Source organism: Indicator indicator, chromosome 14 (assembly GCF_027791375.1).
Source record: "Indicator indicator isolate 239-I01 chromosome 14, UM_Iind_1.1, whole genome shotgun sequence".
Classification (NCBI taxonomy): domain Eukaryota; kingdom Metazoa; phylum Chordata; class Aves; order Piciformes; family Indicatoridae; genus Indicator; species Indicator indicator.
Window position 1 is genome coordinate 4092015 of NC_072023.1, and position 576086 is coordinate 4668100.

Below are 576086 nucleotides of genomic sequence, written 5' to 3' on the forward strand. Positions count from 1 at the left end.
TTTCCTTTGGGAATTAGCATTCAGTTTATATTACGGAGACAGTCTACTGTCCTCAGCTTTGTTTACATGGGATTCTAAGCATAGGGATCTCTTGCCTGGCAATATGTGATTTTTTTTAACCTCTTTTTATCTTTACACTCTATTTATGGATTCAAGATGGGGTAGAAACGTTAATGTTTTCTACTAATTCTACTTGAGATATCTTTTGTGAATAACAAGATAGTTTTTCATAGGTACCTAGTAAACCTTGCTCTGGTAAATTGCCTCTCAAGTGTTCTGAGCAACTGCACAAACATTAATATCACAATTTTCATATTTTTTAAGTGCTTGACTGTAAAAAAATACATCAGCAAATGTCTCAGCTGATACTGAACAATGAAATTTTCACTTTTTGTGTGTGTGCTTTTCAAAAGATTTAATACACATTCTTAGTACTTTTTCTGATTTTGACAATCATCACTTTGTCCTCTTTTTTAACTTTCTAAGGTGCTGTTGAATACGGGTCAGTGTAATCAAAGAAATGGAAAGAAAAGAAATTCCCCAGAAAAAGTGTCATGTTTTGTATTCTAAGTATGTACAGCATTCAATAAAGATAATCCAGGCAATGCTGGCCAAAGCTGTAAAGCTGACTTGGAATTCCTGGGTGTTTGTGGGGGTTTTGTTGTTTATTTTCTTCTGTTGCCTTCCGTTGTGACTTTATTTTCAACCTAAACTCAATGCTGCTTTACAAAATACTTTACCTTTTCCTCCACCCCTCATATCTACACTGTTGCTTTCCTGTCAAAGGGGAAACTGAAGTCCTGAAACATGTCCTGCAGTTTTCAGGACAGACTTACTTCTACTGTCTAGCTTGTACAGACCTCATCAGTACTCTGCCTCAGTAGCTGAAGATTCAAGGAGCAGGAAGTTCCTCTTGGCTTCCTGAGTCCTTTGCTGGCATTTGTGGTGTCCTTACTGCACAAGACTACATTGTTCTGAACTTAAGAGAGCCAAAAAAAGATAGAGGATAAATGTTTTGCTGGAAAAAACAGGGCAGAAAGTTATTTTGTCACAATGCTAATGAAACTCTGATGGTAGAAAACCCGATCCTGGTTTAATAAAGAAAGTGAATGGTGGATGAGCAGAGTTCAGAGACAATTTCCATTTTGGAGCAAGGAGCAGAGAAGCTTGAAGAAGTGAGAGATAGAAGAGTGCATTCTTGAATGATGCTGCAAGAATGAGAACACAGCAATGTGACACCTGTTGCTGGACCTGAGGAAGCTGTGCTGCAGAGAAGGTAGTGTTACGAGAGTCAAGATGGTCTCATGCACATGCAGATGTCTGGAACTGACTGTCTGTGTAGCTGAGGTGGAAGAGAGAGCAAGGAGAAAGACATAAGAGCCAAACAGCTACAATTCACAAGAAGAGGATAACAAAATTTAAATGACAAGTTGTTAAAATAGAGGCCAACCAAGCCTGCAATTTGTTTAATTTAAAATATTCAAGGAGATTAAGGCAGTTTAATGAAAACTAAAGTCCTGCTGTGTCATCAGATTTAGCTGTTCTCTTTGATGTTATGTGTATTTTAAAGGAAACAAATGAGAGTTTGGCCAGAAGCAACTTTCATGTAGATTGAACATTCCTGCTTGTTAAATGGAAACAAGCAGAGGAAGCTACTTTATTTTGTCAACAACTAGGCTTTGAGACAGAACCTGCCCATGGAAGCAGTTAAGCTACTTCAACTTTCTCCTCCTGAATAAACAAGCATGCCGCTTCAGGGGAATCAAAGAAAAAACCTTTAAGATCATCTATCCAGCTGACAACCCAACACCACCATGGCCTTTAAACCATGTCCCAAAGTGCCATGGCCACACATTTTTTGATCACCTCCAGGGACAGTGACTCCACCACCTCCCTGGGCAGCCTGTTCCAATGCCTGAACACTCTTTCAGGAAATAATTTTTTCCTAATATCCAACCTAAACCTTCCCTGGCACAACTTCAGGCCATTTCATCTCATGCCATCACACCAGTGGGGAGAAGAGACCAACCCCCACCTCATTCCAACCTCCTTTCAGGTAGTTGTAGAGAGAATGATGTCTCCCCTCAGTCTCCTCCATACTAAATCCCACTTCCCTCAGCCACTCCTCATAAGCCTTGTTCTCCAGACCCTTCACCAGCTTTGTTGCCCTTCTCTGGACACACTCCAGCAATTCAACATCTCAGCTCAAACTGTGTTTGATTACTTGAGTCCAACTCACTAGTTTGACTAGTCTAACTACCACATAGTTGTGCTCTATCCCACAAATGTAACTGTAGGAGATGACAGGAACTGCTGTAACACATGCAGAATGACAATCTTTTATACTCACTGGATCTTTTAGGATGCACCCTAACAGCCCCAGCTTAGGCCTCCATTAAGTCTAGCTGCAAGGTTTCTCATTAAAAAAAAAAAAGAAAAATCAACCATAGCAGAAAGGTGTGCAGTAATTTGGAAAAAAAAAAAAAACAAACCTCAAAACCCAAGAAACCCCCAAAAGTCCCTCTCCATACTCCTCAAAAAAAATCCCACCCCCCCAACATGCAAAGATGTGGCTAGTAGCACTCCGTAGAGCAGCTTTGGAAATGTTGAAAAATACAGGTCAACCTACTCCAAAGCTTGTGCCCCAAACAAACCTAGACTCAGCTTAGCATCTCACTACACATTGGCAAAGCCAGGGATTGTGTCCCATTTCTAGCTGGGAAGAGTGAAGTGAATTTGAGCACAAAGATCAGACTGAAACTGGTACGAGTATCCAGCACACTCCCTGTTCTCCAAACACCAAGGTTCATTTGGCTTCTGCTTTTCCCGAAATCACAGCAGAAAAAAATCCTCACAGTTCTTAGATACTCTTTACAATGAGGGTGGTGCAATACTGGAACAGGTTGCCCAGGGACGTGGTTGAGGCCCATCCCTGGAGACATTCAAGTCAAACTTGATGGGGGCCTGAGGAACCTGATCTAGTTGGAAATGTCTCTGCTCATTGAAGGGGGAATTGGACAAAATTACTTTTGAGGGTCCCTTCCAACCCCACTGCATTCTGTGATTTCACTGGGCTTTGGATCTTGTCCTGTGCAAACCCAGGCACTGCTGTGAAGACAATTTTGGCTTAAAATATGGATTTTTATTTAGAGATGGTAAGTACTTAAAAGTATGAAGTCCTTATTTGAGTGGTTCTTATGGTGCACTACTGAACTGCTGACTTCCCATATTTAATCACACCCTACAGAGAGTCACACAGGGAGTTATGTAAAAAACACATTCACTTCAGGCACCAAAAGTACAAAGTGGCCAGATTTGCAGGCTACAAAACTGGGGCACTTCTGATGTAGCTGAATGACCCCCTAAAATTAAAGGATGAGATAGGAACTGCAGCACAACGCTAAGCAGATGTAAGGCAAAAGGACTGAAATGAGGAAGAATTTGATCTAGGTTCATCAAAGGGATGTCAAGTAGGTAAGGTGGCACTGTAAGCAGCTGAACTTGTTTGGGAGAGATAATTGGGGCAAAAAGAGACTGAAGATGGCTAGCAAGACTGATGAAAGATGAGACAGATGAAAGGTGAGACTGATGAAAGACTGGTGGGGCAGGGAATGGGAATGAAAAGTTTGGGGATGCAGTCAGGCAGCAAACTGGAGCACCCCCCGTAGCAGGCATACATTGGAACTGGAAGGAGCGAGAAGCATTAACAGGCTTCTGTATTTGCAGAAACCTGAGATTTTAGAAGTGTTTCCCTCACTAACTGATTGTAATGTCAGGCAGCTGCAGAGAAGTCCATGAAGTCACCTCTGGCTTGGGACACTGGTTTAGCATTTCTTTCTTCAGATCCAGAGACTTCTACAAAGCTGCATGAAGGCAAAGCAGTTAACACTTGATCTTCAGTCCTTTTTGGTCAAGCTGACTTTCCAGTCAGGTTCCCAGTAGGCTGGAAGTGTACAGGCTAGTAAGGGGACCAGAGCCAGTCTTAAAAATGAATGTAGAGAAAAAGCCAGACACCTCCAGAAAGTGAGAATTACTATTCTTGACCTCTACTCAAGATAAGAGAGAAGCAGTCAAGGAGAGCATGTGAAGAAACTGGAGCATTTGGATGCTGCAAACCCAGGATTAACTGCCACACCACCTTACATGGGCAAAAGAAGGGAGATTATACGAAAGCAGATTGCATTTGACATTAGAAGATAAGGAAATTAGAATCAATGTGAGGTAAGTGCAGCTGACAAAGGACTTGAAGTACTGTTTGGTTAATGAGGACTCTATTATGCAATATAAAAAAACACTGCTGCTGGGAGAAGGCTTAAAGACTGGAGGAGCTCCTGAAGATACAACAAGGAAATTCCTTGCTGAGGAGGGTTTTCTAAAGCAGATACTACATTTCAGATTGGACATGACTCCTCCAGCATGGCCTGGTATTTATTATAAGCCAGAGGAGCTATTGCTCACAGCTAGCAGGAGGAGACACTCAGCATATCTGGTTCTGGTATTGTGTCAATAAATTCACAACAGGCTGCTTCTCCTGCAGAACCACATGCCTTGAAGTTTGAAGTCAACATCTCAGAATCAAAAACTGGCACAGCCATGAAATGGTGACCATTGGGAAGAGAATTAGCAGCTTATGAAGGAGGTTGTGTCAGTTCTTTGGAAAAGAAAGCAGCATGCTAGACAACTAATAACCTTCCACATCCAGCTGTGGAATAGCTTTATAACCTCTGCTCTGGCTTAAAAGAGGTCATTTGTGCCACCTGCAGAGCTCCCATTTAATACTGCCCTAGATTTCTTTCAGTGTGTGCTGTTCATCTCTCTTGCCTCACACTTCACTGGAGGATGATGTCATCTTCAACATCAAGACAACAGCCTAGAAATAGTAACTTCAACTGTCTCCAAACTACCAGCCTGAGGAAGAATTGACTCTGCAGAGGAACTGTGTGGCAGTGACAAGCATGTAAGTGAAAGACATGACACACGGGTTACAGACAACGCTGTCATGTGGGCACTCAGCTAGGAAGAAGGATATCCCTCAGCTCATGTAAAAATAGCCAGCTGAAGAGAGGGGAGAAAAGAAGACTCTGCTGGAAATACTCACAGGTTTTTCAGCAAACTGGAAAGCACAAGAGGATAATACTCAGGCTTCTACTGAAAAGCTCTGTCACTGTTTAATCTAAGCTCTGTATCCTTAGGTGAAGCAACTTCTTTGCTAAATCATTCTGCTCACAAGTCCACCCCTGAATACACTGTTTCTAGTTAACTTTCAGGTGTGGGAGCTGATAACCCAAACTAGACAGATGATGTTTCACTTATCTGAGCTTGTGATCAAATATACAAGATGCACTTGCAGGTAGAGTTGAATCTGTTCAGCCTGCAGAAGATGATTCTGGAGACATCTTATTGTGGCCTTCCAGTCCTTGAAGAGGGGGCTATAGGAAATCTGCAGTCCTGCACAAACCTGCTCTGGCTGGGGGACTGGACTAGATGATCTCCAGAGGTCCCTTCCAACCTCTATCATTACGTGATTCTGTGATCCTTGCTCAAAGCTAAATTACTTCTAACATAAAAGCCTTTAAAAAGCAAGCAAACAAGCAAACACACACCTCATAAGAAAATGGAAAGTTCACATGTAATATTAAGAGTGGGCTGATGCACGAGAGAACAGGGTCCTGGAACAGCTTTCCTACAAGGACAGGCTGAAGGAGCTGGGGTTGTTCAGCCTGGAGAAGAGAAGGCTCCAGGGAGACCTAATAGTGACTGACCACCCAGTACCTGAAAGGGGCCCAGGAGAAGGTTGGAGAGGAACTGTTTACAAAGACCTGGAGTGATGAGATGAGAGACGATGGCTTCAAACTAGAGAAGAGTAGATTTAGACTGGATGTTAGGAACAAGTTCTGTACCACAGGCTAGTGGAACACTGGAACAGGTTGCCCAGACAGGTAGTTGAGGCCCCATCCCTGGAGATGTTTGAGGTCAGGCTCGACAGGACTCTGAACAACATCTAGCAGAGGATGTCCCTGCTCACAGCGGGGATTAGATGACCTTTGAAGGTCCCTTGCAATCTAAACCATTCTATAATTCCATGTCCAGATTTGAAGGCAATTTGTATATTTGTTTTCATCTTTGCTAAGCACATAACAGAAACCCCAGAAAATCATAGTAAGACAAAGGAAACAAAGATGCTTCAGTACCGAGAATACCCAAAGAGCATAAACTTTGTCCTACAGTGACACCATGAGGAAAAAGGAACAGACCACACTAATTTAAGATACATTAGATGCAGTGCAGTCCTCATTCTTGTGATTAGGGGATAATGATAATTGCTAGGCTGCAGAATAGTTTGGGCATGTCCTAAGCAAAAATATCCTAGTTTATACAACTGAGGTTGGCACTACTGATTTCATGTATTTATGTTGCAAAGATGAAGGCTATTTGTTTTAGTTACCTTTATAAAATCATACACTGTCTGGAAGGAATCAGTGATGGACTAGGTGAACAATTCTGCACTGCAATTGAGTGAATCTCCTGAAACCTCTAAGTACCTGGGAATGCTGCAACAAGTGAAGGTTAATATGAAAATATATTAGGTCATTGTTACTCATTGCATTTTTTTCAGCTGTATTGTTGTAAAACTTCAAGAATTACCCAGGTCAAATACCTCAAACCTGGAAAAATTAAACTGATTGCTGTAAGAAGAAACAAGATTACTTGGTGCCACCATTATCCCCAGCTCCTGATGTGGCAGGAAAGGCCATAGGTAAGAAGTACTTAAGTAATTACAGCTGATGATACACACAGCCTGCCAAGAAAAAAAAAAAAAAAAAAAAAAAGAGAAAAAACTATCCCTGCCAACCTGACTTTGGGGACATGATGCAGACTGCAAGGAAGATGCAGTGGGAAAACAAAAAGATGAATCCCTGTCACACCTGAAGGCACAGCTCACTTGTGTTCACTACTGCACTACTTTTATAACCTTAAATTTGCCATTCCACTCTTTTGCTCAGGGCTAACTTCAGGTCAGTCATGGTCATCTCTTACAAAACACAAGAATCATCACAATTCACAATCCCCTAGAGTTTTCTCACTTTTTTTTTCAAGCCATGATGAATTTTATCAGGTGTAATTTAAAGGATGCTTCATCTTCTCCATATCAGGCACTTGGTTGTTTGTTGCAGTTGCTGATTCAAAATTGTTTAGCTTGAATAAATGCATCCTTGCCACCTGCTCTGTTAAGATCATGAAATCTGTTAAGATTGTATTATAAATCCTCTCTCTGTGATTAACATAGCCCAAATTGTCTTTTCACATCATATTTCACCACTGTGTCACTGTGATCAGTGCAATAAGCTGCTTCCTGTTAATAGCAGAGGTTTAATGATCCCTCATTTACTTTGATTATTGACATTCACTCATCCTTGCACAAACCCCTATCAGTTACTCCTGCATTTCACTTTGTAATTTGCACTTGGGAAATATTATAAACATCTCCTGATCCATTTATCTGTTTCACTGCAGCTTCTACTCCTCTTTATAAAGAATGTTATGTAAGATAGCATCTCATTCAGCAGGTTTTGTGGTGGTTGGGGCTCTTTGGACCCTTCTCATCAATTCCCAGCTTTAACACACCCTACCTTACATCTATGTAGCCAGCCATGCCAAAAACTGTTTCACTGGAATGATTCCAAATCTCTAAGTCCCTGATCAAGGTCCTACCCTGTTCTACAAGAAATAAGCAAGCAGAGTACACTCAGTAACATCTGGTAAAAACTGATTAATTTTTACATCTTGCATTTGATTTTATAATTTGATGTCAAGGATGCCTCCACAGATCCAAAGGCAAGCACGTGGGTGTTTTTCATCTCACTGTAGTTGATTTAACTTGTAAAGAGGAGACTAACTTCCTCTCTGTATTTTCTTTCAATTACATAAACATTCCTGTGAGCATCCTATGACAGATTTAGAGCTGCCTGGTGATAATTTATGAGTACTTTATGTTGGCCTGATTACTGAAATGTTTGCTATATGGCTTCACTTCCCTCCCCCCCCCCCCCCCCAGATTCCTGCTATGTTAAACAACTCTGCAAGGGAAGGATAGATTAAGGTACCCAGTTTTAAAACTCTACTCGGCTCCTAAGGAAAAATGCCAGAATTATTTGAATATTCTATTCAAACAATAAAATGGGCTTAGAGGAAGGAAAAGCAAAGAAGTCCAATAAGAGCAAAACTTGTATTTCAAATGAAAAGGAGAAAGAGCTTAACTGTTAAAAAAGTACTGGTTTTGTCAGTCACTACAAACACCACCATTACCATTACACCTTTAACACGCTTCTGCAACTGGATTATCTGTGCTACTCATCTCTGACTGCAGTCACTTCCAGTTTGTCTTTGCCTTCCTCTGTAGAAGAACTTTAGAAGTCCTCCCATTTGGAAGGGGTTATGATGCCTAATTCAGTTATTCTCACTTTGAAGTTCTGGCTGTGTTTCTGAACTTCCAATTCTTCCCTTCAAGGAATCTCATCAGCCATGAATGGACAGAGAGAAACAGCAAAAAACCCCTGACCCATCTCAGTGTGGTAATTTCAATAGGGAAAAACACTTTGTTAGAGCTCAAAGACTGTATAAAAGCACGTTCAAAACAGAGGACATGCAAGCTCAAAGCTCCTAACTACTGTGATACCAGTTCCAATTTAGACATCCAAAATTTGTTGTTGTGACAAAATAAAAGAAAATATCTCAAAGTTAAGACCTATTGTATTTGCCACTAACTGCTCAAAGTCTTCACTGAGATCAAATTCTCATGTAGCTTCTTATCCTAGAGGTTACTGTAACTCCTTTGTCAACATTTGAAGCTGAGTGCTGCATGCTAGATAATTCTTGTTTTCCACATGGAAAACGTTTAAGTGACTGTTTAGTACCTGTAGCTCTTATACTGACAGATGATTTTTCGAAACTCTTTGTAACTTACCCACAGAAGGAAAACTTGCTCTAGCTCAAGAATTAGCTTCCAGCAGAAATCAACCTGCTAGCAATAACCAGCAGATTCAGAAATTGAAGCAAGCAAAGTCTACACAGGAGCAGGATGCATCTAAGGAGCAGCAGCTGGGCAAGAAGACCAAGACGTTACATGATGTTCAGGATGACAGGGTAAGCATCTCCACCTTTTAAAATCTTCTCACAGACATATTCACCTTTCTTCATTTTTGTTACATTTCTAAACAAAGGGCATTTTGAGGCCACAGCACTGTTGTAGTGTATGGGAAGGGCAGCTTTGCTCAACCTCTGGTGCAATGATTTTTAACAGCTGAACTCAATTTGGTTTGAAACAGGCTGTCAATTTGTTCTAAGTGGCCAGACAGGTGCACTTTGAACTGTGGATAAAGATAGATGACAGTTGTTTACTCTTAATTACATAGCCTCCAAGTAGGTTTTGGGCCCCCAGTGTTTTTTGTTTTTTTTTTTTTTTTTCTCACTGTGAACTCAGAAGAAGTAACTTTTCTAGCGATTCTTATTTCTCTTCAAGGTTTTGAAGGAAAAAGACTTGGCTAATGAAAAATGTAAAACAACAGAGCTCCAGGAAATAAGGAGCAGACTTGAAAAAGAAAGTGCCAAGCTTGGGTGAAAAGCTTAGAGCCTGCAAGCAAGAATTTGAGAAGGTATATGGAGACAAAGTGAATCTTCACATGGCTGGTTATCTGATAACAAATATTGCTCAGTAGATGTTACCTGGAATGGCTTTGCAAAGATGGTTGCTGTAAATATCACTATTACAGGTAAGGAGACCAAGTACAGATTTTGTTGGGGTTGTTGAGCAATGCTGATTTAATTAGTGACAATCCTGGAGCACTGGTGTCCAGTGGTCTTGGCCAGCTGGACCACATAACTGGTCTTAGCTCCAGGATGGTTTGCATGTCCTGGCTTTCCTTCTGTACAGCTGTAGGGTCACTAACCTGTGCATTCATGATGCTGAAATGCAGAAAGGATGTCCAAAAGTGTCACAAATAAAAAGTTTCCCTGATATTCTAGGCACTTCTCAAGGATGGGTGGTAAAGCTGAAACTCCCTTGATGTGCTGTGGTTTCTTAAAATGTCTTTAAAAGTCCCAGTCAGGGGAGAAACACTCTCAGGACACTCATAAAAGACTCTCTCTCTTCCAAAATCATAACAATCAAATCAGTTTTCTAAAGAGTAAAAGCTTGGAGGCTTTAATTAAATAATTTCTAGTCTTAGAAATCATGTAGAAATTAAATAATTTCTCCCACATTTTATGTATTTGATTTACTGTAGTAAACAAATACTCTTAAAAGGCTGTAATTTGTGTTTCCCATCTGATACTACCAGCAGTTATATCTTCCACCTGCTAAGCACACAGCAGTAAAGTTGCTGCACGAGTATCAGTGAAGGCACAGTCCCTGTGGACTAACAAAAAGAAAAGAACCCGGTACTTCACGAGTTTCAGCTGCCCTTTTGCTCTCTGGCGTTTAGATTTTGAGGAAAGGTTATCATAGTTCTCACTTATTCCTCTTCTAAAGAAGAAAATTCAGAACAATGTATATAAAACGCGTACCTGATCGGCCCGGCGCAGGTCTGAGCAGCCCACGAGAGGAAGACGCTGAGAGACGAGTGACAGCCAGCAGGCAGGAAAGGACTCCCAGGACTCGCCAGTTCCCCTCCGCACTGTATTTTCACCGCCGCGACGTCCAAGCGCTGCCAATGAGCAGCGGCTATCGCCACTTCCCCCTCACCTGTGGGGGCCGCTGCGCGCCGGCGCAGCCTCCGCTGCCGCCGCCCTCCCGTGCCGGCAGGGGGTGCTCGCGGGTGCTCGCCTCTGCCCCTGGGTGCTACCTTGCAATGGCAGCATCCCAGAATGGTCCCGGTTGGAAGGGAACCTCTGGGGATCATCGAGTCCAGCCCCCCCCCCCCCCCCCTCCCCCCGCCAAAGCAGAGTCACCTAGGGCAGGTCACAGAGGAACATATGCAGGCGCATGGGACAGTCACGCATCACCCATGTGCTGCACATGTGTGGCCCACACACCTACCAGGAGCTGTGCGCCTATCATCCATGTGCCACCCACACACTGCCCGCAACAACCATGTGCCACCCACACGCTGTGCATGGGACAACCATGTGCAGCCCAAGTGAGGCCCACACATGACCCATGTGTGCTGCACAGACATCACACACATGTGACCCAGGCTTGCTGAGCCGAGCTGGCCTGAGCTGAGCTGAGGCAGGCCAAGCCAGGCTGGGTGTTGGGCTGAGCTGATCCAGGCAGAGCTGAGCTGAATTGAACTGAGCTGGGCAGAGCCAAGCTGAGCCCTGGCTGGGTGTTGGGCTGAGCCAAGCCAGGCAAGGCTGAGCTGAGCTGGGCAAAACCAAGCTGAGCTAGGCCAGGCGGAGCTGAGCCAGACACAGCTGAGCTCATCTGGGCAAAACTCATCTGGGCTGAGTCAAGCTGAGCTGAGCCAAGCACACGGGTGGCGTTAGGGCTGCATAGGCATGGAACGTGGTTGCTGAGTGGGCAGTGCATGTGCAGTGTGTCGGGGGCATGTGTGCAGCCTGTGGTTGTTGTGTGGGTAGTGCGTGGGCAATGTGTGGGCATGTGGGCTGCAGGTGGCTGTTGCACGTGCAGCATGAGGGCAGCATTTGTGCAGTGTGTTGGTGTCGCATGCACAGCATGTGGGCAGCACACGGATGGCACATGGGCAGCTTGTGCACAGCATGTGGTTGTTGACTGGGCAGCACATGCATGGCATGTGGTTGTTGCCTGGGTGTGGCATATGGGCACTGTGCATGCTCCTGTGGGCCATGCATGGGTGTCGTGTGGGCCAAACATAGGCTTCATGTGGGCATCAGATGGCATCCTCCACATTTGAAGAGAGGAAATGTTGCTGCCAGTTTGATAAAGAAAATACATCTGCAGTGTCTGGTTGTCACCCTCAAGTTGCCAGGGTGGGAGTTGGGTTAGTGGACAGGGCTGGTGGCATGAGCAGGGCTGAGATAACTTCAGTTACTCATCCTGGGTTTACCCCTCACTAATGGTAACACAGCCATGGGGTGTCCCTGCAGCTTTGGTGACACAAACTATAGTGCATCCCCACTGCCATCACCTGAGTGAGGACACTATAGAATGATCCGTGCTTTATGGCATACATTAATGATGTACTATTTAATGATGCTGAGAATGCAAAGCACAGATCAGATAAGATGTTGGGGCTTGAGCACAGCTTGTTACTACATCACATGCTCCTGCTCCATGATGTGGTGCTAAGGGATGTGGTTTAGCACCAGACTTGGTAGAGTTAGATAATGGTTGGACTTGATGATCTTGACGGTCTTTTCCAAATGAAATGATGCTAAAGGATTTCCTCCTTATGTTTAGATGGAACTTCTTACGTTCAAGTTTGTGCCCATTACCTCGTACCCTGTTACTGGACACCATTGAAAAGAGACTGGCCCCATCCTCCTGACACCCACCCTTTAATTATTTATAAGCATTGATAAGATCCCCCCTCAATATTCTCCTCTCCAAGCTAAAAAGCCCCAAGACCCTCAGCCTTTCTTCCTAAGACAGATCTTCTAGTCCCCTAATCATCCTTGCAGCCCTTTGCTGTAACCTCTCAAGCAGTTCCCTGTGCTTCTTGAACTGAGGAGCCCAGACCTGAATGCAGTACGTTAGAGGAGGCCTCACCAGGGCAGTGCAGAGGAGGAGGAGAACCTTCCTCGACCTGCCCCCCGCACCCTTCTTGATGCACCCCGGGATGCCATTTGCCTTCTTGGCCAAAGGGATACTCTTGGAAAGGAAAGGGGAGGACCCTTTCCTGATTTCAGTCTCCTTTGGGCCAGGCCCCTCCCCTTTATTTCCTTTAGCAATGGTAAAAACGATGCACAAAGCACTTGGACTGTACAACTTCATTTTATTTTGTGTGCTTTTATAGGATATAAATAAATGACAAAATTACAAAATTTATAACTGGAAGCCCAAGCATATTTACAGAAGTTTTTGTTGCAGTGAGGCTACTATTTACTGTTCTCCTATACAATTTTCCTTTTGGTACCTTTTTTTTTTTCTTTCTTTCTTTTTTTTTTTTGTGTTAATTTTTATTTATGCTTTTGTTTTGTTTTTAACTGTTGGGTGACTAGGTACATATCAACAGTGAATAGGCAAAAGTATGTACAAGGAACTATTTTGTTCAAGTAAATTGAATACTGTATTAAAAGTATGCCATCACTCAGCGCTATGATTAGGTTAAACTAAACCATATACAATTATTTAAACCAAGTTCAATTATCCTTTTTTTTTTAATTATTATTTTGTTCATTTATTTATTTATTTTAAAATTTTGGAATTTACCAACTGATGATTCTTAACTGAAAACCTCAGCTGGATAGGAAATAATAATTAAAAAAAAAAAACATTAAGACAACCACACAATTTAGCAATATCTCTATAATGAACTTCAAAATGATTCACAATTTGACTGGATAGAACAATATACGTTAAAATGTCATTGTTTTTTTGTTTTTTTTCTCCTATAGTGACATTTGCACTGTTATCATTTCAGTTCTACATAAATATACATCATGGTATTGTACAAATACTCCACAGACATTAAAAACAAAAAAAATTAAAACACTTCAAAGAAAAAAAAATGGTAAGTAAATCTTATTTAACCAAACAATTAAGCAAATGCTTAACTAGTTTGTTCCGTGAAAACATTTTTGTTACTTTGGAATTTTTTTTTTGTTGTATTTTTCTTGTTGATTTTTATTTAGAAAACGATTTTGCAGTAGGATTTTATCAACGCTCTTCCAAACAAGCTTTCTGTAACAGAAATCTTGATAGCAAAATCTATGGTTTTGACTTTTAAAATTTTATTTATTTATTTTTAGAACCACTGAGATTAGTTTGTTGTTTTTCTTTTTTTTTTTTTTTAAAAAACATCAGTAGAATTCATGGCTATAGCAATGTTGAACTGCATAAACTCTAGGTAGGTGCAGTAGAATGACCATTCCACTTTCATTCCAGACTGACCACACAGAACATCCAAGTGCACTGATGCTAAGACTCTTAACACGGTTTTCATAGTGCTGCAAATAGCAGTGGTTTGACTTAACTTTAAAATAAACAATATTTCTCATAATTAATCTGGCTTCCTTCCATAAATATTCATATGTTTTCCTTATAGTACTTCTCTTCCATAAAAATATCTCATAAATGTTTTCTGTGCATTATTAATACCTTTTTTTTTTCTACCCATTCAATAAAACTCTGATCCTTTGTCACAACTCAAGAGGTTCCTGTTTCTGTAGAGGATCAAAGGACACCAACGATTACATACAAAAGCAGTGCACACAGAAATCAGGGTGCCTAATTTCTTGTCACTTTAATGAGTTCTTTATTCAACACAGTAATTGTTAATGAATTCAGTGGTTTCACAAATACTCTATTTTATTAATTCTGATTCTATTTTGATTAAAAACTGCCAAGATTTAAATAATTAAAAAAACCAAAACCAAAACCCAATCAAATATTCTACTCATAGGCAGCATCAGTGTTAGTTTAGAGACCTTTTGGTTTTTTTTGTTTTTTTTTTAAAAAGTAGAATTCTAAAATAAGAAATCAAAGAAAGCACTGTGGCAGAGTCACAAGGGAGAACTGTGTGAAAAATAAGGTTTCTCACTCCTCTTGTGGACTATAATTGTAAAAGTCTTCATATAGTGTCATTCTTCTGTCAGTGCTGCAGGAAGAAGATCACCAGAAATGACTGTCAGCCTTTTTTTTTTTGTTTTTAATTTTTTTTTTTTGTTAGTTACAAGGCCACTCATCCAGTGCAGTCTTCTTCTCTGCTGGATTGAAATGTTGCCATAAAGGAAAGGCTGTGCTGTGACTGCTTGGCGTGCAAGGCACAACAAGGAACAAGGGGACAGTTTTTGTATCAGAAAATTGTAGTTTCATACTTGGTATTAATGCCTCTTTTGGCTTCTTGTCCAGGCTCAACAATCCATGGTAGATTCGCAAGAGTCTTTTGTTCAGATGGATCTATCTGCTTCAAGACAAACGCAAACATACAGACGGGTTACCACCTCTGTGCACACCATTTCTAGCAGAAGATTTTTCTTTAAATGAATAGAACACAGAACAAATCCTGTATCGACAAGTCCTACAGCAGCGAGGGCAGTGGTCTACACTCCCAGGTACCCACAGTTGCCCTTTTTTTTTTGCTGTTTAGATCAGAGCTGTGTCTACCCGCAAGCTCTAGGGCATCATAGTTCCTTCAAGCCATGCTCCATCCCGAGAAGTTCTTTTGCTACTGAGACAGCTGATGGCATCAGGAAACGTTCTTTCTTAAAATTTTATGGAGGAGGATTCTGTGGCAATGGATGACAAAGTGTACAGTCATACATTTTATTCCCCTTCCTCTCATCCAATAATTAGATATCACAGACTATGGTTCTCATTTTATAGCAAGTGAATATGACACAGTGTGCAGTCATTTGTCCCCTTTCCCTCCCAAGTCACCCTGTGCCTGTATTCTCACTTGATCTAAAATAGTTTTCATAATTTTTTTAAAAAGCTCTGCCATAAATGAATATTTCTCTGTCAGCTCTGCACTTCAGGAGGGCACTTTAAAGACAATCAATACGTAGGCTCCAATCTGCATGGATTGTTAGGAGTTCAGAATTTCAAAGAAAATATTGGAAAGGTGTATTGATTCCCAGTTTTGGAACAGAAGGGTCTGCTAGGGTTAAAAAAAAAAATACAACAAGTTGCTTGGTCTGACAGGATAATTATTAATTGATTTGGATTTGTAATTTGATTGGGATGCATATGCAGTGACCGTGTACCAAACAGGTTTGGTGTGGATTTTATTTCTCAACAGGAGATCAGAAAGGTCCATGGAACTGCAGAGTTTGAGAGGTATGCATGGGCTGTGATCCTCAGCACTTGGAAAAGCACAATACACTGGAGAAGCACAACACACAATGCACAGCACTAGTCAAGCAACATCCTAGCTGGAGGACTCTGAAATGACCAGTTGTTCAAAAGGGCTGCCCATGCTACAGTGACACAACCAGCTGATAAGAGGAGGTGACTTGATGGAGACATGCAGCATTTCCGACTCAACACATTTATTTATTCATGCAGCTTCTCTTGTGTATCAGCTCTTAGCTGCACAGCTGAATTTTGGGTTGGTTTCTTTTTTTTCTTTTGCATGCACAACTACCTGCTACTTACCACTGACTTCCGAATACTAACACGTGGTTTGGGAATTGGTTTGGAAGGTTTATTTTCAAAGCTTTCTGGGAGGGTTGAAGAATGACCCCCTTTTCGTGCTTGTAGTGCCAGCTGGTAGGCCACCTCAAATGCTTGTCCTAGTGTAAGAATGATTTCATAAGCTAAATTCTGGAACGAGACAAAGAACAGTTAAAATTAGAGTGAGGCTTAATTATTGTCAGATAGATGAACTGGGGCAGTTCTGTCTACCAAAGTGATTTGTCATGTAAACAATTAAAGTCACAATGGTAATAACTTCCTTAGTCTCTGTAATATTTACATCTGTCATTTGATTTCTCATTGATTAAAAGCAATCTAAATGTAATTTACTGTACTGAAAGTAATTACTTCTAACCCCCTTGAAAATGTCTCACTAAACATGAAAACAGGAGTGGGTGAGTGTGTGTCATCTCTCTCTGGAACAAGTGCATTAATCTCCACCCCCTCCCAGCTCACCCTGTGTCTGCAGCTCTCAAGATCCTACCCATCTTCCATTACTGCACCTATTTGACATTCAGCCTTGCTCTGTCTATTTACAACTCCTCTGCTGACCAGAGCTGGCAGATGCTCTGCTCTGCTGGGCGTGCACCTCGAGATGCTCTGTGCATCAAACAGCGTGGGGAGAGGATGCAGTGTTGGTGTGCTTCTTCCAAAGGGACAAGAAGGAAAAATTGGAAGTGAAGGCTCTGCTTCCCAGATGCAGTGCACCTGTATGTGTTGTGTCAGTCTGTTAAACTGCAAGTGAATTTCTCTGGTGACTTTTCTTCGTGATTGTGGTGTTCTTGTTTTTGTTTTGTTTTTTTGGGTATATCTATTTCTAGGCTCCTACCAGAGACTATTTCTAGGCTAGTAACTTTGCCATAATGTTTTGAACCTCTGTAGTGCAAATGCAATCCTGCAGGCTTGCCTCATGTCCTACAGTCTCCTTAGAATAATCCACAATGCAATTCAGAAGTTGCCCTCTCCTTCCTCAGTCTGTCTAACCCATAGGTGGAATTAATCCTGCCCTGAATTGAAATTAGGTGATTCTTTTAGAATCCCATGTTTCTGATATAATTTTCATTGAGATATCTTCCTTAGCTAGTTAAGTCTTAACTGTTGAGTTTGCAGGAAGCCAGAAAGCAATGGAAGACTCTTGGAAGTAGACTCAGAGTATGTGTCCTTCAATGGTTACAACACTGTTAAAAGGATAAGCTTTGCATTTCATGCCCTGCACTGCAATTTCAGTATAGTCATTAAGAAATTCCACCCCTTTGTTATCACACATGTATACTGAGATAATACAGGCTAAATCCAGCATATTTAGCCCATCATAGAGGTGCCAGCTCTGGTCTTTTTTAGGTCAGACAGAAAACAATTATACTCCTCCACTGGGATATTCCCTCAACTGTTACAACTGCAGTCACAATGGCAAGCTTGCCAAAGTTTCATAGCTTCCCACAAACATGTCTGCCTGATTTGATAACAGTAGTCTCTAAATTGTCTCCTCTTTAGCTTAAGGAAGCTGGCCAGGACTGAGAAACACTGAGGGTGCAGTTTGCCAGTGGAGTAATAAATGAAAGACTAATGATGCAATTACAAGTGCCCTGCCTTTGAGCAGAATGCTGGCTATGGAATTAAGACTAACAGAGTATAATTGTTACAAATGCACAAAAGAATATTATTTGAAATGGAGCAGACCTATTAGTAGGACAAGAATATTATTCTAAAGACATCTTAATCAGCTGTTCATGACAGTCAGATAGTCTACTACATCATCACAGGATTGCCTACAGTGGATATTATTATTGCTGAGGAGTAAGTCAACACGATGGGCTGTAGTAATGACTTGGAGGAAAAGGTGATATTAGTGGGACTGAGAAGATGTGCATACAAAAAAAAGGTGCAGCATACAAAAAGGTCACTGAGCGACTCAGAGCTTTCTGAAAAGCTCTGAGATAAGAGTGGAGACAAGTAGAGAGTTTGCCATGCTGACCCATAAATCTAGCCTGGGTCCTGCATCTTGTCAGAAGCCACAATGATTTGTGTTCTTCTGTAGGCTGTAAAATGAAAAACACAGGCCTGCCTAGAGCCTGAAAGCCACGTGAACTGTTTCTGTGGTTAATAAATATTCAAAATACAGCAAATAGAACATTCGCTGTTGTGTTCAAAATTCAAAAGGAAAACTGGACTGTGAATTTGTACATAAATTCTGTACTTTGTGTGCTGTGGTAGAACCGTGACAAAGTCTGCAAATGGAGGCAAGGAGGGCTTTACATTTGTGCCTTATTAAAAAAAAAAAAAAAAAAAAGCTATCTGAAAAACTGTATTTCAAAAAACTTCAGAAATGGATAAACTTTGGTTTGAGGAATTTCTCAGGAAGATCAGAGTTGGTACGGACTCCTGCAGCAGGTAGAGAGGAGAAGTAAAAGCTGGGTTTCCCTGGGGATGGAGGCAGAAAACCAAACCACAAAATCTCTTATAGAAATTCTTCTAATGGAGTGAGAAGACTATTTAATTTTTTTTCCATGTGCACAAAAGGAAGATAAACAGGTTTGCCTTCTTGAAAGATGCTTAACACTAAATTTGTACACCCCTGGTGACCATAGAAGATCCTTACAGAGCCCCATCAAGCTTCTTAAAAATGAACCAAACAATTACTTTGCTGTATGCTTGCATTCTGAATATCTAGCTATTTTTTTAATGAAGCTTTTACTTGCATCAAAAATGCTAGATCTTAAAAAATAAAACAATACAAAAAGAGAATATCTGAGCAGGTACCATCCCACTGAGGAAGGATTATGTTGCAGGAGAAAACTAAGTTAAGACAGTTAGACATTAAAGTTTCTGTATTGCTTAAAATAGTCATTTAAAGTGCTTGAGGTATTAAATGCTCCTCCTAAGGAAAGAGAAGTGAGTGAAATATTGTAATTATTCCTGGATCACTATTCCTTTCTTGCCAAGCAAGGAGAAAATGAATTTCATCTGCCCTACATGAGTCTATGTTTGTGCTTGATTATTAAACCTATAAATGAAACTGCAGTACTTTGAAACCATTAAGAAGTATTTAAATGGATCAGGAGAAATAATAACCTCACTCAATCAGTCTAATTTCAGCTGATTCACTTATCACTAAAATCTAACTAATGCAACATCTTGTTGACCATGTTTTAGCTATTTTTAACACAATCTGGAAGGTAGACACTAAAATGTCAGCAGAGAATTGACACAACCAAAGCAGTGAACCAAAATGCTGAAATTCCTTCTAACCTACCTTCCTGTGCACCCTCTTCTTTAAACCCTTGCTCCTGCTATCACTCTGCAGTGCTGCTTCCCCAGCCTCAAAGAAAACACCTCAGTTCAGACATCTGTTTTTCTGATGTAAGCTTTTTTCATATTCATGTCAGCATGTTTCAAGAATTCATACATGTAGTATATTAAAATGGTTTTGGTTGAATTATTTTCAGGTTTGAATAGCATCTTAAAACTTCTCTTGTGCTTAACTCAAAGGGCGAATACTCCATAAGGTTTTGGGCAATGAGCCCTCTTAGTCCTAAAAATCAGAGCCATTATTTATTTCAACAAATTTAACTGAAAACAGCCTGACTCATTAATTAATATGTGTTTATGATTTTTTTTTTGTAAACACTAGTAGCCTGAGCACCACCGTCTGAGAAGCAGAAATCTAGGAAGAACTTGCTCATTTTCCACCAAAACAAAAGGAACTGCAAGGACTTTTGCTGAAATAACATTTCTGAGATTTTGAGGCAAGAAGATTGGAATAAGGAAGTTAGATTTAAGCACTACTTTGCTATTTCTTTTCAAAGTAAATGCAATGAAAAGGTTAAAGTGCTAAAATAAAAAGTTCTCTAAATTCCCTATGTGTGTTACTTGTTAATCTGAAACTCCTACGGATGTGACAGAAGAGCAGGACAGAGGAACCACCTAATACTAGTCATCTGTTGCTGGGTACAGGGTGATGACTTACAGGAACAAAGCAAGAGAATCCAGAGATCTCTGTTATCACAGATGTTTCACATCTTTCACATTCAGTATGGTAGCCAAATACTCCTAGGACCTCTCAAGAATATAATCAGCTACCTGTGTGGTCTCTGGTTTAAACACAAAACTTTTATCATAGAATGGTTTAGGTTGGAAGAGACCTCCAAAGGTCATCCAGTCCAACTCCCCCGCAGTGACCAGAGATGTCCTCCACTACATCAGGCTGCCCAGAGCCTTGTTGAGCCTGACCTTGAATAACTCCAGGGCTGGGGCCTCAACTGGGCAACCTGTTCCAATGTTCCACCACCCTCATGGTAAAGAACTTTTTCCTAATATCCAACCTAAATCTACTCCTCTCTCATTCCAAACCACTGCCCCTCATCCTATCACTGCAGGCCTCTGTAAACAGTCTCTCTCCAACCTTCTTGTAGGCTGCCTTCTCTATATATCTTTGCAGAGGAAGCTTCAGTTTTCCAGTTTAATTGCACTCAATATAATGTCAAGAAGTCTAAACAGTATTTAGAGAGATGTTTTGAGTTCTTTGGACTGATCCAGCTTAACACCAAAACACTAACAGTTGTGAGCAGCAGTGTAAGCAATCTGAAGAAATGGTCCAAAATGCAGATCATATCTGCTTCATGAAGGTAGGATGTGTCCAGGACCAAAAGGCTCTCACAAAAAAGCCTCTAACCTTCTTGCACCATCTGTGACTAGCATGGGATGCACACAATGAGGGTAAAAGTCGAAAGGCTGGATGTCACCAAACCTGTCCTTCCTGAACTTACCTCTTAACAGAGTTGAGCACTGTATGTAATTCACACTGATAACAGTTCTGATTTCTTTGATTTGATGTGTGCTGAGATTTCACAATGGGTGGCTAAACCTGCTTGTTACAAACTTCTTGGATGCTTCTAGCTTAGAAGAATGACATGTCAAGACTTGTGTGATAACCCACTTGCTAAATTCACAGCCACAAGATGAGATTACAGGGGTGAGTTACTTCAGCTGAGAAATGAGAGAACACCAAGGAAAATCTTTGCTCTTCTCCAGAAATGTCCTTTTACTATCCCACAGCAGGTTAGTCTTTTCTTTGTGGTAAATGAATGCTACCTTCCATTAATCACTATACAGCCTGAAAATGATTTCAGAGAATTAAAGAACTATTACTACTATTAGAAAGAACCGTTGTAACTTCTAGAAACTGACCACATCAAACGCAGTGAATACATGGCAGTAGTGGTGATTAGTCTTCAAGTCTTTAGTGATGTAGGCAAATGTAGAAAGGTCTTCAGGGTCTTGTGCAGCACAGGAAATGTTCCGGATTTCATGTTCGGCAATAATGTTCTGTTTAGAGAAAACAAATGACATTTACAATCAATCCAGGAATTACATTTAAAAGAAGCATAAAATGTGGGTTTAGAGTTGTGCTCATCTACTGTCTGAAGTAGTTCAGAAGTTTCTTATTAAGGAGAGATTTACTACACCCCACGTGTGCTCCATGCACAAGGCCATTGGAGTTCTGACCTTCTCCAAGGTTATCAGAAATTGCCAATAACAATTGCATTCTAGAGTCTTCTTGAAGAGTTTGCTTGAGATTTTGTACAGTTTATTCAGTATCCTATGACAAACAGACATCTTTCCTAACATACAGCTGTAAAAACAGTTTCAAAGGCACTACACCAGCATTTTAGGATGTTGCTGGTTTTCACCGTAGTGATCACTCATGACCCTCTTTCAAGCCTACTGACAGGTTCTGATGACACCCAACAGGCTCAACATCCAGGTTTTTGCACCTGTTGCTTTGACAAACTCCAGCTATACTTTCTCGTGAGAAAAAAAATCAACACCAAACATCACTTAGAATTGAAACCCTGAGTTCTTGAAAGGCTTCTGCTTAGTAAAAAGATAACTACAGGAGGATCTAGCAGCTTTTCTCCACTTACTGACAACAGCATCCTGTAAGAGAGATGTAGAAATATTAAACCATTCATGCACCGAGCAACACTTCTAGCAGCAGCCAATGTAAGCTATAGCATACTATTGAGATAGAGGTGGGGCATGTCTGTCTGATGATATAAAAGAAAAAAAAAAGCTGTCTTAAAGCTCTGGAGAAAATTATGAATATTCACTACAGAAATTGCTGATATGTAATTACTGCGTTCAGGCCAAAGGAACCACGAAGCCAGAGAAGAAGATACTGCAGAGTGGCTTATGATTAGACCTTACTTCAGCAATGCAGACATTTCAAATGATTTAGTTCAACAGAAGAATGATTCACTGAGTATGAATTTACTTAGCAGTTCGTTGGTAGGCTCTTCAGGACTGTGGCTCTGCTGGCTTCTCCACAAAACCCCAAAATGAACAAGCCTGCTGCAGCATCACATCATTATTGCACCACAGAACACGGGACATCTTGTAGTGTCCTGGTCCCATTTGCTGCTGCCTCAGTGGCATCTGTCCAACTTAAAACAATCTCTGAGCAACTCTGGTTTTCAGTCACTACTGTTTTTAATTCCTACCTTCTTTCCTCCCCCCCCCCCTTTTTTTTTAAAGAACAGGAAATCTATGCAAGTAAGTCATTTAAGATGCTTTGCCATAACTTCTTTCATTTGCTAAGTGGCAACTTTCCCCCTTGCATGTAGGTGTCACATTTTTGAAAAGACATACTAATATATCTAGTTGAAGAAATCATGTCTTAAGAAAAAAAAATCTTAATAAAAAGCATTTCAAATTACAGAAAAACCAAGATAAGGAAACTGTTACTAAAAAATGAGATAATCCTCTTCATGTTAAATTGTTGCAACATGTTTGATTATTTCTGTTTAATGCATTATTCATGAAAATGACAAAACCAGTACTTAAGTTTCAATATATGCCAATTTATAATGACATGTATAATCCCTGCTTAACAACCACTGTTCTTTTTATGCTGCTTGAAGCATTTCACTTTCTTTGTTCTCAAACTGATAACTTTTACCCTCAATGAAGATCTTTGATGAGTAATACAATTACGCCAAACCCAGGGCTTTAGATATCCACAGATACAGCTGTAATATACATTGTCACTTAAAAAAAGCACGAAGAATTAAAGCTTGGAAGGTCTTAAAATGATGTGAAGTATTTATGCCAAATCATGAGCCACGAAGTAATCACTTGAAGTTATGCACTGTATGTGAAAAGAGCTCTGCTATGCTGAAGCTTCTCCTAGGTGACCTGGGGTTGACACAGGGTTTTGCACTTGAGTTAAAAACTCAGAGAAACTATTTTAATGTTAAAGGAAATGAAGTTTGGAAACATACCCATAGCAAGTTGTTTGGAATAGAATAAAATAAAATACCCCTAAGCTAAATCTCCTGGATGAAAAGGACACAGTATCACAGTACATTAGTGGTTGGAAGGTACCTCCAGAGATCATCAGGTCCAACCCCCCTGCCAGAGCAGGATCACTTAGGGAAGTCTGCACAGGAATGCATCCAGGTGGGTTTTGAAAGTCTCCAGAGAAGGAACCAAAAGCAAAACCAACCTTTTCCCTGGCTTCCTACACAACATTGTCTGTGATCTCCTTTGAAAATTAAGCATGTTTTCAGCACATGTCTGTACTGTTCCCTAGGGCCACTGTTCTAGCAGGTCCACAGCCTTCTTCCATAGAAATTACAAGGTTATGAACCAGCTCCCTGTGCTGGGTACACTCCTCAGGCTCTGACTGACACTGTACGGTTGTTCTAAAAATTCTCACTCAGTTTGGCATGAGAAACCTCTGGTGCTTCTCAGAAAGCAGGAAAGCTGAGAGTTGGCTCTGGTTCTGCCAAGGAAATACCTTGGAGAGATCAGGTTTCTTTTTTTGCTAAGCAGCCTTCCTTTTGCTTGCCTACCTCATCTCAGCCAATCCCCCTCCAGGCAGAAATCATCCAGAAGTTAGGGCTAGCTGTGAACCTCGAGAAAAAAATCTCTAAGCCTGCTTTTTCCTGAGCAGCAATTTCTTTCTGGCCTCACTTGCAAAGAAATGGTGTCATGTCAAAGTGGTGTCATGCCAAGCTTCAAGGTGCCACTTGAAATAGCTGTCGTGGAACGAGGTCAGGGCCCCTTTGTCACCTGAAGCTTTGCCTGCTACGACTCGGAATACAAATTCTGAGCTTGGTGGCATAAAGGAAAAGGATGAACAGCCATGAGAGCTGAGTTTTCAAGCACACAATGGCTAGGTTTGTGTCATTAAAAAATATGCATTTGTTGCTAAGTGGTGCCCAGCGCTGTCAACTATAAGCTCGTATGGAAGCGGTACAAGTCCGAATAGGATCTCACCTTAGTGCTAATCTGTTTTGGGTCTTGAAGGAATTGGGTACAGCACACTGTGGACAAGGATGGTAACAACGCTCCTGGGAGAGTTGCAGGCTATTACCTGGTTTTTACAGAAGGGAAAGGCAGTGCAGATTTTGAACTGGAGAGAAAGCAATCTACCACTTGAGAAAAAACACAGGACCGTGGCATTATTTACTTCCAGCAAATACATCTATTGCACTACGAGGCACGAGATTTCAGTGGGACTGCTCTAGAGCCACCTAATGAAATCTGCCAAACTTCTTTCAAGTTTCCACCTTACATAAGATTATATGCACTGTGCAAAGAGATACAGGAGGCTCCTTTTGTTCCCGTTTTTCCTGGTAAACCTAAAGACATTGCCATTACATCCTTTGCACTACACAGATTTCAGAGCTGAAAACAGCCTTATCCAAGTGAGAGTTACTAGCATTACAATGTCCTGGTTTATGCCCAGCACATCAGAGAATGCAAAGGAGGGCTGTAGAAGCTCAGTTTTGAATCAGTGGAAGGAAAAGGAACTAACAGTCCCTGGCCTCTGGACTTGGGCAAATATGCCAGACATGACGTAACAGTAATTTCACCTCTGTTTTAATTTCATGCCATCTTCTGATCTTATGCATAGCTTTCAAACTCCAGCAGAAGTTCACAAATCTGCTTCTGTTCCTTCACTCAAAACCCACTTCTACTTAAACATCTTTAAAAACTGACTGAATTGGCAAATTCAATGGCTAACTGGGTTAGATGTATCATGTGGTCTGAATGTTCAGCAACACAAAGCAGTTATACATTATGAACCTGGTCAGGTAGCTGGGTTGTCAGAATTATTTTTTTAGAGTGCTTAGTGAGTTTTAGTTGCATTAATAGTAACTTCTATTCATATGCAAGCTTATGGATTGCATTTTCTTGCCATTTTAGACATCTACAGAAGAGAAATTTGTGCATTTACTGTTGCTTACAGAGCTTGTACATTTTACTTCACCTAAGCAGTGACTCATTGCTCTATCCATCACCGAGTTCTTTGGTATCTCAATTTCTGCCTGTTTTGTTTTTTGTTTTTTTTTTTTTTTTTAAAAAGATGTTGGATGTATTTTAAAATGTAAGAAACAAAGCAGAGAGGCTTTGCCACACAGGAAGATGAACTAAATATGGAGTTACAAGTGTTGTGGAGCTCCTGCAGTTCAGAGAGTCAAATGGCTAGTGCCATGCTGACATTTGAAAAGGACATTCAAGGCTCCTGTTTCTTATTCTTACAATGGCTGGCCCTGGACAAAACCTCACATGTTTAGTCTTCACTGAGACAACTTTTCTATTTTTTTGGCCAAAATTTTATTATTGAACAAATAGATTTGTTCAAATTGAGGAACTGTATAGGGAAGAATATGGTAAGGGATTCTACAAAGGTTCCTTGCCAGATGTCTTTTGCTCTAAGTTTGCCTTATCCCTTACTACAAAGGTTCCTTGCCAAACATCTTTTGTTGTAAGTTTGCCTTTTAATGGCAGAAGTTTGGACACAATGTTCTCCAAATGAGCCATTAAAGCTGATTCACTTGTGCTCCAGACTGAGTTTCTGGAGAATGACAATGAGATTACATCCATTCTGGAGAGAGGAGGAAAAAAAAAAAAGAGTAAAAAAAGCAACAAACCACAAAGTGCAACTCGGTTCCTTCTTTTGCCTGGTGCTCTTACAGAGCCAGCCTCAGAGGTATTCCTATTTGTGAGAAATAAAAGCTAATATTGAACAACTGCACATACCTTATTTGTAGCATCAATAAATTTGACTCCCTTGTAAGAGACAGACAGGACAATGGTTGGTACTTTCTTCATTTGTTCCGTAGACTTCTGAAAGCAAAATGAAGATGCCATTAAATTTGTGTTGCATTGCAAGAACAGTGCTCTTCTTACTCTGACAAAATAAGTAAGTTAAACAAAAGGTGCTTATCCAAATATTTGCCTTTTTTCTTCCACTGACTGTGCTCTGGGCTTTTGAAATAGCTGCTTTGTAGTTACAAAACTAAAAAGAGCTTTACTCTTTATTGCGAGGATGGCAAAAATTCTCCTTTTCCCCAGTACAGTGGACAGGGAATGTCAGGCTTAAATTTGTCAGGCTTAAAAAGACCAGCCACATAACCAGGAGTTTCCCAAAACCTCTGTGTTTCAGGCATCCATGTGCTATGTCCCATTCATCACTGCACCCCTTCCTGAGCCCTGCCCTTCTCAGATGTAGATGCCACCAGCACGGTATTTGGTGCAGTACTGTTTCTTTGCTACAATTAGTTGTTATCTACAAATATTTCACTGTCTTGCCTTCTTGCATTTGTACTTGTGACACGAGGCATCCCTGCAGCCCTCTAGGCCTGCCAGTCAATCTGTCAGTCCAGCCTTGTATCTTGTCACGTCTGACTGTCTGCACTTCCTGGAGTGCAGCTGCTACTGGAAGCTGTTTTACACATGAATTAGCACAGAGGCTTATTCTGCATTCCCTCTGCCAGGTTCTCCTACCTACAGCTCATGTCTTCCTATAAAGCTATTTTTACTTTTATACTAGTCTGCTTCTCTGTGCCTTCAACGTGATGCACATAGTGAAGATATTTCCTGCTGAAAAGACTGGGCAAATATTTGGGATAGATTTAATTTCTCAGCAAAAAAAAAATTAAAAAAAATCTGTGGATTAGTTTACAGATTACAGTTACTAAAACACCCCCCAAAAAATCAACCACCCAAAAAATGCAAACATGGCAAGCAGTTTATAGCTGATTTGAATTCTTTTAAGATGGAAGGCAATGAAGATAAGACCATTCTAAAAAAAACCCTGAAAGTAGGTAACATTCAGAGAGTAATCGTTCTTGAGAGTACCTGTAAACAACCACAGAGATCACTCAAACAATTTCTTGGGAGGAAAGAGTAAGTTCAGTTACAGTTAAACATGAAGAAACATCAGCACACAGAATGAGAGTGTAAACACATTGAAAGCTCTGGAATTGGTACCTACAGAGGTCGTTAGAGCAGCTGAACAGAAGTAGCAGTGGCAGTTTGGTATTCTTCAAATAAACCAGCATAAATACAAGCTTGAGCACACAGCTGAAAAAAGCCATGTCTGAAAAACAGATGATGCTAACACGAGACAGCAAAAAACCCAGAAGCTTAGAAGACAAAAAACCTGTAATCAAATCAAGTCCCCTTATCAGATCTCATTCCTTCCAGAATCAAACGAGATTCCGTTTTTGCCAGCATAAATTTCAATGCTGCAGATCCAGCTACATTCTGTGATTAGTGTCTGTGCCATGAAGGCTAAAAGCTCTAATTAGAGCTTCAAGGAGAGCCCCACCTATGTGTGTAATAGTGCGGGTGGTTGCATCTCTCAGCATCAAACAACGTAAGAATCAAGATGATAATCAAGCATCAGTTTACCCTGGAGAAAGCTTCTTTCACCCAGAAGTTTGGACACTTCTGAAAAAGGGAAAAATTGAATGGTAAAACATCTGAAGAATCAAACCAGATCTGAAGGAAGACACTCATCTGATTTTCATGTCTCAGAACCGAGTGGAGAAAGAGATGGCACTCCTGCCAAAAGCAGAGCAAGCACATACCTGTGTGTCTGTCTACAAGAGATCTCACGTGAGCCTTTGCATCGATTTCAGTTTCAAGGGACAGAAAGCACAACAGTGACTGCACCAAGCTGCAGCAGGTACTCCGATCTATCAGAATAACAAGCACCATACCCCACATGTGCTCATAAGCAGACAAAATATTCACAAATATGACAACATCACTTTAATCATCTGGCAAACCAGCAATCATCCAACTTTTGTCCTTTCTTTCCACCCGACAGCTATGCTCAGGAGCTCTTTGTCTCCCAGTTTGAGTACTGTAATTATCTCCTTCCTCGCCCCCTTGGCAGCAAAATTCCTCTTCTCCTCCAACACACTATACAAAGATGGCTACTAAGCTAATTCATTTTAGCTTTTGAGTGTAATTTGCACTATCTTCCATTTGCCAGAAAGGTGTGAAGCTTCCTGGTGGCAAGGCTATGTTATACTAACCATCTGGGAGTCCTATTTCATCTAGAGCAGTAGTTTGTAATTTAATCATCTTCCTTATCCGCCACTCCACGTTCACCTGGGTTTGTCCAGAGTAGACCTGATCTTTAGAATTTAATCAAGGTTATGAACTGCCAGAAGACTGCACCTGAGTGAAAGAGCTCATCAAGATACTACTAAATGATAGCTGGCAAACTAGCAAATGAATCAGAGACTGATGACATTTTTAATTTATTAAGGCAAACTGTCTCAGTGGCTAAGGAGCAGGGGATGTCCCTTATCAACTTGCAAACCATGCAAACCACAGGATTTCTGTAAAGGTGTCCTGGAAGGCTGTAGTTCAGTGTAGAAAGGTGATTTTGGGATACAATTCTGCACCTGTACACTCATTGCAGCAAACAGTTGGGCAGTGGAAGAACATCCTTTGTTATTATGACAGTGCTGTCAGGAAAAACAGGCAGCACTCACCCTGCTCAACTCCCAGTGATACAGTGACTGAAGCCCACCATATAATTATGATTTTCAAGCAGTTTCCAGACTTCAATAGTTTTGAGTTGCCATGGTGAGCTCATACTATTTGCTTGTTCCTTTCTTTTTTTACTGCAGGAGGTGGCTGCCAGGATGTGATGTGTGTTTTCAGAGATGCAACACAAATACCATTCATTCAGGCACTGTAAGTGCTTTGGCTCTAAACTCTAGGCTGAGATGAAGTCCCACAGCTTTCATGGTCAGACATTTCACACCTCTGTGCAGGCCAAGTGGCCATCTCTGCCTGGGCCTGTGACAAGAACCTGAGAAGAAGGTGGGACCCAGGAGTCAGTTTTCCCTTTCCTCTGGCTTTTCAGGTTCTAGTCACTGTATCAACTTTGTGAGGACATGAGGAGATGACAAAATATACTTGTCCATCTGGTGCCTCTATGGGAAGCACATGGACTCGAGCCAAAGTTGTAGAAGCCACAGCTGAAGGCTGGCTTTGGATGTCATGTGCATGCTGACATATGGACTAATGCTCCCAGGCACGTTCATGCCATTAGGAGCAGGATTAGATTTTACCTCATGTAGAAGCAATCATAGTGACAGGACTCCATCTCTGGGCAAGGGCTCACTAGCCTGGAACTGATCACAGGCTCTAAGAACTCCATCATTTGTGACTGTAACTTCTGCTCTTTATCTCAATACGCTTCTTCAGGAGAATCACCTGGATGAACAGCAAGCACATTCTAGGCTTGCTGCCACTGCCTCTCTCTGATCAGCTGGCCACCTACATGAGGACAGATGTGCATGCCCTGTCTCCTCAGGTACACTTGCTCCTGCAGTGAGAAGTCTTAGTGCTGCACAGTCTGCAGTGCCAAAGAGGGTAAGCTTTAGTCCCATTTCTGAAATACTTCCTACCAGACAGACAGATGACTGCGTGGAAACAGGCCCTGTGCAACTCAAGAACCATAAAGGACTGACTGCAAATACAGGAAGATGGGAGAAAGCATCATCATCCTACATCCAATATGACATATGTTCAGCTTCCTCAGACCCCCCCAAAAGTTATGGAGCATATTTTCCTTCAGAATAAAGAACGTCAGGAATAGCAGCCTTGCCTGTACTTTGCTGTAGCTGCTGCAGTGAGGCTGTTTCATCCCCTCAGCACCCAGAATGGAGATCCATCCAGCAGAAGGAAGCAGAAGGCATCTGCTGCATAATTGTCTGGTTATTATAGTGCTTGCTTTTACAACAAAGGTCTAGATTTAAGACCCTCCTGAGTTTGCATCTAAATCTGCCATTGCCATTATGTGGGACAGTGCCAAAACCCTGAACAACCTTGGACAGGGATGCTCCCAATTCCCCCTTTTGAAACTGGTTATAGAGGGATGCAAGAGCAGTGGTGCCTGAGGGAGTCAGTGCAAACTTGCTTCTGATCTTGTTTATGAATTTTCTTTAGTTTCACTGAAAAAAACCCCCACACTTACAAGCAAACTCTAAACAGATTTCCATAATATAGTACTACAAATTGTCTTAAGTGGGTAAAACATTTCCACCTGTAGTCTGATTTTGAGATAAAAGACTGCACAGAACTGTTAGACATTTATTTAGTTATAAACTAAAATCCAACTAATTTGACATCCATCCAGGCAGTGTGCCTAACAAATCAAGGTAATTAACAATGGCCTAAGAGGCAGAGGAATTTTTTTCCATGAAGAAAGCAATAAAACTAGCTTTTTATTTTTTGAACAGCAAACATATGCAATTACAAAACCTACAACCCTAAAGAGTCTTTAACCCTTTCACAACAGGACCTTGTTCTCTGCAGAACTGAGAGCACTGATCCAACACTTTTGAATACTTCCGTACTGTACAAGACATGGCATCTCCATGCACACACACACAAAGCAGCTGAATAATAATTTCAGGAACACACAGAGAATGATGTCTAAGAAGCTCACACCTTCACCTGATAGACTGTGGCACAGGATGTAATCCAGCCCACTCTCAAAATACCTTTGTCTCATCTATTTATTTCCTGCCAAGAGGAAACAGATACACTGAGGTACTTCTACTTTGCCATGTTGACCACTTTCATGTACTTACACCAACTGGATTGCTCTGCTTTCATATAGTGGCCAAAATGAAGCTATGTTCATGTTTAGGTTTTACTGCACAGGTAATTATGCTGTAATTACACTTGCTTTTGCAAATACACAGTAAAAAGACATTATTTAACTACACCAAGTCACTAACAACTCCATAAATAAATTCTGAGTACACATTTATGAGCCTGTAAAATCTTAAGTTTTCCTCTTGGCTTTTTACCTTTGCAAATGAATCTGCTCATTCTGTTCTACAATAGCTTTTAATAGCTACCTGAAGATTGTAGCTGGCAATTTTACAATTCAATTATGTACTGAAAGCCACTTCACTATGAGAATCTGAATGTTTTCCCATACTGGTAGCAGCTATTCATTCCAAATGGCCTCAGACTGCACATTTCAGAACATGTATTGGTAAAACATACTAACATGTCCAAAAGTCTGCTACTTATTTAAGGCTTATGAAGCCTCATTAAACAGTTCCTTTTGAGTGAATCACATTGACAACACCAAGTATGAGATGAAACTGAAATAAGAAGTCAAAGCTCACATGTGACCAGATAGTTTTGAAGTCACCGGCCTTGTAACAAATATTTATTAACTTCTGTCAGTTCAAAAGGCTTAAAAATGCATCACTGACATAATTTAATGCCGCTTGGAATAAGACAGCATCTGTAATCCCTGTGGTACCAGCCTCTTTGCTTCTCTACAATTAGTGGATGCCTCCAAGCTACATCATTAATATGAACATTGCACTGGCGACACACCTGCAACTCATCTGCTTTGATTCTGCAATAGCTGTACATCTCTGCTGCTGCTGAAATGGCAGCACATCCCTCCCTCCTTCACCTTGGATTCCTTTCAGAGACAGAGTCCAGGGACATACAGACCTCTGAAGAGCATGGGATGGCATGATGTGGGTGTACATAAGGAATGAACACCTTTAAGACCTCCAACCAAATTTTTTCTTCCACTCTGAGTAACAGCCATGTGTTTGTTCCACCACAGGTCCTCCCGAAGCAGTGGCCACATGAGAGACACAGAGCTACAAGTCCCAGGAGAAGAGAGACTGAAGAATCTAAGTTCTCAAATACAGTATTTGATCCTGCTGTTTGCCTGTTCTCAAATACAGTATTTCATCCTGCCATGCTGCTTGCCTGACTGGTGTAACTAGGAAGCCTATGGGGGACACTCCTACTTCTGGGAGAGAAATGAAATGAAGATGAAAAGTAGAAAGGGATTATCAGAAACAAGAAGACTGCCATCTGTATCCATGCCCTCCTTCTTCAGGTAATACAAATTGAGGGAGGAATGCCCCAGACCCTGCCTGTTTTCAGTGGAAGAGTCACCTCTGCTTCACCTTACTCTTCAGAGATAAGCAGATTTTGTAAAAGTTCCAATGTTGGCATTTTGGTCTTAAGTCAAACACCTGCTTTGTGAACAGAATTAAGTTGCTGCTTCCCCTGAACTCTGACTTGAAATTTAAGAACCTCTTTTCCAACAAGAAAACCTTTAAGACAGATGAATGATATTGAGGAAAGTGGCAGGATCCAAACCCAAGATCTAAGTTCCCTATTGCTGCAGTAAATATCTGACTAGTTCAGAGGGTGTATGCAAGGAAAGAGTGTGCCTTGCTGCTGTGCTAATGCCAGTAAGTATAAAACCATCCTCTTCCTACCTGGTCAAGGAATTCAGATGTGTAGATGCCAGACAGAGTCTAATGTAGAGACCAAGTCTGTTACTAGCTTAAATTAAACTCTATTCCTTTTCTTTATTTTGATGTAAACACATTTTAGTCTCACTTCATGTTCCTATGGTGATTTGAAGTGAATGCAATAACCTGATTCAAAACACGGCTTGTAATATTTCCTATTTCACGCTGGGAAAGATGAAAGCTCTTAAGTTCCTGAAGGCATCTCTCAAAAATGATTAATAAACCTATTCTGGCCAAGACAGCAAGATTTAATCTCCAAGTAGCAAAGGTCAGTTTACAGCAGGTGGGGAATGGAGATAAGGAGACAGTGCTGTCGACTGCAGAGGGAGTTTGTGAGAGAAAATAGCTGGAAACAAATAGGAAAACATAAAATATAAATTCATCCTTGGAGTGCAAACATGTGAATGGAAAACCAAAGTATAATCCCTCTAATAGGCACAGTTCTTGCCAAAGATCCGTATTTTTGGATGGCTGCAAGAGTTTGCAATTTGGGTGGGAACAAAAAGCATGCATGACCTTGATCCCCATGCTGAGCCTAATCTACTGAATCTGCATGTTCTTCCCCAAACAAATCCATCATCTGCCCTGCTGAAGCACACTGCTGCACAACACTGAGAAGCATATGGGATAGACAAGAAGAGTTATAAAGACAGAGGTTCCCAGGTTTTGGGGGTTTATTTGTTTGGCTGGGGTTTTTTTAACATTATAGAAGATTAAAGATCTCCTTTCATTAAGCTGTAAGAGAAAGAGGATGCTGTAAGCCCCTTTGTGGAGAGGCACAAGGGACATCTACATAGAGAAGGGTAGATTTAGGTTAGACATAAGGAAGAAATTCTTCCCAATGAGGGTGGTGAAACACTGGAACAGGTTGCCCAGGGATGTGGTGGAGGCCCCATCCTTAAGAGACATTCAAGGTCAAACTTCATGGGGCCCTGAGCAACCTGACCTAGGTGATGTCTCCACTCACTGCAGGGGGGTTGGACAAGATGACCTTCAAGGGTCCCTTCCAACTCGAAGCATTCTATGACACTTCCCTTGAGAAGCAAACCCATCAATTGCAGTAACTGAAAAGCACAGGAAGCAGCTACAAACTAACAGTGAGAGATCTGCAGTCAGCAAACATGTCATTTATGTTGTTTCTCTGTGTCTATGAAAGACTGAATACAGATTAGATTAGTATCCAGATACTTTTTATCTTTTTCACTGATAGGCTTCTTTTGTCCTTGGGCATCTGTAGACTGGAAGGCATCCAGTGAATACCAACACTTTTTTGGAGCAGTATTAGGTTAAAGATGAAGAAGCTAAAGCCACATTGGCAGAAAAATTAGGTATTTAATTTTCATATATTCTCTTTAAAGACCATTATGTGGCTGTCTCCAGAAATACCAAAAAAATTGCAGAGAAGGACCTCAACAAGGCACAAGGTTATATGTGACATACTCCCCACACCATGTTTCAGATTGCATCCTGCTATAGATTTGAAAGATATATAAAAACCAAATAAAACACTAACATTTCCAAATGTTGCTCTCTCATGTTAGTACAACCCCATGTAAAAAAATCACAAGTGGACAGAATTCAGTACCAGAGAAGCAGTCAAATAATGCATCTAGCTTTCCACTTCCTTCTTTTTTTTTTTTAAGTGAAATGTCCTTTTCAGTACACTTAAAGTAAAATGTAACTGTAAAAGCAGCCACATATTTGATGACAACCCAGTGGCACTTAAATACAATAATGAAGATCACAGTAACGCTCAAGGATGTCTTAGCACAACCTCAGCTCTCAATTTGTAGACACCAATGTTCAAAACACAACCAGAGGGAGAAAGTTTAGGAAAAAGATACATTTTTTTCCTAGCTAAAATAACAATCTGTTCTCATTAAGTCAAATGTTTGGGGTTTTTTTTGCTTCTGACTTGACTAGGAATATGATTAAAGGGACTACACAGAAAGAGTAAATGAAAACCTGATTAAAAACTGCTTTATCCAAACCTCTTTGCAATAAACCCCCCCTCAAACCAGAAAACAAAACATTCTCACAGCACAATGTAAAAAATAAAGCTATATAAACCTCATCATTGCATCATATAAGTGCCCTGTGTGGCACTACAGACTATTGGTACAATGACTTTTAGAGAAAAAGCGTATTTTCAATTACTTTTAAATGCTTAATTTTTCAGGTATAGAATTTAATTTTGCTAAATTAATTTTAAAAGATGACTAAAAAAAAAAAATCTTACGATGGTTATAAATTATTTAGAGTGACTTTTTGGGTTGTTTTTTTTTTTTGATGTTAAGCTTCCGAGTTCAGTCAAAGAACTTACTGAAGTTGTCTGCAACTAGAGTGTTAAAGTCTGCCCTAAGATCTGCACAGGTATATGCCTAAAAAAATTGGACTGCTAAGTCTGACAGTGTGAAAACTGGATTGGAAGATGCTATGCTTGCAGCCTCAGTTAAATCCCCAGAACATGTGTATGTGACTAGAGATTCTTCTGTGTCAAGCTGCTGGGCTCTTTTGGACGGGTTCAAGCCCAGGTAAGGAATGATTAGCATGTAATTAGCTGCAAAGCCACAGATCTTGAGGCAATCTAGGAAGTGAGAATTGCTGCCAGCCCTTAGCTAAAAGAGCTTCTACCAAAGTGTGTTCTACAGATACATAAACCAGTAAGAAACAGTTGCCTGATCTAAGGATTTTACTCATCTTCCAGCTGTCTAGTTGTCCTTCTAGTGCTCAGAGGCATCTTGCATAAAAGACTTATGAGCCTTGATCCCCATGCTGAGCCTAAGAAAGGATTTCACTGTATTCATCTATGTAATTTTACACATTTAGTAGCTTACCAAACAATTATGTTCTTCATTAATTAATCATGCCAGGCCACGCTAATGTTCTCCATCTCTATGAACAGGTGCCTTGTTATTACAACTGCAGCTAAGAATAAATTGTGTAGCTGAGCTGTGGCTTGTTTGGAGTTTCCAGCAGCAGAGGTAGCTTGAGCTTCATTGTAATTTTCCATCAACCAGTATCAGGCCAAAGCACCACAGGAAAACATTTTCTTACCAGTTTGAAGGAAACCTAACTGCCTTTCTATCACACCAAACAGAGTTGTACCTGTTTCCCTCCTTTAATTAATAAGCATGTAAGTAACTCATAATTAATGAGACTACTCTCATAAGTAAAAGCATCCATTGAATTGTGTGGCTGTAGGATTAGACCACACACAGAACCCCAAAGGCTTTGGTAACATTAATATATTTACTAGTAGTGAATTCAATCTAGATTCTCATACCTGAGCTGCAAATTCTCCTTATAAAAGCAGTGTGATACGGGCTTAATTAAAGTGTTTGGAAAGTACTTTGAAACACACTCAAAGATTCAAAGGCAACATAATGCCTATGTTTGTTGTCTTCTTAGCCACAACACGCAAAATAAAAATATACCTTTACGTTTTGCTGTTGCTTGAAATTAAGATGAAAGCTAGAACAGACATCCTACTGAATACCAATGCAAAAGCAATGGAAACCAAATGGGTAAGAGAACATTCTAAAAGGAAAAAGGGCACTGTACAAGTAATCATGAATTGATATCAGTTAATATTGTAGAGAAACTTACCCTCATCTTTGCACATGCATCCTGTGTTGACTCTGTGCCTCTTAACTCTTTTACCAGCATAGAACCTAAATACTAAAATAAAAATCCATTAAACTTAATTTAACTAAACAAACATCTGGAGGAATGCACTAAAACTGCCTAAAAAAAAACCAGTGGTAGCAGCCAATGCATTGCTTTAGAGTTTGGGTTTGTTTTTTTGCCCTTCTCTGCTAAATCAGTGTGTTAATCAAGCTAGGAAACAGGAATGCACAGCAACAAGTATATTCAATCAGATTAAATCCTTGCAGCGTACCTTAGTTACTCAAACAAGAAGGAAATACTACAGATTCCATTTGATTAAAAGATGGAGAATCTTTTTTTTTTCTTTTTTTCTTTTTTTTGTTTTGTAGCTGCCACCTGCCACACTCATGTTGCTGTGTGCAATCACGTGGCTGTGGAGGCCAGCAGTGATGTTAACCTCTGTGTACTCATTCTGCAAGTAATTTATGTGCAAATAGCAGAGCCCAATGTCAGCTAATAGAGAAAATAAATCTGAACTGAAAACTTGTTCAAACCATTATTTCTTCCTAAGAAATGCCTGACCCTGAACTATTATTTTGAAGCCTTTACTGGTCTGAAGTCAGGCTGGGTGACAGAAGGCAGCAGGGTGCTGGTGCTGGGTCCTGGCCCAGCTTGTTGGAAGCCACTATGGTCTGAGGAGCCTGCTCATCTTCTAGGGTACACAAGGCAGTGAGTGCCTCACTAACACATCTCCTCTCCAACCTGCCTCTTCCTCATTACATCACTCAGTGGCATGTGAAGTTTGAGCCCTCCCACACCCTGACAGAAGGTTTTGCTCCTCTGGCTCTTAGTCCTTCTCTACACCACACCATGCTATGGGCTTGTGCATTTGTAGATGTGCACATCAGATACAGCTCTGTGCAAACAGGATGTTTCTCTGCACGGTGCCACGTGCAAGGCTGGCTTAACTGGGGCAACAGGAGAGCAAGCCATCCCTTGTCTTCTCCTCCCCAGGCACAGAGATGTCTCTGCATTCTCACTTCATCACAATGCCATGGCTTCTGTTAAGTTTTCAGTCTAAGTGACCAACACAGGAGCTGAAGAGAAGTCATGCCACCGGTGAGAACAGGGCAGCTGAGTTGCAGAAGAGAGAAAGCACCATGACCAAGAGCCTCTTCCCAGAAGACTCCTGCTGCCTGGCCCCTTTCATTGTACACTGACTCCCCTTGGAAGCAGCCTATGCTGACCCAACCAGACAGTAAACCAGCTTCACCTTAAAGAAAAACCTATCAAAAATAACTTCAGTTACAGCTGAACACAAGCTGGAACTGAACAGAGTGTACTGATTCAACTCTCTGGTCTCCTGACCTAAACAAGTATTTTCTTTAAAGCCTTCTGTTCACACTGAGTACTGCAGGAGTCTCTGACCTGCAAGAAATGCATAAATATTTCAATGTTGACAGTAGCCAACATGGTAATTAGTGAGAAACACTTTACAGGGCATTATAAATGGAAGGGTGAGCAACACCAACACCACCAGCTAAGCATAAGCAGAAAGGAACGAATGAAGGGCATTCCTGGAGGACTGCAGATGTGAAAGATTCAGAAACCAAGCAGCTGCAAGTCCAGCTGGGGGCTTGATGCTGGCATGAATAGGGCTGTGGGCATTAATTTGATGGGATGGCTTAGTATTGCCCTTGCAGCAGAACAACAAATTTAAAGCAAGCTCTGAAATTAGAAAATGAAACAAAAGTGAGGTTTACATGCTGAGCAAGTGAGGTCTACTTTTCTATGAGTCTATGGGTTGAACTGCATCTTTTCCTGGATCCTGCTGTTCAGTATTTTTACCATTCTTAGCCTTCCCTGGGAAAGATGCAACCAATTTCTACCTTTGTTTTGAAAAAATTCTTTGATTTTAATAGACTACAGCACAACAAATTGGTATTTCCCTGAAAGCTACCAATTGGTCAGGCATCAAGGGAAACAAGCAGAGCTTTTGGACTCGTGGCAGAAGAGGAAGAAACAAAAGAGACAGGCAGCTCCCATCCCATCTGCACAGCAGCAAAAAGCCTCAGCTGCAGGAATTCAGAAACGCTTCCCAGGGTGGGCTCTGCAATAGACAAACAAATCACAGAGGCACTGTCCAACTCAATTATCAGAAAAATCCAAAATTCTAGGAGGGAGTTTTGTTTTCCTTTGACTTTTTGTACTTTTGGAAATGTTCCTTCACAAAGACCCAAAGCATGTGGGAGCAACACAGAGGACATCCAACAGCTCAGCCTGAGTGAATTCATTAACTTCCAAGCCAGGGTTTTACTCCGTAAGGCTGAGGTCATTACAGCTCTTGGGGGAGGGTGTGGGGTGGCTCATTAACACAGATATTTTGATTTTTTTAAACCATTATTTCTTCCTGAGAAGAATCACCAGTAACTGGTGACTCCTGGTCATCCCAGCTTCATTCCTTTAATGATCCAAACACCTTCCTATCTGCTACAAAGGTTACATCTGATTAGGAATTTACTGATGGAACAAGTAATGAGAAAGGAAGCACTCTTGAGATAAACCTTTCCACTTCACTTAAAACTATGGAAAATATCTAAAGAACTAGAGGTCACTAAGCTTCCTTTTCTGTGCCTTCTCAGTGGGAGTGAGGGTCTGTCTCACCTGCACTTAATCTCCAATTCCTACCCTTTTGGATATCCCTTAAATCAGTCCAGCTGGCCCCAACCCTATCCCAGATTACTGCAGTGTTTGGTGAACAGAGCAGTGTCCTAAAACCCACTGAGGATCCAGGTTCCTTGAAGTGAAGAGGACCTGAAACTCACATCCAGACAGGAGGTTAACCCCCAGCTATTATGCTAAATGCACTACATCTACTGAGCTCCTTTCCTTTGTAAAGTGTCAGCCTTGCTTCATTAGGTGGCCACCTCTGAAGAGGATGCAGTGGTCTGGGAAGCACCTTCAGCAACTTTATCACTGCTTTCCAGCAAAGCCAGAAGGGGAAAATGTAAAAGTTTAAATAGGTGGGCTGAAGCACATCTTCAGCTCTCCAGAAGCACCAGCACCCCTGCCCTGTTGACAGGGAAGTCAAGGCTTCAGAGAAGTGTTTTTTATTCAAACCCAAAGTCATTCAGAATGACTTTCTGTGCTTCAGGAGATATTCATCTCCTTCAGAAGTAGTTGTAATAGCCAGGTAACACCAATGATTTTTAGATGTAGAGAGAAATTTCATTTCTCCAGGGATGGGAAGTGGAAATCAGCTACAGCTATCAGGAGGTCAAAATAAATACACCCTGCCCTGAAAGGACTGACTGCTCCTGGTATTTCAAGTAGTCATCAGCTGGGGAGAGGTTTGAATGAGCCCTTGTCCCACGGATGGAAAACTGCTTCAGGACCCTGATCTCCATTTTCCTTAGCTCCCTTCCCCCAAAACAGAGGTATAAAGCTCAGCCAAGACAGTACTTTAACTACTATGCACACAGCATTAAGATGAGTGTGAGGGTCCCATATTATGTTTTATTATTTCTCTGTAAGTACTGAACAGCAGTTTGTGACAGATTGGTGGAGCTTGCTCCCACTGTCACTTCTGCAACACATTGGCCCCTAGCAGTGTCATTTCTCTAACATTAGGGCTGCAATATATCACAGAATTCATAGCAAAAAGCACTGTGCATCCTTGTTTCCCCTTTACTACAATTACAGTATTTCAGAAGAAGTGGCCTGTCTCATTAAAAGTGACTGAAAAAAGACATTAGAAAGGAAAAAGAAAAACAAACCAAAACCCCCCCCCAACCCAATCCCAACAGTTAATCCAAATCTAAGATGGATATATCCACCCCAAATCAAACCACCTCATTTCTCAACACTTACAAATGCCTTATAATCACATGACTGGAAGATGAGTTTCTCTGGATGATGTTGCCAGTACTGTACAGGCGTTGATGCTGTGGCTTCGTTTGGAGGTCGTAAGGTAATTGAAGGCTCTCCCCAGTCTCCTGTCTGAAAATCACAGTTGGAGATATGAGAAGCTGCAAGGGAATCTGCTATCGAGTAGCCCTCCACTGTTGTGATCAATTAACAACAATTAATCTTCTACACTTAAGAGCTGTGATACTGAAATCAGGGAAGACAACTCCTACAACAATTTTTCATCATTTAATTTACAGTCCAAAGTCATCTGCTGTAGCGTTTAATGAGGCTTTAATTAAATCTATTTGCTTTGAGAATAAAATGATTAGGCACCGGAAATGTTCCTCAAAAAGTAACTGTTTACAATACATCTAAGAGGCTGAGAGCACTTGGAAAGAAAACCCTCATGAGATGCACAAAAATGCCATTTACAAATTCCACTCTGTGTTTTACAAGCTTCTCTACAGAGTTAATAAGTCTTCCACTATCCAGCACACATAACTGGTAACTAACTTTCCTAAATGGCTAAATAACTGAGACTTTGCTTTGATCTGAAGACTTATTATACATTCTTCAAACATAGGAGGCATTCTTTAATCTCCTTCTGAATATCTACTTTGATCACCTTCTCTTGATGTCTCATTGTGGAGTTACTAACAATGCCCTTCCACATTCATCATTCTCATTGATATAGGTGATTGCCTTCCTGAGCTGTCATATCCCCTTCTTTCCTCAAAGCTCTCAGAGAACATGGATAGGACTGAAGTCTGCTGCCAAATCCCTTCACAGAACACTCTTTCCATTCTAAAGAGAGCCAACACAGGCATTGCTGCAGATCTGGTTCTCACCTGTCATTGTGTGGTTTTGGACATGGCTTTATTGGATCTGGATTGACCTCTGGGCACTTCGGGGCTCCTTCTGCCTTACAGACTCATGCAAAAAAATTAAGGTGTCTGTTTTTTAACTGTGATCTCTCCTACTTTTGGCTCACAGGTGCCCACACTGCCCATGTCCTCAACATCAAGGATGCTACCAAACCAGTGTGAGCTCACTTTAACTGAAAATGACCTGTGGAGTCCTTCTCCTCTTTCCTTTGTCACAAGCCCCACTTCTTCCCTACCCTGTCTTGTCTGATCTCTGAATTTCCCTCTCCTGCCTAGGGATTAGATTTCTCCAATCCTCCTTCCTCCCCTGCTTGTTCTCTCAAACTCTTTTATTGTCTCCTATATGATTATTTCAGTTTGGATTAAGCTGCTGCTTCTTTTACCTGCTTCTTCTTTTACCTTTGTATTTTCAATGCATGTCATTAACATGAATGTTAAATACTGTTAAAACATTGTAAGGAATCATCATCAGCATTTCACGACAGAATATGACTAAAAGCTCAGACTTTTAAAACAAAAAAAGAAGTTAAGCATCAAAAACACACGAAAAAAATTCTTATCAAAGACATTCCAAAGTCTGGCAAAGTATCACATCCTCCTAATTAAATCAGGACAGAGTAAACAAAACAAGTACATCATTTTTATGTGTCACACAAGAATGAAATGACACACATTTGCACAGCTCTGCAATGAAAAGCAAGAAACATCAACATTAGCCTGCTGATATGGTAACTTCAAGCAAGCAAACATCATAAACCAAGTTGAACCTAGTTAATCCTGGCACTAGTAGCACATCTGCAAATTACACAGTGTTGTAATTCCTGTTTTGCCCAGTTAAGCTGCCTGTGTGCTATGGATAGGACTTCAACCTCAAACGTTGAAAGGCAAGCAGCAGGCGAAATTGCTCCAATTTTTGGCATTCTATAGCCACAGAAATTAAACCTTTTGACCAGTAATGTGTAAAAACCTTTGATCATATTTAACCTCAAGTGGGAATTTGATTTCTTTAAAAAGAAATATGGCTTCAAGCACATTACAAGGGGTAAGGACCTGCATCCTTATTAGTGGAGCTTGTATTTGACTGCAAGAGAAGATGGAGTGCACCCACCACAAATTCTCAGTGTGCTCAGCTGTCTCTTACAAACTGTTCAAAGCCACAGCAAACAGACCTCTTGAAATAGTCCTTCTTTTTTCCTAATAAAGATATATTCCTACATGTCCTGTGTGAGGAAGCAGATCTCAGGAGGTACATTCTATCCATTTAGCAAAACGTTACTACAATGGAACGAGTAAATCCAGGACAGAGAAGCTATAAAATCACATCTTTTGACCACTGATCTTTCCACTAAGGTAGCACTAAGGGATGAACATGAGGTAGGACCAGAATTTTTACAGAGTAATTGACCCTGGGGAATGTTCCAAACCCTTTTGTGGCACTGATCTTCAGCTGGCTGTCCTCACAAGCAGAAAAAGCACAGTACTGACACAGTAAGCAGTGTACATAAGGAGTGAAAAGAGTACATAATTTTACACTTTTGACTCCTTTACATGAAAGATATTAAAACCATGGAGAATCACATTGTTTCTGTCTGTAAATGAAGGGCAGGAAAAAGAGGAACAGTGATTACCTCTCATATTGCTTCAATTCAAGGAGCTAGGAAGCAACAACCATGAGGAAATGAGAACCCATCTTCAAGCAGGCTAATACTACTAGCATATCAGACACTTAGAGAGGGACTGTGTGGAGACCATCTTTTGGATCCAGTAATTGCTCTATAAATATATACAATCATCCTAGTACCTGCTCCTTTTAAGTCAGAAAAAAGAGAATTGCTAAGATTGCTGTACTTGTCTCTAGGATCATCTGAACAGGCAACACAGCTGTGGTGAAGGGAACACAGAGATACAGGATTTCTGCTGCTCCTGACAGACCATGGCACCTGAAGACCTATTATGTGTTTCTGTGTGTCTTACATGGGCAGCAGCTACTAAAAAAAAGCTGCACAAAATTAAATCTCATAGGTAAAGATCATTCTGACAGATGAAGAAGACATGTTATGCAATAGTCACAAAACTTTCTTTTGTAACTGTATCACAGAATCACAGAATGGTTTGAATTGGAATGGACCTTAAAGACCATCTAGTTCCAAGCCTCCTGCCATAGGCAGAGACACCTCTCACAGATCAGGTTGCTCAAAGCCCCATCCAACCTGGTCTTAAATGCTTCCAGGGATGAGGTGTCCACAATTTCTCTGGGCAACCTGTTTCAGTGTTTCACCACCCTCATAGTGAAGAGCTTCTTCCTAATGTCTAATCTAAATCTACCTAGTTTAAAACCATTGCTCCTTGCCCTATCACATGTTCTTTTAAATTCCTGTAGGCACCCTTCAGACACTGAAAGGCCACTATAAGGTCTCCCTGGAGCCTTCTTTTCTCCATGCTGAATAGAACCAACTCCCTCAGTCTGTCCTTGTAGGAGAGGTGCTCCAGTCCTCTCCTTTTTCATATTCAGTGCTCTCCTTTTTAATATTCAGCAGAAGTGGCTTCTGGTCTTCTTTCTTTTTGTTTCTTAACAAACTCCTCAGATTTTTAAACCATACTATTGCTTGTGTTCATCACCCATTGAGAGTTATAATAGGGCAGTCTCCAAAGCCCAATCCATGAAGATGCTTAGAAGTCTAATTCCTATTACACATTCCGCAAGCAATTTCCTTCCTTCCCTTCCTTCCTTTCTTCCTTCCTTCCTCCCTTTTCTTTCTTCCTTCCTTCCTTCCTCCCTCCCTTCTTTCCTTCCTTCCTTCCTCCCTTCCTTTCTTTCTTCCTTCCTCCCTTTTCTTCCTTCCTTCCTTCCTCCCTCCCTCCCTTCTTTCCTTCCTTCCTCCCTTCCTTCCTCCCTCCCTTCCTTTCTTTCTTCCTTCCTCCCTTCCTTCCTCCCTCCCTTCCTTCTTCTTCCTTCCTTCCTTCCTCCCTTCCTTCCTCCCTCCCTCCCTTTCTTCTTTCTTCCTTCCTCCCTTTTCTTCCTTCCTTCCTTCCTCCCTCCCTCCCTTCTTTCCTTCCTTCCTTCCTCCCTCCCTTTCTTCCTTCTTCCTTCTTTCCTTCCTTCCTTCCTCCCTTTTCTTCCTTCCTTCCTCCCTCCCTCCCTTTCTTCTTTCCTTCCTTCCTTCCTCCCTCCCTCCCTTCTTTCCTTCCTTCCTTCCTCCCTCCCTCCCTTCTTTCCTTCCTTCCTTACTCCCTCCCTCCTTCTTTCCTTCCGTACTTCCTCCCTCCCTCCCTTTCTTCTTTCCTTCCTTCCTTCCTCCCTCCCTCCCTTTCTTCTTTCCTTCCTTCCTTCCTCCCTCCCTTCCTTCCTACCTTCCTTCCTTCCTCCCTCCCTCCCTCCCTCCCTTCCTCCCTTCCTTCATTAAAGGGAAGAAAGTCTTATAACCACAGTTTAGACAGCTACATACTTTCATAAATCTGGGCCTAAAAACCTCTGCAGGAAGACTGTAGACCTCAGCTGACTGACTGAAGTTCTGAGACTGAGGATGTGATGATGGCAATTAACTTCAGGTAAAATGTCTTTGACCTAAAGACTTGAAATGCCAAGTCTCGAGTCTGGGGTAGAAAAATATAAATTCCTAGGAGTTCTAAATGTGAGGAACTGGTATGGAACAATTCATGGGTGATGTATTGAGCTTCAGTACCTTCCAGAAGCACTTAAACCTCTTCCAAGCAGCATAGAGACGCTCTTAAATTGCCATGCAGGGCTGGCTATGATGTTTGATTTAATTTTTTAAAATAGAGATGATAGGAAAAGGATTTTCTGGTTTGAATATTTAATTTGCAATTATAAGAAACAATCAAACATTTAAGCTTATGTATTTTTTATGACACAATATACGTATGGAGATTTTTATCTCTGTGATGAAGCAGAAAGGCAGGAGAGAATGTATTCCTCATCTAACTCTGCAGCTCATCAGACAGCTGGGCCATTTATCATGTGGTTTTTGCTGTACTGCCTATTTTTTTTAGTATCCTAACCTCCCCACACCTTTAAGCAGTGCCTTTCCTTCCTCTGGCCTCAGTCACCTTCAGAAAGACTTTTTGCTCCACATCTTGCAGATAAAGAATTTATAATCACAAAATGGTCTCAAGTCAGGTGCCAGAGTAGTAAAAGATTCATTGAATGTTTTTGTGGTGACAACTTTCAACCATAAAAGGCTACAGCCTTAAAGACCAGTATATCTTGAAGTGCTTCACAGCCCTGAAAATGGGCAGATGTGGACTTCTTAGTGTGCTAGAGACTCAGATGCCTGATGTCAGATGAGCTACTAAAGCAGATAACTCCCACTAGGTAATTTTTACCAACTGTTGCAGATTTTTCTGTTCTATGTCACCCAGTTCTCTGAGAGCTGTATCTGACTCCAGTTGAAGGCACCTGGATGCAGAGTTAGTCACAGGTAAGAAGTAATCTCAATACAACTTCTATAAAGCCTGCTTCACCTTTTCATAAATACTTCAAGTTAACCAACTCCCCATGCTAGAGGGAAAAAAAACAACCACCAACCACACCAAAACCAAAAAAAGGCCTGGGTTTGAGTGGCTTGTGGTCATTTTTAACAAGGACTACATCTTATAACTTTTCACCTGTTAAAGCCTCATGCCTGGTTATGGTAACGTGTTGGTCACCATGACAACAACAAATTGGAGCACACATAGATACAACGCATCTGGCTGAAAAATTAATGATTTTCTCTCTGTAAGGCTTTTAAATGTTTCTGTGAACCAGCCAAATCCTCATTATTTGCTTACATTTTAATTCCTAAAATGGGAGGAATTTTTTTCCCCAGCTTTTTGTAGCTTTAGCTCTTGAAATAATGAAAATGGTTGATGGTGTATCTACGTTTTAAGAGCTTCTAAAGCTTTGTAGCCGTAACTCCTCCTCCCTAGCAGAAATGCTCCATGAAGGGGGTTATATGACAGAAATTAGGAGAAATCTACAGCTCCTCTGAAACGCTGTGCTTCGTGCAATCTGAGCAACTGGCTGTCGTCGTTTGCACGCTGCAATACGCATCGCCAGGTTTGCTCTCACGTGCACGGCAGGTGTGCCTCTGTCACAGAGGTGATATGGATTCAGAGCACCATCACTCCTGCCCTCTAATTCCCCAAAAGTGCCTCAGCAAACACAGTGTGCTTCTCAGCTAGGCAAAGCCTATAGATTAACACAGAAAGGGCAGCATGACACGCTGTGGGGGTGAAACTGTGCAAACCAGGCTGTTTACACGGTTTCTGGCTTTGGGAAAGTGAGCAAACAACAACAACAACAAAAAAAACTACATCAGGACCAGAAGTCAAAGCTCCCCCTGTGAGTGAGACTGCTGCTGGCCATCCCCCTCGATGTCCTGTATGGACAACCATCCAGCCAAACAGATGCTAACCACACGGCACGGGTACACGAATGGGCGCACACACGACCCCAAAGGGAAGGCGGACAAGTGGCGGACTCTCGTTTGTCACTTCAGCGACACGACACCCGGAGATAACACCATGGCAACAAGACTGTACATCCAGAGAGTGACAACATAGCCATTCATCACTGTGTCTTACATTATGAACCTGATGGATCGAGGAGAAAGGATATCCTGCATTCTGGTTGCTCCAGATCTCACAGACAGAGGACTGCTGATATAAACAGAAAACTACATCTCATCTTGTAAATATTAACGCACCCCGACTGCCAAAAGGCAAGAATCATTAAGAACAGGCTTGCAATGACGTTAGAGGAGGAAGTAAAACAGTTGTTAAAAGTTATTTTTTAATGTATTTGCTGACAAAATATTTTTGGACTGACTGGAAGGAAACATAGCTTATTCAGAGACTTTAGAAAAGGGCTCAGACCGTGAGTATAAGCAAACAATTTAGTCAGAAGTGCTGGCGATGTGAGGAGATAAAGTTATGCAGGTGTAAACAGAAAATGCAGAGAGCAGAAGAAATATTGGATACTTTCAGTCTTTTGGCAGGGAAAAAGTTTGAAGTCAACATCCCAATTAAGTGTTTCAGATTTGAATCTCTCTCTGTTGGAGACTTTCACAGGGAGAGAGGAAGGGGGAAAAAAACCTGGCAATGCAGTGAAGAAGAAAAAACATGTTTTCTTTGTAACAATTACCAGGAAAGAATGTATTGCAATTAAGTGAAGCAGTTGCCCATCATCTCCTTCCAACAACAGTTCCTTTGCATACAAATATACAGATAATATTACCTTTGGTACTGACCATGACCCCGCTGTGTAAATGAAAGGTTTCAGTCTACATTTCATGTTGTTGTACAGATAGTCTGGAGTAGCCAAGCAAAGTAAGCATTCTGTAGCATTTCTAGCAAAAGCAACAGAACTGGGCAAGCACAGCATTCACCAGCATCTTTTACATATTTCCTTGTTTGGACACTCATCAAGAAAGCATCTGTGACACCTCAGCGAAAGCTAAGCTAACATTTTACAGTAGCCAGGCAACTAAAACAAAGCATCATATGTAAGATCTGCCCACAGTATCTTTGGCAGGCAGTAACAAAAGGCAACAAACACGCAGGAAAAATGCAACTGCAGCATCCAGAATAGATATATTGAATAGATTTCATGTATCAGTAATTGATCAACAGCAAGAATGTGCATTGCTGGTTCTCGTCAATAGCAGCAGCAGGAATTTAGCACCGATGCTCAAGCAACTCAGAAAAGTGCAACTCTTCTTAAAAATATGGCTCCTGCTCTCTTACCTTTTTTAGTAGCCTGAAACCTGGCTGCCTGGCTAGTGACAGACTAGCTTATCACTTCTGGTTACTGTCAGGGCAGGCTGGCGTCCTCTGGACTGAGTACTGAGCACTGCCAGACAGGCTGGTGTCTGCCTAATGCTGTTAATTGTCCCTTATTTCCTTCATGATCTGAAATGCAGGCACACACATCCTTTCCTCCAGCTTCAGTAATTCACTAATTCCTTGACTTTCCCATATCTGGTTCATTTCTTCTCCCTCATCTTGTTTTTGAAGTTATTTTGCTTCATGATGTGCAGATAGCATTAGCTAATAAACACTTTGACTTTGGTTCACAGTCCTGTACCTCATCTTCTGCAACCTGCTACAAAGCATCCCTCCCCTCCATGTGACAAACACCTACCCTCAGTGCAAGGCCAGTAGCAAACACTGCTCCAGCTACTTCTGCTGTGTCATTATGAGGACACTGCACTAATGACCTTTTTTTCTGTATGCAGAAATTGATTTCTGGCAATGCTCATCACCATGATGCCTACAGTTATTTTTTTTTCTGGCGTGGAGGGATTTCTGAAAGGGAATCCATGGCAGAAGGATTGCTTCTGCTTTTCCAAAGAAGAGTAAACCAGAAGGCATTTCGATGCCAGGTACAGCATTCCCAGGCATCTGGTGATCAAGAAAATACACTGCAGTGCTATTTGGACACCCTTGCTGAGGTCCTTGAAGGAGTAAGGTAAGGCAGTGTGGTATCACACACTAGCAGACATTTGATTTCTCCCCAGCAGTGGCATGGGGTCGGTGTGATGCCATCACACTGTACAGCTGGTTCTCACCATCTTACTATTCTGGAGACAAAGGTGCATCCTTAACTCCTACCATTCCCAAGAGCTTGCCTCTTGGGAGTGGTGTGGAGCCAGATCAGCCAGGAGCTGGTACCTGTCCCCTGCAGCAGAGGCGTGCAAGGCTACTCCAGCAGAGCTGCTGCTGTAGCAGCCCTGCTGTGCTGCAGCAGGTAAACACAGAAATACACCAGATACATCTCCCAGCTGCTTTGGTGCTGACTCAGGAACAGGCATCACCACACTGCAGGAAGCGTGTCTGTAAATGGAGCAAGCCTTGGGTTGCTCCATTTAAAAGAAAGGGCAGGGCATCAATCCTTTCATACACATGCAGATGGTACCCACTCTGCCCCTCCCTCCCCAGCTATTCTTCTCCCAAACAGAAACTTTGGGATTGGCATCCTCCTCCCAAGAGTCAGGAGCCCTCAATTTGATGCCTTTCTTTCACTGAGGGAATTCACACCTATGTATTGCACCCTCCTCTTTCACAGGTTAAAGCAGAAGGCAGGCTGCCTTTGACACTTCCTAGAAAGGAAGGGAAGCCCTTCTTACTACTCTTAATTCTTTGCAGAAAGAAGAGTGCATAAAAGCAGGTGTTTGGAGCACTCACCTGTGAGAAACAAGATCTGGGTCCAAGTCTCTGCTCCAAGGACTGTTCAAGTGAACTGCCCCCATCACACAGACCTACCTGCAGAATTAAAGGTTTGGAGGATCTAGGCTTAAGCTAAATCATCTTTAAACATAGGTGACTCGATTGATTAAATTAATAATAAATCAAGCAGACTAGCAGAGACTGAGAATTGCCCATGCCCAGTCAGAAGGGCAGCAGTGCAAAAGTCATTACTCAGTTCTGCACTCATTAATGTTTGAATGACTAAGGTACTGAAATGCAGCACAGAAGGAACATTTATATTATGGAAGGCAATGAATTCAAATTCCAGAAACCAACCTTTTCCTTGCACAACTGTAAAAATATTTAGCATTTACTATATACATATTTTATGTCTTCAAACTGCTGAAATTTTTAAATGAATTATGAAATCCTCAGGAGATGTACTCTAAGTTGCATACCCCTGTGCTAAAGAGGAAAGAACCAAGGAAAGGAAGAAGGTTAAGTGATATCTGAGGCCAGAAAATAGGTAGTAGGAGGGAGAACTGGGATTAGGTTTCTAACACTGATAATTTTCATCTCCCAAAACACAAGCCCTCATGAAGAAGGAAAAGAATTCAATTTTTGCATGCACTCCCACCATCATAAATACAAATACACTTGGGCACTCAATACCACTGACACAGAGGTTCTGTGAAAAAAAGAGAGTTTAACAAAGAACATATTCCTAAGTATGGTAAAGGAGAAAAAAAAAAATAACATCAGCTAATGCACCAAACATGCACTTATCTTATCCCTCCCCAAAGACAAATACACACAAGTAACATCACAACAAGACTCTGCTGTCACAACACCAGCAGCCAGTCTTGTTATGAAGTGTTTTCACATTGCCAACTGTTTCAAGTCTTTCTATCTGCTCTTATATTTAATAGAAAAATTGTAGGACAAGCCACACAGAGGTCTTCAGTCTTGAGGGTTATGTTGGAGACACCACAGTGCTGCATAAGGTGAACAAAATGACCTAAGGAGAACTTACTTTAGGCTTCCTCCCTATAGACAGGGAAGATTTGGTTGATAATCTGAAGACAGAAAGTAACTGTACTGAAACTGATCAGAAACCAGTGAGATTTGATCATGGAAATTATGTACTTTCTAAGGAGAAGAAAGGTTTAAGCAACAGAAAAGAATACCTGGACAAGCCTATGCAGAAGGCCTATTCCTAGGCGAATTGCAGTCTGATGCATTCAGCATAACTTAATGAATTTCATTCAGTGGCTCTTTAGGAGATGTTCACCGACCTGAACTAGGAGGAATTGTCCTCAGAAAGTCATAGAAAATAATGAAAGGACCAAAGAAGGGCTAAAAGCACATCTTAAAAGATAGGGAAAAAGCAGGATTCACAAAGTTATAGGCAGCCTAATGGCAGGGACCAGCCAGTTATTAGAAAAGTTGTTTAAAAATCCAGTCACCATCTCCTTGTCCTCATTTCAGCTCTTGGCCACCTGAAATAAACACAGGAGCATGTGTTTATCTCTATCTATGTATACATCATTGAACATAAAAAAGTGCAGTCTTGCCTGCCATGTGTTACCTGATGGAGCTTCTGTGGGCCAAGAAAAACTTTAGATGTTTATAATGAAGCTGCTCAATATGAATCATCTTTGTTGGAAAACTGGCTGGCTAAATTAGCATCAGCAAAGAGAAGCCTAGCAGGACTCAGACATCAATGGTGTGGCTCCTGATGTGGTGACATGTGACATGCTCCACACACAACCTAGCTTCAGTCAGGATGGACAAGGAGTTGAAAAATACATTTAAAGAGTAATTCTTGCTATTCAAGCACAAGCAGACTGCAACATGACAAGCAATCTGCAATGAGATGCTCCATGTTGTGGCTTGGAGGAGAGCTCAAGCTCTCTGAGGAGAAGTAAGGGACTTTCCCTTCAGGGCAAATGGGGTAAGAACTGAAAATGGATTTGATGCATGACAGGAATCAGTCAGATGAAATTTGGTAAGACAAGACTATTCCTTGGGAAAGTAAGATTAAATACATAAAATACAAATTAGGAGAGGGATTTAACAGGGAGGTGGGGAGAGGACAGCCACCAGTGAGGTCTTGTATGGGTGGCATCCACTTTTAGCCCCTGCACTTCAAGGAGGACGGAGGCACACCCAGGAATCCAGGAAAGAGTGTCATACACAGTCTAGGAAACACCAGGGCATGGCCCTGGTCAAATAAGCATGGACTTCAATGCTGTTCACCCCTGAGCTGGTCTGAGGAGTTTGATTAGGATTCCTGATCTTCTGCTGACTTCTCCAATTCTCCCTGCAAGGCTTGCTCTCTCTCTCTCTCTCTCTCTCTCTCTCTCTCTCACTTCCATGTGGTAGAGCTGGTGCACAGGAAGAAGAGAAGCTGCTGAATACAACCTCCAGGCTTATTCCCCGCTGCCTCTTTCTCTGTGCCTCAGGAGATGGCTCCCACCTCCTGGTACTGCAGCCCCAGAGAGGCACAGAAGGGAATAAGGGAACAGCAGCAAACCCTGATCCCTCTGATGCACATAATCTAACAGTATCTTACTAACTATAGCTCAGTCTAGCTCTAGAAATGAGAATTTTGGATCAGATCCCAGAAAAATCACTCTTAGCATGGGGAACAATCTTTAAAGGTGCAACAGCTGAAAGGAACAAATGAAAATTGGATGAGCAGGGCTGTCTGGCCCCTTTTATAATCATCACTCCAAATGTTTGAGGGCTGTGGGAGAGCAGTTGTGGCATCTCAAAAGATGTTGCTTCTCAGAATGTTCGCAGAGCTCTCTGGACAGCCTGTCTTACCGGCAAGAATTATCACAGATCCTCCTTCAGAAACAAGATCCTCAGAGAGAGAAATCTGAAATTAGTGTTTCTTTCAGAGAAGCAGAAATTAGAAAGGACACTTCTTATTAGAACATGTTTTGCACTGGTGTATTTCTTTTGCTTCTCCTGAAAATACTTTACATGAAGGTTGCTACATGAAGCCCATCTTGGAAGGGCTTTCTTGCAGGCAGGCAGTGGGTGACAGGCATGAGCAGCAACGCCACACTTCAGGTCAGTGCACCCAGTGAGGCTTCACAAGGAGGTGAATGCCACTGCAAGTACACCCTGGGAAGGTGTGTCAGTGTAAGCTGAAGTGTTTAGAACAATCATTATTTTGCTTTCTTACACCAAATGGTGACTTATTTACACTCTTTCACTTTCTCTGCTTGAACTTTGCAAAGAAAAATTAGAAAGACAGTTTCAAACCATCGCAGTAGGGAGATGACTGGTCCAGGATCACAGCAAGCCTGTCCCCCCAAAGCCCACAGCAGAGCAAAAAGCAAAGCTTCCTCCCAGGCCAGGGTCAGTGCTCTAGGTCCTACACACCTCCTGCTCCTTACAGGAACATACTTTGCACATATTTCTTTGATGAGCAAAGACTAACAACACAGTTGTGCCTCTCTCTACCAGCCAAGACCCTCCTTCATGTGATGGAGATCTCTGATAGGCAGGCAGTTTTCATTTGATGAGTTGGGTTGCTGCTGGGAGGACTGACTCAGGGACATGCCAGTGGTTTGCTAAGGCTACAGCTGCCCTGCCCAGCTCCTGGAGGTGCAGTTTTACAGCCACAGTTCTGGCCTCACAATCTGGGATGAGCAGCCAAGTCCCTTTTGATTGGTGACTCCCCTTCTGCTGATGCTGCCAGCTACAAGTGCTCCCCAGTTTTTTAATCTTGCATAAAGGATACAAACTTCTGGTCAAATAGCACCAGTAAAGATTGCAAGACTTTCATTCCCTAAGCATTAGGTACAGGTATGTACATTTTTAGAAAAAAAGGAAAAAAAAAAAAAAAAGAGAGAAAAGGGGAAAAAAGATAAAAGAAGAAAAAAAAAGAAAAAACAGAAAAAGAAGAGGAAAAAGAAAAAATAGTAGAGAAAAAAAGAAAAAAGAATAAAGAAAAATAAAAGAGAAAAGGAAAAAGATAAAAGATAAAAGACAAAAGAAAAAAAAAAACAGAAAAGAGAGAGAAAAAGGAAAAAGGACAGGAAAAAAAGAGAGAAAATAAAAAAAAGAGAGAGAAAAAAGAGGAAAAAACAAGAGTAAAGGAGAGAGATTATAGAGAGAAAAGAGGATTCTTTATGAAGAGTACCCAAACTCTATGTACAACTTTTTTCCAGCAGTTCAAAAATTTAAAAGTTAGAAATTAAAATTCAGCTATTCAGCTTTTCAATATTTTTTTTTTGACAGCAGAAACTACCTTTCCTTTTCCATTTTTCATACAATGTAGAGCTTTAGCTCACAAGGCTGAGTGTGAAAAACAATAAATTAATAAAGAACATCTGTCCCCATCTCAAAAGAACATCTGTCCTCCTCTTGGTGTAGTATTTATGGCTTTGGTTTGGATCATTAATACCAAAGATAGAAGCAGCATCCTCAATTCCATATGCTGAAGCAGCATGTAGGTATGATCCACATCCCACGACTTTAGTTCTAAAATGCTACAGCTTCCATAACATTCTTCAACAAAAAATAATTGTATGTTTCAGGCAGAAATTACTTAGATTTTTAACAATGCCTTTATCAGTTCACTCAGCCTTTAAATACATAATACTCAAGGGATGAAAGATGAAAGTTAGCTGAAATTTACAGTTCAAGATAGAGCTCTCGATGGCTTTAAGATCTATCTGAATTAAAGACAACTGTCAATGACTTCTATGTCATGCAATAAAAATAGATTTGGTTAAGCATTTTTCTTTTGACGTCAAATTGAAGGTCTTCAGAGTTTTCAGTCAGCTTTCAATATTAAAAATAAGAAGCACCTAAAAATACGAACCTTAGAGCATTTTGTTTGGATTTTACATACTTGTATTTAAAATGGCTGGCTGGTCATCCTCACAGCATACACTATTTTATTAAAAAAAAAAAAAGGAGAAAATAATCTTAGAAATAATAGAATCTTATCAATAACATTAGAAGGAAATAATCTTGACAATCATACTTTTAAATGTATTGCTTCTTAAATCTATTAGCAAGAAATTCTGTTATTTCAGCAGTCATTTCAACCACTGATAAAATCCATTCCTTAAATCCTTTAAATACCTTTAAATCCTTCCAAAGCAGAGAAGACAGGAAAACAAATAGGAAACAAGCAAATTAAAAAGGAATCATACTATGGTTAACATGTCAAATTCTGAAGGTGAGCCTTGTGAGACAAGAGTTTTATTTTTGGTTCCTTCAAACTTTCAGCGTCAACACAGCCAACCTAGAACATCCCTGTACCTCCATTTTCTCACCAAGGAACGCAGCAAGGCTTTCAAAATAAAGTCTGCATTCAGCATCTCTGGGAAAGCACTTCTCCTGACAGCCTCTGTGGATATTTTTTTCCAACTCTCTGAGATCTTAAAGATTCTCTTCCTTTCATCACAGCCCATTGGGGTGCCCTCCATAAGGGTGGCCATGACTGGGTTTGTCCTACCAGAAAGCTTACTCTGACTCATTACCAATTTTTTTTCTTCCAGAGGCAGACACAGCCTGGAGCTTTCCCCAGAACCCCTAAGGAGGCAACCACCCACCACCTCCAGAAATGACAGACCTCTCCCATCTTGGGATGCACCCCAGGTTCAGCTCTGTGGGGAGTGTGTGTGCATCAGCAGCAGGGTGATGCCTGACCCAGCTCTGCTTCTGCCAGGAGCAGCATGGGCAGCAGTGCTCGTAACCCTCCCTTGCCCACCTGCTGCGGGGAGGGTGCTGGGTGCAGGGCTCTGACCACCACGGTGAGAGGTCTTATGGACCATGATGGCTGAAAGCAGCATGGAGGAGGAATAAACGGCTGGAGGAATAAATAGGAACAGCCTCGGGGCTAGCAGTCTGGGATCTGCTTGTGCTGGTACCTAAAAGTTCCTCTGCTGCCTGGAGTATCACAAATCCCCAAAACCTGACATTTGAATTGGTGCATTTTAATGAACTTAGCTATGCTTCCTTTTAACCCCCACAGCTTTTCCTCAGAAATATATACTTTCCCCATCCATGATTTCAGGGGTGAATGAAGAGCTTCAATCCCTTCAATGGGATGACTCCTATTGATTTTGGTTCCCTATATGATTGCATTTCTATTTTAAAAGTTTAGGCAACCTTAAGAGCAACCTCAGCTACTTTAAACCACAATAACTTGATCATATTTATCTACAGAGTTTGCAGGCTCAGAATTCAACAACCACAGTTAAAGATGACTCAGATGAGTCCGTCATTTCTGGATTTTTTTTTTCCTTTTCTTTGGAAAACAAATAATCTCTTAACCTTCTGTATTACCTTGTTGGCATTTGTGATTTATCCTACCAGATATCACAGACTTTTAAAGCTGGACAACCAACTAGAGAGTTGAATGACCAAAACTCTTCCAGTGGGGAACCTAAATTGGTTAAACTCACTGTAAATATCAGGATTTTCCCCTCTTAGGCCACCAACAGTCTGCTAAGGAACTGTGAATGTAGGTACATGCTGGCCTTGAGACAAACCCACCCACATTAAGTAAATTTAAATCAGTGTTTCCTCTAGGAAACAAAGTGTTGTACTACTTACAAGCAGATTTGATTAGGGTTCAGGGATTTGTTTAAACCCATTTAGGAGATCAAAGGAAGAAAAGATTTAAATTGACATGCTCATTGTTTTAACAAACACTGGTTGATATCTGATGCAAAGATCAACATGTTTAGTGAAAACAAGCCACAGTAAAGATGGAAACATCAGATGTCAGCATTTTATCAACAGATCTTCACATTTTAGATTTTAAATTGAGGCTAAAAACAGTCCTATCCTAACATTTCTGAAATAAAATTAAGTTCATGAAAGCAATGAGATTAAGTTCATGAAAGCAATGGTATTCAGCTTGCAATACCATGTTGCCCTCTTTCTTCAAGGCCACAAAAATACTCGGTCATCTCATTGTCAAAAACACACCTAAAACCCTTTCCAAACACCACAGCATCAAGGACATCTTTAGGCATGACTTTCTGCTATAGCATCCAGTAACCATGCAGATTCATACAGCAGCATGCAAACAGCCTAGCAGAGAAAGGGGAAAGACAAAGAATATCCTTCAAGCATTTCCAATAATTCCTCTAGATCATTCTGTTTATGAGCAGTATTCTAGCTGGAAAGCTGGACAGGTATCAGCTCAGAAGTTGTTGTTGATCTGACACAAACCAAAGGAACCTGCGAACTGCAAGGATGAAGTTACTAGATTAAACCAACAATAAAGAAATAAATGGAGCAGAAGCTTTATGTTAAGAATCAGTTGGATCTCCTTCATTTTCCAGAAACAATTATTTTTCCTTTAATTTCAAAGGTGCTTTGGGGGAAAAAATTGAAGGAAATATAATTCATTTTAGCAGAGCATATATTGGGAAAAAAAAAAAAACTATAAAAATCTGTTTTGGGGCTAGAATGGTTGAAGAATTCCCTGATTAACCTCTTAATGGGGTGAGCCCAATTTAGTGAGATTGATCACCAGAGGGAGTCATTGACTTTCCCATTGAAGTCAAAGAATTTTACATACATCAGGAGTACAGAATTTGGGGGTAGAGCTGAGAAGGACTCCAAACAGATTGGAGTTCAGGGACTAACAGTAAAAAACCTATTTGATGGATTTCATCTGAAACCATTTTCCCCTCTGGAGTCCCAACGGATGACTGCTATGTGCCATGGTGAAAGTCAGAGAGAAGGCACTGAAATCATTCATTCAGTGGCTCCCACCCAAAAAAAAAAAAAAAATTAAATCCCAGCACTTAATTGGTTTTAAAGTGGTTTGGAGTGGTATAAGAACTACCTGCTCACTTTTCTCTTTGGGTATGCAATATATCACAGTCCTTGTGGAAAAGCAATTAACAGCCCAAAGAAAATCTCCAGGTGCCATGGATGAGAGTGTGTCATATCTCTTGGGAATATCAAGAGTTCAAACAGGCAAAGAAAAGAGTGAAAAGTAGATAGGAAGAATTGCCAGCATGGTTTTTTAAGGTTGTTTTGGTTTTTATTTTTCTTCAGTGTTAGTGACTAAAAGTGGAAGTGAGAATAGGGATTTGTGAACCAAGTGATAAAAGGAACTAAGTAGAGGAACCAGTTGACTCAGCTGTGAGCAAGTGTGTATTTCATGCTCAAACACCTAAATTTCATGACCTTCAAAGAAATATTTTCATGCTAAGAACTGGGCTTTTCCTTGCTGGATTTCAGCTCAATCTTTTCTTTGCCACAAAAGCCCAGCAGACGTTGGTTTGAAAACAACCTCACTCACTAGGCAACTTTCCCCTTAATTTTGTGCAATAAGATTATACAGGAGAAAATTAGGAGATTTAAAACAAGGCAGGGAAACAGCCCCACCCAAACAAATGTAATTTCACTTCTCTAGAAATGTCCTCTGAACAAATGGAATTCAATTTTGTTTCTGTGTTCCCAGGTAACTGCAGCACCTTGTTTTGCTTGTTTATTTAATTACTTCTTCTTGTTCATGCAATTAGCTGAGAGACTGCAGCCTTTTGTTCTTTACGTTAACCATAACATAGTTATTTGCATAGCTGTTTCCATTTTGAGGCTGAATTTTGGACAGAAGCTCTATTCTGGGCTGTGGCAGCAGAGAACCACTGGGCAGCCTCATGCAGCACCCTGCTCCTTCGGGGAGTGAGTCGCTCCAGGAACCGCACTGGCTGCCCATCTGCCTCTGGTGGCAAATCAAAGCCCTCTTCCCAACATGCACTCTAAAGCATTCCATGGCTTAAGACTTGTCTGTTTTTCAATGCATATAACAGCAAAAAAACCCAGCTGAGTTCATCTTAAAGCATTTTCACCAACAGGCTGTTCAAGCTGAACTTTACTGCCCTTCAATGGTACAAGACAACACTCTGACCAATGTATGCTATGTCAAACTATTATGACTCTTATTGTGGTTGGGTGAAAAAAATCAGAGATGCTTAAGGGTTTCTTTCTTGAACAGTTTGCTTCAACATCCATTTAAATCTGGTGGTGTTGTGATGCTCAAAGGAGTTGTTGCACAGTTGAATCTTTTTTTAAACAGGATACATCCACGGGTCACAATGTTTAGTAGAATGCTGACACCCTCCATTAATAAATGCAGCAACCACCACTCCCTGAGTCCTCTAAGTTTCTGTAAGGGAACTGTTATCAGCTTATTTTTATCTAGGTTTCTCAAAAAGTGAGGAATCTGAACCTTCTTGCAGAAACAAGAGGCAGATTCAATGCCAGTGGGAGCCTGCATGCTCTGCTGCGCAGGAGGCACCTTCGTCTTAGCCTGCAGGCACCTAAACACCCCCAACACTCAGCTACACATCAACTTACACTATTTGAAATATAGAGAACTGGAACAGACAGCTTGGAAAAACTGTCCATCTCTGAGTTCAGAATTCAGCCTTCATATATGACCCACAGCTATGGTTGGGATTAGTTCTATATCTAATTGCAGCAAGGTGCAGCCTTTTAATGTCATGGTATTAACCCTACCTGTGCCATCTGCCTCTCCAGCTTGGACCGGGGAATATCATCAAAATAGTTTTCATTTCTTCTTCTTCTTGCATCACCCTGCATGATAATGTGGGGAACGTCCAGGGAGCCACCAGTAGTGAAAGTGCTTTGGCTAAGTGATGGAGACAACTGAGGAGGAGTGTGGTTACCACTGGGTTCCTGGACAGAGAGAAGAAAAATTCAGCATAAGAATAGTATATTTCCAGCTTCAAACCACACATTTAAAAATGGATTTGAATTATTCATACTAAAAAAAAAAAAAAAAAAGATAATTCCTGAAACAAAGGTTACTGTGGATGAACTTTTGTTGCTACCTAAGGTACAGAGAGTCCGTGTGGAAGGAAAAACAATTCACTATTTACATGAACCAGTGGCAAATTCCCTCTCTTTATATAATATATACTCCCTTCCAGGACTGCTAGAGACAAAACAGTGAATTCCTTCTTGTCAGGGCACAAATGAAGTCGTGATTTAGGACTTGCTATTTGCAGCCACTCTAAGCAGTGAAAGGGATTTGAACTCCAGCAACATCTCTTGCTGGAAAAACAGAAATGCACGAATGTGTACACAATGTAGACTCTTTGTTTGCAACTTTCATAGGTTTGGCAGACCATCCCTTTAAACTTGAAAGTACTTGAAGTAACATTTCCTAGAAGGCATGAAAGCAGCAGAGCACAAATATTTTACCAGGATTTTCTTGTCATCTGTGCTGAACTGTGACCTTGTAACAGTCAGTGTGCAAATACAACACTGAATTGATACATGAACCCTGTCTAAGCAACAGCTGAACATAGGCTCGTTACCAACAGCTGCCACCACACAGTCCATAGCCAGCCACTGTATTTTTGTTTGGAAACACCTTTTCCCATCCATATGAGGGCTGGACTCAATGATCTCAGAGGTCTTTTCCAGCCAAAACAATTCTCTGATTCTATGACATGACTTGTTTAAGCATTGATTACAGACATCAGTGCCCAGCTCCATCATTCAACACTGCCTTGGAGATTGCAATCAGCAGGAGCAGAGCTAGAGTGTGCTGACCAGCCAGTCTGCAACACACACCACTCCAGTGCAGGTTGGAAAACACTGTCATAGCAACTGGATGGGAAACATGCTGCTCTCTCATGATATAGGTTACTGGGCTCAATTTACCTGACACCAGAGATTGCTCTGATAATAACTTACCTTGAAGCAGAATGTACTCAGTAGTGTGCTTGCACAGTGCAGACCTTATCTAAATTGCCTATTGCTGTAATGCTGTATTTCTATAACAAGAAGGGATCTGAAGATGTTGGAAGAAAAAGTCTGGTCCAGTGTATATAGTGTGCAAAACTTTTTCACTTAAAGGAAGAATTAAATTGGGTATTTCATGCATCATTACATTGAAGTAAATCTAATTCTGAAAAGCATCAAGGTGCAAGAGTGCTGTAAGAAATGAGAGCTGTGTAAGAAATCAGAAAGCTGTAATCTCCTCCAAAATAGAGAGAAAAGTTGCAATTCTCTCTATGCATTCAAGTGACAGTAACATCTGATGTTAGTATTTGAAATGTAGGAGTCCACATGACATTGTTCATTGTAATCAGAGTAACAGATCAGCATTTTCCATGTCAGCTGACTAAAATCAGGGCTACATAGTTGTTTACCAACTTTTAATTAACTGGGATTCTTTTTTTATTTTTTTATTTTAAAATTCTCTAGATTTCCTACAATCTGAGACAAGCACTTGACATTTCCTAGAGCAAAGAAAGGAGTATTTTCCTCTAGGAATAGCCTTTTTTTCCCCCTCCTTCACAAAAATCCACCTACATTTGGCCCAGTTACAAGCTTCTGAAAAGCTACAATCTGCACATGCTCAGAAGGATCGGTGAGGCACAATCTCTAAATCTAACCTCCACAGGACCAACTCTAGATGGTGCACATACCTCTGCCCTGAAAATAACTGAGGTGCACCAAGCAGAATCCTTTCTAGTGACTGCTAGCTGTTGTTCCAGCCAGGCAGGTAACTTCTCTCTGCTCCAGATGACAATTCATCCACTGTCAGCAGACTGATATGGCCATCGGTGCTCCAAAGCAACAGATGATGGTGCAACAGACATACAGATCCCAGCTCTCATTGAGCTTTTAGTATTTTATTAAACTGCATATAGGGATCTACTGGAGAGAGTCCAACAGAGAGCAATGATTGGGGAACTTGAATGTCTCTCCTATGAAGTGAGACTGAGAGCCCTGGGGTTGTTTAGTCTTGAGAAGAGAAGTCTGAGAGGGAACCTTATTAATGTCTATAAATATCTGAGGGGTGGGTGCCAGGATGAAGGTGCCAGGCTCTTTTTGGTGTTGCCCAGTGATAAGAGAAGAAACAATGGATACGAGCTGGAATACAGAAAGTTCCACGTCAACATAAAGAGAAATTTCTTTATGGTGGGGGTGATGGAGCACTAGAACAGGTTGCCCAGAGAGGTTGTGAAGTCTCCTTCTCTGGAGGCTTTCCAAATCTGCCTGGACACATTCCTGTGTGGCCTGCCCTAGATGAACCTGCTTTGGCAGGAGGGTTGGACTGGATGATCTCTAGAGGTCCCTTCCAACCCCTAACATTCTGTGATAGAAATTCCCTCAAGAGATCTATATCAGATGATTGCTGGCAAAGCAATACAGAGAAGAACTACAAAGTCAAGAAATAAAAGAGTTAGGGTGCTTCTGGATTATGGAACAGTATGTAATTGTATGATTTGATGCTATTTTCTCAAAGGCATCCTTCACTGCACAGATGGATCCTCAACTGTGCAGCGTGTTGTCACACACTCAGCACCGTTTCATCATTAGTTATCGTGCAGCCAGTATTTTAATCTCACCTCATTTTGTGGCTCCAAACCCCTTCCCTTACCTGTGTCCAAATCCTGCTCTGAAGGTAGGATAACTAATATTGTCATTTTCATGACAGTCCTAAGTGCTTCACAAATGTCAGTCAATTTATTTTCACCACACCCTGTGACTGCTGGCATTTTATAATCACCACGTTCCTGCGGGGGGGACCCGAAACACACAGACAAAGGTGAAAAAACAGCAGTCACTCTGGGTGCCCAGTTACAATATCTATTCCCTGATTCTCCAGGTGCTTGTATCCACTTCTACAGATCTCATTTGCAGCACTGTGTTCAGCACTTGTATAAATCAGGCTCCAGACTCCAGTCAAATATGCAGAATGTCAGTAACACACCATTAGTGACTGTTTATGAGGCAATTACCTAAATATCTTACCAAGCATTACCCACAAGGGCTTTGTGACAAAAGCAGGTGTAAATCTGTGTTTTCATAGCTACACCTATTCCTTTAACCACCAGCCTCTCTTCCATTCTTCTTTCATTCCTATTCCTCACTGCATACCCAACTTTCTCATCTCCTTAAGAGATCTGCAGACCAAGCATGGATGGCCCTGCAGGTGCTATCATGCCCTCAGTACCATGCTATTGATAGTCATCAGACATCATGTTTCCACCCTCTTGTGAACATGTCCTGCAGGGATACCTCATCATATCAGCATTATCAGAATCTGCTTCCTCCTCAACTCTCTGTCCTGCCAGTCATGTGAAGCTGGAACTACACAGGTCCAGGCTGAAAAGGAGCTTAAAAGATCCCTCCCCAGGCTGCCTAGGTGCACCTCATGCCCCACAGCTGTTTGTCTAACCAGTTCCTAAACCAAGAAATTGTCTCTAGTGAATTCATTCTTGTGCTAAGAAGAATTTTACTGCTATTGTGCTGCTTCTCCAAATTTTCTGCCTAAATTTTTGTTCCTGCAGTTTAAATTTCAGCCTTTAGCACTGACCAGGTGAGGATGGGGTTCCCATGAGCAACACGGATACTGGTGGTGTAATTAAAGCTCTCAAGGAAGAAAAGCAAGACTGCACAGGTAAACTGAGAGCCAGCATTTTCTAACTTTCAAGTATATGACTTTGAAATCAAAGTAACTTTGCCTTAGTACACAGTCATTGTGGGAACAACACATTTTGTGGATATTTTTAATGTTTGCTGCTTTTTCCTCAAAATGTAACCAATTTTTTTTCCTCCCTTTGAAATATTTAAAAAACTCATACCAAAAAAGTTAAAGCCCACAACTTGTTAGCCATGCTCAGGTTGACTGTGGGGCCTTTAAAAGACTCTTCAAACCACAAATTATCTTTTCTATTTATCAAGAGCAACCTGATCTAGTGGAAGGTGTTCCTGCCCAGGGCAGGGAGGTTGGAACAAGATGATCTGTAAGGTCTCTTCCAACCCAAACAATTCTATCACTCTAAACGGATCAATCTTCTAGTAGCAGCATACAGTTTACTTAAACCAATTTTCAAGCTAGAAATTACTGCAAACTACAGATGAAATACTCTCTTCTTCTTCTGTGTGAAATGACATACTAGCAGCTGATAGGAAAGAAAAGCTTAATTCTCTGTGAACACTCCAGTATTACAAGGTGATAAATGACATTTAGCACTTGCCTGCATCAGTAGCTTTAGCTGAGGAGCACTGGACATTTCTTTTGTCATTTTGACTATAGATGGAGGTCATCCAGTTTTCTCTTCACTATTAGCTGAGAAGATACAGCCCTAACCAATAACATGGGCTGTGGAAACTTTCCCACTTGCTGAAGAAGAACTAATTCCCCACTCCCCCAGCACTGAAATGCGTTGAGCAAAAATATGCAACTTCCAAAATTATTCCTCTTTCCTGAGTGTTTTAACACCTGCCATGAATCAGGAATTATTCATGAAATACATATAAAATAAAAGTATCCACACATTTCTGCAATGTGCCTTAGAGCAGGATATTGTAGGCTTGTGAGACCTTTTTCTACATGGCATTAGGAATAAGCTGAATTTGGGGGGTGGGGGAAGGGATCTAAAATATCTATATGTGGCATTTGAAAACAAGCAAAGGGAAAACAGGCTAGTCACAGAAATTATATGTAAAAATAAGCCCTCATTCTGTCTTTCTCTATTTCTCTTTACACCAGGAAATTTAACTTGGGAGCACTGAACACTCTCTGACATTTGGAAATTGAGTCCCCAGAGACATTCCAGTTAGAAATGCAGACCCATGAAAATAATCAGATCCGATCAAATGCAAAAGGTGTGACCTAAAATATCAAAATAAAAAGTGTTGCTATGAAAACCCTTGGAGAGAGCACAACTCAAAAAGGACACCAAGGAAGCAAAGGCACTGGGTCCAGGAAACCAAGCCAATGAGAGAAGAATAAATCTGTTTAAGTGTGGAAAAGCCCCAGGTACATTGCAAAAAGGCTTCTGAAAGAGGGGATAAAAATGGAAGTTAAAAACACAATGAAACTTCTGGTAGACAGAAACATCTTAGTGGCATCTGTATCTCAATTTCGTGAGACTCCCTTTAAAGTAAACATAAATCATATGTCTGAAAAGTAAGTGCAAGCATGTGAAAATGTAAAAGGAAAACAGTGAGTCTCCCTCCCCAGTACTGACTGGCTCAGGTGGCATTTCTGAGGGCAAATGTAGGTGTGAAGCTTGCACACACCTAGTCCTGAGCTTGTTTCTTGAGTAAAGAAGATAAGCTGGCACTTCAGAGAGATCACTTATCTCATCCTAAGGTAGACAACTGAAACGGGTCAGATGAATCACCCTGTAAAAAAATGTCAATTTCTCTCTGCTGGCTATATGGGGAGGTGTGACTGAGCAGGTCAGCCCAAGAGGTCCACACTAAAACTTCTGAAGTGAGGTAAGTTGAACACTGCTCAAAGCAGCCTCTGTTCTCACGTGAATATTATGAAACCCTTTGCAGACTGAGAAATGCAAACAAATTTTCATGAGGACTCACTCACCCTGAGGGTTATTGACCGAGGTGGTTTCTGAGGAGGATCTTCGTGAAGCCTGTCTCCCAAAGACGCCAGAACACGCTTCCGGTGGCCAATCAAGCTAATTTTTAAGACCTGAAATCATAATATTTAAAAAGCTTTATTAAAAAGAACATACTGCAATCCTTAAGTGAAGATCCATTCGGAGTGAAGCCATTTTCTCTTCAAACCTTTTAACAATTTAGTCTGCTACAAAGCCAAAATAGAGAGGTGTGAGCTAATCAGCAGAGAGAATGACAGCTGAGATCAAACAAGAGAAAAACCCCTCTAAACTCAAGAGAGAAAGAAGCTACAGATGTGCAAATCTGACAAAAAATAGGCTCAAGAATGGGTAAAGAGGAAAGGAAAATGAAAAGGAGGAGAAGGCAACAGACCAGTAGTGAAAACAAGGGAGTGGGAGGAGGATATTGGAGAAGGACATGTAGAGGTGCAGGCAAACAGTGAGTGGTGGGGATTAAAGGGATTCAGGGAATGGATGAAGAATAGAGTGAGGAACAGCCAGTGAATGCCAAGAGAGGGCAAGAAGGGAGAAAAGGCACTGCACAGTGAATAAATGTTCTCACATTTAAATGTATTCACCATGCCTTTCACGGGCCAGCTCCGACCGACGCTTGCTGTTTGCATTACCCTGTAGAACCACCCTTGCATCAGAAGCACAGGACAGACTTTGTCCTGCAGCTCTATTGCTTTCATCAGTTGCAATGACAAAAATCACTGCTGCATGCCAATGTGACCATCAGTGGATAGGTACAAATACCTTGTGCTTGTCTAAACTCTCAAGAAGGCTGCCAAAAAGGTGTTCCAAATTTACTGCAACTGCTCCCTGCTTGTATCTCTCCATGTCCCTGCCACATAGAAACCCACCATTGCTTTTAAGGAAAACTCAGAGGGCAGGATCATTGAAACTTATGAATTAGTGGGGGAAAACTAAAAATCAAAATTCCATTTTGATGCTACTCTTTAATGGCTACAATAGCATCAAAGTGTGAAGCAGTTCCTACTGTAGAAGCAAGCCTCTGCTCCACAAACAGCAGTGTCCTCATGTAACTCCTCCAGACTGTATGTATGGTTTCATACACCGGAGCTGCCTCCATTCCCTTTCCAAAGACAGTTACTTACCACTATATTTAGGACCACCGTGTGTCAACACCCTTCATCAAGAGGAATTTCTCACTCAACCTAGAAAAAGTAATAGTCCCCAAAAAACCCTGAAAATGCCTCCTTCTAAAGTGAACAACTACCTCAGTTTATGCAGTACCAAGAGCTATCATTCCTAAGAACAAACAGACAAAACCCAAACCCCATCAAGTCCCCTATGACATCTCTTAGATCCAGCATCTCAGGACATGGTACAGTAGCAACATGTCATCATTATTCTACTGGATGAACTCCTGTGGATGTTTCTGTGCTGATACTGTTGAACATCAAGAACATCTTGGTCTCCGGCATCTACAAAGTGCTGGGCTACAGCACGGAACAGGTCGAGGTCTTCCTTTGAGGGGCATCTTTGTTGCAGACCCTGCAGCTCAACAGCAGACCCAGGCTGCAGAGTCCCACGAACCTGCTATGTGCTCTCCTGTTTGTCTAAATTTGGAGAAGCATAAGTGAAGCTGAGATAGTGCAGCACACACAAGAATGCCAGAGGCATGCGGGAGACTTAGTTATGCATTCAGTTGCCATTGAATGTTAAACAGAAGGGTGCACAGTTTATCTCCCTATTTAACCAGATGAAACACCTGAGTGAAATACAGCTGCTTTAAGCAGTGCTCGGGTAATGCACTTCAGTGAACTTGATTCTTTCATAATCCTTCCCCATCATTGTGATGGTTTGAAACTGTCTTTTTAATTTTTCCTTGCAAAGTTCAGAACAGAGAAAGTGAAAGAGTGTAAATAAGTCACTATTGGGTGTAAGAAAGCAAAATACTGATTGTTCTAAACACTTCCATTGGATAGATAGAAATGTTTAAGAACTATTACCCAAAACAAAGTAGGCATTCTGCACATTCTGTGTTCTGCAGTGGGGGCAGTTGCTGGGCTGTCTGGCTGCTGTTTCTTCTTCTCTTCTGGCTGAAGATAACACGTACTGACCTTGGCAGCTAAGTTAACAACTTTCTGCTCTAACTAAACTCTGCTTCTCTGTCCAGGGGGGTCTGGGGGGGAAGCTCCTGGGAGAGGGAGGCCCCTTTGGGAGGGTCCCCTTGGGGGGAAGCAAAGGGAGCTTGGTTGTGCTTTTCTGTTGATTGTATATATATATGTAAGTGTTGTGAATTTTGTATATTTGTACATACTCATTGCATTTCATCTGCTTGTAAATACAGCTTTTCATTTGCTTCCAGACTGAGCTAGCCTGGTTATTGTCGGTGGGGGGAGAATTTCAGCTCACACCGACACAATCATCAAGAGCATTTATCCAGAGATTTTTAAGTCAAGCTACGAGGTCCTTGTTTCAAGGACCTTTCAGCACTATGATTGCCTTATTAGCAGTGTCAAACCACACAAAGAAATTCTCTTTGACTTCATAGAGCTGTTGAACAACAAGAAAGAAAAAGGACACGAGTCTTGAGGGACTGTACACATAAGAGACCAACAGATGGGTCTAAATGGTTATACTGTTTCATGAACTGTGCTCAATACGAAAGCAATACAGAGCTTTAAGCACTGTAAGTGCTGCTAAGTTTATTCCACACTTTGTTTTTCCACTGAAATGCTGGTAAGACCAAATTTGAAGTGGTAGGGATTTAAAGATGTGACCTACAGAAACATAGAGTCATCAGCCAACAGGCAGCTGTAGCTCAGTCTCATCCAGACCACATCCTCTGTTAACTGAAGACAGCTGGAAATGGACTCCCTAGTAATTCTTATTTTTTAAAATTTTAACACAGGTAATTAATAAATATAGAATCATAGGACTGCTTTGGTTGAAACAGACCTCCAAGACCATCAGGCTAACACCACCATGGCCATTAAACCATGTCCCAAAGTCCTATGTCCACAAGTTTCTTGAACTCCTCCAGGGACAGTGACTCCACACCCCGCCCCGAGCAACCTATATAAAATGCTGATTTCTGAAACACCTCTATATTTGAGTTATGAGAGTTTAACAAACATCCTGAAACCCTGAAAACTTGTTCTGTGATGGTTATCCTTGACAGTATTTATCAACAATGTCAGGTATCACAACTATAGGTCAGCAGTGTGCAACAGTTAAGTTGCCTAAAGCAGTATCTTAGAAATACCTTACCAGTGTGTATCAGATAACCATTCATTATTTAGCCTACGAGGTAGCTCCCCTGAGTACCTTCTATAGAGCAGATAGCAGTGAGCACAGTAACACTGAACTATATGGACAGACAACACAATGAACCTAAATGTTCTGCAGTGAAGCCTTTTGTCAGATGGATTGCAGCCTACTTAATAGACGACAATGAAATGAGCTTTGCAGTCTGGCTGCAGGAATCAGATACAACATGTCATGAAACTGCTCAGAGCAGCTGAAAGCCCTCCACAGTCAGTTACTGAAAAAAACCTAACATGTACATGACATTCCTCTTTCCACACTGAGAGCAGGATACCTGAGCTAAAAATAATATGACCCTATCTCATATATCTGCTTATATTTGATGCTTATATTATATTAAAAGAGAGCAGGGCAAGCAATTTGTCTAAAGAAATGATACATGCACAAAAATTAAAGCCTATTTTTTTTACCTTCCTATTCTCCAAAGATTAGCATACAAAATAAAATTCCACTAGGAAATGTAAGGAAACCACAAATGCAACCAATGTAACACTTTGCATTTAGATTTCTGGCTCACTTGACAGACTTTTCAAAACAAACACACACATGTAGCCCAGTAAATCCCTGATGACTGCGTATGTGCAGATGCTGGAATTAACAACTTATTCCATTTAAAACTGAGCATTATTTCTGCAACACTCTTCTGTCTGATTTTTCTTCTAACTGAAGAGTATATGATCCAATATGAGATTTCTTCCCCCTCCCCCAAAAAAGAAGCATTATAAAGAATACAAAGATTACTGAAATTCAAAATATAAATTCCCTTTCTTTTGGAATAATCTGAAAAGGTATTGTATGGGCTAAATAATACCATAATAGTGCAAGCATGCCTAGAGTAAACATTTAGTCTGGAGTAAACATTAGACACTAGAAACTAACAACAAAGTGATCAGAATAGTCCTAGTGATTCTCTGGTAGGAGCATCAGGAGATGTTTCAGAACTTAAGAAGAAAAAATGGTCAACAGAAGCCAACAAGGTGTGGTCTTCCTATTTCTGCAAGTAAACAGTCCAAAATGTTAGCTAAATTCAGTGTGATTAACCACTGTACTGCTGGTGATAAAGGAAAAAACTCCAGTGAGGGTGGTGAGACACTGGAACAGGTTGTGGATGCCTCCTTCCTGAAGTTGTTTAAGGCCACTTTGGATGAGTACTTGAGGTCTAGTGGAAGGCATCCCTGTCCATGGCAGTAGGGGTGGAACCAGATAATCTTTAAGGTCCTTTGCCACTCAAACCATTCTATGGTTCAGTGAATTGACCAGGATGATATGGTGCAATAATCAACATATTTTGAAAGATAAATATGCCTGAGTCAGCTGTGATGTTAAATGCCTGGTAGCTTACCAATACCAGACAATCATCTCTAGTCCAAATCATATTAAACTTCTGTTGCACTTTTCATGTTGGTTTACATCATACTCTTTCTCATCCTGACTGCAACTAATTGCTTCCATCCCTAAATGATTACAAACCTTTGCCAGCAAAGCACAGGCACATGAAAACAGAGAGGCACCTCTGCTAGATGCAAGATTCCTCTGGTTTCCACAACTGCAGTGGAAGCTACTGTTTATTATGTCTATGAAGAGGCTTGTAAGAAACTTATGATTTCATGTTATGATATGAAATATGCACCACTATCCCCCTGAGTTAATTACCCATCTGGAAACAGATGTCAGTTGTCTTGGAGATAGCATTTCACAAAGACAGAGGGCCGCCTAAGTCCCATTTCTATGTTATCATGACAAACTGATGTTCATTTTGTTTACCTCATAAAATGCATCAGGTTGGAAAGGATCCTTGAAGGTCATCCTGTCCAACACTCCTGCAGTGACTAGGCAGATCTTTAATTAGATCAGGTTGCTCAAGGCCTCATCAAGTTTGACCTTAAATGTCTCCAGGGATGGGGCTTCTACCACCTCTCTGGGCAACTTGTTCCAATGTTCCACCACCCTCATTGTATAGAACTTCCTTCTAATGTCCAAATCATCATCAAATACATAATTTAGTTGCAAGTCTCCAGTTTAATGGTACTGAGGCAAGAAAAGCCAAGAATCTTCTGCAAGTAAAGGCAATTTTGACTCCCAGGTTGTCATGCTCCTCTGAGCTGTGTTGCTGCAAATCACACGCTGCCAGAGCAGTGCTGTTACAATGCTGCTCAGCAGCTGCCCTCCCAGGTCAGATTTAGGTGGGTGAGGGATTATTATTTTTTGCAGAATTTCTCAGGACAGCCTTTGGTACTAATGAGGCTGACGGAAGTTTTGTCTTGACTTTGCCAGGCAATAAACTTTTGACATTAAAACTGCTTTCTGAATTCTCATTAATTTAAGAATTAAGTCTGAAATATCAGGAGCTAGTACTTTTGTCTCCACCACAGAGAGAAAAAGATTAGTTTTGCAATTTTGTGCTGGTAACTGATAATCCTTACTATTTCAGTGAAAAAAAAAATAATTTTTCATTAATAGAAAGCAGAATTATACCATGAAACAAGACCTGGCCAATATTGATACTTCTTGAGGATGTATCTCAGGCTATGGATCACAGGATGTCAGGGGTTGGAAGGGACCCAAAGAGATCATAGAGTCCAACCTCTCTGCCAGAGCAGGACCACACAATCTAGCTCAGGTCACAGAGGAACACATCCAGACAGGCCTTGAAAGTCTTCAGAGAAGGAGACTCCACAACCTCCCAGAGAGGTTGAATAGTTGTTTTTTTTTTTTTTTTTTAAAAACAAATTTTTTTAAACAAAAGTTAAAGCCATATCCTTTAAACAAAATAAAAATCATAATAAATTTTAAGCCTCAGGTGCAATGACAAATATTATATATGTGGGGTTTTATTACATGAGGCTCAAAAGCCCAGAAATCAGAAATCTTGGAAGTTTATAATACCTACAAACACAAACCCCAGCAAGCATGAAGCAGGTCAGTGCATAAAGTGAAAACATTTCTTCTGTTTTCACAGGCAGTAAGTGAAGAGGTTGAAGTTTGTACACTCCCCAACTGAGCCCTTGAGGACAGACTTCCTAGACAGTTCCCTCCACTGGTGACTTTCATTTCCACCTGTGTGCCCAGCTAATGACAGTCCAGTCACTGAGTCACATCACATTTGGGAAATGTGTGGTCACACAGATTAGAAGCATTGTTCCCAGCCAACCTTCCTGAGATCTTCAATGCAAATCATACAGCACCATGACAGAGCAAGTGCATTACCAATATGTTATCCCGTCAGATTTTGCAGGATTATTTACACAGCAAATAAATTATAATTGAAGTTACCAGTACTACAACACACTTCATAGTGAGTTAATAATTCATTTATCTATGCAATTATCAGCAAAGAACATTAATCTGGACACAAGCATGAAATGCAGCTAGTGTAAGAAGAACTGGGAGATAAAATACAAATCTCCACAGAAAATTTTAGCACCTCTAAAACAGATCCCTTTTTTTCTGATCTTGATTCAATTTAACTTCTGACTTAATTCCAAGCAAAAGGAATGAAAAAAAAACTGAGCCATTTTAAAGAATGGGACATTCATCTACTAAATAAATAGCTTTTTTTTTTTAAAGCCTTCTAATAACATACAGTAATAAATGTTTTCATAACATGAGAAGAAGCAAACAGCCATTTGTTCTTGGAGTAAAATGCAGCTTACTCTAGCTCACAGTCATAACAAGGTAAACTCCATAATGTGAGAATATAGTTACAAACTTGATCATGCATCACTGCTCTACTGCTAGCATTCATGCTCATCCACTCTGAAAAAGGGAAGAGCTGCAAAAGTTTCACAAAGATAAAACGTGAAAAGTGTTTTTAGCCTTTGATGCAAGAGCCATCACTGGCAGTGCCAACACTCTGCTGGTATCAACTGAAACACGATGCTAAGGACACACCCCATCCCAATTCTCTACCAGAGTACAGGTGAATTGTCCTGCAAGTCCTCTGAAAACTGCATAGGAAGTACTTCCTTAGAAGAAAGAAGATTTACAGAAGAAAATACCAAGGTTTGGTTGAAAAGGAGGGCTGCTGGGCTGCAGAGCAAGTGCAGCTGTGGCAGAGCAACCTCCCATGGCATCCTGTCCACTTTAAAAATGAAACTGGGAGGTGAAGAGGAAGCAGTTCTCTGTAGGGCCTGCTCCTCATCTGCTACCTTACAAGTATTAAAAATGGCACAAGTAAATGGGCAGGAAAGTATGACCAAGGACTGGGGAAAGAGAAAGACGTGGAAATCTGATTTTTAGCAGTTGCTCATGCTTAGAGCAGCATAAGCCAAACATGAGATACATCCATGAGATACATCCATGAGATACACCACAATGAAACTGCAGCTTCTTTCACACTGGACCACCCAAAAGAAGAGGGCAGCTAGCATGAAAAAACAAATCTGTAAAGAACCCTCAAGCCAATGTTTTAACTGAAACCATGGTCTGTGAGCCTATGCTGTTTAGCATTCAGCAGTTACTACATTTAGTTTTCTGGTTTGTCTGTCAGGTCTCTCCCATTTTCCCCCCGAGGACTGGAACAAACCTGTCAGAGACAGGGTAGCCATCTCACGAAAAATGTTTTTCTTCTTATAACTGTTTCTGTCTTCTCAGTAATCAGTGGGGATTCATCCTACTGCTGAGTGGCTGCTTAGCCTTGGCCACACTGCTTTCTTTGACAGCATTTGACACGCTGGATGCAGTACAACACGTTTTGTGATGTGCTGGTACAGGCGCCGTTGACTCTATTTTGGGTACCATGTGTTATGCTGTCCAGGGATGTCACCTCTAGCCAGATCTTAATTCCCTTACTTCACAAGAAATATGCACCTACATATACAACATGATGTAAAGAAGGCCCTCAATTACTGTTCTACTTGCTCTGCAACAACAGCCAGCTGACCCATTTAATCACTTTTCTTCCAGCAAGGACACTCCCCCCAAAAAATTAACTTTGAGTGGCTGGTAACTTCAGTATAGGTTATGGCATGGCAACTTTAGCATAGAAATAACCACTAAAAACCTCCTCCATCAATTCTAGTGTGAGATGTCCCTGCCCCTGGAAGGGGGGTTGGAACTAGATGATCCTTGTGGTCCCTTCCAACCCTAACTGATTCTATGATTCAATTTATTTTCACAGTTGTCTTACACCTGTCCTGGCTTGCAAGCCTGGGGCTTTTTGGTCTGGAGAAGAGAAGACTGAGAGGGGATTTTAATAAATGTTTATAAATATCTGAGGGCTGGGTGTCAAGAGGGAGGGGACAGGCTCTGCTCAGTTGCACCCTGTGATGGGAGAAGGGGCAATGGATGTAAACTACAGCACCAGGAGGTTCCACCTCAACATGACGAGGAACTTCACTGTAAGGGTCACAGAGCACTGGAACAGGCTGCCCTGAGAGGTTGTGGAGTCTCCTCTGGAGACTTTCAAGACCCATCTGGATGTGTTCCTGTGTGACCTGTGCTGGAATCTACGATCCTGCTCTGGCAGCAGGGTTGGACTCAATAATCTTTGGAGGTGCCTAACAACCCCTAACACCCTGTGATCCTTGCTCATTAAAGAATTATTTAATTAAAACAATTACTACAGGTTCTGGGAAAAAAAAAAAAAAAACACAGCTTGAAATAAATGCTACCAGCCTATCTCTCCAGCTTCAAGCAATCAGTCAATATCCTTCATCAATCTCATCCTTCATCACCAAATGGAAGCAGCTACCACAGATGTAAAAGAAACCAATTCAGCTCAACTGCAAGTGTTTTCTTTCAGGTAGCCTACAGGATAAGCATGATTGAAATAAATTACAAGTGACTTTGTCTCACCTATGTTTGACTTGGATTGTGATGCTGCTTGTCAGATTCTGACCCCCAAATCTTCTCCCATTTTCCAACTACATGACATGGCTTTTAAAAAAAAAAAAAGCTGTTAGTTCTCCCTTATGTCCTTGCTTCATTTATATTCTTTACCATAACTGTAGCAATGCCACTACTTTCTTAAAAAAGGTAATGGCCACCATTGCAGAGGAGAATCACACATCACAGGGAGAGCAGGCATCATGCTGTACTTTGACTCTTAATCTGTGAGGAGGAAGCACCATGGGTGGGAAAGAACAGGCTCTATGAGCACAGCAGGATGGCTGGATTAACTCTGCCAGGGGCAGCAAGGGGACAGCAAAAGCATTTCTCAAAATACCTTTTTCTTTCATGCCTTGAGGTAAAAGCAGGAAGGAACACCATCAAAAAGTGGGGTTACAAATGGATACAAATGAAGTGGCAAAAATATTCATCTGTCAATAGCTCAAGCAGGTTCTTCCCTGGTGGCTCTGAGCAACATGACAAATTCCAGCATGCAAGATTATTGTCTGCATGATTTGAGATAAACTGAAACCACAAAGCCGTTCAGATCATACACATCTTATGCAGATTTCCTTCATTAAACATTCAACATTAGTCTGGCTTAAGGAAGAAACATTTTTGTACATAACCAGATTAGAACAAAGCAAGTGGGCAAGCTGGACTGAAGAGCTCTCCAAACTGGAGGCTGATTCTGTACTACAGTTAAAAGGAAGATCAAGTGAACTTCATATTAACAGTGAAAACCAGCAAAGCTTTGTTTATCTCAAACTTGTTGCCCTTAAAGTTATTTTATAAATTAAAAAGAATATAGATCTGTTTGTCTTTCTGAGCTCCACACTTTGGGCAGATATATTATTAATTAGGTGTTCTGGCAAAGCCCACCAGTGAATGGGTTATCACGGGAAAGACTTTCTTGTTATCAATTCCATTTGAATTTTCTTAGAAGTGCTGCACAGTAGAGGGGAGTGTAACATGTTTTATTCACCTTTGTTTCTTCTTCCTGCTCATCAAAAGTTCCTGAAAAAAAGAAAGTTGTCTTCCAAACTAGTGTCAAAATGGAGGATAAACCTAATCCTTATGGCTCAGGGTTTGCTTTCTTTACCTGGGGCCCATCCAACCCATACAATAAAGTCAAAAGAAGAAAAGAGTGCCAAAGAGTTCATTCCCCACTTCTCCCACCAGTAGCAGTAGCATGAGCAATCCCAGTTTTGCAGAGAGTGTTAATGAGGGCATTTTTAGACCTGCATGAATCCAAAATGACTTAGCAGACCTGTGGATGCAATTAACTGCAAGACAGCAGCCCCATGCTGCAAGAAGTCAGAGGGCCCAAATCACATCTAGAATGATTCCCAAATCACTCTTAATGTTGGCAAGAATCTCCCCAATGTCTGCTCATGCCTTTTACATTTCTAAATACTGTAATTCAGCAAATATGCTTAAACCAATGATTAACCATTCTGATTCTTGACTTATGCTTTCATTAATATTTAACCTAAATTGTCTCTGCTTTAGCTCTTGTGCTGTCCTCATTGATTTATGAAAACAATTCATCATTATCTCCTTTATACCATCCACTTAACATGTTGGCAGAAACAGTTGCCCTCAATCTTGCTCCCCCTTGAAGGAATCCGGTTACAAGTGAAGACATAGCCATGCTTTCATGAGCAGAAGAAAAAAGCAATAACCCCTCTTCCCCTCATCTAAAAAGCAACTCGAACTCATAAAATCTTTGCTTTAAAAATAAGTAACATAAAGCAGAAAAACCAGAAAGGTTTCCCTTTCTTTTGGAAGTCATTCCTCATAACATACATGCAATTTTGCAAAACTCTCCTGTTCTACCAAGAAAAACCCTTGCTCCTAAATTTGTTTTATCTGGACATAAAGAATCCAGCCTACAAGCACATTATCCCTGCTGAAACATAAAGGGAACCACAGCAGAGGACAGAAATCCACAAGTTTTTATGCACTTCTCTTGTTAGTATGCACAACATTCATATATCACTGTCCTTCTTTTGTGTTATGCTGCTGACTGATGTTCAATCAAATATCCAGGAGGTCTACTCCTCCCGCTCAGATGATTCCCTCAGTACTGCTCAACAGTAATATACTCAGAGCTGGTTCTACTCTCTCGTGCGATCTGTACTTTCAAAAGAAATCACTTTAAATTTCTTCAATTAAATCTTACATAACTGATTCAGCCCAATGATGTGCTACTAAGATCATAGTCTATTTTAATTCTGGTTTACAAACGTTACTACGACATTAAGCGATCGTCCTGCAGATCAGAAACAACAGCGCGAAAATTCACAACTGCTTGGGACAACAAATTTGCAGAGCTTTCATTTTGCTAGAGCTTGACACATTAGAGCAGAAAAGGGAGTAGTTTACATGTACAGAAATATATCCCTACTGATTTATAGTATTAGGAATAACAGCTAGTGGTATTCCATGTGAAGCCAAATGAGTTTCTACATCATCTTGACACAAACACGCACTGCAGTACAGATCACATTAATTCACTATAACAGCAGAAAACTTGTCATGAACATTTTATACCACATCACCAAATGAGCTATGATTAATAATGAATCAGAAGAGTAGATTTATATCAATAGCAAGCAAAGTGGAAAAAAAAAAAAACCAGCACCCTCTTATTATGGACAATTAGATGATAGTGTAACTTAAATATTTGTTATCTTCTAATATGAAACCATTTGGGATATCTTCACATGACTTAGACTTAAACAATCTATTTCTGAGTTGTACTAAGGAACTAACACTGGGGGTTTTTCAAATGACTAAGTCACTATCTCTTAAGTATAGTTCCAGAAGTTCGATTCAAGTACACATCTTGCTTATGGAGGGTTTCTTAATTCTTCCTATGTTTGTGATCCACATCTGGATCTAGGAAAGTGTAAGGCTTCTCACATGTCAAAAATTCTGACATTTGAACTTACTTGTTTTTGCCTTGAATCACCAAGTATTTTCCATTCATGATTTGTGTTCATATTTTCTTACTAAACAGATATCTCACAGATATTCAACGGTGTAAGTAAATCAAACTTCTGCACTGACTTGAGTCAATGACTGTGTTACTTCAGTAGCAGGAATGAAAAATACCTAAGTAAAAGGTCAAAATGTGCTTTTGAAATGTGTTGTTTCTGTATCACAAGATTATTCAGCTGCAGGCAACTTCTTAATTTTCAGGAACTCATTCTGTGTTTCACCCTAATTTGGTCCAAAATGGGTATGACTGATCTTTTCTGAACTGATACCCATTACAAGGAATTTACTAAGTGCTGTACCACTGAGTGTACTTTACCAAGTGCTGCTGTTCTCACTAAGCCCTCAGGGCTTGGATGCCCTCTCTGGTTGTGAGCCCAGAGTCCAGCACAAGCCTAGCAGTGGTGCAGCCAGGCTTTTCCATGGACTGGGAGAATTTGACAGAATTGCAGAATGCATCTTGTCAAATCCCCCTGCAGTGAGCAGAGACATCTTCAACCGGATCAGGTTGCTCAAGGCCCCACTGAGTTTGACCTTCAGTGTCTCCAGGGATGGGGCCTCAACCACATCTCTGGGCAACAAGATTCTCCAGATCCTTCACACTGGAAGATTTAGAATGATATGTAAAGTTAACAAAGCATTTTAAAACAAAACACTGAAGGTACTGGTGCTTCAGAGCTGCCCAGGAGATGAAAACCTATGTTTCAGTGTGGAAATGCATGCACTAACACCCTCGAATTCTGAAACAGAACCCTCTGGGGCTTGACACAGAACCACCAGCTCAAAACTGGCATGCTGAGAGGCCATGGGTTGGAGGGGTCTGAAGCACAGCAGGATGCTTTAACTTGTGCATTTCCCTGCCACCAACACCACTTATCAGTAACAAGGATGAGAACTTGGGTTTTCTTGGCGTCAATGGCAAAATACCACTGACTGCAATGAAGTCAGTGTCCCATCTGGATATGCTGTATTCCAATAAAATAGGGCTTACACTGCATTGCAGAACTGCAAATGGTAGGGACAGTTAAAATGAAATCCTACAATGAAAGCTGACTGTGTAAAAATACTTCAGCACACCTACCCTACAAATATATTCAGTCTCAGAGCTGTTTATACTCACAGCCAGAAAAAAAACCCAAAACCCTAGGATTACTTTTTATTTCCAGTTCAGAGATGGTGCATTTGTGGTGAGAGTAAGCAGACTTTGTTTATATTCTCTCAATCTTGTGATTTCATCATGAGTCTCACCATAGTCTACCTTGCTCCCAAAGCCACAAACTTTTGAACCTCTGCTTTTGTTAGGAAGACAAATGCACAAGTCTCATGACTGCACAGAAAGCTTTCAGTTGTCATAATGGTGGTGGTGATGGGGAAATGTAAACACCCTCAAATTCTGAAACAGAACCCTCTGGGGCTTGACACAGAAGAACCAGCTCAAAACTGGCATGCTGAGAGGCCATGGGTTGGAGGAGTCTGAAGCACAGCAGGATGCTTTAACTTGTGCATTTCCCTGCTACCACCCTGGTGTGCCCTTTCCACTCCGAGCTGCTTGCCAGCATCCTGCAGCCCAGTGCCGCTTGGGGTCACGCTGAACACACCACTGTGCACTTAATGTCCAGGACACAGAGCAGCAGCCTTCAGACAGGCTTCACACAGGTAGCATCACCATCTACATTTATGTTACACACCAACCTGAACAAAGACCTTGCACCAGCCAGGGATTCCTCTGCATCTGCAGTCAGGTAGCAAAAGGGACCAAAACTGCCGTGTGCAAATCATAATCCAAAAAGCAGAGAGAGACACCATGAGCTACAATGAAACCCTAACTTCACCAAAAAAATTTATCTCTTGAGAAGTTAAAATGCAAATGTTAAATTTTATTAATCCCCATCTTAAATGCAGATACAACCAATGCAAGCTCCTGAAATAATAAGGTAAAATGGGAATTTGGAACCTGTGAGAGATAAAATGAGTGCTAGAAATTTTAAGAGGATGAATAACACGGGAGAAGAATAGGAAAAGCAGAAAATGGGTCATTATAGCAATCAGATAAGAAATAGCTAATGGAGGGATTTACATTTTACAATAAAATTTAAATGTTAACTATTTGAAGGACACCAGTAGGAGCCAACCATAATGAATCTGTGATAAACCAGAGCACATGGTTTTACTTGTTTGTTCTGGCTGTTGAGATAACTTTGCAGTTTTCTCCTTTGCAAATTCAACTTCCTTCTCTCATCTCTCAACCTTCCCCCTCCCTCTCTTCACATCTTAATTTCAGCTCAGTAGACCCCAAATTCATTTTCCCTTTCCAGCTTTGCTTCAGATTCCCTTTACCACTTCCTACCCAACTCAGCAATTTAATCTGCACTTGCAACTATGCAGTCATATCATCCAGCAACCACTACAGGGGTGACAGAGAGAAATGACAACAGAATGAAGGAAAACTACTGACCAATGAATAAGGTAAAAGGCCCAGGGAAAAATGGAAAGGAAGCTGCTGGATTAGTAATAAAACCAGATTTGATTCAATGGCATCTGCTCTCCTCCATAAGCAGTGAAATAACCATGTAATAAACATTTTTAATGCATATTTAATGTCTATTATACATGTCATTTATGTGATAACAACCAAAGCTTGAAGAAACGAGACTGCCTCTTTCTTCAGCAATCTGTGTCCTTATTTTGCACCTCTAGGGTACCGCTGAAACAAAGAGAACAAACACCCACATGCCCTTCTATTCTTTCGTAGTCTGTACACTGAGTTTTTTGTACAAGTGGTGCTGCTAGAGCACTGCAACCAGCTCCTCTCCTCAGCCATGACCTAGGACTTAGTATACACCACCAGGCATAGTAGGATTATTTAATTCTTTATTGAGATAAAACATATGAAGAGATGTTTACCACTGTCTCACCAATAGAAAGCATTTTGCAGAATGGCTGTTCAATAATGTTCTGAAGGGGAAAAAAAAAAAAAAGTGATTTAGTGAACATGGTTAATTGTGCATCTGATTTTTAGCTATTTAAAATCTCATGAAGTCTCTTCACTAGGATACGGCTTCTTAATGTCTAAACTGAAAGTGATTACAGTGTCATGGTGCATGAAACAGAAAATGTAAAAAATTATTTCTCTATGTGGCTGTTGTATTACTTTGCAAATAAAATTTCTACGACTCTAGGACATGTATGTTAAAATCACCTAGGGTCAGCTGTAGCAATTTATAAGCTTCAGTGGCTCAGAATTCCATATTTTAAAGAAAATATGGCATGTGTTTGTATCAGCAAGTTTCATCCGTCATTATCCATCTCCCTCCTACACCTTTCTAGTATAAAAACTCTTTCTGCTTGCTGACAGAATACTAATTTGGCTTTATTTAAATGCTAAAGCAGCATAGTCCAGCTATCTCATTTAAAATACATGTAAAGCTGTGAAACAATTGACAGGCACAATGAAGAGTCTCTAACCTAAGATCTGCACGGACTTATTTTTTGTATTTTTCAATAGAAAACTAAAAAGCCAAAACCCACATGGATCTCATAAAATCAGGGAAGGAAAAAGAGTAATATTTACCCAGAAGCTCACCAGATTAAAGGCCTGGTGATGTATATCCAGAATAGATACATATATATATATGTGTGTGTATGTGTATATATATATATATGTATATATATATACACACACACATGCATACATATATAAATAGATAGATACACACACACACACAGAGGCTTCTGTTTGTGCAAGAGCAGTCACTCATTCTTGTAACTGCAGCCACATTTTTGTTCTGTGTGTGCAGTAAGAAAATGTGCATTAACAAAGCTTGCATTAAATATAAATGAGGGCAAGAGGAATTTCCTTATATGAGTACTACAAACCCCCCAAAATATAGAGTGCTCTATGGACAAGACCTGGGTTGGTTTCCCTTCCAGTGTTGACAGAGCTCCCAGACTGCTCTCCTCATAAAGGTGTAGTTTTAAGGCATAAAACAGAGAGTACAGCAAAACTTGGTTAGTTGTACTTGGTGTGCAAGTATGTGGAAGTTGTATGCAGAGCTTCAATACACAGACCTTTATGTAAAGATGTGTTACCATTTTTGTACAGAAATAAGTGAAGAGAAAGGAGGGCAGAAAAATGTGCAAGAGACCCCTCATACCTCTGCAGAAGAGCTCACCACAACACACCTGAGACACAGTGACCACTGGCTTTGATTAGCATCGAAATTAGCCCCATGGCAGAGCAAACTGGGAGCTAAGCCGCCTAATTCTGAGAGCTGAGGCTTTTTCACATAGTCTATTTCAAGTTTGAAATCACAGCATCCTAGCTTCCCCCACCAAGTGAAAAGGCAGGCACAAGCTAGTGTGCTAAAATGTTCCTCACGACGGCAGAGAAGGTACATGGGCAAATGAGACAGCAAAACCTGTTAAACTTGACAAGTGAGATTAAGATGAGAAGAAAGCAACCTTTTTTATTTTCTCTTTAAACTCTCTAATTCTTGAAAGGTTAAAAAACCCCACAAACCTGCAGAGATTTATTAGCAGAAAAGTCACTAGTAAAAAAATAATTAGTTTCAGAAGGCAAAAATAACTTTCATCACGAAGATTGCAAGAAGACAAAAATCCTTGCTGGGCACATCCATGTTTCTAGGTACAAATATCTCATTTACAGTTCAGTATTTGAAAGAGATGGAAACTCAGAAAACCTGATCATAATTCTAAACCTGCTCTGTGCAACAAGCCTAATGCAGGACTGAGTTAAGGAGCTGACCCATATACTGAAAAATAGGATCTAAAATTAAATGAGGGAAATGTACATCATTATTTTAACTTGGCTAAAAGTTGCACAGCTAAACCTCTGTGCAGCAAACTGAAAAGTCATCTGTACAGTGCAGATTATTATGCACTCAGTGAACGTGCAACATTTAAATCATTTTTGCTGTGTTAGTGGTATAGAATTTTTCATGCATTTTAAAGCTGGATAAATGGTTAGGAAAATAATTCAATAAATCAGACATTTCATTAACTGAAATATTAGCAACAAAATCCTCCAAGCAGAATACAAATGCTTTGTTGTTGTTTGCCATTGCCGGTGGACCTGTGTACTTGTCCAGGCCAGCAAACCCCACAGAATCCTTCTCATCTTGCCAGAAGTACAGGGTACTAAAAACCTGGGACTGCAAAACCTACATTCCCTGTTGAAATTGTTTATGTCTAGTTCCCAGCTAACATTTTACCTTTTGTCTATATTTACAGTTAAATTCATGGTCCAAGGTGCCTTGTTCCCAAAGGAACTTTTTCTTTGCTTTAATTTCTGAACGTACACTGAATATATTTTTAACACTGTTTAATAATTCACACAAGCTTACCGAGATTGGGACTTGAATAGTACCTAAAAATATTTCCCACAAGTTTATGAATTACTACCTGCAACGATCTAATGCCAATGAAAGAATCTCTTTCCAACACCACTTATCAGTAACAAGGATGAGAACTTGGGTTTTCTTGGCGTCAATGGCAAAATACCACTGACTGCAATGAAGTCAGTGTCCCATCTGGATATGCTGTATTCCAATAAAATAGGGCTTACACTGCATTGCAGAACTGCAAATGGTAGGGACAGTTAAAATGAAATCCTACAATGAAAGCTGACTGTGTAAAAATACTTCAGCACACCTACCCTACAAATATATTCAGACTCAGAGCTGTTTATACTCACAGCCAGAAAAAAACCCCAAAACCCTAGGATTACTTTTTATTTCCAGTTCAGAGATGGTGCATTTGTGGTGAGAGTAAGCAGACTTTGTTTATATTCTCTCAATCTTGTGATTTCATCATGAGTCTCACCATAGTCTACCTTGCTCCCAAAGCCACAAACTTTTGAACCTCTGCTTTTGTTAGGAAGACAAATGCACAAGTCTCATGACTGCACAGAAAGCTTTCAGTTGTCATAATGGTGGTGGTGATGGGGAAATGTAAACCCCTCTACCTCTTAATTTTCCTACGACCTCAAGACCTGAGATTGACTGGTGTTTCATCATCTAGGTAATTGTTAATTAAAGTACAGTTCGACTTCCAAATTCTACACACAGGAACAGCCTGCACAAGCAGGAGCAGCCATAGTGTAAATACTGTCATCAGAAGCCTTATACCATGTAAAATCAAGAAAGACAGCCTTCCAGACGCCAAGTTAGACTTGCAGGCAACATGTACACTGTCATTAGAAGAAACCTGACATTTCCAAACTCCGCATTTTTTACCGTGTGGTCCCTAAGCCGAAACAATCACAGTACTTTGTTACCCTTCAATAAATCTTCAGCTTTTCACAGCAGTGGATTATGAAGGGTTCTTTCACTTAGGTAAAAGGAATGTCCAGTCTGTCACAGATGCAAAGAAAGGCCTGGACACAACTCAAGTGTAACCAAACTACTAAACCCCAAAAACCACATGCAGAGATGAACAGGAGAAGTTGTATGGACCCATTCCTTGGTGGTTGTGCTCTGTAAAGGACTCTGCTGAGACTCAGGTGTAAAAAGCACTCGTTAGTGCTAATCCTCTCTTCCCAACCCACTGATAAGGCATGTAAAACTGAGGCAGATCTGAGACAAGCTGAGGACATCTTGTATCTTTGATGTCTCTGATTCCTACAAGGAACTTCTCCCAGGCAGTTGGTGTTGGTACACAAGAGCCACGCAGATCAGGTCATCCCAGTCACAGTTAGTGATAGGATGCAGATGATACCAGCTTTTACTAACAGCTGCACTTGATCCAGTATTGTCCACTCTCCAGCCCGCTCTCTCCCTTCCAGCCTGCTTTGTTAACATCTGTGCTTTACTACAGCAGAAGCCTGCAAGGAGCTAAAGCAGCCCACATTGCAAGGTGAATGATGGTGGAATGAGCCAGCAATGTGCTCTTGTGGCCAAGGCGGCCAATGCCCTTCTGAGGTGTATTAGAAGGGCTGTGGTCAGTAGGTCGAGAAAGGTGCTCCTCCCCCTCTACTCTGCCCTGGTGATGCCACATCTGGAGTATTGTGTCTGTGCCACAAAAACAATTAGGGGAGTGGAACACCTTCCTTATGAGGAGAAACTGAAGGAGATGGGGCTCTTTAGCTTGGAGAGGATGAGCCTGAGAGGTGACCTCATTCACGTTTATAGGGATGTAAAGAGCCAGTGCCAAGAGGATGGAGTCAGGCTCTTCTCAGTGATGCTCAAAGACAGAACAAGGGGAAATCGGTGGAAGTTTGAGGCATAGGAAGTTCCATGGAAACACAAGGAAAATTTTTTCACTGTGAGGGTGACAGAACACTAGAATAGACTGCCCAGGGGGGTTGTGGAGACTCCCTTTCTGGAGATATTCAAAACCTGCCTGGATGTGTTCCTGTGTGATGTGGTATAGGTGATCCTGATCTGGCAGCGGGGTTGGACTGAATGATCTTTTGAGGTCACTTCCAGCCCCTAACATTCTGTAATTCTGTGATTCTGTAATGTTGGGAACCAGATGCATCCAATTTAGTAAGATTTGCCCCTGCAACTCAGGCCTCCAGGATTTCTATCACTCCACAACAAAACACAAGAGAGAAGACACAACCCAGAGAGATGAAATGAAAAACTACCGTAAACTGAACATCAAACGGGTTTGGAACTGGAGAGAGCAGGGAGCAAAGTACATGTGCTCAGACATGGCCTCCTGCTTCCCTAGATAAATAAGAATAGGGCTGAGCAATATGATTGAAGAAGAAAATTATATGACACTGTGTTTTATTTCACAGCATGCTAAAAAATGATTAAAGAAATGTGAAGAAGAGTAAAAGACTTCTCTTTTAGCTGTACTTTCAAACAAAGCCATAGAACCCAGAACCATTCTGACATGCTGCTGTATGCATTGCTTCCATGCCTATTATTCAGCTTCTCAGAAAAATGAAATTCAAACCTACACATTTTATCTCAGAGCAGCAGCACGGGTTTTGTAGAGTGAGGGCTTATGAATGGTGAAACAGGAATTTAGTGTAGTGAAAACACAGTCCAAGCTCAGAGGTCTCTTCTCACTGCTTTTCTATACTTCCAGTATTCAGGAAAATTACATAGAAGCACCAAGAGTAGAGCAGACTCCTGTGAAATGAGCTCACAAATGAAATTAGACAGGGACAGAGCAGTGAATAACTGAATCCCCTGAGCCAGAAGAATGCCACACTGAAGTGTCAGAGGAGGATATACAACATGTGGTATTCTGCACCCACTTTTCTGTGGACCTCTGTAATTTATGAACCTGACAGCAATGCCATCAGTACCCACAGGCTCTTCCTAACCTCCCTCCAGCTTATCAGCATGCTTCCACAGAGAACTGCCAAGGAGACTGACATGATGAAAATGCAGTGGTTTGGCTGCCTTTCAACCTTCTATACACCCTGGAGACAGAAGGATTACTTATTATTAGCAATTATGAAATTTAATCCAGTATACTACATTACATATGATCAAGTTTTATTGTACTCTAGTGAGTCTTAACACAGTATAAACATCAGATTACAAACCTATTTTTTAATGCCTTGACTTTAATTTTTTTAGAGAAGTCAACTTCCCTCTTGCTATGTAGTTTCTTCATGCTGCACTGCTGATAGAGTGCGGCTCTTGAGTCACTGAACAATGTAAGTATACGCTTTTATCAGTGAAGAGGAAAAAACCCCAACTTTCCCATTTTCTTTTTAACAAATGAAACCCTGAAGCATATGTGGATTAATTGATAAAGTTAGGGCTGCAGGTAAAACTTGGCATACTAATGGGAATGAAAACTACATCCCCTAAAATCTTTATGAACAAATTTATCCTGGCCTTATTTGCTGCATCCATGCAAGCAGAATGGGTGAAACAAGAGCCATAAAAGCCATCCACCCTGTGTGCAGCATGGCCAGGCACTGCAAGAAGTGGTTCATAGCCTTCCCTCTCTGTAAACCTAAAATCAGATGTTCCACATCATTTTCCTATCCTGCTCTTTGTTCTCATGAGCTAGTGATGGCATTTACAAACCCCACAACACTCTGCGAGTTTAAGTGAAAAATGCTTGTGGTTACATAAGTGACATTACATTGGCTGATCACAAATGTAATGAGAAAAAAAACACCACCTTATAAAAATATGCACTCTTTGCCCAATCAGTGATTAGCAAACATTAATCTCTGCAACACAGTAAAATGCCTGATTATTAGAAGGAGGTGAGAAAGCAAAAGCGAGTTCTGAACGTGGCATCTCGGCCAGCTTCTGTTGCGGGTGGAAGGCGAATTGATCTGCCTTGGCTTTCTCTACCCACTGCATAGCAACGCGGGTGCTGAGGATCCCTCTCCTACAAACCACAACATTCTGCCACCTCCAGCTACCCTCTCCTACATGCTATAGGCACCCCTGGACCTTCACAGTCACATTGCTCTACCAGAGGGCACTTAAAACAGTGAGGAGAATGCTATGAGAAGCTGCTCACAGCTGAGCCAGTGCTTCTACTGAAGCTACACACCACACAGTGACTTACTTTAAAGGGACATGTGGTGAGTGACATGTGCCACCAGAAGCATAAGTAACTCTACATTTTCCTATGCATTTTCTCTTATGTCTCTACAATCCTTCCTTTGACCTAGACTCAAACTCCTCCTTCCTCTATACCCTTTTCTCCTCCATATTATTTCCGTCTTCCCCAATTCTCAGAGTAATTTCAGCTTCCCACAACTCCTTAGCTGCAATTTTTCCCACCTCCAGCACTGCAAGCCACAATGAGGATGTTTAAAGGGTTCCCTCTAGTCACTTTTGTGACAGCTGTGGGAACTTAATACCTTTGAAATAAACCGTTCTTCCAGCTCAAATGGTTGGAGGGTTCAAAAGACTGACGACATAACTGCAAATTCATACTTCCTTAGGTTAAAAAGTCTTCCCCCAAAAGGAAACTTTAATGGAGTAAATCAGTGACCAAAAATTCTAAAATACAGGTCTTCTAGTAATAATTATAGCTCGAAGCAAGAACCTCAAATCTTGTTTCTTACGTAACTTCAACATAACTGCCATTATTTAATCATTGTTCACCTCATAAAATAAAAGGAGCATGACACTCTTAATACTCTTTTGCTACAAACAGCAAAGTTAAAGCACGCCAGATTTAGTCTCTGTTCTGTCCTTCAGCAGTGCTAAACACAGCTCAGGGAAACAAAGCTAGGCTGTGCATTCCTTTCTACAAAAACAACATGGTGTTCATGGAGAGTGAATGTCATTCCTCACTCACGTCACAACAGTAATTAAGCAACTGTCTTCAGTGATTTCTCTCACCTAAGCATGCATGTCCAGAATTTCTATGCAGGATTCTTTTGACTGAGATTGGAAAGAGAGGTCTGCTGCTTAGGACAAGCAAGCATCAGATTGATTTCAAAGCTTATAAGACACTTGGATAATCATATTAAAGCATGCTGAAATTAGAAACAATCCAGTTCTTTGATGGTTTATCCACTAAGGAAGGCATTCTTATCAAAATAGCCATGCAGATAATCTTCTGTCCAGGGAAGGACCAAGCTATGAACCTGACTGTTCAAATAATGAAAACGTCAAGCAGGCAAATGTTATCCTCCATCAGTCTGATTATTATGACCATGGAATGTTAAACAGCAGAGAAATGAAGTACACAAGGCTCAGTAAGTCTAGGGAGTTAAGGGAGTTCTATAGTCTAGGTTAGTATGCCTCTGTGTGATGGTAATGATTCAGGAACTCTATAGATGCTGAGATAAAGTACCCAGGACAGCTACACACTGAGCAGCAGCGAGCTGCAGCTAGGCACTGTCAGTGAGGTGAAGCTTCTGAAAGTGAAGGTGAGGAGAAGCAGACAGGTAATGACTGACCCTTAATGCAGAGCTGTCACTTGACAGAACATAAAAAAGTAATTTCCTCTAACTTCAAGACAATAGAACTCCATATTCTGAAGGCCTTATCCTGCAGCGGATCCCAAATGCCTTCCTTCTGATGATTCACAGAAGAATATCATCCTCCTGTGTCTTTTTTGCCTCATGCTGAAGTATAATTACTGCTCTTTTTCTTATTGCTTCATCCATTTTCTCTCCTATGTCCTTTCTGTTTTCCTCTCTTTTAATTTCCTGAATTCATAAATACAGAGTCACCTTTCTAGTTCTAATTCTTTTTAACTCTGTTGTGCCTTTCTTTCTCTTCTCTTTCAGGAAGCCTGACACTGTGAGAGTGCCACTTTGCCTCTATTTGTTTGTTTGTTTAAATTACTCATTTCTTTTTCTGCAATGAAAGCCAAAGGATCAGGAAGACTTTAGTTCTTAACAACTGTCCAAGCCTGCAGCTATTTACTTATGAACTGATTATGTGAATGACTGTGTTAGAAGTTATTAGAGGTCTAAGGGATAATGTTATGTATGACGGAATATAGAAGCTACAAATAGGTTCTTGAGCAGCAACATAATATGCTACCCACTGTTCAAATGCTTGTTTAGCACAGGTGAGGCACATCAAAGTCCACTTTGCCACCTATACCATGATTTTGCCTGCCCATCAACTGTTCCTTGTAGACTAATCTTGCTCTCCACCACAGACTGATAAACACCACTTTAATTCTGCTTAAATAAATCAGGATCTAGCTTTGTAAAAAAAGCCCAACCCAGACTGAACCCAACCCAGATCAGGACTATAGATAATAGCCTTTTGAAAGGTAAATCTACCAGGAGGAGAAAATCAGTATGAGGAATAACTCCTGAGTGGAGGTGAACTGTGGCATTCTGTGAGTGTCTGAGAACCAAGTTCAGAGTCCAATATGTGAGCTTGTGGATCTGCAACTGCTATAACCTGATTTATGTGGGGAAAAGGTCAATGCTTGCTCTAAAATTAGCAGAATTACCTATGTCATGTATTATTGAACTTCAGTCCTTGCAAGGGGGAAATGTGTCAAAACCTTAAGCAAGGGTGACTTGAATCATACTAAAGAAAAAAAAAAAAAAGATGCTCAGCCATACCACAGTCACTAATTTGGCTAATGCTGAAGACAATTTTCTTCTAAGTCAATATAAATTCCATCATTCTAAAAGGGTAACTGTTGTTCTTCAGTGCCACCACGGAAATCCTACTTCATGCACTCAAAGGTAGCCTTCTTGGATACATGTGTGGCAGAGCTACCTGCTTAATACAGCTCAAGTAACAGAGAGGGGTGAAGGTGCCTGGGAGTAACCTGACCATCAAGACAATGGGGAATCCACCAGGACTGTATATGCTTCCCTTCCCCCAAAACCTGCAAACTATGAATGGCGGGGACAATTTTTGGTCATAGATACAGCATCCAGCACCACCTAGTCAGTCACAGTGCCAGCAATGGAAGCAGGTGGCATTAGCATTTGCCCTGAAGGCAGCTCTGACCATTCTGAATTTCCAGACTTGTGAGAGAAAGGAGGCAGTGGAGTAGCCTGCAGACCACCTATTGGTCTTCTTGGAGGCAGAACAGAGATGGCAGCTTGCCACTGGGAAGGAGCCAGCTTCTGCCCTGGTGACTGACAGGTTTGGTCCTGATCCCTGGAGGAAAACGTATTGCTGCTGGAAAAAGCAAGCTCATGTGTCACAGGCCAAAAAAAAAGGTATGAATGGACAATTCAGGGGAATAATTACTCCTTATAAATACCCCTTTTTTGGTTAACTCTTTACTCCTTGTTTTTGAAATACCTCATTTTAAGAAACTAAATGAATGACACAGGTTCTTCTGTGGATATTCTGAGTAATTAAGCAGTTTTTCTACACACAGCAGCAGGAAAGATTCTGATAAACTGATTTTTTTGATTGTTGTTTTTTTTTTTTTTTCCATGACACAGAGCACATAAAAATAAGCAATTTCAATAATCTTTATTACTGCTACAGTATATGTTAATACATTTTGGATAAATCATTGCCCCTACTATCAGCTCAGCTACTGCTCCTGCAAATAAAGCAATACCTTGTTACCTAGCAACTGAGCAAGTCCCTGCTACACTGCAAGAGGGGAAAAAAAAGGGGGGGAAAAAAAAAGGTTATATATGTATTTATATTTCCCTTTGGTTTCATGTTGAGAGAACATCCATAAAGAACAAAGAATAATCCACTCAAATGCAATGAAATTCAATATTTAAATAAAATGTTTGATCCTCCACGTTTCATGAGTATCTTCAGCAGCTAGGTTTAGATTAAAGAGGCATTACAACTTACTGACAGTATCATGTTCTTGCTAGGCATTTCTTGGAATGTTTGATTAATGCATATGTAAGTACACAGACATTACACATGTAAGTCATGACAGGCTCTTAATGCTACATCTGGTCTGTATTAGAACAGAAATAGCTACCACAGGGCTTTTTTAAAGTCCGTTTGCTTAACCTAAATCAGTTTCTTTCCTGTTTAACGTCGCCAGTGCAAACTATCCCCTCTTACTGATGTGATGCCTCTTCATGGGGTTCTCTCATTTGTACAAATTATTCCTTGTGCTGCACTAAACCAAAGCAACCCTTTATGTATTACAACCCCCACCACTCTACTGCTGTAGACTTTATGTCTCTTTCTGACAGACTGCCAACACTGCGTGGGTCAAAAATGAACAAGGGTAGCTCAGGAGTCCTACTCAAGTGGATGAGCTACTGGCCTGGGCAACACAAATTCTGCAGCAGCCTCTGAACCCTCTGGTTACCAGTGTGTGTCTGGTCCACACTTTCAAGTTGAAAAAGGCAGCAGAAGGATTCATAGCCCCATGACCTCACAGTATGAAGACATACCCTTGGCTACCACCAAGGACTGCTCCTGTAATAGGGAGAACACAAAGTCATGAAATTTGCTGTCCTGAAGGCCCACAGTTTCATTAGTGGGTAACTGTTCTCACAATCAGTGTTGTCTAGGTCATCAGACACTCTCAGATCCAATGTGAAATACATCTGAGGACAATGCAAACCTCACCTCAAATGCAGTGGCTAATCACAAACCACTACCACTCACCAGGAGTTACAAATGACCACTGAGCAACCTGTGAGAATTTTGAAGGCTGCTCCCAGTAGCAACATCTGTAGTGAAAGTACTTCTGAAACATGCTGCTAATGTTAGTTTGAAACTTTTTGAAGTCACCTATCTCCTAGCAGGCAAGGATATTGGCTCTGTTAATCATACCACAAAAGTATACACAACCTCTATCATGCTGCCTCAAACATCTGCTGCTGCTGTAATCCTCGATAATTCACTCCAAAAATATTCAGAAAATGATATACTTGCACCCAAAGGCACCTACCTTACTTTGTGTGGCTCTTACCATAACCTTTGGGTGCCATATACTGGTTTGGAATCTTTTGCAGCTTGGTTTCGCCCATTTTTTTTTAACACTCTTGCAGCCTTTAACAGCTAGGCACCACAGTTCACCTCCCAGAGGAACGTGTGGAGTTCAGTAAAATGCATAGTGCATACAGATGGCCAAGGATGAACTATCAGCTACTGCAGCATTCAGAAGCCTCTTGCAATAAAAATTTTAGAAGTTAGTGAAAAACTACAACTTCTACATCTTACAAGGATAAAACAAACATCAGAGAGCATACCCTGCGGGCTTTGCATGACGAAGTCGGTGCATATTGTCTCTCCCTCTGGAACGCACCCTTAGTGACAGATGGCACAACCACTACCTACAGATGGCTCAAATGGGGGCTCCATAGCTTTGATAAATACTGCAATCAACTCCTAGGATAGGTATGGTTCATGCAGCAGAGCAAACACAGGGAATAAATCCCTCAAAAACTTCTTAGCTGTAGAATAATCACACGCATAGTATTATCCGAAACAGACAGATGAAAGTCTTGGCCTCTTGCTGAGCTGATGGAAATTCAGGACTATTTAAGAGGAGGTCAGTAGTTTAGGATAAAAGTGTTTGAAACAAGCATCAGTTAATTTCTTACCTACTTCATCCAGAAAACCATTTCCACTTTCATCATGGACCAAGCACTCCTGGTGAAAATATTCTTGCTTTCCAGTGGGATTTGTTATACTTGGGAGGAGCAATCAACCCTATCACTGAGAGAACCTTGGTTTGGTTGGTAGAAAACATCCTTGCCTCAGATGGATGATTCACTATAATGAGAAGTATTTGAATCACTGCTCTAAGAAAATCAAAACTTGTGGACCAATACTAGAGCTATTTGTAGCACACTACCACAATCTTTTCTAATCTTCTATAGAAAGGTGGGAATAAGAGCACCTGGAGTGAGTTCAGGAAGGAGCATTTGCTTTAGTTGAGCACACATCTCAGAGACCCAGCTCTTACTCCTTACTCCTTGCAGCACAGATACCACTTTCCAAAGTCTTTTGAGGTAACACAGGGCCAGTGATGAGCCAAACTTGTTACCTGCCCTCAACCACTCACACTTTGTGCCATTTGGGCAAGAGTATTCTACCAAGTAGCATCTATCAGAATGTTGTCATTGAGCAAGCACTGCAATGGTAAGAGCATGTGCCCGAAACAAAGTACACCAGTTCCAGAAATTTGTTCAGCTAAATAGTAAGAACATTGGATTTTCAAGTTGATGTCAGGATGCAGAAGGGATGCAGCCTGAGAAAAACCTAACATGCCCTTTCCTCTAATATTCACACTCTGTTATGCAGAAGTATCTTACATACCCCAAATAAACATCCATAGGTATAAAGATAGCCAGATACATTAGGGAGGGTAGACTAAAGCTCTGTTCAGAGACCTTGGATTGCATGACAAGGTCTCTAGCCCACACCTGGGCTATAACAGAAAATAATATAGAACCATAGAATTGTTTCAGTTGGAAGAGATCTTCAACATCATTGAGTTCAACCTTAAACCTCAGACCACTGTGGCCATCAAACCATGTCCCAAATTGCCATGTCCACACATTTCTTAAATACCTGCAGAGACAGTGACTCCACCATCTCCCACCTCTTCCAAAGCTTGACTACTCTTTCAGAAAATAAAGTTTTCCTAATTTCCAACCTAAACCTCCCCTGGCACAATTTCAGGCCATTTCCTCTCAACCTAGTATCACCTGATACTGGAGAGACCCCCACCTCGCTCCAACCTCCTGTCAGGTAGTTGTAGAGAGCAATGAGGTCTCCCCTCAGCCTCATTTTCTCCACACTGTAAACAACCCCAGGTCTCTCAGCTGTTCCTTACCAGCTTTGTGGCCCTTCTCTGGACATGGCCCAGCACCTCAATGTCTTTCCTCTAGTGAAGAGCCCACAACTGGATCCAGCATATTCAAGGTGCAGCCTCACCAGGTTTGCAGAATCCTCACAAACATAGCTCAGTTAGTCTCAGTAACAGGCAATATGATGTTTCAAAGCAGCCTTACTGAAATCTAAGTTAGAATATGCTTACTGGATTGTTGGCTGTGGAAGAAGACACCAGAATACAAATAAAACTTGTAATCATTTAATCCTTGATTAGACTTAATTACTACAGTATCTGGAATCTCTCCTGTAGACCTGAAGTTTCTATTCCCTTCTGCCATCACTGCCTTTTCCAGGATACAAAGAAAGAGGTGCCTGTTTTCAACTACTCCTAACTACAACCTAAAAAGTTTACTGTCCCAAACATCCAAGTTCCACAGCCTGGAAATGTGCTGTAGAGTTAGGAGGAAGTCCACTTCATCTGAGCTTCAAGAAATAGAGAAAACTGTATGGTGAAATACCACAACCTTTAGCCCCTTTCAGTTAAAGAAAAACATAACTGACCTTCTTTTTGAGGAAAGTCAGTGTAAAAAAGGGAGACAGATTGTTAGAGTGTCAATGTAATTTCTGAATGCATCACACAATCTTTTGTAACATGTCAAAAGTATAAACAAGAACACTCCATGTGTCATAGTCTACAAAAGGTATCAAGTTTTATAGCCTAATAATGCATGACAGCTCTCTTAGTACCTCTGATAATTCAGTAATTATGCAAATATCTTCAAAGTTGATTACACAGCCTCACACACAGAGCACCAAAGTTTGAGCCAAGCTCAGAATGCTTTATGTGTGAGCACAGCAGCACAAAAACCTTTAGATGGAATTAAGTTACATCAGTTTCCATGCTGCTGAACTTGACCACACATTGCTCACCACAGCAATGTATGACAAAGAGGGACTTGAAGTTATACTATGATCCCCTAATCCTCACTTTTAATCTGTAGGATGTGGGGATGCCTCAAGGTTGAGCTAAGCTTCAACCACCCTCTCCCTCCCACGTGCAGGGAGATCCAGACCATCACTGCATCCTCTCCAGCAGAGCCCTATGCTGAAATGGGAGAGCAGAAACAGGAGGAGTGATTGATGGGAGGTGCTGAGATCCACCTTGAAGACCATCAGGCAATGGGATTGTCTACACACAACCCAGTAGGGGAGCTCCACCTCTCCTTTGCCCACAGAGAAGCACAAAGGCATCAGAGAAAAGGTTAGGAGATGGGGTTTGGAAATGGTAGATGTGAATAATGAAGTATAAGATGCATAATGTAAAAGTATCAACTTCAGACTACAGAACCAGGGAGGAGGTCAGCGGCAGAAAAATGTAAGATAAGCCAAAAGTGCTAAACTCCATCTAATTTATATGTTTGAATCAGCTGTTTTCTTGTTATTCTCACCTCTTTAGGAGCACTTGACTTGTAAGGAGTTCCTACATTCTTAATAAATGAAAATAATACTTCAGGGATGTTATTAGTTTTTAACTAGCCCCCTCGTGCTCTTAGTTAAGTCATGACTGCATTAGGATCAACACAAGAGGGTTTTAACCAGAACAGGTTGTGATGGCTGAAATAAGATATTCCAAAAATAAGGTTTATAAAAATATGACACATCAGCCCCTAGCAATAGCAACAATACCAGATATAGCTTCTGTATAATGCATGAACACAGGATTACTTCCATGAATCAACAGTTTTGCATTGAAGTATAAAATCAGTGCATACAGGGAAGGAAAAGTGAAGATTGGTTAGAGAAGAAGAAATTTTGTTTTACATAAGTATTTGTGCCTCGAGTGATATAATGAGACTATGAAGGTCAAGTAACAATCCTGTTACTGAAGTTACATAATTCAGGGTAAGAACAACATGGATAGATGACTGCTGGTTTGTGTTTATTCACTGCTTCTAATTCAGATTGTTTCAGTTTCTTAGTACTTCTAAACTGCTCTTGCAAAACCAAATTCACAGAATCACAGAATCAACAAGGTTGGAAAAGACCTCAAGGATCACCAAAGTCCAACCTGTCACCCAAGACCTCATGACTACTGAACCATGTCACCAAGTGCCATGTCCAATACCCAAAGTCTAGGTTCTTGTACCATAAGGCAATAAAGACATTTTAATTAACAAATTCTATGCTATGCTCTGCAGATAAAAAGGGATTCTGCTCTTGCAAAGGTTCCAGCATAGATTACTAACCTCAGACACGAAAGAGCAGCAACCTGAGGAATCACTTCCCAGTCTGAACAAGATACTGTCCTCAGCTGGAGTGGTCTGGGCATTACCATGCCCTCAGGTACCACACCAAGAGTCAGCAGAAGTAAGTGGTAGTTTTCCTTTACTAGTGAAAATAATTAGGAAGCTGCTGAAAAGTAAAGAAGCTTCCCAACTTTCTGTTGATTGGAGCGGTCTCCAGTATACATAACAAACAAAGAAAATATAATCTCAGTCAACTCTTTAAACAGGAAAAAATGCTACTTGTGGGGATATGACCTGCTCTGTAGCTTATGTTTTAAACTGTGGTTTGCTTATTTTCTTAATTAATATTACCAATACTCTTATCACAGAGGTACAGCCCTGCAGTATTATCCTTGAATATCAAGACCAAAGGATTTCAACAAAATTGTCAACTTAGAATCATAGAATGGTAGGTGTTGAAAGGGACCTCTGAAGATCATCTAGTCTAACTCCCCTACTAACACAGGCATGCACAGATCAGGTTGCAATGGAATGCATCCAAGCAGGTTTTGAAAGTGTCCAGAGGAGACTCCACAACCTCTCTGGGCAGCTTGTTCCAGTGTTCCAGCACCCTCACAGGAAAGAATTTTCTCCTTAAATTCAAGTAAAACTTCCTGTGTTCTAGCTCATACCCACTGCCTTGTCCTATCACTGGCCACCACTGAAAAGAGCCCAGCCCCATCCTCATGACTTACACCCTTTAAATATTGGTAAGCATTGACAAGATCCCTTCTCAGTCTTCTCTTTTCCAGGCTAGAAAGTCCCAAGACTCTCAACCTCTCCCTGTAGGAGAGATGCTCCAGTCCCCTAATCATCCCTACTGCCCTCCATTGGACTGTCTCCAGTAGTTCCCTGTCCCTCTTGAACTGGAGAGCCCATAACTGGACAAAACACTGCCAAGTGTGGCCTCACCAGGGCTGAGTATGGGGGGAGACCCTCAATCAACCTGCTGGCCACACTCTCCTTAATGCACCCCAGGATACCATTGGCCTTCTTGGCTACCAGGACACATTGTGGGCTCACGGTGAAGTTGTTTTCCATGAGCACTCCCAGGTCCTTTGCTGCAGAGCTTCTGGTACATATAGCAGAACATGGCATATTTAATGCAATACAGTTCAGAGGGAAAGTTAACATTCTACAGCCAAGCTTTCCATAAGTGGACTTTTACAGAGAATATCAATTCTGCTAATGCCTCCTCTAAAGGCACCTTTCCCTTTGAAAACCACATACTGAATTATAAAGTTTAGAGCCTCATTTTTAGGCTAAAAAGGTAGAAAACATTGGTCTCAAGGTCTCCTCTTCAATGTTTAATTTTCTCTGATGTTTTAGCCAATTAATTGGTCAATGCAAATTAACCACGAGGCAAAAAAAAAAATCATATGCAAGATGGCATCTTTACCAACAGTCACAGAACCACAAAATTATTTGAGTTGGAAGAGACCTTAAAAAGATCATCTAGTCCAACCCCCATACAACCAAGCAGGACCATCTTTAACCTGAGAAGGCTGCCCCCAGAGTCCATGAGGCTTCTTCAAATGCTGGGGCTTTCAAGAGAGTGAGAGCAATATGGGGATGCTTACTAGCTTCAGAAAGGTATTCCAGGAGCTGTCCAAACACTGCTTCACCACAGTTATAACTGAATGCACTCTATTGCTTGTCTTTCTTCCTAGTACCCAGGAAGATTACTCCTGACAAAGTACAGGAGACATGATCTTCAGTCTGTGCAGTCAAAGAAATCAATGGTGCTGTGACAATTTATGCCAGCTGAGAACTTTGTTCAAAATCTCTGAGTACAACCCCTCAGGGTATGTGGTGCTTTATCTTCCTGCCCTATGCTTCCTCATCCACATTATCACTGCAGAGCTCATGCATAGTCCCAGACAACTCTGAAAGGAACAAAAATGGTGACAGGAAGCCTTATGTAAGGAGCAGGAAGGGGCACAGCCAAGCTCTAGAGGTGAAAGGGGCATATTTCATCCAGGTCAACCCTAAAGATTATCCTGCCCTGGCTGGTGGATGCTTATGAAATGACCTTGCTGCAGATAGCATTAAATAAATATTTGGTACTACTGTGTTGTGATCATGATACCAAAGAAACACGGAACTGCTGATGTTGGAAGGACCCTCTGAGATCATCAAGTCCAACTGTTCACCTAGAGCTTGCAATCTCACCACTACTGCTAAACTACTACCACTAAACCACATCCCTGAGCACCACATCCATGCATCTCTTAAATACCTTCAGGGATGGTGACTCCACCACCTCCTTGGGAAGCCTGTTCCAGTGCTTGATAACCTTTTCTGTGAAGATATTTCTCCCTAATATCCAACCTGAACCTCCACTGGCACAATCTGTATTAAATACCCAAAGCATTTAAAGGACAACTATGGAGCTGCTTGGCAACGTGCTGAGCTGATTGGGAGCAGACAGCAGTGAAGTGCCCAAGCCACAGCACCACATGATGACCCCCAAATCAGTATCTCATGCTAAGGCAAAGGGACTGTCAATGTCTCACACAGCTCATAAAGATACTCTTTCAAGCAACAAAAATTGGGATCAATAAAATCCAAACAGAAAAAGACAGGCACAATCTTTACTGCTCTTCCCATACTTTCACACCTAAAGAAGTGCAGCTTTGCAGTATGGAGATAATATTAAAGATTTATTTCCATGCTGTAGCGTGGGGATTGAAGAACATTGTACAAGTATGTAAAAATCTCATGGGCAGTCAATTAATTAAATTAGTAACCAGTGGGGAACCCCCAAGGAAAAGGTTAATGCAACAGAATTTTAAACCTGTGAGCACTTGTGAACACTTTAACTGTGAGCTTTTAAATGAAGGTGAGGATTGGAAGTCTTTTGATGATGTGCCTCCTGCATAGCCAACCTTTGCTTCCAAGATACCTGAGCTGTGCATAGCATGGATTAGGATTGAACAGTACTCAGAAAGGTCTATGAAAATCGTTGATTTCTTGTTTCTGGATAGCACTATCAAGAACATCACCACACTCACATTTTAAAGACAAATAATAACTTGCATTCATTTTTGTAATGGCTTTGGTAAAAATACAAATGAGTCATACAATACTTCCCTTGGGTTTTGCTGAAGTATTTTTCTGCCTGACAATTCACTCCAGTAACTACTTACCTCTGTGCTGCTTTATAAATATTAGTACAGAATTTTGAAGTTCCATGTATTTTTATCATACAATAGCAACAGAGGTGATTCACAAAGCAATTGGGTACTCATTAATTATGAGCTTTCCAGGTGAGTGTACTATTAACAAAGTAACACTTTCCCTAGATTTTAGAATTACCCCTGAAAACACACCTGGAAAATAAAAGCATGAACAAGGCATGACAATGATGTAACAGCTCTTTGATTACAGGATCCTGAAGAAGACAATTAGTCACTTTTCAGTTATCTGAAATTTTAAGTGTTTTAACTATTTGCTGACATTTACCCAGCATATTTATTTATACAGTAAGGGAGGTTATCTCAGACTTTACAAAACAGTAAGAAGTTCATAGATTCATAGAATGGTTTAGGTTGGAAGGGACCTTAAAGATCATCTAGTTCCATGGGCATGGACATGAGCAGTGACACCTTCCACTAGCCCAGGCTGCTCAAGACCTCATCCAACCTGGCCTTGAACACCTCCAGGGAGGGGGCATCCACAACCTCCCTGGACAACCTGTTCCAGTGTCTCACCACCCTCACTGTAAAGAATTTTTGCTTAATATCCCGCCTATAACTACCCTCCTCAAGCTTAAATCAACTCCTTCTCTTCCTATCACTACAAACCCTTGTAAAAAGTCCCTCCCCAGCTCTCCTGTAGCCCCCTTCAGGTACTGGAAGGTTGCTATTAAGGTCTCCCTGGAGCCTTCTCTTCTCCAGGCTGAACAGCCCCAACTCTCACAGCCTGTCCCCAAAGGGAAGGTTCTCCAGCCCTCTCATCACTTTCATGGCCTCCTCTGGACCCATCCCAGCAGTTCCATGTTGCTCTTATGCTGGGAGCTCCAGAACTGGATTCAGGTGGGATCTCACAAGAGTAGAGGGGAAGAATCACCTCCCTTGTCTTTCTGCTCACACTTCTTTTGATGCATCCCAGCACATGGTAGCCTTCTGGGCTGCAAACACACATTGCTGGCTCAGGTTGAGTTTTTTCATCAACTGACTCACCCAGGTCCTTCCTGAGACTTCTTTTGAGCTACTCCTTACCCAGCCTATATTTGTGCTTGAGTGCTTGAGGTTGCCCTGACCCCAGCACAGGACCTTGCACTTGGCCTTGTTGAACTTCATGAGGCTAGCCTGGTCCCACCTCTCAAGCCCCTCCAAGTCCCTCTGGATGGCATCCCTTCCCTCCAGTGTGTGAGCTGGACCACACAGCTTGGTGTCATCAGCAGACTTGCTGCTGGTGCACTCAATCTGCTGTCCATATCACTGACAAAGATGTTAAACAGTACTGATCCCTGTACTCCCAGTACTGACCCCTGAGGGATGCCAGTTGTTACCGGTCTCCATTTGGAGTTGCTAGATTATTTCTACAAGGACTTTTTAATCAATCTACTTAAAGTGATAACAGCCTTACTATCAGTTTCAATGAGATAAGATGAAGCTTAAAACAAGTCAGACATATACAGAAACATAGACATTTTAGTATTATATAATAAATCTTGATGAGCACTAAAACTGACTTTACATTCTCCTATATTAGGAACAACTACATCCAGCCATTTTCATGGGTTACCAATTTACCAGTGGCTTCTACAATCATTCCCAATACTTAGAAATAAAAAGATATTCCATGTAGTAGTGTTCTTCACTGAAGAGATACACAAAGAAGAAAGAAATTATCTTCAGTATACCCTTGGTAACAGAGACATACATGCTTACTGACAGCTTTACTTCAAAGTATATGGAATCAGTCAAAGCAGCATACCTGCAACACCCAGAAGCACCCAAGGTCTGACTCCACTCTGCAGCCTGGAGGACCAGACAACTTAATAAAGGAAGTTTAGATGATTGTTCACAGTTAGACAAGCCAAACAAGTGGTTATCACCTTCATGTTTCACCATGTCCTGGGAAACTGAATCTTTATTCTTCTCTGTAGAGAAGCATTTGCTGGAAAAAAAAGTACTTCAGAAGTTAATCAGTGGGCTAAAATCAGCTGTCAAACAGGCAAAACTCCCTATTGACTTCATCTGCTATTACTGCAGCTACTATTAAATTTACCCTTTTAAAATATTCTAAACAGCAGAAAAACCTCTTTGGATGTTTGCTCACTGCAGGAACAAGGGACAGAATGAAGAAAAACAAACCAATTACACATAACAAATCACTTTGAATTTCCTGCATCAAAAAGCTGGGAAAACAACCAGGAGAGAATCATCTTTCCTTAATATGTTCCAGTTTCATGTTTCTAGAAAGAATAAACTCTAAAGGCAAAGGCCTGGGAGAAAGAACTTCCATCTCAAGCTTTCTAAGACCTTTTTTCCCCTTCAGACTCTTATTTCAGGCACTGCTGATAAGCACATAGCATGTGTGGTATACTTAGAGGATCCTCTATCAGGATGGTTACAATTAGTTCTGGACCAGCTACAATTTCCAATTGGTTTTCCCAAAAGAAAATTGCCCTTAGTTTTAGTTGTTTAGTGAGGGATCATGCCAGTCTTGGAAACAAGTCAAGATAGGAGTATCTGCAAGGGGTCAAAAAAAACCAAATCTAAACCATCCACAGAGGGAACATGTCTCACAGTTGAAGACAACTTTACAATGTTGAGCAAGTACCCTCAGGTGACAGAACAGCTGACTTTATAAGATCCTCAGATACCATATCCTTGATCAAGCTGCATTTCAGCCATTTGACTTTAACTCAATCTCAGTTCTCAGTGCACTAATATATACTGGAGCTTGAGTCCTAATGAAAATGAGGCAAATGCTGGGTATCACCATTACACTGGTAACACAGCAGCCTGCCTGTTCTTGGGATTTCTCTAGATGTATCACAAAGATACTACCCGACCCATAGCAGGGGTTGGCAAATATCATGTGTCTTCAAGAAAGGTATTGCAAAACTCTCCAAGATGTTCCTCAGTCAGCTTAGTTATCTCACTAGAAGAAGGTAGAAGGCAGTAGTAAGGAAAGGAGGAAGACCGGAGATGGTTGTGGATTTTCTTTTTTTGCTTGAGCATTTCCATGACATTAAGAACTTATTCTACTCAGTAATCCATGGACAGAGAAAGTCTCCAGGAGGTCTGCCAGCAGTTCTCAACCCAGCATCACTATTCTTTTACCAGAGAAGAAAGGCTATCTCTCTGATGATTTTTGTTCAGTTAAGGTTTGCTCCACACTAGTTATCATCACTCTCTTATGCTGGACATAATGATTGCTATCTTCAGCTTAGCATGAAGTTGGCCACAAATGCCATCTGCAATGATGCAAGGTACTTCATTTCACAGAAGCTCATTGCAGGGAGTTGACAATGTCAACAGGATCCTTTCTTTAACATTATGCTTTAGCTTGTGAGAGTGAATGCAGCCCCAAACTTGAGATTTTTTTTTTTCACATGAAGTATCATTGGCGAGAAGAAAAAAAAACATTTGCTAGCTGACAGAAGGACCTGTAGAAAAACTCTTGCTCCAAAGTATATAAATAGAAAGGCAGGAAAAACCCTCCACTATCAAGTACCTCCTCTTCTCCCAGACCACTGAGCAGTATATAACTCCATGTCCAAAGCAGTATCTTTGCCTGACTCTCTTTAGATGTAAAGATGACGTAAATGAAGATGATCTCTGAGAGCGATTCTAACATGGGAGCAGAAAGAGAACACATAGAGCTGAAGCACTGAGAATCAAGCATGTGAAGACCTGCACCTCAATCTCAATGCTCAAAATACTCCATTTAACACGCTGACATTTTCACACTTCAAAGCTTTTCTCCTCAAAGGCAAAAAATATGGAAAGACAATGGGACAGAGGCAGCAATCAAACTATGACAATGACATGTTTTCCTTAGCTTGACTACCTTGTCAAAGCCAGGTTTATCTAAAGCATAACCCTTAGATACTTGGAACCAAGATTACTGTCTTTTAGACAAGCTGGCATAGTTGGCACATGGAGTAAGGATCAAGTACAAGCAGCCCTCTGTTATTGCCCACACAAAGAGAAAAATTACATTGGGTTGTGAAGAGTGCCAGGCTGGTACAATTTTCTGAAGGTGTTATTCTCCAGAATTTGACTGTGATTTCTTAAAAATAAAAGCTTGTAGCTCACATAACTGTGAAGACAACATTGAAAATAAGGACTAGTAAAAGACAACATGCTCCCAAATGTGAGAACAATCCCAGATCATACCTCTGAGAGTAAAAACTGGGCACTTCATCACAGTGATTGTTGATTTGGAGACTAATACAAATTTTCAACATTCAGCAAGCAAAACATTGTGATAAATAGGATCATAAGGCAAAAAAGTCCAGTCTTCCAAATGAAATATTGTCATGCTTGCTATCTGGCAAATGAATAAGACTGGACCCAGAATACCACCATTCACTCTCACTTTGGCTTTAACTTCCAGTCAGTGTGCAGAACCAAGAGCCAAGAGAGCCTAAGTCCAGTGCTTGGCAGTTTCTCAGCCTGCTCAAAGCAAGGTGGGACTTCACTACCTGTAAAGAATGCTACCATTATGCCTATCACTAACATCTAACAAAAATACAGAGATCCTTATCAAAATGCCAGTTGTTCAGTGTTAAAACAAAGCAAAATCTGCATCCTCCCAACTGATGAAAATAAATCAAGCATCTCCAACATGGAATTCTGATTCCTCCAACATTAAAATGTCTTGCTCCTGGAATGTAAGCCAAATCACAACAGACCTGGGTCACAGCTCCTTCCTCAAGATCCTCAGTAGCAAAACTCTTACCTAGAGCTGATCTGCTTTATTTTTAGTTTAGTGCAGCGTTCTTTGATGGCAACTCCATCGGCATCTCTGTTCCTAAATTTCATGTCCTCTACCCTTCTTTTTTAACTCCATGTGCCCGCTACAAGTCAGGTGCCCTTCCCTTCCCACACTCCCCACCCCCCAAAATGCCATGAGAAAAATCGTCAGACCCTCAGCTTTCTGAATTGATTTGGGGGTACTGCATTTAAGTGCCTTCTAAGCAGACTGAGTATTTATAGTACATTTTAATTTGCCTTCCTACCGGATAAAATTATCTCTTCCTGCTCTTCCTATCACATCCCTTTTCTCTGGAAAATAAATAAATAAAGGAGCTCACCAAAATGACTGTCAATCATTTGCACAAATTCTTGAAATGGATCTTCTTGGGTTAAGAGGGTCTGTGAGCCCTCACAGACCACACGCTGCTATGAGTTATACACACATATCAAAAAGAGTAATCTCTTAATGAATGATTGCTGGTCAGACCAAGAATTCATCAGCTAAAAATCACGTACTCTTCATCCTTTTCAGAGTACCACTGAATTTTTTAGGATGCCATCAGAATGGAGTTTTAAGTAGTTATGGCAATTATTTACCGTAGCATCAAGGTTTTGTACTTGGCAAACAAGTATCGACTTTAGACGGATGCTGAGAATTTGTGCTCATATTTATTCAGGAAGAAACATCTCCACTATCACACAACCAACCTTCCACTGAAGGATTTTTTAGCAGATGGATTTTGGCATACATGGTAGATGACAGAAATTGATTCTTAATGTGCATTCAAGTGAGAAGATACTACCCATTATGTCAGGGTCTACTTCAACACTAGCTTACGTCTCATTAACAGAACAAGTTAAAACGTTCGTTAAGGAAGCGCTACGATACACTGGATGAGTAATCCTGCCACAGATGGACACTCTAGTTCTCCTCATTACTGCCTTTTCTGTTGAGAAGAGTATGGAGCACACCTTGATTTCGTGCATGTGAACATATACTGCCACTGCTTACCGAACAGAAGGAATTTTGCAAGGCACATGGCAACATGCACCAGTCCACATGCTAAAAATCTCAGGAAAACCGTGACTGCACGTGTGCGGCAAGCAGTTCCAAATCAAATTCTCAGGTATCGTGGTTTTTATCTCCCCCAATACCAACACTGTCTTCCTAAGAGAAGGTAAAATAACTGTTTGACAAGATGCATTATTCAAACGTGAGCCTTTCCTGAGATACCGAAGCATAAACCATCACTCCGATCTCTACACACTTCAGCCTTCCATCCCTTTTATTTTATAAACAACCGTAGCACTTCTCTCAACGACCCTTGCTTAAATACCCGATAGGACAAAACAGCGATGTCTCGGAGCCGAGACCTCGCTCGACGAGTTTCAGACCACGGCACAGCAGGGCCAAGTTACAGGACCGAAGACAGCAGAGGTTTACAGTGCCAACCCCGGCACAGTCCCCCCGCCTCGAAAGCAGCGGCTGCAGCCTGCGTGCGGCCGCGCTCCCAGGTGCGGCACATGCGGTGGGTGCCCACACGCAGGGCTGCCCGGGGCAGTCTATTTCCCCCGCAACCACGCCGGCCCGGTAAAAACTCACCAGCCCAGAGCAGCTGCTCCATCAGGCACCTGAAACTCCGGCGCTCCGCTGCCTCCTCACAGCCCCCCGCCCGCCCCGAGAGCGCAGCGTTCCCGCAGCGCCACCGGCCGAGAGCCGCCGTCGCCTCCCGCCCCAGCGCCGGCAGAAGGGGCACCGGCGAGGCAAGAGCTGACATAATCCTGCGAAAGCGGCAACCGCAGGCGCCGCGGGCTCCCGCCCGCCCCCCCGGGATCCGCTGCCGGTGCTTCCTCTCTCCGGGGGTACTGACGCCGTGTCCCCTTCCCCAGTACCCAGTTCCGGGCTCCACGGCGAGGCGGGGGCGGCGCCCGGTGGCCCCGTGCCCGGCCCCCCTTGCTCGCCCAGCCCTCCCCTGCCCCCCGGTCTCACCTAGGAGCAGCGGCGGCGGGATGAGCTGCTGAGCCCGGCGGGGGCGGGGAACGAGGGAAGCGGGGAGGGGGCGACGTCTGCTCAGCAGCCGCTACCCCTCCGCGCTGAGCATCTTCCCCGCGCCCCGCGGTGAGTCAGGCAGGGCGAGCGCCGCGGAGCCGCGCACACCGGAGCCCCCGCCGCCCTCCCCGTCCAGCCGTCGCCGCGCGCGGCCCGTCCCCCCCTCCCTTCGCCTTCCGCGGGGACGCGCGCGCGCACCGGGCCGTGCTTGCCCGCGGGGTGGGGAGCGGAGAGAAAGGGGGGGGCGGGGCGGGAGCGCGCGCGCGCTCACCGCGGCTCGGTGCGGGTCCCGGCGCCGCGCGGGCTGCGGCGGGCGGGGAACTGCCGCGGCGCCTCCCCCCGGCCCCCGCCGTTACTATGGATATGGGCCCGGCCTCTCCTCCGCGCCCACCCGCGCAGGCGGGCGGCGGGGAGCTTTCCCCGAAGGGAGCAGCTGCCCCGGGCCTGGCGGCTACCGCGGTGCGGGGCTGGGGCAGCTCTGGGGTCGTGAGAGCCGCCAGCGAAACTCTGTCCCCGCTGGCAGCTGGCGAGCACCTTCCTTTGCTCCCTCGGCAGAAGCACTTTTTTGGTGTTTTTTTCCCCAGCACTAGTGTCTAAATAAATCCTCGCAGAGCTCGGATCCCTGCGCTAATGCGAGCAAATCAGCATCCCACGGGATTGTTTACTTCGGTAACTGCATTCCATTAAGCAACACCCGCGCTGGCTAATAAGGGAAATAAAATAGGAAAGATAACGCCCCTGTAATTCAACTTTACAAAATGTCAGAGGACGAGTCACACTTTTCGGTCCCCCATGGCGGCTCTTATCTCTGCTTCCCCGAGGAAGTTCCACACTTGATGGCTGAGCACGTTATCTGACAAGCTCAGCCAGCGGAGCCTGCTAGAAACATTTCACCGAGTCAAAATATGATCCTCAGTTAGGACAGGTAGCATGTCCTAACGCAAGCTGCCTTACTCTGGCCTGCTCCCAGCAGACCTATCCAAGATGCCAGCCAGTGAGGTGTCCCCGGGCCCTGATCCTGCCTTTGGAGCTACCAAGCCTCAAGGAGAACTGACGTTTCTGTCTTCCACGGAATAAAAAGCTTAATAAAAATGTGAAAAAAATATAAGTGTCACTCTAGGCACAGTTTTACACCGTGCTGAAATTCACAGTCATTTTCAGCCTCTGCAGGAGGAAGAACACGGGTGAATGATAAAGAAGCTGCAGACCTAGTACGCTAGCAAGACAAACTTTCCAAGAACAGATAGCAAGTCTGTATCCTAAATTACTCAGAGACCTCACATAGATTAAATGTAGAAGCCTAATTCATCAGCCCTTTCATTTGGCTTGTATAGAGCTTCAAGCATAGATGGCTTTGAGCACCAAAATAAATCCTATTTGAGGCTCTGAGTGTATGTCCCTAGGAGAATTAATTAGGTCTTAAACTAGCGCTAAGCTGCATTTTTTTCAAAAGCAAGTCTTTCATGATGTAAATGGTCATATTCATAGATGGTTATCCTGGTGATAAGCAGTGTTGATAAGACCCTTTCTCTACAAAAAAAATACTGCTGTGGCAAGCACAGAAGCCACTGAGCTCTGTGACCTGTCACCAGGTCAGCTGTGTTGAACCAACCCCAACACGGTGCTGACTTTGAATGCACAGGCTCGTGTCTGAGTAAAGGCAGCAGGTTCTTCTGTGAACCACTAAAGGCAACTGTTGGTTATTGAAGAGTTTAAAGAGATGCTTAAAGTAGTAATGCAAGCTCCTAGGGTTTCTATATATATGATATAGCTTTTCTATATCATAACTGATTTTAGTTAATTAGTCCTGCCAAATTAATGTTGGGAACCCCTAAGCGTTAATTCAAAAGCACATCTTAGGATGGGGTTTGGAAAGTTATTTTAACTGAACACTTTCTGATTCTTTCCATGGGTTCTTCTCCAGTTTTTCAATAGAATCTTAGAGATGCAGTCTGGTGTTTATATAGAGCTGATGTAGCCCATATGGAGAAGGACTCATCAGAATACCAAAGTTTAGTTTTGTTCGGAGACAGGAGAGAACATAAACATTTTGAAACGTTTCTTCAATAGAATTCCAAAGACTCAGACTGTAAATATGAAAATGACCATTCCAAAGTATTTCTTTTACATCTCTGCAAAACATATTAATGCAATATAAAATATTCACATCTAAATCGTCGGGGTCATTTTTGTTCATACATAACCAACTCTTTTCAAAGCAGAGGTTTTGGCAGTGTTTCTTTAAAATGTCTAAATCATGGTTATGGATTTGCCTTAACTTTCCCAATACCTTAGATCTCCACATCTCTTTCCTTTTAGCTAACCAGACTTTCTGCACAGTTCCAACTCGCTTTGTCCTGGATTTCGTGGTCTGCACTTGCAAATTGAAATCAGATCTTTTGTATAGGTGGGATGTGATCCATTAACAGCTTTCTGAGTTAGGAGCAATACTTTAATGGAATTGCAAAGCCAGAGGAGGAACAAGTTAGGGATGTCAGCATGAGCCTGATGTGATGATGGCTGTGTGTGGTCGAAGTGCTAGACATTTCCTATACCTGCCATAAACTTCATTACTTCCATTGATTGCAACATATTGCACACTATAGCAGCTCTGCGTGAGGGAAGCAAGTGTGGCACAACTAGCAAGTCCTAGGACAGGATGGAGGTTTCTAGCAAGATGGTGAAAAAACAGCATTTTTTAGAAAGTTAGAAGCTCAGTGAGAAGGCAAACGTGAACCCAGATTGTTGTACTGTTTTGACAGAGAAGATCTGCATGATTTCAGCACAAGGTGTATCTCCCATTCAGTCTCTCTCACTTTCATCTTGCCTGGATGCCTTTCAGCCAGCAGCTCTTTCTCTCAGCTCTGAGTGCTGGTAGCTGAGTAGTTGTCATGGCTGTGTCAGCGGTGCATGAGCCATACCTGCACCTGCATGCTGTCATCAGCTGAGGCAGTTGTAGCCAGTGCTCTGCCTCTGTTCCTGTTTTGGAACTGAAGAAGGTTGGGTACCCAGCATCCTGACAGGACCAGACAAGTAAATATAAAAATAAATGAAGTGTTGGACCATTCACCTCTGTCATAGAAGGAACCTACGTTAGGATACTTCACAGTCAGTTCTGTCAAGGAGATCTGCTACTATAAAGAGGAAAATGTTGCCTCCCTTATGGCTGTGAGCAGGCCATTTCTTCAGTTAACTTTCTTCTGGATGTTGAAAGTTGGGCAGAAATGGGGTGTGAGAAGTGGGGACTTTTGACAGGCTGCATTCCTGGTTTGAGGGCTGTGTGGCCCACTGTGTGTTTCAACAAGTATGGCAAATATCTTTTCCTGAAAGCAGCTAAACCAATTTATTTCAGTAATGGGGATCTTGCTAGAAGGGACAGAAATCCATTTACTGAGTTGTAGCAAAAATGCTTCAAAGCTCCAAAGTCTGTATATTGAGGCCAAACTCTGCCAGTGATGGTACTGGTGGATCTGATCAGATCAGAAATAGAGTATTTTCTTAAAACCCTGCGTTTTCTCTTGAACTGATCATCAAAGTATGCTGATGTGCCGATCACAGTGATCAGAGCTTGGTCCAACACTTCATTCATGTAGTCTGTGTAGGTGAAGAGCTGCTCTGATGACCATGATTTGTCTTACAAGGAATTAGGCAGCTTCCTCTCTAACAAAATGCTGCCAAACTGTTCAGAATATTTTGGGTGTCATTGTACTTTTTGGCAAGGTTATCTCTTATGGATAATTTGTGGACCTGTTTTTCTTAGTTTATGGGATACCAGAGTCAACCCCTTAGGTCCTAAAAGTTGGAGAACAGTAGACACTGTGTGATTCTTTACAGCTGGCAATGGCTTTGGCTGAGCAGCCCTGATTTAGCTAGGGTGTGCCCAGTAACTTCTGATGAGCAGGGCTTGTTAACTAGCCTCATGAGAAAAGACTCTCCTTACTATATTTGTCTGAATAATAAAAATAAAATTGAAATCTAACCAGTAGGGTAGATTCATGAGGAACTCTGTTCCTAGCTCAAACAAACTAGATCTGGTTACCTATAATTGTTTTTCCATTTATGTGTACCTTAAAATCAGGTACTTAGTGGTATTTCTCATTATTGTGAAAACCACTTGCAGACAGAGAGATTCATGACCACAGAGTCTGGACCAGAATCACCTCCATGTGACTTCTGAAATGAGACTTCAGAAATTGCATAGTTAGGTTATTTGTGGGAAAAGATCATCTTTGTTCTATGGTAAAAAAGGACTATTTTAAATGAAGTAGCCAGTTATCACACCACAGAGTTAATGACATACTAGATTTTCCAGGTTCAAGCCATGGGTAAGTATCAGCACACTGCTCTTCAATGAGCAAGTCAAAAAGAGACTTTGGCTTTTAATAAAGGTTACTTTTCCTGCTGACAAATAACATTACACACATTTTTCAGGGAAAATGAAATCTGTTAGAACAAAGGGAAGAAATTTGTTTCTTGCTTGAAATTTACTGTTAATAAACATTAAGTTCTCTTCCTGTTGGGAATTTTTGGTCATGGAAAATTATTGTCTAGCCATAAAGTGTATATCTGAAAATAAGATGAAGCTTCTTTTAAGAAATATTAAAAACTATTACATCCTGATTGTTCAAAGAATTTCTCCAGAAGTTTGTGCTAGTTTTTTTTTTTTTCTTTTCTTAATGTTCTGCATTATAATAACTTGGCTCTTCTGTAAGAGATAAGTATGTGCTAATTTGAACTGCTTTGCTGATACCCATACCCTTGCTGGTTGATATGCTATCAAAGCATCTAGAAAGTCAGTGCCTGATAAAATTAATTCTTGTTTGCAAGTAAGGGAGTGATCTTACATGAAAAGCAAGATAAAATGATTGAAAATATTTAGCAGGACTGCTTTTACTATCTTTTCTCAGGGCCAAATACATTGATTTCAGATTTCCTTCCATAGGAGTTGAGCAGATTGATTCCATCAGATATGGAGGTAAAGTAAAACGTTTAGGTGTGTTTACTGGGCAAGCAAAATCATGCTGTGAATCCAACAGATAATAATAAAAAATAAATTAGAAATTTTTACTAGTAAATTATACTATTTGGTGCCAAAGCACCCTACAGCTGGCTAAGGGTGAGTATACAAGTGAGAAAGGACACAAGGGAGAGCTGCAAAGAAGTTATTCTGTGTTATGCATGGTCCTTAACACAATGAAGATGATGCATTTGGTAAAATATATGTACATGATGCTTATGATTTATAACTCAACAGACTGTAATGCTTCCAACAGTGCTGTAACAAATACACTAACTGAAAATAGATGAAGGAGCTGCGTTGGCTTGGGTAAGAAGCAGGGACTTAAGTTTAAAGTAGGGAGGAGAAAGGAAGTTTTCATCTTTTGGACACAGAAAATTAACAGAGTGCTGCTTTAAGCAGGGAAGTCTCATGGGGAATTTACTGCCAGTCCTGCAAGCTGGCTTTATTTCCAGCTCTGGGTCAGCACTCAGAGGATGGGATCTTGCTGTATAGAACAAACACTTCTCATGGCTTAAATATCCTAGAGGAGAAAAGTTAAGAACTAGAAAGAAATCTGGCTGTTATACTAAACCCAGAGTCATCTTTATACATTTCTTTTGATTCCAATCTCATCATTAGAAGTTTAAGTAATTCAGAATTAATTTTGATTGTTACTCTTAAAATTGTCTGTTGTTGTAGAGAAGACCAAAGAAGCTGATAAATTTGGGGTATATAATGTCTTTGGAAATAGCAAGTCCAAATAAGGTTCTGTGGACATGCAGTTACTGTGGGACCCATACCCAAAAAAGATAACTGTGGCTATCACCTGAAACTGCTGAAGTCTCTGCAGGAGCTGGTGCAACACAGTGCTGGTGTTTGAGAAAGAATTTGCACTGCCAAACACAAACGATGCTCTTGGTTTTCCAGGACAATCTCATGGGTCTATAAAAAAATTAAAGGTCCATCAAAGAAGAAATTTAATATCTGAAGATCACCTAAATGGGCAAATAGAGATGTCTGGTTTCATACAGGCTCACACAACCTCTGCTTCTTGCTGACTGAGAACTAGCTAGCACCTGAGTGCCAAAGGAGTGGACTAATTACAAAACTACCTTAACATGCCTCTGAATAGGGTGTCAAGAAATGAGCTGGGCAATTACTGATGGTGGTGATTAAAACATGGAATATTTGTAAAGACTGTTTCTCTGGGAGCAGAAGACAGCACAAGGGAGGTCCTGAGACAGTACAGGTTTTAAGCTTTCATTTTCTGTATATTTCACTAAAAGGACTGCAGAAGTGAGGAGGCATTGCTGCCCCAATTGATGCAAAACAAAACCCCAAAAAACCCAAACAAAAATAGTTTCTAAAAGACTGCATAGAATCTAATTTGAAATGTTTTTACTTTTCCATGTGGAGTATTCATATGAGTATAAAGTATAATTTGGTTTCAAGTTGGTTAATGATTCTTGAAATCTTTAGGAGAAACAAAGAATTTTAGGAAAAGCATATAGATCCATTTTATCCTTGTGATCACTATGGTTATTCTGCCTTTGATTAACTAGAAAAGAAAATGAAGAGATAAGTGAACAGATATACTCTAGTGTGTGATCAGAAAGCAAAGCAATTAAAAAAAAACAAAAGAGCAACAATCTGCCACTAATCCTAAGTAATGCATGAAGTGAAATATTACCTCAGAGTATGGAACAGAACATTTGCTAGTAATCAGGTAACAAAACAGTGACCCATGAGGTGAATACATGTGAATGTTAGTGTGCATGATTTACTGGGAGAAGGGAAGCAATAATGGAGTATTGAACTGATGAAGTAAGGAGACACCTGGCTCAGCTGGTTGATGGTGTTTGTGTCTAAAAAGAGAGCAAAAAAAAAAACCAACCCAGGACCCACAGAAGTTGTTTTGCTCTATATACTATTTTTAGGACCTGTAAGTCACAGAGGGAGTTAAAAATAGTTCATGGAGTGTTAGAGGGAGAAGGCTAGCTGAGAAAATTAATTGGGAGCTGGACAGTGTAGTTAGTCTGAAAATACCATGAGGTGATCTCATGGAATTTTCAGACTAACTGTGATGATCATGGCGTTGGACATGATGATCTCTTGAGGTCCCTTCCAACCTCTAATATACCGTGATACTGTGATCCAACTTTGCAGAGAAAAGAAGCTTTCTTTGACTTTCAGACATACATGGATATATGCATGCAAAATGTATATCAACGCTAAATACATGGTTTCAAGTGTACCTTTAATGGCATTTAACAGATCGATAGATGGATTATAAAGCATAGTGGTCAGAAAAAAGGCCAAAGTATCATTACTAGGTAGCCTATTTGGACATCCTAACATCAACAGATACAGCTTCTTCAAAATTAATAGGTTCCTTTAAAAATCTAGTTGAAGCAGTTCTTCCTGGAATGGTCTGTTTAGAAGTGAAACAAAATGAAATATGAAGTATCCCATTTGAATAACTTTTTTTTTTTTTTTGATAATCTTTCCAAATCAGTTACTTTCTCACAGGATCTCTGATTAAGATTTCTATGTTTTCCCACAAGGGTAGAGGTCCCTCAAGATCTGTCTTTCACTGTAGTATGAGATGCCTTCTGAATCATAGAATCATAACATATTAGAGGTTGGAAGGGACCCCCAGAGATCAAGTCCAATCCCCCCTGCCAAAGCAGGATGACCTAGGGCGGGCCACATAGGAAGGCATCCAGACAGGTTTCGAAAGTCCCCAGAGAAGAAGACTCCACAACCTCGCTGGGCAGCCTGCTGCAGTGCTCTGTCACCCTCACTGTCAAGAAGTTTCTCCTCATGTTTGAGGTGAAATCTCCTATGGTCAAGTTTGTATCTGTTGTTCCTTGTCTTATCACTGCACACCACAAGTATCATAATGAATCAGAGGAGTCACTGGACTACAAACTATTATGAAAGATGTCTGAAGACTGTTCCCACCTGAAAAGGAACGCAGCTGGCTTTTAAACTATAATGCTATTTTTATTTTGACTGAAAATTCAAATCAAACATCTGGCTGTGTCCAAATTAAACTTTTTTTATTTAGAATATTGTCTCCAAAAAATATTTTGCAATTTCAGTTTCTTGTCATGAATCAGAGTTAAAAGAAATGTAAAAGTTACAGCACTGGATGAAAAGAAAATAATTTTAGCTTTTTAAGAAAAAAAAAAAGTCCATTCAAAATTTAGGAAGCAATCAAAACATACATTGTAGAAATACAAAACCACATTAATGACTCAGAAATTCCCTATCTTTTACAGACTCACAGATTGCACTGGGTTGGAAGGGACCCTCAAAGGTCATCTTGTCCAAATCCCCTGCAGTGAACAGGGACACCTCCAACTAGATCAGGGCCACACTGAAGACCAGAAGGGAATGCTACTTAACAAATACAAAGCAAAGATACAATGATCTTTAATTCTCTTCCCAGGATCAAGTACAAACGTGTTCTATGCTCATATTTCACACTGCTGCAAAAGAGAGAAACGTGCTGTTTTTCTGTATTAAGCTGATGGAATGTCATACCACAAGGTAATTTAGGGCAAAAGGGATGATCCAAGGAACCTGCCTCTGATTTTGGGCACACTTGTATGCAAGAAGGGTGATAATATACAGACTCTTCCTGGGCTCATCAGGACACCATCAGCTCTTGCTGTTCTGTATTACACCTGACTAACATGATTAAACCAGGGGAGAAAATTTCAGGACTCTCCTGGCTGCTGCTCCTCTTAACACCATTCTTAATTTTCCTCCTCCTTGTTTGTAGGGTTCCCTTTAGGCTCAGATGTTGCCTTTTTTTTTTTCCTCCATTCACTCTGGAAAAGTACAACCCAAATACTGAGCAAGATGGCTATGCAGCACTTGACAGTGATTAAAGATCAGAGAATTGTCTAGGGACACAGTATTTAAAAGGATGTGCACTGGCCAAGGAAGCTGGGTAGAGTGTAGCTGAGTGGAGATGTTTAGGAAACAAGATCTTTGTGGGATTACAGAGTTAAACAAGTGCTGTCTGGAAGAAAATGACATAACAGGAGCTGTCTACAAATAATTAAAGGCATGTCATAAAGTAGGCCATTTTTTGGATTAATCAAAGAAGAGCGAGGACCTCATTTAACGTGGAAAGGGAAAATTTAGGTTACACATTAGGAAAGATTGTATAATAACTGAGCAAGTAAGAGTTCTTATACAAAATGGAGCCTCTCATCGCTAGCTTAAAGTGAAAAACTGGTCAAGAAGTCCTTAATTTCTTAGGGTGACTCAGAAATAATTAAATAAACCCTGTGCTTTGTAAGAGCAAGTAGCAGCTGACCTCTAGAGGTTATCTCAACTCCAAGCAACTCTAAGGCTGCAATAACCTATTGCTTTTTGTTAAAAGGCAACAAAAATATGACTGATTCACACCTTTGTATTGTATACAATCACACTGCATTTTTAACCACCATCTAGGTACTTCAGACGTTTGCCACCACATATACAAACCACTCATTTTCATAAATAAATATTTTGCTTCAAATGCCTCTCCATGAGGGACATTAGTGTAACCTTCCAGCATAAACAGAAAATGGTGACTTGTGGGCATGAGTGAATGCAGAGCAGGCTTGGAAAGCCAGGCTGTGAAATAATACATCTGGGGTTGTAAATTGCAACTTTTGCAAGGCTGCACAAATTGGATAAAAATGGCTATAACACTGAAGTGTGTGTGACAGTGACTGCTTAGTCCCCAGTCTTTGTAATATGCATTGTGGGGAGACAATCACTCCCAGCACGCTGCAAAGCCCTGTCCCTGGCAACTGCCTCTGGATGTTGCATATTTTCATCCATTGAAAAAGATTTCTGAGAAATTACTCCCCCCCACCCCTTTCCATTTCATGCTCTTTTCTTTGGAGTTCTTATGGATTTCTTTCTTATTTCTCACAAGCTTTTGTGGACAACAGGAACAGACTTTTATTTTATTTTTAAATGCTGCCTGTTCCTCCCAAATACCTATTAGTCAGTGAGAGTTTGAGCAATCACAGCTTTGTCAAGGTAGAATCTTGTAGATGCTTCAACTCATTATTTTAAAATAGCATTCCTAATTACCTATCCAAATCATTTCTTGAATTTGGCATAGTATTAACTACAAAGGCCAGAAGGGCTGTTAATTAGCCGTTAATTAAATCTAAAGGTCTGATAGTTCCTATGAATATGGTTCCAGCATTAAACCAGCATTAAACCAGCACTCCATGCTATGCACAGCAGTAGGGATGAAGAAAGGGTCTCAAAGACAAAAATCTATCAGGAGATGAAGATGTGACATAATTCTCCACCCATTCATTTGTGATTTGGGTTTTTTTTTTTTTTGTTATCAAGATTCTGGTAGATGAAAAAACATTCTCCCCACAATTAGAACAAAAATAGAGTCTAACTAACTCCATGACTTAGCCTGATTCACCTGTTCTATGTCAGTTTTTAATGGTACCTATATTAATTACATCTATATCTATATGGTATCTATATTAATTACAGGAGTGCCTAACAAACTGCAAACTCCAAGTACAAGCACAGTAAAATCTAACTCTGGTAATCTAACTTTCTGGGCAGTTTAGTTGGAAAGTTTTTTGTTCCAACAGCCTGAACTCTACCCACACCTTTGTGGTCCAACACAGCTTCATCTACAGCAGTCAAAAGGAGTTGAGTTACTTTTTACAGAAGTTTTTCTCAGCTGTTCTGTTGCTATGGTGCTGTTTAAAGTAGGATGGGGCACCTCATTGCCACAACGACCTGAAAGGAGGTTGTAGTGAGGTGGGGTCAGTATCTTCTCCTTAGTATCAGGTGACAGAATGAGAGGACATGGCCTCAAATTGTGCCAGGGGTGGTTTAGGTTGGAGATTAGGAAAAATTTCCTTTCTGAAAGAGTGGTCAGGCATTGGAACAGGCTGCCCAGGGAGGTGGTGGAGTCACCATCTCTGGAGCTGTTCAAGGAAAGCTATGGCCATGGCACTTTGGGCCATGGTTTAATGGCCTTAGGTTGGTGGTTGGACTTGATGATCTTAGAGGTCTTTTCCAACCAAAACAATTCTATGATTCTATGGAAATACCAGCAAGCTTGAGCCTGTTCCTGAATGGATACTGACTCAGTTGCACTCAGCTGACATGCCAGAAAGAAATCCTGCTTAATTATTTTTTTTACCCTAGTGCATAATTTTGTTCTTTTTTTTTTCATTAGAATATAGGAAGGTTCATGGGTTACAATATTCATCTTCACCTACGAATCTATAACAGTGATGGCAGGTGGTGATAATGAAACAAGAGCTTTCAGGGCGTCAAAAAAGGTAGTTCTGGGATAATCAGCATTTTGAAGTTGTTTTCCAATCTGGAGCATGAAATCAAGCTGCTTCTGTTTACCATTGATACAGGCAGTTTTGTTGTTGATAAATACATATAATGTGTAGAAGCTTTTTGTATCAGTGTGAGATTCTAAACCATCACACTTTTGCAGCATTTAAATAAGGGATAAATCAATTGGTATTTACTCAGGTAAAGCACCAGGTCTTATCAAATAAATGACATCTTTTAGAGGCCAAATGATTGAAGCCAATTATAACACGAAATGAATTTTAGCAACAGATTTCATTCTGCTAAAACAACCTAACAAAAGATACAAAATGAATATATTGGGCTCAGATAGAAACTCTTTATGATCTTTGAATCATAAAAGACAATCTTAAACAAACATATTGGGCTCAGGTAGAAACTCTTTATGATACTTGTATTAACTTTCAGATTTTGAACTAATTTATTCTCTCTTTTTTTTTTTTTCCATAATGCCTTTCATTTTTGCCACATGCATGCCACTACAGATCAGGGCAAATAAAGAATAGTGGCACTCCAGAAGAGAATAAAAGCACTCTTTACCAATCTGAAGTGTAGTAGAGTGGTTAAAGTCAGTGGACCGTGCTGCTGGAACAACCTACCACAACTAGAAAATTATTCAAAAGGAAAACACTTTTCTTAAAGAGAGGAACAGAGCCTTCCTGGATAAAAATAGAGGGGAAAATATGCTAATAGCTCTGCTAAAATGCTAAATCTGGTTTTGGTAGACAATCAAGGTGAAGAAAACTTGTCCCTGCAAAACTGCTTATTTTCTTTGTAGCTTTTCCTTTAGAAATTACTCCTCTCTTGGGATTTATGTGGAAATTAATGCAGCTTTACTGTTTTTGTATACCATTTTATGAAAGTACAAACTGTTGCATTATCTGGAATTGGATTTTTGCTATCTGCTCTTGCATAATCAACAGTGGATAAATCAGCATCTCTACATTTTCCCTCCCTTATTTTAGCAGCAGCTGAAATTGTGACAAGGGAAACGAAATTCCATCTATATTACTGAGTGAAAACATAGGTTAAATTCTGCCTCTACTGTGCTTAGACCTAACTATAAGAGCTAGTTTTCAGGATTACAGCTCTCATGTGAAGAACTGAATTTTGCTGATAGGTTAGAAATATTTTAAATGAGGTACATTTCCTTACCTCTTTTAGTGGAATGGAAGCCCAGTAATCTTTTAAATTGAGAAACTGATTTGCATCTCCAGATATCTCACAATCTAGGAGGAAAAAATAAGTTTTTTTCCCTCCTTTCCCTGTATTCTTTGGAACCTGAGTTATAATACTGACTAGTGGAAGACTTCACATGTTCCTCTTGCCAAACTTACTGCCAAAGATGCAAAAAACCACCCAAACCCTGCAGCCAAGTAAGTAGCCTTGTGGCTTTCAGTGACACAACACATGTATTTATAATTACACAGTTATCCAATCTATTCAATATGAAGAAATAAGGAAAAGGATGACAATATCAAAAGCAGTGCCTTAAAATTACATAGCCAGAAAGGAAACTTTCAATTAGGTCTTAAGAAATGACAGCAGCAGCAAAGGCTAAAAATGTTGACTGACTCTAAGACCTGGGCAAAGAGTGGCCAAAAGCAAGAAGCCCAGGCTGGGGCTGGGGTGGTCTTTATAAAACAGGAGGTTGCCTTTCCAGGAAGAAAATAATTCAGTTAGAGAAACTGGATGATTCTTTTTCATGAAGACACTTTGGGTTACTGGGTTTGGATAAATGAAGGCAATCACAAGAAATACTCAGTGCTCTTCTTTTCCAGGCAAGATTGCAGAGTAAAAAATACTTTAGAATTGTTAACGAATTGTTGTTACAGTTCTCCAATAAAGGCCAATTCTGAGATAATAAAGGAAGAGTATCTTCCACTACAAAGGAACTTGCAGTAAGAACTTTTCCTGAAAAAGAAGTTCCTGAGCCTTCCTGATGGCAAGACTGGATCCATAAAACAGTTGAAATATTACTGTAAGACATCCTGGGTGTGTTAAATGACAAGGAACTTCCTAGCACATCTAAATGAGTGCTGAGTGAGCATCATTTTCTCCAAGTCAAGTCAGCTGCTCAGCATGTTTATCTGTCAATCCTGAAAATGTCACCTAGCTTGTAAGAATCTCAACTTGGTTGGTCCTAGAAAAGATGCCTCAGTCTGAGGTAACAGTCACATACTTCTTAAGGCTATGGAGCATCGATTTAATGACACAAAACTCCCACCAGAAGTATCAAAGTAATTAGAAAACAGCTAATGCCACCTTGATACACACCAGACTATTTCAATATCATTGTCTCAGTTCTTGTGGGATCTTTTCTTCTGAATACCAAGGAAAAAGATGTCCAAGCTGACAGCAAACACCCTGCCAGAACAGGCTGCCCAGAGAGGTTGTGGAGTTTCCTCTGGAGACATTAAAAACCCTCTTGGATGTATTCCTGTGTGACCTAGTCTAGGTGATCCTGAGTAGGTCCAGGGTGGTTGGACTAGATGATCTTTAGAGGTCCCTTCCAACCCCTAACATTCTGTGATTCTGTGAGTCTGCTGCAGCATGAGTAAGAAGATTTCACAATTTGGAAAAAGAAAAAAAAATTAAATATTATATTTCTGCCTCTCAGGTCCCTTCCCTTATGGAGCAGCCATCCCTAGCTCCACTCTGACAAAACCAAGAAGCTGAGAAGTACATCCCCCAGGTTTTCTGGGAAAGTTACCTTCCTGATAGGCCTCTAAAAATTTCTGAAAAACACTCATGCATCCAGAACTGACTTTCCAGGAGGAAAGTGTTGAAGTGCTTTATGTTTTTGGAGAATGTTGCAGGTTACAGTCTGCTGAAATCACAGTTAAGCAGCCTTTAAATTTATCACTTGGACTGTGCAGTTGTCAGATCTTAATAATTGCAGTGCTCTCTATTGTGATGGATCTTCTATAAGGAAAACCTATAGCACTGCACAAAATGCTTCTGGTGGTTTAATGAATTGTGCTCCTCTTTGTGAGTAAGTAACAAATTAGTAGCTAAACCACAGACCACATTATATAAACATTACACCTAATTAGTTGCAGTTGTAAGGGGGAAAATACTTCACATTTTTTTCACAGAAAACAGATAAATTTTGCTAATTGACTCTTATGTGGGATAATTTGCTTCACTTTATTCAATAAATTACTTAAATTGTGTAATTTTCATACTTTTTTCATTTGATACATCACTAAGTCTTTGACATTACCAATTTTTTCTGTTACTTCCTCTTCTTTTTCTGTCTATCTCTACATTTATTTTCTGCATCTAGCATTCTCTGATCTGCATTTAAAGCCTTTAAAAACCAAGCTACTTGAATAGAAAAAAAAAAAATCAGTTTGCAGTAATGTTAAAATACACACCAAGTGAGTATATTCCAGATAATTGAATGAAAGACTTGATATTAGTTATAAGCCAGAATTTATGCAAGTTCCAAGTGAAGAGTTTGGTGAGACTGTACTAATATTTTAACAGTTCTACTAATTTGCTAAAATTTTCATTACTGCCTTTATCTATGGACTGGATATTAGGAAGAAATTCTTTACAGTGAGGGTGGTGAGACACTGGCACAGGTTGCCCAGGGATGTTGTGGATGCCCCCTCCCTGGAGGTGTTCAAGGCCAGGATGGATATTTAAGATCCCTTCCAACCCAAACCATTCTTTCTATGATCTAGAATCATTTTAGTAAAGGAATAGGGATGCTCACAGGCAGTTATTGCATCATGGTAATCAAAGGGTTTGAGATTCAATTTCAGTACCAATAAAATACTAAAATACCTCTGAAAGACCAGAGCATCTAAATGAAAAGGTCAGAGAAAAATCAGCAGCAATGAGATCCTACTTTACAGGTTTTCTGGGAACAAGCATTGAAATAAACAGGGCTGAATCAGGCTCTGGCCAGCCTGATGTAGTGTGAGGTGTCCCTGCCCATGGATGATCCTTGTGGTCCCTTCCAACCCTGACTGATTCTATGATTCTATGATTCTGTGCATGTTTGCAGGACAGAAGCATTAGGTAATGAAAAAGTACCAAAGGGCAAACTGAATGCATGTGAAATATTGCTGAAAATTCTCTGTTAGTCTGAAATGGGTTTTTATTACATTTTCCAAACTATTAGAAGGTTTAACCTCTTGGGAAATTTTCATTAGTTGTAAAAAAAAAAAAAAAAAAAAAAAGAAAAAGAAATGGCATCAGCCAGCTTCTCTTTTCCAGTCAGGGATTCCTCTCAAGAAACTGTGTAGCAGCTGGCTTTGATCTTTGTCCCATTATTTCAGTCTCATGCTTCCTCTCAAAGAGTCTGATAATATCCACTTCATGATAAAAATAATTTAACTGCCAAATGAGAACTCCCCTGATAAAAGCAGAGTTTCTGGATGTTATTAAAAAACATGATAGAGCACAATACAATTTACAACAAAACACATCCTTTCAGTGCCTGAAAGAAGCAAGACAAACTGTATTACAAAATAAAGGATTAAAAAGGGGATGTGGGACACAAGCAATCGTGGTCAATATGGGCAAGAGTTCCAATGACATCACCTTTCAAACAGTATCTTAAGATCTGGTATCAACTGGAAATGCAAAAATGAGTTGGTTCACAGTGAGGAAGTCTGGCATCCAAGATGCTTTCTACCCTAAAAATGTGATGGTTGTGGAAGCTCAAACAGCAGACTTTTGAGGGCCACAAATGGGTGTCACAAACGGAGACTAGACTCTTAAATTAAGGCATTTAACAGACAAATTTTGCAAACTGGAATTGAACTTACATTTTTAGCAAAAAAATCTTAAAAACGGGGATTTTTTTTTCCTAAGAAACATCAGCATAACACATGTCCTTGTAGGTAAGGACTTGCTCATCTCTACAAGCCTAATTTTTCTCTATAGTACAGTGCCACTGGCCAAGCAAAATACTTTAGGATTGTCTCACTGGATCTCTGAGAAGGGAAGTATCCCTTATAAATATTCTAAACACACTAGGATCATATCAGTTCCTGGTATTCACTTTTCCAGTAGGAAAAGCAGATACTTAAATAAAATCACATTGTACACTCCCTATTTGTTGAAGGTTTCCTGAACACACTAAGGCTGAACCTTGTGTATGGCTGTTCTCCTCAAACACATTCATTAATGTGTTCCCTTTCCCATCCTGTTCTTTTTTCCTCTTTCCTTCTTTTTCCCCACAAACATTTTGCTTGTGAGCAAAGAGAGATTCTCTTTGCCCAGAGTAAACTCTGGCTGCACAAAGGGCAAAGCAGAAAACTTATGTCATCATGATGGGGTGGTTTTAGTGTTCTCAAAAAGAAGGCAAGGCAGAGAACTGGCACAAATTAGCTAGCTCAGATCATGATGATGATAGTAATAATAATAATGAAATTTAATAGACTAGTCCTAAAGTGACAGTTATTTCTGACAGGTAGTGGACAGCTGAGGAAAAGCAAATGAGGAAAGAAGTGCAGAGCCAGCAATGTGCTACTTTATGCTGCTTATTTACTTAATTCCTGCAGAATGGGGAGGAATCATGGCAGAGGCTGCCTGACACCACCAAGGGGAGCAGCCTCCTTTGACAAGTCTTGTAACTTTCTGAGAAGTTTTTACACTTCTGCCAGAGGTTTTGCACAATCTGATTCACTTCACTTGCTCTCTACAGAAGGGAAGGAATGGCATTCACCTGCCCATCACATTAAAGGTAACACTTGGGATTTTCCTCCAATTGAAGATGACACAGAAAGACAAAGTGCTGGAAGCAGTTACCAAAAAGGCTACAATCTTGAGTTATGAGGGAATTGCAAGAATAAGCATCCTAGGACAAATCTTGACTGAAAACTCAATTCCTTTCTTGAGAGACTTACTGAGATTCTAGGAGAAATAAAAGCACGAGGACAACATTTTCCTTAGGCTCTTGTTCAACTCATTGGAAAGATTGAAGTGAAACCCCCCCCCAGCTGTTTTCTTTAAGGCAGAACTACTTCCAATAATACATCTGCAGTATTGTACATGTTGCTGGGTCAGATGGACAGACTGCTACACAAACCACCTGTGAGCACTGACTTCTGTTGTAGCCCAAAACTAACTGAGAAAGTTGAGCAGGAACAATATCTTTCAGCAGATGCTTGCAAATTTCTGAGTAGGGAGCAGAGCTGCTCAGCTGCAGGAGACATGGCTGAGGACAGTCTTACTACTGGAGCACACAAACTACTTGACTTAAGCTTTTAAATTAGATTACATCTCTTTATGCTGGTGCCTGGATAGCAATAGTAATGCAGTGCTTTTTAAATCCTTAGAAAAAAATCTCCTATGTTTGTGAAACTCTAAACCAGAACAAAAAAAAAAAAAAAAACCAACCCACATTTTTTTCTTTTTTTTTTTTTTTAATAAAAGAAATTATTTTTTTAACGTGAAAAGGTTGGTTTATGGTAAAAGAATTATACCCTTGAATATAAATGGTGCAGTGACACCTAACTCCCCAGGTTCTAATGGATATTCCCAGATGCATCCAAGGACTTTAGTTTTTGAAAATGTTTTTCTAGTCCTCTTTCCTTCCAGGCCTCTCAACAGACATAACTGAGAAGAAGGGAGCTGGTCAGAGTCCACTTTTATGAGGTGTTAGTGAAGCTGTCTGCAAGCTCCAAGCAGTTACACTTGCACCTCACCATTTGCCCTGAGCAGAGGTTGAGGGAGCTGTGCTTGCTCAGGCCTGGGAAGAGAAAGGTAATGAGGATGCTACTGCTACCTTCAGCAACCTAATGGGAGTGCATAGAGCAGATGTCAGCTGGCTCTTTGAAGTGCACAGTGGTAGGATGAGGGGACAACAGACACAAGTCACAACACTGGAAATACTAGATAACAGGGAGGGGGGAAAAGATTCACAATGAGAGCAAAGAAATACTGGAATGGTTATCCAGAGAAGTGATTGAATCTTCATCCTTGGAGATATTTATACCTGATTGGACAAGGCTCTAAGCAAGCTGATCTAACTTGGCTCTGCTTTGAGCAGGCATTTGGCCCAGCTGGCTTCAAGAGGTCCCTTCCAAGTTACATTAGTTGTGATCCCATGAAAGAGAGAAGGCAGCATGGGGGTCAAAGCAAATCAGACCTGCAGATATTTTGGTGCTAATTATACTTTAAAACATAACCCCCAACTTCAGTGTTGACAGCTGGCATTTAGAAAAATGTCTCCATTGGAATGATGAATTTATGTGAGCTAAGTTGTGACCTCAGTCACTCAGGTACCTTCCCACTGACTCCTTTGGATACTGGTACTACTTTAAGTAGGCTATAAATTAGTTCAGTAAACATGGAGTGCCACCAGATCAATTTATTCTGGGGTATTTATATAGTGTCTTTTAATAAGTAAATGATATGGAGCTAGACACTGGTACATTTACTTAGAGGATTTCAGTGACTTTACCATTTAAAGGGAAACTCAGCTCACCAATAATCAAGGAAGACAGAAGGTAAACTTGAAAGATTTCCAAAATAGAAAAAAATACAATTCAAGAAAGTAGTTTTTTTAGCTTCATGGAAAAACCTTATTGACAACTAGCAATCAAATGGCTGCTCCTTGTAGTATTTGTAATTAGATGCAATACCTTTATTGTTATATTGTTATCATTTCTATATGAATATATGAAGGTTTGCCTGCTTGTAAGTAGTACAAAATCCCCAGCAAACAGTAGTGTGCAATAACAACTGTCCCAGTTAAAATGCCACAGTATTTGCCACACTGAGTTGTTACTGCATGATAATTACTAGAAATTAAAATTCAAAATTGTTAATCTTTCAAGACAACTCACTCTGAGAATGGCTACAGCACATTTCTAATCAACACACTTCATCCTGGGGAAATTCTGCTGAATGTATTACTTGGCCTGAGGCATTAAGGCCTCAAGGACTCATGCCCAAGTGGCAGGTGGGGTATTTGGATCTAAGCAGTGACCATGTCCAGGTCTGTTACAGAATGAAAACTCCCTGCATTGACCACAGCAAACCCCACAAATCTAAGGGATTTGCCATTGCCAGTGACCTTTAGCCAAGTCCTGGATACGTCAGAATAAATTATTAAAGGCCAAATGCTCCTATCTGAATAGATAACTCACTCTCTCTTTTTTTTTCCTCATTTCACCTATGTATAGATTTCATATCAAATTTACTGGGATAATTCCACTGCTGTGTGCAATTCAAACTACTTTCAAGGCAGTAAAGATGTTTGGGGAAAATAACTTTGACTCTTCCAGTCTCTCTATCCATTGGGAAACAAAGCAGTATGATCATTTCAGCAGAAGGTACTCTTACTTAAATTTGACTCTTTGTCCTGTGCCAATTAGCACTGGTCTACCTTTTCCCCAGAGTGGCTCAGATGGTTTGCTGGATTTTACTTCATTCCTTTTGAGTGACAGTAAAAAGCAGAACCAATCCCTAAGTCCAAATACCTGCACAGACGATGAGCTGCTGTTCAGGGTAAGATTTGTGATCTTTAGGCTCTGCTCCTTCACCTCCCTTTTTTCTTCATGTGGCTGAGTTAAATACTGAGGCAAACTGCTATTTATAACTCTCAAACCTTAAAACTAAGAACTTCTTTTAAGTACTCTGTGCAAACATAGGTAGACCTTCTGCATTGTTTCACTTCTAGTTCACATACTAACTTGCTTTCCATAGAGCTTTCAGGTTTTGTGAAATAAAATTCAAGTTCTGGAAAAGAAGAGCTTTCTGAAAGAATACTAATTCAGTTAAATACCATAAATACCTTAAAACTCAAGCTGAAAAAAGTAAATCAATGCATTCAGTGGCACAAATTAACAAGTTCTGTGAAATGCAAATTTAAAGGATGTTAGAAGTTATTTTTGATGCATCCACCAGCATGCCACAACGATTCTGATCTGTAATCTCCTATATGTAAAGTATTATTGTTTGAGCTTTCAGTGAATACATTCGTCAGTGGTAACCTACATATAATTGGAAACATCTGGTATTTATGTTTCCAAAGGCATAGGGAGTAACCAATGCCCTTTACAACCCAAATACATCCCATAAAAGGGAGGCAGTCAAAACACCAGGACACAAACTAAATATAAAACATACCAAGCAAACCAGATAATTTCCTACAGTAAAAAAGCATTATCAGTTCCTCTCCATGCTCTGTTTAGCAGTCACTTTTCCTTGTTCTCTGTCTTTTCTAGTCCCAATTTCAGAAGGCCAACAGCATCTCCCTCGGGATTTATGCCTCTGAACGTGGTGACCCAAAGCATGCCAGTGGGAACCACAGGTACTTGGGAAATTGCTTAGCACTTTGCAGAACTGAAGTCACTGAAGAGTTCCCAGGCAAGCCCTCTGACAGTGTGAAGAATGGAAGATCATCCCTAGAGAGTACATCTGTGCTGATAACATATGTGGCATAGTTAATTGAAATCAGGCTAATTTGGATAATTCAAGGTTGGCTTTTTTTTTGTTGTTGTTGCAGCTAGGTTTTGAATTTCTGTCACATTCTCTCTCTTTGCTATTGGAAATGTTTATTCCTACATGACTTTCAAAGGAAACCAGGAATAAGTTGTGTGAGAAAAGGTGATTGAGATGCCTAAGGGATTTCTCACATCCCATCAGACTAGAACACAAGGTCCAGGAAGGTTGAGGCCCCCTCCATCAATGTCCATGGGGAAGGCAGTGACCCTGAATTCCTCCCTTTTGGACCAAATTTTAATATGCTTAAGTGTTTTAATGACACTTGTTCATATCTGGATTGGACATCCCAAGAGAACATTGATAAGCAGCCTTCCTTCTAAAATACAAGATAAATGGCTTTAGTTTGGTTCCATTTTTAAACAAATGAAAACCTCCAAGCTGCTATTTGCTTTTAGCTGAAACCATGCACATGCCATTAAAGCAAAAGAAAGCTGACAGTGTTTCCCATGGCCTACTGATAATTACTTTCATTGCCTTATCATGAAGAAGATTTAGCATCATCCCATGCCCTGGTTTCTCAATTTAAAGATTAATGGGTCTGCAGACACCAAGTGCTTAATCCTTACAGGTGAGGAGGTGTCTGTATTGCCCAGCAGTAATTCTTCTGGGTGACTAGGTGTTGTTAATGGGATCTCAGGAGAATCTTGTTTTCCTAGATCAGGAGTCAGTGATCAGTAGTAAAATATTGTTTAGAGCCTTGTCCACAACCACAGGAAGAATAAAGCAAGAATTTTTGGTTGTGAACCTGAGAGGCTCTTCTGAGGCACATTTTATTAGCCATATATTCTCTGCTCAGGTTTTCCTTGAACTTCAGGGGATTACAGATAAATCATGAGGAGAACACAAATGTTGCTTCAGCTTTTTCAAAGCATAAATGAAAAGTCCTATCACTGGGGGAGAGTGGGAATGGGAAGAGATGACTAAGCCCTGCAGCTCTGGCACATTAAGGGGAGGACTATCCTGAAACAGGAAAACAATAACCTAAAAAATAAAACCCAAAAGTTATTAAATCAGGAAGAAAAATTCTTCTTTGACTATTAGTTCAGATCATAATCAGGATTTCTATTTAACACTGATTTTTAAGATCTGTGGGTTTGATGAATTTAGAACGACAGTAATGTATCAGTGGCTCTCATTCTAATTCCAAAAAAAAAAGAGTTCCAGGGGACTGGAACTGGGCAGAATGTCACCAGGAAGGACTTCAATAGTTTCAGCTGTTAGCTCAAGGTCCAGGCATAGAAGCCTTTCCTAATGAAATATACACTGCCATGCCTTCCTGCAGAAACCTTAGCAATAAGGTATGCCTTCAAAGAGAAACATTCAGCTGCTGGTGTGAGAAGAGTTAGTTAAGAAGCAAGGCAGAGCATGCTAACGGGGACTAATTATAAGCAAAATAATTGATGATGTACAAAGAATAAGCAGACCTTTTTTCCTTCAGAAAAGCTTTTCTAATTAAAAGTAAATAAACTTGCATGTGATAAAGAAGACCAATTGCTTCAACAGCTATATTTGTTATCACCTTCACTTTCATGCTTGCAATAGAAAAACTCAAGGAGAAAGGGGTTCAGATGTCATCTCCAGGGAGACTAATTCCATAATGAGCTGATGGGTTTCAGGAAGATATCCTGGCTTTTCCTTCCTGTTACCATGGGCTTTGGATGATGCCCACATTGAATTATATAAAAAAACTACCAACAGTGATACTTATTGCTGAAAATGTCCATATTATTTGATTAACTACTGGAATAAAGAATTGTATGGTTAACAGTTTTCTACTAATCAGGCAATCCAGTGTGAGGAAGGAGGAACTATATTCAAGTGCTCTAAAGTGAAACAATATTTTCCATGTGGATGATGATTTGAATTGACAGTGCTATGCTAGTGCTTTGGCTGACACTCTTTGGTAGCCAGCTCCTCCAGATTTAAGAGGCTTTTGATGTTGTTGTGGAAGCTCATGTTGTGCTTTTGCTGGCTTCTCCTGGATGATCATACTGAAGTTTTAACAAAACTGGAAAGTCTGTTATGCACAAAAATTAATTGTATATATTTGATTATATGAAGCTCATAGAGGTTTGTTATTTTTTTTCCCTGAAAAGTTAATATAAGGTTTGTTATTGTGGTTTGGTTTTTTTTTTTTCTATTAAAATGCAGGGTTTTGGCAGAAGGGAAATCTGCTGAATCTGTATCTGCTGTAAAAAGGCAACCCTAAAGATGCCATTTTTCTGATTTTGTTTTCCCTCCCTCCTTTCCAGAGATTGAGGAACTAAACCCCAAAATATAATACTGCATCTGATTTACCAAAAACTGTGTGTCTTGGTGTTTAGAAACACTGAGGATTTTCACAACAATGATCATTTCCACCTTATGTAAAGTAGTGCCCTACATTAGTCTATTTCTTCCTGAGTTAGGTTCTTCTGACTATTTCCATTATCTCTTCAAGTTCTCCTCGTCACTACTCTCACAAACTTCATTGCTCCACATCTGGTCTGCTCTGCTTGGAGAACTACATGTTCTCTTCCATTCTATGATCCACTTCATCCTATGTCCCACCTCATTTATTTAAATGCAGCCATTCAAAACCTGGCAGTTGGTAATTCCAGCTCGTGACAAAGTCTTCAAGAGTGAATCAGCTGCATGCTTCTGGATAGCCACGACGCAAGATCCTGGTCTTTCATGCCTGTGAGAAAAGGCACATATTCCACTCTCTTTCATATATATGTCCCAGCACATTACAGCTAATGGAACAAACACAGAAATCCTGTTTCCAAGAGGCAAGTTCATTGTCCAAGTGCTCAGTGCTGATTCCTAAACACCCAAGACAAAATAACCCTTCTTGGTGCACCAGGACGTTTCCACATGCACTGCGTGAGAAGCTGGTCCAGATCTTTACCTGGCAGTCAGCAAAGGACTATGAATATTGAGTATTTTGAATATTGAACATATTGAATATTTTGGGTCTGACCTGTGATATACCAAATACTTCTCTGAGACTATGTAACCCATCAGAGCCCAGCCAAGAGAACTATCTGCTTTCAGCTGTCTTAAGCCTGCTATCTGTCCAGTGAGGGTCCAAGCATCAGAGAGCTTATGAGAAAGCCAAGTAACACCACCACAGAAAGTCTCTAATCCAGTGGGTGCAAAGTGCTTTAAGATGATTATTCTCCCATACATAGTACTTGCTGAACTGGATTTGAAAACTTCTGTGCTACCTCCATGTTTTGTAAGCAATGACAGGACCAAACCCAGATATATCCAAGACTCCAATGACCCTAAGTCCTCCAGCTTCTTGAGGTTTTTTCCTAAAGCTGTAGCACATCCAGAATATTATTCAAGCAAGAAAACAGAGCAGTAAAAACATCAACATCTTTTTTTACCTACTACATATTTTAATCCCATATCCATAAATCCAAATGCTCTACATCTTCCACCTTTTCTGATGTGCCTGACTATTTCCTGTCTGATAACTGCTTCTGGTCCTCATTTTTCCACTTGGCAATACAACACATTCAGAAATAAATATTAATGCCCTTGGACTTACCATGGCCACACATTAAAATAAAAGTAAAATAAAGTCCAAGAAATGTAGCAGTAGAAAATTAACATAAGGTCACAAGTTTAGTGCTGTCCTGAACTTTTGGAGATAATAAGATTTTCTTCTATAAAAAATGAGATTAAATCGCATAATTGAGGTTAAATTATTTTAAGCTTAAAAAAACCCAAACAAACAAACTACAAACCCACAAAATCCAAACATATACATTCTGTAAGATACTTTAAAACCAAGGGCTTTTTTTTTTTTTTCAACCAACATTCACTTGTAAACAACACTTCAAGTCGTGCCAGGATATATACCTCATAACTAAATAATTGGCACAGGTGTTACCATTTCAGTTTGCTTTGGAGTTAAGGCTCTAAATGTTGAAGCAAAGATCTAGAGGCTTGGCTGCATGCTCTGTGGGTTGTCTTTCCCCTACTTCATCACCATCCTGTGAAAATGGAGGTTGCTTCCTCAGTGTTAAATCAGAGTTAAGAAAGAGGCCAAAGTTCCTATACTCCAAGACTTCCTCTTACTTAATAGCCTTGTATACCCTTAGCTCTCCTTTCTGATTTCATGCCTATCTTGAAAGCCAGGCCACTAAAGGAACACTGTGGTATCTCCAGGCTCTCAGCACTTTCTTCTTTTGGATGTCTTTTGCCCTTATTAACAGTTTGGCCAGAAACCCCTTTCTCTCACACCCACAAAAGGTAAGGTGAGTGGAACCTGAAAGTACATGAATATGTAACATCCATTCCTTCTTCAGGTGTCCTCTCCACACACTGTCAGCCACAGTACATTTCAGTCATCACTGCATGGGTATTGAAATACTGCACTGCCAAACTCAGCAGCTGACCTAGAAGTCAGATCTAATTAATCCTGTTTTGTCTGGTGTTTCAAGAACAGGAATATGTCAGAGACATGCTAATGATATGTCCACTGCTGCTGTCATCAATTTAATCCAAATTCATGGAGAAGGAAGAAGTGATACTGCCCTATATTTCTATTCTATATCCTGACTCATCCATCTATATAATGACTGAGAATTATCTTTCTACAGTTGTCATGATAATAGGAGATAAAACTTAATCATAACAAATAAAAATCCAGGTTGTTTTTGAAACTTCTATTATTCATATTGTAAATTAACTGTTGATTAACCTGAAATGTGTATTTATATTCTCCTTTACGAACAGGCAGCCTTAGAAAGATAAAGTGCAAATAAATTGCTAAGACTAATATGATAATCAGAGCTTGCCTGATCAAAAGGATTCTAGAGGAGGTTAAATTTGCAAAACATCAGCTGCCACCATAGCTAGCAAATTCCTCTGACCTTGCAGATGTCATGAGTCTTACAAAAGCTGTTAAAAAATAGATAAATGAAATAAAAAACCCAATCCACCATATTTTCAAATGGATCCAGGCTATATACTTGCCAAATTAAGTCCCAACGAACTTCATCTTTTACTGGAGAGCAAAAATTAACAAGACCTTTCATACATTTTTAAACTACATCGTTGTGCAAAAGCAAATTTACTGTCTGCAAGGATTTCATGTGCTGCAGCTGCTCAGTGATAGAAAGAAGATAGAAGATAGAAATCTCTCTCGACCTTTTAAATAGAGTAAATACACAGAAATGCATTGCACTGGCACTCACATGGGATCAGGATGCTGGTCAGGGGCTAGGTTAAACATTTAGGTCTCCTGATAGCTTCCTGGAATGAATCATTCAGAGAAAGTTTCTTCAAAGACCATGTAAGTCCTTTATCCCCTGTACAGTAAGAGAGCCTGGGTGATATATTTTCTTGTCCTGTTTATGAACTGCATCTGGTATCACTGGTATCACAAAAGTAAAGATACTCCACTTATCTCTTGTTCACAGAAAATCAATTAGCAATACTGTAAGCTGTATCTTCATCATGTGTTGTTTAAAAGGAAAGAGCATTTCTTCAGTGCAATATATTTTTTTCCCCCCAGTTCAGAAGAATCTGATAATGACAGCTTATCTCTGGCAGATTTGGGATGAAGAAAAGGTTAAATATATCTCATTGATCTAGATCTCTTTGAGCCTATTCATGCATATGTATTGTTCCCTGCTGATCCTCTATGTCACTGTCATTGCCTACCAAAAGCAGGACAACGTTTAACAATCACTGGCCACTCTTGGGTTTTATTATGCCATTTGATAAATCCCCCTACTCAGGACACTGAGGAACTTCAAAGGAAGAGATGGAAAGGATTCAGAGGAAATAATAATTTTCTGATAGTGCATCTCATGATCTTTATCATGCAGAGCACACTCCAACAGTATCAATGCAGTGCATCTTTCCAATTCTCACTTTTTTGATTAAGAGCTTACATTAATTCTGGAGGTACACTGGCAGGTACCTATCCTGGATGGATTAATATGAAGTTACTGCAATGTCTTGCTACTTTTGAATCCTTTGCCTGTGCTTAGGAAGACCTCTGGTAGTCATTGAAAGGCTATTGTTAGACTGAATATTGTAGAGAAAACATACAACAATGGAAGGAAAAAAAATCTTGCTGTTCTTCCTGGGAAATACACTACAGAAAAGTAATAAAAAATGTTTCTTTTTTCCCTTTTCCCCTCTCTTTTTTATTTTTTCTTATTTTTTCTTGTCTTTTTTTAACTCAAATCATAGCACAATATGAGGGGAACAAAACCATATCGGTAGTTAATACCTTGCTACATTTCCAAGGGATGAGAAAGGGAATGAAGGGGAGAAATGGTGATGCTTTAACAAAACCCAGCTATGCCTCCAAGTCAGCAGCTGAACAGTAGCAGAAAAGACTATTTATGTTAGAAAAGAAGAACAAGAGAGGAGAATAGGGGGGAAAATGCCAGAAATAGTCAAGAAAAGAAAGACTCTACTGAAAAAGGTGTACTGAGGAATCGATGCTGGGTATGACGCAGAAGAGATGAGCTCACTGAAGAACAGGGACTGGCCATGCAGTCTATTGGCCTCTCTAACCCTGTTCTGAAGTCGACTCAGAACACAGACCACTAGAAAACCTTTTCTTTGTGGTAGTTGCATGGGACAAACAGACCCTTTCCATGTTAAGAATCACAAGAACAGCTATGGTATCCTCTACAAATTGTTGTGGTCCACAGATGTGCAACTATGCATTCATCCTGCACGCTGACTATTTCTCTGTTCCTTTAGTTTTCCAGTGCAGTATATTTTTATACATCCAAGCTAGAGTTTTATTACTCTAGAAAAGTGCCATTAAGTTGCTTATCTCCCTAATACTCTCTTTTGCTAAGAAAATCAAAATAGATGCCTCCGTGTGTAATAATTAACCATTCACAAGAGAAAAATCTATGTTCCATATAAAATAAGAGTTCATCATGACTCCAAAGTCCAAGAAGACATCTGAAGAAATAGCTTTGCAACCTATTGAGAGTATTCTGAGACTCATTATATCCATCACCTGTGTGTAAACATCTTTCTGATGTGCAAATGCTACAAGCATCTCCCATATGAAATGAGTATCACACTGTAATTTGATACAGGTGAGGTCTTGCAGCACACACAGGGCAATAATTTGTGTGAAAGAAAGTGTGAGACCAGGTGGATCTTTCAGAATTAAGACCTGAAATTATCCCATCGTTAACATCTATATCAGGCAAGAGTTTCATTTTTCATTGTGTGGAGCAGGGTGAAATTGCAGAATGTCATGGTACAATGGATCTCCTCAGATATGTATTAATTTTAATGGATCAATCACCCCTAATCAAGTTGAACTTGCAGTGTCTTTTGCCCAGTGGAGAGAAGGCAAATATTAGCTACGTATGACTATATCATTCAGGAACAAAAAGTTGACATTTTCACCTATGAGAGTACTTCTCCTTTAGCTACATAAGGCTATTTAATTTAGGAACTAAAAAGTGTTATTTTTACCTATCAGACTACCTGTCCTTATTCAAACACTTCAGTGGTTGACTTAACAACATTAAAATGACTGACTCTAGGCTGATGAATATGGAAAAGAAGCAGGTTTCTAGACAGCAGTGGCTAAACACTTTTCACACCTAACAAGACACAAAATACACTCCTGTTGGAGCTCAAGCTACAGCTTCATCTAGGCTGTCAGGCTTATATTGTGTGTTCAGCCTTGTGTGTCCTGAAGAGTTCATAAAGTAGCCTTGTTCCACCTTCAGAAACCACTTCAGAAAAATATGCTGCAGAGGTAATGCCTGGTCTCACCTCCATTCTTTTCTTGATGCATGAAGGTTCTCTTGAACTTCCATGCTTCCCAAAGTCATCAGTCATCGTGATTGCTAATCTATTCAGAGTAAGCTATTCATGTGAATTACCCTGTTAATCACCAAGGTTCCCACCTGCTGGTTAACATAATTTTGAAATAATGTTTTGAAATCTGTTTTGAAATAGTTTGAAAATATTGCTGGCTGGGATGGGGAGAGTGTCTGTGTCTCTGTGTGTGTGTGTATGTGTACAATGAATGAATCAGTGCAGTTTGGTTGCAATTTCAGGAATTTTATTCAGTAGATATCTCAATGTTCACCATAGAAAAAATCCCTTAATGTATCAATATCTCTCCAGAATATTATGTAATTTCTCTTAAAGGCACTCTTCAAGAGATAGCAGCTGCTTAATATCATAATTTCCAGTGAGAGGAGGAGAAATGCCTGCAAAGTCTGAAACTTCTTAAAATGAATTCATAAAAATAAATAAATAAATAAATAAAAATCTTGCTGGCTATCCCCTAAATAAACCATTGCTCATGTTAAGTGTGAGCCTCTGTACAGGAAAAGTAGCTGAAAATGGTTTTTAGACTGTATAATTTGATCTGTCTTTAACAGTAGAAAAAGTAATGTGCCATAGTAGGGTTGTATCACCAGCTATCACTTATTCACTCTCACCTCATTAATAGCTTAAGAAGTATGTAAACAGGCTTTTCTGGCCAGAAAAAAACCCCAAACCTTTTTAAAAAATAATTTTTGGTTGTTAATAATAAGAAGATAGTGGGGGAAAAAAATTACCCTTAATAGTTAAAATATAATTGAAATGTATTTTTTTGCCAGATACCATAAAAATGGAGAAAACTGTGATCCAGCTACCTAGATACACAGCATCTGCCAGTAACTAGCTTAGAGAAAAGAAACTTCAAAATTATTTTCTCTGAGGTGTGTAAATAGGAATTAATTATATAGTAATGTTGAGATTTTTCCCCTTTTGATCCTATTCATTATTCATTGTCCTATGAATTGTTCTTTCTAATTTTCCCTACAGTAATTATTATGCAGTTTATTATTATATTTCCTTTTTTTTTTTTTCTTTTTTGTTCATGTTCACACAGTTCAGCTTTTCTCTTTTAACTGCTTCCAACTGTCTATGTATTTCTTCAAACCTGTTTTTGTTTTTGGTCATTTTGCTCATTCATTCAAGATCACATTCCCCCCACTGGATAAGTAAAGCAATTCCCATTGCAAACTTCCTCACAGCCCTGCCAGCACTCTTCAAACCATTTTTGGAAGCATTAGCTCCACAGACACGTGAATAATGTTGCCTTTGAGTACACATAGTCTTTAACCAACAGCACTGACAATGTGTGACAAATATAGAAGCTAGAATGGCAGCCATGAAATACATTTCACATAGTCCACTCCAGAGTCATCAAATGGCAGCATTAACAGCTCAGTATTAACAGCTTGTGTCAGCTTTGAAGGATTTCAGATGCAAAAAGAAAGAACAGGATATGCATGATGCTTCTAATTCCTCAGTTTATCTAGCTGCAAGAAATGGTGAATTTGTATGTGTGACTTGAAGGGAGTTCACCCTTCCTTGCTGCTCAAAACCCCAATATCCTCGTCAGTGTAGATGTAATATCACCATATATTACCATGCTACACAACTAACAACACTGAGATTTTTTTTGCAAGGATGCAATGCAAAGTCTATCAGAAATGGAGGGCATTGATATTCATGTAGCATCATGATCACCACAACATGAATTTCATTCTTGTTTCCATACAAGAATTCCATACAAGTGCTTTTGCTCCCTTGACCTCTTCATGCCATAATTTCTGAAAGCTGGGGTTATGCTACCTCCATAGTTACCCTACAGAGGGAACGGAAAATGCCTGAAACACTGTTCCCTGTAGCCTGCAGTGTTCTTCCCTCTCCCTCTCAAATGTTGAGGCAGGTAACAGCTGTGAGCTGGTCTTGTAAAGCCTCAGAAGAGAGCGAGTGAACAACAGTTAGGAGTTCATAACCCAGGAAAGGAGTCTAGGAGGAGAGTAAGATGACAGCGTACAAACATCACTAACTTCCCCCTTGATCCTAGTCCATTGAGATCAGACTGAAGGGACAATAGGAGAGGGAGAGAGAACAAAATCCCATCTGTGACCCCTGAAGCCTTGATGACTGTCTATCCAAGGATTGAGTACAACTGTGATAATCAGGCTACCATGATTCATTTCTGTTATCATCTTTATCAAGACAGCATCAAGCTATACAATCTGATGATGCTCTTCTAAGTTACTTATCAGCTGTGCTGTGCTCCACAATTACGTATTGTATCAGAATATCTTGCTATAATTCCTAAGCATTAACAAGGGAATGGAAACAGGGATAAGGCTCTAACATTAAGCAAAGCTCTTATAAGTAGATGAGGCCTAAGCAATGGAATTGATGGAGGTTTTACAAAGGGTGTTTTGTTGGATTTCAAAGTTGATTCTTGCTGCCACTTGCCCTCTCCTTCAAAATCTTTTTTTTTTTTTTGTTGGCTCGTAGTTGTATTTATTTTTACTTTTCACTCTTATTTCTCAGATTTTCAGCATATCACTGTTCTCCCTACAGCTTCTGGAGTGACAGTGGAAGTAAAGCTCTTTGAGTTGTGCTTCTGCACAACATCACTCTCCCTTTGGCAAAAAAGCAATCGAGAAAGGCTCTCATCGACGTCACAGCACTGCTGCCATTTGATCAAGTGCACCTTTAACAGTCTGAGGTGGCTTTTCTCACCCAAGAATAAAAACTGTATACCTGCCAATGTTTATGCTTATTTCACTCTTTCTTGTTGGTTTTGTTTGTTTGTTTGTTTCCCCCCCCCCCCCCCCCGAGGTGAAATTCTACACCCCTGTAAGAAAGGGAATGATTTGATTTCTCTAATGAAAACAAACAAACAGCAAATTTGTCTCTAATGAATGTTTTTTAGTAAGGTTGGAGTTTCAGTGATTTTTTTCCTTTTTTTCTTTTCCTGCATGTTCCTACAATTATACAACAGTGACTTATGATTTCTTTTCTTGCCAGTCCAATCTCTAAGGAATAACGCCTTTCAAAGTTCTCATTTTCAAAACTTTCCTGTTTTCTGTCAGTACAAGGAAGTCTGAAATGTAACCTTGCAATGTGAATCCATCAAAACTACTGCCATCTCAAAATAAAAGGAAATGACAGAACATTCATAGTACTTTTAAAAAAAATAATTTGAGATATATTTTCGGAGTCATCTGGGGAAAATGGCACTACGGTATCTAAAAATACTGATTTTTACCCTGAGGCGGACTACCTATTGCAAATGAGACACTTCTCCTTTGAGAATGATTTTGAATTTTTATAGTAACCACATTGAGTAATTCTGAATCTTATTTGAGGAGAAACTGAGGGGAAAACAGGAAGGAATAACACAAACAGTCCAACTCAGTAAAAAGAAATCCTAAGATGAGAAAAGGAAATGTACACCATCTGGAAGAGAAGTTTCTAAACATAGACTATTAGGTTATATGGTTCATGATTAAGATCTGGCAAAAGCCTTCTTTTCTCTGGCAGAACAGACAGTATCTTGAATAATATTCATGATACTGCTGCAGAACAGAGAAGAATATTAGCTTCTAGAGATATAAAGTCCTGGATCCCCTGGGAAGAAGCCAATCTCTTGTTTGAATTGAATACATTTCACAGATGAAGAGGAGGAAGAGAGAAAAAGATCTTGCCTATTTACCCTGGATGTTATTAGTTCAGGAAAGCAGTCTGGCATAGCTCCCTACAGTAAGCTGACATCTCTGAGCTAGCAAATATCAGTAATAGTTTTATTTATTTGGTTGAAAGGACATGACTGACTGATTCTGTCTCCTGAATTATTTCAATTTGTAATTAACATCCAAGTAATCTGAACTGAAGCAATTAAAAGATTGCTTTAAATGTATTTAAAAAAAGCTGAAATTACTGAAATTAGACCTAATTTTTATAGTTGTCTTCTGTAAGCAGCTGCCCCTTATTAGTGAAATTATGCAAGATAATCTTGAAGAATCTTCTGGGTATCAAGGGGGATTTGTGAGTAATGATATCAGATGAATCATTTGCCCAGGCACTACAACAGCATTCCCTCTATGTGAGGAGAAAAAGGAGTCTGGAATGTGGAACAGTTAATATCACTCAGAATCATGTATGAAAGAAGAAAACCTTTTACAACTGCTTATCTCTCCATTTTGATCAGAAAAGAAACCTTTTCAACTATGCACACAGTGGATGTGTGACCAGCAGCATCACAGTCACACCAGAGAGGGGATGTGCCTTGTCAAACATACAGCACTTCTTGGCAGAGCAAATTAAAGCAAGAAGAGTGCAATAATGCAGCTGTATTGCTTCTTACCAGCTGCTGCTGGCTCTTACAAACACCCTTCACAAAGCCATTGACAACAAAGGCTGCATCTCCCTCTAAGATTATGTTCCATGTTTAACTATTACCTTGATTAATCAAGAAATGGAAGCATTGAACTTAGGAAAATGTACATATTTCTATTGCCTAATTCTTCTATTTTAATAGATTTCTTTTTTTTTTTTTCAATACCAACGTCAGTTGTTTTCTTCTAATTTGGAGATAATTCTCGATTCACAAAGAATCAAAGATAATATTCTCATCCTCAGATTCTAAATAAGTGACTTATGATGGTAATACTTTCAGTTAAATGACTATCATGTCTTTTTTAATCAGTTTCCATCTGCACAATAGAATGTGAGCATAAAGTGGATTAAAAAGGTGCATGTGGGATAATTTACTGAGCTTGGAGACATTTGGACATGCTCTCTTCTAATACTTAATTATTTTCTTAGATTTCTCAGAGGATATTCAGTCACCTTGCCTTTACAAGGAGAACAAGCAGGCTTGAATCCCCTCTGGCCACAAACTATCAGGAATGAAGAATCTTTTTCTAAAACTGAAGTGAAAAAAAAAAAGATAAACCACAATGAATGCACAGTGTGATAATCCAGACCTTCCAGTATGCAGGCTACATGAAGGAATTTTCAGATCATGCATCTGATTAAGAATCAGAGGAATTAGTTCCATGAGCTACAAGAGATGTTTGGATAGATTTGGTAGCATAACTCTTAGGTAAAATTAAAATAATTCAGGAAGATTTCATCAGCAGATCGGTGTCTGTTGGTCTGCTAATGTCAGCAGTGTTTTCTTCAGCCAGAGTATGGAAGCTTTTTCCCTTTCAGGAAGAAAGGTTGAAGGTTTCTGATTTACTGCAGAAGAGCTGGGTGTGAGGGACACCTTCCTCAAGAAGACTGCAGAAAGCCATTTTCCACTGTAGGCCTTGGGCAGCTGATTTAGCAGTGAAGAGAATGAAGGTAACAACGAGCTAAAATAGCTACGAAAGTGGCTTCTAGTATTTGAATGCAGAAATACACATACTGCAGCTGTGGCATTACAGAGGCAATTAAATGGGTGTTCCATAATCTTTGCTTGACTCACAGGCAGAATGGGATGTACTGTTTTCAAATCCTGCCTTCATGCACTACATACGTGAATAAGTGCTGTATAATAACGTTCCAGCTCCAGATTAGTGGAGACAACATGACTAAGCTTGCTATTTTAATCACCTTTGCAATGATGATTACTCTACTGCAAGACACATCTGAGGATCTTTAATCTAAGACTAGTCATTCATCTCCATTTCTTCCTTGTCACAATCCACCCAGATGCTGTCTAATGTGACCTTTCTGCTCCTGTTCCACCGTGCTGTTTGCCAGAAGATGATGTTTAATCTGTGTGTTCCTTTGTAACAGATATGCCTTCTCTCTCTATCTTGATATCTATGATAATCTCTTTAAAGAAGGAGAGTGAAAAGGACTGCACAGGAAATACTTTGTTGTCATTTCAATCTGCCTCTTCTATCTGTTCCACCTCCGTTTTTAAGGAGGGAGAAAAGCAGCAGACACAGGGTATTTTTGTGGAATAGTGGATAAAGCTGCTCTATTCATGAGAGGATTGTCAGTGGGATACTATCTCTGCAAAGCTATTTGCTGAGGAAATAACCTTTATATCCCTTTTGTGCTGCCAAATTTGTACACTGATAAATAACAATGATCTTTAGCTGTTGGCTAAGGGTATGAAGGTCACACACAAAAACAATTTGCAAAAGCTGCGTTCTTTGGGTGCCAGTTAAGTTGCTACACCTTCCCTACTTCATTTTGACTTCATAAAACAAGGATGATCACAGACTGGTGATCTCAGAGGGCCTCAGAGGTAAGCCAGCAACATCCTTGTATAAGAATTATGTTAAAGAGGCTTACCCAAAATTCAAATGGAGGGCTGTGTGTTATCTTCTGTTCTTTACAGAAAGTGCAGAAGAGATGATGGACCAAAACCTCCTATATATCTGAGAACTCCCATTCTGCTATGCTCCAACAGATGGCAGGGCTTCCAGGAATTTCTAGGGTTTTTCCTGCTGGGATCCTATGTAAGGTATGGTTGTCCCTCTGCGTGAAGAAAAGGCAGAAGAACAAGCCATCATAAAACATAAGGGATATCCTTGTGTTCACTTTGTTAAATGAATTGACAGCATTAGAGAAGAAGAAAGCTATAATTACCTTTTTTTTTTTTTTTTGGTTGCTAGAGAGTGTTGCAGATTGTTTTTTAAGCACATTTCTACAAAGTTCACCTTGCTCTAGAGATGGTGTCTGTTGTCAGAGCATTACCTGTTCTAAGTGGTGAGATAGCTCTGGAAAAATAACATGCATTTAATTCTGCCTGTTGGATATTCAAGACAATAATGCATTTATTGGGAACAGCTTCATAGTTTTGTGTAAGGCTGCCAGGAGGAGCATCTGCTAGCTACTTTAAAACCCAGGCAATTAAGATATACAGATGAGAGAAGGGTAGTACTTTCTGGAAACTCTAGCCATACTCTGCCCTTGGTTGCCTTTCTGCAGTTCCAGAATAATTCTTCAAAAACAGTTACTTTGAAAAGAGACTACATAACTGAAAGCAGTATGCTTTGCAAACACAGAGTTAATCTCTACCTGAGACTACAGAAGTGAATGAGAATGGAGGTTAAAATACACCAACTGCAGTAAACCTGACTGATAATATTTAAGACAACACTAGCCCTGAAAATGCTGCTTGAAAAGAGTCTTTCAGGTCATTGCAATTAAGATGTATGAATTGGTGTTCCTGATGTAGCAAACTTACAGAATATTGGACTGGGTTGAATTCGCTCTGTGGAACACTTGAAGCTTGCTATAAAATAGATGTAATTTCCTCTGGTTAGACAAACATGCTTGGTTTTAGTTACCACAGTGCAGCCATAGTGGCATTTCACATTTCTTACACATTTCAAGTTCACAAAGAATTTAAGCATATTCTGCACTTGTAATTAGCTCTAACAAAGACTTTTTGGTTGCTTATGGTTAAAGCACATGATATGAAATGCCATTCTGGATGTGACCCTAATGACATCAGGGGTATGAGTCTATACTAATGAATATATTCCCATGCATAACTTTCTTTTTTTAATTATACTAACCACTACACAACCATGGAGTGTGTAAAATCAATAGATTTTGTTTGTTTCTATCTCTTCTACAAATTATTAGAGGTAAATGACAGGTCAACCAAAACGTACTACAGTATTTCATTCCATTAGGGAGTATGTGAATTAGGTGAGCAGGCCAAAAGTGACCAGCCTAATTCAGCATGATGTATCAGCAAAACAGAACAGCTGCCTTGGGGTGATGGTGGCTCAGAGCTTTCATTTTTAACCACTACATATAATTACTCATATGTCAGTAAGGCACTTCTGATTTAGTTATAGAACTTGGAGTCAGATTAACACATCTACCTCTCAACCCTGTTCTACAATCAAGTACCAGTTCAAGGGCTGGTTCCTTCAGCAGCATCAGAGGAGGCAAGCTGTGAATGCAAAATTGACTGTATAGCTGCAAGCAGACATTTTGGGCTAGTATTCAGCATTGATTATATGAACTCAGATACTAAACTACAGCACAAAATACCTAAAAATTGCAAATTACCTTTTCTACCCTCCCTCCTTCCCAAGACCTAAATAACTCCAGTCATAAAGTCACTTCACACAAAATATGCCAAAGCACATTTGAAACAGCCAGTTAAAGAGAGATGTATCTACCTGAATAGAATTTCCAGAAATACTTACTTGGAAAAATGCTGACTCTGCCGTGGCTGTGTTTGGACTCAAAATAGATACAATTTTGTGTGAACATCCAGGCAAAGGAGTCAAATGGCAGAACAGCCCACAGAAAGGGACATTTAATTAGTATTAGAGCATAAGAACACAGCAAATTTTGGACATGTAAATATGACTAGGGAAAAGAAAGAGAAAGAAAGAAAGGAAAGAAAGAAAGGAAAGAAGGGAAGGAAGAGAGGGAAGGAAGGAAGAGAGGGAAGGAAGGAAGAGAGGGAAGGAAGGAAGAGAGGGAAGGAAGGAAGGAAGAGAGGGAAAGAAGGAAGGAAGAGAGGGAAAGAAGGAAGGAAGAGAGGGAAGAGAAGGAAGGAAGAGAGGGAAGGAAGAGAGGGAAGGAAGGAAGGAAGGAAGGAAGGAAGGAAGGAAGGAAGGAAGGAAGGAAGGAAGGAAGGAAGGAAGGAAGGAAGGAAGGAAGGAAGGAAGGAAGGAAGGAAGGAAGGAAGGAAGGAAGGAAGGAAGGAAGGAAGGGAAGGAAGGAAGGAAGGAAGGAAGGAAGGAAGGAAGGAAGGAAGGAAGGAAGGAAGGAAGGAAGGAAGGAAGGAAGGAAGGAAGGAAGGAAGGAAGGAAGAAAGGAAGGAAAGAAGGGAAGGAAGGAAGGAAGGAAGGAAGGAAGGAAGGAAGGAAGGAAGAAAGGAAGGAAGGAAGGAAGGAAGGAAGAAAGGAAGAAAGGAAGAAAGGAAGGAAAGGAAGAAAGGAAGAAAGGAAGAAAGGAAGAAGGAAGAAAGGAAGAAAGGAAGAAAGGAAGAAAGGAAGAAAGGAAGAAAGGAAGAAAGGAAGAAAGGAAGGAAAGGAGGAAAGGAAGAAAGGAAAGGAAGGAAAGGAAGAAAGAAGGAAAGGAAGAAAGGAAAGAAAGGAAGAAAGGAAAGAAAGAAAGAAAGAAGGAAAGGAAGAAAGGAAAGAAAGAGAAGAAAGGAAGAAAGGAAGAAAGAAAGAAAGGAAAGAAAGGAAGAAAGAGAAGAAAGAAAGAAAGGAAAGAAAGAAAGAAAGAAAGAAAGAAAGAAAGAAAGAAAGAAAGAAAGAAAGAAAGAAAGAAAGAAAGAAAGAAAGAAAGAAAGAAAGAAAGAAAGAAAGAAAGAAAGAAAGAAAGGAAGAAGGAAGAAAGGTAAGTTTCTTTCAACCAGTCCTGGAATGGAAAATTACTCTATGACTCATCCATCCAATCAAAGCTCTTTAAAACATCTTAGGTGTTGAATTTCCAAAATTTGGAGTTGTGAACAATATATACCCTAAAACTTACTCAGAGGAATTATCTCATGAATACATTTGAGAAAAGAAGATGTTCACTACACAATCACATGCAGCAACAGAGCTAACACTAATTAAATCTATTATTCAGCATGAATTATTTGAAGCTTCTTGTCATTGTCAATACTATGAGATCCCAAGCTTGTGAAGCAAGCTTCAGAAAGCTTTAAAGCAAGAATATATCCATTCACAGCAGCCAGCATTTACATCCTCTCTCACAGCTATATTATTTACATATATTTTTAGGTATGACAGAATAAAATCAATAATTTTTACACTGTCTTCCATATTTATGTATTTGTTTTAAAGAGCTCAACATTGTTACAGCAGGGAACTGCTGGGCAAACTCAAGTGGAAGAAGAGAATCATGGAAAGAGGGGCTGGCCACTTAGGAGGAATAGAAGACTGTTGTCAGGGGATGTAGGGAGGCAACTAGGAAAGATGAGGGCTCCTTGGAATTAAACTTTGCAAGAGAGATCAAGGACAACATAAACCTGAAGCAGATATACTCCATCAACCCAACAATATGCCTTTAGACCTACAATCACAGAAGTGGTCTGGGCATGGATCACTTAACCTCCACTAAAACAGTTTCCTTGTGCTGGATAGTCACTAGAGACAGAAAGAAACCCAAGTGAGAAAAGCAACCTTTAAATTGGAAATGTGCTAATATTTCTTCACCTAATCAATACCAAATGGCTAATGTGATAGTGCTTTGAGAAGGATCTGTGAATTCTCCCAAAAGAAATCTACTTAAGACGTGCTCCAGAGGAAGGAGGAAAGTTATTCTGAGAGCCAGGACCTCAGTTTGAACTTGGAGGCTGATGGTTCACAGTAGGGCTTTAAAATGTTTTCTCTTTACGCCCAAGAAGCTGTGAGGAGGCTGCTCTCCCTCAAGTCTATAAACCACAATTACATCCAGTTGAAGGGTGGAACAGCTGGATTAGTAGTCATTAAAAACAATTTATTTGAATAATCTTTACTTCAGTGCTTGCAATCTTAAAATTCACATTCATAATTCAAGTAGATGACTCTGAGAATGTCCTGAGAGACACAGTAATGCAGGAAGAAGAGGATACATGAAGTCAGGTATCTCATACAGGTGGAGCCCTTTTGGATTAAAAGGTAAAGAGAGAGGGCAGTGCAATGCACTGCCAAGATGGTACTTACTAATGGACAAATAAATTGCATGTTAATTGCTCAAAAATGTGAAAAATAGTTATTTCTAAATTCAGAGCTGTCCTGTAAATCCTTCTCACAGTTCACCAATGGCCATAGACAATGGCATGAATATTTGCCTGTAGGTTACTTTTCCTCATTCACTCTTATTTCCCTAAGAGGAGACAGTAGGGTAATACGAAAGGCAAGCAGCCTATGGAACTGAAGAAATGGTTGCAGAGAAAAGCCAATCTTTGCTCACTAGCAGCAAAACTGTGATTCCCTCTTCATGTTTTGTTACTGTCCTCAGGTAACTCAGACAAAGAGCTTACCTTTCCTGTAGCAAAGGTGAATGAGGTTAGTAAGAACTAAAAGTTCAGGCCATCTTGAAAGAGGTACTTATATTCCATACTATGCTGGATCTGTGGCAAAAAGGAAGGCAAATGCCACTCCAGACTGGCACCTTGGCAGAAAAGCACAATGTGCAAACAAGCATGGATACCACTCTCTAAAAGAAAAAGAGCTACATTTTCTAGCAACTTGGTTGTCTAAAAACACATACATTATGTTATATCAAAGCAAACAAGAAAGAAGTTTGTTGCTTATATTGTTTCTAAGGAGAGAAGCAAATAAGGAAGAGTTACAGGAGCCTGCAGGACTTTGCCTTCTGGAGAATATGATTTCCTCCAGACAGTTTCCCAGAGCTTTTTAGTCTCACAAGGCAGAGCCAGGATACTCAAGGAACATCACATGTTGCAGAAGAAAGAGTTGTTATGCATGTTAGCTTTGCAGCTTTTGTTGGAAAACAGGGACAAAGATGCTCTGCTTCTCTGCTGGTTCAGACTTGATACCCAACACACTTGACCAGGGACACTGACAATACAAGAAAATAGACAACCTGGCTAAGTATTTTGATAAGTATCTTTGTTCTTGGAAAACAAAACAAAACCCACCAAAAACAATCCTAGAAGAGTATTTTCTCTGTCTTACTTTCTTCTGCAGTATTTATTTTTGTTGCTTTTGACTCTTTTTTTTTTTTTTCAGTGCTGTTTTGAAGATGCATAAACATGGTGCTAAGGGACACAGTTTAGCACTGGACTTGGTGGAGGTAGAGAATGGTTGGACTTGATGATTTTAATTGCCTTTTCCAACTGAAATTATTCTACAATTCTATGATATGCTGGGCATGCAATCTTTTGGAAAGTCAGAGGTGTTCATATCCTATTCTTGCTTACTCTCTTCCCCTTCCTTATTCTCCTGGGCTTTCATAGTTCAGGCTATCTTCATGGTTCCTTGCATAGGAGGAGTAAGACACAGCCCCTCAGTCTTCTGTTCTTCCAAAAGTTCAGTTGCTTTGCAGCTGACCTCTGCTCTGGCCTCTTTCTGTTGTTGTGTGACCACATATATTCTCTCCCTCTCAGCTGTAACAGCTTGGGAAAAAAAAAAAAGAAAGAAAAAGAAAGAAAAAGAAAGGTGTGAGTGGGTTAGAAGTGATATTGTGTACTCCACTTCTCATCAAGTGTAGATATGTAATATGTGAAAGATAAGTTGGCAGTGAAGCAACACTAATTCAGATCCTCTGAGGACCTCAGCATTAGTATTGAAAAATCATCTCTATGGAAATGCTCCTTTTTATAGGACCAAATCAGACTACAGCAGCAGAGAATGCAAACCTGCACACTCTGTTCTAATCTAGAATCTGGTCCTGTTTGCACTGCTTAGCATGTTGCAGAAGATGTGGGAGACCTCTTGGCCTTGCAAGCTTTAGCTTTCAGTATTAGTAAATTCAACAAGCAAGCAATGACAGACTGAAAATTGGACAGGCAATTATGCCATAGTGCCATCATCCCAACATCTTGGTCAATTCATTAATAGTAAATAGGGCACAAATAACTAAGTAAACTTGTTACTGTCTAGTAAATGGATTGAATGTTTCCTATTTCTTCTCTGGAATACTCATATTCTGCAAAGCATGTACCTTTTACAGTAGCAATGAGATTTGATTTTTTACTTTGGATGCCAGCCTACTTCTTACATCAGAGATGCATCTTAAAACCTTCTTGAAGTGAAATGTAAACCAAAGAAATGGTCTAGAAAGGATATTGTGATTGACTTATGCAAGTGGTTGGTATATTTAATCATTAATGTCTCTATCATGTCCTGGATGCCATCTGCTGAAACTATAAAATATGGCCTCTATCCTCACAAAAGCCTCACACCTATAAGAGCTCTGACATTAAAAAGCAAAATACCTTGTCTGGTGGTTCCATTTTTTTTTTTGATGCCTCTCTGTTGCACTTCTTATAGTAAGCTCTCCTGCAGATCCAGAGATGTTCTTCCCCTTCCAGAACAGGTATGTGGTTTTTCTTGATCACCTTTTTGCATGCTTTCTGTAATACCTGCCCTCCCCTCATTATACAGGAGGTTGTTCTTTGGTGCTGTTCAATAACATGGAAGGCTCTGAAAATGCAAAAAGCTTCACAATCTATTTCAAATCATCTGAGAAGAAGCAGATGTATCAGCCTATCACAGAAATGCATTTGCTTTTCAAACTTAGAAGGACAGGCCTTAGTATTCTGTCCCATCATTTCTTGCTGCTGTGGCCAACTTCTGAATGATATCTGATGAATGCTTGGAATAGTCAAAATGAGAAGTTGCAAATGTTTCTTAATGTTCCTCCAGGATGGGAGAGCCAGTGCATCTTCTGATTGGTTGAGGATTTTAGTATAACCACTTTATACAGCATTGCTGACAGGTAAATTGGTCTCTTGGTCAAAAGGAAACCATCTCACCTATAAATAGTGGTCATGCAGGCTGCAGAACCCAGATAAGTAATTAGAATGAATTCATTAAGCTTCAAGAGGTAAGCATTTCCCTGCTCCTAGATCAGGAAAGACCTGTTGCTGTACATCATCCAGATATAGAAAGAGTCATATTGCCCTGAAACTACTGCTAGAGCACAGGAGAGTAAACTGGGACAGAGTCTGAACAAAAGCTAAAGTCTAGGGCTGCAGCTTCATATTTTCCTGGTGTTTTTCCCTAAGCTCTGCTGGGAACATGGTCCTTTCTGTGCAGCAGGGAAAGAAAGAATTATGGTTCTCATAAAAACAAATACAGACTGCTGCAAATCTGATTCACCCATTGCACCCAAGAGAAAAAGATCAGAGTTCTGGATTTGATAGGCTGCTGTATATATATTCAAATATTTAATTTTATTTGTTGTTCTTTCTCCAGAATGGGACTTGTGACTATGTGCCAGGGCATATTTATTTTTTTTTCTGTACACCCAGAACCAGATTACTGAGGTTGCTCAGAAGCTGTCTTTATCTTGTAACAGAAGTACAGAAAGACTGCATGAAAGAGAATGAGATATAAGCTGGTCTTTTACCTGCCATCTCAGGCACCAGATTCTGTCAGTTCTCCAACAGAGGAGCTCCCATCAATTTGTGTTATAAAGGAAGACAAGAGAAGCAGACAAACCCCCCACGGAATGCAACTAAATCACAACTTGCCTTTAGATCAATCAGCAAAGACCATTAGTAAGCCTGAAGCCTGCAGAGAAAAGCAGCTCACTCCAGAAACGATACCTCTGTTTATGGCTAAACTGCTCCTTGGAATGGAGCCAGAGAGAGCCCATGGACCACACTGCTCATCATCCACATTAATTAACTGATAGCCTTCACCCTGCGATGGCAAATTAGCACTCCCTGAGGCACAGCTCACAGCCTGCTCCAGGGACCATCCCCTTTAGCTAATTAAGACATGATCACCTGTATTTCAGGGGTAAAAATGAAAGTTTTGCTAAACAGGTATCAGTCAGCTCATGCCACTTCAGTTTAGAGCCCACAATCAATCCCAGATGATGTTCAGCCAGCAATCTAACTCAGCCTGGGCATAACTAGCCCTGTTGAAAATCTTTTAAATAATCTCTAACCTACCTCACCTCATCAAAGTCCATCAGTTGAGAATGGCCTTCACAACTTTCTAATAACTATACACTGTTTCATCATACACAGAACTTTGTTCCTTAAATCCTTAAAAAGCTCTATGCTCTGCTAGTTTGTCAGTCTTCTTAAGGCAGCTGAAAATAGGAAGAAAATTCAGGCTTCAAAGTTGTAAATGCTACTTGATAGCAGAAAGTGTCAACCAGAGAGGGGATTTCCACAAACCTGTTATATGCTGTCAGCATGAAAGTTGCAGGAAGATCAAGCAGCCTGACATTTTTTAGAGCATGTATCAATTTTCAAATTCAGGAGCATCTCCATACCTATGGTATCTGTAACCTTTTCCCCAGTACAACTACCTTGCTTCTGAAATTAGGTGTTTTCAAATCTTTCAAAAAGAAGCTTCCTGCCCCAAATGAAAATCCCTGAAAAAACTTAACCTCAAAAAGCATACAGATTCTGACTCTTCTGGCTGTTGCCTGCTTCTGTTAGTAAGAACACTACTTTGCTCAGCTTAGATGATGTATGTGATGTAGTAGAAACTTGAATTGCCAGAAGCTCCTAGATAGTTTCAAGATAGAAGCATTCTGAAGTGCTTCCTCTCCTCCCCTCCCCAGCCCAGAGGATTTCCACACCACTCAGGTCTGGTGAGTCACAAAGCTCCGAAGTTTTCTGGCATATTACTCAACACTCAGTCATTGCTATGATGCAAACATTGCACTAATCCCCAAGCACTGCAGAAGAGATCACTTTCCAGAGGTAATGAGATCATTTTTCATTGGAGCAGAGCTGAGCAGCACAGAATCTGGGTATTTTCTTTGCACAATTTTTATTCCTCATGATATAGTAGCCTTTGAACAGTAGAGGTCAAAAGCACTATCTCAAAATAAAAGGTCAAAAGCACTACTTCAAAATAACACAACATTTTAGCATAGAATAATTAGTCATGGAAGGTACCTGTTTCCCTCCACTAACCTTGGGGAGTGCCTACAAAGTAGCAAAGATAACATACCCTTATACCAAGAAGTAAAATCACCAAATCATCTATGTTTTAATAAGCAAAAATATTATAATAACTAACAAATACATTGCTTTCTTAATAACAAAACCAAAAATTCATCTAACATAGCTAATTTTCTCATCCTTGAAACTGAGAAGTAACTAAAAGGCAAGGATGTGATATTTTCTGGAAAGTGTCAGCTACCTACCAGCCAGCATAGCCTGATGATCAACTTAATATCTAGAGACCTATGACTAAGTGTGAAGTTAATTGAGAGAAATGTGGACAAACCAAACAAGAACAAACCCACCATGCTTCATATACAACTCAATGAAAAGAGCCAGGTTGTCACAAACAGAAGTCAGCTATCCCAGAAATTATTCTGAAGTAGAAACAATTACAATGTTCCTGTTATTGTTCCCTATATCCTAAGGACTTTCTCAATAGAAAAAGGTGACCTGGTTCATCTGTGCACCAGTGATCCTCTTTCTATTATATCAGATTTTGTCAGAAAGGATATAAGCACTGCATCCAAATCTGTGACCTAGTCAAAAGATCTAAACCATCTAGAATCATCAATTAAAAACATTCTGACTACATGGTAAACTATGTAAGCAGCAAGGTTATTACATTCTGGAGGATTTTAACAACTGGAGAAAGAAAAGGAGTCACTATGCACCATGCCATTGTCATGTAACGTTCAGCTATCTCTACACTTATGGTAAAGGTCCAGAGCACAGACCCTCTGGTACCCATGGGCTCATGGAGGGCCCTAGACAGTGTGGTGGAGAGGCCCCAGACAACCATCCTGGGGCCATGCCTGACCCTAGTCCCCCCCATCATGCCTGACACCCACTCACGGGCCAGCATCTCACTCCAGCCTTGACCTGTCCCCATCCCCAGGGAGGTGCTCAATGCCTGGGGCTGTGGCTGTCTGGATCTCCCCTGGCTGCACTGCCCACTACTGGGGCAGCAAGATGGGTCTGGGCTTCCAGGCCCTGCTCTGCTGCCCTGGTGGGACCCCAGCACCTTTGCACCAGTGAGTCCCCAGCTTTTTGGGACCATGACACTTCTAGACTCCTGCTAAATCTTGTTGTTCCCCCATTTATTCTCAAAATCCATTCCTTCCTTTTCATCATTGCTTTAAATCTTCTGCAAAGTGACTTCACAAAACAGATCAGGGATCTCTGTGGCGTGCATCAGACACCAGCTTAGCTCAGTTTTGAAATCCTACAGCTTTAAATAACCCTACTCAAGACTTCCGTGGGGATCTTATGGAAGAGTTGAGTCATTTCTGGCTCAGGCACTGCCAGCAGCAGGGGGCAGACACTGGGTGTGCTGCCTGCACCCAGCCCGTCCCTGAGCCACGTCTGGCTGGTGAACTGCTGCACAACAGTCAGTGCAGCGTCAGGCTCCCCCTGGGCCATCCCTGCTGTTCCAGGAGAAGGGTGAAAGATTCCTGATGGAAGTGAGTCACAGGCTGAGACTTACATAGAGCACCAACTCCACAGCCACCCAGATGTGTGACCTCAGCCTGGCTGCCATACCCTGGTAGTGCAGCTACTGACAGCATCCCACCTGTGGTAGCCATGGATTAAGACAGAAGAAAATTTGGGATTGAACAATTCACTTGTAAAGGATAATCCAGCTTCTGACAGCTAAACCAGGAGACCTCTGAAACCATACCTTCACACTGCAGTTGCAGACAATCAGAGCCACTTTATTACCACAGTATCACAGGATATCAGAGGTTGGAAGGGACCTCAAGAGATCATCAGGTCCAACCCCCCTGCCAGAGCAGGATCACTTAGGGTAGTCCACAGAGGAACACATCCATGGGGGTTTTGAAAGTCTCCGGAGAAGGAGACTCCACAACCCCCCTGAGGAACCTGTTCCAGTGCTCCACCACCCTCACTGTAAAGAAGTTTCTCCTCATGTTGAGGTGAAATATTGATGCAGGACAGAAGACAGAGTCCTTTTCTCCTTTTATTTTTCTTCCCCCACATGGTCAAATGGAAATAAAATTAAAACCACCCACAATAAAACATGGGTATAGCTAATTTTTCTTCTACTAGAACGGATAGAAACACAAAAATCATGAGTCAGGAAGGCACTGTGCTAAGTACTGCACAGACAATAAGGTGATTCTATCACTGAAGAGATTACAGTATCAATGTAGTACTGTCTGCAGAGTGAGCAAAGGAAAAGGTAGCAGGCTTTAATTTAAGGTTGATATCAAAGTTAGAAAGCAAAGAAACCTGAGTACCTTAGAATGGGAACGTGCAGAAAAACAGAGCAAAAAACGTTGCAAAGAAACAAGATGTACCACAGCAAATGCCTAGATTATTCTCACCCACACTTTGAATTAACTTCCAAAGTATTTTTTTTTAAAGTTATGTATAGCAATAAAGTAAAACACAGTAATAAGAGAGGACTGCCAAATAGTATTTAAAACACAAATCAAAGGACTATGCTGGAGCACACATTAAAATTTAAACCTTTCATCTGCTACTTGTATGACAGTATTGTGAGAGCGACAGAAACGAAATACTTCTGGCACTAATTAAAACTCCCTGTTGAGAATCCAAGTCGTTAGAATTTCATATAAAGTGTTGGTATATCAAGACAGTAATCAAGATGAGTTTTGCTAAAACTGAGACAAAAAGGACTGGGAGTTAAATAAACATGTTTGTCACTGCAGAGAGCACAGCAGATTTTTCAGGTGGTGTAATGCATGTATATACCTTATCATCCAGGGTAAAAATCATGCTGAGGGCACAAATGCTCCTGCCTCTAGGATACAGTGCAACGAGCAGAAAAATAGAGGAGGAGGCAAAAATCAATCTTCATCTTTTTCAAGCAGTTCTTCTTAAAACGTCTTTGAAGAAGCATTGGACATGAAAAGACTTTAAAGAGGAAAAGTGTTGCTGTTAGGCATCATTGTTGATCTTTCCTAATAAATGACTGTTATTAGTTGTTTTTAAATGTCTACTTTTGATTAGCAATTTTAGGGCTTCTCTATGGTAACCTAAAGACATTTAGCAGATAGGATGAAAGTCAAAAATTATAGTCAAATAAACTCAGCCTGAAGACCTTATAACAACCTTCCCATACCTGAAGAGGGACTACAAGAAAGCTGGTAAGGGACTTTTCACAAAGGCTTGTGGTGACAGGGTGAGAGGGAATGAATTGAAGCTCGGGGAGGGCAGATTTAGACTGGATATTAGGAAGAAATTCTTTACATGAGGGTGGGGAGACACTGGAACAGGTTGCCAGGATAGTCATGAACACCCCTGGAGGTTTTTGAGGGCAGGCTGAATGAGGCCTTGAGCAACTTGATCTAGTGGAAGGTATCCCATGGCAGGGCAGTTGGGACTAGATGATCTGTAAGGTCCCTTCCAAAATAAACCATTCCTTGAATCCATGAATCTATGACATGGTCTCCATCTGTGTTAGCAAACTTTGATTCTGCAACACTGAGGGACAGCACAGATGTTGAGATTGGACTTCACAACATCCTGGCTTTGGATCTGTGGCTGGGAATTGTTGGGAAGAATGCTAGTTGGTGTATGCCAAAAGAGTACCTGAGTCCTTCTGAATGTGTGCTGTAGTGCCTGAAGGCACTTTCTGAGCACTGTTTAATTTACTAGCATAGACAGAGCTGGGGAATTCATTGTCCTAAAGCCACAGCTAATTTGGTAACGTACCATAATCCAGAGAGGCTATGTCAGTTGCTTTGCTTATTATTGCAGCTATCAAAAGTCCATTAGGAATATCGGAAGTTTACATAGAATTTAAGAGGTAATATCCTGGGAAGTCCTGATGGAAATGCATACAATTAGTGCTTGGCAAAACACAAGGGAAATCAGAATTCTAATCAAAACCATTCTTGGAAGTTTTCTGGCTCTAATAGTGTGCTAAGGTGCCTTGGTGTGTTAAGAACCACCCAAACAATTTAAAATCTGCCAGGCTTATCTGTGCCATTTTCTGTGTTCTCCTGAGAAACACCACACCCCAAGAGGTTACTCTAGAAATCAAGTGCACACTGACAAATATTGTTTAAGATGAAACAGAAATATTCTTTTGCAATAGCAAAAGAAAAGAAACATGTTTTCAGGCTTCTGAGTTTGAAGTCAATTCTGATAATACCTGCTATGAACCACATGAAAAAGTTGTTTATGCCCTCTGTGTTCTTTATCTCGAGGGGTAAGACAAGCTGGAACTGTCCAAATGTTGGCAGAAAATTATTTTATTTTCACATAACACAATTCTTTTTTTCATGAATTAAACAAAATGAAATTAAACATTCTAAAAGCATGTCCTTTCCCTTTGTTTATGGTGGGGCTTGTGGGAAGAACTGAAGGACAGCAGTATAGCTTCACCTTTTGTACTGCTGAAAAAAGGAAGAACAAAGGAAGAACAAAGGAAGAAAATGGAAAGAAAAAGGGAAGAAAAAAGGAAGAAAAAAGGAAGAAAAAAGGAAGAAAAAAGGAAGAAAAAAGGAAGAAAAAAGGAAGAAAAAAGGAAGAAAAAAGGAAGAAAAAAGGAAGAAAAAAGGAAGAAAAAAGAAAGAAAAAAGAAAAAGGAAAGAAAAAGGAAAGAAAAAAGAAAGAAAAAAAAGGAGACAACATTCTTTGCTAGTTCTTCACACCCACAAATGCCTTAGCATTGGTTACAGTGATAGTCCCTGGATATAGTAAGGAACCTTGCCAAAATATTTGAAAAGTAAACTTCCACTAGTTGTTAACTCCTGAGATTCTGGGGTTTAATCAGAAAGACTAAGTAGCATTTTGCATTTCAAAGTCGTGTCTGTTCCAACTTCACTAACAAACTCTGGCAGAAATAAATGTTGCCTCAGAAGGCTTATACTTCCTGCATCTGAAGCTACTTGTCCACTTCAAGTAATTCAAAAAAACCACATTAATGATCAGAGCTGGTTGCTGGTGTGCAGACTTGGAATTTATCCTATCTGTTCTGTGGTATTTTCTGTAATATTCTCTGTAATACTCTGTATATTTCTCCCATGGACAGACCCATGTCACTCATTCATTTGTGTGTTAGGAAAGTGCAAACACAGATGAAGCAAACAGTTCTGTAGTATGTTTGAGGAAATGTTTGGAGTAGTGAATTCCTACTTAATAACATGTACCACGGTAGCAAAAATAATAAATACCTGTGTAACAGCAGAAATGGCCAAAAAAGACAGAAAAAAACCCCTTTTTTTCATATACTTTTTTTTTCTTTAGGGAAAAAACTCAAACCAAACCACAATACCCTTTGAAGAGCCAGCAACACACTCTAAACCTATTTAAAAGGGCAAGAGTTGTACTAATAAATAACACCTCTTACTAGACCAGATTGACACCTTTGGGAGATAGAGGTGTTTGTGCACAGACGCATTGCTTCAGATCTAAAATAGCAACTGCAGCTTTTAAGGATGAATACAAGCTGAGAATATGCAAGCTGTGTATCTCAGGTTGCATATCTCAGGCCATCTGAGAGAAAAAGCAGTTGGTATTTGTGAAGCAGAGGAGTTGCAAAGTGAAAAGGTGGTAAGTGTAAGCTGAATATCAATAAAAATGCAAGAGCGGCTGCACAGGGCCAGAGCAGAGCTCTGGATCAGAGATGTGTTTAAATCAATATCCTACCTTAAAGAATGGACCATTCAAAGAGGATGTTCCCAGGAGAGCACAGTGATTCATATGTTCTGTTGCCACATACCACCTCAGATGATGGCAATATTTTTACATGGCAATAAATATACTCAGTTAAAACTCTGTGAGATAGATGATGCCTCACGTGAAAACCTAATTACAGGGCCACTGTGTTTAAAGTTCAAATTTCTAAGTTCAGGAATGCAATTTCAAAGGCTAAAGTAAAATCTTGCTTCAGGAGTTGAACCAAAACACAAAAACTAGCAAGAGAATTTCCCAATTTTAAAGTCTCATACCTTGGTCTTACTTGACCAAGGGTATTTTATCCTTCATCGAGAAGTATATTATTAATACCATTATTCAGGGTTTAACTAAAGCTTTGAATCCTGACATACTCAGAATAGTTAGAAAAACAATACAGCGAAAACCCCAGCACACAGAATCGCTTTGTCCTAACATTCTCGAGCCTCGTTAGAAGAGCACCAGAACCACCTAGTGGAATTTTCACTTATTACAAGGACTCTACCTTGCATCTTCTAAGCAGTACAACAAACACCTGCTGCTGTGTGAGGAATTACGTGTATTACCACCAGTGAATCGCAGAAGCTAGGGCTGGGGACAGTCCTGCTAGGTTTCTCGCCCTTCTTCCTGTCATGCAAGGCTATGACTCTTTGGTACAATGTTTTTTACTCGTTTCAAAGTCATCAAAAGATGATAATCTTTACACTGCTCATCTTGAGAGAGTTCTCTCACGTTTCATATGGCATGAACATTTTTTTTCCCCTTCAATTTTAAAATGTCTTTTTAAAATGTCATCTTATTTTCAATAGCCTTGAATACATTACTCTTACATCTTTATGGTTTTACCTTCCAAGCCTACAAAGTTGTGTCATCTCCCTTCTGTACTCCATAGCAGTAGTGGTATGAGATTCTTCTACTGTTATCTTCTAAATTGACTTTGTCAACTATCTAATGAGCTTTTTGTTTCTTTACTCAGTTCCCAGAAGCACATCTTAGTAGTTTTCTGGTGATGTGTGCAAAACTGTAGAAAAATGATGCATAGAAATATCAAGGGCAATTTAAAGCATGTTTTGACAGCGTGTCTTTTTATAACTGGAAGAAAAGATTCAAATATCTCTTTTGTATTCTAAATTAATTTCAGGAATATGGGCAGGAGTTGAGGAGTTTGTATGTGTGGCCCCTCTCTTTTCAGTGAGTAGGAAAGCACAAGGAAATTTCATTCCTTCTTTACCATTTATGCAGACATTTTCTAAGAGGAAACCAGGAAAATGTAAAAGTTTTCTAGGTCTCAAACATAAAGCAGACATATATTAATTAAACCTGAGAGAAATAATATAGAGCTTCACTTTCAGCAAGTGCTTGGAGAAATACAGGGTTAGTTTTTATCATCTTGTACTTAAATAGATTCAAATCTGTAGGCCTAGCTGTAAAGATAATAGCACTTAGAAAATCAGGGTCCCTTTCGAATGGGACTTATCTTGCCTGAATCAGAAACACAGCTCCTGGCCAGAACACAGGAATTTAAAAAGATAATCTGAAAATCTGTTTTGTATGGGATTTTGGTAGACTTTTTCCCCCCAAAAAATGGCATGTGAGAAAAATGAGACTATTTACTTTGGCTACTTTTTCAATATATAACTAAGACTGTGGGTTTAAAAAGGTAGGATAAATACTCTGACATGTATATAAAATATCTGTAAGTATATGTATTATCTGTTAAAATAAAAAATAAAATTTGTAATATAGATATATATAATACATATTTATATAAAATATAATAAACACATGTGAATATACTCTAAAATGATATATTTGTATAACATATATATTCATATCTTTTAAGGATGTATTTCCATACATATATTTTCTAGGTATCTATACATCAGAAATCTATATTTGATGTAAATACATGTTCTGGTTTATGATACTGATGCCACAGAAGTAAAGGAGGCACAAAGCCCACTGGCTGTATGGTACAAGATGTAGCACAGAAGCAGGCAGTATTTAGCAGGCTGCTACCTCCAGTGGTTGCTAATGATAAAATGTGTTGGGATACAATTCTGCGGTACAATAAATTCCTGAGATTTTCCACTTCCAGTTCTAGCAAGAAGCAGGTTTCCAGTGGAAACAGGCTTCATCTCAGATGTTTCCATACTGGGATTATTTTTTTTTTAATTTTATTTTTCCTGTAGATTGTTATTTTTCCTGGATATCTTCAGTCAGTAATTTCGGTTGTATTTATTTCTTATATGAAGCCACAGAACCATAGAATGGTCTGGGATGGAAGGGACATCCAAAGGTCATTTAGTCCAATCCCCTCTGCAGTCAGCACAGACATCCTCAACTAGATCAGGTTGCCCAGAGCCCTGTTGAGCCTCACTTCGAATATCTCCAGGGATGGGACCCCAACCACCTCCCCAGGCAGCCTGTTCCAGTGCTCCACTACCCTCCTGGTACAGAACTTGTTCCTAACATCCAATCCAAATCTCCTCTTCTCTAGTTTGAAGCCATTGCCTCTTGTCCTATCACTACAGGCCTTTGAAAAGAGCCATGTTCAGATTTAGAGTGATACCTTATGGAATGTTAAATACCCACAGTAGAGACCTCAGACCCCTCACATAAGTGTGTCTTCAATTTAGCAGGAAGAAATAGGCACCTTTAAGGCATGACTCATTTGATGTAATTTAAGCCTTTGCAGCATTAGGATGAGATGAATCATATCAAAGAAATTACTGCGTATCTTCTAGCAAGAGCCTAGACATGTATCTCCTATGACTATGTCTGAGTTGTAGATATGAATTTCACTGATACAGCCAGCAACTGAAATTTTATCCCTTCATAAGCTCTTCTTTTGCTAAAGTAGAATATGACCTAACAAGTTCAATACAGGTCAAAGGAAACACTAATGATTTCTTCCCAATTGCCTGCCCTGGAATGGGTTGTCCAGGGAGGCTGTGGATGCCCCCTCCTGGGGGTGTTCAAGGCCAGGTTGGATGAGGTCTTGAGCAGCCAAGTCTAGTTGTGAGGTGTCCCTGCCCACGACTGGGAGGTTGGAGTAGATGATCCCTAAGGTCCACTCCAACCTAAACCATTCTATGATTCCACCCATTTAATGACTTATTAATATAATGCACAGATGAAAGACACAATTATGAATTTCCCCACACACAGCCCTTTTTGGGGGCATAATTTAGTAAAAATGTGCTTTGAAACTTTTTTTTTTTTTTTGGGAAATGAAGCATTTTGGGAGTGGCTGGTTAGATGATGCACTCTAAAATACTGAACAATGTCCATAAAAGTTCTTGTGTTTATCTGTGAGAAGGGAGAGATTGGTTGGGTCAAAATATCATCAGCCTTGTTTTTTATTGCTTGTGCTCTAATATCATATGAGGGCTGGGAAAGTAAAAACCTTAAAAAAAAAAAAAATCAAAGCTGGGAAAGGGAGATCATGGACCAAGTTAATCATAACACAAGAAGCAGATTGGATAAGTATATATTATAGCACCCAATTAAATGATTGTGTAATACTTCCTTTTTTTAATATCACTATCTGTACATCTTTACATATCATCCAAACACCTCACAGTACTGCAACAGTTGCTTCAGTCCATATGTTTTAAATGTTCTCAAGAGCCTCATGTCAGACAATGCCCTGAATAAGCATGTTGGGTTATTAAAGTAGCAGTAAGGTTCAGCAGGAGGTGCAGAAGAACTCCAGAACTACAGACACACATGCACAATGACAAACGTACTGCCAAGGCAAGTTTTCAGCTGCTTCCAAGACTGCTTTGATGAAAGCACTGAAAGTCAAAACCCCCAGATACAGCCCAGAGTGTACATTGCACTGACCAGTGTTTGTTCTTTATGCACCATGACAGCTTTCAGCATGTCACCTAAACAGGATTAAGAAATCAGGTGGTAAAGACACAGTGAGAGCAAACAGCTCTGCAACATTTTTGTGGAAACTGCCCTTGAGATAAGAAGGATGAAGCAGAAAAGATGAACAATAAAAAGAATCAATCCCATGTGGCATTTTCCAAAGCCAAGTGTCAGTTAGCTTCTGAAATAAATAAAGCAGGTTACATTCTTATTGTTTTACTGGTTGCATGTAAAAACCAACCATGAGTACTACCGTAATACTCATCTCTTATAATTCTGTAACATAATTTATTATACACAGAGATCTCCTTTAGCATATCATCCTACACTTTGACAGATAACTGGGAAAGGTTGATTTATATACACATATTTTTTTTAATAGTTTTGCCACTTGCAAGACATCAGCAGGACGTGAGAGAGATTGAATCTGAATACAGAATTTAAGATATTCACAATTATGTCTGTTCTGATTCTGATGACAGCTTTCTGCAGTATCAGTAAACATATTTCTGACTCTCTCCTTCATTTAAACTTACCTTGACATTTTCCCATCAGAAGACTTATATTTCAGACCCTCTGAGTATATTTACTGTCCTGATAATTGCTATGTGCAGAGTCAAACCAAGTAAGTGAGTTTCAGCATCGTTTTCAGGACACTAACTCTTCACTGCCCTATTAATGCGGCCACACTGAATTATGAGCAATATCTTCTTGGATTCTCAGAAGACAAACACAGTAGCTCATTGCATACTTACACAGAAAAAAAATACCAATGAGAAAATAACTCAGATGAAATTCTAAAACGCAGTTGCTTATGGTAATATAACAAATTGTCAGCAGTAAACACAAAATCTCAGCCATTTTGCTTAACAGCACCTCCTGCAAAAGCAGTGAGCGGGGGGTTTATCCTTGACACATTGGAATAATCTGTGGTAAATCCCTCAGGAAAAGCAGAGAAGATAGCAACCTGTTTGCTTCTCTTCCTTATCTGAATTCCAGAAACCATTAGAAATCTTATGGTGAGAACCTGAAGTGCATTATACCAAAATATCTAAGAAAATATTTTGCCCAGAACCTTGGCTTAAATGTAACATCTTCAAAGAATCTTGTTAAAAATCTTTCCCATATCAAGGTATTCTTGACACAAATCCTCTTACCTGAAACATTATCCAATGTTTCATTTCTTCTGTGATGCCTAAGACATTGGTCATCTTTCACATTGTCTGGAAATCAATATTTTGCTGTCCTGTAATTGTTTGTTAATAACAGCAGTAAAAACACTGAGGGAAACTAGAGGTTTAGATCATATTTTAGAGTGTTCTAGGAGCGTCCCCTGAAGATGATTTCCTGCCACAAAGAGCCAGCAAGCTAACCTGAAGTCTAAAGAAAGACAAGAAAACCTAACTGTAAAAACAATTGTGTATATTTGAAGCTGTCTATATAGCTGTCTAGTCATTTGTTTACAGTTTGGGTAGACAAAGTAAGGACTTTAACTTCATCTTTTTCTGGTACAGCTGTATATACTCTGGGCATGTTATTTTTCCATGTATTTCTAGTTTTCTTGCTAAGTCCATTAGCATCTAATGGCAGTTGTTTCCCACTTCTGACATCTCATCCTTGCATACAACTCCCTCATTTACTACCAGCTCTCCTCCGTTCTCAGTTTCCCCTTTCCCACACAGTTCTAGCAAATTTCCAAAGCCATCCGCTCCATATGCTTAGAGGCATATTAAACTTCTGTCATTTTTTCCCCCTCTCTCACATTACGTCACATTTTATGTTTCTGTTTCCCAGGGAGCCACAAATTAACAACAACAGCAACAAAAATGTTCCCAGATCAGAGCACATAACCTGAGATAATGAACTTTCTTGGTGGATGTCATGTACCAGTGCTACTGAATACTTTGCTATTAAAAGGAGGTAAGTAGAATTATTTCTGCTTGCAAATTGTTGCTCAGCTTCCACAAAAGAAGCAGAGTAGATCTATCACTACTGTTTACTAATGTAAATTTATGAACTAGCCTGATGTTTTCCCATCCATCCTTCTCAGCTATGGCTTTGATGCTTCTCTACTGCTTACATAAATCTTATATAAATTTAACTCATAAGACAGGAAGCACAAACTACTTGGTGGTTAGTTACGTTCACTGAGAGCCCAGCAGAGCCAGAATGTGTGTGGGAACACAAACGTTTAAAATACTTTGCTCTGCATAATTCTTTTGCTTTCTTTGTACACGTGAATATGCATTTTTTGAGGCTTACTGGAGGGCTCGATATTTTAAAGGTAGACATTATGACTGTGTTTTCCATCTTCAAGTAGATCATGCATGTGGAAGACAGGATGGTGAGATTTTTGTTTTTTTTTTTTTTAATGATAGAGACTGCCACATAATATTTAGAAGCTCTGCAGCTAGTCAGTATTATTATTTAATTTGTTGCTTTAAATGGTAGCATGGAGTTGGACCCTGAGAAAATCAGGATGGCCAGGAGTTTGGGCAGACTTCTCCAGAATGATAAAATTGGTATTTGGGAAACTGATACATGTCTTTTTCTGATGAGTGAGTTCCTGGAACCTGACTGGCTCAAACAGGTTCTGATAACTATAACTACAGACACACACACATATATACAACTGATAACTTATAACTGCATTTCAGTATCAGAAGGGGACCTACAGGAGGGCTGGGGAGAGGCTTTTTAGAAGGGCTGTAGTGATAGGATGAGAGGCAATGGTTTGAAACTGCATCAGGGTAGATTTAGGTTGGACATTAGGAAGAAGTTGTTTACAGTGAGAGGTGAAATACTGGAAGAGGTTGCCCAGGGATGTGGTTGAGGTCCCATCCCTGGAGATATTCAAGATCAGACTCGATGTGGCTCCGGGCAACCCGATCTAGTTGGAGGCATCCCTGCTGACTGCAGGGGGATTGGACATGATGACTTTTGAGGGTCCCCCTTCCAACCTGATGCAACATGTGAATTTCTCAATTTGTGATGCAGCTTTCCATATGTGAACAAAAGTAAGGTCTAGCTCCCCCCCAGTATGTTCTGTCATTACTGCATCTGAATCAGATGCTTAATTCCTTGACCAAAAACACAGACTGTAAGAGATTTTGAAATTGACTTGCTGTTTTGAACCCCATAAAACTAGACAAATCTCTCATTTTCTATCAGCAGAGTAACAGATTTGCAAAAGCTATGTTGTAATCCCTTGTCTGAAGACCATTTTGGATACTATTGCACATCAAAACACGTTTAGCTGCATTTTCTTAAATTCCTTTTCCCAAATTATGGCAGTGAATTCAAATCTATGCAACATTCATCTTCTGGGTGACTACTGCATTTTTAAGACCTCTGCACGACAGGAAGAACATTCTTTAAAATAAGCAATGAAGAAGAAAAAGGATTTTAATGTACATAACCTTGCAAAGAATAGATTAGGACAAAAGGGATCACAAATACCTGCCAATAACTATTTCAAAGGTGTAAACATTGGGGCTGCCAATGTGTTATTTGCATCTGTAGAAAATTTGAGGTAATGGTATGTAATTTTGAAATAACACAGACTGAAGATTAAAGGTTTCTCACCACCAGCTATTTGGATTTCAAATTGCCCTTTATGGAAAATGACTGAAACCTTTCTACTTTGAAAGTTAAAAACAATGAAGGACAAAATCCTTGAAGATGACTTTAAGAACTGGAACCCTGGTGGCTCTAGGCTGCAAGAGAGCCTTTTACAGCAAAGTGAACACTTCCCCTCATTATTATTGTGCTGAAAATTGTTGACCTTACTTCTATTAATAATCTCAGTATAATACTTTTCACTCTTTTTAAACTCCAGGACTACATCTGTATGATACAAATGCAGTGGATTCCAGGCATATCCAAGCTAGCTGTGAACAATGTGACAAGGGAGAATCAGGTAGAAGTACCAGGGTGATGCTGTCATCTTATTTCTGGCACATGAATCACTCTGATAGGTCTACATGGCACAGATCTGCCTTTACTCCTTACACCTGAGAGCTGCTGTGCAAAGACAATGTTTCTATGGTCCTTACAGCCCAAATGACTGCCCTTCAGTTTTCTTTTCCTTTAACTATTAAAACCAGTTATTAACAGAAGACAAATGATGCTGGTCAAGATCTGATGCACTCTTGGGAATTTTTATCCTTTAAAGCAGTAAAGAAGCAGAGGGGGGAAAAAAGGAAAGATTTCAAAACATTTTAAAGAGGATTGATTTCTCCTTTGCACACTGCTGAATAAGAGATGGAAACCAGTATTCTTTTTAAAGGCATCAAAGTCGCACTGCAGGTATTGAAAATATTATGTAATAAATTCTGCAGCTTTATGTCTTTGCAAACAGGGGATGATTCTTGGTGATTTTTATCACTGCAAATTTCTTCAAAGTAAAGGGAGAAATATTGCTGGAAATCATTAACATCACTGTGTTCCTCTTTGCTTTTCTCTACCATGATCTTCAGGTATTTTACATTTGACTTCAATCAATAGAATCTGTTTTAAAATACCATAAGCTAGAACGAGCAGAGTTGAATTCTGGGGTCAGCAAATGCAAACATTTGAAATAAGCAATTTATTCCAGCAAAACTAGCATAAATATTGTCTGGAAATGTAAATATTCACAATGAAATTATTTTTAGAAGAACTTCCTTTTACTATAATCTACAATTATTATTATAATGAAAGATGCTAACCTAAAACTTCACATTTGGGAGGCCAAATTCAGTACAGAATGTATCTAAAATGCCTACATTAATATTAGATAAAAGGATTTGAAAAAGGACCTGGTTTTAAAAAAACAAATCCAAATTTTCTTGCCAGCTTACCAACACTGAAAGGGTTAAGCTGGTAAAATATAACTCTTTATCCAGAGCTCTTCTAAGCTACTGAAGGTAGAACAAGTTGTTGCCTAGGACAACAAAATATTTAGTGACTATTGATTTTATCTGGTTTTGTACAGAACCAGTGGGTGAGGAGGAAAAGTTATTTTCTTTTTTCTTTTTTTTTTTTTCCCCCCCCAAAGGGAAGAGAAAGTCTTGGTTTGGGCTGCCTTTGATTTACACTCTGGAAAACAAATCATGTTCTGAAACTTGAAATATGAATCTTTTTATAGAACACTTACATTTTAGACAGAAAAATCAGATGATAAGGCAATTTGTTTGCTGCCTGAATTGAGGAGGACTTTGTTAGGATACTTCAGACAGAGACACAGTGCCTGCTCTGGCACTAGACAGAGTACTTGGCTTTAATAAAAAAAAAATATCTTGCATTATAAATCAATCATTTGTGCTACCTAGTGTGTTACAGGACAAGAAAATGATCCTGCAGGTGGAACACAATAGGTGCTAAAATTGCTCAGCTTTCATTATTAGTGCTAAAAATTGCTGCCAATCACTACCTGATTATAATTTGTTTTGAAGAGAGCGTGGGGCAGAGGAAAAAAGAGAGAAGAGTAAAGAAAAAGCTCTGGTTTCTAAGAGCAAAGATTTACCTCATAAAAGAGGTAAAGCTGATTGGTACTAAATTATACCATTTTGATATGACTAAAACCCTTACACTCAAAAAATAAATACAGGATATAGGGAAACCTGCTAGGAGATATCTGCACATTTCAGTGGCTAGATTTACTGATCAGACATGGTTATTTATCACTTTTCAATCTGAAAACAATAACTTTTGTATTACTGCCATAATATCAAGAAATATAAATATAGAATTAGGGAAATGATTTCAAAGTACTTATCCAACATCTTCTATGGAAATAAGCTCTAGTGCAAAATGAAACCAGATGGATTATAAAAGATTCATTATACTACCAAAAAATAAATGTCCTGAAAATGTTCGCAGTGAAAATGCTTTCTCTTTCTTTCTTTTTTTTACCATCTTGTATTGCAAACTGCTAAAGCATTGTATTTGAACTTGAAGAAATGTTTTTCCTCCCACTTCTCCCGAGCCTGAGCGCTGCCATGATCCAAGGTGGGAGTGTGAAGAGGTACACTGTGGATGGTTTGAAGAAATTGCCAGTTTATTTCATCTCCTGATCTCTTTGCATTACCATGAGGAACAGATGGAAGTTTGCACATTAATTCTTTCAAAGGCAATGAGATCACTACCTATGCAAAATGTAACATGCAGCAATTGTACATGAGAGTTAAATACGTTATGGAGTTACAGTACTGGCACATGGATTTGTTGAAGATAAAGTGCATGCAACAAGATTTTCCATTGCAACACTACAACATAGCACCAGTTTCTAACTGATCAGTAACACCCACAGCCATTTAGGAGCTGAGTGACTGATGGAGCTGCTGCCAGTATTCAAAGCAGGATGACTATGACCACAGAAAGAATTTTCAAATGCAAGATCCAATGGAATAAATTTACTGTATGGTGGTAGGTATTTCTTTCTTGCAAAAGAAACAAAGATGTGCATTACAAAATCCCCCTTTAGACCTCTCTGGGTGCCCTGGATGGGTGAAAGCCATCTTATCTTTGCAAAAAAAAGTCTATTTGTATAATATCTCAATTTTTTGTACATGCAATGAACCTACTGGTTCCACATCAAAGGGAAATAAGAATAATTTAGAGAGCCATCCTTTGTATTTACAACTGTAGCAGCTAACACATATTAACTCTCATTTGCAGCATTTTTCTGCTAATTTAGGAGGAACTGAGCAAGTCTCTCCTATATTAATTCATGAAGAAATAATGCTTCATGATGAATGCTATTCAATTCCAGCACCATCTTCAGAGTATTTGATTTGAAACATATGAGCAACTATCTTCTTGTAAAAAAAAAATAAAAAAGCTTAATTTTGGTCCTATCATTTATATTAATTAGGATAGATTTATTTATATTAATTAGAATAGGTTTGCAAACAAGTGAGCCAAAGAATTTGAATAGCTACTGAAAGTTTCCCTCATTTTTCCATAAATTACTCAAGGTTGGGAATTAACCATTTCAAAAATTGCAGTTATTTAGCATAAGAAAACATCAGAGATGGAATAGAAAATATTTTCTTACATGTTCTTACAGCTTGCCTGGAAGAGAATTTTAAAGATTCCTAGAAAACTTTCAAAAGCTAGAAATATCTTTTCCTCAACGTAACAGGCACATTTGGTTTTGCAGGATGTCAGAGGCATTGCCAAGCATTTCATGCTACCCAGAAACTTTTAAATACAAGACTTCTGCTTGTGCCCCAGTACATCAACATGGTTGTCTCTACAGAAGTGGAATTTGCATTTGAAGTGTGATAGTCCATCATTTAACTTGCTGGAGGATTCCCAGAATCACAGAATTTTTCACTTGAAAGACACCTTTAAGATCATCAAGTCCAAACTCTGATGATCTTTACCTTCAATTATATGTATTTATATATAAATACACACATGTTTGTGTGCACAGCTGTTTAAAATGTATTGGTTTACATAAATTACCTTCAAGTACCTCCTTAATCAAGTACCCTAGTAATATGCTCCTGAATGTTTGGAAGGAGTGAAGAAAGAAAACCTCATACAGAGCATTACCTAAACCCCACAGCTACAGAAGTTACTTTAAATAACAAAATACCTAATAACTTGAGATGCCACAGCCTACTGCTAATGCAGACTCATGGTGTTGAAAGCTTTTCTAAATATCACAATTGCTGGAGCTACTTAGATAGCAATTACAGGAAGAACTGTAGGCATTTTTATCAGCCAACAGTGTTTCTGGCTCCAAGCACTCCTAATTCTTTTCAGTGATCTGAAATCTAGCACAGGACTGAGCTAGAGAGGAAAAGGAACAGGAATTATGGATCTGCAGTCACAATATCTGAGAATCTGTTAGTGGGATGCTTCATTCCTCCTGTGCAGAGTGGCACACTTGGGAAATTAACATTGAGAGAAGTAGAGTCACTGAGTAATTTGTCAAATAGGAACTGAAGGACAGCCCTCCTAAGAAAAACACATCTTTCCATGCTATGGAGCATGGGAAGCTAAGCTGTCAAGTGAGCACTGTACAAAATCCATCCATTTGGTGTGCATTAAGATGTGCAGTTGCTATCTCCTTTGCTGGAGTGGATCAGGAGGCTGCTAAGTGAGACTGAGAGAGTAACCTGGTCAAGGAATCTGAATGCAGTATGTGGTCTATTTTTAAGTTCTTTAAACAGACTGGGAGTTGTATTGACACTGTAGGTGCATTCATTGGCTAAAGCTTCATGAGAACTTTGAGAAATAAGCTCAATGCAATGGTTTCCATTGCTTAAAGCAATAGGCTCAAGCTAAATACATACAAGGCAAGTCTGACTTTTAAATTAGACTACAGTGGAGCTGCACAGAGAAGGACTAGAAAGATACAGAGCAAGGATCTATGGAAGCATGAAATGGCCAAATAGACTAAATCTCTTCAGTTTGCAAATGAGAGTAGAAATGGTGCAAGTGTCCAAAATGAACCACAGCATAGAAAAAACAATTAGAGAAGGAATTCAAGGATGAACTTCCTGTACTGCTAGCAATGATGTGCAAGTTTGTCCTTAAAACTTTCTTGTTATCTGAGCACTGCAAAGTGACAGATTGATGTCAATTGCTGGAGAGAGTTTCATGGACGATTCATGGAAATGCTGGCCTCTAAGCCTGCCCCAGGCAAATTAGTAGGAATTTAATGATGCATAACAGTAGTGGACACATGGATAAATAGATAAATAAAACCAGGAAGAGTTAAGTTGATTGCATGTAAAGGCACTTTGTATCTCAAAACCCTATTAGTGTTCTTTGAAACATTCAAAAATATGTTTGATCTGCTTGCTTGCCTGGACTCCTAAAGTCTTTTGACAAAGCCACATTTAAAAGGCCCTTAAAAAAAGAATTAAAAAAACCCAACATATAATTATGTCATTAACCTGTAAGAAAAGTTGTATATGGATAAACAGCGGGTTAAAGCAGAGATCTGTAGGAGAAAATGTAGTTTTCAGGGTGGAAGAAGGTTCCCAGTGAACTCCTGAAGAGATCTGTGAATGGATTTCTGCTGTTCAATATATTTATAAATTTAATAGGAAAGAGGAATAGCAGTAAGATAATAAAACCTGATGATGATAATAATTCATTTGAGGTAAAGAAGACAAGGAAGAACTGGCCCAGCTCCAGAAGTCCCTGAGCTGAAAATCATTAATGATTAGAAGAAGGCTGTGCAGCTAATTCATAATATGCTTGTCTTATCCATGTAGCCTTCCCTGGTCATCTGTTTATGGCACAGCACAGGGGATTAGGTAGAACCTCTGATCTACTTCAGTATGGCCATTTTCACTTTCTCTTCATTCTACATTACACAACCTGGTGGGCTGCAGTGAAATGATTATGTTGCAGCTTTAAATAAAACTAAAGAAATAGCACAGAACTAAATTCAATTGTGGAACTTATTGGCAACATTGCGGAGGATTCAAAGGATTTAGTTTTAAACTAAAGAAGGCAGCTCACTGGTAGGTATTTTCTCTCTTTCTAGTTATCTTTGATGTGATGCTGAAGAGAACCATTTTTTTAATGTATTATAACCTAATACAAACCAGGAATGCAATTTGTGAGAGAGTATTAAGAACAATTCCCCAAAAGCTGAAAATCTGGACAGTAATTGAGCTTAAGAAATTATTTAGCAAAAATTAGCATTTGCTAATTTTACAGAAGACAAAGCCTGAATTATCCATGTGAAAGATGGATGTAAAAAAAAAAAAAAAAAAAAAAAGCTCCTCCTGATAGAGGATGAACTAATTGAGAAGAAATGTAAACCAGGCCACTTACATGTAAACTTCCTCCCAGGAATTCAGCTACCTGTGAATCAAGGCCTACTTTCAGTACAGCACAGCACAGCTGTGCAACTGTTCTCAGCTTTCTTCTGAGAAAATTGCTAGGGTGTGAGAAGGAGCTGCAAGAGAGTGCACAGGCTGGAAGCATGCGAGAAAAGAAAGGTAGAGTTGCAGGCATAAGATTGTGGAGACAGAGGAAACTGGCACCTCAAGGATTCAAGGATAACAGCACTCACATAAAAAGTTATAAAATCCCAAGGAAAAAAAAAAAAAGGAAATTGGAAGACAGCACCCCAACAACATCATAGCCTGTTCCAGGGAGCAATATAAGCCAGCCCTCTCCTACCTGAGTGATGACTATTTGGCCATTAGACTTAGTGACTCATTTGGTGGGGGTTGATCTAATGCCTAGCTCATTAGTCCTACAATGTATTGTGTGTCTTAAGATGATAAATAACTTGCTTTGTTCTTTTAAGCTGTTTGTATCTTGCCTGAAGAATCTTTCTGGTAAAAGTTCCCCGAAGAGAGTGATTCCCCGAGGGGGAGGGTTATGTAAGCCATCCAGAATAACAGACACCAATGATATGATTAGTCATGGGGATGAGCATTTAGACTTTAAAGCACAGGTGCACAATTTAGATGGGTTAGAGGATTTCAGAACATAAGGGACTTTTCCCCCCAGCAGATTATATGCATTCAGACAAGTGCCTTGTAGCTACAGGATCGAATAAATGATGTCTGAATCTGGGTACAGAACCTGACCTCACTAATGAGCAAAGAAACCTGGGAGACAAATCCCAAAGTGCTGAGAAAGCTAAGGCTGGCAGAAGGCATTCTGGATACTTACAATCCCAAGATAAGGAAATTAGAACAACACTTCCCAGGAAGCATATAGCTGAGAAAATAATGAAGCAAATAGATCTGGGAAAATTGATGACTGAAAAGACAAATGAGTTAGTGAAATAAAGCCTACCCTTCACAGTTTGGCTTGTTGAAAGAGGACTGAGAAGGGGAGCTTGCAAGAAGACAAACAAATAACTTTTAAAATGACTCTTGGATTCAAAAGCATTAAGTGATTGGTGCTTGATGACACTTGTAGAGAAACACACACACTATATGTATAAACATGCTAGTTTCTTTCAGACTTCTGTGAAGTTAGAACAGACATTACCTTGTTGCAATATTTGCCAATAAATTGCATGAAGCTGTATATTAGATTTGTTTCTTAATGCTGGTAGTGAGGTAGCTGGAGGACCAGAGAAGATGGACTTTACCACCAGTGGCTTGGACATATGGCCCCCTTCTGACACTTTTAAATGTGTTTGCCTAGATGGTACTTTCCAAGCACTGTTTTACCTTCCAAAGATGCTGAAACAGTGCTGGAAATAATGAAGGAGCTGTTCTTTTTTAGGAAGATAAGATTAAAATGATAATTTCAGTATGCTACAGGAGTCAGATGTAACTCACAAAGGTTAACTTCAAACACAGAATCATTTAGCTTGGAAAATAGCCTTGAGATCATTGAGTCCAACCATAAATCTATCAGTACCATGTCCACTCCAAATCCATGTCCCTAAGTGCCACATCTGCATGTTTTTGAAATACCTCCAGGGGTGGTGACTCTACCACGTCCCTGGGAGGCTTCTTCCAGTGCTTGATAACCCTTTCAGTGAAGAAACATTTCCTAACATCCAACCTAAATCTCCTCAGGCACAACTTGAGGCTGTTTTCTCTTAACACTTGCTACCTGCAAAAACAGACTGACACTCCCCTTGCTACAACCTATGTAATCTACAACCTGTTGCTGTAATAGGTAGTTATAGAGAACAATAGGATTTCTTCTCAGCCTCCCCTACTCCAGGCTAAACAATTCCAGTTCCCTGAGCCACACTTCATAAAACTTGTGCTTGAGACCTCTCATCAGCTTCATTACTCTTTGGATACATTCCAGCACCTCAATGTCTTTCTTGTAGTGAGGGGCCCAAACCTGAATGCAGCATTCAAGGGGTGGTCTCATCAGTGCTGAATACAGGGGCATGATCACTTACAAAGTCCTCCTAGCCACACTACTGCTGATACAGGCCAGGATGCTGTTGGCCTTCTTGGCCACCTGAGCATACTACTGGCTGTCAACCACCATGCCCAGGTCCTTTTCTACTGGGTACCTTTCCAGCCAGTTTTCTCCAAGCCTGAAGCATTGCATAAGATTGCAGGTAGTGGCAACCCAGCACATGGCCTTGGTGAACATCATGCTATTGGCCTTGGCACATTGATCTAACCTGTCCAGATCCCTCTGTAGAGACTCTCTACCCTCAAGCAGATCAACACCTATACTAAAGATCATCTTCTTCTAACCTCTGTGTGGAGTAAGGGTTGATAAACTCCCCTAGGAAACAATTCAGAAAATTAATCACAATTTAACCACTTTAATTCTTTCTTTTGACATCAGTTATAGTTTATAAAGGGAATACAGGGAGGCTAGCTTCATTCATCTGTGGAGAGACTTTCAGAATGTGCTTTCTCCTTTCTGTCTTTCAAAAAATGAACTGCTTTCTTTAATAACTTAATTGAATAAATTACTGCTGTGAAGTGGAAGAAAAGTGTCTTGGTCAGCATCACACACGGAAGTTGTGTGATAAGTAAATGTCACACCAGAATCCAGAAGTGTGTTAAGATAAAGCATGGCCTTTTGACTAGCTCAGATCTGGGAAAACAAAGCTAAAACCTCATGAACTTCATCCACAGGCATGTGAGTTGATGGTCACAAAAAGTGTGGAAAGAAGATAAAGAATATTCATGGTTTAAGATGTAAAGAAGGATTTGTGAAAAATTAAATGCCCCCTTCTTCCCTCTCTTTTTTCAGCTATACCAATTTACCTAACAGAAAGTATTATCTTTAGCTTTTAATCTGTTTCTGCTCCTCTAGAAGCTATGGATGATTTCCCAGTGCCTTATTGGTTAAAAGCACCAACTAAGAACCAAGAGTTTCCTTGCACCAAAGCAGGAATGGCTTTTATGTCAAATTCAGTGGCTGCAACTGTTTAAGCTGATGGCTAAAGGCAAAAAAAAAAAAAAAAAAGTCATATCCATAGCTCATGATATATATATTTTTTCATATTTAGTGTAAGTGCACATGAAACTTCTTGCTCCATCCACAACTTAAACACCAAGAGCCACCAAATCAAGGGTACTTTGACTTCTTTTCAGGATGTTGAGTCTGTTTTTTCTCTTATTTTTCAAGTGCCTGGATTCTGACCTACTCAAGTCAGCAGTCCTGTTCCAGAGTTAGTGGCTTTGACCTTTCTACATTCCTTTATGAAAAACTTTCTGTAATAAGCTCTTGTTTACCATTGTCTGAATGGGAAGTGAGACCTTTGAAATTGATTTCAGACAGCAGGCCTGCTGGTCAGAGATAACCATCTTGTGCTGCCAGACTGCACAATGCTTCAAACCAATTTCTGGTCCACTTCTGAAAGATTCCTCTCAATTGAAACAGAAAAATAACAGTAAATACTTTTCTAAGCTACAGATTTTCTCAGTGAACATTATATCATTACAGCTGGCTCCTACTGATTGGTGGTAATCAAATATATGCTGCCTGGACTAGAATAGAAATTCTGAGATGTAGAACTGCTTTATATACCATGCTCTTGAACAGGAGAATACTATATTATATCTGGTGGGAGAAATAATTATCTGTAGGCATCTATACCTATACAAAAACTTAACTGTTTAACAGCTTCTTGCTCATCATGTCAAATTGGGAGTGTTATCCCAAGAAGTACAGGCCTTCAAAAAGAAAATTATATTAAACTTTGAAATTAGAGGAATAGACACTGGTCTGATTTATAATTTTACAGAGGCATCCTCTTGCTAACTTCAGTACTCATGATTTTAAGCCAGTTTGGAATCAAACCACAAGCCTTTAATGAAGTTTTAATGATCCACTTGGGGGAGCTAAAGGGTAATTTGTTTCCCAATTGATTATGGCAAAGTGTTTGAGATGCAAAACTAAGTTGCGGAAGACAAAGTGAACAGAATCTTCCATTTTTTCCAACTCAGTGCTGGCTGTTAATCTCTATTAGCTTCTAGAGCAAAGGGTCCCCAATTCTGATTAAAATTCCAGCCACTTACAGAAGAAAGAATCACAGTTGTGATCAGCTTAGCAGTAGACACCCACAATAACATGATTTGTATCCTGACTTCCATTATATAATCATATCCTGATTTCAATTATACCTACAACAGACATGGAATGCAACAAACAGAACATGTAAGGCAGAGTTTGGTCTTACTCTACATTTTTGTGCTAGTTAACATTAGCTGTAATGTGACAGCAAGAAAAGAAATCCTAAAAGAAATTCCAGCATGGAATGGTTTTACCTTTCAGTTCTTTTTTCTTTTTTTTTTTTTTTTTCCAAATATATTTGATTTAGATGCTGGTCTTGGGCTATAGCTGCCTGTGCATCATGCACTAGTTACTGTGTTAGCACATGGGGTTTCACACCATCATATTCTTCATTTCTGAAGCCTGGGACACAGTGGCAATCATTTCGTACTATAGATCTGTGTCAGCTGCTTTATCTTATTTATGGTAGCCCTTTGACTGTTCTTAGTCACTAATTAGAGGCAGAAGCCCAGTGTCTCCTATATTAGCAGGAAGAGCCCAGCCTTTTATTGTGAAGAGTCAATAAAATATGATACTGGGCTTTTCTCCATGTAGGGATTGCCCTAAAATTCAAATAAACTGACAATACAGCTGATTTCCAAAGCTATAATCATCTCTCTTTCTCAACAGGAAACTACACAGTTTCAGACACACAACTTACATGAAAATTCCATTGGCAAAGTTGCATTGTCAATGTCTTCACTGTAGCAGTACAAACTTCATCTTACTGTGAATTACTCTGCAGTGCAGTCCACATTAAAGTTTATGGTTGCCCATATGTGGGCATCTAATCTGACTCATGTAAATAAAGGTTGAAGCAAAGCTGAAAATGAAATATTTTGTCCCTTTAGCACAACATATTAACGATATTTGAGGTTTCCTTTATGTTTAATTTAGCCACAGCATGTGCAAAAGTATCTTCACAAGAAGGAGTGTTGCTAGGCATTTTAAATGCCAAGATTTATGCTTTGTAGCTATAAACCACCAAAATGTATTTTCAAATGTCACTCAGCATCCAGAAGGCAGACACAATCAGGCTGATTGAATACCATGCTAAAAAACAATGGTGAAGCAAAGTGTACAGTCAACTCAAGGACAGGCCTGGAAGCTGTAAACATTAGCAGTGCTTGATGACAGTTATTGTAGTGCAATTTTTTTTTGTGCTGTCTCTTTGATATGCTATAAGTGTAGTTAGGAGGAACTTCTGCTATGAATCGATCAACTTACATTAATTAATTCAATCTCCCAGATTTTTTTCACAAGGTCCATCGATGTATAGCCATTAATTAGAAAGGATTTGGTATAGTCACCCAGTTCAATGGAATCCAGCCATTCAGCTACAGAGGTGGGGTTGTAGCCATCATGACCAATCTGCTTCATCTGGAAAAGAAGAATGAGTAAGAATTACTGATGAAATTCATCAAACATCTATCAGAACATGTGGTGTTTTCTTTGGGTCAGAGTGATCTTGTCTGATCATCATTCTTGTAATGATTAGTACAACACACACACAGAAAAATATGGGCAAAAGCACTAATAAAAAGTAATTTTTCAATGGATCTCTTTCTTATGGCCACTTGCCTTTTAAACCAGATTATACTATGACTGCAGCTGGAGCTGAGTTCTTACTAGACATCAGAGAATCAATCCACAAGTAAGAGAAGGCAAATGGGTGAAAGAGACATTATTAACATGGTGAAAGAGACATTATTAATATCCTGACCACACAAAAATGTCAGATTTGCACCTAAGATTTCACAGAAGGGGAAGGAATCAAACGGAGGAATGGATCTTTTGGTATCACTCAGCAAACAAAATGCATTGCCTTGTTTAGGTTGTACTTAATTTCTCTCCTACTAGGTTATCTGATATCTTTTCTAAGGTTTGAAGATGCACTATATTTTTCTGCCCCCAGGGGAGGTTTAGAAAAGTCTCTTTGATCTACCAGGTCACATTTTTCATGGCACTCCTGGGAATTTAGCATAATTCAGACTGTTCTGTAAATTTGCTTGAGATTGGACAATTGAACCAAATATTATTGGAATGGAATTGACAGAATGAAGTACACAGAAGCACACCACGTGCATTTATACAGCAACACAGGCAGAGAAAGCATAATCACATAAACCTTGTTTTCATAACAAACTAAGAAACACAACTGGCAGCTTATTTTTATGAATTTTGTCAAGAGCTGCAATGTCTCTTTTAAAATTGCCTCTCAGCAGCATAAGTGAAGATTTTCAAGCTAGCCATTAAAGATAAAACTGTGTAAAGCCTCTACCTGTGCAGCCTGTTACACCATACTGGTTTTATGAATTCAGAAGTAATTTGCAATAGCAGCAAGAGAAGAATGAAGTGGAAAAAATTATGCAATAGCTTCAGTTTTCAACAGTATTACACACATAGCTTTCTATAGAAGTGCAACTATCCCTAACTTGATAATACACTGAGCTGGTAAACTCTTAAGAAGCTTTAGAAATCTTGTATTTTGCATAGGATCTTCTAACTGTGCAAGGGTGACACTGTGCATGGTGAAAGCCTCTCTCCCATTTCTGCCTGCTTATGTACATTCCTGCTTTCTGAGAAACAAGGCAAGTGTGACAGAAACATAATGCTTTGAGCTTAAGTTTGAAGTGAGTGACAAAGTAATTTAAAAAGGATAGAATGCTGATCTTAATATCTTGCCTGAACCAATTTATTTCTCACAGTTTACTTGAAATACAATTTGAATTCAAAGCAGAGGAACAAAAAAAAATAAAAAAAACTTAGTCTGCATTTGAAAGCCACAGTAGTGTCTATCTGTCTCTCTGTTCACATGCAGAAAGCCAGCATGTCAGAAATTCAATCTTGGTTTCCTGCAGTATCACAGAGGAGCAATACAGGCATGCTGCACTGTGGCTATGACAGTTTACTCTTTGGTCTTTTGCTGCAAATATTGGATATAAAACATGAATGGAATTATTTCAACGATGTAGCAAAACCATTACCTGAAATCATAAAAGAGATAGAAGAGAAATCACATTAACGAAGGATGAGAATCACAGCCTTTCAGATCACTTTTGTACTAAGGAGTCATATTAGAAAATGAGAGTTGAGTTCTGTTGTTGAGCTTGGCATTTTGGAATTTAGTTTCACCCTAATTTATCACGAAATTCTCAGATGCCAAAAGCATGGCAACTTGTCATTCAGGCTTACTTCAAATCTTAGACTGACAATAGTCTGTCCAGCAGACTGCAAAACCGTTGCAGAACCCTAGGAGCTCTGACTCCTGGGGAGCTAAATTTCAAGAGCTGATTTGAAATGAGTTATGCTTAAACAACTGATGCTCGAAAAGAAAGGGCCTGATAAACTGAAGAAGAAAAATCTAATACAGAGAAAGCATGAAGAAGGTATACAGGGCCCAGAGAGAACACATGGCTTTTGAAAGAGATAAGGTACTCTTATTTCCTTTCTCCAACAAAGAAAAGTGAAGCACCTTGGAAACAATTTCCAACATATTCAGATGGGACATGTTATGCAAATTACTTCTTTATTTTATTCATACTTGATCTTTAGCTTTAATAAATCCTGATTTCAATGTGATCTTCTTTTTGACCTGCTGCTTGAGAAAACTTCTGCAGTCTGGCCCATAATTCTGGTACACCATCAGCCTTTGTGAACAGCAAGCAGAACATGGAAAGTGTCTGAATTCTCGATTCCCACTGGAGATTTCCATAAACAGGGTTGTTCAAACAGATATCACTCTGCTATGCTGTGATGCAAAGGGCTGCAGGCAAGCAAGCACAGGTGAACAATTCAACAAGCAAGAGGCCAAGAAGAACTGAAAGGTACATGACAATTTCACTTTTTGGATTTGGTGCCAACAGACAAAATTATCACTGGCTTGCTCAGCAGTCTACATAAAAAGACACTGGACTGTTGTTGGGCAGCAGCAGGCTCTGAAAGAGTTTTCCTGCTCTCTGTCCCAAAGATCTGCTGCCTGTGTTCAAAGCCATGTCAAGGACACTGCAGCTGCATAGCCTGGGGTTGGACTCACATGAGGAAGAGCAGTAAGAAGCCTGGTCAAGGCCACCCCACCTTCTGCAGGAGCTGCATGTGAGCTCAGGTCCATGGTCCTTGGCATTCACCTGAGCTATGCTGTAAGTACATCTTGCTGACCCTCACCCATCACCTTGCATTTCCTAACCAACCTTGCCCCATCCTCATTCCCATGGATTTTCCCTGGGACATGGCTGTTCATGTCACTGTCACCATCCCTGTCCCACTTGTCTTGTGCCAGTACTTTCTGCTTGTCCCACTGCCCCTGCTTAGCTCCCAGCCCATCTGCCCTGAGGAGCAGTCCCCTTCTGATGATTTTTCTGTGATAGGAACAATCTCAGAACTAGAATATGTGCCAGCAGTTTCAGCACAAAACGAGTAGTAGTAGTTTGTTTTGTCATGAACCCAGAACCACTCTCTTATGTAAACCAGATTTTCTAAAATGCATCTAATATGTGAAAATTAAAAAGCTCTAAGAATCCTTCCTCTTGTATAGAAAGTTTTGTTCTGTCTGTTAATAACACCAACTAGCTTATGAACTGTCATTCAGAGCTGGCTGCATCTTTTCCTTTCAAATATTTCTTGACAGAGATTGGTTATCTAGATGTGGCAGTGTCATTAATGGTATCTGCTTTTCATACAAAATGTTACAGAGTTTTACATTAAAAAAAACCCCAACCAACCACCACCACCACCACCGAAACCACTTTGAAATCTCTCTCTAGAAGTGTTGTCCCTTTACTTTATTAAAACTCCATTTAGCTCCATCCTGCTCATCAGGAGTAGGTCATGGCTCTTGGTATGTTTGTATTTTTCTTTTTCTATGCAGTACCATGATTTTAAACTCCTTTCACAATCACTCACTTGTAGGCTTCCTTGATGATGCTGTTTACTGATTTTTTTTTTTAAGAAAAAAACCCTTCTAACTAGTAGTAGTGGCCATGGTAGAGTTAGATAATGGGTGGACTTGATGATCTTAAAGGTCTTGTCCAACCATAGTGATTCTGCTGACTGCATTTCCATGTATAATATTTCAACAATTTCACACCAGCTACAACACCTGTACGAGTGGTGTCAAACTCCTAAGCAACTCTGTGGATAATGTTTGATTTCTAGCAGTGTAAAGTCTCTAAGCTTCAAGACACTATCAACTGCTCATAAAGAGGGGGAGCATTGTGCTTTCATAGAAACTGCCACTAGTTCATTCAGTTGTTGTCTGTAGAGAACAATATAGGGTTGAGAAGGGGAGATTTAGACTGGATATTAGAAAAATATTCTTTACAGAGAAGGTAGTGAGACACTGGAACAGGTTGCCCAAGAAGGTTGTAGATGCCCCCTGCCTGGAGGTGTTCAAGGGCAGGTTGGATGAGGCCTTGAGCAACCTGGGCTAGTGAAAGGTGTCCCTGACAATGGCATGAGGGCTGAAAAACTACATGATTTTTAAGGTGCCCTCCAACCCAAACCATTCTATGAATCCCAGTGTTCACTGTTCCACTGCAGATGTTTCTAGCATGCTGACTATGGAAAAGGCTAGGAATGAAGCCCACAGAGGAAAAGAAATGGATAAAAAAATATGAATCATGAAGGAAGAGACAAATCATAGGAGATTTCTCTCCTAGGTCCTATTGATTTATCACTAGCATCAATTCCTTTGAAATGGATAGAAAGCAGAAACCAGAAAGAGCTGTTTCTCATAATAAAATAGTAATACCACGAAGCATCCTAACATGCTGAGAAATCCTTCACAAGAGACTCTCCATACATCAGTTTTTCCCAGGTGCATCACTGCTACATCTGTACAGTATTTTCCATTAGGATAGAAGGTACTTGAGTTCTTGTCTCCAAAAGGTAGCCAAATAAACATGAACAGTGCTTCAAAGTAACCACATGCATCAGAAGCATCAAGGTGAATTCAGTAACACAGGTTGCTACCAGTTTTCTCTGATCTTCTCAGACAGAAGGGAAACTAATGCTATTCTCTCCACTGCTAATATTTCTGTCTGGTGGAACTCAACACTGTTGTATTAAAACCAAGCTTTCAATCTGCTGTGTAAGGAAAAAGAGAGGACTTGACTCTCACAGCTTTTTAAAGGATAGCTATGACTACAGTGAACCGAAGCTTGTGCTGGTTTGCAAGAAAGATCTTTTTAGCAAGCACTCAATGCTTTCTTTTAAACTGATGACCTATCTGAGAGATTTAAGCAGCACTTTTGGGGACTTGTATGAACCTCTCAACTATTGATTTGAGTAATTCTGGATGACTGTGACGAAGGTGGGGTTGTCAGTTCTTTTTTCCCCTCTCTTTGTGAGTTGTCTATTGTATGTTGTGTACTTGACAAATACGATTGGCTGGACTCAGGTTGATGGAAAAGGAAATTATTCCTGTTTTGGAGTAGTGAAAGGAAAGGCTCAGGAGAGGTACACAACTGAAGAAGTAGGCTTAGCTGGCACAAGGGCAGCATATGGTGCCTGCAGTTCTTGTGAAGAAACGGAGTCTGCAGCCAAGGGCACAGAGACAGCTCTCACAGCGGAGAGACAACTCCCCAAGGACCTGAGAAGACTTTGCATTTGCTGCTGTTGAGAAAGGCACAAAGAGGGACCTGTCTGCAAATACACAGTGGGTGAGGAAGAACCTTTTGGTTCCCTGTTCTGTCTACCTTGTCACATATTTAAAAAGTTAACTATTCAAACATCTGTCCTATTAATGTTTCTGCTAATCAAAAGCCTTCCATCTCCCTGTGGAGCTTATAATAAAAAGACAGTACAGACATGTTCACTTCACAGCTCTGCCTGAGTCAGGATCCTGACCCACCAACAAATCCAGAATGCCACCATCCAGAATGCCTAAGATCAGTAGTATCACAACAGGGACTCTCTATGCTTTCTTTTGCTGTGGGAATCTGTCTTCTGAATTTAGAGGAAAATAGATGCACAAGACTGAAAAGACCTCCTAGTTCTTCAGCAGATATAATGCCTGGGACAAGGGAAGAACAGAACGCATTCAGTGTCTAAGGATGATGCAGGAAACAGTTGAAGACATTTCCATTGCATATAACGACTAAAATCTGGAATTTGTGGACTAAGTGGACTAAGTGGAGGCTATGGTCTTGGATCTCATGGGCTTCTGTCAATATAATTTCTAAAAGAAATCCACTGGATATTTATTGGTACTGCAGTGCACGGAGATAGAGCTTTACAGGCATGCTTTTGAAAACTGGATACTAACACAGACTGACATTTCCAAAGTCAAACTTTCATGCTTTGCCAGATCCTGAGAAGCTCTGCCTGTTTTACTTTAGATAACGTGCTAGCACTGCACCTTTAGTTTTTTATCTCACTTGAGGGTTGAACTAGGGCACAACAGCACTATGTTTTGGTGACACAGATTTAAAAGTCTCTACCTTGCATTAGTGTGCTTTGCAGAATAGTCTGGGTATGCACTACCCAGCTTTCTGTTTGGAGGAAAGTAAACCAGAAGATCACTACCAGTCACACAACAAACGAATTTCAACTCCTGATAGGAACATAAAGATCTAAACCAAGTGATTGACAACCTCACCACCAAGTCCCTCAATGGGAGAAAACACACATATGCACATGGACCAAATTGTGGAGGTCTACCCTTGTATTTGCTGCCAACAGCCCTTAACTCTTCATGACTCATAGCCTTTCCTTCCTTGGTATCTTTTCTCAATTGCCTCACTTTCTGCCACCTTGATCAGAACTCTGCTGAATTTCTCTATGCTTCTGTAACAATTATATTATCATCTGCCTTTAACTAATGCTAGTTTTGATGATATTAAAAAATCCCATCAATCTAGTCAGCTTTACAGAAGGTCCCATCCAGGGCTAATTAGGAAATGATGCTGTTCATCAGCCTGGGCTGTGAGAAAGTTGAAAGCTTCCTGATAGCAGGAGGCTGCTGACCTAATGACAGCTGTGAGGATTCCAGAAGTGTCTACCTATGCTTCTGTGCAGTGACTAGTGGGCCAGCTGCAGAAGCAGGCAGGGACAGATGAAAGAGGAGGCAGAGGCATTCCTGAGGAAGAAACATTGCTTCCATGATTAGGCACTCTCATTCTTGCAGACCTTTTATAGGTGTTTGAGTTTCAAGACAGGAAAGTAATTACCAGTGGCGTTAGGAAGAAAAGCAGCAGGGTAGAAAGCACTTCCTTTGAATCTTGTTTTTCATCTTCATTTCCAGCAGACCAGAACCAAGGAATCACAGCCAGAAAGGATCATAAACTTTATTGTTTTGAAGCATCTCCTAATTTGGACACTGCCTTTAGGAACTGAAGTGGGAATTACCTACCTTTTAGCTGTGCTAAATGGGAGAGAATTAAACACCAGGATTCAAATCAGCTTTCTGTGCTCTGGGACAACAGCAATATAGCAAGAGCAAACATGTGATGTGCTCTTTCTGTGTTACATATACAGCACAGTTAATGTGCACATGCACACTAGATCTGTTTTCCTGAATGCCAGACCTACTGTGCTTACACAAAAGTGTTACATATGAGTAATAGATCCAGCACTTTTTGGAAGCAGAGCTTTAATGCTCATGTAACACTACTCACAGAGAGCATGCTCTCATAGCCTGCTCATATCCTACTTCATATCTGATTCTGCAAAGCTCCCAGGAAAGAGGCTGGCTGCCTGCATATCACTGCTACAAGATTCCCAAACTTGCTTTGTGCTGAAACCTCTCTGTGCAGGAAGGAACATGCTGTATACTTTAAGAACATCTCTGAAGCCAGGAGAAAGCTGCTTTCAGCTAACATCTTTCTTCCATCTGTCAAATGAGAGAATGTGTTCCCATTATATGCTGGGAGAAGGAGCCATATACTCTGAGCATCCCACACAAAAGCAATCCTTTTCCTTATCTAAGTTCCCAGATAAGATAGGATAATAACTCTTTTCAAAAACATTTTAGCTTTTGCAGAACCCATTGTCCTTGGGTTATTGTCCCCTGTACATGGATTTGGGATGCCAGAATAACTTGACAATGCTCTTCAGGTTTAGTTTGTCAATTAAGTGTGGATAAAATCTTATGTCATGGTTGTTTCTATTAGTCAATAAAGCACAACCTCTGCACAATTCTTTTCTCAGTACTACTTTCTTCTCGAGTTCTTCTGCACCTTCAGATCTTTTGAGACGTCTATAAAATCCTTCTCCAAACACACACAAAAGAATCTCAACTGCAATCTCAAAGGCTGCTACAAAATTTGCTCAGAGTCTGATGTCATGTACAAAATATTTCCATTTCAAGAGTTAACTTTACAAATGATGTTTCTACTGGAGTGTCTTAACCTTATCTAATAATCATAAGCCATAAAATGCTTGAGTTAATATTAATGTGAAATTTGAATGACTTGAATTATATTAGTGTGAGATGAGAATTTGGTCCAAGAAAAATATATATTGCATTATATATATTTTGAAAAGCAGAAATCCAACTGAAATATGTCAAATCTCCTTGTTTCTTACAAACATACTGTTTTTACCTCCTTATAAAGTGTTCTCCTCAAATACAGAAGCATGAGGGGAAAATATTTCTGGAAATCTGGGTAAGCATTCCTTTTTTTACTGGTTAAACACTGCTTAAAACCCAATATTGATGAATTAATCTATATTTGGACACATATATGGAGGGTTTTTTTCCCTATTTAAAACTACTTCAAGCTCTAGAAAGAGGTTCCTAAGCAGGCTACTGGTTGAAATATAGAAATCCATCACTCTTTAGGAGGCCAGCAATTATTAGTTTTAAAAAAAAAAAAAAAAAGAGTCTTTCTTTTCAGCCACTAAATGCCTGTTGTATGTTCAGGCTGCAGAGATGATTATTGATGAGAATAACAGAGCAAACTTTTTTTTTTTTGTAAAAGCAGTATTTCAAAACCTTGACAATAGATTTTTCTTAAGATTATTCAGTGCTGCCCAAGTATATGGCTCTGAGGAAGTGTTGTTCCATAGATGTTTTTGAAAACACTTAACTGCAACCTCAAAATATGAGTAAAAAAAAAAATATCACAAGTGAGGAAAGGTTAATAGTCAAACTAAAAATAACATCATCACCACTGCTATTAAGTACTAAAACACAAGGAGTCATCGAGTATTAAATTAAATGAGGAACAGAAAAGAGGTACATGTTCAAAACAAACAAACTAACAGAATTTTTATCTAATGAGATTCAAATTATGGCTTGAGATCTTAAAATATTTAGATGGGATGCACTATTTTGAATGCCTGATGACAGAGCTGAACTCATCAACAAGCAAATAGATGTACAGAAGTGTCCCATGATTCCTTGCAGGATGAGAAAGCATTTTAGATCTTCAGCCAAGTTTTGCAAAAGTGTGGGGTTCATTAGGTAAAATTTATCATGATCCCAGGTTTTGGGCCCTGTAACTATTCTGAGAGCTGTGCCTTTAAAAGAACTTGGCTTTGAATAGGAAATGACATGGTTTTACCATGTAAGCTGTCTTGCATTGCTGAGTCACTTACGTGAAGAAATGTGATGCACAGCCTCAGCTTTTGACACCTCCTCCCCCCCTTTTCTTTTTGGGGTGTAGCAATTTTGCACCAAAGACAGTAAAAATGTGGTCCTTAGAACTGTTGTTTTTTTTTTTCAAGCTCAAAGACTGCCTCACTGCTATTCAGCCCATGCTTCAAGCCATTCTGTGTTATTTAATTAGTTTTGGATCACAAGATGTTGATTCTTCCAATTAACTGTATAACCATTTCACTCTCAACGAGTTTCAAGACTATCTCTAGATCCTGACTCTGTTCTCCTTTCTCCCATTAAGTACATTTTGAAAAGACCTCAGTTGAAGTTCTGTGACAGAATCTGATTTCAGTATTCATATACTCTCCAAAGCAAACATTATTAACAATGCTTTCATAAACAGCAGTTACTGAGTGCAGATAGCACTAACATTATGACATATTAGCAATCCATGCATTAATTTTGACAAAATTAAAGAACAATGCAAGAAAACTGACGTCTCTAAGAAGTGTGGGGGGGAAAAAAAATTCATCAGCTAAAAGCAGGGGTTAAGATTACAAAATTTTCTTTGAATGATAGCACTGTTAAAAAAAATGAATCATAAACTCATAGTTAAACTTTAAGGATGTATTGTAATTGATCAACTGCTGCTTTTATATACTCTAGTCTTGCACCATTTCTCTCAGTTGTCTAATACTGCATGTGGACCTTTATTGTCTTTAATGATCTCTGCTGTTTCAGTGCACAGACACTTGTTGCAGTGTATATATGGATTGACTAACACATCCAGATAGAGAAATTGTTCACATCTTCTCTACAAAACAAACCCTTTTTCTCTTTTACAAGTGAAATCCATTGATTTTTAGTATGCATCAACAAGCTTCTTCTAGCAATGTCAGCCTCATGCTCTAGGCTGAAAAGTTCTTTAATAGCTTTCCTCATTCTCCAATATTATCAAACTGCAAACAGGCTAATCTCTCTTTAGCTCTTCTATACATGCTGCTCCCAGAACACTCCATGAATTTTATACTAGGTTTTATTCCTGCCTTGGTATCTTTCACCACGTATCTGCATCGCAGTTGGCAGCCTTCTGAGCCTTACTGCTGTCTGCTTCTCCTCATTCGTTCTTCTTATGCAGTTTTCCAAAAATCAAATAGTATGTTTTCATTCTAGGCCCACTCTCTCTTGTCTTTGGAATGATAGTAGAAGCCTCCACTGATGTATTCTGGTATGCAAAATATAAGAACAATCCCTTTCTACCACTGATTTAAATCAGCCAGCACTGAAAGTGATTGGAAAAATGCACACAAGTTATTCTGTCCACAGCTGGGAAGTTAAACTCATGTACACAGCAGAAAATCAAATATGAAGTGTGGAGGAAGTCTCTGCATCTTTCATGAAAGACAGGTATAAGGAGAACAATGTTTCATCCAAGGCTTTTACAAACACTTATATAAGGGACAAATTATTTCCAGGCCAACTGCTGTGTAAAGACAAACATCTGTGATTCATTGACAGCCTTGTTTACACATATGTAAAGTCAGTCTATAAACACACTGAAAAGCCCAGAGCAATCAAAATAAAGTCTAAACAGCCATCACTTCAGGTTACAGATTTAACTCTCTTTTGCTTTGTCACTTACATCTGTACAAAGGGAGTCTAATACAATGGAATTATTTTATGCTACATTTGAATAAGCAGAAAACCAAACCAAACAAAACACAAACCCAAACCCCTACAAAATCAGAACAGATTTATGTTTCTCTCTATTCAAAAAAGTGTTTCACATGACATGAAAGTTGTAGGTGTTAGTTCCCTTGCCCAGAGACTATACCTTAGGGAGAAGCTGGATTGCTTGGAGTATCCTCTGCCTGTGTCCAGAGTTAAGGATTCCTATTTCCAAGAGATCCTGGTCCTCCATTACGTTGCTTCCCTAAAAATGGGGGTAAAAAAGAGATGTACTTAAAAATGAAAATATAACAGATGCTTTCAATAGCCTGAAACATGCCCTTCCTCTGCATTTAAAAAGAGAGCACTTTGCTTAACTTACAGTATCTGACAAGAATCATAAATCGCTCATGATTGCATTCCATTTCATGATGGCAAAATATGGTGGAAGGTGCTTGAGCTCATGGACAATTATTATACTGCTGGCAGCACTGCCACTGGAGAAATTGTAACTCACACAAGCCAAATACCAGATGTGAACCTTCTCTCTGACTGGAACCAAGGACATGACTACAGAAATGTTCAGGAACTCTTCATTTTTCAGTTCCTCTCCTACCTCACCCAGCTAGACACGATGCTCATTTTTCTCCAGACTGGAAAATATTTCACACAGACTAAGATGAGTGGAGTGGATAAAGGTAAAATTATTTTGTTTCTTCTAAGTAAAATGGTGAAGTGGTATCAACAAATCCCATACAGTCCCCATTCCCTTAAATTTAACTGTAGCAGTGCAATCCTGTCACTGCTCTTATCTCCCTGCTTGAGGGCAGGTCAAATAATTTCTAACATTCAAGGAGCTGAAAAAGACCATCTGTTCAAACAATACACAAAATAATTGCCCACAGAAGTCCATAAAATAAGCCTCTATAATTCAAGCCTCTATTCTTAGGATCTGATAGCAGTAGAAGAGAAACTATAGCTACACAAACAGGATAATATGACTTCTAAGTTCAAAGCCTCTGACAACACAGTAAGTTCAGTATCTGAAGGTTAAGGTATTTGATTAGCTGGCGGTGACTATTTGGAATCACAGGAGATACAGCAGTAGCTCAAAAAAGCAAATTGCAGTCCAGGCTCAAATCAAGATGGTTCACAGTAGGCTGTCAGTCTTCACAAAATCACAGAGTGGTAGGGTTTGGAAGGGATCTTTCAAGATCATCTAATCAAACCCCACTGCTAGAGCAGGATCACCTAGACTAAAACACACAGGAACACATCCAGGTGGGTTTTGAATGCCTCCAGAGATGAAGACTCCAAAGCTTCTCTGGGCTGTGTGTTGCAGTACTCTACCACCCTCAAAGTGAAGAATTTTTTCCTTATGTTTCTGCGAAACTTCCTGTGCTCCAGCTTGTGTCCATTGCCCCTTGTCCTGAGAAGAATCTAGTTCCATCCTTCTGACACTCATCCTTTATAAGCTCTAATGAGTTTAGATCACCTCATTTCAGACAAACCCTCACCCTTTAAACATTTATTTTATTTCAAAAAAAGCTTCTGACCTATTAGAGTTGCAAATATAACCTGCAAGAAGCAGATGAACTGTCTTGAACCCTTACCCCTTTCGGAGTCTCACGACAACTAATTTGCTGGAAGGAAGAATTCTTACTATTCATACACATTTAACTTCACCATGAAATAGGATTTATGTTGGCAAATCCATGAAAACTTCATCTCCACCTTTCCATTTAGCTTGCTGCTTCTGACTCAGTAGAGCTCTTGAGCAGCAGCAAAATGAAAAGCCAATAGGCACATAAGAGAACATGCTTAAGTAATTTGCTGTATCAGGGCTTAATAACGGATATGATTTCTTTCTCAGTATCAGATCTCCTGTCCCACAGCAACACAAACTTCTTTCAAAAAGCAGACTGGAATATGCAATTCTTTACCCTGTTCAGCTGCTAAATCTTCACTCTCTTCAGATGGCCTGATTAGTTTACAGACATACACTTGAGGACTCTCAAGTGCTGCTCTGCAGAGTATCCTGCAAAATTTGGGGACGTCTTCTTTAAGGTAATCATGGAAACTCTGCAGAGCTATTACATTCAAAATTATATTTCACAGTAAGTGGTATGATTTAAGACTATAAGTCTGCAAATCATGTCTGGAAAGAATTTGTGTGCAGCATTGAGAACAGGGGCAGACAGAAGCCTGCTCTGGAGGGAGAAGCTGTGCACTCATGCTGCTTTAAGTAGATCACACAGTGTAGGACTGCATACAGCACAGGCTGTGCAAACAGTGATAGTGGTGAGGTGAGCTTAATAACCCCTTCATCTCCCTGCTAAACACATACAAAATATAATTTCCCCTGTCTTCCTTTCTCCTTTAAACAACCTAAAGGAGTCTGTAAGCTCACAGAAAAAAATGGGGGAGCAAACCTTCCATTTTGGGCTAGATTCAGCTGCTGGAAATAGCTGGTATAAATGCATTTAAGGAAGCTCAGCTAGCTGAGGATCCAGTCCAAAACAAAGGGTATACATTTTGGTTCAATTTAATAAATACAGCTCTTTTGATTGCAGCTATGGCTTTCACTTCATTGCACTGTTTGTCTGATTTCACCTCTCATTGCTGCATGATGTTTACGAACAATCATGGTGTACTCATCACTGAACTACTACACACTGTTTACTGGTGTCAGTAACCTTGGCATCCAGCTTCAAATATTACAATGTTCAAAGTCCAATTCAATAACAGGCACATCTTATCTGCTTGCACATAGCTGCTGCACAGGAAAGAAAGCATTCTTTTAGTAATTGTTAGCTACTGCTTTTTTTTCTTTATACCTTAGTTCACTACTTTGTTACTTTGTAGTTGGTATTATATAGTTTATGTCAGAGTTACAAAATCAAATATTTAAAACTCAGAAAAGCCTGGAATTTCTCTTGCCTTCTTGTCCTCACTCGAAGAAGGCAATGACCTGGTCTGTCAAGGAGCTCAGGTTTTAGAGCTTTTGCTGTGTGTTTCCATCAATGTCAACAGTAGCAGGCACTCATCTCTCCTGTGAAACAGATTTCATTGCCTCCTGTCACAGAGTTAAATCTGCTCTTCATCTTTCCACAAGAGCAAGCCACAAGAGTTTAGATATACAGTACAAGTCACTATTGCTTAACATAAAGTAGTAAACTGATAGTAGTAGAAAGCTGCCATCTACTTTGCAGATACATCTATGAAGAGAAACAGTCCCCCCAATGTCTGTTCCTATACTCCCCTTAATCCCAGTTCCTCATATTCTTTTTTACCTGATTTATCTTCTTGCACTCCTTCAGTCTTCTTCCATAGGTTCATATTTGGAGAGTGGTTCTGTTGATATGCTAGAGGGACAGGATGCTACCCAGAAAGATCTGGTCAAGCTGGAGAGATGAGCCCAGGTGAACCTCATGAAGTTCAACAAGACCAAGTGTAGGATCCTGCACCTGGGTCAGATCAAGCCTCATTATCAATACAGGCTGGGGGATGAGGTGATTGGAAAGCAGCTCTGCAGAAAAGGACTTGGGAGTTCTAGTGGTTGAGAAGCTAGATATGAGCCAGCAATGTGCATTTGTAACCCAGAAGGCAAATAGCATCCTGGGCTGTATCAAAAGTGTGGCCAGCAGATTGACAGAGGTGATTCTGCCACTCAGCTCTGCTCTGATGAGACCTCAGCTGGAGTACTGCATCCAGCTCTGGAGCCCTCAACACAGGAAGGTCATGGACATAAGGGAGCAGGTTGAGAGAAAGGCCTTGAAAATGACTTGGGGGTTGGAACACCTCTCCTATGAAGACAGGCTGAGGGAGCTGAGGTTCTTCAGCCTGGAGAAGAGAAAGCTTCAGGGAGATCTAATAGCAGCCTTCCAGTACATGAAGAGGGCTCACAAGAAGGCTGCAGAGGGACTGTTTACAAAGGGCAGTGTTGATAGGATGAGGGGCAATGGCTTCAAACTAGAGAACAGATTTAGACTGGATGTTAGGAACAAGTTCTGTACCATGAGGGTGGTGGAACACCGGAACAGATTGCTCAGGAAGGTAGTTGAGGTCCCATCCCTGGAGATATTTAAGGTCAGGATTGACAGGGCCCTGAGCAACCTGATCTAGTGGAGGACTCACTGCAGCAGGGTTGGACTAGATGACCTTTCAAGGTCCCTTCCAACTTACCTCCAAAAAAGGGACACCAATCTCTACTGGGTTTAACATGCTTTTATTAGACAAAAATAACACAAGAGCCTTTTTGATATTGTAATTTTTGAAATCTATAAGGAAAACTTAGTTGGAAGGAAACCTTACTTCTCAGAATTAAAGCAATGAGAATCTATCAAAATTGCCTATACTAGGACAGATTCAGATCTCATTCACTTCAGCTTACACTGTTGAAATGCCTGTCTTGTTAATGCATGTTTTACTTATGAATTAGGAAGATCCTGTTTCTGAAGTATCAATTAGGAAAGAGTGTAGCTGACACCCCACCCCCCACCACCTCAGCCCACCCCCCCAGAACTTGTGGTTCTGTACAAGTCTCAGGAATAGCTTTTTTCCCTGTAAGCACATACAGGAAGCCAATCTCCTGAGTAAGGAGGCAGTAGTTTCACAGAACAGTTGGGCTCAAGAAGGAAGGAAAAATGACTCTACATGTGGGAGACTGAAGGCATATGAAAAACAACACAATTTAAAAAATCCAGAAATTTTGCCAAAATCTGAACAAACTACATAACAGTACCCTATGAGATAAAGATTTTACTGGCATTTATTTGGATTGCTCCACACAAAATCACCTTCGGTACTCTCCATCTGAACTTAATACAATCTTTCCCCCAAATGCCAGATTAGACCTTTATAGCAAATTCCAAATGTCTTTAAGTTCAGATATATGTATACAGACTCTTCAGAAAGCAACTTAATCTGGAATGTATCAGATCTATAGCAAAAAAATTGCTCCATTAAAATAGCCTCATTTTAATACACTAAATACTTCAAAGAACCTCTAAAATCCAATCAAAGCAAAAGCTTCATAAACCTGTAGACAACTTCGTTTACTGTAAAAAGAGAACAACTTTTAAGAGTCTTTTAAAAACCAACAAAAAATCACAAACCTCTCCCAACATGTATTCCACATCCTGCAGAAACAAAAGCATTCTGAAGGTTTGTCCCTGAAGACAAAACATGGTGATTAGAAGAACATATTAAGATGGCAGGTGGGACTGTATGTTTTTCATTGCTCCCTTTTTGTACCTCTGCTTTTAATCTTCCTTCATATATTTTTCTGTGCTGGGGACCTATGGTGAAAAATTCCAATGTTTGGTTCTGTCACCTGAGTAGAATTGTACAGACACTTTAAAACAGCTGGCAGATATATCACTAGACTGATCTAAAAACTCAGCCAATGAAGTTGGAAAAGATAGGCTGTGGGGAACAAACCACCTGTGTGTGCTTTTTGGTCTATGTTATTGTTCTTCACCTTGGCTGATAGACTGAAAAGATGATAAAGGTTGGAGAGAGATTTAACAGGTTTTCATTGCAAGCTTCTGGGGAAAATATCAATGGGAAGGTAAATCAATATCTATCAGTTTATGCAAACAGAATGAAAACTGACAGAAATTAAAAAAAAGAAAAAAGGAGAAAGGATAAATTAATTTGTCAAGTAAGGCTTTTTTTCCTTCCTTACAAAAGAAAGGAGTTTTATATAAGAAACAGGATTTGGGAGAGTACTGGCTATAGGCTGTCAGTGCCAGCTACATCAGTGTTCTCTATGCTCAGCTGTGTCAGCTAAAGGAAAAAAAGTAGTAAATCTGGTGCCTAAAGCTCTGTAAGAGCTCCTACCCACCAGCTTCAGCTGAAATCATTTGCTCTGCTGCCATTATTGAGATGAAGTTCAGCTGGAGGTGCTAAGTGCTACCGAAATTGACAACAATTTCTGGTAACTATTTTTTTATGCTTCTTGTTTATTGAAAATTGGTTTGCCCAAGAACAGGGTTGGTGTGTGTAAGGGAAGGATGACTTCTGAGATAAGTACAGCATGGATAGGGTAGCACTGGTGCTTGCATCACATTGTATAGGAAGCAGTTTATGGTCTCCATTGCCTACTCCCAGCCAGCCATGTATCAATAATCTGCTGCACCATCAACACAATGAGATCAACAGGAACTCTGAAGAGTTGGCAAAAGTAGCACCTAACACAGAGAGATGTGTTAGGTGATATGCATGATGTATGCATATCATAGACAAGGCCTGGTGGGTATTTAAAGTGCCTTGCCAATATCTCTCCAATGTGTATTGCACTGAATCTCACCCTGGCTAACTGAGACTTGACACTGCAGGAGCACAGCTTGGGAGAATTTGAATGGAATTGGGACAGCAGGTCTCATACTTGAGCTTACAGGGCTGATGGAAATGTGACCTGGCACAGAAAGGGAAAAAGAGAATATGGGAGGTGATACATTTAGGCAGAGCACTATCCTGCCACTCAGATAAGAGAGATGGGTGCAGGGCAGGAGCAGATGGGAATGTTTTTCCATTACATATGCTTGGAGACTGAAGTCAGAGATGGAAAACTGAGACCAAGAGCATCAAAGAGCTCTGCTCCCTCTTACCTCTTCCACCCTAAATGCATAATTGGAAAGGAAGGAAGCAGGCATCTGGTACTAATGGGAACAGGGACTGTTAGGAAGCACATCCTCAACAGCTCCATAAAACAGCCCTGTATTCAGTCTGAACTGCTTTGCTTCTCACTCACCTGATCCCAATATCCTTCAAAACTGTATACCCTTGAAATAGTTAACATCTAATCTGTCCTCTGGCTGGGAACAAATTAGACACATCTCACATTGTGGCTAAGGACACATCGAATAACCAGTATTTTTCTTTTCTCACTGTCTAAATCAGATGCCAGAAGGTTTTTGAATTTTCAGCACAACATAGCTTTTCCACAAGGTAAAAGAGTTATTTTTTTTAAGACTTGCAAGAGAAGATCTGAGAACTGGACCTCTCAAGAATGAGCACTGACTCTTATTAGTGCAAAAACTTCAAGCAATGTGTCACATGCTTCATTTCCAAACAAGAACTGGCAAACAACCAGAACTTAGCAAACTTCAGTATGAGTGAAAAGGTTGCCTTTCACCAGCATTGCCACTGTTAACATGAAAAGAAGATCTGTAAGAATGATTACTCAGTGAAATGTCTAACTTGTACTTTCAGGTCAGAAAGATTTATCAGATTCTGCAGAAATTGTTATTACACCTACAAATCTGACAAGACTACATCAGAAAAATCCCCTGCAGAAGCACAACATTTTGCCTTGGGGGAAAGAGATTGATTATAGAATCCACCAGGAAGAAATGACCAAGTATGTTGCAAAATAACCATTTGATAATATTCTTCAAAAACTGTTTTGTTTTCATAACTACTGCTGGTGATAGTGATTCTTAGTCCTTGCCTTGCCCTGTTGTCAGCCTTGGCATTTATGACATTCTTAGCACTGAAAAACAACACAAAACCAAAGAGAAAACTGAAATAGTTTTTCATGTTACTGTCATTTCGTCAGGAAATAATAATAAATGACTACTAAAATGTCATTCATAGATAAGTACGGAGTGATGGCAATTCCAAGCCCTTATTTGCAAACTCTGCACAAAGATAGAAGGTGATGCAAGTAGGGTCAGTTTAAAAAGGAGTCTGAACAGATCTGAGTGCCCCTCTGCTTAAGTTGTAAAGATCTCTCTCTGGTTCATATTCAGCTCTCCCAGAAGTGAACCTGGAGTAACCAGTGCCACCAAAAGCTTTTCAAAATGTTAATATTCAAATGAGTTGATAGTCATAGACCTTTCACACAACACTAACAGCTAAGGTATAACGACAACGAAACAATGCTGATAGCTGGGACAAGGATCCTTGTAGGAAGAATTTCTGCTATTTTTATCCCTTCTTCCCTGTAGCACTGATTCATTACAACCAACACAATTGTCACATGCAAATGAGCTGCACAGATTACCTCTGATGTCGCACTTGGCCCACTTAATTACCAGCGCTGTTGACCCAACCCTGTCTGCCTATGTAGTCATAACAATTCAATAAAATAATTATTAATACTTACCTAAATTACATCTTAATGTCTTGAACGTATATTGTGAAGATAATTTCACTCCATTTCAGTAATGAAAATTCCAGAGAGTCTACATTGTACCATTATTCAGATTACTTGAGATAAATGCCGGTTAGCTTGGATGTTAAATTTCTCAAAGGACCCACTTCAAAATCAATATCACTGTGAGCTAATTAACAGACTTCTAAATTCTCAGAAGAACAGGTCTTTCTCCAACAAATGTGTAACTTTGGGGAGTGCAGGAAGGGGCAAACATGATATTTGCAGACCTAACAAAAATATTGAATACCTGCTCACCAGGTAACATGGAGTTCTGTTTAACCTTTGGAGATAACACTGGTGTTTTTGTACTACGTGAAAAAACTCTGTTCACCTCCCAGAATGTCTCCCACAACTATTTCCTTCCTCACATTTTTATCAGCCCTAGTCATGTTGTTTAAAACTTGAGCCACCCAAATCAGTTCAGAGAGTATAAAAGGCAGAGTCAAGGACTCTGACCATAAAATGTCAGGCAAGGATCTATGTCTTCAAAATTGGTTATTCACAGAAAGGAACTGTGAAATAGCAGCAAGGAAAAGTGTGCTCAAGAAAATCCTTAAGCCTTCATGCACTTCTGCCCTAAAGTGAAAACAGGTCTTAGAAGCCCTTGCTCATCTCCTGCCTGCAGCTGAAGCCCATTCACATCAGCAGCATCACCTCTGGGCTGCCCGGTGTTTGAACTCTTTCTTCTGAGCCAACAGAGCCGCTTGGAAACCACATCAGACCTCCCAGTGAGTCTAGAAAGTAGGCCATCCTCTAGATGCCATCACAGCCTGATCTGGTAGGAGGTCTCAGAGCATGCCCAAGGCAGCCATGCAGGAGCATGGTGTGACTTGGAAGCTGCTCTAGCTGAAAAATGGCTTTAACTTTCTTTCTCATAGGACAGACCCAGCCATCAAGGAATTCAGGCAGAAGGTGGGAGATCAGATTCAGGCCTTTCTCAAAACCAAATTTTGTAAAAAGAGAGCAACTTATGGAAGAACTGATAGGAAAGGGCACACTGGGATTGAGGAAAATAGTTCACTGGTCCTGCTGACACTGAACTGTTTAGTCAGCAAGCCAAAAAGGAATTATCCTTTAGAGCAGTGACAGCTGGCTGTGGTAAATCAAACTTCTGCTGCTGTTGCTAGAAATGTTTCTGGTTTACATCCAGTGACTGCCAAATATAAAAAGTAGAGAAAAAGCCAAAATTTCAGGACTTTCTACTTCTTTAAAGATAGTGTTCTAACTTCTGAGCTACAGACTCATGCTTCTGGTGCATACCCTAATTTGAATGGAAGTAGTGAGCCAGCTGTCCTAATCCAAAGGGACAATTTGGACTTCAAGATCCAGGAAGCAGCACAGGAAATCCAGTCTGCAAATGGTGTCTAATGCAGGGCTGCAAAAGGAGGCAAAACTTTCAGATGTAGGTCCTACTTTGGAGCATCTTACTGGCTTCCTCTGCTTAGCATTACAAATCCCTTTCTTAATTGTCTTTCTCTTCCCAGTAAGCTATGCAGGGTCTTGTGTGCCTAATTCAGTTGTAAAGGATCCTGCTCCAAGAGACAGGAACTGTAGAGTCAAGCATGACAATGTCCACCATTGTTGCAACTAACTACTTTTTTACCTGGTCTTGGAGACTTCACCTGACTGACTGGAGTCCACTCTGTGTGCTGCAAAATGAAGGCACTGCCTAGCTTTCAGGTGCCCAAGTCCTTTTCAGAACCTAGCTGCTTGAAATTGGAGGCTGTTAGGTCAGCTGAACTTACTGTTTTCTTTAATATTGTGAAATGTAATAAAAGAGGAAGCAATTCCCAACAAAACATAAATACTGGAAAATTAATGATGCTTTCTATGCATCATTGCTTTGCTATGTTGAAATGTGTTTCGTGTTCCACCATGCTGCTTTGGGTCTGTAGAGGTGAAGCAAGAGTAAAAGGTAAGAGAACTTCTAGGCTAAAAATGACCTGGAAAATACTTTCTCTCGGTGAAAGTTAAAAGGATGCAGGGAAAATATGCAGTCAGGCTTGCTTGCTAAATACAATCATTATGTTGACACCCATTTTAACATATTCCTGCAGATTTTGTTTGCTAAGGCAAGCACAAGGAATAGCAGTATTGAATAAGGCATTATCTCCTACTGCACACAGATGAGAGTTCTGTTACATTGGCGTTTTCTTAAACCAAGCATTGTGATTTATTTCCATGGTATCGTGATGGTTTAAAACTGTCTTTTTAATTTTTCTTTGCAAAGTCCAAGCAGAGAAAGCTAAAGAATGTAAATAAGTCACTACTGGGTGTAAGAAAGCAAAATAATGATTGTTCTAAACACTTCCATTGGATAGATAGAAATGTTTAAGAACCACTGCTCAAAACAGAGTTGGGGCAGTCGGAGTTCTCAGCTTGCTTGCTGGGCTGTCTGGTTGCTTTTTCTTCTCTTCTGGCTGAAGATAACACACTGACCTTGGTGAGCTAAGTTAACCACCTCTTTGCTTTTTAATTCTCTGCCTTCTGCCAGGGGGGTCTGGGGGGAGGCCCCTTGGGAGGTCCCCTCAGGGGAAGCAAAGGGAGCTTGGTTGTACTTTTCTGTTGATTGTATATATTTGTAAATGTTGTGAATTTTGTATGTTTGTACACATCCATTGCATTTCATCATAGGTTGTAGACTTGCTTGTAAATACAGCTTTCATTTGCTTCCAGACTGAGCTAGCCTGGTTATTGTCGGTGGGGGGGATTTCAGCTCTCTCACTGATACAGGTATGCACAGAGATATTACTGGCTAGATCCCTGAAGCCCAAGAGGTAAGCGGAGATGGCCTCCATTTTCTCCAAACTCTTTCTAAAAATAAGAGAACATTTGATTAAGGGCTGGCAATTTTCTTTTCTTCCTTTGCTTGTTCTGGTAATTCATTTCACATGGGAAGTGGGTTGTGTTTTTCTTCTGCCTTCCAATTCAGCAGCCGGGCGGCTGGCTTTGCGGGCCCACTCCTGTCACCATGGCAACCAGCAGATTGCTGCAATATGATCCCATGCGCTTTCTGTCACTACACGGTGTCACTGTTCCCTGCTAATGATCTGGGACGATGTGTTTCCCTATTCTCATAAAGGAGAAATAATTATCCTTCCTCCGGCCAACCCGTGTGTCCTGTGTGGACTACAGCATCCCATCAGGATGCGTTTTGCTTCACCTGTAGCAACTTCATGAGTGACTTGTTTGCACCACAGAGTCTATGCTCAGCACCAAGCAGACACTGCTCCTCAGACACATGCTGAAGAATCTGAGTTGAGGCTAGAGTTGTCAAGAAGCTTCAGTGTAACCATTCTGGGTGAGATCAGATGTCTGTCCAACTCATTGGTTCAGTTTTGTGCTAGTGGCCAAAACTGCTCAGAAATGCAAAATATATAAATATTTTTTCTTATATATTATCGAATCATAGAATGGTCTGGGTTGGATGGGACCTCCGAACGTCATCTAGTCCAACCCCCTCTGCAGTCAGCAGGGGGCATCCTCAACTAAATCAGATTGCCCAGAGCCCTGTTGAGCCTTACTTTGTGTGTCTCCAGGGATGGGGCCCTAACCACTTCCCTGGGCAACCTGTCCCAGTGTTCCACCACCCCTGTGGTAAAGAATCCATTCCTAATTCCAATCTAAATATGCTATCTATATTTTTTTCTCTCTCATCTTTGGGTTAAAACTGCTCAGAAAAGCAAAATATATAAATAATTTGTCTTATATAATTTTTTTTTACTCTCACCTTTGGGTTAATTTGAAGATAAGCGTATGGGTATCTAGCTACACTAGCAACTGAGTGCTGGATGTAGCAGGCAGACAACTGATTTTGCTAAATGTAAGTCCACTATAGATTTAGAAACATAGAATCAGAGGATCACTTTGGTTGAAAGATACCCTTAAGATCAGCAAGTCCAGTCTTTAACCTATCATTGCCAAGTTCATTCCCAAGTTCGTTGTCTCAACCAAGTGTCTGACAACTCTTTCAGTGAAGACATTTTTTGTCCTCTCCAATCTAAATCTCCCTGGTGCAAATTGAGGCTGTTTCCTCTTGTGCTATTACTGGTCACTTTAGAGAAGAGACTAACACTCACCTCACTATAACATCCTCTCAGGTAGTTGTGGAAGTATAAGGTACCCCCTCAGCAGATTTAGGTTGGATAAAAGGAGGAAGTTCTTCACTGTGAGTGGTAAAATACTGGAATAGATTGCCCAGGGATGTGGCTGATGGAGACATTCAAGATCAGACTTGAAGTGGTCCAGGGCAACCTGATGCAGTTGGCGGTGTCACTGATGACTGCAGGGGGGTTGGACAAGGTGACCTCAGAGGGTCCCTTCCAAGCCAATGCAATCTGTGAATCTTGTTATAGCCCCTTGAACTGTGTCTCCTACCTAGCCCTTAGTATTCAGTTTCAAGGTACACTTGTTCTGGTTTTTGGCTGAGGCATTATTCTTCCCACAGAAGTGTTTTCTTAAAAATTGGAACATGTTCAAAATCAATGAGAGGACAGCAAGATATGTTCTTAGGGTAGTATCACCTGTATTCAGACAAATCCAGACTGATATTCCCAGACTGCTGGGATATCTATTGCCAGAGTAACCTGACCCCTAGCACTTCATTTCCCTCAGTCACAAGGAAACTTCCATGTGAGTCAGGTCACTTTGTCTGACACCCTTCTTCCTGATGTTACTGTGATGAGTGTTTCCACCAATCCATTTCATATACAAGGACTCAGCATTCAACAACTAACATTTAGGGAATCTTTGGGACCTCCCCCTACCCAAATTGAAGCAATTGACAGAGTGTTAGGGGTTGGAAGGGACCTCTGAAGATCATCTAGTCCAGTCTCCCTGCTAGAATAGGATCATCTAGAATAAATCACATAGAAATGTGTTCAGGTTGGTTTGGAATCTCTCCAGAGATGGAGACTCCACAACCTCTCTGGGCAGCCTGTTCCAGTGCTCTCCCATTCTCAAGGAGAATTTTTTCCCTTACTTTTCCATGGAACATTCTGTGTTTCAGTTTGGGCCCATTGTCCCTTGTCCTGTCAGTTCTTTACTAACACTTTGAACATTTCATTCAGAGTAAGCTTTTTCTAATGTGACTTTTCTTTGCTATAATAAAAATGCTTCTAATAGTCTTGGTGAACACTTGTGACACTCACTTATCCCTTCAGCCTCTAATATTGGGTCCAAACCAGACCAGCACTACCAGATAGAACTGCATGCTCCTGATTTAGTGACACGAGTTTGTGGGAGACAGTAATTCTAGCAAGATATAAGCAACTTCATATAATTTCCAGATTTCAGTACATCTCTTTAAAAGGAAAATTTACTGCAATGAATAAAATGGACAAGAAGAGCTGCTGATCCCCACTACACATTAAATGGATGTTGCAAAGTCACAAAGCTACAAAATACCAGAATGAAGACTCTTCAGCACTAGCTCCAGCACACGTATTCTGCATGGCAACATGCACACGATATAATTATATTTCTGAATAATCCCTGAATTCAGTGCAGGGAGTTGGATGGGACTTGCAAAATAAGAAAGCTGATGTATCTGTTTTAGCCTCTATCATTCTCTGTGTGGGTCCATGTCTTATATATATAGTTTTCAATTGAAGACCTCACCAGTAAGAATGACTCACTTTCTGCAGACTTTTTTAGACATTCATTGAAATAACATTAGACAGCTCCAAAACAGGAATTAATGGATTTTATAAGACTCCATCAAGGTGGGGTGGCATTTTTATACCTATTATGTGGATAAAGAATTAAAGTAGGACTAATCAGGACCTGAATTAAAATACATAAATAAAGAAAAATCTATTGGTTCCCAGTGCCTAAGTACAGGAATTGTTTTCTTCTATTTCAGTGAGTGCTTGGTATCTATCTACATACCTATTCCAAGGACAGCTGTAGCCAAATTCAGTTTTAGTGTAAGCCCTCACACTTCAGCAAATCCACGTTCCACTCCTTCATTGCAAATGTGTATGAAAGGGTTTGCAGAGCAAGCATCAAAGGGTTGGCAGTGCAATGGTGTCACCAGAAAAGCTTGTTACAGTTTGTAGTGAAACACCTTTGAAAATGGAACAATCTGAATACTAGGGTACTACAAAGCATGCTGGAGAGCATGGCCAGCTTTCCTGCAAGGACTCAGCTTAAGCCAACCAAGCAAACCAGCTTTCACTCTGCACCTGCTCTGTAGGGCCAGAGCTGTCTCTCAAAGAGTGACAAGAACATGTGTGTGAAAATCATCCACTTAAAAGTCCTTCTGCTTTTGTTCAGGACACCCTAAAAGATGTGAAACAGGTATTATCTATTCCTCTGTTTTCTTTTATTCTCCCCTTTCCTTTCTTCCTTCCTTCCTGAATGTCTTTCTTCCTTTGATTTGGAGACAAGAAAAGATACACAGTAATTTCTGCTGAGGAAGTGGAGACAAGGAGGACATGGGAGGAACACAAGCCTGCAGGGATGAGAGCTCAGAACCAGAAATGGATTTTGGGGAAGACGGTCAGACAAAGAGAATCTTAGAAACAAAAAGAAAGGAAGAGTGGTAGTAGGTAGCTCCAAAAGAGACAAGAGGAATGCTAAGAAACAGGTTTTGCCATGAGTTTGGCTTATAGAAGTGACAAACTTGAGGATTAACACAATGATAAATCACATATAGCTAGGTCCTACACAGAAAATATTTCTGATTAATTTAACTGAAGGTACTCAGTGAAGTTCCTCAGGCAACCTGATTACCTCTAACTCCCTCCTGAAAACCTGTGCTTTTCAAGTAAGGCATTTAGAAATCTGCCCTATCAAAGAACAGACACAAGCAGAAAACTGGCCCCAAGATAGCTCTTAATATACAGATGTTTATTATCCTAGGATCATCTCTCGATTTCATATATGTGAGCCTGCAATATTATAATTTCCTAGCCAGATAATTAAGGGAATAAAGAAGCCTCTTCCCCAAACTCATAATCCAAATTAAAGCCTGACCTTAGAAGAGACCCTTAGGTATATTGTTCCATGCATTCTCCATGGACCAGTCTTCATCTTCATGTGCTAGCAAGTGGTGTTGTCTTCATTCTCCTTTTCTCTGAGTCTCCATTTCTTATTGTTCAAGAAGGGAGGAAATCAGCATGCATTCTAAACACATATATGAAGCAAGATGCTAGTAGCAGGGTTAAGAGACAGAAAGTGAAATCAAACCACGCAAACACAGACAGCAGAATTTGCTGACAAAAAGTCTGATATTAGAGGGAACCAAAGATTTGTCCGTATCTGGGCTCTCTGGCTAATATTCCACATTTTCTCCATAAAGTTATTTTTCTGGGCAAAAAGTGAAGGTCTACTATTCCTACAGGCACTAAACTAAGTACTTAAAACCCCAGAACATCTGGAAATAGAAAGTTCATGGACAGAATAGACACATTTCCAAATTCCAAGAGAGATGGAAAATGAAATAAAATAACTTCCATTGTCAATTTAGAATTCCTTTCTGGCAACATGAGGGATGCCTAGGGAGTTCAGAGAGGTTAACAGAACTATAATATTCATACTATATTTAAAAATGGATCAAGGCTAAAAATCAACTCAGTATTGTGCAATCTTTTATCCTAATGCAGCATAGCAGCTAAGAACTATTATTTCTTTATAAATGCCATCTTAACTTACTTCAAGAAGGGAGCTTTCTATGTGATTAAAAGGGGAGCTGTTTGGAGAGAGCACACCTGAAGCAGTGGGAAAAGCTGTTAAATAGTGTGGCTACTGAAGAATAGAAGTTATCAACCATTTCAGAGCTTTTAAGAGATGTAACCAGCAGAACATACTTTTTTTTAAGCATAAGCTGTAAGGCTTCAGTGAATAAAACACAGGTTCTTTTCCTCTTTCTTCTTAATTGGAAAGGGGGATTATGTACAGAGGACCACTCTTTACCGATTTATGGCTGCTAACTAGGCAGGCAGAGAAAATACTGTTTGGGGTTCATGTTGGAAAGGTCATTTGATAGGTGTTCATCCAGCATACCTATAATTCTGGCATTCCAGTTTTTAATATTTAAACTGACTGTTAGCACTTACATCCACAGTTACCTTATCCCTCCTCATCTGACACCTTGGCAAATACTTTGGCTCTTATATTTCAAAACTTCCATCTAGATCTGGTCTTTGGATGAAGAATAATTATGATAGTCAAAAACTTTCGACATAAATACAGAGCAGGTTTGGCACATCTTGGAAATGCAGCACATTGTTCATGTCAATAATGTTAATAAATCCTTCAGTGCAATAAAACACTGCTTAAGTTAATATGAATAAATGTCTGAAACATGAGATTTCAGACATTTGGGTTGTATGTACAGCTGTATATATTCTCAGTTTCATCAGTACTGCCAGTCTAAAAGAAACAGAGTATATTGTTGCATGGAGATTTTATCCCATATGCACAGTAATTGGAGCTTAATTAAAGACAGCCAAAAAAATGTAGAATTCAATGTGATCCTTAGTGAATAAAATGCTTGAAACATTTCATGAAGCCTTTGTATTGCTTTCCTGAAAATACATTTCACTCAGGAATGGACTAAGAGCAAAACCAGAGACCAAATGTGAACTTCATTGTGCAACCTTGTATTTGGATGATTAAAAACTTGTGGTTAATTCATTCAATTAGGCTTGTGTGGAAAAAAAAAAATCATAGTTAAGACAAAGCAGTTTTGCTTTGTCTGCACTGGGCCATTGCCTTACTTTCAGCAGCAGCAGAATGTCTTTTTTTTTCCCCTATTAAAAGTCAAGAACATGAAACTTTCTTACAACTCAACCTGTGTGTAAAACAGACTGGGGTAAAGTTTTTGAAAGTGACTTCTGATGCACAGTGCTCAGCTTCTGAAAAATTATGACAAAAGTGTTTCTGACAGAATATATTCATTTTTAATTGTCTAAAGCTATCACCTGAAGTGTTATCCTTTTATCTTTTCTAACTGTTTCTAACCCAGTTTCTGAAATATGAGAAGCATGTCTGGATGTACAAGTACTTTAGAGTGACAACACAATTCTAAAGTGCCAGATGAACGATACTAGACAAGTGTAAATCACTGCTGAATGAGAAGAGAAGATGGTCTGGGGATCTCATAATTGTTTTAAACAATCACTGGGCAATTGTTGCAAAGCAACACTAGAAAAATAAAGGCAAGTTTTATTTTTAACTGCTAGTTCTTTCAACTCTCAGTACACTCCCTAGGGAAAAAAATAAGTAATGAAACCTGTGATTGAAGGCCTAAGGTATATAAATAGGAGGGATGAATCAAGGTTGCACAAATACTGTAACTCTCCCATTCTTCATTTAATTACAGAATCATAGAAGGTTAAGGTTGGAAGAGAACTTTGAGATCATCAGGTCCAATCGTTCACCTAGAGCTCACAATCCAATCACTACCACATCCCTAAGCATCACATCCACATGCCTTTTAAATACCTTCAGGGATGGTAACTCCACATTCTTCCTGGGCAGTCTGTTCCAATGCCTGATAACCCTTTCTGTGACTCATAGAATCATTAAGGTTGGAAAAAACCTCTAGGATCATCGAGTCTGACTGTCACCACATCCACTAAACCATGTCCTGAAGTGCCATTTAACACCTCCAGGGATGGTGACTCCACCACCTCCCTGGGCAGCCTGTTCCAATGCCTGCTAACCTTTTGTAAAGAAATTATTCCTAATATCCAACCTGAACCTCCCTTGGCACAACTTGAGGCTGTTTCCTCTTATCCTGTCACTTTTTGCATGTGAGAAGTGACTGATCCTCCACTCACTCCATCCTCCTTTGAGGTAGCTGTAGAGTGTGATGAGGTGTCCCCTCAACTTCCTCTTCTGAAGACTAAATGACCCCAGTTCCTTCAGCTGTTCCTCATAACACTCGTGTTCCAGGCCCTTCACCAGCTGGGTTCACAGAATCATAGAATGATTTGGGCTGGAAGGAACCTCCAAAGATTATCTAGTCCGAATCCCCCTGCAGTGAGCAGGGACATCCTCCATCAGATCAGGTTGCCCAGAGCCCTGTTGAGCCTGACCTTGAATATGTCCAAGGATGGGGCCTCAGCTACCTCCCTGGGCAATCTGTTCCAGTGTTCCACCACTGTCATGGTAAAGAACTTCCTCCTAACGTCCAACCTAAATCTACCCTTTTCTAATTTTAAACCATTGCCAGCACCTCAATGTACTTCTTGTAGCAATGGGTCCAAAAAGGAACACAGTACTCCAGGTGTGGCAATTTCTGACCACATGGAATTTTTCACCTTTTTATGTGCTGATGTGTGTGTCCAGTAGTGTGCATGGTCAGAATGGACAGCACATTGTGATGGGCAGGGAGAACGAGCAGCATGCTCATAAAGGCTTCATGGGTTTCACTGCTTTTGTCATTCTGAAGGTTACAACTGAGCTGGGGTATTTGCACCATAAAAAATATAGGGGTGTGCTGTGTGGGAGGAGAAAACATTTTCACCAATGTGTGGGAAAACAGAAGATACCGAAGTTGAAGGACAGAATGTTTAGGTGCCCAGGAAATTTTGAAGCAGTCGGGCAGACTGTACCAGGAGCGGCTTGCTTGCACAGCACTTCTGGTGCATCATTCTACAACAGCTGCTCAAGGGTACCTGTAGTTTTACCAGCAAAATGAAACTCATCTCCCTTGCTGAAATGTTAACTATTCTTGATGGAAGGAAAATCTTCTCATGTAGGTGAGATCAGGAGACTGGAAATCTATACTGGGCATGAATCCTGTGATCTGAAATATTTTTTGGTACTACATTTGTATTTTATTTGTCCTCTAAAAATTCATTCATTCTCCAGCTCTCAGAAATGATTGATAAAGGATCTAGGATTTCCTCTTCATCAAACATCACCTAGCCTTGATGGTTCAGATATTTTAATTAACTGAGTACTCTTTTATCTTCTTGCAGTATGATAGCTCACTCTCTTTCTCTCTAATGTATCGGTGGTCTTCATTCACTAATCCTTATACTTTGTTCTTTGCTAAAACTGAAATGAGTTTCTGTGGTCATAACTTTCTCAACATTTCTTTTAGCTTTAGCATATTGACAAAACCTTTTCTGAATGTATTCTACTCATGTAGTTAATGAAATGTCATTTTCCCTTCTAATATTTTTTCTTTATGTATTTTGGTTATCTATTTTTCATTATGTATCCTCTCTTTTTCTTCTATGAGATTGTTGCAACTTTTTACTTTTTTTTTTTCATCTGCATTAAGACTTGTTCTATAACTACCTGAGCTTTTCTTACATCATCCAGTCTTCCTTCATAAAGGCTAACATGTCCAAGAATCTTGTGTTTATTTCCAGTTGTGTGTTAGTTCCCATTAATCCTTACCTGATAACTCCTTCAGAATCCCATAATGTAATTATCTGTAATCAAGCTGCGCCCTTCAAACATCTTTAACTTAGGGCAGTTTGTCATTGTTTGAGATTGATTTGCCTACTGCTCCAGATTCCATTTAATTGTTTCCTGTTGGACAATGTTGCTGTAAAACAGTAGCACACACAACTGTATATGCTGTGTTCCCTTCAAAATTAATTTTATTTAGGCTTTTTTGGTGGTTTTGGGGGGGTTGGTTTGTTTGGGTTTTGAAATATTCCCACACGAACTAGCTAAGAATAAACTGTAGCCTTCTGTTGCACAGAGGCCACTGGTTTTAAGGATAACTTTGCCTTTATTGCAAAGCTTTCCATTATTTACCTGCAATATAAGTGCAATTATAAACTGATTGTCCTTTGAATCCTCAGGTTTTCACTCTGAAGAGTAAAAACTCAGGTTTTCTACCTCTTTTAACCTGTAAACTGCCTGTTCCTTTTAAAGACCTTTAAATATTCTCATGTTTTTCCATAGCCTTCATTACTTATGAAGAATAGCATTTACACATCATTCTATAAATGAACATTTCTAATTCTTGAATTTCTAATTGGTAAAAAAATCTAACAGCTCTGATTTTTTGGCATTAAATAAATATATAGCGAGTGACATTAGATCTCTTTTGAGTTATTAAAATATCATGCTTTCTTCTGATTAACAGAATTTTCATCTGCTCTATTAAACAAACTTTAAGATTAAATATTTACTACTGGTTTTTCCTAAACTTGTATTATAGATAATTTCTCACATATGTGGTCTCAGAATACACTTCACCAGTGTTTATACACCAAGCTGAAGGCCAGTCTCTGCACTAGGCAGGCTTTTAGCTCGAGCATAACATTCCACATTAACATTTAACATATTGTTAGAACAGATGGGACTAATTCCAGTCCTCAGTTACCATGCTTACAGATATGTACCATGAAGTAGCTTCAGTTTTAGTGGTGACTGTATGTGCAATGGCTTTCAGCATCTGGATTTGGCTCTCTGTTCTTAGTGAGGTTAAGACTAAGCCCAAAATGTTGATATGCCCACTGGACAAGATCTTTTCTCTCAGACCACCATAGACTGAGCTTCCCAAAGAGGCATGAATACATCAGATGTGACTAGCCTGAAAGCATGGGTGAGAGGAAGAACATTCTGTCACTTATACTGGCACCTGTATTGTCTAGAAAGTGTGTAGCCTGAAGTCCTGTCTGTATGCCTTGTAGGTACAAACCTTTTGTGGGACAACACTTACAGATGGCCAAATATTTCAGAACAACCAGGGAAACCCTCATCTAAAGGTTAACTTAGCAGAACCTAGCAGACTTTGATTATCTCTGATTATCCCCTCAAGATACAACTGTTGAGCTAGGTTTAGATGAAAACATACTCCCTCTGACTCTGAAGGAATCCAGCATACCCAGGATGTCTTAATGAAGTCAACAGTCTGTTTGCAGAAGGATTTGTTATGGATCAATTTTTCAAGTAAAATACACAAAAAATCTCTTGTTTTTCTTTCCTCTGTTGAGCAACCACTACTGCAAACTTTTTATAAAATCCTCTTTCAGCTGCAGGAGCAGTCACCAGCCTGCAGTACCTGTGTTTTTCATATTACATAGGTAGATATATAAATATGAAGCAGATTCCTCTGAAATCCCTTTCCATGGAGGAAAGAGCACTGCCTCTCTGGACTTGCATGCGCTCACACAGGATGATGAAGAATAGTTTGAGACCTCAAGACAGAAAGACAGTTCAAGGTATTATTTACACATGCAGTGTTGAGGAGTACATTAATAAGCCCCATCTGTCTCTTGAGGAATACCATGATAGAAGCATAAACTGGAGCATGAGAAATGGAATTATTTGTTAGGCTTGTAGGTGTTGCAGGATGATAGGTACAATCTTAATCTCTGGCACCTATCTGAGCTCTAATTTGCAGTTTTTACATTAAGAATTCCCACTAGGATGAAAATCTTGAAGCTTTGGGGCTGGATGTTCTGAGGGAAGGACAAAAAGCTTTATTAAAAATACTTTATGTTTCCTTTTTGGCAAACTCTGGACGGATTCTAACCCAAACTGAACCATCACCAGTTTTGTGTCAACATGATAGCTTAAGGAGACCTAGTTAAAAAAAAAAAAAAAAAAAATCAATACAGCCCAGCTAGTGATTCAGCTGACCAGATGAATCTACTTTCATTTATCCTAAAATAAGTAAGTACCTTAGTGGTTATCCAACCAGTGAGATAAAGTGCGTTCTGTGCTCCATTGGCTTCAATGGCCACAGAAATGAATCCAGAGTCACCCAAGGTGCTGTGAAATTGCCTGAAACCCAACTGAAGCTCTAGACAGGTGTGGGTTTTCCATAGATCCTGTATCATATATTCCAGGCCCACACAGATGCCTGTTCCTATACATGGACAACAGAACTGAGTCCTGAACATCTCCTGACCGATCCATCTGCAGATGTCTATATTTGAACTTTACCTCTGACCCACTCTTTGTTTGGCTAATGGGTTGGACTAAGGGAAGAGCTGGCTGGCCTCAGAAGCAATGGTTGCAGGAGGTTGCCAAGGTGAAGGAGGGGAAGATGCAGAAGGGATCAGAGTGATAAAAGAGCCACTTTGCCCAGGAAAGAAGCTAGGGCCACACTGACACTGAGAGGAGTTCCACAGCTTTAGTGTTAAGTTCTGTAGCTCTACCATGAAACTAAAAGCAAGCCCTGGGGCTTGCTAGTGAGGTGCAGATGAGGGGATTGAGACTCGTATCTTAGAAACAGAAAATCTTTACCACAGGTTATTCCAGCATCAGTAGGACTCATATTCCTTGTACTCTGCTAAAAATGAGCTTGACGTATTTCATTGACTGCCATTTTTAAGGTTGCCTTAAACAGTTGTTCTTTTTCTTTTGGTATCAACTGCACACAGAGAATGCTCTGTAAATCTTCTTACCCTTCAGATGACACATGAGTGCCCTGATGAGCATCTGCATATGGGCCTGGAGAGCTCAGAGCATGAATGTTGTGAAGGTTGATCTACTCTCCTAAGCACATTAGGAGCTGACTTCTGAAAGTCATTGAAGTCACTACAGACTAGAACCCTTGTCAGACATTAGCCTCTTTTCCATTATCTGCAGCATGTCTAATTTAAGAAAAGTGTTGGCAGATTGAGTCACTCTTTCAAAATTTCATCTAATGCCCAAATTATCAATCTCTGCACCAGGAATTTTTGGATAAAAGCTGTGTTGGTCTCTACAAGTGCAGGACTTGGAGCCAGTGCACAAAGAGAATTTATTTCAGGAGTATTTTACTCTGAAGAAATAAAATTGTTTGTGTCCTTTATACTTGATAGAGAGCTCAAAATCCTCCAGAGAGATTAAAGGCAAGAAGAATTATTGGGTATTCTAGGACAGAAAATCCCAGGAATGATACCTGAGAGAGAATAGACTCCAGATAAACTTCAGCTGACTAATAAACCGTCAGACCTAGTGAAAAATGAAAGAAACAAAGGAAGAGAGAGAGGAAGGGGAAAAGAAAAGTCAAAACTTAAAACTAAATTTGATCTAGGCAGCAAAGGGGGACTGAGAAAGTAGTTCATACCTAACACTGTGAAACCAGGTAAATACTTGTGCAGATAAGTTTACAGGATGAATACAAATACATGAAATTACTAGAAATGCATATGCAACTAAGATAGTAGGTGGAAATTAAGACATCCATATTCACCCCCTAGACATGTCACAAGCTCTGTGTTACCTCAAACATTTAAGACTCATTTCAGATGCAATAAGCAACAGGACTCCAGAGCTATCTAAGATGCTTGTGTGTTGGTAGTGCACCTGGACTCCAGCTGATAGTTATGAAGGGTCTATCAGTCTCTGATCCTCAGTACTATCCATCAGCCCTCTGGATCTCCTGGATTCCCTGCAGTGTCAGTTGATACTAGATATCTATGTTTAAGTAACTGAATTATCTGTCAAACATTATGTTAGCAGGGATTTTAAGAACTAGCACCCCTTACCTCAAATATATAAGAAGTTTTAAATTCCACCCCTGCAGCCACTCTATGCCTCAGTTTCCCAATAGTGAAAAAGAGAGAATAAAAATAAAATAATAATAATAATAATTAAAAAAAACCAAAAACCAAACAAAGACCCAACATAAAAAACCATAGGCAATACTTAGATCCTCAGGCAATGCAAGCCATTTATTACTTGAAGGAGTAGAGGTACCTAAGTTCCCAGCAGCAAGTCTAGTGTTTAATGCCGGTTCAGGTTATCAGCTGTTACTAGTGAACAACATTTTGGAATGTCAAAAAAATCTAATAAAATGCTTCATATTTTCCTGTTAACTCATTGTAATTGCCTGATCCCTGTTTGTCTCATAGTGTTTCATAAATCTTTTAAAGCGATACTATCTTCATCAAATTGCAATATAAAGTGATAAATTTTCAGAATATCTTAAATGATTAGAACAACCTATAAATAGATAGTCATCCACAGTCCTTAATCAAAACTAGTCCCCACTGGGCAAGTGATTTGACTGAATGCTTTCATCTCTGTGAATCCAGAAGAGTCTTTGATGAAGCTCCAGAGTTGCAGAATGCTGCATGCAAGGATCTATTGACCTCACACATTTGTATATTTTCATCTCTTTCTCTGCAATTTAACTTTTTTTTTTTCCCTTAGGATATTAAGTTATGCAGGTATGAAGTCTGCATAAAGCTTGTCCCAGGGTTATCCATGGCACTTGTTCATCAAAAAGCTGTTCACTGATTCATTAGGTCTCTTTAGTATTTATATCTAGTTTATACATTGTAAATTATCACTGATCTAATTGTTTTCTTGCCCTTCAGAACTAGTTTGACTGCAAAATATCTTTCCCATTATGAAAGTGCAGTATCATCTGCTTCTTCAAATATAGATTAGCTCTGCACAAAGTCACTACACATTTTTTACATCTGAAGGACACTGCAGCCTATTACACAACAAATTATCAAAGTGAATAAGGATATAAAAATATTCAGTCATGATTCTACTCTAACAAGCACACATGAACCAAGTCTTGGGCCTGAACCTGCCTTGGGCCTCCTAAATATCATGCAAGTGTCATTCCTGCATGACATTAAGTGTAGGTAGGAATTGCGGTTGCTCTGTGCACAAATACGCTGGAAGTAGGAATAAAGTCGTTCATGAAAATGCAACTTATTTTTTAATGCTATGTTTTGATACATTTTTAGAGCACATATATCAATAACTATGAAAAAATATTCATACTAGAAAGTTAAGAAGAAACAGGCTGTTTCTTACTATGGAGTCCACACACTTCAGGTAACAGAAACAAATCTGCACAGTCTAGTGAATAACTTTCCTAACGCCCAAGGGGGACTAAACACAAGGATTTAATTTCTGTGATCTAATGAATGACTAACCATAAAATCTTTTTCTCTGAAAAAACACCTTTTTATTAGAATGCTAATTTAATTAATAGAATTCTGCTGCTGAGACTAGCATAAATATATTTGTTCTGAGATTGATGTTATTCCATGGACATTAATTATATCATTGTGATATTCCCTTTCCTGTTCTGAACATCTAGTAAGACCTGTACTACTAAATCATACTTAATAGGAGTGTGATGGTTGTTGCTTAGGCAACAGAATGAGTAAATGCAGGTCAGAATGTGCTTCCAGAAAAACAAAAGCAGGAATATGGTACAGAAGGAAGAACAAATATGTCCAAGTGATTTTTACTTCATTGAAGTATTAGCGTTCTTAAATGTAAAGTAGCTAACCTATTGGAAACATTCCATTTAACAAGACTGTAAAATATAGCTTAATATGTAAAGGACTTTAATAAAGGTAAAGCAGTTCTCTCATATTAAGGAAGATTACAACATGTTTCATTTTAGAGCAATCTGAATTTTTCTCTTTGCAGAGCTGATTTTTCTTTCTCTCATTTTCCTATATACTTCTCATGCTTAATTTTCTCTTCGATATTTTTGATAGAATGGAAAGTATTTTAAAAACCACTAATTTCAATTTTTCAGGAGATGCTTTCCTTACATAATGCTGATAGAGTCAAAAGAATAATATAAAAAGAAATTGGTGTTTTTCTGATAATTTTTCTTTCCAATCTGATCATTTTTGTTTCCATTAAAATATGGGGACTGTTCAGTCTCTAGTACAAACAAAAGCTGAAATATGTAACAGCATGATGAGCAGTGTGAAATCAATAAATTAGGAATTACTAAATTACTCAAATTAGACATTTTTTATCATTATGCCATTTCCCAGCTTTTTTCTTAATCACTGGATTTAAGAGCCTAATGTTCCATTCACACATGCATGATATCTCAACTAAAATTAAGAGGAATTATGTATTTTACCTGTAAAATATATTTAAAATCACTGCAGAAAAGGCTTAAATGAAAATGACAGCACAACATGAGCTAACACACAAGTATGCAGGCATAATTTAAGCTGCCTGATATGGTATTTGTGCACTACATATCATTTTTATGTTTACATAAGTATATTGATAAGAGACATAGGAAATTAGAGTCTTATCAATTGCCCCAGAATGTGGCTCCAGCCCTTCCCACAGCCAGGAGCCAAATGGAAAGCCCTCAGGGCAGTTTCTTTGGCTCCTCTGGTACTCATCATTTACCTGTGGTAGGTATACCCCCTGCATTTGTTATGCCACCTACAGCCTCCTCCTGTGAACAATTTCCTCCTTTAAGGCTTTAAGACTAAATGATCACCTACTTATGTAACTAATGCTACAACATATGTAAGAATATGTAGTTACATTTTGGGGAACTGTATCTCCAAACACATTTTGGCTTTGATTTTTTTTTTTTACATTGCTGAGCTGACAGCACACCTTTGCAGCTTTGTTTTCAAGACTATTTAAAGGTAAAGATTCTAATGATTTTTACTGCTATAAGCAAAAGATCACATGGTAGCCATGTAAAAACAGGAAGAAACCTCTATACTGCTATAACGTGGAAATGGCAGAGATCTGTGCCTTATTTTCCTGATCAGCACCCAGGGGCATATAATGATGTTGGCAAAATAAATTAAATAGCAAAGACACAACTTATGAGAATAGCCATAATAATCATGCTCTTTCCCTTCTGGTTTTTATATGCCAGGTATAAGTTATGAAAAGTTAGAACTGTTCCAAAATATACGTGGTTACTAAAAATATGTTGCCAAGGGGGTGATAACTTATATTTTAAGCTCTGATACTTCATAAGAAATGCAGTCAGGATTTTTGCAAGGGGTTCAAGTAATGAGAATGCTGAAGCAGGTAGAAAAGTGATTACACAACAACCTTATAAGGAAGCTTCTCTCTTTACTGTCAATATTCATTTGAATGGAAAGTTTGTGCATGACAGTTCTCTCTTACTTTTACACCACATGGTAACACTTTAAAGCCTGAAGTACCAAATTTTTTGTTTAATTCATATGTCCCTGATAAATGCCTAGAGTTAAAACATGAAAATGGAACTATCAAAAGGAACGCATTACTTTTCCACACAGGGCACAAGTTTCAACAAGTGAATCCCATAGCCTGATTATCTAAGATGCAATAACATCTAACTGAGACATCCAGCGTCCCCTGCACAGATTTGCTGTTATTAAAATACCTCTCAATGCAAGAATGGCATTGCATATTATTTAATTATTACAATTTATTATTTAAATATTACAATGATCTTAATGTTCCAATCAAAGTAATAACGTGATGTATTGCAGATGGGGGTGTTTACAGCTTTTCCATACTGTGAAAATCCTGCCATGGCTTAAAAGTACTGTGCATCTTTCTTTTTCAGCCTGAAGACTGATGAGGGCAAGGAAGAACCTTAATATTCAGTTTCCCTTTTACCACATTTCTGGCTAGAATATTTTGCCACATGTACAGTTTGGAAGTTATACGAGGACAGTTTATATATTAATTTAGCTAGACACAGAGAAGTGAAACACTAAGCAGGTCTTTGTGCAATGCAGAACAGCTCTAAGGTTTATATGAGCACATAATAGACAGACAGAAAAAGGCAGCTACAGTGTATATACACAGCTATGCACAGAAGATTTCTTACCATAAATTGCACATTGTCAAATCCATTTGCCAGCAAGTGGTTTTCATACTGAGGTAGCCCAATATTTTCCAACCATTGTCCCACTGTCTGGACAGGGCATCGGGGTCCTGTAGGAGGGTGAAGAGGGAGGCGTTTAAGCAACGAATAACCATCCACGGGATAATAGCGGTAGTCCTGGGCTGAGAGGTGGCATTGCCACATTGTGTTCCTGGAAAAGTTGGTATCAAAGGAGCCCGCCAGCTTGACAGATTAATGTTTTCAGCAAGCAGAGAAGTCAGAAGTAAAACATAGTTTACAGGGCAGTATACAGCGTAAGATCTGATCCTAGCTCTACATTTCTTAGTTATTAATCTTTACTACAGACCAGTACGTCATACAGTAGCAGAAAAAAAAAAAAAAGCAAGCATATCAAGCTGTCAGCTAAGCTGTTCTCCGTTATATGTGATTGTTGGAATACTCCACAATGAGCAATGCACTGCCAGCAGCAAGAATTCTTTTTTATCAAGTACTCCTACACTCATCAGTATGCAGCTCCATGCTTCTTGCTCCCCCTCGCTCGCTCCCCTTCATTACCCAGCCTAGGCTACACCTCGCATTTTCAATAATAGCCATCAGATAAGGCAGATTTTTTTTTTTTGTCTGCAAGCTGTAAGCCTGCTGCTGCTGCTTCCTCCTACACACCCATCCAAGCGTCAATCTTGAATGATGAGAGCAGTCAAAACAAATGCAGAAAATAGCAAGATTCAAAAGCAACCCAGAGCACTTAAATCTGAATAGAATCTTCATACCAGTTACGCTTTGTATATCTGTTTGTTGTAGATTTTTATGTTTCACAAGACATTAAGACATAGCCTATGGCAGGGTTTACTATGTCTTCCCCTTTCCCTGTATAATACAAAAGGGGTAGTGGTCTGTATTTCTGCTTATATAATAGTAAAGCCCTTTAATGAATCAATAATGAATACATTTCACAGTTTCTCTCCTGTAGCACAGCAAAGACATGAACGGCACAACAATTTCAGTCAAAGTAATTAGATTATCTGCATGAGTTCTTCAACCGTAAAACGTTGTAAGACACAAGAAAACCTTGGTGCCAACATACAATAATTCGACTTGAAAAGGTCACCATTTCAAATGAATAATTAAAAGAATATTTTCACCCAATAAAATTGTAGGTTTGTATATTTTTTTCTTGCAAAAATGTGAATGATAGCAGGCAGGCATAAGAGCTTTACAGGATTTTGACCATATATTTTATCAACTATAGCTAGAAAAAAAAAATAGGATGTGATTAATCTAAAATGAAAGCAAAGTTCATTTCCTGCACAAGAAGTCAAATATTTCACAATGTAGTTCCATCAAGCTTCCATTTTTGAGACAGTTTCTCTCTCAAGATGGAAATATTTGACAACTTTGTTCTGAGAGGAATGTTCACTAAACTTTTGCTTTTCATAACAGGATCAAAAGACTTAGCTAAAAAGCACAAGCTGGGTATATTCTGTGTACAATTCCAAGAAGAATCCTGTCCAGAGGAACTTTGTTTATTGAACATATTCATCCCTTTTATTTTCGTCTTACTTTTTTTTTTTTTTCTTCAATAATAAATCTCAAGTAATGACCATCTCTACAGAAGAATTTCATTCCAGGAATAAGGAAATTATAGGGTTGGTTAGTTAGTTATCTGTCCAGGGCATTACTTGGAATTGATGGTACTATGGCAGAAAAATGTTTCAGAGAAATCCAAACCTGCCTGACCAACACATTACAACACAAAGTCTTTGGAAGTGACAAGCAGAGGCTCCCTGAGCAGCTGCAGAACAGTCTCTAAACTTAGTTTAAAGTTAACAATATTGTAAGAGTTTCAGCTCCAATATGACTAATCCTTGGACCAAAACTGCATGACCTTTCACTTCAATATTGCTGCCTGGATTTGTGGAACATGTCAGACAAGCTGAAGTCCATAATAATTTTAACAAATAATTGTAGTTGAGCCATAGAAGATCATTTATGCAATTGGAAAGCACACGGAAGAGATGCTGCCAGTGATGAGAAGTGCTTGGCTCAATGCCTAGCAACGGTGTAGGAAAATTCAGTTTTTGTGTGGCTCCCCAGACACATTTCTACATGTAGCTGTTGGTACTGTGTCTAACTATCTCCATGGCCCCAGCACAGGATGATTATAGCTCTGCTGCTCCCACTGCACGCTCTCATCCAACTCTGGACTCTGCCAGCATAACTATGTGTCTGAAACCATCAATACAACAGAGGGTTGCTCAGCAATGGGACAGAAAACATGGAGAAACCTTGTCAGCTTGCTACCTTGTCCACATCCATGACTATTACCTCATTGATAAAGTATCCTGTTATCCTTCCTTCTTCCACCAAAAGTATTAGGAAAATAAAAAGAAAGGAAGCACAGAGCAGAGTCAGGAACGTGTGGATTAGGGAATTTGCAGCTCTTTAGATCTCCTTGTTCTCTGCCAGTCCAGAAGGTTTCACTCAAGGGCTGCTTTGACAGTTTCTCTGAGCCCATGCAAGTGGAGCCTGCAGCAGGTGTTGCTGCTTTGGGATTAGAAAGCTTCTTCTGCCTTTTGCTAGTCTATGAATCAGTGCTAGCCCCACCACTGTGCTGCTGCAGCAAGTGGCTACTTTGCTATGCCTAAAGCTGGTCCTGATACTGTAAAACATCATACAGACCCTATGAAATTGTCTCACCTGCAACACACTACTGTGCTTTCCCATGATTTCAAAGAACACAAATCTCTTGATAATCCTTCTGTGATACTGCAATTACAAAAGATGTACCTATTCCTGCAGGGGAAAACTGACACACAAATCTCTTGCAGGACAGCAGCACTTGGTTCTTTCTTCTTCAAGGCAATCGAAGCAGCACATTGAAGTGATGTCTGCAAGAGAGATGCCATCTGGTATGCTATACAATAATTTCTACAAGACGTCTCGTTCCCAGTGAGACTCAGAATATCTTTACTGTGGGGTTTGGAACTGACTGCATCTGTGAGATCAGCAAGCACGTGATTTGAAACGTGTTGTAAGGCAGATTCGCTCAAATTGCGAAGGAATTTCAGGTCTCCTCTATTTTATTGTCTCTGCTCCTAACAATGTTGATTTTTTTCTTTCTTGATTTTTCTTTATTTTTCAAGTGAGGATAAGAAAGAAATGCAGTGATTATTTGTAGAAGCAGCACTTCCCCTGCCATCATGAATAGATTATAAACCATTTTCTTAGGTAAATCAATACTTGACAATATTGCTAAATGCTTCTGGTGTTAAGGAATCAAAAACCAGAGAATTCTAGTAGCTACTGACCAAGAAATTTCTGAGCAGAGGCTTTATCACAATATGAAAGGATTAACATTTGAAGTTAGTTGGCAAGCACTTTAGCAGAGCTGAAGAACAAGATATGCAAGAGATATTAGAGTGAGTACTGTAAATTTTTTTTTTTTTGGTCAGCTAAAGCTTTCAGTCTTGTCCAGCAGTAAATGGGATTATAATTTTCCTCTTTGGGATATAATTTCCCTCTTTCTGTTTGTGATTTCAGCTGGATGAAAAAATTATCTCTCTACATTACAACAGAACTTGTGCTACAGTTGTTAGCACGACAGGGTGTTCTAGTGAACAAACCAAACCAAAGGCATGTATTCCTGGAGAGGAGACAAGAATAGGACATTGCATGAGAAAAGATATGCCTAACATCCAGCAGACCAATATAGTTCAAGAAAGTTCATTATGGTAGAAGTATGGCAGGTCCCAAGTGTGCAAGGTTCTGCTTTATCTGCATTTCAGTTATATTAGGCTACTCAAACTGTTTAGATTTTAGATGACCTTTTTCATAAAACTCTGAAGAACCTGACTGCCTCACATAAAAACTGTAACTTCTGTCAGCAGCCTTGCTCTTTGGATGATGATGATGTCACTTCTGATGATCATGTTTGGTGATGCTGAATGTTCTCCTGAACATACTTTTGGAGATGTTTTTCCTGGCATATACAGAAACAAAATAGAAACAGCTTGAATTTAAATAACACTATCCAGTATCTATAATCTAAAGGTTACATTCCATTGCTTATGCGTGGCTCAAAAGGCACAGCAGTAATTCTCAGACCACAGCTAATGCAAGCTAATGGAACAACCCTCGCTGACTAGGAAAATTATCCTCACAGATCTTTTCTGACTTATAGACCAATATTTATTGTAATTCTACATTACCACAATGTAAGTATAATAACTGTATCTATAATAACTATACCTACAAAGTCAGTAAAGACAATTCCTTTTACTTGACAGATAATTTGTCAATAGTGAACTGTACTTTGTGAACCCTGCTGGCCTTTCTATGAGTTTGTGTTTCTGACTGTTGATGGATCAGTTACCCAGGAACAGCACAGTTGAAGTATTCCATCATGAAACATATATTTATTACAGATACTTCAAAGTTAGGATATTTTTCATGTTCAGTTGATTGCTTTGGCAAGCTTGATTTAGTCTCCTTCAGAACCCATCCTGTTCAGTGAATGAGGGACAGATTTTGCTGGAAAATTACAAGATCTATTTTCTAGACACAGCCACTGGACTAGGACTCAGGGAACCTTGTTCTATTCAAGACTGTCATTACTATGATGCTGAGCAATATATATATATAGTCTAGGGTAGCATATATCACCATGCAGCAAGATTGCTTGAGATACGGTTTGTCTTTCTGATTTTGTGTTCTAACTGAATGAATTTGAAGGATGATTTCTTTCTAAAGACAACAGAAAAATCTAACTTTATTACATAGCATTACACAGCTTCAAACATATTTATATCCTTGGCCTACAGGACAGAAACACAAAGTCCAATCTACTGAACTGCAAGAATCAGTTTAGATAGATGTTTCACTGTGAGAAGACAGGATCAGCTGTGTTAGATCATACCACAGCTTCATCTAGCTTCAGCCAGTCACCACCTTCATTGATGGTGGCTACTACTAGATGCTACAGAAGAGCATAAGATGGGCAGGCACTGTCATTTGCTATAATTTTCACAGTTTTCAGCTATTCATGGATTTTGGTGGTTGATGAAATATGCTGAGAGAAAAAGGGTTGCAGGCAGAGTTGGATTAATCTTCCACCTTCCCTCTGTAACTCAGTTTGATGAGAAGCATCAGGAAAGGCAATGAATGTCTCACTGCGTTTTGGCTGCCACCACAAGGGTAAATAGGTTACTGTAACTTTGTATTGCACTTAAGAAAGATACAGTTAGGATGCAATTAAAATTCAGCTGCTTTTTACCCCTTCCCCATGAGCACTGAAGGAGCTCCTACTGCTGGAGGAAGTGTTGAGTAAGTGATATGAATCCAAATCTCAGTGGATCCCCACTATACTGTGAAATTACTCTATCTAGTACAAAGTCTTTTGGTAGGACAAAGAGCTTTCAGTTGCCTGTATTTTTATTTCTGGAATCATATTCACATCCATGCGGTATTCTGGCTTCAATGAGAGTTAATAACATTTTTTGAAAAACTAGGAGTTAGTTTCTATGAGCAATCTCTGTACTTGCCTCAGGAACTTTTACAGACTAATAGTAACACTACTCTCACCACCTATGAGTAATCACTTTCACTGTTTTTGTCTTGTAAGAGAAAAAAAACCCAACTTGACAATTTACATGGCACCATCACCAATCAAAATATTTTATTTAGTTCAGTAAGGATTTTAGCCAGCTGTTAAAAACTAGTACACTAAGTGTACATCTATTAAGCTATTAAAACGTATACTACATAGTTTTGCTAAAGACACTATGCAAGCTCAACCTTTTATGCTATAATTCCTGGCACCACAAACCCAAATCTATGCAATTTCAAATTTGAGCAAATCTTTACACAGCTCTGTGCTAAGCAACACTGGTCTGGCAAATAAGCAGAACTGGGTAATGAGAGATATTTGAAGAAACTCTTCAAAAATGGCTTGAGAGAACACTCGCTGCACAGAAATATCTCAAGAAGTTAAACAAGTGGTAACTGTAATTTCATAGATTCACTAACTGCTGCAAGGTTCTGTGGAGAGCTGTGGAGACAACCTGCCTGTACTGGCACTACAGTTAAACTGTCCATATCTTTGTAATTACGAATCTTAAAAGTACACATGATTGAAGCTAAAAGGTTTTTCATGGAGTTATTTTATGAATCGGATTCAAACTGAGGCAGTGTGGCACTTAGTCTTCTGTTTTCTTTTGCCTGATGGACTCAGGGCTCTCTTGCCCCAATGCACCAGATTTTAGAGTGGTCTCTTCCTCTGAACAGCTGAAAAGGTGAAGTTACTTTCCTCCTTCCTATTCTTTCTAGCTTCATAATTCCCTTCCTATGTTCCATATTTATCTTACTTCTACCTATTCTCCTTGTAAGCTATGATCATTTTCTCTTTTGTCATCCTTCATATGCAGCTACAACAATCTGTTGTTTTGTTTCACATCTGCCTTTTTCCTTTTTATTTTCCCCCTCTCACTTCCCCTTTCAAGCCTTTTAAAACAGGTAAAAAGAAATATTCATTTTAAAATGAAATTACTTATCTGCGATTAAATTACCCCCTGAGACTTGTCTAGAGTTGAGAATTGGTTGGGTATAGGTATTTGAGGTAATTCTAACTGCAACATTTTTATAGATTAGATAGAGGACAACATCTGCTGCATGCATTATCTCTTCAATGTTAACCAGCAGCTAACTGTAAATATGATACTTTAAATCTCTCCTGGTAAAAGTATGTTTAAATGGGAGCAAGGCTAACTTGAAGCTCTTTACTGAAAAATAACACTGAATTACCCCTCGTTTATTTCCTTCCTTGAACATTCAAAATCTCAGAAAACGGCGATGTCTAAATCAGACACAATTTACCACATTTTGCTGATATAGTAAAATAAAATTATAATAATTAATTATAAACAGAGGTTTCAGGGCTCTGAGGGCAACAACAGACCTTGCTTTCCGTGCCCAGCATCTCCCCATTTCTCCCTCACATTGCCCACGGTCCATGAACCCATTTAGCTCAGCCTGGAGCCATCCATTCCTGCTGCAACAGTGCCAGTCTGCAGCCCTGCACCAGGTCCTAACTACTAGGATGGATGCTGGACCTACACTGTAGATAGTCTGTCTCCTGGATGGACCCCTCTAGACATACATAGTGGCTGTTTTCCCAGCCCTCTCTGCAGCCTGCCTCCTGCATAGACTACAGGTTACAGCCTTGTCTTCATTCCCATCTTTGACTCTATCTCCTTTTGCTCCTGGATAGGTCCCCTCAATGGACACAGGAGCTGACCCATCTCCCAGGGGCTTGTCTGGGGCAGTTAACAGAGCAGGTTATCAGTCCCTGTCTCTGCCCACTGTTCCCCATGGGTGAGGGCACAGCTCACTGCCACTAGGGAACAACCAGCCATCTCTGCTCCCTGAGGAAAAAGCCAGGTCCTCAACAGGAACCGCCTTTATTACATAAAAACTCCATCACCACCTTCTGCTAACACAGGTTCTGCAACACCAAAAGGAAACTGCGGCATCTTTCAATGAATAATTAAGATGTTAGTCGAGTGGGTGGCATGCTGGCACAGCTCTGGCAACTCACTGGACTGTTTGCATATGGATGAGGTTATATAAACCCCATTCATCCTGTCTGAGCTCCCTCATGCCGATTGTTCGACTCTCACTCTCCCACCTCTAGAGTAGGAACTCTGAACTGGCCTGTCCTACCCACAGGCAGAGCCTAGGATCCTGTTTCAGGAATCTGTGTTGATGCCTAGAGGCAATGCCAGCACTTCTCATGGCACTGTACTTATTCCTGCCTGGCTTTTTGTTTTAAAAATCAGAATGATAGAAATGCAACGTCTTAATTTTAATGAGCTGTACTCCAGGCATCAGTCCTTCCATCAAGGCTAATGGATCTCAGCAAGGGCTCAAGTGGCCTACAGGTACAGGTTAGATGAAAATGTACTCATCAGCAGACTGGTTTCACTAACATTTTGTCATATGTTAACGTGACAAGATCAAAAGCAGAGCTGGTTTAATACACCTACAGTTACTCTCTTAAATTCTGGTCTAGAGCTCTTTAGCTACATCCTCTGCTCTTCACTGTTTGAAAACTTTCATGACTGTGGATTTTTGCTTGCATAAATTTGAGAAGAAAGGCTGGTTTCTATATGAATACCATATTCCTATGTAAATGGGGGAATTTGTGTACCCCCAAGATAATTTATTCTTTGGAATGATGCTCTAGAAAACATTTCAAATGGCCTACTAGAAAAGAGAAGAAGCAATAAGTAACTGAGATGGCCCATCATGGCCCATAAATAGAAAAACACAGTCAAATCACAGAGTTCATAAAACCCAGAAAAATCTAAACTCAAGCACGAGGCCATGAATAATAAATATACTTCAGAAGTAGATACCACAACAATCCACAACTTTACACTAAATGTCATTATTGTTATTTAAGGAAAATTCATATTAGCAATCAATAATTAACCATCAGCCAGCTCGGATTTGTAACAACAAGTAAGGAGCTAAAGGCTGCAGTGGATAAAAGCAGAGCAACAGTTTGAGGAAGTTCCTTGTATCATGAGTTATGAAGTAGGGGTGGTAAGTAGTAAACAACAAATAATTTTTGAAGGATTCAAAGGCATTCAAATACAGAATGTTCCTGAATACAGGGCAATGAAACAAGAAAATACTGATTCTCGTGCTCTGAACATGAACTGAGGTTAACAGTCTGGGTCAGAAAGTAAATGAATACACTTTAGTTAGTTTAATATTCCAAATTACTTCATTTTCTGTAGGTGGAACTAAAACTAGAAACAATTCTGTGTGCTATAAATTCTATAATAAGCCCAAGAGTTTTATCTAGCATGCAATGTTCTTGTGATTACTAGAAATGTGATCTTCCAAGGATTCACACCTATTTAAATCCAAAGACTAGCAGATGAAGAAGGAAACAGGAGTGAATCAACTGAACTTTCACGAAACTGTTATTAATCCAATTTTAGTAGACATAAATCTCTCTTGAATCTATGAAAGATAAACTTCCTCATAGTCTCCCTGGCCACAACATCTCTAACCCTAACAAATTTGTAACAATGATACTCATATCACCTCCTACAGAAGAGCACCAAAGGTAGTGAACAAAGCGTTAGAGATTTGCTCTCAGTAATCACTTGATGGTTTTCACAGAGTCTCTTGTAGAAGCTAGGAATATTCTGTTCTCTTTAAAGTATTTCCTCACCACAGACTGTGAAAGCCTCATTTTTTTAACTCCACTGAGCTGCTAATTCCTATTCCACATACATTTTTAACCTGGTATTGAATTTGATTCTGCTTTAAGGAATAAATGCTGCTCAATTTAGTGTCATCAATTGAATTAAAGATTAATATACATCGTTGTAAATGGCTACACAGTTACAAGGTTCAGATTAAACTGCAAGGAAAAAGCAGAATCTGAGAAAGCTGCTTCTGAAACTCCCTAGTATCTTTTCATGTCATTTATTTGGTTTGAACAAAAGTCTCTCTTAAGCACTGGAACTAGAGTAGGATGATTGTGGGAGCATTATAGAATGAGGGCACCGTTAGCCTGTCACTTTTTAGGTACACCAACAAACACTCTGCCATTAACTTTGTGAAATCCAGCCAAACTGTCCTTGTGGAGATGACACAGGTTATTAGTGCTCATCCTGGAATGTCATGGTTCAGTGGAGAAACAGGCAACACCTCATTCCCATGGGAAATAACTTTGAAATATGTTTTAATCTATTTTGTTCAGGTCCTGAAGTCTGCAGTCTACCTTTGTTGATCCTTTGTCTCCTATCTAGATAGCTCACCAATATTCAACCCCATAGTGCAAAAAGATATAGTATGTGACTTCATGCATAGGTCTGAGAGGAGAGGATTAACCAGGAAGAGTAACCCTCCTTGGAGATGCTCAAGGCCACAGCCTTGAACAACCTGGTCCAGTGGAAGGTGTTCCTGCCCATGGTAGTGGGGATTGGAACTTCCAACCCAAACCATTCTATGATTCTCTGATGGTCATAAGTAGACTACAAACAAAACTGACAAGAGTTAGGCTATACATTTACTCACTGATGAACGTCAGTATTTATGATATGATAGTTCCATTTTCTTAAGTTTCTCTGTCTGCTGTCAGTCTTCTCCATTCCTTCTAGAAGACATATCCTTTATTCAAGTCTGTGAGTGTAAAGATTGAATTGCTTTGCAAACAGGTTTGCAAAAAGAAGCCTAACATGGAACACAAAAAGCATGGACTGAGATAAAAGGTGTATGTTGATAGTCACTTATAGAGACAGTGAAAATGTAAAAAGAAAATATATCAGTTTTAGACTAGATAGGTAAAAATAGCCTGCCTGACTTGCATTTTTACTGTCTTTTCAGTTTAGCCTGTGTCTTCATTTGTAGCAGGCTGTTTCAAACCAACTCTGACTAATTGGAGTATGAAGAGCATGTAGCTGAATATTACATTTATGACACCACAGGGTAAAATTGCCAATATAATAGGAATACATGAATAACAAAAAATAAAAGAAGTTTCTCCATCCAACTCCCATTGTGTTTATTACAAAACATAGCTAAAAGCTCTAAAATTATCCTGCAGCTTGCCCAGTCTTCTGTAAGGTTTGTTTTGGGAATCAGTGTACCATTAAAACAGATGCATTGTTATCTCTTGTTTACCCTTCTCACCCCCCCACCCCCCACCCCCCACCATATAGAAGTCAACAAAACATTAATCCAATAATTTGTGATTTTTTCTGTGGAGTTTATATGATTCTGGGTGGTATGCAATGCATTATGGCTATCCTGTTCTCAGTAAATAAACGCCCAAAATAATTATCCTGCATATTTCACAGCTATATGGCTTCTCTTCTCCACTGCTTCATAATCCAGTTGATTATGCACACTTCAACTACCAGCCAAATAACTCAAAATGCAGAGATTTTTAAAAGAAATATAAAGATTGGAGGGAATGATACATGAATAGAAATGCATGTGTGAAAACACCAGAAGAAACAGTGCTATGAAGGGTTAAAGGTCTATATAGATGGCCAAGAACACAGCTGTTCCACAGTGGTGGAACACTAAGAAATGTATTTCCCTCAAGAAAAGAAGTGTGCTCTGATAGAACAACAGCACAGATGATTTATCAGCAGAAGATCCTACATGACATAAAAGGACAGCAACATTACAGCACATAGCATGTGCTATCCATCTTCCTGATGTACCAAAAGGAAGACAGACTTCAGCCCTAAAGCACTTCAGATACAGAAGCAAAACCAATGAGCACCAATGAAGTAAACAGAAGTCTGGATCAAAAGGACCACACCATAGCAACTCTTGACTTCTCAATTTCTATCCAAAAACCAGTTTAGCTTTGCTAATCTAAAGGAACCCAACAGATGGAATGTCTCATGGAAGTGGCCATGGACAGACAGCTTGGACACACATGCATGCATGCACACCTTGGTGCTTTTGGGTACTGAGTGTCAGAGTGAGTGACATTTGTAAGAGAACGCAAGGGCCTGTAAACAGTTTTGCCTGAGACAAGAAACAGTTTCACCCTCCATAACACTTCATACTGACTTCAGCAGCATGAGTGCAAGTGCATATTAGATATAATGGATCTCATGAAGAACAAGCAGTTTATGTTGGTGACCAGTTTGTTTCCCAGTCAGCTGCAGAGAATGTGGGTTTTGTTGCTTTGGTGGACTTGCCTTTGTGGAGTTGGTAAGTGTGACTTCTCCACTGCCTTCTCCCCTGAACTCATTCATGGATCTTCTAAAGTTCTTTGGGATCACAAAGAATTGTGACAACTGTAAAATACTGTAAATTCTTTGTGATTCTTTTTCCCAAGAAATGTTAGATCAGATGATCCTTGAGGTTCCTTCCAGCCAGGTATTCTGTGATTCTATGAGTTCCCCTCAGCAGTTCTGCCACTGTGACTTAAAATTCCAGGTTTATTTTGCAGTTGTTAATAAGATACAAGGAAGTGCAAAATCAAACCCAAACATTTGGCTCTTTCCCCTACAGTGCAGTCCTATAATTGATGGCAAGGAGTTGATAGATTTACAGCTTAAAAATTCCAAAATGCATATTCATTTCTTGTTAAGGAGGCATCAAAGAGTACTGGGAGCAGAGACCAGCTGCTGGAGCTGTCTCTCCTTATTGTGTCCTTCTTCTATCAGCTACAAAGTTTGGTTCCTTCTGCTTTTTCTTTTTTATCCTCCTTGTGAGGCTCCATCCATTTTGGTAGCATACCAGCTTCAATGGGAAGGTGGGCGTTGGGACAGTCGTCTTGTGGTTAGATATTGCAAAATTATGGGTTATGGGTTTGAATCTGTCAATTTAAGAGGTTTCCCATTTTGTGAGAGGGTGCATGGCTTATTGTTTTTAAATCTCTGAATTAATTCCACTTTATCAAAGTGCTCAGATCAACCACATGGAGACTTAAAAGAGAAAGTAACTGCTGCAAAACAGAAACTAAATTACAGTTAAAGTATATACTTTCAAGTATATAACTTACCACTGTGAAAATTGCCTTATGCCAATATGCCTACACATACCTAATTAAAATTCTGTTTTAATAAGGACTTATATTTTATCTGCTTTCTGCCCTTGGAGGAGGGAGGATACTAACAGCTTTAGAGGAAGACCACTTTGCCAAAACTGCAACCATATGGCAGCAAACAGAAAAGGGCCAGCCTAATGAGGCTTCATTTCCTAAAAGAAAGTTTGTCTTCTGAGTGAAATCTTAGTTTTTTATAGGCAGAAACATACTGGGGAAGATGAAGGCTTCAGGTGTGAGCAGTGGCACTGGAGTAGAAGGAAGAAAGAGAGGAAACTGAACATGTAGCTTCCGGCTGTCAAAGGTCTGCCCAATTCCCATTACATGTTACAGCTGCAAAGGCACAACATGAACTTTCACTTCTCTTTTTCAGCTTCTCTGGCTATGATCCCACCTGATTGCATATTTTCCTAGTCCGCTGAAGTCATCTTTGCTTTATTTTATTTGTGCTCAAAATCACATCCCTCACAATATATGAGGAGTAAACTTTCTTGCAATAATTACCACACTGCAAAGGAGGAGTCATTAAGAACAACAGCCTTGGTCATATCAGTAGAGAAGTCAAAATAAACAAAGAAAATAACTTTTCTATGACAGCTACCTCCCACTTCCACCCCTGTAGGAAGGAGCAGAGAAAGTACACTGCAAAATATACTTTAGTGCTGTGCTCAATGACCTACTGTCAGCCCCTGGCATTAAATATGAACCACATGACAGAAACATACATATGTAGTGGGTGCATCCAGAAGCAACCAACTCTTGCTTGAGGAAAAACTTGATGTAAACTGTAGTGGTAGGGTTTATTGTGAATACAGGAACCCACAGCAGCTCTGCTTCTTCCAAAGGAGAGTGAGGGTGGTGAGACACTGGAACAGGTTGGCCAGGGAGGTTGTGGATGCCCCCTCCCCAACCTCCCAGGTTAGAGGAGCCCTAGGTCTAGTGGGAGGTGCCCCTGTCCATGGTAGGGGAGTTTGAACTAGATGATTTTTAATGTCTCTTCCAACCCAAACCATTCTATGAATCTAAGAACTCAGGCATGGTGTTCAGTTTCAAAGTAGCTCTAAAAGAGCTGACTCATGAGACATTCTGAAGCTGTAGACATGATCACACAATCATGGAATCATAGAATGATAGGGACTGGAAGGGACCTCTGGCGATCATCGAGTCCAATCCCCCTGCCAAAACAATATCACCAGGGCAGGGCACCCTTACAGTAAATAGTTTTTTCCTCATGTTGAGGTAGAGCATCCTGTGTTTCAGTTTGTATCCCTTTCCCCTTGTCCTGTCACAGGACACCACTGAAAAGAGACTAGCATCTGCTTCCTGTCATCCACTTTCTTGACAGCAGTATGATAATACATACTGCTAAAGGAAATGTTTTAGAGGATTTGCTGGCTCCCTGGAAAGTGATTATTGTAATATGGTATATTTCTGCTGCACACACCTCTCTCCCAGTAACAAGCAGCATTAATCTTTGAGAGGCACTCACTCAGATAGCCTGTGAGCAAGGTTTGGAGCCTTGATATTTAAATATAGATGCTGAATGTGATGCTAAGGGAAGGGCACTGTTCTCACAAAAGGGTAACAAACAAACTTTGTAAAAACCAAACTTGCTAAATGCAATAAGAAATTCGCTTACTTGAGCCTTGAGAAAAAGGTTTGTCAGTATATTACATTCCACTCCCAAACCATAGATCAAGACACTGAAGATAATTCAATAAACAGTGTCCTGTAGGGGTACAATACCCTCTGGGTGGAATGAGGGTACTTGAGGATAGTTACCTGCTCAGCTGACTAAAGAACTCCTGACTACAGTGCACTTGTGTGAGCACACCAACTGGATAGTGCATTTATGGAGAGCATCCAAAATAAAGATTCATGATTAGCAGAGTTATAAAATTTTAAATCATCTTCCATGTGCTAGAAGATCTTTGACGGAAGTGGTTTTCTCAAAAGCCCAGCACTGTCCTAAACTAAATTTAGATTACTTTGATATGGGATGAGCTTCAACAATGATTTTCCCTGTTATTCTTTTAATTACTCTGATATGAAACAATTCTTGCTTTAATTATGATGATGATATAACCATTTTGCATGTAAAAATCCTTTTCTTGTTTTCCAGAGTAGATTATTTCTTGATTATTCCCTTTCAAAAGGCTTATATTTACAAGTCAAATCTTGTAAATCAATAAATACAAGTCTAACACCTCTGAACAGCTACTGGGCTACAACCTGGCAAAGTGACCTTTGACTCTCTGTGTAGCCACTTCTTTAGTCCTGTTTTAAATAACCCTATCTTAGGGGTCAGACCTAACTCAAATTCACAATAAGATGAAGAATTTTGTCCTTGCCACATGGTTCTTAATTTCAATTTCTTTTTTCTCAGAAAAGAAGCCATGTAGTCTTATTTAGGGTGTATCTACCTGATGCTTGACACGGACATGAGAGGACAGACAATAAGCTCCAGAGACTTCAACCTCTTTATCCATTGCCACAGAGCCTTTCAAGCACTTTTGTTTTGCTTAGGATCATTCCTTATGATATGCTATTGATTGACAGAACCTTTTGCTGCTTGGCAAATTTGGACTCTAGTGAAGAAAAACATACCAGTGCCAGGAGGTGCAGATGTCTCCACATCACCTTGAGTAAAAGGTCACTAGCCAGCACCATCTTTTATTTCCTCTTGGTAACAGAGCTTTTGTACTTCTTGGGCTAGTGGGGTGTTTTTCTCTGTTACCATTGAGATTATTTCTTAACTTGCTCCCTGGTCAGCACTTCTGCTTTTAATTTCAGTTGTAAGCTATTTAGATGTTGAATGCTACATGCCCTCAGAGGACATCAGCAGATGTCTTCCTTCAAGCAGTTTTAGGCTTATTTCTCCAGAACCTGTAGTGTTACCAAACTGAAAACTCTGGATTTTTGTTTCCAAAAGCATGCTGTGGATAAAGTCTTCATGACTATACTCATCCAGTTTTGGTTCTCTCCTTTCACTGCTCCTCTAATCGCTCCTTAAGAGATTCCCCTGGAGATCTAAAAGAAGTCTTTCTAGATTTCACAACTAGGAAAGTACAGGCCAAAGTTCCTGTAAATTCACTCAAGGATTTCATCACAAGATGTCATGATTTTCTAATGTTAGATACAGTTATGGAATGATCAGTGTATGACATAGATTCCCTCCTCACTGTCCAGCTGTGCCAACTCTGTTTAACTGATGACTGAGAGTTTTGTCCTGTGCAGTTATAATTCTACATGAAATGGATGCTTGTTAAAATACTTTCTTTTTAAAATTTTCATAATGTACATAGTCTCCTGCCCATTACACAAACCCAAGTAATTGCTTGCCATTGCTAGCAGGAATGTACTAGCAAACGTGAGTACTTTGCCTCAAGACCAAATTACTCAGACATACAACTCAGTTTTCCTTCCTTACATTAGGAAGAAGCCATACTAAAATACTTTCAAAACTGCTGTCAGGACAGTTGCACAGGTTTATGCTGACACACCCAATAGGCTAATCATGAGATAGAGTTCTTAGAATTCACCATGGTAGGGAAGGTTTGCAAACGTTCCCATCATTTGCTAAATCCAGTCACTGGCTGTCAGCAACATTTTCAGCCCTGTTCCAAATACTTGTTTAAAGCAGCATTAGAAAATATAATGCTTTAAAAAAGTGTCAGCAGCTACTGGATATATCCAGGATTCCATCATTCCAAGAAAAACTCATCTGAAAATAATGGAAAATATCCTTCTAGTAGAATGCTTCTGTACAAAGACATTAATGGAGCATTTTTTTCTGGTAAGACTTCAGAATATTAATGACTCCAGTCTGCTATTTAAAGTAACAGTTCCAGGATACTGGGCCTAATGCATCTCTAACAGTAAAATAACATTGATTCTTTTCATGGTTATTCAAATACCTATGAAAGATTTCAACACAGTGGTTTACTTAATATCTTATCCATAGCTTTCCTATAGACAGTTAAGTAAAAAATTAAAGGAGAGTTGTTTTTCCTTACTTGTAGTCGGATCATTCATCTCCCCCAGTCCAGTATTAATTCCAGCATCTATTGAGCTCATGATTTTATCAATCTACAAAAGAGAGAACAATGAAAACAACTGATGGGCCCCATCTTTGTTGTTTTATTTTACTTTTTTATTATAAAATTAAGGCTTTATTACTCTCATTAGGGAAACATCAATCAAGGCTGCAAAATGCAAAAATCAAAAGGCAGACAATCAATTTCTCCACTCAAAGGCTAAAGCTGGAAACTAGTATTTATTTTCTACAGTACTGATGACTCTGGTCATCTTGGTATCACCACTAGTGGTCTATTTAAGCAGTAACATCAATGTATAGGAATATTGTTGTGTGTTATAAAGCACTAAAGCAATTGTTCAGCAAAGATTTGCAGAGAATTTCCAAGCTTCCTTTTTCCCCCCATCTTTCCCAAAGCCACTGAAAAGGTGTGAAACATGTCAGTGTCCCCACATACCACGGGATGATACTGTTTGTGAAACAGATCCCAAACTCTTTTGCACATTTCTAAATCACACTGAACTGTCCAATGTGATATCTATTTTATTTTCTGTAAGAACAGGGCAAAAACTGAATCAAAGGGCTAGTGTTGTCTAGGAAAGCAGACACAGAGAACCATGTTTGTTAGAACTATTAAGAACACTGTCTCCCATTTTAAAACTGTGTATTAGTAACAGAAGAAAATCTGGAAATTATGTCAGAATCTAAAGATTTAGAATGAATGTTTTGTTTTGTTTTAATACAAACTGCAGTTTTGGTACTCTTAAGAACAATAAAATCTTGATGTCCCTGGAGAAAGGCAAACTTGGACCTGACTTGTATCCAAATTTCATAGCAATATATCCAAGTTAATAAGGCCAAAACTTGATCCTAAGTACTCTTCCACTGAGAAGGATCTTCTTTACAGTAAAAACTACCTTCAGATGTGCTATCAGATCTGACATTTAAATGAGCTGGAAACAAACCAATCACACAACAAGCTCTGGGTTCTTTCTGAAATCAAATAGCACTCTGGATGTGAATACATTTCCCCACAGCAGTTGACTTAAAGAGAAATGATTGCTTCTCTGTCATAGCAGTAAAGTTCTAAACATTTCCCACTCTTAATTCACCTCAGTAAGATGGAATTTTTTTTTGTTTATATTCTTGAAATTTAGCACAGGAGAAAAAATATCAAAAAATAAGGTGTGTAAAAATGACTATAAATCTAGTTTTAAAATTTAAAAAAGTCTCTTGTATAAGCAAGTACTGCAAACTCAGTGGGACATATCTTTAAATAGTCCTGAATTCATTGTGTGTTCAAGAAATGTGTGGACATGGCACCTTGGGACATAGTTTAATGCCTAGGGTGGTGTTGGGTTGAAGGTTGGACTGGATGATCTTAAAGGTCTTTTCCAGCCAAAACAATTCTATGATTCCATGATTTTATACGTGTGTTTATTCCCACTTCAAGGAAGAGTCAGATATATGCCAAGCATTCTGTACACAGGCTACAAACCAGTCAGAAGTTATACAAGGAGAGTTTGCTGAATAAGCCTAAATATCTTAGACTTCCATTCCTGCCAATTTCTCCTGTCTTTTCCTGACTGGCATAACCAGGGTGGGAAATAATTAGCAAATATGTAAACAATGGGCATAGCTACAAAGAATTTTACTGATTTTATTAGTGTTAGTGGTGAGGGCTTCAGTAGAAAATAATTTCAATGTCACAACAAACTGTAGAATTACTTTTGGTTAACTTGATTCCCTACAGAAACAATGAACTTCATTAAGCATACAGCATTTTGAGCAGAAATGCATTGCATTTTATGCCAGCTGTCAAACTGCCATGCATTACACCACGACACACTATCTGAGGATTTGCAGTGTGGCAAATTCACTTTTTATTTCACCTTTGAAACAAAACAATAACAGCATTTTTACTATACCATGTAGCTGCTTCTCCTTAAAAGCGAGGAAACCTTACCTCTTCCCATTCTGATGTGAACGAAGGTGTCCTCTCTGAATTCCCTTTGGAGCACTGCTGCTTTGGTGTTGGCTCACTCCAGTTGCTTCTTGCTTTTTTGTCATTTGGTGGGTGGGTGATAAGGTTAGAATCAGATTTTGAAACATTTTTGCACATGTGCATTTCAAGCAAAGTCTTTGGTAAGGATCGGATTCTCCCCAGCGTGCATGCTCGCTCCACAAACCCCCCAGTGCTGATAACCCATTGTTCACTTAGCCTTGCTGAGGGGCCAACCAGTGTATGATTTTCTACTGGCTTAGTTTTAGTATGAAATATGGTTCTGTTTACAACTGGTGGCTTTTTTTTCTTAACAGGAGGATCAGTGCTGCTTTCTTTCCGTAGCTGTATCTGCTGTGCTGCGCTCTTGCTCAAAATGCTTTTCTCTAGCGGCCCACTGCACTGGCTTGCTTTGCTGTACAGATGGAGTGGATTGTCAGGTGGGTCATAGGCAGGGGAGGATCCATGAAGTAAACCTGCAAACTGTTCAGCAGGGTGTCCTTTAGGAAGCTCACTTTCAGTGGATGTTTCTCCTTGGCAAAGACGCTCTGAAAAGAGAGAGTACCTTGTAAAAAACAGTGATCAAATACCACAGGCAACAAACCCCTCACTCTCCACCAAATCATAGAATGGTTTGGGTTGAAAGGAACCTCCAAGGTCATCTAGTCCAAACCCCTTGCAGTGAGCAGGGACATCCTCCACCAAATGACTGTACACTGATTGGTGGTTTGTTGGTACAGAAACAAAAGAAACTTGCCCCACGAATTGACTGATCAGCCTCTTAAAACTCAAATCTCATCTTAAACTTGACTGATTTTATCCTGAAAAAACATCCAAAATTACTCAGTGCTACACAAATTGCAGGGAAAAGAAAAAAAAACACCATAAAAACAACAAAAAAGAGAATTCATAAAATAAAATAGGTCACTGCTACTCTGTCAGCTTGATTGTGTCTCTTTCAATTTGCTATTGAGTTGCTACGTGTACAAATTACACAGTTTAGCATGATGAATTAGCTAGTTAGTTTGGAGGTAGTAAAACACATGAAGAACAAGTATTGTCAAGGGTATTGTTAGCAATTTTTCTTTTTATAGTCATTATAATAATAGTGAATTTACAGGATGATATCTTTTTACTGACAGTCTCTAAAGAATAGATCTAAGTGTTGTTTTTCATTCTGGGAACTTTTGAGAATAGATTCAGACTAACAGCAACCACTTAAAAAAAAAAGAATAGGAAATTAAGCCTTTCTGAAATAATTTTTATATGCAATTTAACAGACATGCAAAAAAACCCCCCACAACTATAGAAAAATGCACTTTTTGGCACAGTTCAGAGTGGATTATTAAAAATTTATAGCTCTTTTTATGCTTTTTGCTGTAATGACTAGGGAAAAAAAAAAGAGAGAGAGACAGTTTTCTACCTGTGCTGTCTCATTTACAGTCTTGGTGGTGATAAAATCATTCTATCTGCATGGCATTAAGTTGGAGCATTCTATTCAGAATAACTGTGTCCCCACTAAGAGTTGCTTCTCTACAACTACTTCATTAAGGACAAATACATTAATCTCTTTCTTGTCAGAAGCTGTATGTTCATATACTACCAGACTCTACATGACAGACTCTAACTGTAGGACTGTATGCACAGCACTCAACACCAGAAGGAATCAAACACAGAAAATTGCATCCTGGGCTTCATCAAAGGCAGTGTGGCCAGCAGGTCAAGAGATGTGATTCTGCCACTCTACTCTGCTCTGGTGAGCCCTCAGCTGGAGTACTGCAGCCAGCTATGGGGCCCCCAACACAACAGAGACATGGACATGATGGATTTGGTCCAGAGGAGAGGTACAAAGATAGACAGAGGGCTAAAGCACCTCTGCTGTGAAAACAGGCTGAAGGAATCAAGGTTGTTCAGTCTCAAGAAGAGAAGACTCCTGAAAGACCTTATAGCTGCATTTCAATATCTGAAGGGGAACTACAGGAAGGATGGGGAGGCACTGTTTAGAAACGCTCGCAGTGACAGGACAAGGGGCAACTGTTTTAGAGTGGAGCAGGGTAGATTTAGGTTGGACATAAGGAGAAAGTTCTTCACAACGAGAGCGGTGAAATACTGGCACAGGTTGCCCAAAGATGTGGTTGGGGTGCAATTAGATTGCAAAGGTCTGTAACTCAGTGAACAGCAAGTTAATGGTAACAGGTTTGCTTTCCATGGACTTTTAAATCTTCTATGAATGGACTTTTAAAAAGAGCAGGGGCACGCCAGGGAGCATAGGTGGAGAATTTGAAGCTCTTCCATTGAATCCTAATGGAGAGTTTTCTACCCATGATGAATTATTTTGTTTTTCTTTTTGCAACAGAAAGAGATCTTACTTCCTCACCAGATGAAACTTTTCTTACTGCCTTATCTTTTCACTTGTAAATAGTATCCTAAATACCAAAACATAACCAGATGTTGTTTCTACAGATCTTTAGTGTTATTACAAGTGCATTACAAGCTTACCCATCTGAGTGGATTACTTCTGAAAATCACTGTGATACTGCCATATCTGTGTTACATGGAAAGCATTTATATTTGGAACTACAAATAAATTCACTTCTGCCATAATCTTGAAGCCACAGGCACATATTGCTATTATCATCAGTTTATATACAATCAAACAGGCATTTAGGCAGCAGATTGCAATTCAATCAGCTATTTATTTACACCCTGGTGCACCCCAGCACAGTTGCTTGTGGTACATATATAGATCTCTGTGGAATACCATTTCTCACTTTCAGTATTTGAGAGCTATAATTTCCAGATGCTTCATCAAACTCACATAACTATTTTCTGAATTCCAGCCCAAGATTGAAGAGTACATTAAGAAAATCAGGAGCATACTAAATGCTATGAATTCTGCATTCCTGTAAAGTTGGAAATCAGCTTATTCCCATTTGGATCTCAAGGGATTTAATGTAGAAAACTAAAGTACATTCAGAAGAATAACAGTTGTTAGTAATGAAAAGAGCTGTAATAGATAAATTATAATGACAGAGTCCCATCTTTAACAGGCATTGCTGTTGCCATGGCACAAGTTTCTAATGTAATATAATAATCCACAAGAAATTTGTTCTATAGCTATGGTAACAACTGTTTTGTGACACCTGCACTATTAATCTATTCAAGTTCTATTTTTACTTCATCCAGTTTGATCCTGTTTTTAGCAGCACACTCTGCACGTGTGTCCAAAAATGTATCCTCAACTCCCTTTTCTACACACTTCGTTGATTGATAAAACTAACAGTCAGAGCTGAGTAGGATTTGGGGAGAGAAGCATGGTAAGCAAAGAACCCATCTATTTGGATGATAAAGTTTGCTTTGGAGACAGCACAATGCCTTCAGTGGTTGTATTGTCAACAGAGGTATCGTAAAATGGGATGATCAGCAAGAAAGGGTGTAAGACAGAAAATTCATCATATTTAGAAGCTGAAGTAGCAGTGTTGAGGAAGGCATTATTTCACACAGAAAACAACACAGTGCTCTGACCAAGCTCTAGCTCTCTGATGGCTGCATGTTGGCTGCAGATAGCTTGGATGAGGCCGTGCAATGTTTTCTCACTCTACCAAATGCTACAGCAAGGTATCATGGACTTGTGTGGGAGATACACCACCACAATGACTAAACAACTAATAAAGAATGTGGGCTTCTACTGTCACCAGCAGCAACACAGAAAAGGAGCAATAGTGTCCAGCCAGACTGCTGTTTCTCCTTCTGCTTCCTCTTAAATCTAAAGACACAACCAGGTGCTGGATAGCAAGGCTGCTGTTGGCAGTCTCCAGGCTTTGTGCCCAGGTTCCAACAGTCCCAGCTTCTCAAAGCCACATAGTGCTTTAGAAATCACAGTAAAAATCTCTGTGGCTCTTATGCTTTCTCTTACTGGCTGCCAATTCAAGTCCTTAATGTTGCAGTCTGCACTTGGCATTGTGCTGAAGGATTTTACTGCCTCACTCTTGCTATTTTGTTGGTATTTTCACTGTCCATATTTTACTCATCTGTTTCACGATGACATATCAGGAACTGCAAAAGATGAGAAAGGTATCAGGGGAAAGATAGGTCCATAAGGAGTTTTCTGCTTGCCAGTCTCTAATGAAGAAAAGACCTTTCAGTAAGGAGGGATGTTAGTTGGTAATTATTGCTAATTCTAACCACACTAGGACACCCAAATACAGTTCTTGCCCCAAATTTCAGCAATAACAGTGTAATCTGGTGCAAAGAGAGTTATTTATTGACTCTGACAGAGATGTATTGACTCTGCTGTAAATTTACAGAAATATATTCTGTATTTGAGTGGGATGTAAATGTAATTTTTCCATAGATCACATAAAGGGTTAATCTTTAACTGCAAAATTCAGCCTAGACAAAAATATAGAGCTGCAGCTGCCACCTCCATAATGCCATTTCCATGAGAATTTCTTTCTGTGTGACTATATAAGGCACAGTTCCGAGACATCTCGATGACAGACAGCCTCTCGTGAACCACCACATTTCACAGCACAAGATTCTGCCTTATACCTGCTCATCAAACCCAGCATCCTTCAGAAAACTAACATGTTCATATATACTTATGGACTAAAACTTTCAGGCAGATAAAATGACGTCCAACATCCTTCAACTGAAACACTGCACTAACTCAACACCCATATTAAAGATAAAATTCTATTAGAATATTTCAGCTCTACCATGCAGCAAAAATAAGAAAAAAAATCACATCAGTATTTTTTTCTAACACTCAAGCAAGCTTTCATAAGAAATTCTGAGAAATGAATGGAAATTGATGCAAAATGTAATTTTGCAGAAAGATCACATATAATTGCATTGAGCAATTCTGTGGTGATCTTGCAGGAGAAAGCTAGCATTTGAGTGGGCTGTGGCTGTGCTCAGAAAGTACATGCTAATTCCACAATGTGCTACAGCAGTGAAGAGTAATAGAAGAGGAAATTTGGTGACACTTAATAACCAAAATCAGTGCAAAGCAATAGGAACATGACAGATGAGCTCTTTAAAGCATATCCTTTTGTTAAAGACTCTAATGAAATCTTGTTAATTGTTCCACTCCTGATATTTCACACATCAAGTGCAAAGAAGGAATGACAAAGTCCTCCACAAACTGAGAACAAAACTTACTAGTTGTCAAGGCAAAAGAGACTGGAGAAAGAATGGATGATTTTTAGAATGCTGTTTCTAAAAGGAGATGTTGTTCAACAGTTTCAGCACTTGCATTCAGAAGGAAGAATTGGCCTAAGTAATTCAATTTCTCAAGCATGAGACAAAACCAGAAAGGACACAAAACATATGTTCTGGCATATGCACTGATAATATATTTCTGTCTTTCCTAACCTTGGTAAATAATGTATTTCTGATTTGAGAAGTAGTTTTAAGATACTTAAGATGTGATACAAAGGAGTATTTCATCTCTTCTGTCTACATTCCACATAGAAGATGAAATACACACGGGTGAGCTTGTAGATACTTAAGATGCAATACAAAGGAGTTTGCCTCTCCTTTCTACATTCCACACATAAGATTCAACAAGCACAGATGAGCTTGTAATTATGTTTCAAAGCCATCAAGAATGGAATCAATGACTTAATAAGAAATAATGTAAAGACACCCCACTCCAAATGGCATCCTTGAATTTTTGCAAAATTTCTTGTTAGATAGCAGAAACCAAGCTCTAAGGACAGAAAGTAAATACATATTTTAAATGTCTAGAAAATAACTCTGGCTGTAGAATGACATTAGAGTTCCAGATGTAGCTACATGCAGACAAGGAAAATTTCATCCAGAAGTGTAAAGTTTTTTCAAGTCTATGTGAAACATTTTATAGAATTTGTGTTCTGAAACTAAACACTAAAAATCAGTCTTTCAGCAAGCTTGCAAGTCATGACATCTTTTTTGTTATAGAATCATAGAATGGTTGGGGTTGGAAGGGGCCTCCAAACATCATCTAGTCCAAGCCCCTCCGTAGTAAGCAGGGGCATCCTCAACTAGATGAGGTTGCCCAGAGTCCTGCCAAGCCTCACCTTGAATATCTACAGGAATGGGACCTCAACTACATCCTTGGGCAACCTCTTCCAGTGTTCCACTACCCTCATGGTAAAGAACTTTTTCCTACCTTCCAAGGAACTTGTTCATAACATCCAAATAAAAATAAAAGAATAAATACTGAGTCAGGAAAATGAAGGAATAAGAAGTAGATTCTCTATATTCATTTTCCCCTAATAATTTATTTGGGGGTTGGTTGTGGAAGGATAGCCATATAAATTCTTCTGGAAAGTATTTAAAAAATATAAGTGATCCTTAAAAAAAAAAAAAAAAGAAAAAAGAATATATTATGTGCCAAAGAATTTAGCTATGAATATTCATTTTCCAGGCAGATGGTCAAAATATTGATGACAATAAGTCCATAACTCATAGCCCAGATTCTGCTCAGGTAACAGCCTGATCAGAATATCAGGCATAATAGGTTGTAGAAAACTCTTCCTCACCAGAGAACCCCATTCAGTTGTTGGCATATCTTTAATAAGTACCTGAGTCTTCCTTATTGTGTAATTAGATACTTTGGATTTAGAAAGCAGCATAGTTTCAGAGTTAACTAGTTCTTATCTACAGTGTCAGAGGAAATAAATCCTTCACTGTGGGTTATAACAAGTTCATCAGGTCCTTAAACCAGGAATATCTGAAGCGAGACAAGTCTAGGATGTTATTGGTGCTTCATTCTGCTCTAATTTACCCTGTGTTTTGCTCACTATGAGGAACACTGCTGAACAAGCACCAATAATTACGTTTACCTGTGAATTAAGGACTTAGATCACCCAGATCTGATCATCATATTGTATATGTTGGGGATGCCCCTTTAGTACTGTTTTGCTATTTACTTCTGCTGAGGTTTCATTTAGTAGAATTAATTGTTCTGATACTTCGCAATTCAAAGAGATTGTAAAACAACTGCATATTTCAACTAAACTGAGAGCTGTAGAAAAATTAACACTGTTATACATCATGTGGATGAAACCCACAATTCCTCACGTTGCCTCAAGCCCACTGTTGCTGCTGCACACATCAGTGGAGGTTCATGATCAACTTGCTTTAAAATAACACTGATCCTTCCAGTGTTTTCCTGGATGAAGTTCTGCTTGGGCAAATTGTCTAATCTACCAAACACAATCAGGAGAACTCAGGATGAAGAATTAGTCCATTAAGTCAATCATAATTAACAAATAATTGCAGAAACAATACTACAATTGTTTTAATTAGCATATTCCTCGTCTGGAAATCAAATGATCAGAGTCTCCTGAGAAATTTGCACAAGTCACTATTTCCTCTCTTTAAAAAAGCTAACAAGCACCACTAGCAGCTCAACGTATCAGACAGCACCCTAAGAGAAACCAGAACAAAACCTGGCAGATTTATTTATGTATTTATTTATTTTTAGTTTTAAAAGTTTGCACTGTTATAATGGTGGAAAATGGGCAAACAACTTATTGCTCTCTTTTTGTAATGAGGAAGAAAAATAGACAGGGATAAGAAGAGAGAAGAGAAGAAGAAGAAAACAACATCATCCTGAAACCCAAAAATTGTAAACCCACAAACTTCTGATGAGATTTTCAAATTACAGTTGGTCCTAAAAAGATTTTTTTTAAAATGTTTAGAATGTTTTTATGATTTTTTTAAATTAGTTTTTTAAAAGCTCAGGAAGAAAGACTGATGAAATGCCAAGTATTTAGCCAATACTTGCGTATTCAAAGCATTTTTACCTAAGCAGCTAAAGTTGTTACCTTACCATGGTAAAAAAGAGTCAAGATGGTCACTCCTGAAACAGGTTACTTTGAAAATGACAGTATTTTTACCAGTTCTTGAAAGGTATCTTTGTACATGTGGCACAGACACTGAATACTGCTACTACTACTACTATTCAACTACATTCAATAATATGGAACCATTCTGTGTTGGAATAAAAATGTAGTTCAGTTTATTTTTTTTCCCCAGTGGAACATTCAAAATCTAGCAAATCATCACCTGAATAAAGATTTCACATGTTTAGAAAGAAACTTGATTTTTACATATCTCACTGGAAAGGAATCGATTTTCTTGAAAGAGGGCAATTATTTATTAGAGTTCTTAACACTGCCAAAAATTGTGGGAATGAAGAAATTAAGACCTAGACAATTTCTTTCTGAGGAAAATACTTTTGAAGTATGGAGGGAGAAAAATTGACCATGACTTAAGCTTCTGGTCTCAGTATCAAACTAAGGCTGAGTTATAAAATCACAGAATCAACAAGGTTGGAAATGACCTCAAGGATAATCAAAGTCCAATCACTTTGAAGACAGCTGTAATGATATAAAATGTACCGTGTGCCAGCTGTTCACTGAAAGTACTGAAAGAAAGTACTAAAAGAGAATTGCCCGTTCCAAATATAAATTGTGGTATCCAACAAAAAAATCTGTACTACCTGAAGTAGCAACTTCCTTTCCACTAAGGAAAAATAAGGTTTAACACAGCTGTAGAAAGAGAAGGGAATACAAAGTCTTTGTTTATGAATCATAGACAATGTTTTCACTATCTAATTTAACAGTAAATTTGCTTCTTGTCTGAAAGACTCTCTAAGTGATAGAAACACTGTAAGGGATTAAAAAGAATTTGATGAAAACAAAACTATGTATTGAAAAATCTATAAAATATCCCCCTGCTCCATATATTACTACAAGCATACATTAGAAATAGGCTCTGCAGACAGAAACACTTCAACATTGTCTTGTTTAACGGCTGCATGCCTACAGAAAATCCATAAAAATCACTTTATTGTAACTTAAAACTAATACCTTTGTTTTGCATCAAGTTCTCTCATTAGCATTTAACATTGCAGATGAATAACTGCAGTAACTGGAGAAAAGGAATGGGCCAGCAGAAAGGAACAAAACCAAAACCTCTTAAAGGGATGTGAGATATTGCCACACTGAATTCACAACTACTACAGTGCACTGCACAGACTAAGACAGCTTTAAAAAAAACTCTACAGTGTTACAGACATCTTGCAATATCATTGCAGTGCATAAAATAGAATGTGAAACTTGCTCCAGTCCCCCCAGCCAATTAGCCTCTGCTATGCTCTATTTTGGTGCTGGATCTCAAGCTAGAGGCTGTTTAAAGACTGCACAATTGTCAATTTTGTAGAAATATTCTCTACAATTTAAGTAAAATGCTGGGGTTGCCAAGAAAGACTAAGGAAGCTTTTGCCTCAATTTGCCTAGCATGCTCAGATACCTTTAAAAATACTAACCTTTGTATTTTTTAATTTAAAAAGCCACCAAAACAATATTACAAATTATTAAAAGCAATTAATTTTTCTTCACAGAAGTAAATCAGAATGCAGAAAAAAACCACACTGTAGTCTGAAGTAAAAACTTCTATATTGTGACTCAAGAATTACTTGAACATCTCTCCTATGAAGAAAGACTGAGACACCTGAGGCTGTTTAGTCTGGAGAAGAAAAGGCTGAGAGGGGATCTTATTCATGTCTATGAATATCTGAGGGGTGGGTGTCAAGATGAAGGTGTCAGGCTCTTTTCGGAGGTACCCAGTGATAGGAAAAGGAACAAAAGGTACAAGCTGGAAAGCAGGAAGTTCCACATCAGCATGAGGGGAAACTTTACTGTGAGGGTGGTGAGCCCTAGAACAGGCTACCCAGAGAGGTTATGGAGCCTCCTTCTCTGGAGACTTTCCAAACACACCTGGATGCATTCCTGTGTGGCCTGCCCTAGGTGATCCTGCTTGGGCATTGGACTTGATGATCTTTTGAAGTCCTTTCCAACCCCTAACATTCTATTATTCTATGGCTCCAGCCTCTTCAGTAGTTTACCAGGTGACTCTGGAAAATCAGTTTAGTATTAGTTTTTCTGAATTTCCTTATTAAGGCCTTTAGTAATTGCTAATGGAAACATGAGAGCTATGCGTTATCAGCACCTCTTAAGATGCTTATCAGAGTTCACCATAAATCCTGAATTTTTCCAAGTCATTTACAAATGTTTATACTGTGCTTTTATACTTTTCTAATGTTTGTAGGAATCCTTTTTAACATGAAAGGAACTGAATATGTGAGAAAACAAATTTAACTACAGAGTATACAAACTGCCATTATATATACAGCAAACTGAAAAATTAGAGAAGGTTTTTATAGAGCCCTTTGGCTATAATGATGTGTTGCTTCTAGACAAACACACTTCAAAAGAAAATGTGAAGTTTCAGGGTTCTGGTTTAATTCTAATGGAATGGATTTAAAAGATTAAATATTATTTTGCAAGACATGACTTTTCACATAGTATGACACAATGAATTTTCATTTCAGTTGGATGGTACCTAGTATTCTTACAACTGAGAAGACTGGAATGTCAGACACTCTACTGGTTTGTTCTCTAGGGTTTTTGGAACCCATTTTTTATTAGAAGAGGAGCTAGAACTACAGTGTTCATTTTAAAGTTTATTTGTTGTGTTTGCAGGAGCCACACACAGAAAAACACGGAGAAAACTTGAATGAGGACTCCGCAATGTTGTCATGGTTGCCAAGTTCAATTAAATACCTGATCTTTCCCACAGCAACCAATTTAGTTCTTAAACTTCTATTCATCATCAAACTTTTGTAATAAAAAGTGTATTCATCTCTTCAATTCTGGCAACCAAGTCCTCCTCAAAATCCCCACATTATCTCAGCAGGTCAGACCTTGTTTCAGTAGCTGTGGGTAGCTTGCTGAAGAGCTGTAACAAAGCTGACCACTGCTCAAAATCCCCACATTGTCTCAGCAGGTCAGACCTTGTTTCAGTAGCTGTGGGTAGCTTGCTGAAGAGCTGTAACAAAGCTGACCACTGCCAAGGAAGCTTTCTTAAAATAACAAAGCAACATTTCTTCAGAAGCGACATTTTGAAGAAGCTATCTTATAACATTATAAATCCCTTACGGACATGTCTAGATATCTAGGCAACCACTGAGCTCATTGCCTAGAGCCTGATATGATTAAAGGTCACCTGAGTGACCTAAAGAATTTAATTCCACATGAAGAGTCCTATCACTAGAGATTTTACACCCACCTTTATTATGAGAGTCTAGACACTATCAAGGCATTTGTGAAGCTTCCATCTAAAACACTGTTCTTAATCTTCCTGCTGCACAGTTCCAGATTCCCAAACAGGGTATTAACCCTGTGCCATGCAATCTTCTTTCATTGCTCCAAATTATATTCTCAATTCATACCATCTGCCTCTTCCTCACTCCTACACAATTCATCTTCCCAGAAAATGACGCAATTTCTAGGCTTTCTAGCATTTCTTATCTGACACATCTACCAAGCTGTAGAGGCTGTAGTAAGGTGGGGGTCCTTCTCTTCTCTCAAGTAATCAGTGATAGGACAAGAGGAAATGGCAGGTTGTATCACAGTAGGTTTAAAATGGATATTAGGAAAAACATTCTTTACTGAAAGAGTGGTCAGGCTTTGGAACAGGCTGCCCAGGGAGGTGGTGGAGTCACCATCCCTGGAGGTGTTCAAAAAACACACAGAAATGGCATTTCAGGACATGGTTCAGTGGTAATGGCAGAGTTGGGTTGACAGTTGGACTTGATGATCTTAGAGGTTTTTTCAAGCACATCAGGTACCAGTATTACACAGCTGTGCAATGTGCTTCATCTAACTCTGATTGCAGTCGAGTCTAACACCACAGTGCAACATCATGCAAATACCAAACTTCAGGTCTGAGATACAAGCTTGTTTGTCAATGTAATTTTTGTCTCTGTAGTGCATTTTGCCTATTCAGTGCTTTCGCTGAGGACTAACTAGTCCTCACACAGGTCTACACATTAATTGTGTCTATTTCCTGAATTCTTTTATCTTCACATGTTCACTGTACAATATAGAAATAGTGTAAAATGTGGACAACACCGACCTTTGGAAGGTAGTAGAAGAAATAATTAATACAAATGCATTTTAAGAACTTGCTATTGTTATACTACCACTACCGTTAATGTTAAAGACCATCAAACTATCTTATAAGCCCCTTCTTTACCAAGCACCATCTGTCCCAACCCAGATCCTCAAAATAACTTAAGACACACAGTACAACAACCAAAGCTTATGCTGCAGTAAATTGGCAAGAGAGACCAAGAATACTTCAGATGTCCTTGGCTCATTCATTCCCACAGAATTCTTTGGGTAAAAAGCCTCAAAGGATCTTCTGATATACCTAACACTCATGAAGCTGTTACAATAGTTCCTGACTAATCCATATGGTGTTAACATCTGCCACTTTTCAATATAAAATTCATTTCCAGAGCAGCACATTTCTCAAAGATAGCAGGAATGACTGCACAATAATGATTTTGTGATAATTCTGTTACAGAGAAAACATAAAGTGGTGACAACTGCCATTAACTTTGGCATGTGAAGCCTTGTGTAAAGCCTGCTGAAGTCAATAAATACAGGATACTGCCTCAGACCAAATTTGACTGTATTAAGCTGCCCAGCAGAATAGGACTTGGGGGTGCTGGTGAGCAGCTGGCTAAACATGATCCAGCAATGTGCCCAGGTGCCCAAGAAGGCCAACATCATCCTGACCTGAATCAAGAATAGTGTGTCCAGCAAGGAAGTGACTGTGTCCCTGCACTGAGCACTGGTGAGGCCATGGATTGAGTACTCTCTTCAGTTTTGGGACATGCAATATAAGAGAGACACTGAGGTGCTGAAGCATGTCCAGAGAAGGTCAGTGAACATGGTGAGGGGTCTGGAGAATAAGTCTTATGAGGAGTGACTGAGGAAAATAGGACTGTTCAGTCTGGAGAAGGGAAGGCTGAGAGGAGATACTAGCACTCTCTTCAACTCCCTGAAAGGAGGCTGGAGTGAGGCAGGTATTGGTCTCTTCTCTCAAGTGATAGGGCAAGTGGATATGGCCTCGATTTGTGCCAGGAGAGGTGTCAGTTGAATATTAGGAAATATTTCATGACTGAAAGAGTGGTCAGGCTTCGGGAAAAGCAGCACAGGGAGGTGGTGGAATCATCATCCCTGGAGGTGTTCAAGAAACAGACAGACATGAAACTTTGGGACATGGTTTAGTAGTCATGGTAATGTTGGGCTGATGATTGGACTTGAGGATCTTAGGTTTGTTTTTTTTTTTCCCCAACCTTACTGATTTTATGATTCTATAATTTCTTAACAAGACCATTTGCTTTAGGGTTTTTTTTAATGTTTTCGTGCTAGTACTTTTTATTACAATTAAAATTTGTGGTTTTAATGTATAGCTAGTAAATAAAATAGATGCTCAAAGTATTTTAGAAGTAACTCATTTTATCCTAGCGCTACACAATTATGACTGCCAGAATTCTCTGGCATTTTCCAGCAATGGTTACATAGCAATTTAACTCTTAAGTTTGGAAGCCAAGTATTATATTAAGCTACATTTTCCTATTCTGTTCATGCTCGTAATGTGAAGAGATTTAACAGGATGTAAAGCCTTCTGTTAATTGGTTACATTTACTTATGTCACATTATGAAGACACAACAAGTCTTTAAAAAACCAAGCACAAAAAGAAACTGCTCAGAAATAGAATATGTACCTGTACATAGCTTAAATGTGGTTTATTAGCTTCCAAATATTGAGAACTAAATAAAGGCATCCACTCAATTTAGTTTGGTATTTATCTTTCAGTACAGATCTTTTTTCCTATGTGGTCTTCAAGTGATTAGTCAGTGTTTTTCCCTGCAGTAAGTGCATTAATATTTCTCATTAGCAATCTGAGCATAAACCAGATTTGGATGCAGAAGGGGTTATTAATTTGATAAAAACTAAGAGTACTAATTTTGATGTCAATTCTATATCCTGGTAATTACCTCTTAAATAGGCTGGACTTGTCTGATCTTAATTAGTGGTGTTTCAAAGAACCTAAATTGTGGGAAAAGTTTATTTTACATTTTTTACCCCAAGAAAAAGCAGTATATTTTCTAGACAAAGTCCAGATTTATGCCCCATTATGTATATGGGTAACTTCATTCATTTGAGCTGACCAGTTAATCTCAACTTCGGTGTGTGTGAGCCAAGCCACACATATATGGAATTGTTACACAGGTTGGTGTTTTGCTGTAAAGACTCTGTTCTCCTGATATTAAAATAACAACATATTAATGTTTTAATATTAAAATATTGAAATCTATAGGCCTGGATCTTCCTTTAGCTTTAGAAGACACACCACTCCCACCTGCACCCCACAAAGAAGTGACAGGTTGTGCAAGCAAAAAGCAAAATCATCAGGTGCTCAGCAAAAGGGAGGTTTTACAATAACAAATTGCTTTTCCACACAGTTCTGGTAGCAGAGACATATTGAACACAGCCAATGTCCTGAACAGCAAAGCATAGCCTTTATAAACCCACTGCAATCTAAGCACTAGTACTTTTTTACTTAATCAAGGTAGTCACAGTACCATCCTGGCAGCACCTTTCACTTTTTTATATAGTTCTGGTTAGGTCGTACCAAAAAAAAAAAAAAAAAAAAAAATTTCCAGTACTTTATAGGTATACATTAGTAATGGAATAAAGGATATAAACTGTGGTGTTAATATGACTTTCCCTCACAGTATATTAAAGTAGTATTTACAATAAAGCTAGCTCTAATTTTAGCAGTCATTCTATAGCTGTATATTAAAGAGCGTAGCCTTCCTAGATACTCTGAGGTTCATTTAAACAAGTGAATGCCATTTAACAAAGAGGGAAATATTCAAGGTATATTAAGCTAAAAGGACTATGCAAGTAATTGAAGAGACAACACAGGTTCACAGTCAGGAGCTCAGTATTTAGCACACAACTGAATTAGAAAAATAGCAGATTCATGGTCATTTCTTGTGCTTTAGAAAGGGAGAAACTCCATCTAAAGACCAGCAAATCAGTAATAAAGATGTTAGGAAAACAGTGGTTAATTCCCAAGAACTATATCTGAGAATAATTAATTTTCAAAATATTAAACACAGAATAATAATCCAAATCATAACAATGAGGCAAATCTAAGAGCAGATACTGAAGCTGCTAACAGTTCTTCATTTCATATCTTAGTTTTAATGTAAAATTCTGAGCCACATACCAAACATATATAATTGATTTTTTTCATGTATGAAATCTGACAATAAATTTATTAGCTACTTAAGTGGCTGCATTTGAATTTTTATACCCAATAAAGGTATGAGCCTATGTCTCTTTAAAGAGAAAACAATTATGAGGCTGCTGGCGTGCCACAGGATAGCTTACAGTCAGACATATTCCTCTAGTGTTGGTTATATCCCTGTCTTGCTCTCTTCATTTGATATAAATGCTGCAGAAGTCCAGATCCATATTTCAGTTTTTAAGAGAAATGGAAATTAATACTTCTGTATTATTATTTTTTATTTTTAAAGTGTGGTTGCTGTGAGAACCTCATCTTTGGCTGTTTTATAAGATGAATTGGATTAGTGTCTCCATTTTTCAGATTTTCCTCCAGCTTAAAAAAAAAAAAAAAAAAAACAAACAAACCCAGAACATTCTTCTTCTTTAAACATCTTCTTCATTTCTCAGTAGCACAAACTGGAAGGTTTATATTGCTTGCTTTCACAATGCTCTGCTATCTGTACACAGAAATGTCTGCAATACATCTCCTTGCAAAATGCAAATAAACAAATTAATACCTAGAAGTACTGTCATTCATACAACTGCTTTGATCCAAATCTCATGAAATACATTTTAACTACCACCTCTGAGTAAATACAATGGAAACTATTCAGAAGAATTATGAATAGCATCAAATATTTTCCTATTCTAGAAATTAAACAATATACTTCCCTCTAGAAATCAAACTCTATACTTCCCTTGCTTAGCACTTTGATAGACAAAATACTGTGACCTATATGGCTGAAACTACTATTAGCTTATGAAGGGTGCAAGAGCAAGGAGAGAATTAGGATCAGTCACAGCTGAAGTCCTTTTGCTCTTGCTTAGTTTTCAATAGTATGTTGAAGTTCTGTGTTGGAAATCCTGGGAAAACATCTCTATGCAAGAGCATGTGCAGGTACTTGCTTAATTTAGAAGAAACTTTCTTTGCATTTAGTTCACAGATACTTTAATTATGGAGGCACTTAATTTGTTTTTTTTTTCCCAGTGTAAGTCATATTTAACAAAGAACATGCCATTTATTATAAGAATTAGTTCTGCCTATTATGCTGCTAATGCCCAATTAAATCTATATGCTTCTGGTTTTTTTAATCAAGTAAGCATTACTTGCATTGGCTCAGCTTGCATAAAGCACACATCAAATGTTAGATAACAAAATGATATTTGGAAAGAGAAAAAAAAACCAAAACAACAAAGCAGTCTAGGACTTCAGACGGCAAAACAATTCAAACCAGCAAGACTACTGCAATGTTTAGGAAGTTGAAGCCTGTTATCCTAAACTGACTCTCAAAGTCCCTATTACAGGAAAGATATGGACATGCTGGAAGGTGTCCAGAAAAGGGCCACAAGGATGAGCAGGGGGCTGGGGCTCCTCTCCTATGGACACAGACAGAGAGTTGGGGCTGTTCAGTCTGGAGAAGAGAAGGCTCTGAGGAGACCTTATTGTGGCTTTCCAGTATCTGAAGGGAGCTACAAGAAAGCTGGGGAGGGACTTTTTAGGCTATCAGGTAGTGATAGGACCAGGAGGAATGGAGCAAAACTAGAAATGGGTAGATTCAGATTGGATGTTAGGAAGAAGCTCTTCCCCATGAGGGTGGTGAGACACTGGCACAGGTTGCCCAGGGAGGTGGTAGAAGTCCCATCCCTGGAGGTTTTTAAGGCCAGGCTGGATGTGGATCTGAGCAACCTGATCCAGCGTGAGGTGTCCCTCCCCATGGCAGAGGAGCTGGAACTAGATGATCTTTGAGGTCCCTTCCAACCTTGATAGTTCTATGATTCTATGAAATATTTCAAGCACAGTAACAAAAGCTTTGATTAAAAATATTTTTTAAAACTTACATCAAGAGAGTATAGAAATTTTGCTTACACTGAAGGAAATGTCTCTGTAACTAAATTAACACTGACAGTTCTTTCATAAAGGCATGATGTTTTACTGATATTTCCCTGAAGAAAGCTCAGTTTCATGCTAATGTAACAAAAATAGGTCAAAACTTGAAAGAGGAGGATGTAAAACTGCAAGTTTTTAATGCGGGGAGAGATCAAATTTCCACCTGCAATTTTCCTGTTCATTTAGTCTCCCCCCTAATAAATTACAACACAATTGGCAGTGATTAGAGTACATCAAAATTTTCTTTTTAAAGATGCAAAAGGAGCTTCATGAACACAGCAACATTTTGAGTATCAATTTAAATTCCTTGGAGTGAATTTTTTGCCATCTGGGAAATGCTTCACACTTAACTTATTTTCAGTAACTCTTTGCAAAATATCAGGGCAGCAGAGTTTTCACCAAATCTTTCTTTAGTACAATTCTATAATTCCAATATGCTATCTAATTATAATACAAATATGCAGAATCACACTTGAACTGTAACTGGGACAACTTTTGCGTCTGTTTTGCTTATTCAGGCTTTGAGCTTCAAACAGCTTTATTAACTATCTCATTGGAAAGGTACATTTCTATTGTTAACCACACTTTTCAAAAGAGCTTTCACATTTATTCTGCATTTCTGGGTCCAAACAGATGTTCAAAGTCACCAAAAGATAATCCCATAAGGGAATATTCTCTGTGCATTAATCACAGAATTATTGAGGCTGGAAAAGACCTCTGAGATCATCAAGTCCAGCCTGATATCTAACACCACAACATCAGCTAAACCATGCCAACAAGTGCCACATCCAATCTTTTCTTAAAGACCTCCAGTGATGGAGACTCCACCATCTCCCTGGGCAGTCGATTCCAGTGCCTTAATTTCCTACACATTACAGCACATAGCATTATACAATGCCCAACACCTTTCAAATTTTGGCTAAGAATCTTCTAGCCCATTACACCTTCTCATACATGGTATTCCAAAGCATTTTTCAGTACATCCAGTTTACTCATTCCAGATATTTTGACATTTCAAACAGAGCATCTGATTAAATTTCATGTTTAATGTAGTTATTAGTAACTGTACTTTAGATTTTCTATCATCAACCAAATTCACTAATGTTTTCTGCAGAAAAAAAGCTCCAGTGGTGGGTCACCAAAAGAAAATGTGTCCTCCCAACCTCAAGCCAGGAAGGGATTGTGGGATTTGCACTAAATCTGGGATGGCTGTGTGAACAGAAGGGTGGCGAAATGAATAGCTTCAAAGATCCACTTTAGCCACTGATGAAACCCTTTTTGGTATCCTGGACAACACTAGAGCTGTCTCCAGTGTGATTCACAAACTATCCTTCGTGATGCTCTGCCTTCACTTCAGATCCAATCTCTTTATAATCCAGACTGAGACAGGAAGTTCTAACTGACCCTGAATGCTTCAGCAAGAGAGCTGATGGCACAATGCTTCAGCAAGAGAGCTGATGGCACAATGCTTCAGCGAGAGAGCTGATGGCACAATGCTTCAGCGAGAGAGCTGATGGCACAATGCTTCACCAAGAGAGCTGATGGCACAATGCTTCACCACAAGAGCTGATGGCACAATGCTTCACCACAAGAGCTGATGGCACAATGCTTCAGCAAGAGAGCTGGTGGCACAATGTTTCACCGAGAGAGCTGATGGCACAATGCTTCACCGAGAGAGCTGATGGCACAATGTTTCACCAAGAGAGCTGGTGGCACAATGCTTCACCAAGAGAGCTGATGGCACAATGTTTCACCAAGAGAGCTGATGGCACAATGCTTCACCGAGAGAGCTGATGGCACAATGTTTCACCAAGAGAGCTGATGGCACAATGCTTCAGCAAGAGAGCTGATGGCACAATGTTTCACCGAGAGAGCTGGTGGCACAATGTTTCACTGAGAGAGCTGATGGCACAATGCTTCACCGAGAGAGCTGATGGCACAATGCTTCACCACAAGAGCTGATGGCACAATGCTTCACCAAGAGAGCTGATGGCACAATGCTTCACCAAGAGAGCTGATGGCACAATGTTTCACCAAGAGAGCTGATGGCACAATGCTTCACCACAAGAGCTGATGGCACAATGCTTCACCAAGAGAGCTGATGGCACAATGCTTCACCAAGAGAGCTGGTGGCACAATGCTTCACCACAAGAGCTGATGGCACAATGCTTCACCACAAGAGCTGATGGCACAATGTTTCACCGAGAGAGCTGGTGGCACAATGTTTCACCGAGAGAGCTGGTGGCACAATGTTTCACCGAGAGAGCTGATGGCACAATGCTTCACCAAGAGAGCTGATGGCACAATGTTTCACCAAGAGAGCTGATGGCACAATGCTTCACCGAGAGAGCTGATGGCACAATGCTTCAGCAAGAGAGCTGATGGCACAATGCTTCAGCAAGAGAGCTGATGGCACAATGCTTCACCGAGAGAGCTGATGGCACAATGCTTCACCACAAGAGCTGATGGCACAATGCTTCACCAAGAGAGCTGATGGCACAATGCTTCACCAAGAGAGCTGATGGCACAATGTTTCACCAAGAGAGCTGATGGCACAATGCTTCACCACAAGAGCTGATGGCACAATGCTTCACCAAGAGAGCTGATGGCACAATGCTTCACCGAGAGAGCTGATGGCACAATGCTTCACCGAGAGAGCTGATGGCACAATGCTTCACCGAGAGAGCTGGTGGCACAATGCTTCAGCAAGAGAGCTGATGGCACAATGCTTCAGCAAGAAAGCTGATGGCACAATGCTTCAGCGAGAGAGCTGATGGCACAATGCTTCACCAAGAGAGCTGATGGCACAATGCTTCAGCGAGAGAGCTGATGGCACAATGCTTCAGCAAGAGAGCTGATGGCACAATGCTTCAGCGAGAGAGCTGATGGCACAATGCTTCACTTCAATGACCTTGTAGTATTTCAGAAAATTGCTATGAAAATGTCCTGAAAACCAGACAGTAGTAACGTGGCTATAGCTATGATGATCTGAACGAGATGCCTCTTTCAAATACAACACAATTCTACATTTTCTATTTATATACTGCTCTGAATCTACCCAGGGCCAGACTGTGTACTGCTCTTCATCTCCTGCATATGTGTGAAAGCCTGCCATAAGAGCTTACACCAGCTAGCAAGACAGCTGTTCAAGAACAGCAGACAGCAGCTCTCCCTGAACTCTTTCCATGCTAAGGAATGAAGACATAAACTGATCCTCTTTTCCTGTGCCTCATTATACATTACATATTGTAGAATACCAGGGAAGAAGGCAGCAGGCTCAAATCCTTTTGCATGAACTTGTCCTCTTTAAGGATCAAAATTCCTATTTTTCTAATACTCTCCTGCTTTTCTAAAAACTACCTAACCAGCACAGTTGAAGAAAACTTCTTCACTGGCATAATGAGTGAGGCACAACAGACTCTTCATTTTCTCTTATTTCCCAGAGCAGATTGTGCCCAACTGAGACAGCTGATCTTTGAGGCACCTCCATCAGAAGAGGCTTGTGACTACGTGCCACAACTTAGCTCATAATATTTTCTGAATGCTAAATGCTAAACTTAAAATCAGGAGTGGCATATTAGTCTATTTTTAAAAATGATATTTTTCTTGAGCAGAGATTGAGTCCACATCTGAGGAAGCCACAGAGAAGGAGTTATTTCATCTATGGGCAGAAATAATTTTGCTTCTGGCATAGACTTCAAAGCAATTTTTAGAATCTGAAACAGAAATAAATGATGTACTGTGCTAAAATGCCTCAAATTGATCTCTAGCCTTAGAAAAACAGGAAGCATGCAGATTTAAATGCTTTTTTAGAGCACAGAATAATCCCAAGTCTTGTCATTTCAGTGTGCCAGTCCAATCCAAATCTGTTTTAAATCACTGTTCAGACCTATCGTGCACATGCTCTACTTTAGAATTATAGATTTAGCTCAGAATGATATCCCACTGGTTTTGAACTAATGTATTTGCCTCCAGTGTTTTTAGAAAGAAAAAGCTCTTCCACACTAGCAATTTTTAATGTGTTGGACTCTGATTCTATCTGAAATCTGCTAAACTCAATATGAGTATTTCCACTAACACCAATAAGCTTTGGATCAGGCCCCTAGAGAATTTTAACTGGCAATCAGCATTTTAAACACTTTTTTTTTCTTACTGAATTGCATATATTATCTGTATCAAATATTCTATGACATCTTCTGAAGATAGTCAAACCCAAAGATATCTTACCAAGTATTTTATTTTGCAAGATACATTTGCACATTTGGTCTACACACTGACTTCAGGGAATGATATAAAATAAGAAACTTCAGTATATAATTAAAATTCTTTTATAAAAAGCCTAAATGATATTCAAGTTATGAATGAACAAGTGGTACCATGTAGAACTATTTCTTTTATCCATTAAAAAACAGTAGCAATGCATTTTACCTATCTTGTAAGATAATGCAGCTGCATTTACTTGATTTGACATCAAAGGATAATTTAGGAGTTCTGTTCATTTTGCAGAAAAAAAGTTAATTTATCTAACAGAAGGTTCATGAGATCTGAAGTGCTGGAACAGATCCAGAGGGGGCCATGTAGATGATCAGAAGGGTGGAGCACCTTGCTTATGGGGACAGGCTAAAAGAGTTGGAGCTGTTCAGCATGGAGAAGAGAAGGCTCTGGAGAGACCTTATAGCAGCCTTCCAGTACCTGAAGGGGGCCTACAAGAAAGCTGGGGAGGGCCTTTTTACAAGGGCTTCTTGCAATAGGATGAAAGAGAATGGGCTGAAGCTTGAGGAGGGTAAATTTAGACTGGACACTGGGAAGAAATTCCTTACAGTGAGGGTGGTGACACACTGGAACAGGTTATCCAGGGAGGTCATGGATGTCCCCTCCCTGGAGGTGTTTGAGGCCAGATTGGATGAGGTCTGCAGGAACCTGGTCTAGTAGGAGATGCCCCTCTGCATGGCAGGCAGGGTGGAACTAGGTGATATTTAAGGTCCCTTCCAATCCAAACCATTTTACGAGATATAGCTGTTGGTTTCTCTATAGCTTTCCTGGAATCATAGAATGGTTTGGGTTGGGAGGGACCTCCAAAGGTCATCTATCCCAACCCCTCTGCAGTCAGCAGGGACATCCTCCATTAGATCAGGTTGCTCAGAGCCTTGGAAAATGGATTCTCAACTCCAAAAAATAATTTATGAATGAAACTAGAGAACATATAAGCCTGCAAGACCTGGAGTTAGAGGTATTCATTAGTGAAGTGCAAAACAGAGCTTTAAATCCCTGCTCAGGCCATGTACTTGAAAGAAGGATTTTAAAGCACAGATAAATAACCTAAGCACCAAGCTGTTGACAATTTTCTTTCTCTTACTCTTCTGTCTCCTGTTTTTGACCTCTCTTTTCCTGTTCTCTTTCCCACACAGTTTGGACAGATGAAAGTATTCCTAAATCAGAATACAAAACAAATTTCTCTTCAAATTTCATATAATCACATCATTGACATCTAGTTAAGAGAACCACAGGACATACTGCCACATGTTTGGTTTATTTCAAGCTTAGCTCTCAGGTTTCCAGGGAATAAATGAGAAGTTACAATGAATGCTAAGAAACACATTTTCAGTAGATAAAAATATATTTACTCAGAAATATTGTTTGCTTCTGTATCATTAGTGTTGTAATCCTTGGGTTATCAGGTTTAGGACTAAAATGACTAATAGCTGTGAAATACAGTTAATGTCCTTTTGCTATTTTGTGCATTTTTTCCCCCTAATACTACTTTAATGAAAGTATTTAGTAATCAATTTTGTAAGCTTAATTTGCTTGCAGATAGGGATGATAATTGCACAAGATCTGTTGTCTGTGGTGTTGAGGCAGAACGTAATTATACATAGATGGGTGGGTTTGTCTTTGGTTGAAATTATTGTGGCTTGGTATCAGGACACAAATATGATATTTAGTATGAGTGGTCTTATTGATTGTGACTTAGAGAAACAGAGCAGAAGGAAAGAGACTATTCAGTAACCAACCTGGGTTTGTAAATCCTAAGAGTGAATATAGTTCCAATAAAGAGAAATAAAAAAGCTCTCATAAGAAAAGCTTCTGTTTTCCTGATGTCTAATTATAACCTGAAGGGGGGAAAAAAATCAACAGAAAAATCTGTGATTATTTAAATCCCAAAAGCTGAGGAAAGGAATCAACTATATGCTAATTCCTGAAATTACTGTGCTGAATCTCTGAAGGGGATCTATGGGAAGGCTGGGGAAGGACTGTTTAGAAGGGCTGTAGTGAGAGGATGAGGGGCAATGATTTGAAACTGGATCAGGGCAGATTTGGGTTGGACATAAGGAAGGAGTTCTTTACAATGAGAGTGATGAAATTCTGGAACAGGAATTGTCCAGGAATGTGGTTGAGGCCCTGTCCCTGGAGACATTCAAGATCAGACTCAATGTGGCCCTGGGCAATCTGATCTAGTTGGAGGTGTCTCTGTTCATTGCAGGGGAGTTGGACAAGAAGACCTTTGAGGGTCTCTTCCAATCCAGTGCAATCTGTAATTATTTAAGTAGCTGATATAAGTAATAATAAGAGCGCAAAATACATGACATTAGTGAACTCAAGGAGTCATTATAAACCTAGAGAACGAAAATCTGCATTAAGAGTGTATACTTCATCAAGCTTCCAGGTAAGCACCACCATGAGATATTCCTGCTTTGAGATTATTGTATGTACTGCATTTTCTGATAGTGATTTTCTTTCACTGTAGAAGGAAAAAAATACTTCCCCATGGCTACTGTTGCTATAGGTGATGTTTCAGTTACTGCTATAACATGGAATAACATTCCTGAGAGAAAGAATGTATCAGTTCTGAATTTTCTGAAATCCTGAAATAATCAAAAGTCTTATTATGACATTTGATTAGAACTTGAAAAAACGTGTGTTTCAAAATGTTTCTTCAAAATTAAGCAAGGTACTTAATAGTTGGTGGTGCTTAACCTATCTTTCATTAACATTATTGGTATTTCCATTTCCCCATCATTTTTCTAAGTATAACATGACAAAGCAGCATTTCACATGAAGAGGTATGGTCTTGTAGCAACTAGCCACAAGTCTGCTCATAGGAGTTGTACATGGATAGGAAGGAATAGTACTCCAGCAATATTTCAACACTTGCTGCTGAGTAAAAGCATGAAGGTACATACAGCAAATGAGGTGAGGCCAGCCATCAAAACATAGCTGACTGCCTAAATTCTCTGAGTAATTCTAAGGGTTGTACTGTCCAAGAAGAACTTCCCCTGACAGCACATCAACACATCATGTAGGCATATATGAGCTGGCAGCTCCACTGACTTGGAATGACATCATCAAGGGTTTATGGTAAGATCTGAAGGGAGTACATCGCTCAGAAAGGGAAAGAAAGGATGGAGAGGCCATAAATTATTTAACAGTACATTAAAAAAAATAATTGTATATTTATCGTTTGGTCATGACATAAAACTACCTCCTAAGCTACAAAAAACAGCATAATGCAAGTAGTGCTTGTTGCTCAAGAGAAATAATGTATGTTTTTACCCTTGTGAAAAATGACTGGTAACACAGGGAAAAAAGAGTCCTCTCTGTTCCCTGAACCTGTATTTTTAGCAGCATTTTTCTTTGCCATTCTTTTATGCAATTTCTTTCTTTTTCAGCACTGCTTTTCTCTTGCCTATTAAGATGGCATAGGACACCTTCTACAGGAGGAGGGAGAAGAAGCCAATTATGATCATTACTTCACTTTTTCAGAGGGATCCAAGTGAGCTAGCAAGCAGGTGGGGTTATTTGAATTCCTAGAATGAACAGCAAGCAATTCAAATAATTGGATATTTATGGATTTAACAACTGGCTTTCCTGGAATTTATATCATAAAAGAAAACCAAAACAATAAGCTTGATTTTACAAAAATCTGTGTTTCATAGTGTATTGGTTTAAGCTGGCTGGACTCACTAGGAGTGATGAGGGACAGAGGGATGGGGCAACCCTCTCTCCCAATGGCACAGAGCAACAGAGCAAGCTGCATCCTATACTCTATACCCTGCTAACATCATGCTCACTGTATGGCAGGAAAGTGGTTGGCTGGGATTTATGGGATTTGCAATATATTCTATAAGCTTGTAAAGGTTCCCGATCTGGGTTTTTTTGTGTTTCTTCCCCAGTGTCCAGGCTAGGGTTCATCCCTTTTGTTTCAGTTTGGTTTGTTTCACCTGCTGCATACCCTGGTACCTTTTCTCCTTTTTCATTATTTTCCCTTTATGTAATCTGAGACCTCTGCCATAGAACAGCAAATTTGCCTTATCTCAACTGATAGTTCAGTTTTCCCATCTCCTTTTCTCTTTGCCCAGCTAGGTGGGAGGCAGGGGGTATGGGTGGGAAGGAGAAAACCCCTCTGTTGTAACTGGACTGCTGGAACTCAGCTGCCAGCTGACACATAAACAGGCTTTCTGATACCCAACACAGTGAAAGGGACAATTACAGCTTTTCTATAGTTGAAATATTCAGAATCTCTCTCATTGATTGCATTCCTCTGATTTTTTTGCAGTTAATAGCAGCTGATTTATATTGAAGGCTTACAGGTGAATCTAAATTAGTGTTTTAGCTTGGCTGGAATGAAATCCTCTCCTGACATTTCCCATTTATTGTGCTTTGGTTCACATCCTGGAGCAATCTCAGAGTGCATGAACTGTATTCCTTCTGGCTGAAATTAAATGGGATGATGAGCTTCAATGTCACTGCCGTACCTTTTGTTTTCTTTTTTTGGTTCCACCATTTTTAACGAGCCACTAAACATTCTGAGACAATAATTTAAATCCTGAAAGTATATGCCATTTAGGATTCTTTTTAAGGATACCTGCACTTTACTTTTGCCTTAGTAATAACAACATTAAGATGCCTCTTAATGGCCTGTTGAATAGGTAAATACAGATTTTTCATAATTTAAACCCATTTATCAGAAACAGAAATCCCCAGCAATAACCCCACTGTACTGGTGTGGGAAATACCGAACTAGTAACAAAGACAAACTAAACTTTAATCGTTAAGGCTGGAAAAAAACCTCTATGATCATCAAAAGCAAGTCCACCCTTCTACCCAACAACTCCATGACCACTAGACCATGTCCCAAAGCACCACATCTACTCATTCTTTGAGCACCTCCAGGGATGGTGACTCCACCACCTAACCTAACCCTAACCACCACCACTTCCTGGACAAATTCAATTGAATTCTTTCTATTGAAATATTGGATTATTATTGAATTATAGTATTGGATTATAGTATTCTATGGACTCCAGTGAACATTAGATCTAAATAAACCTGCATCTATCTTTCTCCTGATTATAGCTCATGTAAGCTAAGCAAAACAGTAACAAGACACTTTCAAACATGAATATATATTTATATATCTGTTACCTTGAAATCTTGATAAATGAAAAGCTGCCAAGGGAGCATTATATTTGAAGAAAGACTGAAATGTAGATTTAAAAAAGCAAGCATACAGGGCCCCAGAGAATTAACTGAGTTGAATTTCAACTAAAGCAGATTTCAATTAAGGTGGCAGTAAAAATGCTATCATGGAATTATTTTTTGTATGTGTGTGTACTTTCACATATAGTTTGAGACTTTCCATGGAGATTCTTTCCTGAGAAGTAAGCATCTTGCAAACAATTGTGCAAGAATACAGAATCATAGACTCAACCAGGTTGGAAGAGACCTCCAAGAACACCCAGTCCAACCCATCACCCAGTCCTATCCAGTCTACCAGACCATGGCACTAAGTGCCCCATCCAGTCTTCTCTTGAACATCTCCAGGGATGGCAACTCCACCACTTCCCTGGGCAGCACATTCCAATGGGCAAATCTCTCTCTGTGAAGAACTTCCTCCTAACATCCAGCCTGTACCTCCCCTGGCACAACTTGAGACTGTGTCCCCTCCTTCTGCTGCTGGTTGCATGGAAGAACAATACTTCTCTACGGCCACTTAAAGCCTGGCTGACACTAGAAGCATGGATTTTATTATCAAAGCCACAAGCTACCCAAGACATCAAGAAAAAAAAAGAGGCTGCTGATAGCATTACAAATTACTGATCATCAAAAGCGTGACACAGACTCCTTGGTAAGGCTGTGCTGAAGTCTATGTTGATTTTTGTGATGACACAAGACAGGTTCTTGGGAGGGAAGATTATAGAGAATCCTGCATTCCTATGAGATACGTCTGGAGGCAGTAATTCTTAAGGATTTTATTTTTAAAGAAAATCTTTAGGAGATGAGGAATATCGTTGCTTGAGAGATGTACAAGACCAACCCAAAGTGCCTTCTTAACTGGGTACTTCAGCATGACTTAAATGTTGAAAAAGCACATACACAAACAATGCCACTACTGAGTCAGCCCTCATTACTTCCATTCTCGGAAATGTGCAAACAGTAAATAGCCACTAATGAGATCTACAAAACATCAACAAAAGTGGGAATAAGACTTTTCTTTTAAATGATTTAACAAAGGGCTTTAAGAACAATATCCCTAGCTAGAAAAAAAGCCATGATCCAACAGAAAATTATTCTATGTCTCAGGAATTAAGAATGTTAATTCACTGAAGAGTGCTGCTGAAATGCATAAAATAGGCATTAGCTGGTGTCACGATCTGCTGGGTGCAAGCCTCACAAATGAAAGCTCTAGAACATAAATAATGGAGCCACTTTGCAGTCTTCTGAATTTTTAAGTGAGTGGAAACAAAAGGTGCAACCTCAGGCATTTAATTAAATGTGGAACTCCTGCCAATAATTTGTTGTGATTACATGGATTCAGTGAAGAATGGATAAATCCACAGAAGATAAATCTACTAAGGTTATATAATATACTGGAAACATCCAGGAGGACCTTGGGCTTAGAAGGACCTTGAGCTGCAAATAGCTAAAGGCTGTAATGACACGAGGAAGAGGTGTCACTATGCAAGTTTTTTTTTTTTTTACAATTAAGCATTCCCCAAAGCATTAATATGCAGTCACTGGCAAACATGATTGAGGATAGATAAAACTTTATTCTAACTCGGGCAACCTTAGTAATGCTATTTTTATTATTACTGTTTTATACCCTTCTTTTTTGTCTTTATTAAACCTGTGAGAATTTATTCATTTGGGTCTCTTGACAGTTCTGACATATTTTCAGAGTACAGCTTTGTACCTTCCCCAGACATGGCCATCTGCCTCTTTCTTCATCTGCATAAGCCCAAACTCTCAGTGAATCCTCTGCACAGCTCTAAGAAAATAATGAATCTCTCACTATGTAGAAATTAGAAATGGAGGGGAGGAGGGGAAATTCTTTCAATTTATACAGTTTTACAATTAGAGCTACCTTACAACTAGAAATACAAAATGGACACTCATATGCAGAACTTGCATAACCAAGTCCAAAGTTAGGCATAACATGCAGCATTTTATAGATTTTCCAAGAAGCCTCTTGACAGTTTCAATTTATATTACTATATCCTGAACTTGTGCAATTATTTCTACAAAAGCAGAGAAATGCTCCTGAGTCCAAGGATTTTTTTTTTTAACTTGACTGTACCTTTTTTGAATTCTTATCTAAATGCTATCAAAGTAGCTACTATATAAAAGTTACTTAATAACAGAAAATTAAAAAAACAAAACAAATATTTCATCCTGGTTTATAGCAAGATCTTTACAGTCATTCTAGAACCATTCATGAATGTGTCTCATTTATTGAGCAATTTCTGATGAGGAAAAAAAAAAAAGGAAAAGAAAAAGAAAGGGGTTTTAAGGCTAGAATCAAAATTCTAAACTCATGGAATCATCTCCATTTTAGACAAAGTGAAAGCAGCTATTCCAGAATGAGGGAGATCTGGGTTGAGTGTTATCCTTTCACCAAATGGCAAAGTTTCATTTTGCACAACACTAATACCTGCAGTGTACTCTGCAACGTCTCTTCTACATTGCTCAGTTAGAGCTGCTTGTAAAATCCCTAGTTAATTAGCTAATGAGCAAGATTGACTACTTGTTGGATAACAAAGGTATACATAGGTTTGGTTTCCCACCCATATAGACCATTTGTTTTATACCAAGTGGAACAACATAAAAGGAGAGACTTACTGTAGCAAATGTAAGGAACAGCAAACAGGAAAATATGCAGATGACTCACATGCACAGAGAATAAGATTTTTTTTTTAAATTGTCTTTTTTTTAAATGTTCTTAGGAGAAAAGATAACATTTCTTCATTACTGCTTGGCAGGCAATACAGATAGACTTTAATTTTATTTTTTTTACTAGAGCTCACTATGTATGCTTGAAGGACTAAAAGTGTTTGTGGTTTTTTTTTTGTTTGTTTTTTTTTCTTAAAAGGCACCTTTTTTGCCATTTCCTTCAGTTCTAATCATCTCACATAGGGTTCAGAAACACAGCAGGTGAGCAGAAAGCTTTCTAAAAGATAAAAATATTCTGCTAAGGAAAAGAAGCAGAAAAGCTATTTAATATGAATAGGAGAACATGTTAATAAGAAAAGAAAAATAGACTGAAATGTAAGATAAAATGTTCTAAAGAAAGCTACAAACAATTTAAATACCTTCACAGAGTGAAAGAAAATTGTACCACTAACAATACTGAGGAACTGAATACGGAAACATCCTAGTGCTCTTTTCTCATAGCTCTCATCTTACAATGGTAATTCTTCTGGCTGATGAAATTCTCATCAGCATCCCTTCAGAGTTTGGTCAATCTTATTTACAAAATGTCTGAAGGAAAGATAAGGGAACATTACAAAGCATGCTGACAGCCTCAAGACTAAAATGATCTGTCTCTGCCAACAGGCCAGCTACAGTTAAGGAGTTATTTTGCTTCCAGCTTTGTAAAATAACCAAAAAACAAAACCAGAACAAACAAACCCCAGCAAAGCTAAGACTAAGATGACAGTCAGATAAATATGGATATTGCTTATAGTTACTATGCTTCTAGGAAAGGCTAAGAATTGAAAATGAAACATTACAGAAAATATTTTTTTTTCTTTTGACTTTACATGTCAGGATAATTATTTTAACTGGAAAAGAGCACATCAGTTCTATGCATTTGAAAATGTAAATGATATTGCTTCTGAAATTGCATTCACAACCTTTTCCTCCAAAGAAGCTCTTAAAAAAAAAAAAAAAAACCTTTATAGGGTTGCTGTTGTAATATCTGATATTCCTCCAGGAAAATATTTTATAACATGATGAACCACTGTTACTTATCTGTTCTGGCATCTCACACAGAGGATGGGCAACCAAGTGAAGTGTAATAGATTTCAAGAGCACAAATAGACACATACACAAACAGGCACACACTACGTTTACGTCAGGGGCAAAAAAAGAGTTGAGGAAATAGTTAATATTTGAAGCTGATTGTCATGGTGTTCCTAAGGATTCTGAAGCAAGTCTTCCCCAACTTTAGGATGGCCTCTAAGAAATTCTCACGTCATAGTTCCACGGAATGCTTTAGGTTGGGAAAGACTTTAAAGATCATCTAGGTCTCAACCCCAGCCATGGGCAAGGACACCTTCCACTAGACCAAGCTGCTCAGGGCTTCATCCAACCTGGCCCTGAACACGTCCAGAGCCAGGGCATCCAGAGCCTCCATGAGCAACCTGTTCCAGTGCCTCACCACCTGTACAGCAAAGAATTTTTTCTAATATCCAGCCTAACTCCAGTCTACATCTCCAGCATCATCACAGCACTGCTCTACTTCCTACTTGCCTGGTTGCTAGATTGAGATCTCAGAATGCAGGCTTCCAAAATTATTAAACATACTTTACATATTACTTAGGGGTTCTCCCCTTCCTCCCCTTATTGTCAATAGTTGCTAATTGGCTTTATTCATAGTAAATGATGCGGGGGAAAAGAGGAAACCCTCTGAAGAAGAGCCACTTGAATAAAGAAAATAGGCACACACATTGCTCAACACCTGCCTATCTACATGTGGTCAGATGGTTCAGAGCTTGATTTGAAAAATATAAAAAGAGATTAGCTGTTTATGTAATTCCTTCTTTTAACATGTCCACTGACAACAGGGCTTAGAGATCCATCTGTAGTTTTATTCCTTCAATATGCCTGCTTCAAATTGTTTTATTTTCACATTACTTTACTATTGACTTAGCAATTAGAACGTCCACATCATCAGTGATATGGTGGACAGTTTGTTTGGAAAGCAGGCTTACAGTAGCAGCTAACAGTTTATAAACATTACTAAAGATAGGCAACACTAGCATGAAGTTTAATTGGAATAATCTAACTATCTCCAGCAAAATTATTAAATTCAGGCATCATGGGATTTAAAGGCCTATTGTATCTTAGTATTTTATGCAAGCCCCATTATAGATCAGTTTCTTGGGAAAAAAGTCTTGGTTTTGAATGGAATGGCAGCAATAAATTTATCCAGGCATCCCCTTGCTTCATCTTTCTACTCTCAGATTTCTGGGCATGGCACACTGAATGTTGACATATTATTAACAGTGAGATACAATTACAAAGAGCTCCATGGAATCACAAAATGATTTGGCTTGTGAGATCATCTAGTTCCAACCCACCTGTCATGGGAAGGGACACCTTCCACCAGACCAGATTCCTCATTCAACCTGGCCTTGAACACTTTGAGGGATGCTTTTACGTTATTTTGAAACCAGAAGGTGTACAGACAGTAATAGTTAACAAATGGAGGTTTATAACATTAATTAACTCTATACCACAGTCTGTTCCCATGGGACAGACTCTATCTTTGCTTCGGACAGCTGTGCAAAGGCTGGAATTAGATGCAGCCAAAAGGAGGACAACATAAGGAGACCTTAATATGCTACATCTGCTGGACAACTTAATTAGAACAAAAAATGAATTGTTTGAGACAGTAGCAAGTATGATGCCCAGTAACAGTTTCTGGAATAGCTCTATGTCTTACTAATTGCACTCAGCTGAACTTGGCTATAAATTCAAGGGGGAAAAAAAAGAGATCATCTTCACAGATGAAAGGGCTCAAATGAACCTGGTTTGAAGAATGCCTTTTGTTGTATTGTAATCAAGATGACGATGGAGAAAATTTGCAAAAACAGAGAAAAGAAGGCTTGAAATTGACCTTCTCAGGCATTTCATCTGGAAGAATATTTTTGATCAGTAATAAGTTCGTGCTGGCTCCTGGTAACAGTTCTTTTTTTCAGATGTTCCCTTATTGGAGGTGCAGGTATCCACATACAGGTGATGCAAACACCTTTTGTACCAGCATTTGTTGATTACACTTCTTTCATTACATGGGAATTTTTCCCCTGTCACTAAAAAATGTGTTCTTTTGATAATTAATAAAGTATTGTTAACAAAGACTGTCCTATGAACTTACCTACAGCACACCTAAAAATACCCTCCACCAATACACTTTTTTTCTTTTCATTCCTTGAATGTTGTACTTTACTTCTAATAATTCCAAACTTTTTTTATATAATTGAAGAAACAAGGCTTGAACAGCCTGCAAAGACATCACAGGTTGAACTTTTCATATCAGGTCTTAACAAATGAGATATCTAAATAAGAAAATAAAGTTGACAAATAGATGACCAACTTCAAACAGCAGCTTTGCTAACGTCACATAAAGGAACATGACTGAAGCAGAATAAATTCTGATTGTATCTAGGAATACAACATAACCAAGAATTTTAGACCAAATCTCTGAACCAAGTTTCTGGTACTTTCTAACAGCCACAGTAATATGCTGAATATCTTGATTCTTTCAAAGGAGTAAGATAAAACTGCAAGCTTATCTTTAAGTGCAGGGCTGCTTTTGCTTCAGAAAAATCTGGCTTGTGAGACAATCGAATTTGATCAAATATTTAATTTAAAGAAAGGTCTGCAGGCACTTCTAGGAGAAGCTTAAGATCTGACTCAAATATTACTTTTTCATTGTAAAAGGGAAAAAAATGATAGTTCATATTTTAAAGAGTGAATTCTTGAATTGTACATTCTGGATTGTTCGAAGGAACAATGCTACTCAGTCAGAAAAACGTGGCACGTGAAAAGAATAAGATCTAAAGGAAGGTCCTATAGGGGATGGAACTAAGAGATAAATTTGGTTACCTTTAGGTACCACAATATGATGGAAAAAACCTGTATGCTGTTTTACTGGTGAATGCAATGCAACATTTTATTGGCCTGAAAATAAGGATTGCAATGAGATTACCCACAGACAGCTGCTGACATTTTTGCTGCATACATGCATCTGAGTACAGATCTATTTTCTGATCTGAAACAGAACAAAAATATCTTCAGAACTGTCTTTTTCATTTCACAGCTCAATTATACTCAGTACAAGAAGACATAATGAAGCTAATATGGGTTAGAGAAAGATCCATTCTACTGACTGATCAAGCAGAAATGAAAAACAAAATAATCCAGAGTGCCAGTTTGAGCTCCGACTGGTGATTGTGCCAAACTGTTGGTACCAAGATGGCGACAATTTTGCCACCTTCAATCCCGAAGATTTACAGTTTCAGCAGCACTTCAGGGATGTATACATCAAGGCATAGAGCTATGATATTTAAAAGACATCTCCCTGAAAGCCCAGACTGCCCTCTTCCGGAGTGAGTGATCTGGCACATCTAGTGGTCTTGACAGTTAAAGCTTTGTGAGGAACATAGAATCATAGAATGCATTGGGTCATCTCGTCCGATTCCCCTGCAGTAAGGGGGGACATCCCCAATGAGGTCAGGTTGCTCAAAGCCCCATCAGGCCTGACCTTGAATGGGCAACCTGTTCCAGTGTTCCACCACCCTCACACTAAAGAACTTCCTCCTAATGTCCAATCCAAATCTGCTCTTCTCTAGTTTAAAACCATTGCCCCTTCTGACACACAACCCCCTCACCTAATTATAAGGTCTTTAATTTTTCATTTGTGTTGTCATACAAAGCACCTCCTACAATACATTCAGCTTATCAAGAAAATGACTAGCATCTTGATGTTACAGAATTACATACAGTAATGACCTTCCTGTGCAATGGAGTGGACTCACATTTAGTATAAAAAGTTTCATGGTAGTAGCTGATATTATTTGGATCCACTGACCTGCACCTTGAGGTGAAATGCAATGCTATAAGAGCATGGTAACTCACTCTGAATTCCAGAACACTTCTCTGAAGTCAGTGCTCTTGCTGCAAATAAAACTGTGAAGATAATCCACGTCAAAGCTGTGTTCACAGTCTGCCCTATGTGTACTGGAGTGAAAGAAAAGTTTCTACCAAGCTGTTGCAGGTTATTCCACCAGTTCAAAACAAATAACAAAATCTTTATCCTTGTGTTTTAGCTGCAGGCAACCTGATGCTAAGGTGTCTTCTACCATCCCTGCAGACAACATGCATGGTTTTGTTCACACTACAAGGCCATTTGATGCCAAAGCTGAATTGTGTGTGGGATGTTCTCCAGCTAATTAGTCAGAAAATGTTGTCATATACTGTTAGTCACATTATACAGAGTTCAGTGGCTTTCTACCTTACAGTGTACACTTGAAAGCCTGGATCCCTGTTTCAAATCAGGGGATGTAGGGAATAAGTGAACATCAAGAGTAAAACTGTGACCCTCCCCAATACAAAAAGGAATTTTGTCTAATCTGCCAAAAGTTTCAAGGCAGTGATTCTTCTTTGCTAGCACACTATTATGGTAGAAGTAAAATGTGGAAGATTTTAGAACTAGAGTAATTATTTTGTTGTATTTATCTCCTACTTCCATCTGAATGATAATGAATTAATTCAAGTTTCCTAAAGAAAACATAAAAAGCACTGAAACTGAGTAGGGAAATACTAATGCTGTATTTAGAAGACAGATCCTGATTTAGAAATCCTGGGGAAAGCAGTTTGGTTGTTTCAAAGAAGGCAAAAGAAAACTACTTGCTGCAGTTAGGATGAAAATAGGTTCCTGCTGTGTATTATTTCTTTCTGGCCAGACAAAATACCATTGACCTCAAAAAGCACAAGAAATGATTTGTTGCTTTTTGCTGATGATGCCTTTAAAGAAAAAAAAAGAAAGCATGAGACAAATATGCAAGAATATAAAATGGAAGGAAACAGACTCAGATGTGCAAAGTTCTTAATCATTAATGAACTAAGTCTTTCAAGGAGCAGATCTTCCATGAATTTTCAGAAGTTGGCAGAGGATTATAATCAAAACGTGTGATGAGTTGTAATTGTTGTTGATGTACATCTGGAAAAGGAACAAGGAAGCTTGCAATGAAAAAACAGCTAGCTAATGCATAAGAAAAACCTGTAGCAGAATGCTGTTGTTTCTACGCCTTGCTCAAGCCTCAGCTTTTAACAGCCTAGGTAAGAGAAAAGCCTCAAACTTTTCCAAAAGGGACAATTTTGGTATGTTCTGTCTGGATTCTGCTATTCTCTTTACATATTCATGCTCTTTCAGTCTTGCAGAATTACAATGCACCATCCATCATTCAGGAGTGATAAGGTCCTTAATGATTTAAAAAAAAAAAAAGTTTGTGTCTGACCTATGATCCTAAACATGACTTAAATAATTCTAGGACAGAAACTATCTAGGGGAGAATTGCACTTCTACTGTAATTTCACTTGCTGATGGCAAATTAATGATTTACTTATGGTAAATTACACTCTTGAAAAACTTGTAGATGTCCAGAACTTCAGAACAGTCATTTTGTCTTTGTTATTTTATCTTAGCTTTCTAGACAGAGACAAGAGGAAAATCAGCTCCCACTCAATCCACAAATCAAATCACCCATGAATAAAAATGCAAAGTTCTAAAAAGCTTAAATGGTAGTTTCAATTTCAGACCAAATGAAATACAGTGATTTAAAGTTATTAAGTGAAGTCCCTTGTAAATTTAACCAAAGAAGATAAAAGTAAAACAAATCCAGATACTAAGAAGAACTTAATCAGAACTGTGTAAAAGTATAAAGTTGGAGAAGTTCACTGTCTAACTCCAATGAATGTTCTGATTTGTTATTTTTGTTTTTAAATACCAAGACATTTAGCATTATTCAGCTGCCCAGAATAACATTGTGATCACTGAAGAGAATTTACTGTAGAAAAAACAGTAACAACAAAACCCACCCCCACCCCTAAAGAATCAAATGACCCTAGACCTAGGAATAAAAGATACCATTCAAATTAATTATTTCCAGATAGGCTATAAAAGATTTGCTATATCCATGAATATAAGCACACTTTTTAAATTTCAAAGATAATGGCACAGCCAGACCAAAAAACCCCATTATGAATAATTTCTGATCATTTTTACTTATTCTTAAATCATAAGAGATAGAATTTCTCACACATTTCATAACTGTTCTTTAACGATACAGTTTTCCTTTGATCAAACTATGAAATTAATTTTCTTATCGCTCTAAAGCAACACTTCTCAGAATTTTCCAACTCTACTAACCAGAAATGAAAGGAAGTCATCTCCTATGATGACCAATGCCACAGAAGCCAATTGATAAGGTTTGCATTTTTTCATTTTAATCTACTCCCATTTATATCTTAAATACAGTATCCTTTTAAAAAGAATAAATCTTTCCACAGATCACTTACACTACCTACCAAAGACATTTGTTTCAACACATTTCCTTTCCCAAACACTTTTACTACTTGGGAATAGCATTTTAGGGAATACTGTTCCCTACATAAAGCAATTTTCATATGAAATTTGGGAGGACAGAAGTAGCTAAATGCATGGTTTACTGACACTTTCTTGCTCCTGAAGCTTTCATCTGCAAAGAAAATATTTTAATCCTTTTCTCAAGCATTTTCATTATGCAAATCTCTATGAAACCTTCACAGTTACAATCACACTATCAACCCTATTCAATTCTTATCATCAGAGCAAAATATATTAAAGCCTTGCTTTGATGAATTTCATTACCACTGTAGAAACAATGTCAGGTTTCTTAGAAATCTTCCTTTCCTCACCTTTACTGATGGTTACATAATTTCTGCTTATATTTTTCCACCTTAAAGCTCAGAGTATGCTGACCACACAATGATGAAAGTGGATGAGTACCTGAATCGTTGTAACTTAAACTACAACCTCTAAATTCTAGTCATTTGTGCAAAACAAAGTTTGGTTTGTGCAAAACAGAACAATCAGGGCAAAATATATTTTAATAATATTGGTCATGAAATATGAGAACTCATTGCTCAGTCTGAGGAAAAAAAAAAATAAAAATCAGGAATGAAGTTGTGCATTTATCATAAATGTATTTCACTACCAAAGACAACAGCAATTCCAGCTTCATCTCATGGACTTGTACTTTTATAAAGCTTTGTTTATAAGCAAAATAAGATATTTTTTTTTTCTGTACCTGGAAGCTCTCTTTCTTCAACATTGTATTCCAGAGATCCAAGGGAGTAATTAGCTGGACTGATTGCAGGAGTAGAAATAAAACTTGTACAGCCAATGGATGAGTTGATTTCAAAATAATTGTGGCTGTGATTCATTCGGTGAAATTCCAGGGAAGATACTATTGATGTGCGCTGCTTGGGCTACAAGAAAAACAGAAGTTTGAAGTGAAAAATGCAGACTTTTCATACAGTTTTCATCACCTGACTTTTAATAAATTTCCCTACAGTTTCTCTCTTTTTGCTCTTTATATCTGATTCAAAAGTTATTCTAGTAAAAGTCATTTCATGTGACAAGCTGTGGTGTGGAAAGATAACTTCTTTCCAAAATTTCAATTAATCTTTATTAGAAAAAAGGAGAAAAAAAAGAAAAAAAAAAAAGAGATGTCTTCATTGTAATCAATTTAATTTAAAATCAAATAAGGTTTTACTACCTTGCATATAATAATTGCAATCATCTTTTGATAAGAAGAGAGCTCTTCACCAGCTGTATTGCTGGGCAGATATTACAAACAACTAGATTGCTGATGCCCATATAATGAAATTTACAAAATAGTAGCAAGCACTCATCACTCAAAAATAGCTCTCTGCTTTTCATTCTTTTTATGAGGGATGTCTTAAATATTCAAAGACTGAAGTGTCTAAAAGGTTGTGTCAGCTTAAGAAAACAAAAATCTAACTTTTTAAATGAGTTTTCACTCATGAAAAAAACTTGATACTAGTTTGCAGCAAACATTTGAAATGAACCCCTGAACTGACCCCATTTAATGACTTGGCTTTGCATTGCAGAGCAGCTTCAGTGCATAAGAAACTTGTTCCTTTTGGGTGGATCTACAGCACAAAGTACATTTCAGGACTATATAAAATGTGCTCCAATTCCTTATGGCCTTTTGACCATAGGATCATGCTAAAGCTAGCACAAATTAAAGGCAGTGAAATCTATATAATTTGACCATCAGGTCAGCAACAACTTTTTCACTCCCCAGATCTGCATTGCACTGCACTACTTACTAGCAGAGATGTAACCTTGGTGCTTAATGTCATGGACTGTAAGTCACAGACTACTGCTGGTTTGCAATGTCCTGCTAAATAGCCTGTTGCAGCACTCATCTGGCTTCATACTCAAAAGATCCTAACCCCATAGTGTTCCTTGCTGCTTCAAGACTAATGACCTGAACCATTAATTTCCTCCAAAATAGAAAAGCTCTGAATCTAGGTGTACAGCTGTCTGTGTATTTATTTCACCACACAAACTGCTACCTTAGATAATTAAAGCTGGGAAAGGTAAATAGAAAAGCAGAGTAAAGGGTGCATTAACTCTTCTTATTACACTATCTCAGGCTTAACAGGTCAGAATATTTGTAAAGGTCAAGAATTTGCTGCTTGTTATTTGCTCAAGACCAAATTACTGCTCTGGGAGCAATAAGATCTTCCCTGGACCATGAAGGTATTCACCATCCTTTCCATAGAACTACCTGTTAACATACAATCTACCCCAATGGAGTAACCTTCAATTTTGTTTGTGGTCTATTTCATTTTCAGGTTATGAGTCCTGCAATGTTTGTGTTACAAACACAAAACCAGACTATTTTCACTAAAAAAAAAACCTGGAATGTCAGATGAAAAATAAAATACACTCAGGATTGTATAATGTTGACTGCTGAAGTTGTGATGGGCAGCATGTGAATTAACTGTGTCCTCTTAAAACTGAGAAAAATTGCAAAGGGTAAATTTGGGCATTCATCTGGAACTTATCTATGGTCTATTGAGGGGATTTACTTTCTTTAATAATTAAAATCAGCTTCTGCCTTGAAAGGCTTACTCCTAGAGCTAGTAATTTCATGGGAGAGTTCAATGAACAGGGACAGACTCCAACATCAGCCAGTCTGCTTAAAAGTCATTGTTTGGGACCTGAGCCAAAATGACTCTCTGATCAGACCAAAAATATTAATGCATATTAATTAAACCTAAACTACATGTTTTTGATAGACAACAATTTCTTCAATGACCTAATTATTTATAAAACTGAAAATTATCTCTGGTCATTTATAAATGTGTTTCTGGCTCTTTCCCAAGCCATGGTGTCTTTGTGGTTTTGCAGAACTTCAGCTTCTGTGTTGAAAAGGTGATGCTTCAGGTAATATGATGTGTGAGGTCTCTGGGTTACTCTTGAACTGAGACAGTAGCTACCTAAAAGGGCAGCTGCAATGGTGCAGCTCTTCCCAAGCTGCTTCAAAAGCAACTGCTCTGACTTTCAGTCAGCCAGGTCTCCAGCCACTGCTTCACCCGTGTGCTTTCTTGGAGTCACAAGAGTGGCATCTGTTCCATTACATCCCAGTAGTATTACAAACTACTCTAACACCTGTAAAAGTTTCACAAGAAACATCTGTAACACCTTGGGGGACAGGGGAGGTGAGGAAGGGAGGAAACAAACCAGAAAACCCCCAAACTGTCTGGATGCCTATTTTACAGGTCAGTGTAGTTTATAAATGCTCAGAGATTCTAAAAATATGTCCATTAATAAGTAGCTATGACTTGCTCTGGAGACATGTGTTAGTGTCACAAAATAAGCTTGGAGCGATTTGCAGAGATGATTATGGAACCTAGAAATGTATTTACAGTTTGTTCATGATAACATGAGACCATCTGCTGACCTGGGGGATACAAAATAACTACTATATTATTTTGAACTTTGACATTATTGTTATTAATTCAGAGAAACAGATCTCACTTGAATATATCTTTCCAATCTAAAGATTCAATATAGAACCTCATGCAGCCTCTAGTCCTCTACAGCATAACACACCTGCTATATTCTTTGGAGTTAACAAGGTCCATCTGTCAAAATGTGCCAATAATTTTTCCACATAAACTACATAGCAATCTAGCATCTGAGCTTTTGTAGCTAACTAAAGGAGCCTTTCTGCACTTTTGCTGCATCCTGCAAAAAGTCATGTTGTTAAAGTATGCTAATTGTTCATTGATATATGCTAGGTGAGATGCAGTAAACTAGTTTGTGTTGACTGCATCTCTCTGTGTCTCTCTAAAGCATAGTTTGCACCAAAACCATAGAAAAATATTTGATTTTTTTTTTTTTTTTGTACACTGAGGATTGAATTCAGTTCCAGAATTGTATAACTAAACTTACAGCACAGCTACCTACACCTGCGCTGGCTATTTAAGATCCCATTACGCTCAGCTGAGATCTACTCAACACAATCGAGATTATGTGGCCACATAAATCCCTTATTTTCATACCTGACCAGGAAATTCCATTCTTCTGACTGTCTGAATAAATCACTCCTACTTCAGAAATTTTCCTCTCTCCAGTTTCCTTTTTTTTTCTTAAGATCCCATTCTATTTCTACACATTTTTCTCTTGCATCCCTTTCTCTTCCTCAGTTTTTGCCTATCCATTTTTATATTCCCTCCCAAACTCCATACTCTAAAACACCCTTCTCAGTATCCTAGCTGATTCCAGTTCTACTTGGTCTTCCAAAACCTTCTTCTCTGTGGTTTTGCCATCAGGGTCTTTCGAGTGAACTCCCTAATGGTCCTATCTCCCATGAGTGACTTTATCAGTCCTTACAATCTCTCTCATTGTCCTTCAATTTCAAGGACACCAAATGGTAACCTCTAGCCTGCCTTTTTAGGACAACTTTCACACCACTTTTATGATATCATGGTCTCTGTCCTCTGCCTCAACATTCCAATATACCATTCTCTGTTTCTATTTTTGTCTCTTTTGCTCATGGTGACTTACATAAAACCCCATAACATTCATGATATTTTGGGTAACATACAGCCTGTGAGAGCACAGCCGCCTTCACTTCTGTCCCCAGTACCTCAGTTTTGATTTGCAGAAATCAGCAGGCCTGATACATTTTCATCTGTCAGTGCTGCTGCCAAGACTTATTTGATTTATAGGACCTGAACTATGATGATCAAGTAGCCTTGAAATTGCAAAAACTGGAGATTACAATGGAACTGGGTTTGATTCATCTATGTCACCTAGAAGTGAAAGAATACACTGAACTATTACTCCTGAATCAATTATTCTGTCAAGCCTCAAAATACGATGTTAAACAAGCTGAAGACACATTATCTTTTTAACAAGGTGATATAATTTTCTCTTTTTTCATTTTGTAGAGCTTTATCTTAAATTATGACTGCAATTTAAAATAAAATATAGGCAGTTTCAGCACCCAGTCTTGTTTTTACTTCTCAACATCTTAATTTAATTTAAGAGCACAAGACAGAAATTACACAGTGGCTGGCAACAATTATATGCCAAGGAGCCACAACAGGGAGTTTACAGGATCAGGGGGAATTTTAAATGAGGAGCAACAGACGAGGGAGGGAAGAGGGGCAGAAGACGAGGGAGGGAAGAGGGGCAGAAGACGAGGGAGGGAAGAGGGGCAGAAGAGAAAAATAACCCAATATTTTTAATTGTAGATCCCTTTCATTAGTAAAAGCATAACACATTTTAAAAACAGATTAATATTTAATGGCATCACAGTGCCAAAGTCCTAGAAGTTTCTGTTTGACTGATTTTTAATTTAGAGAAAGACACCTCTTGCATTCTGCACAAGTAGTAAGTGCATACTTCTTTACAGTAATCTCATGGCCCATCAGCATACTTTGATCATTTCACTGTAAGTGATAACTCAAGGATGGCTCAGACACACAGCTCTTTCCTGTAGCCTGTGGTTAGAAGCCAAGCAATGTGAGTCCTCTGCTGGAGTACGCAATTAAAGGTTGAGGAGGTTGTTGCCCCCTTCTAGCTTTCATCATAGATAACATATCAGACTGGGGATAAATAAGGGAAATACAAATCTTATCCCTGTTTCTATACTCCTTGGCTTCTACTTTGGTTTTAATTGCAACCATATTGCAGCTGTGGAGCAGTCCTGAACACTAAAAACACCTTTGTAGAGGTTTCTCTCTTTGATAAGATTTGACCAGATTTTGAAGATACACCATTATTGCTATCCCAGGAAAACATTGCTTGAAATGAGGTCTGAATTGGGAGAGACACATTTGATAAATAAGAGGAATGTCTTATTCCTCAGCTATAAACACTTTTTAACTTTCAAAAATTAAAAGCCAGTATTTCCACTGAAAGAGCTGGAAAACAGATATAAGGCCATTTTCTTCAGCTCCATTTTTAGGTGATGCTAAAGGATTACACAATAACTAAGATGCTCAAAAACCAGCCAGTACTACACAGAAACAAAAGAAAATGCTATTAATGGGGGTGAGATATTCATGAAGGCACTATAGGTAAGGTTTTAATCTTCCAGATTCTGTCATACTGTTTCCAAGCATTGTATGTACCAGGGCAGGGCAGTTGGTAAGGATTGGTTCATATCCCTGATATTAAACTTCATCAACCCTCAGAGCAGAATCTTCAAAGCAGAATTACCTCCTAGGAATGGTCCTTAGACCACTGAGATTCCAAATCAGGCCCAAGAATGGATACTTCTGGACAGAAAGAATGGTGCAGGACTAAAGCAATAGCTTGTACTGTGTTAGCAGTTCAACAGTATAGATGACAGCCTTCCAGAGCTCAGAGCTTACTTTACCAGTGCACATTTCAGCATCTCAACTGTATTCTGCTTAGCATTTCAACCATATGTTCTGTTACAAGTTCAAATATACAAAATATTCTATTCTTCTGAATCCAATTCAGATTAAGAATTGGATTCAGAGTAAGAAGGACATTGAACTGCTGGAGCAGGTCCAGAAGCAGCCACAAAGGTGGTCAGAGGGCTGAAGCACCTCCCCTATGGGGACAAAAGGCTGCATTAGCAGTCTTCCAGTACCTGAAAGGGGGCTACAAGAAAACTGGAGAAGGACTTTTTACAAAGACTTGCTGTGATAGGATGAGAGAGAATGGATTGAAGCTTGAGGAGGGCAGATTTTGACTGGATATTAGAAATAAATTCTTCCCAGTGAGGGTGGTGAGACAGTGGAACAGGTTGTTTGGGGAAGTCATGGATGCCCACTCCCTGGAGGTGCTCAAGGTCAGACTGGATGAGGCCTTGAGCAACCTGGTCTAGTGGCAGAGGAGTTGGAACTAGATGATCTTGAAGATCCCTTCCAACTCAAACCATTCTATTAATCTATGAATCTCTTTGTACTTTTATTGAATTAGGAAACAATTAGGAGCATCTCTCCAGGTAAGCAATCAAGTTAAACACAGAAACCGTACACATGCAGAAGTGATATTCTAAAACCAATTCTCCTGACTATAAAGAGTGTTATTCTGCTTTAATTTATACTTGTTCTTTAGTATCCTGATGAACTTGTAATTAAATGCACTCACACATACTTTCTGCTGCTTTCATTAGTGCTGTGTATTGAGTAGATGTGTTTATGTTTTCATATTATCTCAGCTCTAATTAAAATAATCTAAATAGAATTAAGCTTTATAGTTACTTGTCAAAGAAGATCTTTTACAACGCATCTCTTCAATAATATTTTGGTTAATGCTGTTATTAAGTAGTCACAGAATAGCCTGCTCTGGAACTGTTACTTGTCTTCTACCCACTAATTCTGTGGTGATAAAGGGGGTGGGGGGAGAAACAATCAGTCCTGAGAAACACTTCCAGCCACAAGCTTTTTTTTTTTTTTCTTTCTTTCTTTTTTTTCTTTTCCCCCCTCTTTCTGTACTTGGTACTCAGTATTTCAGTATAACAGAATTTTATAGTACTTGTCCTATTTTCAGTCATACATAGCTGAACTGCTATTTTTTAATTCTTTGTTTTCTTTGTAAGGGTTATTGAGGGATTTTATTTATCTGTTTGTTCCTTTGATCATTTCAACATCATTAGAATTAAATATATCAAACTGTGTGCAGCAGATCTACACAGACACTTTAACAGTTCACAAGCAAAAACAGAGAGAGAGCTACACCTCTGCCACCTAGAACCAAGGGCACTGACTGATGTCAACTACCTTAAAGTGCTTGCAGCCCTAATGGATATATGCAAACTTGGAAACACTGCATAAGGGAAGAGAAATCTCCAGAGCAGGCACACTAATAATAATGGCTAAACCTGCCCTCCTGAAGACCACAGAACACATTTTTATTTTAGTAAGATTTGGAATGCTCAGCACCTCCCAGAACTTTGTAAAATCATATACAAAGGGGTGGCTTTTACCTTGGAGATGATGGGTTTGAGCCCCTACAAAACCATAACTCTCAGTAAAGCCTTTTTGTAAATCTTATTTGCTTCTTGTGCTAAGTTTGGACGTTGCAAATGGTTGCACAAAATCCAGCATCCCAGAAAAAGAAGCAAGCACCTGATCAAGAAGCATCCTGTGCCTGTACTGTATTTCTCCTTGGTGATTTTCCTGGTTACTCCCTGTGTGGCTAAGCATGCTGTAACTTGGGCTGAGCACAGAAATCAGTCCATAGGAGAAAGGTCTTTACACCACACCTGTACTGTGGTCTCATTCAGAAAGTGAGCACTGAGAATTTATTGCATAACTCTTTTCTCCAGCCCTCATTTTGTGATGAAATGTAACACAGTTTGTGTTTCATATTTGTGCACTGGTGCAAAAGCTTGCAGTGGGGATTTCACTGAGTTTGCAGAGACAGGCATATGCCAACTCAGGATTAAGTGTGACAAGGGGTAAGTTTCATTTGGGAAGAACTAAGGGCACTGCAGTAGGCTGTTGGCATAGGGCAGGAGCTAGAGTTATTTCACCATGGGAAAATCCAGTTGGAAATCCTGTTTGCAGAACAATTAGTTGGGAAGTTTATTTTCTGGAACTGTGATTTTCCAGAGCTGCCTCTAAAGGTGATTTTGTTTGCTTGAGTTTGTTCAAAGTAGGTTCCTGCATCTCACTGCAGAAAAGGTGAGATATTACTTCCTTGGAAATAAATTGCTGTTACTCAGGTCAACTAGAGAGGCTGTGGAGTACATATTTCCTATGGCTGGGTACTGTTAATTCATGTCTAGGCTGCTACAGGGGGTGGAATATCATGGTCCTTGTCTTACCCTATGCCTAGATAAACTGCACCCACATAGGTATGCTAAGCTCACTGTGCATACACAAAATGGTTGTACATTAAGCAGGTCACACCTGGTAGCCCAAACAAGTGGAACAGGTCTATCAGAGGCTACAGATGTCCTGCAGGAATCTATTACTGCTTACAGAAAAAGGAGAAAATTTCTTTTGTCCCCTAATGTTTGAACTACTATCTTCTATTATTATTATATTATCTATATATTGTCTTAGCCAGAGGAATGATGAACCACATATAGAATTGTAACTTTGTTTGAAAAGGTCAAAAAAGATAAATAGAAAAAAATGATGACTAATATAAAGATAGCACAGACAAACCCCCAAGAAAAAAACCCTCTTACTGGAATGAATAGATTACTGCAGATCTTAGCAATAAAACCAGAGCTGATGAAATTTTATTCTTTCAGAAACAATTATATTCTCTGTTTCTTCATCTTTCTACCAGAAGTCCTCTTTATATCACTGAAACAACACTCTTAGGTAGCTGGGTTAATCACATAAAATGGGGAAAATAACTAATTCATGATAGATAAAATCCAAGTCACCTTTATATCATCTACATTCAGACATCAAAAGCTGTACCTACAGTAAGCCATTTGAAACATATCTAAGACAGACAAGAAGAGAATATGCAAATGTTGAATTACATTTAATAAAACATTTCAAAGGTGAGAAGCCAGAACTCAGTTGTATATGAATTGGCCAGCGACCCACAAGTGAACAGCACTGACAAGAGACAGTCTCTATCTATACAGTTTATTTGTTCAAAATGAGCTGAACAAATAAATAAGGAAGGTCTGAGAGTAGTAAATACTGGAAGAGGTTGCCCAGGAGTGTGGTTAAGGCCCTGCCCCTGGAGACATTCAAGGTCAGACTTGACGTGGCCCTGGGCAGTGTGATTCAGTTGGAGGTGTAACTTCTCACTGCAGGGGACTGGACAAAATGATCTTTGAGGGTCCCTTCTAATCTCATGCAATCTGCAAGTCTGTGAATCTGAATAGTTGAGACATATTCAAAGAGAGTTTTACTTTGATTTTAGAGTGATGGGTTCTCTTAATGGAGGTTTCTCATCTCAAAATTCTTCCTAACTAAATGAGGGATCCCTTAACCATGACCCAGACTCCAGAAAGAGTCTCTGTGTATGAGATTGTTCCTATCTCACATTTCTCAGCAGTGGCACTTTCACCCCATGGGCTGGCAGTGCAGTATCACAGCCTCTTTCCTCATCAAGGACCCTAAGCAGCAGGTGTACCTGCAGAGTCCCCCACCAGCTGCATGGGGTATGTGAGCATCTGGAACAGGAGAAAAGGCAGGCTGCTGTGCTAAACCTGACATTTAGACAAACATCTTCAAACTCTGTCAGGTGAATGACCACCACCCCTGCCTTTAAACTCAGCTCACCAGGTTTCTGTTCTTTCACTCCCTGTCCTCATCAGATTGGTTGAAGGAAGGAATCTTTGCTCTCCTCTACTGCTGGTTACACAGAAACACAGCACTTCTCCTCACTGCAGGTAAACTCTTATAAGTAAGCCTATAAATTAATGAGTTGAAAGGCCAAACTTCCCTGACAGCTTCATCCCAGCTACCAAAGCCTGCTTAGTGCAAAACTAGCTGCTGAAGAGCTTCCCATTCTTTCCTTGGCTCTTTGCTGTGCTTAGTGCACAAGACATATGAAAAGGGGAAAAGAGTGACAGCTGTTTTAGAAATGTCTGTGATCCCTGTTTCAGATCTGTTTAAAATCTGTGAATTTTGCTATAAGAGTGCAAAGAGGCCCCGGCAGACATCAGAAAATTAATTATTTTGCATACATTGTGTAACAGTATTCATTAGTTCTACATGAGTGGGGAGAGGTCAGTCAAGAATAGAATCCCATTGTGTTAACCTTCAAAGAGTTTGCCATGTAATTGAAGGCAGCAGGCATAGAATAAAGGAATTAAATATGCAGGCAGAATTAACACTAATGGTTTGCAAACATTACATTGCAAATATCTACCACTCCTCTGTCTAAATTCTCGGGTTGAGATCTCGGGGGAAGGCGATTGGGTAAGCAGCAAAATCAGTGATGTTTCAGGAGGAATACTGAAGGATAAAACACATGGAGACAAAAAAAGCATAATGGGATCTGAATGCTATGGTGTATCCAACTTCCTGTGTTTAGCACATAGATTTACAATGTATATTAAGCACTAGCCCACGTGTGCCTTTCTGCTGCTGTTTTCTGCACAAGAAGCATGCCACATGTAGGGCCACATGAGAGACATTTTAGCAAATGTGGTGAAGTTCTGACCATATATATTCACGCAGCTAGCTTTTGTTCTGCAGAACAATGAGAACACTGGGAGTCAGTAAATGGTATGATTTAAATGTGAAAACAGCTCCCTAGAATGTGCTGAATCCATTCTGAGTTAACTAGCAGGAGAACATCACCATTCAGTGTTCTGGGTCCATCTGTTGGCAATATCATGATGGAAACAGCTTTCTGAATGCTATTTTCAATAAGCTGTCACACAAGAGCTTGTTCTAACAATAATCCAATACCTTTCTGTTTGCTTGCCACCTACTATAAAAAACAGCTTAGAGGGAAGGCAGCATTTCAGTACTACACTGATGTCGGGTGGGAGGGACAGAGAGACTACAGGAACAAGCAAAACGTGAAACAGCTATAAAAATAGAAAAGGATAAGAAGCTGTTATTTTAGACCCCCTGAAATCTAGATTTAAAACAGAATGTGCAATCCAGCCTCCTGTAGTGTCAAAGAGGGATGGCCTGGTATTTTAGACCCCCTGAAATCTAAATTTAAACCAGAATGTGCAATCCAACCTCCTGTAGCGTCAAAGAGGGATGGTCTGCTCCAGGAACTCATTAGAACTGTTGCACATTGACACTGTCAGATACAGAAACCAGTGGCTGCCAGAGACAAATGGCAGGTTGTGATGGTTTGAAACTGTCTTTTTAATTTTTCCTTGCAAAGTTCAGAACAGAGAAAGTGAAAGAATGTAAATAAGTCACTATTGGGTGTAAGAAAGCAAAATAACGATTGTTCTAAACACTTCCATTGGATAGATAGAAATGTTTAAGAACTATTACCCAAAACAAAGTAGGCATTCTGCACATTCTGCATTCGGCAGTGGGGGCAGTTGCTGGGCTGTCTGGCTGCTGTTTTCTTCTTCTCTTCTGGCTGAAGATAACACGTACTGACCTTGGCAGCTAAGTTAACAACTTTCTGTTTAACTAACTCTGCTTCTCTGTCTAGGGGGGTCTGGGGGGGAAGCTCCTGGGAGAGGGAGGCCCCTTTGGGAGGGTCCCCTTGGGGGGAAGCAAAGGGAGATCGATTGTGCTTTTTCTGTTGATTGTATATATTTGTGAATGTTGTGAATTTTGTATATTTGTACATATTCATTGCATTTCATTGTAGATTTTAGACTCTGCTTGTAAATACAGCTTTTCATTTGCTTCCAGACTGGGCTAGCCTGGTTATTGTTGGTGGGGGGGGGAATTTCAGCTCACACCGACACACAGGTGCATCTTCTTATCACCTTTAATCCTGCAAGACCTTCTGATCTGGGTACTCCAATGAGCACTGACAAGAAGACCCAACTCCATCACTGTAATGTGCCCACTTGTGCGGCACTAAAGCAAACCCGTTCTATACAATTCTTACCAAAATACCAGCTTACTGCTCAAGTATAGCAGATGTCAGCCACATACTGATGATACAAAGCCTGCATCCACTGGTATCAAAGGGGCTCAGTTGCAGAGTTCAGCTCAGCAACAAAGAACAGATAGATGCATTTGAACTCAGTAATTGGTAGGAGAGGAGTAGATAGGGTTTTTTTTGGTTCACATCAAAAAAAGTTTTACAATTAGTTAGTTCGGTGTGTAGTTGTGACAGCTAGCTCTGACACACCTAATGTCATGACTATTTAAGCAGAAAACTAGATAATCCCCTGCAGTTTCTTTTAACCCATGTTAACCTAAGATTCTAAAATAAACTCTTTTATGTGGATTATTTATTTTAAAAGGCTGTACTCCTTAAAGAATTACAAAAGGAACTCAAGTTTCTCCACACACTGTCTTGTTTACCAAATACTATTAGAAATACATTTAGGATGAAAGTTGAGAAGCATAACTAGACAAGAAAGCAAACTAAAGAAGGCATGAAACATTAGGGGACCATGGAAATGGAGATACAGAAAGAGGAAAGAAAATCTGAAAGAGTCAATTTGGAATCAATGCTGATAAAAAGAGAACATAAACTTGGAAGAAAACTAATAGTACATAAAAACTCACAATACTTGTCATGGGTTGAATTGAATCTGTTGATGATATTCAACACCATGCTGCCATCATACCAGCTTCAAAACGTAAGTGCTGGCTGGAGCAAAGTATCATGGAGCTTGAAGTTCAGATTGTAACATGAGAGGCTTCCTGTCCTGGTTTCTGGTTTTTTGGGGTGTTGGTCTTTTTCACTGAGCTGGCTGATGTACCCTTGGGTTGGGGGAACTGGTTTTATCACTGGCTTCTGCTGCTGCTTTGCTGCAAACAGGCTGAGGTAATTGTGCATTGTATAGTTTTCCAATAAAACTCTTGATCTCATCACAGAGGGTTTGGGGCTTTTTTGTGACTTTCCTTCCCATCTGTGTAGATGAAGAGGGACTTGGGAGAGTGGGATGTATTAAGCCAGGACATAATTATATGAAGACTTCCTTCACCATTAGTGCTGTAAGAAAAACGTACTGGTAACTCTCTGTATGTTGTGGGGCTCATTCCTGAAACATTCTACCTTCTCCACCTCTCAAGATTGCTGCCTAAGTATAAAAAATATTTTATGTTCTGTCTTTAACCTGTCCATATGTGTACAGTGATAACATCCTCCCAGAATACATGCATCACAGCCTGCTTTTAAGATGAAAAACACAACTAATAAGAGATGATCACCTACCTGAGGACGTATAACTTTCACTATGTTTTTAAGTGCAGTGTCTGGTGATGGAGGAGAGCAGTCAGGTGTTGGGCCTGTGGAGCTGTTTCTACGGTTACCAGATCCTGGTGCAGTAATTGCTACCTGAGGTGCATTATCTGTGAATAAAAATAGCATTTATGTGAAGTTACAAATACTTCATACATTTTAAAATAACAAATTATTTTGAAAACAGAAGGCTGCTCACAACATTATTTCAACTTACAAAACCTACTATAATTTAAAAGCATTTGGTAAGTTATATATTGCATATCTACACTTAAGTTTGTCAGGCCATAGATTAATTCTGTGCTAGGGCAGGATACAGAACTCTCTTAACACCTACTCAAAATGAGGCACAAACCAAACACAGATATTTTACTTTCATTACCCTGAATTACTGATTGTGAATCCAAGCACTATGATTATAACAAGAATGACTTGAAAGGAAGTTTTCTAAAGGAACTCATACTTCATCCTGGAAAATCCTAACATGTGCAACTCAGCTCAACAGGTTATATAAACACATACCTGATTTAGAGCATGCTAGTAGCCATCAGCAACAACTTTCCTGGGTACTATGAGCATCATAACTGATTAACATAGATGAATTACATGAAAATATACTCAACCTCTCAAATGAAACTTGCATCCTCCACAGAGCTTTGCACTGCAATAACTACCTTTCTATCAGTACCTCAGCTATATAACCTACAGCTGGCTTATAAATACCTACACACCTGCAGGTGCTTGGGAAGCTGCTGCTTGGCCATATTTTGCAGGGCTGTTACCATTATATGGCATTTTGAAGGACCATTAAAGGGATTTGAAAAATTGTTCTCACCTTCTCTGAATGTTCTTAATACTGTTTGAACAATGTAAAGTTAAAATCAGGTCAGAGGATATAGAAAGGACTGTGAAATAAGGCATAGATTCCAGCTGTGATGGTAACCAAGCACCAGAATGACTTAGCAGGAGCCCAAAAGCTCCACATGATTTCATGCCTTTAGAATTCTGTTAGTAAAGAAATGCCTTAGTTCAGATTCTGGGGGAAATGCTATTGCCTGTGCACAGTTATGGTGGTCTTTACAGCCCATGTGAATTTACAGAGTTCCTTTCTTGGTGGGTCACAAAGACATGCACTCCACGTTCCCAAATACTCTGTAACACCTGCAGCTCTGCATTAAGACAATGATTGTACTCAAATCTCATGTCTGTGGGCCTTAGCTGACAACCTGCAGAGTTCACAGAAGAAAGCCTATTTATCTGTAATTGTGGTGGATCTCCAATATGTGCTTCCACTATGTGGGCAAATCCACTCCATTAAAAAACAAACCCCAAATAAACAAAAGCAGCTCCAGTGCTGTAAATGGAGAATTTTCCCTAACAAATTTCTGCAGGAACAGACATAAGCTGCACAGGGTGCAAATGGCTCTGTGAAAGCAATGACAGAAGCTTCTTCTTCTCAGTCCTACCAACCAGAATTAACTTTGGAAGTGCAACAAAGATATCAAAAGGAAGGAAATATCCATTCACATTAACTTAGCTATGGTAGGATAAAGAGGAATAGTTGAGGAATGCAAACTTGTATGGAGGATCCTAAGAAATGGTCCCTGCAGGAACACTACATTACCTGGATGAGGTCTTACAGTTTCTAATACAGTTTCAAATACAAACTGACAAACTGTTCTTCCAAAGCAAATATCAGGCTGGAACATTTCAGCAATAATGTTGCACTTAATGAAAATCTAAATGAATGTTCAGGTGTCAGTTTGGCCGACATCCAAAATGGAGACATTCTGCAGATAACAGATGATACCTGACGTCTGACAGTGTAAACCCTTCCTGTCATAGACAATTCCAACTTTTCTTGAGAAGTTATCTCATCAAAGCTGCCAGTCCTTTAGGTAGGCAAGTCTTAGTACACAGAAGGGCTCTTCCTGAATCATCATGAGTCTGCACAGGAATCTTGGATTTAAATTAAACTCATGCAGAAAGAAATGCATATATGTTAATATGTTGAATCAAACACATTTTGGCACAGCCTTAGAAAGGAATGGAAGTGAATCCTTGTATTAACATCGCTGACATGGAAGAATTTGAATAGCATTCCAGAAAGCCTTAATTCTCTCCTATACTTTGCTGTCTGACCTAGTACGTAAATGTAAAATTGTTCATGTGCCACATGTGAATGAGTATCCTGTGATTTGAAAGCCTAGCTTATCAAATGAGGAACAGGGATCTGCCAAGAAGGCCTTGCCATACTCTTTGGAAATCTCATAGTGAGGATGCAGGCTAAATACTTGTCAGGAGCATCTTAACTGAGCTGAAAGTCTCATTCTCCTTTTCCCCAGAATAAGAAACATCATCTTCTTTCACTCTATGGACAGACTCATCAATAGATAATTAGTAATGACCTTCCCTGACAGAAGAGTCAGAGAATTGCTTTGAGAGCCCTGCACTGTTTGTGGAGATACCAAACACGGGACTGTAATGCTGATGAGATGTGGTAATAGAGGCACCATCTAGGAAGCTATGAAATGACTTCTAGAGTGAGAAATGTTCCATTCAGTTCTAGTTAAGTGTACTTAATGCACTTAATTACTTACTGGTGTGAGAGTCAAACAGAATGACTGTCTCTGACAAACAGCTAAATCCATAAAGAACACAAACTCCCTGTTACTTCAGCAGTCCCTGCGTTTCTGTCCCTGTTCTTTTGCTGTGAGACCTGTGTGGCTGTGCTTAAGCACAGCTGCCCCTTAGCTATTTAGCACATGAAAGCCTTGCAAGTAAAAATCAGCCTTGCAGATGCATCACTCATACATAGGACAGACAAGAAAGAAGCACAGATTGGTGCTGAAGGTAATTAATACAGTTTTCTGCCCACCACTTCGTTCTGTTTCAAGGCCTCATCAATAGTCACCTCAGCTTACTTTAACCACACTTCAAATATTCAGAAGAGGGTAACAGAGGGATCAAGTTATATGAGAAAGATTTTGCTCTTTCCACAGGAAAGACTTTTTGTTAACTCTGTTCAATGATAGGTTACTGAAGGCTAGGTTTTGCTCCCAGATAGTCCCACTTGAGAAGCATTGAACTGACATTCTTGGGAGAAAAATTTATCAAAAGACATTCAGGAGAGAAAGAAGGGAGGTTATATGCCCCATCAGATGTGGCTGCAGAAAACTTCCCCAGATACAGTGTGTGCATACAACTATAACCAATTCAAGAACATACAACAGGCAATAACCTCAAAGAAGATTAGTTAGTCATAGAATCAGTCTCATGGAATTGTTTTGGTTGGAAAAGACCTCTAAGATCATTCAGTCTTCCCTTCCAAGCAACATGAAGTGTGAATACAAGAAAGGATCATGCTTTCATAATCTAAATAAATAAAGCTTTGCAAATAATAATAATAAATCCAAGTATTTTTCTTTGAAATAAACATTCTAGAAAAAAATCCAGCTGCTCAGTATTTCATGCCTTCCCTCCTTTCTCAAGGGAATAAACTGTCTGACATGTAATGGTTTCTTGTAAACAATTTCTTCATTGTGGACAGCTGTTTATTTTCACAGTAGGATCTTCCCATCAGGCAACAAATAACGATTTACTACCTGGGTCTGCTCCACCAGAGACAGAATATCAGCATCAAATTAGTTCCTGCAACCCATTTGGGTGACTTCTCTGTTTCTGTATACAGCACTCGCAGTGTCATTAGGAATAGATTTGAATATATTTCCTTTTGTGATGAAATGGTATAATAATTACATTTTCATTTTCTCACTTCTTTCTCTGGTAACAAAACTAAAGTGAACATCACAATGGTTTGTAAGTCTCAGTGGAACATTTCATAGCAAAAAGAAAGTTGAGAATCTACCAAATTTACCTAGGAAAGATTAGCTCCTGTGCTGTTGTGAGAGGTGCTATAATAGATGGGGCCAGCAGGGAAGTATTTGTGGTTGTCATTCTCTTCTAGTTCCTGGCTTAAGTTGCAATAAATGAAGAGATGTTTCTGTACAAGTCAGAAAATATCAGGCTTCAGGGATCATTTGGCAGCTAAAAATTACTGAACTGCAGCATAGTCTAACAATATTCCTTCCTGTTTCCCTCATACCTGAGAAACTGTCAAAAGGATTCTGTAATGGGAGCTCATTCTGGTTTTTCTTTTCCACATAGTTAATGAGGACTTGCCACCCTCCATTTCCTTTATTTCAAGGAATTTCCCATTTCCTTTATTTCAAGGAATTTCCCATTTCCTTTATTTCAAGGAAATGGAAAAAGAATAGGAGATAGATATATATACACACACATAAATAAATGAATGAATGTTGTGTTTTCTATGTTCAGAATAACCAAAATATATATATGTATATTTTTTTTAAGGTTAGATAAACTCAGATTTTAGGATAACTGGACTCATCTAATGTGGACTATAAAAGCAGCTGCACTGATTTACATCCTGTCAAGTCTGACTGATTTGCTTTGTTTCTTGGTTGATGGATTGGCTCAGCATACAAGGTTCTAAAGGACAGAAAGTGCTAATGTGCCATCACGATCACGTTTACCACTAATCACCTCATGGGCATATGAAAAGAGATGATGATTCTTAAATTTCTCACAGGATTAGATAGGTTTACACATCTTAATTTCCAAAATTCCTATTGTTATTTTCCCCAAGTTTAAAAATGTCTACAGTAGAAGCAGACTCAGTATTTTCAACAATGCTTACACTAATGCTCCATACAACTGGCCTCTGCATATTAGTCTTTTCCTTATGCATCAAAAAGCTTTAATTACAAATGACGACATCATTGCTTGGGAGGTGAAGATCAGGTTTTCAGACTTGCAAGGTAGGATTTCTTACAATCCAGTTACAATTCAGTGAGCATGATAAATTCCTTTTTATGTCCATGACAATCCACTAAAAGAGTATTAATTAGAATTTAGAATATATTCTACATTTAGATGTGTTATCCTGAAGAAACATTAGGTCACAGAAACAAGCCCTAAGCTTCATTAGTTATACAAAGATATGCATTAGCTTTAAATAAAATCTAGATAGCTAGAGCTCAGACACTTCTGTTGTAGACAAATAGGGCAAGATTCAACTGCCAAAACATCGTTAGCTAACACCATCCCAGTGGTCCAAGGAAATTCAAGGCATCTGCAAGAGGCTTGCAGGAAGTATGGAATTTCACTGCCTTTCTAAAACCACAGCTTGGGACACCCAAATGCCTGTGTGTCATGGACAGCTCTGTATGAGCAACTGAATCAAGGTCCTAAAACTGTGATCATTGCTCCCAAAGATTTTTTTTTTTTTAATGTTACTTATTTGATTTCTAGTACTATGGTAAAAAATTACAGTATTTTTTTTTCTGAAGTGTACAGGGTAAGAGGAGATCAACAAAAGAGGGGAGTGCAAGGAGCTCTTATACATGGATGTGGTGACTGCTTTACACTTTTAAGGGTAATTCAGATTTGAGTTGGGAAAGAGCAAAATTAAAGCAAATATAGCTCTCTCCTTATATATTGTAGGAGATTCCTTTACTGCTATCTTCTACTAAGATGTTGGACAAAACCAAAACCAAATAACTATTTAACTGAATCAATAAAAAGTAATGCACTGGGAATTTTGCCTTTTACTGTGTTGTGTGACATCAGTAATCAGAAGGTTATTGTCTTCTTCAATATGGTATACTAGATAGAGAGAAAAAAGCCCCTGTGGCTGGTAGTAGACCATATCACCACAGTCCAGCAAGCGCTTAATCAAAAGTTTCATCCCTCTATCCACATACTGTGAGGACAAACTGTTCACTGGAACTGTTCTAATAGATATTTTTTCTCATAATATACTCAAGACACTACATATGCATAACACTACAGTATTAACTGTGGGGCAGATACCAAATATACCAAGCAGAACAATTGTTACCACATCTCAGCAAGAAAAATATCAAAAGCCAAAAGTCAGCTCATATTCCAGAAATATAATTACATTTCACCTCAGAAATAAACCTTAACAAATGGAACACACAGTTAATCTGTAGTTTTCCACTTTACAGAAACATGATATTATCCTTCTCAAAATCTACAATTATGTCTGTATTGGTTATTTATTTTCTTTTTTTCCTCTCCTTTTTTTTTTTCCTTTTTCTTTTTTTTCCCCTATTTCTACAATTTAATGTAATGGCAAAGGATCAACAGATCACAGCAGCTGATCCTCATGACACTTCATTTGGATTGTATGTGGGTTTCAATTTTTTAGGATACTGCATCTTATTTCTTCTACCAACAACCCACCACACATGTATCTTACGGCTTCCAGAAGGATCCTATACATTGGTTGCCCACCTGAAATAGAGATTCAAGGTCCCTTCCAACACCTAACATTCTGTGATTCAGATCAAAAAGAAGTCTGGGTTTTGTGCTGTAGTGATAATCTAGAAGCAGAACTATACTACACATCTAATAGTGTGTATAAATACACAGATTACATTTAAAACCTTTGGAAATACAGTACTAGACTCAGACAAAACACTTAAAGCACAAAGCCCCAAACATTGTGATCTGAATATTTTGTGTGAAGATAGCTACTCAGGCTGAGTTGATTCCTCACGGGTCAACGTAGGCTGATGGGTACCACCAGCAGGATACTTACTAGGCAGAAGCCCCAGCCAGCAAGTAGGAATAAACTAAGACGACCCAAGACTGAGCAGAGTAGGTCACAAAATAGTAGGAATTGCCCTGATTTTATACAAGGCTGTTAAGATTTGTTGGATATCACATGTGAGAAAAGTGTGAGGTCTCCTGTAAGTGGTGGACCCATTGTAATGATTCACAGCAATTGCATGCAGTATATTGTCAGGCTGCAGTTCATACAGAAATCCAAGGGAAAAAAATAGCAAATCTCCTGCTTTGTCAGGAACATTTGAGGGAATAGGCAATTTTCCATAGTATAGGATTCAGCTTCCAAATTGTTTTAACTTGACTAAACCCCCAAAGTAAATCTCTCCTAGACGATTGTTCAACATGGCACCAATCTATGAACTACAGATAGGGACAATGATGTATTCCAGGATTTCAAGGAATGAACATTACAGGAGACATTTCCAAAGAGCAGATGGAATAATGACTAATAGAATCAGTAGGTAGCCACCCTGGATCCACAGACAGAACGATTGGACTAAACTGTTTGAATTTGCTCTTTTGGATTTGTTTTGTTTCCCACACACTTAAACCTGAATAACCACTGTTCTGAGCAGCATTGTAAATATATATCTGCAACTGTCAGGTTGAAAGCACTTGAAGCTATAACTGGCTCAGACTTGGATGTAACTGCTATTTCAGGATTGTGTTTGGAATTAATTACCAGTGAAGTGCATTCTAGCGGCAGCAGGGGGTCTGCTTAGTTGTTTCTGCATCATCCACAAGAGTTGTATATGAGTATTATCAAGTTTTTGTTTCCTCTAATCACCCACCTGCACAAACAGACTTTGGAACTGCTTCAGACTTGCATAACCCTCCTAATACCAGGCAACTGTCTGGAAAAACATCTCTCATTAAGCACTAATGAGAGATGATGGGTGATTTCCACCATTTCCTGAGTAACCTTTTGAGACTGCCTCTGCAAGCTGTTGATGTCTAATTGAGTATTCAAAAACAATGCTACACAGTTACCATACACTTATTTTTTTGTGTATGAAATGGGATTTTAGTTGGCTTTTCCGTACTTAAAAAGTTTGTAGTGAAAGGGCTGCACTTGCCCATGATGAACTTCATGGATTTCTACATTTGCCTTGTCTCAGCATATAGTCATCATGGTTTTGGACATTCAATGGCAAGCACAGGGTGTAGTTACAGGTGCCAAAATATTTTTGTTTATTTCAATCATTCGCTGAAAACTGAAATGTCTACTGGTTTTGTAAAACAAACAAACAAACAAACAAAAAAACCCCCACAAACCAGCAAAACATCCTCAAAAAAGAAAAAAGAGATAGATATTGGAGATATCTGTGCTTATTTTAAAATGTAAATCATCAGGTCATCAGGGATGGGCCACTCAGTAATTCACAAGGTTTTTGCTATAAACCCAAGAGAATAACCAAACTGTGTTGTGCAGAAAAAGTATTATTGCAAGTGCAATTGATAATTAGTGAATCAGGCTATATTTTCAAATTATCTCAGAATATAAACTGCAAAAGGTGATGAGAATAAGTGCTCTCAAATAATTTAAAAAATACTGATTATAGCCATACTCCCCAAGAATCAATCTCAGTTAATAAATAATTTAAGCAGTCTTGAAGATAAACCTTCCAATATGCATCTGCCTTTAGTTGCAACAAAATGCAATTTATGGACAAAACTTTATTTTCATGAGCTTCAGTTATTTTGAAGTATCAATTAGCTAATAAAGCTCTTCATCAGAACACTGCAGTCAAAAAGCTAACCAAAATGTCTTAAAGCCAGAGAGCTAGAAATGATGCTCTAAAATGATTCAGTATCCACTTATCCTCATTTAAAGTATCTTTTTTTTTTTTGCAACTTCAGAGAGCTCAGTTCTCACTCTATGCTCTTTCACTTAACATTTTTGTATTTAATATATATTTACATAGAAAAAATGTTTTGTTCCAGACTCAAAACGTATAAAAGATCCAGCATAACAGTGTTCTCCTTAAGCACAAAGAATTTGGCCAGCAGACATTGTGCACTAATAATACATTGTCTTAAAAGTCTTTGCTTTTCCTTTTGAAAGCAATACAAAACCACCTGTATCAGAGTGCTCCAGCTTTCTGCTCCAATATGTTTCCCTGATAATTTCCAGATGATTTGAGAAAGATAAAGGGAACATTGTGGGCAATTTTGGAATAACACAATCCAGCTAATTTGAGTCATTACAGCACTGGAGTTTTTAGCAACTGAAAAAAAAACCCAAAAACTTGATTGCAAGTTTAATTCCCAAATGATTTTTTTTTTTTTATAATTAACATGTCATAATGAAGTATGGGGGTTTGCCAAATTTTTTATGGAGAAAAAAAATGTGGCTCAAAATTATTCAGCATTCCTTAACTTCAAATCATAAAATTACAGCAAAGAATTTCAATCAAATTACACTGGAATACAGGTAAGAACTCAGTCAAAACAAAAGGCAAGATTCAGAGACTGCAAGAACTCCTAACCACCACCAACTTCCTATTGCAAATGTCATTATTCCATTAGAAAATGAGTCACAGTTTTATTCTGCATTGTGTGTATTAGGCTGATATCTAGCAGATGGACAAATAGTTGATTAAAATGCATTGATTTTTGTTTGCAGTGGCTTCACAAGCCACACTTTTGTTAAATTTATCAAAGGCAAACTCTTGTTGAAGTTACTACAGGTTGGGTGGAAAAAAAATCTGAAAGACAGCTTATATTATTGATCAGGAGGAAAGAAAAGGTATTTTTTGCAATTTTTAATTTGACAATATTCACAAAAATTTCTGATTTTGTTTTCTTATCATAACGTAAGAAAGAAATAGATGATGTTAAAATAATGGAAATTATCTTGCAGAAAGAATTTCTTTCAGTCCCACGACTTCTCATAAGAAACTGGCTCTAACTATGCTCTATTTTTTTAGTATGTTCCAGCAGGGAGGCAATGGTATCTGAAAGGAAAAGGACATAGAGTGAACAGCTGGAGCTAGAGTGGAAAGAATGTTTTAGTAACTGTTGATTTTAATACCCTCATCCAGAACACATAATGCTGCATACAATGATAAATGATATTAGAGAAAAATAACACACCCTGCCCCACAGCCAAAAAATATTAAATGGTCTTTCTGAAGAATTTTCCTGCTTTCTGAAAACAATAAAGCAACCAAGTGTGACAATATCCTTTCATTTGTTTTCTTCTAACTCTGCATCATTTGAAGACATAGCAGAAAGAAAAAAAGACCAGTTTGATATTTCATTGCAGTAGAAAATTATTCTATCATTAGCTGCTAGTAAATATATTATGCTGCATCTGTATGTCTGTGGATTGGAAATACAAACCCTTTCCCATCCTGTTTTGATATATAGCAAAGTACATCTCTTGCACACCTCAGATTTCTTTTTGAGGTGGCACCAAAACAAAAAAGAACAAAAATGAAATCTCTGTGAAGCAATAGGAGGAAACTTTTTGGCAGCGAGCTATGTGCTGCCATCAGGAACAGCAGATGTGAAAAGGCAGACAGAAGTAGAGAAAATTTAAGTAAATTAATGGGGTTTTAACTTAAAATGGAACAAGAGGGAATGTTGTGGTTTTTTTTTTTTTTTTACAGAATGCAACAGTGATTACTGTCACTAGGAATCAATGTTTTTCTATTTTTTTAATCCTCTCTGACACTGAACAAAACAAATAAATCTGTTCATTATGCACAAAAATGGTTTATTTTACCAATTGCTTAATATTTTCACAAATATTTTTATTTTAACCACATTTAGGAAGCTATGCCAAGATGTCTGCTTTCCAAATGGGAACCTACAGGAAGGATGCAGAGGAACTTTTCATAAGGGTGTCTAGTGACAGGACAAGCACGAATGGTTTTAAGCTGAGGGAGAGCACGTCTACACCAGATCTCAGGAAGAATTTCTTCAGTATGAGGATGGTGAGACTCTGGAGAGGTTGTGGATGGCTCTTCCCTGAGAGTGTTCAAGGCCAAGTTGGATGAGGCCTTGAACAGCCAAGTCTAGTTGAGAGGTGTCCCTGCCCATGGCGGGGATGTTGGAGTAGTTATCTCTCAGGTCATTTCCAACCTAAGCCATTCTATGATTCAGATCAATGCTGAAAAAAAATTATTAATGTACATAATTAGCTGATTGCATGACATAAGCTAAAGTTGCAGCCCAGTTTCAGTGCAGTCAGGTATCTCCTAAAGATTGTCAGTCAGAAGGACCATCAAAATTTTTTTGGTTTGTTTGGCAGTGAGTAGAGGAGGGAGTTGCTCCTATGCTGGGTCTAGTAGAGGTGTAGAAAAGCAAGCAAGGTTACTAACTGCATTCATATCAAAGCCAACAACTTCACTAAAATGCTTGAAAAAGCACAGTAACTGCATGGCAGTAGATGCTCCCCACAGACAAGAAATGACAGAAATCAGGGAGTAGGGAGCAGATACGAATATGAATGTAGTGTATAACTGGCCATGAATCTTTTGACACACTATTTTCACCACATAAAATCTGATTGATCCAAACTGATTTTCCTGGGGAATGTATCAATCTTAGGATATTTTAATCAGAAATAATTCTTGGAGCAGAATGGAAGTCTTGTGTGTGTTTGCAGGAAAGACTAAAGGGGGGGGGAAGAAAAGGACAAACTGCAGGGCAGGTATCCTGAAAAGCTGATCTTTCTATCATTCAGTCCTTCTGGAGCTCAACCCTACACTGACAGAGCAGGGAAGGGATTGAGTTCACATTTCTTGGTCCAAGAAGGATCTAGGATGCAGATAGGATGTGAAACATTTGGAACAGCTCTGTCTAGAGTTCTCATGTGCTATGATACAGATATAGACACTCACATTATATCCTGGCACTTAGAGCTCTCACCTTGATCCCCCACATCCCAGATAAGTGCCCTGATACGTATGCCCTGATACATATACTGAAGAGTATGCCCTGAGACATACAAATAGAAAGGAATTGACCAAGCCATCAAATTTAATACCTGAATCACATAATAAAAACTGTGCTGCAAGACACCAGTTCAAATCAGAAAACACTCCCTAATAAACTGTATTAAACCTACAACTTTTAATACAAAATATGGAAAAAGCCTGACAAAACCCTATGTATGCAAGGAGCAAGAGGGATAAGGAGCACTGTTAATATCATAGCTTTCTGAAACAGCTGAGAATGTCTACTTGATCCTAAGGTATGTACATGGCAGTGTCTAATGATTAGTCATTCGGAGGTGAGCAGCATTATCCTCTAAAATTGAGAGACCAAATAGTGGAGAAATTCACCTTCCACAAAAGACAGCTGAATTCTTTGTGGATTTCAAGACATACCTATATTGCATTTCCAGAGCACTTCAAGGGTTTTTTTTATAATACTTGAACATTTTTGCATTATAGACATAAGTCAAGTGAAACACTAACTCTTGAGCATTGGAGCTCTCAAATTTTAGGACTCAGTTTCATCTTAATGCAAAATAAGACAAGAATAAAAAGTATAAAGTCAAGACAACTGGTTCCTTCTAACTGCTAATATGGAGTAAGATTCAACCTGGGAGGAAAAATGTAGAAAATTCAGGTTAAGGTTTGTAGAAAATTTACAAGTGCACCAGGAGATATATAGTATTAGCTAAATCATAGAATGGTTTGCATTGGAGAAGATTGTAGTTCCAACCCCCCTGCCATGGGCAGGGACACCTTCCACTAAATCAGGTTGCTCAAGTTGCTGTCCAGCCTGGCTTTGAATGCCAGACCCATAGAGTGCTATATTCATTACACAAGCTTATATTCCTCTAGAACATACCAGGTGCATGTAAAATGTAAACAAATTAATGAAGTTTTCCTGTTACCCATCATATTAGCAATTTAATGGAGCTTTTATAGCAGTTTTATTCCTCATCTATCTACTGAATTATTGCTACTTATAAAAGGTAATATCACTTACATCTGCTCAATTATAAAAGAATCTCAGCAGTATTCTGAAGCACAGCACTACTTACTAGAATGGAATATGTTGCATCAAGTCTGTGTATATTCCACAAAATCACAGAGGGTTAGGGATTGGAAGGAACCTCAAAAGATCATGGAGTGCAACCCCCATGCCAGAGTAGGATCACCTGTAGTAGGTCACAAAACAAATTCATCCAGATGGGGTTTCAATAACCCCAGAGAAGCAGACTCCACAACCTCTCTGGGCAGCCTATTCCAGGGCTCTCACACCCTCACAGTGAAAAAGTTTTTCCTTATGTTCATGTGGAACCTCCTCTGCTCTAGCTTGCACTCATTGCCCCTTGTCCTGACATTGGGGCAGGACATCACTGAGCAGAGCCTGGCTCTAGCCTTCTAACACTGCCCTTCACATCTTTATAACCATGAATGGGGTCACCCCTCAGGTTCTTCTTCTCCAGTTCCCTCAGCCTTTCCTCATCAGGGAGATGTTCCACTCCCTTCATCATCTTTGTCGCTCTGTGCTGGACTCTTTCAAGCAGTTCCCTGAGGTCCTTCTTGAACTGAGGGGCTCAGAACTGGACACAATACTCCAGATGCAGCCGGACCAGGGCAGAGTAAAGGGGCAGAAGAACCTTTCTCGACTTACTAACCACACCCCTTCTAATACACCCCGGGGTGCCACTGGCCTTCTTGGCCACAAGGGCACATTGCTGGCTCATATTTCATCCCTGACTCAAAAGTACTTGCAAAGGATGCTGCAAGAAATAGTCATTTAACAAAGAATAACTCAAATCCTGCTAAATAATATTTGCATGTGGGCTTTAAAATGCAAAATACCTCAAAATAATTATGGTCCTTAAAATTGTTGTCTTCATTTGAAAAAGGGATTTTGTCTGACAGCATGCAGTCAAGTGTATAATGAGATCATTCTAGATGGTAATCACACCAGGATGGATGAAGCTGAGTGTTGGTCAGAATGCATGCACTTTAATGAGCAAAAATTGCCCCAAAATATTGCACAAAAGCTGGTTTTTTTTCAACTGTACTTTAATGAATAATAATAAACATTAGTGAATCACCAGAAAATGTTTAACATATGTCAAGCAGCAGCTTTTTCTCTCACACTGCAGAGAAAATATGAGCTAGTCCCTTTGGAAAGTGGAATTACTTTAATAACATTAACATATTTACTGGAATATACTAATAGGTGGAGACCTGCATGTATTTTCATAATGAAATGGCCACATGGTATCAGTCTTCCCCATGTGCTTTAACTTCAGAAATGACAGAGTATTTTTAAGAATAATATTTCACTGTTAAGGATGTTATCAGAGGAGCATATGATGGTAAGCAATTATCTTAATTATATACTGAAAACCTCTTCGGGGGATGATAAGGTTGCAAAGGAAAGTACATTAGAGCTGTGATATGTAAGATTTGATGTGGCTTGTGTGACCTCAATTCAACCTCCTGTGCATGTGCATTCTGAAGAAGCCTTTAATTAGGATATAATAATAATACTGTTTCTCCACAAGAACTCTGGTGCATCAAGGACATAAAGGAGTGTGGCAAATGGACAATGGAAGAAACCAAATTATGGCACATTACTCTAGAAATAATATTACAAAACAACAGAGATGTGAAATATTTTCCCTAAATATCAAACAGAAACTCATCAAAAGAAAATGTTAAATGAGACTTACTAAAGCTGGATAATTTTGATCAGCAGATCCATTCAATTTGTATTAAAAAGTTTTAAAAGATCTGGCACTATGTTACCTCAACAAATGGTGCTATTTCTTAATAGCACTGGGAAGATTGTTATGGTTTTAGAAGACTAAAAGGAAGCTAATGAAGTAACCTTTGCAAGTTATAGGCTTTCATTCTGACAGCAGGAATGATGGAGTAGCTGACATGGATCACCATCAATAATAAATGAAAGGGACACAGGTCATGCATTACTTCAGAAAAAAAAAATGGATCTTATTAATCTGGTTTGTAAATGAAATTATAAGTTTAATACAAGTATAGTTAATTTGACATTCACTTTTATAACACATTTGGGTTATTAAAATTAAAGTGGTCTATGTTTGCCACTGAGGTAATTAAAAGAAGCTAATAATGAAAGGCTCCAGTTGTATGTGCATGAGAAGTATCCACTGTATATATCACTTTACTTTTCTGTCCAGACTATTCAGACGAAAAACAAAGGAACAGTTTTATCCATCTCTTATCATTTAACCCCAGCCAGCATCTAAGCACCACACAGCCACTGGTTTACTGCTTCCCTTCCACAGTGTGATGAGGAGGAGAACTGGGGGGGGGGGGGGTGGGGGGGGGAAGTGAAACTCCTGGGTTGAGATAAGAACAGTTTAATAATGAAAATAAAATATACTAATCATAATTAAAAAATACTAGTACCGAAAATGAAGATAGCTAACCAGAACATCTCTGTCTTTATGTTTCAGCTCCTTGCCTTGTCTTTGCCCTTTGGTTGGGGGCAACACACCACATAGTAGAGGATGTCTTTACCCCCTTGACAGAACCATGTCTTGGATGTAACTGGGTAGAGTAGTTGCACCAAAGCTATCTTTAAAACTGCTGTCTTGGGAATTGCTGACTGTGCAGTGGCTGAGAGCTGAGCATTGGTGAAGTCCCTAAATATTTATCTAATTTCTCAGATGGATTTTGCAGGCAACACTGAGTTCTGCATTGTTACAGCTGAGGATGGCTCACTAAGCCTCTCCTCAAACTGCAGCCACACTAAGGTAACAGAACTGGTCAAAATAGGTCCACGAACTAGAACTTCCTTATCCAAGGATGACTTCCATGCTGTTTACAGACAGCAATGTCTTAGTGAGATTATTGGAATGCTGTATTAAACCCTTGATTAACCTTCATCGACAGATCAACTTTCCCAAAGGTGATTTTTTTTTCCCCTACCAAGTCATTCATTAAAAAAAAAAATAGTGAGACCCCAAAATATATTAAGTATATAATATATTAAGTAGTATTGGCCTTCTAAGATAATTCTAAGATCATTCAGGTGCCCTTGCCACCTGATCTCACTCCTAGGGATTTTCTGCAGTAGAAACTATAGAGGCAGACTGAAAGAGACATGATCTCTCTAGTGACCATAGACATACACTTAACTCCAATGAAAAAATCCTATGTATTTATTAACATTTCTCCTGTAAGGCTGTTTAGATTTTGTTCAGTATTTCTACTTTGTGTGCAGGAATGGAGTATGGTACAAAATGTCCAGGCAACCAAGGCTGCCAGTTAAGTCTGTAAGGGTCTTCAACAGCACAGGTCCAAACATGATTCTTCATCTAAACTTCTAAACAAGCATGGTTCTTCATCTAAACTTCTGCTACCAATATTTTTAGATACTAGATAATTGATCAAAACCACACTAACTTCATAAAGATACTTGGAAATACTCATTTTAGCATTACAGTTATCCAGTGCCTTGAGCTTTAGCCATTTATTAGAAGTTTACACCTTCTCCAAGATGATTTTTACCCATAGATCACAATATTTAATTACATCCTTATAATCAAAAGGGTAATAATAATGCATGTCTTATGAACTAATAAAATTTTATGGATATTTTTCAAGGTTAAACATGTCACATAATTAATTCTTTTTTAATTGAAAGGCAGCCTAAAAATTAAAATTACCAGTAGAAATATCTAATTTAAGGAATAAGGATACTGCAGAAAGATTAGTGAGAGTCATGAATCAATTTCTTTATGAATTTAATTTTATGAGCTTGATTTATAAAATTTAAATCCAAATTTATATTTTACATAGCAGAAAAAAATTGTCTCAGTGCAGTGTTTCAGAGTTTTAACTGTTAGTTTAAAAGCAAAGATACTGAGACAGAGATGTTAACACACTCTGCCAACTTTGTCTTATTAATCTAGGGTAGAAACAAACAGCTTAACCTGAACTCAGACTTACATGCAGTCTTTTTCAGTCTTAGATGAAGCAGTTGCTTTAACTAATAATATAACTGTTCTTCTATTAGAAACCTAAGTTTTTGCAAACAGCCACAAAACTTACACAACACAGAACCTCAGAAGTGGAAGTAACAAACTTCATGACTACTTTTATTTCCTTTCTGTTCAGTTTTTCTCCCTTACATCTAACAATCATTTACCACTTGGTGCATGGAGAGTTTTCATCCTCTACTATTTCCTGCCAGTTCAATAATAAGATTCAGGAGATTAAAAATAATATGGAGAACTACAGAGCAGTCTGGGGTTTGGGGGTTTTTTTGTTTGCTTTTATTTGGTGGGGTTTTGTTTGTTTGTTCAGGTTTGGTTGTTTTTTTTTTTTTGTTTCTTTACTTAGTAGATCAGAGAATGGTGACTGGCAAAGTGACTATTGCCAGCCTGTCAGGAGTTTACTGGCAGGGCAGATAATATTTACAGCATGCATCTCTACAGCTTGAAGGGCCAGCAAGAATGACCTTTCCTCTCTAGACAGGAAAGTAAAATTTTCAATCACTGACTACAGTCAGTCTGATTTCTGCTGCCAAGAGATATAATGCCCCAGACAGCAGGGAGAGTTGATCAGAGTGTCCTACCACCTAGGGAAAGAAGACTGACAGATGCAATTTTATGTTCAAAATGCTGCCTCATGCTCTGAAAATATTTCTACATGTGAGATAGTACAGCAATTTGAAACAGTATTCCTAAAGTCAGTGTGTCTCATGACACAAAACCAGGGAAATTCAGGGGAAAAGGCATGCGAATTAGACATTTGTTCTAAATGAATGATCTCTGTAATCACACATAACTTATTCAAGCAATAAATCTATATGAAGTGGCAAGCTGACATTCATGTACAATAATGCATAGTGTTAAGTACCTTACGAGTGATGTGGTTGAATTCATTTGGGCCATTTGCAGTATAAGGTAACAGCCAACATGATTACAGCTATGGCTTACAAGCCAGGCCAGTTATCTAACTACTACATTTATAGCTTAAAATAAATTCACATATTGGAATCTGCTTATCTAAACATCCAAATGTTCTTTGCAATATAATGCCAAGGAAAAGATCGTAGTGGCATATGGAAAACCAAGACAGAAGGAATTACAGTACATTTGCATTGTCAACTCATTCACCTTGTTAGATCTTATAAGAATGATGGGATTCCCCTTGAATATCCTTGCAGATTCCTTGGTTATTCTCTGGGTCCCTGATACACATCATATTTAACCATACACAAACACAGTTCCAGATTAAGGCCCCAAAATGTCCTTTTTAGCATCTGTTTTTCATACTGAGAGTAATGGACTTTCTATACCTAAGAAGAAATGCACACAGCACACTTTCAAATCCTGGTATTTTAACTACCAAAACATCTATCCTTTTCTAAAAAATACTAATTACAATGGAAAGCCTTAGAGTTGAGTCCCATTGCTATGGAACAGATAATGAACTGCCTTGGCTGATTTATTGGGTAGGGGTATGGCAGTCTTCCCATTGCAGTAAGAATGTTTATGGTGATTAATCAAGTAGAAGGCCAAAACCCAAGGTTAATTTGGCATTTTCTTCCTTTACTGAATGACAACCTGCAATATCATCCTGCACAGTCTGCTAACTTTTTAGATTATCAGAGAAAAAAGAAAGAAAATCAACAAAATAAACCTCCAGTCACACAGGTAGCTGTGCTGATGCTTGAGTCAGATTCTGGTCCACTACGTGCAACTGTTTTACAAAGATGCTATCCTATTTTGCACCACCTCTTAGATCACTGTTCATAATGCAGGTTCCCTCAAGTCTTCTTTAGCCTAAATTTTATGGAGAATTTTATGGAATTATGACCCAGTCCACCACACTTTGCCACCTCCAAAGATGTACTGTGCTATCTCATCCATGTATACTGTGCCTAGCGTAGCTCTGGCACTCTTCCAATACTAGTTGGGCTGTGAAATCAATGTGCTTCCCCTTACACAGGCTGGATAGGTAACATGGCATTAGCCAACAATCATCTGTCATTCTTGTATGTTTTCCAAATCATGACTCATAATCGAGATAGCACGGGTCAGAAAGTCAATTGTCCGTTTCAAATAGGTCTCTGCTGCTGGAAACTGTCATTTGTCAAAGCAGACTCTCAGTCTAATTACTCACAGCAAAATCGTATTCTGAAATTCCTCTACCAGGTGGTGACTAATGAAGAGTTCAAACAAGGGTAATGGAAGAGAGCATACAATTTTGGAGAACACAGACAGAGTCCTTACAGATATTATCATTCATTTGATTCAGCCCTGGTTTATAGATATTGTGACTTACTGCTGTTAAAACCTGTGTAATACAAACAGCAGTCTGCCAAACTGTCAATATTTCTCCTGATTCTCATTTGCTGATTCTATTTATTTTTTTTAAAGGGGTAGATTTTCCTTTCTTTAACATGAAAATATAGAGTACTTTACATTTTGAATTAGTTGCATAATGCTGTTGCTAAACACTTAATTAAAAACACAAACAGGTTGGCAAATAGATTACTGCAAAAGGTTAGTCTTAAAGACATTAAATTTCTAGTTTGACTTTTTGCATATCTTATATTTATCTAGGATATTATTTAAGCCTCTGCTTTGTTTTCCCTCCTACAGCATTTTGCTACTAATTTTATTCTCATATTAAGCTCTTATGGTATGTAACAGAAGACTGCAATCGTGCTCTGATAAGTAAACAGAGTCCTCTATTCTTAAAAATATAAACCCATACCTTTTATATGTAATTCTATGTATTCTAGACCATTACATTTAACACCAAAGAAAATGTAAAGGATCATTTTGTGATTTACCTGGTCTTGAAGAGGGAACTCTTGCTATTTCTAGGGAACAAGGCTTTTTGGTCACGGCTATATCTATGGAATCACAAAGGCTGCTGTCATTTTCTGTAAGAACTGCATCCAGAGGTACAGAAGGTATTGCTTCCAGTGCATAACCTCTCTTCTTTGAATAAGATTCCTGAAATGCAAATAATTTAAGTAGGTAAGAAATACTTCTCAGAAGACACAGGAAAAGAACCAGGTTCAATAACTCCGGCTATGAGAGTTTAAAATTCAGCAAATTAAATACTACATTGTGCTGAAAGAATTACTTGCATGGCAGAAGAAATAATTTCTTGTTTCTTTTTCTTTTTTTTTTAAATACAGTTCCTATTTAGTTACAGAAATATCTTTATTCATCATTTTGCTTTTAGCAAAAGCTCCAACACAACTAGTCTAGCCATACCTTCTTTGCCAGGTTCTAATTCAAGGGATGCTTCTTCATTTTTTTTTTAATGATATTTTGTGAAAGTCTTTGGGGATAATGTCACATAATGTTTACATTATATACAAAAAAGCTAAAGATATGGCATCTATATTTGGATGCCACAATCCCAGCTTGTGCATTCACTATATATTTGAGTGAACAACAATAATGGTGCAAGATCCTTTAACAGTGACACATGTAGTGACTGCTCACCATTGGACACTAAAATGTCCAATCAATCAGACTCTCTCTGCTTTAGAACATGAATAACAAGACATCAAACAATTTCAACAGAGTTTCTTGATTTGTGATTTTTTTTTTTTTTTTTTTTTTTTTAAGTCCTGGCAGAAAATACTTGCATAGGCAAAGACATATTTCCGAATTTTTCTAACACTGGACATATGGATTCCTGGGAAAGTCAAACAGTGCACATAAGTCAGATACAATAAAATGCAAAGGGACAGAAAGCAGCCTGTCAGCCAGATATTATCATAGCACTACTCAGAAGATGGTTGAAGAATGTGCTGATTAGAGCAAGATGTAGGATAACAATTTCTCCAACAAGAAGAACTCATATTACATAAGTTAAACTGTGGTTTAATTAGAGTTCCTTTTTTAGGTAAATTATTTTTCCTGTCCATTGATTTGTGACCTAATTTTTATGAGTTCATAATGTGATAATAATTCGAGGCCTCCCAAAGGCTAGGATTGAAATGGCAGCAACAGGAGTTCCACTTCAAAATTTTACTTCATGGCAGGACAAGAGGGAGATTCCTTCCTACCTTGAAATAAAGGAATTTCTACCTTGCCCTTTTAAGTCTGCTGTGAAAAGACAGAGGCAAAAATCTATTTACTAAAGCAACGATCAAAACAGCAAACTTCAATTTAATCCTTGCACAGAAAAGTTTCTCTAAGTCAGAATACCAAAATGCTAATAAATCTGCCTAGAGGAGCCCATGAGGAAATACTGCAGCCTTAAAACTGTTATCAAACACCGAAGTGAAACCCTGCTCTGCTCCTGAATGCAGATACATTAAAAAACATTAAAAATTGATATACAAAACATAAGAGCAAACACTGGACCATACTTTATGTCACCCAATATTCCATCCACAAGGGCAACTGATGCTGATTGACCTAGAGAAAGTAAGACTAACCCACCATCAGGACAAGCATGTGGTAGTACTTCTCCCACAACCCTTTGAAGGTCCCATATATGATAACCTGACTTTGTTTTGTCTTCCCACCAGCTGAACTATCTAAAATTAATTGCTCAAGTTGCCTTTAGAGCACGTCTTTTCTTACAGTTTGCATGCACACTATTTTGTTTTCAGCTGTCTCACCAAGTTTGACATCCCTAATTCTTGTGCTTTAGAAGGCAATGAATGGTTGCTATCCACTCTTTGTGATTTCAGACCTCTATCACACTTGCCTTGTACTCTTCTTTAAGGATTGAGAAATTCTAATCTACTGATGCAACTCTTCTAGGCTTTTGACCATCCCTACCATCCCTCACCCTCTTAGACTTCAATGATGTGACAGGAATCAGATTTTCACAAGATGGTATTCATACTGGTATAATGATGTTCCCTCTTTTGTATTCTACTAGTTTCCCAATTCTTCTTAACACAGTTTGATGTGCTGAATCTTATTCAACATTCTTTAATTAACTATGCAAGAATATAAACGTCAGAGAAGAAAATAGTTGGAATGTAAATTACTGACAAGTAAATGCTCCCTATATCTCTCCCTAAATACAGCAAATGTGATACTAGTATGGCAAGCTGAAGTAAAAAAACTTTTGAATTCTACCCACTGATTAGGTGAAGGCAATAAGCCTTAATTTAAAAACTGCATATGGGCCAAAAATGGAAAAACTTCTCAATGATGGAGAAAAGCAGTGTAAAGTCCTCTGGTTGCTGCAATCTGCATTTTGCAGGTACTGAGCATACTCTAGAAGTTTTTAAGATATAAACTAATTCAAGCTGGATGTTAGCAGATGATACAAAATTTGCAAATATCAGGCATCAAGCAATGTAATTCTGCTTTTTAAAAGCTCTTTAACATTCTTCTCAATAATACCAGTTCTGTTGTCTCATGTCACCCACTGCAATGAGCAGTAACTCTGCAGTAATCTTCTAAAGAAACCCTCTTCCATTAGAGTTGAATATTCTTTAGTTTTGAAGTCAAAATAATCTGAGCTTAATTGGTTTTAATCAGAGATTATTTAACCTCAAATTTCTGTAAACTACTCCAAAAAATCTGAAGATGGCACAGGTAACTGACCACAACTCTCAAGTCAGAATTAGTTCTTATTAAAATTACAACTTCATAAAAATAATGTGTTGGGCTGCCAGTACCTTAAAATCAGTATTTTTGTGGAAAGGATAAAAATACATCCACAATAGAAGTGACAGAAAAAAAGAGAAGAGTGAGTGGGTGAGTCACTGGAAAAGCATTAGAGAACAGTTCCCCATACTGATAAGATATAAATTAGATTTTTGCCTTTTAGAGAGAAACAGTAATGTGAGATTGAAGCTGCAGAGCACGTTCCAGAGACATGCCATGGCCCTCACTCAGAGGCCTCCAGCTACCTGGGTCTCCTCTGAGCATATTCTTGATGGTATAATACCCATCATATGTCATCTAGAAAATAGAAGGGGAGGTAGGTAGGGGGGGTGTGTGTGTGGAATGGGGACGATGTGGGACATGATTGTTGATCAGCAGGAATGAATTTGCTTTGGAAGTATCTCTACAGTAACTGCAAATTGTTATACACAGGAGTAAAACAATATCCCATAACATGAGTAAATCTTCAAAAACTACATGATGCTGAGTTAGGCCTTCTTGCTACTCTTGCTTCTGCCTTTTAGATACTCTTAAACTCCTTATAAGAATCAATCAGAATAATGTATGCTCAAGGACTGAGATATAAGCAGTATTTACAAATTTGTGTCTGTAGGACCCAAGAATAAAAAATGACAAAGGCTCAAGCAGGCATCTAATCAGAACTGACATTCTGACAAGAAGACAGAATTTGTACTTAAATGAAAGTTTTTCAGAAAGTGAAAGTTTTTCTTTTCTCTAGAAATCAGATCAGTTTCCTGGAACGTGGGACAACACCTCAGGGTCAGATTTAACTGCCAGAAGAGCAGCAAGCAGAAAACCTGTTCTTTAAAGGTGTATTGCTGTATCTGATTCATCACAATGATCATTCAGGTAGGAATGTCATGTCTCACTAGGCATTTATTAACCTATTTATAACTTATAAATTCTAAATTTATGAACACCTGTCTTGATCTCTTGGAGTCTAAGGCTACTCACAGTTGAAGGTCTCATTGTATCCTGTTAGTTGAAATCTTACTAGATTTGGATTTCCTTAAGTATCCCTTTTTTTATATGATTTCCTTGACATTAAACACTAGCTGTCCTCACAAGTTATGTAAGACACCTAATAATAATTAGAAAGATTTGAAGAAAAAGTTATTTCTGGCCTAAGGCACATTTTTTTTAAGGAAAGTATGGGGAGCAAGAGTGCCCCTATGCACTTTTATATTAAAAAAACATAAGTTAAGGACACTAGAAAGAGGGCATTAAATTATATTTTCAGATAATTCAGAGCGTTAAAGCAAACCTTGTGGCTATAATCTTTTCAGTGGTGCCCTGTGATAGGATGAGGAGCAATGGATACAAACTGGAACACAGGAATTTCCACATCAACATGAAGAAAAACTTCTTTCCTGAGGGTGCTGGAGCACTGGAGCAGGCTGCCCAGAGAGATCATGGATCCTCCTTCTCTGGTGACCTTCCAAACCTGTCTGGACACATTCCTGTGTGGCCTGCCCTAGGTGATCATGCTTTGGCAGGGGGGTTGAACTTGATGAGGTCCCTTCCAACCCCTACCATTCTATGATTCTATGCCTATTGATCATCTGCAAACGTGTAAGAACAAGAAGTGGAAGTGAGATACCCAGAGTTTCTTTTTTTCTTTTTTCTGAATTTTTCTGTAATTTTACTTTTCAGTTACATCTCTTCTAAGTGACTGCACTTTCTGAAGTTAGCAGTATATTTTTGCAGAGAGTGTCTGCTTCTAAAAGTGATAACACTTGAGTTTTATAGTTACTGCCATGAATTGCTATGCAGAAAGGATCTTTCTGTACTTGTTCCTATGGAGACTGTGGACACTGCTAAACCTTGGGTGCCACTTTGTGGGTGAAGAAAGTAAAAGGCCTTTGTAGAGGGTCTGTCAGTCATTTAGTGGCCAACCCAGCCCTAATCCTTGAGAACAATAAACCTTAAAGGAGAAATATCCTTGCAATGCAATATATCTGCCATCTACAGAGATAATGAGCTGACATTGAGATCCACCAGTGTATTGCATCTTCTCCCCTGGCTTGCTGCATGCCAGAGGACCAGAATTAAGGGTCTCTTTTTCCATCATAGTGGGATAAATTCTGCCCCATTGTTCTTTAAAAGAGTATTATGATACTTCATTAATAAAACTTTGGAGAGTTATTGATCCTAACTGCCATGAGAATGAGACATTACTACCGCGTTTATCCCATTTATGTCACAGAATCATAAAATTATAGAATAGTTTGGGCTTTAGAGGACATTAAGTCCAACATCCCTGCAATGAGCAGGGATATCTTCAACTACATCAGGTTGCTCAGACCCCCATACAACCTGACTGACACGCAGCAAGGTGGTGTGGAGAACGTCCAAACTTTGCATGAGTTTGTCACAATAATGTACTGAGCAAAGCCAATTCAAAGTATTTCCTATGTCATCATAACCAAACCCCACAATTAGATGGTGAAATATTAATTTTGACTGCCTCTCCACTGAAAGAAATCGGGAATATCACTATAATTTTGTGGCTAGAAAAAAAAACCCCAACATTTTTCTCCTACTACTAATAATTTAACCAAATCATTTTTTACAGTATCATGTAATTAGTATCATTTTTCATGAGTCAAACTCTGATAAATGTTCATTGTTATGACAGCTAGAAACACTTGAATATGTAATTTGTCATAGAAGAGACAATCAGGTTCATTTCATGATATATTACAGAATTTGGAAAATTCCTAATATTTTCCTTTAAGGGTAGTGACACTGGAGGTGTACTGACACTGGAGGGCCTACTGCAGCCTGTACAAAGCATTTATAAGTATTACACACAGATTTTAAAGGAGATTCTCTTTGACCCTCTCATCAAGCATCTGAAAGAGTGGGTTTGCTGTTGTAGAAAGAGAGTCATGGAATCATAGAATCGTTTTGGCTGGAAAAGACCTCCAAGATCATGGAATCCAAGCATCAGCCTAACCCCACCATGGTGTTAAACCACGTCCCCAAGTGCCATGGCCACACCTTTCTTGAACTCCTCCAGGGATGGTGACTCCACCACCTCCCTGGTCAATGCTTGGCCAGTTTTTTCATAAAGAAACTTTTCCTAATGTCTAATCTAAACCTCTCCTGGCACAATTTCAGGCCATTTCCTCTCATCCTAGTACCTGATTCGAGAGAGAAGCCCCACCTCACTCCAACCTCCTTGCAGGGAGAGAGCAATTAGCTCCCCTCAGCCTTCTCTTCCTCCAGACTGAAGAAGCTCAGTTCCCTCAGCCATTCCTCATAAGCCTTATTCTCTGGACCCTTTGCCAGCTTGATTGCACTTCTCTGGACGCACTCCAACACCTCAATGTCCTTCTTGTAGTGAGGGGCCCAAAAGTGCAGCGAATATTCACGGTGTGGCCTCACCAGTGCCCAGTACAGGGCACGATCACTTCCCTACTCCTGCAGGCCACGCTGCCCCTGATCCAGGCCAGGATGCTGTTGGCCTTGGCCACCTGGGCGCACTGCTGGCTCATGTTCCACCCAGTTGTCAACCAACATTCCCAGAGGTCCTTTTCCACCAGGCAACTTTCCAGCCACTCTGCCCCCAAGCCTGTAGCATTGCCTGGGGTTGTTGTGACCCAAGTGCAGGACCCACGGAATCACACAGAAACATTCAGGTTGGAAAAGACCTTCAGGATCACCAAATCCAACCAATAGCCCTGCTCTACAAAGTTCACCCCCTAAACCATATCCGCAAGCACCACATCCAAACCACCTTCAAACACATCCAGGAATGGTGAATCAACCACCTCCCTGGGCAGCACATTCCAATGCCTGACCACTCTTGTTCCAAAAAAAATTTTCCTTATGTCCAGTCTAAACCTACCCAGTCGTAGCTTGAGGCCATCCCCTCTTGTTCTATCACCAGTTACCTGGGAGAAGAGACCAGCACCAGCCTCTCTACAATGTCCTTTCAGGTAGTTGCAGAGAGCATTTGGCTTTGTTAAACCCCATACAACCGACATCACCTGTTCATCCAGCCTGTCCAGATCCTTTTGCAGAGCCTTCTGACCCTCAAGAAGATCAACACTCCCACCCAATAATAATAATACACATACAGAGTTATCCAAAATAATTCTTTCCCTCCAGCACCTGAAACAGCTTTTCTAAGTTTCAGTACATCTTCCACAGAACTGTGAAAAATGTTTATTTAAAAAAAGAAAAAATGTTAGATTTGTTGTTCCATGTGTTTACATTGCTAGAAATGTTCAGATGATGTGTAGTTTTTCAGAAACCATTCCAAAAAGTTAGATCTGCTTTTTCAAACCTTGTGTTTGAGGAAAAGAGAGCATTATTTACACAGCATGACAAACATAGGTTTATCCTGTCCTTTTCAAATGCATATTTTCACAAATTTGCTTAGAATCTAAAATTTCATATAGAAACTTTATCACTAAAACCTCCAGGTTCCTACACAGCTTTACAATACAAAACTCAGCAATGTAGCCTAAACTCTGAATGTCTGAAAACATGGGCAAATTGTGAGCATAATGAATGCAGTGGTAACCTCAGGAACATGCCACCATATTTTATGCAGAGTTTTCATAATTCTATCTGGCAGATATTCAGAATTTCAAATGCATTTAGATTGTTGCAGGCATGGTAGAGGCTTTCCCATGTATACAACATTCAGGCCATGAAAAGGAGCAGATGTCTCCTCTAATAAATAACTCACTACGACAGAGAATGTACTGCAAGTCTCCCTAATTTGGTTTATGCAAATGCTAATGGTCGTGTGCAGCAATGTAGCACAATGCAATAACCACCTTAATAAATCATTCTTAGTTTAGCTGAACAAAATGCAATTACAAAACAGAAAAGTAAATTTCCTCCTATTTTTTCCACTGTTTTTATGAACGACATTAAACAAAAAACAAGTCTTGTTTGACTATCAAGCCATAGGAAAATATCTGTTTACAATAAAGACTATTGTATTAGAAAAAGATAAAATGAGCTGGAATCTCAGCTCCATGGAAACAATACTTCTCTGCAAGTTGCTTATGCTCTAATACCTGTATTTTAAACACATACACACGTATCAAAAAAAATCCACTTAGATCAATACAGGGGGCAAATTTTGGTGAATTAAATAAATCAGGATGAAAAAGCTGAATTGAACATTATGCATCATAAAGTATGATAATAAAACCACTAATTAATCTTTGTCAAAGTATTAATATATCATTTAACAGACAGAACTTTATACATGAAGGAGGGCCCATACAAACATTTAATTGTCATGCAACACTAGGTTAGTTTCTCTAGTTATATCTAGTAAGAGATAAAATAGCTCAGTGGAAATTGAGAAGTTTGGGCCAGGAGACGTTTCAGAAGGTGAAAGACAAGTGTGTTAATATTTTAATTCATTATCTGTTAAGAATAATACAGGTTTTTTAGATAATATTCTGCCTATGCATCTTGTTCTGAAGTCATGTAAACACTTCCACAAATTTGCTCAAGAGAAGCTAATTATTTGATGCCATACACAATGGATTTAAAGAAGCTACAAATAAACATTTGTTATTTCAGGAAAAGTTTAAAAAGTTCCCCATGTTTAAAAGTTTCCCAGCTTGATACTAAAGAAATAAAAAAATAATTATGTCTGGTATAGAAGTTGTTGTTGCAACAGGGTAAGCCAACATTCTCTTAAAAGAAACCCTTCCTACACATGCTCCCACAGGAAAACAGAAAGAACAAGAAAATGTTTTTCCAAATATTGAAGTTACTCAGTCATGCTATTCAAAGAAATGGCTTTGTTGTGAATCATACCTTTATCTGATGCACAACTGAAGAGAAAATGAGATATAAAACCAAGAGAACACTTTTAATTGTTCATGCAAAGTTTGTAACCAAATAACCTGTGTCTGTAGCAAACATGGTGTTTCAGCAGAGTGTAAACTGAACCTAACAGTAAGAGACAGAGGGGAAGAAAAGTCATACTGTGAGTTTGAAGTAGTATTTTAAAACTTTAAAATTAATTATTCCATTACAACAGGAGAAATAGGCACAACAGTAGTAGGCAAACGTTAAGGCAACGTTGGCCATATCTCCTACATTCTTCAACACCACCATTTCCAACCATATTTTTGAATGGGACCCTTGGAATTCTGCTGTTTCCAGACCAAAAATGAGCCAAACCCCACCAACATTTATAACATATCTGTTTGGCCAGAATTAAGGAATCTTGCCACACCTGAAATGACAACATAGAGAGGTAGGTGCTGGTCTCTCCTCACAGGTAATTAGTGTGTGAACAAGAGTGAATGGCCTCAAGCTGCACCAGGGTAGGTTCAGGCTAGACATCAGGGAATTCTTTTCACTCAAAGAGTGATCAAGCTTTGGAACCCAAGGAGGTGGTTGAGTCACCATCCCTGGATGTGTTTAAAGGTCCTTTAGATGTGGCACTTAGCAGAAGGAAGTGAAACAAGACCTTCTGCTTTGTCAGCTGCGCACCCTCTGTAAGTGCCCTGGTGTTAATTTGCACACAAATTCATCTTCAGACCCAGGCATGTCATCAAACACATTCCTCTACCTCATGTCTCACGCTGGCTGGCTTCCAGCAGCTTCCTGTTCAACAAGAAAGAGCAATAATTGAACAAATTCAGAGATGTCCACACTTTCCCATTGCTATACTGAACACAAGCACCCAGATGGGTTTCCGAATGAGCAGTCTACTGTCAATATTTATTCATTACAATGCAAAAAACAATGATGCTAGGAACCTAATCCTTAGAAGGCAGAATTCAAGCAGTTGTCCACATACAGTGGTCATATTGTCACTGTTTCAGAGTGGTGGAGGCATAAGAAGGACATGGAACTGCTGAAGCAGGTCCAGAGGAGGGCCATGAAGATGATCAGAGGGCTGCATCACCTTCCCTATGGGGACAGGCTGAGGGATTTGGGGCTGTTCAGCCTGGAGAAAAAGAGGCTGCAAGGAGACCTAATAGCTGCCTTCCAGTACCCAAAAGGGAGCCTACAAGAAAGTTGGGGAGGTACTTTTTACAAGGTCTTGTAGTGATAGGATGAGAGGAAATGGATTGAAACTTGAGGAGGGGAGATTAGGAAGAAATTTTTTACAGTGAGGGTGGTGAGACACTGGAACAGGTTGCCCTGGAGGTGTTCGTGCCCAGGCTGGATGCGGTCTTGAGCAACCTGGGCTAGTGGAAGGTGTTCCTGCCCTTGGCAGAGTGGTTGGAACTAGATGATCTTTAAGCTCCCTTCCAACCTAACTGTTCTGTGAATCAATGAATATAAATGGATTACAACAGTTTACTCAAAAATCTTTAAGTGTCCTCAATTTTTTGAGAAAAGAGCTTATCTGAGGTCACATTTTTACAGAGAATTATAGAATGCTGATGTTTATAATTACATGAACAAGATCTCTGCAAATGATCTCATCCAAACTCCCAGTCAAAGCAGAGCTATCTTAAACATTAGCTTGTTCTGGACCTTGTCCTGTTAATTCTGAAAATACCCAAAGGACAAATAAATTGCAACATCTCTGGTTACATTGCATACCTGTATAGTGCCCAGATAGTAAAACCAGCGTAATGAAAATGCATTTGCCAGAAGACATCTGAAGTCACAGGCAACAGGAAACTAAGAATTCCAATTAAACTGGAAATTAAGAAGCTGCATACTATGTGCAAGAACAAACCTCAGCTTCATTCCTTAAAACACTTGCAGAAAATGTAGCATAGCACTAAAATAAGCCACTGTTTTTTCCCAATATACTTATTTCCCATCACCGTTCAGCAAGGCATAATCATCACCTGCTGATTCCTTCTAGGCAGAACACATACTGCACTTTCCAGTAGCTGCCCCAGTGTGTGGGTGGTGTGTTCCTGAAATTGCCAATAAAACCTCAGTTTACTGCAAAGGAGACAACACTGCAAATCAAGAATTTAACAGAAATTCTTTTTTAATGGGTAATAGAGCTCTCCATGTCAACCCCATTTCAGGGTATTCATAATTTAATCCACTAAATTTAGAAGAGACAAAAAAAAAATTAAAAATTGTATTTTTCCCTGAAGGTTAGAAACCATAGGAAAATATTCCAGATAATGCAACAACCTTACACTGACTATTCATGTTCCAGGTATAATGTATGCCAAAGTTTTCCTGGCTAACGGTCATTCTCCCTGGAAAATAATTATAGAATCATAGACTCATGGTATGGATTGGAAGTGACTCTGCCTCTACTATGTCCATACCAGAATCTATCAAATCAGCACACCACCAAGCAAGATGACTGGTTTCCTTCCCTGTAACATACAAATAAAATAATCCCACAAGGCTTTCTATTTCTAGTGTGGGTGATTTTCAACAAGTAATATTACCCAAATCTGTTCCTTTAGAAGCAAAATTTGAAATGTAGTTCCACTGAATGCACTGAGAGGTAAAAGTGAAGTAAAGGATGACACCAGGTAAAAGTGAAGTGAAGGATGACACCATTTCTTGGGTCCAAGATGTTAAAATTCTTTAGCCTAGTGTTAGTTAAAATTATGCTCTTTGGTTTTTCTCTGTTAAAGAGCAAAGAAGAAATCCTTCCTCTTTTATACTCCCTTCTCTGCACTTCAGCAGTTCAAAAAATTATAACAACACTTGCATTGAGTTTAAAATCTAAGGTTTTCAGAGGCAACTGAAAATAGGAGGAGTTCAAACTGAAGGAGTAAGTTAAAATTAAAATAAATATTACCCAATATGTTTCCTAATATTAAAATTCTCCAGAAAGAGACAATATAGTCATGATGTCTCTCTCCAGAGAGTAGCAGTACAGAGATACTTTAGAAATAGACTTGATCTCTGTGTGAAAACTGAGTTAGCTCCTTATTTAATTTCCTCATTCATCTCTCATGTATCCAGAAGTCTTTGCAATTGCAAACATTATTGCAAATTAAAAATTTTCAATGTCAGGCTTTCTCTAGAATAATCTTAGCCTGCTTCTACAATACAAACACAACACATAATCCCTTTCCATGAAAAGATCACCTTTTAAAATTATAGAAAAAGAAGTACAGACAGACATGATGATCTTCTGGAGATCTGACCTAATAACTGAGGAAGCAAACCCCAAACTATTCCTATCACAGCTTATACTGATAAAGAAACAGTATTATATACAGCTTATCTCCTAAAAATGTAGTCAGTAGTCAACCATCTCTTCCCTCTCTCTAAATAATAGACATTTTGGGTGGGGAAACTTCTCTTCCATAGGAGAACCTAGTTGCTAGTCTTCTGACCTCTTTGGAATCCCAGACTTGTATAAAAAGTAAATGTGAAGATCACACACAGAGAATCATACAGAATGCCTCAGGTTGGAAAGCACCCTCGAATGTCATCTTGCCCAATCCCTCTGCAATGAGCAGGTTTATCTCCAACTAGATCAGACTGCTCAGAATCCCATCAAGTTTGATCCTGAATGCCTCCAGGGATGGGGCCTCTACCACATCCCTGGGCAACCTGTTTCAGTATTTTACCACTCTTTGTAAAGAACTTCCTCCAATGTTCAACCTCAATCTAACCTGCTCCAGTTTCAAACCACTGCCTCTCATCCTGTCGCTACAGGCCCTTCTAACCAGTTATTCCACAGATTTCCTCCAGGTCCCCTTCAGACATTGAAATGTAGCTATAAGGTCTCCCTGTACCCTTCTTTTCTCCAGGCTGAACAGCCCCAACTCATATGAGCCCTGTGCTCATAGGAGAGGTGCTCCAGCTTCTGATCCTCCTCGTGGCCCTCCTTTGGACCCACTCTAGCAGGGCTATGCCAGATGATCACTGCTTCTAAAAAGAAATGAAAACCTCACATCTTCTAACCCTTAAATATTTATGTAAACCTTCCATATCTGTCTATATTTTTGTAAAATCCATGCTGGCATCATGACAATTTATAGTTAACAGCTTTTAAATTGAAGTTCAGCTTTCTCTATAGCAACTGCACTGTTCTCTTTAAACATATTACTTCCATTGTATAGTAGTTAGATAAACATTGTTGGCCATCATGCCAAACACAGGGAAGAACTGTCATGATTTTGAAGATATACATACAACATTTAATTCAAGAGACAGTGCAGTCAAGCTGATCCATCAGCTTCCACAATGGGACACAGCTAAACCTACCTCATCTCACCATTTCATCATATCACAATTAGGAAAAGATGTTGGCATGGCTGTCAAGATTGAGGTGTGCAGACTGCTTGCTTCAATCTCATAATATTGCTATGATCACCACCCATCCCTCTGACACTGCAGAGAGCCCTGTATTTATCTCTGTACATCAGGCCCTGTTTGCCCTGCAGCAGAGAAATATTCAAAGCATACTATCCATCAGAAAGAAAATGGAAGGAAAACTACAGTTGCATGCATTTGAAGAATGCTATTTTATTAATATAAAAAATAAAAATTGAGTATGTATGTGTGTGGGTACTGATAAATATATTACTGACAAATATATTAGGAACAGAATAGTAAATTAAATTACACTGCAGAACAGAAGATTAAGACCAAAAACCAGTTCCATTACAGGCAAACAAGAATGTTCAGCACTTAAGTGTCATATTCCTTACCCTTCCCTTAACTTGTGCCCATGTGGCTCCTGATCTCATCACCCCCAAGGAGGCACCACCCCTCAGTGCACCATGACAGTACCCACACACTAAACCTTTTTCCTTTCAATAAAACAACCATGAAACTCTGTACTTTTCATTCCACCTTGTCTTTGTGATCCTCTGTCTAAGGGCAGCACTTGTTGTAGCTCATCTGCACACATACAAGAAAAAACAGGCTTTGCTTGTGCTGAGGCAGTTTGGGCCGAGAGCTGTTTGTTCTGAGAACACCTGTAGTACTGCTCTTTCAGCTTTTAAACGACAGCTGCAGAACAATTCACACAGAACTTTCCATAAAAACCCTCTCCGAAATGACACTTTTCAGCTCAGTACAGACAGAAATTACAGGCTGCATATCAGAAGTACCTTCAGCCAAGCCATTTCCCATAACTGCAATAAAGAAATCAAATTTGTCAAGGAGATGAATGCCTTTTGCTTTGGCTTACGGAAAGCTCTTAGTCATTAGGTCACAGATGGACACTGTCATAATCGTACCTAAAATTCATTTGTATTTTAATCTCAGTAAGTTTGCAGGTGACACCAAACTGGATGTCTGTGTTGATCTGCTGGAGGGTAGGGAAGCTTTATAGTGGGATCTAGACATGTTAGACCAATGGTCCAAGGCTAAAGGTTTGAGGTTCCACAAGGCCAAATGCCAGGTCCTGCACTTGGTTCATAAAATCGCCGTGGTAAGCTACACACTTGGGGATGTGTGGTTGGAAAGCTGCCACTTGGAAAGGGACCTGGGGGTATTGGTTCATAGTTGACTGAATATGAGTCAGCAGAGTGCCCAGGTGGCCAAGAAAGCCAGTGGCATCCTGGATTGTATTAGAAACACTGTGGCCAACAGGAACAGGGAGGGAGGTGATCATTCCCCTGTACTTGGCACTGGTGGAGACCACAACTTTAATATTGTGTTCAGTTCTGGGCCCCACATTTTGGTGCTGGAGTGTGTCCTCTGACTGTGTATATAAACCAAGAATCAATCTTTATGTTTGTTCTCCTTTGATATGTAAACACAGCATGTTTATGTAGCTGTAAAAATCTATTTTTTCACTACAAGAGAGCTGGACAAATGAACTTGTTCCTGTTCCTGTTGATTAGAGTCTTCTCCCTATTTTAAGATCTTTAGTAGAGTATGGATTTTAAGACATGATGCCAAGTACACTTATCTCATTGTTTTTCATGATGATGTCTGCACTTTCTGATGTGTTCACAGACTGACATGAGTGTCAGAAACACATTTTTGTGCTTTCACCTAAAGCATGCTGTTGCAGATTATACCTATCACAATTTGTTAGAAAAATGCAAGAGACTGGTCTTAATCTAAAAGCTGAAAAACATACTTTGTGTTATCTATCCCTTAGAACAAGATGTTCTGGGCTGCATTCTGCAGTAAATGTGAAAGACCCAACAGATTAGCTAACAGCTTGAAAGATTGCACCCACTGATGGCATCATTTTATAAACTATATTCACTGGTCTGATTTGGGGGGATTTTTCACCACTTAATTTCATTCCTTTCTTCCATTTATAAAAAAAATTACCAAGACCACAAAACTATCTCTGTCTTCAGTTTTTATGGAGACAAAATCTAAAAAGGTGATCTGTCATTTCACAAGTGAATGTAGAACAAATATGCTATTTTTTTTTTACCCATAATTTAAAGTCTTATTAGTTTTCAGAGCAAGAAATATGAGATACTGTAAGAGCAAGTTTAAAATTTAATTACAGTGAATAAAACCAATTCAAGAGTCACAATCTTAAGGCTTACATTGTTCTTGAAATTAATATCTTTATAAAATTTGGTACCAACCAACAAAGCTAACTTTATTCATATCTTTCAAATAATAGAATGGTTTGGGATAGAAGGGTCCTTAAAGATAACCTGGTTCCAATCCCCCTGCCATGGGCAGGGGCACCTTCTCCACAACTAGACCAGCTTGCTCAAGGTCTCATCCAACCTGGCCTTGAACACCTCCAGGGAGGGGGCATTCACAACCTCCCTGGACAACCTGTTCCAGTGTCTCACCAACCTCTCTGTAAAGACTTTCTTCCTAATCTCCAGTCAGAATCTACCCTCCTTGAACTTCAATTCACTCCCTTCTCATCCTATCTTTGTAAAAAGTCCCTTCCTGGCTATCTTACAGGTCTCCTTCAGGTACTGCTGTAAGCACTCCCTGGAGCCTTCTCTTCTCCAGGCTGAACAGCCCCAACTCTCTCAGCCTGTCCCCACAGGAGAGGTTCTCCAGCCCTCTGATCATCTTTGTGGCCCTCCTCTAGACCCTCTCCCACAGTTCAATGTCGTTTGTGTTAGGGGCACCAGAACTGGACACCACTCCAAGTGGGGTCTCATGAGAGCGGAGGAGAAGGGGAGAATCACCTCCCTCGTCCTCTTGGTCACACTTTTGATACAGCTCAGGACCAGGCTGCCTTCTGGGGTGCAAGTGCTCATTGCTGGCTCATGTTGAGTTTTTCATCAACTGACACCCCAAAGTCCTTTTTCTAGAGACTGCTCTCAAGCAGCTGCTCACCCAGCTTGTATTTGTGCTTGGGACTGCCCTGACACAGGTGTAGGACCTCGCACTTGGCCTTGTTGAAATTATAACGTTACCCATACCTTACACTAAAAAGAAACAAAGAAAATGTTATTTTTAAACAAAACTAGGAGATCCCTCCAAAATGGAGCATATGATCATCATAGGAAAGTTTAATAACAATTACACCATAGGCAATGATTAAGAGAAGTTCCATTTAAGAAGTATTTTTGAAACAAATTCTTAAAACTACGGAATTAGTAAATACAGCACTCTTGTTGTAAGCCAGGATAATTCTGACAGCTCTGCACCTTGCCAAATGCCTAAAGGGATAGATGGTACAAAGTAGAAAAGAGCTATTGAAAGGGGAAAGGAATATAAAAGCTCCTTATAAAAAGAGAGGCCAGTGCTTGTTGTTATTCAAGCACATTAGTTGCCATATCCTGTTTCCACTGACTGCAGTGGGGGCTTTAGCATTGACTTCAAACAGGTGCAAGTCCCATGAGACCAAAGGGAATAAAAGGTACAGTCACAGTATGAAAGCAACAGTGTATAAAGTGTGGTGAGACAGGATATGTGATTCCAATCTGGTACACAAGAAGTGATTTAAATGCAGTGCCAAGAAAGGATGCAACTGGAAAGAAACAGACATTTCTAAACAGAAATTTGGCAAGCTTTTACTCAGGGCTCCAAGAAAAGCACAGGAAAAAGATGTTACAGGAATAAGAGTGCTAACCTATAGTTGGGCGAGAGAACACAGCAGACCCAGAAGCAGCAATGAGCATCACCCTGTTCTGTTATCACTTATTCAGGACACAGCTGTTGGCATGCCTTGGTGGATACTGCAGTCTGGGTCTGCTCTGAGAATTGTTGGGACTTAGACACAAGTACATTACACATTTTTTTTTTCTCCTCTGTATTATCACAAGCATTTGAAAATGTTTGGGGACTTCTATTTTTTTTTTCCTTTAACTTACATAATCTTCAAAGAGAAGTCCTAGGCTATATTCTTCCATCAGCTGAGTTATGCATAATGTCCTCAATTAATTTGATAAAGAAAGTAGCTGAGATGCCATTAGAAGCTTCTAAAAAATAGAGTGCTTATCCCAAAGGACACTATATGACTTCAAAATTTCTTTTCAGATGGAATCAGAAGAGAAAGCTATGCAACACAAAAATTATGACTGAAATGGAAGTAATAAATATCAAACAGTCTCAGTATTAAACTATCTGGACAAGTACTACAGCAGGATGACTGAACCTGAATATAATTTTTAAAAACAGATTTTGACATGAAAATGAAGATTGAAGGTAACAATTTTGAACAGAATAAGGCAAGAAGGGACTGTAAGAGATGAAACAGATAAGAGATTAAACAACTTTTCTCTGGTTACCAAGTTTTATGATTGAAAGGAAAACCTACCTGTGCAAGCATGGGAAAGCCGAGGTTCCTGCAGCCATTGCAAGGTGTCAGTGCCTCCCATAAACCTGAAGGCCCACAAGTATTTTCACCTGCATCATCATCTTCTTCCTCTCTTGGTGTTAAACATGTTGAAGAAGGCCTCTGTGCATAAAGAAAGAGTACTTTCAAATGAAACAAAGTGATACATTGTAAAGAGATATATACTACTTAATGAAAAGAATTTAGAAGGTTCCCATTTATAATTTCCAAAAGATAACTTGCTATTTTAACACAAAGTAAGTACTCAGCTGTTAAACTGACATACAAAAATCACACTTTCTAAGGAAGGTGCATATAGACCTATCTGCAGTTACACTTTAAATATGAGTGAAGATAATAATATGCATGACAAATATTTTACTTTCACATTTGCTTTGACATCATGAAGCTTAGGGTATCCCACAGAAAATAAAAACTAACATTTAAAAGCTCACAAACAACAAACTACACTATCCCCAAGAAGGGAATGAGAGAAACTAACAGGATTTTGGTTCAACAGTCAACTGTTGTGTGCAAAAAATTATAGTTGTATTACATTTGCCTGGATCAGTCCAGGGATTTTGCAAAAGAAAAAAAAAATCAATGCAATCAAAATAGGAGGTTTCATTTTTTATACTGTATTTACTACTAATAAACTTATTTTGTAGGTAAAAATTTTATTTTCAAATGACCTGGTTTATTTTGGTTCATCAGCTACAAGGTATGAAAGGTATTAGGAAAAGTAATTCAGTTGGAAGCATTAGGTTGTAAGCTAAATTTCTCTGACAGGCAGAAGTAGGAAGAGTAGCCAGTTCCCATTCATTTAGTTATTTTGCCACACAAGATAGTCCACCCCAAATGAATGACTTTATTGATTTCAGGAGAAGGAGAAGCGAAGCTAAGCCAGTAACGAATTTCTAAAATCTCATGTTAAAAAAAAAAAAAAATATTGTGACCCCAACAAACATGTAAAATTTATTCACAGCTTAATTCTTGCTCCATATTTAAATTGGGATATGGGAGAGCAGTCTAGTCTGCTTGACATTTGTTTGGGTAGCCTACCTGATAGTCAGATACTAATCACTGTCTTTAGGAATTTTGGTCTTCTTCTGGTCTTTTTGGTCTTAAATAATCCTTCAGAAGTCACTGGGGTTTTTTTGTTTGCCCAACATAACAACGTTTGAGACAATGGCTGACCACATCTATTCATCTGGTAGTGACATTAGCTCTAAAGCACTGTATAAAAGAAAACCCAAACCTCAAACCACTTAACTGCAGATTATTTTAGCAAATTAAATAAAGAAACCTGGGGAGTCTGTTGCAAGAAAAGGTGAAGGAAAAGTAGGGAGGAAAGGAGGAGAAACAGCAGCAGTTCTAAAGATGAACACAAGCTGATGGAAGCTGTAAGAGAAGCAAAGGCACCACACAGACAGGCACTAACCCAATTTGTGTTAACATCTGAGGATCATTTAACCTTTGATTCTTGTGCTAACTTCTTACACACAGATGTGGTTGGTATAACATTAACTGAAGCAGAAAAAGAAACAAATGCTAAATTCTATTTCATCTCACTCACCAAAGATGAACACAATAAATCCATCCCCACCAGTCTGATGATGGTTAGAAAATGGTTGTCCCCTTGTTGCAGGCTTCATTAATCTAGTCCTATCTCCTGAACTTAGGTGGATTTATTTACTTTTTATTCTAAAAGTCAGTTTCTAAAACCTTCTTAGCATGATATTTCCATGAGGTTATTTTGCCAGTCAAGTGGTACCACAGAAAGTGTTGCCATAGCAACCAATACTCTTACACGTTATTATTAAAAGGATTGGGTTAACTCTGCAGAGTGTGGGTCGTGAAAGGCTATTATTGCCATGTATTTGCATAGACAAAGGGAGCAAACTACAGGTCTTTCCCTTCTATTTATGATGCCATCTTCCATAGTGGTTGCCCTAGGTTAATGTTTTAAATCTCAGAATTTTTGTACCAGAGAACAAAGTGCCTTTTGCCCCCTGGAGCAAAAAGCAAAGAACTGCAGCAGTGCTATCTACAGGCAAGCAAGTAACACATATTAGCTGTGACCTTAGATCCAGATCAAGAGAATGAAGACAAACGTCAGAGAAAAATACAAATGCACCTTCTGAAAGTAAAAAAATACACACACCTGATATCAAAGAGAATTTTTCAATGCAATTAAAGGAAGATCAACAGTGAAATTCAATATATTTGAATTGTTTGAGGGAGGACTTATGAGTATTTAGCCATTACATGAACAGAGCAGAAACAGAATGATACCAAAATATTACTGAACGATAAAAAATACACAGGGGCAGAATGAAAGAATTGTATTACTTCCATTAGGTGCATCTTCTATAAATAGCTTGATAGAATGAGGATCACAGAAATTTAAATTAATATCAATATGAATGAGAAGAAAAAGGGAAATATATTATATAGCTCCTTTTCCTGATCATTCAAAAAAGGACACATCAATGACAGTTCATTAGACACATTACTGGAATTAATTGACTAATACTCATGCACCTGAACAATCCAGGTATGAATAACATGATCCAGGCCAACTTACAGACTACTACAGAGCAGGATTGGCTCCTTTTATACTGAAAGACTGATTCCTGTCATCTTGCCCAGATTTCTCCTACATGTAAAGCACTAAAAAGGAAGCATTAGGAGCAAGGTATGTGAAAGGGCGAGAAACAGTTGCTGTCACCTTTCTCAGCCATCCCCACTGCCAGAAGCCCAGTGCTTCTCAGACAACAGGTGCAAAGGGGTAAATGGGAGCTGCTGCAGCAAAAACAAGCAGCATTTGCAAAGGGGAGGAAAGGAGATGGCAGCATAAAAAAAAGGGAGGTCAGAAGTCCCCCAAATAGGTTAGACTTGATTTGCATACCCAGATGCACCTGGAGAAGGCAGGTGAGCGACAGAAAGATCTACAATGAATCCACTGACCTCACACTCTCATGCAAGCCCATAAAACTCCCAATCCAGACTACCTAGTTTCCTGCTGTTCTCTCCCAGCCTTCATTTCTTTCCCAGAACTCCCTCATTTTTCTATTTTGTTGTATAATTTAATTTTGCCTCCTTAGAGATCCTTTGGATATGAAAATCTAATTCCATATGTGCTGCTGGGAAGCCTCGAGATAGCCCTGTAGGGAGAGTCTTAGTGAAACCAAAGTTATTTATGCCCACTTCACAGAAAAGAAGAAACAACAGAAATTATTTCTGTCACCCAAAGAAAAATAGACACAACTGAGAACCTTTTATTCATGTGTCCTTCGACTCAAAAAGGAAAAATCTACATGTAGTGAGAAAATGTCACCTAGGTCACTGTTGCTCAATTAATTGAATGTGACATTATGAAGTCAATATAAACTGCAATATCAAGCTTCAAAAAGGGCAACTCTGCTAAGCTAGAAGAGACATAGAATCATTTTGGTTGGAAAAACCTTTAAGGTCATTGAGTCCAACCACTATCTAACTACCAAGTCTCATGCTAAACCATGTCCCTCAGTATCACATCTTGTATGTCTTTTAAACACCTCCAGGGTTGGTGATTCAACCACCTCCCTGGGGAGGCTGTTACAGTGTTTGAGAACCCTTGCAGTGAAGAAGTTTCTTCTAATATCCAATCTAAACCTTCCCTGGTGCAACTCAAGGCAGTTTCCTCTCATTCTATCACTTGTTACTCGGGAGAACCGACCAACAGCACCTTGCTACAACCTCCTTTCAGGTAGTTGGGTTCTTCATAATTATCATTAATTTGCAGAAGTATTGCAAATTACTTTTTCAGACATAATTCACTAGAGCAAAACTATGAAACATATAAATTAATATGACCTTGTGCTGTAATAACAATTAGCTTAAACCAATACAGACCTTTGTCATTTGCTATTGTAACATAGTTCTGGACACCAGTGTCAGCTTTTCATTTATCTTGCAGCATATCACATATTAAGAAAATAAACTCTTCGAAATGAAGGAACAAAGACAAGGCACTGAAGACAATCTCCTTTTGCTAACAGAAGGTGGTAAGCAACCAGGCATTTGATAAGCTAAATGCTACCACTAAATGGGAAACAATCAACTCAGTAGGAGCTTTCTTCCTAATAAATAGTTTATCAGACACTGGACCATACAAGTATTTCATATGTTCCTAACTGCTGAATTACAGAGATGTACCTCTGTCCCCTGCCTCTGCCTGGCCCAGAGGCTGTGCAATACTGTTGTGAAAAACAAGTAAAAATACCACAATTCTATTGTCCAATATTCTAATTTTACATCATACTAATAACTAATAGAGAAGGAAACTCCTCTGGAATATCATCTATAAATTAGGATGAGCAGGTTGTTCTCTGTCCCTGCTGTTCCCCGCAGCTGTGACAGACAAGCCAAGGACCGGGGATCTGGGACAGCGTTCCTGTGCTCTTAGTGCTCCCCCTGCTGCTGCCCACGCTGTTCCCAAGAGAAAATGCCTGATGGACGCAGAAGAGAAAAAAATCAGCATTTGGGCATGTGATGTTAACACCATCAGTTCCTGTGTTTCCACAGCAGAATCCTTGCAGTAACCAAATGTGCCCTTCTGGGATTCAGGAAGGATGCTGACAAGGACAAGTCTCATTTACAAGAGCCATGCTATGTCTTACAGACAGGAAAATGTTTTGCTGGCCTGGGCACAGCTTTCCCTCATCCCCCAGCGCAGCCTTCTCCCTGATTGCTGTGTCTCCATTTCCCAGTCTTGTTATCCTTCCCCTTACACTGCAATGTCTCAGGCATTCTTTCACAAATATGTTCCTTGTTTACATTTCTTTCATAATGAGTCTCGTTAGTTTGATTGCACCTTCTGCATTCAGCAAGGCAATAACAGGAGAACAAGGATGGTCTTGTACCTAAAGTAGCTGAATGTTGGGGAAGTATACTCTGTACCTGCCTGTGCAATAATCCCTGTGGGATGCTACACATGTCACTTAAGCTTCTCCAAGATGGTCACCAGGTTTGTGGGGGTTTGGGTTGGTTTGGTTTTGCTGGTTATATTGCAAAATTGTGAAGACAAGTTTACAGAAGTGCTGGGCTACAACAGGAATCAGCATGAGATATTAAGTGACCATTATCAGTGGTATGTGAGACTAAGTGTCCTGAAATATCCAAGCTCTAGCAGTCCCAGACAGGGACAATCTTGACCTTTACACTGCTGTACATCAGCCAAGCTGCATGTGATAATATTTTCTGACTGGGGTTCTAAAAAGCAACCCCAAACTTGTCTGAAGCAGTCACACACTTTGAACTCAAAAACATTAATGCCTGAACCTGTTAAATTCCTGCAGTTTGAAGGCAGCAGAGGTATGGTATTTGAGTGGATGTAACTACAGTGACATGGATTAACTTCAGGTAAATATGATTCCTTTACATACATGAATGTCTCCACTCTGGTGAGACCTCACCTCTGTCCAGCTCTGGCGCCTTCAATACCAGATGGATAAGGACCTTATGGATTGAGTCTGGAGGAGGTCCACGAAAATGACCAGAGGGTTGGAACACCCAGGCTAGACTTAGACTGGACATTAAGAAGTTCTTTACCGTGAGGGTGGTGGAACACTGGACCAGGTTGCCCAGGGAAGCAGTGGAGGCCCTGTCCCTGGAGACATTCAAGGTGAGGCTTGTTTGGACTCTGAGCAACCTGATCTAGTTGGGGATGTCCCTGCTTATTGCATGTGTTTGGACTAGATGACCCTTAAAGATCCCTTCCAGCCCAATGCACTCTATGATTCTATGAGGAAAAGTACATGGATGTGTAGTTACTGCCCCTCAGTGGGCAAGTACTACTGACACCTAGCATGATAAGCACCCCAGGAATTCAACATTCTGTCTTCAGAGCAGGATCTGACAGTATGCAGGAAATACACCCTGGAAACAGATGGCAAGTACAATGCACACTATATAAGATAAAAATTATAAGTAAAAAATGAGATTATAAAATTAATACATGGGAATGTATTATTCAGCTATTTGCATATTCCAAGTGGTGCAATACCTTTCACTTTTTTTTAGTTCATCCTTGTATAGAACATAATGACCAGCAAAACAACTGTAAATATCTGCACTACTCTTCTAAAAGGATGCACACATATATAAATATGATCTGACACAATTTTTAGTATTTAAAAACCTACCAAGCTATTAATTAAACAGAAAATACCAGGTATAAACTAAAACCAACCAACCAACCAAACAAAACCAAGCAAAAAACCCAAAACAAACAAAAAAAACCCAACCTGTTCTTCCATCAATAAAGGAAATTAGCACTTTTGAGCCTTAAGATAGCTTTTGATTTGCTAAAAAAGAGCCATCAAAGAAAAAAAAAAAAGATCTCATCAAAGGAAAAAAAAAAGATCCCATCAACGGATTGTAATTTATAAATAAAAAGATTGATCTTGGCTAATTGATTTTCCAGTAAACATAAAAGATTTTGAACTGAGTCTGGCAATCTTCACATGGAAAGTATTTAATCTGTATATAAAAGGCACTCCCAGGATGCTCATATTTAATGATCTGCTTTTTTGTGTGTACCTTAAGCATGACATAAAAGGCACCTCGATGTATTTCAGGAAGAACCTTCACTCTTTTCTAACTTCTGTTTAATTTTCTATGTGGGTGAAGATCTTCAAATGACAGAAAATTCAGGGATTCAATAAATTGAAAAATTGCAGAGAGTGGAACACTAAGTGCTTTCAGTAATTAGAATTTAACCATAATAAGAAGGTGTTTGTTAAGAATGATGTAGCAGATGAAGCCTATAGAATTCTCACTTTTTAAGCATATTGAGAAGAATGTACTATGTTTGATTTTCAGTGTGCAATTAATGGGATGAAGTGCTAGCTGCCTTGAAGCTGCAATATGCACCATCCTGATTCAGAAAAGCACTTAGAATCATTCTGCTTGGAAATGACCTCCAAGATCATCAAGTCCAACCTTCTACCCAACACCTCCATGACCACTAGACCATGACTTGAAGTGCTACATCTACTTGCTATTTTTATAACTTAGAACATCCTTTTTTTTTTAAACCAGTTTGAACTCCTTGAAAGCTAAACATTTAATACAAGCTATTATTATTTTTTTTTAATCTATGGATTAAACTAGTTTCTAGAAGGTTTAATCTATGGTTTAAAATAGTTGTCTTTAATAGACACTTCCACAACTTATCACCACCACCTGCCATTGGAATGTGCTGCCCAGGGAGGTGGTGGAGTCACTCTCCCTGAAGGTGTTCAAAAAAGGATTGGACGTGGCACTTGGAGCTATGGTTTAGTTAGTCATGAGGTGTTGAGTGATAGGTTGGACTTGATGATCGCTGAGGTCTTTTCCAACCTTGTTGATTCTATGATTCTATGATCTGTATTTGGGACAGGGTGGAACTGTCTTCCAAATTAATTTCTCCCTCTTAAGATAAAGCAACATGCAGTGAACCTGTGTTTTAAGCACTTGTCTAACTTTTGAGCATGTATTAATATACTTATAAATCAGACTATCTGAACACTTAGCATCAGTTGAAATGCTTAATATCAAAACACTTCAAGGGCTTTTCCTGAACAGTCAAAAAGAACTTGGTACACTGAATCATAAATCTCCAAGACAGAATTTAACTGGAACAATCTCCCCGGGAAGGTGGCTGAATCCCCGTCCCTGGAAGTTTGTAAAAGATGAGGAGATGTGGTGCTGAGGGACATGATCTAGCATCAGTCTTGGTGGAGTTATATCATGGCTGGACTTGATGATCTTAAAGGTCTTTTCCAACCAAAACAATTCTATGACTCTATTCTATGATTCTATTACACTATGCTACAGAGATGTGTTTCTAGGTATGACTTTCCACTCCACAGGTACAGTAGATTTGACCTAAGATGTTATGTGAGAAGGGTATAAACAAGTGTAGGCTGTGCAAAAATGCAGGGATTTGGTAACTGGAATTTTTTAAGTGTTGAAGGTTAAGCATATGAATAGTTCCAAGGAAGTTAATGGGATTTCTCATGTTAATGACAAGCTCATGTGTCTCCCTGAATCAGTATGCACATGACTCATTCCAAAATGTGACTCACTGTGAGAAACTCATGTACCAGTTGAAAAAGAAGAGATTGATAATGAAGGGTAAAGAAGCCTGGAGAAAAGCAAAAGTAAGTGTTAGTACTTTTAGAAACATTAAGCAGATTTAATAGCTTAAGCATATTTACCTTTGCATAAAGGAAAAACAAAAATTAAAAGTAAAGAGCAGCATTTGGGGCTTTAAATGTCACAGAAACAAAATACTGCTTGGAGAATAACTGGAGGCATCTCTGTGCTTAACATTCCCTATGCTACCTGAATGTTATCATATAACATTTGAAAAACTCAGTTCTATGTAATTACAAAGCAAATCAGCTGTAAAACATGCATTTTTCTTTTTTTAAAGTTGTGAAAGAGAGGGTGGATAAGTGGGTGGCAGAATGATGAAACTTATAGAAAATACGTTATTTGTCATGAAATAGAGCAGAAGGAAGAGAAATTAAAAGTAGGGGGGAAATCAGGTGGTAAGTACGTAGGCAGAAGTCACCACATTATTACTCCTTCAGTGCACAGGGTTTTATTTAGCATTCATATTCTCAGTAAAATGTGTTACTGAAAATGCAGTTATTACTCCATTAAGTTACTGTTGGCTTAATAAAGGACATTAGAGAAAATCATACACAGATAGACAAAGCCAATCAAAAGAAGAACTATATACTGAGTGAGTCATCTGAAGGGGAATGATGGTTAGGAGTGGGTAATCAAAAAAGCCTTGAAGAACATATGCATTAGATTATCTGCAGAGCCATCAGTAACAAATCACTAATAGTTTGCCATATTATCACCTACCTGCTAAATATTATACAAAGTCAATGCAGTAGAGTAGCCAAAAAGCAGCTGAAATCATAGAATCATAGAATGTTAGGGGTTGGAAGGAGATCATTGAGTCCAACTCCCCTGCCAAAGCAGGATCACCTACAGCAGGCCACACAGGGATATATCCAGGAGGGTTTGGAAAGTCTCCAGAGAAGGAGACTCCACAACCTCTCTGGGCAGCCTGCTCCAGGGCTCCAGCAAAGAAGGTTTTCCTTATGTTGAGGTGGAACCTCCTGTGTTCTAGCTTGCACCCCTTGTTCCCTGTCTGTCAGCAGGCACCACCAAAAACAGACTGGCACCTTCACTTTGACACCTACCCCTGAGGTATTTATAGACACTAAAAAGATTCCCTCTCAGCCTTCTCCAGACTAAACAGCCCCAGTTCTCTCAGTCTTTCTTCATAGGAGAGATGTTCAAGTCCCTTACAATCATCCTCACAGTTTTCCATTGGACTATATTCCATTGGAAATGTCTTGCTAGGCTATAGAAATTGAAGGCCTAACAGGAAAACCCACTTAAACAGTAATCTATCTTTTGGTCTTACTAAAACATATGAGATCTCAGAGATTTCTAGAGATATTAGAAAAATGCTCACATACCCCCTATAGGAGATACTACCCCTTGGAATACTGTCAAGTGGACAAAAGCTCTTGTTACAGCCTGATTTACATGGCAGGTGGAAGTAGTATTCAAAAATCCTCCTCAGTAGGAAGGCAAAAGTTCTGCAGTGGCTAGGAGGAAAACCTGCCATTGGGAAGTTCACCTACTGCAGGCTGCTGCTTTTTCTTGTCTTATATAAACACAGTGATTTCTTGTCTTGTACAAAACAGATAAAGACAGTGATTTCTTGTCTTACATAAAACAGTGATTTCACTGCAGTCATCTCAATAACCAGTATTTCCAGAAGATTTAGGACAGTGGTTGCTCTTCCTGTGCTAGCTCATTTGTACTGCTCTTTTAGCCTGTGGTAGACTCAACACAGCATGTGCAGATATACCACAATACAAGCACACCTTTATGTTGTTTCCCAGACATACACCTAGGTAGTTGAAGAGCTAATCTTCAGCCAAACACCATACAGAGTCTTAAAGATCCTGCAAAATACAGACAAACAAATCAGTCAGTAACGTGCCCTCACCTGTGTCTCCCCTGTAACACTTTATTTCTCATGAAATGTCTATGGCTAGTACCTGATCTGTTAAAATTATTGATATTCCCAGAAGGAAACAGCATTTTGGACAGAGACAAGAGCAAGGTAGTAAACGTTCCAGTACCCATCAGGACTCAACTATGAATAATTAGAAGACCAACACAGGAATAAAATTGTATTACATAGATTCATAGAATGATTTGAGGTGGAAGGGACGTTAAAGATCATCTAGTTTCAACCCCCACTGCAATGGGCAGGGACAGCTTTCACTAAAAAGGGTGGCTCAAGGCTTCATCCAACCTGGGCTTGCACAGCTCCATGGAGAGGGCATCCACGACCTCCCTGGGCAACCTGTTCCAGTGTCTCACCACCCTCATTATAAAGAATTTCTTTCTAATATCCAGTCTGAATCTGCCTTCCTCAAGCATGAATCCATTTCTTCTTTTCCTGTCACTACAAGCCCCTGTAAAATGTCCCTCCCCAGCTTTCTTCTAAGCCCCCCTCAGGTACTGGAAAGACCACTACATGTTAATATTACTTTTGTCTGAGATTGACAGGAAGTGCTGAGGCTGCTTCTTTGCAGGCTGTGAACAGTTCATATTCCAGAGATACTGGGCAGAGCACCAATATCAACAGAAATAATAGCAGTAGTATTAATAGAAACTGCTCAACCTCAAATAACTACTGAAGCAAATAAAATTGAAGAGCCTCTTCTGAGATTTTCCCTCATGGCACTAAACTGAAACTTATGATAAGTTTAAGAAGGACAGATGCTAAGAGAAAAGAAAACAGAAATGCTGTAAATCATTCAACACTTACATTGCTCTGGAAAAGTGAAGAAACTAGTGGAAAAACAGGTGCATGTTTGGTCACTTAACCCTGGTTTCTCCTTCTAACCTCCATTTTAACATTTATAGCACTGAACTTAGCCTAGAGTTTCAGTAAACAATGAAGTAAAGAAAAACTAAGGAGTGTATTTATAGCACACTGTTGACCTGTATTAATTCCATGAGCAAATATGGCTAATTCATAGTAACTATAAGGCAGCTGCCCCTTAATTCTGAATTACTGCTGATCTTGTATTTTATAGAGGTATAAGAATCTAGCTGAATATATATTTCTGCTGTTTATTTTCTACTTGCTGAGCTTATTCACAGGGACTGAAAAATAAATCTGCCAACACAATGCAATGAAACTACGTCGTGAGTGGTCAGCTCTTTTATTCCTTAAGTCCCAAAGCACTTAATCTGTTTAATATGTCCATTATAAAATAAATGTGCATGTTGCCATTAGGAGAGAATAAAAATGAAATCAAGCAAGTAGTCCTAACAAGCTGACCAATATTCTAATTTCAGCTACTGAGCAATTTCTAAAGAAAGCATTCTTTTCTGTTAGCTTTTCATGAGTAGTCATTTTGCCTTGTGGAACACAGCAGAACATTTACCATTAGCATTACTTCTATACCGCTGATTAAGAAGCAAAGAAGGGAAACTAGAACTGCTGCTGCTGCTAAAAGAATCATAGTATCATTAAGATTGGAAAAAAATCTCTAAGATCAAGTCCAGTCGTCCACTCAACACCTTCATGATCACTAGACTGAGTACCCAAAGTGTCACATCTACTAGTGTCATATCTACTCGTGTTTTGAACATCTCCAAGGATGGTGACTTCACCACCTCCCTGGGCAGAGAAGATTTTGATGAAAACAACTTTTTGTGAGAGAAGAGTTAAAAACCTGATGCTGGCTGGACCACTGAAGAAAAGACTGAGGAGAAACCCAAAGAATAAGCAGGGCAGGAGTCTATTACAGGTTTTTGGCAGACCTCAAGAAGGTCATAACTTGAGGGAAACATCTCTGGTGACTGATCTCCTAGAAACAGCAAAAGTCATCAGTCTTCCTGGTTTGTTAATAATACAACAAAGAGAAAGCTGAGGTTAATATTGGCAAATCACCTGCCTGTGTGGAAACCTCTACTTCTGTTCTCCAGAAGAGACTGAATTTCACTCAGAAGACCCCAAATTAAGACTATAGCTTAGAAACAGACATTGTGTTGTGCACTGCTGCATACTCATAGGATGATGGACACTGTGGGTATGGGAAAATGGAAAAGACAAGTGTTCTGCTATGCAAGCCTGGCAACAGTGTCCACAATGGCACAGGCAGCTAAGGGATGGAAAAGAAAAAAGGAAAGGAAAGAAAAGGCAAAGGCAAAGGCAAAGGCAAAGGCAAAGGCAAAGGCAAAGGCAAAGGAAAAGGAAAAGGAAAAGGAAAAGGAAAAGGAAAAGGAAAAGGAAAAGGAAAAGGAAAAGGAAAAGGAAAAGGAAAGGGAAAAGGAAAGGGAAAAGAGAAACAAATAGGGATGGAAAAGGAGGTTTTCTAAAGTACTGAATAACACACACAGAGAAAAATATTTAATTAAAGCAAATATACTTCATATTGGGAAGATGATCTGAAGATCAGTTCTGATAGAGTCCTCAGATCCTTGCTAATCCTGTTGAGATTAGGAGATTTCTTTGGTATTCATCTAAGCATAATGAAACAGAGGTTAGTCTTCAAATTACAGAAATGCTTAGTACTACAGCACATGACAGTCTCTGAACCAAAATGCTGCTTATGAAAAAAATGCAGAAACCATACTGTGGTTAATTTAATAAAACATAGCTGTCCAACTAGATTCTAGGGTAGGTAAAATGTTACTAAACGTTTCCAGAGCACCCCCAATTTACACAGAGCTTTATAGCCATAAAGACAAACAAGGTCTTTGATCTGAAAAGCTTATATTATAATTACTTTATATGGGGAAAAAAAGCTACACCCATATCTGAGATCCTTATGTAAAAGAGATTTAGCTAAGATGAAAGAGTTCACAGCAGGGCAAGTGAAGTAGTTGGTAGCATGGCAAGATTTACATACAAAATATGCTCAAAAATGCTAGGATTACTTTGGAAGAAAAAAAAAAGAAAGCTTTAGGGAAGAACAAGCCTGATGTATTGCAAATTATGGAGGTGCACACAAAATATTTGTTCCTTTCTACTCCATCAGACTACCACATTCTGTTTAAGAATAAATGGAAGCATATGGTCAGTAACTAAAGGGAAATGCCTGTATATATAGTATATGTTCTGCAAAACATATCAACACAGGGTCATTGCAGTAAATAATGTGACAGATTGGAGGAAAAGGATTAGCTACATTTAGGATTCACCAGTGCAAGCTCAACACGTAACAGCATTTAAAGAGATTCATTTGTCTGTAAGCTATTTTCCTGCAAGCATCTGATAGCCAAGGAATTTGCCACATATATCCATAATTGGGCAGACTGGTTAAATATTCCAGAATCTCATTCTAGTGGAAAAGGAGTAGGCACTTTGTAATGCAGATAGACCAACTGGTGAATTGGCCAGCACCTTCCTCTAGATATACTTTACTCCATACAGATTAAATCTTACTAAGTGTTGCCATGTTTCAACAACTTTATATCCTTAAATAAGGGCTGACTATCTCCCAGGAGAAGTCAGTGCAGCATGCTGGAGGACTGCCTAGCAATACTTCTCAGGGAAATCACAGCAGCAGGGAACTGCAGGCTAATTTAGTTGGCTGTGAAGCATGCCACTGAGCAAATTATTCTGCATAGAGTTCCACATGGCTGCTGTTAGGATCCCTCTAACATAGAATTCTTCACAACACTCTACTGAAGCATAGCATACCCTATAGATAAAAAAAATAACCTACTTAAATAACTAGAGAAGATAGGTTAGGAAATGATATATTAAAAATACCTGAAATTCCCTTGGCTAGGTAAAGTATCTAAGAGAAAGGACAAAAATTTGCATGAAGCTGGTACATTTCCCTCTGCTTCTTTCTAATAACAGCTCATGTTTAAATAGAATTTAGACATTGCTTTGTAAAGTAGCTTATAGCAATTATATACATTCTCTACTGGCCAAGTAGATGGCTGGTACTGGAGGTCACACTATAAATGTCTAAAGAAAGTAATATCATTCTATAGTGACCAAGTAGATGCTTGGCACTGGATGTCACATTATAAACATCTAATATGAAAAATAACAGCAACAACAGCTCTGCTCAGTGGGAAACACCACTGTGTGCTTTAGAACCTGGGACTAGCAGATGGGTTTTAGTTGGGTGGTAGGTTTTAAAAACAATTTTTCAAGTTATATAATCTTCTTTTCAGAGAGTGGGTAGCCCTTTGCAACACGGGAATCTTAAAAAGTAAAGTTTACATAGCCCGGGAGAGGTGGCCTTCATGTTTTCACTTGCAGTAGAAATAAGAGTAATGATATGCTTGCAAAATAAGACTCAGAACTGAGCTAGGTGTAAGAGTTCCAGAGTAACTTAGTACATAATTTTTGCAATGTTAACATTTGGCATTACATAAATTATCTTCATTATCACAGGGGAATTAAAGTAAAGCAACAAAACTCCAAACACTGACTCTCAGTACAATTCTTTTTCTTTTTCTTCTGGATCATAAACACCTGCAAAATACAGCAAGGCCTGTACTATCAAATTCAATAAATGGTAATATGTCAAATAATTTAAAATTTATCTGCTTCTCTCCTTGGAGTTCCAGTCAATCAGGCCTGATTGTCTTACTAGTCCCTAATGAATAAGTAACCACGATTGTTCTTGTATGTGTTTCTAATGAGTCCTCATTAATCAGCTATTGTATATGCTTCTGGCTTGCTCATCATCATTGGCTCTTGGAATTAGGTCTCACTCTCTCATGCAAGTGTGATATTGTTAAAGGTTACCACATTTGATCCAAGATACCAACATTTCACTCCATCATATTTGGTCACTCCTAACCACTTTTCAATTCAACTCAGTCATTACTTATTTAAATGTTAAGTTAAAAAACCCCAAAACAAACAAAAAGAAGCACAACACACACACACACAAATCACAACAGCATTAATTCAATAATGTTGCCAAGATCTTTACCTCAATATCCTTTAACACATTGTACTTTGTAAAATAAAAATTTAATAAAAATAATCTCTTTTTTTATCTGTGTGCTTTTTATAAAAATTAATTGTTCTTTGCCTTAGAGAAAAAAAAAAAGTAATCAGAACAACTGACTTCTAAAGGACTATGCATACATTTTATTTACCTCTTATGTATTCATTCTTAGCTATCTTGTTTCAAAAAGACAGAATTCTATACTTTTAGATCTCTCCTTAGCTAAAAACCAAACATGATCATAGTTTTATTGCCTTTATATACCCTCATTTTCTTGGTATTCTGACAAGAGAAAGTAAAAAGTGAATCTTCTCTTCAAATATATACTATCAATATTTTTTACAATCTTAATAAGATAGTTTTAAGTTTGGGGTTTTTTTCCACTCTCTCTTGATTTCTTAACCAGTATCAACTTCCCTTTCTGGAAAACAGAAGTAAGAAATTTACTTTTACATGCCTGTGATAAAATCCAAATCTTTTCCCTGAGACTACAGAGAACCTGTCTTCATGTTTAAATTAAAATTACTGCTGGCAGCCTTTACTATCTATTGTATTACCACATTAAATTTAATCAGATGTCCCTTGCCACTTCTGTGAAATCCCTCTGTAGTGCAGTCACAATTCTACTTGTTTTTACTATGCTCAGTTTTGTTTTGTAGGCAAAAAATAAATAGAAACACCTTATAACTTAAGTTTCTCAGTATTTATTTCAGATAATTAAGTAAAATCCTTTAATGTATACTCTACTGGTAAGGGCACAAGAGCACTTTCTGGAACTATGTTTTTGATGTAAACTCATGTCAGATATACCAAGATTGTAAGGTATTACATTTGCACTTGCACATCAGTAATGCAGTTTCTGTATTGTGCTTCTGAAGACAATAGCAGAAATGGAAAAGCAGACATTGCAAGCAATCACCTACTGCAGAAGATTAAAGGGACTGAAGTAAATACTTCGATTTGGAACTTCAGTTTTATTTATTACGTGTATATGGCAGAGTTTTATTCTTTTAAAATCAATTTTAGCTCAAGAATTCTCATGACCTCTCACAAAAAAAAAATAAAAGGAGAATAGTTACTGCTACTATGCAAAAAGTAAATAAAACTTTAAAAATTCATTCTTAAGTAAGGACTGGAATAAACTTTTGAGCACAGAATAAGATGAACCTTTTTCAAGAGTTAATTTTAAGAAAAAAAAATCATTAAACACCAAGTTCATGAAAGAAAAAGATTTGAGATGTATTGTATCCAATATGCCTATCTTGCAAATATAATCATACAGACACATGTGCAAGTGTGGAAGTTCTTCATATTTTGGGTTTTGTTTTGGAATCACAAGCTGTCCAGAGCAAATGAAAAGTAATATATCATCCCCTGGCATCCACAGGAATTTTGTCTTATGTGGAGTAAAAGCCCATACTTCTCTTTTCTGATTTTATTTTTAACATTAAGAAACATAATGAGCAAATAAACTGCAAAATCTACAGCACATTTCTGATGTTAATGTTGCATTTTGAATCCTTTGCTCTCATATGAATACAGGAACCTCAAACCTGACAAGAAATCAGTAATGATGTTAGCACTCGAAGGACAGAGGTAGCTAAATTAAAGCAATTTATTTGCAATTTTACTTGCTCTGCAGGAACATTCCTGACAATATATATACTTTGAGATTCATCTGTTAATTCTCCTAGCACACTTAATTTTTCTGGATCCTTGCTTTGCAGGTTATGTCTATTTGAATTTTGTTACTTACTCTTGAATTCACACAGACCAACTGAACACACACTTGATGTGTAACCTCTCTGTTATAACACACCTCTCATTTTAACTCTGAAATTTTAGTTTGTACTTCAAACCTCTGCCATTATAGCCAATAATTTTTCCTCTTGTAAGAATTACAGGTGCTTGTTTTAAAGCAATTTGTATTACCAGCTGCATTAAAAACACACTTTTAACGCAGCGACGAGAAAAGAAAAAGTTGGAAAAGTCTCATATAAAATGGCTGCTTTTGTTCTTGAAATTACTGAGCCAGACTGCCATCTATTGGAAAATAAATATTTTTTATATTATACTTAAAAAAAAAAATTAAAAAAGAATAAAACAAACCTGAAACTACTATAAGTTATTGTGAGAAGCTGTTTTTTTGCTAGCAATCGTACTTAAGAGAGCTTCGTTTTTTTAAAGGAATCACCTAAACTGTGCTAAAGTCAAGGAGTTTCCACCTCTCATTTCCTGGAACATGTTTTTAAAGCCCTTTGCTGGCTTGCTGAACAAGCAAATCCTAGTTATTTGAAGTGAAAGTCTTGTAGGTAGCATAGAAAAGCTGTAATATGTCAGCAATGCACAATACTGAAGGATAAATTTCCCCCCACACACCCCTCCCTTGCCTCTACTGTGGCTATCTATCAGTGCTTTTCATGTCTTCACATAAACAGGGAAACTAAAGAGTGTGTTCAAGTTACAGTGACCTAAATGGAACAACAACAATAACAACAAAAGGCAGACAGGGACTGAGAGTAAAAATATCTCTGAATCCATCATCAATCCCACCCAGTATACAAGCACTTCATAAAAACAGGTAATCCCAGCTAAAATGATGTCTAGGTGTATAAATGCCTTTTGGGAGCTCTAAAGTAGCATAGAATCATAGAATGTCAGGGGTTGGAAGGAACTTGTGGAGATCATTGAGTCCAACCCCCCTGACAGAGCAGGATCACCCCGGGCAGGTCACACAGGAACACATCCAGATGGGTCTTGAAAGTTTCCAGAGAAGGAGACTCCACAACCTCTCTGGACAGCCTGCTCACAGTAAAGAAGTTTCTCCTCATGTTGAGGTGGAACCTCCTGTGTTCCAGCTTGTACCCAGTGTTCCTTGTCCTATTACTGGGCACCACTGAAAAGAGCCTGGCACCTTCATCTTTACACCTACCCCTTAGATATTTACAGACAAAACAACCCACAAATCCACTTGCAAAATTATGTTCAGTCTGGCCTTTAACTTTGTGGAGACAATGAACAGGGGATTGTTGTCTGCTGTCTCTTAATATCCATGTCTGAATGACAAGTGAAGGTAGACTAGGGAGTATGGAATTAATATTTCATGTGACAGGACATCAGTAGAATATTGAAACACAGCCAGAGTTACAAAATCAAGCAGTGAAACGGTAAAGTTTCCAGTGTAGCTTTCACTTGAACTTCTTCAGTTTACTCTTTGTAATGTACTCTTCAAATAAGAGCTTGTTAAGTTATTTTCATCTGACATTTTGTTATTCAGCAAACATGTACTCACAGTTTTCACCCTCTTAATTAATCTCTCTTCTCATTCAAGAAGATAACACAGTTTGCTTTTCCAGAACCCCCAAATTTTCCCAGTTTCCCTTTCAGCTTTTGGAATGGAAGTGTCCTGTGAGTCCATTTTAACTCATCTTCAGATCTGTTCCCGTTCACGTCTACACTCTGGTGTCCTTATCCTCTTTACTCTACTTCATTGTCCATTGCACCTTCCCACTCCCAGGTGTTCATTCCTTCTGATCCTCAAGATCCTGCTATTCACATTTTCTGTTCAGCTTTTCTGTGTCCCAAGGAAATAGGAGTCAACACAGAGCTGATGATCAATTTGGAATTAAGGTAACTAACCCCAAAATTTTCATCCAAAATGCTTTTTTTTTTTCTTCCCCACCAGTTTTACTTAACCTCAGAGTTGTGCAAACTCTGCTTCTAATTTGACTCTAAGATATTTTAAGCACATAAATCTTGGCAGGTTTCAATGCTTTACGCCACATATGTCACACACCTGGACCACTGAAACATGTTAAGTAATAAAATGTGTACTGTTTTCAGTGCAAAATTTGATGAAAAGAAGGAAGTTCCTTAGTCTAAACGTACCAGAACAACTTGCTAAGTGCTTGAATGACTAATTGTTCAATAACCCAGGAAATGGAAGAATGGATTCAATTCTATTCTTGACCTAAGACAGTTCCCACACCTTTTTCAAAAGAAAATGTAGCCTTCTACATGTGTTGTATCACTGAGCAGCAAGCAACAGAAGGCATCTGGGGCCAGAAAAGGAATAGAATTTGCTAGTGAATAGGAAGTCCTAAGTCCTAGTATTTTCCCAGTGATTGTAAAATCCCGAGGGGATCAAAAGGCTGATGCTCAGTCTTTTGATTTGGGAGAATAAAAATGTGATGTTAAAGCACCCTTACAGCACAGAGGGAACTGAACACCACTCTTCCACTTTCCAGATGAAGCCTTTCACTGACAAGTTACTGTATTTAAAAGCAGGAATCCCCACTACCCTTACACTAAGCCCAACTAGTGAGCTCTACTCTTTCAAATAAAAGAAGATCCTAGGTGGACTGATGCTCCCTTCTGCAGTTATGAATCAGTCTAAACCTTATTTAGCCCGAGTAGTACCACAGATGATTTCTCCCACTTGAAAAGCACCAGTTGTTTAAAAAAATGCATTGTAATATATTCTGCTTTCTGATACTTTGTCTTTTATGTACACCTTATCCTCAGGAGGTAGCTCCTGATGCTCCTTCCCCCAGCCGATTAAGTTTTTGACCCACAAGCTGCTATTCCAAACAGAAATTCCCCAGTCCTGCCTCCTATTTCTCTGAGAAAGGGCACAATGCAAAAAAAGGAAACGTCCCCAAGCAGCCAGTTCCTCTGCAGAATCTCCCCAAGGATCACGAAGTGCCATGATTTAAGTTTTGGACCTGTTCAAATCACTGGACCACAGGAGAAGTTGGAAAGCTTGCACGTGGTCATCACCTCTAGAACCAACACTTGTGCAAGAAATGGCATCTAGCAGGGATATGTCTTCTACAGCTCTTCAGAACTGAGAGTGGCACAGTCAGCAATGAAGGTTAGGGGGAAAACTGCTGCTTTGAACCTGAAGTAACTGATTGCTTGTAGGAGCACACCAGATGTACGTCCCAGCCCAAAAGAGAAAGACACCACTGTCCAAAGGCAGAGGGATTCTGTCCTCCACACTCCTGTGCTGCTCCTGCTTCCATAGGGTCTTAGCATGTGCAACAGCAATGAATGAGAGATGAAAGAATGCAGGGAACAGAAAAGACCCTGCTTACCCTACTCAGATTTTCACAGAAGATTCCTAAGTAGGAGAAAACTAAAGTCAGAAAGAGCTGCAGGTTTCCTTCTCTTCAATACATATCCAAGGAGTCTATTTCTGACTCCCTATCTATATGTGTCTGCACTTCTCTCTTTCTCTCTGTATCTACAAGTTCTTATACATTAATATTCATTTAAGTTTCTTCAGTCATCACTCCACTGTCACAAGTCTTCCACCACCATGCTTGCTGGTCCTGCCCCCAGAGTAGTTTGGCAGCATTTCACCTTTGCACCATTTCCAGAGCTAAACATATGTCTTCAATTTTGTGCTTCTTCCTGATTACTCTTTGATGGCTCCCCTCTGTGCCTGTGGGTTTTCATATCACCCCTGCACTATACAGGGAGACTACACACCAAAACTAAAAGCCAGTGTGTCAAAAATGGGAGCAATGTCTCTTTTTTTCCTGATGCCAGGCAGCCAGGTAGCAACTGAAGAGACCGAGTGACCTTAATATACTTTTAAAAACGAAATGGGTGTTTTAGATCAAACAGGAAACCCCACATCATGGCAAAGACTCCTCTCCATATAGGCTTTGTACAGTTGGGTTCACCCTAGGGCAAATGTGCACTGCCCTCCATCCTGACTTCATGTTGGGAGTGCATGCCCAGCATCCTGATTCTAGTTTAGTTTGAATACAGAATCACAGAACATCAGAGGTTGGAAGGGACCTTCAGAGATCATCGAGTCCAAGCCCCCTGCCAAAAGCAGGATCACCCAGGGTAGTCCATGCAGGAACATCAGGCAAGTTTTGAATCACAGAATTGTTAGGGTTGGAAAGGACCTCAAGGATCATCCAGTTCCAACCTCACTTCCATGGGCAGGGTCACCTCACACCAAATCAGGTTGCTCAGAGCCACGTCCAGCCACCCCACTGGGCAGCCTGTTCCAGTGCTCCAGCACCCTCACTGTGAAGAAGATTCTCCTCATGTTGAGGGGAAAGAAAAACTAAGTGCACTAGCAGGAAAGAGCCACAACATGCTTTAAAGAGTCCCCATTACTGAAGATTAGTTTCCCCCTCTAGTTCAACATACAAATAGATGAAAGCTCCAAAAATGTATTGCCTAATTTACCTTTGCATTTTCCTGCTGCATATAAATTACAGATTTAGTGTCTGAATACTTCCTGTTCACACTGTATTTCATTTAGGTCTGTAAAAATTTCAGTCTCAGTAGACAAAATTATGCAGATTACATTTCCTGAGAGCAGATTTAAATGGTTAGCACCTAAATACAGAAAGCTGTACAAAAATGCTTAAATAGGATCAGTGCCTCATTCAGACTGACTTCAATATGGGTCATGTATCTAATCATTCAAACATCTAGAAGGACTTTAAAAGAAAGTATTTATTTCATTTCAGGGCAGCTAAACATCATTGTAAATCTCATTCTGTCTATATATATTGTAATAAATTCTCTAAAACATGAAAGTCCTTAACTTGCCATGTTTTTCTCCACACACAAGAGCATAAATTCTTTTTTAACTTACCAACAACATTAATTGAAATTTAGAATTTAGCATTTTCCCCTCTGTTCTGTGCTTTGTTCCCAGGACAATCCCATTTACTTTACTTGTTGAGGAATAGAATTCAATTTTAAAATGAAATTAAATAAAAAGCCTTGTTATACTGTAAAGGGAAAGAAAAAAAGAATCCTAGGGCACTTTATTCACAGGATTAGTAGTAATGAAGTCATATTTTCAAATGAAATATCACAACCACAAAATTTTCCAGTACTAAAGACTCGGGTCTTTAATACCATTAGGCTATATAGCAATAAAATGTGTCAGAATAATAACTGAATATGTTTAACTTCTTCTTTGGGGGGACAACTCTGACCAGATTTTGTAACCACTTAGACTTTGGAATAGTATTGATCATATTCCTTCTAATTCATCTCTCAAAAAGCCTTCCTTGCACTCCCCATGCTCAAAAGAACAATTAACCTCAATTTTTGGTCACATTGGTGAAGCCATTCTGAGGTGTTGTAAGCAATATGAAATCCTAAATCTGTAAGGAGCACATGCTATGTTGTTTTTTCTGTTATAATATTACACTTGCACTATTTCTTTTTTGAATGTGCCATAAATAAAGCAGATATCAATTTTTATATTGTCTTGCATCCCATCTTACTTACTACATTAAGCTTGGTTTGGCTTCCACTGGTCATAAGTTCTTCCTCTGACACTTTACTAAAATTGTCCAGAAAATGTTCTGATATTGTATGAGAGAGATCTTCAAAAGAGTATTCCTTTTCTTGGCACAATTTGATTTCATCTAAGAGCTTTGATAATTCTCCAGTCACAGCTTCACCTTTAAAAACAGACATACTGTTAGTCAATGATTAGAATACCAGGGTTAATTTATGCCTAAAAAGGAAATGCACATTCTTTACATTTTAATGAGTCTCTATCACATTCCATGCCTTATCTTCTAAACAGTGATCTTCATGCACATTTCTCCCCTCAAAAACAAGGGCATTTCATTCCAGAATGGGAATAACTGGAGGTAATCTACATACTTCTGCATTCCCTTCTACCTTGCATTTTAATAAGATTAATTACAATATATACTTACCCTTTCTAATCCTGAAAGCTGGCTAGAAATAACAACTATCCAAGAATGCAAAACTAATCCAGAAAAGAAAAATCCCTACAAGCACACAAGATCAAGTGTCCCATACTTCACATCGAGTTCGTGTTTGCTGCTGTGATCCATTAGCAGACTGCATAGGTCCCATAAACTGTTAAGTAGTTTGGAACTGAGTTTCTAGGAATGCACATCTGTCCTATCCAAGTATTTTATAATCCATTCTTGCTCACTTTCTCAGGATTAAATGAAATGGTGGAAGGATATACTGGGCAACACCCACGAGTCTAAAACATGCCTCCCTACAGCAGTCTCCCAGAAACCAATGTTTAGTGCATTCTGCATTGTGTTTCATAGTTTCTCCTTAATTTGTCAGATATCTTTAATTAAGAAATCTATCAGAATAGTAAGACAATGAGCTTTATATGTCCATGTTAAAGGCCACTACTAGAAATAGTGGCAGCAACAAGTATTAGACACATTGAGTGCTAACTTTTTTGCAATCAGCACATTGCCAGCAGCAAGATTTCCAGAAAGGAAAAAAAACTTCTTTTTATGAACAACTGCATGAGGTTCTGATAATCTATTGCAGATACGCAGCTACCTGCAGTAATGGCAATGAAATATGTGTGAAATCCAAATTTTTCCAGGGGCTAATAAGAAACTCCTTCTCTTGACTAGGTTTACAAGAGTCGTGTTGTTGGAAAAGACAGTCCTTAGACTTGATAAAACAGAGATAATTCCATTTCACTCCATCTTTGGGAATAAGATGCTGAAAAGGAAAACCAGAGTGAGCATATTGAGCTCAGTATACATCCAACACACATATGTATATTCATGGAACTAAACAAGAACCTGGGTAAGATTATAATCAGCTTGGTCTTCTTTCATATTTCTTCATAGTCACTGTTTGTTATGCTTGGTAAACATAATTTTTGACTATTTTTTTTTAATTACAACTATAGCCAGTTAAGACTAAAATTAAGACTAAAATTTTCAGAACCAAGAGGAGAGGTTGTTAATTAAAAGCATCTAATTGTCTTTTAATATCTAAGTAATTTGCATGCAAAACTCAGGTTACTCTACAGTAACTTTGCACAAAATTTAAATACTTAGCAAAGATATAATCAGGTCTATTTCTATTTTGGGGGTTTTATTAGAAAATGGAAGTTTGATATTAATACTATAATAAATTAAAATTGGATGTTAAATATCTGAATGCTATGAATTATTCTAGAGTCATGATACAGTGCCCTAAAAAGACACAGAATTTCCTACAGACTTATACTCATGGCCCCAGTGCCACATCCTCCCACTTAGGGTCTGCAATATTTCTTACTGGGCAAGAATCAATCCTGTGTGACAAAACTGGAACTGCAAGAGTGGTGACTGACTTGTAAGTGCACACTAACTGGTTGGCTGATTGCTGCCAGAGTGAATACATAAAAGACAAATTTTGCCTACTTCTTTCAGTGCAGGCACTAATCAAGGTCTCTCTCCTCTATCTAGTTACCTATTTTCATGAAAGTCACAGGGAGGTAATTGATTCTGCTATCCCTCTTCCAAATCTGGTTTAAATTATTTGAAATGAGATTGTCAGAGAATGGCAGACAGATGGATGAGAAACACAATTCAGTACCATTTCTTTCCTTTAGAATCAAATTACACAATAGACAAGCAAAAGCCAGCTAGCACATTTATACCCTGAGAGTGGAAACAAGGAATGCGACCTTATCATTAAGAAGTAAAACATATCTTACAAATATTTACTACTTAATTTCAGGACAGACATTTCTGTTGCATAGGGTAGCTGACTTCATGATTCTATTAATCTCAAAGGAACTATTTATCTTCATACACCATATGTCTGTTAAGTACCCCAATGGGAAACATGAATGGAACTTGAGCATTTGTTTACTATCACCATGAAGATCATAATCTGGCATGCAGCAGTAAGCTTAGTTTTCTCATGAATGAAAATGGCTTTTAAAAGAACACACACGAAAAAAACCCTCAACGACTCACCCACCCACACACCAAAACCAAAAAGAGTTATTTGCCAGCAGTCAATTACATTTACTTTGGATGATTATAGACAGGTTTGGTTCTCCAAGAGGACAGGCTGGATGAAACCACACTCAGGAAATGCCCTATTTAGGTGGCTGTGGTGTGTAAAGGATGAATCAGAACATAAGGTGAAAGCACTTGCACAAAACAGTGAAAGTCACAATACATGAATGATGTTAGAGGATGAATGGAAGTGCAGTACACACATGGTCTTTGACAGAGGCATCCAAATGTAGCACAACTGGACGAGGTACTCACTGGGAAAGATAAAGTAAATTCAGTCTTTAGCTTGAATGCAAACAATACCTCCAGAATATTTCAACAGATCTAATCTCCTTTGGTTTTATTTGATTACCAAAATGTGTAAGGTCAAATAAATTAAAAAGCTTTAAGATCAGATAATGTAATACATTTAAATCCATCAGTTACTTTACCTTTCTGAGAACACAGTTCTTTGCTTTCCTATATGACATGGATTACCGTGCATGTAGTCAAAATAGGTAATTCATGGTGGGAAAAAGCTCCTCAATATCAATAACTCTCTTAATCTTTTTCATTTTGTATGTTTGCGTAAAAGTGTTAGCAAGAAAATTTTAATATTAAAGAGAAGTTCAGTACAGCTTCTGTATTCACATAGTACATGTATTTACTTTTAGCCTTTGGAGACGGAGGAACTTCTGGGGACAAAATGCAAGACTGATGCTCTGCGCATTCCAGTGGGCGCTCCTCTGAAATACTTGCATTTCCTGTTGCCATATATTCTGCAATTTAAAGATACACATAACACTTAAATTCCTAAATTAAGGAGGGGTTACTCCACAAGTATATTTGCTACTTCCTTTTCTTTATTAGAGCTTTTTCCAGTTTTTCATCTTGCAACTCTGTAATCACTGCTAGAAGGCAATCATTGCTTCAAAGTATACATAAAAAAAAACCCAGAACAGTTTTGAAGGCCAGTTCTGAAACTGTTAAAGACATCTCATTGTAGTAGTAATGATTTGCAGCTATCCCTGTGTTGTTCCTGTGTCCTTATATGCTCTTACTCTGTGTTCCAATATACTCTTACTGTTGAAAAAGTCTTCTTTTCTCTACGCTTTATGAAGAGTTTTTAGTTAAGATATTCAGGATGTTCACAGTAAGTCCACATATTGATACTGTTAAGAAAATCAATAGAATCATAGAATGGTTTGGGTTGGAAGGGACCTCCAAAGGTCATCTAGTCCAAACCCCTCTGCAGTCAGCAGGGACATTCTCACCCAGATCAGGTTGTCCACAGCCCTGTCAAGCCTAATCTTGAATATATCCAGGGATGGGGCCTCAACCAACTCCCTGCACCATCCCCATGGCAAAGAACTTGTTCTGCTTTCAGCACAGTACCCAAGTAAAATTTAGTTAAAACTACCAGTTTAAAAAGCAGTATTCTATTTTTTCCCCTTTTCCTCCTTAGAACTTCCTGCCTCGTTGACAATGTTTATAAAATCAGGGAAAAAAAGTAGAATGATGAATGTCCTAAACTTCAATTTGTTTATTATTATTTATGTGTAAACATATGCATTATTTTCATGTGCTTTTGAACATAGGCTAACTCAATGGAACAAAAATACACTAATGAATATTATTGTAGGACAAACATTAAATAATAAATTAGAAATTAATTTCTGCAATAGTGGCACTTTTTGATTTTTTTTTCCCCAGCAGACTGACTGTCAGTTCAGGCATTTATTCTGCATCTTAATTTTCTGAAGTTGCTTAAACAAGTTGGTTTTGATACCAAAGAGTAACCACAACAGTCCATGGTGCAACACACACAAAATCAAACTCCAGTAACAGCTTGCATCAATATACACTGACGGACTAAAGAGTTTCTGGGAAGTAAAATCTCCCTGATTTAATTTCTACAGTCTACAGTGCACTTGTTTAGCTTGCTGTTATTCCTGATTCAATAACAAATACCCAAACACAATCTGTGATAAAAGAGACATCTGAGAAATTGGAATTGGAAATGGCAGAGAACAACATGCAGTTTCAGAATGCTTTGCAGGTTGTTCTGTTATTTTGGGCTTTTAAAAGAATGTATGATTGGAAAATGTCATGTATTAAGTTTGATGGCTGGCAATAGTCCCCTGGAAAATCTGTCATATACTTCACATGAAAATGGGAACTTCTGGTTGGTTCCTCTTTTTTTTTGTGTAGTGCTGAAAGCAAAGAAGCAAAGATGAGCTGTAAGAAACCATGAGAAAACCAGCAGCATGACAAAATGTTCTGGAAGGTTTTCCAGATCTGTCATCTATGTTATTTGTCAAGTTAATGTATAAGATGGAGGACAAATTAAAAGGCAGTTAGATCAAAAGAAAAAACAAAGGAAAATAGGAATTCATGCCTGAAAATATTTGCTTGGCAATTAAATGTGCAACTGTCCAAAAGCAAACCTAAAAATAAGTTCTACAGGTGGAAGCATTAAAATTATTGCATCAATGCAGATATTATTAGGAAGGGAAATGCAGGGGAGACCTAAGGACTTTACCCTTGCTGTCCAATATTCATGTGAGACTGGTTTAAAAATGATTGAGTTTTGTCAGAACAATGCACTTACCTGTTGAGGGGTAGTTTGAGGAGGGAATCCTAAGCTCAACAAAAGTCTCACAAATACTTACCTTAAAAACTGCAGAGTTCCTTCTGGAAAACTTTTACAGATATCTCCACACAAGGTATGGTGTAGAGGTTTAGAAGGGGCCAGCAGTATGACACCCTTCTAAGAGCCCAAACCTTAACACTTTGGATTTCTGTGGGTCTTCTAACTTGACATTATACTATTGAATATTCTATCAGACATGTACAAGACAATGAAGAGATGAACTTAGTTGTGGGTGGCTTATAGTCTAGGTAAATTTATACTTACCCATAATATTATGAAAGAAACATACAAAGCAGGTCATCTGTGTCAAAAGACAAAGTGCACACAAGCAGTGGATGCTTTCGCCAGCTACCAAATTCTATTCACCTACAGCTGAAATTCTCCTCCAAAGTCTGCCCAAACTTACTGAAAAAGAAGTTACTGTACCATCACCTGCTCTGAATAGAGAGCACTGGAGAGACTGTTCTGGATTCTATCACTTTTCTCAAAAAGAAAAAAAAATGGAGAGAGAATTCAGAACAAAGCCAAGCTTAGTAAATGATACCTCTTAATGACCAGAACAGTTTTTCCTGCAGACAAAGACTGCAGCTTCCTTGAGTCCCAAGACACAAACCCTCTAAAAGTTCCACCCAAAACTGTTTCTGCTCTCCTGGGAAGGAGCCCACCTGAAGCTTCATGATCAAATTCCTGTTCTCTATACAGCAGCAGTAGCAGCTACAGAAATCCACTGGTAACTGCTACTGTAAGGTATGCTAAAGTGAGAGAACTGAGATGAAGGCTGGGCTGACTACAGAGGAAAACCCTGAATGACTCCAGTTTAACTGAATCCCAGAGAAACACAACATCAGTAAGTGTTTAAGTTATAGGCACATAAGGAGATTTTTGTGCACGTATTCAGGGAAGATAAAACAGAAACAAACACTCAAGTATTGTTATGATCCCAAGGTAGGTAAGGGCACAACTACGCTTCTAGTTCTCAAAACAACAGCAGTTCAATTAATTCATAAACGTACTTAATGCTCTACAGCTTTGGCACAGTAACCTATAAAAGGAAATGAGAAGTCCCCTGGAAAACAAACAAAACAAAACAACAAAGGGGGACTGAGAGCCCAGTTCTTTTCATCCCACATAGCTGTAATTAAATCCTTGACTGGAAACCTATTCCATCCTTCCAGTGAGGCTTGCCTCTTGTACTCAAGGAAATAGAAGATCTAATTGTCCACAGAGAGAGAGAAAGAAAGAGTGAGAATACAGAAAAGAAAAGCAGTGCTAATGACACCAAAACTACTTAAGCAGAGGGCAGAAGAAAGGAGTCCCAGTTCTGCAGCTGCTTATGCATCTTGCATTTATGAATAATTGGGTGACATGGGGTAACATGTACAAACAAGGTTAGGTTCTTAAGCAGCTTCAGAAGAAAAGAGAGGAAACAGCTTTCCATTACATCTCTCTGCATACTGTCTATGCAGCAGAACATAACTGTGCCTGCTTGGGGCCCATGCCATTTTTTGCCTGTTTATCTACTATCTTCTTTTTTATTCATAATAACAAGAAATCTGTATCCAGAAATAGGGAAAAAAAAAAAAAGGAGCAAAATTCTAACAGAGAGCATAGTGGGCTGTGGAAAAAGATGAAAGATGGTGGAGCATGCACCTGCGTCACGTTCACATGTGCTAAAGCTAAAACACAGCTGGTTGGTTTAATTTTAGGCTACCAGCTTTGGCAACATCCTTTTTATCTTCAGTGCCTAATTATAAAGCCCCAAGTGCCAATCTTGTTAACTGTTTCACCACTGAATTCTGTTGTTTCACTGCATCCATGAAATGCATCCAGAGAATGGCCTTACCTGGCCCAGTATTCTAATCCTCTGCTCTTTGAGTACCTAATGCATAAGCAGACATTTCTTCAGTGCCACATAAAGAATCTAGATGGCAATAAGGGGTTGTAATTTTTAACTCAGAACTGAGCAGGACACAGAAAATTACAGGACATATAGGAAAGACAAAGAAATAAAACTTCAACTGTCATTTCTGCTAATTCCAGCTATAACTAACAATCAGTAACAAAGCATTCAGGTTGTGCATGGATTACTCACAGCCTTTTCACTCTTTGATTTTGCTATTTATTTTTCTTTCTGTCACATAATATACCAAAATCTCCAAAAAGAAATCAGACTTTGTAAGCACACACACAAAATTTTTTTTTTGCAGAAAGTTCAATTACTCTTTTCTCAGGATAGTGAGAAAAGATGTAAAGATCACAAAAACACTAGGATCACTTCTAAAACCTCACTGGCAAAAGGTTGGGTTTTTTTTAACCTATAATGTGTAAAAAGTAGGATGGCAAGTATTCTTTTTAAAAAGGGAACACCACCAACAGAGACTTGCATCCACAATTTTACACCTCTGGAGGCCTTGCTCACAGGAGCCTACCAGTAGGTTTTAGTATCAGATGAACAGATTTAGTATTACTGCCTCCATGAACTGCTTCTAAAGATAGAATCACAGAATCACAGAGTGGTAGGGATTGAAAGGGACCTCCAGACATAATTGAGTCCAACTCCCCTGCCAATGCAGGCTCACCTAGGGCAGTCCACGCAGGAACATGTCCAGGGGGGTTTTGAAAGTCTCCAGAGAAGGAGACTCCACCACTTCTCTGTCCTGCCTGTCCCAGTGCTCCAGCACCCTCACTGTAAAGCTTTTCCTCATGTTGAGGCAGAACTTTCTGTGTTCCAGTTTGTATCCAGTCCCCTTGTTCCATCACAGGGCACCACTGAAAAGAGAGCTGCTTCAGTCCTTGACTCAACCTTGTAGTCCTCCACTGGACTCTCTATACTATTTCCCTGTCCCTCTTGAACTGGGGAGCCCAAAGCTGGACACAATACTCCAGATGTAGTCTCACCGAGACAGAGTAGAGGGGGAGGAGAACCTCCCTCGACCTACTTCTTCAAAGAAGCTTCTCATAAATATCCTTGGAACCAACACATTTTCTTTCAAAACCTTTCTTACAACTCCCAGCTCTCTGCATAGAGAACAGACCATTCCCCATCAGTAACACCAGTCACCTTATCTCCTTGGCCATTTCTGCCAGTCTGTTCATATGCATCTTTCAGCCTGTTTTATATTTTGAAAACCAATGTCTTGTGGCAAGGACAAACACTATGCTATGTTATTATTATAAAGGGTGGAGTAACTCATAAAGGTGCAAGGGGGAAATGGCAAAAATTCATTAGAATGCTAGGTTAAAAAACCTTACTCTGGCAACAAGGTGAAAGAATCAGTTCAATGCCATTCTGTCTGCATAAAGTAAAAAAATAGGAAGAAACTTAGAGAATCTGGTCAATAATTGTCTGATGCCAGTGGTTTAATTTCTTTTTCCTCTAAGTGTACATGAAGGACACATGTAAGCTTCTCTAGACAATCATCTGAAGACAGGAGCTTTAACAGAATGCATGTGCAAGACACTTACTTGCTCTCTCTCTCTCCCAGCAATTGCCTTTCCTTTGCATAGAATTCATTACCCACTGAAGTCAAACTCAATTACAGTACATTCAGGCTTCCCACAGGCCCAGTGCTTGATTGACTTTTCAGCTGCAACACTTCAGCAAAGAGTAAACTCAACTGTCTTTTTAGAGGAGAGTAGGTCTACTGTATGATCAGCAGCACTAGTACTAAATCCTGCCTCTCCTGATTTTATTTTTCACTTCAGCTCACAGTTCAAACTTGATCTTTAATGGCTGAAGTTTCAGTGAACCTTTTGCCAGTAAAAAAACATCTCATTGGGCTTCACAGGGGAGTTCTGAAAGGGCTCCTCAGGTTTTCTTAAGGCAAAGTATGGCATCTTTGTAAATATTTTTCAGTTTTTCAACCTTGCACATTGCTTCTGACTTTAAAGCAGACAGAGGAAAAATAAAAAGCTGCTCATTACAAGCACAGTTTTGTCATACTAATAAAAGCTGAACCTGCTAGGCAATCTTCTTTTTATTTTCAAGGTGCATATGTGAAAAAGATTGCAAGTTAGAGCATCAAAAGGCTTTAGAATTGATATATTTTCTTTTTTTTGTGTGTGTGGCAAAAACTAAGGCCAGGTACTGATCCATCACCATGACAAACACTTGAGAGGGGTTTAGGATGCTGTATTTTTCATAAAGCAAGGGTATTTTGAAGAAACATTGTTCATCCAGAGGGCTGAGATTGCAAACTTATCACACTAAGGAGAAAACTGAACAATACAGAGATATTACAATGAAAATTCATTTAGTGGGTGATGGGACACTGCAATGAGTCTTGGATTAATGTATGAGGGATGATGGAGTTGGATGTCTAGGAAAGTGGAAGTTCTGGCTGACCCTTTTCCTGCAACTGAAGAAGAATCAGTATGATATGAACCCTCTTTTCTTACAGAGAGGTATGTTCATACTGCAGCTCAGGGAGCACATAAAGGCTGCAGTCATATAGGAGGCAAGGTCATGAAAACAAAGAAATGTATATGTAGATAATTACAGTCTTTTTTATCATTATTATTACATATTAGTAAATCTAGATAATAGAATAAATAATTACAATCTTTTTTATCATTATTATTACATATTAGTAAATCTAGATAATAGAATAAATAATTACAATATGTTTTATCATTATTATTAAATATTAGTAAATCTAGGTAATAGAATAAATTATGTATTTTATGTATTACTGGCTCATTAATTGAATCAGATCACTTTGCAATCTTCTGTAAGCAGAAGGACACAATGTGGCAACATGACCTCATTTTTTCTAGGAAATTTTCTTATGAAACACAAGTTATGAGGGAAACTGAAACACGAGGTAGTTCATGCATAGAGCCAACAATGAATTGATTAAAATACCTTGTTTCAAGACAAGAATAATCAATAAAGGTGGAGATGCAGCAATGATATCTGCATGGAATTCCTCTGTCAAACACAGCTAATGAAAGACTAATTTGAAAATGCAGGGAACATATTCCAGAGAAGAAAAGCAATGATGATTAACATTGAGGAAGATACTTGCTCATGCTTCACAATTTTACTGCCATCTTCTACAGTAAAAAATTGAAGTAAACAATTGAGTTCCATCAGTCTTACACCATGAAAGTAAGACAAGGAACGAGAACAAATCTGTGCACAACAAAATTCTGCTATAACGACAAAAATTTACTGCCTGCCTAATTGTTTTCCTTTTTTTTCAATTTAAGGAAAAAGAGAAAAATGTTTTGAAATTTTGTCATCATCTTTCAGTCATTGTTGTGACTTGTGAACAAACCAAGCATTTCAGTTGTAGTTTGCCAGCACAATGAAATATTACCAGCACTGCAATGAAATATTGCATATATTACTTTGCAATGTACAAAGAGCAACTGCAATTGACACACCATGCTAATGTCTATTGTCTGAATAAAAGAAAGGGTTTACACAGAAATTCAGAAGGGTTTACACTGAAAGCCAGATATCCAACCACTTATTTGTTGTCTCTAGCAAACAAGAATGTTGTCTTTTTAATTCAAAAGACTGCTTTTCTTGTATAATGCAGTATTTAAAAGTTAGAAATTCCTATATGTCTTAATCTTACTCCATGCTATTCTGATTTGTCTCTAATAAATGTACAGCTGAACATGACTTACCTTGAAGTAGAGCTGCAATTTGAAGAGACTGCTGAGATGGATGTTCTTTAAGAATATCTAAAACTGTTCTACCCAAACTGTCCTTTATGTTGGTATCAATTCCTGAAAAACAGAAAATGATCCGTGGTGGAATTTTTAACCCCAAGTACTTCAGATTATAAATGTGGTATAGCAGATTCAATTACATGGCAAATTGAATGCAAGCAGTTTTACAACTGTAGCAGATTAACAGCTGTGTTATAGTGTAAGGACAGCAACCATTTCTGTTTAAAACTTGAGTAGCCTAAAATTCACATGCTGACAAGGATTAGTTATGGGGACATAAAGTAAGATTCTCAAACCAAAAGTGGGATTATTTCAACAGACTGTTTCTAAGAAACAGACATTCTGAAACTAATCTTGTACAAAATCAAGAAGTTCTCTGAATGTTTTCCCTACATTCCTGAATTCTAGTTCTCCCCAAACTCCTGGGATTCATTAGGGATTTTCTAGCCCATAGTACCATTATGTGTTTTGGGAGCAATGCTGGAAAAGTTGTTAACATTAAAAATGTTGTACTTCACGGCAGCATGTTCAAAATTTGTGCTCTGAGTAGATTGAAATATCTAGGGTTGTTCAGTCTGGGGAAGAGGAGGCTGAGGGGAGACCCCATTGCTCTCTACAAGTACCTGAAGGGAGGTTGGAGTGAGGAGGGGGCAGCCTCTTCTCCTTGGTTTCATGTGACAAGACTAGAGGAAATAGTTTCAAGCTGCACCAGAGGAGGTTTAGGCTGGAGAAGGACATACTTTGTTGCAATACATAGTCCCATGAGCACTGATAATAAAGATCAGCTAGATTCCTCAGTGGAATCATAGAATCATTAAGGTTGGAAAAGACTTTTAAGATCATCAAATCCAACTGTAACTCAATTGCCACGATCACTAAACTATATCCTGTAGAGCAATATCTACATGGTTCTTGAACACCTCCAGGGATGGTGAACTCCACCACCTCCCTGGGCAGGCTGTTCCAATGCCTCACCATTCTAATGTCCAATCTAAACCTCCCCTGGCACAAACCCATTCCTCTCTCATCCTATCGCTGGTTACTTGGGAGAAGAGACCAACACCAGCCTCACTACAACCTCCTTTCAGGTAATTGTAGAGAGTAACAAGATCTCCCCTTAGCCTTCTCATCTCCAGACTACACAGCCCGAGCTGCCTCAGCTGCCCCTTGCCCTCCAAACCCTTCACCAGCCTTGTTGCTCATCTCTGGACAGTCTCCAGAACCTCAGTGTCTTTCCTATACTGAACTGAACTGAACACAGTACTCAAGCTGTGGCCTCACCAGGGCATCATCCCTTCCCTACTTTTCCTGCAAGTCCACATATCTCAAATAAGTAATTTCTAGATATTTTCATTTTCGTTGGTGTCCTCATTTATCTGTGAAGACAGTTGTTTAGATGAGTAATTTACCTGCAACAATTCTGAAACTCTCACTAAGTAGTAGATGTGTTTGTTGGGACTCTATATCCCTTTTTTTTTCTGTCCTTTCAGGACAAATGCAATTCTCAGAGATGTAATGCCTTGTTCTTTCTACACAGACACTAAAAGTTTATCCAGGAAATGAAAGAGCAACTGTGTTTGTTAGGAACAGCTAAATGAAGGACATAAATGTGAACATGAGCCTTCTGGCCTCTAGAACAAAGAATATTCCTGGCTGTCATTCAGAGTGAATAACAAACTTCTGTGTAGCCATTTTGTTCTCAGAATACATTTGTCCTCAGAATACAGTGGCATGCACACACTGAGTCACACATGGAACTTCTGAGTCTTAGTGCAAATATTTCTTTTGCTCTCTGTGCACAGTAATTTCTTGTTCTAAAAGCATGCTGTTTTGAGGAGACCTACACATGATTAGACTTGCAAAGCCTGGGAAAGATGACAGCAACTTGTATAAGCAAAACCTGAGGAAGCAAATACCAGATTAGGAATATTAAGGATTTTTAAATGTTCAATGTTTGGCACATACCAGATCAGGAGTATTAAGGATATTTGTTCAAAGTTTCCTGTAAATCAGATTTACCTGTTTCAAGCAAAATGCGTACTACCTCCACCTTTCCAAACAGAGCTGCTTCATGTAGTGCACTCCCTTTTTCTGTCTAGGAAAAAAAAAAACAAAACCAAAAGTGACATTTAAAATGCAAAGTAAAATACCAATTAACCATTTTGAAAAGAATAAATGAAGTAGGGTTTGTTTTTTCCCCCCTCTATTTTATCTACACATACAAAACGCTGACTGGGCAAGAACAAATACTGCTATATTATTGTAGTATGACTTAAGAGAACAATGTAAATGCTGCTAGTTCTACTATAAAAATTCATAACTATGTAAGAAGATACAGTAGGGATGGAATACAACTCCCAGTTAACAAGCCTGCATTTGTGTAAAATTTCTGTACTCCTACCACAGAGAGTCAAAATCTAGTCACTACCTGTCAGTGGATCAGAAGGTTTACCTGTGGACATCTACATGTAAGTGTTTTAATCTGAAAGTGTATCACACCCTAGAAGGTCATTTCAGTTGCATAGTGAGAGATGCCCCAGAACATCCCACCTGGCCGCCAGCTGATGTTCCATATGATGCTCATGTTTGAGCTGCATTATATCTACCCCACCAAAATGTCTTGGATACCCTACAGCACCTCCAACAGTATTAAATGTCTATATTTAGTTAATTTCAATACTACCTTCAGGTCTGCGAACCTGATTTGGCAGATTTCTGTGACAAAAAAAATAATTTCTTTGGAAATGGACTTTTGCTCAAACTATACTTACAGTAATGAAAAATAAACTCCCTCTCTTCAGCTGCTTTTCATAGTATTTTACACTGCTGATTGTTACTGAAAAATCTGAACAGAATGCCTGTCCTTACAATAGCATTAGCAGCAGCTAAATCTCACTAGAGAATCTCTGGCTCATTTCCCTTTTTTCAGTAGTAAATTAGATTTTGAGTAGGTTTTATTTGTGGGCAAATGTTAAAGGTTTTACTGCTTGAATTAGCTTTTTCTATGTTTCATTCAAGTGCATCATCGTCATGCTTGCTATGGTAGAAAGACTTTAAAGATATAAAAAACCTGGAATAAAAGTGTGAAACATTATTTTTTTTTTTAGCTGTATCAGAATGCACCAGTGTCACAGTGATGAAATGGCAGGATATGGCAACCTGGTCAAGTGGAAGGTGTGCCTGCCCATGGGAGGGGGGTTGGAACTAGCTGACCTTTAAGATCCCTTCCAACCCAAACCATTCTATGATATTTAGCAACTATTTAGCACACAGTAAGTGCACGTAACCTGAAGCCTGAAAGCTCTTTGCTATGTTCATGATATGAACACTCACTTTTCATCTTTCTTCATAATTAGTTCATGGACATACAAAGCAGAGCATGCCCAGTGTCATTTACATCCAGCACATCAGGTATACCAACAGTGTAACGTGGAGGAGGAGGAAGACAGTAAGAAAATATACACATGAAACGTGTTTCTCAAAACAATTTCTAATCCTTCCATTTTCAGAAGCAAGACAGATGAGCATGCACAGACTTATTAGCAGCTCCATGGGGAAGAATCTAATAAGTTATGCATGGGACAGCCAATGTGACCTTGTGACCAAGAGGGCCAATGGTATCCTGGAGTGCATACAAACTGGAACACTGGAAGTTTCACCTCAACACAAGGAAAAACTGCCTTTACTGTGAGGGTGCTGGAGCACTGGAACAGGCTGCCCAGAGAGGTTGTGGAGTCTCCTTCTCTACAGACCTTCAAGACCCATCTGGATGCATTCCTGTGTGCCCTGCCCTAGGTGATCCTGCTTTGGCAGGGAAGGTTGGACTCGATTTCCTGAGGTCCCATCCAACTCCTACCATTCTATGATTCCATTCTGAACACAAAGACTAAATATTCAGATTTACTTAGAAATGATTTCAGAACCATTTACTCAGACAGTATATACAGGGGTTTTCCAGTAATTGCAGTGACACATAGTGCAACCACAAAGGTACATGGAGAGCTTAAGGTTCAGCTCAGAAATTTCTGGGAATGAAAACAGTTCTCAGAAAAGTCACTGATGGCTATAGGTCTGATTACTGAAAAATGCTTGACATCAGCAGTCTTGAAAAAGGCTTTGACACAGCATATTATTCTCTTTGGCATTTGTGTGGATATGGCATTTCCTTTGGATTGGTCACTTACAGGCATGTAATGAATATTGTGTGGCCCTGGTACTACTAACATCAAGGATGTGAAAAATGTGAGAACCACACCATATAAACAGGGGAATAATCTCTCCCCTAGGTGATTTTCTGAGCAAGAGTGGAAATGCTACCACGGAAATGAACTCAAGTCTGTGAATATGGAGACTGAAAGCATGCTTATAAGATGCAGATGTGCAATCCTGCATGAGATGTCATGAAGATGAGTGCTGACGTAAATCTTCAAAGCCCTAGGCAGGATTTCATGGTAATACTAAATAACTAACAAGTGAATCAGATCCCTCGACCCAAAAACTGTCCAGAAGGCAGAAATGTCCTTGTTATCAGAAAGTGCAGTGACCAAACTCTGTTTTAGCAGGGAAAATGCTGAGCCTTAGGATGAAGAGGGTTAAGATAAATTTGAGGACTGGCTGACCAGATATATATCCCTTTGTAAATACACATATGGTCTACTACTTGAAGACAGAAAAAAAATCTTGTGGTTCTTTTTCTGGTGCAACAGAACACGTGGGATAAATTGGAAGGATTAAAAAAATGGAGTGGCTAATAATTTCTATACCTTATTTAAGACGTGTCAGAGGTTTGAGGCCAATTTTTTTTCATTTACAATGATGTACCTATGTGTACATCATTATAAGAACACTTATAATGGTGCACCTGTGTGTACATCATTATAAGTGCACTCATAATGGTGTATCTATGTGTACATCATTATCAGTACACTCATAATGGTGCACCTATGTGCTAAAATAATTTTCTTGTCTATATTACAGCAAGCAAACCTCAAACTTACAGGCAATATTCACTGCTTTACTTCCTGAAGTTTTCATTGCCTTGGATCATATTTTGCTAGGAAACTGAACGACATCACATTTGGAAATTCTTCCAACACAAAGTTTAATGGGGGGGCAAAAAAAAGCTAATATTTTTTCGTGAACAAAATGAGTTCAAGTCTGCTTGAGTTTGCACCAATGGATTATATATACTGATTCTCTGGTGTAAGTTTTCTGGGTATGCAACATAACAAACCTATAGCACAGATTGTGCTAAATATATCATAAAGCAGTCTCTGCCCCAAGAAAGCTTACAGCTAAATACAGGTACAATGTCACAGCTGGCCACACAAAGCAAGCAGGGATAGAAGGGCATTGTCAGAAGAACAGTAGGATGAACAAACCAACTTGGTGTACAATTTGCAGGCTCACAGAAAAGCATCAAGGGTTTTATTAATTAGAGATTTTTTTTTTTTAACCAAGCAAGTATGCAAGAGTTTGTAATTAGGTCACTTGTCAAGTCCTTATTCATAGGATGTTTACTAGAGTTTTGATATGGATTTCAGACATAATCTGAAGGATGGAATGGTAGCTTTGCAAATTGATTCATGGAATATCCTCTGTATGTAGTGACAGCAAAAAAAAAAGAAGGAAAATTTAAAAAAAAAAAAGAAGGGGCATAGCTCTGTAGAAGATCTACAATGATAAGCAATGGGAATTGCCATCATTAGTGGAACAGACAGGGAAGGCAAATCGGGAGACATGAAAGTTGGATAAGCAGAAGGGGCCAAGTTTGTAAGGTATTTACAATTATAAAATTACTCTTTACATGAAACACACTGAACTGTGCAGTAATCTTATTTTACTGAGGGCCCAAAATCTATCACTCACCCAAAACCTGTGTATTTTTCATATGTTTCAATTTAAATGAAAACTTCAATGCATAAAGAGATGAAGCAGATTTGTATTGCCCACTTCTAAATAATTTCAGATTGAAGGATATTGGATAGACCTGGGAAATGAATAAAATTTGTGATTAATTCAGTCAAAAATTAAATGCTGTCTACTATTAGTCCAAATATTTGCTATGATTAAAAGTGCTCAGGGAGTACAGAAGAGAAAGATAACATGGCTAAAGTAAATTTCTCACACTAACAAATAAATACAGTCACATAGTGATAGCAGGCAGGCTACTTCTGTAATTGTCTCTCAACTTTCTGAGAGCTCTTTACAGCTGATAAGCTGAATTTATTTAGTGTGTGTGAATGTGCACAATTTCATTTACCCCCATGGGGTTATACTTTGTATATTGCTCTTTCCCAATCACTGATGCAGAGCAATTTAATTAATATTAAAAGAGATGACTTCAGTTTTTAGGTAACAGGCTGATATTTTATGCTCTGCTGTTGAATAAGCTGCCAGTAATCATCAGCAAAGACTTTTTCAGAGGTTATAGAAGTAATAAGTTAACAATATGTACAGAGCCAGCTTGTCAATATGGCAACATGCTGAATAAGAAGGAACATATTGATGGAGAACATGCATATCAGTGAGAAATAAATAAATTATATTTCCTTACGGCAAATAGGACAAACACAGAGGAAAGAAGATTATCCAGTGAAAAAAAATCAATTAAAAAAATAACAATCTCCCCCAAGAATAACTAAGAAAAATAAGAATATAAACTATATAATAAGAAAATAAGAAAAATATGATATAATTATATTATGAGAAAAATAGAATATAATAAGAAAACAAGAATATAAATTCTAAATTAAAAGTCAAACAGAAGTTAATAAAAAAAGAGAAACTGTTAGTGTAGGTGGCAAACAGATCATCATTGCTAGAAGAATCTCTCTTTTCTTAAGAGATTTCACAAAATTTGCAACCACCATATTTTTTAAAGAACAGTGAAAAACGTTTGGTATAATTATAGATAGGAATGGCTTAGGAGAATTCACAGTAGTGCTAAAATTATCTAGATTACATAAGAAGAGGAACATATTTCAGAGAAGCATTGTGTAATATTCAACCCTCGTGTACCCATCAGTTTGTAAGTTGCCATGACAAAGACTGTTTTTCTTCAATTATTTCATTTTCTAAGCATCAATTCAGACCTCGGTTTCTTTGAGTTCTTCTTCATTCATTTGCTAGAGCTGGAAGAGAAGCATGCATTCCAGTGCTCTGTCATGTGTTGCTTTAGCATTAAACTTTCCTAGATTACTGAAGATGTAGTAATAGTAAAGAACAGCTGAAACAAAAGAGCTGCTTGTATTAACCTTTGCAAGTGTATCATTTTCTAGTAAAGCAAATCAAAAGCAAATTAAATTAGAAGCAAATACACAAACAGGCAAATTGCAGGGAAAAAAAGGGCTTCAGTCTGAAGTAGTTTGAAGCAAGTTAAGAAAACTGCTTAGGACTAGATGCAACAAACAACTACCACATTGGAGTCAGTAGTTGCAAGAGTGTATTGCTGTAAAATGTGCTTTTAGATTTAGAGAACCAGTATTTAGAAAATGAGAAAATCAAAATTGTTGTTACTCAGTAGCTTTGAGTTTAGAATTGGATAACCCTGGGAAAATGAGTTTTCAGTCAAATATTGTTTCAGACTTCTATGGTCATTAACAAAAATGTATACACTCCTCCATGAATGGCTTATATGTCTCAAGACAACACTCAGCTTTGAAGACAGGTATCTTTCTTGAGGTTCCCCTTTGAAGCACATTATCTGGGTTGTAATAAATAAATCTGCATTACACATCACCTTGCCACATTTCCAAGAAAGTGAATGCAAGTGTATTTAAAAAGGAAAAAAAAAAAGATGTAAGAAGTTATTTCATTTGAAGCATGTTCTAATGATAAAGGAAAAGAAGGAAAGAAAGAAAGGGAGAAAGGAGAAAAAGAAGGAGAAAGAAATGACACACTAACTTGGCAGCTGACATCCATTCCAGCCTCCAGAAGCACCTGCACAACAGCTTTGTGGCCATTCCGTGCAGCGAGATGCAGAGGAGTGTGCTTTCTTGTGTTACAGTTCATCAGGTTGGGATATGCTTTGATGATCATTTTTACAACACGCAGGCGCCCATAAAGTGCTGCCAGATCCAGAGGTGTTTCCAGTTTGTTGTTTCTTATTGTAGGGTCTGTTAGCTCTTCCAACAGGACAGCAACTACTTCCGAATGACCATACTGAGCTGCACAGTGCAGTGCTGTTTCATTTTCATTGTTCTGTCAAAACAAAACAAAAGCTGCAGAAATTGGTGTTTTATCACACAATAGAACTGCTCAGCTTCTATAAGTTGCCTCCATGAGATCACTACAGGGGCAGGGTTTGCAGCATCACAGAAGCTAATGCATGTTAAATGCTTCAGAATGACTCTGCTATTATTTTACTAACGATACATTAAAACTTCAGCCTCGTGGCTCTCACCATGATCAGGTCCCTGTGTGTCCACATTGCTCCCAATCCATTTCAAACAACATGCCCCCCAAAACCTTGTTGCTCATGATATGCCAAAATCTGTAGCTGTCCTTAGTTCAACTGTTCCTGAAATCATAATTGAGTCCTTCTTAGAAATACTGTGACACTTACCTTAAGTCTCTCTTCTCAGTTTAACTGGATTTAAATCATAAAAGTTGTTATTAGAGTTGTACAGAGAAAAAATCTGTCATGAAAATATATCAGGCACAAGGGTAGTTTCATATAGCACTATAAGAGTTGCTCTAAAGACAAGAATCAAGGCATGGAAGCCAAAACAGCAACTGCAAACTTAGCACATCACGTCAGGAGCCAGTCTTCTCAGGGACATGTATGTGTGCATTTTAAAAGCAGATGACTATTTGTGTTCTGTGGATTGAGTAAGCTTTTGCTTTATAAAGCACTGTCCCCCAAAGTCTTTCCCCAAACACTATTTAATAATCTTAATAATAAATATTGAGAATAAGAAGCTTTCTTTTTTTAATTGTTTCCTTCCAATTCTGCCTGTATAAGTGCAATCCCAAACAGGCAAATCTCTTCAGAGAGGCAAGAATTATAGAGCATTCCGAATTCTATATGCCATATATATTATTCGTATATTTTCTGTAGTTCCTATGAAGTCTTAAATAGGCTAAACATTATAAAGGTTAAAAGTATGCACACTGACTGCCTCTTATATTTGATTTACAAAACATTGTGACAACCACTGTAAACGTAGATAGACAATGAGCTAATAGATAAAGAGATTTCATGTAAAAATACACATTTTATATTCATATCACCTTAATCTAATGATGATAAAATCCTTCTTAACTGAGGTCTGAACACAAGAATGTTTGGTAATTTTACCATAGTTTGTAATTTAAACCATACATCCTGTGTGGCAACTAAGACTCCAGTATTAAACAGTGATGGAATTATTCTTACATAATTGTTATGCTGTAACCACCTCCTGTGTGTAGAGTTGCCATTCTGCATTTCACCATCCCCATCATATCATAGTCAGTTAATTGTTTGCCTCTTTTACTGCTTATTTCAATTTTATGTAATAGGAACAGTAGGGGGCATTCAGAGCTTTAGATGCTAGATAGGGTTGGATCTGATCCTATGATGCTAATTAACTGCATTTTAAATGTGTGGAATGCAGTTCAATTAATTTTCTGCACACCATATTAAATCCATTAATTCATATGAAATGCATTTATGCATGATGAGCTTCTCGTTTACTTCTTTGTTGTACGGTTCATTATTTTCACTTAACTTTTTAGAAGCATTTCTTCTACACAGAATTTGAATAAAATAGATGAAAAGCAAAGATATGTGACAAATTAGCTGCTATTTTTAAATAAGGAACAAGCTTATTTTCTTAAACTGAAAGTACATACATTCTTAACATGATGCTTGCAAAACCAGGGAGGGGAAAAAAAAAAAAAAAGAAAAAAGTCTGACTTGAGTATATTGTTTGCTCTGCTGGAAAAGCATCAGGGAAAATGCCTTTCCTTCTCCCCATCTCTCACAGGAAAAACAGCCCAGGATTTCTTATAAACTGTAGTCTCAGGTCCATAGATCTGAGAGAAGCTGAGAGCTAAGAGGAGCCCTCACCTGTCTCTCAGAGCCCATCAGCAAATAAGCAAAAGCCTCAGAAACCTACAGACTCACATAAACGTTTGTAGAATACAAGTTAGGGTGGGGATTGCCACTCTGATGTGACTTGAGGGTATGTGGGTGGAAATGGCTTTATATAAACATGGCATTTCTCTCCTTCCATCATATAGATAACCTCCTGTGTGGAGTGCTAATTAGCAGGGGAAAGCAGTCCACACACTAACACCAGCCACTGGCTAGAGTGGAACACCAGGGGATTCATCAGGCTAGAGGAACTGTGTTTGCTTGAGTTTAACTTCAAAGTTTAATATGATCACGATTCCCTTAAGAGACTCACAGTCCAACATTTCTTTTGAGGACTGCTCACACATTCTCCCTTGTAAAGTTTTGAGGTAAAATGCAGAAACAGCAGGAAATCCAAAGACAAGAACTTTTTTTGACTCTGTGGGGTATAGAGTCAGATGTATCCCTGATTATTTGCTCCAGTGATCAAACCACAGAAACTGGACAGCATACTTAATCAAGTTCAAGAATATTACACAGCATCACAGTATATCAGAGGTTGGAAGGGACCTCAGGAGATCATTAGGTCCAACATCCCTGCCAGAGAAGGATCACTTAGGGTAGTCCACACAGGAATGCATCCAGGTGGGGTCTGAAAGTCTCCAGAGAAGGAGACTCGCCTGTACTGGTGCATGTTATTATTTCTCCCCAGATGTAGGACCTTGCACTTGTCCTAGAAGTTAGCCTATTCTAGAAGTTTGGATGTGTTCATGGGTTGGGGAGAAATCGGTTTGAATTTAAATTTCTCATTCTGATCTTACTGAAATATTTTTTTCACTATCCCTCTCTCTGAAGTTCCTCCTCAGCTTTCAATTTCCTGTCAGTAGAGTATAAGGAAACTCTTCAGGTGAATGCATAACATGTAATCAGAAAGTTGTTTTTTTGTTTTATTGCAGAAATGAAAGAGAAAAAAACCCCAACCCTCTCCCTTACAAAAGGTAATCCTACAATTCAGCTAGTTTCACTCTATATGCAACTGCTGATGAGAACGAGAAAATTGGGAGATACTCCTAATCTGCAGCTCAAACCCCAGAATGACAAATTTTGGGGTTTGCATTTTTTCTTGGATGAGTCAGAGTATTATAGGATTTCCCAGAAGACTGTCACGTGAGCCTATTTTATTACTCTATTTTCTTCTATTTCCTGCTCTAATACTGCATATTCATACTGTAGTTATTGGACAGATTGCAATGGCTAAGTCTATAACCTCAAATATCAAATTGTACCTTGACTGTTCGTTTACTGTAAGGCCTCACAAGGTAGTAGATTTCAGGATTTGGGCAAATTCTGCCTTACTTTTGGTGACCCGAATAACTCTGTTGGATCCTGTGATTACACAGGCAATGTAGACACTACCATTCAGATCCGAATCTGGAACTGACTCCCACCTTTTTATTACAATATTTATTCCTGATTATCCTGGCAAATTCAATAGCTGATGGTTATTACTCATATTTCACAGCCTGCTTCCAGTTCTCAAGCACTCCAGCTGACTATACACGGTGTCAGATTTTCACAGTCTCACAGGATATCAGAGGTTGGAAGGGACCTCAAGAGATCATCAGGTCCAACCCCCCTGCCAGAGCAGGATCACTTAGGGTAGTCTGCACAGGAATGCATCCAGGTGGGTTTGGAAAGAAAGTCTCCAGAGAAGGAGACTCCACAACTCCCCTGGGCAGCCTGTTCCAGTGCTCCAGCACCCTCACTGTAAACAAGTTTCTCCTCATGCTGAGGTGAAATCTTCTATGTTCAAATTTGAACCCATTGTTCCTTGTCTTATCACTGTGAACCACTGAAAAGAGTCTGGCCCCCTCCACTTGACACTCACCCCTCAGATATTTATAGACATTGATCAGATCCCCTCTCAATCTTTTCTTCTCCAGACTAAACAGCCCCAGGGCTCTCAGTCTCTCTTCAGAGGGGAGATGCTCAAGTCCCCTAATCACCCTCGTGGCTCTCCTTTGGATTCTCTCCAGCAGGTCTCTGTCTCTCTTGAACTGGGGAGCCCAAAACTGGACACAGTATTCCAGGTGTGGCCTCAGCAGGGCAGAGTAGAGAGGTAGAAGAACTTCCCTAGCCCTGCTGGACAAACCTTTCTTGATGCATCCCAGGATCCCATTGGCTCTCTTGGCCACAAGAGCACATTACTGTTCCATGGAGAACTTGCTGTCCACCAGAACTCCAAGGTCTTTCTCTGTGGAGCTGCTTTCCAGCAGGGCATCCCCTAACCTGTCCTGGTGCCTGTTATTATTCTTCCCCAGATGTAGGACCTTGCACTTGTCCATATTAAACTTCATGTAGTTAATTGTCTCCTTTCTGTATCTAAATACTAACCCTACAAATAGACTGTATAAGAATATGCAGAAAGAAAACAGAAGGTGTGCCATCTGTTTGACAACAGAATGTAACATATTTATCCTGCCCTTACCCACTGTAATACTTTCATCATTTTTCCCTAGTATTTATGTGTCCTTTCTTCTGCACATCTATATATGCAGCCCATCTGGTTTGTCATTTATCTCTACATATCAGTTCATTTACAGTACACTCAAAATATACAAAGAATATTAATTTTATCTGCAAGTTTAAAAAGTTAGAAAGCTAATAAAGTAAAACAGACATAGAGTTTATGCAAATTTACACCTATATATATATATATAAGTTGCATAGCTAGAGTATGTCTTCAAATGATTTTGCAGAAACTAGCAGAAGGGTTTCTCATACTTTTTAAATCTAATATTCTTTAGGTCATTGCTCATCCAGGAAAAAAAGATGTCTGATGCTTCAGTTGGAAGATTTTATCAGTTTTGGAGGAGAAATGGAAAACAGAATATTCTAATTTTTTTAACTTGGCTATAAATTTGCCAGACCTAAAGAATATGTGCTGCTTGTTTCTGAAGTTGTTTAAGGAGTGTATGGACCTGGAGCTTAGGGACATGGTTTAGTGTTGACCCTTCAGTGCTGGGTCAAAGGCTGGACTGGATGATCTTTGAAGTCTCTTCCAACTGGATGCTTTTTACGATGCTGTACATAAATATTTTTTTATCACTTTACCTGTTCATTCACTCTGGAGTGTGATGGTCCATGATGGATGAGAATCTTCACAATGTCTACATCTCCTCTCCAAGCAGCCAAGTGAATAGGAAAATAACCTTTATTATCTGCCACATTAGTAGATGCTTCATACTGAAGTAATTTGAGAACTATATCCCTGGAAAACAGGAAGCAAATCCAAAAATGGACAGGAAGCTTATTTGAAATTTTCACATGAACACACATTTTACCAAAATTTTTACCCTGAAGTCAAGTGAAACAGCGACAAAAGTGAGGACCAATCATTTCTAAGAATGAAATAGTAAAACATAGGCAAAATATTATTAATTGTAATGATTCTTACTTCTCATGAATACCCATCAACAAGATTATAATCAGTTCTCTGAATCTGTTTCCTTCAACAGGATCACCTGGCAAAAGAATCCTTCTTTAGAATTTGCCTTTCCAGACCACATACATGACCCTCAAGACAAACATTCCAGGCACTAAAGGCAGAAGAGTGGTCCTGCCCCCATCATTGCTAAGTTCTGCAGGCAGGAAGAAGGTAGCTTTATCAACACAGTTCCTGCAGTAAGGTTTAAGTAAAAGGTTCTCTTCTTCTTTAAAGTATCACCTCAAAGATGGGACAAACAATGCAATGATGATCTAGTTAGATATATACTATCTTCTATTTTTCTTTCCCACAGCCAGCTTCCTGAGAGTAGTGAGAAAAAAAAACAAAACCAAACCAACCAAACAAAAAAAGCCCACCCACCAACTTTCATTATTTTAATTCTTATTCTGTTCCTTGCAGTATTTTCACACTTGTCACACATTAAATGAAAAAGCTGATATACTGCATCCCTGATTTTGTACTTCAAACATTACACATAAAATCAGCTGTGTGCTATAATCATGTCATCAAGTATGTCAGAAAGTGAATAAATTCTGTCTTATGCCTCCATTTGTCTTCTCCTAGTTTGACAGAGTCAGGCCTCATCATTTATTATGTTAATAGCATCTATAATCCAGTGTGGACATTTTTACACACATTTTTGCTGAATATGGAAAGACTGGCTCTGACTGATTTGGCTCAAAAACTCAGGAGGGGAGGGAGCTCAATGTAATCTCTGTTATGACTGAAAACAAAGTCCTTGAGCACAAATTAAGGTAAAATCAAAAGGCATTTTTTCTCCCAACACTTGCTACACAGAAAGTTCCAGGAGAATTACTCCCAAGAAAAGCTTTTAGTACAAATAAAGCTTAAAAGACTTCTCATGTAGTAATAGTTGGCCTTGCAGAAGATGGTGCACTGAAGGCTAGAGATACAGAGTAATTTGAAAGGGAGACAAATCAAAGGGCAAATAATTGAATGAAGTGTGGGAGAAATGTCAAAAAACAATTGAAACTAACTGAAAACAGCAAAAAAAAAAAAAACCAAACTGAAATGTATAGATAGTAATAAACAGCAACTATTGAGAAGAGTCTGTTGCAAGATTCAAGCTACAAAAAAGAACCTGGGTCTCCTTCATCCTTCAAGAATGCCCTGACCCATCACACTTCTCAAGGGTGAGTCTTTTTTAGTGCTCTATCAGAACTTTTTCATTTTGTAGAAATACATTTTAGAGAGGAGAATACTCAGAGTCCTTAGCCCAGTAACATTACTGGGCTAAGTAAAATTACTTAGGGAGACTGAGATTCAAGTACCTGCCCCAGATATGATTTAATTACTTATATAAAGAAGAATAGTTTCAAAAACAAAGAGACCTACTCCAGAATAACCAAGGAGGAGGGAATTCATCACATGCAATGATCAAGCTGGGACTTGAACACTGGTGTCCAACAAATATCCCAGCCACTAATTATTGGTTGGGACATTAAGTCTCACATTCTCACTTTTTCTAAAAACTCTGAAATCTCTCAAGTTCATTCTAATGAGAAGCAAAAAATGAAAACCCTAAAAATTCAACCTGGGAAGGCTCTTGTGTCAAAAAAAAAAAAAAATATACCCAATATTGAGTTTGAACATCAAGTTTCAAATGTGAAACAGAGTGTAAAGCTATTTATTTGTTCTAACAAAATTACAACCACCTGTCCAATTCCAACTGCCCCTCTTGCTGATAGTGCTACCATTGTAGCAGCTCCTGAGTGACTATGATTTATCATGAAATACCTCATGATGAAGATCAGTTTAATTTAAGATGACAAGCTATAAATGTGACATCAGAAACTGCTAGTTACCCTGCTGTGAGGTTAAGGGCTCCTAGCAGCCAGTGGTCATTATGACCTTTTCAAAAGCTGCAGTTACATCTGCTGCTGTACAGAAGTCTACACCCTGAAGTTCTCTTGGACTTCAGCAGAAGCATGGCCAACACAAAAGTGTCTGAAAACACTATTTGGCTTTTGTATGTTTGGGGAGTTCATAGTTTATATTGCTAAGTCTCACTTGAAGTCTCTGGTATATTCAGTGTGTATTTACAGCACTACTGCTGCTTTTCTGGGTACCTCTTGGTTTATAGTCAGTACTAAACATACTAAGCCCAGTGTTTTTACCTGTTTAAAACCAGCAGTCTTTGAAAGCTAAAGCTTGGGCTTTTCTAAATCCTTTAAAACAAAAAGCTGAGACCATATTAAGGACTTAGCTCTAATTCCATGGAGGTAAAATAGATTAATAGATGATTCTGAATCTTGCTACAGAAATGAAATTTGAAATTTGAGAAAAGGCACAATATCTAATTTATTAGTATTCAAACTTCATTTATTTTTTTCAGAAACAGAATATCTTTCATTCACTATAGATTCATCTGGTCTAAAGAAAATAGGCAGGTTCCTACAGTACAATTAAAGACACTTCCTAGAGTGTTGATTTATCCAAGGAATAACACAAAACTTGTGAAATGATTAAACTAAACATATAATCATTATGGATCCATGTCTTATTTTAGGGACTAGCCAAAAATCACATTGAAGTTAGTGCCAATCACTCTTAATTTCAGATGGGTTTTTATCAGTTCCTTATCTCCCACAGAGGAACAACCCAAAGCCTTATGTCCACATTTTCTTTAGTGTTAATCCAGTCAGTGCTAACACTGTCACTTTACAAACAGGAGAGCTGGACTGTATTAAGTAGGGCAGCTCTTACCTTGGTTTTAGTGGGGTCCATCCCACTAGAACTTTATAGACTTCATTAAAATCTTTCTTTCTTGTTCTCTTTTAATAACAACATGCAGTTGGCAGCATAATACACTGAAGGTTAACATGTAGCAAGGGGCAACATGTAATAACAGAGGTAACACAACAAATTACAAGGTGCAATAACAAAATATGTAGCAAGTTTCCACATTTTTTTACTGATGCTTGAATGCCTTAAAAGAGTTCACCTGCACTGGTATGCCTGGGCAGTACCTCTCACAGAGGATAATGCAGGCTTTCCTCAAGTTTCTTGCATGTGGTAACTTGGATGGTCAGCAGGGAAGGAGAAGCTGCAAGCTGGGGAGGGACTGTTTGGAAGGGAATGTAGGGATAGGACAAGGGGCAATGGTTTGAAACTGGAGCAGGGTAGATTTAGGTTAGACACAAGGATAAAGTTCTTCACAATGAGGGTGGTGAAGTATTGGAATGGGGTGCCCAGAGACACAGTGGAGGCTCCATCCCTTAAGACATTCAAGGTCAAACTTGACAGGGCCCTGAGTAACCTGATCTAGTTGGAAATGCCCCTGCTCACTGCAGTGGGGTTGGACAAGAAGATTTTTGAGGATCCCTTCCAACCTGATGCATTCTGTGATTTTATGATAAAGGTAATAGCCTTTTTTTATTTTTCTGCTTTCAAGTGTCTAAGTACTAAATATTCTTAGCCTGCTACTTTGGCTTTGATAATGATTAATCTCTATAGTTCTTTAATTTCACAATATTGCTTCTTAAACACCCAATGCACTATATATATGTGTCCATGCACACACAAGTACACCACCATTCCTGACTGAAAAAGCACTAGGGTCACCACTAGCAGTAACAATAATAAATTTATCCAAAACAGAAGAATTTAGAAGAACCAGAAGCTTCTAAACTTCATTTCCCATTTGCCATTACTACATGTTGATCAAAAATTCTTATATTAAAATATCCTATGGGGGGGAAAAAAAAAAAAGTTTATTTTAGTAAGTCAGGGTCTGCCAACTTTCTGTGAGAATCTCAGAGCTATGCTACATATTTTTAAGTTATACAATTAAATACCATTCTACATTAAAACTAAACATGAAGCACTTACTTGTGTCCATTCAAAGCTGCGTGATGTAAAGCAGTATAACCTGAACTGTCTGTGCAGTTTATGTTTGGTCCTCGCCAGATGCTGCAGACAAAGCACAATTGTAAAAGTTAATTTTTAGGCCAGGCAATTACTGAAATGTCAGATGTGGGATGTATAAACAACCTAAAGATCTCTGCAACAAGTGTGATTAAACTTTAAGAGACAAATTATCTTGGAAAGAACTTAAAATAGCAAATGTCATGTTGATATCAATATAATTTATTTATAAAAATAATTCTACTCATTCATCTTTACAGCAGTCATGAACTTTATGTAGGGCAGTCTCAAAGACTATTAACTATTCTGTCATTTCAATTAGATCTGTTCTTCCAGAAATACTCTGGTAATTACACTGAGCCAACAACCAGATTTTGCACTACTTGTTTCACAAGTATCTATTCACTGACTTTAGGTAGGTTGGTCTAGGTTCATACAAATGTAAGATTGGTGGGAATCAATCATATGCTTTAAAAGGAGTCTAAATTTAGGCTTGCTACTTGGCCTGATATTTTAGCTCCCATTTTAAACAATAATATTTTTTGTATATATTTTGACCACAATGATGATCAGAGAGCTGGAGTGCCTGCCCCATGGAAACATGCTAACTAAATGCATTTGAAGCTAGCTGGATCCTTTGTGAAAGCAATTTTTTCATTCATTGTCACAGGCTTCAATGATTAGCATTACAATTTCCAGGACACAAGATTATGAGCCCTGAACTACAGTCTGTTTTCTTTGGCCTCTAATACAGTTTTCAATAGTCATCAACAAGCCATATTTCCCCTTCACTTCATAACTCAGAATCAAATGCTGCAGTGCAAAGAAAATATTCTCACACTAATCAGTAAAAAACTTTTTCATATTGACATTTTTCATGTTCTACACCAATAAAATGACATTTTATCCTCAGCATATGCTTTTTAAGACTTCTTTACTACTGACTCTGTACTTTATTACCTATGGAATACTGATGTTGTAGACTGGTCTCCTTTTTTTTCATGGTGAATGTTTGAATGATTAATTACCTCATAAATTTCAGCAGTCAATTTCTAATAAGCAACACTCCGTGCATACAAAATAATTTGTGTGATACATTGTGGTCTGCAGTGAGTATAATTCTACACAGTGCTGGGTACCTCACTTCTCCCTGCCATTGAAACTATTGGAAGAACAGGACTGAAATATTTTCTTGAGTGAAAAAGAAACAAAATATGAAGTGATTATTTTAATTTATTTTTTAATCTGCTCAGTCTACAGATGCTCTTTTCCACAGAAATCAGCTTGCAGCTAGCAAATTCACTCTAATCTTTCCAATTAAAAGAACTTATTTTAACTTCAGGAAGTAGTAAAAATGAAGTCCTTCAAATGATAGCTCCTCCATAATAGACAGATGTTATTTATATTGCAAAGACAGGCTGTCCTTATCTACTGAAAGGAAAAAAGTCCTTATCTGTCTTTTATACTTTTGCAGGGGGAAAAAAAAAGTCATAGAAAGTATTATTTTAAATATTAAAATACATAAATACATGACAAGAATATTCATTTACTTGGTTTTGCTTGTTTGCTTTCTTTACAATTATTAGGATTTGTCTGTTGGCTGATTGTTCAAAATGCAAGGGATCCATGAGTTCCTATACTATTCATGATGCATTAGGCCTTCAGAACAATTTAAAAAAAAAAAAGAAAGAAAGAAAAAAATAAATACAAATAAACAAAATCCCAACCAGAACCTACTTGTTTTGTCTCCTAGTTTTCTTTAATTCAAGCAATCTGATGCAGACCTTCCTGACTCAGGTCTTAGGAAATATTTTTCAACTGAAATTATACTGATTTTTTTTTTAATGTTTATTAATGAGTATATAAATGCACCTATATGAAGCTCCTCAGGACACTCATGTTGGGAGGCAAAGGATAGTGAGTAAATTCTGATGACTCAGAGAGACAGGATGGGATGGAAAGACTAAGCACTGTCAGCTCTCAAACGGTAGAGGACAAAGGCATGCCCAAAATCAGAACCTGACTATCTAAGGCACACAGGAAACATGAGCAGGACTCAGCTGCAGGCATCTCTTTTCCCTTGGGCTAGCACAGAATTCTCCTCCTAGGAGGTCTTGCATTGCTACAGCATTATTTCCTACAGGATGAATGTAGGTTCAGTATATACACTGGCTATTTTTGCTTTAATAACTGACAATTGAATTTGAATTGGACAATCTCTGAATAGCAATTCTTAGACCCTGTAACTCCCAGCTGTGGTGAATAGCTCATCTAAAGCTCTTCTCTTGCAATCAGAATACAGCAGGGCAAAAGTCTAATGGTGTATTAGCTCCATAAAAAGCATCTGACTTCAAAGAGAAGTGGGGTGCAAAGAGAGAAAAAGCCTAAAGAGACTTCTTTTGGCATCACACATTCAATATATGAGGAATTACCAAATATGTAGAGTTCTCTGTCTATTAAAATACTTCAGTAGTTATTGTGAAAGTAAAACTCCGGAGAACTTGGAACAAAACAAGTTACCATTCAACCTCCAGACAAGAATAATTGTTGACAGAAGATTAGCAGCATTTTAGATTACTGTTAAGATCCAATGTTTTCAAAAACATGTTTCTCCTAATTTTTAGATGCAGTCAATAATCAAGCTTCTTAATTTTACATGCATTAGTAAGTTAGGAATTATTTTTTTTTCTATGAGTAAATTGGGAAAATCTTTCTGTCATGTATCAAATTTTAAGAAAGTAATTGAACCCATTTTTTTCTGGTGAAAAAACGATTACCTTTCAGTCAATGATGAATTAAAGCCCTGAATTAAAACATGATCATCAATTAGCATTCTCGATTACAACTTGCTGAAGTGAGGCACAAAGAAACTGAAATCAGTTATGCTACTTATTATACTGCCAAAAGCAGAAAGACTTTCTTGTTACAGTTTGCTCTCACTGTGGATAAATATTGACTTTTGAACTGATGTCAACTATTAATTGCAAACAATCTTTACTTGGTAAGGAAATTAATTCTTTTCCCCCCTTTCTTAATGATCTGAGGATAACTACATATAAAGAGCAGCATTTCAAAAGTGATATGGAAACGACAGACTAAAGAAAAAGATATTTAGCTGATTGATTTGTTATTTTGCTCTGCCTTTTGCTATATGGCAAAAAAAAAATTATTGTGAAGTGGCTGTTGTTACATATATATGAACATAAAAGCAAGGAAATCAGAAGCTTATTCAGCTAATCACCATACAGGCACACTCCCTGTCAGCAGTACAAGAGCCATGCATGCATGCACAAAACACCCATTGAGTTGGAAGGGGCCTTTAAAATCATCTTCTTCCAACCATCACCATCATCATCATCATCCATAATAATTCATCATTTAAAATAATGAAAATCACAGAATCATAGACTAGTTTGGGTTGGAAGAGATCTTAAAGATCACCCAGTTCCAATCTCCCTGCTATGGGCAGGGACAAAATAAAAATAATATAAATTAATATTACTAAAGCTTTAATAATAATAAAATAATTAATAATTAAAACATAATAAAAATCATAGACTCATAGACTGGTTTGGGTTAGAAGGGATATTCAAGATCATCTAGTTCCAAACCCCCTGCTGTGGGCAGGAAAAAAAATAAAGATGATAGAAATTAATACTACTCAATTAATAATAATAATATAATAGAAATAAACATAATATTAAAAATATGATAGTACTTTAAATCTGTTTTCATTGTTTTTCTCCTCTGCACATAGCCCTTCATTATATTATTTCATTATTATTTCATTTTCCATGCACTGATATTTCTGGTCTTTATACAGTAGTTTTGCCAAGGTGAAAGGAAAACATTCTGGTAAAACAATGATGAGAGTCTTTTAAAAGCCTTAGAAAGCTGCCTGATGACCTCAGTGTCTGTCTGCCCATTGGTTTCACTTAAACCTTATCAGACAGTGCTGGGTAACTCTCTCTGGAATTTACTCCTTCTGCAAAATGAAGAGGCAGGGTAACAGCGTCTGGAAGAAGAGTTCCTGCACAGGAGATGGATAGAGCATGGTGTACATGCCTGCATGTTTTAAGGCCCAAACTCTGCTGAAGGCTGAGAAGCTTAGCACATGACTAGTCCTCACCCCTCCCACTCCTCTCCCCTTCTTCTTTCCCAGGACTTTAACACATTTGGAATCTCTTACAAGACACACTCTGGCTCTTCAGGACTGTAGAAATGGTGAATCTCATCTTGTCAGATCAGCCCTAGTAAGTGGGAAATCCTAAGCTTTGTCCTGTTCCATTGGTATCAGCAGCAAACACCAACCAGCTCAGATAAATCTAATTTTTCTTATTGGCCCTGTGATCCATAAACTAAATACATATCACAGGTCTTTGTGCTATGCTGAGGCAAACTCTTCTAGAATGCCTATGTTTGTTGCTGTTAATCTGACTGAAACACATGCTTAAAGCTGTTAGAGGACATGCCAGGCTCCATCTATACTCGGCAGCGTTCTGCCTACGTCCGTACACATTTTCAGTCACATCAACTGAGCTTATACAAAATGTATGAACAATCTTACAGAGTATTTTTGGAAATGCAAACTTTCACACCATCATAGGTATCATCAGTTATGCAGACAGAAAATAATAACGTTACTCATTGTGAGCAGCAGTAATGCAGCTCCCATTCTCTCTTTTTGGCACAAATGAATCAAACTGACAACCGTGTTGCTCCAATCTACATAAATTAATAACGGTACTTATCAAATATAGAATAGTTTGATTTTAGTAAATGGGGTATTTGTTTTCTTTCTGCAAATTCCTTTTTGGGAGAATTCGGTGTTATGTAAGATATATTGCCCTGTAAAAAAAGAATGCTTGTTTTTACCTGTTATATACACATATGTAGTGTATATATACTATATATGCACTATGCTGAACTGGGGATGCATTTTCAAATCACTTCAAGGGAATTAAATGTAAATACTTGCCTTTAGTGACAGTGGGGAAAAAAAAACTCTTAGGAAGACGTATCTCGAAGTATAACAAATAATTAATAAGATACTGAAAAGCTGCACATGAAAAAAAAATGCATTTTAGGGTTCTTTTTTGAGCAAGTGCAGTTAGAGGCCTTAAAATTGACAAATGTAGATGATATCTTGAGTATCTTTGATCTTTTCAGTATTAAAACCAGCTGTAGCTGGTAGCATGTAGTAACTGAGTCAAAAATTAAAAATTATAATAAACATCATAAAACCAAATCTTTTTTAATTAATAAATAAAAGAAGGGCAGAGGTATTATCAATTCAATTATTATTAGCTGATTCGTTTTCAAGCTAATTTGATATATAAATCCAATTTCTTATTTAAAGTGCTTTTGTCATAGAAGTGTGAAATGTGACTCAAAACCCATCACATTTTTGAATGTGTGGAATGTGCTTAGCTCAGTTTAATTCTTGCTGTTTAGTTGTCTCCGCATAAATAACACAATGAAATTTATGATCATCTACTTCATGGGATTAAGTTATTCAATTTCAAGCAATAAAGCAATATTCCACTTATTTTCTTTAACCTTGATCTCTTTACAGTCTCGGCCATAAATAGCATCAATAGTCTGGAAAACTGGGTAACTGTGATTTTTATTTCCACACTGGCTCTGTTTACTTGAAGTTGGAATCCATTTAACTTGAAGATATATCATTTTATTCTGATGGAGTTAATTATCAGTTTAAATGTTATTTTAAAGTACAGGTAATGTGTAAAAAGATAAAGGAGAAACACTTTGACTTCTTGATGATGTCATGCAAGGGAACATGCAATCAATTGGTCATGCTTTATTCAAAGAATCTGTCATGTATAAGGTCATTTTATATTTGACCTTTATCTAACCAACTTAGTTTCATCATTCTTTGTGGACAACTCATCCAGCAGTACACTGGCCAGGTACACTGCATAGTACTCTGTCATTATTCAGAGAGCAGAATGTTCCTGACCAATACTGGTCAGGTTTGCCTTATCCTTACAGTCAAGACCAATTTTCCTGGAGTGCCTAAAAAAGAGAAGGCTTTCATCTGTTATGACAGCAGGGTTCCTCTGTATTCCAGTTGTCTATAGGGACACATTGGGATTTTGCTTAGTTCATAGTGAAGCATAGCTTGTCACTGCTAAGTCAGACAGATCCTTGGATCCACTCCAGAGTTCTGTCCCTGAGAATCCAGTCATCCTGGTCAGAAAAAAAAATGTTCATTCCCGTTTGGCATCATCCTGCACAAGAACACTGTGAGAGCAGCTACTACTAAATTATGAAAATACCCAGTCCAAAACTAGATCAGCAGGTCTTATCTTTCACAAGTAAAATCATTGATGTTTAAGCAACATGAACCATGTTTTAAAACTGTTGCAAATGATATTTCCATGTACAATCTTATGTGATCTGAGCAGTCCTGTAGGGATGCCATATGGCTAATACTGGAGCTCAGTGCATCAGATTAACTGTCCATATAGAGAGCAACTCCTCACTCTTTGTATCATGACTTTGGGCTCCACACATATATGAGGGAGATGGGTCCTACCCTTGTTAAGAATCTGACCTATACACTTTGCATGAGATCTATAAATTGATCAAGATCCACCAGGAACAGGGTAGGTAATATTAGGCCATACAATAAGAAAGACAAATAATCACAGACTTGACTGGGGGATGATGAAATTGAGGGCAGCCCTGCAGAAAAGGGCTTAGAGGTACTGGTGGATGAGAAGCTGAACAAGAGCCAACAATGTGCACTTGCAGCCCAGAAGGCAAATCACATCCTGGCCTGCCTCAAAAGAAGTGTGGCCAGCAGATCGAGAGAGGTGATTCTATTACTTTGCTGTGGTGAGTCCTCATCTTGGGTACTGCATCCAGCTCTGGAACCCTCAGCACAGGAAGAACATGGACCTGATGGAGCGGGTCCAGAGGAAGGCCACGAAAATGACAGGGGTCTGAAGCACAGTGTATTCCATCAGTAGTTTCTTCGGAAGAACAGAACACATTCTCAGACAAACCATGGGGACTTCTTTTGTAAAAATTAGATGACACTAAAATAAATCCCCTATACTCTAGTATTTCTCATAGCAGAAACAAATTGAAGCAAAGGCTGTTTCTCTTTCAAGAAAACAGATGTGATGACATATTTTGTTAGGAGAGAGATTCCTTTAGCCATTTTTTCCCCTCAATTCAGCTGACCTTGAGTAAGACCTTTTCTTTCCTAAGAAAAGCCATAGAGGGTTTGTTTTTTTTTCCAGAATACATTTTTCAAAGTCCAACACAGTATTCCCATCCCTCATAAATTTGTGGTGTCTGCATTTTTAAATACATTCTTGTCACAGACAGGCAAAGTCAATATTTATTATAAAAGAAGATTTAAAAGCCTTTAAATGATTAATTATGCATCCTGGAACACTTAGTGACACTTGCTTAAGTGGAATAAAAATTCCTGAACCTCTGGCACCGGAAACAGTGCTGGGCAGAGTAACAATATGTATCACCTAATTTTTGAAATATGGATGCTGTTAGAACTATGACCTCATTCCAGAACTAAAGATTATTCATCCTAGAAAACAATGTCAGGCGAGACTCTTTGTTATAGTTTAAGACACACAGAGTAGACCTTGCTATCTATAGAGTTTACAATTCAGCTGGCTTTAATATTTTGTCCTTCCTAATCTGGGTTTCCTCAAAAGTAGAATAGTTCTGACACAAGCAAAATAGACACCAGATAAAAACACGTGATCCCATTTCCTCTGAATTCTTGAAGGCCATCCCACACCTCATTCTCAGTTTATGCTGAGATTTGAAAGGGAGATTCAAAAAATCAACCTATAGCAGAGTCTTTATCCCTGCATCAATGAAATCAGTTGCTAGCTGTCTTGACATGAGAATGCAACAGACCTAAGAGTTTCACATCTTGTATTTATATCCACATGGTATTATATCAGCTACCCACTACACGATTTTCCATACTCTCAGTCCAAACCTTCCCTAACTTCATCTCATAGCAGCAAGAATGTCCAGTCCTTTTGGACAACCTGCAACAACTTAACCTAAACTCAAAACTCACAACAGTGAAAGAGTGCAGCTGCAGAAACTAACTTCCAAAACATGAAACCTGAGATATTATGGTTCCTGAAGTCTATCAGTGACCTGTAAGATACATACAACATACATACATTTGTGCTTTCTAGTCGAACACCTGCCACTTACTCAGCCTCCATAGCCTTAGGCAGACAATGAGCAAGGCAGAGAATATCAGAAGCCTACAACAGTACATTTTTGCAAGACTAAAGATAATTGAATGTAACCTTGTTCAAAATGAATTCAAAATAGTACTAAAACATCTTCTTATCCATAATATAAAATATTAAACAGTTTGAGTCTGTTCTCTGGGGTAACAGTTTCAAAACAGAGATGCACTTAACATCTTTGCTAGAATGCTAGCATAGAGTATCTGCATGATACCTGGCCTCTATCAAAGTGCTAACAATCCACTCATTTTTTCCATCACCATTACATTAACTTTATTAACAGCTACACAGCCTGGGAAACACATTTGAAAGATAGAGACAGACATGACAAATATGTGATAGAAATTATAGTTAATGCATAGGAAAAAAAATAGCACCTGTTCAAGTCAATGTTTCTTTCTTTACTTCTCCGAACTGGATGAACACATTTTAAATAAAAAGGTTGTTCAGCCTGGTGAAGAGAAGGCTCTGGGGAGACCTAATAGCCTTCTGGTACCTGAAGGGAGCATACAGAAGGCTAGAGAGGGACTGTTTACAAAGGCCTGTAGTGATAGGACAAGGGGCAGTAGTTTGACATTAGAGAAAATCAGATTTAGATTGGATGCAAGCAACAAGTTGTTTACCATTAGGGTGGTGGAACACTAGAACAGGCTGCCCAGGGAGGCAGTTGAGGCCCTTTCCCTGGAGATATTCAAGGTCAGGCTCAATGAGGCTCTGAGCTACCTATCTAGCGGAGCATGTCCCTGCTCACTGCACCAAGGTTGGACTAGATGACCTTTGGAGGTCCCTTCCAACCCAAACCATTCCTTGATTCTATGATTCTACTACAACAACTACAACTAAGCAAAACCAGTCCACTGAACAAGTTTCCTTTGTTAACATTGTATTACAGAATGGTGGCATAACCTAAAATGGAATCCTTGCAACATCCAATCTTCAACACATTGAGCTATTATAATGTGACATGAGTAAATGCTGTTGATATAGTATTGAAAATCTAGATAAGAAAGACATTGGATGAAACTATGTTCTCTGGAACAAAAATTACTAAACCACAAAATATTAAGGACAATTTGAGCATAAATTCTTTACCCTAACCAGAGCACTAACCAGAGTGGTAGGACAAGAGCTTTCTGACAATAAAAACAGAATTAATGCCTTAATTTCTCCTCTCAGCAACATGTCATGTCTGAAACAAATAATATCAAACCAGAAGTGTGTTACTGAGCAGACATTTCATCTGCTGTGCTTTGCCAACAGAGGTCAGAATTACCTCAGGAGCATCCAGAGCATTACTATGATCATTATTAGAATTACTTTATCAGCACAAAATTACTTTCACAAAGACAATAAAATACTTTACTTAGGCTAAATTTTAACAAATTTTACATAGTGCAAAGGTCTTCCAAAGCTTTTGGGTATGTAACAAGAATATCACCACTTAAAATTTCATGAGCAACATTACTGAAGTCATTACAAAGGTCATATCTATCACATCATCAAAAAATATTTGGTAAGATGTAATCATTTGGATCAGCCAGAAAAAAATAAATTCAACCAACTTGATGCCTTTTATTGAACAAAATCATTTATGACACATGGCTTAGAAGGCAAAATGTGATCACAGTAAGAATATTCACCAAATCTGCAGTCTATTTATGTTAGAATTCTCTATTCAAATTCATTAGAAGTTATTGTTTCTATTCTATTTAAAAGCCTTTACAGATGTAGAAATGAAATTCAAGACTGAGAGGTTTAGATGACACAGAATCTTCTACTATAAAGGAAGAACTGGCTGATGTAGGGCTTCAAACAGCTTAAGAAGGACAAAAGCCCACACTTATTTCTAGATGTATCTAAAGTGAATACTAGGTTCCTTAATTCTACAAAAACAATGCAATACTAACAAAACCCCTAAACATCCTCAAAGACATTGGGGCATGTCTTCTAGAAAATGAAGCAGACATCTACTCTGTAAGTATTGCAAATGCTCTCTGTTCAGTTGCAGCCCTGGGGATCACAAACTTTTCAGCAATCTTAAAATAAAAAATGCTAACTTTGGAGGAAAAAAAATATTTCAAGACTGTTAACTGAATAATCTTGCCATCTTTCTTCTCCTTAAAATAGAACTGACAGGATGCTTCACAAAATCTGGTTTGGTAGGTATCTTTATGTAAAATATAAGAATCAGACATTACAGGAATGATTTAATGTTCTTTCTGAACCCTTTGGTAACAACTATCTGCAGAACCCAGATTTGGGTCAGATATTCTTCCCAGTACCGTAGAGTTTGAGGAACGTTGGAGAAGAGATCCTAGTTCCACAATAAGACACCATGCAAAGTGGTTCATCCCTTGAATCCTCAGCTGTTCCTCATAAGCCTTGTTCTCTAGACCCTTCACCAGCTTCGTTGCCCTCTTCTGGAAATGCTTCAGCACTTCAGTGTCCTTCTCATAGTAAGGGTCCCAGTACTAGAGGTGCAGCCTGACCAGTGCTGAGTAGAGTGGCATGATAACTTCCCTGTTCCTGCTGCCCACACTATCCCTGATAAAGTCCAGGGTGTTGTTGGCCTTCTTGACCACGTGAGCACACTGCTGGCTCATGCTCAGCCAGCTGTCAACCAGCACCCCCAGGTCCTTTTGTGCTGGGAAGCTTTCCACCCACTCTGCCCCAAGCCTGTAGCATTGCATGGGGTTGTTGTGACCCAAGTGCAGGACCCAGCACTTTGCTTTGTTAAACCTCATACAATTAACTTCACCCATTGATCCAACCTGTCCAGATCCCTCTGCAGAGCCTTCCTACCTTCAAGCAGATTAACACTCCAATCCAATTTGCTGTGGTCTATAAACTTACTGATAGAGCACTCAATCCCCTCATCCAGATCATTGATAAAGATATGAAACAAGACTGGCCCCAAAACTGAACCCTGGGGAACACCAGAAAGGGACAGATTCTCATTAGAGTGAAATACAGATTTTAACCTAATTGATCATATAGTTCTGCCATGTAGGAGACAAAAAATTAGTAACAAATCCAGGGCATGAAATCATTTCAGAATGACTTTGGAGGCTTTTTTATATGGCAAGATGAATTTAACAACCTCACTTTTGTAGTCACCATGGTTATGAAAATCTTCATGTAAACTGATAATGAATTATCTACAAACAGAAACTATTTTCCTGATAGGCTTTGATATATCCTCCAGTCACCCTTACCAATCTAAAATGCCTTGCAAATTTGCCACTCATGTTTAGGTAGTGGAGTTCTGTGTACTTGTCTTCCATGAAACAGAGGTACAGTAGGTTTAGTCCTCATTGCTTTTTGATTATAAAATGGCAGTGGGCAATCTGGGATTTAGAATGTTTATATACTTTTGAGCATGAAGTACCACCTGGATCACTAAAATGCATCTGGCTCTGCTTAGCTCCCAGAACTTAGGTCATGGGTAGTATGCGGGTTAGGATGCCCCATTCTTCCAGGCTCTGAATGCCATGTCAGTTTCCTTGTCATTTCTAGTTTGAACCATCTAGGACCTCAGGCTGCATTGACAATAGTAAACCAAATATGTTTGGAACTACTTTCTGGCATTGAGGTCATACTGGCACAGAATGCTTCACACCTACACTACTCAAACCTTCCAAACCAGATACTTGCCTCCAGATTGTCTACCAGGCCCTAGGCCCATACTAATTCTTCAGCTGTGCCTGGTAGCTCATTCCTTGGGAGAATGCCACATGGCACATTCCAGAATCCAGAAATGTTCTCTGGCATGTTGAAGTTAAATGTGGCCTCACATTCCTGTTGTAGATTTGGCAGAAGTCTGTCTCCCAACGACAGCATTTATCAGCTTAGAAGATGGAAGAGCAATGCTGTCTGAGTTTGGATCCTGAGAGATCTGACGAGCATCTGTCTGCTGTTGGTCTTCCCAGCAGACAGCATAGAAGGGAGAAGAGGTAAACTGACCACACCTCCTTTTTTGTAGCCCTTCGTCTGACTCCAGGACAGAGAGTAAGAGGAAGGAATGTTGCTTATGTGAATATCCCAAATATAACGTTGCTGGAAAATTTACTTCTTTTCTCCTTCTTCACATGCACATTCATGCTGCTGGAATCCATGACTGCACAGGTTACCTGAAAGACAGTCTAGGAGTTTCATTCTGACATCAGGCTAAGAAAAGAATCCACAATGAAATGAAAGTGACCTTATTCCAGGAAAGAATGGGTAATGACTACAGTGCCATGGATTTCCTTGACCTCTTGAATTACCAAAACTGGTTCTGAAAAGTCAAGGTAGGAAAAGACCTGAAAAATTCTCATATGAAAAATACTCCAGTTTGCATTCCATAGAAGAACAGGAACCTCTTGGAAAAAAATGATCAAAACTGTATGGCATGATCCCAGAAGTGACTGAAAAGGAAAATACTCCAACCAGTATGATGAAATTAAGGACAACCAAAGCCCTTATCAAACTAATGAATTCTCACTTCTAATTTCCCAGTCATGACAAACCAAGGGGAAAGAAGCCTTCTAAGGTGAGAGGGACCTAGTTAAACATTAGAAGTTTGTCCTGCTTATCAGAAACAACATTTCCTGCAATGAGCTAGAAGGTGTCTCCAGAAGGACAAACAAGTCTGTGCCTTGTGAGAACAGGTCAAGGATGAAAGCAAGAGTTGTATATCCACACACATGATGATATCCTGCAGCTGGACACTTCCACAGTGTCAGCCTGCTATATTTTCTCTGAGAATCTCTGAAAACAATGAAAATTAAAGGAAAGTATGTATCAGGGAATTTGATCAGAGAAGAAACCAATAACAGAGATTCAGCTGACTACAGCTGAAGGAGGGAAGGGACACTTGTTACTGATTTTGGAGACAAAAAGATCAGCTGGAAGGCTCAAGTCACAAGATTAAATTATAGAATGTTGTCCTAAAGCATCCACCCACAGTTCACAAGCCTAAAACAGGTCACATTGTCTGATACTGTGTTCAGAGCTTCTAGGAATTCAAATCTGGCACTGGATAGAATGATGTGAAAGATTAACTAGCTCCTAATACAGGAGAAAGAATTTCCTATCTCCTTGTTTATGTATCACATTGTAGCACTGCTGTGTGCAAGCTCCTGTATCTTTTGATTTGGTAAAGAAATATTTAGCACATACTTTGAACAGGATATTTGTATAGAGATGAGTCTACCAGGAATATCAAAGACTCCGCTGCAAGGGTTAGTGGCATCTCTAGGGAATGAAAGAGACACAGGCAGGATCTTGGAATAAAAGAGCATCATTTTAGAGCCACAAAATGGAGTATGAAAAATTTAAATCTTACAGGCAAAATTATGGTCTAAATAGTCTTAAAGTGCTTTTCAGTGCCATAAGCAAACAAAAACCAAGCTTATAATGACAGTGGATTCTGACAGGAGAAGTGCTTAAATGACACCAGGTCATCCAGCACCTGATAGAAATCTGAAGAGCTGCTGGAAGCTTCCTCATTTTTAGAAATTATGAGGAATGTAATTTCTAGGAGCTCATAATAAGATTGCTATATAGCAACACTAGTCAATTCTATGTAGTAGAGGAGATGCAAATAAAAATGTAATACCTGTTAAAAGAGCTATTCTTCCACACCTAATCATCAGAGGGAGGTTAAAAAAGGCACTGAAGTTCACCTGCCACTGAGGACACTTGGGGTCATGAAAAGTCCAGATAGCAAGATTATATAGTGGAATTGGTCATAACCAGTTTAAGAGATTTTCCACAGATAAACCACACTGTGGAAAAAAGGATCTTAAAACCCAAGAGATATAAACCACTCCTGTTGATATCCACATAAAATAGTGTTGTATATTAGCATTTGAACTCTAACCAAGTTCAAAATGGGCCTCTGCTTTCTTTCAAACTTGAAATGAGCTGATTTACCTTTGGTTCCCTATGTAACAAAAGGGAACTGATTTCTTGGCCATTGTTACCCAAAGCTGAAAGGAAATGGGAATAGTTCTGTACAGTAATGGGACTGGGAGGAGACACTGACTAATGCCAGTGATGGGAGGCACAAAGATCTGCAACAAAGTAGAGTCCTTCTATTCTAAAGATAACTTTGATGTATTGAAAGTGAATTACTTTATCATTTCTCCCTGTTTCTAGAGAAAAAGAAAAACAAACAAACAAAAAACCCAACCACCAAAAAAAGCCAAAAGGTATGACAGTCTGTTAGTATATTAAACATACTTCATATTATGCCTCAAACAATAAGTTATAGCTGTGATGAGGGTCCCAGAGATGGACACTGTGCTCCAGGTGACATCTCCCCAGAGCAAAGTACCAGAATCATCTCTCTTAATCTGCTGGCTATGCTTTTTTTTTTTGATGCAGCCCTAGATGTGATTGGCCTTTTGGGCTGTAAGTGTACATTGTTGGCTCACGTCCACCAAATTCCATCACAGAACATATGAAATGGACCTTTAGGATAATCTGATTCAACCACTTTCTCTGACATGGGAAAACTTCAAAGCTGGAGCTAATTTTGAAGTCAGATCAGTTTGCTCAGGAAATTGTGCTTTTAAGTATCTTCAATCACAGAGATTTTGCCATCTCTCTTGTCAATCTTTTCCAGTGCTTGATTACCCTCACTGTGATTTTTATTCCTAATATCTAATCATAATTTTCCTTTTTGCATTTTTTATCTGTCCCACACTTCCCATTGCTGTGCACATGTGATAAGAGTCTGTCTCTTAGCATCAAATGAAGTAGTTGAGGACATCTTAATGAGACCCTGCTTAGTCTTGCTTTCTTCAGAATGAACAAACAGCTCTTTCAACTTCTTGTATGTCAGTGCTCCAGCCTTCTAATGATGTTGGTGTCTCTCTCTGCTAGATTTTCTCCAGTTTGCTCGTGTCTTCTGTTGTGGAGTCCAAAATTGTGCACCTCTCTGAAGATACATGAAACATGCTGGCTATTCATGCTGTTGGCCTTCTCTGCTGTGAGGGCACACTGCTGACTCACATTCTCATCACATATGGCAGTCAGGTTAACCATGTAAAATTTAATCCTGGTAAATCCATGCTAACAGCTTCATTCAGCCTCTTGGCCTTCATGTATTTGGACATGGGCTCCTGAAGATACCTGGGTGGGGCGGAAGATACTACAACAGCTGAAGATGATTCAAGAAAGGAACAGTCATTTTGCATTCTTCATTCCCTGATTCTACACATGGTTTAATAGAAGCCCATGATTACAATAACTGCCTTTCAAATCCTGATCTTCCTTCCTCATTGATAGACTGAAGGCTAGATAATGTCCTTCAATTCACTATGCAAAACCCTTTTATTTGCCCTGACCTCTTCTAAAAAAGAAAAGCATAACAAATTGTAAGCAAACACTATCTGACTGAAGCTGAAAAGCTTCTGTGTTCTGTGCTTTGGATTCAGATTCCCATGACCTGAAATTCTTTTTCATTCATTTTAAAATGCAAGTTTGCTTTTTTCCCTAAGGCCTAGAATCATGACAAGGACAATACATTTGAGATAGGTGACACAAAGATTTCAGACAGCTGTCTGCCCAGGATGAGCCCTGAGTTGAATATCTGTTACCCACACCCACATTACACTGCCAGAATTAGGCACCTCAGTGGACTCTTTAGCAGAGAATCATCTAAGATGAGAATACTCATGCAGTTCCTGAAAAACAAGGGGAAACACTAAAGCTGTGTATTGCTGAAAACCCCTCCTTACAAGCATAAGGCCTCTCAAGACTCCCATAGTTCAAAGGGTCTTTCATGAATACACACAGCCATCCTGGGATGTATCAGGAAAGGTGTGTCCAGCAGGGCTAGGGAAGTTCTTCCACCTCTCTACTCTGCTCTGGTGAGACCACATCTGGAATACTGTGTCCAGTTTGGGGCTCCCCAGTTCAAGAGAGACAGAGACCTGCTGGAGAGAATCCAACAGAGAGCCACAAGGATGATTAGGGGACTTGAGCATCTCCCCTATGAAGAGAGACTGAGAGCCCTGGGGCTACTTGTCTTGAGAAGAGAAGATTGAGAGAGGATCTGATCAATGTCTATAAATATCTGAGGGGTGGGTGTCAGGAGGAGGGGGCCAGGCTCTTTTTGGTGGTTCACAGTGATAAGACAAGGAACAATGGGTTCAAATTTGAACATAGAAGATTTCACCTCAACATGAGGAGAAACTTCTTTACAGTGAGGGTGACAGAGCACTGGAACAGGCTGCCCAGGAGGGTTGTGGAGTCTCCTTCTCTGGAGACTTTCCAAACCCACCTGGATGCAATCCTGTGCAGACTACCCTAAGTGATCCTGCTCTGGCAGGGGGGTTCGACCTGATGATCTCTTGAGGTCCCTTCCAACCTCTGCTATACTGTGAGACTGATCTTCTCTTCCCAAAGAACTGAGAAAAGCTGGCTTCTTTCTTTCCAAGATGCTCAGTCATGGTGGCAAATCCTGAAAAGGGGAGATCAGAGCATTCACCTGGGAAATATTCAAGCCTCCAATCTCTTTAGTAGTGCATGGCTCTGCATTTTATCTTCAGGTACTTTTAGATAAAATACACAAACAGTCATAAAAATAATAGATCAGCTGCCACAGGCTTTGCAGCAGAACATTTCAAGAATAAGAGAAAGGATTTTCTCTCAGTAACTATAACTAGTCTCCATGACAAAGCTTACATGGGATCTCTGAATGTAGGCTAATAATTTGCAGAAGATGCTGCAGATGTGCTTGTGTTTTTAATGACAAGTAGTTTAATTGAAACCAGACAAAACAAAATAAAAAGGAGATACAAAGTCATAGTAAGATATCTATTTAAACCAAACGAAAACATCTATGGAGTCACACCAAAGGAAAATCCCATCATCTCAGTTTTGCCTGTCAGAATTTATTCCTAAAATGCATCATGCTTTCATGATTGACTTGTCTCATGGATTTCAGACTGACAGATTACTATATATATCAGAACGGACAAAATAAATATTATCCTACACTCCATATGATCTGAAATGCTTCCAGACCTAAATAACAACTAATTCCACCACTGGCCCTCCTGGCAGGCAGCAGGAAAGGATGCACATCTCTCAGAGCAAGCTCTGAAGGGAAAAGAGGAGAACAGCTGGATCTGGATCTTTTGATCCAGAATATTTCAGCCCTAGGGTGGCTGCTTACTGAATGAGTAGAAAAAATGAATGGATGAGAACTTTGTTCAGTTTTGTAGATTTTATCTGGCAAAGAGCGTAGGTTCTCTCAGAAAGAAAGCAGATTCAGAGTAAGAACATGCTGTGCATGCATATTGAAAGAGAACTGGGAAGAGGTATGGGAACTATATTAACTGGGAATTCTAAGGCCTGAGACACTTGTCTTATGGGATGAAAGGGTTAAAGCAACAGATACACTCACTGCTGTCAGGCTGGTCTGTCAGAGTTCACATTTTCCAATTACCCCGAAGCCAGCTGTCCCTACTATTCTGTTCTAAATTTAATAGTCTTGAGAAAATGTTATATTTCTAAATTAAAATGATTTGCAGAAGACAGGGTAAACCACTGCCAAGCAGATACCCACTTAGCCATACACAGACACACTCCACCACTCTCCCTGAACACATCCTCTCTGCTTTTACTATCTCACCCTGTGCGCTTGCTCCTGAAGAGCATCTACAGTATTAAAGAAGACATTTCAGTGCTTTCATCCTTTCCACCTTTACTCCCTGCTGCTTTATTTCTATCCAGGATAAATTAATTTTGGTAGAAGCTTCCATTTTCAAGATTTTTATACTTAATTCTATGAACCGTAATGCCTAGAGAAATACGAATTTGTTCAGATTTAATTAAATTCTTGCTTTCTTGGTTGACGCTGACTTCTGCAATTGCCAATCAACTAATAAATTTTTAATTCTGTGCTCATAAACTAATGGATAGTCTTACATTTTCATCTGTAAAAGCTCAATAAAATTGAAGTCAGCTGAAAACACCAACATTAAAAATGTGAATTTAGGGGAAAAGATGAAGACAAATAGAGAACCGTTTGACAATAAAATCTGGTATGATATTTTATCAATAACACAATACAGAAGACAAACTTTACCAATAATTATTATCTTTATAGGAACCGTTGTAATCTTATTAAGACGTATTCCGAAGCAAAAATATTGGAATAATTGATCTATTTATAAATAAGAAATGGATTACTGTTTCAAATTGCCTTCGGAGTTTTGTTCAACACTAAGCCTGACAGAGAAGGAGAGCCTTGGTTTAGTTTGACCACAACTGCCACAAAATCACTTTAGAATGCAAACTACATTGCATGGAAGATCTTTGGGGAATGGGCAATGCTAGATCTATTTAAATTAAGCCTTAATATATTTGATTAAGTTGATATCAGTCAAGTGTATGATGTTTCACTGACACTACTCTGTGTCCTGTCTAATTCACTCTCTGTTCTGCTTTCAACCATGCACTTCACTAAACCTATTCACAAACACCTGAAGAGGAAATTATTGAATGCACCTGCAATGGAATAATGTAATACAAAGCTAATAAATGATGTGGCCATTCCAAACACAACACTCTTCTCAGTGCAATATTCTCAAGAGGTACTTAAGACCCTGTTGGCTTCAACAGCCTTGGTAATGTACTGGAAGTGAAACTTCTATCTCCTGAAGTTCATAGAAGCATTTTACTTCTCGGATTCAGCTGCAAACAATATATTAGCCAGTTGTTGTATTTTCCCCCACTCTTTTTTGCTTTAGTATACAAAACATTAATTATCATAGCCTTCGTGCTTATTCTAAAGCAGCACCATTGTACATCTGAATAACTTTGAGTGTTAAATTCTTTTGTTTATAATACATCAAAAGAAAGGCATTTCTGAACACGTGATACCCACCCAAAACAATCTAGGAATATCACCAAAGTCAATTAAATGTGTGTGAAGCTAAAACTTTTCTCTCTTTACTGCCAGTAATACCCACTCAGACCTTTTTTTCCTTTCACTTGCAGCTGTCATCTAAATTATCTCTGAAAATATATCAGACATTCTCATCTTAAGATCTTTTCTTAAATGTCTGAAGTACTTCGGGTTGCTACCAGGTATTTCTCCACAGGGTTTTATTCCTTCATGAATTTAAGTATGAGTCAAACAATCCAGAGATTCTTTAGATATTTGTTATTCTTATTTTGGCAAGTCTCAGTTCACAGAAAAGAGCACACAACCCGAGTGGATTTCCATGCTCCAAGTAAAACATACCTCACTCTTTCCCTTTTTGATGTTGGATGGGATTATGGGTGACTTGTCCTGGTTTATTCTAATCATACTTGTCATTGGCTCATCCTCAGGGAGGAGCACCAATTTTCTTTTAAACAAAGACATCAAATTCTCTTTTCAGACTACTTTTTGTCACTATGTCCTTCCATCTATTTTCAGCTCAATAGGCTGTGCTTCTTAATTTATGTTCTTGTATTATTTTGTTTCAGGTGATTCTCTTCATAATTTAAACTGGTAGAGACAGAGATGTGGATGGAGGGGGAGGGGGAAAGAAATAAAGCAAGGGAGATCATTAGAGAGATAGGTTAAGAGAAAGAGCGAGAGATGGGGAGAAGGCACAGGGAAAAGAGGGAGAAGTGGTCAGAGAAACAGAGACACATGGGGGGGGAAGTGAGGGAAAGAAAATTTGCTATTTGAAACCTCTAGGATCTAAACTGACATATTTCAGTAATGCTATATTTAAATGAACCTATTTCCCCCCCCAGAATTCAGTTAAAAGTAATATATGGTCAAGAATTACTTCAGCAGATGAAAATTATTGTACAAATATAAAACTTCACCATGGACAAGAATGGACTAATGATACCCTCCTGAAAAAGGAACGGGTTTAAATCTTCTTGAGTGCCTAAACACATCAAATCTATGACTGATAAATGAGTAATTATGTAGTTCTTGCTAAGTCTATGAAAACGCAGTCATAATACTTTGAGAAGCTCAGGGTTCTGTACTTCAAGTTCATACCACAGAGAAAACTGCAGACTCACTCCAAATAGTGCTGAAGCTACTATTAAAACTCTAATGTATATGATACTCATTCAAAAAAGTCACCACACATACAGTTGAGAAGTGTAGTTTAGAAAGGATTCAATATAGTACAAACAACAAGCTCTTACACTTTGCAACTTATTGACTTTAGAATCCAGTAAAGTGTTTGACTTCTACTTTTTGAAGTTTTTATAATTCCATGTGAAACTTTACGAATCATCCTGAAGTGAGGTTTTTTTTTTGTTTGTTTGTTTCTCACTTTTTAAACAGGAAAGACCAGAATGTGAAACTCAAGACTGCTGGACTATGATGGGAAGATTAAAGTCCCCCTTCACCATTGTTCTGTTTTCCAAACAAGTGTTCTGACCAACAATTCTTGTAAGTTTTGGGGTTCGTTTCTTTCAAAACTATTTGGATGTATTCAAGCAACTGCAGATAATGTTTGGACAAGGAAAGAAGCATATGTTGGTTAAACCAGTGGTTAGAGAACTCTCCAGGGATAATGAGACAATGGAGGTGGATTGGGGTTTAGTGGTTTTGGGGGTTTGCTTTTTTTGTTGTTTTTTTTAAAAGGAAAAAAAATCTTTAAACACTTTATTGCCTGTTTCAGTAGGACCAGCTGCCCTTTGTTGCTATGTCACACATTCATGTACACCCACAGACATACAAATACTTCTGCTTTCTTGAAAAAAAAGATAGAAAGGGGAAAGGGGGAAAGAACATGTACCTTCAATGTCATCACATCATTTGAGGAATGCATGCCTCTAGGGGAAGGAACTTGCTCTTTTCACTGAAACATAGATCTATAGACACATAGCTACCTAACTGTGACTGCACTCATTTCCAGGTTCTTCAAGGTGTCCTCTATAGGCAAGACAGAAAAACAGTGTGAAGACAAAATGAACAATTACCTACATTTAATTTCCAAGCTGTAGTGGAAAAGACTGACCTATCCAGAAAAGGATAGGTTAGCTCATTATTGATTAACAGTGAAAAACATAAACACAACTTGATAGGGTTTCAAATAGAAAAGAGAATCTCATGATCAAAGCACTAACAGAATTTGAGATGTGTAACATTTAGCACAAATGGGAGCAGAATGTCTAGTTACAGGGGACATTGCTATTAGCTAAAATACACTGTTCACTTGGACTGTGAATTAATGTTTAGGTGTGCAAGTCTTCAGCTGTTATCCTGAAGACAAACAATCACAGCTTAAGCCTGAGAATCAGTTTTAAGGGATGTGTGGCAAACTTCTTTTTGGGTACAGTAATTGCTACTCAGAGCATATGCTTACTGATCACAAAAATCTGTTCAAAAATCAGTCATTTCAATATGTTGGGAAAAAATTAGACACATACAGCAAACTTCAGCATGGCAATGAAACATGAATACAGGAGAGGGATTACTGGGACCAGTGCTATCTTTGTCAGTGCACCCTCAACAAGGATGCAGATGACACCAATCTGTGTGGCCTGGCTGACACACTGGAGGCAAGGGATGCCATTCAGAGGAACTTGGAGAGGCTTTAGAAGTGGGCCCAAGCCAACCTCAGGAAGTTCAACAAGGCCAAGTGCAAGGTCCCACACCTAGTTTAAGGCAATCTCAAGCACAAATACCATCTGGATGAGGAGTGGCCAAGAGAAGCCATGAAGAGAAGGACATGAGGGTGTCCGTGAATGAAAAACTCAACAACATGCACTTGCAGCCCAGAAGGCAAATCACATCCTGGTCTGCATCTAAAGAAGTGTGACCAGCAGGACAAGGGAGATGATTCTACCCCTTTACTCCATTGAGACTCCAGCTGTCTAGCTCTGGTGCATAAGAGGGACACGGAGCTGCTGGAGCAGGTCAAGAGGAAAGCCACACAGATGATCAGAGTATTGGGAGCACCTCCACTATAGGTACAAGCTGAGGGAGTTGGGGCTGTTCAGCCTGAAGAGAAGGCTCCAGGGAAACTTTATAATAGCCTTCCAGTACCTGAAGGGAGCCTAAAAGAAAGTCTTTTCAAGGACTTGTACTGACAGGAGAAGAGGGAATAGATTGAAGCTTGAGTAGGGCAGATTCAGACTAGTGGTTTGAAAGAAATTCTTCACAGTAAGGGTGGTGAGACACTGGAACAGGTTGCCCAGGAAGGCTGCAGACGCCCCCTGCCCTGGAGGCATTCGAGGCTGGATGATGCCTTGAGCACCTGGGCTGGTGGGAGATGTCCCTGCCCATGGCAGGGGCACTACAACTGGAGGATCTTCAATTGCCTTCCAACCTAAACCATTCTATGAAACTATGAATTACATTTCAAACGAAAAGTTAAAGTCAGGCCATTATTTCCTTATCTCACAATTTTTAAATCACTAATCTAACTCCAATGTGTTTGTTTATAGCTTTTTCAGCATTTTCAAATCTAGCTAAAAACTCTTTGCATGACACCCATCAAAGCTAAACTGAAAGCACTTTTAGAAAGAAAATAATTCTTCAAAAAGTGTTTTAAATATCAACTTTAAATAAAACCCAGACATTATCATTGTCAAGTTCTGCATGCTTAGATGTTCAGTAACATGCCCTAACAGAGTTGCAAAAGAAAGAGGTTTGTCATCAAAAGTATAGTGCATCTGCCTGTGCTGATCAGAATGCTAGGCTGTGTGATTAAAATTGTGTATGATTAGAAGGATGTGCTGAGCATTGCTAACACAGACAGGACAGCCCCCCCCTCGCTGCTCTGATAAATCTGCACTCATTTAAAATAGTTCCTGACAACTCCCTGTGTGAGCGTCAATCCGACTGAAAGGTAGCAGCTGCCTTTTAGTTACAGCAGAAATAAAGCAATACTTTGCAGAGTTTCACATGTTTTACAGGAGCCTGACGCTCAGTCAGTGTGGTAGTGCAATAGTCTGAAATTAATCTGCTATATCGATTGCTTTCTGTGGAGCTGAGAAAGGAAATCCCCAAAGACCCAAAAATAACTGAAGATCCTTTTCAGCAGTATAATGAATTGTCAGTTTTACCAAAAGGTTCATTCTTCTCAGGAAGATCTCAGCTGTATTCTGGACCATTCCAAGGATCTCAGAAGGCTGTAACAATGCATGCACACGACGATGACTGAAACTACTGACAGTGCCACCAAGCTTGGAGAGAGATGTGAGATGCTGACCTTCTGGAATAATTGTTCTTAATTCCTCTTTAGAGTTTATTGGGAACTTATCCAGAACTGGTGACATCTTGAGTCATTTCAGAAAGCAGTATTTTCAAAGGAGATGAGTAATTAGGTAGTATGCACGGAAGACTAGCCAAAGTAGTACACTTCCTTCCAAAGAGGTCTAGACACTCTGGCTCCCTTCTTTATAGAGTAATCCTGAAGCCTGCTGTCTCATTCTCTCCTGAGTTGTTGTGTGTTGGCTTTTTTTTTTTTTTTAAACCAAGAACACATTTAAACAAAAATACCACAAAGGGACTCAGCTCTTTCTGCCTTCTTTCAGAGTTGGTGGTTTTGGGTTTGGCATTTTCCCAAGTAGCTAGCTAGGCAGATTCATTCACATGTGCCACAGGTTTGTTAAGCAAAGACCAGATAACCTCCAATCACCTGAGTGCATTTCTTGTCACTCCCTAAATAAATTTAATTGCAAGGTGCATTGGCATGTACTAAATCAATTAAACAAGTTAGGAACGGGAACAGCAGTTTCAGCCTGCACCATGGAACTATCCATATCTGTACTCCAGAAACAAACCTCTGAACATCTGAAAAGGTCTTCATAGATTTGAATATATAAAACACTACTTAATTTATAGAGAATGTTCTTCACATAACACTTCATTAAGATGTGAAACCCTTGCTGTGAGATGCTATGAATGCTAAAAATTTGCACTGCTTCAAAGACCAATCGAACAAATGCATGGGAGAAAAATCCACTGGAGCTGTTGATACAAAGAGAACACATCTGTCTCTGAAAGCTGCTGCAAACTGTTGGAAACTGAGCACACTGCAGGAAGGATCACTTACTATATGCTTGCTTTGCTACTGTATTCTTCTAAGACCAAACTATTAAATCCCAATCACTACTGAAGAAGAGTACTTGCCCAGATGGATCTTCATACTGCTCAAGAATCCTCTATTTTTAGACTAACTATATTAATATTGTGGAAAATGGGCTCCTTGTAGTCACCAGCTGGAAACACCAGGTCGGTGGGTACTTGTCATCATAGTATAAGTGAGCTGCAGTTAGCATTTGTGCACTGCAGATGTTAACATCCTTAGTCATGGAAGTACACTGACAGTGAAGTCATTAATGTTGTGAAGCAGTCAGATACTTGAGTGACAAACAGCACCAAAGAGCTCAGTAGAAAAATTAATCATTCTTTTTCTAGAGAAGAGTATGATTTATATGCAGTAAATAAGGCTTAAGGCTCAACACTGAATAGTAGGGATAAAAAATATTGAATAGCTGCTTATTCAATGAGTACTGTCTCCTCTGGCTTGAAACTGAGGTAAGGACTTTATGAAACAAAATACAACAGGATTATGTCCTTAAACAAAATACACCATGCCTATGTTCAAGGGGCTACTCAAAATGCACTGGCAATCTTATCTTTATCATTAATAAAAAACCACAACAAAACAAACTAAAACTCCCAAGATTCATAGAATGGTTTGGGTTGGAAAGCACCTTTAAGATCATCTAGTTCCAAACCCCCTACCATGGGTAGGGACACCTTCCACTAGACTAAATTGCTCAAGGCCTCATTCAACCTGACCTTGAACACCTCCAAGGTCTAAATCCAGCCCAAATCCACCCTCTTCCAGCATAAAGCCATTCTCCCTAGTCCTATCACTACAAACCCTTGTAGAAAGTCCCTACCCAGCTTTCTGGTAGCCCCCCTTCAGGTACTGGAAGGCCACTACAAGATTTTCTGGAGCCTTCTCTCCTCCAGCATGAACAGTCCCAGATCTTTCAGCCTGGCCCACAGGGGTGCAGCTCTCTGATCACCTTTCATCAGTTTGATGTCTTCACTGTGCTGGGGGCACAAGAACTAGATACTTCAGGTGAGGTCTTACAAGAGCAGAGTAGAAGGGGAGAATCACCTCCATTGTCTATGTCACTATGGAATCATCTTAATAAATCAGATGATTCAGGATCTCTATCCACCACAACAACCCCTTCCACTTAACCTAATGGAGAGATTGTTGTTCCTTTGTTGACCACTATTTTAGTCATCCAAGAAAACTAAACAGTTTGCAAATGCATTTAACAAATACTTGTTATAGGAAGGAAACATGACATGTCAGACTTTGGATGAAAACTGTATTTCAGCAGATACACATTTTATTCTGTTGAACATAACTCTTTGTGCACTGCTTCTTGTATCTTGTCTCCTAAACTTGCCTCTTCTGCTCCTCACATTGCTGACCTCCATGGTTAACCAGTTTCAGTACTTCTCAATCTCAATTCTTACACTCGTTTTCTTTACCAAGCATTTCTAGCATTCCAGCCTTTTCAGAATTTTATATATACAAACAGCTTGCTGAAATACTCCAAATACCCCTGTTCAAGTGTCTCTCCCTCCACCTGTGTTCTAAGCACATCTTCTCACCCAGAACACGTCTGTTCCACTCTTTCAGAGGCTTCCTTTTTCTGCTTATGTCATGCCTCCCATCAGTCTGAAATCAAGATTTATATAGTCTATATGAATGCAAAATTAGAGGGAAAAGATTTAACTATTGTGACAGGCAGAGATTTGTAATGCATGCATATGGTATATAGTGTATGTTTTATTTCTGCAGTTGGTATATTTAGTTCTCTGAAATGTTACTTGTGCACAGTATGTGAGAAGATCCCTGGCAGATCATTAGTGCACGTGATTATGCAAGATACTGATGTGCAATAAATATGCACAAAACAGGAAGCAGGGTGATTGCAAATTACTTACGAGCATAATCTGACAAATTAGCTATACAGATGACAAGGAGGATATGGAAGTAGACAAATAATTACTCTAGAAAATTGAAAATTAAAAATAAGATTAAATTAAGTTCCTTAGGAAACCTTAGCAATGACCTGAGATTCTGGGGTCACACTGCTAATATTAACGTGTTAGGGCTCTAGTCTGCAAAAATAACCTAGACACACTTTCATTACTCATATCTAGTGACATCTAAAAATAGGAAACAGTGACCTGACAAGTCAGCAAATAAACATAGAAGGCATTAAACTCACAGTAAACTCTCAGAACTATTAGTATCAAACACATAGAAAGTTATATTATAAAGGTTTGAAAGCCAGGCAATATGCAGAGGGAAAACACCTATTCCAGAAGATATTCCCAATTCTAATTTACCAAGCTATTCCTTTTTTCACCTTTTCTAAATGGTATCTTTTTCCTGGACACTTTGCATGCTGTGACAACAACATGAATACTTGACAATTTAACCTACTTCAGCACTTGTCTGGGCTAAGGTTAGGAAATAATCCACAGACCATTCACAACTTTCCTACAGGAGAAAGAAATTACTAATAAGTAAATTCAAAGACTAAATGTGATATTGATGGTTTTGTAACAAATTAGGGGGGGGGGGGGGGGAACACCCACACAAAACAATTTTAAAAACCCACCAAAAAATTGTCCAACTCCAGCATAAGAGCCTGTAATGGTGCAAGAGGTTACTCACTCCCAGCTGCAGGACTTCACACCTTTGGTTGAATTTCATGAGACTCCCATCGGTCCATTTCTCCATCCTGTCCCTCCTAATTGCAATTCTTCACATGAACTGTTTCTGCCTGACTTGCTATCATCTACAAATCTGCTATAATTGATATATTGCAATCAATACTGGCCCTTGAATCCCAAAGAAATCTTCTAGTAGATACCAACAGTAGGATTTTGTACTGTTGATCACAACCCTCAGAGCCATTTAGTCCAGCTGAGTTTCTGCCCATCTTTATTGTCCCCTTCCACCGTCCATTACTTAACATTTTGACTAGAAGAAACTATTCTAAAGCAAAGTTAAACAGCATTTACAGTTCTCCCCTTGTCCACAGAGGCAGTTACCCCCTTGCAAAAAGCAATTAAGGTTGGTCAGGCATGATTTGAGCTTGGTAAACCCATGCTGGCTGTTCTCAATCACATTCTTGTCCTTTGTGTGCCTGCAATTTACTTCCATGAAGATGCAGTCTGTAATTTTCCCTACAATGGGTTAGACTGCTGACCCCAGAGCCTTCCTCTTGCCCTTTCTGAAGATGGGTGCACCATTTTCCTTCTCCAGTCATCAGAAACTCCCCGTGTTTGACATCATTTTCCCAAGATAACAGTGCCCTCATAGTAATATAGGTCCCTTGGATTTAAATGTTTCTCTGATATTCTTTCTGCTGTGTTTCATTGCCACACAAATTTTGCTAGCAGGCCAAGGAATTTGGGAAATCAAACTCTAGCATCAAAGAAAAACAAAGTGGAAAAGGGAATGAGCACCTCACCTTCTCCAAGTGTTTTGCAACTTAAGTATCTTGACCCAGTGAGCAATGGGTCCATGTTTTCTTTTCCTGTCAGCATGCTTACTTTTGCCCTTCCCATCCCTCACTAGTTTCAACTCCAGCTAAGGGTTTTCTTATTTTGTTCTTGCACCCTTGACACACTGCTAACAAACCCCATGTCATAAAACCTCATGCACTTTATGTATTTTTCATGTATCTCTAATTTAAACCATCTTAGATTCTGTCTTTTGACCAGACAATCTGGTCAATACCTAATGCTTACTATTTCTCACTTTATCCAAATCAGCTCTAAAATATAGAATAAGATAAAATCCACCCAAATTTTGCTTTAACTTAGTTATTTAAGTGGTTTTATATATATATATATATATATATATATATATATATTAGAATTGTTTTCCTTCTTTTAATGAAATGTTTTTACCTACAAAATATTTAAATTCGGCATGTGGTTCAGTTTGAAGCAAAATCATTCAAATATCTACTTCAGGGTGAGCTGAGTCACTCTGTATGCTCCCTACAGATCCCTGTTGGCTATAATGAGAACTTAGACACCTAGCACAGCCATCAACACCTATACAAACATAGTTACCACTGGGTGTTCTAAGTTGGAACTAAATTGCACTCAATGCATTTTCAGCATTTCTTCATTCTTTAGAAAACATATGTAAGACAAATGCGAAACTGTAAAATCATTTAAAATAAAATTCCTCGTGGAATTAAATCTCACAGAACCTTTCTCATATTAGATACATTATTATAAATTCATAGAAGTTAAATTAGGTACAGAAGAGTTGCAATATCATTTCTTAAATGCAAAATGAGCACACTGAAAATACTGTCATCAGGCAAAAGTAATTAAAAAATAATAAAAATCTTCACATAAAGGCTACAAAGTTTAAATAAAATATATTCCCTGCTTTCCAAAAGGTTCCATGAAAATATCTTACCAGCAGGCAAGAATTAACACTGCTTCTTATGCCTTACATATTTAACATTGAAAGTTGACAAAATATTTTGTCTTGAAGTAATAAAAAGGATTGTGATGTGTAATATGACTGGAAGTGGCTAGCAGAAAAATTCCATGACAGATGGGAATTCCACCTATGGAATCCTCTCTTCAGGAGAACAGGCTAAACTTGCTGAAGGAAAAGGGAGTGTAACTGCACTCTATGCTGTATTGTCCCTTAGGGATCATATACCAGTAGCATAAATTAAAGCAGTATATAGGATGCTTACACTTGTGCCTATGTCAGGGCAATAAAAATGGCTTAGAGCTACAAGCATTCTTTCATAGCTCAGCCATGAACTGAACCTGAGGCAAATCAAAGTATCTACCTGTAGATTTCTAGAGACATGGATACATTCTCCTTGATCACTACTGCAGTGACTAAAAATGCTTGTCTTAAAAGCATCTGTATTTGCTCATCATAACATTTCCAACCTTGACAAGTCACAAGATAGCAGACTCTTCAGATTACATCATTCCCCATTTTATTTAATTTATTTCCCCTCAGTTCTGCTATAAACTACCACTTAGAAGCAGCAATCTCATATCTCAATTTGAAAAATGTATAAAGCAGCACTAATTCTATTGAATTTCCAAACTACTGAAATCATCAGACAAGAGGGAAAACAAGATGGTGATCAAAATGCATTTATCTAGTCCTCTGCAGAGTTTGGCATCAGCCATCTAGTGGAGTGCAGGAGAATTCTAAAAGAATTCTTTCAAGTCACAGACACTTCAGCTTTCTAGGGTTTTATTTTCCCTTCTCCTGCTTGTATATTTTATTTTATTAGTCTTCCTGACTCTGTCATAAACTCCGTAACTCCTCCAACATTCCATATCTTGATCTTATATATAGGCAGATAATTCTTGCTTGTGGTTTGTTACATTTGGCCTAACATTTTAGAAAGTTAATAGAATGTACACTCAAACAATACTTAGAAAACAAGATCTGGAGTAAGGAGGAGTTAGAAGTTTATCTGTAGACATTAACTATAGAGCTGTGAATCCAGGACCACGATGAGCTCCTTGGGAAGATTTATTACACAAACTTTGTAAACTGCCTTGCCCTTCACAATGCAATTTCTACAAGATGTCCTGGATACTGCACATATTGCTGCCTTTATCTATTGAAAATGTTTCAAGCTTGCAAAGAACTCTAAGGAAATCCGTAGATAAAATTTTGTCTAAACTTTGAGTGAAAGCATTTATCAGAAATGAGAATAAAAATCAGTCTAAGAAAATAACAATATGAAGGTTAAGTTTTTGAAGTTCATACATTTGACAGGGCAAATATACAGAATCAAGACAGTAATCAACCATCTTTAATACCAAATAGCATAAACTAAACGTTGCAATGGTCATTAATTTGCATTTCTTATTGAAAGACAAGAGGCAGAAAATTATATATGCTTCCAAAGGACTTAAGTTTCCTAGTTTAAGCTGATAAAGAAGGTAATTGGGGAAATCTGGGAATGCTGCTCTCTGCTTGGATCACCAGTACAAAAATCTCTATATATTAATTAAAAGTAGTGTAACTAAAATTATTTATTCTTATATTATTTGTTATCTAGAAAGGTTGGACCAGATGATCCCTGGGGTCCCTTCCAACCTGGCATTCTGTGATTCTGTGTAAAATTAGAAATTAGCATAGACTAATTTGGTGCCCCTGTGAACTAAATGTAATAAATATTTGCCGTTTCATTCTGTCTGCTGGTGGTCTGAAATAAGTACCTTCTAACATAGAAAGAAGTGACCTCAGAAGCACATGAGGCCAGATCCCTACTACTGCAAGCCTCTTATAACAGGACCTCTTTGCAGAATCAACACAATATAGTTTCTCTTACTTTAAACAATAGTATTTTGAATGAAAAGCAGAACTAGTGCCCTCATTTTTATTGATGAGGTGATCCACTTGTTATTTAAATTAAAAAGCAATAACAACTTTTAAAAAAAATCTTAACTAGAGCTTCATAAATTGTTTAAATATTTTAAATACTTTTTGCCCTGCAAGCTATCTCTAAGTGTGATTTGATTTTGCCCAAGAAGCCGAGTGAATCACAAGGCTCTGCACAAGGACAGAAGTAGATTTGTGTGGTTCTCAGTGTGCACTGAGGCCAAACTGTGGCTATGCTGCGAGTAAGACACTGCTCTGAGAAACAGACGAGGAAACAGATTGCAACTCGCAGACTGACAATCTGCTTGCTGGGTTTCTTATACTTTAGAGGAGAAATATCTTGGGCCAGGCCTGTACACGGCATAGCTGTGCTAAGCATGGATAAGCAAAGAATGGAGTCATTCCCTGCCACAGTCTGCCAAGTGTAGAAGGGGAAAAAAAACAGCTCCTTGAAGGCTGCTCCACCTCCCCACCCCCTCACCCCTCCCATGCTGTGTAATGGCCAACAAAGAGCAAGAAGGGGCCAACTCACCCTTCCCTACTACCCTGTGCCAGTTCACATGAATTCATATTCTATCCCATAGTCCTGTCAAATACGCCCAGCTCTTTCAGCATGTAAAGTGAAAAAGACTACAAAATAGCATCTCATCAAGAATTATCAATTTTTCTTTAGGCTGTAACATATTAGTAGAGGAAAAAAAGCATGTACATCACTGCACGTAGCAAAATTCATGAGGTCTCTATGAGATACATGAAAACCTTTAAAGGTATTTTGTCCTAAAACACTTTGAAAGAAACTAAGCCTGTCTCTATGCAGTCATGAAATATTGGGTGGTCAATGAAAAACATGTTATGTATATACAGATCATCAAATTAAGTAAATTTAAAATACTGGGTTTGTTAAAAATACTTTACCCCTTTTATGTGTTAAATCATTTAATGGGATACAAGAATCAAATGATACATTCTTTTAGAAGGACTGTGGGATTTCACTATTAAGTTTTGGTGTTTATATTGGATTAAAATAGAAGCCAGTGAAATAATTGTAAAATCTGTGAAAATTCTCTTTGCAAACCATTGCTCACCTAAAAAAACCCCAAAAACAAAAAAACTTTTTTTTAATATGAAACATAATTAATATACTAATACATGACAAATCCGAGAAGTTGAAATTCCAGAAGAAACAGATAAATTAAATCTCCCTTACACTTCAATCTTCTAAGCTCTGAATGTTTTCTGAGATGTTTCAAAATATCCTTGTTTCATAGTAAAAGAACAGATCCCTAGTCCTGCATTATAATTATTTGGGTTGGAGACTGTAGCCTGCATACAGGTGTAACACAGCTCTACTGTATCTCACCTAGAGCTTAGATGTATCTACATGGGACACAGGTCTTTGTTAAAGTCCATCAGCCCGTGCTGGTACCCCAGAAACTCACAAGCATCTAAAATGCCACAAAATATCTAGGTTTAAGTAACTAAATTACTCTATGTGAGGTGTTTACTAAGGATTATACTTGCTCTAATATGTTGCAATGCCTTATGCTAACCGGCATCTGAGGAATTCACTCTCAGTATATTCACCTTTATATTCAAGTATGGAGACAGGCAGGGAGCCACACACAAACCCAGAGCCTTTCACAGCTTCTCTTGAACTGAAACTAGTTATATGGTCCTCACAGACAAACATCACTGATGTGTCCTCATTGCTTCAGATGAATAAATTGGGGCATGAGGTCTTACACAGTATCTATTAGAGATATCTGGGTGTTTATGACCTTTTCACTAAACATATAGGATTTTAATGCACTTCACACATACTCTGTTTTAAGCATGCACTTCACACATACTCTGTTTTAAGCATGTGTTTAAATCCTCATAGTATATTAACTATTGTATCCACACATTCATTCATGTATTTATCTGTGTTTAAACAGCCTTCCAGAATGGTGCTGTTTTCCTGAACTGTTGTCATCATTTAATATAATGACTTACAAGTTAGAAGTCAGCCCTTTAAAAAGCAGCTAATTTACTCTGCAATTGACATCAATGAATAGGTTCAGCTATAAAACAACCATACAAAGCCTTGTCCTATTTTTCCCCAAAGTGCCATAAAATTCACTAAGTCAGAAAAATAAAAAAAAAAGTGATAAAAATGCAAATAGATCAGAGCTCAGATAGTTTGTTCCCTGGTTCAGATAACAATCAATGTGCATTTGTCAGTTCATGAATATTAAATTTCATTCACAAGGTTCATAATTACTGCAGAGCAAATTTCCACCAGAAAAGGCACCAAGCCATGGAAGGTTCAGCCACATAAACTAAGCCATCTCCAGCACTTAGAAGAAATCTGAAGTGTACTGCTGCTTAAGCCAATGTATCAAGCACAATATTAGCCCGCTTTCTGCTGAAACACTTGGATTTTCCAACCTAATGATAGGAAGTGTGTTGCCAAAAGGAAAGAGAAAGAGCAACACTGACCTTTCTCACCAGAACAGGCCAGGTACAGGTCTGGGACGCTTTTTTAGGAGCTGAGCATTATACCACAATCAGTGAAACACCAGAATTTACTGTCAAGTACTGTACAAAAGATTATATAAAAAGATTAAAAGTATGTCCCTGTATTTTTTTCGGTTGCTTTTACTTTATTATAACTTTCACAAGCAGTTTCTAGTTTAATAAGCTGTATTAAAAAAACGCAAACAACCAAACTAGTACAGCTCCACTAGAAAGCTAAATCAATTGCTTTTCTATTAAAAAAAAAAATCTTCAGATCATCCTAGCCAATCTCAAATTCAAATGTTTATACGGTACAATTATGGCTCTTCTACAGCTTTGCTATTTTCAGCAAGTGCTGACTTTCTAAACAGCATCAAGATGACTGTGTTTGAACATTTTTTTTGTTTCCATGTGTTCTGGACCAAGATGACTCCAACCTTAATCTTGCATGTCATTCTGGACTTAATCTATAATTATTGGCATCAGTTAGATCATGCAACCTTTCCAAAAACAAAAGGTACGTTAAAAAACCTAGTACACAGAACTTCTTTCTTGAAAACACTTTCTATAATACATAGTAGCTTCTACTTTGAGCGTTCCTGGTGAAGCCGAAGAAATTATTAAGTTTCCCTCTAAAACACATTATGTTCAATAGTGTGTGACATTTTGAGTGTTTATGCATCAATACACTATGGATTTTTTTTTAATATATTCAAATAACTTCTTTAAAATCAGAAAGAATTTAGCAGCTGTAAGCTATATTTGTACTTTTAATTTTTGAAGTTATATTTATAGAAGTCACAGATGTTCTCTCTACCATAAGAACTATCATAAATAAGGCAGTACATGTTTTACTCTGCTTTACTTTTCTTTAAGCTAAGTGCGCTTCCAGAAAAAAAGGAGAAGAAAGAAACAAAAGAAAACAAACAACCAAACAGCCAAACCCAACTGCAATTCAGTTTATAACCTCAAACTCTTCTTCTGAGCAACAAACAATGGCTTTCATGACCCATCTATATATACAAAACACATGGCTTCTGTGTTCTGTCTACACAAAGTAACACACTGATGTTTGATAATAAAAGGAAACCACAAGCAAACACAATCCCTCTGGATCAACAGAACCTGGGGTATACAATATGAAAGTAACAGTGCAAGAACACAGCACAGGCACTAGCCCTGAAGAAAGTCACTACAAGAAGTCATGCAGTGGAACTGGATCATAAATGGCCAGTCGCTGTACTGAAATGAACTTACTTCTGTGCTTACAAAAAATGAGCATCACATTTGAGGAAGCCTCATACTTCAACCAATTATCTAGTACACAACTTGCCAAGCTGCCTGGTCAAGTACAGCACAAAAAGCACAGTGTGTTTTCAGTTTGGTCAGTGAGCTACTAATTAAGCAACAGTGCAATAACTGGTTCAACTGGGGCATCAAAGAACTTTGGTGAACCACAAGTACCTGAACTGCTGTTCGCAGCACCAAAACCAGCTCTAAAATAACAAGACTTTATAACAGAGTTTAAACAGGCATAACTTGGGCAGTTTCACTAAATTTTCTGACAGAGAACACTGAAACAATAAATATATTGACAAGGAGGCACTGGCAGTAGGATCACAAATTTATTTTAATTTAGGATATTTCCATTTCTCTAGGCCTTTTCTTCCCTTCCAGAAAAAGAAAAACAAAACAAAAAACACCCAAACAACAAAATAAAATCAAAATCCCATAAACAAACAAATACACATACACAAAAGAAATCCAACAAACAAAGCCAACCAAGAAAAAACCCAAAACCCCAGTTAATTCATGTTCTAGGTCAACAGTGTTTCAGTTCAGTCTTCTTTTGCTATGCCCACTGTGGTACTGGACACTAGCACTGAAACCTGTGCTGCAGATCTCCTGGTTTGAATAGTGTCAAATATCATAAATGCTCATGATAATGCTCTTACTTAAGAGCATGGTGAAACTTAACATCAAAACCACACTGTACATTGCTTGAGATACGACTAATGACTAAAGTTAAATCCTTTCACCCAACATGGCTAGTAACCAAATTTCATTCCACTAAATACAGGTACCTGGAAAGTATTGATGCTCTTCTCCCTAGCCTGGTCCCTAAGTTTTACATCTTCTCTGTCTGAATGATCTCACACTAAAAGAAAAAAAAAAAAAAAGAAAAAAATTCCTTTCTTTGTTTTGTAGGCTCATTACTATTACATGCTTAATTTCTTCTGCAACTGAGGGTAGCTACTATAGGTGAGGGTATGGGGCGAAGCTATGGCTTTTAACCCAGATTTCCACAATACAGTGCCTTGCCTGTGATTCAAGCTTTCATCTGGGATTGAAAGTAGTAATTTGAAGGTGAAATACCAAAGGGTGAATAATTAGCATATTGTGCATATTAGTCCAGTAATAAAAACATAAGTTCTGCACCACATCTAGGAACAGAATGAACATGTATCTTACTGACGCATTGAAGGCAAGAAATTCAGTGCTACTACATTAATAAAATGCCTGCCTGTGACTTTAAACACAGGCACACTTGTACTTGGCGAGAGTGAACCATTTATTGTTACTATGCAGGATGCAGGAATGGAAATGAAGATGAGAGGGGCGATGATGATGATGATAGAGAAGGAGAGGTTAATATCCCCAGCACCTGATGAGGAACAATGTCCCTACCTCAGTAAGCTGGATAAGGGAATAGCTCCAGATCCACTGCCCAGGATCCCTCCTTTCCTCCCAGAGAGGAGTTTCTCCACCAGAGCCACATTCCCAGTGCGAGCAGCTTCCAGCAGTTCCTGGTCCTTCCCCATGGTAAGGAACCAAGGAGCCCCCCAGGCACCCCGCCGCGCACTCGGAGAGCTACACCCCGGGCCACAGCGGCTCCCTCTCCACAGAACGGTCTCCGCTCCTTAGACCCTGGCTCAGAGCAGAGATTCCTGCAGTCCCTTCCAGACCAGCAGGAGCAGCAGCAGGAGGGAGGAGGAGATTCACCTCCTCCTAGTTTCACTGGATCATTTCTGGGTGGAGTGTGGAAGAGAAAGGCGGGGGGGAGGACGAGGCCAATGAAGAGCCTCCCCCCCACCTTCCATGCATACACCCTGAGCCCCGGCCCGGAGGACGGGACGCGGAGCGTCGGGATGGGGGAGCGGGCAGCTTCAGCCCCCGTGCCCGTGGCCGGCCGGGCTGAGGGGGAATAACGACCCTCACTGACGGACGGAAGAAGGGAGGGACGAAGGGAGGAGGCACAGCCCTGACTTGCCAGGCCCGTTGCTGGGGAGACGCGGCTGGTGCGCGCTCAGTGGCTGCCCAGGTCCGGTGCCCCCCTCCGCCTGCCCCAGCCCTTCGCTGCCGCCGAGGGCTCCCCGCCTCCGCCCGCCTGCCCGCGCGGCCCCGCCTCGCCCCGCCCGCCCCTCGCCGGCGGCAGCGGCGGCGGCGGCGGCCGCGCCTCGCGCTCCACTGCGGTGCCGCGCGCCGGCCGTTGGGGTGGGCTGGGGACGCTCGTGCACGCACGCACGGGGAGCGGCGCCTTCCCGCACGCCCCGCCAGGTGCATCGTCCTAGGCTCCGGTAGCGGGAGCGCTCCGAGAGGCTGCCGCGCCTGTGGGGCCGGCTGCCGCGCCTGTGGGGCCGGCTGCCGCAGGTGCTCCGGGGCAGCACCGGGGAGGTGGCGCCTCCTCGCGCTGCGGAAAGGGAAAGGAGGGAGATGGGTGCCGGGGCGAGAGAGGCAGAGGGCAGAAAGGGGGGCGAGGGATGTCCTCCTGCCGCTGAGGTGGCCTCGCGCGGCCCGGGCTGCGGCAGGCGGCGAGGCTCCGCTGTCCGCAGCGGGAGAGGCCCTCTAGGAGGGAGGGAGGGTGGGTTCCTGAGGGGCGCGGGCAGGTTGGAGGTGGGCGCTGAGGCACAGCCTTCCGAGGCGAATTAGCCGCAGGTATGGTTGGGGTGGGGTTGAGGGAACCGTGCTTTCAAGCATGTGCAGGTAAGGACGTTCTCCCCAACGAGGCTTTAACCCCATCCGGGGACGTGGCAGGGCGCTCCAGCACAGATACGAGCCTGCCTCGCTGAGCAAGCCGGAGTAGACAAAAAGGAAAATCTGGGCCCCGCTGAAGTCAGGAGCAAAACTGAGGTGCTGTCTCGGCCTGTCGGGCAGACGGCACTCCTCACACCCCTCAAACGCCAGGGTGGTGGCTATTTAATGTTTCAAAGGATGACAGGTGTAGCAGTGTATTGGTGTCGGAACCAGCCATCCCTTCTGGTACTGGGTTCTATTAACGGTTTCAAACATGTAACCTTTCGAATTGTGCAACTTTTCCATGCACCACAATTAACCATTACTTAGGGCTTTCTCGTTCTTACGAGTTATGTGGAGAATACTCAGTGCTGGCCCACTCACAGGTGCATTCGTGTTTAATGCAGTGTTTGATACTGTGCATATGTGAAAAGCCAAATTACAGCTTTATATTCTTGTTTTGGTTTAGCATTTTATGTATGTAGAACCCTAGGTATAACAGGCAAGTAGGAGAAGACCCCTTCCTGTTCCCCCATGGAGATCAGTGGTTCACTGTGCTCACAAGATGTAAACCACAGCAATGGCAAAAATAACATTGTGGTGGGCAGGATTTTAATGTTATGTTTCCAGAGAGAGTGTTAATTACTCCAAACCTATGGTGCATTCAAGTGAGTGGAAAGATGCTTGTTGATTTCACAAATGATTGAGTTTAATCCCTGTCAGTAACACTTTCACAGATGTTTTCATATTTTTTATTAGCTATTACTTAATTAACATTGTCTATCTTAAAAAATAATTTTCATGCCTTCAAAATAAATAGATTTTTTTTTTAGGATCAGATTTTTTTCTTGCAAAGGAAAAAAACGTTGTTATGAAAACCTGTTGTTGTCCACAGCAACAAAACAATATATATTTTTTTAGCTAGCAAAAGTAATTTACATAGTTTGACATTTTCAGGATGTGTGAAATTGTCTTCTCCAGTGTTGTCAACAGGACGTGGAATTGAGCAGTGAAATAATAGGTGGAGAAACTATAATGATGGCCTTTCTGATTGAAAGAGTGTGATTCTGTGATCACAAGTGTTTCGTTGGATCATAAATAAAGAAATGTACAATAACATGAATTAGGGATTACAGCTCAAGCCCTTAGTCACAGTAGAAAACAGTAATTTAAAGCTGGAGTAAAAAGTTATGTATCTTGTTACCAGCCATATCAGCACTGTTTCCAAAGAAGTTAGCCATAAAGTATGGATACCCCTGCATTCTAAAGATTCTTGGTGTCCTCTTTTAAGGCAGTCATAATTTCCCTTTATTTCTACCTTGATTTTGATCATGTGCCACATAGATACCTTCTCCTGAATCTTCTGCATGAGTAGATTTCTTCAAGTTTGCTGAGGGCCTCTGAAGTGGTGCCCATATTCCATGAAGAGCTAATCATCAGGCAGGGGTATGTGTATAAGCCTGTGCATTTGTGAAAAATTAGATTGGAAGTAAATATGAAGGAAAACTCAGGTTTTTAAGAATTTTTATTGTTTATGTGGTTGGATCAGCAGATGGCAAATATGACTCAGTATAAACGTTACATAATTCTTCTTGGGAAAATAAAATCTCAAGACTGTGCTCTGATTGAAAAGATCATCCAAAAAGCTGTGGAAGAGCAGCGTGAAGAATCAGGACAGAAGTATCAGTGGAGCAGATGCATGGAGTAGCCAGCAAGTTCAGGAAGATTTTTATGAATGCAGTGAGGTTTTAAACATACCCCAGTAAACTCATCAATGTAGTATCCAATAAAACTGTGAACACCAAACACAGGGCTTGCTTTTGTTAGCAGACAGAGCACACACAGTTGTTCTGTCATCTTGAAAAGTGAAAAGTGAATTTAAGCAGCGCTGTTTCATGGAAGGGGCTATTGAAGCAAAGAATTCAGAACATGGGCTAGTCTGTTTCCAGAAGTGAAATCAACAGTGGACTGTATTCAAACAAACAAACAAAACCCCAAACAAAACCAGTACAAAAAACCCAACAACATACCAAGACTGAGTTGATTGTAAATTGTGAAACCTATTAGATTGGGTGGAATCCTTTGTGTTTTTAAATATCTGCACTCTTTCTTCCTGTTAATATCAGGACAACAGTGTGGAGTGTTAAAAAAAAAATATGTATATGATAACTATGTTAACTAGACATAGAAACATAGCTTTATAATTTGCAACAGATGAGGGAAAAATTTGTAAAATAGCTAAGAGCTCTTTCACAATGTTGTGTGCTTTTTCCATACCACAGCAGAATTTTGATTCTACAATTTTCATATTTGCAAAGACATTTTAAGTTGTGACCACTGCAGCTGTCAGTGTCTAAGTGGCATCACACTTTCAATCTCAAAATTTCTCTTAACACAACATATGCCTTAACTTCTGTTTTCTTCCATTTTGTAAAATACCAGAGAAAATACTTATCCTACCTAAAACCTCTTTAACTGGTTTATCTTTTGAAAGGGCTGGGACTGACTGCAATAAGCAGGGGCTTTCCTTAATGTTTTTAGAATGCAGCTATCACTTGGCTTCGTTCTCATTTCAGGGTAACAGCTTCTTCACTTCCCTCCACCTGCAGCCTCCCGTATTTAAGGGCAAATTAAATTGGTACTTTCTAACATTCTATGACTTTCCCCTCTGCATTTTCAGGCAGGAAGGGATATGAAAAACTGAGCTGTAAATGTTAAAAAACCCCACCACCACCACCACCAAAACAAAAACCCACAAGTCCACGATATTAAAAATAGTTGTGTAAAATAGCAAAAATGTTAACATCCTACTTCAGGACTGTCTACTATCAACTCCCTCATGGAAAGATATGAAGAAGGTCTGAGATCCCTGTTAAAAATTCTGAGGGATATTCTGAGAGAGCACTCAAAATGCTGGAATGAACCATCAGATTGATTTGGCAGTAAAAAAAAAAAAAATTAGCATTAAGTAGGCCTAATTATTCTCATTTTTATACAGCTATATTGAGTCAGGGACAAAGGCTACGCAGTGCCCAGAAGAAAGTGCTATTTCTCACACACGCGGTGGCAAGAGTTCTTCAGGCTTGATCATGTCATTTGCTCTTTACAGTGTGTACATAAAGTTAAAAAGAGACAGTGAACTTCAAACAACCATGACTGGCTTTGTGTTTGCCCTGCTCATGTAGGAGATATCTGAACATCACGCTCAGAGGATAAGTCCAAAGTGGAGGGTCCCAGGAGCACATCTGAGCTCCTGAGATCAGGTATTAACACCTGTTGTGTTCTGGCTCCCTGTTGGGGTGAAACCCAGATGTGAATCAGCCTTCCTCTGAAGTCCTTCCTCAGTGATACACTCAGAAGGTACATGGACACAGTGGACAGGTCCTCAGTTTAGATAACTAGGACACACCATAATGCTCAAATGCTGTTTAGATTAGCTCTTGCCATTGAAATATGCAAAAGGACTTGCGTCCTCCATTGTATAAGAAAATGGTAGAAATTGAAGGTACTAAGCTTAACTCATGAAGAATATAAAAGCACCAAGAGTGCTATGGTTTCAAGAGAGTGCCTGAATGCTTGGACTCACCAAATTAAATAGAAGCAGAAGTACCATGTAAGGAAAAAGCCATTTTTGATGATGTATTCACAATAATCCTATCTATGGTTATACAACGCTGACTAGATCCTGTCTTCTGTAAAGGCTTACTTGCTTTCAGGCATGTCATGGTGTACATTTGTAATGGAAAAGAACATGCAAGGACATGGTCCTGTAGAGGTGTTGCATGGCAGGGAGGTTCTGCCTCAGTATTTGCACTGACTGACCCCTCTATATCATTCTCATGAGGCTCCAAAGACACTGAAGAAGAACAACAAATTAAACTGTTGTTCTATTACCCAGGCACTCCCTGCAGAGCCATGTGAATGTGGGAAGGGAGACATGCTGCATTTCCCAGAGGGGTCTAGTGTTCTAGTGCTCCAAAATCTCAAGTCTGTGCAGGCTGCAGGTTGTGTGTGCTCTGGAGAGCTGAGCCTGCAGGCAGCAGTGATGGGATGGTACTGACAGTGAGTCAAAGCTGTCTGCCGTGTCATTTCCAGTGCACTTGCAATGTGGCTCTGATGGCAGATGCTAACTTTAACTGCTATATCTATACATTTCTTTACATGTATTTCTTGTGTGACAGCAGGTGGGATTAGCAGTATAATTATTCATCCAATCCTTCTGCTCTGCCATAGGTTTACATCAGTTTGCTATCAAAATATGCCTAAGATTATTTTTCATGCATTAGAGAGAAATGCAGGATGAAATGTGAATACAAGTTGGCAAGAGCAGCATGCTGATTAGCTGCCCTGATCCAGTGTGTGCTGACAGATACAAGACAGTATTAAAGCTTTGCCTGTACTGCTCAATGCACAGCTCCATGCAATAAACCCAGCTTGTTTCTACCTTTGATACACTGCAACTTCTTTCGAACTTTAAAATATTTTCCCCTTCTTGTCATCTCTTTAAGATGTGTGCAACGTTGCCTACACATCAGATTTTGACTGCCTGAAAGAAGGATCACAGGGAAATCTCAGCTGAAACACGTGAGTGATGAGGGACTGCAACTGAAAGCAGAGACAGCTGTTAACGTGGTACACAAATGTGCCCCTTAGCTTTTGAAGAGTGGCATACAGGATGGCTCCACAGGGGAACTGGTGCACTCCAAGGCAAGAGCATAGCTAGAGGTATTCTGCCAATGGTCTCCACCTCTCTTTGGAAAGATTATTTTTTAAATCTCAGCACGACCTTCCCCAGGGGTGGCTTGGGACACCAGGTCGTGACAATAAGAGATTGATACAGCTAGGAGTAACAGCAAGACATTGGAAAGGCAAAATGCATGAATAGAGAAACGTATGATTAATGTTGCAGTGGGAATTAGCATGGAACCAAATGGACACAGCACTGTTTTTTTCCCTCGAAAACAAATGGATACAGTACTGTCAAATATACAATGAAGAACAATCTTCCACTGATTCTCTTACTAGCTGTAGTTTATCAGTGTTTGCAATTTCTAATTTTTGTAGTTGTTCTTCACACAAATGATGCAGCTAGCTAACTTTACACTGAATTCTTGGGTCTGGACAGTTCTTTTTGTATGAACATGACTATTTGTGCTGAAAAAAAGTGATTGACAGTTCACCTACCAGGGCCTTTCTTTGCAGGTCAGGTCCAAGGGGTTAAGTCACAGTCCCACGTGAAAAAAAATTTGAAACAATAAATAAAAACAGCTTTCCTGGACCAGATTAAATTCTCCAGAGTCAAAAGGAACCTTCAGTCTAATGTTCATGAAATGAAGATGGTGAGGTGCAAGCTGCTGTTGCAATTAGTCTGGGTAGTAGATGAGTGGGAGGTAGCAAATGTGATGCTAATAACTTTAAAGAGGCTTGAAGGGGGATTTGGAGAACTTCTGAGTCTGATTTCCTTGCCTGCAAAGTGGCAGACATCTGGCTTCACACAACAGTGAATATTCAGTACAGCTTTTGGAGAAGCAAGTCATGTCTCATGTATCTAAATGTTCTTTGAAGGAGTCAAAGAGCATATGGAAAATGGCAATTCAATCAATAGATTGTATTTAACTTTCCCAAAAGCTTTTGACAAGGTCCTTACTGAGTACTTTTAAAGAAACTAAACTGTTGTCAAGTTGGAGGGATGATTCTTTTGTGAATGGGCAATTGCTCACAGGAGGGAAAGTGAAATGGAAGAATGGCCAGTTTCCATGATGGTGAGAGGTTGTCAGGACAGGTGTGTTGAGGTCTCTTGCACTGTCCAGTCTCTGCAGACAATACGAAGTTTGCTAACCAAACAACAGGTTTCAAAACAGCTTGAACTGAGTATGAAAGAGTACATCATGACATTGTTCTAGCAGGTACAAAGAGGAGGTAGAATTCAAGACTGACAAAAGTAGGGAGGGAAGGGAGATTTTGGCTTCCCCTTTCAGAACTCCAAAACTGCTGCTACATCTCTATAATCTCAAGTTATTGGAGATATTTTAATGATATAGTAAAGGAAAATGAGGTATTAACAGATGTAAGGTACAGCCTAGATATAGCCTGAATAAACTAGACCACTTCAGCTTCAAAAAATGGATAACCTTAGGGAGATAGAAGCACATAAAATTATAAGTGGTATGCAAAAGGTAAATAAAACCCCATTATCCATTATTTTTTCCTAAACAACAACTAGGGGAACACAATGAAATTGTCAGGGAACAAGCTTAAAACACATCCATGTATTTTTTCTTTTAACATTTTAACTTAAAATTGGCATAGCAGAGCTTTCTGTTATGCTTGGGTTTGTGTTCCCTTATTTTGATAAATCACCTTTTAGCATGGAGACTGCTAGAAGTATGCGAGCTTTGCTCATCATCTTGCTAATCTATCTTGACTTAGGATACTGCCTTGTGTAAGAGTGGAGTTTAATGTAGCATTCATATGTAAATTTAAACAGAATGTTGCTTGCTATGTGTTTGTATAGTACAGATAGAACCACACAGTGATCCTGATATTAAGAGCATTTCTGCTATCTGCTAAAAGGAACAATTAATACTAAGAGAGTGATTTTGTAAAGCTGATACTTTGCTCCCAGCACAAGATTAGGGCCCCCAACATACTATATTCAGTTAGTCCAACAGTAAAAAGGTTCTTTATTCTTAATTACTTTTCCAAGCCCCAGAAAACAACAGTCTAGAGTGTTTATTAAAATTTGAAAGCTAGTCCTGTACTGCCTAGGGAAGAAAGGTATTGCTTTTTGCATGAAAGGATGTGCTTATGTAGTGAACTTCTAAATCTCATTTATCTCTTGTATAACTGGATTACCAGAGGAAAATATTACCATGAGTAATTTGTTTGCTCATGTGGCGATGCTCTTATTTTCAGCCTTTGGACAATACAAAAGATTTTGGTCAAAAATAGTAATTGGTCAAGTCTAGAGCTAAACCAGCCAATTCATTTGATTTCCACTCATTATCTGAAGTGTGGGTGACTATCAACCCCAGGCAAAAAAGCTCTACTAATTTTAATTCAGCAGCTAAACTAAAACTAAGAGCTCAGAGACAGATACATACAGAAAAAAAAAAAAAAAAGAAGCCCAGAACATAGTAGTGCATCAGTGGCAAAGGTAGCACAGGAGTGCCATATCCATGACACTCTTCTACCTGGAGCTGATTCAGCAAAACACATTTAGGAATTATCCTTTGGATTCTTCTCCATGGGAAGAAAACTGGCTATTTGTGATAGATGTTCTATTTCCATATTCTCTTAAGAGGATAGCAAGCAGAGAGACATGCTCTGCTAAGGATATGCAAATAGGCTGGCATCATCCTAGAAAAATATGCAATAATTAATGCAAAGTAATTTTTAATCAAATAATTAAGTCTACCACAAATTGCAGCTAAAAAGATCCTGCTTCAATAGAGAGATGCAGCGTAAGAAGAGTGTATGAAACGCTATTAAAACAGTGAATAACTAAAGTAGGATGAATAATTCAAGTAGGAAGATTCTTAAGTCACATAAATCTGATAGCTGCTGTGATCAATTTTTTTCTTACATTTGTTTCTCCTTTCACAGCTCTGAACCAGCCAAGCACTGTAGTTTCTTAGAAAAGGCTTTGTAGTAGCAAATCACTGAGCTTCTGGGAGGCTACCACTTAATCCCATCATTCCTTTTTATGGTGGATACCACAACCCATTTTTAAAATTGAAGTGGCAAAATAAGGGACTGCACAGTTTTATTGTGATGTTAGTATTTCATCAAACTATTGCTTCTCTGAGTGGTATCCCAGTGAAGACTCTGCCCTGCATTAGCCTAATACCTTTTTATGATGTGAGGGTTTTCTACAGCACCACCATTAATGGCAAGGAAACAGTTCAGATTTGCTGTAGAAGCCAAGTCAGTTTTCTTTGGTTTAAGTAGGATTGTTTTTATATCAAACCATCTTTTCCAGGTCCATATTTTGAATCTTTTGGTACATTTTATAATGTTCCTAATCTAATGTACATTGTGTATGCATGTCTTCATGGTATCTAAATCCTCCTAGCACCTGATTTAATATTCAGCATGTCATTTCTTGTGTATCTCTCTCTCTTTCCATGATTTTTAAACTTCCTGTCATAAAAATAATGAACCTTGTATCTCTTTTCTGCTTCCATCTCTTCTCTAATAACTCTCTATTTCTGACAGGGAAAATCACCTTGCTAGGATAGCTGTAGGAAAAACACACTTGATGCTTACATCATCTCAAGATTCTTCTGGCAGAAGAATCAGACCCATGTCTGATGGATCTCAGGAATGCTACAATGGGTGAGATCTCACAGTGTCTGATCTAATGAAGTCTCCTGTTATTCATAAATCTCAGTTTACGTAGGTTCTCCTGATTGGCATAAGAATTTTCCAAGTGTCCTTAAGGTGAGAGGATGTTGAAGGGACATCGGGAAAGTGGGGAATTATGTCAGTGATACTCTAATTGCAGTGTTTCATAGAATCATAGAATAGTTTGGGTTGGAAGGGACTTTAAAGACCATTCAGTTCCAACGCCCCTGCCATGGGCTGGGACACCTTCCACTAGCCCAGGTTGCCCAAGGCCTCATCTAACCTGGTGTCAAACACCTCCAGAGAGAGGGCATCCATGACCCCCCCCTTGGGCAAACTGTTCCAGTGTCTCACCACCCTCACTGTAAAGAATTTCATTCTAATCTCCAGTTTAAATCTGCCTTCCTCAAGCTTTGATCCATTCCCTGTTGTCCTATCACTACATGCTCTTGTAAAAAGTCCCTCCCCATCTTTTTTGTAGGCCCCTTCAGTTACTGGAAGCCCCTTTGTCAGTTAGTAGGCAGCTACCACATACATTATGCTGTTGCTCTGTGTACAAGTTCCTGTCACCAGATGGGGAAGGAAGGAAGAAAAAAAAAAATCTGTTCCTGCCTATGAATCACTAATTACTGCTAGGTAAAACTCTTCCTTTTGACTCCAGCAGCTGTAGATATAAAGGCAGCCACAATGACATTTAAGGATGACAGCTATTCAGCCAGGCAGGAACAGGTTTGCTTGAATAAGGTGCCCAAAATTTGTTCTAGTGTATTGTTTTCCCTACGCTTATTTCAAATACTCTCCCTTTTTCCTCTTTCCTGACAGCACTGACTTACAGTAGCTAAATAAAGGACCTGTTTTGCATAATGGAAAAAGGTAACAGAGATTAACTCTGTGTTGTCTTTGCCTGGTGAAATGTTTTGTCAAGTCCTATTTCAAAGGAAGGTTTAAGAACCTCACCACTCAGGTCATGACCACTCTCAGATGTATCTTCAGATGAATACATGTTGGAAAATTAACTGGCAGTTTTCCATGAGAGTTACATGTCCTCAGCTGCTAGTGATTTGGAAGGATTTGGGAACCAGTTAAAGCAAATAGTTGTGATGATGCTTTAAAGAATTTACCAATGAATTTATATGACTCCTGGACAGGAAATGAAATGCTGGAAAGAATGTCTATTTTTGTAATTTTAAAGAAAACTGTTGTATAAATATTTTCAAGTACTCAGGAAGTGTGCAAATAGATTGGTTTTTTTTGGTGAATATTACTGAAATACTGAATCATACATTTTAGATGTAAATTATTTTTCAGGACTCGTCCTGCTTAGTCTGACCAGAGAAGCCTCATTGCAACACCAAATTCAGTTCACATAAGTGCCTGTGATTGTGCTGGTGTCCAGGTCATTGCCAAATTGTCTACTATGTGGCATTGCAGGATGACACTTTGAAAAACTCTCCCATCATGCCTATCCTGTCAGTCGCTTCTAAGAAATCAAAATTAACATTAAGCAGAAGAAACAAACCACAGGAAAGTTCCAGAGGAATGAAAAGAAATCTGCTTTCTATGTCTGTTTTCTCTGCTGGACAAAAATAAAGTGACCTCATTCCTACAGTAAATTTTATATAGATTACTTTTCTCTCTGCTTAGTCATTCAGCCTCTAAGTTTTTGAATAACCGAAGAGGATATAAAAAGCAGTGACTCCAGATTACTTACCACACATGACAGTGTTAATAGGAGCTATCCTGTTAGAGTACCATCTGGTGAAGGTGGGTTAACTAAGCATTTGTAAAAGATACATTTGGTTATTCCCAAAGAAACAGGAAACTTCTCTGATTAAAAATTAGTAGAAAGAAATCAGGTGGTTTTTTTTTCTAGTTAGCAAAGAAATTTAACAAAGAAACTGATGATATCAAGATGGAGTTGTTCATCCATGCAGTGATACAAGGTTCTGAACAACCTGATGTAGTGGAGGATGTCCCTGCTCATTAGATGACCTTTGGAGGTCCTTTACAACCCAAACCATTCTATGATTATATGCTATGAAAACCAGAAAAAAATCCTAACCTTTTTAACAGGTAATGATGAAGCAAAAAAATCATCAAGAGTTTATAAAAACCTCTAAGTTGTGTCCTGGCGTTTTCTAGTTTCATGAGACTGTTGATGAGTCAAGAAACCAGACGGAGTGGTTGGTACCCACCAGGAAATGAAGCCACAAGTGACTTCTTGGACTGCCATCTAGTGGTAGCAGGGTGCGCAGACTGCTGCACACCATCTTTCATTCATGTTTAAAAGGAGAACGACTGAAAAATTCATAGTTCTGAGAACTGGTCAAGTGCTGTTTTTCTTATTAGTAAAACATTAATCAGCATAGACTTCAATATGATACATCTCATTGCAAAAGTGCTCAAACCCCTCAGCAGTTAATAGTTAACAATAGAATGGCACTGTGATAATCTAATGGTGTATTGAGGTTTGCAGACAACCAGAACCACCAGAACTCCCAAGTTCTTTTTCTGCAGGATGCAAGACCTATCCCTAGCATGACCCTATATACTGCATAAGGTGATCTTTGTGCTTGCAGATTCCACGTTGTTAATTAGCAGTACAAGACTGGGAGCTATACCACCACAGACCTACATGGAGAGCAGCTTAGTGCAGACTGCCTGCACCATTCGAAGCCACCTGTTTGCCTCAATACATTAGAGATGTGCTTCAGCACTACAAAGCCTGCTGCTAGGTTCACAGTGACAAGTATCTTCACTGAAGCAGAGGAAATGGGGCTGCTATGCAAAAGAGTCAACAAAAATGAAGTGGCATGGATTTGAAGGTTAAAAAACAGAGAAAAAAGAGGTCGTGTGGCAGGGCTGTCAAAAAAAATAATTTCCCTACTGAGATGGATGAATTAGTGCATTTCACAGCAAGTACCCACACAACTTCATTGCTACTTAACATATTAGCAAGGTCATTTTCTGTTCCTACAACAGATAAAAAGACTGATTTGTATCAACAGTTGAATCAGAACCTGAAGTACTCTCTACAATTTGCAGGAAGCAACAGTGAGCTGAAAGTCTACTTCAAGCATTTTGTGATGAATGTTTTAAGAAGCAGCCCGATACAAGAATATTTTTTACACAGAAACCATTTTCTCCATTGTTACTTACCTGAATCCGGACAGTGCAAGGAGTTTCCTTCTGCAATACATTTGCACATTTTGTACTCTTCTAATTGCAGACACTTGATAAAGTCTTTACCTTTATTATCACCTTCCCCTCACATTTATTATGAATTCATCATGAACAAAGGTAACCATTATCATGTCAGGCTTAGGAAGTGTTCTGTAGCGTGCAATTATCCTTTGGAAATCAATTAGAATACCAGTTTAAGACTCCAAGTCAGCTCCTAAGGGAGACACTGTACAAGCAGACATGGCTAATAGGACCAGGAAATGAAGGGCTTGGGCAGGGAAAAGAAAAAAAAGAAAGAAAGAAAAAAAACCCACCAAAAAACCCAAACCAACAAAACCCAGGGAAAAACAGTTCACTCCCAGCCAGTACCCTGTGCCAACATCCATGGTGAGTTTAATCCAGGGACTGTCATGAAGCTGGAGCAGGGCCATCATAGCACAGCCATGTTCTTTACAAAGCTCCCTTTTACCATTCTTTCAGGCCACAGGATTTAAAATTCGTTCTCAGCAACAATGTTACAGTTACTGTGAGGACTGGAACAGTACAAACCAGAAGGACCAATGACCTCGCCTGGGAAAGGGCAGAGCCTCTTCAAGATGAGCTAACTTGAGACCTTTATTAGACATCAAACCAGTTATTTCTAAACAAGCTGAATGAGTCTTAAGCTAGTCTGTAGGCCAGTTTTTACAAAAGATGTAGAACTTGGTAGGAGTTTGCCTGCAAGGCTTCTGGAGGCAGTTTTCTGTACACATTGATGTTCTCCCAACTCTGTTCCATTTAGGTCTTTGCAGAATAAAAGTGGTGATTCATTCAAGAGACTCTCCTGATGGTACACATTTCATAGCTAGGATTTAAGGAGGTTATGAACACCAGCAGAGCTCTGAAAATGAATTAAGCCTTTTTATTTAACTGAAGCCTTTAACTGCTATTTTTAGTCTAACCTATTAAAGCTCAGTTTAACTTTGTACTTTCAAACATTAATAAAATTGATAAAAGTTTCCCCTCTGCACTTTTTTCAACAGCAAAGTTTTCAGAGTGGCACAGGACTACCCCTCTGGTAATCACACCCAAGTACACCCATCCCTTCTGAACCATCCAGGGGTGATGCTCATTACAGCTAAACTGCCATGAAAGACATATGCTTTCGCCTCTAATGAAGTGCAGGAAAACAATACTCTGAATTTCAACATCTGTACTGAGAAGAGCTGGTTTGGGTTGTGGACTGGGGTTTGGTTTGGGTTTTGTCAGAAGAAGCAGGTACCAGCTTATGCAATAATAAGGACAGGCATTTGATATTGCTCTTTATTTCTTTTTAAAAATCAGACAATTCTCAATCTATTATTCCAGCAACATGCTACTAAGCACTCTATACATTCCTTTCTTTAGAATAATTCTAACTAGATCGTGGCAGGGATAAACCAAGTAAGAATTACTGACTTTAATAGTACCAATTAGAATGAAATCAGCTGAGAACTCTCCTGAATCTGCCATGATAGTTGTATGAAATTACAGTACTCAGATTTAATACTGTGTTGTCTTCAACACCTTTTGCAACAGAAATATTCAGTTTCTCTCTTAGAAACAGCTGTGTGTATATATTTTTTCCCCCATCTTATTCAGAATAGCAAGATAAAAATTTCCATGGGCATTAAAGGGAGTTTCAACTAGGGTTTCACAAGGCAGGCTTTAAAATAGTGCCTGAACCAGTTCTTCCATAGAGTTCTTCATTAAAAGCTACATACTTTCAATAACTATTTTCAGCAGTGGAAATTCTGTGTCCTCCAAAAAGTTGTAATGAAAACCATTTTAATTAAAACTAGTTTGACAGCCTGAATATGCAAAGTCAAACCACAGGATACTAAATACTTTTGGAGATTTGCCTGTGTATCCACAAACAAAACTTCCCTCCAACATCCCACAGAGCGAAACAATTATGGTAGCAATTAGAAGATTTTTCAGTTGTCAGATTCAAGGTCACTAGTTAAATTATCCAGTCACTTTTACTTCTAGCAAAACCCATCTCTTACAGGCAGGTGTGGGTTTGAATGTTGTTTCCTACATGGTTTAGAAGCACACTCGTATTTTACACTGTTGTGCTTTCTTATTTATTCATCTGTACCAGATTTTAGCTGAAAGTTATTGTTCCATTTGTACAAATCACCCATGATTTAAACTGTAATTACATTTCATGTAATCTCACAATTTCATTGGGTAATTAAATGACTCTCTACAGCTTCTTTTTTTATCAAAAAAAGCAATATACAATTAATGAATCCCTGGAGGATTTCCAACCCCTTCAGAAGCATTGATGTTACATATTTAAATACCTTGGACCAAATCCTTTGGCATGTCTGATGAGTTGTGCAGAGATCAGACATGTATGGAAAATGGCTCAAAGCTCAGCTTCCACAAAGGGCTGGATCCTATTGCAGGGCTATATCCTCATCCCAGAGAGAGGGAAAAGAGAAAAATGAAAAGGTATGAATGTTTAAATTATATCAGCTGTACAGATTGAGTGGACCTTCAAGCAGAAGGAAAGCCCAGTAGTATGCCCTCTTACTGTGGTATTTTAGGAGTGCACATGGAAAGGGTATATGGAATCTCTATAGCACCAGAGGATTAGTCTTAAAATCCTCTCTGGGCAAATTACACTGAATTCAGGGCCATTTTAGGGCTGCTCTTTTAATTTTCAGTAGCTATAGTATTCTAGAGGATCTAGCCCATATCATCATAGTGCAAATGTAACCTCCAGTACGGACACCTTCAGGTAACAACAGAACAACACAACCTTAACAAAGCAGAGGTACAGTGTGTTAATGAGGCGTGGTACATTTCACTCAGTTATGCACCTAGGCATCTTCTGTCATTGCTGAGCCACCCACTTTTCAGAAAGCATTTAAAAAATAACATCTCCTTTGATAATATTAAAAGTAGAGGATATGACTTTTTTTTTCCCTTCAGTAAATTAATAGACTATAGTATAAACTGATTTTTTTCCCCATTCCCCCAAGTCATTTCAGTTTTAAAACAGGCTGAAAAAAAAGTGACAACGTTTAATGATAATTTAAGAATAGTAACTAGTTCACATTCTGTTTGCAATGAGAAAACTTTGTCTGTGACAAAAAAAAAAAAGCCCAAACATGTCTGCCAGCAATTTACAAACAGCATTTTAGATGCCACCGTCGCCTGGCGTCCTGTCGATGCTGCCTTGCCCCAGCGGAACACTGTCCTACTGATGATCAATGTTCATCTTCTTTATACGATGGAGCAGAGCATCTTTCTCCATTTGGACCTCAGCAAGAGCCATCTTGGCTTTTGCTAGTTCCTGCTTGAGACATTCATTTTCTTCAAAAAGCTGAAAGAGTGGGGTTAGAAAAGAGCATTATTGGTCTTCCTGCAGACTGACCACTGCTTCCAGTTCAGCAGCTTCTAAAATACCATCTGCTCACAGCTGTACTCTAAGTGTGGGTTTGCTGGGGCCAAGTCAATTGCAACTGGTTCTCAGTCAATGAGCTTATAACACGGAGAGAGTTGATGCAGTTAGCTTGAAAGGCAAGGTACCCAATGTTTTAGCTATGCCAGGTTCGGAGCTCTAGCAATGGATTCTTAGTGTTAAAAATAGTCAGACTGATATGTAGGCTCTGATACCATCAATTCACAACCCAGGGATGACTGACAGATTAGCAGGGGCCTGACCTGACAGGCTAGGCCTTGGTCTTTGGCAGTTGTGTTGTGCAGGAAGATAACAAGTGCCTTTGCAGGGCATTCAAAGTCTGCCTGGATGTGTTCCTGGGTGATTTACTCTAGGTGGTCCTGCCCTAGCAGGGGGATAGTTGGACTCAATCTTCAGAGGTCCCTTCCAACCTCTACCATTCTGTCACACTGTGACTTGCTCCCTCTGATGTAAAACAGAATTAGTTTGCAGTGTATTCTCACCCTATGTAAAAAGTAGTACATGATTTAGTTTGCATGCCTAAGTACTGAACCATACTCCAATAGCCATCATTCTTATTTTCCATCTTAAACAGAAGTATCCCCAAGCCCACCCCTAGATAACCTGACAATGAGGATGATTAATGACTGTAACAATTTTGAAAGGAGGAAAAGAAGTCAAAAGGAATTCTTAATACCTCATTTTTAAGGAAATCAGGTGAATCCTTGTTTGATTTTGAAGGTTTGGGAATTTCCCAAGTAGTCTGTGTGGCTTGGTCCTGTGTTTTATCTCCAGCAGGTCCAGTTTGCTGCAATACACTACTTGAATTCTTCATCTTTGACACAGCATTTACTCTTTGATTGTCTGTACCAGAATAAGATAAAACTTAAGCGGAGGGCTTAAAGGGTTTGTAGTATTTTTATTTTTAAAGAGCCTGATTTTCATCAGCACAAAATTAGAACCACATATTTATTATATTAAGCATATTAATAATTTACCTCCAAAAATCGAATTTAGGAATAAAAGAAATAAATTAAGTCATATGCCCTTTTGGAGGAGAAGAGAAAGGAAAGGAAGCACAAGAAGAAGCAACATGTGGCTACCAGCTTGAGGAAACTGATCACGTTTTTGTACTGACCAATATCATCACCACAGAATAAGCATTCTGCATAGTCAGAATCTTGAAAGCTATCAATATTGCTGTTCATATACTGCCTCCAGGACCAAAACAGATCTGAGGACTGCATTTGCATTTGAAGACTATTGCGAGGAACCTGCAGGAGGAAGTTTTTAACTCAAAAAAATAACTTAAATGACTTGGCATTAAAGAAAGTTCCCAGCATTTGTAACTGCCCTGCAGTGTAACATCTATTAAAATATCCTGCTGTACACGAAGGGGGAAAAATAATGGTCATGGTTCTTAGCAGTCTGAAATAAACTCTGGGTTGCTTTTTTTTTTTTCCTTTTCAAAACATTTCCTTCTGAACAAGTGATTTTTGCTCATTACCCCTTCCTCCCACCACACAAAATATAGCACTGCAGATGCTGTCTGCACTGCAGTGATTTATGGATTTGACCTCGGCCTTTGAAGTCACTGTACCTGAGCTGTACACAGCAAGAACAGGGATTAAAGCACTACAGCAAAAAGCCAAAAAAACAAGAGCTGAAAGAACCCTTCAAACAATCTGTTTTCTCACTAAATTACTATTTCTTCCAGTGTTTAGTGTAAAGCAATGACTAACATGCACTGAATATCTTTAAACACTCAACCAATATACCAGATAATGCAGAGAAATTCATGTTCAAGCAAATCAAGCCACAGAGTATCTCTGAGAAGTCTGGTCCATCTTTGCTATACCCTCCCATTAGGTAGGTGAAGGAGGCATCAAGATCACCTTGCAATCTCCTTCCTCTTCCTCAAGTCATACAATAAATTGCACATTGCTGGACTAACATATCAGGACCAGGATTAAAGCCTGGGTGCCCCCTCTGCAATGAGAGGCAAGATGACACACTGAGGGGCAAGGCTGTTTTTCAGAGGAGCCTGGACAGGCTTAAAGAGGTTCTTTACAATGAGAGTGGTGAAATACTGGAACAGGTTGCCCAGGAATATGGTTGAGGCCCCATCCCTGAAGACATTCAAGGTCAAACTTAATGGGATCCTGATTTACTTGGAGATGTCCCTGCTCACTGCAGGGGGTTTGGACAAGATGACCTTTGAGGGTCCCTTCCAACCCAATGCATTTTATGATTCTGTGAACTTATGACGAGTCTCATCATGAGCAGCATGCCCTGATGAAGCACATCCTGATGAAGTGATAAGCAGTTTTACTTCTCTCAGACTGATCCAGCTGTGGCTTGTGATCACAGCCAATACAAAGAATCATAGATTCATAGAATCAGTCAGGGTTGGAAGGGACCACAAGGATCAGCCAGTTCCAACCCCCTGCCATGGCCAGGGACACCTCACACTACATCAGGCTGGCCACAGCCTCATCCAGCCTGGCTGCAAACACCTCCAGGGATGGGGCCTCAACCACCTCCCTGGACAACCCATTCCAGGCTCTCACCACTCTCATGAGGAAGAACTTCTTCCTCACGTCCAGTCTGAATCTCCCCACTTCCAGCTTCATTCCATTCCCCCCAGTCCTATCACTACCTGATAGCCTAAAAAGTCCCTCCCCAGCTTTCTTGGAGCCCCCTTCAGATACTGGAAGGCCACAAGAAGGTCACCTCAGAGCCTTCTCCAGACTGAACAACCCCAACTCTTTCATTCCAAAAGGCAACTTTCCTCTGTGTGAGTACACTTAGAATGAAGGTAGACAGCAACACAACCCACACCAATCACCAGCCATTATCTTCTCATTATTAGCCACATGTCTGCACGAAGGAAAACTTGGTATTAATAATAATTAGATCTCAAGGTGCAGAAACATACAAACCTCTAATGAGAAACGAGCCATCATCATTTCTCTCTATCCAGAGAATGTCAATATGCAGTTTTATGGGTACCAGCTCAGATGCCTTCAGATTTTCCCGTGGACTGTCATCCTAAAAGACACAAGGATCCAAAAGTCAGTTCACTTGGAAATCAAAACAGCTGATGACGATGTTCAATTAAACAGCAGTGCATTTAATGAGACTTCAAATGTTCTAATGCAATGCCACTAAACTTTTTGCTCAATTATTTCTTTTCCTGGGGATCACATTAAAGGCCCAAGTTTATCTCTGGAAGAAAGTCTGCTGATCTCAGTATACACAGCCTGACTAAAATACTTCAAAGTACTTCTACAGACATCTCAGTAAGATTATAACCCAACTCAAGGCATTATTCAGCTCACAAGCTCTCAGAGATAAGAAGCCTGCACCATATAGTACCTGATCTTGGCTTGAACTATTTAAAGACTGAATGGGTACAGTTATCATTCTTGAGCAGATCGTGTCCTTACAGAACTGAGTTTGGGGTGACACCAGCTGCAGTTGCCTTATATTGCTGTACTCAACAGAACAGAAACTTCACAAAGTCCTTCTTTTGAGGAAGTCCTTACAGTTCATTATTCCTGCCAAGCAGAATAATGCAGCCAGTGTAATCAGAAGCTATACACATGAGCATTAAGCATGTAGCAAGAAAGCTGTTGAGATGTAACTGCCAAAGTTTCCTGCAGCAGCACTGAGACTACAGTAGAAAACACAAAAAATTCTAACCACCTTTCTTAGATTCTTCTCTGCCGCCAAGTCTCCTACAGAAGAAACAGAATATATTGCACTGAACAGACAATGCAGCACACACTTGAACTGTGTGCTCTTGCTCTTTATTACCTAACAGCTCCATAGAATTGCAAACTTGCAATTCGTCAACCATCATCAATCACTTCACTGTGACTTGTGTGCACTGCTGAACCAGCACTTAACATAGAATCATAAAATGGTTTGGGTTGGAAGGGACCTTAAAGATCATCTGATTCCAGCCCCCCTGCCATGGGCAGGGACACCTTCCACTAGATCAGGTTGCTCAAGGTCCTGTGCAAGCTCGCCTTGAACACCTGCAGAGAGGGGGCATTCATGACCTCCCTGGGCAACCTGTTCCAGTGTCTCACCACCTGCACTGTAAAGAATTTCTTCTTCAGATTCAGTCTGAATCTGCCCTCCTCAAGCTTCAATCCATTTCCTCTCATCCTACCACCAGAAGCTCTTGTAGAAAGTCCCTTCCCAGCTTTTTTGTAGCCCCTTTCATGTACTGGAAGGCTGCTATAAGGTCTCCCCAGGGCCTTCTTTTCTCCAGAACAGCCCCAGCTCTCTCATCCTGTCCCCACAAGGGAGGTGCTCCAGCCCTCTGATGATCTTCATGGCCTCCTCTGGACCCACTCTAGTGCTTTCACTGCTAAGCAGACTCCTGTTGTTGGTTTATTGATGTATATTCCTGAACTTCAAACAGCTGCTTCCTCAAGAACATTTTGCTTAGGTCTGCCTTTTTGCCAATAAACCCACACTGTCACAATGTAAATGTCTATGTGTTAAGTCTCCTCTGTATTTGGGCATTCACATCTGTGATATATTGAAATCTAAGGAACAGATCCACAGCTCCTAGAGAAAGTGCCTGTGCTACTCCTTGAGTAGAAACAGCCTCAAAGGAGTGCTTAAGGATCTTCAGAGGAAGGAAAAGCTGCATCATGGAGAGAGGGAGCACTGGTGCACTTTGAGTAGAACACAATTTGAGTAGAACACAATTTGAGTAGAACACAATTTGAGTGGATAACAATTGTCCCTTTCAGGCAAGAACGATCTTAGCAAATCCAAAGCTTTAGCCCCAAATGCAGAACTGGAGCTCCTATTGCAGGCCATGCTTTGTTCAGATTTTGTATGGGTGAGTATTAGCTTCCAAAGCAATGGTATAATTCTCTCCTCTTTAAATTAGGGTTTGTTTTTGTTTTTTTTTGTGTCACCTTTCCCCCCAAAATAATTTAAAAAGTAGTGTCCTTATCTCCTTACCTGCACAACCTTATCAATGGTTGTGCAAGACAGAAGACATCATTCTCCTTTGTCTCAAAATCCCTTAGAAGATTTGAGCAGGACTGTCCTCTTAATGTTACTATTTCAAGCCATGGTGGTGAGAAAAGCTTGCATCTACTTTCTAGGTAGGGCGGGACATGGAATCTAGGTTCTAAGAAACAGTATTCAAGTAGATCAAAATGGAATTCCCATATTATTTTTTCCCCTTTTCCACTGAACCTTCATTACAAGAACGATCATAGAATCACAGAATCATAGAATGATCTGGGCTGGAAGGGGCCTCTGAAGGTCATCTAGTCCAATCCCCTCTGCAGTCAGCATGTCAACTAGATCAGGTTGCCCAGAGCCCTGTTGAATATCTCCAGGGATGGGGCCCCAACCACCTCCCTGGGCAACCTGTTCCAGTATTCTACCACTCTCATAGTAAAGAACCTGTTCCTAATATCCAGTCTAAATCTGCCCTTCTCTATTTTGAAGCCATTGCCCCTTGTCCAGTCACTTCAGGCATTTGCAAACAGTCTCTCTCCATGCTTCTTGTAGACCCCCTTCAGGTACTGGAAGGCTGTTACTAGGTCTTCCTGGAGCCTCTTCTTCTCCAGGCTTAACAACCCCAGCTCCCTCAGCCTGTCTTCATAGCAGAGGTGCTCCAATAGTAGCTTCTCTCTCTCTAGTAGGAGAGAGAATTAACCTCTAAAATGCTAAGCCAGAAAGTCCAACCAGGAAACCCCACACTGTGCCTCCAGGAACTTGGCATAGCTTGCCCATAAAACTCCCAGGCACAGTCACTCTGCAACAGAGGTTGGGAGAGGTGGGGAAAAAAAAAGGTAAAACACGAATTCCTATAAATAGCTTGGTCATGCAGAGAATTCCCCTTTAGGCATCCCGCAAAGCTAACCAAATCTATGGATTTTTAAATTGTTTTAGTGCTATCTAAAGACATTCCAGAGTATGATAGCAGTTTCTTTGAAGCTAACTCATCCAGATTAGCAGTTTATCATCAAAGAAACAAAATTACAATTCCTTTAGAGTAGCCCAACAGCTCATTGTTAACATACTTTTAAATTAATCCTTGCATTAGAAACTTTTATCTTCATAGGCATCACTTCTGCAACAGTTTCATCTTCTAGAAAGTGCTGAATGTTGGTCAAGGAAGATGTTAGAAATTCAGCACTGAAGTTCTCTACATGACACTGAAGAAAACCATTTTTCACAGCCAGCAGCGAGTGTTTGACAGCACTGGGCCCACTTTCCCACCTCAGACTGATCTCAGGTGTTGAATTAACTGGTCCAGCCACAGATTTACAGTCAGAACCTGTTGCAAAAGGAACAGAAATCTGCATTAAATGTTTGCAGTGTACAAAGAAGCAAATACTTCTACCTCTACTTTTTGCTGATTTTCCAAAAGCACTCCATCGGTCACAGTTTTGCAAATACAGAACATCAGAGCACTTTTCTAAGTGCATCAGTTCATAGAATGCCAGGTTGGGAGGGACCTCAAGGGTCATCTAGTCCAACCTTAACTATTAGCACAGTTTAAGTGAGCTGGCCCAGCATGCAGTCAAGCTGAGTCTTAAAACTGACCCCTGCAGAGGAATCCAAAGTACTAAAGAGAAATGAACAGTGCATACAAGGACTAGCTCCTCACAGTGACAACAGAGACAGGACAGAAGTATCACCATGCAATCTGTCTTTCATCAGTCTCTTGGAGATGTACCAAAATGAATTGTTTGGCATATTTTTCCACAACTACAGCCAATTTTAATTCAGAAAAAAAGCTGGGAGCAGGGTAAATTTAGGTTGGACATCAGGAAGAAGTTCTTTACAATGAGAGTGGTGAAGTACTGGAACTGGCTGCCCAGGGATATGGTTGAAGCCCTGTCTCTGGAGACATTCAAGATCAAACCTGATGTAGCCCTGGGCAGCCTGATGTAGTTGGAGGTGTCCTTGCTGACTGCAGGGGGTTTGGAGAAGACAACCTTTGAGGGTCCTTTCCAACCTAGAGCAATCTGTGAATCTGTGGGAGCAGGTATTCTCTTGGAAAGGCAGAATTCCTGACTCGTAACATGACTTGCAGGAACATAAACAGCACTGCAGCAACATGAAGATGACAACATGGTGCTTCCGTACTTTGAACATTAAAAAACTCCTAAACCCCTGGCAGTTTCTTCTTAGTTTCAGTATTCATTAACCACTAAGGACAAGTTCAACATTCAACTAAATGGCTCAAGAAATAGAACCTAAATAAAATATTTAAGGTAACCAGATATTGGAGGGAGGAAGATTGTTAAAAAAAAAAAAAAAAAAAAAGAAGGTTCACCACCAGAAATAAGTACCCCAGGGGATTTTCAAGTCATTTGGGCTGTCCTACAAAAGTTATCCATATGGCAACAGCATATTCACAGGAATTCTTTTAAGAAGCAAGCACTGAAACCTTAAGGATAGGTGAAATCAAAGTAACTCAAGTCAACTGAATTATGTCCATCTACATTAGCAGAGCAATGTTTTTTTTTTTTTTTTGTTAAGCAACAATACAGAAATGGTTACATTTTCATCTCCTTCCCTTTTAGGAAGGAAATCAGAGTAGTTATTCCAAAGCAGTGATTTTGTGCCTTAAGGCAAATGCAGTGCTTTTATTTACTTAGAACAAATGCTTCCAGCTCCAGTTTCACAAAAATGAGACCTCATTGTTGGTTCTTACCAACAGTTCTGTTGCAAAGGTAGTGTCGGACACTGATATTTCCCAACTGATTTGGTGTCACCTGGTTGACCTGTAGGCTTATTTCTGTGTCTTCACCTCGGATGTCAATTTCACCATTAACACCAAATATTTGGAACACCACAACAGACATCTGTCCAAAAAAAAAAAAAAAAAAAAAAAAAAAAAAAAAAAAAAATCAAGAAAATAATAAGCTTATAAATCAAATTTACAGAGGTGGTTCTTTCTAAACCTTTTCCTTCACAAAGGGAAAAGAATTTTTGTATCCAGAGCCTTTGCTCACAGAACAAGTCTTAAAGCAAAGGCAGGATTAGATGACTAACATTACTAGAAAAGAAAATATGACAGCAAGGACAACAGATTTTAATAAATCCATTGTCTGTCTTCAGCTGAGGTGGAACTTCCTGTATTCCAGTTTGTATCCATTGCTACTTGTCCTACACAAGGCACCACTGAAAAGAGACTGGCCCCTTCTTGACACCCACCCTTCAGATATTTATAAACATTAGTAAGATCTCCTCTCAGCCTTCTATTTTCCAGACTAAGCAGCCCCAGGTCTCTCAGCTTTTCCTCATCAGACAGAAGCTTCCAGTCCTTTAATCATCCTTGTAGCCCTTTGCTGGACTCTCTCTAGTAGTTCCCTGTCCCTCTTGAGCTGGGGAGCCCCAAACTGGACACAATACTCCAGGCACAAGTGACACTAAGAAAAGCTCCCAAAACTTCTAGAAAAATCACCTCTAAAAGCATTAATTTCAGCTCTGTTCTATGGTTTCCTGTACTGAAGCATGTATTCTGATGGAATTCAATCACATTACCATTTCTTCACTAGTTTCATGGGCATTCTCTGAAGCAGCACTCATGGCATCTGGAGATGACCCATCACAATTTTCAATCACTGGGCCTCCTTCATGGGTGTTTTCTGATGGGCTTTGATAGTTTGTGGCTGTAATACCTTCCATACACACATCAGAAAAAGAGGCAGAGTTAGCACAGCACAACCTGAACCACTCCTGCAGTGAGACTCAAGTCAATGTCTGTTACTCTATGCATAAATTAACTCATTTAAGATTAGCTGAATGGCTTATTAAACAAACACCTATGAAACAAATATTTATGATTGAACTGCCAAATCCATTCCTCTTAGAGGGTTCAAAGTTCCAGATTCTATGCAAGTAAGGTGGAATTAAAGTGACAAATCCAACGTGGCACTCTCCATGCATTGCTAAAAAATTTGTGAAAGGCCTCTTTTAGTCTTCTAAGTCAAAAAGAAAACTGACTCAGCAGGAAAAAAAAAGGCTAAAGATTCCAACCCATCTATCTGTATCACTGCACAGTGCCTTCAAAGCAAAAGTGAGTGGGTTTATGCTCAGAGAAATAAGCTGCATTTTCATTAGTGACCTGCTAGTGTTTCCTTAACAACTAGAAAGCACACAGATTTCAGTTAAATATTAACAAGCTAAAATTAACCCAATATATAAAGGTGATTTAAAATAGAAAATGCATTTTATGGCACACTCCCCCATAAGCACACACAGGAACACTCCTGCAATCCAAATATACAACAATTTTGCAAGTGATCCTTTCTTCTCATTACTGCTCTAGGCTGAAAAGAAATCCTACAAATAAAAACCAAAAAAAACCCAAAACCCTGGCATTCTTTATTTGTAGTTTCACAGAATGGTTTGGGTTGGAAGGGACCTTGAAAATCATCCAGCTCCAACCCCTCTGCCATGGGTAAGGATCCCTCCCACTAGACCAGGTTGTTCAAGGCCTCATTCAGAGTAGAATTTATCAGACATGAGATACCATGAAATTATTTTTGTAGTATTTCCTGACATAAAATTATTTAATCAGTATTGCTAAGGAGCTACTCCATCATTCCAACTCTGCAAGCCCACAATACAACAACTTGAGGCTACACAGACACAACTATCACATGCATGAGTTCCTCCCTCCAGATGAGGAGCAAACATTCATGCACAGATGAGCAAAAATTGACAAGTACCTGCTGTTAGACAATCAGTAGCTAGGAGCTGCTCAGTAAGGAACAAGCTGTAAGGAGAATACCAAGTCTATCTGCCTGGTAATTAGCATGGTGAGTGTTAGTGACAATCCATTTCTTTTTCATCTCCTTTTGGAATTAAAGCTTCTTTACCACTTCAAGCATAGCAGCAATGCAGGGTACAAACCTGCAAACACTCACAGCCCAAGTAACAGCTTCTAAGCCACACAAGGAACAGCTCTGCTTAATTCAGGGTTGCAGCACAGCACTGCACTGCCTTTACTCTCCTCAAGAGAGGAAAATTAAGTAGTGTTTAATTAACTAGTACCTAAGTAAGTAGCACAACCTACTGTTTTCCTTTGAAATGATGTGTTGTGAACATTCTTGATATTACTGACTGGAAAAGCTAAGACAAATCATGCAGGATTTGCTGCACAGCAATCCTTCTGAGTATTATTTTAGTAACGAGGAACATTTTCATCTATTGCTTAAAAACATTTTGTTAAACCTACTCACCTTTCTCCAGAAAGCTTTGGCTGTCACTTCCATCACTCTCTATCAAATGATCCTCCAGCATCATACTATCAATAGAGATGGTATCCAGAGAAACTTGTGATGGACTTCTCTTCATATTCTTGTAAGAAACAGAGAATGCAGGGAGGTTGGACAGGCAGCGTTCCTTAGGCTTTGCACTTTTTAAATACAAAGATATCAGGAAATTATTATTTCACATCAAAGGAATTACAAAGAAGTTACTTAAAAATATTCCTCTAAGCCAGGCAAGATATAAAAGAAAGCAATCTGATTATTGATATGCAGGGAACCAACATGCATTCCTGGGATATTTCTGACAATATTTTTTTCACAGTACATGCTTCATAACATTTAAACTGAAAGGAAATAGATTAACTCAATCAACTAACAGTTAATTGTGAATGTTGGATACTTCACATCTTAGAGCTTTATATACTTTTAAGATTTTCACCAGCTAGACTTTTCCTTCTGTTGACCTACACTAGAAGTATGTGGCCAAAAAGACTGATAAAGATTTTTAAGTAACAATAAGATTGATTTTATTATTTTATCTATTTTTAAATCTTCTTTACCTTGATGAAGGCTGAGATGCAAACATTCTAACTGAAGTAACTTTGTTGATTTCAAGCTCTTCAGATTCTAAGGCAGTTTCTGTTTCCAAGTCAGCAGCTTGGTTAGGAGAGCCTTCAGTTGTGCCTTCCTGTTCATTCAACTTGTCTATGTTTTTGTCATCCTCTTTATCAGTGAAGAATTCAGTAGAATCTTCTCTCCTGTTCAAAATGGATGCTGAATCCCTGGGATGTGAGCTACTTTTCTCACTTAGGGGTCCACAGACTTCTTCTGAGTCACTTCTACTAAAAAGCCCACTGCTTCCTCCTTCACTTGTATCTCCCAAACCTTTATCTGATGCATCATCTGAAAACGATGCTCCTTTCTGAAAATCCATGGTGCTGTCTGACTTAAACAGAAGAGGATCTATTAAAATCCCTTTATTAACTTCAGCATTCACAGGCTTGGAGTCATTTACATAATCAAAATTAGTAATGCCAGTTTGCATCTTATTGCCAACTAATTTACTCTCTGAAGTAAGAGTTTCCCCATTTCCCAGAGGGGAGAGCTCTGATGCCACAGGACTTCCTTCTTCCACATCTGGAGACTTACAAGGGTTTCCCTGAGTCAGTGGATGGAGCAGTAAGGCAAGTTCTGCACTTTTCAGTAAGATCCCAATGCAGACATCTGTTTGCTCTGCAGGTTTTCCTGTCACTGCTTCCACATCGTTCCTTAAGTTTTCCAGGAGTAATACAAGAGAGTCATGGAGAAACAACAGAAAGAGATACTGGTAATGATTGATCTGCATGCTGACATGTTTCTGCACGTGGACAAGAACGTGGATATCTGCATCAGAGCAAGAGCCCTCAGAAAGCACTCCTGGAGCGTCTGACGTCGGAATGCCGTTGGTTAAGGGCTCTGCCTCGCTGCTGTAATATTCCCTTAGAAGTTTTTTACGCTGCAGTCTATTAGCAAGATCACAAGATTCGCTTTTTGGAATGTTCAGAGCTGTCTGGTTGTGTGATACAAGCTCTTTTTGTGACTTGGCAAATCTTACTGGCTGGCAAATCCAAAGGGAAAGGGGGAATGAGTCCACGAAGCTTACCGGTCGGCCTTTCCCGCTTTTTGTCCCTTCATAATCTATCCAAAACTGGGAAAAATGCACAGCCCAGACATCAGTAGCTGCAGATGTCTTTAGTGCATACTTATTCAGTTTTGGGATGATATAACCTTTATAAACATCATGCATTTTAGTGTCCTGTTCATGAGCATGTCTCTGAAAGATTGGATGCAAAAGATTAAAATTCTTCTGGGACTTGGGAAAAGTGGTGAAAGTTCTACTGAAAAATTCACAGTCTTTGAAGTTCTGAAACAAAGCTTCTAGATCAGAGTGCCTGCAGTTTGGTGAGCATCTTGTATTTGTAGCAATCATCTCTGAGCTTTGAATGGAAATTGCACGGGGTTGATCTTTATGAATTTCAGGTTTCTTTTCAGATGGGATGATGAACTGCAAGAGAGAAATATATTTTGCCTAGCTAGAAATATGCAGATTAAGAAGGTATACAATTAAAGAAACACAATAATCACAGAATCATAGAATGCTTTGGGTTGGAAAGGACCTTAAAGATCATCCAGTTCCAGTTCCCCTGCCATGGGACACCTTCCACTACCCCAGGTTACTCAAAGCCTCATTCAACCTGGCCTTGAACATTTCCAGGGAGGAGGTATCCACAACCTCCCTGGGCAATCTGTTCCAGTGTCTCACCAACTCACTGTAAAGAATTTCTTCCTAATATCCAGTCTGAATCTGCCCTCTTCAAGCGTCAATCCATTCCCTCTTGTCCTGTCTCCACAAGCTCTTGTAAAGAGTCCCTTTCCAGCCTTCTTGTAGGCCCCCTCCAGGTACTGGTGCAAATGCAAATTGTTTGCCAATTACTCTTACTTCACTGCTCAGTCTTTTCTCTTCTGCTATGTCAGCTTCATTGAACACAGTGAAAAAATTTGTTAATAGTCCCATTCACGTCTTTTAATACAAAACCAAAATACCCCTAGGACATAGATGAAGTAATCTGGTAGACAGAGGCCTGTCTGCAAACCATCATATCCTGGACAGTTTTCCAGAGCAGCGTTGCTTATTGTGTGGTTTCTGGATTCATTTACTGTTGGTTTTGTTCTTAAGATGTTTTGGTTCATTTACTTGGTTCATTTACTGTTGGTTTAATTCTTAAGATGTTCTGTCAACAGCCTCTTAGAATAAAAGCATTTTCTTCTCAAGGAACCACAAAAACCCCTCCTCAGTGAGAGCTTACCTTTAACATTAGTCCATCAACTCTAACATCAACATGCTCATCTGATTTGGAATTGTCATTTAACTTGTACATGGCCATGAACTGAATAAGACTCTGCTTCAAATCCAGCACAAACTGATTTAGCCAAAGAATACTTCTCTCATCCAAGGTGAACTGTAAAGCATTCAGCTGGCCATACAAATTTGGACATGGGACTAAAAGAGAAAACAGAATTATGAGAATGAGTAAAAAGTTTAGGGGTTGGTTGTTTTCTGTTGGGTTTGTGGAGTTTTTTCATGGTATTTTGTTTGTTTGTTTTCATTGTTTTGTTGTTGCTGATGTTGGTTTTTAGTTTGTTTTTTTGTTTGGGGGGAAATAGTTTTTTGTGGTGTTTAGAACATTTTTCAACTTACATTTTCACAAGTATTTTATGTAAGACAAAGAATGGAAACCTACTCCTTTGGTCCCAAGGAAGAATACAATGTCAGGGGATACCTAAAGAGATGCTTCTTTCTCTCACTCCAAGCAGGTAACTCAATTTCTGAATGTAAAACCTAATATTAGAATAGAATGAAGTCTGAGGAGAGGGGGAGAATGTCCTCATTACAGAGAAAGGGCAGGACCAAGGAGATTTGCTGTTCTCAAGTCCTACACCCAAGAAATCCACTGACATTTCTGCATATAAAACAAGGCCAGCTCCAGAACACATTAATAAAAATAACTCCAGCAGATCCTCACTGTAGCTTAGGTACTAATGCAGTGGTTTGAGTTCTTTTATGTAGCCACTGAGTTCTTTAACATGGCCAGCCAGTGGAACTGCATAAACAACACAAGTATGTCAGAGAGTCATTTACATGTTAGTAAAATGCTGCCAGTGTTTTCAGACTTAAAAACCACATTTATAATGAACTATTTATAGGACAAGCACAGTGGAAATGGAGCAGTGTGGTGCTCTTTCCATTTCAGAAAGGCATTACCTATTTCCAATTGTCAACCTGGAGTTAGTGTGTAGCTTTGTAAAGAGAGCATCACACAAAATTAATGGTTTGGTATAAAAAATAACCTCCCAAACAGCCACAAAACCCCAACAAACAAACAAACAAACACCCCACAAACAGACAAAACAAACCCCAAGCAAAACAAACAAACAAAAGCAAGCAAAAAAAATTCCAAACAAAACAAACAAAAACAAAATCCAAACACAAAACCCAAACATGAAACCCAGACAAAATAAACAAGCCAACAAAAAGCCCCCAACCAACAACTTACAAAAATTAAACAAACAAAATAAACCAAACCCAACCCAACTTACTAGGAAAGTCCTTCCCATCTGGGTAGTAATATTCAGTGAATTCAATATGAATAGCTGGCATTTCTGGAGGAAGATAAAGTGACTTTTTATTGCAAGAGATCAGAGCTTTAGGGGAAGAACGACACTGGTCTGCTGTTGAAACCTGTAAAAAGGAGAAGGTTCATTTCATTAATACATTACATTTTTATGAATTCCTAAGCATGCTGTAGTTGCAAGGCACTTCCCCTAGTAGGGTTAAGACTCCACTGCTCTCAGATGTATATCCCCATCTACACAAAAGTGCTGACAATGAGCACCACCTGATTGCCTTGTAGTAGAAGCAATGCACAGAGTTTCACAAGAAAACTACACAATATTAACAGTGCCAGATCCCCTTCCTTCATGCAAGGCAGGAGGCAGCAGGTCACTTTCAAAGGCATTCAGTAGAAGCCTAGAATGATCTTTTATCCTTTACAAGCTCCTTTACAAACAATTATGCTAGGCTGTGGGATATTTGCATAGCCTGTTCAAAAGGTTCCCTTATCTAGGTGATAAGGGCTAAGTAAGTTTGGTAAGTTTTTTACTCCAGTGTTAGCAAGTCCTTGTACTGTCATAAGGACAGATTCCAGCATATGGGCACCTCTCAACTTTACTCTGCTGAGCAGTGTTCAGCATGCAGGCAGCAGAGCTCTGTATGCTTGGCTATGCCCAAAGGTCTACTCCACAGGAGAATCAAGACACTGTAGAACAGTAATCCTCCATTTCTGTTTCCTTCCAATGTACATTATGAAAGGAGGAGATCACCTCTTGATATACATTTGGCCTTAAATTTCATGGCATGGAACCTAGTTTAAAAAGTATGTTAGCAAAACAAGGCTCCCTCCTCCTGCACTTGGTAGGTCAGACTGCTAGTTTGAAATTAGCCAGTGTATGAATACTGAATATTTGGTGATATCTGCTTGTATTAGTTTCACTGCCAAGAATCAATACATAACCTTTATAAGCCTGCTTCACTATGTAACTGTTTTCAAGCTGCAAACATCTCTGGTAGTCAAACACACAAAAATTCAAGTAATAATAAAACCATTTAGAAAAACAGCTTTTTGTAAATTGCATAGAAATAATTACAAGTAAAAATTTGAAAATGTATTTGTGTAGGGAGGAGGAGACAAGCATCTGAAGGAGCAGCTGAGGGAGCTGGGATTGTTTAGTCTGAAGAAGAGGAGGCTGAGGGGAGACCTCATTGCTTTCTACAACTACCTGAAAAGAAGTTGGAGTAAGGTGGGGGTCAGCCTCTTCTCACAAGTATCAGGCTGTAGAGCAAGAGGAAATGGCCTGAAACTGTGCCAGGGAAGGTTTAGATTGGATAAAAGGAAAAATTTCTTTACCAAAAGAGTGGTCAGGCATTGGAACAGGCTGTCCAGGGAGGTGGTGGAGTCACCATCTCTGGAGGTGTTCAAGAAACATGTGGACATAGCACTTTGGGACATGGTTTAATGGCCACGGTGGTGGTGCTAGGTTGAAAGTTGGACTGGATGGTCTTAGAGGTCTTTTCCAACCAACACAATTCTATGATGCTATCAAGAGTATAAGGCAAATGAAAACACTGACAGTATAAAATGACATTATTAAAATCACTTCAAACCCAGATGAAGATTCCTGGCAGGCAAGCTGCAACCTCCCACTCTTTCAGAAGGGATATGGCAAAAAAACACTGAAAATTGGAACAAGGGCAAGAAGTCAGCATGACTAAGGGTACACACTAAGCATTTGTAATAGGACCTGAAATTTAGAGTAGCTCTTCCTACATCAATACCATTCTGCCTTAGAGATAAACTTCTCTCTTCCAGTTGCCTCCTATCTGCTGAGTGAATCTGGACAGCAACTAAAACTCTCACTCAAGGATTTGGGGAACAGTAGTACTTCAATCCAAAACATATGATCAAATAATTGTGATAAGGTATTACCTACTATCAAATTGATAAAACATCCACCAATTTTAACAAAGCAGAAGCAGGCCCATAAAGGTCTCAACCATGAATGGGGAGATTTCTATTCATTTTAATGGGCTTCAGAATTGTCCCTTAAAAAACATAATTATGTAACAGTCAAGGGCAAAGCAGCCCCAGAGTTTTACTAACTTGAAGAAATGTACCTGATATATATTGAAATCTGCAAGTCTAACCACAATAGGACTAGACATCAGTTTGCCCTTTGGTTGTTGGGAAGATACAGAGGAAGCCCTAGATGTTCCTTTCGGTATCTGTTCCTTGCCTGTAGGAAAGAATAGTGATGGAATCATTGAGAAGAACAGGCTTTGGTGGAATAGTTTTAACATTTCATGGAATTACAGCATTAGCAATGCAAACAAAGTACCTGTTAGTACGTTCTGGGGAGATACAGCAGGTGGTGACCTGGGAGGAGAATCTATGACCTGGTCCTTCACAGCCTGCTTTAGCAATTCAACATTGTTTTTGAATTCATTCAGTAATTCTTTGGCCCATCCACTCCTGGTTTTAGTGGCATCACTGTAATGCATCCAGTGATCACAACTGTCTCCTGCAAATGAGAGTGGAGGAAATATTCATTCATTTGAAAGTTTGCTTCTGGATACGAAGTTTCCACTATTTCACAGAATTATAGGATGGTTTGGGCTAAAAGGGACCTTAAAAATCATCTAGATTCTAAACCCCCTGCCATGAGCAAGGGACACCTTCCACTAGAGCAGGTTGCTCAAAGCCCCATCCAACCTGGCCCTGAAGAATTTCACAATTCTCCTTCCAAATATAACCTCATTGCATGCTGTAATTACAGAAGTTGTAGCACATCAAAACACAGAAGTTGTATTACACATAAACAAGACTCAATGCTTCACAAAATCACTAAGAAAACAACACAGTATTGCCACCTGCCTTTTAACATCACTAACTAATGCTCAAAACCCTCACTGAGCCTTTCCAGTTCAGAGAAATTGGGAGATGTATTAATGCTGTATGTCAGAACATCCAAAAAAACTACTGCTGGAAGGCTTGGTTTTCAGTGGGTTAGAAGTTTACTCTCCAGCAACTATGCCTCAGACTCTGTTTAGAGTCTTTCTCAGTGGGGTCTGTTACAAAGATAACTAAACAAACAAACAAAAAAATCCAACAAAAGCAATCTTCAAAATAGTTAATTATTGAGGAGTCTTCCCTGAAGGATTCACAACTTGCAAGAAGACAAAACCAAAAGAGTTATTCTAAATATTCCATCGGCCAGACTGGTACAAACCCAGAAAAGTCTGGTAACACTCACAGAAACATACAGCTGTTTCCTCCAGCTGTTTCCCCCCTGCCCACTGTTCTAGAGTGGTAATATGGAATATTGCAGAGCTTCAGCCTCAGGGGAGGAATGCTCTGCACATCAGCTGATAACATAGAGGCATGATACCTACACGACTCCCTTTGAACTTTCAGGATTAAGATGTGCTTTCAGTAAAAGGACTCTCCCCTCTGTGGCAAGGGTTTGGCCATAGAATTGCCACATCCTTCTTAGAACACTGAGAAAATGACAACCTCTTTAAGAGAGAAAAGAAGCTTTCTGGCATGTTCCTTCCCCCTCCACACATACCACCTGTTGGATCAAACACAACCACCTTTGGCATTCTTTTTGTCACAGCTTATTAGTAAGACCTAGATTTCTGCTACTTTAAAGATATTTGTAGAGAGCACCATTTAAGAATGCAGGAGAACACTACACTTAGGATTGATGAACTTTTCCATCTCTGGTTTCATGTAGTGGGATTTATGTCCCATGTATCAATCACAGAAAATCATTCTCAGTGAGTGTCTAATACGCTCATCCAAGAGCCCACAGTGTGTGGTTCCAACTGGCTAAGAATTCTTCCAGAAAAACCTAAAACAATCCATTTACTTCCCTGGTTCTCTACATTATCTCTGAGGAGAGAACAACAAGAGGCAAGCTACAGTTTTGGGGGGCCCAGTTTTGGGTCCCCCAATTCAAAAGAGAAAGGAATCTACTGGACAGAGTCCAACAAAGAGCTACAAGGATGATAAAGGGACTTGAACATCTCTTCTCTGAAGAAAGACAGAGAGCTGGGCCTCTTTAGTCTTGAGAAGACTGAGAGAGGATCTTATGAATGTCTATAAATATCTGAGGGGTGGGTGTCAAGATGAAGATGCCCAGTTCTAGGACAATGGTGCCCAGTGCTAGGGCAAGGAACAATGGGTACAAGCTGGAACACAGAAGTTCCACTGCAACATGAGGAGAAACTTCTTTGCTGTGAGGGTGCTGGAGCACTGGAAAAGGCTGTGGAGAGAGGCTGTGGAGTCACCTTCTCTGAAGGCTTTTAAAAGCCATCTGGACACATTCCTGTGCTGGGTGTCAGGGTGGTTAGACTGGATGATGTCTAGAGGTCCCTTCTAACCCCTAACATTCTACGATTCTGCAGCAAATTCACACTGTTAATGTATGTGGATAATCACTCTATAAAACAGTAAAAAGCAAAATAAAGCACAACCAAGCCCTCCATCAACTAAAAGTCCCTCTGCTGTACTGGATTGCCTTTGATCTCAAATTAAACAGGAAACTTACTTTTTTCTTCTACATTTTTTAGATTTCCAAAAGGCATGTTTACTAGAAATGATTTGCATGAAATGCTTGTTGGAAATTGCTGACATCTGTGTAGCCTTTTGTCAAGGAATTGTTATTAAACAATTGAACTCCCTACACACTGGGATTCTGTGTTTAGCAAAACAAAAAACCAAAGCACTTACTTGGAAACAGACAAACTGATTGACTTCTACATGGGGAAAAAACAAAATCTAGCAGATTGACTCTTGCAAATATCCAATTAGTGAATTCTCAATCTGTCAAACTGCCTTCCTCTGTCAACACACAGGTTTTTTTATGTCAGAAATGTGCAAACACCTTCATGTTGACCAAACAGAACAGTGAGCAGGAAAAGTGCTGGCCCTAAAATAGCTCATTCACAGAAATTCAATTGGTTCCCAGGTTGTGGCTTCTGTTGTTTGGTTTTGCATGCAGAAGGAAATCCAAAGGTGTGGTATCTGAAATGCTCAGAGCATTACTACCCAAGCCAAGTGCATATGCACACACAAACAAATTTTTTTACTGTGCAAGCAAGATTGTTACATTCAGAGGTAATTCACTAAATGCTCCCTTTCATACCTGCTTTGTGAAATGGGTAATAGTCCACTGTTAAATAGCTGAAGGAAAGCTGCATGGCCCCTCCTGTAACACGTCTATTTGAGTCTGTAAAACACAACAGTGGTCAGCTCTGCAGACATTGTGTTTAGCAGTCAGTTAGCTCTCATTACATTCATGCTGCATTCCATTAAACACCTCACAGCTGCTTCTTTCTCCTCTTTACTGGCTCTCCTTACAACCTCATTGTCTTCCCTCAACATTTTCATTCAGGTAATCTCAACTGGTTTCTGAAGATCATTTTGTAGTACTCCCTGTTCTGTACTTGGCCACTACTACCAAATTGCACATTGTTTCAAATGCTGCCAAAAAAAAAACAAACAAAAAAAAACCCTAAAGATAGCTATTGGAACACACATATTACTGCAGTTTTTCTGAAACAAAAAGCTTTTTCACACTGAAAACACTATCAGGAGAAGTCATTCAAAATCAACATTTACTTTCAAGAATATTGTAAAGAATTTGTTTTATTTTCTTTAACAAATAAAGAGCTATTCTTAGAGTCCTCTCTTCTGGTATTTCCACTGCTAAATTCAAACTCCCTGGCCAAAAATAAAGGATCAATAAAGAGGTCTTGTTAAGAATGGTTAATCCCAACTGCAGTAGAGACACTCTTTGTAAGAAAATACACCTCTAGGTAGTGAACCTTATGCTCTGCTGCTCTGCAAATGTCTTCCCTAATTAAGAAAATAAATTTCCTAAAATCTAAATTTTTGATAGCCTTTTCTTCAGCAGATCTTGTATGCCTCTAGAATTTTTTCAGTGACTGGCCAGCTCCTTTGGATATACACTGATATGTCATTCTCCTCTGATCACTTTTTGAAAGCATGAAAGAAGTGTCATCTTTGGTTTTTTTCCTGATTCTAAATACAGCTATAGGCAATAGCCTTTCATTAAAAAAAAAATATAAGTACAAGTATTATACAACTTGATAAAGGCCACAGAAAACTTGCTCTGTTCTTTCCATGTCCTGCAGAGCACATCAATACCAAATTCTCTAAATTAGTAACACAAAGAGCCCTGCTCTTTTATTATTATTACTACAGAAGCAGATTGTGTACTGACACTTTCAAACCACAGTAATGTTGCCACTGCACTCTTTACAACCCAGTTAACTTAGAACATAAAAGCAAAAAAACAGCAGTAACAATCAGACTGGACAGAATCCTTTCCTAGAAGACAGGAAAAGCACTGAAGCTGCTAGCACTCTTGGCAGTTTTCATTGCATTTCTTCTAAAATAATTATATTTCATAATAAAATGTTGTCCTGATAGAGTCTACAGACACTGAAGACCATTCTGAATATTCCTCTGAAATAAAGGAAGACTCTTGATTAACATCACTGTATGATGGTTGGACTGGGTGATCTGAGAGGCCTTTCCCAACCGAAACAACTCTGATTCTGTGTATTCCTCAAAACATCCTCTAAAGGTGATTATTATTCACAAGCATGCTTTAAAATAAAATAAAAATTAAAAAGTTACCTTTTTCTTTAGAGTGGATATCATCACATATATGTAGGTCCAAATGGGAAATTACTAAGTGATGAGAAGTTTCCTTCACATCAAAATCATTAAACAATTTTACTATTGCATCGTTTTGATCAGGTGCTGCTGTTGTCTGCTGTGCTTTCACCTGCTGAGAGCTGGGTGCTGGGGCAGAGCTCTGAAAAAATACCAAGACAGATGGATTTATAAAGTTTATCCTTCCTTTCAAGCACAAGTATCCTTTCATTTACACTCAAAGCAAGCCCTTGAAATAAGGAAAAATCTATACCACATGCATCCACCTCAGATTGTTGCTTGGATTTAAGTGTGTTGGTTTAGGATAAAGCTCAGATGAGCTTAGGTTAGTGTCAAAGAGTCAATGCCACTGCATCCCCCCCATTCTCACCCCTGACACTTGCAGCACACTGCCATATTTCTAACTTCTCTTGCTGTTCAGAGAATTAAACCAGCAGAAAACTATTAACTTTTTGTTGAGTTTATTTCTGGTAGTTTATTTCCCCAAACTTCATCACTACGTGAACTGGTGCCAGTATCAGGGAACTGGCGAGATGCAAGCGCAGGACATCGAAGGAGCAGGACCCCCCTGCTCAGTAACAGCTAACCATTAGAATACTGCAGCTAAACCATCAAATCACATCATAAACCACCACAGGAACCACCCCAAGAACAGAAGTCTCCATTACAGTTCACTACCTTTATTGTATGAGATTCTATACAAATTACTTGACTCAGTCTTATTAATTAATTTCTTTTTAGAGGACTATCTTTTATCAATGTATTTACGCAGCTTCTACACAGACAAGAAGTCCCTCCCCATAACACTCACAAAGCCCAGTTGGTCTGGTCTGCTGTATGTGCTGAAAGACCACCAAGATTCACTATCTTACATGCAGCATCAATATCACATCTATGCCAGCAGAACTATGTTACAAGTAGAATCATTTCGCACAACATTTTCCAACAAGCTCTTACTAAAAGCTAATTTTTCAGCACCATGAAAACAAACTGGACAAGCAATTTAAATTTAAAGTTTAATTTAATTTATGTTGTAGTAACTATACTTATCCACACATTAAGGTTACCTTAGTGTGTCTTAATTTTTCTGTTTTTTTGTTTTCATTCAAAAGCAGAAAACATGTGGAGAGTACAATGACCAAACACTTTATCAACTGTTAAGTAAATACAGAAGTCTAAAGACTTTGCACACAGATAAAGAAATGCAACTTTTTTCTTTCCTGTAGTTAACACCAATACACAAAATCCTGTACAATAAATTCAATTTCATACTACTGTAATTTTCTGATATGCAGCGGCATGAAAATGAGTAACTCAACATTCCCTAAAATAAAGTCACAGAACTAAACACCCTGTGCTTTATTTTAGAACACCTGATATTATCATAGAATCAGTCAGGGTTGGAAGGGACCACAAGGATCAGCCAGTTCCAACCTCCCTGCCATAGCCAGGGACACCTCACACTACAGCAGGCTGGCCACAGCCTCATCCAGCCTGGCCTTAAACACCTCCAGGGATGGAGCCTCAACCACCTCCCTGGACAACCCATTCCAGGCTCTCACCACTCTCACGGGGAAGAACTTCTTCCTCATGCCCAGCCTGAATCTCCCCACTTCCAGCTTTATTCCATTAATTAGCAAGGCCATCAATTACCATACCTGTGCTGTTTCAGAAGCTAAACTTTTTCTCTGTTCTGTTGATTTCTCTATGGCTTCACTAAGAGATTTGGCATACTGCACCATGGCTTTCAGCTGGGAATCAGTCAAAACCCATAGCAAATCATCCAGAATGAGAACCAGTTTTGATGCCACCACATTACAATCCTTTAACTGTAGAACAAAAATGTGAACAAGTCAAGTGGGTCCACTAAATTCTTGTGTTTCTGACATAAGACATAAGGAAAAAAAAAAAAGTTGATGTGAAAACCCACTACCCAACCCCCCAATTCCTTCTATATAAAGAACAAACATTTTGTATTTTAAATTGTACTCCTCTCACTAACTAAAAAGTACCTAAGACAGAGTGTATTTATGCCTCACTTTTTGTTGGATATTAAACTGATGCATTTATCTAAAGGCAAGAAGTCTAAATACTGCCTGGATCTGTAGAGGTAAGACAACATGCATGATCATAAATAAAACTGCAGATCAAATGATTTCATTAGTGGGACCTATGCAAGGCCTTCATCTTCAAATTCTGCCTGCAATATTCCTTGGCCACTCCACAGTCTTACTGATTGTACGACACTAAAAATTTATTTCCTGGCATTTTATGTGGCCTAAGCTTAAAACTTCTGCTAGGTACATGTATGCATGAAGAGCCTGAGATAGAAATGAGTTAAATAAATAATAAAAAGATGTTAAAACTTTTGAAGTTTACCCTTCTTTTAAGTGTGACCCTAATTTTTGACTGGTTAGTAATCAGCCGAACCGGAGCACTCAGGATTTCATGTTTAGAACTCTGGATTGCATCTGCTTCTATCCTGATCATCTGCCAGTTGATTTCTTTAAAAGTCAAAACCTTTCAAAAGAGAGAAAAAAAGAGGACAACACCTTCATGCATAGGACAGTTCACTTACACCTAAGCATGTGCATGTATCTGTACTTACACACACTCACATACACCCTCCACGCAGACGGCCACATGAACAGAACAAATTGAAGTCATTTGTTATTCCACTTACACAAAGCTAAGCCCTGATCCTTCTCTCTACTTCCAGAATGTCACAGAAATGTTAAGCTACTTCCCAAGCAGGCAGAGGTGACAAGCAGCATTTAAAGTAAAGGTCACAGTTATTGCACACCATGCTGGTTTAGGTAGAGAAGATTTTGTCATTGAAGTTTCAAAATACTAAACCCCAGTACACAGGAAAAAAGTGGGGAGGGAAGTAAAGTTACAAGATGGGAGGGGGTTTTGCTCTTCCCTAAGCATCCAGTTTGGGCTCTGCTAGAGTTGAGGTATTTGATCTAACTCTCATCCACCGTTTTTATTACATCCTTGTGTTGCTAGATGACAGCTGGAATTAGTGAGCACAGAATGTCTCCATTCCTGGTAACAGTATGTTTCCCAGACTAAGGCTGCAATGCAACTTCCTCCTCCTTTTCCACAAAAGCAAGGGAAAAGCTAGCAAAAGATGGTATATTTACCTCTCCACGTTGAGCTTCTTGTATTCTGGTAAATCTGAGGTCAGCATGTTCCCAGTTTGCATTTACACTATAAATTCTCAGCTGGGAAAGCTCAAACGAAGCATTAAAGGCCTTTGCACCAATCCTTATTATGATGGAGTTGACAGAAACAGAGATGCCTTCTACCACTTTTTCAGCAAAGCCATATTCACTAAAAAGTGGAATGACAACTTATTAAATACACACCCAGTGAAAGGGCACACAAGCACTTGTTGAATAGATGAAATACAACATGAAACAAACCATAAAATAACTTCAATGGAGAGCTACAAGGATGATGAAGGGACTTCAACATCTCTCCTACGAAGAAAGGCTGAGAGACCTGGGGCTGTTTAGTCTTGAGAGGAAAAGGCTGAGAGGGGATCTTACTGATGTCTATACATATCTGAGGGGTGGGTGTCAAGATGAAGGTGCCAGGCTCTTTCTGGTGGTGCCCAGCGACAGGACGAGGAACAATGGATACAAGCTGCAACATGGGAGGCTCCCCCTCAACTTGAGGGGAAACTTCTTTACTGTGAAGGTGACAGAGCACTGGAACAGACTGCCCAGAAAGGTGGTTCTGCCCCATCACCCATCACTGAAGATATTCAAGGTGAGGCTCAGTGGGGCTCTAGGCAACCTGATCTAGTTGAGAATGTCCCTGATGACTGCAAGGGCATTGAACTAGATGACCTTTGGAGGTCCCTTCCAACCCAAACCATTCTATGATTGCCCCTCCAAATTACTTGGGTTTTGGGCTGTAGAATGTGTGAAATATTTCAGTATAACTTGGTTGATACAACATGGGAAACAGAACCTTAAAACACCACACTAACAAGTAACCCTTAACACTCTTTTTTTAGACCAAACAAAGGAAAAACTCCACTAGTTAGAAATGATATAAAAATTTGCAGAGATGGACATACAAGCTGCAACCCTACATACTTCTGGAAATCTGCAGGGGATCTGTTTTATAGTAATTCAAAATGAGTAATTTAAACTTTTCTGGGATCAATTCCATGCAAGCATGACCACTGACCTCTGTCCAGATGCAGTTGCTATGGGAGAGGGTCCATTAGGGGCACGTGGCTCTTCACATGTGCTCATTTCCATTACAACTTTATCCAAGGACTTGAAAAACAAAACAAAACAAAAAAATTGGAGACCTAAGAAGTAACAAAGTAAACAGATGACATGAGAACAAAAAAGCCCAAACCAACAACAACAAACAGTGCTTCAGAACTTCTTCTGAAATATACATAAAACATTTCTTACCATGTCAGTTTTCCCATAAACTTTTGAACCGTACCAAAATTATTTAGTTTTCAAATCTGATTAGGCGAGTTTAGATTTTTTTGAATCCTAACAAATCTTCACAGTCAAATATTGGATATTACAGAATTCTTGACCACTGAGCATTATTTATCCATCTCACACACACCCAAAAATTGCATGCTGAAAAGGTCATCAGTTTAAGGCTACTCATCAGCACTGTGAACTTGCAGTTCCAAAAGGCCAACTGCATCCAGTAGCATCCTGGGCTGCATCAACAGCAGCCAGGCCAGCAGATTGAGAGGTAATTCTGCCACTCTGCTCTGGTGAGACCTCACCTGGAGTACTGTGTCCAGCTATGGGACCCCCAATGCAAGAGAGATATAGACCTGCTGGAGGGACTTTCACAAAAATCATCAGAGGGCTGGAGCTCCTCTCCTATGAAGACAGGCTGAGAGAGTTGGGGCTGTTCAACCTGCAGAAGAGAAGGCTCTGGGGAAACCTTCCAGTTACATTTCCATATCTGAAAGGGACTTACAGGAAGGCTGGGAAGGGACTGTTTATCAGGGCTTGTAATGATAGGACAAAGGGCAATGGTTTGAAACTGGACTGTACAAACAGAGGATGCTATTTCAATTTAATTAAACTCTCAGTAACAAAAATATCCCTACTAAAACAGTGGAAGTTCAGTGATGTAATAAAAGGCTGAAGTTGGGCATTTAGGCCATTGAATTCACCTGCCTTTACAAGTCAAAAAGGCTCTTGTACAGTCTACCATTGAAGAGTGAACTCTTATGATCAATTTAATGTTCTTGTTCAGGGAAAGCTTTATGTAAAAAGGTGACCTTAAGAGTTATCTTAGCCTCAAAGATTGTTCAAGTAAATTCACTAGGAGCAAAGTAAACAATCAGACCTTGCTACCAGAGGTGAAGTATGTAATCTTTAAGATTATCACAGCTTAAACTGATTTCCTAACTTGGCAGTTGCACCTTACAATCAAGAGGTTGAATCATAGCACCTCAGCATTACCATACTTGAGGCTCTGTGTGTCAGGAAGAAGCAGTACAGGCATTGGTTAGTACATTACAACTGGGTCACTAGCAAATACATCAAGTATTCAAAACAAAGTGTCTTTCCCAAGCCTGATTCACAACTAAGGAATTGCAAGGACATTCAGGAATTCACTGCAAGACTGGGAAGCACAGCAGTTAAAGGAATAGTCATTCCTCAGTAGACACAATTAAGAAAGTTTAACCATCATCAAATTAATCACTCCTGGTGCTACCATATTTCTTGGGACACTTAGAAGTAAAGAACAAAATTAAAGAAAGGCAAGAATCAGTATTACTTCTAATTGCTGTGGAGTCCTATTTTCACATTTTACATTCTATTTATATCCAAGCTGAAGCTTAGACTGTTCAATAAACCCTCTAAATCTTATGTGCATCCAGTCTCTAGAACAGGTTGCCCAAAGCAGGTCATGGATGCCCCCTCCCGGAGGTGTTCAAGGACAGGTTGGATGAGTCCTTGAGCAACCTGGTTTAGCAGAAGGTGTCCCTCCCCTTCAGGTGAATCCAAATTATGATGTAATGACTGAAACACTTGACAGAAATTGGCTAACAGTCAAACATTACAGTGAAGACACACAAAGCCATAGATTAAGAAAACAAACCTACCAACAACAACATTAAGGCATTTTGCCTTGATCTGCTGCTACCCAGAGGACACTTAGCTATAGCCCATTAATGTTTCTCTTATTTCTAAAGTCAAAGAACTGTATAAATATTTGAGATCAATTCTACTGCACAGAGTATATTGAGGAGTTGATCTCTGAACTCACCAGAGAGATGGGATGTGTTTTCAATTTTGTCCATGGTATCTGCAAGAGAAAAAATTATTCTAAAGCAAAGTAAGTATTAAAAACACTGTAAAATAAGGCATTGATTTAGAATGTGGTTCATGTATACAAATTATATTTGAAACTTCTGAACTCAAAATACTACTTTGAAAACACCAAGTTAATCTGAAAATACTGTAGAGTAAATCCATGCTCACACAAATTTCTTTCAGGTGTTAAAAACAGAACTTCAAAATCTACTTATCAATGAGCACAGGGAAATCAGAAAAGCAAGACAGAGTATGTCTCTTTAACACTGAGCTGTCAAGCATCAAAAAAAAGCAACAGCCTTCCACATTCTTTCCTTTAAAAGGACAAAAAATCCAGGTTTGCTCTATTGGCCCGCAAGTAATTGAAGGTCTGCAACAAAGCATCAAGTTCACTGCATTCAGAAAAAGCAGAACAGTCTCCCACTAGGGGACAAAACAAAAAAAAAGGGGGGAGGAAGAAAAAAGAAAAACAAAAAAGTCCAAGACTGAATAAGTGACAAAGCTTGACATGATCATAACTTCTGCCAAAACCAAGCCATAGCTTTATTTCTATTCACTTCTATTAAGATAATCTATGAGAGATGACATGCCTTGGTTCAATTCTTAGCACAAACAAAGACTAACAAAACAATATCTACTAGAGCTGCAGTGCTTCCACATGTCCCACAGAGCCCAGAATCCCTCAGTAAGGTATTTTTTTTTAATAGGAAAGGAACAAGAGGGAAAACAACAGAAAGAGAGGGGTGACGAGAAATGGTATGAGAATAATTAAGCTAATTAGCATGGGCAAATACCATCTTTCATCTCTACCTCTAATTCAGAACATGCAAGAATAAACTATTCAGAAAAAAAATTAAAAATCACTCTTTATTTTCATATTTCCTAATGTATTTCATATCATCATATGAGAAACAACAATTGGTAAGAAATTATTGCTGGTAACACCTTTGCTTTTACCAAGCACTCATCACAATTTGCTATCAATACAAAGTTGTTTTTAACTTTACAAAGTCAGAAGGATAAAACCCCAAACTTTTAGCTAATTACCATTGCAGCACAATAAAATACTCACCCTAATAGAGGCTTTATTACAAAAGACCTTGTTTATAGCAAGCCACGTGGGAAGATCCAACATGTTCTGAAGCACCTCTTGATCCAGCTCTAAGTTGGTCAGCTGACCTTCTCCCTTTAACGTGCTCAGGTTGATCTTGTCAGGTGACAGATTTTTGGTGAACCTAAAACCAAACATGTACCTCCCTTAAGCAAATTCATATAAAGCAATCAGAGCTGACAACTTAACTTAAAGCAACGGTCCAGGGTGAGGAAATCATCCTAGGTACAATTTCACACATGGTATCATGGAATGGCTTTGTCCCCCTAAGTTTTTTGCATCTTATTAACTCCATTTGAAAATACATAAGCTTAAACATATTATGAGGTTCTCTTCTAATTTGTTGATTACCCTGAATAACAAATCTTTGATTCAAAGCATTTCACTGCAGGAACTGGACCTAATTTTACCAGATTAGGTAGCAGAAAACACTACAGTTTGCATTACACTTTGTGAGTTTCCCACCAAAATCCCTTTGCACTGATAGTGAGGGAAGGGATTTGTCTGTCCACAAGATAGAAGAGGAAAGCCATGGGAAGAGCAACTATGAAATCTTCATCCCATTCAAGAGACCAATTTCTAACCAAACTACAAGGTCCATATTAAAGCAGATACTCAGGGGAAGAACGTGGAAGAAGGTAAAGAATGCTGGCAAGCTTCTCCTCTTCACAATTTCCAAGTGTAGCTTGAAACATGGCAGATATTTTCTCAGTCCAGCTGCTTTACTGCATTCTTGTGATGGTAAGGTCTGGAAATGCATCTACCCAGCCTGACAAAATGTAAACACCCATTTGATCACTCCTAGGAAACATTTAGCCAGACATCATAAACTCACTGTTTCATCACCCATCAGTTTAATCACAAAGAAGAACACTCAAAGATCAAGACATCTGGGGGTGGAGGTACAGAGGGGAGGAAGATCGTTCAGAATTAGAAGTTCAGTAAATTAATTAATTTATTTTTACTATACCAAGCCAGAAATTACTCAGAATGTATTTGCAAATAATACCAGGCATATTTGTTATTATAGAAGTGTTGTTTCTGTATGGCTTACAAAACAGAACTAAAGGAACAAGAAGGAATGACCTTTGATTCAATATATTTTCATAATTTCAGTACTGAAAATACATTAAGATAAGGCTACTGACAAATACATTTTCCTTGACAACTAATATATTTCTAAATGCTCCATTTAGAAAGATTAGGGGGGAATAAAGGTCTTCAAATGATTTAGTTCTCTGGTTACTCTCTCTTTAACAAGAATAGGTAATGAGAAGAGCTGAATAACCTGCCTCAGTAAAATATCACATTGGCAACTGCAGCCTTCTATCTCAGGAATCACACAAGACTCATCTGACACAGCTAATTCAAATTCCTAGAAGAAAAAAGCAGCCATTGAAATTTTTCAGTCAGAGCATAGTATCTCTTGACTTTCTAGGTGAGGGTCAACGTAAGAATCACAACTGGTGTTATTTTAAAGCCATGTTTATATAGTGAATGCCAAAACATTCTCCCAGTACACACAGAGACTGTTGAGATTCATACTGTGAGCAGTAAGTTCCTCTCAGGGTTCCCTTTTTGCAGTGCCACACCAGAAATGCCATTCAACCTGGAGAAAGACAGAACTGTCATCTTGGTCTCAACCACAGGCAAATCATAGTTAAATCCAGAGGAATTACACAAATGGGTTTCCCAACTTCACTGCAAGAAAGACACCAAAATACCATGAAGGAGGAGAATGGAGACAGCAAAGTCACTCTGGAGTTACTTTTAATTTCCTTCAAAAAGGCAAAACAGGAGCCAGTCCCTGCCAACAAGAAGCATAAGAACAAGGAAAGCAATCTCAAAGTTCCCTCCTTTTCACTTTTTTTTTTTTTTTTTTTTATAATCCTTCTGAGGGTGTTGCTTTGAATTTGTTACTTCTCCAGCAGCTGGCAAAAGGAACAATGTTTCATTCAGCACAGACCAAAGGAAGAGAATCTCCATCTGTAAGCCTGCACCCTTCATCTCAAGAATCACAGAAAGAAACAACAGCTGAGCTGTGAGAAGGTATTTCAGGTATGGGCACATCTAGTAGCAGCACTCCATTCTGCTTCCAGGGCTTGAAAGTGACTGATGAGTGGATGCTGAGGAGACTCTGGTGTTTCCACATAAACCACAGTAACTGTAACATACAGCAACCACAGCTGCTTTGTCTGCCTGCTTTGTCCAGAGCCAATTTTCCACTGATGATGCCAACGCTTTAAATGTTTCTGTGCCAGTTCCCTGCTCCTTCTAAACTCAATTGTTCCACATTTGTTTGGCAGTTGGAGATTTCCAGCACTTTAGAATGACTTCAGACTACTTGACATAATAGGAAAACCTTTTAGTTTAATGCAGTGGCCTCTAACTTAAAATGTATTAAAAAAAAAAAAAAAAAGAAAAAAAAAGTTGGCCTCTTTGGGCACTAGACCAGGCTGCTCAAAACCCCACCCAACCTGGCCATGAACGTTGGATACAGTTGGCTTTCTGGACAGCAAATGCGCATTGCTGGGTCATGTTGAACTGGGAGAAGGGAAATGAGGCAAGAGAAAAAGGTAAAGGCAGGAGGAATGGGAATAAAGGACATGGTTGAGTTCACTTAAAGCTTTTTGTTGCACTCCTTTGCTGTGGCTATAATGACATCACTGCAACTGAGGCAAGACACACTTGGTTTGCTAACATCACAAGATATTCTTAGCAAAACTGTTTTCAGAGATTCAATTTCAATTTCACAAACTACCCTTCCTTTCTCCAAACATATCATTGGAGGTTTGAATTACTGTATCTGATAGCAAGAATTTCAATTCCGTTGCAATATTCAATTCTGTAAGGTAGAGTAATGCTGTAAAATATTTTACACTTTAAATACAAGAACCCAGAAATATGAAGTTATCAGTATCACAAGCAGCCTGACATAGCTACCTTGGATACATATAGATACACATATACATAAACACACACATGCACTAAATTTTACTCTGCAGTTAGATTAAATGATTCAGCTTTGATTTACAGAGTCCAGACTAAGAGTTCAGTGAAAAGCATAAAAGGCTGCATAATAACAGTGCAGTAGTAAGTTAGAATCACAGAAAGAGTTGGAAGGGACCTCCAGAAATCGAGTCCAACTCCTCTGATAAGACAGAATCACCCAGGAACACATCCAGACAGGTCTTGAAAGTCTCCAGAGAAGGAGACTCCACCTCTCTGGGCAGCCTGTTCCAGTGTTCCAGCACCCTCACAGTAAATAAGTTTTTCCTCATGTTGGGATGCAACTTCAGCATTGCAGTTTGTGTCTGTTGCCCCTTATCCTGTAACAGGACAGCAAAGAAAAGAGACTGGCCCCTTTCTTTTTGACACCCACCCTTCAGATATTTATAGACATTAGCAAGATGTGTTCTCAGTCTTCTCTTTTCCAGGCTATACAGTCCCATGTACTTCAGCCTTTCCTCATAAGACAGATATTCCAGTCCCTTCATCATCCTCATAGCTCTCCAGTGGACATTCTCTAGTACATCCCTGTCCCTCTTGAACTGGGGAGCACAGAACTGGACACAACACTACAGATGTGGTCTCACCAGGGCAGAGTAGAGGGGAAGGAAAACTTCCTTTGACCTGATGGCCACACTCTTCTTAATGCACCCAACGAGACCATTTGCCTTCTTGCCACACAGGCACATTGCTGTCCAGTGGATAACTTTACTGTCCACCAGGACTCCAAAGTCCTTCTCCAGAGAGCTTGCTTTCCAGGAGGTCAACCCTTAATCTGTACTGGTACATGGTGTTGTTCCTCCCTAGGTGCAGGACTCTACACTTACACAATTGTTGTATTTTGTCAAGACCACAATAATTCTTGTAGTTCTTTAGTTCTATTCTCTCTAGAACAACAACAAAAAATTATACACAGAAAATGTTTTGGTTTGTTTTCTCCTTGCCTGAAATACTTATTTTCTAAAGTTTTGTTTGTAGCAGCACAGGCTTGGAGCTCTGAATGGCACACTCCACCACACTTGCAGGGAAGATGGCCAAGAAGTGAAACTAGAAACATAAAGCAATCAAAATCCATCAGAGAAGACAGGAGAAAACACTTCCCTGAAAGCACAAGCTTATGGTTCAGATAATGAAGGCCACAAACCACATGAAACTGAGAATGGCATTCCACAAAGGTTTGGAGAGAATACCAGATGCCTTGTCAAGTCCATCAACACAACCCCCAAGCTTTGGATTTAACACAGAAATAAAGGAAGTCTGGATCACATTTGGACACTTGATTCTCAGCTGTTTTGCACATCTACTGAATATAAATTTTCTTCCTCCTGGCTCTGCCATATGCCTTCCCTGCTTTATAAATGAAATTCCTTCAGCAGTTTGATCCTACATGTATGACAGACTATTAAATCATAGTATGTGCCACATGTTTTGCTTATCTCCTTCTTATGAGCTAGATCTCCTTAAAAACATGCATGACTCAAGACAACCAGCTCTAAAAAAGGAAAGCAAGGTCTGCCAGTACTGGCAACTGTATCAATAATAAAACAGCAGAAATGGAACAGAAAGGTAACTGATTTTTTTCCTGCTTCACCCAGCTGAACTGTGTTATTAGATCTCTGAAAAACTCTACACAGTTCTGAAGGAAGACAAGCAGTCATATTTCAATTGAGTTTCTAAGGAAGACATCAATTTCCCACGACTGTAGGTAACAGAGAAGGAGCTCTACCATCATTCTGCTCACTGCACCACTTCAACATTCCCAGATTCGTTGCATGGTTTGGGTGGGAAGGGACCTTAGAGATCATCTAGTTCCACCTCCTCTGCCACAGGCAGGGACTCCTTCCACCAGGCTGCTCAAGGCCTCATCCAACCTGGCCCTGAACACCTCTGGGGAGGGGGCATTCTGGACCTCCCTGCACAACCTGTTCCAGTATCTCAAAGAATTTCTTCCTAATATTAAGACTCCTTGTTTAAATACAAGAGGAACTGAATTAACTCTGTCAGATCTGCCACAGAAGCAAAGCACTGGGATAACCAGAGTGTGCACTGTTATGAATGAGTTTCTTTTATTTGCTGTAACACCACAAATCAAAACTGATTTTCAGTGACTGGTCTGAACTGGGAGGAAAAGAAAAAAAAAAGTAATCTAAATCCCTTTCAGCTTTACATAAGACAAAGTCACAGCAAATAGTATACTGCAGACAACATAACAATTCCCTCTATTCTGGAGCCAGAAGAGATATCAATGTCTCACAAACAAAACACCACCTGCAAATACTGAGTTCAGGAGCATTGCTGTACTTTTTCCCATGGCAACACATTGCTAGTTAAGTCCAAAGTACTGACATGCTTAGATCTGTTTAGATGGCAACAAGTCCTAGATGAGAAAAAGACAGGCTCCCTAGATTAAAAAACAACTCTACCCACCAGTAACATTAAGCACAATGGCATTCAGAAGAGTTCTTAGTAGCATTCCCTTGTTGATCCAAGTGTGACAGGAAAGAAAAGGTGAGAGACAGACCACAGTAATACAGGATTAAAGATTTAGCTGCGAATGGCAGAGAGACTAAAGACAGACTTCATCATGCAAAGAATAGTTGACCTGTATTGAAACAGTAGGGCATTAATGAAAATTTTGCACGAATGTGATAGACCAGGGAAAAATCACAAATACAAAGAACAAACTACTGAGGAAGATTACTATTGTAATCCTCCAGAGTTACAAAACATGATTAGACTCAAGCAACTGATAACTTCTCTTGATACTTTAAAAAACAAAACTAAACTAAAGTAAAAGCATCACAAAAGCTGCTACAAAACCCAACTATAAAGGCATAATTTTAATAGAAATTGGCCAGAAGACTGCAAGAGCAATGACATCTAATATGTCCAAAGGATATGCAGAAATCCAAAGGCACTGAATATATTTAGTAATTGAAAACAGAAGAAGTTGGTGAAGTAAAAAAAGCCTCTCAGTGAATCCTGGCTGTCCTGGGGATGTTCCAATTTTAATGCAGTGCATTAAAGCAGAATTTCACCCAGCAAGAAACCATTAACTCTGGTTTATGGAAGATATGGAGTAAATGACTTTTAGCTCAGCAGGCTGAGTTAAAATGTGTAGAAGTTGACAGGTAGTATTAAAGTTGTATTCATCAAATCCACAGAAAACTGACCTTCTGAAGAATTCAAGATATCAGCAAATGGCTTTGTAGCAACAGCTGACTCATTGGTGATGCAAGATACTAAATACCTGAAAATATAATTCATGGAAGCTTCTGGGTTCAAAATAAAACATAAGTTTTCAGGAAGCAAAGCTAGAAGGTAAGAGACAAGTGACAAAAAACTGCCTGGGATACATGAAGGTTAAAGCACTTCTATGCTTAAAAAAAATGAATGGTAAGTAGTACTAAATAAAACTACAAAATATGATGGCATGCCCTCATCTTGGACACTATATCCATTTCTGAAAACACTGAAACTAACTTAGAAACAGAGAGGATAAACAAAAGTATTCATGACAAAGTGATGAAGACTGCACACAGGTTAATTGGATGCTTGTTTATCTTACAAACAAAAGCATGGACTTGAAGCTGAAAGAGAACACAGAATCACACACACACAAAATCAACCAGGTTGGAAAAGACCTCAGAGATATCAAGTCCAACCCATTACCTAATACCTAACACCTCCTGACAACTAAACCCTGACTCCAAGTGCCACATCCAAACTTTTTTTGAACACCTCCAGGGACAGTGACTCCACCACCTCCCTGGGCAGCACATTCCATGGCCAATTACTCTTTCTGTGAAGAACTTTCTCCTCACCTCCAGCCTAAACTTCCCCTGGCACAGCTTGAGACTGTGTCCTCTTGTTCTGTCACTGATTGCCTGGGAGAGGAGACCAACCCTCACCTGTCTACAACCTCCTTTCAGGCAGCTGCAATGAGCAATGAGGTCTCCCCTGAGCCTCCTCTTCTCCAGGCTAAACACCCCCAGCTCCCTCAACCTCTCCTCACAGGGCTGTGCTCCAGACCTCTCACCAGCCTCATTGCCCTTCTCTGGACATGTTCAAGCATCTCAGTGTACTTCTTAAATTGAGGACCCCACAACTGGACACAGTACTCAAGGTGTGGCCTAACCAGTGTTGAGTATAGGTGCAGAATAACTTCCCTGCTCCTGCTGGCCACACTATGCCTGATGCAGGCCAGGATGCCATTGGCTCTCTTGGCCACCTGGGCACACTGCTGGCTCCTGTTCAGCTGCTGTCAACCAGTACCCCCAGGCCCCTTTCTGCCTGGTTGCTCTCTAAAATCATTAAATGGAAACACTCACCACAGAACATCTTAGTGTCCATGAAAACATCAGGGTAAAATATAGTACCATAAAAGAAAAAGCTTCAAATAACTTAAAATAATATATATATTAAAATAAAGGGGGAAAAAAAAGCATTTGTGATAAGGTTTGTAAGGAGAGGTAATATGCCTACAACATAGTAGGATACTCAGACACACTCTGACACATGAGGCTTAAATTCTTTACTTAAGAATATTTGTAGTACATTAGGTTGAAAATAGACACTTGTGAGGGTAAATTTTAGTGTTTCTGGACAAAAAACCTTCCCACAAACAATGGCACCCTCACAGTCTGCACCAGAAAGAGAGTATTGCCATAGCACTATAAAAATCTCACCACCACTATCAGGTGGGATTTTCCAGATTACTGAACCACTTAACAGTCATCAGGCCTTTCAATTTATCATAGTCTAGAGATAGCTCTTCCTCTCCAGGCAAATCACCAATCAGGAGCCTGACTCAACCACCAGCCCACACTTGTGTAATTGTCTGGTGCAGTGTCACACACTCCCTGCTATCTCCCCCATCCTAGGAGGTGAAGGCTGAATAGTACATCTGCTTTGCTGATGCCTTCCAAGTAATTGCATCCATTTCATCATGACACAGAAGGACTTCAGCATGGACTCCTACTCCAGTTGAAATCCTACAGACAGCTCAATACACTCAGCTATTCACTCTAAGGCCATACTTTCTCAAATACAGATGTCCTCACCGATTCTCTTTACCATATATAAAGCTCCCTCTAGTTAATTCTGTAATAATACACACAGGAAATTATTTTCTTTATATTTGGAAAATATGTATTGGCTGCTCTTTGGGTACAGGCAGAACTGAAACAGCTGCTCTCACTGTCATCCATGACTATTATCTATTTATGTGTCATGCAGCAGATCTGCTCAGACATAGCCAAGCACTGTGCATAAACAAGGAGCTCACACTGCACGAATGATAATCATCTTGCAAGTAAAATATTACTCAAGTAATTTCTCTTTCAGTTAGAATAAATCCTCAAGGAGACCCGTATCAGCTTTTCTGTTACATGAGTCTTTTCACATACCACTTGCACAAGCATAAAAACGGTCAGTATTATCAAATCCGTAACACTTGTTCCAAGCATGACAATCCTATACACAACAGACCTTAATGCATACAAGATAACATCAAATCCTTAACATACTAAACCATTTGTGGCCAGATATGTGCAACTTCCACAGTGGTGGCACCAAAAAATAACACCTTGCATTGTGAGAATTCCATAGAATCATAGAATGGCTTAGTAGGAAGGGACCTTAGAGATTAACTAGTCCAAGCTCTCCACCATGAGCAGGGACACCTTGCAACTAGACTCAGCTGCTCAAGGCATCAGAATTGGCTTATTCTTGCTAAGTATTAACTTCCACTTGAACTACAACAGTTGCCACATAGAAGTGCTGAAAAAACAATTTTATAAATTTAAAAATCAAGATATTCTGTTGGTGCAATGTAAAAGCATGATGACAACTGCATTTAGGAAACCACGTCATTGATTCATGTGACATCAGCAGATACCTTTTCAATGCCACCTGACCAGATCTCACAAGACTTTTTGATAAGACATTAAGGACTAACTAAATTATAAAAGTAAAAATAAATTAAAAAAAAACAAACACACAGCTGTTGTCTAATGTAAACTAGGTAAAAAGATCAGCAATCCTTAAAATACCTATCAATACAGAGGTAACAAGTATCAAGTCACCAAAAGGAATTAAGTAGATGTAATTGATAAACAGTAAATGTCAAATAGCTGAAAGACACTGAGAAACACCTGGAAGATTACATTTAGGGAATACACTGAGAGGTATGTTTATAATGGGTTTGCTGATTTATTTCACAAACCAGTTTAGGACTAGAAAAAAAACACAAATCAAGTCGTTCCCACCCCACCTCCCCCTGAATAAAACACACAGCAGCACAGCAAACAATTATTTTTTGCAGGGCTGTAAATTACAAAACAAATGAGAGAAAAGCCAATAAACATTTTATAGAGCTCATTTCACTCCCAAATTTATATAAATGCATACCACCTCTTAAATTCACTCTACAAAGGTGGGAGAGGGGACTTTACCTGAGGGCAAGGTATTCAGACAAAGGGCCCCTATTCCTGGTGAAAGCAAGTGGTCAGTTGCCATGGCTTCTGAGAAGCTTCTGGTAGTACTCATTTTGGTAGTAAGGATATTCACAGCAAACCAATCTCCACCAGAGCCAGCTGGGATCGCTGCAGGGAACGGGACACAGGGGACACACAAGGGATCAAGTTCAAAGGGAAAAAGGAGTGATACAATAATGTAAGAGAGTTTTAGCTAAAGATCACTGCAGTTACAATAGTTACACATCATGACATTATGGAACTAAAAAGGAAACAGACCTGTGTAAAACGCTAGATTCCCATGGGAATATCCCTTACTACAGTACTGCAGCCCTGTTTAAATGAACAGCTAATGGAGAAAAATTTAATCATGCAGAGAAGTTCTATATTTTACTAGCCAACTACTTTAAAAGTAAGTATATTTGGAACGTGAGAAGGAAGAGAGCCCTGAGATGCAGCATGAGAGGTGTGCTCCAAAATGGGAGACAACTTTTCTGTTTTGTTTTGTCTTGCCCCAGATTTCCCAGCCCACATTATTTGTTCCTATCAATGGTGTCTCAACTCCACCTATTCCAAATCCAAACTAGAGAAACCTGACTCTGCAAATGTAAGGGGGGGACAGGACTTCAATTTGGTTTTGTACTTGGAGCAGTTACTAAGACCTGCATAAGTCTGACGTTCTGAATCTGCAGGTTATGAGATTTTAGTACACTGAGTTTCTCAAAAATTAGAAATTCTAATATTTAATTTGACAAACCATGTGATAGTTTTAAAAAATATAAATAATTTGTTTGTTAACCTTCTTTATTTTGAAAAGATGCCTCATCCTAAATATAATAAATTGCTACACTTTTACCCTTTGGGGCACAGTAAAATCCAAGCACTTTGTAGAATGCCCTTGGTTGGCAGTTTACTGGGATATGTGAACAACATTTTAAGAGATTTACCACTAAAGTGACTTACAGATACCTAGTTACAAATTATTAGTTTTCTCAGGCCTCCAGATTCCCAGCAATAGGAAGAACTACAACATAAACATTGTTAACAGAAGTTAAGTTCCAGACTCCTGTTCAGCTGGATCTCGAGGTTGTTTCCTTGGGAGTCAGATAACAGAAGAATCCAACTGATGTTCAAAAATAAAAGCTCTGGTATTGTCAAGCTACACGGTAAGCTGCATGGCACACAAGATCTGTGCTGGGGGCACTTCTCACGAAGCAAGGCTTGTACATACACACTGGAGAACCTGGGAACACTAAAAGCCTCAGCCTGCGCTGGACAGCTTTTCCTGCTTTCCTGTTTTTTCTCATGAAAAGAGGACAGAATGAAAAGATTTGACTTCCCCCCCCAACCCAAGCAGACATGTTGTGTAATTATTATAATGATTTGGGGGGAAAAAAAAAAAATCTGTGAAGCAAGTAACTTTGTGTAAACCTTTGTCATTCCATTAATGTTTCACCAGATATTATCTAGTTTCCTTCACCCAAGCTGCTTGTAGAAGAAAGCAGAATATAAAACAAAATACACTTTAATAAGCACCTCTCCCTCTGAAACCAGTGTACTTTTCTATCCCATTGATATAAAAAAAAAAACAAACACTCCAAGGCTTTGGCAAGAGAAACAGCACATTAAAAAAAAAAAAAACCAACATCAACTGTGGGCTTTGTTTTGCTTCTTCCATACTCCATAATCATTTGAACACCATTTTATTCCTGCCAGGCTTGATTTAAATACCTTTTTCATAACAATGCTTCACACTAGAGTATCATCTACTAGAACATGAAGTAATCCTCAACATTTTCATTCTGGAAGGAATGAAATAGATATTGGAACTATTCTGAGAATTGCTTAAGGAAAATGATGACATACTATACAAAACAAATGCTGCTGTTAATTCCTGGTGTTTCTGCAAATGCATTAATTTTTATTGTGCATACAGAAGAGTTGTCTGACTTCAACAAAGCTTCTGCAGAACTTTAACTGTACAAATAAAATGTCTGCAGAACCAGCATCCAGATTTGTATTACATCTGCAAAAACAACATAAAACAAACAACAAGCTAGAAGTCAGATTGGGTGAGTTTGTTTTATTATCTAAACGCTACTGAAAGCTTACAAAATTCAAGATGTAACACAAGATTTAATATTGCTTTAATATTAACAAATATAATTATTTGATTATTTATGTAATTATTAAATAATTATGTAATCTTAATAAATGTCATTATTAAGAATTGTACCAGCAAATATTGCTAGTTTATCTCCCCCAAATACCTTTCCAATTTCATAAAGCACCACAGCAGTTGGAGTTTGGCCTTTTGGAAGCTGTTCTGTTACAGAAGCTTAAAATGCACTACAATGAATCAAGCTATGACAGAAAGTTTTGTGGTTTGGTTGGGGGGGCGGGGGGAAAGGCCATTTATTGATTCCTTTATGTTCAGCAGAATTCTACCAACACATTCACAGAGGAAAAAAAATGTTGGCATGAAGTCTCCCCTTCAATACAAAAAGTATTGAATTTCAAACAGGGAAACTTCATCTTGCACTTCCTCCTCTGTCTCTCCTGCAGTCATATGCAGATCTGCTTTACTACCTGACCTTCAGACTTTCTTTCACTACGTGTAGCATTGGTATAAGACAGACATTATGCTAATGCTTTCTGTAAGCATTCATAGTCAACACTGACTCATTCACAACAATGTAGATTGTTACATCTACGTAGTGTTTTGAATTTGGCCACATACACAAGCCAACAAAGTCAGTCACAAAGAACACACTCTAAAATTCTTCAGTTCAAGCAGAGAGAAGCTCTGCTGTTAGGTCACAGGCTGGACTTAAGAGATCTTTTCCAGCCTCAATAATTCTGTGATTCTGTGAAGCTGTTTTACACTTATTCTACAAAAAGTACACACTTTGTGCTCTTTGGCTGGCTAAATTAGTAACTTTCACAGAAATAAAGTTTTGAGAGAGTTGGGGCTATTCAATCTGGAGAAGAGAAGGTTCTGAGGAGACCTAATTGTAGCCTTCCAGTATCTGGAGGGGGTCTACAACAAAGCTGGTGAGGGACTATTTAGGATGTCAGGTAGTTATAGGACTAGGAGGAATGGAGCAAAACGAGAAATGGGTAGATTCAGATTGGATGTTAGGAAGAAGTTCTTCCCCATGAGAGTGTTGAGACACTGGAACAGGTTGCCCAGGGAGGTGGTAGAAGCCTCATCCCTGGAGGTTTTTAAGGTAAGGCTGGATGTGGCTCTGAGCAACCTGATTTAGTGCGAAGTGTCCCTGCCCATGGCAGGGGGGTTGGAACTACATAATCCTTGAGGTCCCTTTCAACCCTGACAATTCTATGATTCTAAAGTGGCATAGAAGTGGAATACAGAAAATATGCAAAAAATTCTACTTCTTTTTGCTACTAGCAGAAGTTTCAAAGTTCATCCAACTAATTTCGACCATTTAGTTACATGAAAGAATGCACCCATTCTGGCCAAATAAAGGTCTTACACTGGTAGATGCTAAAAGGAGTCATCTCAGATCTCTTGAGGTGGCAACACCAAACAAGCATGTCTTACTGGTATAAAAAGCAGGGTGATATATGGGTCAAATATTTTGGCAGGACACGTATAAATGAAGTGCAGATGATGTAGGATATCAATGTTCATAGCAGCTGATTCCTGACATCCACAAAATTAGTATGCTAGCCTTTGTAAAACCAGTCCTCACATGGTTTAGAATGATTTCCCAACTACAAGGTGAAAAAAAAAATTGCCAGAAAAATTAATGCAATTTTCTTCTACTGAAATCTCAGTATTTTCACATCTGTTGCTTCAGGTGAGAAAAAGCAAAGATGACTTAAGTTCACAGAGAACATTAACTGATAAAACTGCAAACAATTTGGGTTTCTGCCATAAAAAACACTTCCAAATCTCTCACTAGTTTCCTTGTGAAAACAGCAAATAAATTTCAAACAAAGAATGTAACTTTCGAAGTAGAAGTATGTGTTATCATTGGTAAACTTAATAGTTAATACCTAATTGAGATGAAGAATATGATATTCAGTGGGGCTACTTAATGTGGAGGCAAAGTCTGTAAGCTTCCCTTCATGCTTCTTAGATGTATTTTGATAAACAAAACTGTTTTTCACAGACAGGCATTGATACTGCAGATACTTACACAGAAGATTCAGTTAGACTGCTCATTAATAGAAAGGCAATTTCAGTTGATGATACTAAAAGCCCAAACCCCAAAAATACCTGAAAAAAAAACCCTTACACAATCCACGTGGGTAATAGCCAATCTCTGCCAATATTCTAGATCCAAACAATTCAAGGTTCAGAACCTTGTAGAGATGATCCTTTTATAACCACAGACTGTAACAGGACCACTACTGTGAACATCTCGAGTCCTACTGGAAATCTTTAACACCACTGTTTTATACACTTGTCTATAAAGTCTAACTGAGGGAGGAAGAAGTAACGCTGAACGGTATCTGATAATATCATAGTAGAGCAGTGCACAGAAAATACTGCAGTAAAAGGAGCTGTTCAACAAGAAATCTCTCATGGGTGAAAATATGTAACAGCACATACTAAGTTTTGACACAAGTTTCAGTTCATTGGGGAAGACCTTGACAATAATCACTGTACAGGAGGCTCCCAGGCAGTGTCTGGTTCCTGCCTTTGCAAAGGACAATGCTATTATCCAGGCATTTGTTTCATTTTAGAGCATATATATTATGACATAGACACTCCACCATCCACATTTACAAAAAAACCCCACACCTAACACAATACAGAGATGACAAAAATTCAAGCCTCCAAATGACAAACTCATCTCTTCAGCTTCACAGATAGCATTAAGTTTCATACCCCACACATCAGGCCCTCCACTTCCCTCCTTCTCATTTTCTTCCGCAGCCTTGGAAAAGAACAACACACAAGAAGGACATCAAACTGCTGGAGTGGATCCAGAGGAGAGTGACAAAGATGGGCTGGAGCAGGCTGAGAGAGTTGGTACTGTTCAGCCTGGAGAAGAGAAGGCTCCAGGGAGAACTTATAGCAGCCTCCCAGGAGGGAGCTCAAAGGAGCTACAAGAAAGCCAGGAAGGGACTTTTTACAAGGGTTTGTAGAGACAGGATGAGAGGGAATATATTGAAGCTTGAGAAGGGTAGACTTAGACTCAATATTAGAAAGAAATTTTTTACAGTGAGGGTGGTGAGACACTGCAACAGGTTGCCCAGGGAGGTTATGGATGCCCCCACCCTGGAGGTGTCTGACACCAGGCTGGAAGAGGCCTTGAGCAACCTGGTCTAGTGGGAGGTGTCCCTGCCCACAGCAGGGGGTCTGGAACTAAATGCTCTTAATTAAGGTCCCTTCTAATCCAAACCATTCTATGAATCTAATTTGAAGAGAATACACAGGTCTTAGTTTGAAAGTTAAAAAAAAAAAATCCTATGAGAAAGCTAAAAAGTCATTACCAGATCCTGATGTGAGCTAGAGGCTTGTTACAACCTGAGTAAATAAGCTCTACTCTCTTCACTGCTCCCTAAGATGTAACATAGCAATTAGAGAAACCTTTTGAAAAGGCAAAAGTCATTTAGGTATCAAAACTGTTCCAAAATGCAGTTTGAGTTTTCCTCTTCTTGTTCTCAGACCTTTAGGACTCCTACCTATGTAAAAAAATTTCCCTACTTAACTGATGTAGAATGACAAAGCTCCTTCACAACACCAGTGCTCCTATCAGTTCATCTTCAAAGCACTGTAAGCTGCTCAACTGCTGAATGACACAACACTTTTAAATTTGCATATACACTATCTAGATTGTAAGAAGGATGAGTTTCTAGCACATGAGTAAGAGACATTGCAGCAATCTTCACGGCAAATATTGCTAAATCAGCGATGATTTCGGGGAGCTCAACAACACGACCTCCTGAGATACCTTCCAATCTCAACCATCCTGTGATTCTGTGATTTGTGGCAAAAAAAAATTAATTACTTCTCTGTAACTGAAGCTACAAGTTCATATCTTCTATTTGTTCTCTGAAGTACATTTTAGATTCAGCTTTGCTCAAACAGAAAGAAAAATACAGTCATCAAAGAGGAAAGCAAATCGAGCTGACAAGATTATTCTTCTCACTCTTTCTTTGTTGTGCCTTTTCCCAGCACATTTTAACCCTGCCACTAATACCTGCTTTGCTGAAGATGGCAAACAGGCATTGGTTCTGAGGACCTATGGGAACTACAGAACAGGAACTAATATTAGTAGTAGAGCAGAAAGTGAAAGTATCTTTTGGCACCAGATGTATTACAGGAAATACCTCGTGTGTTTGGCTTCACACTGATATAAAAGTGTGTGAAGCCTTGCCTTAATCATGTTCATGTAAACCCTATTAAAGAAAGTCCTGAAATAAAGAACAACTTTATCACTTTTTGTTGGGAAACAAAAAAAAGATCAAGTTTTTGAAACTTAAAAAGCCACCAGATTTACAGGTGCTCATATCACTTGGATTCTGTTTTCTTGTACAACCAACTTCTGCAACTACTGAAGCACCCATTCTGCAGGGAGAAAATATATAATCTATGTGATTAAGAATACACAAAGGGCTTAATAATGTGTATATTTTAGGTAGCAAACACGACCTTTTAACGTAGTGTGGGTTAAAAGCCTCAACTTGCAACCTTCAGATTTTTAGATATATCCCATAAACTCTATAAAAATGACCAAACTTGCCACAAGCTGATGGAGTCTTGTTGAATAAGCAGTCACATCACACAGAAAAGCACACACAGATGTATCAGCATTAAGAAGTACTTAATTCTAATCTATGCAGATGTTTATTTACAAAAAAAGACCAAAAAAGGGCTCAAGTTAGTCATGCCCACTTCCTAGACACATTTTAGATTTTCATCAGTAGCACAGAGAGTTCACTTCTCCCTCCATAGAGCTTAAGAGCAGTAGAAGCAGTGAGCTGTATCAGTCTAATTAAGTGCAGTGATTTCATGTACATTTCTGATTAGAAACTGACTCAAGGCTGATGACATCTTCATATTGCATTTCCATTGGCAAAGTGCTCAGTTGTTTTCATGCAAAGATGAGGGTTCTTTACTGGCATTCCTAGCTACAAAACTCATGAGCAGGGCTGGAGGAGAAAAAATATTCTACTACTGCTTTATCCAACATCTTTAGCAGATAGGCATCAAAGGATTTGGAACGCTATTTGTGTTTTCCCTGTGCATCATCAACAGATTAGTCAAATGACAATCTGATATTTTATATTGTTTGATTTTCTTGTATTTATTAGCACACCTTTCAGAAATATCACGCCAAAAGAAAACATTTTGAAACAAATAAAGGAGCAATACTTGAAGCTTTTTAATTTATAAAAGTAAGCTCTGAAGAATAACAAGACTGTGGTATCACGATAGATCAAATACCTAATAGATTTCTGACCTCCTGTATACAATGTGGCTTTTTAAAATTCTCTCAATCATGTTGTGTACTTGCTGCAGTTTTTCCATCTCTCAAAACGCACATTGACAGCTACAAAATTTTACCGCAGAGGTTTTGTTTGTTTGTTTGTTTTAACCCACGAGATACATTAGACATGATTTCAGTCACTCAGAAAACCTCCAACTGATTTCATCCCCTGGCATCTGTCACCCGGTCTCACCTACATGTGCAAGGGCTCAGGTGTCGCGACCCGACCTGCAAGGGCACATGCCGAGCTTCTACACTCCCAGCCAGCAAGCGAATTGAGTCGGCCTGTGTGAACCTCGGACCGCCGCCTTGCAATTAGGATGGGATTTAAGGGTTTGTCCCTTTCTGTCCCATGCTCCCCCTCGCAGGCCATCTCGCCCCTCCGGGGCTGCTCTGGGAGCGCCCCGCTGGCACCGTCTCCTCCCGGCAGACCCGGGCCCGCTGCCACCACAGCCCCCTCCCACCGTCAGGGCTGCCCCCGCCTGGTTCGGCTACGCGCCGTGCGGCGGGCTGCGGGGGCGGGCACCGTCTGCCCGGTGGGGAGGCGAACGGAGCCCGGCGGTGACTCAGTCGGTGACTCCATTCTGCGCCAGGCAGCCCGAGCCTCGGGTGGGCCCCCCTGCACCGCCGAGCACCCAAGGAGGGGACTAGGGGCCATTCATTGCTGCTGTCACCGCCGGACAGCCCCACACAAGCAGCCAGCCACCCCCTCCACTGACCTGGAGAGATGCTTCAGGATCTGCTTCTTAATAATCCCCGCCATGGTGTCTGCTGGCCCGCGCCCCTCACGACAACCAGCCAGGACCAGGGACGCGCCTCATCGCTCCTCTTCCCCCTGCCCGGGCTGGGGAGACCGCCGGGAGCGGAGCCACTGCCTCCGCTCACGCTCACTCGGCCCCCGCCGCCATCTTGGCTGCAGCATCGCCTAGTGACGGGGGGCGGCGGCGGGGCGGTAACGGGGAGGGCTGGAACCGGAGCCACCGCCCCGCGCGCGGAGCGACAGACCCGGGCAGGCGGAGGCGGGGCAGGGCAGGGGCGCTTGCCGCTCTGCCTTGCTCGGAGACCCAGTGCCCGCCGCAGCCGCTGTCTTCGCTCATCGTCCTCAGCGGACCCCGGCCGCCTTTTCTCCACTCTCCTCCGCCACCTGCTTCTTTCCTTCCTCTTCAGCCTTCCCATCCCCAAAACTGACAGCGGCTCCCTGCGTCCCCAGCAGAGGCTCCATCCCTCCTCCCGCCTGTGGAGCGTGTCCCCCGTGGGTCCGCCTCCCCCTTACTCCCATACGCCCAGCCCGCTCGCCCCCCGAGCGACCCGATACCTGTTGTTATTTTTGTTGAAAATCTGTTAGAGGTGCCACTAAAACGTGTTATGTTTAACTGCAAGAAAAAAATAAATGGTTCTAGTATTTAGCAAGAATTCCTCTTGATAAAATGCTTCGTGAACTACGTGCATTAATACTTGGCATTAATACCTGCATGTCATGCTCTTCCCAAGTGTGCTGCAGAGCTCATTCACAGCAGCAATAATTAAGGTTTTTTCCTCTAAAATTCATTGCTCTGTTTCTTTTGTCATTCATTGGGATTATCCGTGAGACATTTATCCGTGGAGACATTTATCCTTCTTATACCTCAATATTAATTTCCAGGTACAAAATACAGTCTTCATTTTTTTAATTTTTTTTCCCCATCTGGGACCTCCAAAACCATCCCAAAATGATAGGTTGCACAAGAAAACAACCTGAGAAGCAACAAATTTGACCCTACTATCTATTCTTCAGGAGAAGGATGGAAGAGAGAAAGCAGCAAGCCCTGCCTGGACAGCCACAGGTCTTCTACTGGGCCTGATCTTGACTCACAACTAAAAGCCAGAACAGCTACTGCTCCTACAGCAAAATTCAGAAGTATCAAGGCCAGATGAACAGCTTAGTGTTGGAAATGTCTAAGAAAATGGCAATAAATTCATATGCATATACACATGTAATACTTCCTTTAATCCAAATTTCTTAGCATTTACTCAAGCCCACAGACTTGTAAAATCAAATTGTTCCCCAGGTGCCACCTTTCACCTGGTGTCTGTGGCAAGTATAAAGCTACAAGTTATTTTAATTCTGAGAGAATAGTTTCTTGTGCTGTAGCAAAGTTTCCAAGTATTAGTTGTAAATACATTTGTTTTGTTCATCCAATAACTCTCTTTTCTGGGGGCCCCTCATTCAGAAAAGGTATATGGAAGAATTTCAATGGTGGGTAACCAGGTACCCTAAACAGGAGTATTAACTGGGAACAAAAAACACTTGTAAAATTAACAAGCTTTTCAGATGTGACCTCTATATGAAGGATGGCTTGCTGCCTCTCTAATATGTTCTAGAGATGCTGAGGAAAGACATCAGATACAATTTCTTTTGCTTCTCATATACATAACAGATTAATAATTCACAAGCAATGAACCAAAACCCCAAGGACCTGTAAGTCAGAAATATGAAGCAGTAACAGAAAAAAAAAAAAAAAAAAAGGTCAGGAGATGAATGTTTTCAATTGATTTTTCCAAGCATTTAAAAATCAATCAGTTGTGTAATACTGACCTCATTATGTTCTTAAAAGAGAGTTATAAAGTGGGGCTGAGCTGTGTATGAAACTAACAGTTTTATTCCTAGTGTAAGTTCCATTTTCTCAACTAGAAAAATTCTACCACTATCTTGGAGACATGATGTTCATCATCATAGTGGATCAGCTTCTCACCAAGAAAGAAAATATGAGGAATAAGGAAAGCAGGACCCATGCTGTGTGTTCCTTGTCAAAGTGTCCTGCAGCTCTGGCAGAAGAGGGAAAGTCCAGAAGCTCTTCACTGATGTTAGAATTGGAAAGCAGAAATATTCTTGTCTGGCAGGGCTGTTCTGAAGCATGACCTCATATTCTCCCCCATCTCTTGGAGCAACTGAATGGAGGCACAAAGGAAAATGCACAGGTCAATTCTTCTCACCCCACATAATTGAAAGGGAATGTGGTAAGGAGCTCATCAGAAAATCTGACCCTTCTTTTTTAGAGCCTGATGCAAATCAATACCAGGATATCCCCAGAGTATGTTTATGAACACTTTGAACTGATTCTCCAAATTACAGTTGCATGTTTGCAGATAACTTTCTGCTAGCATGTTGGTGATAATTAGGTTTAATGGTCATGGTGGTCTTAGGTTGGTGGTTGGACTCTATGATCTTAGAGGTCTTTTCCAGCTGAAACATTTCTATGATTCTATGATTTGTCACAATTCTGTGTTTTGTGTGTTTTGGATTTTCATTACAAACCCATTAATTTTCTATTACTATACCTGTTGATGGGTGAAGAAGGAGAACAACCAACACTTTACAGTGTTCTTTAAATGAATCTAGACATTCCTGAACTGGAAAAACAGGCTTTTGATAATTCTTTTGACCTTTCCTCAAGAACCAAAGAATCCCTACTAGAGCAGGGATTACAGAGGCTGTCCTTAAGATAATGACAAGCACGTAAAGAGGATTGGTCTCAAATCAGATTGGCATGCATTCTGCTAAACACCCTGGCTCATTGAAAGACATTTGATATTTGTTAGGGTAAAGAATCATCAAGAATTACATTTTTAAGTTCTGATAATTCCAGGAAAACCAATTACATACAGGCAAAAAACTGTTAATGCACTTTCTTGGATAACAACAAAGATACTAGTGATGGTAAGTGAAACATAAATAAAGGAAAATTCATCACAAAGACAAGTGCAAGATCCTGCACCTGAGACAACAAAGTGCAGGTTGGGATCTGTGTGCAGACAGGAAGCAGCCTTGGGACCCGGAGGTCCTCGTGGACAGCAAACTCAACAGCAGGCAGCAGTATACCCAGCAGCAACAAAGGCTAATCAGATCGCTGGACTGCATCTGCAGGGACATTACTAGCATGGACAGAGATGGGATCATTCCAGTCTGCTCAGCACTTGTCAGGCTACACCTGGAGTACTGTGTTCGGTTCTGGTCCCCACAATTCAAAAAAAGATGTGGACAGACTGGAGAGGGTCCATGAAGGCCGTGAAGATGACAAAAGGGATGGAGAACCTACCCGATGAGGAAAGACTGAAGGAGTTCGTTTTCTTCAGGGGAAAAATAAACACACCTAACTGAAGACCTATGTTTCCTTCCTGGATAAAAGAATCATAGAATCATAGAATCAAGAAGGCTGGAAGAGACCTCAAAGACTTTATCACAGTATTCCAGTACTTAACTATAAAGAGGATTGAGGGTCTCTCTTACGAAGGGGGAAACAAGACTCAAGAAATCTGAGTTGCACCAGGTAAAGTTTAATCTTGATATAAGGAAATTTTTTTACAGTGAAAACAAGCAATCACTGGAACAAACTCCCCATGGATCTGTAGGAGTCCTCGTTGCTGGATGTTTTCAAGATGCAGTTGGACAAAGCAACGAAGCTGGTGGAAGGTCTAGAGAACAAGTCTTATGAGGAGCAGTTGAGAGAGCTGGTCTTGTTTAGTCTGGAGAAAAGGAGGCTCAGGGAAGACCTCATTGCTATCTACAGCTACCTGAAAGAAGGTTTGTAGAGAGGTACGGTTTGGTCTCTTCTCCCTAGTATCAGGTGATAGAAGGAGAGGAAATGGCCTGCAATTGTGCCAGCAGAAGTTTAGATTGGATATTAGAAAGAATTTCTCCACTGAAAGGGTTCTTGGATATTGGCTTGCTCAGTTTGGTGGTAGAGTCCCCGTCCCTGGAGGTATTGGAGTGCTTAGGGACACAGTTTAGTTAAGGACTTGTCAGTGATGGGCTAATCTATTGGAGGTCTTGTCCAGTCTAAGCAATTCTGTGACTCTGTGATCATCTCACCTCAGCTCCCCATCCCACAGAAGATTGGACTAGATGATTCTCTAGAAGTCCCTTCCAACCTGGGCTGTTCCATGGTTCTGTGATTCTATACAGGTGTGTGATACCTGACACTGACTTCACTAAAAGCAAAGCTGATCAGTGACAGCAAACAGAAATAACAGGAACTTTTTGCTAATTATAAAAGAAGTGTGTTAATGACAGCACACTTACAATAACATCAAAATAATTACAGTGGAATTTAAAGAGTTGTCTCCCTTTATATTTTGTGACATTCTCACAGAGAAAAGTAAGTGCTGCGTGCTTAGTTCTCACATCGGGCGATTCCCACCCATCGCATTTCTTCCCTGCGTGCTGGGTTCCGTGCAGCAGTGGCACCAAACTGCCCCGAGTCATCCGTGACACGACCCACAGCTCCCTGGAGGACAAGGCGCTACCCGAGCTGGACTGGTCTCTGGTTTTACACACCCCGGAGAAGGCATCACCCCCTTCCGCACACCCCTCCCCGCCAGGCTCTTGCCATAAGCGCCCGTGCCCGCTGTGTCCTGCCGGGAGGGTGTAACTCATGGAGAAGGACCTTGGAGTGCTGGTGGACAGCAAGTTATGCATTGGACAGCAAAGTGCCCTGCTGGCCAAAACGGCAAACGGCATCCTGGGGTGCTTGAAGTGTGTCCAGCAAGCCTAGGGAAGTTCTCCTCCCCTTCCACTCTGCCCTGGGGAGACCACATCTAGAATACAGTGTCCAGTTTTGGGCTCCCCAAGAGAGACAGGGGTCTGATGGAGAGAATCCAAAATGGAGAGCTACGAGGATGATTGGGGGACTTGAACACCTCTCTCCTATGACGAAAGACTGAGAGACCTTGGACTGAGACGGGATCGTATTAATGCCTATAAATACCTGAGGGGTGGGTGTCAAGATGAAGGTTACTGCCACTTCGATGGTGTCCAGTGATAGGACAACAACGGCTTTAAGCTGCAACACGGGAAGTTCTACATTAATATGAGGAGAAACTTCTCTGGTGTGAGGGTGACAGAGAACTGGAGCAGGCTGCCCAGAACGGTTGTGAAGTCTCCTCTGACGACTTTTAAAACCTGCCTGGAGGCGTTCCTGTGCGGCCTGTCCTAGGTGATCCTGCCTTGGCAGACGGGTTGGACTCGATGATCTCTAGGGCTCCCTTCCAACCCATAACATTCTGTGATTTTGTGACACGCTGCTTCCCTTCAGCGAACGTCCCCGCCCCCGGCGACCGCAATTTCCCGGCGCCGCTGGGTGGCGCTGCGGCCAGCGGCGAGGGAAGGAGTTGTCGGCGCAGGCGCTGGGGCCGCAGAGGCGGGCACCGGAGTTGGCGCTCGACCGAGGCGACTCCGTGTCACCTCCCCCGCCCGTCTCTTCGGAGAGAGCTTCCGGGTAACGCCCGACCAATAGTCTCCGTCGCTCCGCTAGCGTCACCGGCGCCACGTGAGCATCCGGCGGCGGCTGTTTCCGCGGCACTTCTGCGTCCCGTCAGGCAACACGCGCGCGCGGCTCTTCCACTCTATGGTAACCATAGAGATCCACGGCGGTGGCGGATCAATACTGGGACGGCGGCGGCCGTGGCGCCGTGGGGAACATGGCGACCCTGGTGCTGGATAACGGCGCCTACAACGCCAAGATCGGCTACAGCCATGCGAACGTCAGGTAAGGGCCCGAAAGGAAGCGGGACGGGCGGGAGGGCGTTCCCTTATCGCTCCACCGGCGCCCTCTTAGCGCACCTGCCCTTCCCGCCGCTCCTCGCCTCCGCTTGGCCGCACCGGAGACCGCTCCTCACCTGCGAGCGGGCCGCCAGTGCGCCTGCGCTTACCACGGACAGGCCCGGCCTGGCCCCGCCTCTGCGGCGGGTGCGAGGCTCCTCCCCCGCCGCCCGCCACCGCCCGGAGAGGGAAAGGGAGGGGGTTCGTCGGTTCCTGGCAGTGCCTGAAGGAGGTGGAGGCTTTGACACCCTCGGTGTGGTGATGGTGCAGGGGGAATCGTTTTCTCTTTCCTGCAAGTGCCTCATCTGTAACGGAGGTGTCAGAAGTTAGGGTTTCCCTCTTAACTGACTCAAATAATGGATTAAAACCAAAACACAGCAGTAAAAACATTGCTAAGTGTGTACCGTTTATATAAAGACAACAAAGGTGTCTCATACCATGATGGTTAGGAAATCTCCCAATCTTTTCCAGCGTTATTCCAAACTGTCAGTTCAGATCAAAGACTGCACGCTTGAAAACCTTCACAGCAAATCAACTGGATGAAATTAAAGATCCCTCTGGGCTATTTTATATTCTCCCTTTTCAGAAAGTAAGTAACAAATGCTGTGTTTTAACATTGTAGCCAAATGTGAATAGTTTTCATACAATACACTCCAACTACAGGATTATATCTAGTATAGATGAAAGAGTCAAAACCAGCAGTGTGAAGTTTAACCATTAGAGAGTCAGAGAATCATTTAGGTTGGAAGAGACCTGTAAGATCACCAAGGCCAACTGTTAACCCAGCACTGCTAAGTCACCACTAAACCATGTCAGTAAGTGCCAAATCTACACTGTCTTTTAAATACCTGTAGGGATAGCGACTCAGATAGGTGCCTGGATGGTCTTTTCTAGGGCTTGACAACTTTTCCAGTGAAATTTTTCCCAGTATCCAACCTAAATTTCCCCTGGAGCAGCTTGAGGCCATTTCCTCTTGTGAGAAGAGACCGACCCCCACATTTTTACAGCCTCCTTTCAGGTAGTTGTAGGCAGTAATTAGGTCTCCCCTGAGCCTCCTTTTCTCCAGGATAAACAATCCCAGTTCTCTCAGCCACTTCTCATAAGACTTGTTCTCCAGACCCTTCACCAGCTTCTTGCTCTCTTTGGACATGCTCCAGCACCTCAATGTCTTTGATGTAGTGGGGGCCCCAAAACTGAAATTAGTACTCAAGCTCTGGCCTCACCGTTGCTGAGTACAGGGGCACAATCACTTCCCTCGTCCTGCTGGTCACACTTGTTTCTGTTACAGGCCAGGATGCTCTTGGCCGCCTTGGCCACTTGGGTACACTGCTGGCTCACTTTCAGCAGCTGTCAACCAACAATCTCCAGGTCCTTTTCCATTGGGTAGCTTTCCGGCCACTTTGCTGTCCATGCAAAGCCTGTAGTGTTGCACAGGGTTGTTGTAACCCAAATGCAGGACCCAGTATTTGGCCTTCTTGAACCTCGTACCATCTGCCCCAGCCCATAGACACAATCTGTCCAGATCCCTCTGTAGAGCCTTGAGTCTGTTAAGTAGATCAACCATTCTGCCTAACTTTGTGTCACCTGTAGACTCATTGACAACGCCCTTGATCCCCTTGTCCAGATCACTGATAATAAACAGAACTGGCCGTGGGGAACTCCACTTGTGACCAGCCACCAAATGGTTTTAACTCCATTCACCACCACTCTTTGGGCCCAGCCATGCCATGAAGCACAGGAATGTGATTTTAGACATTTTTACTCTCAAATTTCATTATATTACCAGACTGTCAGTCACTTGACATGTAGTCTAGTTCTATTGATTTATTTTTTAACAGATTTTATTTCCTAAATAATGTAACTTACTATGTTTTTCCTAAATTCCTACAGGGTTACTTGGTGAACTGGGATGTCCAGAGACAGGTTTGGGATTATCTTTTTGGAAAAGAAATGTATCAAGTAAGAGCCTTTTTACAATTACAGTTTCTGTGTAAGTTAAAAGGTTAAATACTGACTAATGGAATTAACAGAAGTACATCAAATGTTAAATAGAGCTGATGAGCTTACTGTTCTCTTTAAAAGTACCTTCAGTTAGAAATCACAAGGATTTATCTTTGCAAACTGAAGAAAATTGAGCTCTGGGGTAGCTATTTTAAAAACATTTCTTGTGTATATTCATACTGAGTTGTGTGAAGAAACTCATACAAATATAATTAAAAACAGGAGCAGAATATATATGAAGGTGTTCCCTTCTATTTTACCCATTAATTTGATAAAGTATCACTGCTCATGAGATCTTTGGAAAGAGCTAACTCTTTCTAAGCCTAGCTTCTACAAGTAGGGCAAGTGGTCATCATGTCTTCAAGTTTACATAACCCTCAACTGCTGCAAAATACAGTGTCATCTTCTAAGTTTTAAATGATGACAAACTTTAATGTATTTTTCATAGGTGGATTTTGTAGACACCAATATTATTATTACTGAACCTTATTTTAACTTCACTTCAATTCAAGAATCCATGAATGAAATTCTATTTGAAGAATATCAGTTTCAAGCAGTTCTCAGAGTAAATGGTGAGTCTGTCTAGTTTGCATGGATATATTTTGAATGTTAGCCTGATCAATAAATAAATCCATATGCATGCACAACACACTTGTGTATATATAAAAATAGTAAAGAAACACATTAATTTCCTCCCTGGCTCTTGAGTAATATGCTTTATTACTCAAGTAATATGCTTTATTACTCAAGCTTATATGCTTGACTAATATGTACTTGCACTGGATTAAACTTCTTTTTCAGAAATTCCATTCCTCTTATACTGTTCTTAAAAGTGTTACGCTATATAATAAAAGGAAATTTGAAGAGAGTCGGGGTGACAGAGATAAAGGATGGATTTTGAAACGTCTACTAAAAATTTGGATGAAGTCTTTCTTAGCTTTCCTTTTTGTGGGGAGTGGGTCTGGCTTTTTGGTTTGTGTTAATAAATGAGACACAGACTAGAGGAAGTGGTTACAAGCTGCACCAGGGGAGGTTTAGGCTGGATATTAGGAAATACTTCTTCACAGAAAGGGTTATCAAACATTGGAATGGTCTGCCCAGGGCAGTGGTGGAGTCACCATGCCTTGAGGTGTTTAAGCAGCGTGTGGACCTGGTGCTTAGGGACGTGGTTTAGTGTTGATCTTTCAGTGCCAGGTCAAAGGTTGGACTGGATGATCTTTGAGGTCTCTTCCAACCAGATATATTTTGTGATTCCAATCATGAAACGTATTGTGTCTTACAAGGGATATGTAAGTAACATCACAACTCTTCTGCAAGATAGCTGGACATAGGATACTCTTTTAGATAGGTTTGATAAATACTGATGTGATCAGTCTGTTTTAGGAGATTTTAGGAGAGGAAACTGAGTATGGGCTGGCATTATTGAAAAAGAATAAATGGGGCATATATGATACTTAATTTTATCCACTGTCATATATTGGCTGTGGTATTATATACTGGGGTCTTGAAAGTCTGTCAAAGGGATTTAAAATATGAAGCAAGTACACTTCCATATCAATGTAAAATCTAAAAGTGTGTATTCATATAAAAATGGAATGAAATTTTCTGTATTTCAGCTGGAGCTCTGAGTGCTCACAGGTACTTCCGAGATAATCCATCAGAGCTATGCTGTATCATTGTGGATAGTGGATATTCTTTTACACACATTGTACCTTACTGTAGAAGTAAAAAGAAGAAAGAAGCAATCATCAGGTAAACTGCAGTGTATATTACCTAGACAAATTGTTAGCTATTCCTGAAGCTAATAATGACAGAATTCCTTCTGTTACTCCACTTCCACAGGATTAATGTTGGAGGAAAACTCTTAACTAACCATCTAAAGGAGATAATCTCTTACAGGTAAGGAATGCTGACCATTGTCTTGAGACCTAGTATGAAATGAGGTAGAAGTTTGTGGGGATATTTTTACTGGTTCTGTGAATTTTAGATTAAATGCTGTTTAAAGGAGAGAATTTTTTTCTGTTACAGTCTGCAGTTTACTATCTTGAATTAAGATGAAGATGAATTAAGGTGAATTTAAGATCTGTGAAGAATTAGGCTGTTAAAATGCCCCCACTTCTGAAGTTGCTGAGGCTGCTTGTGTGTTCCCAATTATTTCAGTCTTTAGTATTTTCTGAGATGTCCCAGTAGATCATCAGTCAGTTTGCTAAGTGGTTCTATCAGTATCACAAATAAAATTCATCAGGACCAACAATTATATTTGCCTAGATTAAGGTTTAGGTAAAGGTCTTAGAGCTAATTGCAAGGTTATGGCTACACTTGTTATGAAGACATTGGGCAAGTGCAGGCAGATGTTTGTAGTCATGGAACTGTGAAGTAGGAAAATACTCAACTTCAGTAGGCCAGGAACACCTTTGTAAATTGAGTATGAATTTTAGATACTGAGACTGTAGCTTTTTGTGATTTGCAACCTGTGGTTGCTCATCTCCAGTGGAAAATTGGACAACTAATGCTAAGACTGAATTATTCTTAAACCTGTTTGTTTTCACAGGCAGCTACATGTAATGGATGAAACACATGTAATTAACCAAGTGAAAGAAGATGTGTGTTACGTTTCTCAAGACTTTTACAAGGACATGGACATTGCCAAGTATGTGTACAATGGTACTAAAGGTTAAAGCTGGCACTTCTGAATAATCTATTTGTACAAATAAAGCTATACCCTTAATCAGAAAACATTCTAAGTAAGTCAAATGAAGTTTGATTCATGTTTGTCAGTGTAAAAATAGTTGGGATTTAGAATTTATTTTTTTACTCTGTTGTATTTTACATTCTTCTAGGCTGAAAGGAGAGGAGAATACTGTAATGGTAGATTATGTTTTGCCAGACTTCAGCACAATCAAAAAAGGATTTTGTAAGGTAATGATAATAGGGTTTTTGAAGTATTTGTTTGACTGTTTCCTTGCAGAAGTCTAGTAGAGAGGGTAAAAAGACTTTATTTTATTTTAAAGCCATATTGTATTTTTTTTCTGTCCTATGCATTAATTGGTAATATTTTCCCTAGGCACTTGAGATGAAAATCAAACACACTTTTTCCAGCATAGCATTTTGTGGCCTCTTACTTAATATTTGTAGGTTTTTTTTTTGCTTGTGCTCTGTCACAGTCTATCCATGCCATTATTGTTGGGGGCTTTTTAAAGTTAAGTGGGAAAATGTTTTCTCCCAAGTCTCTCTGAATTTCATTTAAATACCCTCATAAGTAGAAGGTTCCAAGTCATGTTAAAGAAGAGCCTGAAAAGTCTTCACACCAATGAAGACAATTGAACTGTTTAATCCCATTTACTGAGCTAGCCATAGTTTCAATAGCAGTTCCAACATTTTAAAGCCACTCGTGTGCATACCTGTTATATTTTGGTTCAGGCAAACCTACAGTTGATAAAAGCAGAGTCGCTTCAGATTTAATACCAGAGTATTTATTGATAATACAGCTTAGGGTAGAATATATTGCCTCCTTCTGCAGTACATAAAGAAGATTAGCTGAATACTCTTAAGATGTAATTTCATTTCTTAAGCAGTGGCTATTATTCATGTCTTTAATATAGCCAAGGGAGGAGATGGTGTTAAGTGGAAAATACAAGACTGGTGAACAAATACTTCGTCTAGCAAATGAAAGATTTGCAGTTCCAGAAATTCTCTTCCATCCTTCAGATATTGGTATTCAAGAGATGGGAATTCCTGAAGCCATTGTTTACTCTATTCAGAATTTGCCTGAAGGTATAACCTAGAAGGATTTTGAAAAGCTTGGGTGTGTTGGTGGTGTTTGGATTCGGTTTTGGTTTGGGTTCTTTTTAGTACTCTCAATATGCCAGTCATTAAGTTGTGAACTTTTGTCTTCTGATGTGTGTCACATACAGTAGGGCAGATTGTCTACAAGATTCTCTGTTGGGCAAGCACAGATTTGTGGTGATTCATCAAATGGTTTCTGGTCTTGTTTCAGTTAATAGCTGTAGACTTAATTCCTTTTGTGACATGACCTGTCTGTCTTTGATACTGACGATACTGGAAATTAGTTTTAGTTGCATTTTAAAATACAGTTTCCCTTTTTAAAAATTAAACTGACCAAACTCAGTAATTTAAACATTGAACTATAAAACCTTTCTGACTGCTGTTTGTCAGAAGTAAACCCAGAACTTCCATTTTATAGGTGATGTACAGGTAATTAACGATTACAAAAAGCTTTCGTAAGTTTTATGAAATCACATAAATACTTGTGTGGCATTGAGGCTATTATTTGGTACTCTTAGAAACAGCGTAACTTAAAATCCCTTCTGAAAAGGGAATTGTGTTGGCAGACATGGAATTTAAAAGACAATATAATAGTAGGTATGAAAACCAAATTCTAAAAATCACAGAGAGTGATTAATAACTGTTGTATTTCTCAATAAAACTATAATGGGTGTGATCATTAGATGTTCATGAAATTCTTCTATACATATTTCTTACTTCTGTTGCAATTCATAATAAAATGAAAGGGAAGAGAAAAACCCTTCTAATCTTCAGTCTGTAACTCAGATTTACTTCTTTTTCCAGAAATGCAGCCTCATTTCTTCAAGAACATAGTTCTGACTGGGGGAAACACCCTTTTTCCAGGCTTCAGAGATCGAGTTTATTCTGAAGTTCGATGTCTTACTCCAACTGATTATGATGTTTCTGTTGTTCTTCCTGAAAAGTAAGTCCTAAACTGGACACAACAAGCTTTGTCCTTCTAGCAGAATAAACTATAAAATAGGATTTCTTTTGCTGAGAAGTTGGTAAAGGGATTTAATTTAAATATTAAGTGAACCAAAATTGTACATGAAGAATATTTTTCATCATTTTCAGACAAACCAAATTAATTAGAGACTACCTGCTTGCCCTGTACTTTGACGAATGAAATTAAGCATGTAAGCCTTCAGTCTTCTTATTGCAAACAGATAAATAAGACTGAATTGTCATGAAGTGGATTCATGTAAGATTAGAGTTTTGTCTCTTATTTAAAAGTTTTTATCACATTAATGATGCCATGTCATTATTAACGTAGCCACTTCAGGGAGCTGGAAGGGGCAGCCTCTTTGGAGAGACAGCATACAGTTGAGACAAAACAAATAGATCTTGAAAGCAAAAAAGAAATTTTAGAAAAGTATTATTAAAGACTATTTTTTCAGTTTTATTAAACAGTCATTATCTTTTCAAAGTAAATACAAAACTATCTGTACATCCTGCCTCTTCATACCTGCCTCCAAAGAGGTACTTTTGTTTTCTATATAGAAAACAAAATCAGTAAAGCCCTGCTAAAATTTCACTGTGTGATAACTTATCTGGAGCTGGAGGCTTTTATTTAGCAATGAAAAATATTTTATTACATAGGTATTGCTGAATACACATCTTGCACATTATGCATGCTTTATTTTAAATTAATTTACACGTGAGTAACAACAATTCTGTTCATTTTTCAGCCCTATTACTTATTCTTGGGAAGGGGGGAAGCTCATCTCTGAAAATGATGATTTTGAAGATATGGTAGTAACTAGAGAAGATTATGAAGAGCATGGACACAATATCTGTGAAGAGAAATTTGACATATAAGTAGCATACTTGGATACATTGTTATTCCATTGTTCTACTCAGAATGGAACTCTTTGAAGGATAACCTGTTAGGATTGTGTTTTAGCTTTCCTGTATTTTAAGTGGGTTGGGGAAAAAAGTTTCAGATTTTAAAAATAAAATGGTGCAAGCCCAATTGTATGAAATATGTTGTTTCATTATGTTCTCATCTTTTACTGATTGCTTCAATGTATTCATACTACAGAAAACCTCAGTGCCTGAGGCAATAAAAATATTGAATGCTTGTACTAGTCTGAAACTAACAAGAAAAAGACCGTTTTGTCCTTCCTCTGTTTTTTACTTTGTGCATGCAACTGAACAGACATTAAACACATCTCAAAAGGTCTCTTTGAGATTGTGCATCCTGAACTGGAATGAGTTTTATGTTTTGTTACTTTACTGAGTAGCCATGAGAGGAATATAGGCAAAAAGTCTGAAAGATGTTTTCCTAATTTTGGAATATAACTGGAAGCGTAACGCTAAAAACCAATAATCTGTAGTTCGAAGTTGTTCTGTTGAGCAGGACCTTACATTTAAGATCACAATTCTTGCAACAGAAGAATGTAAATTAGTAGAGTCACAGCAGGGTTGGTGATTCCTGTCCCATAAGCTGAAGGAAAGCAGCTATAAACTCGGGCTGTCCACTTGAAGCATTCCCTTACTTTTTGATAGGTGCTTCTACACCCACTGAACTGCCTCTTCCTTCTGAAGACACTATGAAATGATAGACTGAGTCACCCATCTTTATGCAATGCTTTATTATCATCTTTAAATTAGCACAAGAAAATTATAATTGAGTTAAAGTGCAAGAATTTTTTTTAAAACAGATTTTTTTTTTCTCCCCAAAACAAATCCCAGTCCATTTATGCCTACAAATTGCCATGTTATCAACCTTCCCTGGTACCAGGTTCTGTACTTTCTGAACTAGACTCACCTGAGAAGTGGTATCTGTCCTTGGAGATTGTTCCAAACTCAAAACAGATAAGCCCTGAGCAACTTATGCTAATTGATTCGACCTTGAAGAGAGAAGTGGAACTAGACCAGAGGTAAATTTCAACATCAGTTCTGTATTTCTATGTCTAACACAGGATCAAACATCTCATGAGGATGGAAGAAGTAATTTAACCCCCATAACATCATATTGCATATTTAATTATTTGAATCAACATTTCCTTGGCACTGTACAATAAGCCATCAGTCAAGACAGACCAACGTGCTTTCTAGCTTTGCTCTATGAATCCATAAATGCTAAGTATTTGTGACAAATAACTGGACACTATCAACGTATCTTCCTGTTAAAATAAACTGCTCAAGAGCATCAAGAAACCCAAACCTCAATTTTTTCAAAACATAATTTCTTTCACTTGCTTTTGCATAACTTCCACATTAGCAGCACCTCAGTCTCCCAGAGTGGGGAAAGAGTAGCATGCTCTAATTAGTGACTGAGGGCACACATAGGTCCCCTGTCTAACGAATCTTGCCTGCCACACATTCCACTGACCAGCTCCTAACATTTTTGACCCACTTTGTACACTTGCAGTACTCACAGGAGTTGTAATCCACAGTTTAACATTTGCTTACAGGTAAATTAGGAGCTACAGATAGATTGAAAACCTTATGGGTAATCACCCGAGTATGGCTCTGAATGCAGGCTTGGCTCAGCTGGAAAGCCACAGGGTTGTGGAAAAGAAGGAAAATAAAAGTGCCAAACCCTGAACTCAAAGTAGCACACAGTGTGCTATTATTACCAAAAGTACGTTTTACTTAAGAGTCATTAATTACAGTATTTTTTTCTGTAGCATAGCAATTTTCACAGTTGTATCTTTGTGATGGTTTGAAACTGTCTTTTTAATTTTTCCTTGCAAAGTTCAAAACAGAAAAGTGAAAGAATGTAAATAAGTCACTATTGGATGTAAGAAAGCAAAATACTGATTGTTCTAAACACTTCCATTGGATAGATAGAAATGTTTAAGAACTATTACCCAAAACAAAGTAGGCATTCTGCACATTCTGCGCTCTGCAGTGGGGGCAGTTGCTGGGCTGTCTGGCTGCTGTTTTCTTCTTCTCTTCTGGCTGAAGATAACACGTACTGACCTTGGCAGCTAAGTTAACAACTTTCTGCTCTAACTAACTCTGCTTTCTGTCCAAGGGGGGTCTAGGGGGGAAGCTCCTGGGAGAGGGAGGCCCCTTTGGGAAGGGTCCCCTTTGGGGGGAAGCAAAGGAAGATTGGTTGTGATTTTCTGTTGATTGTATACATTTGTAAATGTTGTAAATTGTGTATATTTGTACATATTCATTGCATTTCATCATAGATTGTAGATTCTGCTTTGTAAATAGAGCTTTCACTTCCTTCCAGACTGGGCTAGCCTGGTTATTGTCAGTGGGGGCGGAATTTCAGCTCACACTGACACAATCTTCCTGTAAACTGAAGGTGCGAGGACATAAAGAAGAAAATAGTTTGCATCATGAGCAATTTTCATATGTCTCCTCCCCTTTTTTGTTTTTATGAAAGGCTGCACTGATGTCTAACCATTTTGAGTACAAAATTCACATCCAGTTTTACAGCCACTGCAATAGACAAGAGAATGGTATTTTCGGAATTCTTTCATTAATTTCTTTTTCTGCTTCAAAGGAATAGTAGGGTCCTTGTCCATCTCTTGAACCAGTGCCAGAAGATACTGATTTGTTTGGTGTTTTTGATCTTCGTATTCCTTAGCTGTCACACGCTGACAGAAGGTGAAGCCTTTGTAAAAAAAGTAGAGGTTCAGATTGTTTAATACATCGTAAGAGTCATAGAACTCTTGAGGTTGGATGAGACTTTTCAGATCAACCACCTGCCTAAAGCTCACAATGCCACCACTATTGCTAAAACACTACCACTAAACCATGTCCCTAAGCACCACATCCAGACTTGTTTTAAATACCTCCAGGGATGGTAACGCCACCACTCGTGTAGGAACCTGATCCACTGATATCCCAGTTCAGATGCAACTACAATTCTCTACAAGTGAGAAGAGGCCTACAGTTCTCCACTGAACATTAACTGCAACAATTAAATGGACCAGCAGTGTAATAATTGCAAACATACAGATTGAATTTCCCAGACCTAGGGTGAATGCAGCACAGGGTTTGTACCTAAGTTGTATGTGCTGACAGAGATCACACAAGCTCCAGGAGCACTGTGGACAGACAACTCACTCTTCTGTTACTTGTATCTGCATTCGTTAGCTACACAATATGTGATAATCAAAACATTGAACTAGAAGCAGTTTGGACACATTCCAGAACCCAACACAGATGGTAAAAGATTCCTTATGTACCAAACACTTCTCAGACAGCTGCTCTATTAAATATAGCATTATACAGCACCATAACTTTCAGCATTATTCAGTTTCCTAATGCACTGGCAATACAGAAGTCAAAAGAAAAAAGCTAAGAAGTCAGAGAGAAACTAAATTATTTAAACCAACCCTTTTAAATCACAGTGCTGAAAGATATTTTTGACAGTAAGGCCAGATGGAATGTTAACTCAGAAAAGAAACGAGCAGGAAAACACCAATCCCATATAAACACCAAGTGTCAAATGCCTTCCTTTTGGGATACACTACCCTTTTCTCTAAGTCTTAGGCTCCTTATAAATGAGGTGCTTACCCAGAAAAGGAGGAAAGTTTCTTCAAAACATATACAATCAAGGCCTGTGCTCAAGACATCTATTAGGACCTCACACTGGTGAGCTCTGTGAGGACTTTTAGGTGTCTTGTGGCAGAAATACAAGAATTAGGTTCCAAAATGTAAAATCACATCAAATTCACAAACCAAATTATAAGCAAATCACTTGAGGAAGCACATTTTACTACTTTCAATTCTCCAGAAATAATTATTTAGTAAAAAAGAAAAAAAAAAAAAAGTGTTCAAACTAGACAATTAATAGAGTCCTTTTCCTCTAATGTTCAGCGGTCAGTGCTTTGCTTATATCAGATAAATTTAATTATTTTGTGAATTAGCTGCTAGTCTCTTTAATGGTTCACTTCTAATAAAGGAAAAGAACAGTTCATGCAAATTTATAGCCAGAAGACAGTCTATGCAAACTTATAGCCAACTGATGATAAATCTGTTTGTATCAAAAGGCTTATGTCAAAATGTGTATTGCATCTACCTGAATTGATATCTGGATCTTGTCCTTCTAGCAAACTCTCAAGTCTTCTACTAGTTAATTCCAGAAGAGTCAAAGGGGTCTGAAAATACAATCCAACAGGAATGTTATAAAACAATGCTTCTGCATCTTGAGAATCTAAAGCTTTCATACGACCAATTTAAAAAGATAAAATCACATCATTAACTGCAGAAGAATCTATTCCTACATTTATTTAGGCATACATTCAAAATCTCTCAAAAAAATGCACAAGCACATGCACACATGTTTGTTCCTGATATTTCTGGCCAAAGAAATAGAAGGTAAAATGTTCTAGATGTTGTTTTTCATTAACTATGGCAGAAACTGTAGTGTAGGCCTTGAACTGACTTCAGCTTACATAATACAAAAAGGCTCTCAACTGCAGTTCTGAAAGAGTGAACCACTATCCACTCTGCTGTCACTGCTGTGAAGCAGAGAGCACTTCATTTGTCAGATCTGGCTCCATCTCCAACCATGCATCAAAGCCCTAACCCTCGTGTCAGAACCTTTAACAACAAGAAGTAGTATCTGGGTTTGGCTGTATAATGACAAAACTTACAGCAAACACTTGATACTTTCAATTCTCCAACATCTCTTTAGCTGAGGTCAGAAGTGGAAATGAATGTGCTGCATATAGAACTAAAAATATTTTACTGAAACCAAAGCAGTATTTCTGTGTGCTTATTTATAGCTGTAAAATGCTCTAAACATTTATTGCCCAGTTATCTTACAACATCTGAGATAATTAGTTCACATATACCTAGTTCACTGTTTTGATGAGGAGTTTTATAGTTGAGGAAAACAGTAGCCAAGCATCACACCTTCAATGCACTGGTTGAATTTAGGAAGCCAATAAAGGGTCTGGGAAGGTTGCCTCTTTTTAAAGTATGTGACAATATGATGGAACTTAAACAAAGGAGATCTACAGAAGTAATAAGCTAAACAGAAAGGCCATTTCATTTTGTGGATGTATGCATTCTCTTTACTTTAGAGGTTCCCATTTCAAAATACCAAAAGGAACTTCTAAGAGTTGCCAAAGTTGCATATGTACCCTAGGGCACCACAGCATGCCATCTTACATGTTACTCAGAGTATGCCAGCTGACTTCCAAGGAGAAAAGGACTTTCTAAAGGCAAAAACATGAAGAACCCTAAAAAAATTAGAAGATAGCCATCAGAAAGAAGGTGCCAAAAAGTCTCTATAAAAATTTCTTAATACTTGAAATATGATTTTAAACAGAAATGCTGCAAATAAAGAGAGAGGATTTTATATGTAAAGGATTGTAAAGCTCTACAAAAGCTGTCCTCAATAGTCTGAAATAGCTCCTCACCCTACTTGACTGTACCATTAAACTCTTAACTGGCAGAACATTAAACTCTGCTCCACATACTTCTCATCTCTAAAGAGGCACTTTATCACATTTAACATTAAAGATGACAAAGCCAGCAAGGTAAGGAAAACGCTACCTTGAAGAGCTCAGAGTGATTGTCCATCAGAAACTGAGTCAGCAGCTCTGCCTGTGCTTTTGACAATGCCTTACTTTGTAGGATGAATTTAGTGCAAGTCTTGATGATCACTGACCTGTTATCAAACTAGAACAAGAGGAACTCAGATGTGGCATTAGATCTACTTGCAGTCTGTCAGCAAAGACTAAGAATAACAGGGTGGGATCAGTGGGAAGAACATCTTGATATCTGAAAACAAATCACATTGGAAGGCAGTAAACAGAATACTTCTAACTGAAAAGTTAGCTTTGCTATAGGAAAAAGGTATTTCCCACACTCAATATGACAGATACTCACTTGTTTTTGCAATTTGTAGCCCTCAGAGTCAGATGCAATGGCAATGAATGTCAGCAGTTTGTGCAGTTCTTCTCTGGTATTGGGTGCTAATAATTTTACATAGAGCTGTGCTGCCTCTACAGCTTGATCTGTTTTTCCTTTTTCTGCAAAGGAGTAAAACAGTGTACCCAGTGCAAATTGTTCACAGTCACCACACTTGAATTCCAATATTAATCCCATTTTTGGATTTCCCCCCCCTCTTATAAAAGCAGGTTAGCTCAATGCCTTTTAAAACCTTTTAACAAGGCTCTACAGCATTTAATCAATGTAAGCTTTAAAACCTTTGTCTCATTGCTAGTCAAGGAACAGATTCACTAGGGCAACATACGAGGACATTACTAGGTTGTGTGCAAGTGCAAACACTAAAGAGATGTTTGTGTTGACACATCTTAGTGTTATAATCCAGGATTTGTCTTGAAGTTCTTAATAAGCTGAACAATTCTAACTTTCTCATTGCTTTGAGGTTTCGTGGTTAGGTTGTAGGGTTTTTTGTTGTCGTTTTCTTCTGTTTAATTTTTGCTTTACTTTCTTTCGATTTTTGTTTTTGTCATTTGGAGTTTTTGTTTGGTTTTTTTATTGCCATTGGTTGCTCCTCACCCCCTTTAAGCCATTAGCTGAACGTTTCTCATCAAAACGTGATCAAGTGGAAATCATCTACAAAAATCCTTTTGAATGATAATTCTAGTTATCTTCATTTTGACAATGAGGAACTATCAAAAACCCAAGTAACTCTAAGACAAGAGCAAGATGAGGGCAGATACAGAAACAGAACCTTCATACAATTTTCTGGCCTGTCTCCTATTAACAGGACAGGGGTTATATTTCACAAGCAATAATCCAGAACAAGCCACCTTTGGAATCATCTTTGTTTAAAAAGAACACCAAAAGAGCAAGTGACCCTTTCCCAAAAGAAGGGCAGACAAAGAAACAGGAAAGAGAATTATAAAAGGACATGATTGAGACAGGTTAAGAGTACAGATAGGAAGGGAAGAGGTTAATAATTTCTAGAGAAAAGTTCAAGAGTTTATCTGATCTTTTATGAAGCTTTCACTTGTTTTTTTGTTCCAGACTGCTCTTACCTATAAGTTCTATAATTCCTGAATGAATATCAAGATCCTGAGCAGCAAGAAGGGAATCCTTCTTTTGACTATAATACTTCACTATAACATCAAAAAGAATCTTCTTGTATTCATTCAGAGTGCAGGGGGTGTTAGTGCTTGGAGGTAACTGCTGAGTAATCATCACTATGAATTGGTCTGGGAAATACTCCAAGCATTCAATTGCAGCATAGAGCCATTTATCAAGCCTGTAAAAGGAAAAGTTAATTTTAGTGCTTACTTTAAAATGCTCTTCCTATTCTTATTTAATCCTTTAAAATAAGAATAGATAGAAATACTCATGCAGGTACAGTCACATATCTGAACCACATTAAACTTGTTGCTTATTAAGCAGTTTATGTAACTTATTTCTCTATAGTACTTCAAAGATCTGCTCAAAATAGGCATCTTCCACGATTCTTCTATGCTGTAGGCAATACGCCCAAGGTATGACCAGATTCAAACGAGCTGCAATTCTGACAGACTGGCACTCACTTCAAGACACTTGCCTGATTCAACTAGTATTTAAAACCAAACACCATCCCACTATAATAGTCATCAAAAATATGTAATCCCATGCACTACGAAAACCCACCAGGGCTAACCAGGGTGAGAAAGCCAGGAACTGGATTTTAGGAAGAGAGACACAGCAATTAGTTTGATAACAGCAAAGACAGAAATAGTTTAAATCCCAGAAGACTGTGGAACTGGTTTTCAATTCCAGTATCTGTTATAAAGATCTAGAAGTGAAGTGTCTAGTCTAGAAACCAGGAGTGTTTTGAATACTTGAGGCTAAAGTTTTAATGTCCAATCCTAAACTTATATTTTTTGTGAATTCCTTTACCACTTCTTTAAAGAAATCAACAAAGGAAAGTACGTTAATGCCACTCTCATCTACAAGTATGAAAGCATGGAAATATCTATTTTGTTCACTTAAATTTTTGATCAAGAATGAAATGAAACTTTTATCAACAATTTCATTTCATAGATGTATTACTTACTCAGGTAAGTTTAAGCTACATGTAACCTCCCTGTCCAGGAAAGTATTTGAGATAATCAAGTCCTCTTCCTTGCTGAAACAGTCTGGTTTTGTCTTCACTGAAGACACCAAGATACCTTCTAGAAGGGGAACATCAATTATCTGTAGCAGTCGTAGCAGAGTCTGCTGTTTCCAGACATCATCTATTACTGATACCATAAGCAAACAAGAAAACACCCTCAGAAACAAGATCTTATGCAAAGCACTAACCTTTGTTGTTACTCAAAAACATTTAAAACGCTCAAAGAAAACAAGGTAGCAGCATAGTGTACAGGTTCTGTGTTGGAGAAAAAGGGATCAAAATAGGAATACTATGAAAAAAAGGCTTTAAAGAGAGCATCTCTCTTCTCCAATATTAGAATTACTAATCTATTCAGTAATATGTACATGAAAAAACAAGCAAATAGCAATATAGACATATCATACAGACATATCTTCTCTTAAAACCTATTTCTTTCTAAAGTGGTATTTGCATAAAAAGAATAGCACCACCCTGCAAAAACTTAGCCCTGTTTTATTTCCTTCAGTTTACTTACTATGAGCACAATTTAGCTATTTTGTCATTAGTAGCACACTAAATTAAGGACTCTGAAGGGCACTGTTTAACAGAAATTAGGTACTCCAAGTAGATACAGCAAAGAATAATCAAGGTTTTAAAAAGAAAAAAAAAAAAATCAATCCTCACCTCTTTTTGAAAGCAGCTGAGTTGGTTCATTAATCATGATCTTTGGAGGTAAAGATGCATGAACATTTATTGATTGAAGAAGCTCCTCTACCATCTTTTTATCAGCTGCTTCTAATGCTAAGGGGTTTGAAAGTGTTGTTTCACACTTCACCCTGCTTAGTGGGAAAAAAAAAAGAATTATAGATCTAACAAATACCATCATGGCACATTTATCTTTCTGTCAGTTCCTAAACTGCTGTTAAATCAGAACTTTTGGGCTTCACTGTAGCTGGGGTATATCCAGCCAGAAAAACCAATCATCTACATCTGCTTTGTGGGAAGGTCAGGGACATTGATTTCAAATACTGCTTACAGTTCCATTTCTTCTATCAGTTTCTAACAAGTAGCTCATTCATGCTAACTCTCAAACTTCAGCACAACTGATTGCAGCCCAACAGGATTCCTAGCCTTCTGCTACTGTGCCAAACTCTATGCTAAATAACAACGGGCTTAATGTTACCAAGATATATTAAATTGCACCTGCAATTTAGGCATGACATTTCTCAAAACTGGCCCATAGTTTTCAAAGTTTCCAATACTTGGGTTAGACAGACATAACTTCATCTATAGTTAACATATTAATATTTATAAGAGAGGGAAAAAAAAGAAATCAGACTAGCTCAGGGTAACTCACTTGGAACATCTTTTTGTCTTGCAGATTTGCTCAGGAGACAAGCACTCATTGTCTTTGTTCTTTCTTGGAAGAGGAGTAAGACTGCTATTTACAAATCTATAGAGACTAGTGTTTGTGTCTTCAAACTCTGTTTCTTTCTCGTTCTTGAATAAAGAAAGCTTTGCTCCAACTGCCTCAAACACCTTGTGATCCATCAACGCTTGGCATACACGGACTCCTTTTAGCCGAGAAATGTCATTGCAGCTCAGGTACATGCTTTGCATCAGATGGCTCAGTACCACATCAACAGCATTTGATCCAGTGAAGCAGTTTTTATATGTTTTAAGATGTTGTCGACGTCTCTTGATTTCCACTTGACTGTGAAGGGCATGAATGATACTGTTCCACAGCTGAGTTGCTTGGAAGGGACCATCGCACTCTGCAAAATATTTATAGGGAAGTTTTACTGATGTTTATGAAGCTTTAGTTTTTAACATTTTGAAAAATATTTTTACTCTGTAACATTATTTATTAATAAATAAACATTAAAATTCCGCAGTTTGCAAGCTTAATTTTACAAAGACAGAGGAAGAGAACATCTCAGGAATCTCTCCTTCTTGTAAGCTGACTGACGTTTGCTACGGTGGTCAACAAAAGAGAACAAATGGGTAGAGTCAACAAAATAGAACAAAAATACACCAAAAATAGGCGAGGAAGGGGTTTTTGTTATTACCATATCTATTGCATATATGCACATTAATTCATAACAGAAGTACAGAACGGCTGGGGCCCATCCGGTTCAACCCCACCTGCTCAATTAGGGCTACCTAGAGCTGGTCACCCAGGACCACGTTCAGACAGTTGCTGAACATCTCCAAAGGTGGAGAACCCACAACCTTTCTGGGCACCACAACGAAGAGCTTGGCTGCAGTCCTCTGCACTCTCCCTTCAGGTACTTGCGCACATTAATAAGAAGCCACTGAACCTTCTCTTCTCCAGGCTTAGCAGTCCCAGCTTTCTCAGCCTCACCTCCCCCAGTACCCAGTTTCTCCTCCACATAGCACTCTCGGTTCAGCAAAAAACAAACCGACTTTAAAGCTGCTTGCCAAGCTCCGCTCCGAACGCTCGGACCTGGCCAATCCCTGGCAGCCGCGGGCGCCCTTCCAACGGGCGGGCGGGCCGGCGCCAACCCCTCAGCCCGCTCCGCTCCCCTGGCGACGCACGGGAGCTCCACAGGCGCTACACAGAAAAATCCGCGACAGCGGTGAGACGAAGAGGACTCTCCTTCTCCCACCTCGCCGCCGTCCGTTGCCCCGCCGCAGCTCCAGCTCGCTGTGACTCCGGAGCCTCCTGAACCGCGGAGTCAAATAAACCGCCATCAGGGCAGCCGCTGCCGCTGGCGGAAACTGGTACAGTACATCACTTCCCGCCCTCCTCCGCCTCACCCGGCCACCGCCCAGCGCCGCCCCTCAGGGGCGGAAGTGAGGCGTCCTGCGGTCCCCTGCTCCCTCCCGGCGCTGTGGCTGTCGCTATGGAGTAGCTAGAGCGGGACGCGGCCGGAGCGAGAGACTGAGCTGGCGTGACAGGTGGCCCGCCGGGCCCACAGGGCGACGGGCAGCCGGGCGCGGCGCCGGCAGCTTCCCACAGGCTCAGGTAACAGGCCTGCCTCGCGCGCACGGGGCAGCAGCGGCTGCCCATGGCCTAGTGCCACGGCTCGGGGCAGGCAGGGCCCGCTGGCCCCGCGGGCGCTGGAGGCGGCGGTGTCGCGTCTCGGGAGCCCCGTAGTGAGCGGTATAGGGGAAGGAGGCCGTCGTGAGCAGGGCCTGGTGGGAACGCTTGAGCTGTCCGAGCCGGCGTATCGAGGATCACCGCTCGCTGCCGCTCACCTCTGCCCGCCCCAGGCAGGCTCTCTGCCGGCTGTCCGGCGGAGCAGGGAGCACAGTCAGCGGCCTTCGGGGCATTCCCTGCACGCCACTGGCGGCCGTCCCTCGGCAGAGCGGTGCGAGTTCGGTCTCACTGTAAATAAGAGTGAATACTTTATCCAGGGTTAGTGCGGCATATGGGTTAGTTTTCGTCTGACAGCAGGTGACAAATGTACCCCTGTGCATGGATCACATTCCAGGAGTTTTTGGTAATGCTGACTAAAAATCGTGAAGGTGACTTGTTCTGAGGGCAGCTACACCGTGTACAGCGCATGATTGCATCTGATCCTTCTGTTGTTTTTGTGTAACAAATGCAAAAGGTCGGTTGTGCCTGAAGTATGTGTTTGTTTGGTGAGACTTGCTTTCTCTAGCCCCCTGATAGTTTGGGTCAGGTGCTTATAAGATGGAAGTTTGGGCTGGGTGGTGTGAATTAGCCATGCACCTGCCCTGCTGCTTTGTTTCACACATGCAAATCCCAGCTTGTTGCAGGTTAAATTCCTCTCAGGTGTGATGCGCGGCTGTGCAGTGTGCACCCATATCCATACTTCAGATGAAACTGTGAATTGGTTCAAGGATTAACTAATAGTTTTTAATTATGCAGTTGTTTTAGGTGAGTGAGAAGGTTGGATTTATTTCAACATTTTGAATGTTTTGCCTCATTTCTGCTTGCTGTGTTGGCTGTTGCTTACTACCTTGCCAAATGATTGGTTCGTCATCACACTGACATATTGTTACTGAAGTACATCAGCATAAAGACCATTTTTGATTGTGAAGTGAATTCATGAAAACAATCCATTTACCATCCAGATTTCCCTTCTTAGGATTAATTCCAAGTTCCATGGACGAGTTATGAGTATCATTAGCATTACTCATGAAATTAAACAAAGAAATCGAATTTCTTAAACACTTACTGCATGTCTTGTGTAGCTTCTCTGAACTCTATTAAACTCTTGTACTTTTCTCATGGATTACAAACTGGAGCAGAGGTAGTTCCACCTCAACATGAGGAAAAATTTCTTTACTGTAAGGGTGCTGGAGCACTGGAACAAACTGCCCAGAAAGGTTGTGGGGCCTCCTTCTCTAGAAACTTTCAAAAGCCACCTGGACATCTTCCTGTGTGGCCTGCCTTAGGTGACCCTGCTTTGACAGGAGGGTTTGACTGGACAATCTCTAGAGGTCACTTCCAAGCCCTACCATTCTGTGATTACCCTTTAATTTGAAATGAGAGTTTTGATTGTGGGTGACTGGCTTTATTGTCCCATGGTTGTTCATTTTTCTATAAATAGTAGTTTAATCCCGAAAGAAGTAAACAAATCAGGTTTTTTGCACTTGAAAATTAAAGCTGCATATTTCAGATATGGTTAAATAATCATGATTTGTGGTGTTATAGATACTACCCAAAATAGATCTGTTTTTTGGGGCATGCATTTTCTAGGTACATTGTTCCTGGGTTTATTGCAGTTGGTAATAATATTTTTTATTAAACAAGTGACACTATTTTAGATTACAGTCCAAATGTTGACAAATTTACAGAGTTAGATGGACATAAACTTAAACCCCAAGCTCCTTATTACGAAGTAAGTTTCTCGGTACTTATTCAGTAGCTAAATTAAACAGTAGTTTGCATACTGTCAGGCTGGAAAGGAACAGGTTGGACAGGGCCTACCAAGCTTGGTTTATGAATCCTAACCCTTCAAACAATGGAATGCTGTTAACATTCTCACCTAGTGGCTTTTCCAGCCTTCTCACTGCAGTTAGTCTGTCACCCACAGCAGAGTGCTATACTCTTTGCCTGTCTCATATCTCTCTCTTAGGATTCTGAACTCCACCAGTGTGTGATCACTGCAGTCCAGGCTGCCCCAGTCTTGACATCAGTGATGAGTTCACTTACGGTTGTGACCATCAGGTCCAATATTGCATTCCCTCCTGAAGGGCTCAGGAGGTTATCATCCAGGCACTGCAGGGGTCTCCTGGATTGCCTACAGACTGCCACGCTGGTTTTCCAGCGGATGTCAGGGTGGTTGAAGTTCCCCAGCAGGAGAAGAGTGTGTGTGCATGAAGCCTCCTGCAGCTGGAGTAGGAAAGCCTCATCAGTGGGCTCCCCTTGATCTGGTGGCCTGTAGTAGATGCCAATCACAAGGTTCTCGTTGTTGCCTTTGTCTCTAATTGTTATCCATAAGCTTTGAATGCATTCATGGCGGTTCTTGGGGGCCAGTTCCTCACACTCTATCTCTTTCCTGACATAGAGGACAATGCCTCCACCTTCCTTCCTCACCTGTCCCTTCTGAACAGTCTGTAGCCATCAATAGCTACACTCCTGTCATCCCACCAAGTCTCAGTGATGGCTACCAGGTCATAGTTTTCTACACATGGTAGCTTCCAACTCCTCCTGTTTGTTGCCCATGCTGGGTGCATTCCTGTAGAGGCTTCAGCTGAGCAGTGTCTGCATCACTTTCTTAGCAGAGCTCCCCTTGATTTCCTTGAGGTATTTCATGTGAGTTTCCTCAGAAGCCCCCAGTACGTCAATCCTATTTATCACAGGCCAGCGTGATTTCTTTGCCTTCCTTCTTCCCAACTAGTTTAAAGCTCTGTCACTGGCTCCCACTCGTTTCTGGGCAAGGATCCTCCTTTGCTTTTGAGAAAAGTAGTTCCCATCTGGTACTAGCATACCTGTTGCATAGGTATAGGCTAACCCACCATGAAAGAACCCCAAGTTTTGAGGCTGGCACATCACTCACACCACCCCACCTCACCCCACGTCACCTGCACCATACTGACTTTTGAGCTTTTGTTTTGGCAAGTACAATGTGGTAAAGCACACATTTTCTTACCTGTCTAATACTCATCTGTTCTTTTGCTGGTCTGAGCTCTCCAGCAGTCCTTCACTTCAGAAAATGTGCAGTTCCATAAGCACTGGGATTGAAGGAGCCTGATTTTCATTTGGATTTGGTTCTCTCTTGTTTGATATTGATACAAGGTGTGAACCTTTCCCTTTGTTGGAGTAGTTTATAGATCCTCTACTTTATTCAGTTACCTGTTTTCAAGAAGTGGTTGAATTACGCAGTCCTTAATTGCTTTGCTGCATCTAATAAAGAATGATCAAGAGATTGAGAAGTTTGAGGAGGAATAGAAGCAATGCCATGTCATCCCCTGGCATACCCACACAGATATGTGTATGCAGTGTGGCTGTCTACAGCTGGAAAGCCCCAGGAGTTATATTTCAGTGTTGTTTTTCTGGGTTGTCCTGTATCCCACTGAATCATTGGTTAGATATTAGAGTTTTCAGCATGTGTCTTGCGTTGACAGAAACTGAGAGGGCTGTGAAGCTTTTCTGTGTTCTCTTGCCTTTGTAGGATCATAGCTTGGTGCACAGCTGTGACAATGGAGTCCATGCTGAATAAATTGAAGAGCACCGTTACAAAGGTAACGGCTGATGTCACCAGTGCAGTCATGGGAAATCCTGTCACCAGGGAATTTGATGTTGGCCGACATATTGCCAGTGGTGGGAATGGTCTTGCATGGAAGATATTTAATGGAACCAAAAAATCAACAAAACAGGTGGGTCATCAAGTAAAAGCTTAAGTTTGTAAAGCATTAGGTAACAGTCTGATAGGGAACAGAAACCAAAATTCAGCTGGGTAGACTAATGCTAAGGATAGTACTATAAGTAAGATGAAAAAAACTCAGCATTGTTTAAATACATTGTACTCAGCTACATAGGTGATAGTTTTAAACCTTTACTCTTGGAAAATGAAGTGGTTCTGCATGCATAGCAAACAACTTGAGACCAAGATCAAGAATGAATCTGAGTTAAAAGTGATCTGACAAGAATGAAGAGATTTATTTTAACATGGATTGGTTGCCTAATTTGTTTTACTTTACAGGGTTTTTTTGGCAGTAGTACTGACTTTTTATGGTTTAAATTAATCATGAAGTATGTCATCATTTGTTCTCAGCAAAACAGTATGGTTTTGCTCAGTTGCAATACAGAGATTGAGGAATTGGAAAAGTGAAGACTTCCTCTTGGGACTGAAAAGTGTATTTTCGTATTATTTTCTACTGGTTTCTGACCTTTATCATTATTTGTAGTGCTGTTACAGGAGTATAAGGAAGTTTCAGTTTCATTATAAAGTTTTAAATTACTTTTTTTTTTTTTTTGTTCCATTGATTTATTTCTCTTTAATGGTTCCAGAGTGGTGATGTAATCTAATTTTTTATTTCACATCAACCTCTGTCATTTCAGTGTTTCATATAATTCCTTAATTTTATCTTACTCCATTTGAAGGGATTGGTTGGAAGAACTGTTTTCTCTGGTTGTAAAGTTTCTGGGACTTCTTTTTACATGTTTAAGGATTACAAAATTCTTACTGTCTTATCATGTGAATTGTCTGATCAGATTAACTGATTACTTTGACTATAAGTTACTGTACGTGACTGTCTAGTTTCATATAGGTTGTACTGGTTTGGTGCAGGACACTGGAACAGAGTCTGGTTTGATACAGCACCACTTGGTATAATTTAATGTAATGGCAAATGAATGCATTTATGCTTAGAATATTTTAATTGTTCTTAGTTCCCACAGTTGTTTTGGCTGGATAAGACCTCTAACATTGAGTCCAAGCTTTAACCCAAGACCACCATAGCCATTAAACCATGTCCCAAAGTGCCATGTCCACATGTTTCTTGAACGCCTCCAGGGATGGAGACCTGGGCAGCCTGTTTCAATGCCTCACCACTCTTTCAGCAAATAAATGTTTCCTAATACCAAATACTTTCCATCTACTTAAAATCAGGCTGATTTCTGTCCTGTGGATCTGCTGCTTTGCCACTGTTCAGACAGTAGTTGCAGTTCACATATTAGCATGTAAGATAAGGAACAGTAGTACCTTAACTCTACAATAATACATATTCCAGAGGTTATATACAGTACCCTGTGTGATTATGACTAGGATAAAGTAAGAACCATGTGTATTTATATGCACATATACATTGAAATACCTGTTGCATTGATGAGATTGTACTGTAGATTCAAAAAATGTGTGTATGTAATTGTGTATAGACTTGGATTTTGACTGTGTAATATACCAAGATAATTTTGTTGCTCATTTCTAGGAAGTGGCTGTTTTTGTCTTTGATAAGAAGCTAATAGACAAGTACCAAAAGTTTGAAAAGGATCAGATTATTGATTCTCTAAAACGAGGTGTTCAACAGCTCACCAGGCTTCGACACCCTCGACTGCTTACTGTTCAACATCCACTGGAAGAATCCAGGTAAGATGTAGTAAAGCTGAGAGTAGACTTCATTATTGTTTTGTTGTTGGATGTAACTGGAACATTCAACACGTAGATCTGATGAAATTTACTGTATTTACTTCTGTGAGGATGATGTACATCCCATACTCAGATTTATTTTCTTTCTCCCAAGTCATAGAATGCATTTTTGGTGTGAATCCAATTAATTATATTATTCTTAACCCAGCTGCAGCTACAAGGCTATAAATTGCCCTTACACCATGAAAATTTTGTAGTTCAATTAATTTAACTTGTAAAGAAATCTCTTAAAAATCCTTTTCTTTCAAAAGGTTGTTCATACATTAATTCCATTTATGAGATGCGTTTACTTAGTGTATGTGAGATTGGAGATCAAGGGAGACAAAATTCACTGTGTTTTGTAGTGGTTATTTGATTTGTTTAAGGTGGGTCACTAGGCATAATAATAGGTTAGTCTTCTAGATTTATTTTATGTAGTGTTAACAGCACAGTGATAACCAACAAATAAAATGAATGTTTCCTGTTAAAATTAGAAAGCTGATCCTAATCCTGTTGAAGAAGATCATGGAAAAGGTTTTAGAGGTGTTTTCCAAAATAATTTTTCTAAGTAGTAGCTTAATAAAAGATTCCTGTACCTTGCCTTTCAAGCTTCAGCATTTTTGAGTGTCTCTGTTAACTTGCATTTTTCCAAGTGTGCTGCCTTTTAGGAGGGTGAGATTACTGTAGGAAAGTGTTTTCATCTTTCCTGTGCCTACTTTGGGAAAGATTTCTTGGATTAAATGACACTTGCATATTCATAGATATCTTTCCTCCAGTACTAAACACATTTCACATTAACAAGGGTTCAAAGCTGCAGTTGCCCCTGTGGCTCAGTATAGCCTAAGGAAGATTAATTAGGTAATTGAAGATGGCTCTCAGTACTCTCCAACAGTAAATAAACCATTAAATGCTAAATGGCCTAGGGTCACCTCAGTCACTGTGTATACAAGTGAATCCTAGAGTATACCCCAGGCTTCTTCCTAAAATTACCACAGTATTTCATCGACTCAGCAGCTGCATCTGTAATTATGTTTTCCCTGAACTCTGTACTTCAGAAGAGAAAGCTAATATTCACACCTCAGAGTTTTAAGACGACTTTGGTGTTCTTAGAAAGCTTTTTGAGTAAAATTTACAGTGTAGTTATTTATAGTTTCATAGAACGGTTTGGGTTGGAAGGGACCTTCAAGATCTAGTTCCAACCTCCCTGCCATGGGCAGGGACACCTTCTACTAGACCAGGTTGCCCAAGGCCTCATCCAGCGTGGCCTTGCATCCACAGCCACTCTGGGCAATCTGTTGCAGTGTCTCACCACCCTCACTGTAAAGAATTTCTTCCTAATGCCCACTCAAAATCTGCCTTCCTCAAGCTTCAATCCATTCCCTGTTGTCCTATCATAACAAGTCCTTGTAAAAATCCCTTTGAGACTTTCCTGTAGACTTCCTGGAAGGCTGTTGTAAGGTCTTCCCAGAATGTTCTTTTCTGCAGGCTGAACAGCCCCAACTCTCTTAGCCTGTCCGCATAGAGGAGGTGCTTCAGCCTTCTGATCACCTTTGTGGCCCTCCTCTGGACTTGCTCCAACAGTTCAATTTCCTTGTGTTGGGGCACCAGAACAGGAGGCAGTACTCCATGTGGGGGTCTCACGAGAGCAGAGTAGAGAGGGAGAATCACCTCATTCATCCTGCTGGTCACACTGCTTTTGATGCAGTCCAGGACACAGTTGTCTTCTGGGCTACAAGCGCACATTTGCCAGCTCACGTTGACTTTTTCTTCAGCTGACACCCCCAAGTCCTTCTCCTTGAGACTGCTCTTGAGCAACTCCTCATTCAGCCTGTATTTGTGCTCGGGATTATCCTGACCCAGGTCTTATGTCAAGAGTTGTTGTGCATGATTTTTTTAGTGGTACCCTGTGCTTTGCTCCAGTTGTTCTTTTCACACTCAGCATACTCAGCTACAGGTAGAAACATCAAGAGCACAAAACCTGTCCAGTTGCTTGGTGGAATGGTTTCTGGAGGGAGTTCATAACTATTTGTTTAGAATATTAGTGTGTGTAACCTTGTTCAAGCACTCTGTAAGATTTCTGTAGAATTGCAGGTCTTTCTAGAGTGCTTATTCTTGGAGTCATGAACTCCTGGCTAGATTGTAACTAGTGGTGGTTTTCTTGTGTCTGCAAAGTAACATGCAGTTGTGCTGAACTGCTTACAAGTCATCATTTGTTTCTCTTTTGTGAGCTGGGGGATACTTGGTGTACTTGCACGGCTGAAGCAGGGTTAGAAAGTCACTTTGACTAGTGCGTAGGTAGCTTTCCCACTACTAATAGAATGTTTCTACTCCAAATTGTTGGCATTCAATGTAATTATATTTAATGTGAATGTATACACTTAACATGATGTATACACTTTTCCCTGCATTTATATAATTAGTAACTCTTTATGCTAATTGTTTAATGTCAATGCATTTACTTAAAACTGGCTTGAATTCCAGTAATAGCACAGATGAGCAATATTATTCTATATTAAATTTGTTACTGGAGAAAAGAATAAAAAATCCAAATTATAAATTCACTCCTAATGTCATTACTACCCATTAAAAATAGTAGTAGAGTCCCAGATATTTAATTTACTAGAGATTCCATATGTTGCCATTTCCCCCAAAGCATATGCAGTTTTTGCCATCACTTTTATTTTCAACTTGGTTTTCGTAATACTATTATGTTACTCTGAATTTCACTTTGATGTTATTCAGGGAACTGCTAAAGAAACTGCACTGTATGATAGACTTCAGCTTCTGCAGTATTCAATTGTTTTAATTAGATTTGGCCCATCCTTCCATTACTCTGCTTTGGGGTCCTTATTTAGTTATCTCCTAAACTAAAAAAAAAAACAGCTTTCTTTTTATTCCCTCAAAATAATATCAGTCAGAGAGTTTATGTTATGAAAACCACTGTTCCCTAGGTATTTCCTGTTCTCTATACCTTAGCTGTAAATGTGTAAGCTCTATGGTAAAGCTGAAGAGAATGAATTTTCTGCAAGAAGGAAGAAAATTAAAGACTTTGTCTTTCTGTGCTCTGATTCTTTCTTGTGCTTTCTACAGAAATGAGGTTTGTAGCCCTAGTTGTGTTAATAGAAACATTTTAGGTTAGCACCTAGTGGTTAATACAGTGTTTGTATCATTCTTTATTCCCAGTGAAGAGCTTTATTACATTTATCTACAATTAAATGTTTTTATGTTTTTCCTCTCCAGGGATTGCTTAGCATTTTGTACAGAACCAGTCTGTGCAAGTTTGGCTAACGTTCTTGGCAGCTGGGACAACCTACCTTCTCCAGTGCCATCTGACATTAAAGAGTATAAACTTTATGATGTGGAGACTAAATATGGTTTGCTTCAGGTATGACACAGGTTATCCTGACCATTTTCTTGTGCTTTTAGTATTAGTGACTGTTTATTAAAGTTTATAGACTGACAACATTTTGTCAGTAAATCAAATAACTGGGAAATGAGAGATGATAGTGCCCTGATCACTGTAAGTATGAGAAGATGAACACTGGAGGCTCTGAGCTGCTACTGGTTTTGCTTATTCTTCAGTGGAGAATACAAAGTGGAATGTTTTTTTTTTTTATTTTACATATAAATGTCTATACTACAGCTGTCTCTCCCATATGTCAATCTTTACCTTCTGTGAAGAAGCAGTAGTTCCCAGGCTTTATTTGGTGAACATGTTGATCAACTTTGAAAAACATTTTTGTTCTTATGCTGTGATAGTTAAATCAGCATTAGTAATTCCATCTGCTAATTTCACATGTGTGTTTATTTTCCTTCATGCATAATTTTAAAGACATAACCTAAAATAGTGGTGAAAAGTTGTTTCTTAATTAACTTACCAGTCTAGCTGTGACCACAGGAACAGAATTGTTGTAAATATCTTACTGGATATTTGAAGACATATTAAGCTGAAACAAGAATCTTTTATTGACAGGTTTCTGAAGGCTTGTCATTTTTGCATAGCAGTGTCAAAATGGTCCATGGAAATATTACTCCTGAAAATATCATTTTAAATAAGAGTGGAGCATGGAAAATTATGGGCTTTGATTTTTGTATCCAGTCAACAAATCCATCTGAACAGGAGGTAATGTCTTTGTCATCATTAAATAGTTTGTTCCATCTACTCTGTGCCTGCTTGCTGCTTCCTAAAACAGATTCCCATCATAGCTCATGTTTCCCACTTACAGTAATGCTTTGATTTTGCATTACACTGCCCAGATCTAATATTCTGACTTAACTGCACCAGCTCATCACTCTTAAGCTTCAGACACAGATTCTTAACAGTTTTGTCTTATTCTTTTTCTGTTTCATTCATAATTGAATTCAGTGCATCAGTTATTTTATTGCTGCTTGAGTTTCTTGTTTAAAATGTCTTAAAAAAACCCTAATAAATGTACTTTCTTCTGTTGTAGCCAAAGTTCCCTTGTAAGGAATGGGATCCCAACTTACCATCCTTATGTCTTCCAAATCCTGAGTATCTGGCACCAGAATATATTCTCTCTGTGAGCTGCGAGACAGCCAGTGATATGTACTCTCTAGGAGCTGTTATGTATGCAGTGTTCAATAAAGGGAAGCCAATTTTTGAGGTCAACAAGCAGGATATTTATAAAAGCTTTAGTAGACAGCTGGATCAGGTATTTGCTCTATTTGTGACTATTATTAGTTGATTTTCATATTTGAAAAGTTACTGCTTTAAAACATTTAAGTGTTTAGAACGCAATCTCAGTCCTTCAACATAAACAATCTGACAATGATACCTGGCCTTGCTTGCTATCTTTGTAACAGTGAAAAAGAATCCTAGCATAATATGGGAGATAAAAATATGTGTAGAGAAGGTTGCATGTACCAACTTCATAATCTACAAATGTTATTCTTCACCTGATTTCTCTGTAAAGCTGTTGAATACTCATCTTGTGCAATAAGTAATTTACCTGTTGGTGTGAGCAGTGTGAAACACAAGGTAGTGAGTGACCAACTGAAGATGGTTAAGTTTAGAGTGACTTGATCACTTGATATGGCAATTGGTGTCCACTTGGCTGTTAGCTATTTCACATTCTTTGTGGACCATGAATATTAACAGAAGACAGTGAACTTGGACCAACTATCATCATGTATGTCCACATGCAAGTTTACTTTGTTGTGCCCATTGCCTTAGTTGTGAGTGCTATATTTTAATGTGTGTAGACAACACCTCAGATAATAGCATGAATCTGGGTTTGATAACCTGACCACAATGGCAAGTTAGAATAGGGCAGTGTGACCTAAAGCAGGTAGGCTGTTGGGAGACAGAAAGCAGTCCATAAGGATCAGAAGCAAATAGATTACAAAAGGGGAGAAGGTGATTCTTTCACTTTGCTCTGCTCTGGTGAGACCTCACCTGGAGTACTGCCGCCAGGTCTGGAGCCCTTAGTACAGGAAGGACATGGACCTTAGGGAGCAGGTCCAGAGAAGGGCCACAAAAATGATCAGGGGGTTGGAACACCTCTGCTACAAAGACAGCTGAGGGAGCTGGGGGTGTTCAGCCTGGAGAAGAGTAGGCTCCAGGGAGACGTAATAACAACTTTCTGGTACCAGAAGGGGGTCTACAAGGAGGATGGAGAGAGTGTGTTTACAAAAGCCTGTGGTGATAGGACAAGTGGTAATGGCTTCAAACATAGAGAAGAGTAGATGTAGATTGGATGTTAGGAACAGGTTCTTCACCATGAGGGTAGTGGAACACTGGGGGAGGTTGTCCAGGGAGGTGATTGAGGCCCCATCCCTGGAGATACTCACAGTGAGGCTCGACAGAGCTCTGGGCAACCTGATCTAGTTGAGGACGCCCCTGCTGACTACAGAGGGGGTTGGACTAGGTGACCTTTGGAGGTCCCTTCCAACCCAGATCATTCTACGATTCTAAGGGAGGGATATCAACAGTATGGGTAGAAAAACCATCAAGAGGCCAAAGTATTAGTTGTGTTTTATATTGTAAATAGTTACATGCAAGATTTTCTGACTTCAGAGTGCATGTGCTTAAATTACTTCCACAGCTGAGCCGTTTAAACTCCAGTGCTCTTCAGAATATACCAGAGGAGGTGCGTGAACATGTAAAGCTACTCCTAAATGTAGCTCCAGCAGTCAGACCAGATGCAGATCAGATGACTAAGGTCAGTTCATGGAAAATAAAGTAGCCAAAGGAAAGAGGAAAAATTGTACTTGATTTGTGGAAACAATAGAGCTGTTTTAAAGTGGTTTCCTGTTCAACATTTGAGTTGACATGTTAAATATTTTTTTTAAACAATTTTGGAAAGAATGATGTTAGTCGATGCCAAAAGTTGTCCTTATGCTGACCTTAATATGGAAGAAGTGGGTGCTGAGACAAAATTGAGAATAATCATTGAATGCAACACTTACTTTGTTTCTTTCCAATACAGCTGGAGACGTCTTCTGTGCTATGGTTTTATATAATTTAATTTTTTAAGCTGTCTTGGAAGGATTTTAAAGCCATAAAATGATAAAGGGCAATAACTATACGGACTAACTTTTGGCATATATTTTTTTGTGTATTCTTAAATATGCAGAATGGCTTAAGTTGTATTCAGAGTTTACTTGCCATCATAAAGCTAAAATTAATTGCAAGTAGGATAATTTAAGTTTTAATTTAACCAACTCTTCCTCTACTTTCCTATCTGAAAGTAGAACTTAAAAGCATGATTCTTCCTTTGTTGTATACCCTACTTTCTCATATCTGATAACCTTTCAGGTTCCTGCTTGTAGATTTGCTTAGCTAAACAATTTTCTTCTTTTTATGTCATAATAAAAAGGTTTTATGCAGAGAGATAAATCAGTGTCTTACCAGTTGGAAGAAATAGTGAGTGAAAAAGGGAGGGGGAATGGTTAATGGTTCTGCTAATGTGTGTGCTGAAAGGTGGGAAGTGAGGAAATGGGCAAATGTTACTTGGGTATCTCACTTGTCCAAAGAACTGTAAATGGTTGTATTAAATAGTTAGGGGTTTATAAAGCCAAGTATCTTTAGCCACATGTGCACTGTGGGCTCTGTTGTAGGGTAGAGATGTTATTTAGTTCTAAATCAGTTTATTATTGCCAGCATGACACAAGCTATAATAGAGCTTGACTTGGGCAGCTTTACCCTGCTAGTTTTGGCTGGTTTGTGTTAACCTGTGTAGAATTCCATGATTGCATACATTTTGGTGTGTGATCCAGAAGGTGGAATTTAAGTCCACAGCACAGACTAGCTTGTATTCTCTGCTGGTGAATTTTTTTCTTCTTTATTGCTCTACTCCAATCTGCTTTTCTGATTATATATATTTTTTTTTATTTGCGCTACTCTTACTGCCTTCTCTTTCTGCCTTACAGCACGTTTAAATTTTTATATCCTTTCTTTTTGCACACATTTTGCAACTGAAACCAAGTGTCTGAATAGTCTGAGAAACAATGCTTTAACTGTTGTGAGCCTGTGAGGTTTGATACATCCCTCTCTAAAACTGGGAGATAGCAGGAAGGACAAATCTTCACCCCTACAAGTTTTTGAATGCGAAACTTTCCATTCCAGTCTGTGTAGGTTTGGGATAGACACTCTTCTCTTTTTGTTCATCTGCTAACTGAAAGCTGAATATTCAGGGATGGCTTGGTTATCATCATGCGTTTTTATCACTCCCTCATTAAGGATGAAGCAGCAGTATTAGTATACCACAGCCATAGATGAAACATCCTGGTATTTTGTTGGTGCCATCTTTGTAAGCCTGGTCTAAGTATAAACATGGTTTACACAATACTTTGCTGAAGTGAAGCAAATGTGGGAGATCATGTGAGAAGTTACAGTGGACAGGGTTTACAAGTAGGGCTGAACACTGAAGAGAATATTTTATAGTTACACATTTACTGCGTATAAATGCTTGTGGCTTCATTAGAATTTTCCAGGGGAGTAGCTAGATCTGGATGGTCTTGTAGTTAATCCTCTATTGTAATATTAAATAGCATAATTATTCCTAGAAGAAGTTTTAAGCAAGGTTTTTACTTTTCATTCCATGTTTTTCTGTAGACCAAACCTTATTTCCTATACAATAAGTTAACTTAGATATACACAACATGCATGACGTTCTTTAAAATGCTGGGAAAAAAAATCCTTCTTAATAATCATCCTTTATCTGTGAATACTATACTTCTTAATATGTAAAAATGTACTTTTCTAATTGTTTGTTTATTCTCAAGCTTAGTATAGTGCACTGAAAAGGTAAATCGATGACTGTAATTTTGACATCAATGCTGTCTCCCTCCAGCTCACAAGCTATTAATCTTACTTTTAGATACCGTTCTTTGATGACGTAGGAGCAATGACACTTCAATATTTTGATTCATTATTCCAAAGGGATAACCTTCAGAAATCACAGTTTTTTAAAGGGCTGCCAAAGGTTCTGCCAAAACTACCTAAGGTATGTCTGTATGATGTCTTGAAATAGGGAGTTTAAAAATATGTGAACACCTATGAACACTCTGATGCACTTGGTGTAGCATTGTAGCATAATAGGCTGCCATGAGACTGCCAGAAGAGAGTAGTAAGAAACAAGAAGAGATCAGAAGATAATCGGTGTGGAAATACTCCTCAGCTGTCAGTAACTCTTTAAAGAGAAAGTGCCAAATTATGCTCTCAGTGTGTGAAAGGAGCCATGATTTGCCTGTCCTCTTGTAGTTCATCGCAATTTAAAGGGAGCTGGCTCCAGTTACAAGGTAGTCCCTTTGTTTCCAGGTGCTATAACAGCTCTTTGAAGTCATCTTTCCACTTTTTCTCCCAGTAAGATTGCTTCAAGTTTTTTCATAGCAAGACAGTACTTTTATGTTGAATGAGGCAAAGCATCCTTCCCTTAACAGACTAAGTGCTTTCTTATGCTAGCAGTGCCCTGAAACTTCAAAGGCAAATACCTGTCATCACAGATTTCACCTGTGTAGCATTAGACACTGTCTAGACTGACTGCTTTTCCTTTTGTGGTATTCTGTAATTTATATAAGGCTTAATGCACATATGGTAGAAAAATAGCAATAGTTCATAACATAATAAAATAACTGAGCTTCTCAACCACTGCACTACATTCTTTTTAACTCTGTTTGGAACTATACACTGTAAAATTCAAAATTCACGTTCAATACTCTTTTTAATGTAGTATTTTTTTCCTTTGATCAGAAATTGCTGATGCTCTGAATTTGGAAATAGATGGGATGTATTTCACCTAACTTTAGACAGCCACTGACTGACCTAATTATCTTTAGGGCATTCATTTTAATTTTTTTTTCCTCTTGGAAGTATGTTTTATGAGGAAGGGACTGTGCCCTTTGAACTATGTACTTATCTTTACTGATTTTTAAAAGCATTTAAGGACATCTAACTTTACAGTAGACATCCAAAGTGTGAATATCTTATTTCATCAGCAGAATCCCAGTTAAGGAAAGTACCTGGAGTTTCCAGGGAGATAGAGTAGAATTGTGTGTTCAGTTAATGATAGGGTACTACTGAAAAACTGATGATTTTTGGAGGGGAGGGGTGGTGGTGATAGGGTCTTCTAAGAGTGTTTTTTAAGGGTCATTTTTTAAGAAAGCAGATAGATTAAGGCTTCATAATTCAGGTATGTGGCTGAAAGTTCTGTTTCCTGTATGTTAATTACATTTTGTTGACCTTTATAGTTGTTACAGACTCCAGTTATGTTTTGAGTGCAGAGAAAAGAAAGCGAAGTGGCACAGTATAAATTAGCTAGAGTATACTGTGAAAATAAGGAGTTCAAACCTGAAAATTGTCTGTCACCTTTTTTGTTAAATATCAGGTTGCACTGGCACAATATCAACTTACTGCAGTGCAGCACAGTGTGATGCATGCTTGGTTTTTGTCTTCTAGCGTGTTATAATTCAGCGAATTTTGCCTTGCTTGACTGCTGAATTTGTGAATCCTGATATGGTACCCTTTGTCTTGCCCAATGTTCTCCTAATTGCTGAAGAGTGCACCAAAGAAGAATATGTCAGGCTCGTTTTGCCTGATCTTGGTCCTGTTTTTAAGCAGCAAGAACCAATCCAGGTATGTTAATATTATTCAGATTAAATTGTGCCATTTCCCTTTTCCAGCATCATGCAGATTACCCAACCCTCTCTGTACTTATCCAGGCAATCAGTCTTGATTCATACAAAATAGATATTTTTTTCCAGGAAATACACAAAGCCTGTACCCCTACTTTTTCAATGTGTTTTATGAGGGTATATTTACCTTTGTAGATGAAAGTAGATTAGCAAACAAGGAAACATTTAGTTTACCACTCGGTTCTTATTTTGGGTTGGTTGTAGAAGGTATATTTGTAAACATCACATATCTAGCCAATCTTAGCAGGGTTGTACAATAGAACATAAAAATAGTAAGAGATTACTGTTACTGTAAAGGAGTTGTGTACAGTTCTGGGCTGTCCAGTTCAAGGGAACAGGGAACTACTGAAGAGAGTTCAGCGGAGAGCTGTGAAGGTCATTAAGGGACTGGAGCATCTCTCTTATGAAGAGAGGCTGAGAGACCTGAAGCCGTTTGGAGAAGAGAAGGCTAAGAGAGGGCTTTATCAGTGTCCACAAATATCTGAAGTGTGGCTGTCAGGAGGATGAAGCCAGTCTCATTGGCAGTTTCAACAGTGACTTGTGGATTAAGATTTTCTGTGAGTGGATTTTAACAAGAGGTCATGATGTAAATAGAACTCTTTCCTTAGCCATGGATTTCTTATTTCAAAAGGATTAGTCTAGAACGTGCATATTCTGTTTGATTTGTATTTGCTGGTTTTGACTTCAGTAATATGTCAAAGTGTTTTTTATTTTCCATGCCTTCAGGCAAGCAACATGGTAAGTGATCACATTTACTGAGTTACAAGAAAACTTCTTAAGTTTTTGTAGTATGATACAATACAATTTAAGCTCTGTGTGTGCTTTTCTGGAGTTAAAGCTTTTGGCTTCTGAATTGTCCTTCTTTTAATAGATCTTGTTGATCTTCTTGCAAAAAATGGACTTGCTTCTAACCAAAACTCCACCAGATGAAATCAAGAACAGTGTTCTACCAATGGTTTATAGAGCCTTGGAAGCACCTTCAATTCAGATCCAGGTGTAGTGTTTGCAACCTTTATTTAAAACAATGGTTTTTTTCTCTTTTCTTTAAGCTAGTGTGCCAACTTTGTGTACACTCATACATTTCTTGACTTGGGAAAAAATGGTACAGCTGTGTAATATTCCTGAATGTTGAAAGAGATTAATGTTTTATTAAACAAAATTTGGTTTAGTAAAATAAAAGTTAGTTTCTTTATTTTCCAGTAGCCTCTTGACTGTTGTTCTAATGCTCTTATCCTAAATTGTTCCTAGCCACCACAGCAAAACCCAGAATGTGCATTTACTGCATTGGTGGTGCAGCAGAAACTACACAGGCATGCATGCTCTTGCCAGTCAGTGAGAGGTGGCTTATTCTGAGGTCACACTGGTAAGATCATGTGTGCTGACAGTTACCTTGGGAGACCTGATTTGCTGTCAACTCACATTAATACAACTTCTGGTGACGTTTTTAGTTACCCATATTTTGATTTTTCACTACCTTTCTAAAGTTCTTTTGTTGTTTTGTGGTGTTTTTTTTTAAACCATTCTTCTACTGGAATTAACTTCCAGTTACCCAAAGGCATTCAGAAATGGGGAGTTAAATAAACAGGGAGGGGAGGAGTTAAATAAAATACCTCTTAAAGAAGGATTTTGGATAAGCAGATGTGACTTTTACCTTTGAAATGCCTTTGCAGTATTATGGAGAGAGTGTTTTTTTTTTTTTCTTTCCAAATACCTATTGTGATGGTTCTTTTTCTGCATCAGTAGTTTGGCACTCAGGTATTTCTTTGAAACATATACTTAATAGTGCTGTCTCTTATTTTTTGAAATTGGGATGAATTCAGGTTGCTTTTTTTCTCTGTGGCCTATTTAATCATGATGCATTCTTTTATCTTTCCATTTAGCATTGTGCTGCTGCAGTGCTGTTGATAGTACTCATTCAGATTTGCTCCGTTGTAGGGGAATGTTCATTTGGTGTAATGAAAGTTGGGTTTTCTATAAAGGTGTTTTGTGAAAATGCAAGATATTTTTGCTATCCAGATGTTTTATTATAAATTCATTAATACTCTTTTCAAATCCAATTTCCAAGGTTCTGTATACAGATCATGATGCTTTACTATTCCAGCCCTTTTTAAGTGAGTGTGACAGATTAAGGTCAGCTTAGTTGAATATTGTATTTCCTTTAATACTTCTGTAGAAGGAAAGCATAAGAATACTTTTTAAACTAATTTTGATCCTGAGTAATATTAATACTAATTTTATAATAAACATGCATTTTTCTTTTTGAATATATGTGGATTCTTTTTTCCATAGGAGCTTTGCCTAAACATAATTCCCACGTTTGCCAATTTAATAGATTACCCATCAATGAAAAATTCATTAATTCCAAGAATTAAAAATGCATGTTTGCAAACTTCTTCTCTTGCTGTAAGTATCCTAATAATTTTATCTTTTAGTCCTGAGATACCTTTAATTACTTTGTCTTTTCTGCTGTTCTGTCTTTAAAGAAAAGCCCATCAATGTGCTCTGATTTCTCCCTAAGTTTATTTTTTTAGCTTCTTACAATTAGAAGAGCACCATTTACTTTTTTATTTTTAACAATTTTTAAAGTTAACAACTTGCTCTGTTAGTAATACTGTAAAAATGGTTGAAGTGTGTTCCACAATTACACATTAACAGTGTGTCCTGCAGAAAAGCCAAGGCTTTGTGAGCAGTGTGTAACTCAATGTGTTTGCCTTTCATAACACAGAGAGTTTTTAACTTGAGTTTTCTGTGTGAAGGCTCTAGTCAGTATCATCTGCTTTCTTTTTAAGTATTGAGTATTAAGTATTAAGACTTTTATTCTTAGGCAAAAATATGGTAAAGAGTTTGTTTAATTCTTCAACTTCATAGGTCCGGGTAAACTCACTAGTGTGCTTAGGCAAGATTTTGGAGTACTTGGATAAATGGTTTGTACTTGATGATATTTTACCTTTCCTACAACAAATTCCATCCAAGGAACCAGCAGTGCTAATGGGAATTTTAGGTAATTAATATTTTCAACTTTCTTGTCTTCTCTGTTTTGACCTGGTTAATCTGAAAGCTTTCTGTGTTATCACTGGTTATGTTTACGTAGTGTAGTGCTGAAATAACTATTAAAAACTTCCTGTTTGTGGTTCTTGAGTGTGCCTCTGTTCAGTTACCAGTTATCAGTGTTGCTGGTACTTCCAAACACTAGTGTATGTAATGTATTTGTAGTCTTCAGGACCCAGTGCAGTTCTGAGTACTCATGGCAGCTCTTGGGCTGTGACACACTGAGACTTTCCCTCAGAAGAGTGTATGATCCATCTGACTTCATTCAGATGCTGCTGGAGCTTTTAAGATGTTACTGTGTCTCCTCTTACCACTTGTCTATGTCAGATGCTGTAAATGGTTGTCTACAAATCTCCTGCTCTTGCCTGCAGGTTTTGTGAGGCTCATTATGTTGGGCATTTAAGCAAACAGGGCTGCCTTTGCACTGAAATGGAGCATAGTCTGGGTGAAGCTTCACTAAACAGTTAACCAAACCCTGTGGCTTGTTACTTCAGGAAGTGGAGGTCCTACTCCTCGTCATGCCTTCCTAGTGCCGCTCTGGTCCTTGCCTAACTCAGAATATGTGATTTTAACAACTTGATTGGGCTCAAGGAGACCAACCAGAGTCACAGTGCCAAGAATGAGATATAACTGCCTGGCCAAGCCTGGAAGGCAATGGCCATTTTTCTTGCAGACCGTAGGGTAGTAGAAGACCATTTGCAATAAGCTGAGCTGTACCAGCAGCAGCCCTCATTAAACACTGTAGTGATATGTGATGGCATTATTTAATTTGCTTAAAATCAGCAAAGAGGGCATCTATCTACTAACTTAAAGCTGCTGTTTCCCTTTGTCCTTGCAGCTTTGACTGGTATTTGCTGACTGCAAATAAAAAGTTGTATTTACTCCTGAATGCTACTTGCATATGAACCCTAGTTTGGAAATGATGGACTGAAATCAATTTTATATGTGTGGGTTCTCCTCTTTTCTGGAATCATAATACCTTCCATCTACTGTGTGATGTCTTCTTTGGTCAGCTGACAGCTCTGTTCTGATACTGAGCACAGAAAGTGAGGAAAGCTGCTGCTTTTTTTATGTTAGTTCAGTGTTTGCCACCAGAGATGAACTATTTAAGCAGAGAAGTCCCCCTGTCAGAAACACTGCAGAACTTGTAGGCTTAACCTTGTATTACTCATGCCTGCCAGCATTCTGGTGATTGTAGAACAGAAATAACTGTGCATGATTTCTGATCCCATGTGTAACACAGCCCCAGCCATTTAGGTGAGAGTCTTTGTGAGATGCAGAAAGCACTGTGATAGCTACTCCCAGACGCTTCAGTATGCCAGGAGAGAACACGTCTTTAGTTAACATAGCTTAATTTCCCAGTGGCAATTTGTCAGTGTGTGGTAACTCAGTTGCTTGTGGTATGTTCAAAGATGCATATTCTCACAAAATCACCCAGGACAATACATTACCTAATGTAAAGTACTGCTTTACTGCAAGGTATTGCTTTGGACCTCCTCTTGTTCTGAACCATCGCAAAGCCTCTTGCTATAATATGTTTGTATTGTGGATAAGGACTTAGCTTTTATGGTTCTGTTGGTGATGTTTGTCCCTGCTTGCACACAGAACCAATGTTCAGATGATCTGTGTATAGAGAGAGTGATACTTTGTACACGTTGTTTGCTAAACGATTTGTGCTGTTTTGCTGTTGTATGTCAGGTATTTACAAATGCACATTTACACATAAGAAGTTGGGAATTACCAAAGAACAGCTCGCAGGAAAAGTATTGCCCCATCTGATTCCTCTTAGTATTGAGAACAATCTTAATCTCAATCAGGTAGGAGCATTTCTGTTGTCTGCTTTTACTTGATAAGTTGGCAGGGAATGGATCTAAATTGATGTCAGAGAAAAATTCATGTTACTGTTTGCCTGTATTTGTTGTAAAAGCAAACAACCAGCCCCAAACCCCCTGCTACTGTATTTGCATATTTCAAGCTTTTTATTTTTCAATGCATATAAATGATCCAGTATAAAATAGCAAAATAAATGCAATTACCATAAAAACATCCTGCAAAAGCGGTTTGCTGCAAACATATTTGCAATTCAAATGAAGAGTTTCTTCCTTTGCTCTTGTTTAAAAATGTTGTAGATAATGTAGAAGTGAAATAGTTTTGTTCATTTTTGTTGAGAATTAATCTAGTAATGTTGATCTGTAGGTTTTTTTTTTTTTGTCTGACTTGCCTCTTTTTTAAGTGATATTTTCTTTTCACTGTGTTCTTTTATACTCTGCTTGTAGCTGGGTATCTAGTGGAAGATAGTGACTGGATTATAAATGATTTAAAAATCTTAAGTTTATCTGATATTGTGTTACGAGCTTTATGAGGTATTACCTTTTAAGTTCTATAAGTCTGAATTCCATCACTGCAAAATCCAAATCTCTTATACATTTCTTTTACAGTTCAATTCTTTTATTTGTGTCATAAAAGATATGCTTAATAGATTGGAGGCAGAACATAAAACAAAACTTGAGCAACTTCATGTCATGCAAGAGCAACAGAAGTAAGTGTTTATTTATATGTGTATTAGAGAAGGAACAAGTGGGGACAGATTACTTTCAGTTAGTTTTTTAGTAAATGTGAGAAAACTCTAACAATAGCAATAAAAATAACTGGGTAATTCTTCAGTAGTTGAGAATTACCTAAATAAGCACAGTTCTTGGCAAAGACTTATTAGTTCTAGAATGATAATATTGTGATGTCAATGGTTTTATGAAGTCCTGAACTTTTCTACAGTTCAGTCACAGTTTATTATTTTGAGTCAATATTTTGTAATTAATTCCTTAAATGTAAAAGTTTGTGCTGAGCTCCACCAGTGCAGTTTATGTCTTGCTTCTGTATGGTAAGTTGCTTTCCTGTAGTTTTTGAGAAGATGAACCATACTGGAGAAACATAAACATTGCAGCCTTTTAGAAGGCAATGCTATTTAAAGACATTTAGAGCTATTTTATGGAGGCTGATACCACGTGAGATTTCTGAGTCAAATTAACTTGGGCTACCCAAAGTCTGTTGCCCCATTCAAAAGGAGAAGTCCATGAGAAACCATCATTAGGAAACCTTTACAAATCAGAATATTAATATTTTCCAGTCTCTTGTAGACATTCTGTAAAAATGGGAATGCTCTCATAATACAATTTTTTTTGTTTATCCTTTAATAATCTACTTTGCTGAGTTGAGGATATGACTGTCAAGTTATCTTTTTATAATATGTGTACTCTGCACTATGTAGATCTTTGGATATAGCTAACCAAATGAATGTGTCTGAAGAGGCAAGATCTAATAGTACAAGTAATCAGGTAAATGACAATATTTTATTGCATTTCCTACATATAGAAATTTGAAATGTAAAAATTCCTTAGTTAATATTTATGTTACCTTAAATTACCACCCTTCATATAACTATATTTCATTTCTTTGAACCTAAACAGATTGACAAAGTATTTAATACTGGTGGAACTGACCTTCTAACTAGTGGATCTGAAAGTAAAGAGAATGAGATGTCCTCAAAACAGAAAAAGGTGTGGTTTACTTTGTTTTGGATTCCAGTTACATCCATTTGCCTACTACAGGGCTGATGGGGTTGCATACAAAGAGTGTGTATTTATCATATTTAAAGCTTTAAGAAAACAACTGCTTTTGTGTAGGGTGCATAGTCATGTGTGTAGGTCCACTGAAAAATCACAAAAAGCACAGAATATTAGGGGTTGTAGAGACCTTGAAAGATTATCCAGTCCAACCCCCCTGCCAGAGCAGGATCACCTGGAGCATGTCCCACAGGAACACATCCAAGCACAGGTTTTGAATGTCTCCAGTGAAGAAGACTCCACAACCTCTCTGGGAAGCCTGTTTCAGGGCTCTGTCATGCTCACAGTGAAGAAGTTTTTCCTTATGTTTACATGGAAACTCCTATGCTCCAGCACCTGTTGCCCTTTGTCCTGTCATTGGACATCACTGAGAAGAGCCTGGCTCTGTCATCCCATCACTCACCCTTCACATCTTTATAAACATGAATGAGGTCACCCCTCAGTCTCCTCCAATCTAAAGGGACCCATTTTCCTCAGCCTTTCCTCATAAAGGAGAAGTTCCACTCCCTTTATCATCTTTGTGAGTCTGCACTGGACTCTTTCAAGAAGTTCTCTGAGGTCCTTCTTGAACTGAGGAGCCCAGAACTGGACACAATATTCTAGATGCAGCCTCACTAGGGCAGAATAGAGGGGGAGGAGAACCTCTCTTGACTTGCTAACCACACCCCTTCTAATACACCCCATTGTATAAATAATATATCTTGTTTTAACGTATTGTTGAAATGATAGTGCTATTTAGGAAAGAAGTATCAGTGTAAGAATAACCATTCTTTACAACTTAGTGTCAGTACTTTCCCTTTTAAAGGCATCACTTACACTTGAGGAGAAGCAGAAGTTAGCTAAAGAGCAAGAACAGGCACAGCAACTGAAAAGTCAGCAACCTCTTAAACCACAGGCAACAGCAATAACACCTCCAGTGAAACAGGTGAGAAAGAACAATCTACTGCAGTGTTTCCATTGGAGCTGTGATGCTTTTTCCTTCCAAGTGATGTATGCATTTAGCATTTTTATCTCCTCTGAGTCACCTTTGTTTTAACTGATAGTACAATAGCACAGCTGAGAAAAATGAAAACAGATTTTCATCTGCTTCCCATTTGCATCTGTAGCAATATATTCCCCAGTTTTTAAATTACTGGGATTTCATAAGGAATAATTATTGGGAGGCCATTGTTCTGCATAAGAAAATAAGCACATATTGAAAGAAAGCGTTTGCTCTAAAGAGTTTATTGATATATAAAGGGCCTGGGGCAGAAATAGAGCAGGTGAGCAAGTGTCACAGTAGTACTTTGTGTATTGTCTTGTATGGCAAATTAAAGCTGCAGAGCATCTAGTTCCAAGCTGCAAAGAATGAAAATACCTTAATTACTTTTGAGTAGAGTTATATTCCACGTTCAATTCCATGCAGTAGATCCTAATTTCTGAACAAGGAATGCCACTTCTGCAGGAGCAGTGATAAAGACTGTTGCTGGGATGTTTGTACAGGAAAAAAAAAACATTAAACTGCCTTTTATGTATTTTGCAGACTAAGGACTTGACAGATACCTTGATAGATAACATGTCATCTTTGACTAGCCATTCTATCAACAAAGCCTCTTCAACCAGCTTCTCTTCTGTCCCTCCTATGGCTGTTGGAATGGGATTTTCATCACCTATTGACAACACAAAGAGAAACGTAACAAATGGACTGAATACTAGCATGGGTTTTCAAACTGCTGGATTCACTATGGGAGCTGGTCCCACCACTCAGAATTTCTTCAGTGGTCCAAGTGCAACAGGAACAACGAAAATGAACGTTGTACCATCTGCCAGTATGCCAAATTACAGTCCTATGAATGCTGCCTCTGCAATCTCTCCATTGACACAACAGAACAGACCCCCAGATATGTCTGCTTTAGATAATCTTTTTGGTCCTCAAAAACCCAAAGTTAGTATGAAACAGTTGGCTCAACAGAAATCAAGCCAGTGGGTTAATCAGTTTGTACCCCCACAGGGGTCCCCAGTTGCGAGCAGTTCAGTTTTGGGACCTCAGATGAACATGATAGGACAGCCTGGCTTTGGTATACAGGGTAATCCTTTCTTTGCTCCTCAGAACTTTGCACAACCGGCAAACACAATGGCAAACAGCAGCTCAGCTAGTAATGACTTAAAAGATCTTTTTGGGTAAAACACTTCTTTCAAAGGTGGATGAAATTTGGATCATGGGTAAGCTGATTATCATCTTTTTTTTTTCTTTTTTTTTTTTTATTAGTAAAAGCATGACTTGGGGAAACTTTGAACCCAGCAGGTAAAGACTTGAAAAATGACTTGATGATGTTGCACTCACCTGGTACTGCAGCAGGATCGCGTAAGTGCAAAGTCATCTCACATGCTAAAGATTGCCTGTCTCTTCACCAAACATCAGAGCACTGAAGGAGGGTGCATATGTTCAATCCAAAAAGAAGCAGCTAAGTGTTTAAAAATTAGTCAGAAGTGGACTCAAATCAACTTCTGTGAAATGACTACTGAATTTAGTTTCTTAAATTCAACGAAATGCCTAGGCTGTAATCACACTAGCGAACACAATCCTGCAGCCCAGTCCTTCCAGTGTCTGCTAACGTCTTATTGATGATTTTTGTTGCCCTGATTTGGCACAAACTCTCACTTTACCATAGGGCACTTTGCAAAAAGTAAATTCTTGTGCTGCCTCCAGAAGTTTCGTTAGCAATGTTACATAGGAAGATCTCTAACCAGTAATGTGGAAGAGGCTGAGAAGAGAAAGTATTTAGTGTTTCTTCTCTTGTAAGATAATTATGTGTGGTGGTAAACAGCAACAAGATTCAGGAGGCATAAGAAGTTGTTTTAGAATTTTGTGGAAGTTTGGGACAGAGTTAAGAACACTGGTTCAATGGTTGTGCTGGTTTACAACCTGTTTTGTGATGCCAGACCCTCATTACCAGCCCCATGACAAAAGCAACATCCCACTTAAGGGGGGTTTAAAAATATATGTGGTGACCTGCCCAAAATTTTTATATATCCCAGTGCTTAATTTGATACTGCTTCTAACTGGTGTGGAGAGAAAGGGGAAAAAAAAGTAACATGAGTAGTTTTGGAACCTCAGAAGAATGTTCACTACAAAACTGAGCTGTTGACTGCCCCAGCTGTGTAACTAAGCAGTTCAGTGTAACTGAGCACAGCCACTGCAGTTACACAGAAATATCCTGAATTACTTCCCAGTCCTTGGCTCCACTGAGAAGACGGAAAAGGATCACCTCGTGCAAGTGGCACCATGTTGTGTGAAAAAGCAGACTGCCACCAATTGCCTTGACTGGAATAAATTATTTCATTTAAATTTTGTTTTAACCCCAGTCCTTACGAAGGCTAGCTGAACACGAAGGGAGTTTCCAAATGCATATTTGCAAGCTCTAGAACATGCGGTAAATACGCAGCTATTTCAGATCCTTTTTATTGTATTACTCCAAAGTTAATAAAGCTCTCCAGAAAACTAAACAGTAGTTTCTTCTTTCTAGAAGGTGGATGTTCAGCTTGCCCATGATAGAACCTCTGCTCTGTCAGGTACTACTGTTGAGGTTTAACTTTTTCTTTCCTAGGAATTTCAGGAGCTTTCTTAATGTAATATTTTGAAGACTGTAGCTGGCTATTTTGAGAAGGAAAGAACTAGTGACCTTTTTTTATGGGAAGCCTACACACTTTATTTTTCAAAGCCTTTCACTGAAGAAATTGTTCTTTCATTTGCTGCTTAAGATACCAAAGGGCCTTATGCTGTAAAGGGGACTTGTCTTTTGTTATTTCCACGGTTCTAAGTGGTAAGAGCATTAAGCATATTTCTTACAGACTCGTTTATGTGTTAGAGCTGCTGCCTTAGTCCTGTTGTTTTAAAATACCTGGGGACCAGTGAAATTGTGGTTTAGAAAACAATACCTAATGCATTGTGATGCTTATGTGCTGTTAGTATTCATGGTTAAACACTGTAGGTTATGTTAAGGTATCTGTGTAAAGTTACTATTAGAACCGTTCAACTATTTCAGTTCTTTTCTGGTTGCTAGTACTCTATACTCTCAATCACACTAATGACCTCTTTCATGTCAGCTTTTGAAAGCTATGTTTTGCTAGGGTAAATTAAGGCAAGCCTCTGAAGAATTACTTGAATATGTATTCCTTTAAATTATTTGCAAAATAAGTCTCTGTTAATAACATCTCTTAGGACTCTACAATCTATTAAATGTGGTAAAGGCAGTCTTAAATGTCAGTGTCCTGATCTGGGGTTTCAGTCCCTCATGCCCCTAGACTGGGGGCTTTTCAGAACTGGATTTTAATTTAACCTGTTGGAGGGAAAAGTAGCTGGAAAAAAAAAACTAACAAATTTTATATGCTAGACCTGCTAAACTGGAGGGGTTGAGGTATGTTTTTTTGGCATGACTATCTGAAAATACAATCTCATTTATAAGAACAAAGTGAAAATAACTATACAAGTTCAAATTAACAGAGGCTTTTCAATGCAGTGGTAATGTGATGGAATAACATTTCTATCTGGCTCAAGTAATATGATTTTTGTTTTCATACTTGTATTTGAGAACATAATTTGATTCCTCTTGTTCATTGCAATTTTTATGTAGAAGGGTAGCAACAGAGGAAAGTGAAAAGGGTGCTTATGAAAGTTATAACAAAATTTTCTAGTTATTTAAAAAGAAAAATGAAGAAAACCCACTTCGTTTAAAATGAGAGGGACAAATCTCTCTTCCTTGTAGATATTTTCTGTTTAGTGCATCAGGAAACTGAGTGTGCATGAAGTTATCTAATTATTTCTAAACTTAAAGGAAAGAGGACTTGCAAGAGGTAAGTCACCAAGGCCACTTGGCTCCTGCTACAAGTTTTCTTTAGGGAGCCTTGTCCAGGTGATCTGTCTACTTACAAGTCATCATTCTGAGGCTCTGCAAGAGGTTTGGAAGATTGATGTGGCCAGAGTGAATACCATTGCTTGAGAGCAACAGTTGTACTTTACACCTAAGTTATTGTCTGGGAAAGTGCAAGAGGAAGGGACAGTGTTACAAAATGTGGTCATTCCAGGGGTGTTCTGTTTCTGGACTTGGATGGAAAGCAGCATTACACGGGCTGAAGCAGAAGGGCTGTCTAGCCCTAGTGCAAAACAAACTGGGGAACACGGGTTTGAGATTGGTATCTGATTAAGAAATTGCCAATTCTGTTATTGGAAAAGTAACCTGATAGAGGTGGTTTTACAATGCCATGAACAGCACTGTAAATTAGACAACATTTCTGCCTTTTGTATTCAGCCTAATGTAAAGGAAAATGTGGAAGCCTGGCAGGCTATATGATCACTTTACAGCCTTTATCACCCACTGCAAGTAGGTCTGCATCCCACTGTGCAAATTAGAGCAAGGTCTGGGCTGAACTGCCCAGCCCACCTGATTTACTTTACATTCATATGCATAGGAGAGGTAAAGAGAAGAGTAACTTCCTGTTCTTTAACTGATTAATCTGTATTATGTTTACTACAAAGGGAGAAAAGAAGTGGAAATTGCTGCACTTCTTAAGAATAAGGCTCAGTTGTGCTCTAGCTGCTCTGGTGTTTGCTAAATGAATGGGTGCTAAATGATCCTGCCTCTCTCTAGAGGAGAGGAACAGGAAGTGAAATGGCACAAGTGTCATTTCAGGGATGGAGGAGGGAGCAGATTTTCTGTTCCTTTTCATCACACACATGTGAGTAACACAGAGCAGCCTGTGGAACCTACTTGCTCAGGAGGACGCCAATACCAGAGGAGTCTTTTGAAAGGGTGAAGGAGTCGACCAATTATCTGGGAGAGGGGTAGAGAAATGTAACTGGAAACATGTAGAATGCCACAGTTTGTTTGAATGAAGATGCTGTGTCTTCCTCTCTCAATGGTGATGTGATGAGAAGTGTTGGGAAGTTGTGGCCTTACAGGTCTGCACAGATGCTGAGTACCCCATGTAGAAGGCTGAGTTTTTGGACATAGAGGTGCACAACATTTCAAGCCTTATGATTAAAACTTTCCTTTTCTGTTAAGTTTTGTCTTGCTAGCAACACCTGTTTCACCTGTATGTGGAAGTTGAACAAATACCCCAATGGCCTTTTTAAACTAAGAAAAATCTGTGGACTTTTGTATTATAACCTCTGCTACAATGTAATCTATGTAGATAAGTACTTAAGTGTGTATATAGACTACAGGATTTTAGATCTTTCCGTTGATTTTTCAGTTCAATTGCACCAAAAGAGCAAAGATTAAATGAGAAATTAGATCTGAATCTAATTCCACAAGGCTTCCATACAGGCTAACAATAATGTAATACTTCTGTTATCCGTTATCACATCCTCGCTTTGCCTTCATCTATGTGACTTGAGCAGAAAAGGCAAGGTTTTAAAAGAAGTTTATGAACACTGGATCTCTTATTGCTGATGAAGCTTTAGGACTTTTAGAGTGACCTTTGTTAATTGATTAGGAGGATTTTTCTATTGGGGGTGGGTAAGATATTGCTGATTTGTGCCATTTCCAACAAAAGAAATGGGAGGGAGTACAGGAAAAGTACTCTGTTGTATATGTGACCCTTTTTTTTTCTTTATTAAGATATATGCTGCATTTTATATACTCATTGTGAACTTTTACTCTGAAATAGCTGTGAGGAAACCTATCTGGAGAATTTTCAGATGAGTTATCTGATTTTTAAGTGAGGTCCTGCCTTGTACCTTACTTTCCATTAGGTTTTGACTGCTTTACACATGGCAGTAAAACCTTGGATTCATACACCAAACCCTCTTGCCTTCCAGGCCTCACACTTGTATCAATAGAACAAAATAAGCCCCCCAAGCTGTATTTAAGTTCTCTGAAACGGTTCTATCTGCTGTACAGATTTCTGAGATGAAGTTGTAAATCAAAAATGTGTCCTAGTGAACCTCAGGCCTTGTGCAGAATATTTAATATTTGTTTATTTGTCTGTCGTACAGTCTCTGTACTAGTGGCAGTTTCATGTTTTGATTGTATAGCATTCAGATTCTCATGAGATTTATAAAGTGATGTTAACTGCAGTGTCAGCTGTGAGTCATAAATAGAACTGTCATAGCATGGCATTAGTGTCTCTCTGGTTTGTTGGACAGCTCTTCAGAAGAAAAACAAAACAAAACCAACCCAAATTTATTCTTGTATCAACTTTTAGATCAGTTACTTAAAAGCTATGTAAAAGGTACAGTGACAGTTTTGAGAAATTCATATCACTTTGTACTCTGAATGAAGTTGCCTATGGAAATAAATGAACTTTTCCTATTTTTGTGTTGGAATAGGTTTTTATTTTAAATTTGCATAGAACTAACTACTAGTAACTCATGTAGAAAACTTTACTTGAAATACATTTTATCCCACATAATGTTGAGTTCATTTCTTAGAGCAGTTGCTGTCTGCATGTCTGTGGTCACATACTGCTTTGTTCAGCTGGCAGCTGAGCCCTGGCAGTCCAGTTACAACAGAGGGGTTTTCTCCTTCCCTCTGGGTGGGCAAAGAGGAAAGGAGCCAGGAAAGCAAAAATGTCATTTGAGATAAGGGCAATTCTACTGCTCTATTGCAGGGATCTCAGATTACACAAAGGGAAAACAAAATAGGAGAAGAGGCACCAGCACACTTAATCCCATGTTAGAATCTGGGGATCTGATGCCACATTGCTCATTTACCCTGCACCCAGCCCTTCCTCTAAACCTGGATTTCAGAGTTTGCCAGCATGCTGCAGGAAGCTAGTTCTCAGCTTTTTGTATGCTATAAATTGATCAGGTATGAGACATCTGAGATCTGATCTTTTCACAAGCATCCTTAAGAAGGACATTAAGCTACCAGAGCAGGTCCAGAGGAGGGCCACAAAGATGATTAGGGGGCTGGAGCACCTCCTTTGTGGGGGCAGGCTGAGAAAGTTGGGGCTGTTCAGCCTGGAGGGGAGACCTTGTAGCTGCCTTCCAGCACCTTAAGGGGCCATAGAGAAAAGCTGGGGAGGGACTTTTTACAAGGGCTGGTGGTGATAGGATGAGAGGGAATGGATTGAAGCTTGATGAGGGAAGATTTAGACTGGATAGTAGGAAGAAATTCTTTACAGTGCAGGTGGTGAGACACTGGAACAGGTTGTCCAGGGAGAGTAGAGATGCCCCCTGCCTGGGGCATTTTTCGTAGTTTGATTTTGCAAATATGTTTCCTAAGGAGTTTTATGTTTCCATTGCTTGATTCTTGCTGGTAGAGAAGCATTACAAGAGAAAGATTGGCAGTGAAATGCCACCTTTGCATTAAACTCATTGTCACATTTTGCAAGTCAGAAGGGTACAGCTGAAGCTCTTTGATTAAACAAGCACTATAAATATTACTTAAGCAAATCAAGATCATTAACTGGCTGCTGGGTAGGAGGTGCTCTTTCGTATTCTTTCCATGACATGATAGTACAAATCTTTGATTTTCTGCACATTGGAGAAATTAAATAAGTGGAGACCTCTTTATACATAATTAGCAGTTTAACTGAGCTCAAACCCGTGCTTTTATCAAAATTTTTCCTAGGATTTTGTGCCTTCTGCTTTTACAGGCTCTTTTCTGGTATAGCCATCTCTTGCAGGTCTCTTCTTTTCAGTTTTCTTTCACACACACAATCACCGTGGTTGGAAAACATCTCTAAGATCATTGAGTCCAACCATTATCTAACTCTACCAGGGCCACTAATACGCCATAACCTTGAGCATCATATCTAGATGGCTTTTAAACATATCCAGGGATGGCAACTCAACCACTTCCCTGGGCAGCCTGTTCCAGTCTTTGAGAACCCTTTTTGATACAGAAGTTTTTCCTAACATCTAACCTAAACCTCTCCTGGCCTAGCTTGATGCACTTTCCTCTTGTCCTATCAGTCGTGACTTGTGAGCAGAGACCAACACCCACCTCTCCACAACCTCCTTTCAGGTAGTTTCCTGCATCAATACCCCCAGGCACTGCACAGCTGTGTAAAATCATAGAAGAGCCACAAAAAACCGGAGGGCTCTGACAACTCCTTTTGTGGTGGTACTCGGTAAGAGAATGCTGAAGCTCAGTGGCAGCCTGAACTTTGTGCCTGTTGCTCTTCAGCTGGAGATTTTTAGTTTACCATCAGAAAGCTGCAGAAGGGAACTTAACCTGAGGCTCTGGATAGCTGCTTGATGGTCAAGCTCTGGCAAGCTGCTGGTGTGTGCAATGGAGATGGCTGATGAGTGAGTATTTGTTTCCTTTGCTACCTGTTCTGCAGGCAATGTGAGACTGCTGGAGAAATGTTAAAAGCACCTGGTGATAACTGATCCAGAGTTTTACTGAATCCCAGGGGGATACAGCAACCAGACAGACAGATTTCAGGGAATGGCTGAAGAAAAAAAGAAGAAGAAAAAGAAAGGAGAGTGTAAACTGTTATCAGCCAAAATAACAGTTTGGGTCTCCCCAATTCAAGAACATACAGGGATCTACTGGAGAGAGTCCAGTGGAGAGCTATGAGGATGATTAAGGGACTTGACTGTCTCTTGTATGAAGAACCATGAGAGAACTGGGGCTGTTCAGTCTTGAGAAGAGGGCAGGAAGGCTCTGCAGAGAGATCTGGACAAACTGGATAGATGGGCTGAGGCAAATAAGATGAGAGTCAATAAGGCCAAGTGCCAGGTGCTGCACTTGGGCCACAATAGCCCCATGGAATGATACAGGCTTGGGGGAGAGTGGTTGGAAAGCTGCTCAGGGGAGGACCTGGGGATGTTGATTGATGGCTGGCTTAGTATGAGCCAGCAGTGTACTCAGGTGGCCAAGAAGACCAATGGCATCCTGGCTTGCATCAGGAATAGTGTGGCTAGCAGTTCTAGAGATGTAGTTGTCCCACTCTGTTTGGCATTGGTGAGCTCACACCTTGAATACTGTGTTCAGTTTGGGGCCTCTTACTGCAAGAAGAACATTGAGGTGCTGGAGCATGTCCAGAGAAGGGCAACAAAGCTGATGAAGGGTCTAGAGAAAAAAGCTTATGAGGAATGGCTGAGGGAAATGGGATTGTTTACTCTGGAGAAAAGGCTGAGGGGACACCCCATTGCTCTCTGCAACTGCCTGAAAGGATGTTGGAATGAGGTGAGGGCTGGTCTCTTCTCATATGCAACAAGTGACAGGACAAGAGGAAACAGCCTCAAGTTGTGCCAAGGGAAGTTCAGGTTGGATATTAGGAAAAAATTCTTCACAGAAAGGGTTATCAGGTGTTGGAACAGGCTGCCCAGAGAGGTGGTGGAGTCACCATCCCTGAGGGGATTTAAAAGACTAATGGATGTGGTGCTGAAGGATGTGGTTTAGTGGTAGTAGCTTAGCAGTAGTAGGGGGATTGTGAGCTCTAGGACTTGATGATCTCAAAGGTCTCTTCTAACCTCAACAGTGCTACAATTCTATGATATATTTTCCTAGGAGAGGCAAAAGGGAAAGCAGACAAATTTCAAGAGGTGCCATCATGATCTTTTGAGTAACTTGTAACAAGCAGGTTTCTGAAAACATCCGAGCAGTTCCTTGCTGATAGTGACAGGTTGTAAAAGGCTGTAAGAGATCTTCCCAACCAACCCGGAAAATATAAAGCCACCATAAGGTGTCACTGTAACCCAAGCTGCAAACAGAAATGGTTCTTACCCAGCTGCAAGGCTTTCCTTATACTGCTTTGTGAAGGTTAAAAAAGGACCTGCTTTAAAATAGCATAGAGTACTCTTAGAGCCCTAAATGTGATTTTAGCTTTGTGTCCTACTGACACAAAACGTATGTGGTCACCCTGTCTCCTATCTCCTCTCTTAACTTTTGAGCCAATTTCAAACCTTTTTACAGTGACAATTTCTAGGATCCTAAAATGCTGCATTTCATTAAAAACAAATCAATTTTAAAAAGAAAAATATTGGCTACACACCAAGAAATATACCAGACAAGTTTTACAAATGGCAAAAACATTGTCAAACTCACACTGCTCTAGACATCAAAGATTACCAATCATGTGCCCTATGTGCAGATGAAACCAGAATTCATCACTTCTGTTTCACTGTTTTGCTCCCTTTGGAAGAAGTAAGCATTTAAAACTTCCAAAGAGACTTAATCTTGAAATAATACAATGTTTGAATTCAATTTCATGCCAAGTTAGGGAGACAGGGCACCCAGGATTTTCTAGCCTTTGAGCGCTTGACGAGAGCTAAAAGACAAAGTTACCCACAGACGTGTAACTTGCTTTGCCAAAGAGAAGTTCCTCCAAAGGAATAATGAGAGCTCTGATCTAATAAGCAGCTCAGAAACACCAGGGATGTGATCCCATGGCCTTGACCTGAAAACAAACCAATTAAAAATTAACAAGGTTATTCCAGTCTGACCTCGACTGCCCAGTCTGCCACAACACTTTGCACTTGGCTCCTGTGTCCACTGGAGGACCCCAGCAGCCTTTGGTTGGTTGTTGTTAAGGCTGATCACACAGCAGTGAAGCATCTTTATGTTCGTTCAGCAGAGACACCTAAAGGTTAAATTGACTTTCCCAGGATGTGAATGATGATGTGGACATGGCACTTCTGGGCCTGGTTTAATGGCCATGGTGGTCTTAGGTTGATGGTTAGACTCGATCATCTTAGAGGTCTTTTCAAACAGAAACAGTTCTGTGATTTTATGGTTATTGTTAAGCTTTATAATTTATTCTATGGTTATTTGTTAAACTTTATAATTTACAAACACTGGTAGAAGTGGCTGCTTGCAAGGCTGTTTCAGCAATCAGCCTGGAGAAGAGGAGGCTCTGGAAAGACCTAATATCAGCCTTCCATTACCTTAAGGGAGCCTACAAGAAGGATGGAGAGAGACTGTTTACAAAGGCCTGCAGGGACAATGGCTTCAAACTAGAGAAGAGCAGATTTAGATTGGATATTAGGAACAAGTTCTTTACTATGAGGGTGATGGTGCACTGGAACAAGTTGCCCCAGGAGGTGCCCCTTCCGTGGAGATATTCAAGGTGAGGCTGGAGGAGACCCTGGGCAGCCTGATCTAGTTGGGGATGTCCCTGCTGATTGCAGGGAGGTCAGACTGGGTGATCTTTGGAGGTCCCTTCCAGCCCAGACCATTCCATGATTCTGTAGTTGACAGGAGGGCAATGTCTGAGGGGTGCCTGCATGTGTGCTGTCCACACTGCACTGAAACAAGCAGCAAAAGTCTCCCTTTCAGTGTGGCAAAGACTTTACCCCAATCATTATTTTGAGGAATGATCAGCAGGAAGAGCATAAAGATGGTTTTTGCAGAATTTCAGCAAAAGAAGTAACTGTAACAGATAGCCTCCTGGTCTGCCTTCACTTGCACCTGTAGAAACTTTACTTCCAGGTGAGAATTACGTTTATTGCTGGCTCTGCAATGTTTAGTTCATGTTTAGTTTTCTTCAGGGGATACTGCAATCACAAATCTAGTCCTTTCCAACCCAGGCCATTCTATGATTCATCCTAAGAGGAGGGAGAGGGAGTGGGAGAGGGAGAAAAGAAGAAAAAGGGAAAGGAGAAAGCAATACTTGTGAGCTGAGGAAGTTTTGCTTCGCTGGAGTCTCTTCGTTGCAGAACTGGTTACAGTTTCTTTCTACTCTTTGCATAATTCATGTGCTGTAGAGCAGTATTGGAAAACTCCAGTCTCAGCAGAGCTACCTCCCACATTGTGCTAACAGAGTCCTCCCATAGCCAGCAGTAAATGCAGCTAGGGCTGTGCCGACAGCCAGCTCTCAGCACTATTTGCCTGCACGCATGTAACAGGACTCCTCCGGATGTATTTCTGTCTAGTTGGGTCAAACAGCAACTACTCTCACTGCCAGCTCCAGGACTGCCTGGGAAACCCTCTCTGTATCATGTCTTGCTGCCCTGGGAGCAGCTGCACCCCTTCCTTACACTGCTCAGGCTTGAATCAATCTGGCCATCTCTAAAGCTGAGCAAAAGGAGGAAATTCCTTCTAGTTTCTCACTCCAGTTCTCTGGCCCTGCTGCACCGTAGCCCACTGGGGCATGCTAGCAGCCAAGGCAGCGAGGTCACCCCTGTGGAGAGCACAGGCTCAACACATCATGTGCATGCACGAAAACAGTCTCCCTTTCTCAGAGGGAACACAGACAATGAGGCCTAGCAAGCTAACTGCCAGACATCAGAGCTATGTTTTTAGGGATAAATACATACAGAAGTATGTAACAAAATAGTCTTCCATTTAAAGAAACCTGCATTTGATGGCATTTGGGTACCCAGACAGCATTTGGGTGCCAGAGCTTTTCAGTGGTGCCCTGGGATAGGATAAGGGGCAATGGATACGAACTAAACAAAAGGAGTTCCACCTCAACATGAGAAAAATCTTTTACTGTAAGGGTGATGGAACAGGCTGCCCAGAGAGGTGGTGGAGCCTCTTCTAGATTCTTTCAAGACCCACTGGGATGTGTTCCTGTGCAGCCTGCCTTAGGTGTTCCTGCTTTGGTAGGGGGGGTTGGACTCGATGACCTCCGGAGGTCCCTTCCAACCCCTACTGTTGTATGATTCCATGGTATGAGTGGAAGGTACATGTGAAGGGAAACTGTAGCTTGAAATAATTCCCTCCCTGCAGAAAGGACTCATGCATGTTTAATCAACTTCTTGCCTTTGCCATAGATGAGGTCTTATTAACAAGCTGGAGTGGCTTGAGGACAGGTATTGTGTCCGTTACTATAGCACCACCTTGCACAGGAACTCGGCATGAAAGAGGCAGGGAAGGGAGGGAGGGAAGCACTGAGGATGAGACCCAGCAAGGCAGCCTGAGGTTCTCCCGTGGAGCAGGCAGCTGTGTCCTGCCCAGGGACACCAGCCCTCAGCAGCACCTCCAGCTTGCCAGCTGCAGCCCCCAGACCAGCTGCCTCCATCCAGGTACTTGACCCTGCACAGATGCACGGCAGAGCTGCTGCAAGTGACCGACCAGCCCCTGCGTGCTTCTGACTGGCTTTTGCTCCAGAGCTCTTCCCAGCTGACTTTCTGGCTTTGGAAGATCTGGTTTTCATTTTGGTTTTATTTTTTTCTTCCATGCATCTTTCTTGAGCAACTGGTCCTTATCGCAGAGGTCACTGAGGAGAGCAGTGGAGACTCCCGAGTCTGGCATTGGGAAATATGACAGCAGAAGTGAATGCTTGTTAGCAGAAGGGATTTACTGAAGAAGGAAGACAAAATGCCTTTCAAAGGGCTCAGTTCACTGAAGGAAAGATTCTTTAACCCAGGAAAGGAAGAGGTGAAGAACACCATTAGTGACTCGCTGGGGAATCTAAGAAGGTAAAATCCAACAGAAAAATTCCCAAATGGGTCCATTGGTTCAATTTGCTAAAGAGAAATGAAGTACCAGAAAATGGAAAGCAGAATTTAGAGTTGCAGAACTGAGTTCAGGTAGTGAGAGACATCTTGCTGCGAGGCAGGAGATGTAAAAGGAGCACTGTTACAGCACGGTAGGACTGTAGGTGATGGAATATTTATGTTAAACCATAAAGTGAAAATAAGTTTTAAAGTGTGTTCTAATATTAAAGAGAGCACGGGAAAGTGTTTTAAATTTAAAAAAAAAATTAAAATAATTAAATTTGAACAATTCTGTGGTTTAGCTTGCATGAGGAAAAACTGATGATTTAAGGGGAATTCACACTCCCAAATGAAGCTGAGAAAATGTATGAAAATTCTGAGAAAATTTATTAAAATCTTGGTCCAAATCAGTAAGGGAAAATTATTGAGTAGAGACCTGTATGTGTGTGTTTACCAAGACTAATAAATTGCAAAGAAAAAAAAAAGGAGAAGCAGCTGTTTGTTAGCCAAAAGAGCAGAAAAGATTCAAGATTTTTTTCTTAGTCTGACAGTTTATGAAACAGCAACCTGATTTTTATTCTTTGGTACATGGAAATATGGTGTAATAAATGACTACTTTGATAAAGGCAAAGAAGTTTCTCATTTAACTGGAAGATTATTTCTATTAGCAATGGCCACTGACAACATTTATTTGTGTAATCAATAGATAATAGTGTAATCAATAGATAAAAGCAGAGGATTCAGTGGCATTTCTTGCATGCTTGATGTTAAGTGTTTTAAATCTGCATGGATCAGGCCAGCATTTTAACTGACTGGGTTTTTACTGTTTGAATTCTCTTTGCCTTTCATATCCCTCCCTTTCATTTCTTTTGGGAATGCTATTTGGAGTTGAAATACCGTTCTTGGCACATCTAAATATGCCTTTGCTAACAAGAAAAGGTATGATAATTTTCAGGTATTCAGCATGTATATACAAAAAAAAAAAAAAAAAAAGTAAGAACAGTTTTAAAGAGGTTACCAATGTGCCCTGGTAGGTTGCCAGCTGCACTGTTTCTATCCCATGTGAACAGAGTGTCTGTGTTCCACACAATTTCAACTTAATTTTTCATTTCCAGTGTAAGTCTAACATTTAGCTCTTTTTACTCTTACAATACTCTAAGTAATTCTAGGGATTCTACTTTTCTTTTTGAAGTCATGCATTCAATTCTCTCTTCTGTGGGCTCTGCTGGCCGCCTTGATCAAATCCCTGTAGGTTTGATATTCAGTGGGTGTGAGATGTGGCAGTAGACTGGGTTTGCTATGTGGAAATGCTGTGCAAGCTTTCAAGCATCTAGATGACTCTCCTCTTCTAGTCATATATCCAGCAGGTCATGGTGGTTCCTTCACAGTTGGTAATACTGGCATCCAACTTCAGTGACATTGCTACTGAATCAAACTGAATCAAACATAGAAGATTTCAGCTCAACGTGAGGAGAAACTTCTTTACAGTGAGGGTGACAGAGCACTGGAACAGGCTGCCCAGGGGGGTTGTGGAGTCTCCTTCTCTGGAGACTTTCCAAACTCACCTGGATGCATTCCTGTGCAGACTACCCTAAGTGATGCTGCTCTGGCAGGGGGGTTGGACCTGATGATCTCTTGAGGTCCTTTCCAATCTCTGATATTCTGTGATAATGTGAAAATATGAGTTGAGATATAAGAAAGGTTGATGCACTGAGTTATTTTCTGTTTTTACTGTGTGCACAGCAGTGCCTTTCTTAGACCTATTAGCCAATGGAGGAAATAATCCAAATGATTAAAGTTGCTTTGCTATGTCTGCAACCAGGTCTAAGTAAGAACCTCTGTGAATGGAGCAGGCTCTTAGGAATTATGCAGGAATTATTTGAAGGTTCCTCTAAGGAAGGAAACATGCAGGGTTTTGACTTCAGCTGCATATTCTACAGCTCAGCCTACAGATGGGAGCATACACTTGTATTTTAACATGATTGTATGTATTTATATATACGAGCTGCAACCTCAGCTTTGCTTTACATCATGTCCAGTTGGCTTTGCTATGGTGTAAATCAGAAAAGAATTTGGTTTCTGTTCTAGCATTTGATGGGTGATTAATTGTATTAATGTGCATCTTGATTGAGGGGGAGGGGAAGGAAATCAGAAAGAAATGAGAAAGAAATCAGAGCTGGGACTTCAAAAATCTTCTAAGTTTCTCAGGAAAGAAAGCTTTTGCTGCTGAGGTCTTTTTGGCAGGTACAAACACTTTGAGTCTTCTGTGAACTTATTGTAGCCAAAGAAAAAAATCATGAACTAAACTAAAATCTCAGGCTCTGACTACCCTGAAGATTTCAGAAGCCTTGGACCAGCTGATATCACCTGTGAGCTTACTGATGAAGTGGGAAATGACTAAGTGGGTTTACACCTCAGTAATGTCACTGTTAACATGAAAAGGTGTATGGACCATGTCACACAGCACAAACCAGCCAGAGAGGTCCCATGCACTGAATGAACTAGGATGGTTTGCCTATCTCTCCTGGGATTTTGTACCAATGCATCAGTTGCAGAATTTGGTATAGAAAATTATTACCTGAGCAAATCCCTAAATGAGGTCTCAGAAGGCTGTAGTTGCTTCAGAGAAATGATGTTTTTCAGTAGTCAGTGTGTAGGCTTCTGAAGTTATGGCAGGATCAGCAGTAGTATGTAATGACTGATGCTAGATTTGTAGGTGTGTGGTTTGAATGTTGTGTATGATTGCACCACAGCTGCCTGTGAAAGATTGTAATATCTGGTGAAGCTCATTCTAGAATGTGTTCTAACTTTTGCCTGTTATGGTAGAGTCTATGAAAATGGCATGAGTCTAGTTGATCATTTGAAGAAATAACTCCTGTGTACCATAGAATCATAAAACCTCTTCAGTTGGAAAAGACTTCCAAGATCAAGTCTGTTGACCTGACACCACCATGGCCGCTAAGCCATGTCCCAAAGTGTTGTGTCCACACATTTTTTGGAACACCTCCAGGGACAATGCCTCCACCACCTCCCTGAGCAGCCTGTTCCAATGCCTGACCACTCTTGCAGGAAAGAAATTTTTCCTAACATCTGACCTAAACCTTCCCCTGGCCCAATTTCAGCCATTTCCTCTTATTCTACCACTTCATATTAGGGGGAATAGACTGACCCCCACCTCACTCCAACCTCATTTCAGGGAGCTGTACAGAGCAATAAAGTCTGCCCTCAGTTTCCTCTTCTGCAGACTGAACAATCCCAGTTCCCTCCACCACTCCTTATAAAACAGATGAGTGTTCTAGGGATTTTATTTAGGAATTTCTGCAATTTTCTTCATTATTCCAAAATTCTGTACACATCAGAGCAGTCACTCAATACAGAAGAGAAATTTTGCATGCAGACATTATGACATTTGGGCATAATGACATGTATTATGACACAGAGAACCTGAATATCTTCAACTACATTGGGTGTTTTTTATACTTGCCAAATGCTGCCTGTTTGCTGAAAAAAAGGTCCAGGTTGTAAGGACCAAACATTTCCCATGCAGAAAAATCTCTCATGCTTTAGTCAGATAATTAGAGGAGAGCACTTGCTATGAAGCAGTTTTCTTCTAAATCATTGCTCTACAACAGCTGAAAATTCTCACTAGCACTGCCAAAATATATGGATTAATTGGAAGATATGACTCTCATCTCTTCAAGGAGTTGCCATACTTCCATTATGGTTTAATAAAACAAAGACAAAAAGCTAGATCAGGCACTGTCTGCACTGCTAATGCTTCATCTCAGCCCCACATTGGGGCTGCTATTGCAAGCTAGTATTGTCCAAGACAGATCTGCTATAGAGGGGATAACATTAGGCTTTGGGGATGTGAAATATGCTGTGTGCATCTGGGATCATGGATTAGTCCACAGCTTGCTTTTATTAATGAGCAATTGAATACAATGGCAAAACAATTAATTTCTCCACAAAGGCAATGCTGGCTCGTAGTGCAAGTCCTGGCACACTGCTTCTAACAGTGAATTTGGAGCAGAAGGATGTTTTAATGCCTATCTGAATTGACAGCCAGCTGAAAACATCCAGCTGAGAACAGATGTTTTGCCTTTGCATGATTTAATCTTTGCCAGCTGCCCAGAATAATGCCCCAATTCAAGCCTAATGTCTCTCTTATAGAGAGCCTGGTAAAGGTATTAACATTTGAGAAATTGTACTTTGATTTAATTCAATCAATATCTTAGATTATGTTAGAGAAAGACAATTGAATTACTTCTTTTGGTTTGTTAATAAGTCTTTGGGCATGACAGCAGCTCTAAAAAAAAATAATTATTCAATTGTCTTTTCACCTCCTGAGGTCTTTGGTTTTAGTATTTTATTCAGTTTACACCTACCTGTATTAGCACACAGAGCATGGAATAGATGGTGTCTTCTTTTCATAGTCTTCTTTTAAAGTGTCTACCTGCTTTAGTCTCTGGACTCTCATTTCACTAACAAATGCTGCTTCCCTAACAGTGAATCATGAGATCTCAATCACCTTCAATAACTCCACAGTAATATCTCATTTCCTGTGCTACCTTGCTTTAATGCAAAAGTCTTCCCTCCAGCCTGACAATGAGCTAATGATCTAACTTTGCAGTTAGTACTGCTCTCAGCAAGGGATTAAATCAAAACCCCTGGGAGTTCCTTCTGGCTCAAAACACTTGAATTCTAGCATTTCCTGGAGATGTGAGCTGATGGACTGTAACATGCTTTCTTTTTCTTTTGCTCAGGCTGACCTGATGGGGTTTACAATATGATGCAAAAAATAATGATAGAATAAATGCTGCACCAATCAGCCTGTAGCTGTAAAGCCTAGAAATGCTGATATAGTTAAATGAAACTTCATGTTGGAAAGATATATTTAAGCTCACAGGAAGGATCCCAGGAAGCCATACTTGCCACCTTGCAAAACCTTTAGTATATAGAGTACTACATTAGGCTGGAGCAAGGTGGGGGTCAGTTTCTTCTCACATCCAACAAGTGATAGGACAAGAGAAAACAGTCTCAGGTTGTACCAAGGAAAATTCTGGCTGGATATTAAGAAAAAATTTGAAACAGAAAGGGTTGTCAGGCATTGGAACAGGCTGCCCAGGGAGGTGGTGGAGTCACCATCCCTGAAAGGATTTCAAAGACACATGGAAGTGGTGCTGATGGATGTGCTTTAGTGGTAGCAGCTTAGCAGTAGTGGTGGGATTGTGAGCTCTAGGCAAGCAGTTGGAATTGATGACCTCAAAACTCTTTTCCAACCTCAACAGATCGATGATTAGATTATGGCTAGTACATTACAGATGTACAGGATCTGGATAAAACTGGTATTAAATCACTACTGTTCACCCAGAAGACCTCACTAGCTCCTGTGTACATCAGCTGGCTGTAGCTCATCCATGTATGCTTTGGCAACATTTCTTTGGATGATTTTAGTCTGGCAGCCATAGTGTGTTAGACTTTGAATGCATTCCTTCTTTCACACATCTGACTGAAACAAGTTGCTCCTTACCAAGGTGAATGAAATCATTGCATCATCTTATAGGGCAATCTGGGCTTCCCTTAGATTCAGTAACAGTTCATATTTTCACAGTACTGAGAGTAAACTCCATGGCAGACACAAAATCATGGAATCCTGGAATGACAGAATAACTTGGGTTGGAATGGACCTCCAAAGGTCATCTAGTCCACCCCCCTCAATGAGCAGGGTGAGATGGTTTAAAGCCATGTAGATCTGTGCTGGGTGAGATGGTTTAAAGCTGTGCAGATGTGGTGCTGGGTGAGATGGTTTAAAGCTGTGTAGTTGTGGTGCTGGCTGAGACGGTTTAAAGCTGTGCAGATGTGGTGCTGGGTGAGACGGTTTAAAGCTGTGTAGATGTGGTGCTGGGTGAGATGGTTTAAAGCTGTGCAGATGTGGTGCTGGGTGAGACGGTTTAAAGCTGTGTAGATGTGGTGCTGGGTGAGATGGTTTAAAGCTGTGCAGATGTGGTGCTGGGTGAGACGGTTTAAAGCTGTGCAGATGTGGTGCTGGGTGAGATGGTTTAAAGCTGTGTAGATGTGGTGCTGGGTGAGATGGTTTAAAGCTGTGTAGATGTGGTGCTGGCTGAGATGGTTTAAAGCTGTGTAGTTGTGGTGCTGGCTGAGACGGTTTAAAGCTGTGCAGATGTGGTGCTGGGTGAGATGGTTTAAAGCTGTGCAGATGTGGTGCTGGGTGAGACGGTTTAAAGCTGTGTAGATGTGGTGCTGGCTGAGATGGTTTAGTGGTGACCTAGCAGTGTTGGGTTAACAGTTGGACTTGAATTATCTTAAAGGTCTTTCCAACCTAAAGAATTCTATGCTGACCTCTCAAAGCTTTTCCATCACTCGTCATCTCAGCAAGAGACAAGCTCCTTCCTCGGAGATGATGAGCAGCTGCCTGGAGCACATGACTGCTGATCTACCTTTCAGCAAATTTTACTGAGGAGATAAGGCCTTCTCATTTTTTTTTTCTTCATCCACTTAGGAAAATCGATGGCACCAACAGAGAGCAGGACCACATTGAGCTGACAGAAGAGGGGCGGCCAGTGCAGGCGAGCGGCCGCAAGCTGGCACCCTGCGACTGCCACTGCTGCGGGCTGCCCAAGCGCTACATCATTGCCATCATGAGCGGCCTGGGCTTCTGCATCTCCTTTGGAATTAGGTGCAACCTGGGTGTTGCCATTGTGGAAATGGTGAACAATAACACTGTTTATGTTAATGGAAAACCAGAGCTGCAGGTGAGATGAAGTCTTCCTCTCAGTGATCTGAGCATCACAGCACCACGTTTTGCGTTCCGGTTTGGGCACATCCCTACAGGAAAGTCATTGAGGTGCTGGAGAGTGTCCAGAGAAGGGCAACAAAGCTGATGAAGGGTCTAGAGAACAAAGCTTATGAGGAATGGCTGAGGGAAATGGGATTGTTTACTCTGGAGAAAAGGCTGAGGGGACACCCCATTACTCTCTGCAACTGCCTGAAAGGATGTTGGAGTGAGGTGGGGGCTGGTCTGTTCTCATACGCAAGAAGTGACAGGACAAGAGGAAACAGCCTCAAGTTGTGCCAAGGGAGGTTCAAGTTGGATATTAGGAAAAAATTCTTCAAAGAAAGGGTTATCAGGTGTTGGATTGGTCTCTTCTACCCAGTATCAGATGACAGAATATAGCCTGGAGTTGTGCCAGGGGAGGTTTAAATTGGATATTAGGCAAAAATTCTTTACTCGAAGAGTGGTCAGGGGTTGGAATAGGTTGCCCAGGGAGGTGGTGGAGTTGCACTTCAGGACATGGTGGTCTTAGGTTGACAGTCAGACTTGCTGACTTTAGAGGTGTTTTCCAACTGAAACAGTTCTATGATTCTCTGTTGAAGTACTGCATGTACACAGATCACAAACTGAGGGAGAGAGACACCTCTCAGTACACATAGATGTGTAGGTGCTTAAGTCCTATTTAGGTGCTGAAGTCATAGTAAAAATCTGTGTGATGTGAGGATCTGCAGTATCACAGAGGATGTCACAGTGTCACAGCAGAGATGAGACTGAATTGGCTTGTGTGTCTTTCAGCTGGACACAGAATGTGTTGCAGAGGCAGAGGGTTTCACTACTTACTCTCTCTCAGGAAGCATGCTCTGATTCTGCTGTAGAAAGAATTCTTAATTGCTGTGTGCAGCACTACACTCACTCTACTCAGATCAGTAGATTATTTTCAAGACCTTAAAGCAGTCCCTGGTAATAAGACAAGAGGTTTTTACAAGTTACTGACGATGTAGACTGCTGTCCAGAGGTATTCAGAGCAAGGTGCAAGGCTATATTCAAATTTTCATTAGATGGTTCACAGCAGATGCTACAAACCTTTAACAATGCACTCAAGGAACTTCAGGTTCAATGCACACCTTAGTTTCCCCAGTCCTATGCACACCTTAGTTTCCCCAGTCCTATGCTGATATATGACTGTGATATCATGAGGCCATTTATGCTCTTTATGATCTTGAATCTTTACATTTGCTCTACTCATTGACTTAGTTTTAGAATTTTTTTTTTTGCCCTCACAAATTATTCATAGGAATATTGACTCTTAATTTATGATTCCCCATGTGTGTTAAGGTCTAGGAGAAAAGCTGCTACAGAAGAACAAAATCTCACCCCAGAGAACGGAGGCTTCCGCTATGTGCCCACAGTGGCTGGGAAACTCAGAAGAGGTAGTTTAAGGAACTTTGGAAAAATTCCTTTCACAAATCTCCTGTTACACTACTTGGGCATAAGTACCCCCCAATACAGGAACATTTCCCATGTCTCATGGTGTTTCTGCCTTCAGAAATTACCACCACCTGGAACCCAAGATGGAAATTGCTGGGAGAAAAATCAGGTTTTTAAACCAGAAATGTAACTCAGCACAGGAAAGTTGGTCTCCTGTCAGAACACATTGATGAGGAGGGAATCCTCTAGCTCTGTGCAAAGATGTCTGGCTAATTAATGCCATCTTTCTCCCTGCAGGTCAAATGATGAGCTGGTTTTCAGTTTGCTTATTTGAAGAGAAATAAATGGCAAGCTACTGGGGAAAATTTTCTCTTTTTACACACATAAAGTAATACAGAAAAAAAAGGAAAAAAGATAATTTAAGGGTTTTCACTCTAGTTTTCATTTTCTGTAGTGTTTTAGTGGCAATTTTAATTCAGAATCTAAGACATCTGTGCTGCTTCCTCACATGATGTGTAGCCACCTTTCCCTGCCATGTGATTCACATAAAAATGATGATGGAGAGCCTGCTTTCTCTTTGCTCCAAAATAGTCCTCTCAAAGGAGAGCTCAAGGAGAAAAAGTTGACACTGACCTTACAGTATGATTATACTGAATCAGATCCTGTCTGACCTCCTAGAATGGAGGGCAGGAGGGGCACCATGGATTCACCTTTCTTTTTTCCTCTGTGTCTTGCCCTGAGCTTTGACTATCCCTCCTTTAAAGAAGGTAGGTGAAACAGGATCATCAGAGAACAAAAATGTCCTTGTTCAGGAAGAGCCTTGAGAAGACTGAAGCTGCTTGGTATCCAAGGCTGGGGTATAGGGTGAAATAATTTCTCTTGGCTCCAGACATTTTTGGCTAGGAATCATTTATGACCAGCCTGTGGCTGGCCTTCTGTAACCAAACCCAGTCCTACAGATGGCATCAGGGTGGTGACTTCTGTGTGAATTCCAAAAAGTGGTGGCTATCTGCATGGCTATGAGCATGCTGCTTCTTACCACATTTTCTTTGTTTCCTTTCCAGAAAGCCCAATTCAACTGGGATCCAGAGACAGTGGGACTCATCCATGGCTCTTTTTTCTGGGGTTACATAGTGACACAAATTCCAGGAGGCTTCATCTCAAACAAATTGGCTGCTAACAGGTAAGGAAACAGTGCTCACAAAAATTTAGCTTCACAGCCTGATGGCTTTTTTTAAATGATGAAATGTGAATTAATGTGTTTCAAGAGAAGGCTCTGGGGAGACCTTGTATTGGCCTTCCAAGATCTGAAGGGGACCTGCAAGAAAGCTGGGGAGAGACTGTTTAGAAGGGCTTGTAGTGATAGGGCAAGGGGCAATGGTTTTAAACTAGAGAGGGCAGGTTTAGACTGGATATTAGGAAGAAGCTCTTTACTTTGAGGATGGTGGAGCACTGCTGCAAGAGATGGTGGAGGTCCCATCTCTGGAGAGAGCAACCTGATCTAGCTGGAGATGTTCCTGCTTACTGCAGGGGGTTTGGACTATATGACCTTCAAAGATCCCTTCCAACTCAAACCATTCTATGAGTCCATGATTGTAGATGTGAAACAGAACGTGCAGGATTTATGTTTATGCCCCCAAGTGGTACTTGATCGTTATTATGGCTCCATTGCTGACCTCACAATTTATCTTGATCATCTCAAAAATTCACACCTTTCTTCTCTAAACAATAATGCTTTTTGGAGAGTGTTAGGAAAAGAACACCTGATGTTTCAGACAATGGCTGTAGCATTTGTCTTTCAGAAGTTGTCTTAGTGCTTTTTAGCTCAACACCAAACAGAATCTTCCACCAAAATTTGACTTTTTTTCCTTTAAATATTCCCAGTGAAGTGAAGCTGGGTATGTAGGAATTGCAGAACTATTTATGTTCTGAAGACCCAAATTCATCCTTGTGCATACAGACATCCTTGCCATGGCAGGACACAGCATTGACTCTGATTAGGATTGCCTAGAACTTGTAATAGAACCTCATGCTTTCTGTTTGGTAAACTCTGAGCATCTCTGAGATTTCCTCTCTGTTCATTGTGTTTGTGGCCTGATTTTTATTTTTATAGCTGAGAGTATGAAAAGTAGTTGTTTTTGCCAAATGTAACTTTGGTTTGGGGCTTTACTTCAAGAAGTGTTCAGAACTTGGAACATGATCACAAGAAAGAGGGAGATTGTTTGAGGACAGCTGGTTGGGTATGATCTCATGAGCTGTGCATGCTGAGGGCTTTTGGGCTCTTCAGATGGTTGGCACTCATTTCATTCTCTGCAAACAAAATGTGACTTATCTACAAATGCTTTCAAAGCTGGAAATGGTCTTTAAGACCAGCTACGTATTTTCCTCAAATCAAAGTACTTTGCTCTCTGCAGTCTGCAAAGAGCTAGAAGGGTGCTGCCTGACAAGACTGCCTGGGCATCCCTCCCACCCATATGCCCTTATGGAGATGACTCCAGGACAGAATCATCCCATAGAACTGCTCAGAAGTTCAGTCCCAACTCCCCTCTGTCCACAGCCAAAAGTTACTCAGGTTTCAGTCTGCACTGCTTCTTCAACACTACCAACATCCTCAATTATTCATTTCTCTAAGCAGAGTATTTTTCCATCTGCTGATTAGACCAAACAAATTAGCCAAGCTTAATCATTTCCCCAGCCTTTCTAGTCTTGCCACCAGCTTTTGTAGCAGAAGGGTTTCAAAACACAGATGTGCACATTGTTGGCTGAGTAATTCAGCATATTATTAGTTTAGCCTTTGTTTCCCTAATTTTGTTGCAGAGTATAAAATTAACCAAGTTTTCACTGCAACTCGATGGATTCTGCCAGCAGACTGCTTCCTTAGGTAGGTGGTGTGCCTATGCACAGAAAGCTGAATTTCTGTCCCCAGGACATTTCCAAACTCAGTCTAATGCTATCTTACAGCATCACACTGTGATCACCTATCAGACTGGGTTTAGGGGTAGAATTTGCTGAGGAACAACAATACTCTAAAAGCTGAGCTCAAAGAGAATTCCTGTTTGCAGAAGCAGGATTCACAGGTCTGGCTAACTCCATGTTTTCCCTTTTTCTCTTGTTTACCCAACCAATTTCTGCCCTGAGGAGATTCACCAGTGGTACCAATTTCAGAGGGGTTGCACAGAGCTGGAAAGGAGGAAATCTGTGGCCATTCTGTGAACCCATCAACTCCTGAAAAGACAAAAGCTTTCTTTTGTCCCAGCTGCACTCTGACAATGAGATGTATTATTCTGGCTCTCTCCAGCAGTTTTCTGTCACTCTCTCAAAGTGGGGAGCCCAGAACTGGACAAAATACTCTAGAAGAGGCCTCACGAGCAGAGTAGAGGGGCAGGAGAACCTCCCTTGACCTGCTGGTCACACTCTTAGTGCACCCTAGAATAAGATTGGTACCCTTGGCCAAAAGGGCACATTGCTCACTCATGGTAAACTTACTGTCCACAAGGCCTCCCAAGTACTTCTCTGCAGAGCTGCTCTCTGCAGTTTTTCTTGCCCAGGTGCAGGACTCTGCACCTGTCCTCATTGAATTTCATTAGGTTTCTCTTTGCACAACTCTCCTGTCTGTCCAGATCTCAGTCTCTAGAGCTAGCTGTTTGGATAACCACAGAATCACAAACATTCAGGTTGGACAAGACCCTCAGGATCACCAAGCCCAACCAATAACCCTGCTCTACAAGGTTCACCCCTAAACCACATCCAGATGACCCTTGAAGACACATCCAGGGGTGGTGACACAACCACCTCCCTGGGCAGCACATTCCAATGCCTGATCATTCTTTCTGTGAAAATGTTTTCCCTGATGTCCAGTCTAAACCTACCCAGTCACAGCTTGAGGCCATTCCCTCTTGTTCTATCACTAATTACCTGGCAGAAGAGACCAGCACCAGCCTCTCTACAATGTTCTTTCAGGTAGTTGCAGAGGGCAATGAGGTCAGCAATGAACTATATTCTTATTTTTTTTTTTTTTTTTTACAACTTTTTCTTCACATGCTTGTTAACTTACACCATTTGCAGTGGTTTCCTGAGATTGTCAACAGTGCTGAGACAACAAACCTGACACCTCTATTAGTGGCAATGAAGCAAGGTGCAAAGCTGTTTTCATCACTGATTCTAACAGGGAGCTAAGTTATAGTTGTCTCCCAGTTATATGCATACTTGGCACTGAAAGCTGGCTCCTGAATGTTGTTTTTGTCAATAGGTTTGTAGAGTTTAGTTGAAAGAGTGCTGATCTCTGACTATAGATTCTTCACACTGTAACACTACCATTAATCCTGCTGTGAGTGATAAGAAGAGATTAAAGGAATAAGTGATATATATATTTCAAGAAGAGACTGAAATGTAAGAAATGGAAATATTTAAAAGGGGGGGGCAGGGAATGGCAAGAAAAGCTTTTAAAATTTTATAAATATTTTGAAGCAGAGCATGGTGAGGAGCTATGCATAAGATATGTGTAGAAAAATCAAAAGGGAGAGAAATGCGGCTGATTTCTGATCAGAGATCTGCCTAATGCTATTCATATGTCAAGAGGAAGTTCAATGTCTCTCTCTGAAATGCCACATGCATAGCAAGACAATTTAAAGCTTGTTAAATGCCACTGAATTTGAGCGGTTTGGGAAAGGAACATGAATTATGGTCCAAGACCAGCAGCATGCTGCTAGCTGACAGCAGTGTGGCTAGGAGCGGAGGGTCTTGAACAAAAGAGATGTCCTTATTCTCAGGGTGTCACTTGGGGTCTTGGAACAAGACAGGACAGCTTTGGGCTGACCTCCCACCTCCGAAGTGCTGCAGTCCTCAGGGCCACCAACCGCTGCAACTTTGTAGCTGTAGAATGAAAGTCTGCCACACAAAAGCAGCCTGCAAGGAGCCAGACGTGGCAGCTCTGAATTGCAGGCAGCACGAAGACGACAGTAAACTGCTGAGGATTAGTAGTAATCCCTGCCTTTAAATGGTGCTTGGCAGTTGTGAAGAACTACTCTGGTGTTTTCGGGTGCTGTAACAGGATCTTAGAGGGGATCCTGATGTATAGCAGCTTCCACGGGTGGTGGAGTAACGAACTCTCGACACTCAGAGTGCATAACACAGCTATGGAACCTCATTCATTGCACAGAAAGAAACCCTGACTCAGGCAGATGTGAAAGTGTATGAAATCTAATCAGCTAAGTGCAGCTCATTCCTACCCATGGCAGTCATCCCACTGATTGTTACACTTCATTGCCCCCAGTCTCTCGGTTTTCACTGGTGCCCCTTTTGTGGGGCAGCAGCCTCAGGGTTTGGTTGGTTGGTTGGTTTTTTTTCCCCACATGAACTCCTGATGTCTTTCCACAAGCTGAGCACTTTTCCTTTGCCTCTGCAGCGTCAGTGCCTGGCCAGCCTGCAGCCCATGCCACGGTGCAATGACTGTCCTGCAGCACAGTTGTCTTTCCTGCCCACTGTCCCTGCTGTTTATTGGCACAGGGCAGGAAGTGTGCACACTTCCTTGGTTCAATACAGCAAAGCCTGTGTCTGTGCAGGGAAAAACCCCCACAGACTGTGGTGAGTGAGGCAGACATGGCTCTGAGTGCTGCCCCAGGGCCTCTGAGTGGCCTGGACTCAGGGATGCTACTTGGATCCATTACCACTACTCAAGTTTCTACTGTCTGTTTTTTCTATCTGGTGCCTACATTTGGGAAGCTGCAAATGATTTCCCACAGGCACTGGCCCCAGGTGTATTTAGAACCTCAAATGGCTTGTGCCCAGCTGCAGCAAGTGCTATTCCCAAGCAGGATAACAAAATGCTGATATGCTTTTCTTAAAGGTTGTCTTGTAGAACCTCACCACCACCACCACCACTCCAATGCAGTTACAAAGGACACTTGTAGCTATTATTTGGGTTGATAAGATTGTGAGGTTGTCTTTGTCACTGTACCTGGAAACAGTGCTGCTTCTGGAAAGCAGACAAGAACTATATTCCCTTTCATGTTACTTTCCTATAGGGTATTTGGAGCAGCTATCTTTCTGACATCTACACTGAACATGTTCATCCCCTCTGCTGCAAGAGTGCATTATGGCTGTGTGATGTTTGTAAGGATCCTGCAAGGACTGGTGGAGGTAGGAGCACTCATCATTTCAGTCCTTTCATGTATCATTTGGTTTTGGAGGTTTGGTACTGAAAAACCGTAAGATCTTTTCTTCAAGCTATTACTTGTTACTTATATTTAAAATGAGCTTTTTTTTTTTTTTTTTTTTTTTTTAATCATACCATTTTCTATTTCAAAAGTTTGTTTAAAAAGAAATCAAAAGTTTAGAGTGTAATCTCTTTTTAGTTTACTTTTGCCATCCAGTGCATGTACCAAACAGCATTTTCACCCCTGAACATATTTTCCATTTAAGTGATTATCCAGATCAATTAGACATCTTTGTACCCAAACAACAGAGCTCTTTCAGGTTCATCTAACCCTTTCCATGGTGACAAACAGCTAGGCAGACAGTATGAGCAACTACTTGAAGTGGAAATGCAGTGACAGCAAATCATATGGTATGTCAACTGTCCCCCAGGGTGTCACCTACCCAGCCTGCCATGGGATGTGGAGTAAGTGGGCTCCTCCACTGGAGAGAAGCAGGTTGGCCACCACATCATTCTGTGGTAAGTAGATTTGCTAATGAATAGAGCATTACCCAATGCTCGTTAACAAAGCATTTGATGCTTTCAAAACTACAAGCATCTCATTTCCTAGAATAATTCAGAACATCACCTCTCTCATGTGAAGCCTCTGACACTGTCTTATGCTAAACCCAGAAGTCCAGGTTGCATGAATTCTTCCTAGAGTCTTCATGGAAATTCCTTGCTAGGCACTTAAATACTCATCTCTTTCTACAAGCCCCTCAGAAACATAGTTCACCTATGGAAAAAACAAGGGGTGATGGATACAAGTTACTGCTGAGGAGATTCCAATTAGACTCCAGAGGAAAATGTTCACCATGAGAACAGTTATCATCTCCCAAGGGAAGCAGTGGATTCCCCTACACTGGACAGTTTTAAGAGCTTGACAGGGTGTTGGACCACCTCATTAGGGGCTGCCCTGCTGGAAAGCAGCTCCACAGAGAAAGGCCTTGGAGTTCTGGTGGACAGCAAGTTCTCCATGGAACAGCAATGTGCTCTTGTGGCCAAGAGAGCCAATGGGATGGATCAAGAAAGGTGTCCAGCAGGGCTAGGGAAATTCTTCTACCTCTCTACTCTGCCCTGCTGAGACCACACCTGCAATCCTGTGTCCAGTTTTGGGCTCCCCAGTTCAAGAGAGACAGAGACCTGCTGGAGAGAATCCAAAGGAGAGCCACGAGGGTGATTAGGGGACTTGAGCATCTCCCTCTGAAGAGAGACTGAGAGCCCTGGGGCTGTTTAGTCTGGAGAAGAGAAGACTGAGAGGGGATCTGATCAATGTCTATAAATACCTGAGGGGTGGGTGTCAGGAGGAGAGGGCCAGGCTCTTTTCAGTGATGCACAGTGATAGGACAAGGAACAATGGGTTCAAACTTGAACATAGAAGATTTCACCTCAGCATGAGGAGAAACTTCTTTACAGTGAGGGTGCTGGAGCACTGGAACAGGCTGCCCAGGGGGATTGTGGAGTCTCCTTCTCTGGAGACTTTCCAAACCCACCTGGATGCATTCCTGTGCAGACTACCCTAAGTGATGCTGCTCTGGCAGGGAGGTTGGACCTGATGATCTCTTGAGGTCCCTTCCAACCTCTGATATACTGTGAGACTGTGATTTCAGCTACACTATCACCTAAAATGGTTGGACCAGATGAATCTTGGGGTCCCCTCCAACCTGGCATTCTGTGGATATCTATTTCCCAATCAGAAACATTGACATAGAGCACATTTTTAATCCTCTTTCTGTGCCACCTTGTGGTGGGTTGAAAATTCCCTCCCCTGACATTAATTTTGCCAGACCAGCTCAAGTGGAAGCAAATGAAAGTTTTATTTGCAAATGAAAGCTTTATTTACAAGTAAAACTACAATCTACAGTGGAATGCAATGAATATGTACAAATATACAGGATTTATTTACAGATATTTACAATTAACAGAACAGCACAAGGACTCCCCTGGCCAAAAGACCAGGGAAGCTGCAAACAGCTTCTCCCTCCCTGCCTCCCTCTTACTGCCCTTGTACAAAGGGAAGAGAGAAAGAAGCAGAGATATATTAAACTTAGCCAAAATAAAAGCAATGCAGCCAAAGTCAAACAGAAGCATGTTAGTATCACCCAGGCTGAAGCAAGAAGAGAAGAAGAAAAATTGTTTTGGGAACCAAATCTTATAGGAGATATCCCTCCAATGGAATTGTTTAGAATAATCATTTTCCTTTTTACATCCAATAGTGGTTTATTTACATTTTTACTACTTTCTGCTCAAGATCTGTGCAAAATTTTAAAAGCATAGTCTAAAACTACCCACCCCCCCCCCCTTTTGCCTCTTTATTCCAGCTCTTTATTCACACTGCTGCTGTGAACTAAATATGGTTAAACAGAATCAGGACTGGTTTGAACACTCCCAGTGCTAGCTGTACTTGTGGGGTCATTGGGCTAGAGGCACAACAAGACCCTCCCAGCATATCTGCAACCATCAGGATTTCTGGACACCAAGAAGGCTTTTGAAATTTGGGCCATTAGGTTCTCTGGAGCTGTCTTCATATGCCAGAGGGTTAGGAGGGTGTCTCCACTTCAATACATACAGCTTATGCCTTTGTGGTGGTTTGCCATCAGCTCTAGCTTTGCAAAGCCCATTTCCCACAGGGCACAGCCCCTCTAGCTGAGGCTAGTGACACTACACCAGTGAATGCCAGTCCTTCCTCCCACCCTAACATAAAGTTTATAATTGCCATCCCATTCTCCAGATTTCCAAGAAAGCATGGTGCCAATCATCATAGAATGGTTTGGGTTGGAAGGGACCTTAAAGATCATCTGGTGCCAATCCCCCTCCCAGGGTCAGGGACACCTACCACTAGATCAGGTTGCTCAAGGTCTTGTCCAGCCTGGCCTTGAACACCTGCAGGGACAGGGCAAGGGGCCAAAGGCATTCCTCCAGTGCCCCCATTAGCACCTACCTGAATCATCTGCACAAGAGGCTGGGCTGGGCTGGCCTATCATAGCTGAATTGTTTTCTTAATCCTTTTATCTCCACAGGGTCCTATGCTGGTGCAGTGGTTGCCATGCCACTGGCAGGTGTGCTGGTACAGTATATTGGATGGTCCTCAGTCTTTTATATTTATGGTGAGTTGCTTAACATAAAGAATCTCTGCACCTAAGCTGGTGCTGCCAGCACTTCTGTTTATCCTGTGTAATAGGTACAGACCAAAGGCATTGGAATGTGCTGCCCAGGGAGGTGGTTGAGTCACCAGCCCTGGATGTGTTTCAAGGTGGTTTGGATGTGGTGCTTGGGGATATGGTTTAGGGATGAACTTTGTAGAGCAGGGTTATTGGTTGGACTTGGTGACCCTGAGGGTCTTGCCCAACCTGAATGTTTCTGTGATTCTGTGGGCTGGGGGAATGAAGATGTTGCAAATTAATATCTCAATTTATTCTCTACTTATTGCAGCTTCTGAAGGCTTTTAATATGTCATCATCTGTTTTAAAATGGTAATGACCAGGCTCCAGCCCATGGTCACCAGTGACAGAGTTGGATGCAGTGGCAAAGTTTGCTCTGTGGCACACACACACTCAGGTGGTAGGTGTCCTGGAGCACACACTGACAGTGCAAGCTGCAGCACGTGCTGCTAGTGGGCAGCTGAACACCTCTGATACCTTCTGCTCTGGGACACCTGCCCCATGCTGCTCACCCTCAGTAAAAGCAGTGCCAAGTGGTCCCATCAGAGGGGTAGGACCTTGTGGCTGTGCTGTGTTGCCTCATGCTTCCTCCCGTGGCACATGCCGGAGCTCTCCAATCCAGCCTTGCACATCAGCAGCCCAGTTATGGTAGATTTGCTCTGTTTTCTCTGGAGACACAGAGCACACTTTCACACAGGTTGTCACCATGCTGTCATCAGTCTCTTTTCCTTCCCCAGGTTCCACCTAAAGCTTTGCTTCTGCCTTTTCTCTGTCCTCTGCATATCACATAATACAAGTGACAGAATGCTGACATGCTTTGCAAGCAGGCATACAACACACACAGAGTCAGCTAGCACATCTTCTGACTTCCCAGGGCACATTTGCTACACAGGTTTGGTTTAACTGGCTCTTGAAACAAACTTCAAGGCCTGCAGGTACTGGCTTTTAAAGCTGAGCTTCGTTTCCCTGCCTCTTCAGGAATGTTTGGGATTGTTTGGTACATGTTCTGGCTGCTTCATGCCTATGAGAGCCCTGCTGCACATCCAACAATAACCAGTGAAGAAAAGATCTATATAGAAACAAGCATTGGAGAAGGAGCCAGCCTAGCCAGTGCAAGTGTGAGTATAAAAGGCTTTTCTGGTTATGATATGTGAGCACTTCACATGAGATGAGAGCATGTGACTGGATGGATGCTGTGAGCTGTGCAAGAGAAGCAGAATTGTTTGCTGTTGGTTTTTAGGAACTATTCCCTCTACAGAATTTAAAGGATCAGCCTTCTGCAGCTTGCTGGAATGGGTCCAGAGGAGAGCCACAAAGACGATCAGAGGGCTGGAGCCCTATGAAGAAAGGCTGATTTGGAGCTGTTCAGCCTGGAGAAAAAAGGGTTCCAAGGAGATCTTACAGCAGCACTTCAGTATCTGAAGGGGACCTACAGGAAGGCTGGGAAAGGGCAGTGTAGAAGGACTTGTAGTAGTAGAATGAGGGACAATGGTTTGAAACTAGAGCAGGGTAGGTTTAGTTTAGACATAAGGAAGTTCTTTACAATGAGTGGTGAAAGAGTGGAGCAGGTTCCCCAGAGATGTACTGTAGTCATCTTCAAACTCTTCTGCCACTCAGCTAGGAGATGCTGTTCACTTGCACTAGAAGTGATTGGCAGTGTAAGCTAGATACAATGTACTGGACTCTTTAGTCTGGGCTCTTTATTCTGCCTGCTCAAAAATGCCTTTATTTATTTTCTTTGTAATTTATGTTTTCTAGAAATTTAGCACTCCTTGGAAGAGATTTTTCACTTCAATGCCAGTTTATGCAATCATTGTGGCAAACTTTTGCAGAAGCTGGACCTTCTATCTGCTCCTTATAAGTCAGCCTGCTTACTTTGAAGAAGTCTTTGGGTTTGCAATAAGCAAGGTAAATGTCTGAGATGAAGCAATGACCTTCAGGCTTCACCCTTCCAGATGCAGAGTGCTTGAGGATCCCCAGATATGTCTAGAGCCCTTGCATTAGAGTATTCATAGTAGTTGGGATCACATCCTTCTGGTGGTCTGATAAAAGCTTGCTTGCATCAAATTACTAGTAAAAGAAAAGAATGGAAAAAAAGATTTGGGAAAGAGGTGTTTAAAAACAAAATAAACTCACAAGGTACATGACTGGAAAAGCATATTTGGTTTGGAGCTGGCAGTTCCTTGCCAGGTAATATTTTCCCCTCCCATTACTTTTCATGGACAATAAGGGGTCAGATTCTCTATGGATTGATATTCCCTGCCACTGCTACTTCATTACTACTTCACTGGTTGCCAGCCATATGAAGATGAGCCAGCAGTATGCTCAGTTAGCCAAGAAGGCCAACAGCATCCTGGCATGGATCAGCAACAGTGTGGAGAGCCGGACTAGGGAAGGGGTCATGCCCTTGGACTCAGCACTGCACCTTGACTATTCTGTATAGTTTTAGGGGCCCTTGCTACAAGAAGGACATTGAGTTGCTGGAGTGTGTTCAGAGAAGGGCAACAAAGCTGGTGAAGGGTCTAGAGAAAAAGGCTTATGAGGAGCAGCTGAGGGAACTGGGATTGTTCAACCTGCAGGAGAGGAGGCTGAGGGGAAACCTCGCTGCACTCTGCCACTACCTGAAAGGAGGTTGTAGTGAGGTGGGAGCTGGTCTCTTCTCCCTACTATCAAGTGATAGAATGAGAGGAAATGGCCTGAAATTGTGCCAGGGGAGGTGGAGATTGGAGGAAAAGTCTGCAGTGCTCCCACATAAGGATGAAAGCTAAAAATGTGCCTGATGTTTGGGTGGGTGGAAGAGGTGAAGAAAAGATACAGTTCTTGTTCTTTTCCTCCTAAATCCTGTGGCAGAACACTATCAATTAGCACTCATTTGTTTAATTGCAGGTGGGCCTTTTGTCAGCAGTTCCTCACATGGTGATGACAATCATAGTACCCATCGGAGGGCAGCTGGCTGACTTCTTACGGAGCAGGAAGATTTTAACCACTACCACTGTAAGGAAGGTCATGAATTGTGGAGGTACTAACTGCATTCTGAAAGTACAATGCCTGCCTTGTGTGCTGCAGCTGATGCAGACACCATAGTTGGGTCCAAGTTACTCTAGAGTGCATTTGCAGCTGGTTAATCTGGAACATTTAATGGAGAGCTGAAGTTAGATGTGCTCATGGCATAAATCCTTACTCAACATGAGCATGTTTTTAAAGAGGGAGGAGGCAAGAAGACTGGTTAATAATGAGAAGGGTAATAAGAACTGGCCTAGAAGAGTAATCTGAACAAACAAGCCTTACCCTCCAATTCCATACAAAGCTAATCATGTACAGTGGTGTTGGAGAGCCCACTTCTCAGTGGATACAGCCTTGTAATACCTGGCCTTGTTCCCATATGCTGCCTCCAGCAAAACCCACTGGCAATTTAGGCTGAAAGGGCTGGATGAAAGAAAGGTGGAGGGTGGACAGACTCATTTTTACTCTGCACAAAATAATTTGTCTCCAGTGAAGTGACCGAACTGAAAAAATCAATGACGTCTACATGTGTAGGAGAGCAAAAATTTCAAGCCAGATAGTGTGTGGAATCATCCTCCCCTGCCAATTCCTGCCAATTCCATTATTTATGGACAGCACAGGTAGTCCAAAATACAGATGACTGCAGTCAGAGACTCCATGCAGCTTGGCTATGCATCTTCACAAAGGATTCTCAGATTCATTATATCTTCAGGGCATATTTACAGTGTCTTTCAGAAGAAAAAAAAAAGCAACAACACAAACAACAACACCAAACCTCAAAACCACCAAAACAAACAAAACCAGACCCCAAACCAAACAAAACCCCCTAAAACCAGTAGGGTTATGATGTTGTATGTTAGCAAATGTCCATTTGCAGCGATGGCAGAGACTGGAAGTTCCCTTTGATGCTCAGGGATGCCCTATTGTGTTGATGGCTCATTGGTCTGAAAAATGCTCTTTTGTTCCATTTGCCAAGGACACCACTCCATGTTTTTCCAGGCTCAAGAGGGCTCTGGGCAACCTGGTCTAGTTGAGGATGTTCCTGCTGACTGCAGGGGGGGTTGGACTAGGTGACCTTCGTGGGTCCCTTCCAACCCAGACCATTCTATGATTCTATGATCACTGCAACCACAAGGAATTGAAGGCAGGAAATCTTTTTCTCCTTTCCCTATCATGTTTGTGTCTTTCTGAATTTTTCAGCTCTTTGCACAGAGTCACTTTCTCCTCGTGCCCCTGCACAGCTCAGTGAGTTAGCTTTGCCAGCTGCTTAGGTCATTTACACAGCACTGAGGAGAAAGAAGTATATTCTCACACGAGAAATATTCAAACATTTCTGTGAATCCACAAAGCTCCCAAGTCTGCTCAAGAATAGCTGTAAGATTGAAAACATTTTGTTTCATTTTAAGTTGCTGCTCTGGCTAGACCTTATCTCTGTAACCAAGAGTAATTGAAATGTAATTTATTCCCATGTGTTTCATTTAAAGGCTTTGGGATGGAAGCAACCTTGCTTTTGGTGGTTGGCTATTCTCATACAAAAGGTGTGGCTATTTCCTTTCTGGTGTTAGCAGTAGGCTTCAGTGGCTTTGCAATTTCAGGTAAGAAACTGATTTTATTAGCAGTGGTAAAAGTGCTGCTGTTATCCTCACTGATGTTACTGTCATGATTTCTATGAATCTCTTTCCTCTTAGTGTGGCTGTTTATGCAGCATTCTCTGTTTCTTCCCCCCTCAGAAATTATTTCAGTATGTGTGAAATGTGTTGCTTGGAAGGAACCTGTCCATTATTGATTCCAGTTTACACCAGCTTTGTGCTGTTATTTTCTAATACACTCTCACAGTGTCAGCCACTTTTTATTCTCCCATAAACAATATCCTTAAAAGGAGAGAGAGAGAGAGAATTACTCCAGAATGAAGAGCTGCTCAAAGGCTATCAGTTGCAACACTGCTGCCAGCCCTAGCTGCCAGTTCCTGCTTTCTAGGTCAGTCCTCTCCCTTCTGTGTTCTACAACCAGCCCTTCTCCAGAAAAAGCTGTTTCTAACACTTTCATGGGTCTCACCAGGCTCAGACTGACTTTTGGGGCTCCATCAGTACAACTGTTATTAAAAAAAATCCCTTTTGTTATGAAGATGGAAGACCATCAGCCAGCAGACTGCAAGAAGCTGAATCTCTTGAGCAAAACGGAGCAGCAAAGTAACTGCTGGTCTTGAGTTCTTTCAGGATTATGCAGATGGGAAGTAGTTTTGCTACTCAGTCTTGAGGTGTTTGCAGGGCAAACCATTTCTAGCAATCCATTTTCTTGTAGGATTTTCCCAGTACTCTACTCTTTACTATATTTAATCCCTTGAAATTCAGCATCCTTTCCTGTGATTGTACATAGTTCACATGACTAATTTTCATTACCTAAAGCGAGATAATTATCTGAGCTGCTGTTCTTATTTCTTAGTAAAATATGTACCTGGAAGAGATGTTAAAATAAGGGTAGTAAGGGTAGAAACTTTTCCTACTGGTTTATATATTTATTTTTTCTCTATCATGTTGTTAAACTGCTACTTAAAGTAGCAGACAATGTGTATTAAACCCCACTACTACCCAAATAAAAAGATATCGGACATTTGACAAATGTGAGGCATTCATTCCTGAATTTCAAATATTTGCTGAGTGCATTGTTTCAGTATGAAAAGATGGGAAGCACAGATCCTTGGAATTAGGCCAACCCAAACCATATTTTCTATACAACATTGTCCTCATAGGTGGGGAAAAAAAGAGGATTTGAAAAGCAATGAAGGCTTGCAACGTTTTTCTCCCCAAGAAAACTCTGCCCTTCTCTCTCATACATATGGTAATGGGCTTTCCTACCTTCCTTATGCTTCCATTGTCTCTGCTTTGCTGCAGGGTTCAACGTGAATCACTTGGACATAGCCCCGCGGTACGCCAGCATTCTGATGGGGATCTCCAACGGTGTGGGGACGCTGTCGGGCATGGTGTGCCCGCTCATCGTCGGGGCGATGACAAAACACAAGGTAACAGCTAGTCAAAGAGGTCCCTGCTCACTGTAGGAGGGGCTGGAGAAGCTCACCCTCAAGGGGCTTTTCCAACCCGAGGTGTTCTAGGATTTCTCCGTGTTTGCTAGGAAAAGGATTAGGTAATGCAATGAAAGTTATGAGATTTCTAAGCTTCCTGGGAACTCCGTTTCATCATCAGTCTCTGCAACTGTTTTCTGTTGTTTGAAACATTTACAATATCTCAGGGGCCAGATTCTTGGCTATTTAAGAGGTTGGGTCTCTGCAATATCTCCATGCTACTGGGTAATCTTATAGGACTTATAAAACTCCTCTATAACATGAGGATGCTTAGGGGACTTGAGCATCTCCCCTATGTAGAGAGACTGAGAGCCCTGGGGCTATTTAGTCTGGAGAAGAGAAGACAGAGAGGATCTGATCAATGTCTGTAAATATCTGAGGGGTGGGTGTCAAGTTGAGGGGGCCAGGCTCTTTTCAGTGGTTCACAGAGGTAAGACAAGGAACAATGGGTTCAAACTAGAACATAGAAGATTTCAGCTCAACATGAGGAGAAACTTCTTTACAGTGAGGGTGCTGGAGCACTGGAACAGGCTGCCCAGGGGGGTTGTGGAGTCTCCTTCTCTGGAGACTTTCCAAACCCACCTGGATGCATTCCTGTGCAGACTCCCCTAAGTGATCCTGCTCTGGCAGGGGGGTTGGACCTGATGATCTCTTGAGGTCCCTTCCAACCTCTGATATACTGTGAAACTGTGAACACATCCCTGGCAGGGCTCCTAAGCAATCACTGACTTAAATTAACTTAGTTGTTAGAGAAATCCTTGTGTTTCCAACCCCACTGATGTTTCACATGCAAAGGCGAAACATCACTGTGAGGAAATAAGATAAATCCCATATTTTCTTTTAGTAGTCATTGCTAAAAACCCCCAGTCTTCACAATGACACTCATAAATTGTTCTCTAGTGGTCATTGTTCAACATTGTTCAAGCTACAGGCTTGGGGCAGTGTGGTTGGAAAGCTGTCTGGTAGAAAGGGATCTGGGGGTTCTAATGGACAAGGAGCTGAATATGAGCAAGCAGTGTGCCCAGGTGGCCAAGAAGCCAATGGCATCCTGGCTTGGATTAGAAATGCTCTGTCCAGCAGGAGCAGGGAGGTGAATTGTCCCCTTGTACTCAGACCTGATGCAGCCACACCTTGAGTATTGTGTCCAGTTTTGGGCACCTCAATATACAAGAGAAATGTGGAGGTGCTGGAGCCAGTGCAGAGGAGGGCAAGGAAGCTGGGAAAGGGCCTGGAGAATAAATCTTATGAAGAGCAACTGGAGGAGCTGGGGCTCTTAAGTTTGAAAAAGAGGAGGCTGAGGGGAGACCTCATCGCTCTCTACAACTACCTGAAAGGACATTGTGGAGAGGCTGGTGCTGGTCTCTTCTCCCAGGGAATTTGTGATAGAACGAGAGGGAATGGCCTCGAGCTGTGACTGGATGGGTTTAGACTGGATATTAGGAAACATTTTTCCATGGAAAGAGTGGTCAGGCATTGGAATGTGCTGCCCAGGGAGGTGGTTGAGTCACTGACCCTGGATGTGTTCAAAGATGGTTTGGATGTGGTGCTTGGGGATAGAGTTTAGGGGGTGAACTTTGTAGAGTAGGGTTATCAGTTGGACTTGGTGATCCTGAGGGTCTTTTCCAACCTAAATGTTTCTGTGATTGATTCTGTGTGCTAATTCATGGTCCAATTCAGACAGTGAGTGATGTTTCTCTTTCCTGCAAACCATTCTTTCAGACCCGGGAAGAATGGCAAAATGTCTTTCTGATCGCCGCACTGGTGCATTACAGTGGAGTGATATTCTATGCTATCTTTGCTTCTGGGGAGAAGCAGGAATGGGCTGACCCTGAAAACCTCAGTGAAGAGAAATGTGGCATAATTGATCAGGATGAACTAGCTGAAGAAACAGAGATGAACAATGAAACTTTTGTAAGTCCAAAGAAAATGTATGGTGCTACAAGTCAAAACTGTGAAGTCCAGAGAAGGGAATGGGGAAAACAAAAGCAAGTAACTCAAGACATGGAAGAACAGACTTCTTACCATTATGAAAATGGAAATTTTCAAGATTTGTCATAGTCCTTGAAATTGTAAGGTTTGTATAGCAGCAACTCCCATCCCTCCTAGCAGCCTAGCTGCCCCAAATCATCTGGTATCCATATTTATTTTCTTATTTGATCTGACCGTGTGGCTAGATACCAAGAGGTGGTGGTTCCCTTGTAACAGAATGGAAGGGGGCTAACAGTGAAGCTAGGAGAAGTGATATTAAATCTTTGCTCAGACATTGCATCCCCTTGGAAGGAGCTCCTGCACCTGTTAGGAGATGACCAGCCCCAGTAGGACTCCTGCCTGCTTCAAACCTATAACTGTGTAGGAGGAAGAAGTGTCCTCATCTTCTTGCCTGAACAGACAACGGAGAAGATTATACGAGATGGTAGGTCTACAGTGATTAGATATATGTAATTACTGGGGCTCCAGTAGCATGAAAATCTGCCTTGAGTGGCACTGTTTTATATTTTTAGGATTCTTGTAGGTGGGCATTTGAGCTGCTTTGGCCCATGTCCAACTGCAAGCTCATGCTGAAAGAAAAAAAAAAGAGTTTTATGGCAGGAGGCTGCAGCTAATTACTAATGGTCACCTCCAAATCAGGAAAGGGAACGTGTAGCAGAGATGGCACAGTAGTGCTTCACCACTTCTGTCAAATTGATTGGTGGTCTGATTCATATGCACAGCCCACGGAGTCTGGATAAGGCAATAACATGGATACTTGTGAGATTTATCCCCTCACCCCCCAAGATTTTGTGCTGGCATGAAATAATTTTGAATACAAAATCATCGTTAGTGATGCAATATTATCAGTTATTACAAAAGGAAATCTTGGTCCTGTTGGGATTAGGTTCCTCACTCGAGTCATGATTGTGAAGTAATTTAAATATATTTTTCTAGTATTATACTGATAGAGTTCCTGGCCTCAACCCCAACACTCCTCATTTAGGTGAACGAGCTTACTCATACAGGCAAAGGCTTTAGTTCTGGATCTGTGACTTCTCAATGCCTTGGTCTTGCTGTCACTACAAATGAAGTACTGTCTCATTTGAGAGTCAACAGAGTATCTGTGTCTGAAAGTAACCTTCTTTTGCCATGAGTGTATGTTTGGCAGTATAAAGTGGCTTTAGCCTTTTTCTACCATTTTTAGAACCAAACAGTGGAGCATGCTGCATCATCCCAAGCAGTTAGCTGCAATGCAGAGACTCATCGTGGCACTAATGTTCTTTGCAGAATGGACAGTCTCAGTGAGCTGTGATTTAATTTGTCTTTCATTATGGTATTGCCTCATTAAATTCAAGTGAAAGCTATCCTGTCTAGCCTACAATGTTTGTGATGTTTCAATATTGTTCCCATTTACCACATGTATCCACTGTGATCCACACCAGATTTGAACATTTCTGACACACATTTTGCCCTTTTGTTGAAGTGCAACTGAATAGCATGAGTGGAGCTACACTTGTACATTCATTTGAATCCATGGATGTTTTATCTGCCATACAAATGTAGTGATACAGGGAGACCAGGCACTTAGCTGACTCTAGCTTCATCTCTCTGGTTCCTTTTCCACCCTGCAAAATCCAACCTACAGCTATATATGGATGAGGAGTAAAGAGAGGTGAATGGATGCTTGCCTGATTTGATCACAGTGGAGATTTTTAATTGGTGTCAGCAGATAATTTAGTGATGGGGGTGTTATTATGGTACAGCTCTATCCTACCTTGACACAATGCACTTTATTAATAAGCTACTCAAAAAAAAAACCCTCTTATCCCTTTATCCTGTTAGAACAGAAAATAACTTTTTTTTTTTTTTTCCCAAAATTCTAAAATGTGGTTTAGAGTAGAGCTGCTGATTTCACTACTGCCATTTATCACAGAATGCCAGTTTGGAAGGGGACCCCAAGGATCATCTGGTCCAACCTTTCTAGGTGATCGTGGAGATCACCTAGAAATGAGATGTCCCAGCACCCTGTCAAGCTGAGTCAAAAAATTGTCCAATGTAGGGGAATCCAGCTTTTCCCCTGGGAGATGATTCCATTGTCTAACTGTTCTCATGGGGAAACATTTTCTTCTGGAGTCAAATAGGAATCTCCCCTGGGGTAACTTGTACCCATTACCCTTTGCCTTTTTCATGTGATTCCCTGTAAAAAGGGAGCCTTCAGAATAGATATAAGGAAGTCCCTTCTTTCTTGCAGGCTTTAGTCAGCATTTGGGGATGGAAGTGGCAGGAGCTTGAGTCAAATGTTGTTACCAGTCTAACCCAAAAGCTGGACCAGCTGCTATCAAATTATTTTGCAGCATCCACCACGACATACAAAAAAGAGAGGGCCCCTTTTTACATGTGTAAATCAAAATGCTTCTTCCTCCCTCTCCAATCAAGTAGCATGGATGTAGTTACTAGAGGAACTCTTAGCAGGGAAAATCATGCTATGAAAGGATTTAATATAAGCCTGTGCCAGTCTAATCTGACAGAGAGGACAGGAGCAGACCAGATGATGGACTGTTCCAGAAGCAGCGGTCATTTCTGAGAAGCAGCATCATTTTCCCAGTAATGATAAAGGGTGACTTCTCTGTCTAAGAGGAACACAAAGGGAGTGAATGTTGCTGTTATGACAAAGAACTACAAACATCCTGAAAGCTTGGGAAATGGCCAACTGGCACAAGAGAGCTGGGTTGCCTCTCTGGTGAATGTAGCTGCTGTTTCTCACTGTTCCAGATACACACCACAGCTGCCACAAGTGACGTGGTACAGGGAGGAGCTCAGTTGAGCAGGATTGCTTTCTATCCACAAACACACTGCACTGATTTAGTTTACTTTGACTTCAACATTATTTTATGCCCTGAAAGAGATTACTTAAAAAGATTTCAACAGGATTTGCATTTAACCAAAAACTTTCTTTCTTTTCTAACTTAACTGCTTGCAGAGGCAGAGTATCACCTCTGAGCAGCTGAAGTTATGTTCAGACCATAAAGCTTTTCCAGGCAATCACATTCTGGGTTGCCTTTCCCCCTTTCCTTTTCAACTGTTTAAACTGCTCAGGTGCATTGCATGAAGTGTAAACATCAGCACTGGTTGGAAGTTAGTTTTTCTTTCCTGGAAATCTTTGTTGCTTAATCAACTCTTTCATCTACACTGTGGCTTCCACAATACTGTATGAGCAAGAATAAAGACAATTTCTTGGGATCAAACAGACTTTGTAATTGTCTCTATCTGCAACCTGCTCCAAACAGCCTTGTCTTGTGGGATGTGAGAAAGCACACTCACTGAGGGTGTTTCTGCTAAAGCTGTCTGTTAAAAATACTTTAGAATTTGGATCATTTAAACAATCAGGCAAACAGCTGGAATATCCCAATGTGACCCCCAAAAAGTCACTGCTCCAATGCCAGTGGATGCCAGTCACTCAAATGATAGTTTGTAAGGAGACATAGCACCTTGATTAACCTTTATTTACTGCATTATTTGCAGATTTTTCTCTCCTCATAGCCAAAAGAACTTGGTCAGATTTTCACATCTAAGAGAAAGCTTCACCTGTTCAGTTTGATTTAAAAATGGGTTTCTGACTGCAGAAGGAAACAGGATTTGGTTTCTGTTGGAAAAGAGATCTTAAGCAAGCTAGAGCCACAGTCAGCTCTCCATAATGTGAAATGGTAGAACAGAATAGTAAGGAGGGGGGAAGTAGGACAGTAAGTCCTAGCTGTATCTTGTTCAAGTGTTGCTATCCACTGAGCTTTCTTACCAAAGCAAGCTGCAGCTTTTATTTCCTTGACCCCTGATGTGTTGTAGGCACTACTAGGAGAAGTTTGATGGTAATTGATACTCTTCTTGTATTTATAAAAGAGTTAAACAAAATGTCCCTGGTAGAAAGAAACGAAAAATAATGACAGAAACTGTGAAAATACACTTGAGTAGAAACTTATCCAGGGAAATAATCACTTAGTGCAAAGAGAATATACAGACTTTTGGGTCAAAAAACATAACAAGGGCTTCCAGATGTTAACAAAGTGCCAGGAGGTGTCTCATCTGTTTAATGTAATTAATTTGAAAGTTGCAAGGCAAAAATTAATTCAAGGTCATGCAAAATGTGTCATGGTTTCACATGAATGTTTCCAGTTGACTCCTGCTGTGAGATAGCTGCTGAGAACTTGAAGTTTTGTCATTATCTTAAGGAAGCTTTTGTAAACAGCAGATTTCTGATCTTATTTTTCTTCCCATTCGAGTGTGCTGTTTAATTATTTGAATTTTAAGAGAGAGGAGGGAGTGCTTCTTGTAATTAAAAGATCAGAAAGGGGAAAAGAGAAAAAGTGAAAGCAAGTAGCTGACAAGAGCCAATGCACACAGAGGGCTGAGGATGGATTGGAAAGAGGCTTCCAAATCCTGGAAACAGAACTTGGAGTTCTCTAGATTCTTGAGTTAGAAACCGAGATGGCTGGGACAAACCCTGATGTTCTGCATCATCCCAAGGTTCAGGGAGTTCACTCAGGTCTCATTTTAAAGCTTAACTTTCATGAAATCAGGACTAAAGGAATGGTGAGTTTAAAACCTTCCCATTCTGATGTCATCCAAATGGTTAACAGGATGAGGTAACACCACCAGTGAGGTAACAGCACTAACACTACTGCAGCTCTATGTGTATATGCAGGAGGCAGCCTGGAATGCTGCTTTGCAAAAATGCTTTTAATTACTCACAGCCTGATATCAGTTGTTCCTTAACTTCCAGTTGATAACAACATTTGGCTGTGAGAGGAAAAATTGTTCTTCTATCTTTTTTTTATCTCAACCTTCTTTTCGTTTTAGCATTTATACTGCTTGTGATTTTTACATCTCTTCTGTGTGCAAGGTTATACAAGTAAAGACAGAAATGGATGTCAGAAATGTAGTAAGATTGTTCTTCTTCATGTTGAGCTGTCTTTAACAAAGCAAAATAGGAGCCAACACATTTTTTCCCATGAGCATGCCATTTGGATATTTTCAGTCCTGATCACAGTAAAAGCTTGACCCCAGTAATGTGTTCCCTCCTCCATTTAATTACTGCGTTGGATATCTGCAGCAGCCAACAGACTACATTTGTTTATGTGCAACCATATTTACCTCCTCAATAAACTCAGTACTCAGACTCTTACTGTACAAACTTTTGGCATCTACTTCAGTCTTTAGTTCGGGCTTAGTTCTACCTGCAGAGCAAGTTCAGAGCTCCTTTGGGCAGGTCATGGTTGTTTTGTTCAACATTTGTTAAGAAAACTCTGGAACTTGTCAAAAATGAAGAAAAATGGCTCAGATTCGTGGTTTCTCTGAGGTGTCTCACAAATCTTCAGAGCATCAACCTCAGCAAGACAACTTTTGAAAACCAGGGAGAATACTTAAGGTACCAAATAAATCACAGAGGGGATTTTGATCCCATCTGCTTGTTCTCTGCCCCCTTCTCTGTGGGTAATCAGAAGAAAGATGTCTGCTTGGTCTGAGGGACCCAATCTATTTCCTGACAGTGATCAGTTCTGTAGTTGGTGCTGGTAGAAATCTGCAGGATGTGGACACCCCTTACGGGTCCCTGCTGATTCATCACAGGCAAAGAAAAATCACAGTGCTAGTGTGAAAGAAGTTGACTTTAAGGACAAAAACAAGTGAAGGGCAATCAGCCCAAGTGGGTGTCGCTTGGCTTGGCACCAGTGGACTCGCACTGCTCTACAGGTCAGGCAGAGTAACCCCAGGAGGTAGCTTTTCCCTTACCAAGGCAATGCAATATCCTCCATCCTGCACTGTTCATCTCCCATTCCCCATTGCTCTGTCCTGGTTGCAGATTTACCTCTTTCCATGGTTTGGGCATAGTACAGAAATGAGCTTCATCTGCACTGGACCCTTTATCTTGACTCTGTATTGTTGTCATGTGTGGCTTCTCCTGACCCTTGCTAAGTCCTGGAATAGAACATGAGACCCCAAGGCAACACAGAGTTGGTAACAACAAGGGTGTGCTTTTTAGCAAATTCCCCGTTTTTTTGGCTAGAAAGAGGGACATTTTCTGCTGAGGTTCCTGCTCACAGCAGCTGCTGGAGCAGATGGGCTATGGCAGGCAGCTGAGGTGTTACCCTGGCTGGCCGAAGGTCAAGGCTGTGCTGGCCTACTCTGCACCAGGAGAGCCAGAGCCAGAGCACGAAGGGAAATGTCAAGCTTGGACAGAGCTGCAGGGCAAAGTCACAGCTGACACAGCTGGGAGGCAAACTGCAGCCAGGATCTCTGTCCCCTGCTCTTGTTGCAGGAACTGTCAGAGCATGAGGAGCAGCTGGTGATTCTACATCATTTGCTGTATCCCTCAACCACATTTTCACTCCCAAGCAACCACTTCTATTCCCATTTCACAAAAAGCTATGAGCAGCTTAAAATGCTTCCTCAACACATCATTTCCTACAGCATTAGAGAGTACTTGAGGTTGGAAGACACCTCTGGAGATCATCTATCCCTTGTCCAATCTATCCCAAGTCAAATCCCTTGCTGCTTAAAGCAAGGTCAGCTACAGTGGTGCTCAGGACTGTGTCCAGCTGGGTTTTGAATAGTGCCAAATGTGGAGACTTCTCAACCTCTCTGGGCAGCCTAGCCCAGTGTTTGACCACTTTCACTTTTGCAAGTTTAAGAGCTTCTTTCTGTGTCAGTTAATGCCTGCTGCCTCTTGTGCCACTGGATGTCACTGAGGAGAATTTGGCTTTGTCTTGTTTACTTCCCCCCATCACTGATAAGCATTTGATGAGATTCCCCTTGAGTCTTCTCCAGGCTTAACAGTCTCAGCCTTTCCTCACATGTCAGATGCTTCAGCCCCTTAATCATTTTCATGGCTCTTACCTGGACTCCTACCTGCCAGGGGGAGCCCAGAACTGGTCTCAGTAACCCAGATGGGTCTCACCAGGGTTTGGCAAGTGTGAGAGATCACCAGCCTTGACCTGTTGGAAATGTGCCTCCTAATAAAGCCTAAAGGGCTGCTGGCCTCTTTTTTCTGTAAAGGCAGATTGCTGACTCAGGTTCAGCTTGTTGTCCACCACATTGCCCAAGGTCTTCTGCTAAGTGTTGTTCCAGCCCACCAGTGTCCAATGGTGCATGAGGCTATTCCTTCCCAGGTGCAGGACTTGAATTTCACTTTGTTGAACTTCCTGAGATTCCTGTCAGGCTGTTTCTCCAACTTGTCAAGGCCTCTCTGAATGGCAGCATACTGAGCTGGTGTATCAACCACTCCTCCCAGTTTTGTATCATCTGCACAGCTATTGAAAGTGCCTTCTGTCCCATCTTGCAGGTTATTAATGAATGTCCCAGTGCTGACCCCTGGGAAAAAAACACAGATCACTGCCCCTAGCTGGGCTTTGTGCTGCTGATCCCAAACCTTGGAGAGCAACAGTTTAGCCAGTTTTAAAGGCAGCCCCATATGCACGTCTCTAGTTAGAGTGCTTCATCATTTTGTCAATGAAATTGTTATGGGAGACAGTGCTGAAAGACTCCTAAAGCCAAGATCTCCCCTTGTTCACTGAGTCAGTCTTCTCAGGGTAGAAAGCTATCAGGTTTACTGCCTCCTTCTTAGAGATAGGAGTGATATTTGCTTTTTTCCCCCCAGTCATCAGGAACCTCTCCCAGTTATGACCCTTCAAAGACAATTGAAAGTGTCATCACAGTGCTCTTGTGTACAGGTCAATTCCACCTCCTTGCTCACTTGATCTTCCTAAAGAGCCTAAATCCATCCAAGGCAGCACCTACAGTAACATGACCTATCCAACCATGACTCCAGGGATCCATCTAAGGCAACACCTACAGTAACGTGACCTATCCCACCATGACCTCAGAGATCCATCCAAGGCAGCACCTAAAGCAGCATGCCCAGTCCCACCACAATCTCAATGACATCAGAGCCCTGCCATTGCACACAGACTTCTAATTCCTTTCATTTCCCCCCTCATGCTGCATTAGAGAGCAGCTAATTTTTCAGCAGGAAGTTCATGAGTGTCCACCATCTAAAAGCAAAAAATTGGATGAACCCCTGATTCATATTTAATTTCTCAAACACTAGACTAGGAAGTAGATTGGTAAAACAATGTTGATTGAAGAGGGATCATAGAACCATAGAATTAGTCAGGGTTGGAAGGGACCACAAGGATCATCCAGTTCCAACCCCCCTGCCATGGGCAGGGACACCTCACACTGCATCAGGCTGCCCAAAGCCTCATCCAGCCTGGCCTTAAACACCTCCAGGGATGGGGCCTCAACCACCTCCCTGGACAACCCATTCCAGGCTCTCACCACTCTCATGGGCAAGAACTTCTTCCTCATACCCAGCCTGAATCTCCCCACTTCCAGCTTTATTCCATTCCCCCCAGTCCTATCACTACCTGATAGCCTAAAATGTCCCTCCCCAGCTTTCTTGTAGCCCCCTTCAGATACTGAAAGGCCACAAGAAGGTCACCTCAGAGCCTTCTCTTCTCCAGACTAAACAGCCCCAACTCTTTCAGTCTGTCCTCATAGGAGAGGTGCTCCAGCCCTCTGCTCATCCTGGTGGCCCTTCTCTGGACACCTTCCAGCATCTCCATATCCCTCTTGTAATAGGGGCTCCAGAACTGGATGCAGTACTCCAGGTGGGGTCTCACCAGAGCTGAGGGGGAGGATCACCTCCCTTGCCCTGCTGGCCACACTTCTCCTGCTGCAGCCCAGGCTCTGGTTGACTTTCTGGGCTGCAAGTGCACATTGACAGCTCATGTTGAGCTTCTCATCCACCAGCACCCCCAAGTCCCCCTCCTCAGGGCTGCTTTCCAGACTGTCACTGGGATCATGGGTAGGTACAGGAAAAGAGTGCTTTTTCACACCTCTCTTATTGCCTTGAAGTAATCTAAGGTCAGGAAGAAAGGCAGCCAAGGTCTCATTTCATTTTTGCACCTGCTGGCTGACATTCCTGTCACAGAAATCATCACATCTCTGCCCACTTTTACTGGAAGTCTCAAAACAAGAATCTCCAAGCCCTCACAGATCAAGCTTTTGCGCTTGGTAGAAACGAGGAGCATTATATTGACAGAACGTGGATTTATTCCATTCAAGAAGCCTAAAAGTATTACAGTTAAATTCCTGGAATAAAATGACAATATTCCAAACAAGACTATCAGCATTTTACTGGCATGCTGTTCAAAGGTTTATGTTGCAACTCATAGTTAGGAGGGTTACGTAAAACGTGATGGAGGAATGAGTGACAAAGGTTTTATTTATTTCATATGATTATCTGTTGACTTTTAAAGAGCTAAGTAACAAGACAGGTTAAGCAACAAGTCAATGATTAATCTCATAAAATGAGTATTAACTATGCTAGTTTTAAAAGAGATTTAGAAAGTAGGATGCATAAAACCCATCTGAGTTGTAAGGAAGTTGAAGTACTAAGATTTTTCTGCTCTGCTGCTTATTTACAGTCTCTGATGTCTATTAATTTTCCTTTTTCTCAGGCAATTAGTTTTTATCTCATGTTTAATGTCAGAGGAGAGGCATATGTTTGGTAAGCTTCATTTTTATATCAGCTTTACAGCACAAGTGGGTTATGCTTTGTCAGATTTTCCTAGAAGATGTAAGAGTTGATGGTTCCCCAGGGCAAACATTCTCTCGTGTAGGGAGTACCACCCTACAGCAGTGACATTAGGTCTTGTGTAGTTCAAGGTGCCAGTCCACCACCTACTTGAATAGCAGTTCTGTCTCATTTTCTAACTCTGAATTATCTTTCTTGGACTAAATGGAGAGTGGTAAGAGCCACTATACCTTTCCTTGACTCTTTTTATTATGAACTGGATGTGGAGGAAAAATAATGCAGACCTAGGGTTTATCTCTGCTTCTAGGTTGATATCTCATATCCAGGAGAAAAAAAATCCTCTCTGTTTTTAAAGACTGATGTTGCTACATACATTTCCCTCCCCCCCACATCAATATTATATTTGGCAGGATGTATACTTATTGGCTGCATATTAATGAGACACAATCTGAAATAAACAATCATCTTCTAGCATCTAGGTCATTTCCATGCCTACAGCAAGGAATCCCTTTGGTGGTGTTTATGTGAGGATGACTTTCTGGCAGCATGCATTACATGTTGGAAGTCACCAGTCTGACAAGGTTAGAACAACATCAGTTGTATCTAATAATCATACTCTCACTCCAATATTTGGTACCTTTGATGCTCCCATCAGTTCTACTACTGTGTTTATCATAGAATCGTGGAATAATAGAATCATCAAGGTTGGAAAGACCTTTAAGATCAAGTCCAACTATAACCCAACTACCACGACCACTAAACTATATCCTGAAGCACCACATCTACACCTTCTTGAACACCTCCAGGGATGGTAACTCCTTCACCTCCCTGGGCAGCCTGTTCCAATGCTTGACCACTCTTTCAGCAAATAAATTTTTTCTACTATCCAACATAAACCTCCTCTGGCACAACTTAAGCTCATTTCCTCTCGTGCCGTCGCTGGATACTTGGGAGAAGAGACCAACACTGGTGTCACTCCAACTTCATTTAGGTAGTTGTAGAGAGCAATGAGGTCTCCCCTTTGCCTTTTCTTCTCCAGACTAAACAACCCCAGCTTCCTCAGCCACTCCTCCTGCAAATATGCTCTGCAAACCCCTCACCAGTCTCCTTGCTCTTCTCTGGACACACTCCAGAACCTCAATGTCTTTCCTACACTGAGATATATCACCATCAGATATTTCTGGGGAAATACTACTGGAAAAAAAAGAATAGGCCATGATTTTTGCCACCCAGTTGTCAGTGACATTAATTTCTTTGCTAATCACATCACAGAATCACACCTACACATAGGCACACACAAATGCTTCAGCCAAAAATATTTCATGTGTGAGTTTGTTGCAGCTAAGACTCAACTGTAGTCCTCATGATAACCAGAACAGCAGCTCCCTAATTACTGATCATTGCTGCTTTCTTGGTTTAATTTTTGGATCCAATTTGAGAGATTAGAAACTGGAATTTAGTTCTCCATGCTACATGTTGGTTGGGTAATGTGAGCTGGGCATGGTTTTGTTAAGTATTTCTGTCCATCAAAAAGGTTGGTAGGAGGGCTTCTAATTCTTGCTGGAGCCCTGCTACCCTACTTCCCTGCTAGTTCCAGCCAGACAAAAGACATTTGCCACAGTGGTAATCAGTTTCTATGTCTAAGAAATACAGCTATGGCTAAAATGGGCTGGTGAAACATAGGGACTGATCCCACAAGGTCTTGAGGACTTAATTCCACCATGGATTAGTAGCTAACAAAAGGGCTGTGTCCTTTATGAGCATTGCACATCCTCCAGGTGGGAAACTCCACTGCTCATGGGAAATACAATTTTTAAGGGAAGGCTTGTAAATTCAGGGATATAGCCACAGTTCTGCATGGACTTGATGCAATTTAAAGGAAATCTTGAGGGGAAAAAACCTCTAATTTGGCTCCATATTTGTAAGGACACAATGCTGCTGACTAAGTGAATTGCCAGTCTTAGAACTCATTTTTGCCCCTTTTCAGGCAACATGTCTCATCCTACATACTTTATTTAGAGAAAGGATTAAAGCCTAAAACTCATGAATTTGTAAGACTCCTGTCCTTGGGAAGGTTTGGCAAGGGGGGGGTCACCCAAGACAGGAACCAAAAGTAGACAGATTTCCCATGCATGTCATCTACTCCATCACTACCCTCTAGACAACCTGGGTTTGGGATATGTTTTCTGTTGTGGGATGAGATAGCAACACGAAATGTATCTGCCAAGTGAGATTTGAGATAAGGGATCTGCCTTGAGATGAGGGATCTGCCAATGCAAATGATTCATATTTTGGGATATGACCCAATTGGGGATAAAAATGAGTATTCAGATGAGGTTTTGATAAAGGAAGCTTTGCTTGAAAGTGAGCCCAAGTTAATACTGCTGTGAGATAAGGAACCTCTCCATTTCCTGATTTGTGGTGTTTAAATTTAATAAACTTTATACTGCACTGAATTTCTTGCTTCCAAAAAGGGAAGTAATTTGTTTTCAGAATGCAGTGATGTCAACTGAAGATTAGGAATGAAAGGAAACTAAAAGAAAGGAGAATAAACTAATTCTCCCAAGATCTATTGTTTAACATCCCCTTCATTTTCTTTTCAGTCATCTTTTCAGTCATCTTTTCAGTCATCATCAATCAGCTCTTTTCTTTGGTCTTCAAATCCCTTTCACTCCTCAGTACCAGCTCTTTTCTAGGTGGGCTCCTGACTTAAAGAGAGACAGAAACCTGCTGGAGAGAATCCAATGGAGAACCACAAGGATGATTAGGGGACTTGAGCACCTCCCCTATGAAGAGAGACTGAGAGACCTGGGGCTCTTCAGTCTTGAGAAGAGAAGACTGAGAGGGGATCTCTTGATGTCTGTCAATATCTGAGGGGTGGGTGTCAAGTGGAGGGGGCCAGGCTCTTTTCAGTGGTGCACAGTAATAAGACAAGAAACAACAGATACAAGCTTGAATATAGAAGATTTCACCTCAACATGAGGAGAAACTTCTTTACAGTGAGGGTGACAGAGCACTGGAACAGGCTGCTCTGGATGCATTCCTGTGCAGACTACCCTAAGTGATGCTGCTCTGGCAGGGGGTTTGAACTGGATGATCTCTTGAGGTCCCTTCCAACCTCTGATATACTGTGAGACTGTGATCTGACTGACCTGTATCCTGGTACATGAAATAAGGATCTTCTGCCCAGTTGTCTGTGGTCTCTGCCACTCTCCTCCATTTCCCCTCTGTTTCTTAATCCCCACCTCATGGGCATTGCCTGCTCACTTGCTTGCTGCTGTTAATCATGGCAGTACGTACCTCATGCTTATTTTGCACCTCCATGGGTAAGGAGATCATCGTCCTAGGAGAAGTGTGGCCATTTCAGAGCCCTTTGCTGTGCTTTGCTGTGCTGTGCTGTGCCGTGCCTAGGAGCTGTGCACCAGTTTCACCAATCATCCTGCCAACATCTTCCATAACAGGGTGGGAAGGGCTCCACCAACACAACCTTGGCAGACTTTGTTGGGATTAAGATGAAGGCAGTTGACAGATAAAGTGATATGCTTTCACATTTCTAATCTTGGCAGTATCTCAGCTATGTCCAGGGCCCAGTGCTGCCTAATTTACAGAACCTTTATTTTTTCTTTAGCCAAGTGAAGTCACAAGTAGTCTTCAGCTGAACCTATGACATTAACTTTTTAATATCTCACTTTTCCCACTGTAAACTGAACATTAAGGGTCTGGGTTTGCTGCTGCTGCTGCTCTTGCCTGTCATAAGTGACCATAACTCTTTGCCATTTCTTCATGTTCTGCTACAGAACAGCAAAAGCTTTGAGAGCTGCTCTACAGCAGGGGCCTGAGGCCACTAGAGACCCTTAAGAGCCCTGATTTGCCTCACCTGAGGCCTCCCACACAGCTTGCTGGTGGGCTCAGGATGCTATTTAAGCTCCAAGTTGCAAGCCCAGTCCTGCCCTGTGATAAGCTGTAGGTGTGCTTTGTGCTGCCTCTTCATGTCCTGGCTCACTGATTGATTTTTTTCCTGAGGGAGCTGCAGGTGTGAGATGCAGTGTGGGTATCTCCAACCCTGCCTCTGCTTTGCCTGCTGAATGGACATCAGGCTGGTACAGGTAATGTGTCTTCAGTGCTGTATTTGGCACTGTCTATGCCTACTGCTCTTGGCTGATTCCTGGTCCCAGTTCACCACCTTACCTCCACTGGCCCTACTGCTATCAGCACCCTGGCCCTCCCTGTTAGTGTGGCTATCCTCAGCTCTTGGCTTATCCTCCTCCCTTATGTAGAAGGAAGAAGGCAACTTCTTCCAAAGTGAGTTCTTCATGATTCCTTGTAGCCAAATCTGATGTTTGTTTTCTCTTAGATGTAATGAGGCAGTGTAATGAGCTTTCTATTATCTGCTCAGTGTGTGATGTTCCCCTGTGCCCTGGATGGTCATGGGCTTCTTGGGGCAGGATGGGGCAGTTCCCATGTGCTTTACTCTGGTTATCTGTCTGGGATTGGATGCCTGCTCTGCAGCCCTCCATCTCAATAAGCACTGAAAGCACTCACCTACCTGCAATGTTTCAGCCTCCTTTAAAAGAAAGTATGGCTTAAAAGGTCAGTACTGACTCTGATGTGCCAAATATTGTTAGCAGAGGCTCTTCCTGCAGCTCCAATGGCTTACAGTGTCTGTTCATATGATGCCTTGACTACTTTCCCTCTCCCACCATGAAGGAAATGGTTTCTTGTTAGCTACTGAACTGGTTCTTTTAAACATCTTTCTTTTTGCTTGACACCAGGCACAGTATGAGAAACAAGCAGAGGTTTCAAAGTTTGCAGAGCAGGTTTACTTAGTGTGACTATTTTAGCAATTCAAAAGCCCAATCTAAAAATACCCCAATATTTATTTATTAATACTTCATTCACCACCTTTGACATTTAGTTTAAAAGAACTGCCTATTAGTGAAAGGCCAAAGCATTCACTTACTGGAAGAGATCAACATTTCATAATGTTTTTATCTTTCCAAGTATTTATACAAATGAAGGCTAACCCTTACTGAACTCCATCACTGCCATACTGTATAACATCAAAATGTCAAGAGGAAAAAATGGAAAGAATAAAGTATATATTTACTCCAGGGCCTCTAGTACAGCTTCTTATCAGCTACTACTGTACTGGCATGTTTAACCTTAAGCTGTGATTCTTCTAGGGACTTTGAAACTTTTATCCTCTAGCAGGAGGGGAAAAAATTAGAAAACCACAAGCCCAAATACGTGATATCAGTACCCTAATTAAAATCTTTAAAAATGAGAATCCAGTGTGGAATAATCAGAGTTTATCCACAGAAAACTACATTTTGAATTTCATTCACATCTTGAAGTCCCCTAGAGGGAGGTAGCCCAGGTTCCCCAAACTGAAGTTTAGTATCTGGTGGTGTGGCTGATTTGACAGAGGCTCAGCTCTCCTCTTGCACCCAGGCAGATGTCAGATGGAACTTTGTTAACAACATATATGCTCTTGCTTGAGCACATTGGCTAACTATTAACTGCCTGCCATCCTTTGGGACAGATTGTTCCATGGTAATTTTACCCTTCCTGACCCCCTGCTTTAAATATATGAGTGATTAAGACAGAATGTTGGGTTTCATCATGGCACAACATCGGATTTTTGAACAAGTTTTGTTCTGTTCAGAAACCGAATTACCAGAGAGTAACTTATAACAAAGAAGCTCTGATCAATGAGAAACTTATTCAATAAACTGATCTTAAAAGGGGAACTACTCCTCTGGTTTGAAACAGCAGGAGAAAACCCAGAACAGCTACTACAGGTTATTCTCTGAAGCTTTGCACCCCATTCCTTTCCTATTAATTTCTTTTAGCCTGTTCAGAAGCAGCCTTATCTATTAAGATTGCTTAATTATCTTCATATGATAAAATTTATTGTATGCTAGTGATAATTTTTTCCAAGACACGATAATTCTGGTCTTCAAGAGATGAAAAGCTTCCTTTATTTGTTACAGTGGTGACTAGTGATATTTCTGAGAGTCCCTAAGAGTAGGACATGGCTGGTCTGAGGAGACAGACCAAGACCCAGTGTGGTGCAGGTGATGTGTGTCTTCTGTGTAGCAATAGTAAATAAGAGATGCTGCAGAGATGAAAGAAAAACTCCAGGTAATTGCTATTTGGTGGCAATTTGTTCACAATCAAGTTGGAAATGCTTTCTGAGCCTGCAGCTAATGGTTTGTGCTGAGGCACAGTTGGGTTCAAATGAGCCCTCAGCTGTCTGCAGCACTGCTCGTGTTGAGAGCTGTCAGCATGGGGGAAAGAAGCACAAGAAGGTCTCAGTCAAGAAGCATGTCCCTTGGCCTATCAAACAAACCCATCTAAGGTCTCTCACTGGGTGTCATTTCCACAATGTTGGAGCTCCAAGCACTTGGCTGTGAGTAAGCAGAAAGTTTCACAGGTGTTTTGCCTTTTCTAGGCAAAAAGGAGAAGATAGGGGATGCCAGGGGAAGTTTAGATTGGATATTAAGAAAAAGGCATTGGAATGAGTTGCCCAGGGAAGTGGTGGAGTCACTGTCCCTGGAGATGTAGACGTGGCATTTTGGGACATTGTTTAATGGCCATGGTGGTGTTGGGTTGATGGTTGGACTTGATGAGCTTAGAAGTCTTGTCCAACTGAAACAATTCTGAGCCTCTGGCTGTATTTTAGAACATTTGCTCTTTGCCAGTTACAGAAGTAACCTCAGTATTGTCTAGAGAAGTTTTAAGATGTCAGTTTTCTGAAATTAAAAAAATTGTATTATATTGAAATTACATATTATATTTAAAAATTAAATGGAATGCTCTCTTAAAGATTTTTTTTTTTTCCATTTGTGAATCACTGAATTTGAACCTCTTCCCTTCTCTTCTCCCTTGATGTAGATGGTCTCTCATAACACTGCAGGAGATATATTTGATTGGTTCTGATTCCTTTGTGTTCAATTTTCATTTGCACATCAGCCACAAGAAAAAATGAACACCTGGCTTGAACTAATAATGCCACATGCTGTTGCTACAGGCAACATCTCCTTTTGATGATGTGCATTTTAATTTTTTTTTTTTTTTTTTGCTTTCTCCAACAATGTATTGAAAGTATTGATTAGTGGACAAAGCACCACTTTGCCACTTGCCACTTTATTGTAGAGAAAGGAAGAAATGTTTTAATGCAACAAATTCCCTAGTGAATGGGGATAATAAATTCAGTTTCCTTTGTGGTGAGCTCTTTGCTGTCTGACAAACATCATCCACACAGAGGAAAATGCTTTTCTTATGGGCAAGACATCTCTAGGGACTTTGCTCTGTGCCACCAAACATCTAGGACCAATGCTGTGGGAGACTGAAAGCTGAAAAAAGATTCAAGGTCTTCAGAATTAGACGAATAGGTTATTAGTTGGACTTGGTGATCTTGGAGGTCTTTTCCTGCTGAAACAATTCTATGATTCTAATATGACATTTGGTGGACTTCTTGGCTCAGCCTGCGCTTCTTCACCTGGTAAGGCTCATTGCTGGCCTCCAGATGACCTTAGAGAGGATTTTTTTTTTTTCTCTCTCTTGTGCTTCCTAGGCACCACTGGAGTAGACACTTACTGGAAAGTGTAAGACAGAGTGTTGGTATGTTTGGAGTTGTGGACACCACCTGACCTCCCATCCAGGGTGGGATTGTTTTGGAAGACTTCTCTCGTTTGAAAGTTCTTTGTCAATGTTGTTAAACGTGAAGTTGTAAAACAGCAATCTCATAATTTACAGTGCTGAAATGAGGACTGAGAAAACCTTAGTTTTAAATATACTTATCCTATAGTCAGTGCCTGCTGGAATGAACTGTGGGCATAAAAATCCTGAAAGCAGTACCCTAGTACTAATGTCTAGCTAATGTCCAGTGGCAGCCTTATGGCATCCTCCTCCTATTGATCTCTTCAGAAAGCTGCCATGTTTGGCTGGCTACCAGGTGAATTTGCAAGAGACAGAACACGTGGGAAATACCTTTTGTTTATTACATTTTAAAGAGTAAGATAGAGATTCAGTTTCCTTGGTATAAGCTTGGAGATAAACATACCTTTTTAATTTTTTTCTCTCTTAAACTGGGGGCAAGTGAGGGAATTTTCCTCTTGATAATTTCAGAGCCAGCAGTTGTCACCTTTCTCCTAGAGAGGACTGTTTGTCCTGTGCCTCTTTTCTGGAGGAGGAGGTGCAGCTTGTGTCTGTGTATTCATTCTTGATCAGACAGTGCAAACATGTAGAGAAGGACAGAGTATATACCATGTGGCAGACATAAACTAACTTACCATGGGTGATGCTGCCAGCTGTCCTCTTTGGCTGCAGTTTGCCTCAATACCACTGCCAGATCAACTCATCTTCACTGGGTATGTTTAGCAGTGCAACACAGGGTGTTTTTAATCTTGCTGTGTAGATGTGATGTTGGAACAGAGGAGCCTGGATTCGTTCCCCTTTAAATTTCTCTGCTGGGTAAGTGGGGATGTAGTGGTTTGAGGTCCCCTTGTTGTCAGTGGCAAGAGATCAGCAATTTCAGATGCAGCCCAAACCACCTAGGATGTGATTCACCATCTACAGGTACCCCTTTCTTCTTGTGCACCAAAAGTTCATGAGCCTACTGGGATGAAAGCTAAGAGACTCAGTTTCATGCCTAAAGCTGTATGAGAGAAACTGAAATCACAATGATATGCTTTGTTAGAGTGAGGCAGACCCAGGAACCAAACTTTAATGTCCCAACATCCCTCTGGTGCTGTAATTTATAGCCCACTCTGCTTCTTGAGTACTCAGGCTAATGTTCAGTTCCCCTAAGAAAGTGTGAAGAATAACAGAAATACTTAGAAGTCAAGTCAGTGTATTGGAATAACACCTGGACTCTTTGTGTGGGGAAGATAAGGAGGCTGAGAAAATTCAGGTTGGAAAAGACCCTCAGGACCACCAAGCCCAACCAATAACCCTACTCTACAAGGGTCACCCCTAAATCATATCCCCAAGCACCACATCCAAACCACCTTTAAACACATCCAGGCTTGGTGACTCAACCCTGGGCAGCACATTCCAATGCCTGACCACTCTTTCCCTGAAAAAATGTTTCCTAATGTCCAGTCTAAACCTATCCAGTCACAGCCTGAGGCCGTTCCCTCTCGTTCTATCACTAATCACCTAGGAGAAGAGACCAACATCAGCCTCTCCACGATATCCTTTCAGGTAGTTGTAGAAAGCAATGAGGTCTCCCCTCAGCCTCTTCTTTTCTAAACTGAACAGCCTCAGCTCCTTCAGTCATAGAATCAGTCAGAGTTGGAAGGGACCACAAGGATCATCTTGTTCCAACCCCCCTGCCATGGCCAGGGACACCTCACACTACATCAGCCTGGCCAGAGCCTCATCCAGCCTGGCCTTAAACACCTCCAGGGATGGGACCTCAACCACCTCCCTGGACAACCCATTCCAGGCTCTCACCACTCTCATGGTGAAGAACTACTTCCTCATGTCCAGTCTGCATCTCCCCACTTCCAGCTTTATTCCATTCCCCACAGTCCTGTCACTACCTGATAGCCTAAAAAGTCCCTCCCCAGCTTTCTTGTAGTCCCCCTTCAGATATTGGAAGATTTAATCTCCAAAATACGTATGTGTGGAGGACAAGTGTTACAATCAGCAACGAGGTACTACCATCCCATTTCTTTTCCAGCAACTTCCCCCTCTGGACCCAGCCAGAGTATAAATGAGCATCTCAAGTCTCTGTGTTGATGGCCAAGCTGGGATTCACAACATTTTAATGCAGCCTGTGTTTGGAGAGTTTCGCAAAGAGAGCCTCGTTAATGAGTAATCCTTGTCCATTAGGGCACAGAGCCAAGGAGCCCAGGCTTTGATTCATTGTGTTATCACTACAGGCTTCTGCTAAACCTAACAACCAAAAAAAAAAAAAAAAACCCAAAAAACAAACCCCAAACCACCAACCAACACAAAACAAACCAAAAATGTTCCTGTGTGAGAATCACGGGGATACTGAACTGAGTGCAGAGCTGCCTTACATCCTGCAGTCTTCCAGAAAAGAACAGTAAGTAATAATTCCTTCCCCAGGTAGCTCTTGCTGTTGTGTGCTATACAGGCAGCTTCCTCACCTGAATTGTTTAGTAGATGTTAATGGATTTTTTTTTTTTTTGGAGCAAAATATTTGTTAAAGCTAGTATTTTATTGAGGAACAACAGAAGTAATCTCACCTACCAAACTGACAGAGTAACAGGATTTCTCCTGGGGGCAGAGGGGAAGAGGGAGGAAAATGTTAAGGTCATGAAAAATACTGGCAGTGTTGGAAGTTGTCTTTAAAAAGCTGGCTTCTGAGTGTCACTGGAAAAGAAAGCATCACTGTGACAAGGAGTCTTTCCTGCAATAACACTACCTAGTGCATCAGCTTGAAAATTGTACTGGTTTGTCAATTTTTAAATTTTTTTAAAATTCCTTTAAGGTCAGAAAAAGGTTTAAATGTGGTTAATGGGAGAACAGAGGACAATCCACCAGGGGAATAGTTACATTGGTGTTCTGAAACTTCTTTGACAGTTTCGTGTACAGATTTCAAGTACATCTTCCAAAGTCCAGGACTTTGGTGTTTGTTTCACATAACTAGCACAAATGGAAAGGATTTTCATCTTTCAGGTGCTTGCTATTTGAATCCATTGCCAGTTTTTAAAGAAATTGTTTCTTGTGAATGTTCCATCCAGCCATTTAGCTTTGGAAAACTAGGATCAGGGTAGGACACGCTTGGCTTTTGTTATTTTTATTGCGATTGCTTACGTTGCAGAGGACCTGGAGATATCAAGCTAGACTGGGATCCCACTGGGCCAGGTGGGAGACCAAAAGCAGTTTAATAAAGGAGGCCTTGCAGTTTCATCAAGTGAGACATGGGGAAAAATAGCTGGAGAAAGGAAGACGCAGAGAAATCCTGTTCAGCAGCTCATCCCAGGGAGCTGAGCACTAGCCCCACTCTTTAAAGCCTACCCAAGGAAATGCCATTGAGACTTCTGGTAGAGTTTTCAGTTCTACTTGTGACTGACTTAAAAGATTTTTTTTTTCTTTAGAATGAAGCTGTAGGGGTAGCCTGTGTTTTTCTCCTTTGCCCTGTGTCTTTTTCCTCCTCTGTGATTTTAGATGCCATATTGAAAAAATCCAAGCAGTAGATTTCCAGCACAGTAACCCTGGTCCTACTTCTGGCTCTCTAAGTCACTCATGTTTTTGCTTGTACTTGGTGTCAGTTTCTGGGTAGCTGCCCCTGGTGCCATGCCTGTCAAAATGATCTAGCAGCAAAAGGCTAAAACCAAGGAGCACTAACCTTCCTAATGCTTTCATGTCTCTTTGACACGCTTTAAAACAAGCAAGCAAATAAAAAAGCCTTTCAAATAA

At 39.7% G+C, this 576086-nt stretch overlaps 6 protein-coding genes across 7 annotated transcripts; 3 read left to right on the top strand and 3 right to left on the bottom strand.

Annotated features, from left to right (window-relative positions):
• Positions 1–14936: 14936 nt before the first annotated feature.
• ANKS1B (ankyrin repeat and sterile alpha motif domain containing 1B) lies at positions 14937–405711 on the bottom strand. The gene is given in 30 exon segments (XM_054386772.1): positions 14937–15044; positions 16238–16405; positions 21464–21601; positions 26327–26413; positions 28162–28169; positions 36510–36585; positions 40384–40512; positions 46893–46964; positions 59013–59192; positions 64870–64977; positions 174428–174580; positions 185575–185673; positions 213059–213165; positions 229679–229751; positions 231665–232230; positions 243814–243830; positions 258733–258746; positions 269172–269330; positions 282166–282302; positions 301648–301813; positions 319062–319173; positions 322661–322697; positions 341416–341595; positions 344589–344699; positions 352211–352312; positions 354275–354350; positions 360161–360457; positions 365430–365586; positions 369676–369756; positions 405578–405711. Coding segments are annotated over 30 exon segments (3852 nt in total).
• Positions 405712–421661: 15950 nt separating this feature from the next.
• On the bottom strand, positions 421662–467762 carry BLTP3B (bridge-like lipid transfer protein family member 3B). Its single transcript, XM_054386773.1, has 21 exons — positions 467587–467762; positions 450397–450559; positions 449278–449316; positions 447205–447296; positions 446148–446337; positions 445381–445521; positions 444660–444830; positions 442963–443143; positions 441443–441526; positions 438632–438814; positions 438411–438529; positions 436277–436418; positions 434986–435179; positions 432700–434183; positions 432110–432285; positions 430407–430543; positions 429574–429724; positions 427931–428187; positions 424808–424916; positions 422563–422729; positions 421662–421787 (listed from the first exon to the last, which is right to left on the bottom strand). The coding sequence occupies exons 1-21, from the start codon at positions 467760–467762 to the stop codon at positions 421662–421664; spliced, it is 4482 nt and encodes a 1493-aa protein (XP_054242748.1).
• A 6083-nt stretch (positions 467763–473845) lies between these two features.
• On the top strand, positions 473846–481877 carry ACTR6 (actin related protein 6). The gene is made up of 11 exons (XM_054386690.1): positions 473846–473913; positions 474438–474555; positions 475857–475925; positions 476416–476539; positions 477584–477719; positions 477810–477866; positions 478519–478617; positions 478808–478886; positions 479570–479741; positions 480558–480696; positions 481463–481877. Exons 1-11 carry the CDS (start codon positions 473846–473848, stop codon positions 481590–481592), a joined length of 1191 nt encoding a protein of 396 aa, XP_054242665.1. The 3' UTR covers positions 481593–481877.
• A 2258-nt stretch (positions 481878–484135) lies between these two features.
• Positions 484136–492477, bottom strand: DEPDC4 (DEP domain containing 4). Its single transcript, XM_054386815.1, has 9 exons — positions 492393–492477; positions 491120–491537; positions 490447–490601; positions 489724–489910; positions 488705–488931; positions 487587–487729; positions 487251–487376; positions 485767–485845; positions 484136–484353 (listed from the first exon to the last, which is right to left on the bottom strand). The coding sequence occupies exons 1-9, from the start codon at positions 492475–492477 to the stop codon at positions 484136–484138; spliced, it is 1638 nt and encodes a 545-aa protein (XP_054242790.1).
• Positions 492478–496401: 3924 nt separating this feature from the next.
• On the top strand, positions 496402–517316 carry SCYL2 (SCY1 like pseudokinase 2). Of its 2 annotated transcripts, XM_054386739.1 has the most exons (18): positions 496402–496578; positions 498133–498290; positions 501570–501714; positions 502303–502452; positions 502781–503002; positions 504395–504511; positions 506672–506797; positions 508249–508425; positions 509211–509222; positions 509356–509478; positions 510774–510887; positions 511353–511485; positions 513231–513349; positions 513971–514071; positions 514798–514864; positions 514997–515086; positions 515958–516077; positions 516675–517316. In XM_054386739.1, the coding sequence occupies exons 1-18, from the start codon at positions 496402–496404 to the stop codon at positions 517314–517316; spliced, it is 2793 nt and encodes a 930-aa protein (XP_054242714.1). The 2 variants fall into 2 exon arrangements, with proteins under 2 accessions (XP_054242714.1, XP_054242713.1); XM_054386738.1 differs by lacking the exon at positions 509211–509222.
• Positions 517317–529308: 11992 nt separating this feature from the next.
• Positions 529309–555187, top strand: SLC17A8 (solute carrier family 17 member 8). The gene is made up of 12 exons (XM_054386590.1): positions 529309–529451; positions 535993–536245; positions 538758–538876; positions 543717–543831; positions 544279–544366; positions 546907–546993; positions 548026–548165; positions 548806–548955; positions 549934–550066; positions 551535–551645; positions 552942–553069; positions 554849–555187. Exons 1-12 carry the CDS (start codon positions 529309–529311, stop codon positions 555185–555187), a joined length of 1806 nt encoding a protein of 601 aa, XP_054242565.1.
• The last annotated feature ends 20899 nt before the right edge of the window (positions 555188–576086 follow it).

What these genes read in the sequence shown, in the direction of transcription:
- ACTR6 (XM_054386690.1), top strand. Translation starts at nt 473,846, where the DNA reads ATGGCGACCCTGGTGCTGGATAACGGCGCCTACAACGCCAAGATCGGC. An exon ending in ATATTCTCCCTTTTCAGAAA is followed by an intron (nt 474,556 to 475,856) that starts GTAAGTAACAAA and finishes AAATTCCTACAG; the next exon opens with GGTTACTTGGTGAACTGGGA. An exon ending in AAGAAAGAAGCAATCATCAG is followed by an intron (nt 477,720 to 477,809) that starts GTAAACTGCAGT and finishes CCACTTCCACAG; the next exon opens with GATTAATGTTGGAGGAAAAC.
- BLTP3B (XM_054386773.1), bottom strand. Translation starts at nt 467,762, where the DNA reads ATGGCCTGCGAGGGGGAGCATGGGACAGAAAGGGACAAACCCTTAAAT. An exon ending in GCAACTGCATCTGGACAGAG is followed by an intron (nt 446,338 to 447,204) that starts GTCAGTGGTCAT and finishes TCCACTTTTTAG; the next exon opens with TGAATATGGCTTTGCTGAAA. An exon ending in TATCCACTCTAAAGAAAAAG is followed by an intron (nt 441,527 to 442,962) that starts GTAACTTTTTAA and finishes TGTGTTTTACAG; the next exon opens with ACTCAAATAGACGTGTTACA.
- DEPDC4 (XM_054386815.1), bottom strand. Translation starts at nt 492,477, where the DNA reads ATGGCGGTTTATTTGACTCCGCGGTTCAGGAGGCTCCGGAGTCACAGC. An exon ending in TCAGCTGCTTTCAAAAAGAG is followed by an intron (nt 489,911 to 490,446) that starts GTGAGGATTGAT and finishes TTATGGTATCAG; the next exon opens with TAATAGATGATGTCTGGAAA. An exon ending in TGTAGCTTAAACTTACCTGA is followed by an intron (nt 488,932 to 489,723) that starts GTAAGTAATACA and finishes TTCCTTTTACAG; the next exon opens with GCTTGATAAATGGCTCTATG.
- SCYL2 (XM_054386739.1), top strand. Translation starts at nt 496,402, where the DNA reads ATGGAGTCCATGCTGAATAAATTGAAGAGCACCGTTACAAAGGTAACG. An exon ending in ATGCAGATCAGATGACTAAG is followed by an intron (nt 504,512 to 506,671) that starts GTCAGTTCATGG and finishes TCTTACTTTTAG; the next exon opens with ATACCGTTCTTTGATGACGT. An exon ending in ACAATCTTAATCTCAATCAG is followed by an intron (nt 513,350 to 513,970) that starts GTAGGAGCATTT and finishes TTTCTTTTACAG; the next exon opens with TTCAATTCTTTTATTTGTGT.
- SLC17A8 (XM_054386590.1), top strand. Translation starts at nt 529,309, where the DNA reads ATGCTTGTTAGCAGAAGGGATTTACTGAAGAAGGAAGACAAAATGCCT. An exon ending in AACAAATTGGCTGCTAACAG is followed by an intron (nt 538,877 to 543,716) that starts GTAAGGAAACAG and finishes ACTTTCCTATAG; the next exon opens with GGTATTTGGAGCAGCTATCT. An exon ending in GGCCACCACATCATTCTGTG is followed by an intron (nt 544,367 to 546,906) that starts GTAAGTAGATTT and finishes TTATCTCCACAG; the next exon opens with GGTCCTATGCTGGTGCAGTG.